The sequence below is a fragment of the Ovis aries genome, chromosome 16, assembly GCF_016772045.2.
Source record: "Ovis aries strain OAR_USU_Benz2616 breed Rambouillet chromosome 16, ARS-UI_Ramb_v3.0, whole genome shotgun sequence".
In the NCBI taxonomy this organism is placed as follows: domain Eukaryota; kingdom Metazoa; phylum Chordata; class Mammalia; order Artiodactyla; family Bovidae; genus Ovis; species Ovis aries.
The window spans coordinates 7750387-8306350 of record NC_056069.1 but is presented as its reverse complement, the minus strand read 5'-3'; the positions used below and the strand labels follow the sequence as shown (position 1 = coordinate 8306350).

The 555964-nt window shown below is 42.0% G+C and overlaps 5 protein-coding genes and 2 pseudogenes across 14 annotated transcripts; 4 read left to right on the top strand and 3 right to left on the bottom strand.

Moving 5' to 3' along the window:
• Window positions 1–40090: 40090 nt before the first annotated feature.
• BTF3 (basic transcription factor 3) lies at window positions 40091–46536 on the top strand. Of its 2 annotated transcripts, none has more exons than XM_004016890.6 (6): window positions 40091–40206; window positions 40793–40861; window positions 43630–43743; window positions 44048–44249; window positions 45293–45349; window positions 46234–46536. In XM_004016890.6, the coding sequence occupies exons 2-6, from the start codon at window positions 40793–40795 to the stop codon at window positions 46278–46280; spliced, it is 489 nt and encodes a 162-aa protein (XP_004016939.2). In that variant the 5' UTR covers window positions 40091–40206; the 3' UTR covers window positions 46281–46536. The 2 variants fall into 2 exon arrangements, with proteins under 2 accessions (XP_004016939.2, XP_027835812.1); XM_027980011.3 differs by having other exon boundaries at window positions 40091–40444.
• A 16040-nt stretch (window positions 46537–62576) lies between these two features.
• On the top strand, window positions 62577–62855 carry LOC101113624 (ATP synthase subunit f, mitochondrial). Its single transcript, XM_004016889.5, has one exon. It carries the CDS (start codon window positions 62589–62591, stop codon window positions 62853–62855), a length of 267 nt encoding a protein of 88 aa, XP_004016938.3. The 5' UTR covers window positions 62577–62588.
• Window positions 62856–83218: 20363 nt separating this feature from the next.
• Window positions 83219–93591, bottom strand: ANKRA2 (ankyrin repeat family A member 2). The gene is made up of 9 exons (XM_004016888.4): window positions 93323–93591; window positions 90892–91283; window positions 90106–90264; window positions 87964–88029; window positions 85843–85940; window positions 85228–85353; window positions 84906–84972; window positions 84311–84391; window positions 83219–83741 (listed from the first exon to the last, which is right to left on the bottom strand). Exons 2-9 carry the CDS (start codon window positions 91178–91180, stop codon window positions 83686–83688), a joined length of 942 nt encoding a protein of 313 aa, XP_004016937.1. The 5' UTR covers window positions 91181–91283; window positions 93323–93591; the 3' UTR covers window positions 83219–83685.
• Window positions 93592–93902: 311 nt separating this feature from the next.
• On the top strand, window positions 93903–113111 carry UTP15 (UTP15 small subunit processome component). The gene is made up of 13 exons (XM_004016887.6): window positions 93903–94080; window positions 98813–98976; window positions 99935–100027; window positions 100118–100302; window positions 101388–101566; window positions 102027–102152; window positions 103943–104078; window positions 105746–105830; window positions 107214–107363; window positions 108085–108186; window positions 109629–109762; window positions 109930–109988; window positions 110445–113111. The coding sequence occupies exons 2-13, from the start codon at window positions 98887–98889 to the stop codon at window positions 110663–110665; spliced, it is 1560 nt and encodes a 519-aa protein (XP_004016936.1). The 5' UTR covers window positions 93903–94080; window positions 98813–98886; the 3' UTR covers window positions 110666–113111.
• Window positions 113112–135930: 22819 nt separating this feature from the next.
• Window positions 135931–486701, top strand: ARHGEF28 (Rho guanine nucleotide exchange factor 28). Of its 9 annotated transcripts, none has more exons than XM_060400313.1 (37): window positions 135931–136055; window positions 210738–210781; window positions 280341–280488; window positions 283068–283361; window positions 304688–304871; window positions 308495–308675; window positions 314827–314896; window positions 329388–329440; window positions 330014–330074; window positions 373566–373684; window positions 378224–378558; window positions 381782–381989; window positions 384703–384814; window positions 389267–389309; window positions 394292–394415; window positions 394767–394899; window positions 401549–401604; window positions 402660–402708; window positions 405050–405194; window positions 405271–405398; window positions 406665–406805; window positions 410333–410580; window positions 416033–416155; window positions 417328–417445; window positions 420535–420789; window positions 421661–421737; window positions 425114–425292; window positions 426310–426401; window positions 426831–426989; window positions 427899–428081; window positions 432529–432660; window positions 435568–435668; window positions 438561–438599; window positions 438698–438745; window positions 443247–443729; window positions 444983–445283; window positions 485492–486701. In XM_060400313.1, the coding sequence occupies exons 2-37, from the start codon at window positions 210749–210751 to the stop codon at window positions 485653–485655; spliced, it is 5319 nt and encodes a 1772-aa protein (XP_060256296.1). In that variant the 5' UTR covers window positions 135931–136055; window positions 210738–210748; the 3' UTR covers window positions 485656–486701. The 9 variants fall into 9 exon arrangements, with proteins under 9 accessions (XP_060256296.1, XP_060256295.1, XP_060256297.1 ...); XM_060400312.1 differs by lacking the exon at window positions 135931–136055 and adding an exon at window positions 136524–136662; XM_060400315.1 differs by lacking the exon at window positions 135931–136055 and adding an exon at window positions 156495–156725.
• LOC132657939 (enhancer of rudimentary homolog) lies at window positions 187923–188310 on the bottom strand (annotated as a pseudogene).
• Window positions 190469–193354, bottom strand: LOC106991645 (synaptopodin 2-like protein; annotated as a pseudogene).
• Window positions 486702–555964: the final 69263 nt, after the last annotated feature.

The window sequence follows — 555964 nt, the reverse complement described above, 5'->3', positions numbered from 1 at the left end:
AATAAAGCAAACTTTTCTTTCCACCAACTTGCCTCTTTTATTGATTTTTGAGTGGCAGCAGCCAGACCCCACTTTCAATTACAGCAGAGCATGCTTGTTTTATTTAAGGAGTGGCAAGCAGGTCAGGTGATCTAGTGGAGTGAAGAAAGGGGGAGAATGATACAGAATGGAAGAATAGGAAAAGAGGTCAAAGGGTTGGGGGCTGGAAGGAGGCAACCATGCAAGGTATTGTAGGCATTAGAAAGACGGGCTTTTACTTTAGGTAAGATGGGGAGTCACTGTAGGATGTCAGGCAGAGCAGTGACCTGCTCGAACTTAAATCCTTAAATCCTGTAAAGGGCCTCTCTTGTTGCTCTATCCTGTATCGAACAAGGGAAGAAACAGGAAGATAGGTTGGGAAGTGATTGCTTTAATGAAGGTGAGACCTGCGGGTGGCTCGAATCAGGGGGATGGCAGTGGAGACGGTGAGAGTGGTTGAATTCTAGGCGTGTTTTGAAGGAGCTCATGAGACTTCCTCACATTGAACGCAGGACAGAAGATCAAGACAGGAGTCAAAGATAATCATCTCATCTGGTCGTTCCATGGCAGTTCTGGCACTGCTCCATCTAAGCTGCTTTTTCACTCCTTCATCACCTGAATGTCGGTGTTCCCCAAGATTGTGCCTTCAACTCTGCCTCATTCTATATAGCATCAGCCACTCTCACAGCATTATCTGTTATTATTAGGCAAATAATAGCTCTTCCATGTGCTGCAGTGTGCTGCTTCCAGCTGTGTGCTGGCTGTAGCTACCCTGACTTCGTGCTGGTGACTCAAATGCTCTCCTCTGACTTCTGAACCTGTGACTCCCCCTGTATGCCTCGTCGCTTCTGGGTCAGTCTCCTGCCGTCCTGCCAGTAAGAACCAGTTGAGGCTCAGACCAAGTCTGACTCCTCCCTCACTCTACAATGTCTAGTTTCCTACTGAGTTCTTTCAGTTCTACTTTCCCCAAGGTCTGGCTCAAATGCCACATCCTCAGCAGAATCTTACCCAACCTCAGCATCTTTAAAGTAGTTTCTCCTACAAGTTTTAGAGCTTTAGGCTTTACATTTAGGTCCGTGATCCACTTTGCATAAATTTTTGTATATGGTCTGAAGTATAGATAGAGGCTTATTTTGTTTTGTGTTTTGTATCCGTATATCTGATTGTTCCAATGCTGTTTGTTGACAGGCTAGTCATGGAATTGCCTTGGCATCTCCTGATGGGAAAGCAAAATGGTACAACCACTTGGAAAAAAAAAATTTGGCAGTTTCTTGAAAGGTGAAAAATACACCAACTACATGACCAGTCATTCCACTGCTAGCTCTTAATCCAAGAAAAACAAAAGCATATGGTCATTCATATGCTTGTATGTGAATGTTCATAGCAGCTTCGTCAGTAAAAATAAAAAACTGGAAACAACCCAAATGTCCATTAATAGAGGAATGAAGAAACAAATTGTAGCGTATCTACACAGTGGAATACTACCAAGCAATGAAAAGGAACTGTTGACACATGCAGTAAGGTAAATGAATCTCAAAATCATGGTGAGGGAAAAGCGGTAGTCTCTCAGTCGTGTCTGCCTCTCTGTGATCCCATGGACTGTAGCCCGCCTGGCTCCTCTGTCCATGAAATTTTCCATGCAAGAATGCTAGAGTGGGTAGCCGTTCCCTTCTCCAGGGAATCTTCCCAACCCAGGGACTGAACCCAGGTCTCCTGTATTGCAAGCAGATTCCTTACTGTCTGAGCCACCAGGCAAGCCTGGTGAGGGAAAAAAGCCAGACAAAAAAATGAATATATTCTGTACAACTCCACATATATAAAATTCTAAAAAATGCAAACTAATCTAGAGTGATGGAAAGCAGGTCAGCGGTTGCCTGGAGGTAGTGGAGGAAATGGGAGAATGGATTACACAGGGGCACAAGGAAAACTTAGGAGTGATGATTAGGTTCATTATCTTGATTGTGGTAACAATTTCATAGGTGTATAGCTGTCAAAATGTGTCAAATTGTACCTTCAACTGCATATTCCCTTGCATTCACAATGCTCTAACGTGGATTAAGCATCAGTGAACTCTTTTAGAAGATGTGTGTCAGCCATCTTTGTATCCGCATAAGGTGTTTAGCAAGGCTTCACTGGTGTGAAACAAATATAAATAAACCAATTACTCTGCTGTATAACAACTGTAACTGGATAGGTGGTCATAATGACTATTTTTAAAACATTGATATTTGTGTTGTTGTTTAGTTGCTAATTTGTGTCCAACTCTTTGAAACCCCATACTGTAGCCTGCCAGGCTCCTCTGTCCATGGGATTTCCCAAGCAAGAATACTGGAGTGGGTTGCTATTTCCTTCTCCAGGGAATCTTACCAACCCAGGGATTGAACCCATGTTTCCTGCTTCACAGGTGGATTCTTTACCACTGAACCACCTGATATTTGTGAGTTTAATGCAATTACAGTAAAAAAAAAAAATTGTAGTTTTTAAAAACTTCATTCAAAGATTATATCAAAGAACAAATGAGTGAGAATAACCAAGAAATTTCCTGAAAAGAGTGACTGGGCGCTAGAGCTTGCCTTACATAGATATTATTATGTAGCTATAATAATTAAAATAATGGGGACTTCACATAGAAATAAAGAGATGGTGCAAACTGTAGAGTCCAGAAACAGGCCGTGAACTGTGAACATGCATTATTTAAGTATACAACTTTAAAAGTGGCATGACAGATTAGACCGGAAAGGAAGGAATTATTCAGTAAATTTTATAGGGCAGTCAATTAACTTTTCTAGGGAGCCAAAAAAATAAAATTAGACACTTAGCCCATATATCAAAATAAATTCCAGGTGAATAAAACTGGTGGTTCTTTAGAATGGGGAGAGGATGACAAGGACTTCTCACTTGGGGAGAGTTTCTCAAAGTGCCTTATCCACTTCTGTCCCCCAACTGTAATATTTTAGCTGAAAATAAAGGGAAATGATGAAAACATTTTTTAGATGAAACCATTTTTAATGAAAAATATAGGAGTTTTCTTTTTTTTACTGGATTTTAGAATGTGCAAGCACCTTAAGTATTAGAGATGGAATAAATTGTGAAGAAAAAGAGGGATACATTTTGCTACATAAAAATTGTGTAAAAAATATGTACATATATATATATATATATATATATATATATATATATATAGAGAGAGAGAGAGAGAGAGAGAGAGAGGCAAAGGGGAAAAGATTAGATGGGGGAAGTAATTACAACAAATATGACCAGTGGACATAAACAGGGGACAGAGGACAAAAATAGTTAGGATGGTAAATTTTATGTGTATTTTCTTATAATAATAATAGAAGTGACAGTTCAGTTCAGTTGCTCAGTCGTGTCCAACTCTTCGTGATCCCATGGACTGTAGCATTCCAGGCCTCCCAGTCCATCACCAACCCCCAGAGTTTAATCAAACTCATGCCCATTGAGTTGGTGATGCCATCCAACCATCTAAACTTCAGTCATCTCCTTCTCCTCCCACCTTCAATCTTTCCCAGCAGCAGGGTCTTTTCAAATGAGTCAGTTCTTCGAATCAGGTGGCCAAAGGATTACAGTTTCAGCTTCAGCATCAGTCCCTTCCAATAAATATTCAGGACTGATTTCCTTTAGGATAGACTGGTTAGATCTCCTTGCAGTTCAAGGGACTCTCAAAAGTCTTCTCCAACACCGAAGTTCAAAAGCATCAATTCTTCAGTGCTCAGCTTTCTTCACAGTCCAACTCTCATATACATACATGACTACTGGAAAAACCATAGCTTTGACTAGATGGACCTTTGTTGGAAAAGTAATGTCTCTGCTTTTTAATATGCTGTCTAGGTTGGTCATAACTTTTCTTCCAAGGAGTAAGCATCTTTTAATTTCATGGCTGCAGCCACCATCTGCAGTGATTTTGGAGCCCAAAAAAGTAAAGTCTCTCACTGTTTCCCTATCTATTTGCCATGAAGTGATAGGACCAGCTGCCATGATCTTACTTTTCTGAATGTTGACTTTTAAGCCAGCTTCTTCACTCTCCTCTTTCACTTTCATCAAGAGGTTCTCTAGTTCTTCACTTTCTGCCATAAGGGTGGTGTCATCTGCATATCTGAGGTTATTGATATTTCTCCCAGCAATCCTGATTCCAGCAAAAGAAATGACAGAAAAGAAAAAATTCTGTGTGGAATTTTTGGACTGATCAGAAGGTTAAAGTGAACATGTTTAACAATTTGAGCTTGGAAAACTTCCCTTTTATCTTCCTTCCCAAAGTGGGGGAAAGAGAGCTAAGGACGGTAAGGTGTGAAGAAAGGGATAGTCCTATGACTTGCTGATGGGACTGGAAGGCATCTGGCAGGATATAGTAGGAGCCTTAAAATGTTTATATTGTTTGGCTCAGTGATCCTACTTCTAGGAATCAATTCCAAAATAATCATTTATATAAAAAGTGCTTCATTGGAAAAAAAAAAATAAGTGCTGCATCCAAACATTCCCCCCGCAGGAATGTGAGCTCCATGGAGGGAGGAATTATACCAGGTTTTTTTTTTTTTGCTTACTGCTGTAACCCCAGCAATAAAACAGAACCAGGCATAGACTAAGTGTCTTTAAAGTATTTGTTAAATAAACAAACATTTATACTTTCTGAATTTTATATTGTGTTATATTTTATATATGTAAAAAGATAATTAAGAGAATTACAAGACACTGAAGCACTACTGCTTGATATAAGAAAAAATGTTGTCAGTATGGCTGAAATTCCCCGTTATGTATATAAATTTTAACATCGGGAAAAACATTGTTAAGCATGTTCACACTAACCTCTAATCAGGCCAAAAACTCTACACAGAATTTTCTATTTTATCTTACTTCCTTTATTATTATAGTAAAATGTACATAAAATTTAGCATCCTAACTATTTTTAAGTGTACTATGCAGTACACTAGATATATTCACATTGTTGTGCCACCATCCATCCACAGAAATCTATGTATCCTGCAAAACTCTGAACCCATTAAAGAGTAGATCCCTTTTCTCCTTCTCCTCAACCTCTGGTAACCACGGTTCTACTTTCTCCATGTACTTGACTGTTCTAGGTACCTCATATAAATGGAATCACATAATAGTTGTTCTTTATGTTTGTCTTTTTTTTCACTTAGCATGTCTTCAAGATTCATTCATATTGTAACATGTATCAGAATTTCCTAATAGGCTGAAAAAAATATTCCATTGGATATACTGACCCCATTTTGTTTATCCATTCATTCATGGATGGATACCAGTTGCTTCTGCTTTCTGGAAATTATGAATAATGCTGCCATGAGCATAGGTATACAAATATATCTTTGAGCCTTTGCTTTCAATTCTTTGGGAAATATACTCAAAAGTGGAATTGCTGGATTATACAGGAACATTATTTTTAAGGCATTACCATACTGTATTCTATTGCATCCTATTGGTTGCATCCTATTATATATTCCCAAGTGTTTCAATTTTTCCATGTGCTCACCAACACTCGTTGTTTTCTGTTTTTTCATCTTTTGAAGTAGTCATTCTAATGAGTATGAAGTGGTTCCTCTCACTTCTTAACACCACTGGTGAGCTTGGAAATCTTCCCTTTTATCTCCTGCACAATACCTATCAATGAACAAGCATAGAGAAACTATACTCAAGAAATCCTCAGGAAACAAAGCAATTCATAAGGTCTTTCAGGGTAATCAAGAAAGGGCCGGTAAGAAACCCATACATACACACACATACCCACCCTCATTCCACTTGTACATTGTCTTAATTTCCACTCTTCTCCTTATGGGGGGGGAGGTTTCCAGTAAGCATGGTGGTCATTACCCACACCCTGCCACTAGGGGCAATGTGCCTCTCAAACAAGGCTGACATGTGGGGGTCAAAATTCCCTCATCCCTTTAGTCTGGTTAGAAATGACAGAGATGGGTTTAAAGGTCAAGGAAAGTTGGAACTGATGAATATGCTCACTGTCTTGATTATGATGATGATTCCACCAGTATATACATATGTCAAGACTTATCAGATTCTACACTTCAAATACATGTAGTGTATTGTATGATTATTCCTCAATAAAGCTTTTTTTTTTTTTAATTCCCCCATCCCTGGCAAACTTTGAAATTTATCTAAATGAATTTTGTTAAAAAGCAAGGAAAGGCAAAGCAAAAGCCAAAAGGAAGAGTGAGCTAGGGAATAATTAGGGGCAGATTGCAGATTGCCTTCTCCTTAAAGTATGAAACATCCTTAAGAGCCTCATGAACACAGCTTCTCAGCACAGATGGGCCCGTGTCTTCTTTCTTAACTCTGCTCGTGAGGGATTCAGACACTGAACTTGTGGGGGAGTCAGACTGGCAGTGCTCTGGAGTTTGGTTGAGATTTAAGATCCTGCCACACTCTACCTCCCAGTTCTTTCTTTCTAGCCAATACTTATTACACTCCTCCACCCTGACAAGTAGGCATTTTTGCTTCTTTTTTTCTGGACTCTGTCCCAAATGAGGAAAGTACTGCTTTATGGGCCTCCAAGATTCCTCCCCTGCTTCAGGCGAAGTGCACTAACCTTGCTAATGAACTTGTAATCATCTCAGAAGTTACTCTCACATTCCTCCCGTCGCCTCTGAGCCACTGTTCCCTATCCTGTTCCCTTCATCTGAAGTTCATTCACTAAGTCTATTAAATTGACGTGAGGCAGGGTCACCAATTGTTCCTGACTAAAGCCTGAGCCTACCGTCACAAAGGGCCAAGAGAAGTGAAGACCCTTGTCTAGGAGCTAAGGTACCTGATGGTCTCAACAAAAACACCAGTCAGGGAAAGTAAAAATTTGAAACAAAGAAATTGCCAACTACTAAGTAACAAAAATTATTTCCAAGTTTAGGCTTGAAACAACTTATTGTTATGCTGACAACTGTGAGTCAGGAATTCCCAAGGAGCACAGAAGGGTTGATATATTTACATTATATGGGGGCTCAGCTAGGAGGACTTGAAGGCTGGGGTGACTCAGGGCTGTGGCCAGGAATCTTCTGAAGTGTCTTTATTTATGCCTCCTGCAGTTGATGAGAGCTGTCACCTGGGTCTGTCAGCTAGAACACCAACAAGTGACCTTTTCAGGAGGCCTGGGCCTCGTCACAGAGTAGGTGACCAGTCTCCTGAAAGAACAAGTGGAAGCTACGTTGCCTTTTAGAAGCTAGCCTGAAAAGTCACATGTGTTATTTCTATCGTAGTCATAACTCCCCTAGATTCAAGGGGAGGGAACTGCATTAGTTTATTAGGCTGCCATAACAAAGTTCCACAGATTGGGCAGCTTAAACAACTGTCTCACCATTCTGGAAGTTAGGTGTCCAAAATCAAATTGTTGGCAGAACTAATTCCTTCTGAGGGTTGTGAGAGAAGGCTCTGTTTGAGGCCACTCTCCTTGGCTTACAGATGGCCATCTTCTCTCTATGTCTCTTCACTTCACTATGACTCTGTGTCCAAATTTCCCGCCTTTATATTGGATTAGGGAGACAAGAGTTTGAGCAAACTCTGGGAGATGGCAAAGGACAGGGAAGCCTGGCGTGGTGCAGTCCATGGGGTCACAAAGAGTCAGACATGACTCAGTGACTGAACAACAACAAGGGTTACTCCTAATGACTTCATTTGAACTTGACAACCTCTAGACCCTATCTCCAAATAAAGGCATGTTCTGAAATTCTGCAGGTCAGGACCTCAACATATTAATTTTTGAAGAAACAGTTTAACCCATAAGAGGAATGTAGACTCCAACTTTCAATGGGCAGTGTCAAAGTCATCATGTAATCTACCACATCAAGACATAAAAAAGTTTAATAGTGAGAACCTATCATTGCTTGTATTATTTGTTTCATATAGGTCAGCACACAACATGTAGAACATTTACTTTGGAGGGGGGACTACTATCATATGTTTTATACTTTTATAGTGGATGGAGAGCTCAGATATCAACTGTTTGGATCCAAACAAGACACCTGGGAAACTCTGATTGACTCTTCCCCCAAGGCAACAAGAGGCTGTGCTTCACCATCTAGTGCTTCCAAACAGAACTTCCAACAAATTATTATTTCTGGCCCAAGGATTCACTCTACTTTAAACGCCTTTGCTGATTTGCTTATTTGTAGTAGATCTCTCCATTAGTGCTTGTAGTTCAGTCTTGACCAATCTTGTCTTCACTCAGAGGAACTCATCCCTGTTAATTTTGTTTTACATACAAAGTAAATTTAAACATGTATTTTTTTAATCAGTTTTTGGGGAAACAATATTAATAAGTATGTACTGTAACAATAAATCCTAACATGCCTCATTTGTTACCATTACTGTGACTACTTGAGATGACGCGTATAGAGCCAAATAAACTTTACACACAGATGGGGCTCCTGCCAAACCCAGATCGGTGTTAGTAACACTCTTAATGCCCCAGTGCACATCAGCAGATGTTCTGCAACAAGCAGTCATCGAGTAAAGATTGTACAAAAGACAGTCTCGAAAGCCCAAACATTTCTTTTTAAAGTAGGGCAGAAAAAGAGTGGGGTAGAAACCTAGTCACCCCACAGGCTGCTGGACCAGTTCTCCAGGTTGCTTTTCAGTATTGCTACTCCCGCTGTTTTGCTTTTCCCAGCCTCTTCTCTGCTGGTCAGCCCTTCTCTTCCTCATCACCTGGGGAGACACCCAGACCTACTGATATGTGATCCTCTGGAGGTGGGACCCAGGCATTGTTTCGGACATTGCCCAGGTAATTCTGGTGACCAGCAAGGTTTGCCAGCTACCGATCAGTGTGATCAAGTTCCTTCAGCATAGCCTAAAAAGGTCCTCAGCCCTGCTCAACCCTACGGCGGCATCCCTCACCACTTCCCGTCCCATGGTTTACCCATAACGACCCTGATTACCAATAGTTCACAAGACTCAGTTTGCTGCTTCACCCCGCTGGGCCCTGGTTCCTGCTGGAAACTCTCTGCCCATCTTGACTGCCAACCTATCACCCTCCAAAATCCAGCTTCAGGGTCTGCTTCTGTGAGGTCTTCCCTGATACACCTCCCCCGCCATCCGGAATTAGTCCTTCTCCCCTCTGGATTCTGACTGTACCTCATTCACACAGCAGTCAGCACAAGGTCCTCACCTGTCTCTTCTTTAAAGTGTGATCTACGTGAAGGCAGGTTCTATGGCATGTTCACCTCAGTATTCACAACATCCAATCCCAGGACAAATGGATTAAACTGGTTTTATGGGGGAAAGCAAAGGAATCCTTTGTCAAGCACATTAAGACTGCTTTGAATAAGTTCCTTGCATGTTTTGTTACTCTGCCTGGCCCCAAAGTGATGAGGGAGATTTTCTTTCAGCTTTTAACACAGCACACACTAGCTCTTTTCCTCAGCAAGAAAGCAGGTCCCTATGAAGACGAAAATAGATCTCATGTGCACTTATAACAAACTTGGAAGACATTAGCACCCAAGAAAAAAATCTCCCAGACCACGGCCCTCTGGTCTCACCTGGTGCGGACCCTTGCCTTTCCTCCTTCCCCTCCTATTTCATGCTCGTGTTTCACAGCCCAGATAGCAGGGGCTGATAATTGCGTTACTTTGCCTTCCCTCTGTTACCTCTTCCCTGCTTGTAACTTTGACCAAGATTGCAGCTGCAGCCTGTAACTGACTCTCAATTTAATGCTGCCAGTTTCCAGCCAACAAAAGCTTCATAAGCTATATAAAAACTCAGTCACACTAAGAATTTTGGCATCACTCATCAGGAAACCGAAAGTTTGGTACTGCCCCAAATTCAGAAGACTGAAGTCCTTGCTTCCTGCTCTGGCTGGTCTCTAGGGGAATGGCAACAGGCCCCTCAAGCTACAGCAGTGATAATACACCAGTGCGTCTCTGACTTTAGGGTATATCCAAGTCACCTGGGGAGCTTGTTACAACACAGACTGCTGCTTCCCACCCCCACAATTGCTGATTCAGTGGGTCTGAGGTGTGGCCTGAAAATCACATTTCTAAAAAGTTCCAGGTGATGATTATGCTAGTCCAAGGACCATACTTTGAGAACCACTATGGTAGAAAGTCGGAGAAGGCAATGGCAACCCACTCAAGTACTCTTGCCTGGAAAATCCCACGGACAGAGGAGTCTGGTAGGCTGCAGTTCATGGGGTTGCTAAGAGTTGGTCACGACTGAGTGACTTCCCTTTCACTTTTCACTTTCATGCATTGGAGAAGGAAATGGCAACCCACTCCAGTGTTCTTGCCTGGAGAATCCCAGGGACGGCAGAGCCTGGTGGGCTGCCGACTATGGGGTCTCACAGAGTCGGACACGACTGAAGCGACTTAGTAGTAGCAGGAGTAGTATGGTAGAAAGTAGCTGGAAGGGGGCGGATCAAGCTACCAACCCAACTTGTTAAACCTAGAATTGTGTAGTCACTTAGCCGTGTCCGACTCTTTGTGACCCCATGAACTGAAGCCTGCCAGGCTCCTCTGTCCATGGGGTTTCCCAGGTAAGAATACTGGAATGGGTTGCCATTTCCTCCTCTGGGGGGTCTTCCCGACCCAGGGATGGAAACTGCATCTCCTGCACTGCAGACAGATCCTTTACTATTGAGCCACCTGGGAAGCCCCAAACCCAGAATAGTGGTTCTCAAACTTGTCTGCATATTAGACTTATTAGAATCACCTGGGGAGATTTAATGACTCTGGATGCCCAGGCTGCATCCCTATTATTTTTTAAATTTTATTTACTTATTTATTTTTGGCTGTGCTGGGTCACTGTTGCTGCATGCAGGCTTTCTCTAGTTGCAGCAAGTGGGGCTACTCTCTAGTTGCGATGCATGGGCTTATTGTGGTGGCTTCCCTTGCTGCTGAGCACAGGCTTCAGCACATATGGGCTTCAGCAGTTGCAGCACCCTGGCTCAATAGCTGTGGCATGTGGGCTTAGCTGCCCTGCAGCATGTGGGATCTTCCCGGGCCAGGGATCAAACCTGTGTCCCCTGCATTGGTAGGTATATACTTAACCATTGGACAGCCAGAGAAGTCCCTGAATCCTATTATAAATTAGAATCTTTGAAGGTAGGAGCAAGGTATGTATTTTTTAAATTTCCCAAGTACTTCCATTATGCAGGCAAACTTGAGAACCAGTGATAAAGACTAGCAGTTCTCAACCCTGTTTGCAAATTAGTCACATGGGGAACTTTAAAAACATTCCTGCCAGGACCCCACCCTGAACCAATTAAACCAAAGTATCTGGGTATGAGGGCTGCCTCCCTCCCTCCCTGCCTTATTTCCTAGGTTTTTCTAAAATTTAACCAGTGTTGAGGATTATTACTAATCTGGACTTCAGTGAAACCCTGTTATAAACTGTCCTTTCCGTTTCATCTGAGTAATCCCTTTTTGTTTTGGACGAGAGACTAGGGGAATTTTATGTCTTGAACACTAGAGGGCACTGGTCTGAATAATCTGGGTGTGGGTGGGAGCAAGAGAATAAAGCAGTCTTCAAGGTGGTGTTACTCACTCAGTTGTGCCTGACACACCCCATTGTCCATGGAGTTCTCCAGCAAGAACACTGGAGTGGGGTGCCATTCATTTCTCCAGGGGATATTCCTGACCCAGGGATCAAACCTGGGTCTCTTGCATTGCAGGCAGATTCTTTAACCTCTGAGCCACGAGGGAAGCCCCTTCAAGGTGGGTGCCCTAGCAGGGAGGCCAGACCTTTCTAAAAATTACCTAGAGCAGCCCTTCTCAGAGCCACTCCCAGACCCGCAGCATCAGCATCACCCAGGAGCTTTTGGAATGCACATTCTCGGGGCCTACGCCAGACATTCCAGCTTGGGGCTCTTGATCTTGTTTCAGCAAGACTTCCAGGTGATTCTGATAAATGGGAAGAGAGCAGTGGAGAAATTAAGACCTTGATCTTCTGTTTCTTACATAGATTCATCTCTACTTTTTTAAAACACACTCTCCCCACACTACCTTTCACACTACCAAAAGGCCGGCTCTAGAAACAATAGCAGCAGCAATGTCTTAATTCCATGTATTTCAGAGTGAGGGAGAGTAGTCAGACCTTCCCCACCCCTGTGCTGAATATGGGCTTGCAACCTTGGCCTCTTTGTAGGGCCTTAATAGGTGGTTTGTGTCCTTGATATGATGGCCACAGGTGATTCCCAAATTCTGCCAGCCATTTGCATTCAGTGGCTGTGAAAAGAAGAGAAGCGAAAAGCAAAGGAGAAAAGGAAAGATATAAGCATCTGAATGCAGAGTTCCAAAGAATAGCAAGAAGAGGTAAGAAAACCTTCTTCAGTGATCAGTGCAAAGAAATAGAGGAAAACAACAGAATGGGAAAGACTAGAGATCTCTTCAAGAAAATTAGAGATACCAAGGGAACATTTCATGCAAGGATGGGCTTGATAAAGGGCAGAAATGGTAGGGACCTAACAGAAGCAGAAGATATTAAGAAGAGGTGGCAAGAATACACAGAAGAACTGTACAAAAAAGATCTTCACGACCCAGATAATCATGATGGTGTGATCACTCATCTAGAGCCAAACATCCTGGAATGTGAAGTCAAGTGGGCCTTAGAAAGCATCACTACAAACAAAGCTAGTGGAGGTGATGGCATTCCAGTTGAACTATTTCAAATCCTGAAAGGTGACGCTGTGAAAGTGCTACAGTCAATATGCCAGCAAATTTGGAAAACTCAGCAGTGGCCACAGGACTGGAAAAGGTCAGTTTTCATTCCAATTCCAAAGAAAGGCAAAACGCCAAAGAATGCTCAAACTACCGCACAATTGCTCTCATCTCACACGGTAGTAAAGTAATGCTCAAAATTTTCCAAGCCAGGCTTCAGCAATACATGAACCGTGAACTTCCTGATGTTCAAGCTGGTTTTAGAAAAGGCAGAGGAACCAGAGATCAAATTGCCAACATCCGCTGGATCATGGAAAAGCAAGAGAGTTCCAGAAAAACATCTATTTCTGCTTTATTGACTATGCCAAAGCCTTTGACTTCGTGGATCACAATAAACTGTGGAAAATTCTGAGAGAGATCGGAATACCAGACCACCTGACCTGCCTCTTGAGAAATCTGTATGCAGGTCAGGAAGCAATAGTTAGAACTGGACATGGAACAACAGACTGGTTCCAAATAGGAAAAGGAGTACGTCAAGGCTGGATATTGTCACCCTGCTTATTTAACTTCTATGCAGAGTACATCATGAGAAACGCTGGACTGGAAGAAGCACAAGCTGGAATCAAGATTGCAGGGAGAAATATCAATAACCTCAGATAGGCAGATGACACCACCCTTATGGCAGAAAGTGAAGAGGAACTGAAGAGCCTCTTGATGAAAGTGAAAGAGGAGAGTGAGAAGTTGGCTTAAAGCTCAACATTCAGAAAACAAAGATCATGGCATCTGGTCCCATCACTTCATGGGAAATAGATGGGGAAACAGTGTCAGACTTGATTTTGGGGGGCTCCAAAATCACTGCAGATGGTGACTGCAGCCGTGAAATCAAAAGACACTTAGTGCTTGGAAGAAAAGTTATGACCAACCTAGATAGCATATTCAAAAGCAGAGACATTATTTTGCCAACAAAGGTCCGTCTAGTCAAGGCTATGGTTTTCCTGTGGTCATGTATGGATGTGAGAGTTGGACTGTGAAGAAAGCTGAGCGCCAAAGAATTGATGCTTTTGAACTATGGTGTTGGGGAAGACTCTTGAGAGTCCCTTGGACTGCAAGGAGATCCAACCAGTCCATTCTGAAGGAGATCAGCCCTGGGTGTTCTTTGGAAGGAATGATGCTAAAGCTGAAGCTCCAGTACTTTGGCCACCTCATGCGAAGAGTTGACTCACTGGAAAAGACTTTGATGTTGGGAGGGATTGGGAGCAGGAGGAGAAGGGGACGACAGAGGATGAGATGGCTGGATGGCATCACTGACCCGATGAATGTGAATCTGAGTGAACTCCTGGAGTTGGTGATGGACAGGAAGGCCTGGCGTGCTGCGATTCATGGGGTCGCAAAGAGTCGGATACGACTGAGCGACTGAACTGAACTGCACTGAGACGCTCTGTGATGGCGCTGCCACCCCCAATGTGCTTAGAGTATACTTAGGAAGCTCTGGGGGTTCTGAGCCCATCTTCTGTTCTCCATTTCCTCACCAGATGGGGCCACATCCTTTCTAATTTTTATGCAAGCCACAACACAGGAGCTTCTGCAGCTAGGCAGCTGGGTTGAAGGCCCTGCTGGATTGAACCCATCAGTATTTTGCCAGAAGCCAGAGCCTTCCTCTCGGCCTGGAGGCCAACAAAATAGGAAATAGTTCAATTTCTTTTTTTTTGCCAAGAACCCTTTATCAAGGGTTAGCAAGGCCCTCAGGCAGTGTGAGTTTGTTTGGAAGGGAACCAGACCACACATGAAATGTGGAGTGAGTCCTGTAAAATAAGGAATCCCAGTCCCGGTGCTCTCGGCCAGGAAGGGAACCAAACTGAGCAAGTGCTAATTCTCAGGATTTTACATACACAATTTTACTTAATCCCCACAACAACATTGTGACGTTAGGAGTATTATTCCTACTTAACAAAACTACAAAGATACAGGAAACAGATTCGAAGAGCTTGAACCATGTGCCTGGAACCCCGCAGTTAATAAACTGAGATTCACATTCCCAGTTGAACATACCCTGCACATCAGCGGGTGACTATGTCATTCACGCCATGCCTCATGCAGAAAAGGCAGCCCTAATTTGTTTCTGCCACTGCATTGCGCTTCCCGAATATAAACATTGAAAATGAACACAATTTTATAAAGAAACCAGTATAAACCGTGCTGGGTTTTAAGAGTTGATTGTTTAAAATCAAAACTGTGGCCAAGGAAGAATTTAGGAAGGGAAACAGATGTGATGACATCAGAAATCACCCTTATTTCTGGTACCCTCTTGGGTGTGTTTCTCTCTTTTGATCTTGCTTCTATCCTGACTCTCTATCCCATCAAGAGTTTCCAGCAAATCTCCAGCTGAGGACACTGAGCCTCTTTCTGGAAGCGCTGTGCTCTCTGCCACTGACTGCTCCACCCTTTCTCCCAGCACTCCATCCTGATTCCCAAGTATGTGTGAACAAGCCGTCTGAGATGAGAGAACCTGCTTTCCCACAGCCTTGCCAGTCCTGAGCACTGTGTTCTTTTAAAAATCTTTGTCACTGAAGTAGTAAAAATAAAAATCTCATTATTTTAATTGGTGTGTCCTTAATTGCTGCTGAGGTTGAATATATACATATTTGAATTTCTTTTTTCCTGGTTGAATTTCTCTTTCATGTTCCTTATCCACTTTGTTTTGGAGAATGGTTCTTATAGATATATCAGAACTCTTTATTTACTTAGGTTATGAATCTTCTGTTGTACATATGCAAATACTGTGTTCCAAATTGTCTTTTGATTTTGGTTATTTCTAAAATAGGAGTTTTATTTGGTCAAATCTATGATTTCTTCCTTCAGAGTCATTCTTAGAAAGACATTCTTCATACTAAGATTTTTAAAATATTTACCTTATTGTATATAATTTTTATACCTCACTTTTCACATTTAATCCATCTGAAATCTATTTTGTTGTAAGGTATGGGATAAGGCTCTTAAGTTAGCTCTCCCTCTCAGATGGATAGCTAGTTGTTCTAATACTTTTTATTTATTGAATGATACATTTCTCACTGATTTAAAGTATCTTCTTCTTTATTATATACTAAACTTTTGCATCTACGTTAGTTTCTTCTAGATTTTGGATTAGAGTTTTTCCACTGATCTACCCTTGTGATGGTAGCACACGTTTAATTTCTGTAATTTTATATTTTAATATATGGTAGTGCTAGTTCAATCCTTTTTCATTAACACTTTTCAAGTATTTCCTGACTACTATTGAACATTTCAGAGAAGGCAATGGCACCCCACTCCAGTACTCTTGCCTGGAAAATCCCATGGATGGAGGAGCCTGGAAGGCTGCAGTCCATGGGGTCACTGAGGGTCGGACACGACTGAGCGACTTCACTTTCACTTTTCACTTTCATGCATTGGAGAAGGAAATGGCAACCCACTCCAGTGTTCTTGCCTGGAGAATCCCAGGGACGGGGGAGCCTGGTGGGCTGTCGTCTATGGGGTCGCACAGAGTTGGACACGACTGAAGTGACTTAGCAGTAGTAGTAGTATTGAACATTTATTCTTCCAAATGAATTCTGCAAGTATTTTGTCAAAACTTAACTCTTCCACTAACTGTTCTAGAAATACCTGGGTCCATCTCTCTAGCTGTGGTGCTAGAGAAGACTCTTGAGAGCCCCTTGGACTGCAAGGAGATCCAACCAGTCAATCCGAAAGGATATCAACCCTGAATATTAATTGGAAGAACTGATGCTGAAGCTGAAGCTGCAATGCTTGGGCCACCCGATGCCAAACTCATTGGAAAAGACCCTGACGCTGGTAAAGATTGAAGCCAGGAGGAGAAGGGGGAAACAGAGGATAAGATGGTTGGATGGCATCACCGACTCAATGAACATGAGTTTGAGCAAACTCCAAGAGATAATAAGGGACAGGGAAACCTGGCGTGCTGCAGTCCATGGGGTCACAAAGAGTCAGACATGGCTGAGCAACTGAACAACAACAATCTCTCTAGCAGGTATTTTTTTCCAATATTCAATAACTGTTACCTGTACCTACAGTTAACCTGGCACTGTGCTAGGAACTGGTGCTGTAAAAAATGAATTTGACTCAATCCCTAACCTCAAGGGACTTAAAATCACATAGAAGAAAAGAAAATAAATGCATAGGTGCGTTCAATCATGATTCTGCTGCGGGAAATACTGAGAAGGGTAGAGTTCTGTGGAGGCTTTGATATAGCTCCTGGAGAAGGGGTGGGAATGAAAATAGCAAGATGTCACCAGTGCTTCACCTCTAGGCCTGGTAAGTGGACTCAAAAAGGGTTCATGCTTACTGTGCACCATTGGAACCCTAAGATCCCAGAGCTGTGTTTAGGGGACTCCATTCCATCTTCGCACCATCCAATGGGTCTGCATGCCCAGTTTTCCCCATCCCACATTAATCCTCTCAGGTTGGGTCTCACATGCCAGCAAGAGTGCAGCACCCTGCCCAACAGTATGGCTCTTCATGTCTTTCAAAGCATTATTTGCCTGTTTTATAGAATCTAAACCCCCTCACTCTCCTGGAAGGTGGGAGATATCATAATTTCTACTGGAAAGAGGCATAAATAGATGTTTTGCAAAGCTCGCAAGTTGAGTGATTTGTCTAAAGTGCTGGTTGACAGAAGCAAGCCTAGAAGGAAAGTTCAGGTTCCTTGGCTAATTCTCTGTCTATTGCACTCCATGGCTTACTGAGTAAGCCCGATCTTTCTGTGTAAGGCAGTTCTAACAGTACTACTCAACCTATAAGAAGATATGTCCAGAATTTCATTCTCTCTCTCCTCTGCCCTTCTCCCACCACCAACGTAATGAAATGGTGGATCCCTTTCTTTATTCTTCTCCATCCAAACCATGGGGCTGGGAGAGGAGGCTAGAACAAACTAGGGCGAGCACCTAGATGGACAAACAAGTGGAGAAGAGGGGAAATGGGCCTCTGGGGAACTAGAGTTTGAGGCCTCGTGGCTGTTGGGTTTCATGCTAATGTACCTCCAAAGGCTGGATCCCAGGCAGTCCAACCCATCCACTTTCTTTTCCACTGTCACCATCAACAGCTTCTGAACAGAATCTTTACTTCTCTGGGCAACTGAAGACAGAATTCAGACTCAGCTTTTCACCTCCTCAGAGACAGCTTTTAAACACACACACACATCTTCAATGATTTTTTAAAGGGGCTTGTATACTAATTAGCAGTGGAGAGACAGTAGGGACTGAAAAAGGAAAAAGGGTCCACCCTGAGTGTCCTTCATGTGCTATTTCATGTAGATACTTCAGCGAAGGGAAGACATTTCCCCTAACCACAATTTTTCTTTAGAAATATCTAGGACAGAAGATTAATCTGTAGCTCTTGCTCAACTGGGCATTTCATTGCTGGAGTTGAGACTTCAAGAGAAGGGGAGTTTGGGGTCGATGTGGAGGAAATGGGCTGGATGTTGCCAAGACTAACATCGGGGGTGGGGGCGCTGAGAACAGCTGTTGGGGAGTGTTCTTCCCTACCTTAGCCTCCAAACTGCACTCTGGACCAGCTGGAGGGGGCGCAAATAGGGGTGATGGGGATCTGGGCCAAGGAATGGATGGAAAGAAGGGAAATCTTAAGCAATTGGGAGAGAATTTCTATAAGGACCCGGGGCAGGAAGTGTACATGGTGGGTGAAAATAAGTGACCTAAGTAACCAAGAAAAGTCAGGCTTGTAAGGCCAACTGCAAAGCTTGCTTTTGCAAGTAATGTGTATTCCATCTGTCTCCCCATGCCAGTGGAAGCACTAATAAATGTTACGTGTTGAAACTTTTGCACTAGCTTGTACATAAAAATTCCATATGCCAATTGACTGGACTACATGAACACATCTGTCAAAAACAGGTCTCTTAGGCACAATTTAGGACATTCCAAAGCAGCTTTATAACTATTTTAGCCTCCAAATGGTATGAATTAACTCTCATAAGCCAGGTCTATTCTCGCTGAGCCAAGGTTTGGACCAAATGTCCAAATAAGTCAGAAACACTCTTTTGCCTTCATTTTAGAGAGTGTCAGTAGCAAGCTCTTTTTTCCTCCAGAATTATGCTGTTGATTCAGTGTTTGATGTCACATTGTAAGCATATGTTAATATGGCCAAAATGATAAAATAGGTCATGTACTATGAGCTTAAAAAGGACAATGTTCTGTATTTTTATAAGATTCTGCTACTCCAATAACACTTAAAATTTACAAAGTACATTGACACATACTAGGTTATTAGATCTCAGGTGCTAAGTGTATTTTACTTTGGAAAAGTCAGAGTGGGGAAACTCCTGAGATGGATCTTTCATTTTTATCAACAATTTGAAAATTTTTAGTACACATTTATTTGACTGCACCGGGTCTTTAGTTATGGCATGAGGTTTAGCTGTGGCATCCCAGCTCTTAGTTGCAGCATGTAGGATCCAGTTCCCTGACCAGGGATTAAACTCAGGCGCCCTGCATTGGGAGCACGGAGTCTTAGCCCCTGGACCACTGGGTAGGTCCCTAGATGGCCCTTTTAGATCCCTTCCCTTTGTGGAATGGGAGATGCACGGAGGAGGAATCCAAACCTCCCCTGCAGAAAGCAGCCTCGATGCAAACTTCATGAACCCAGGCTCAGCACATACAGTAGCTCTGGGGAAGGAAAATGTGCTTCTTTTTTCCCTCATACTGATGTTCCATTCTTATTAACTTTTATGGGGGGGGGGGGGAACCTGTTTAGAAAAGCAAGTATAACTGATGAATGACCAAATGAGTTGGATAACCAAATTGGAATCTTCAACTGTCTCAACATAAGGGAGTATTGGGAAGAGTCTAACATAAATGCACAAGTGTGAATGCAAAGCACACACAGATCTCAGAAAACCAGAACTAAATGGAGGAGGAAATCAGCATGTCAGCATGTCTGTGAAGAAAGGCTTTAGGATCTCAGTTCATGACTGAATAGGCATCAGCAAGCCATTCAGGCAGCCTTGGTGTCATCTTCGACTCTGCTAATAGAGGAGTACCATCCAAAACAAGGGAAGATAGCCTTCCTTGGCTCTGGGTCAGACACTATGTTCAGATATGGATACCTCCCTTTAAGAGCAAGTTAGAGTGGATCCCAGCAGAGCAAGAAGCCTGGTAAACAAGGCATGGCGGCTGTCCCCAAAGGACACCCAACGCAACAGGGGAACTGAGTCAAATGAGTGCTGGTTCAAGGAAACTGTGGTTAAGCCTTAAAAAGGAAATATTTAGAGGAGACTTTCAGTATGTTGGGAATATAACATCTATTTCCAAATATTTGAGAATCGCTCATGTGAAAGATTAATACTGTTGGTATGGGAAATTTTGAATCAGTAAGTGAACTTTACTAGAAGACAAGGGCTTCCCAGGTGGTGCAGTGGTAAAGAATCCACCCACCAATTCAGGAGACCCAGGTTCAATCCCTGGGTTGGGAAGATCCCCTGGAGGAGGAAATGGCAACCCACTCCAGTATTCTTACCTGGAAAATCCCATGGAGAGGGGAGCCTGGCGGGCTACTGTCCATGGGATCACAAAAGAAATCGGTCACAACTTAGCAACTAAATAACAACAGCAAGTACATCCATCCTCAAAGGGAGTGACAGTGCCATCAAGGGGGTGAAAATTGCTTCGAGGCAGGGTGGGGGTGAGCAAAAAGTAACATTACAGTGATTTCTGACCCTTCAAAATTCAACCTTTCTCAGGGTTGGAATATTTGTATTCCTTAGTATTTAATTTCTCTTATTGACCTTTCTTGGTGTCATATAAGCAGCATTGCCACAGTCATGAAAGGTACATAAATGTCTGCTAGATCACTATTGCAAAAATCTGTACCACATCTATGGCGACTAGATGGCTGTGATTGGAGGAGTTTTTCTTGACTGATAGAGACTGAGGACTCAGTCTCAAAGTCACATCATAAGGGGTGGCCTGCACGTGGTATAGACAGCCTTGAGGCTATTGTCTAAGTGTGATGCTCACTGCTTTCTATAGGATTTGAACTTTGAGAAGTAAATAAAAATGATTTATACTTACTATTTGCTTCTCAGCCTTTTGGCTGAGATCGCAGATGGTAAAGCATCTGTCTGCGATGTGGGAGACGCAGGTTCGATCCCTGGGTTGGGAAGATTCCTTGGAGAAGGAAATGGCAATCCACTCCAGTACTATTGCCTGGAAAATCCCATAGACAGAGGAGCCTGGTAGGCTACAGTCCATGGGGCTGCAAAGAGTCGGACATGACTGAGCGACTTCACGTTCACGTAATTCTATAAAAGTTAGCCAACAAAGTAACTACATCAACCGTTGACAAGAAAAACTGTCAATAATAATTGAATAAATATCTAACATTTAGTTAGGTTAAAAACCATTTTCTCATATCAAACAGAAGTTAAAAGTTAATGTTTAGGAAATTTAATTTTTAAAATTTTCTATCACTGGAAAAAATAACCCTTTTCGAATGATTTATTTTTTAATTGATTACACTGTTATTAATATGTACTTCTAAAAATTGCCAGTATCTATATATAATTTGATATATTACAGTACAGAAACAAATAAAATTATATTAGAAGTTATACAGCATATATAAAGGTTACATATAGTCAGTCCATGGGGTCACAAAGAATCAACACTTTCTTATGTATAAAGCATGTGCATGCTTGCAAGGTACGCTCAGTCATGTCCAACTCTTTACAACCCGATGGACTGTAGCCCACCAGGCTCCTCTGTCCATGGGACTCTCCAGGCAAGAATACTGGGGAGGGTTGCCATGCCCTCCTCCAGAAGATCTTCCCTCACCCATGGACTAAACCCTTACCTCTAAGTCTCCTGTACTGGCAGGTGGATTCTTTCCCACTAGCGCCACGTGGGAAGCCCAGATATACATGTACTGCATGAGCTGTATATCTGTATATCTAATATAACATAGATATTATAATTTCATAGGGAACGATTCCGCAAAACAATGTCTTTAAAGGTCTTTAATGAATGATAATTTTTTACAAGTTGAGAAACTCTGAATTAAAGTCTTCTGAGCATTTTGGCATGAAAACATTTCACTCTTGGTTTGCTAGGATGAATTGCAGCCAAAGTTGGAAAGTAAGAATGGGTTTATTCACAGTCTTGTCTTGTCCTCATATCCCCTCTTGTTTCTTTTCCCCACCCCAAGTCACTTGTTTTAAAAACAGAATCACTCTCTTCCTTTTGGAGCCGTATATAATCCCAGTCACTGGCTTCCATGCTGGGAGATGACCCAGGCCTGGCCAGCAGTGAACATGTCACTTGAACCAGGCCAGTCAGTATTAATTCTGGGACTTTTGCTGGAACTGAGGAGCTGTTTTTCTGTAGGGGTTACATTTGTCAGGTTGTAAGCTCAGAGCTGCTGGGATCTCTCTTTGTCATAACCTCAGGAAAGCCTAGCTGAGAATAGAACCCACCCCGCAGAAATCAGAGCTGGAGAATGACTAGGAAGTGAATCCAGTCATGCCTGGAGCTATCTGAGCCCCCGGACTTTCTGGTGTCCTTTGTGACTTAGACCAACTAGAGTCAAGCCTTTGTCACTAGCAATCAGAAGGGTTATTTTCAGCTGGGTTACTAACCCAGCTCTGCCCCATTCCCTCACTCCATGGCCGTCCAGAGCTTGGGAAACCCTCTTCTTTTCCTCATCCAAATCTGCTCTCCCCTCATGGAGCCTTGACCTATCACCTATTTCTTTTCAAACTCGACTCTCAGAGAAACTGTTACAATTCTTGCTGGGTGCTGTTCTGAGTCTCAGACACTAATCCTGAAGCAGTATTGCTGGTGCCACTTGGTTAAATTGTGAATTACTATTTATCTGAAAGTATGTATTCTATTTCCTTTTTACTGACACCGTCATAGTGTTTGCCATGTATATAAATATACATAAATTAGGTGCATTCTATCCTCATCAGCTCACAGATGATTAAGTATGTATCATGAAGGTACTGCAAACTGAAACGCAATAGACTTGAATCTACTTGTGAGATACTATGCTGACCCTCCACGACAATTGCCTATTGTTAATTTATGACAGATAAACAGAGAGTAAAGTGGAAATGATTTTGACACTTTTTAATGAAGTATGCAAATACAAATAATTTTAATTGAACTACAGTATATATTGGCTAATATATTTTGGAATTTGCTAGTAAGGTTCTAATCAGAGTACTCACTAGTGCTCTGTATTCAGTATTCCTCAGGAGTATTCCATTTAATAATTCTGTTCTCGATAAGCTGAATTCCAATGAATTCTTGATTTTCAACAACCTTACTCCTGAATGCTTTCCTCTCAAAAAAAATTTTTTTTAATTTAAAAAATAAACACATTGAAATTCATTAACCAAAGATACTAACAAAAGATGGTTTGGGGTTTCCTAAACCTTCAGTAGTACAGGGTAGCTCAGTGGTAAAGAATCCGCCTGTTGATGCAGGAGACACGTTTCAATCAGGAAGATCCCACGTGCCACAGAGCACTGAGGCCCACGGGCCACAACTATTGAGCCTGTGCTCTAAAGCCTGGGAGCTGCCACTACTGAGCCCACACGCTGCAACTATTGAAGCCGGTGAGCCCTGGAGCCTGTGCTCTGCAACAAGAGAAGCCACTGCATGAAGCTAAGTAAGTGAAGTCGCTCACTGTAGCTGGCGAAGTGCATTAGAGAGCAGCCCCCACTCACCACAACTAGAGAAAAGAGCCTGTGCAGCAACAAAGACCCAGCACAGCCAAAACTAAATAAAAAAAAATTTTTTTAAAAGATTTAAAATGCTCTGGGTGCCTTCTCAGTTAACTGTCCATGACACAAATCATAGGACAGCAGACCAGCTAATGAGAGATGATGCCACAGCTTATTGCTGTTGTTTAGTTGCTAAGTTGTGTCTGACTCTTTTGCAATCCCATGGACTATAGTCTGCCAGGCTCCTCTGTCCATGGAATTTCCCACACAAGCATACTGAAGTAGCTTGCTATTTCCTTCTCCAGGGGATCTTCCTGACCCAGGGACTGAACCTGTGTCTCCTGCATTGGCAGGCAGATTCTTTAGCACTGAACCACCACGGAAGCCCACCACAGCCTGTAGTATATTATTTTATCAGCCTCAGTAACTGGTAGTAAAGACAGGATGGTTAAGGAGATTTAATTCACTAGAATGATTTAGGTTTAGATACACTGCCCTTGAGGACAATCAAAATGGATTCAGGAGACATCTGAAAATATAGACTTGGGAAAAAAGGGCCAGGGTTTATGATACAAATTCAAAAGTCAGCAGAGACTCAATTGTGGAAGCTCAGGAATGACTGAGTTCTCTGGAGAAGAGAGAGAAAAAACCAGAATGTCCTGTAGAAAATCTAAGTACCAGGTGAGAAGGAGAACCTAAAAAGGTATTTGAAAAAATGTCAGTACAGCATCAGAGGAAAAAAAAAAAAAAAGAACACAAGGCCATATGACCAGATTGCAAGGGCCCATATCTTCAATAGCTGTTGAGGCAGCCTCAGTCGTGTCTGACTCTGTGTGACCCCATTGATGGCAGCCCACCAGGCTCCCCCGTCCCTGGGATTCTCCAGGCAAGAACACTGGAGTGGGTTGCCATTTCCTTCTCCAAAGCATGAAAGCAAAAATTGAAACTGAAGTCACTTGGTCATGTCCGACTCTTCGAGGCCCCATGGATTTCAGCCCAATGCAGCAGTGGGCTGCCATTGCCTTCTCCACAACAGCTATTGAGAAAGTGGGGAAAAAAGTCTTATAATTGAGATTTTGCTAAATGGGCGACAGGGCAGCTTTTGTTTAGGTTACATGTTACATGTTAAGCCATCTAGTGGTTAGGGCTCCATTTTGACTCTAGTTGATAGAAGACAGATGTCTGGCATCTGTTTCTATGACCAAGTTTGGCCACTGGTTTAGAGCAGCTGGCAGTCACGCCTGGCCCGATCTCTGTGGGGGGAACAACGACTTGACGGCAGTTGTGCATCCAGATGTGGGGGAAATGGAGGGTGGTATGAAGCCATTTCACCCAAATTACACAGTACAAGGGTTTGTTTGGTTTTGGTTTTAAGAGTACATATTTTTTTGTACCTGTTATCATAGAAAAGCTGTAATTTTGTTATATTCCAAATTTCTTATGTTTTAGTTCAGTTCAGCCACTCAGTCGTGTCCAACTCTTTGCGACCCCATGAATCGCAGCACGCCAGGCCTCCCTGTCCATCACCATCTCCCGGAGTTCACTCAGACTCACGTCCATCGAGTCACTGATGCCATCCAGCCATCTCATCTTCTGTCGCCCCCTTCTCCTCCTGCCCCCAGTCCCTTCCAGCATCAGAGTCTTTTCCAGTGAGTCAACTCTTCGCATGAGGTGGCCAAAGTACTGGAATTTCAGCTTCAGCATCATTCCTTCCAAAGAAATCCCAGGGCTGATCTCCTTCAGAATGGACTGCTTGGATCTCCTTGCAGTCCAAGGGACTCTCAAGAGTCTTCTCCAACACCACAGTTCAAACACATCAATTCTTCGGTGCGCAGCTTTCTTCACAGTCCAACTCTCACATCCATACATGACCACAGGAAAAACCATAGCCTTGGCTAGATGGACCTTTGTTGGCAAAATAATGTCTCTGCTTTCAAATATGCTATCTAGGTTGGCCATAACTTTTCTTCCAAGCAGTAAGCGTCTTTTAATTTCACGGCTGCAGTCACCATCTGCAGTGATTTTGGAGCCCCCCAAAATCAAGTCTGACACTGTTTCCCCATCTATTTCCCATGAAGAGATGGGACCAGATGCCATGATCTTCGTTTTCTGAATGTTGAGCTTTAAGCCAACTTTTTCACTCTCCACTTTCACTTTCATCAAGAGGCTTTTTAGTTCCTCTTCACTTTCTGCCATAAGGGTGGTATCATCTGCATATCTGAGGTTATTGGTATTTCTCCCAGCAATCTTGATTCCAGCTTGTGCTTCTTCCAGTCCAGCATTTCTCATGATGTACTCTGCATAGAAGTTAAATAAGTAGGGTGACAATATACAGCCTTGACGTACTCCTTTTCCTATTTGGAACCAGTCTGTTGTTCCATGTCCAGTTCTAACTGTTGCTTCCTGACCTGCATACAGATTTCTCAAGAGGCAGGTCAGGTGGTCTGGTATTCCGATCTCTCTCAGAATTTTCCACAGTTTATTGTGATCCACGCAGTCAAAGGCTTTGGCATAGTCAATAAAGCAGAAATAGATGTTTTTCTGGAACTCTCTTGCTTTTTCCATGATCCAGCGGATGTTGGCAATTTGATCTCTGGTTCCTCTGCCTTTTCTAAAACCAGCTTGAACATCTGGAAGTTCACGGTTCACGTATTGCTGAAGCCTGGCTTGGAAAATTTTGAGCATTACTTTACTAGCATGTGAGATGAGTGCAATTGTGCAGTAGTTTGAGCATTCTTTGGCATTGCCTTTCTTTGGGATTGAAATGAAAACTGACCTTTTCCAGTCCTGTGGCCACTGCTGAGTTTTCCAAATTTGCTGGCATATTGAGTGCAGCACTTTCACAGCATCATCTTTCAGGATTTGAAATAGCTCAACTGGAATTCCATAGCATGGAATATTACCCCATATAGCCAGTAATCTCCAGAGCTGTCATGCTTTATATTACTAAACTAGCTATTTCGTTCATATCTAATTTATAGCTATCAGCTAAATGGGAGTGAAGGCTCTTAAAGTGATTTACTCCACCCACTTCTGAAGTCTCCATTGATGTGGTGAATAGACCAAGCCCACCAAGAACAGCTTTGGACAGTCTAAAGCCAAACCTCTTTGAAAATTGTTTCTACCCACCCTACCTCACACCAGCTTCTCCACTTCATTCTGGCATTATTTTTTGTCACTCTTTCCAAGATTAACATTCTCTTGTTTGAGAGAGTCCTCCATTCACCTTATAGCAAAACTTAAAAGTCTTTAACACTGCTTCCAGGGTCCCTCATAATTGGTCTTTTGTCTTTGCAGCCTTAACTTCAGACACTTATTTCCGTGCAAGGCTTCAAAACTTCATTCATCTTCATACTTTGTGGCACACCCCAATACCAAATGAACTAGTTACTCAATATTTTTAAAATAGATCAATTACTTGAATAGGTGATTTTAAGAGAAAACTTGGTATATCTCTACAAAAATAGCAAGTTAGTTTCAACTGCTAGAAAGTGAAGATGTATCGTTTAATCTACCTAGATGCTGCTGCTGTCTGACCCTCCAGTTCAAGCCTACTCTTTAAAAGCAGATTAGCAAATGTTACAAAGGTGTTTCATTCTAGAAACAAAATGTGGGGAAAGAATTGGGGAGTAAAATTCTACCACTAAGTGATGACTTACCTGACCTTGAACCTCCTAAAATCTGAACATTAAGTGTGATGTGTCTCAGTCTTTGAGAAATACTAACTTTTCAAACTGCTTATAGTTCCCAAGCCTCCATATTCTTCTGTGCCTAAACTGCTAATTCTCACCCAGTTGATTCCTCTAGCCCCTTCAAGATACACAGAACTCTTTCAGTTTAGTTCAGTCACTCAGTCATGTCCGCCTCTTTGCGACCCCATGGACGCAGCACGCCAGGCCTCCCTGTCCATCACCAACTCCCGGAGTTCACTCAGACTCATGTCCGTTGAGTCGGTGATACCATCCAACCATCTTATCCTCTATCATCCCCTTCTCCTCCTGCTTTCAATCTTTCCCAGCATCAGGGTCTTTTCAAATGAGTCAGCTCCTCGCATCAGACCCCAGCTCCCTCCAGCTCAAGTAGTCTTGGGAGTCTACCTGCTGTATTAGCCCTCCAGGTGAATATGACGCACACCAAAGATGAAGAATCTTTTCAGGTAAGAAAAAACAGATTCAGAGAGACCAATTTATTTGTCCAGGGACTGAAGTGGAAGTGAAAAATGGGATAACTCACCATTGTTTGTGAAGGTTTTTATTTTAGCCTCTAAAATGTAGATAAAAAGACTGCTTATAATGGAACTATGAAGCCATGGTTCTATGTCAGTAGAATAAATACGTATACCCACCTACTCCTCATTTGTTTGAATCACCAGTGAAGGATCAAGTCCGAAAATCAGCCATGATACTTAAAAGCACAGATCACGGTTACAATTTAAATATGCTTTAATGTAAATACGTGAACCATGAACTTCCTGATGTTCAAGCTGGTTTTAGAAAAGGCAGAGGAACCAGAGATCAAATTGCCAACATCCGCTGGATCATGGAAAAAGCAAGAGAGTTCCAGAAAAACATCTATTTCTGCTTTATTGACTATGCCAAAGCCTCTGACTGTGTGGATCACAATAAACTGTGGAAAATTCTGAAAGAGATGGGAATACAGACCACCTGACCTGCCTCTTGAGAAATCTGTATGCAGGTCAGGAAGCAACAGTTAGAACTGGACATGGAACAACAGACTGGTTCCAAATAGGAAAAGGAGTATGTCAAGGCTGTATATTGCCACCCTGCTTATTTAACTTCTATGCAGAGTACATCATGAGAAATGCTGGACTGGAAGAAGCACAAGCTGGAATCAAGATTGCTGGGAGAAATACCAATAACCTCAGATATGCAGATGACACCACCCTTATGGCAGAAAGTGAAGAGGAACTAAAAAGCCTCTTGATGAAAGTGAAAGTGTAGAGTGAAAAAGTTGGCTTAAAGCTCAACATTCAGAAAACGAAGATCATGGCATCTGGTCCCATCACTTCATGGGAAATAGATGGGAAACAGTGGAAACAGTGTCAGACTTGATTTTGGGGGGCTCCAAAATCACTGCAGATGGTGACTGCAGCCATGAAATTAAAAGATGCTTACTCCTTGGAAGAAAAGTTATGACCAACCTAGACAGTATACTCAAAAGCAGAGACATTACTTTGCTGACTAAGGTCCATCTAGTCAAGGCTATGGTTTTTCCTGTGGTCATGTATGGATGTAAGAGTTGGACTGTGAAGAAGGCTGAGCGCCGAAGAATTGATGCTTTTGAACTGTGGTGTTGGAGAAGACTCTTGAGAGTCCCTTGGACTGCAAGGAGATCCAAGCAGTCCATTCTGAAGGAGATCAGCCCTGGGATTTCTTTTGGAAGGAATGATGCTGAAGCTGAAATTCCAGTACTTTGGCCACCTCATGTGAAGAGTTGACTCACTGGAAAAGACTCTGATGCTGGGAGAGATTGGGGGCAGGAGGAGAAGGGGATGACAGAGGATGAGATGGCTGGATGGCATCACTGACTCGATGGATGTGAGTGCGAGTGAACTCCTGGAGTTGGTGATGGACAGGGAGGCCTGGCGTGCTGCGATTCATGGGGTCGCAAAGAGTCGGACACGACTGAGCGACTGAACTGAACTGAATATAAATGTCATTCTCCTCAAGTGTTCAGCAGATTTGAGCTCAAAACAGACTGTATGCTGAAAGAGAATAATAGGGTGTATAACACTTAAATTTTGAATTCTTTAAAACTACAGGAGACTGAAAACTATTACTTTCTACCACCTGAGCTACATTTTATAGAATTATATATATATATAATTCCACAGGTGCTTTTTTCCCCCTAAAGCAGTGCTTTAGGCAGGTATTGGCAGTATTTTAGATTTTGATTTAATGATGCTATTTTTACAAATGAATCAGAATAAAATCCTGTGACAGTAGAGGACATAGGAAAACCCAAATAAGTATGAATGCCCCACCTACCATTTTAATATCATTGAGTCAGGTTTAGTAGAATTTTCTAAAATGTAATAATCCACTTTATATTACTAATTTACATTATATTATCTCTATGCAGAGAGACCTCCACTACTTGTTTGTGGTGAGCTAGGCCCAGAGTCCATTTCAAAACTTTTCTTTCTGGTCTTTTACTTAAGATCTTTCTAGAATCCATGTGAGGAAAAACACAGAGACAGACCAAAAAATCCCCAACCCGAACCTTGATCTCTACTTTACATCATAACCAAATATTAGAGATGGTTCATAGAGCCAACTGTGAAAGCAAAAGCCTCAAGAAAAAAGGAGTATGGCGTGAATAAAATTCTTAGGGAAAAAAAAGTACTAACTGTAAATTTAAAAATAATTTTCAAATACACAGTTTACTATTTTAATAATATTATTTCTAATAATACAATTTTTTATTACGTTAACACTTTGTAGTAATAAAGTGGTAGGTAGGGCATTCATGACTCTATTTCTCTTAAACCAAAATTCTCACTTTCTATAAACTTAAAATATTTATTCATTGGACTGAATGGGCGTTTGGGATTAGCAGAGGCAAACTATTAAATACAGAATGGTTAAACAACAAGATCCTACTTATAGCAAAGTGAACTATATTCAATATCCTGTGATAAACCATAATGGAAAAGAATAAGGAAAAGATTGTTTATATGTATAACTGAATCACTTTTCTGTCCAGCAGAAATTAACACAACATTGTAAATCAATGATATGTCAATAAAATTTTAGAAAATAAAAGACAATTTACTCATTGGCTTTATCTTATACAGAAAATATCTTCTAGCTTACAATGCCAGTATTACAAATAATGAGACTAGTGAGTGAGGTTTACATTTTTCTGATTCTTTTTTCCTTTAAACATGTTCCAATAAAATTGGACAATTTTCGTATTATGTTCAAAAGTCATTTGAAGTAACTCTTTTCTCTATATGGCAACTTGTACAATTTGATTGGGGCCCTTTGTTTCCATTTGTTCAAAATTAGGGTTTGTGTTTTTCTTTTCACATTAATTACATTTTTCAATATATAAAAGGTTAAAGTCAAAACTAACTGAAAAGGTACACTCTGAGAAGTCTTGTTTCCATACCTATCCCCTTCATTGCTCCATTTTGTTTCTGCTCACATCACGTATATAAATTTCATATATATTTCATATATGTGTTTTACATATATGTTCTGGTTTCTTATTCTATTCTTTACTTTTTTGGTAAAAATAACATACATATTCCAATTTTCCTCTTACAAAAAGGAGGCATTTTGTATATGCTATTCTTCATTGTATAATACTTTAATGCTTCGCAGAATATGTACAATTTTAATTAAACTATTTTGATTATGCTCAAAGAGAATAATTATAGGGCCATTGAGAGCTCCTGGTAAGGGAATAAGACAGACAATTCCAGTGCGTGTTTCCCATTACCACCAAGCAATTTTTCAATTCTCAGTGGACACCAGGTATCCACACTGACTAGGTGTCCTATACTAAAATTAATTTCACTTGTTTCTTTACTTTTGTAATGCAGAAACTAGAAATTTAAAATTACATATTTGGTTTGCATTTGTGGCTCACATTATATTTTTGTTGGATAATGCTTTTCTAAAACATTACTAACTTCAAAAATGTTCTACAATGGAACTCAATTCTGACACTGTTGTCACATGCCGGAGGTTAAGAACTCAGTTAAGACTGCCCACCCACTTTAGATGTCAATCACAAGGTCAAGTTGATACCTGCTCTTCTGAGCAACTGATTATTGTTTGGAGGCTACTGGGTTTGATTAATTTGCTAGAGTAACTCACAGAACTCAGTGAGTTTACTTACTAGATAATTTATTTACCAGATCATTGGTTTATTATGAAAGGACACATAAACAGGAACAGCTAGGTGGAAGAGGTGTATAGGGCAAGGTGTGTGGGAAGGGGCGTGGAGGATGCAAGTCCTCTCTGAGAGTGCCGCTCTCCCTAACCTCCATGTAGTCACCAACTGGGAAGCTCTCCAAACTCTGTCATTTTGCGTTTTTTATAGAGGCTTTGTTACATAGGCATCTTTGGTTAAATCATTGGCCACTGGTGATTGAACTCAAACTGCAGTTCCTCCCCTTCTCAGAGGGTGGGGCTAAATTACAACCCTCTAATCAGAGTTGGTTCCCCTGGCAATAACCATCCCAACCAACTTCTTCCAAAAGTTATCTCATTAAAATAAACTCAGGTGTGGTTGAAAGGGATTTGTTATGAAAATCAAGATGCCCCAATTGCTCTTATCACTTAGGAAAATCCAAGGATTTTAGGCACTCTGTGCTAGAATTGAGGACAGAGACCAAATTTACATGTATTATAAACCACAATATCATGACAGCATATAGCACTAATTGTTACCATTATATTTGTCAACTAGCGCCACAATAATACTATATAACAAACTACCTCAAACTTCCTGACTTATGACAATTTATTTCCATGCTCATGAGCCTGTAGGTCAGCTGTATGGACTTGGCCAGATGGCCTTACTTCAGGTAGTACACAGGCTTCAGGACTGCCCCACTTGTGTTCATTCTGGGCCAAACTCAAGGGACGGTGGCTCCCGAAGGCATGTTCTTTTCATGGCGATTGCCAAAGAAGAGCCAAAAGAAGCCATACAAACACATTTAAGGTCTCTGCTTATCTCATACCTGGCTAATATTTCATTGATGAAAGCAAGTCTTGACTAAAGTGAAAGTGAAAGTCACTCAGTAGTGTCCGACTCTTTGCGACCCCATGGACTGTAGTCCATGGAATTCTCCAGGCCAGAATACTAGAGTGGGTAGCCTTTCCCTTCTCCAGGGGATCTTCCCAACCCAGGGATCGAGCCCAGGTTTCCCACATTGCAGGCGCATTTTTTACCAGCTGAGCCACAAGGGAAGCCCAAGAATACTGGAGTGGGTAACCCATCCCTTCTCCAGTGGATCTTCCCAACCCAGGAATCTAAGCAACCCCCCAAAACAGGCAATGACGTATCCTGTGCCCATGGTTGAAGGAAGCGGAAATGGGTATTTGCTGAATCCAATCAAACTGTCCCCCAGTGTGAAGCAGTTGGTGGTGTACTCTCTCCTGCCCACCTTTCCTTCCTGCTAACAGTCTTCCTTGTTTTGCTCCCTGTCATATTCGCTCTCTGAAACTGAACGGCATCCTTCAGTTCTTCAGTGACTTGGATGGTTGGTCTCTAGGCCAATGTATGACCTAAGGAAGTTGATGAGCAACTGAGATTAGGGAGTGGTCAGTTCAAATGTTACTTACCATGACTACTTCCCTGAGACTGAAATAAACTCATCATTCCTAATATTTTGAACCTAATTTTATTTTTCAAAGTAAAAAATGAAGGTCAAGGAAACTTCTTGCTCTTATGATGTATTCTGTGTAGCCCAAATGTGAAAGATGCTTAAGAACTAGAAGAGTGATAGGAGATAAAATCTGAGAAATAGTTAACACATCTTATGTGTGGTTTTGAAGGTCACAGTAAAACATCTAGATCTTATTCTAAATGCAATGGGCAGTCACTGGAATGCCATAAACAGGAGAGTAAATATCTGCTTTGTAAAAAAAACCGTCTACTGTGTGGAGCATGAATGCAGGGACAAAGTGGGGACAGGGAGGTAAGTCAGGAGGCTGTCACAGTAACAGCCCAGGTGAGTGACGGTGGTCTGGATTAGGGTGGAATCAGTAAATATGACCTGTGGCCAAAGTTGGGGTGTATCCTGAAGGTAGAATGGATAACATTTGCTGATGGATTTGATATGGGAGGCTATAGGAAAAAAGAACAGAGTTGACTCAGTGTTGACTTAACAGTGGATGGGAAATATTGTTCTGCCTTCGATGTGGTATATTTGGGATATGTTAGTCATCTAGATAGAGGTGATGAGTGAGCAGCTGAATAAACTTTTGTTGGGTACCAGGTACAGAGTTGAGAAAATCATATTCCCTAGCACTCAGTATCATGGTGTAACAGTTATAGGCCCAGACTATGGAGTTACCTGCCTGCGTTCATACTTCACCTTTTACTGGCACTGCGGCTTTAGATAAATTACTTTACTTTTCTTATGTCTCAATTTTTTGTTTCTATAAAATGAGAGTAATAGCACCTACTTCATAGGCTCCAATGGGTTAATATTAATATATATAAAGCACTAAGAATGATGTCTAATGTAAAACCTATACAGACATTAGCCATTTTCAGCACAGTCATCTTCAGTCCATGCCAGGCATTCTCATTTTTTCTTCTTTTCTGACCTTTACTCCTATTCTCCTCCCTCCAAACAATTTTCTGATTCTCTGGATACTAACTGGGAGTCCAGTAATTCATTTCAATGAAGACACTATCTACTTGGAGTTAGGGGCTTCCCTGGTGGCTCAGTGGTAAAGAATGTCCCTGCAATACAGGAGAGGTGGGTTCGATCCCTGGGTCAGGAAGATGCCCTGGAGGAGGCATGGCAACCCACTCCAGTATTCTTGCCTGGAGAATCCCCATGGACAGAGGAGCCTGGAGGGCTACAGTCCACAGGGTTGCAAAGAGCTGGACACGACTTAAGTGCTGAGCAACACACCTGGAGTTTACGGGTGTCAGTCCGGGCTTCCCTGATAGTCCAGTGCTTAAGAATTGGCCTTGCAATCCAAGGGACACTAGTTTAATCCATGGTCCTGAAACATTCTACTTTCCACAGAGCAACTAAGCCAGTGCACCCACAGCTACTGAGCCAGCACTCTAGCCCCACAAGCTGCAACTAGAGAAAGCCTGCATGCAGCAACAAAGAACAATGCACCACAGTCAATAAATACATAAATCTTGTTTAAAAAGGGGGGGGGGGCGATCAGTCCCACCAGACTGCCCCCACTTCAGATGCCAGTTCCAAGTCCTCAGCCACCCTTATTTCTGACCAACTGACTGTAAACCAGGAGTTCCCATGACCTCCTCAAGTTCAGATTTTCGCTAGAGTGGCTTACACAATTCAGGAAACTGTACCTATGATAGCTGGCTTATTATAAAGGATATTACTAAGGAACAGCCAAACGTAAGAGATAAATAAGGACTGGTATGCGGGAGGGGAATTTCTGGAATCTTCATGCCCCATCTTTTTTAAGTGTCTCTATCTGAATCTTTATTTACTTATTTTTAGCTTTCCAAACTTTAAACGTTTTATTTTGTACTGGGGTATAGCCAGTTAACAATGTTGTGGTAGTTTCAGATGAACAGTGAGGGGACTCAGCCGTACATACACAGGTAGCCATTCTCTCCCAAACCCCCCTCCCATCCAGGTTGGAACATAACATCGGGCAGAGTTCCGCATGCTATACAATAGGTCCTTGTTGTCTATCCATTTTAAATATAGCAGTGTGTACATTACCTAACTATCCCTTCCCCCTGGCAGCTGTAAGTTAGTTTTCTAAGTCTGTGAGTCTCCTGTTTTGTAAGCTCATTTGTATCACTTCTTTTTGGATTCCGCATGTAAGGGATGTCCTACGATACTTCTCTGTCTGAGTTACTCCACTCAGCGTGATGCCAAGTCCATCTCTGTTGCTGCATATGTCCACTGCCCTCTCTGGCCTCTGTCACCCTCCCAGCACCTTGATGTGGTCACCACTAGCCCTGAAGCTTTCCAAACCCTCTTGTTTAGGGGTTTTTCACAGAGGTTTCATTTTATAGGCATGATTGATTAAAATATTGGCCACTGATGATTAAACTCAACCTCTATGCCTTCTCTCCTCCCTGGAGGGTGGTGGGGGAGCGATGGGCCTAAAAGTCATAACCCTCAATCCCCCAGTCCTGCCTTCATCTTTTGTGGCAACGTGACCCAACCGGAAGCTATGCAGGGGCTTCAACACACTATCATCTTGTTAGAGTACAGAAGACGCTCTTACCACTCCAAGGGGGTGAGGAGCTGTGGCCCAGAACCTGGGATGAAGTCCAAATATACATTTCTCTTTACACCATTCTAACATTGAAATATGGCCTTAAGTATGCACATAACTTTGTATTTTATATATATTGCTTTTCATCCTTTAAAAAAACTTTTATGGTTACGTATAGCAAATACAAAAAATTGCATACCACTAACAGGTCACCACCCTACCAAACTTCCACATTGTCTCCTTCCAATTACAACCCTTCTTCTTCAAGAATAGCTACTATCCTGATGCTTCTGACCATCTCCTTTTCATTTTTATCACCTAAGCATGCATCCCTAAACACTCTAGCTTTGCCTGGCCTTTCTTTTCTTTTTTATGACGGGGGTGGGCAGATATTTCTCTTAGGTCTCTTTTTAGCTAAGGAACCCCCTCTCTCCTCCTTTCCCCCCTTTTCTACTTTGAATTTTATTTGTTGAAATACCAGGTTAACTGTCCTGTCATTTCCTGTAACCTGAATTTTGTTGACTGCATTCTGTGGAATAATTCATTTTTTTCTGTTGCTCATATATTCTGTAAATTGATGCATTACTTGAGATAAAAATGTAATGATTTTGTTCAACAAGGGTACTACAAACGTAACAGACCACGAGAAGATATTTGCAATATCTAAAAAATAAAAAAATAGACTATTTTATATCTGAGAATCCAGCTAACAAAGAATGCATAAGATCTTCCAAAAGTTATCTCTATTGAAGTGCATAAAATATTTGAAAAATAGATGCATTATGGTGGTTGTGAATGTGAAGATTCAGCATTCATTCAAACTTCTTTCAAGCTTCCTTTCTTGTCCTATAAATCTTGAAATTTTAAACACTACAATTCTGCAGGCAACTAGAGTTCTAGAGGTAAGTGATTTCTGTCAATTGGATACATTTAAGTAAAGTTTGGAAGGTGGAAGTAAGGCAAAAGGCTTTTTTTTTGCTACTCTATTTTTTGGCTGGTGAGCATGGTTAAGATCCTAGTATTTTCTGCAGCAGCTTTCCACAGCACAGTCATTTGCTTTGAGTACTTACTGTTACAATGTCTTCTGGATTTTTGAATTGTAGCTACTGCAGTGTATTCTTAACATCAGAAAGTTCAGTTGCGAAGTCCTGATTCCCCACCATCCTGATGGGTGGGGACAGCGGTAGTAGTTTCCTTGACAGCCCAGTTTGGCAGTATTATCCTGGGACTCGTTTCGGACAGCCTGCTCCTCAACCCTTTAAACAATATTCTAAACACTTATTCCCCATGTTAAATCGGTATACATTTAAAATAGCCAGATATATTTCCTGCAATTGAATGCAGACTCATACACTAATAAATAAAGATTTTAAAAGCTTCCCAGATCTACACAATCAATCCCAAGGGAAAAGAATTTAAATAATTGAACAAAACCTAAAATATATATGGAACAGAGGTCTGTAAATATGTCAACTTCAAAAATGAAAAATAAGTAATCACCCTACCATATTAAGAATAACGAGTCTGGAGTTTCCTGGTGGCCTCGTGGCTAGGATTTAGTGCTTTCACTACAGAGGTGGGGGTTTGATCCCTGGTTGGGGAAACATCCTGCCTGCTGCACAGCATCGCTAAAATACTAATGTGAGTGTGCGAGTGGGTGAAAAAAATCAGTTAAAAAAAGAACAATGAGTCTATGTGTTAGTTTAATTGTTGATGACTGGGTGATGAACTAATGGAGGTTCATTATATTATTTTTAATTTCATGTGCCTGAAGTTTTCCATAATGATGCAAAAAGAATGTTCAGTCTGATAGTCAAAAAATTGGAATTATAATTTTAGGACTTACCAAAATGAAGATATTTATAACCATGGGATGAAACCATTTAGGGAGAGTACAGACAGAAAAGAACATAGGACTAAGATGTGAGCATCTCTAATATTTAGAAGTCAGAGGAAGAAATTAAAGCAGACTGAAGAGATGCCAATAAAGTAAAAGGAAACCAGGTGAGATGTTCTGGAAGCTTAGAGAAGAAAATGTTTGAAAATGTGGAAGGGCCAAGTGAGTCAAATACTGCCTAAAATGAGAACCGAGAATTTGCCTCTGGATTTTTCAAGATGGAGGTTTAGACAATTTGGGGAGAAATTTTGCTATAAAAAGGAACACAAAAATTAAGCAGTGACTGGAGGGCAAGTGAAAGTCCCTCAGTCGTGTCTGACTCTTTGCGACCCCATGGTCTATACACTCCATGGAATTCTCCAGGCCAGAATGCTGGAGTGGGTAGCCTTTCCCATCTTCAGGAAACCGCTCCAACATAGGGATCGAATCCAGGTCTTCTGCATCACAGGCGGATTTTTTACCAGCTGAGCCACCAGCGAAGCTCGACTGGAGGTGAAGAGAAGTCAAAATTTTGTTTTGTTTTCTTTAAGATACCTGATACTAAGGCATATCCAGTGTACTGGCAGAATGATCTAGTTGAAAGGGGGAAGACAGATATAAGAGGAAAGCAATAACAGAAGAATCAAGGACCTGAGTGAAACAAGTAGAGGCACTATTTCTTTCATGTCTAACAGGAGGGAAGACAACAAACACGTTCAGATACATATAGATGGATAGACTTGGTGGAGGTAAGATGAGGCGGTGTGTGTCTATTTTCACACCTTTAACTCTCTAAGCCTCAGTTTCCACGCCATGAATATGTAGAGTACCTATCTCATAAGCTTTCTGTGAGGATTCAATAAAGAGCCAACACAGTATTAACCCAGTGGAAAATTGTTATTAAGACCCTAGTTCAGTAATTCTCGATTCTCCATGTACTCAACAAAATTATCAACCTCTCATTTTGCATTTAATAAAATACCACAACTAAAAATGAGTATGATGGATGTAACTTAAAGAGGTTGAGGGTGTCAAAGAAAGCTTTCCTGGAACACTTAAACTGAGGGCTAGATGAGGTATAGCTTTTAACTTGATCAAGGTGGGGGGGGGGGTTGCTAGGAGAAAAGTTTAAGGTTTAGAAACTTTAAAAAGAAAAACAAACAAACAAACAAAGTCCATTGTGGTTATCAGACAAGGGCCAGAAAATGAAGCAACCAAAACCATGAGAACATTTATCCTTAGTGACTCCTTATACTTCTTATAGGTCAGAACAGGGTTCTTAACAAATAAACATAGAGTAAATATTTCAGTTCTTACTGAAGCTGACTCAAGCACATCTGAGAGATGAGAATAATTTCTGGACACTGATTAAACTGTAAACCAAGCAGGACTGCAGGTTTCCCCTTTCTTGCCTACTCTATTGACAATGGCCAGGTTGAGTGCTCAGTAAATGATTCTTAGATTTGTTCAAGCTCAGCAATAAAGTGTGAGAGCCAGTAATCCATATTTGTCATAGACATCGCAGGAAAAGGTAATATGTGAGTTACTTATCTGGCCACTGAGCTAAGATGGCAACTTAGTAGCTATTTTCTGGGTATGGAGTCAGGGAGGAATCTCTTCAGTTATTTCTTTTAAAGACTAGTAATGTAAATATTAGCAGAGTCAGAATTTATTGTTAGGATAGTGACCCCCTAGAGCCTAACAGTACAAACTCCCTTTTCTTTAGTAAACTTAATAATAGAAGCAACATTGTTTTTTTGAGAAAATATCAACTGTTAACACTATCCTAAAAAACAACACTGCGGTCCTCATCGGTTCTTTCCCCAGAGACGCTACAATTTGACACATTTACAGTAGATAAGTATTCAAAAACAGAAATGTTAATCTTAATTGGAGAGAAATCTGCACCTAGACAAATTTTCTTGCTTTATATAAATTATATTTTCTCTAGCTTAGGTTTCCGACTCAATTTTTAATATGCAAAGACTTTTCCTAGCTAAGACCACAAAAAGGCTGATCAGCTATCATTATGATTTAAATTGCCATGTTCAATATCGGTTGTTTTAAGACTGTCTTAGAGCTTGTCCTAGTGTGCGGAAAATTTTAACTTCCCCAAGCACACCGGGCACAAATTCTCCTTTGACTGAAGCACTCAGTTCAGAAAGGTAAAATGTGTTCAACTGTGAATCGCTAATAGTCAAATCCAGGTCAACTGGTATCAAGTAGTCAACTTTTTATCTAAGACTCATAAGAAGTAAGGTAAGTAAGTTCACGGATCTAAAGTGTTTAGCCACCCGCTGAATTGGAGATTACCTGCTCCTATCCTCAGTCAGAATGAATCGCTGGGAGATGGGACTCAGATCGGCTTTCTGAACATGCTTCCCAGAAATTCTGAACCATGGTCCGGCAACCAACCTAACTTTGGAAAGCTAAATTAGCCTAATTTTTTACAAAAGCTCTTAGTAAAGATTAAATCGGGCGGAAGAGGAAATTCTAAAACATTCCGATGACTGCTCCAATCTACACCTCCCAGCGAGTGGAGAGTTGGCTAAACAGGTGAGCACACTCCAGGTGCCCCACTTATTTCCGCAAACGTGAACAGGCGCTGTCTTCTGAGCCTGAAGAACTTGGGGATGGGGCCCTGAGACAGTGCGACTTACTCAACCCTAACTATGCAAAGAATTGTGTTCTCTGGCCCCTCCACAGCCTTTCCCAGGGCCACTCGCGGTGCTGCCAGCCCAGTCTCTCGTACGGTCTCAACCCTGCCATTGCTGGACGAGGAAAGGAAGGCACAGCGAACCGTCACAAACGCGGCCCCGTGAGGCCGCGCGTGCGCAGCCAGGCACTGAGCGCTCGCAGAAGTCCGTTTCCTGACTTTTGGAGGAAGTGGCGTTGCGTCACTTCCGGCCTCCCTCTAGCTGCCATCTTGCGTCCCCGCGTGTGTGCGCCTAACCTCAGCTGGTCTGCCCGAGACCACCTGAGCGCCAACCCTAGTCCCCCGCGCGGCCCCATTTCCGCTCCAACAAGGTACAAAAAGGCTCTGGACGCCGGCGTGGGAGGCGGACGGGAACGGGGGCGGGAAGTTCCCGGAAGGAGCGAGACAGGGAGGGACAGGGCTGAGGAGAGGAAGGCGATGCGACGGACAGGCGCACCCACTCAGGCTGACTCTCGGGGTCGAGGTCGGGCCAGGGGCGGCTGCCCTGGGGGCGAGGCGGCGGCATCTCTTCCTCCACCTCCCGGCGGAACCCGAGGACAGGAGCCTCAGGTACCGCGAGGCTTGCGGAGAGTGGCCGGGCAGGGCAGGCCCTGGCTAGGCCGAGGCCAGGCCGGGGCCGGGGGTGGGGGTGGGGGTGGGGGGGCGATCCGGCGCGGATTAGAGCCCTTCCTCTGGGCTTGTAAAGAGCTGGGGGGTTGTGGGAGTGGGATGGGAAAGCGGGTGCTCTTTGGGCTCCCACGAAAATTGAAATTCGGGAGCTTGGGGGGTGGGGTGGGTTTGGGATCCAGGCCTCCGCCTGTGTAGGACATGTATTCTGCTGGTGTCTTGGGAAATAACGAGCGTGGAATGCTGGAGTGAACTAGAGCTTTCCTCGCTGAGGGTTTCCTGTTTTTCTAGATGAAAGAAACTATCATGAACCAGGAGAAACTCGCCAAACTGCAGGCACAAGTGCGCATTGGTGGGAAAGTAAGTTTAAATAGTTGGGGGTTTTTCTTTTGAAGTTTTGTGGTTTAGGTTTTTTCTCCTTTGCATTTCTAATAATAACTGACTTGTCACTTTGTTTCGAGAGGGCATTTCACCGAACTAGCAAATCATGTGAAGGGAATGGCAGGAATTAAATTAGATATACAGTGTAGTCTGTGTATCATTTCAGTTAGGTCATCACGTGGCCCTTAAACCCTTGGCTTGTTTTGTCATTGACTTTATAACCTAAGTTGTGTAAAGTTGGTGCTTGATTTTTTTTTTTTAATAAACAACTAAAACTGAATTTGTTTCATCTGTCTTTTCAAATGGCTCTGGGTAATTATACTTAATAGTTGGAAGTCCAGGTCACTTGTAAATTAAGACGTTTCTGTAATCTTTCCTTAGCTAAATGCAATCTGGAGTCGTTGTCTATTTTCCGGGGTATTTGAAGGTGTCATTCTTATAGGTACATTGCATAGGGATGCAAGAGCAATGACTGGATTTGGAAATATTACCTATGTAGGTATCTTTCCATTTTTACTTTTAATTACATTAAAACTGAGGAAATGAGAGTGATGAGTGGCAGGTTTTTAAATGATCAGGTTTTGGTTAATTGATTTTTCCTGGTGGCTCCTGGTCCCCTTCAAGGGGATTCTTTTTTGAACTTGATAAGATTTAGATTCTCTAATTTGCTTAAATAAGAAATCCATTCTACCAGAGGTCTACCGAATTTTATTTTGCATTGTGTTAGCACATTCCTAGCGCTTAACAAGGTGTGGTAGCCTGGTGAAACAGAACATGTCTTTACTTGGTAAAACTTGTGTAAAGCTTCCATGCTACAAGTTTATTATCTATTAGTTTTTCCCACTTTAAGCATTTGACTTCAAGTAGAGTCTATTAAGTCCTGATTTTGCCAATAGTGAAAGTATCCTAATCCTCCCCTCCCCTCCCCCAAAGCTGGTTTTCAAGATCAGCAGCTACCCATTAACAGTAGTAGGTGTTTCTTCTTTTTTAGCAATTGTTATAAGCTAGATGTGACCTTCAGGTGCCAAGAAGACTCATTCCTTGTGGGTCAGTGTTTGGGTGCTCTTATAGGATGTTAATCATCGTTCCTTCTAGTGCAGGTTTCAGGGGAGTCATGTGAATAAGGTGCTTGTGTGCCTTTTGTTGTTGTTGTTAATCTGGTCATTAGTCTTTAACTTGTGAAAGACTCTAGGGTAAAGGAAAGTTGAAGATTCTTAAGGCTGGTGTAGGATTAAATTTTAATTGTTAATGTCGGTTGTCTTTCTGTCATCATTGTAATGTGGAAACATTTTCTTCACCTTTTAAGAAACCTACGTAAGTGCGGTATGTGAAATTAGATGAGTTAGTGTTGCTTTAGAGAAATCTGCAAGCATTAGGTATTTTTAGGTAAATGCTGTGAAGGCCCTTTTTTTCAGTATCTGGTCAGAGCATTGATAATAAATTATTTCAGTAAAAATTGAATGTCAGGAGTGTGAAACATAAAGAATGCGGACTGGTTTTGATTTTAGAATCTTACGTAATTCTTTCGGTTGTATTTTAGAATTCTTTGGAAACCAGGGTATCTGCATGACCACTTCAAGATATTGTTTATTCTTAAAGGTTTTTGGGGGGTTTCATAACCCATATTTTTTGTAGCTATTGATATTTTCTTCAGGTGCACTATGATTTGTTTAAGGCTTTCCTATTGCTCAATCCTGAGAGTATAAAATTTAAGAAGTTGAAAGTCATTAGAGGGGGACTTCAGTCCTAGTAGTGGGGATAGGCATCTTTTAAAAAGTAAGAAACTTTTCATAGTGTAATATACATAGTGAAGTAGAAGCATTTTCAACATGCAGAGGTCGTGGTGATTTGGTTTGGGGGTGTTAACTGCGGTTTGGGGGAGCCACAGAGAGATGGTGACTTGATTTTGGGAAGACGGGGATGTGGAGATTGGGCACAGGAGGCAAGTTTTCCTGAAGACTGTATTTTATTCATGCATCAAGTTGTATGCCTTCAGTGAGTTCAGATACTGTACTCTACTATGAAGAAAAACCTGGATAGATAGTGGGAATTTCTGTTTTTCACTGGTTGGTGGGGAAAGGCCACTCAGGTTTGGTGACATAAGAGCAGAAATCTGAAGTGAGGTAGGGAGTCGTGCAGATGTTACAAGAGGGAGCAGTACATGCAGAGGCTCCTGTTTGCATATTTGGCCTATTTAAGGAATAGCAAGAAGGTTCACTTGGCTGAAGGTAGTGTGTGTGTAGTAGTGTCAAGAGTGGCATAGTAGGGGCAGGGCAGATTGTGTAGGGGGCCTGGTAAGTTAAGAAATTCAGGTTTTACTCTTGGGTGCTGTAGAAGTCTGTATATAGACTTGTGTCTTTTAAGATCTTGCCTGTGAATATTAATGAATGTTGGTTTTTCTTTAATATAAAAACAAAAGGTTAAATAATGGTTATCGACATGGATTTCTAAATGAGGCTTTCTAAGGTTGGCGCATGCTACCTCCGATAATTTCTAGAGCAGATAATGTAAAAAAGTAAAACTTGGGAAAGATCATTCCTTTATATCTGACAAAACTAGAAGTGTGAAAGTTATGAAGGATTTGTATGCAATTTTCTTCATTTCCCTCTTTTGGCTTTCATCTGTGCCTTAATATGCCTACTCCCTGTGTAAAAGGTTGTGGTTATGGTAATTTTCTTAACACAGGTTGAGAGGTCCTCTTGTGGCATAAACATGTGCTGTATTCTTTCCTTTTCTCCCTCCAATAGGGAACTGCTCGCAGAAAGAAGAAGGTGGTTCATAGAACAGCCACAGCAGATGACAAAAAACTTCAGTTCTCTTTAAAGAAGTTAGGGGTAAACAATATCTCTGGTATTGAAGAGGTAAGTGTCAAATTTTATTTCTTCACAAAATTAAGATTTGGCTGAAAACTATTGTTCGTGCATTTATGACTTTTGACTCTACTTCCAGCAGAGAATTTCATCTCTAAAATATTTGTTTGTACTCAATAATTATCAGGGAGATTACTAAGGGTAAAGTGATTAGGTTGTACTTTCCATTTCAGGCAGAATTTTGCTTCTGCAGTACAGTGAAGTACAGGTTACTTAGACTTCTGCTTAATAAAGTGTTCAGTGTTAAAGAGATTTTGATGGGTGTTGCTAATTTAACTTTTTTTTTTCTTTTTAGGTGAATATGTTCACAAATCAAGGAACAGTGATCCACTTTAACAACCCTAAAGTTCAGGCATCTCTGGCAGCAAACACTTTCACCATTACGGGCCACGCTGAGACAAAGCAACTGACAGAAATGCTCCCCAGCATCTTAAACCAGCTTGGTGCCGACAGTCTCACCAGTTTAAGGAGACTGGCTGAAGCTCTGCCCAAACAATGTGAGTTTGCTAGTAGCGGTTTTGCCTAGGGTTACTGACTTATCAGTAGAGTTCTAAAATTTATGATGCAAATAGATATGAATATCTTTAAATTTGGAAATGTAAACTTTCCTCTAAAGAATATCAGTTTTTATATTGATTTTAAGCCAGTGTTCAGTAGTTTATCTAGTATGCTTTGATCGTTATACTTGATTAAATGAAATGTTTTTTCTACTAGCTTTCTCTTTTGGATCAGAGACTAAGAATTTTACCTTTTTTAGCTAGAAATGAGGACTTTTAAAGAATGAATGGCGGTATAGATTAAAATATATTCTTTAGTTTTACAAATTCAACTGGTATTGCCAATAGTCTTGAAGAATTGGCTTGCCACCATTCTGGATTATGGTGTAATGAGGATTCTGTTTAGAGCAGAAAGTTGTGTGGTTGAATAGGTGTACATAAGGGGGATAGCTACTTTATGCTGAAGGCCTCTGATTAAAATTTTGAGCAGTAGAAATAATGAATCGAGATAGATTTATTATATGACTTGCTATTTAGTCATCCATGTTTTTCTTGACATTTGCTCACTCTGCTTTAATCAGTTTATATGTATGTGTGCTTGTTTTTTCTTGCTAAAAAGCCTGCTTTCATAGCAGAGGTAGGCTTTTGAAGGATGCCATGGAAAATTGTACACGGCTAGTACTGTGAGGTCTCATCTCTCAAGTATAGTTCACTCTCTTGTGTAGTGAAAGGAAAGTGGAGGCTTATCAAAGGCACTTTTAGTTTTTTGGTTTGTTAATTTTCACTTCAGTAAAGGTTTTTTGGTATGTGGATTTACCTTTACCCTGTGGTAGGTCAGCGGGATTGAAAGGATGGGTTTGGAATTTGGCGTGTTTGCTGGTACTAGTATTCTTGCTTATTTGTGGACATCAGACTATCATGTTATTGCTAGTATTATAGATGAAATCCCACGTCACCGTAAACCTAAGTCGTAACAGCATTTGACCTTTTATCTTTTGTTCTCTTGGTTAATGTTTATTGAACACTCACGTTTTCTTTCCCAGCTGTGGATGGAAAAGCACCACTTGCCACTGGAGAGGAGGATGATGATGAAGTTCCAGGTAGGAACCTTTACTTGTGGTTAAACTAGAGAATCTTAGCAAGGGAGAATGAAGAATTTTGCACCATAGGAAAGATTACCTGGGGAGGCGGGTCATAGCGTAAAGTGGGGCAAAGGGAGAAGGAGAAAAATAACACAGTAGTATTCAGTTGGAGGTTAGGTTTCTAGGCTTGGTTTTTCTGTTTGGAATCCTAGGAAGGTATCTGACCTTAAATATTGAGTTAATAGGTATGTATGTTGTAATCTCAGTATAATAGCTACTTGTGGACCACAAATCACCTGTTTTCCACTGACGTATGAGATCCATAGATGCATGGGACGGCATGAAGAAGTTGTAGAAATATCTTGGTATATAATCACTCTAAAATCGGCAGAAAAACTTGTTTGGCAATAGTGAGGCATTTTTCTATCCTGGATAATTTATTTTGTGAAACAATTATTGGACAGTAGACTGCCTAGACTCAGAAATACTACTTTGCATAGACAGGTGTCCTGAGGTATCCAGGAAAACTTCACATTGTGTAGTGGTATTCTTTGTTTGTGCCCTAACATGACTAATACATTATATTGCTAAGCTGTAATTCTTAGAGTGGAGTGGGAATGGGGAGGGCATATATATTCTTTAAGCATAGTAGTTGTATCACTGAAAATTAATATCTCTCTCTTTTCCTTGTGTTAATTATATGTCAAATTAAGTACTTCAAAATATATCAAATGGTTAGTGGCTTCATTGGAAATAAAAAAATGTCTTAATATATATCCTAATTTTAGCTGTAGGATATATTTTGACTGCATTTCTCTATCTCCTTTTTTAACAACTGATGGTTATTTTTGAAGACTTGGCTTTTTTTCTGAGTTTCTCTTTTTTTCTTTTCCTTTTCCTAGATCTTGTGGAGAATTTTGATGAGGCTTCCAAGAATGAAGCAAACTGAATTGAGTTAACTTCTGAAGAAGATAAATCTTGAAGAAGTTACTGGGAGCTGCTATTTTATATTATGACTGCTTTTTAAAATTTTGTTTATGGATCTGATAAAATCTAGATCTCTAATATTTTTAAGCCTAAGCCCCTGGACACTGCAGCTCTTTTCAGTTTTTGCTTATATACAATTTATTCTTTGCAGCTAATGAAGCTGAAGAAGCCTAAGAATAAAGTTTGAGACAAAGATAAATAAAATTCTTTGCCTAGTATATGGTTTTATTTTTTATTTCATTGATACCAATTTGTACACAGAAGGCAAAATTGTTTATAGAAAGCTAATCATGGCATGTAATATGACTGATAATCATGAATGGAATCTGATTAAAGATTTAAAATGACAGTATAAGTAACAGTGGTGGTATAAAGTTCTTAATGTTTGAAAAGTTTTTCTCCAGTGGGTCTTGGGCTTCCATGGTTTGCGATGGGTGTAATTATAAGAAAATATTCTCTGGTGGGTGAGTGGAGTGTTTAATATTGTCTGTGTTGTAAAGATACTAAATGCCTTATATATATTATAATAGTTTTCTTTGATTTAATCCTCAATCTATGAAGTAGGGACTGTTAGCTCCATTTTGTAGATACAACTGAGGTTTACTTCAAAAAAAAAAAAAAAAGTTAATTTCTTTGCTTCCTTCTAGGTAGTTATTCTCCAAGATGCCTGAAAAAAAAAGTTGTGTTAGGAGTGTCACCTTGTCTTCCTAAAGTGATAACATTTTAAACTTTTTTCCTTAAACTTTTTTTACTTTTAAAATTAACATAGAGTAAAATTGACAGTTATAAGAATTTTAACATGTAATGTGACTGCCACCACAGGATACTGAATAGTTCCATTACCCCAGAAAATTCTTGCAATATAGGGCTACTTTTAAAAAATTATATTAGCAGTCATACCTTAGTTTCTGCTTGCAACAATAAGAATTCATTTTAAATTTCCATACCAATTTGAAAGTACCTTTTGAAGTTACACAGCTATATCTAAAAGTCACTGTTAACTCACAAAAATGAGATGCTCTAAGAAAAGTGTGTGCATATCTTACTGTGCTTCTATTAAGATGTGTTGCTACAGTAACTAGGACTAAAGCCTCAGTGGTTTACAAAATTACAAAACATGAGCACATGTCTCCAGACCTGTGGGTCAGATTGGGCTACGCTACATACTCCTGGCCCCAGACTGGTGAAGCAGCCTCCATCTGGCAGAGTGAAGATGATGGGGCATGTGCTGGCTCTTAAAGCTGCTACACGTATCACTTCTTGTATGTAACTGGCTAAAGCAAGTGCAGTGGCTTGCTTGGAGGGCAGAGGATTGAGAAGACTTGGAGGAGGGCCCGAGGATTTGCATTTCTCATGAACTTCCCTAGCACATTTAGAAATGTTCTCCACTCACCCCAAGAGATTGCAGTGATAGGCTGACTTGAGCATGTGAAAATGCCACTATCTGAACATCCTTTCAGTTATTTGCGTTTGATCCGTACAAGAGAGGGTCTAAATAGAGATGTGAAATAGATTTCCAGGCTAGGCTTATCCCAGGGCCACTCACTGAAGCAGAGGCTGGCTAAGGTTACTCCTGTTTTGCCTATGTTCGGAGAATTTTTTTCCCTAACAACCTCTAAAAAGGTTACTTCTTCATTATTTAAAGGATCTGGTGGTGTGTTGGTGGCTATGGACAAGTAATGTTTTTCTTGTAACATTTTCAGTATCACTTGATGTTTGTGGTTTGCCTGTGGCTGGGCCCCACTTTATTCCAAAAACAGCCTTTAATCAGCATTACCAGTCTCAGGACAGGAAGAAGATCGAAAACAACCAGCTGGCTGTTCAAACTTAGGTTGAAAAGTGACACGTCATTAACAAATTTCGGCAGCTACACAAGGCACGTATATAGTCAGGTAGCCGTGAGGATTGGGGAAGTATAATCCTCCCCGACAAAAGGAGAGTAGATTTTTTTTTTTTTCCAGCTGATAGAGTCCACCATATCCTTACAATTTTTCTTCAGTTGCCCACAATTCCTGTGGTTATTAGTATCTTAGGCACTGTACAATGCATATCATCTTGTTGAGTCGCTAAATGGTGTCCAACTCTGCAACCCCATGGACTGCAGCGTTCCAGGCTTCCCTGTCCTTCACTATCTCCCGGAGTTTGCTCAAACTCAGGTCCACTGAGTTGGTGGTGTGATCCAACCTTTGCTGGCAAGTGATGTCTGCTTTTTAATATGCTGTCTAGGTTTGTCATCGTTTTTCTTTTAAGGACCAAGCATCTTCTAATTTCATGGCTGCAGTCCCCCTCCACAGTGATTTTGGAGCCCAAGAAAAAAATAGGCCACTTTTTCCCCATCTCATCTATTTGCTAGGAAGTGATGGGACCAGATGCCGTGATCTTAGTTTTTTGAATGCTGAGTTTTAAGCCAGCTTTTCCACTCCCCTTTCACCCTCATTAAGAGGCTCTTTAGCTCCTCTTTGCTTTTTGCCATTAGAGTATCTGCATATCTGAGGTTGTTGATATTCCTCCTAGCAATCTTGATTCTAGCTTGTGATTACCGATTGTCATAAAAGTCTCCTCTCAAGAGTCACATTATTCAGATAAGGGAACCCTTAAAACATACCCCTTGAGTAGTAGTGTGTGTGTGTACTTAGTCACTCAGTTGTGTCTGAATCTGTGACCCCATGGACTAGCCCAGCAAGTTCCTCTGTCCATGAGGATTCTCCAGGCAAGTGTACTGGAGTGGGTTGCCATGCCCTCCTCCAGGGGATCTTCCCAACCCAGGGACTGAACCCAGGTCTCCCGCATTGCAGGCAGATTCTTTACCATCTGAGCCACCAGGGAAGCTCATAAGTATAGGGTGAGACTCAAACCCAGGTCTGCTGTTTTGACCTTAGTACCTGCTGTAAAGAATTTCAGGCCCTGGCAGGCTGGAGGACAAATGATTCTGATCTGGTTGATCTTTTGGCTGTTATCCCTATTTGCTGGCTGCCATCCACTGCTTTTGAATCAAACTTACTTTCAGTTGGATCTAAACCAGGGTTATACTAATAAAGAGATAGACATCGATTATGAACTGAGGATTCTTAGGATTAATCTTTTTTTTTTTTTTAAGTTTTTTTTATTTGGCTGCCTCAGGTTTTAGTTGCAGAATGTGAGATCTTTTTCTTTTGTAGTTACGGCATACAAACTCTTGGTTGTGGCATATGGGATCTAGTTCCCTGAGCAGGGATGGAACCTGGGCCCCCTGCATTGAAAGTGTGGAGTCTTAGCCACTGGACCACCAGGGAAGTCCCAGGATTAAAAACCTTGTTGAAATAACTGAACTAGAGTACATTTGTGTCATTATAACCCTGTGTGTAAGGACAGAAAGCTACATTCTAAAAATTGGAAACACATTTAAAATTTAGAAACAGGCCAAAGGTCACTAAAGGTTGGGTCTGATTTCTCTCCCTCATTTTGTTCTCTATTACATAACACTCGATTTGTGCTTTAGCAACTCCATACCACCACCCCCACACACACCTTTAAGATACATATGTCACATTATGGGGAGAGAAGTCAACAGAATTAACAACAGTTTTTAGTCTTCCCAAAATAACAGTTAAAAAAAAAGCTTCTATTCACATAAATTTTCATCACCCCAGTCAGCACAGTCTTGAATGCCATCTTTGCAGCAAGTTCTGGGAATGCAGGCACAGTCGGCAAAGAAAACAGTATCACATCTCCAGCCTGAACACTTTGGGCACTGTAAAACTCTTATTATGTTTAGAAGCATAACTGTTAAAATGTCATGTTGCGGGAAAAAAAACAGCCATTTGGATTTTTAAAATATTAAGAAAAACTGTCCAAGAGGAATATTGCAGTTGTTTGTTAAAGATTGTACATATTTGGGCGAGAGAATTTGTGCTTTGAGAAGAGTACTGCCTCGTACTGACACACTGCATAAACAAGCAGGGTCCGTTATGAGCTTATACATTTAATACATGAGGAAGAGAACTGATATTCGGTAATTCGGCAGCTGGCAACAAAGATCTGTTTATACTTCTAGTCTTCTGTTGCCAACACCTCGTTAGATAACATCCAACTCCTGGGAAACGCTTCTATTTCTACCTTCCATGAGGACTGTACAAAAGGCAAAGTATGATCTGTTTAATGTATTTTATTTCTGATAAGTCTTTTACCTTGGGGCCAGCAATATCTTGTATCTACCACCATGATTTTAGAGTAATCCCCTTTACTAGATTGTAAAGTGATCAGGGTAATATACAGTGTTAAGTCATCATAGGAAAACACTGTGGAAGGCGTCTCAAGAGGAGAGTGGTGGACGATTGGCAAGGAAATGCCAAAGGTTAAATAAACAAAAATCTTTGAAAGTCAAAACATTCAGAATTTTTTGATTTTACCAAATTTCCAAAGAAATGCAAGAATTGTTCATCAAGATTTTTTCCTTTGTTAATCTTGGCAAATCTGGCTTTATTTGCTTCTTAGCTAGAGAACTCACCTAGTTTAAATATACAAACTACTGGAAATGATAGAATTGCTTAATTGTGAATGTGAACATCTTTAGGAAGATTTCTAAGTGTGAGTCAATTTATATGACTGAAATGTAAGGATAGCAACTCTAAGAACTCGTTAAAACATTAATTACAAGTTTTCATCTTTACCTGATTCATCTGAACAATCCCCACAGTCGTTTCTTGTGTCACACACCTTGTCCATGTATGTCCAAGTCTTCTGATTGGGGAACATGAATATTAAGTTTTGTGGGAGACTGCTGGGCATTTGGCCTATGTAGACAATGGCATTATTTCTAATAGAAGCATTCGTTCACTGGTAATGTTTTAATTGTAATTCTGTACTTTAGATATGAGTTGCTGGTGATTGCTTTTTAATTTGCCTTGTCTATGCACTGCAGTCCAGCTAGCCATTATGGAGCAGGGAAGGGGGCAAGCAAGTAGTGAGGTCCCCACATAAGAAGCCCAGCCCTGTGAAGCTGTTTGACACTGTCAGTGTGACAAGTCTGGAGGATTTATAAGACAAGTACTGGATGTTAAGGTACGCATCTGTGACTGTGAACTTCAGGCTCTCTGCATTTTGCTTCTTGAAAGTTTTTACAGTTGGACTAGGTTAATAGTTAAGAGGCAGGTAACACCCCTGTGTGTGTATCCCTTAATCTATGAGATGCTTGGCACTGTGATCGTGGCTAGTCTCACTTGAATTGCTAACAATATTTGTCAGCCCAACCCAACCTCATTTAACACTGGATAAAATGTTTGCCCCTATAGCCTCGTGTCCCTAAATATGGCAGAAACTCCTTGAAGAGAGAAACCACATCTGCGGAAGCTTCAGCATTGGTCAAACCTGGATTGGAACCCTGGCTTGTCGGTTTACCAAGCTGTATAATCTTGGGCCAGTCACCTAACTTCCCCCAAGTCTCTGTTGTTCATGGTTATAACAGCAAACACCTTGCAAGTTGGTTGACAGGAATGAAATATTGTGCTGAGTGTCCAGAGCCATGGTTGGTGTGCGGCACGTGGACTCACTCCTTGTTAGCCACATCAGGAGACTCACTCATTCTGGAAGTACATGAGGGATAAATCTGCTCTGGCTGGTTGTGTGGATTATGCTCCATCACCTCGCGGGGAGACTTACAGGTTTTACAGGTATCCCGAGGGTGATCCCAGGACTGATCGCAGCAGCCAGCGATCCAAGCACAAGGAATGACAAGCAGGAAATGCGGAGATGCTGCTTGGTGGGAGGCCAGCATTACTCTACCACAGCAAAGCACGCAAACACAAAGGGGAAACAGGTCTTCGTCTTGGGGTAGAGTCTCCATTTGGGGGCATGGCGTAAATCAGCCAGCTATGGTCTGTGTTTACCTCAGTGTGAAAGGCAGGAGACAGGATTTAGGACCTTCAGTGTGTGCTCTGAGTTGTACTGGTGCTTTTCCTGTCTACAGCATCTCATTCAATCTCTGAGCAACAGGCTTTTGATGAATGGGTGTTGCTCCCTGGACTGTAAAAATGAAGCTTTAAGGTGAAGCAACAGGGCCAGTGAGGTGGAGTGACTTCTGAGGCTTATGCTGAGGTCAGGGGAACTACCTAATTTCACACTCAGGTCTTCTGGTTCCCCACCCAGGGCTGTGCCAGTGTTTTTTCCCAAAACTGGCCTTCAGGCTACCTACCTGAGAATCACAGAAGGCAGTGCAGATTCCTGGGCTCCCCCCGCCTGAGGCCTATAGGATCTCCAGAGGGTGGGACAGGGGGTCTGTATATTTTCTGAGCACCTCAGGTCACTCTTAAAACACACCAAAGTTTGGTACAACCCTGTGCCAAAGATGAAACGCAAACCTTGATCTTGGTTTCAAGCATTCCAAAGGACACTGCTTGCTGGCTTCTGGCCTGAGCAGGCCTGGGAGAGCGGGAGAGGCAAGCTGCCTGGCTGGTTTTACGGGCACACCATGAAGAGAAAAAGAGTGCTCAGACTGCTCTTGATCTCTCAGAGCTCAGCAGCACTGCTTTGCGCAAACAGGGAGACAGACACAGCCTTGATGTTTCTGAGGCGACTCATCGGCCAGAGTCCCTAGCATCTCTGCACCTTCTTCAGGTCACCCCCACCTTGTGGGTCAACAGTGTGTTGAGAGAGACAGAGTGGCATCTTTTCATGGAAACCACTCCTGGACTCCAAGGCTTTTTCTGTCCCTCTGACAAGTGTAAACATTATTTTATTTCTAACACCGAGAAGAGCTTCAGAGTCAACTGTCCTGTCATGTGGCTGTGAATAGTCACACTATTGGTGGAGAAACCCCAGCTTAAAGAATCTAAGGGAGTGGTGAAAGCAGGGGCTCAGACACAATGAGACCACCACGGTTTCTTGCTGCCCCGCAGAGCTCCGCTGAAGACCCTCCCTCTGCTAGATCACAAACACCACAGTTCCTGCTCCTGGGGTCCGTGTTCCTTCATCCTTCCCACAGCAGCTACAGCCTTTAAAATGTTCTCATTCTTTGAAAACCCCACTCTGGGACTCTATCTTCAGCCTACAATTAGATATATAGAAGACAGTTCTATGTAAAAAGATTTTTTTACCTAGTGTAATTTGTAATAGGTGATGCCAAATGCTAAACAATGCTGAAATACTTCAGTAATTTTCAATCTTGAACATCTGTTTACTAAAAGTGATCAAATAAGCTACTCACTTTCATATGTAGTTGGTTCTCAACTGTGCAAAATAATCATAGAGGAACACAAAACATAAAAACAAAGGCCAGGGTGCTATCAGTGGCCGTTTCCAGATGGTGACTCATTTGTTCGTCAGTCATTCCTTCAGCAAATATTTACAGGACGTCTGTGTCAGGCAGTGTGTTAGGCTACTCAGATAAACGATGAACAAGACTGCTGTTGTCTGCCCTCAGGGAGCTGACAGTCTAAACAGTGTGATTTTTAGCAGAGACGTTTGTGTCAGAATCACCAGGGGCTGCTTTTTAAAAAATTATATCACAAACTTCACTCCGAAGATGGTGGTTTTCTCTCTGGGATGGGGTTAGAGCATAATATGCTTTTTTTGAAAGCTCGCTTTGTTTCTCTGGCTTCCCTGGTGGCTCAGCTGGTAAAGAATCCGCCTGCAATGCAAGAGACCTGGGTTCGATCCCTGGGTTGGGAAGATCCCCTGGAGAAGGGAAAGGCTACCCATTTCAGTATTCTGGCCTGGAGAATTCCATGGACTGTACAGTCCATGGGGTTGCAAAGAGTCGGATACGACTGAGCGACTTTCACTTTCACTTTGTTACTCTGAAACCCAGACAGGAGAATGCTCTTCTAAAAAAGAGGCCTCTAATCTTTTATCATTGTATAATATATCCCTTCAGGAACAAAACAAATAAATCAAATTGAAACTACATTCCTATAAAATATATAAACATTTATGTATGCACACAACAAGGTCCTACTGTATAGCCCAGGGAACTATATTCAATATCCTGTGATAAACTGTAATGGAAAAGAATATATTAAAAAAGAATATGTGTATATATATAATATATATATACATAACTGAATCACTTTACTATGCAGCAGACATTAACACACCATTATAAATCAACTATACTTCAATTAAAAAAAATTTCAAACAAATTTATGTGTAAATTCTACACCTGTACTGGTCTGCTAGTATATCATGTATGTTGTAAAATATTGTCCAAGACTGAAATTCTAGAAGACTAAAATTAAATATACTATATAAAAATAAAAGTCCTAATATTTTCTTCCCTGAACCTACTGGAGCCTCTTGTAAGTCCCATGGGGTTCATTTAGAAATTACTCTTCTATTCAAAAGAATAATGAGGCTGTGAATGGCAAACAAAAAAGCTACTTTTAAGAAGTTCTTTTTTATTTCGTACCACAGCCTCAAGGGTGTTTAAAAGGCTAATGCAAATGCTAATCATTAAAATAGAATTAGGTATTCAAATAGACCTCAAACATTAAAATGGAATTAGAACAAAGCATGTCTCTATTTCCTCAGTGGCTAACATGTAATTGGAAATCATTTCATTGCAGGTCAGCAGACATGAGGAAAGTTTATGGGGTCTCTGGGTCCTAAAATCATCTTAACTAAGCCCTAACAACAAAGAAAGTGGGAGAAGGAAGTGTGCAGACTCAAAGATGAACAGAGGGGCTTGCTCAGGGCTTGGGGGTCTGCAGCCTGCAGTGAATTGAGGCCAGGCTGTAGCTGCGGATCCTGAGTAATGGCTGGGCCTGACTGAGGCGCCCAGAGGACAGTAAGAGCCTGCACAGCACTTCCTGACTTACTGCGAACCCATCTGATGCAATGGCAACTTCCGTACTGGAGAGGGCAGCAGAGAGCAAGGAATGGGCCTTCGATGCTCTCAGAAAGCTTAATCAACTACCATCACCCTTACTTCCTCAGGAGAGGCCTGGACAGGAAGGACCGGAAGGACCAAGAGATATTCACATCCATCCCCGGCTACTCAAGGATAACTGGCCAGGACATTTCAAAGTGTTTGGAAGTCAACCTCTAGCCACTTGGCCCTGCCATGGTGATTGTTTTCCATTAGTAAGCAGGAAGTGGATAGTTTAAGCACCTTCACGTAAGCTGTCTCATTCACCATCAGAGTGATCCTGTGAGGTAAGGGGGTTGTAAGGGGCTTTCATAGATGAGGAAACAGATGCCTAAAGATGTGAACACTTGAGATGTGAGCCTTCCAGAGCCAGTTAGTGACAGAGTTGGACTTGGACCTCAGCCTCCTAAAAGCAAACAGAGTTTAACTTTTCCTGCTAAATTCTCCTTTCTCAGGGTTGGTCAATTGCTCAAAGACCTGTAGATTCTCTATGAGGAATTTGAATTTCTGTTTTCATAGTGATGATAATCTGTCACAGCTGTTATACACAGATTCTGACTCCTCCGGATGACTGCACTTGAGCAGTGATATGTACCATCAGAGTGCTTGTGTTTCTGTTTCGATTTGTTTCTCTTTGAGCTTATATCAAGTGAAATCCAACTGACTTCTTGATATACTCTGTCACTGAGATTTCTTGCCACAGGCGGAGCACAGAAATGTGGGAGAACTGAATCATCTCAGGACACACGAAACACAGGCGTGTCAGACTGAAAACGAGTGTGCCTCATAATGTTCATGTTTACATTTCCAGCAGATGTGCACTGTGGTCTCCATCTTTGAAAATATCAATTTCCAACGATTCAATTAACACTAATGTCGGTAGTCAGTGTGCCTTGAAGAGTGGCTCTGTTCTGGAGTGCAGCAATAATTGGATTAGTTGTCCATTAAATGCAGATGAATATCTTCAAATCAAAGAGAAAACTTTTCAGAGTTATCAAGTGACATCTGCACTGCTCGCTTACAAAGTGTTGGTTAAGTGGTAGTTTTCCGGCTCCTGAATTACAAAGGCTGACATGTATTAAAACTGCTGTTTTGTGTGCAAACAGATGTTCTTGGGAGTTATATTTTCCAACTTACATTATAGGAAAAGACTAACTATGACCGTGTGTGCATGCTCATTTGCTTCAGCCGTGTCTGACTCTTTCCGACCCAGTGGACAGGAGCCTGCCAGGCCTCTCTGTCCATGGGATTCTCCAGGTGAGAATACTGGAGTGGGCTGCCGTTTCCTTCTCCAGGGACCTTCACGACCCAGGGATTGAACCCATGTCTCTTACGTCTCCTGCACTGGCAGGCAGGTTCTTTAACACTAGTGCCACCTGGGAAGCCCAAATATATGGCCAGATCTGAGCTAACATTTTTCTAGTATTAGCTGCAAATTGGCAGTTTAGTTTCTGTAAGATAGTGTCATCTACTCACCTATCACATTAAATTAATATCAATTTGAATTTCATTAGCTTTATGATATTTGATCTCAACTTTGCTCTGCAATTTATATATTAACCTATAAACATGGAGTTTATACATTTTAGGGCTGTACATATAGAAAAAACATTATATTAAAAATTAAAATAATAGCTTGGGTCTGTAATAATTTCCCAAGAATGTGAAGGGTTCCGTTCATCACCTGGTTTGAGGAACTGAGAAAGCTCTCTTATTCCCTTCCCACTCCAGGATGGCTCGCCTCTGAGCAGGGCCCACAGATTCCGTTTCTTCCTCTTTCTTCTTCCCTAACATCACCCCCAAGTCTTACTGTAATTCTATACTGAGCTCCTGGACCCAACAGGGGGACTCCTCTTCTTGGGAAAAAATGTGATATCTTAATCTAGTTCAATCACCTCATTTTATACATGGAAAAACTGGGGCCTCAATGGATAAAATAGCTCCAGTTCAAGGTCACTCGAGACTGCAGCTGGCTCTCCCGACGCTCAGCACAGAGAACAGATCCACAGAAAAAGGACGGGGCGCAGCTGCCATTGTGCTGCCTGCTCGTTTCCTGTCCCGACTGAGAGGTGAACTCGCCCGCCAGCAGGCCGCAGGCCAGTGGGGTGCACCAACTCCCAGACTGAGACGCCTGCTTCTCTGAGCCGAGGCTACAGGGCACAGTGACTGCACTAGGGATCAGCAACCTGACCCTGGACTTGGATTTGGTCTCAGCTTCCACTTCTGTAAAAATATTCAGGGTTTTGATAGAATTTCAGGGTCTCCCAATATTCCCTGAAGATAAGAATCCCTTGGAGTGTTTCTTAAAAACCTACATTCCTGGGCCCCAAACCAGGTTTGGAATATCTAGGGGGAGATGCCTATTAACTTGCACTTAACAAGGGCCTCAGCTCATTGCTATCATCAGGAAAACACAGGGCTTGCTGAGCACCGGGGCCTCTGCTGGCTGGTCATTTCCGAGTCATCAAAAAGCCCCAGATGCATTGTGAGCATGGCTCTGAGAGGAAGAACCTGGAATCAGCATCAGCAGTTCGCTCCTAGCAGTACTTCAGTGAGTCAGCAAGGCTCCAAGGGACTGGGGAAACAGGATGGGTGAGTTTCAATCAGAGGAACTAATCAAGAGAGGACAAGGGCAGGCCTTCAAGGAGAGACAGAGGCGGCTGTGGGAGGCAGCAGTGTGGTTGTTTGGGGTTCAACACGTCGGGGAGGTCTGGGCCTGGAGTGGAGCCGTCTCACTTCTTTCATGGATCTGAGCGCCGCCAGCTCTGTGGCTCTGTTTCAGAAGATCAATGTCCAGTATGGCCCATGGATGAGAGGTGGTCCTGCTTCAGAGGAACCGGCTGAGTTTCCCCCAGGGAGTAATCCTGACCCTACAAGAGGCTGAGTGCCATTTTCTGTCTTAATGGGCAGTGACACCATCTAATCAGGAACAGACACGCAGAGATGAAGGGTGTAAATAAGTTACTCTGACACTTGTTAGAACCTGGTGTGTGCTTAGTCGTGTCTGACTCTTGGTGACCCCATGGACTGCAGCCCACCAGGCTATTCTCCGGGCAAGAATACTAGAGTGGATTGCCATTTGCTATTCTAGGGTATCTCCCCGGCCCAGGGACTGAACCCATGTCTCTTGTGTCTCCTGCACTGGCAGGTGGATTTTTTAACTACTAGACCAATTAGAACAATAGGGAAGACTTATTGTGAGAATATTTCAAGAGAAGAGAGAAACTAAGCTCCAGATACAGCAATGGCAACTGGGTATTTATGGCCAACAAGCAGAAGGAGGGGGTCAGTGGATGAAAAGTTACTAGGAGGAAGTTGATCAAGGGTAGAGGGACTCTTGATAAACTGGATTCTTGCTAAAGAAGGCCAAGGCAATTACCTATCAAGAGTGGGAGATTCTCACTAAACTGGCTTAGGAGGAACTGTGCCAAGACTGGGCCCAGCAGGCCAAGGTCAAGGGCACAGGCCAAGGTCAAGTCAAGAAGAGGGTGGAGAGTAAATCAGCGGGTAAAATACTGACCAGCTTAAACTGACTTTGCTCCTGAAAGAGGTTGATTGATTCATCAAACCTTGAGTTATTTTTGAGACTGCATTACATACGTGCTAAATGAGAACCCAGGTCTCAGGATGAACCCAGAACCAACAATCTTCAGAATATGGAACTCAAAGAATAGAAATGCTTCTACCAGAGCCCTTTACAAAGTGAGAAGTCCTCCAATAGAGAAAATCTGGCTTCCAGAAGCACCAGTAGCATATAAGGACTGATATCAGACTAACCAATCAGCTTTCCAAGTTTGAAATTCCCCTAACCCTTTCATTTTGCCTGAACCCCGGCTCAGAGACACAGATTTGAGCTGGGTTCCTTGCCTCCTTGTCAGCTGACCTTGAACTAAAACCTTTTCTCAAAAGCGAATGCCACGGCTTCTACACGCATCAGGAAGTGAGCTCGCGCTCAGTTACAGGAGGAGCTGATTAAGGTTTGTCAGGAAAGAAGTCTGTTAGAGGCTGAGAATGGCCAGGCTGAGCTAAGCTAACAAAACCCAGTGGGAATCTGAATTTGTCAGGCTGAAGCAGCTGGCTGCGAGGAAGACTCATCCTCAGGTGAATATGAAGGACTGAACCAGGGCTTGTTTTGCTTGGCAGATAGTGTTGATAATAATAAAATAGTACTAGTATAGCTCTGATTGATTATGTACTATGTGCCAGTAATGTTACACTCATTTTTGGAAATCTTTAGAAAAACCCTCAAAGAAGATGTGATTATTCTAAATGTACAGGTGATGGAACAGGCTCAGAAAAAATGTTGTTCAAATCAGGAGCTGAATCCAGGTCAGAATGATTCTAAAACTCCAATTATTCCCACTATGGTGTGAACCTTATATATATAGTCATTTGAAGAGATAACAGATTTGTAAAGTGAATGAATAAGTGAACACATGAAGTCTACTCAAGCCTAAACTAGGTTTCCTGATAAAAGGACTCATCTCTCTCAAATCTCGAGAACTGTATGAGCCTCTTATCCACACTGACTGCCCCTCTCCGTCACTGTTTCACTGCCTCACCTTCCATAATGTTAAAACAAAAAAAAAGTGATTAAGATGCACAACAGGGAGGGTCAACTGGCTGCAAGCCTGGATTCTTGGTGGGCAGCCTACCGCACGGCAACGCTGGGGATGGAGGAGGTCTGATGGCCACCACGCAGGTGTGGCCGTGTTGGTATCCTGGGGTCACTAACTTGCTTTTGCCCAGTTTTCACGAAAGGCCACTGATAAAGGTGGTGAAAGGAGAGGAAGACTCGTGACTTAGGTGTGGAGAAGCGTCGCTCCACAGCCTGCCATCTGTGGTGATGTCATCTGTTCCCAGAAATGCACTGTTGATGTGAATACTCGCAAATGGCTGGAAATATTAACAGCTAATCCAAACCATCAGAATGGTTGGCTCCAACTCTAACGAAGAAGGATAAACAAAATCTTTCTAAACTAGGGAATAGCTTTGGATTATTTTTCTTTGCTTTTCCAACTCATCAGAGATAAGCTTTCATCACCAGAATGTTTTATTAATATTTTTCTAATTGGTTTTATTATTTTGTTATTTTGTTAATCAAGCTAATTACAAGCATAGCATCTTTGTATCTGTATTACTGTTTGGTTTCTTTCAAACCATGTTGACATTTCAGCTGTCTTCGAACCAACTTTTTTCTTTCTTTCTTTTGATGAAATGGGTCGTGTCTTATTGGCTTCTTTGAAGGTTGGCTGCCTTTTTAGGGACATTTTAATCATACTGATGGGTGTGCTTATGAAATGTATAGTGAGGACAGATTCATAGGAGGCTGGAGTGGAGAAGAAGGAAATAATTATCTGCCTAGTGTAAAATGTGTACTTGAAATGTTCTGTGTAAGCTGCCAACTATTAAAGGTCACGAAATAATCGTGTGAGCTATTTAGGAGAACACAGTTGTTTTGTGTGTCTGGTCTCAGCCTATGGATAGTGATGTTCTCAGTGAAAAATGTCTGGGGGTGCTCACCCTGGCAGCTCCTACTTCTTGTGAGACCCCCATAGACATTTCCCCAACCAATGTTTTTGGTTGCGGAATGGCCCTGCCCTTGGGTTCCTATTATAGTTGCAAATTGTATCTCAGCAACAACTGATTGCATTAGGGAGCTTTGAAAAGATGAGTGTTATGATTCAGAAGTCCTGGAGGGTACAGAGCGCACCTGGGGTCACACAGTGGGGTTGGGTGTGGAGCAGTGAGACTCAGGGCTCTGCCTTTACTGGGCTGGAAGGTGGAGTGCCTAGGGTTTCACAAGTTCACTTTATTGGTGAATTCCAAAGCTAGTGTGAGAATATAACCTAGTTCTTAGTATTATTTAGGGCGTCCCTGGTGGCTGAGTGGTAAAGAATCCACCTGCCAATGCAGGAGATGCAGGTTTGATCCCTGGGTCGGGAAGATCCCCTGGAGAAGGAAATGGCAACCTACTCTAGCATTCTTGCCTGGAAAATCTCATGGACAGAGGAGCCTGGCGGGCTACAGTCCATGGGGTCGAAGAACAGTCAGACATAATTTAGCGACTAAACAACAAGTGGTATTATTTTAAATGAACACTTGTAGTTGTATCTTGCTTCAAAGAAGGCATTACCCATTTCATCAAATCTAACCTAAGGTGCTTTTGAGATTGATGGTTTCTCCATCCTGCTGGAATGCAGTCAATGGAAAATTTCTTGTGACTACATCATGACATCATGGAGAAGGAAATGGCAACCCAATCCAGTACTCTTGCCTGGAAAATCCCATGGACGGGGGAGCCTGGCGGGCTGCAGTCCATGGGGTCGCAAAGAGTTGGACACGATTGAGTGACTTCACTATCTTTCTTTACATCGTGACTGCCACCTGGCGGACATTGTTGTATGATACATTGACTGCATCCTGTTTTCCCAGATGGATGCTAATTTTAGAGGTAAAAATGAGGGGGAAAAAAAAGAATGTACTTTAAAATTGTTGAAACAGGGTATATTTGCATAAAACATATTAGTGGCTATTTTTTTACATAAAATTTTCATATTAGATCCTCAAATAATGACTCTGGTCTTAAAAAATATGGCTTGATTTATTAAACCCCAGTAGCTGCACAATGTTGATGGAATGTCACTATTGCACAAAGGAGGTGACAGCTGCCAGTACAGCCTCACAGAAGCTGTGCTTATTGCCTGCTGCTGCTGCTGCTAAGTGACTTCAGTTGTGTCCGACTCTGCGACCCCACAGACGGCAGCCCACCAGGCTCCCCCGTCCCTGGGATTCTCCAGCCAAGAACACTGGAGTGGGTGCCTTTCACCTGTTGAGAGAAAAGGCTCTGACATCAGTATATAATTTAGTCCTGATCATCTTCCTTTTTTTCCCTCTGTCTCTCTTTCCTTTCAGAAAATATAGATAGAAAGTTATTCACAGTCAACTTCTCTTTCAAATAAAACAGTTAATAGCAGACCTCATGAGATAGTTGTGGGTGCTTTTGGTCCCTCGGTGTGCCAAGGGACAGTCCTCAGTGCATTTCTCCTGTGAACATACACACACGCTGGCTCCTACCGGAGGCCTGGTTCCTTTACTGTTTACTAGCTGTGTGCGTCTTGCGTTTCTCTGGGTGTCAGTTTCCTTGACTGTCTGATGGATACACTCAGCCGTCCTCCCAGCTCTGAGGGACTCCTACGTGAAGCCAAGGAGGTGATGTGCAGATGCAGTTTGGATCTGTTAAAAGCTTTCCGCAAAAGTATAATGAAAATGACTGAAAAAATTCTTGGAGAGTGTTTTGGCAAGTGCCTGAGGTGGTAGAAACAAAACTCCTCAATTTAATTTTTTTTTACTTTTAAAATAATTTTGGAACAAAATCCAAGGGAACTCGGCCAACTTTCTGGTTTAAAAATGATGACAGAGGACTCCAAGATGGCGTCAGTCGTGCCACTGAAGGAGGAGAAGCTCCTGGAAGTCGAACTAGGGGAGCTGCCGAGCTGGATACTGATGCGCGATTTCACCCCTTCAGGCATCGCTGGAGCGTTTCAAAGAGGTTACTACCGGTATTACAACGAGTACGTGAACGTGAAGAGAGGGAGCATCGCCAGGCTCTCTCTGGTGCTGGCGGCCTACGTGGTTTTCAACTACCGCCGTTCTCACAAGGAGCTCAAACACGAGCGGCCACGCAAGTACCACTGAAGAGGGCGCACTCTGCGTTCCTGACCATCAGCTTTGCCCGGCAGCCCTGAATCCTTTCATATCCTAATGGAGAATTAACACCCAGTAAACAATGACTGGTTAAAAAAAAAAAAAAAAAAGATGACAAACTGTTACCCTGTGGGATGGCCGTTGGCCCACTGGCTTTCCAGTCCTGCTAGGCGGGCAGAGCCCAGGTTGCGGGGAAGCCCACCCAAGAGCAGCCTCAACTTTCTCTCGGGTGGCAGGCACGTGGGGACTCCCTGACATAAACCCCTTTCTTCAGGCAGCCAAGCTTCAGAGCCCTCGTGGTCTCCAAAATGAGCCCTTGAGGCTGTGGGAAGCTTGTGACTCAGGGACGCAGTGGGGAGCAGACCCGGGCCCCTCAAAGCGGGAGAACTCTTCCAGGGCTTCCTCCCTTGGGGATTCCTCTCTCCGTCTCCTCTGGATGGCCCCAAATTGGAATAATCTTCCCCAGGTCCAGACTATTTGTCTGACAGAAGGATTATAAGTGTGTGTGACCCTGGCACCGAGTGATGTAGAAAATCTGACCTCCGGGACCTGTGAGCTGCAAAAAATCTTCAGTCATGATCACGGAAAGTCGTTTTTAGCAGCAATGAAAATCATGGCTGCTTTCTATCACTGGTAACTAGGTTAGCCTATTTTAGGGCAAAAACTTAATTGGAGACAATATGTGTTTATGCATATAGTTAGCTTTATTAAAATGTCTTTATAATGAAACTATTATATAATGTGTGTATACAGGTGTGTGTGTCATGTTCATACATCAATATAAGCATATTGACATTTATGGGAAGTTTTGATTACTGGAAGTGACTGGCAGTGGATGTACCTGAGCCATTCTCGTGCAGAATCTTCAGTTCCTGGGAACCCCAAGGACCTAAGTATGACCCAGGCAGCTGATTTAACACCCACCAGCTTGGTTACTCAGGATTTACCTGCAGCTGCCCTCCAGGTAAAGTTGTCCAGGAGCCAGAGTTTGGAAAACCCCTATTGATACTTTAGGTGCCTTGAAGCCATTGGCTGAAACACAGAGAAGGTATCACTGGGTGGCTCCGGGATGTGACCCAAATGTTCTTGTTTTGCAGAGCTATTTTATTTATTTTCCAAAAAATTAGAAATGTCACTTTTTTTACGACTCAGATCTGAAGGCATTTCCTTTGCAGTGGAGGAAGGAGAGACTTCGTCACCTGTAAGAGAAGGAACAGGCTTGACTATTCTGATGCACAGTGATTTATTGGGGTTACAGAACATACTGGAGTGAAGCGAGAGTTCTCTGAGGGACAGCTGAGCTGAGGCTCTGCCATCTTGCCTCATTAAAGACTGCGTTGTGAATGCTTGTGAAAGAGAGGGAGAGAGGAGGGAAGGAGGAAAGGAGGAAATTGGCAGGTCCAAGCTTTTAGGAAGCAGGTGTCAGGTTCAACAAGAATCATTTAGTCCTACTAAAGATAATCTAGAAGGATCTTTTTGGGGAAAGTATATTGTTTCTTAATATGTAGGAATTCTAAGCCAAACACAAATTGTGTCCTCTCCAGGCAGTTAGACATGTCTGGGCAGATGGATGAATTATAGGAGCCATGTTGTTCAGGGTGGAGGCTCTTCTCTGGGAAGGTTAGTGGAAGAGGTTCAGACAGCGAGGGATGGAGAGAGAGCAAGCTGAATGCGTCTGATCCTGGCTCCTGGGCTGGTCCTCTGAAATCTGAAATCATACCCAGGCCTTAGAGAGAGGGGAGGGGTGGGGAGGGTGAGCAAATGCAACCAGGACTAAAGGAGCTGGGTTTGAGCTTTTAAAATTGAAGTACAGTTGATTTACAATGTTGTTTTAGTTTTAGGTATACAGCTGAGTGATTCAGTTATTCATCTATGTGTATTCTTCAGATTCTTTTCCATTGTAAGTTATTACAGGATGTTGAATATAGTTCCCCGTGCTATATAGTAGGTCCGTGTTATTTATTTTATATATAGTAGTTTATATTTGTTAATCCTAAACTTCTAATTTATCCCTACCCTGCTACCCTCTCTGGTAACCATAAGTTTGTTTTCTATGTCTGTGAGTCTATTTTAGTTTTGTCTATAGATTAATTTGCATTACTTTTTAGATTCTGCATATAAGTGATATCATATGATATCTGTCTCTTTTTTACTTACTTCACTTAATATGATAATCTCTAGGCCCATCCATGTTGCCTCAAATGGCATTATTCCATTTTTAAATGACTGAGAAATATGATCCTGTATATATATCAATCACATCTTCTTTCTCCATTCATCTGTTAATGGACATTTAGGTTGCTTCCAAGTCTTGGTCACTGTAAATAGTGCTGCTATGAACATGGGGTGCATGTATCTTTTTGAGTTAGAGTTCTCATCTTATCTGGATAAGATGCTCAGGAGTTGGATTGCTGAATCATATGGTAGCTCTATTTTTTAGTTTTTTAATGAACCTCCATACTGTTCTCCATAGGAGGCTGCACCAGGTTACATTCCCATCAACAGTATAGGAAGGTTCTCTTTTCTCCATACCTTCTTCAGCATTGGTTATGTGTAAACTTTTTCATGACGGCTCTTCTGACTGTTATGAGGTTAGGGTTATCATGGTTTTGATTTGCATTTTTCTAATAATTGGGCTTCCCTCGTAGCTCAGCTGGTAAAGAATCTGCCTGCAATGCAGGAGATCCCAGTTCAAATCCTGGGTCGGGAAGATCCGCTGGAGAAGGGGTAGGCTACCCAGTATTCTTGGGCTTCCCTGGTGGCTCAGCTCGTAAAGAATCCACCTGCAATGTGGGAGACCTGGGTCCAATCCCTGGGTTGGGAAGATCCCCTGGAGAAGGGAATGGCTACCCACTCCAGTATTCTGGCCTGAAAAATTTGTCCATGGGGGTGGCAAAGGGTCAACACAACTGAGTGACTTTCACTTTTCACTTTCTAATAATTAGCAGTCATGCCTTTTCATGTGCCTATTGGCTGGCTGTATGTCTTCTTTGTATGTTTTCTAGACTGAGGTTTTTTGTTTTCTGTTTTTTTGTTTTTTTTTTTTAGCTGTATAAGCTGTTTGCGTGTTGTTGGTATATAAGGAACTGTTTTTGTGAAGTTTTTAGTGTTCAGATGGCAAAGTGGGACAGAGTCTGGGAGAGGGATTTTCTCCTTGTTTCCTTACACCTGTTAAAAAGTTCAGCATCAAAAATCAACTGTGGTTAAACAGAAAAGGAATGGACTGAAAAGCCATCATTTCACAGAAATACCAGGAAGCTTGAAAGGCAGGCTGGTGGAAGGCTGGAATAAGGGAGACCAGGCATCTGTAAGCCCATAGCGATGTCTTGCCATTGAGGATATGGCTGTGACACTTTGTACAGAATCTGCTTCTCCCAGAAACTGGACATTGCTGTGCTCACTGCTGCCGCTGCTATGGACTCCACTGTTCTTAGTGCTTTGTGTCAACAGACACCAATTAAAAAAATCTGGAGTGGGAGCATCTGATTGGTTAAACCTTCATCACATACTTGCATTTTAGCAGCAAGGGAGGCTGGGTAAAGGAGTAGCTGGGCTTTCTGGCTTCTTTAAAGGGAAGTGATTTGAGGCATTGTTTTAGGAGTGCACCTGCTGCTGCTTTATTGCTTACGCCAAAGCCTTTGACTGTGTGAGTGAGTGAGTGACTGTGTAGATCACAACCAACTGGAAAATTCTTCAAGAGATGGGAATACCAGGCCACTTTATCTGCCTCCTGAGAAATCTATATGCAGATCAAGAAGCAACAGTTAGAACCAGACATGGAACAACAGACTGGTGCCAAATTGGGAAAGGAGTATGTCAAGGCTGTATATTGTCACCCTGCTTATTTAACTTATATGCAGAGTACATCCTGAGAAATGCTGGGCTGGAAGAAGCACAAGCTGGAATCAAGACTGCCGGAAGAAATATCAACAACCTCAGATATGCAGATGACACCACCCTTATGGCAGAAAATGAGGAAGAACTGAACAGCCTCTTGATGAAAGTGAAAGAGGAGAGTGAAAAAGCTGGCTTAAAGCTCAACATTCAGAAAACTAAGATCATGGTATCTGGTCCCATCACGTTATGGCAAATAGAAGGGGAAACAATGGAAACAGTGAGAGACTGTATTTTGGGGGGCTCCAAAATCACTGCATATTTTGACAGCAGCCATGAAATTAAAAGACACTTGCTCCTTGGAAGAAAAGCTATGACCAACTTAGACAGCATATTAAAAACCAAAGACGTTACTTTGCCGACAAAGGTCTGTCTAGTCAAAGCTATGGTTTTTCCAGTAGTCATGTATGGATGTGAGAGTTGGACTATAAAGAAAGCTGAGCGCTGAAGAGTTGGTGCTTTTGAACTGTAGTGTTGGAGAAGACTCTTGAAAGTCCTGTGGACAGCAAGGAGATCCAACCAGTCCATCCTAAAGGAAATCAGTCCTGAATGTTCATTAGAAGGGGAAGCTGAAACTCCAATACCTGATGCGAAGAAATGACTCCATGGAAAAGCTCCTGATGCTGGGAAAGATTGAAGGCAGGAGGAGAAGGGGAGGACAAAGGATGAGATGGTTGGATGGCATCACTGACTCAATGCACATGAGTTTGGGTAGCTTCCAGGAGTTGGTGATGGACAGGGAAGCCTGCCATGCTGCAGTCCATGGGGTTCCAAAGAGTTGGGCACAACTGAGTGGCTGGATGACTTCAGGAGCACCAGGGAATGGGTGAATTTATACAGGAAATAAAATGTGCCTGGTCTGGAAAAGTTAGCATAAAGCCAAAGATAATGACAAACTGATTGTCAGAATAAATTTGTTTTAAGATGAATCAACCAGTTATCTATTTACTTACGTTTATGTACAAAAGAAAAGTTCTAAGACAATTTGTTTTTTAACAAATATCAATTGTTTGAATGACATGCATACATGCCATTACACACTTGTCCAAACCCATAGAGTGTATAACACCAGAGGTGAACCCTGATGTGAACCATGGACTTTGAGGGATTAAAGTATGCCTCATATTTTAATCATCCTTTGTAGCAAGGGTTCCGCTCTGGTGGGGATATTGATAAGGGTGCATGTGAGGGAACAATGATATATGGGAAATCTCTGTATCTTTGCTTAATTTTGCTGTCAATCTAAAACTGCCCTAAAAACTTAAGTTCTTAAAAAGTAAAAAGTAGGGACTTCCCTGGTGGCACAGTGGATAAGAATCTGCCTGCCAGTGCAGGGGACATAATTTCAATTCCTGGTCCGGGAAGATCCCACATGCTGTGGAGCAAGGAGCAACTAAGCCGGTGTGCCACAACTACCGGCCCACGCCCTAGAGCCTGTGAGTCCCGGCTACAGAGCCCACGAGCCCCGGAGCCTGTGCCCCGCAGCAAGAGAAGCCACCACAATGAGACGCCTGGGCCCCGCAATGAAGAGCAGCCTCCACTCTCTGCGCAAAGCCTGCACAAAGCAAAGAAGAGCTGGCACAACCAAAAATAAATTTGTTTTAAACATTAAGAAATATATACCTTTCCTTAGTATATAAAGTACTTTTCACATAAGAAAAAGGACAATAGCCTAACAGAAAAGTGGGACAAATGAACACTGAAATACCAGAGGCTTAGCTTGTGAAAAGTTGCCCTATCTTGCTTGCAATTAAAGAATTGCAAATTAAAGTGGGAACGAGCCACCCCTTAAAATCATTAGGATGAAGATTAAAAAGCTAGAAACCCTGGAGGGATGATGAACAGTCTTCACCTACTTAAAGATCATGACGGTATTCTCCTACGTTTTCCTCCAAAGATTTGTATTTAGGTTTAGATCTATAATCCATCTCTAGATAGCTTTTTAGTAAGATGTGAGATCTGAAATTAAATTTTTTCTCACAGTGATATTTAATGACCCAGGGCTGTTTACTGGAAAAAAAATTTTTTCTCCACTGAGTCTCAGTGGTGTCTTTGTGTAAATTAATTGGCACATATGTATACATCTGTTTCTAGATTCTCTATTCTGTTCCATGGGTTTATTTGCTTTGTCAACACCTGTCTTAATCACTGTAGCTTTAGAGTATGTCTTGAGATTGGGTAATTTAATTCTTCTACATTGTTCTTCAAGTTTTGACCATCCATTTCCATATGCTGATATTAATCAAAGTGTGTTTTTAAAAATAGTCATCAGTGATTCTTGTTGGTTTCTTGTCCAGTCTCTCAACCAGAATGTTTAGAATTGTACATTGAAGATTGAATTTAAGTCTACCATTTTGCTATTTGTTTTCTATTTGTCCCACCTATTCTTTGTTCCCATATTTTTCATTTCCTGCCCTTTTGAATCAATCAAGTGTATTTTTAAAATTATCATCCCGCTTTATCTTCTCTGTTAGCTTTTCAGTTCTGTTTTATTCTTTTGCTTATCTGCTGGTCAGGCCTCGCCAAAGTGCATTTCGTATATATTGTGTTTGTTCCTCTTTCTCCTGCACGGAGAAGCCAGTGCTTCTCCCCATTCAGCCCAGGTGCTCCACAAGATGCTGACTCTCAGTTGAATGGGTATGACTGGTGGGTACTAGGGTAAGCTGTCTCCCTGACCAGTTCAGAGACAAGCACGTGCCCTAACTGCAGTGAATGAGGCTAGAGGAGAGGTTTCCTGGAAGCTTCTGGGGACATTCTTCCTCACTCAGTTGGAAGGGGTATGGGACACCTCTTTCTCCCAATGGGCTGGACAGAAACTAGGAAGCATATAGTCCCTGTTACTGGAAGACACACCGTGATACCTAGGGCAACCAGACAGAGGATAAAGCTGGACTGCAGCCAGCAGAGTGCAGAGTCTGAAGAAATCTGGGTCTTACTTGACACACTGCTGAGCTGCTCTAAACCAGCCTTGAGTGTGCCTAACTCTGGGCTTCCTCCCATGTGAACAAACACATTCGCTTGTTTATTTAAGCCATCTTAGGTGGATCTTTCTTCCTTTTAATTAACTTTTATGGGAGTATATTTGCTTCACGGTGTTGTGTTAGTGTCTGCTATACAGCACAGCGGATCAGCCGCACACAGGCACATATCCTCTCCTTTCTGGACTTCCTTCGCATTGAGGTCGCCACAGGGCATTAAGATATATCCTCATTGTGAGAATAAATATTCTCTGTGCTCTAGAGTATATTCTCACTGTGCTGTGCTCAGTCGCCTCAGCTGTGTTTGACTCATTGTGACCTCATGGACTGTAGCCCACCAGGCTCCTCTGTCCGTGGGATTCTCCAGGGAAGAATACTGGAGTGGGTTGCCATTTCCTTCTCCAGGGGATCTTCCCGGCCCAGAGATCAAACTCAAGTCTCTTGCTTTGCAGGTGGATTCTTTACCCTCTGAGCTACCTGGGAAGCCCATAGTCTCATTAGTTACCGGTTTTATACATAGTATCAATAGTGTTGTCTTATTTTACAGCTAGAAACATCCTAATAACAGATGGAAGAAGTATACATTACTTCTGTATTCAGAAAAATAATTAAAGTCAAGGTTTTAAAATGTCTAAGTACTAGAGATCTGACATTTGCTTCCTAAAGCCACAGAAAGAATTTTCTTCCCCCAGTTCTTTCCTGCTAGACAATGGGTTTTGTCATCTACTATATCATAGTGGTTTGTGGTTGGTTAATCTGTATAACACTGAGAGCCATGAGTCACTGTAACAGTGACCCCAGCAGTCAGCACAAAGCTTGACGTTTGTGCTAAGCTGTAAAGCAATAGTGGTTGATCTATTTGATTTGTCCCCAAGTAGGAAGTGACTTCGTAGTAGGAGGAGGAGGAGGAGGCTATGTGGGAGAAGGAAATGGCAACCCACTCCAGTGTGCTTGCCTGGAGAATCCCAGGGATGGCGGAGTCTGGTGGGCTGCCGTCTATGGGGTCGCACAGAGTTGGACACGACTGAAGCAACTTAGCAGCAGCAGCAGGAGGCTACGTGAAAGCTGACCAAGGACACCGTGCTCTCTTGGAGAGGGCCCCATAACATCTCATCAGCATAGGCAGGGCAGCATTATCCCTAAAAGAAGAACCATGCAACAGCACAGAGTGGTTTATTTTCTAAAGAGGGCGGTCAAGCCAAACTCTGGCTTGGTTGGGTAGATGGGCTCTTCTTTAAATATGGATGCTCTGGGGACTTCCCCGGTGGTTCAGTGGTTAAGACTCCACCTACCAATGCAGGGGGTGAGGGTTCAACCCCAGGTCAGGGAGCTAAGATCCCACTTCTTGTGGACAAAAACCCAAAACATAAAACAGAAGCAATATTGTAACAAATTCAATAAACACTTTTAAAATGGTCCATGTCAAAAAAAATCTTTCAAAAAAATACTGACCCCCTGTTCCTGACACAGATGAGGAGGCCTCTGCGAAAGGGACTCACTGAGGCAGAGGTGTATGCAATTGACTTACTTATCAGCCTCCTTGGAAGAGGAGCAAACACCATCACAGCAAGTAAGAGGAGAGAGTTTTCATACAGGCATGCACCAGGGAGGAGGGGTTACCTGGCCCTGTGGATGAGCCCTGTGAGTTGGCATGGGTTCAGGAGGCCAGGGCTTCAGTCAGTGCCTATGTCTCCAAGGAAATCCTAGAACACAAAAATAACAAGGTAAGCTCTTTGGTATTTCTGGGTGTCAACTTCTGTCTTGGGTGTTCAGGACTCCTTTTTATCCAAAAGGTAAGCAAGATAAGTAAGCAGTTATGAGGCATCAGATGTGGGCTCTGTCTTTCAGAAATGCAGGTTAGCAAAGGATGTTGAGTCATAACCAATAGCTTGCTGAATGACAAGGTGAATTACTCATAAAAGGTAAGATTAGGGTTTCAAAATTTTTTATTTTGTCACATAGCTTTAAAAGGGAGCATGTTAATCTTTACCAAAAATCAGAGCAGGTACCAACAGGCCAGAAAGGATAAGCTAGGTTCTTTATAAACAAAGATGGCGATGTGAGAGGCAAATATTAGGATGTGGTTTGAAATATACTGGTTCCACCAGCCAAGAGCTAATCTCCCTTAGAGCACTGGTTCTGAGCTTTGACTATACATTAAAATCACCTGGAAAGCTATATGTTCCCATAAGGCATCCTAGACTGAAAAATAAGACTCTCTGGGGTTTGGAGTGGGGCAGGCCTCAGTGTTTTCTAAATCTCTCTAGATGATTCCATCATGAGAATTGAGAACCAGCTTCCCTTGGAATGGAAGTTTCTGCCATCACTCTAAGTTTCTGGGCCCTCTGCTTCCTCTCAGAATGCAGGACTTTCTGTTGTGTCAGTAGGAGCTCTGATGCTTTGACACAGCGGAGCAAGTGGCATACGGGAAACTCAGTAATAGACATATTCAAGACTCGAGGGGCTTCCCTGGTGGGATGAGAGGACGAGATGGTTGGATAGCATCACCAACTCAATGGATATGAGTTTGAGCAAATTCCAGGAGATAGTGAAGGACAGGGAAGCCTGGCGTGCTGCAGTCTGTGGGGTCGCAAAGAATTGGACATGATGTAGCGACTCAAAAGCAACAACAAGCCTTGAACATACCTCAGTTAGTACATGACATTTTTTCATTGAGGCATAGTTAATTTACAATGTTGTGTTAATTTCTGCTGTACATCAAAGTGATTCAGTTATATATTCTTTTTTATATTTTTTATATTTTTATACATTCTTTTTTATATTCTTCTCCAACCATCTCTTATATCCTCCTGCATTGGCAGGCAGGCTCTTTACCACTAACACCACCTGGGAAGCCCTTGTCATAGGATATTGAATATAATTTTCTGTGCTATACAGTAGGGCCTATTGTTTATCCATCCTGTATATAATAGTTTGCCTCTGCTAACCCCAGCCTCCCAATCCTTCCCTCCCACAGCTCCCTCCCCTTGGCAAGCACAAGTCTGATCTCTATGTTCCTGAGTCTGTTTCATAGATAGGTTCATTTGGGTCATATTTCAGATTCCACATATAAGTGATATAGTACGATGTTTTGTTCTCTTTCTGAATTGCTTCACTGTGATAATCTCGACTTGCATCCATGTTGCTGCAAATAGCATTATTTCATTATTTTTTTTCTATCTGAATCGTGTCCCACTGTCTATATGTAGCACATCTTTATCCATTTAGCTGAGTGCATGACACTCTGAACTTGTGTGGAATGAGGGGAGATGAGTTTCAGCGAAGCCATACTTGCCTGCTATGCAGAGTCACTGTGTAAGATCTGCAGGACAGGGCAGGGCCCTGGGTCTATGCTGGTCTCCACCGCATCCTTGGGGCCCAGCCCAAGTCAGCAGAGAGCGTGGGCGCGATACGTGTGTGTTGAGGGGGATTGAATGGCTGTTTCAGGGGGACATTTCTTGTTTCAAACATTAAACCTTTTGGAGGAGAGATGGTGAACATAAAATCACTGAGCACCAAGAAGCTATTTAAGATACTTTTCATAAATTGATTCTGGGATATGAATACATTTGACTATCCTCAGGGAATGTGAAGAAGGAAAATAACAGAAACATCTACAAGTTTAAGGCACTTCCCAGGTTCATAAAGTAACATGAACAAATCTGAGTGGAGAACAGTTTCACTGAGTTTATGAATAAGCAATAAAACGCAGGGCAGACGTACCATATAGTGGTCTGTACTCTGTTTCACAGAGAGGAAACTCAGCAGGCAGTGAGTTTGGGATGGTGTAGTCTCAGTGTAATAATTACATATCCAATCATAGTTTCAGCCTCGGAGCATAAGCTCACCACTAACATTTCACGCTTCCGGTCATTGACATGATGGTAACGCAGGTCTATCATGATTAACGCAGGTCTATCATGATTGTGTGAACCAGCTCCTATTATACAGCTCAGAAAAGGCTTCACTGTCTGAACAGGAAAATCTACACAACAGGCCATAAACCTATGACGTTTACTTTCATCAGACAACTTTTACACGAATATCTGTGGCTTGTACTCCTTCTCTGAAGTGATTGCACCTCCTGTCTAAAGGGATACCTAAAAAAGTTTCGATCATGTTACAATCCCATTCATATCTTTATTGCTATTTTAAAACCAACCTATACATATTGTAAACATTTCTAGGCAACAAAAAATGTAAACAGTTACTCTTGCCATCCTGGGTTTTATCAGTAGTATCCACTACAAGGAGTAAGGTGGTAAACATTTGAAGCTCTTATTAGGTGTATAAACCTGAGAAGCACTGTCACAGAGAACATTTGAATATCAAAGAGAAAGGGCACTTAAGGTTTTTATAATAGCCAGAGTTGGCCTACCTTTCATTCTGTTTATTCTTTGCAACTATCAGATTTGGAAACTGTATTTATCACACAGAAAATCACCTAATGGATAGAAATGTATTCAATGCCATCTACTGGAAATATAAATAGTGATATTGCAGGAAGCATGTAAAAAGATAGCATATGCATATGAAACGAGTTTGTTCTACCAAAATATATAGGTTTTAACTTTTGGTATGGATAAAGAAACATGAAATGATAATGAAATTATAGTTTTTTTTTTTAATATCAGTCGCTAATTATCATTTTAGGAGAAAATTCTAAGCTACAAACTTTAAAAATCTTTATAGTTTAGTGGTTAACACCCCCATTACATCTTTCATAAAAACAACCATTTTTCAAGCTATCAGCAATATTCTTTGAAAAGTTCAAGAATATTAACATGACTAACCTTTCTCACTGAGTTCTCTGGTTTGCGGCTTCTTTCACCTTGGAGTGGATTAGTGATCGAGTCAGGAGGAGGATGTGAGCGAGGCCTTGTCACCAACACTAGCACGCTTACATTAGTTTACCTCTCAGCTGCTGACAGAAGAGCCACTACAGGGGTGATGAGCTTATCGCCAGGCTGGCTTTCACTGAGGTACTAAGAAGGGTCGTGGCCACATGGCCTTCCTCGAGGCTGTGTGAGATGAAGGCCGCCTGAGGGTTACCTAGAGAAATGTGGTTTGATTCACCATATACTGTTTATTCAAGGTCCCAGACTTAGTGAAGTTACATGTTAATTTGGGTATTTCTGTCTGCTAGAGAAGCAATTTCTTCTGTCATCTGGGAAAAGATCCCCCAGATAACAATTCCTGTCCCTGTTGAATAACTGTCAGACCTGCATATAACCCAGCGATCTTATCTTAGCATTGTTACAAATGCCCGGCCCCTCAAACACTCTTGGGGTCAGTGTTCATATCTTACTGGTTTCCTTACTGAAATGGAGCAAGACCCTATGATCCTTGTCCCTCATGTCCTCTGCGTGCCTTTTGTCTGTGGAAAACCTTTAGCCAAAAAATACGTTTAATCAGAGAAGTGAGAAAATGCAGAAACAAAGGAAAACAGTCCAAGAATACCAATACTGCCAATGCCAAGCAAACAAATAATAATAGTTCAGTCATTAAGCATAGTCAAGGACCTTTAGTTCCTCATCAAGGGCTATAAATAATATCCTGAGCCATATCGTGTGGGCTGTCTTAGATACTGGAACTCCCGCAAAGTGGAAGAAGTTAACTACAGGATGGCCAGACGATAGTCATGACATAATCTGCCACAATTCTGAGAATTTGCCTCAAGAAATTGGGAACAAACTGGCCTTGGTACTGAAGATTAATTGTGCTTAAAACAATCACTGTGATGCTGGTCAGACCACTCAGGACCAATTTCGAGATGACTGTCAGAGCTGACTGTACTGTTGATGTCTATAGCACCCTCCACCTGCCTATTGAAGCTCTTGCCCAGTTGCCCACTGGTTGTAGGAGGGGAGATGGCCTTTGGACAGGTGTTCCCCGCCCCACCCACCAGTGGCCAGCATCCAGAATGGAGCTCACGTTCCTTTCCTCCACCCTTACCTCTCCATTGGCTTTTGAATGGCAAGCAGCCAGACGCCTTATACCATCAGTTAATACGCTGAATTAAGTCTTTGTCACACTTTGTCTTTTATTCACTTTAGAGAGTCATGTGACCTTTTGAAAGTTGTATTTGATCAGTTTTGAAGGTCATCCACTGAGATGGCTGAGAGGATTAACCCGATGGAGACAAGCTTAATCTATTTGCGGGCACATGTTTTCTTGGCTTTTGAAGTGAATCCTGGGTGACAACACAACTCTCTAGTTATTTTTTTCTTTTTCTACTGATACTATGTGCTGGTTTTTATGTCTGGCTTGTACACCTTCAGTAAGTCAGTCTTTAGCAGCAACGATGGGTGTTTGCTATCATGGTCTGACTACTGGGTGATCTCTAATGAAGACCTGTTCTCTGTTGGGTGAGAGATGACAGAGAATCCAGTTAGTAGTCTTCTTTGTTTTTGCTTTTTTAACAAATCTGTTTGTCTGCTTGCAACCTTAAATCAATTAAGAATTACATGCTCACTGTAAGAAAAGTAACCTTAAGCTTTTGTGTTTCTGGTTCACTTCTAATCTATAGCTAATGTGCAAAGATAGAAATTTTCCCTCTGTATGTCTGCATGTTTATAATGGATAAATTAAACAAAAATAAAATTAAAAATATAATTAAGAAAGGCCTTCACCTCTTATTATGTAATAGAAATATTTTCCTAACACTAGATGCTATTAAAAAGCGAGATTATGATGTCTCTTAAAGGAGCACTGTTATGATTAGTTTTTAAACATAATCACTTATATGAGTCAGATATTCCTTCAAAACCCAGAAGACAAAGAAACTGAACCTCCTCTAGTATTTTGTATGCTATAATTTTAAGAAAAATATTTTTCTTACAGAAATTGCTAGGTTGGAAACATTTTAAAGATTCTGGTTTATATAATGACAGTCCATTTCCAGCATTACCTGGAATCTTGTTAGAACTTGAAATTCTTGAGTCTCAACCCAGACTGACTGAATCAGAAACTCTGTGGATGGGACCCAGAAATATGTATTTTAACAAGTCTTTAGATGGTTCTTTTCATACTCTTCATGGGGTTCTCAAGGCCAGAACACTGAAGAGGTTTGCCATTCCCTTCTTCAAACTACCTTCTTCAAACTACCTCACAATTGCACTCATCTCACACGCTAGCAAAATAATGCTCAAAATTCTCCAAGCCAGGCTTCAACAGTATGTGAACCATGAAATTCCAGATGTTCAAACTGGATTTAGAAAAGGCAGAGAACCAGAGATCAAATTGCCAACATCCACTGGATAATCAAAAAAGCAAGAGAATTCCAAAAAAACATCTGCTTTATTGACTATGCCAAAGCCTTTGACTGTGTGGATCACAATAAATTGTGGGAAATTCTGAAAGAGATGGGAATACTAGATCACCTGACCTGCCTCCTGAGAAATCTGCATGCAGGTCAAGAATCAACAGTTAGAACTGGACATGGAACAACAGACTGGTTTCAAATCAGGAAAGGGGTATGTCAAGGGTGTATATTGTCACCCTGCTTATTTAACTTATATGCAGAGTACATTATGTGAAATGCTGGGCTAGATGAAGCACAAGCTGGAATCAAGATTGCTGGGAGAAATATCAATAACCTCAGATACATGACCCTTATGGCAGAAAGTGAAGAACTAAAAGATCCTCTTGTTGAAAGAGAAGAGTGAAAAAGTCGGCTTAAAACTAAACATTCAGAAAACTAAGATCATGGCATCCGGTCCCGTCACTTCATGGCAAATAGATAGGCAAATAGTGAAAACACTGAGAGACTTTATTTTATTTTTGGGGGCTCCAAAATTACTGCATATGGTGACTGCAGCCATGAAATTAAAAGATGCTTGCTCCTTGGAAGAAAAGCTATGACCAACCTAGACAGCATATTAAAAAGCAGAGACATTACTTTGCAAACAAAGGTCTGTCTAGTCAAAGCTATGGTTTTTCCAGTAGTCATGTGTGAATGTGAGAGTTGGACTATAAAGCAAGCAATAAATGCTGGAGAGGGTGTGGAGAAAAGGGAACCCTCTTACACTGTTGGTGGGAATGCAAACTAGTACAGCCACTTTGGAGAACAGTGTGGAGATTCCTTAAAAATTGCAAATAGAACTACCTTATGACCCAGCAATCCCACTGCTGGGCATACACACCAAGGAAACCAGAATTGAAAAGAGACACATGTACCCCAATGTTCATCGCAGCACTGTTTATAATAGCCAGGACATGGAAACAACCTAGATGTCCATCAGCAGATGAATGGATAAGAAAGTTGTGGTACATATACACAATGGAGTATTACCCAGCCATAAAAAAGAATTCATTTGAATCAGTTCTGATGAGATGGATGAAACTGGAGCCGATTATACAGAGTGAAGTAAGCCAGAAAGAAAAACACCAATACAGTATACTAACACATATATATGGAATTTAGAAAGATGGCAATGACGACCCTGTATGCAAGACAGGAAAAAAGACGCAGCTGTGTATAACGGACTTTTGGACTCAGAGGGAGAGGGAGAGGGTGGGATGATTTGGGAGAATGGCATTCTAACATGTATACTATCATGTAAGAATTGAATCGCCAGTCTATGTCTGACGCAGGATACAGCATGCTTGGGGCTGGTGCATGGGGATGACCCAGAGAGATGTTATGGGGAGGGAGGTGGGAGGGGGGGTTCATGTTTGGGAACGCATGTAAGAATTAAAGATTTTAAAATTAAAAAAAAAAAAAAGAAAGCTGAGCACTGAAGAACTGATGCTTTTGAACTGTAGCATTGGAGACGACTCTTGAGAGTCCCTTGGACAGCAAGGAGATCCAACTAGTCCATCCTAAAGGAAATCAGCACTGAATATTCATTGGAAGGGACTGATGCTGAAGCTGAAACTTCAATACTTTGGCCACCTGATGCAAAGAACTGACTCCTTGGAAAAGACCCTGATGCTGGGAAAGATTGAAGGCAGGAGGAGAAGGGGAGGACAGAGGATGAGATGGTTGGATGGCATCACTGACTCAATGGACATGAGTCTGAGCAAGCTCTGGGAGATGGTGATGGACAGGGAAGCCTGGCGTGCTGCAGTCCATGGTGTTGCAAAGAGTTGGACATGACTGAGAGGCTAAACTGAACTGAACAAATGGTTCTGATATACACTAAAATTTGAGAACTAATTGATTAATCCAGGGGAAACTGCTTAGTTCAACTCATTGTTGTTGTTCAGCCTCTCAGTTGTGTCCAACTCTTTGCGACCCCATGGACTGTAGCATGCCAGGCTTCCCTGTCCTTCACCATCCCCAGGAGCTTGCTCAAATTCATATCCATTGAGTCGGTGATTCCATCCAATCATCTCATCCTCTGTCGTCCCCTTCTCCTCGTGCCTTCAATCTTTCCCAGCGTCATGGTCTTTTCCAAGGAGTCAGTTCTTCACATCAGGTGGCTGAAGTATTGGAATTTCAGCATCAGTCCTTCTAATGAATATTCAGGACTGATTTCCTTTAGGATGGACTGGTTGGATCTCCTTGCAGTCCAAGGGACTCTCAAGTCTTCTCCAACACCACAGTTCAAAAGCATCAGTTCTTAGGCATTTAGCTTTCTTTATGGCCCAGTTCTTATATCCATACATGACTACTGGAAAAACCATAGCTTTGACTAGATGGACATTTGTCTGCAAAGTAATGTCTCTGCCTTTTAATATACTGTCTAGTTTTGTCATAACTTTTCTTCCAAGGAACAAGAGGCTTTTAATTTTGTGGCTGCAGTCACCATCTGTAGTGATTTTAGAGCCCAGGAAAATAAAGTCTGACACTGTTTCCATTGTTTCCCTGTCTATTTGCCATGAAGTGATGGGACCAGATGCCATGATCTTCATTTTTTGAATGTTGAGTTTTAAGCCAACTTTTTCATTCTCCTCTTTCACCTTCATCAAGAGGTAAAACTGTTTATTGTTGATTGAAAGTACCAGTTTTAGTGAAGTCACGTTAGCTTGTAGATTTCTGTCCTTAGAGATGCCAGTAATTTCTGTCCTATGGAAAAGATTATGGTTTATGATTAAAGGTTAGGGTTTATGGCTTTGTTGGGCATTAATCAGATTTGTGTCTCACTCAGCAATCTTTTACTAATATTGCCTAAAATACCTAGCTCCTGAAATTAGTTTTAACATCTTACTGGTTTCCTTACCAGTTAATTCAGTTCAGTTCAGTTCAGTTTAGTCACTCAGTCGTGTCCGACTCTTTGCGCCCCCATGAATCACAGCATGCCAGGCCTCCCTGTCCATCACCATCTCCTGGAGTTCACTCAGACTCACGTCCATCGAGTCTGTGATACCATCCAGCCATCTCATCCTCTGTTGTCCCCTTCTCCTCCTGCCCCCAATCCCTCCCAGCATCAGAGTCTTTTCCAATGAGTCAACTCTTCTCATGAGGTGGCCAGAGTATTGGAGTTTCAGTTTTAGCATCATTCCTTCCAAAGAAATCCCAGGGTTGATCTCCTTCAGAATGGACTGCTTGGATCTCCTTGCAGTCCAAGGGACTCTCAAGAGTCTTCTCCAACACCACAGTTTGAAAGCATCAATTCTTTGGCACTCAGCCTTCTTCACAGTCCAACTCTCACATCCATACATGACCACAGGAAAAACCATAGACTTGACTAGACGGACCTTAGTCAGCAAAGTAATGTCTCTGCTTTTGAATATGCTATCTAGGTTGGTCATAACTTTTCTTCCAAGGAGTAAGCGTCTTTTAATTTCATGGCTGCAGTCACCATCTGCAGTGATTTTGGAGCCCCCCAAAATAAATTCTGACACTGTTTCCACTGTTTCCCCATCTATTTCCCATGAAGTGATGATCTTCGTTTTCTGAATGTTGAGCTTTAAGCCAACTTTTTCGCTCTCCTCTTTCACTTTCATCAAGAGGCTTTTAGTTGCTCTTCACTTTCTGCCATAAGGGTGGTGTCATCTGCATTCCTGAGGTTATTGATATTTCTCCCTGCAATCTTGATTCCAGCTTGTGTTTCTTCCAGTCCAGCGTTTCTCATGATGTACTCTGCATAGAAGTTAAACAAGCAGGGTGACAATATACAGCCTTGACGTACTCCTTTTCCTATATGGAACTGGTCTGTTGTTCCATGTCCAGTTCTAACTGTTGCTTCCTGACCTGCATACAGGTTTCTCAAGAGGCAGGTCAGGTGGTCTGGTATTCCCATCTCTTTCAGAATTTTCCACAGTTTATTGTGAACCACACAGTCAAAGGCTTTGGCATAGTCAATAAAGCAGAAATAGATGTTTTTCTGGAACTCTCTTGCTTTTTCAGTTAATTAGCTGAATAAAATCTTTGACAGGTGTTAAAATTATATAAGCATAAAAGCTTTAAACTTTTCGAAAATTGGAGGTTGTTTTTTTTTTTTTTAATTTTTGATCTTTCCATGCAGGATGTGGGATTTTAATTCTCCAACCAGGGAACAAACCCACACCCCTGCGGTGAAAGCAAGGATTCCTTTTTTTTTTCTGTTAAAAATGTTTATTGTCAATATTTTGCTTTGTAGAGATAACAGTTGTAGCATGCTTTTCTACTTTAATACTTGATGATTATTTGATTTGCTATTTTTAAAAATTTATTTTTAATTAAAGGATAATTGCTTTACCATATTGTGTTGGTTTCTGCCAAAGACCAACATGAATCAGCCATAGGTATATGCCCCCTCCCTCTTGAACCTCCCTCCCCATTCCACCCCTTTAGGTCATTGCAGTGCCCTGGTTGAGTTCCCTGAATCATACAGCAAATTCCCATTTAAAAAGCATGAAATCTTAACCACTGGATGGCCAGGGAAGTCCCTTGAAAAATTTTGCTAATGTATTTCACTCTGTGGCAGTAATGAGCCCTAGTCCTGTACTAGGCAGTGAGCACGTTGACACGACTGTTTTTGCTCAATATTTAACCCTCACATCAAGCAGTGTCTGGCACATGAGCTCTAAATAAATTTTTATGCAATCAACAAACACTACCTAAAAGGTATTTAATTTTTAAAAGAGGAATTTTATAACTGGCCCTAGTTATCATTCCTATTGTTTTAATTAACTTTGTCTATTTCTTAAAGGAGTTTTCTGGGGCTTGTTATCAGGGACCCTGGGGCTAAAAGGTATAGCATTGGAAAGGGGAATTTTATTCAAGATACTCTCTGAGATCTGTTGGTTGTCAACCTGAGTCAGACCAGGAGAGAAGTGGTTATTTTAGAGTCAATCCCAGCATATGTATTTTGGTGCCTGTTCTCTTGTGGAGAGCACTTGCAAACAATACTCGAGTGATATGCCCAAATGGATCACTGGATTTTGTTACTTTATGGTTCAGCAGTAATGAATTAGCTTGCAATGCAGGGGATGCAAGAGATGTTGGTTCTATCCCTGGGTTGGGAAGATCCCTTGGAAGAGGAAATGGCAACCCGCTCCAGCATTCATGCCTGGAAAGTTCCATGGACAGAGCCTGGCGAGCTACAGTCTATGGAATCACAGAGAGTCAGATCACAAAATGACCGAATGCATATACCCACATAGACACACACACGCCATACGAATAGGAACTAACACTTCATGGATGTGGGCTATCAGCAAGAAAAAGAACCAAATGGAAGGGTGAGTGGTGTTAGGTGAAATCAGTTTAAAGCATGTGCCTGACATGGTGGAAGCACTAGTACCATTTTCACATGACTGAGCTTGCCTTTGGAGCAAACATTTATCATTTTTTTCTCCCCGTGGTTTTCCTTAGGCAGACTGTGCCTCCTGCCTTCCAGGTGGTCTGGGGGCAAGGGTGGGTTGTTAAACAGTCATCCCCTTTCTCCCCTCAACTCCATACAGTGGTGCATTTATATCCAGGGGAAATGGATTTCTGCCTCCTGGAAAATTTAATCCTGAGCCCAATGATGAATGAGGGGATTTAAGCATTACAAAGAGGCACCCAACATGGCTGGCCATGACTTCCTGATTGAGATAGCTGGTCTAGTTTCAACCTTTGGGACTGGTTACTTCTTCAGCTTCTCCTCCCATTAATTCCCATTTGCTTAAATTAGCTAGATCAAGTTTACATGGCTTGCAGCCCACGGTAGTGACTGATGTCACACCTGTTTTCCAGATGCAGTGACCTAACCCAAGTCCCACCCTCAGCGGTCACACCAACCGCGAGCCCCTGCGCTCTCTTCCAGGTGCTGGTGCAGCGTGCGGTTTAGTGCTCCTGGAGTGGAAGTGAAGAGCATCTGACTTTCATTGAAGAAATGAGTTCTCTTTCCCAGACCACTTTTCCTACCGAAAAGCTTATTCCCGGGAGAAAAATAGTCTCAATATACTTCTAAAAATGGTAATAAGTCTATGCTGATTAACTTACATTGAATTTATTTTAACTGTATTGTTTGATCTAATGGAGTACCCTGGCAGGACAGAAGGGTTAAACTAAAAATCCTAAACAATTCCCTTAATAATCTTATGTAATTATAAAGAAAAAGCCGCAGGCAAAGAGCAAAAAAGGACTTTATTCATTTATAACATCATTTTGTAAACAATCACACTGTGCATTTTGAAATTCAATAATAACAAATTTTTTTCTATGGATTTATAGCAAACCCTATATAAAGTCAATGAGTTAATACAAGAGTGAAGATGAATAGGGAGGAATAATTTCTGAAAACATTAAATTACAGCACTTGATACAAAGACAGATAACCATCTGTATCATAAAAATTTACATGCCACAAAACACTCACTTATAATTTTAAATATGCAGTAAAACACATTTATTTAAAAAAAAACCATCAACATTAACTTTTTTATAAACCAGTGACTCAGAGGAATACTTATTAAAACTTACTAAAAATCAGTAAATATTGCAACTGAGGTAAAAATTTATAAGTAAACAAAACTATCATTTATAAGGGCCGAAGGTAAACTGAAGGGCAGACAACACTTTCTGACGACTCTGTCTACTCCTTGATGTTCTGAAGCAGTTTCAACAAATGGGACTCAATAACCTGTTGAACTAAAACAGACAGGTGATCAAGACTACAGCACGCTCATTACAAAATTTTAAAACCTATCCAATTCAACTTAACCTCACCAACTTTTTCCTAAAATAATTTCTAATTAGGATATACTCATAGTTTGAGGGAGATAAGATTACAATGCAATACGTGAAACCTAGTCTATCACTGGCTTTAACAGTTCAAGTTATTGGATTTTTCTGTTTTGGGTTCTAAATTTTGGAACTGAAGAAGAGTGCAAAATATAAGGCTGTTCTAAGGAACAGAGAAAGGGCAACTATCAAACACTGTCTAAACAGTGTGCTAGGAAACATTAAACACATCTGTAAACAGGTGCGCACTTATCCTCCAGCAACTAATTATCTGGGTGGGTGAAAAGTAACAGTAACAGACTCATTTCTAGACTTTGTAGGAATCTGTTGATTTTGCCCACAATTAAAAGTATATGTCAAGAGTTAGGATAACATACATGTTCCATGACTACAAGTGGTGAGAACAGTCTGGACCACTGGCTTCTATTATCATAGAACTTTACTAAAATGGAACTTGAGAATTCTAAAACACTTACCACTTCTATAGCCCAGGGCTACAGCCAGATCCATAGAATTATACCCAGAGTCGGTTTCAATTGTTGGGTCGGCTCCATTTTCTATACCAAAATAGAAACATCTACATAAACAAAATGAACACCTGGATGTGTTTGTCTATGGCAGCTCATGTGCAAATAGCAGGACAGCTTGTTAGCAAATCTGGAAGGTATTTTCGGGATGGTCTGACAAAGTACAGAGTACAGGAAGGGCATAGAATTCACTCTGGTGGGTCAGAGGGAAGACCCTTTAAACATACAGGCATCCTCTAGAGCAACTGAAACTAATACCCAACTACAGATAGAACTTCGGCTTAAAGACACTGCAGACAGAGAAAAGAGAAAAAAGCCATGGGTTCACATGTGAGCTCTGAAAGCAAAGCAGCAGGGACAGATGCTGCGACTGCAGGCGTGGCGTGGGATGGAGCTGTGGCTTACATGAGAGCCTTAGGGAAGGGGGTGCTCCAGGGGTGCATAATGTGTTCAGTGACAGCTCATGATGCTCGTGAGGCCAGCTTGTAAAAAGATAACATCTTCATGTGGCATTTTCTAAATATTTCCACTTTTGCCTGCTTACCTAAGAGCATCTTTACACATTTCACATGATTTCCGTGTACAGCGTAAAGCAAAGGTGTCCCTCCATTCTGGGGGGAAAAAAACAGGTGATTTAGCTTTTCAAGGATAAGATTCAAATAATTTAGTGCTGCTGTGTGAAGCTTTACTAAGAATTGGGCATGTAAAAGTAGTTTAAGCTAATTTAAAAATTTTGTGAGGAATACTTAAATCAGAATTAGGACAGTAACTTTTTCTTCTAGGTATTCCATTAACGAAAGGTATTCTTCTAAGTGTTTAATAAAATATAGTTTTCCAAAACCTAAAAATCAGTATTATAGACTCACCCAATCGTATTCATTTACATCAACTCCACAATCCAGCAGCATTTTGACAATATCTGTGTAGCCCTTACTACAGGCCAATGACAGTGCACTTTCTCGACCTTTTCCTAAAAGCTGAGGATCAGCACCCTGGAGTGGGAAACGGAGAGAAAAGACTTTTCAGTTTTTTGAAAATAAGAATATTGTTACTTTCGTCAATAATAATTATAGGTCAGGTAATGTTCTGGGGTTAACACAGTACTAACACAAACATCTACTCCTGGATGCTCCGTTATCAAGGTCATCTGAAGGTCTTCCTTTCTCCCTTGTACCTGGATCCTAACTGTCTTGCCACTTGGAGCCAAATTACATCTTCTCCAAGAAGCTTCTCCTACAGACTTTTTCCCCATTGCGCTTAGGAGGGGCTGGGCATTCACTTCTCTCTCACTGCTTCATGAGCGACTAGACTTGCCTGCTTAACTAGATCCGAGTTCCACAAGAATATGAGGAAGAGCATGTAAACTTTCTGTTTTTGATCCTCTACCATTACATCTAGCTGGCTGGAGATACGAAAACTACTATATACTTAACTGAACTTGAGTAACTGTACATATACATTGTCTGAGGCGTTCTCCTTACATTCTGAAGTAGAAACTCTACCACAGCTATTTGCCCGTGTGCTGCAGCCCACATCAGAGGGGTAAATCCTTCTTCGTCCGTGTGGTTGATAACATTTTCTATTTAAAAGAAAAGCAATTTTTGTGATCTAATTTAACAACCACATATTAATATCGCTATGAAAATACTGGCATTCTAAAAAGGTGACTATTACGCAATGAGGTTCATACTGTGCTGATTCGGGTTCACTGAACTCCTACTGCGTTTTTGCAATTTTCAGTCTGAATGTATTAAAATATGCCTCAATGTACACAGCTGAGTTCAAACAGTACATTACTACAAGTATAAACTACCGGGTACAACATAACGCTAGGTACAGGGCAGTCCGTAGAACACCAGACTCAGAATCAGGAGACCAGGGTTTGAACGCTGACTGGCGCTTTCCAGCAGTGTGACTCTAGGCATATCATTTAATTTCGATAACATCCAGAATAAGACCTTGCTCATCTCAACGTAAAACTGGGAGGATCACGATAAAAATTAGGTTAATGATAGCCCTTAGCATTATAAAAATACATATTATAGAAAGTCCAAAATCTTATTAAAGCTAGTGAACATTGCTGCCTTTGAATTTTCTCAAATTTTTGGTATTATAATGTGAATGAAAACTGAATCATTTGAAAAACAGCTTTATGCAATTCTACCTCAAGACCAATTTTGTTCCCTAGACTCAGTCTACTGGGTCCACAGTTTCGTCCCTAAATTTATTTAGTATATTAAGAATAAGACCTTCATATACTTATAAACAAAAGATAAAATAAGTCTTTCTTATAAAAGAATGACATGATTCTAAATGATGAAATGAGCCTTTCTTATAAAATAATGACATGATTAAACCACTCTTTAATCATATGCCCTGAATTCAACTGATAATGTTGGGACAATTGGCTAGTTTTTCGAAAAATGAAAATAAGAGTAAAGCTCCATATTTACCTCATTACATCAAAACATGTTCCACACAGGTTAAAGAAATGTAAAAAAGGAAACCACAGAAATTCTAGAATAAGGCATGAGTGAATTTATTTATAAACTTGGAGTAGGAAATCATCTCTAAGCAAGATATGAAACTCAGACGTCACAAGGATAAAAGTTTACCACTTAAAAATGTTAAGCTTTTGTTTGAAAATATAAAGTCAAAGGAAAAATGGAAACTGGGAAAAAATTATATGCAACATAAGCAAAAAGTGAACTTCTTTAATTTAGGTAAGAGCTCATATAAGTCAATATAAAACAGGCAGTTCATACAAAAAGAAATTCAAATGGGCCATAATTTTAAAAAGGCAAACAAAACCAGGAGGAAATACCATTTTTCACCCATGAGATTAGCAAAGATTAAAGTCTGATAGTATTCCGTGTCAGTGAAGTTATGGGGAAGCAGAAACTCTAACTCTGGTGTAAGGACAGGGCAAACATCTAGTTATATATGTATACAAATAAAAATTCATGTACCTTTTGATTCAGTAAATATACTTATAGGAATTTACCCTATGGATATACTTTAAAACAATGCCAACAATATTGTTAAAATAAAAATAAACTGGAATCAACTACTACCAGGGGGACTCATTAAAAAATAAAGAACATAGCATATACACTTGCAATACACTGCAAAAGTACAGACCTATTAAAAAAGAATGAAACAGATCTTTGTGTGTTTACATGGAAATATCTCAAAATTGAAGTGAAATAAAGTAAAGTGTAATGCAGTGTGTATTTTTTTTTTTTTTCAAAAAAAGCATATACATATTCTCACATGTAGCCCCAAGTATAAACAGAAATATTCTCCAGAAAAGTCTTCTGAAAATGTAAGAAACTTACAGTGTGCATTTGGAGAAAACTCTAGGGTGGTAAGTGAAGCTGTGACTTCTATACATGACATTACTATTTTTAAAATAATCTATATTATTTAAATAATCTTTTTATTAGATTATTATTTTTAAAATAATCTATTGGGTTATCTGCCTGGTGAGATTATGCAACCATTTCTTTTTTTATACTCTCTTGTATAAAAATAAAATAATAACAAATCTGACAAATCCTATTAAATTTGTTTTAAATACATTCTTAAAAATAGGCTAGTACCTTGTTCGATTCGAGTAGCCAGGTAGAGCATCTCTCCCTGGGCAGCCAGCTGGTGAACAGATAAAGCTGAAACAATACCACGAAGAAGTTTCATGTGTATCTGTAGGGTACACTATCATCATCTTATTGTTTATATTCATGTAGCAATATTCTTCTCCAAAACACAATCCATCATTTTATTGTTTAGGAGATGCTTGTTCAGTCCCTGGGTTGGGAAGATCCCCTGGAGAAGGGAATGGCTATCCACACCACTGTTCTTGCCTGGAGAATTACATGGACAGAGGAGCCTGGCAGACTATAGTCCATGGGGTCGCAAAGAGTCAGATACCACTGAGTGAGTAACACTTTCACTTTTCAACTTAAAATATAGCCTAACATTTGCAAATGTCAGCATTATCTTAAACATGTAAGAGTTTGAGAATTGACTCATATATGTTTAAGGTAATTCTGACAGCTGCAGAGTGTTACTGTCAATGAATATGCTAACTGTTTGATCAATTATTAACAATTTGAATTGTTACTGATCTTATAAGTTAAAGAAATGGTTTAGGTACTTAATTTTTAAAATCTCTCTCGGAACTTTCCTGGTGGTCCAGTGTCTAAGACTCTGTGCTCCCAATGCAGGGGGCCCGGGTTCAATCCCTACTCAGGGAACTAGATCCTGCCCCAACTAAGACCTGGCACAGACAAATAAAAATAATAAGTAAATAAAAAGTTTAACATCTCTCTTTGTCCAAGCTTATAAGGAAGTTGGGTCTAAAAGACTCTTGTGTTTTAACTGACTGAATTCCTTTAAGTCCCAAATATTATTTCTTGAAATAATGGGTATTTCTTAACTTTAGGAGAACTGAAGAAATGAAAAACTAGCCTTGAGAGTAAATTCTTGAGTGCAGACCTAGCTCTGGCCAATTAGCTGTGGGAGCCTGGAGAGCTGATTAAACATTTTTGTCTGTTCATGAGGGTTGTGAACCACATGATCTCCAGCTGTTTTTTAAGCTCAAAAACGCTTTGGTTTTGGGGAATTCCCTGGTGGTCTAATGGTTAGGACACAGTGCTCTAAATGCAGGGGCCTGGGTTTGATCCCTGGTTGGGAAACTAGGATCCCTTAAGCCTCTCAGTATGTTTAAAAAAAACAACAACAACTATGGCTAGAATACTTTAAGGTAATCTCTTTATTTTAAAGCCAAACAGGCACAGTTATATCATAGCTCACTTTAAAATTTGTATCACTTAATCCTTGACTGCCTTAATACAGAAAGGAAAGCAATTGGGAGCCACATGCAAATTTACACAAATGTCAATAAAACAAAAATCGGCCTGAGGTGGAGTTAAGAGTCATGAACTCTTTCTGGCTTACCTGTCACAGCATATGATTCAAAATCTGGAAGGATATAATGTTTCCAAAGTAAAGACATATATTTCACCATGCTTTAGGATATAGATACATTTACCTTATATTCTCAAACACAGTTCCTAACATCAAACTGCTGATTGGTTTTCTCTCATTAAGAAATCTGAACTATATAGAGTATTTTCTAACTTACATAGAAAATCTTCATTTCTTTTAGAATAATTCTACATTTTAAAAATTGTAAATTCAAAGTTTTTAAAGAGGTAGTTTCATATTCATATTATATTCTGATTAAAAATTATATTAGAGATCACTCAGTTTTTACTACAAATCAGTTGTTGATCAGTGATCTAGTTTACAAGTAAAATCCACTCCAAGAATACAAAAAGACAATGTCTTGCTTTGCTCAAAGTTCAGAATAACTCATTTTTTAGTTTTATAATTCATTTTTTTACTATAGTTTTTTATTAAACTTTTTACTATAGTTTTTTATTAAACTTTTTACTGTAGTTTTTATAGTAAAACTATGAAGGTTTTAAGAGTTAAAGTTTCAATCCATTCTCAACAGAGAAACATAAAACATGATATATTTGAATTTGCAATAATATGTGAAAATTTTTTTTAAAATATAAATTTATTTATTTTAATTGGAAGTTACTAAAACTATCAGGATATCACTTATGCTTTCCAAAACAGGATATGCATTTAATGAAAATAATGTTTCAGCCAAACTCTTGAAACTATTACATTAGCAATAACAATATTCTTATACAGCAGTGAGAAATACTTACAATTTGCTAACAGAGGTGTGGTTGAGACCTCATTTCCTCTGTGTTTGTTGGTTAAAGTAGTGGACTGCTTTATGGGTGAGAAGTGCTTTGTTGTAGACGGAGTGTAGACATGCCTTACTTGAATTCCCGGAGAAGGAGATGTATGGATATTGCATTCAGCTAGGTAAAATTAAGTTAAACACATTAAAACAATATTTAAACAACAAAGCATTTCAAAGTTCTATGTCAATGTTTACATTAAAAAAATACAATATGTATAATATCTTCAACTGGTTCTCAAGTGACATTACTTTTTGCCATAAAAAATTTGTACTAGTAAAAGTTTCAGAAAAAAAAAAAATCAATATTAATCTTGAGCAATATTATCCAGAGAGGTTTTTTTTACTCAGTAGATGGTTATAAAAGTAAATCTACAGTATGATGACAGATTTCACGGCATTAAAGCACAGGAAGCTAATGCCAATCACATATTCATGGAATTAATTCATTTATAAAAGGCACACATAATTTTTTTTCTCCTATAATTTTAAAAGGTAGAATAAGAAACTTTAGTAGAGAATTTGTAAGTAAACAAAGGTCAAACAAGAAATTAAAAAAAATCAACATGTACTTATGGACATTATATAACATGAAATTATTTAATTCTGGTTTCTGTGAGATTCTAGAAAACCATTTTACAAGGTGACTTCCAAACTTTCTTCCCAAACTAAAATTTCATGAACAGAAAGGAAAAAACAAACAAACAAAAACAAAACAAATGCAGATATTTATACCATAACTTTCAACCTTTAAATAGGACAGATGCCACCTCCAGGTCAGAGTTAACTTGATCTTGAATATTTTTACTATCCTCTTCATTTAAGGACTTCACAAACCGAGAACAGACATTCATATCAAATCGGTTAGGCAGTATGAATTTCATTCCCATGGCAACACCCTGAGCTGACCCTTCTTCTGCACTTGAGTCCAGCTGATGTTCTATTTTAATGTCTGGCATGCCACTTAGACTGTAACTGCTAGGACACTCTTCCACTATCAGCTGCGCTCCAATATCCAGATTTGCTGATGTAGCCATGATTTCAACTGAGTTTCAACAGTTAAAAAATTTCTTCATGATCTCCTCTTGGTTTTAGAAGAACGGTACACTATGCATTCTTTGAATTTGGGTATTAAAACATCTGAAAGAAAAAAATTAAAAGTCTATCAACTTAATGTACAGAAAATAATCATTTTCAATCACATATGCAAACAGTGCTCTTACAAGCATCAGTAGATAATAAAAAGCATACAATGTTCAAAGGTAGAAAAACCTGGGTCTGAATCCAAGTTTCACCATTTATTAGCTGATGTGAATCTGTATAAGTTCCTCAACCTCTCTAAGCCTCAGTCTCACTTGTAAAATGGGGATATACCAATAATCTCACAGGATCTTGACAAAGATCAGATGAAATACAGTAACATTTTCACCTCCATTACTAGGTCCCAACAAACTGTTCTTAACCCTTACCTTCCCTTTCCTATTCCTGAATACCGCAAACTGGATTTTTAAAAAATCAGGCTAACAACAAAAATAAACTTTTCACGTAAAAAATATTAACCTCTAATCTGAGGTTCATTTTTTAACAGTTTATAACTTGCTCTGTTTGAATTTAAGAAAAAGGTAGAACCCATTTGTACCCAAATATATCACGATTCCTGAGTAGTGAAAGGCTTTACAAAGTCTTGGTTATGATAACTGAAGACATATTTATTAATCAGTTTTTTTTAAATTTTTATTTTTACTTTATTTTGCTTTACAATACTGTATTGGTTTTGCCATACATTGACATGAATCAGCCACGGGGGTATATTAATCAGTTTTTGTTCAGATCAAGTGTTGGCAACTTAATACAGGTTTTTATTAATATGAAAAATGACAATTTTCATTTTTATGAAAAATAAAAAATAATGAATTGGTTTCCTTTGCTTTAGCATCTCTAGGATATTAAATTTAAGTATTATTTTGGCCCCAATCTTTGTAATAAGTAGTAAGAAATAAGGATTAATGATTTTTATCCAAATATTGTCAAGACATAAACTCAAAAAACGTGAATTCTCAAAATACAGGTTATAAGCACACCTGTTACTGAATCATTTACCACTGTTTTAAATGAGTTTTCAGTAAGGTAATCACTGGCACTTTCCTATGGACCTTAATATATATAATCTGAAGAGAAATTTCATTTTTGTACCTAAATTTGCTTCTAAAAAAAGAACTCCAAGATATATAATTGTCCTAGATATATAGTCACTGAGACAGGAAGAAAATAAATAGCATCCAGTTAATTTTTTCATAGTCTTTCCAGTGGCTCAGTTGTAAAAAATTCGCCTGCCAATGCAGAAGATGCGGGTTCAATCCCTGTGTCGGGAAAAAGGAAATGGCAACCCACTCCAGTATTCTCGCTTGAGCAACCTCATGGACAGAGGAGCCTGCCAGGCTGCAGTCCGCGGAGTCGAAAAGAGTGGGACAGGACTTAGGGACGAAACGAAACAATTTTATCACGTTAAGGCCACTGCCTCTTAGAAATTTTGAGGGTGCAGGGTGTTTTAAAGTTGTAATTAATTGGAACTAAAAGAGGATCACAGTGGAGCAAAAGTTGGCAAATCATACATTTTACAGATAGCCCCTGTTTACGTTTTAGAACATCTTCCGAGATTTTTATAACAATCCTTTTTATGTTTTTATTTAATTTTTATAACAATCCTTTGGGTAGCCAGGGCAGGTAATCATAATCAATGTCCACCGTAGAGAAGAGAAACAGGGAGCTCATGACTCCCATCACTCGGTTCATTAAAATAAAAAGCAGCACTAAAGCAAAAGAAACCAATTCTTTCTAAACCAAGTGGAAATAGAATGCTTATCTTGGCACCAGTCTAGAGAGGAGGAGAGGCAAAATTGACCGGTTAAGCCATAATTTTTAAGTATAAGAAAAGAAGGGGAGGGGAGGGAGACGATCCAGAAGAGGAGGCGGGGAGAAAAAAAGAAGTAAAGCTAGGGTCACCTCAACCAGTCAGAGCCCAGGGAGAAGGGGTAGAGCGGCCCCAGCGAAATAAAATGGGCAACTGGGTTATTCCCCAGTGAGTGCTAATACCAGGAACTCCCCGCCCCCCGTTCTTCTTCATCCTGGAGCTGCCCTACGAGGAAAGGAAGGTGCTATGAGAATGAATGATGCCTCACAGGCGACAGGTGTCCCGGCGTCCCAGGACAGGAACCCGCTGGAAGGGAGACTGTGGCAGGAGGGAAGTCTCGTTCTGTCGCCACCCGCCAGCTCTGCCCGAAAAAAATCCCAGCGCGGCTCCGGCACGGCGGGCGGAAACTGGCTCAACCGCGGCGGGCTGGCCCCGGCAACAGGGGCCGGAGGCTGCCCGGGTCGGGGCGCAGGGCCTGGCGACCACTCTCGACAGTCCACAGCGAGTCGGGCCTCTCCATCTGCGGCCAGAGTCACTGCAGGACCTCAGCCAAGCCCCGGCTTGTTGTGATGGCGACGTCACTTCCGATTTCTGCTTTTGGTTTCCGGCCAAAAAGCGTTCAGCGTCGTTGCAGCCGAGAGAACTTCCAGGTATTTTCCCGCCGCTGTGCTGCGCGATCTTTACAGTCCCAGTAACTACAGAGAGAGCGTCATTTCTCCCACGGATCTGGGTCTATCGCCAGGCCTTGGCCTCGCGCTCTGGCCACGCCTCCTCCTCCACCATAGCCCCGCCCACAGGACCCGCCCCTGCGTCACCCAGGCTGCGTGCGTCTCGGGAGCCTGCGCCCTGACGTCACCTTCGTGCGACCCGACGGGCTCTCCTGTTCGCAGCGTGTTTCAGGGGTTTCTTAGAGTATCCACGTGATCTTCTGCATGTTCTCCTGCATAGTCAAGAAGAGGACTGGTGGGGTCCAAGAAATTCTCCTTGACGCTGGGGTGTCTCGGCGGACCGTCCGGGCCCACGGAGGTAAAGGGGGCTCCCAATGAAGGTACCCCAGACTCACATCGGGCCTTCCTTGCTATCTAGCATGTTTCCTTGGGGCTTCCCGGTCTCCGCGGAGTGGCTAAAGCAACTCCTTAAGCAACCTCTCAGGATCCTCGCAATTTAGTTTCTACCTAGATTTTCCTCCTCTACGGTCACTGTCCACTTCTACTGTCCTCCGTTATTAGTCCCTGGAGTAATCCACACCCTTTCAAAGTAGTAGGCCGATTTCCATCTCTGTCTTTGCTTATGTGGTTCTCTCAGTTTCAGGGCCCGCTCTTATTAAGTGGTTAATTGGTTTTAATATTAAAGGCCCAACTGAAATGCACCCTTGGAATGTTTCTGGTAGCCTCCCAGTTAAAGTCTCGTCTGAGCGTTCTGTTTTCTGTATATTACTTATAGCGTGCTTTTGGTATTCTGCCTTGTGATGTAGTAGTACCTAGTTTTCATTCAGTCCCGGTTTTTTTTCAGGCTGTTAGCACTCTGATTGTTTTCTTCCTGTTCATTTTCACGTCACTTCTTGCGTCCGTGCTTTTGCACCGTCTTGCTTCCCCTCTCCTGCCTCTGATGCTGTTCGTCACTTTAATCTGGCAAACCACTGTAAAGTACTTCTTTCGAGGCAGTTATGTTCTCCATCGCCTGTATAGTTGACCCTTGAACACTGCGGTGAGGCAGCTTTCGGGGCCCCTACCTTCTTGGGAGGGATAACTTACAGTGGACTCTCCGTGTATGGGATTCCTCCTGGGCTCTACTTGTGCTTTCAACAAGCTGTAATTCTGTGTACTGTGGTATTTACTGTTGAAAAAAATCTGCTTCTAAGCAGACCCACACAATTCAAAACTGCTGTTCAAGGGTCAGCCGTGCTCTAGTGAGGGGCTAAGGCCCACAGACAGGCTAGATCTGGCCAACTGTCTGTTCTGGGGTCGTCAGTGAGCCATGTATTCTTTTTATAGATGAATGTTTGTGATTTGTTTAATGATGGATATGTGCTAAGTGGCTTCAGTTGTGTCTCACTCTCTGCCATCCTATGGACCTTAGAGCTCCCCAGGCTCCTCTGTCCATGGGGATTCTCCAGGCAAGAAGACTGGAGTGCGTTGCCATGCCCTCCTCTAGGGGATCTTTCCCACCCAGGGATCGAACCTGAGTCTCCTGCATCTCCTGAATTGACAGGCAGGTTGTTTACCACTTTGCCACCGGGGAAGCCCTATTTGATGACAGGACACATCATTCAAAGTCCATGAAACTTTCTCCCCCTTCTCCAAAGAGTCTCTTTCATTCATAAACAGAATATCATACTTACAGTTATTTGGGGGTAGCTTGTTAGTAAAAAATTTGGAATTTTTTCTTTCTTGGTATGTAAGTAACTACATAATATCCTCCATTTTGCCTGCTGGCCTACAAAGCCTAAAATATTTATTCTTTGGCCTTTTACAGAAAAACTCTGTGGACTTGTGCTTTATAGCAGTGTTTGCACCACCCATGGTTTTAATTTTGTTTCCCATATAACCCAGCGCAATGCTTCCTTTTGTTCCTTTCACAAATATTTCTTTGAAACTGAAGTGTTAGTTGCTCAGTCATGTCTGACTTTTTGTGATTCCATGGACTGTAGCCCACGAGGCTCCTCTGTCCATGGGATTCTCCAGGCAGGAACACTGGAGTGGGTATAGTCATTCCCTTCTCCAGGGGATCTTCCCAACCCAGGAATCGAACTCACGTCTCTTGCATTGCAGGCAGATTCTTTACTGTCTGAGCCAGGGAAGCCCCCACTGAGCAATTGTTTTTAGTCTTCCAGACATGAAATGTTCAGTTTTAGTTTGGCCCCTAGAGTCGTGTCTGACTCTTTGCCACCCCATGGACTGCAGCATGCCAAGCTTCCCTGTCCATCACCAACTTCCAGAGCCTGCTCAAACTGATGTCCATCGAGTCGGTGATGCCATCCAACCATCTCATCCTCTGTCATACCCTTCTCCTGCCTTCAGTCTTTTGCAGCGTCAGGCTCTTTTCCAGTGAGTCAGTTCTTTCCATCAGGTGGCCCAAGTATTGGAGTTTCAGTTTCAGCATCAGTCCTTTCAATGAATATTCAGAACTGACTTCCTTTAGGACTGACTAGTTTTATCTCCTTGCAGTCCAAGGGACTCTCGAGTCTTTTCTAACACCACAGTTCAAAAGCATCAATTCTTGGGTGATCAGCTTTCTTTATGGCCCAGCTGTCGCATCCATACATGACTACTGGAAAAACCATTGCTTTGACTAATGGGGAGAAAAGATCATTATGCTGCCATATGATTATGTGAATTGACAGAAATACAGTCGAGTAGGTTATAAAAGACAAGCCGGTAACCTAGCTAAGGACGTCAGAGGTTTCCTGGAGGATGTGGTTCTTGAATATTAAATGATAACATATTGAAAAGCAGAGACATTACTTTGCCAACAAAGGTCCATCTAGTCAAGGCTATGGTTTTTCCAGTGGTCATGTATGGATGTGAGAGTTGGACTGTGAAGAAAGCTGAGTGCCGAAGAATTGATGCTTTTGAACTGTGGTGTTGAAGAAGACTCTTGAGAGTCCCTTGGACTGCAAGGAGATCCAACCAGTCTATCCTAAAGTAGATCAATCCTGGGTGTTCTTTGGAGGGAATGATGCTAAAGCTGAAGCTCTAGTACTTTGGCCACCTCATGCGAAGAGTTGACTCATTGGAAAAGACCCTGATGCTGGGAGGGATTGAGGGCAGGAGGAAAAGGAAACAACAGAGGATGAGATGGCTGGATGGCATCACTGACTCCATGGATGTGAGTTTGAGTGAACTCTAGGAGTTAGTGATAGACAGGGAGGCCTGGCGTGCTGCGATTCATGGGGTCGCAAAGAGTTGGACACGACTGAGTGACTGAACTGAACTGAACTGAGGAGGTAGATAAAGATCTTTCTTGCCAGAGAGGACAGATGAAGACAGATACTGAGACAAGGAAGAGCATGGTGTGTTAAGTGAGGAAAAAGAAGTGAAGCTGGAAAGATAAGCAAGGGCAAGATTACAGAGGGCCTTAATTCTGTTTGAAGGAGCTTGCACCTTCTTTTCCGGGCAGTTTTGGGCTTTGTAGCAAAAGCTAGATTTGCGTGGTAGTTCGGTAACTCTGACGGCTATTTGGAAGACAGACAGAATCAGGGAAACCTTATATTGCACTATTTCAGTAGTTGAGAAGATGTGAATTAGCGCAGTCTAACTAGGTAGTATGGATATTATGGAGTTTAGAAAGATTTGGAAGGTAAAATCAGCAGCTCTTGCTAAATATTACATGTTAGAAGTGAGAAGGAACGACAAGACAGACTGATTCAAGATTCCTAGCTTATGCCAATTACCAGCTGAAATGAAGAGTCTCAAGAGTATATGAAGGCTCTGACCATGTCTGTTTCACTCCGCATTGTACCCCAGTGCCTAAAACAGTGTGTTACTTTGTAAGTACTTCAGTGAACAGAAAAGTTTCCCTTTTTAAAATCATGAATTGCCATGTGTCCTCAAAGCCTTTAAAATATGTTGCACCTGTGTATTTTGGTGTTACTGATACAGTGTTTTCAGACTTTTGAGAATAGATGAGTTGCTCTACTGAATCATTCCTCTGTTGCAAATAAATGGTTTTGGAAAGACATTTCAGCTTAATTGCATGTCAGTTAAAAGTTTTAATTAGTTGTATGGCAGAAACCAGCACAACATTGTAAAACATTTAGGTAAAGTTATTGTAAAGATCCTATGGTATGTGAAGAAGTTTATGCAAAGAAACACTCTTGATATTGTGAAAAGTTATTTTTTAAACCTTAGATTTAACAGAATAAATGTGGAATTATAAAAGCTTTAATTAATCTTTATTCTGTCACTTTAATTTAGAATTTCACTTCAGAATTGTTTTATTCTTGTTTTCTTTCTTACGTTTAAGCCTTTTAAAATTAACTTAATTTTAATCTTCTTCATCAGAATAGTAGATTTTTATTTTAAGCTTTTAAATTTAGTTTTATTCTTCTACATTAAAATACCAGCTCTGCTTTCTTTTTGGCAGTGTTAGGCTTTCAGGAAGTCAGGTGCCTAGTGAAGTGAAGTTGCTCAGTCGTGTCCAACTCTTTGTGACCCCATGGACTGTAGCCTACCAGGCTTCTCTATCCATGGGATTTTCCAGGCAAGAGTACCAGAGTGGGGTGCCATTTCCTTCTCCATGGGATCTTCCCGACCCAGGGATCGAACCTGGGTCTCCTGCAATGTGGGCAGACGCTTCACTCTCTTGAGCCATCAGGGAAGCCCGAGGTCCCTAGACTGTGTTCTTACAGGTTAAATGTTGTCTTGAGTTTAATTTCAGGGAGCATTTGTAGTTGCAGTTTCATGTTAATATTTTTTGCTGTTAGTAAATGAACGTTCCAAGCAAGTGTGTTTCTCTCTGCTTTGGCAACTGGATGGCTGAGCCAGATTTATTCCCAAGGGCTGTAAATTGGTCAGTGAGGTGTGGGAACATTTGTGTGTAGTCTCTGCGTATAACTGAGCAGATAGTTCACTTTGGTGGCCCTATCTGTGTTCTTCTTGTTTCCCTTAGATTGTCTCTTCTGTATTAACGTTAAATGGTTACTGATCACTGATCTGTAAGCTACCATACAACCTTTGGAAAAGACACAGAGTGAGAATCATAACTGCGTATAGGTTTATGAATAGTAGTAATGTGTATATAAAATATTTTTTTTCAGACATAAGACAGTCACTTTAATCACACCAGTTTCAAACTAGTTACCCTTGGATAACAGTGCAATTACATGAAAGTATGGCTGGTTATAAGCCTGTAGCAATCCAGACATATCCTGTACTTGGTGAAAAAATCACCCAAGATACACTGTACTGGAACAACTATAAGGTAAGTGTAGACAAAATTAAGGGGGTACTGTTTTGCACTTAATGCCAATTTCTCCAGCATTTGTTAGACTTTGGATATGCTAGTAAAGAGTTAATAACTAAAAATAATCTGTCAGTAGCTTATAGTTTGGGTGGAAAATTTGATGTCTGATTTTTAAAGTCCATATTCCCTAATCAGTTTAATAATACAGGTATCTAACACATGGTAGATGATTAATCAGTGCAAGTGAATTAAACTTTAGAATTTGAATCTCGTATGAAAGAAGGTTTTAAAAAATTTTTTTTTCCTAATCTCAGGAGGAAGAGATGTAAAATGAATTCTGTGCCATCTGAAAAGGCTAATTAAATGATTTTTCTTTATAAAAAAGATGATTGACTTCATAGAAAAATGGAAAGAGGTTGGGATTGGAAAGTTTATAGGAAAGGAAATTTAAGTGGCCAATAAATATACTAAAAGAGCTCCAACTTCACTCATAACTGAATAAATGCAAGTTGAAACAATAATTGGATAATTATTGAATAATAATTTAGATACCTTTTCATGTATAATGTTGGCACAAATGAAAAATTTTGATCATCATTGCTGCTTGAGGTAGGGAAAATTGGCGCAAACTTTTCAAAGGGCAATTCTGGCGTTATCTCTTAAGATAAAAATAACTTGTGGTCTTGTAAATTACACAGCTTGCAACTTAATCAGTGAATAAACTCTCCAAAATTTGTATATGTTATCCTTATGTGTAAAGATGCTTGTTGAAGTATTATTTATAATATTAGAAATCTCAGAAAAACCTGTTTGTTAGTAGTGGACTGGTAAAGTAAATTATGGTATATCTTATAATGGATGGTAAAGCTATTGCTCATATGAAAAGTTAGCTAAGATGTGTTAATGAAAAAAAGGCAAGGTACAAAGTAGCCTGCATGGTTGTAACTCTGTTAATACTCTATTATTTTTCATTAAGACACCTGTTCAGATCAAGGAGTTTGGTGCAGTGTCAAAAGTAGACTTTTCTTCCCAGCCTCCATATAACTATGCAGTCACAGCTTCTTCAAGGGTAAATGTCATGTTTTTCTTTCACGCCGTTTATATTTACTGCTGTTCTTGAGCCATCTAGTAAAATGCTCTGTTTTTTATCTTGTTGTAGATTCACATTTATGGCCGATACTCCCAAGAACCTATAAAAACCTTTTCCCGATTTAAAGACACAGCATACTGTGCTACTTTTCGACAGGATGGTAGACTCCTTGTGGCTGGCAGTGAAGATGGTGGTGTTCAGCTTTTCGATATAAGTGGGAGGGCTCCCCTCAGGCAGTTTGAAGGCCACACTAAGTAAGAGACACTTGTTGTTTTGTTTTTAATTGAAGTATACTTAGCATACATTCTGTTAGTTTCAGATGCACAGCGTAATGCTTCCGTATTTGTGTATATTGTGTAGTGATCGTCACGATAAACTGGTTAATGTCTGTCACCATGCAGTTACAGAGAGTTGTTTTCTGTACTTTTGTTTTGTTGTAAGTTCAGTTGGTTTTACAGGCTTTGGAAGAGAGTTCTGTGACGATTCTTTACCTTTATGGACTTTATTTCCTGGTTGTTCTAAGACAGAGTGCATAACCTGGTTCAGTCCTGTGGTCCATTTTGATGGGGCTCATGAATGCCCTAGAATTTTTTGTGACATTTTAGGAAATGTGTGTTTCTCTGTGTAGACGTCCGATAGCTTTCTTCTCAGTGAGTTTTGTGACCCCATTGAGGTTCTAAAGGCAACCTCACAGCTGTTATGGAGAACTCAAGAGGCCTGGATTATATTAGAGTTTGCTTTTTGAAATCAAGTTGGAAGGTGGGATTTTTTTTTCTACTTGTATTTGGTGTTTTGCTTCTTAAAAATTAAACAGCTGAAGGCAGTTTTATAACTTTGTTTCAGGATTACCAATGTCATCACTGAATTTAAATCTCAAAAGTGTTTTTTATAGTATATTATCAGGATAGTCTTAGCTCATCAGTGAAATGTTTTAAGTATAGCAAATTCATGGAACATGATCCTGCTTAGTGTCAAGTCTCCTTAGAATTTTTTAAGAACTACCCATTTTTAAATTTTTTAAAGTAACTTTGTGCCAACATTTAGAACATTTAACTTTCCACTGAGCAGCAAAGTAGAAATGTTAACATATCAGAAAATATAATTTTAAGGCTGTTGTTCAGTATTTTTATTAACTTCATAGTTAGTACAAGGGATATATACATTTTAAATTGGCTTGAGGATAAACATGTTTTAAAGATTTTTTAAGATTTTCTTTTTCTCTCATGATTTCTCTCTACAATTACTTACTGGAAATGAGCTGATTTTCTTGTTATTTAGGATGTTAGAAGATAGAAATAATTTGTCTTGCTTTTTGATATATTGATTCTTGATTTTTCAGAGCAGTTCATTCAGTAGATTTTACAGCTGACAAATATCATGTGGTTTCTGGGGCCGATGATTATACAGTTAAATTATGGGACATTCCAAACTCCAAAGAAATTCTGACATTCAAAGAACATTCTGATTATGTGAGGTGTGGATGTGCTAGCAAACTGAACCCAGATCTCTTTGTCACAGGTTAGTGAAATCTTTTTCTTCCCTCTTGAAGTTGGTAATTTTATTGATATACTTGGATGTTGTTTTGGGATTCTTTTTCAAAGAGATATGTATGTATTTATCCTGTTGTTTTCTTTTCTTTTTCTTCTTTGGGGGATTGTTCTTAGTGGTGCTCCACATGTGATTTGAAACATCGTGCTCTGATTTTCAGAGCTCCCCCAGTGGTCAGGAAGCAGAGGTGATGCAGTCCAGTCGTCATGGGCGTCTGTGTCAGACTCCCAGATGACTCAATCGTCTGAAGGCAGGATTAGTGTAAGGTTCCATGTAGGTTAGTGTTTCAGAAACAGACAGTGGTAACAGATGGTTTAGCAGTACTGTATCTTCTTGAGTATACATATGTCTTTAAAATTTCATCTAAGCCTTTTTTCCTTTTAAAAGTTTTGTTTGAATAAGCACACATACACGCACATTTTTGTTTTAGGGTCATATGATCATACTGTGAAGATGTTTGATGCACGAACAAACCAGAGTGTTATCTCTGTTGAGCATGGACAGCCAGTGGAGAGTGTCCTGCTTTTTCCCTCTGGAGGTCTTCTGGTATCAGCAGGTATTTCTTTTAAAAATTGCTTCACCAATATTGTTTGTCTCAAGTCAGGTATTTCTTTGTCAGTGTGCACTTGAATTGTACATTTAGTTTTTTGCTCAGACAGGTGATAAGTGGGATAGGCAAGCAGTTTTTATTTACTGAGTACCTTCTATGAACCAGGCACTGTGCTTTTATAGACGTATTCTCTCCAGTCCCCTACTGCTACTGCTAAGTCACTTTGGTCATGTCCGACTCTATGTGACCCCGTATACAGCAGCCCAGCAGGCTCCCCCGTCCCTGGGATTCTCCAGGCAAGAACACTGGATTGGGTTGCCATTTCCTTCTCCAATGCATGAAAGTGAAAAGTGAAAGTGAGGTCGCTCCGTTGTGTCCGACTCTTAGTGACCCCATGGACTGCAGCCTGCCAGTCTCCTCTGCCCATGGGATTTTCCAGGCAAGAGTACTGGAGTGGGGTGCCATTGCCTTCTGCTGCTGCTGCTGCTGAGTCACTTCAGTTGTGTCCAACTCTGTGTGACCCCATAGACGGCAGCCCACCAGGCTCTCTGTCCCTGGGATTCTTCAGGCAAGAACACTGGAGTAGGTTGGCCATTGCCTTCTAGATGTGCTTAAAAGATAGTTTTCTCTGTTTTACAAAATAAAGAGAAAGTTTTAAGTAATTTGTCCAAGAAAAAGTGGTAAGTAGCAAATCAGCAATCTCAGAATTTGAGAGCCCGTGTTGTGTACTTACCCAGAAACCCAGGTCGGACTCCTGCCGTTGTTCCTACATATGAGATCTGTAGCTGCTTTTGAAAACACAGGTTCTTTCAGATCTAGAATTAGGCTTCTCTCTTTTTACGTGACTCTTGATTGAAATGGCCTTACCCAGCAAAGAGCTGATAGTGCTGGAGGAGAAGATAATGTGGCTCAGAGTGGCCTCAGTGTATTTTTTGTCAAGTTGAAACTAAGGTGTTTTTTTCATTATTGTTCATAGTGCATTTTCAGATTTATAATGGAAGTAGTAAATTGGCTTTTTTCATTTGTTAAGTCAAAATTCATGTGTTGGCATTAGAAGAATACATAGGTAGTGTATAGCTTTGCTTTGTTTTTTCGCTTAATTCTAAAATCCAAATAGAAGTTATCCCATTTTATACTCTTTTCCTCATACCTATTTGAATTCAAAATAAGTTGATAATATTGTCAGAGTTTCTATTTTTCTTGCTGTTATTTTGAGAAATGGAAGTACGTACAAGATGAACAGGGAGAATGGAGGTCTGTGTGCCAGTCTCCGTCTGTCACTATTGATTGTGTGACCTTGGGCAGTCCCTTAACCAATATAGATAGACCTTGAAAATGAGAGGTCTGTCTGACCACTGGGCGAGGTCAGTGGTTTTGAACTGTGGTCTCTTCCATGAGCTGCTGCCCGTGGGGAGACAGGGCAGCCCCTTTTCACAGTCAGGGTGGGTAAGAACGTTGTCCCCACCAACCCCAGCTTCCTTGTCCCCTCCCACCCCTAGCTCTCCAGCCTCTTTTTCTGTTTTACCTGCTAGACTTTTGCTTAATACTTAATTGAAAGAAAAGATGCCAATTAAAAAATTTTTTTAAACCATTGGATTAAATTGCTTTTAAGAATGCTTCCAGTTCTTAGAGTAAAAGTTACAGAGAAGTTTTTCAGTTTTGTTGGGATTCACAGAATTTTTAGGAAACGATATCTTCGTTATTCTTTCCCATTTTTGTACAAAATTCCTTTGAGGAATGATTTTATGGTGGTTTTCAGTTTTCCAAATTAAACTAATGATTATTTCTTTCTGTAGGAGGTCGGTATGTTAAAGTCTGGGACATGCTCAAAGGAGGACAGTTGCTAGTGTCTTTGAAAAATCATCATAAAACTGTGACATGCTTATGTCTCAGCAGCTCTGGACAGAGGTTACTCTCTGGCTCACTGGATAGGTTAGCATTTTAATTTTCTTTCTTAATCATTCTTAGTGTCCTTATGTTTACTGCCTGAAGAAATGTTATTTCTGCACAACTTGTGATAGCATTAACATGCTGCCAAATGATTTCCATGAAAAAATCTGTTGAGTTGAAAAAAGTTTTGACCTTTCATTTATACATAGCAAACTTATTTTCTCCCTTGATGTAATTTTTTGCTTTAATTTCTATACTTCCGGAATTTATTGAATCATTTGAGTATTCTTTTAAAATAATTTGTTATTCTGTAGTTTTCTTTTAAAATCATTATTGTATATTTTGAAATACTTATGAGTCTGTGTATATATATTCTAGCTTATATTCTTTAAAATTTAAAACTTTATATAAAAATTTCTATGTGTTAATGTCTGAAAATTACATATTTCTAAATATTACTATTTTCAGTAGGTATTAGTGTTTCACTAGTTAATGTTCTAGAACAGTGCCGTACAACAGAAACACAGTCTGCGTTACATATGTAATTTTCAGTTTTGCCAGCCATGTTTAAAAGGTAAAATTAATAATATATTAACTCTAAAATATTATTTTAGTATGTAATCAGCATAAAATTATTAATGATAGACCAGAAACAAGTTCAGCCTCATATATGTGCCTGATGATATTTTATGACTTAAGTGAAATATAGTTGTATTTAATAGAAAAATATTTTTATACTGCCTCAATTTTAAAATTAACTAAAATTCACTTCTTTTTCAGTGTCCACATTTTAAGTGCTCATGAGCCACCTGTGGCTAGAGCGATGACCCAGTTCTAGAGTTGACTTTCATTTATCTGTTGTTGCTCCTTTTATTTCCATATTTCTTTTTTCACTGTTATGTAAAGCCTTGGTTTTTCAGCATATTTATTAAAAAGTATACATATTTTAAAAGCTAGAAAATACTTCTGATACAGAGGAACTTACCATGTAAATATAAAGCAAATTCCCTGCAGTAGTATTACTAGACAGTTTGGGACTTGATTTTTAGATGTGTCCCTTCAAAAGCTCTTGGTAAGTTAGCTCTGTTCATTGTAGTTCTCAACCCAGAGTGCCTTTTGTCCCTCAGGGGCTGTTCGCACTCTCTGTGGACGTTTTCGGTTATTGTCACAACCTGGGGTTAGAGTGTTCTTGGTATGTAGGGAGAGGAGGTCACAGATGCTACTGAAGATCCTGCAGTGCACAGGACAGCCACCATTGCAAAGAAGTATCCTGCCCGCAGTGTCAGTAATGATGAGTGAAGCTGAGAAACCCTGTTCTTTTGGCTTCGATGGACTTTGATGCTGTTTCTTTAGTTTTGAGTTTCATCTTCAGGAGACAGTGATCTATCCCTCTGGTGGCTGGTTGAAGCCTTTATGCACACAATAAAAAAGAGTTCCTTTTTTTTTTTTTAATTTATTTATTTTAACTGGAGGCTAATTACTTTACAATATTGTATTGGTTTTGCCATACATCAACATGAATCCGCCACGGGTGTACGTTTTTAAAAGAGATTCAGTGATAAATTACTTTGTAACTAATATTACTAATCATTTTTCTTCATTGTTGTATGTTTTACTATTCATATATTGAATTTAAAAGAATAGTAATTTTTTATACTCATTTCTAAGATGCTTTGTGACAAAGCTCTTTTTTTTTCTTTTTTGGTTAGGAAGGTGAAGGTGTACAGCACAACTTCCTACAAAGTAGTCCACAGTTTTGATTATACAGCTTCGATTCTGAGCCTTGCACTTGCAGTAAGTATACTTTTAGCTCCTTAAAAAAAAAAACAAAAAAACTTTGACTAACGTTGTCTGTTAAATGAAACTAACAAAGTATTAGAGTTTGTCTTTGCATTTGAATAAGTATTATTTTCTTCTTGTCACATTAGATAATTGGGTTAAGACAATTGCTGGAATATATGAGTTGTCTCAATAACTAAGCGTGAATTCAGATTTAGGTCCTACTCATTGCACAACTCAAACTAACTGTAGTGTTGTGTAGGCATTGTTAACACTAAGGGCAGGACCTGGAAAGTAGATAAATCTGTCTTCAGCACATTTACCTAAGGGGTAAACACTCCAAAAAGTCGGGTTGGCTCTCTAAGCCAAAAAACAAAAGGGCGGGTCGGGGGGCGGGTAGACAAAGGAGCAACAAAATGAAATGTCTCCTTTTCTTAGGTAACTGCTCTTTCTGGAGTGTTTAGTGTCAAGTTTCATGAGCTATTGAGGGGGAGGAATAGGTTTGAACACCTTGCACTGCTGAACTGGGAGTGGGAAAGAAGTTGTAAAACGTTTTCTTGACAAGATGTTGGAAAGTCGTGCCACCACTAGGGCTCCCTGGTGGCGCTAGTGGGAGAGAACGCACCTGCCAGCGCAGGAGATGTGGGAGACGTGGGTTCAGTCCCTGGGCTGGGAAGATGCCCTGGAGGAGGGCAGGGCAACCCACTCCAGTTTTCTTGCCAGGAGAATCCTGTGGACAGAGAAACCTGGTTGGCTGTAGGCTGTAGGGTCATAAAAGAGTTGGACGTGACTAAAGCCACTTGGCACGGGTCCACACACGCGTGCTACCACATCATTCTTTTTCTAGGAAGAGGGTATGTGGAAAAACTATTTTGGAAATATTTCTTAAGATGTTATTAACTGTGTATTGTTATACCAACTGGCAGTGATAATTTCCAAGTATAATTAAAAAAGTGAAAATTTCTCAGTGGTGTCTGACTCTTTGCGACCCCATGAACTATACAGTCCATGGAATTCTCCGGGCCAGATTACTGCAGTGGTAGCCTTTCCCTTCTCCAGGGGATCTTCCCAACCCAGGGAAAGAACTCCGGTCTCCCTCATTGCAGGTGGATTCTTTACCAGCTGAGCCACAAAGGGGAAGCCCGAGAATACTGGACTGGATAGCCTATCCCTTCTCCAGCAGATCCTATCAAACAGTAGTATCTTAGAGGAATAAAATGATTTTACTTTAACTTTTCACATAGGTCAGTCACTGTTAGGCAGGGAATCAGTATCCTAATGGAACTCTTGATCAAAGTACGGACAAGTAGCAAGCACATTATAAATGGTATTTGGAAGAACAAGCAAGATGAATTATGAGTTCCTAATACACTAACTTACTTTTCTGATTGCTCTTAGCATGAAGATGAGACAATAGTTGTAGGAATGACCAATGGAATACTGAGTGTTAAACATCGGAAATCTGAAGCAAAGAAGGATTCGGTGCCCAGGAGAAGACGGCCTGCATATCGAACTTTTATTAAGGGAAAAAATTATATGAAACAACAGGTATTTGTATATTTCATATGTATATTTCTTAAAGATGAAAGTTGTTAGAATAGCCAGCTTCATCCCTGCACATTACTGAAAAAGTGTAGTTCACCTGGCAGTTAGCTTCATTTTTAACTTGATTTTACTTTTCTCTATGTCATATTTATCTCCAGATTGCTAGATTGGGGACATTAAATTAATAAGTAATGGGGATGTAACTGTCCAGTTTTCCTAAAACGATTTGTTGAAGAAACTGTCTAATGATACTTCTTAATGCCCTGAATCTTGGCAGCATTACTGTGCTCAGAACAGTGTCTTTCACATACTGTCTGGTTTGATCTTCTAAATCACCCTGAGAAAGAATAATATCTCCATTTGACATCTGAGAAGATGGAGATAGAAAGAAGTTATGATTGATCCAGGATTTCTTTATTGGGACCAGGCGGTTGCTCAGATTCTTGTTTTCTCTTTCTACTCAGTGACTGCTTGCTGTGTAACGAGAGTTGCAGCGAGCAGTGTCTGCCCAGGATGGAGATGTTGTGTGTGGATCCTAAGTTAAAATCACAGGCCACTAAGAACATGGTCATGTGGCAGATTGTTGTGTTTTCATTTGATTGACTTCATGGGCTTATGACCCTTATTTATGATAGGGTTCAAGGACACTGTGGAACTATGATTATTTTGAATGAAACTCTATTTGGATATTGATTTTTCTTTGTAAATTTGCTTTTCAATGCAGGATGACATTTTGATCAACAGACCATTAAAGAAACATCTAGAATTGTATGACAGGGATCTGAAAAACTTCCGGATCTCTAAGGCACTTGACAGAGTCCTTGAGGTGAGTTAGTAACGTGTGTGCGCTTTTTCTTTTTGTAAAAACTTTTTTTTTAGAGCAGCTTTAGGTTCAGAGCATAATTGAGGGGAAGGTACAGAGCTTCCCCATCTGCCATCTGCCCCACACATGCATAGCCTGTATGTTTGTTGCAACTGATGAACCTACAAGGACATTATTTTTTATTTTTATAATTTATTTTTAGCTGCACTGGGTCTTCGTTGCTGTGTGGGCTTTCTTTAGTTGTGACAAGTGAGGTCTTCTCTCTAGTTACAGTTCACGGGAGTGTCCTGGTGGCTTCTTTTGTTATGGAGCATGGACTCTAGCCTTGATGTACTTCTTTCCCAGTTTGGAACCAGTCGGATCACCTCATGGCAAATAGGTGGGGAAACAGTGGAAACAGTGACAGACTTTATTTTCTTGGGCTCCAAAATCACTGCAGATGGTGACTGCAACCATGAAATGAAAAAGACACTTGGTTCTTTGAGGAAAAGCTATGACCAACCTAGACAGCATATTAAAAAGCAGAGACATTACTTTGCAGACAAAGGTCCATCTAGTCAAAGCTGTGATTTTTCCAATAGCCATGTATGGATGTGAGAGTTGGACTATAAAGAAAGCTGAGCACCGAAGAATTGATGCTTTTGAAGTGTGGTGTTGGAGGGCCCCTTGGACTGAAAGGAGATCCAACCAGTCAGTCCTAAAGGAAATCAGTCCTGAATATTCATTGGAAGGACTGATGCTGAAGCTGAAACTCCAATCCTTTGGCCGCTTGATTCGAAGAACTAAGTCATCTAAAAAGACCCTGATGCTGGGAAAGATTGAGATGGTTGGATAGCATCACATTTCAATGGACATGAGTTGGAGCAAGCTCCTGGAGTTGGTGATGGACAGGGAAGCCTGGTGTGCTACAGTCCATGGGGTTGCAAAAAGCTGGACACAGCTGAGCAGCTGAACTGATGAACTTGAAAGTGCCGGGCTTCAGTAGTGGCAGTGCATGGGCTTAGTTGCCCTGTGGCATGTGAAATCATCCCAGACCAGGGATTGAATACAGGTTTCCTGCACTGGCAGGCAGATTCTTAGCCACTGGGCCACCAGGGAATTCTGGAGCTTAAAATTTTTTTATTTTAAACTTTTTATTTTGTATTGGGGTATAGCCAGTTAACAGTGTTGTGATAGTTTCAGGTAGACAGTGAAGGGACTGTTCATGTATTCATTCAGCTGTAAATGTATCCATTCAGCTATAAATGTATCCATTCTTTCCCAAGCTCCCCTCCCTTCCAGGCTGCCATATAACATTGAGTTTATTTTTAAAAGAATTATTTTGTTTCTTGCCATGACTCAAAATTGGGAAGGAAAAAAACCCATGTAAATGTGGTAATTATTAATGAGTACTAAGACTGATTCTTTTCTTGTGCTGCTCATGTTGACTCTGAAAAATTTTCTAGCCCACTTGTACGATAAAGACACCTGAGGTTACAGTTTCCATCATAAAGGAGCTAAATCGAAGAGGAGTCCTTGCAAATGCCCTTGCAGGTCGAGATGAAAAGGAAATCAGTCGTGTTCTTAATTTTTTGATAAGGTATGTTTTCTGTCTCTGAAATGCATGTATTTTGCATCTGAAATTTTATCTCCAAATTTACTTTTAGTTTGAGCTTTGTAGAGAACTGACAGAACAGTTTAGTAAATCTGTGTTAAGGATTTTTTAAAAGTTTGCAGGTTTCTGTAAACAGATTTTTTGCTTCGTAGGAATCTGTCTCAGCCAAGATTTGCCCCTGTTTTGATTAATGCTGCTGAAATAATTATTGGTAAGTAGTTGCTAAAATTCTAGCATACTTGAAGAAGTAGAGGTGTCAGATAATGAAATCAAATAGATTGAAATACCTTGTCTTTATGAAGTCTCCAGTAAAGATTTCATGGAGAAAACAATAATAGTGAATCAGTGCATTTTAAAGTAGGGTAAAATGTTTACAATGGATTGGCTTTCAATTGCTGGCACTAGGGTTATTACAATTTAAAAAGTTTTTTTCTTTAAATACCTACAATGACCGTGACTAATTTTTAATGAGAAAATGAAAAATAAGTCAGAATTATTTCTCTATGAAATACATTTATTCAGACGGATTGTTTATGTAAAGCATAAATTGTACAAGTACAGAGTTTTTGGTGTTTTTTATATTTAATATTTTTATACTTTTTCTAAATTCTGCTGTTCATGTTTTGTTTAGAAAGGTGTTTATAGTTAATGTTTCCTCTCTTTCTAGATATATATCTTCCTGTGATTGGTCAGTCACCTGTAGTTGATAAAAAGTTTTTGGTACTTCAAGGACTTGTAGAAAAAGAGATTGATTACCAGCGAGAACTACTGGAAACCTTGGGGATGATGGATATGCTTTTTGCTACCATGACAAGGAAAGAAAGCACTTCTGTGTTGCAGCATAATACATCTGATGGATTTCTAGAGAACAATAAGATTGAATCGTAGTGTCTGCTTAATAGGAAACGTAAGAACTCCTAACATGAAATAGAGGTGATGCTATTAACTACTGGGAAGAGAATCTCTTTGATACATTAAAAAAATCTATTTGCAGAAGCAATTTTATAGCAGAGACTGGAATAACTATGCTTGGAAAATAAGAAACTTTTTAAACATGGTTTTCCATGTTCTGTTTTGAATTATTTCATGGCATCTTCAGCCAGAAGAGATCTCAGTTTTGGTCATAGTGTATGTCCATCTTGGACAGGTCGATATTAATTTTAATATAGCTGAGTTCTGTTTCAACGTTTGAGTAGACACTCAGAACTCTGGAGAGGGTTCCGACTTAAGAATCCTGCCAGAGGAACAGGGCTTTATTTTTTCCTTCTGTCGTGGAAAAACAAGAAAACAAATGGCAACAACCAGTGAATTCTCTAATCAGTGCACTTGGGGTCCCCAGGCTCCAGCTGAATGTGGCCCCTTTCCTTGCTGTCGTCATTTGCCCCAGGTCACAAGTGCCACCTCAGCTGGTAATTGGGCTGCATCTGTTCCCGGTGTGGCAGCTTAGTGGCCAGCTCCGAATGCTTGACACGACTTTGACATGTATTCAGAGAGTGTGATGAGGCAGATTTGATAGCTAGAAATTGTGCTCACCAGCCTGTGTGTTCTTTTTCTTCCTGTAATCTTGACTGCTGCTCAGGACAGGGCCTGCAGGTAAGCCTTCGGGACCATATTTATCCTCTTCCCCTCTCTATGCAGCCTTTCTACCAGCTTTTCAGCTTGTTTCAGGTCAGGGGAATGATAAAATTTGCCGTTTCTCTTGTGACCAATAGCCTTTCAGCCTTCTTATATGTATATTTGGAGCTTATCTTGCCGCTACCTACCTCTGAAAACCATTTTCTTTGGCCTGTATTTAGGTTATTTTTCCCTCCTCTATTCTTAACATCATTTTGTGTTTCAGAACCCCTTGTATTTTTAATGTTTTTTTAAGTTCAACGTAAATCACATATTTTATAAAGAGACTCTTATTTTCTTCTTGACTTTCTGGGATGTATCAATTCCTGATGGAGAGTCACTGACTATTCATTTCTAGCACGCTGATTTTACACTTGGTCCCTTTTCCACCTTTTGTAAAGAAATATGTCTTAGGCTAGAAGAGTCCTTAATTAAAGGAAGATTTGTAATTGCAATCGCCTCTTAAATTCACTTCCAGTTCTGTGAATTTATATGTGTATTTTTAAAGCAGAAAGAAGTATTCCCATGTTCTGATAAGGATGTATGCTCAAACAGAGAGTCTGGTTTTCCCTTCATGAATTGATTTAAGCCATTATGAAGCCCAGTGGCTTATAAGAAACCAAGAATTTCCTTCCTTGAGTAATTATGAGATTAGTCAAGATCAGAAGCTGTGTCTTTATGTTGCTGCTGCTAAGTCGCTTCAGTCGTGTCCGACTCTGTGCGACCCCATAGATGGCAGCCCATCAGGCTCCACCGTCCCTGGGATTCTCCAGGCAAGGACACTGGAGTGGGTTGCCATTTCCTTCTCCAGTGCGTGAAAGTGAAAAGTGAAAGTGAAGTTGCTCAGTAAAAATTTATAAGTTATTTTTTAAATTTCATAAATACACTGATAAATGGGATACTAGTAAAGCTGAAAGGTTGAGGTTCTTCCAGAAAAGCTAGTTAAGACGAGTTTTTTGACAAGGATTTTCTCATAGATTATTTGATCTGGTTCTTACCACAACCATCCAGGGTTGGTATTCTCATTTATCATTGAATTCACCCTTGAATTTCCCAAGCTTGAGTTCCTCATCCCAGCACTGTGAACTGGCCTCCTTGCTGGGGCCAAAACCACTCACTCCCTTTAACACAACTTCACCAGAGTGCTGCCATTTTTCAGATGAGATATGTAATAATTATAAATTTTCAAAAAGGCTAGGAAACAATTCTCATAGCCATCAATAGTTCAGTGTTGAGTTCATGAATAGGTTTTAAAGTTTGGGACAAACTGTAGTATTTGCTATTTGAAGTACTATTTGTAATTGGCATATTACAATGTAACATTGGCCTTCATTTCCAGCTTAAAACGCCTAAAAATGCCTAACAGGTTTTTAGATTTGTGAATTTTAGTTGAAATGTATTTTTAAGATGTTACTAAACCTGCAGAAATATTGAAGTATTTCAGAGAGCTTATTCACTGCACATTTAATTTATTTTATTTATAAAAGTTACAAACTGTGGAAAGTTTTGCTTGTTGGGTCAAATGCTTGTTGCTTCAAATGCTTGTTGATTTGAAGTGCTATTTACAAGAAAATCAAATACCTTCAATGTATGAATGCCATTAAGTTGTTTAAAGGACTCTGGAGTATAAGTAAGTTTGTTTAAAGAAATTTAGTCTGTTCGACTTGAATCAGCTCTATCAAACATTAATTAAAAGCCTCATTTAAAATGATTGTTAAAATATAGTAATTTTCTGAATGGAATGACTGTGTATGCTTGTGGGGATAATTCCTTTGTAGAGAAGGGGAAACTGATGATTATAGGAGAGGGATGCCAATGGCTGGATCAGCGTCCTTGGGAGGAGGTAGGGGTCTGCGTGCCCAAAGGTTGGCTTAGACAGTGTATGAATAGTTTGGGCATTGTTCAGGAAGGAAGACAGAGGTAGGACACAGATGCAGTTAAGTGTGTAGCAGTGATGCTGGTGGTTTGTGGAAGTTCTTTAATGAGTTCCTTTATTGGAAAAAACAGCCAACTGAAACAGGTTGGAGAAGGTGGAGATCAGAGGTGTTGAAAGTTTGAAAAGAGAACGCAGAGTAGATAGGAGAGAGGTCAAGAGCTCATACTTTGGAGCCTGTCTGCCTGAGTTTCAGTCTTGGCTCAGCCACTCGCTGGCTGTGTGACTGTGTGACTTTGGGCAAGTTATTTTACCACTTTGTATTTCATTTTCTTCATCTGTTAATTAGACACAACCGCAGAAAGTGGCCGTGAGAATTAAGTGAGTTAATGCCTATAAAAGTACCTAGACTATTTCTGTTGTTTGCTGCTGTTATTGTCGGGGGAATGGAAATACTAGAGAGGGATGTAGCATTACCAGCAGAGCTCAGGCCCACGTGCAAAGAAGTGTTATGGACTTCGAGCAAGACCGGTCAGCATGACTGCTTTTCTCTAGTCATGTTTGGCTCTGAGGATGCAGATGGCGGGTAGGCTGAGGTATGGACTTAATCAACAGCAGAGGTTTCATCAGTGAGAGCGGAGTAATTAAGAAAGGGACAAGGGCGTTGCTGAGACATGGAAGTAGTGCATAATGCACCGTGGAATCAAAGCTGGGTAAGTAAGGAAACGCGATCATGAGGGACTGAGAATGGCCGGGTTGACGGACTGTTGGTATGTGTGGAGTTGAGCAGTTACAGTTTGGGTATTAAAGGTAGTGAGCTGGAGACATGGAATGTGCTGGTGAACAGGCCAAGATTATGACAGAATGAAGCCAGGAATAACGTCAGAGAGAATGGCAGCAAGCGAGGAGCAACAGTGTTAAAAAACTTATGGGGAAGACTTCCCTGGTGGTCCAGTGGTTGGAGATGCTGCCGGTGCCGGGGACATAAGCTGTGTCGCGCAGCTACTGAGGCCCGCTCACCCTGGGGCTCTGCAACGAGAGAAGCCAAGGCAGCAAGAGAGTAGTCCCCGCCCACCCCCGCTCACCACAGCTTGAGAAAGCCCATGTGTAGCAATGAAGACCCAGTGCAGCCAAAAATACTTTTTTTTTTTTAAAGAATACAGAGTGGCCCTTATTGATGAACAATAAAGTGGAGTGTTCCATATGTTGTCAAATGACGTGAACGTTTAAGGAGAGGTTTTCTTGGGAAGGAATGGGGCAGAATGCTCCAGAAGCATTGAGGCTCACCTGCCCTACCTGTTAGGACAGCTGTATGAGGGGTGTGGGGACAACATTAGCAGCGCTCAGGAGGACCGCCGAGGAAGCTGGCTAGAGGGGCACACAGGAAGCAGGCCCCCTCTGCCTCCTGCCTTCCAAATCTTGTGTGAATATATCTGATTAGTAGAGCCTAATTCTGCATCCAGAGCACTGTCTGCAGCGGAGTCTGAGAGATGTGGTTTCTAGTGTTTCAGCTCTGCAGTTCTGAACAAACCTAGGAGTCGGAGCAGAGGATCAGGAAGGCAATCCACACGCTATTCTTCCCCAAATAGTCTACACATCTTCAAGTATAAGAGCGTACATTCTCTCAACTCTGGGCTTCCCTGGTGGCTCAGATGGTAAAGAATCTACCTTTGATGCAAGTGACCTGGGCTCGATCCCTGAGTAAGGAAGACCCCCTGGGAAGGGAATGACAACCCACTCCAATATTCTTGCCTGGAGAATCCCATGGACAGAAGAACCTGGCGGGCTATAGTAAATGGGTAGCAGAGTCGGACACGATTGAGTGACTTAACACACACACACACACACACCTGCAACTCTGTAAACAAATGGGAGTACCCTATACTTGCTGTTGTGCATTTCACTTTCCACTTACTGTGCATCAGAGAATCTGCCAACTTAGTACATAGAGCTCTGCTTCATCCTTTTTGTTATCCTGCCCTATCTCACTGAACCAGATGTGCCATAATCAGTTTAGCCAGACTCTTTCCATTCTTGCACAGTTATGCATTGAGTAGGTTTTTATGTAAGCTTTTGTGCATTTTGAGATATATATACTGGGATAAATTGACATGAATTACCCTAATCTAGAGTGTAAGTCTTTGTCTTCCCACCCCAAAGTAACGTTTCATCCCTGCTGCTCATCTCCATCTAAGGAGGTGCTACCCAGCTTTCAGTCAAGCTCCATCCACCAGAATCACTTGCAAAATGTGTTCCTTAAAGACCTCTTCTCCCAGGTACTTTGTATTCCATAGATTGAGTGAGGGTGAGTAAAAGTCGCTCAGTCGTGTCTGACTCCTGTCCACCCTGTGGACAATAACCCACCAGACTCCTCTTGCCAATGGAATTCTCCAGGCAAGAATACTGGAGTGGGTTGCCATTTCCTTCAGGGGATCTTCCCGACCCAGGGATCAAACGGGGTCTCCTGCATTGTAGGCAGATTCTTTACCTTCTGAGCCACCAGGGAAGCCCCTTAGGGTTAATAAGATGCTTTAACCTTATTAGGGGCAAGGGCTACTCATATTCCCACTCTACATATGGTGACACTGAAGTGACACAGGAAGTTAGGTGACTTGTCTAAAATCACACGGTTTGTGCCAGATCTGGGGTTTGAACTTAGACAGTCTGGTTGAAGAGTACCTAGTCTTATCCACTGCAGGAATATTCTAAAAACATGGAATATGTCTTTTTTCATCTTTGTATTCTCGATATCACCATGATTCCTAGTTGGTGCTTAGTAAATGTGCTGAGTAACTGAATGGAGTGAAGGAATGCTTACTGGATCCAGTTTGGGCAGTTCACGTGAAAACAGCAGTGTGATTACTGTGAACAAGATGAAATGGTTGCTTTTCCTGAGAGCTGCAGTGTAAAATGTTTCTGGAAATTGGCCTTACTGCCCATTGAGAATTTTAATCAGGTGGAACTTAAGCCATGCATCAGAACCCCTAGGTCACTAGTAGTCCACGAGGTGGCAGTAGTACTTTGAAAACCATGAGAAACCTGCTTTTTCCATAGCCTTTTCTTTCAATCAAGTCTGTGGTGCTGAGTAGTCAGGCGAGTTCTCTCAGAAAACAATGAAGATACTTGGTTATTGTAATGTTGACACAGTGGGTTCAGAAGTCATCAATAATTATTAGATGCTAGCCAGAAATGTGGGAACAAAATCTAACCAACACCTACTTTTAATTAAAGATGAAACTTTTCAACAATGTAGAATAATGGAAAGAACATGAGCTACGTGATCCTGGGTAAGTCCCTGGGCCTCGGCTTCCGCATCTGTCGTGTGGAGTTAATGTCACTTCCTTTATAGGGTTGTTGTGAAGATAAATGGAATGACATGCCAAAGTGCGTTAGGTGCTTTACTGTGTTGCTCACGTTTGTGATTATGAAAAGAATGTTGCCCTGAACCTCTTTGGAGCTTTTTCTTAATTTCTCTGATTACTTACATCATTTGTATCACTTAAAGTTTAGGCTGAAGCTTTCTAGTATAAAGGATGTTTTTAAAATAAATTAATTGCATACAGTATAAAATAAGGGGTTTAACTGATTTGAGAGAGACTGCTTACAAGTCTCTGATTTTGAAAGCAAATGGTATGATTTGCAGTATGTACAAATAAGACCCCTATTCATGAAAGTAAAATGTGAGTTCACATTGGATTATTAGTGTTATAGACGAAATTTTAAGCAGAATTATGTCTTTAAACATATATATTACTGCAGACTTTTCTTTATTCAAATTTACTGTACTAGCCGTGACTGTGTGATGGCTGTATTGACCAGAAGGGTTTTAGTTTAGAATTCTGTTAATGAGGGTTGACGATTTTTCAATAAACGCTGCTCTAAAACACTGCACTCACATAACGTTTTTCTTAATTGAGATATAATTGAAGTTATAGTAGTTTTAGGTGTACTAAGATAGATGCTTGACCAAGTGTTCCCAATTAAAAAACAGAAGGCTCGAGTCAAAAGCAGTTTCCTCATAGGAAACAAGTGGAAAGCAGTGGTCAGATATTTTTCTTTTACTGTTTTCCCCTTAAGAAAAAAGATTTTGAGGCTCACCTGTCTAACCCATTCTTATCTTTGAATGGGAAAAGATCCACATGATGAGAAAGAACTGAAAAAAACAATTGCATGAAATTTGTTGCTAGTAGCATGTCTGAACTTCATTTTCCTGTAATTCCTAGGAGAACACTATGAGGTCATACACATGATTTTCCACAACAACCTTATTACCGTAAACATCCACATAACCTAGCGATTTTATTTACTTATCTTGTGAGTACAAGTTAATTTAAGATAGCACAAGACAGTGCATCATTAGTGGTAGGAAACTCAGTTCAGTTCAGTCGCGTCCAACTCTTTGCGACCCCGTGGACTGCAGCATGCCAGGCTTCCCTCTCCATCACCAACTCCTGGGGCTTGCTCAAACTCGCGTCCATCGCATCGGTGATGCCATCCAACCATCTCATCCTGTCATCCCCTTCTCCTCCCACCTTCAATCTCTCTAGTCAATTTGTAAAGAAGACCATGTTTGATTCTGCTTTAACAATAAGAGTGATCAAAACTGGAAAATGATGGACAAGAACGATAATAATGGTTAATACTAATAATATGCTTACTAAGGCATTGTTCTCACCAATGTACATATACTAATTAATTTTCACAACTTTGGAGTTGGTACTATTACTCTATCAAAATTACTGTTTTTGCAGTAAATGTGTTACGTTAATGCAAATAAAACACAATTAGAAACAAGGTCATAACTGTGTGAGGTGATGGATATGTAGTTTGGTTGTAGTAATCACTGTATATGTATATCAAGTCATCACACTATAGAACTTAGACATATACACTCTTTATTTGGCAATTACACCTCAATAAAGCTGAGGGGAAGGAAAGAACAAGCTGCTTAAAAAAAGAATTAACCACAGATGTGGGGAATCTAAGTCATTAAAAGGTGAACACATCAAGCTCTTGCAAAGAACCTCAGGTAACTGGTTGTTCTTGTAAACAAAACATTGTCTCTGCTGTTGCTGTAAGGAAGCTGTGTGATCAGTGATAGATTTTCTTAGAAAACAGGATGTGAGGGTCACTTGATAGTCAGAGGAACACTCACGCTTAATGTTCAGCTCAACCAGTATCAACTGTTACATTAATAGTCCAAATAGTAACATGGATTACTTCTCCTCTGGGTTTCTTTCTCAGCAGTATAGGAAATAAAAATATGAGCCTCTTGGATCCATCCTGGAAAGACAGAGGTAAGTACAATATTTAAAATCTGAGTGGTGACTCACTTAAATAGCAATTGACGAAATGTTGAATGGATAAGAGAAGAAGTAAGCTGTGAAATAAATAAATATCTGCTACTTGAATGCTGAATCCTCAGAGGCAAATGTCAGACTTGAGATGGAGGTGAGTAGGGCTACTAGAGTGGAAGGTGGCTTGTTCCCTCAGGGCTAAACAAAGAATGAGTTTTCTAGCTCTCTCCTAAGAACTAAATAAAAATGGAAGCTTCAAGGACATAAGGCTTCAAAACCCTAGGATTTTTATTTTATTATGTTTTTATTGTGAAGTCATTTTAGTTTTACAGAAAAGTTCTAGGAACAGTGCAGCTTCTCTCAGCTTCCCCCAAAGTTAACAACAGTCAAAACCAGGAAATGAACATTGGTGCATGGCTGTTAATGAGAGCATGCCAGGGCCTCCAGTGTGCTCCCTGATATCCCTTTTCTGTCCTCGGGTCCAATTCAGGATCCTGCATTGCGTTTAGTTGCTGTGCCTCCTTAGTCTCCTCCAATCTGTGGTGGTTCCTCAGTCTTGCTTCCCTGCTAGCTCAGCTGGTAAAGAATCCACCTGTAATGCGGGAGAACCCAGTTCAGTTCCTGGGTCGGGAAAGATCCGCTGGAGAAGGGATAGGCTACCCACTCCAGGGTCCTTGGGTTTCCGTGGTGGCTCAGCTGGTGAAGAATCCACTTGCAATGTGAGAGACCTGGGTTTGATTCCTGGATTGGGGAGATACCCCGGAGAAGAGAAAGGCTACCCACTCCAGTATTCTGGCCTGGAGAATTCCATGAGCTGTATAGTCCATGAGGTTGCAAAGAGTCAGACACAGCTGAGTGACTTTCACTTTCCTTGTTTTTCATGACCTTGACACTTTAGACTGGTCAGTTATTTTGTAGAATGAGCCTCAATTTGAGATTGTCTGATGTTTTCTCATGATTAGATTCAGGTTACGAGTTTTGAGCAAGAATATCACACAAGTGACCTTGTGTCTTTCTCAGAGTGCCAGGGCAGGTGTTCATGGTGTCTATATGTCTCATTACTTTAGCTTTGATCGCTTAGTTAATTAAAGCAATGCAGGCCAGGTTTCTCTACAATTAGGTTATTATTTTTCCCTTTGTAGTTGAGAAATATTTAGGAGAGAAACTTTGAGATTATGCAAATATCCTATTTTCAGCTTTTGTCATTGTTATTCAGTCACTCAGTCGTGTCCAACCATTTGCAACCCTGTGAATGGCAGCGTGCCAGGCTTCTCTGTCCTTCACTGTCTCCTGGAGTTTGCTCAAACTTATGTTCATTGAGTCAGTGATGCCATTTAACCATCTCATTCTCTGTCTCCCCCTTCTCCTCTTGCGCTCAATCTTTCTCAGCATCAGGGACTTTTCAATAAGTCAGCTCTTCGCATCAGGTGGCCAGAGTATTGGCGCTTCAGCTTCAGCATCAGTCCTTCCCATGAGTATTCAGAGTTGATTCAGCTTAAGCTTTCCCAGTTTTGCCCACTAACTGTGGTTTTGGTTTGCATTTCCCTGATGATTAGTGATGTTGAGCACCTTTTCATGTACCTGTTGGCCATTTGGATGACTTCTTTGGGAAAATATCTATCCAAATGTTATTTGGATCCATTTTTTAATTGGATTATTCTTTTTCTGCTATTGAGTTGTATGAGTTCCTTATATTTTTTTCTGTAATACCCCCTTATCAGATGGGTGCTTTGCTGATATTTATGGACAAGCTCTTTGTGAGGGGTTAAAAGGGGAAGGATCCTCAAAGCTCCTTTCTAAAAACTGGTTTATTACTAAATCCTACTTCAAAATGGTATCATATTTAATTTTAGCTAATAGGATTGCTGCCAAGAAATGCAAATGATTTAGTTTCTATACCCTATGAAGTTTTTGTTCAAATGTATGAGTTCTTAACCTGTGGACCATGAATAGGGCTTTGGTAGGGCTAAGAACCTCCTGAAAAGTAAATTCACAATTGGGTGAATATGAGTGAATGTGTATTATTTTAGGGTGAAAATATGAGCTTTTTCCCAAGTTCTCAAGTGTGTCTGTGACCTTGTTCCCTCTACCTCCTGATTAAAGAAGCCGTTTCTTTAATCAGCTGAGTGGACAAACGTAGATCATTCTTTTGTACTTACTCAAACCTGAAGCACTGGGTTTGGCAACACAGATAGAGGAGGCCAGAATAAACTTTAATCCAAGTTGATCATTTTGGTTGGAGGAAAACACATTCATACAATGGATGAAAGACGATAAGCTTTCCTTTTATGTTGCCAGCTACACAGATTTGGCTCAGCATTGCACCATGAGGTATGTTTAACTTATAGAGAAACAATTGCATTTTGATGCCAACAAAAAAAGCAAATACGTGTTTGGTGTGATTAATGATACTTTCCCACTGAGGCTTTAATCTTGCAGTGTAATGTTTGCTGATTGTGGTTTATACAGTTCGTCATGCAGTCAGTGTCAAAGGTGTAAGTCGCCCAGCAGCATGTTAAAGGCTTTGTGGAACACCATATCCATCCTTCTTTCAAGTGCTCTTCACCTGCTTCTTAAGACAGCTCATATTGTGTGAAGGAAGAAAGCAGTGTTTTCTACTAAGGAGTGTTTTAAGGATGGTATTTTGTATTTTTCATCAAGGCCATTTTGTGTGTTATAGTGTTAGTCGCTCAGCTGTGTCTGGCTCTTTGCAACCCCAAGGACTGTAGCTCACCAGGCTCCTCTGTCCATGGAATTCTCCAGGCAAGAATACTGGAGTCCGTTGCTGTTCCCTTCTCCGGGGGATCTTCTGCACCCAAGGACTGAACCCAGGTCTCCCGCGTTGCAGGCAGATTCTTTGAGCCAGATTTATCTGAGCCACCTGTGGCACATTTTAACAGTGCTGAAGTGACTGGCAAAACAAATAGATCCTGCTGCTGCTGCTGCTGCTAAGTCACTTCAGTTGTGTCCAACTCTGTGTGACCCTATAGACAGCAGCCCACCAGGCTCCCCCGTCCCTGGGATTCTCCAGGCAAGAACACTGGAGTGGGTTGCCGTTTCCTTCTCCAATGCATGAAAGTGAAGAGTGACAGTGAAGTTGCTCAGTCGTGTCCAACTCTTAGTGACCCCATGGACTGCAGCCTACCAGGCTCCTCCGTCCATGGGATTTTCAGGCAAGAATACTGGAGTGGGTTGCTGTTCCCTTCTCCACCCGAGGACTGAACCCAGGTCTCCTGGGTGCAGGCAGATTCTTTACTGTCTGAGCCACCTGTGGCACATTTTAACAGTGCTGAAGTGACTGGCAAAACAAATAGATCCTGAGCTACACGCATATGATGGGGGCAGGGGAGCCGGGAGAAAGCGATGAACAATGAGATTTGTTGATAGTATGTTTAGTAATCTGGTATATCATGAGCATTCTAGGGGTCAATAGGAATTATTTATAAAATCGTTAGTAGAAATCATAAAAAATATTTGTCATCCATAAAACCAGATGAAAAGTTTTACAGAGAAGTTGGGAAAAGCGCCTGCCATTCTTTGCTCCTTCTTCCTTGGCTTATTGAGCTTCTTGACCACTGGGTGGTTCCAGGCTGTTCCTGCTCATCTCCCACTACTTCACAAACTGCAACTAATTCCAAAGACCTCACATTTTAAAAGGGAAAGACAAGAGAGTTTGCATCTACAACCTTGAGGTTGCAGATGACTATGAAATGTTTCCATTTGTCACACATCTGCCTTTTGGAGCCTCCATCCAGAAGCCCTAAGGCCCCATTTTCACCTGTTGCTGTAAGTCCCCTACCAGCAAGTCTAGGTAGGGTGGGAAAGAGAGATTTAGGGATGATAAAGGTGACTTATCTGTTAGAAAAGTTGGAGGTTGAATGGGAGCTGAGCTTTTGCATATTAAGCAAGACTTTTGTGTCACTGGCACTTTAGGCGTGAAAAAGGAATAATATGTATATTGGGCTGAGGGTTTGAAAGGGAAAATAGAAAAAGATGCAAAGAATAAGTCTGTAGTCTCTAGAGATGAAGTCTTAATAAGGGGCTGCTGGAAGATGTTCCTTCTTGCCCAGACTCCAGAGTAGAATGGACACCTCTTTCTGTACGGTGAGGGGTGGAGGTAACACTGAAACCAATGTTTATTCAACAAATAGTGATCTGTTGCTTCTGCCAGATTTTGTACTAGGTGTCAGAGATCCAAAGATGATTGAAATGTACTCCTGATCCTAGTGAACTCAGCCAAGGGAGATGGAAGCCGACACAGACTGTCACGATGCTGCATAATAAGTTTAGTGATCAAGAAATACATAGAACAAGAGGGAAGTGTAGATAAGGTACCTAATCGAGCTTGGCATGCAGGAACATTTTCTGGAAGCAGAGCCTGAGCTAAGACTGGAGATCAGTAGACTCAGGAGATCAGTAAGAAAATACTGAGATCTTAAATATTGTTTTTAGAAGCTATGCGGCTGAGCAGACCAAAGAGATGGGAAGCCTGGGGCTGGTGAGGGAGCCAGATACACCAAGGTAGGAATGGTCAGCATGGTGACTGGGGTTAGTTTGACCATAAAGAAGTATATGACCCCCGAGGGCTTTTGAAACTCACTGCAAGAGGCCGTGTAGGGTATTGGTTATGATACCGGATATCGGGCTGAGTTTCTTTCTTGATAAAACGAATATTTCAGAGTGTTGTTGTAAGAGTTAAATAAGTTAGTATAAGAGCCCTGGTATGTACTAAGCATCGGTGGTAGTCTTGGTTCTGAGGCTGTGGTCCATAGTGAAATTCCTTACAGCACTGGTGAATGAGACCAGTGGCTGATGAGGAAATGGCTTTTTAGGCAGCAATGCCAACAGTACTTCAGAAGGGAAGCATGGGGAGTACTGGTGTTTCCCAAGGGCAGAGCTGGAGAGGAACCTAACAGAATTACCCCGGGAGCATTTTCAAACCACACATGTTCAGGATGTTCCCAGCGTCTGCTGACTCAGTGCCTCCAGGTGTAGGGGCCAGGCATGAGTGATGGGGAGAAGGCTTTCGGGTGACATGTCTGCTCAGACCTCTGGCCTGAAGAGCATGGCTGGCTCCGCCTAACTGTGGGACCACAACCCTACCAGGGAATACACTGAATGAAGAGCATGCCAGGCACACCCTGCTGCTGGGTCATTTTCCTGAATACACAGAAGAAATCAGATCGTTTCCCTTTCCACCCTGCAATTTGATGCTCCCATGTGCAAATGTCAAGAGATGGGGTGAGGCAAAAGATAAAAGGACAAGAGCAACAGAAGAGCTTTGCTGTCAAAGGGATTAGGGTGTGGTGCCCTATACTTTAGAAATTTGACATATTAAACAAGGGAGGCTCGGGGGAGCTTATGCAGAGCCTTTGTGCTTCTTACATCACAACCATCCATAGAAAATGTTGATGTAGGTGGATTTTCAAAAGGAGGGAACACTGATGGGACTGGTCAGGCTTGAATGCATCTCTGTGTCCCACAAGGGGCTGTCTGTTTCTCAGGAAGCACTCTAAAATGAATATCTTGCCTCAGTGCACCTAAAGGAAATATCGTTAATGTAAAACATTTATAAACTATGATGCATAAAAAAGGAAAAGAAGCAACAATTGTTAGGTGTCTAGAATTTCAGAATTTCAAATGTCCCACAAGGAGAATTCTACAATGTCACTTACTGTCCCTGGGGAGGGTTAGTTCCCATACCTTCCCTCCTGACTCTGGGGTACTGCCATGCAGCAGTGACATTCTGGTGTGGGCTGGTCTGCATGCTGCTGGCTTTAGAGCTTTCATCAATGTCTATCAGTGGACAATTCTGTTTGCTGAAATGGCTCTTGTCAAGACATTCAGTCTAGTCAAGGCTATGGTTTTTCCAGTGGTCATGTATGGATGTGAGAGTTGGACTGTGAAGAAGCCTGAGTGCCGAAGAATTGATGCTTTTGAACTGTGGTGTTGGAGAAGACTCTTGAGAGTCCCTTGGACTGCAAGGAGATCCAAGCAGTCCATTCTGAAGGAGATCAGCCCTGGGATTTCTTTGGAAGGAATGATGCTAAAGCTGAAGCTCCAGTACTTTGGCCACCTCATGTGAAGAGTTGACTCATTGGAGAAGACTCTGATGCTGGGAGGGATTGGGGGCAGGAGGAGAAGGGGACGACAGAGGATGAGATGGCTGGATGGCATCATGGACTTGATGGACGTGAGTCTGAGTGAACTCCGGGAGATGGTGATGGACAGGGAGGCCTGGCGTGCTGTGATTCATGGGGTTGCAAAGAGTCGGACACGACTGAGCAACTGAACTGAACTGAAGGCATCCAGTATTGTGTTGATACTAGGGGTTCACAAAGAGATAAGTAAGTCCTTTAGAAGACCTTTGAATCCAGAAAGGAAGACATAAACAATAAAGAAGCCTACCATTTCACCAAGTTCTGGCTGAGTACTAGCTCCAGTCTTCACCAGAGTCTCAAAAATGCATGTAAGGTTCATGTTATGTTCTTCACATTGAGGGTAACTGAAGCACATCTTGAAAGTTAACTTGCTAGAGGAAAATAGTTAGCAAGGGGAAAGTCAGGTCTGTCAGATAAAGGGTGCTCTTTCCACTTAACATTGTCTCTTAACCAGCAACATGATTAGCAATCAATTAAAGCACAATGTGGTAGCTATTGTTACAGTGGTATTTTCGAGGCACCATGAGTGTATGGGTGAGAAGGGACAAAGGCTGACTTCTGTCGTCACTTGCAGACCAGAAGTCTACCCTGTACTGTAGTATAAGGGGTACTCGGTTAAGTGTTACTATTACCTATTTAGGAAATTGGAGAAATGTCAAAGTTTCTGAATGGAGCTGGGCCACACATTTTTGTAAGTTCAGATATGTAACTACAAAATTAGAAATTAGCTACTTAAAATTAAAAAAATTTAATTGTAGTAAAATACACCTAACATATTTACTATCTTAACCATTTTAGGTGTATCAGTCAGTCAGTTCAGTCACTCAGTCGTGTCCGACTCTTTGCGACCCCATGAATCGCAGCACACCAGGCCTCCCTGTCCATCACCATCTCCCGGAGTTCACTCAGACTCACATCCATCGAGTCCATGATGCCATCCAGCCATCTCATCCCCTGTCGTCCCCTTCTCCTCCTGTCCCCAATCCCTCCCAGCATCAGAGTCTTTACCAATGAGTCAACTCTTCGCATGAGGTGGCCAGAGTACTGGAGTTTCAGCTTTAGCCTCATTCCTTCCAAAGAAATCCCAGGACTGATCTCCTTTAGGATGGACTGGTTGGATCTCCCTGCAGTCCAAGGGACTCTCAAGAGTCTTCTCCAACACCACAGTTCAAAAGCATCAATTCTTTGGCACTCAGCTTTCTTCACAGTCTAACTCTCGCATCCATACATGACTACTGGAAAAACCATAGCCTTGACTAGATAGACCTTTGTTGACAAGGTAATGTCTCTGCTTTCTAATATGCTGTCTAGGTTGGTCATAACTTTCCTTCCAAGGAGTAAGCGTCTTTTAATTTCATGGCTGCAGTCACCATCTGCAGTGATTTTGGAGCCCAGAGAAATAGTCAGCCCCTGTGTCCACTGTTTCCGCATCTATTTCCCATGAAGTGAGGGGACCGGATGCCATGATCCTAGTTTTCTGAATGTTGAGGACTGCTGTGTCGCACAGTAACTCTGTTTTTAGCTTTTTAGGGAACCTCCGTACGGTTTTCCTTAGCGGCTGTACCAGTTTACACTCCCACCAGCGAGGTAGGAGGGTTCCCTTTTCTCTAGCATTTACCTTTTCTTAAACTTTCTGGCATATTTTCTCAACATTGTCTTCAGCCTTGTGTTGAAGTTTTAAACTTTACCACCTAATTTTTTCATGTCTAAGTATACTTTCTTGTCCTCTATCCCCTTTTCATAGCTTCCTGTTCTTATTTGGTAGACACATTATTTTCTTTTATACCTCTGGAATGTACTAGTGAGAATTTATGGAAATTTATGGAACTAAGGAGCCTCTTGATGAAAGTAGGAGAGGAGAGTGAAAAAGCTGGCTTAAAACTCAGCATTCAGAAAACAAAGATCATGGCATCTGGTCCCATCACTTTATGGCAAATAAATGGGGAAACAATAGAAACATTAAGAGACTTTATTTTCTTGGGCTCCAAAATCACTGCAGATGGTGATTGCAGCCATGAAATTAAAGGAAGAAAAGCTTATGACCAACCTAGACAGCATATTAAAAAGCAGAGACATAACTTTGCCAACAAAGGTCCGTCTAGTCAAAGCTATGGTTTTTCCTATAGTCATGTATGGATGTGAGAGTTGGACCATAAAGAAAGCTGAGTGCTGAAGAATTGATGCTTTTGAACTGTGTTGTTGGAAAAGACTCTTGAAAGTTCCTTAGACTGCAAGGAGATCAAACCAATCAGTTCTAAAGGAAATCAATCCTGAATATTAATTGGAAGGACTGATGCTGAAGCTGAAACTCCAATACTTTGGCCACCTCATTCAACGAGCTGACTTATTCGAAAAGACCCTGATGCTGGGAAAGATTGAAGGCAGGAGAAGGGGACAACAGAGGATGAGATGGTTGGATGGCATCACCACCTTGACGGGCATGAATCTCAGCAAGCTCCGGGAGTTGGTGATGGACAGGGAAGCCTGGCTTGCTGTAGTCCATGGGGTTGCAAAGAGTTGGACATGACTGAGCAACTGAACTAAACTGATGGAAAGTTCTGTTTTCTTCCTCGCACTATATCTGTTTTATTTTTCTTCCCTATAGCTTAAATTTTAATTTCTATAGTTTAATTCTATAGTTAAAATTTGGACTCTTTGTCATAGTGTGGCTTTTCTTATAGAAATATAATTGTCCATATTTGAGACAATATCCAGGCTTCAGTGTTTTTAAAGCTCCCCATGATATTCCAGTGGTCGACGGCAGCAGGCAGGCAAACTACAGCCTGTGGGGCAAATCTGGCCCACTTTGCTTTTGTAAACACGGGTTTCTGGAACCCAAACAAGCTCATTTGTTTCCATATTGTGGCTCACCATTTTTGTACTACAGTAGCAGAGTTGAGTGGTTTTGACAGAGACCATACAGTCCACAAAGCCTAAAATATTTATTATTTAATATTTATTAATGGCCCTTTACAGAGGAAGTTTGCTGGTCCCTGGTCTGGAAGAAGGCAGAGGCCATCTTGTAAGCCCTGAGCTTGTCCATCCCTTCTGTCGTGGTTGCTTCCCATGCTCATCTATGGCTGAAATGATTTTTCAAAATTAAAAATGAATTATTTACACTATGCAATAATGTCAGCAAGTGATCATTTAAGATGTTTTCTTTGATAGAACAACTTCCTTTTATGGCAGGGCTCTGGATAGGACAATATATTATTGCAAAACAAGAAGAGTTAAAGACGTGTTATTTTTGGACTCTATTTTTCCCCATGTCTTTCAATTTTCCTTGGCATATTATGGATGATTCTTAAGTCTCTTTATCTGAGTTGGAGTCTCAGGACCTGCATAAGGTTACTTGCCCTACCTACTCCCTTAAAGTCCAAAGGAAAAGCTCTGCCAAAATATACAGCTTCAGTGGTGAATGGGGATGGAGTCTTTGCAGAATCGAAAATAGCAACAATAAAACAGTTCTTGTGCATTACACTTAGCATTAACTATCTTGGTCTTTTGAGTTGGATTCAGAAATTTCAGGACATTTAACTCAGGCTATTAAGCAATTCTTGGATTCTTTCGTGGCAAGATTCCAAACTTAGTTGTTGGGTTATATATTAGGAGCAATCAAATGGATCTGAATGAAAAAACTGAGTTAAAATGTATTTATAAAAAAATGTTTTTTTGGGGGGACTGATTCATACCAATTTTATTTATAGATTTTCCTGTATTTTCCCTTCCTCTGCCTGCCCTTTGTAAATGGAAAAACAGGATCTCAATCCTCTTTAATGAGTAATAGCTGCCCAAAGCTATACGTGCTTTTTAAGGCTTCCAAATGACATCATGTGCAGAACACTGAAGCTGCGTTCTCACCATCTGTCATGTCACCAGAAGTCTTAAACATAATTACAGCCCATGTGACAGCTGCACACACATTATTTCCCACCTGTATTACCTCCTCCCTACCTAATTAAAATGGTGTTAGAATCTCAGTTATCAACTCTGTTTTTTCAGGGCTTATGTTATATAACTGTGAAGACTTGGGATTTAATAGCTTCATGTGAGTACTCAGCAGGTGTTAGGGGGTTGGAGAAATATTAGATAATGAGTTGTTCTGCCCCGTACCTCATACCTGAGCTCTCCAGCAGTGCTCTTGGAAGGAAAATTGCTGATGATGGGGGATTTACAGACACATGCATTTGGGGGATTATCCAGCTGGCCTGCCTTACACAGAACTGCCTGGGAGATCAAAAAGGGGCCTTGGAGTTAGTTTAAAATTTAAGAAGTCAACAACAACTTGAGGACAGCTAGAGTAGAGTAATTTTACAAGGATAAAACCTAAACAAACCAGTGATGGAAATAAACAATCACTTTTTAGGATAAAAACTGTTAGAGATCCTGGGAAAAATCATTGCCATTCCTTGGATGGATCAAGAATAGAATTTAATGCCCTTCACAAGTCAAAAAAGGCTAGCTTTCTTGAAGGGCAAGGGGATTTCAACAAAATGTTGGTTTTCTAGAAAGCCTGGCATGGGTGGTTTAGAAAAGAGGAAAGAAACTGTTGATCTGGGCAGCTGGAAACCAGCTCACAAATAGGAGTCAAAAAATGCGCCTGAGCTAGAGTCTGCATACTTCCTCAACTGGCCTTGCATTTCAGAGGGTCCAGGAAGGGTGGACCCCTCTTTACTTGAAATCCTTGAAACATCACTGTCTAATGGAACTTTCTGCAATCATGGAAATGTTCTGTATCAGCGTTGTCCAATTGGTACATGTAGCTATTGAGCACTCAAAACATGGCTAGTGCAATGAGGAACTGATTTTTAGATTTTATTTCATTTTAATTAAGTAGTATCATGTGACAGCTATAGTAGTGGACAGTAAAACAATCAGTAATTTTTGTTGAGGTGAATGTATTGAATAATAGTGATTAAGATGATATTGTTTAGCCATAAATGGCTACATTTACACTTCTAGGAACTGATTAGAATTGATGTTTCTTATAAAACGGAATCTCATTATTATATTTTCTTTTTTTTTGAAGAAAATCCCCTGATGAGTTCCTGAGATGGGGGTCCTAGATCTGGAAGGCAAAAAGAACTGAAGCTGAAAGAAGGTCAGTGTTACAAAGGAAGGGTCTCTAGATAGTGTGAGCCCCTGTAGACTGGCTCTGAAGGTGCAAAAAGTCTCCAATGGTAGAAACCAGCTGATGAGGAACAGTGTTTTGTCAATGGAGCATCCCTGCTGTTCCTCAAATCACGCACATGGGAAGTGATGAACTCTGTAGGGTGTTAGGGCTGACTCCAGTCAAGGTGCAATTTATGTCTTCCCCATTTCCCTGTTCATGTAAATATCAGTATGCAAATATCAACCACAACAGGCTTCGTGTGCTTTCCTAAAACTACCTGGGACTGAAACAGAGCACACAGCCGCATTATGGCTGGGGACTTCTGTGGGCCCTAGGCACTTTTGCCTTCACAGGTCACTTCCTCCATAAAAAATGAAGTAAAATAACTACATTTTAAGACTCCATTGTCACAAAGTCAAATATACTAATACGTTAAAACATTTTCTTTGACCTGAAAGTTCATCTTTTTTCTTCTCTTATAAAAGAAATTAAAACAGTTTGCTGGCTTCTAATAGTGTAGCGGGCTTTGGGCACTGAAACTGCTCTACCTGGTGGAGACGTTGGCTCTGTTTGAGAGGTTGTAACTTCACTTTAGGAAAGCCTTCACACTCAAAACTGGCTGGAAATTATCTTTTCTGAAAAGATTGCAAAATATATTTTGTACATAGCTGTTGTTGTTCAGTCATTTTGTCCAACTCTTTGTGATCCCATGGACTGTAGCATGCCAGGTTTCTCTGTCCTTCACTATCTCCTGGAGCTTGCTCAGACTCATGTCTATTGAGCCGGTGATACCTTCCAACCATCTCATCCTCTGTTGCCCCCTTTTCTCCTTGCCCTCGGTCTTTCCCAGCATCAGGGTCTTTTCCAGTGATTTGGCTCTTTGCGTCAGGTGACCAAAGTATTGGAGCTTCAGCTTCCATTGGTGTACAATAAATATTAATTGGTTAAAAATATTCAGAAATGTCAAGACTTCTAACAATATGAATATTTCTCTACTTTTTGTTCCTAATGGCAATTCTGGATCTCTCATTTGGCTCCTTAGACTATAGTCCACAGACCAGCAGCAGTGGTACCACCTGGAGCTGGTCAGAAATGCAGAGTATTAGCCTCCATCTGATACTGAGTCAGAATCTGCATTCTGACAAGATCTCCAAGTGATTCACATGCATGTTACACTGAAGCACCACTGGCCTGCAATTTAAACAGGATGGTTCATCATTAGCAGAAATGAAAGAGTTGATTCTCTTAACCTCATATAATCGAGGGCTAGCTCTTACCCTTCTCCAGGGGTAATTAATTCAGTTTTTTAGTCCAGTTTTTTCTAACTTCGGCAGATCATTGGAATCACCTGGAGAGAGTTAAAAAAAAAAACACAACCCAAACAAAAACTCCCAAAAATCTCAATGTGTGGGCCTCATCCCCTAGAGATTCTGAAATAATTGGTATAGGGTAGGATTGTGGGAATCAAGGTCTTACTTTTAAAGCTTCTAAGGTGATGCTAATGTGTAGCCAGAATGAAAACTGTGAGACATTCCCCACAAGATTTTTCCCCCGGTTTTGATCAGTTTGGCTTCTTTTCTCTGTGTTTCCCGAAACCTTCTCAGTCTGAGCAATCAAGTGTATAATCCAGAACTAGTTTCTTACATCAGAGTCTGACATGCTCTATTAATTCTCAAAGCTCTGAAGTGTTATCCTAATATTCCATACCCTGAAATATTAATTGCCACCATTTCCTGCATCCTTATTAAATGTCCCATAATCACCTTCAGTCATTTAATCTTCACAACGATAATAAATTCTATTTATATGCTCATTTAACAGTTGAGGAAATGGAGACTTAGAAAGGTTAACTCTTCCTAAGCTCATCTTATTTCTAGTTCCAAAACTTGTCCCCCCCGACCCCAAATCTACAGTCTTCTAGTATCATGCTTTTATTTAGGAAACATTGAAAATTTCCCAACTGCTATGTCCAAACATTAGATTTACAATGTTAGTCAATCTTTGAGAATTACTGGCAAAGGAAATAGAATGAAGAGCAGGAAAGAATTAAGTAGCTAATAGAATTTGGAGTGGTTATATTCCATTAAAGAAAAGTTTGAAAATTATGATGTATATTTTTCCAACCTGAATAACTAATATGATAGTTCACTTTAAAAAAACAAATATTAAATACTCCAGAGGTGCCCTGTGTTAGGACTTGAGAGCTTGCTAGGGTAAGAGATAGTCTTTGCCCTTGAAATGACAAGCGAAGAGGATAAATAACTGTAATCGTCCAACACATGACAGTGAATAGAATCAGGTGCTAAACTGCAATCAGGTGCTGAACTTTGCCAAAGTTCAGAGGCTGGCAGAAACCAGAAAACGAAGAGAGGATTTATGGACGAGCTCTGACTGAAGTCTGTAAGGATGAATGGGGACTGAATAGCTAGAGAAGACAGAGTTGAGCTGGGACACGGGCCTAATACTCACTGTCCCAGCAAGAATTTTCCCAACTGAATTACCAACCTGTTTTCTTGTTGGCTGAATGTCCCTTCTCTGGGGCCAGAGAATAGTCTTTGAATTCCAAACAAATGCCATCCTAGCCAAGCTTAGCACAATCTCAGTGTCCTGAGTGACCTATATCTGGAGCAACAAAATCAATCAGACACAGGGACTATTTACACAATTGATAGTTTCCGGCTCCATACATTCACAGGCTTCTTTTAAGGTGCTGGAGTACACTTTGCTTAATATTTGAAGCAAGAGAAGTTGAAAGCCAGGTACTTATTTAAATATTGATCAAGCTCAGAGCTTGATAGAAGACAAGAAAACTGCAGATAGCATGATTATATGTCCTCAGGCGCTGAGGGTTCCACAAACACTACTTTTGCTTGTTTGTTTCCTTTTAGTGGAGAAGGGGTTTGGGGGTAACTCCTAATAATAGTTGGTCCTCCTCCCACACTTTCTTATTTTCTTCTCTCTGACAGAAGTACTGAAGAAAAGGAGAGGGGAGAAAGAAAGAAGAAAATGCACAGTGCTAGTGATGTAGAAGAGGTGGCAAGAATACACAGAAGAACTGTACAAAAAAGGTTCATGACCCAGATAATCATGACGGTGTAATCACTCACCTAGAGCCAGACATTCTGGAATGTGAAGTTAAGTGGCCCTTAGGAAGCATCACTATGAACAAAGCTAGTGGAGGTGATGGAATTCCAGTTGAGCTATTTCAAATCCTAAAAGATGGTGCTGTGAAAGTGCTGCACTCAATATGTCAGCAAATTTGGAAACCTCTGCAGTGGCCACAGGACCGGAAAAGGTCAGTTTTCCCTCCAATCCCTAAGAAAGGCAAAGCCAAAGAATGCTCAGACTACTGCATAATTGTACTCATCTCACACGCTAGTTGGAGAAGGCAATGGCAACCCACTCTAGTACTCTTGCCTGGAAGATCCCACGGGTGGAGGAGCCTGGTGGGCTGCAGTCTATGGGGTTGCTAAGAGTCGGACATGACTGAGTGACTTCACTTTCACTTTTCACTTTCATGCATTCCTGGAGAAGGAAATGGCAACCCACTCCAGTGTTCTTGCCTGGAGAATCCCAGGGACGGGGGAGCCTGGTGGGCTGCTGTCTATGGGGTCGCACAGAGTCGGACACGACTGAAGCGACTTAGCAGCAGCAGCAGCACACACTAGTAAAGTAATGCTCAAAATTCTCCAAGCCAGGCTTTAGCAATATGTGAACTGTGAACTTCCAGATGTTCAAGCTGGTTTTAGAAAAGGCAGAGGAACCAGAGATCAAATTGCCAACATCCACTGGATCATTGAGAAAGCAAGAGAGTTCCAGAAAAACATCTATTTCTGCTTTATTGACTATGCCAAAGCCTTGGACTGTGTGGATCACAATAAACTGTGGAAAATTCTGAAAGAGATGGGAATACAGACCACCTGACCTGCCTCTTGAGAAACCTCTATGCAGGTCAGGAAGGAACAGTTAGAACTGGACATGGAACAACAGACTGGTTCCAAATAGGAAAAGGAGTACGTCAAGGCTGTATATTGTCACCCTGCTTATTTAACTTCTATGCAGAGTACATCATGAGAAACGCTGGGCTGGATGAAGCACAAGCTGTAATCAAGATTGCTGAGAGAAATATCAGTACCCTCAGATGTGCAGATGACACCACCCTTATGGCAGAAAGTGAAGAAGAACTAAAGAGCTTCTTGATGAAAGTGAAAGAGAAGAGCGAAAAGTTGGCTTACAGTTCAACATTCAGAAAACTAAGATTATGGCATCCTGTCCCATCACTTCCTGGCAAATAGATGGGGAAACAATGGAAACAGTGGCTGACTTTATATTTTTGGGCTCCAAAATCACTGCAGATGGTGATTGCAGCCATGAAATTAAAAGATGCTTACTCCTTGGAAGGAAAGTTATGACCAACCTAGACAGCATATTAAAAAGCAGAGACATTACCTTGTCAACAAAGGTCCGTCTAGTCAAGGCTATGGTTTTTCCAGTAGTCATGTATGGATGTGAGAGCTGGACTATAAAGAAAGCTGAGTGCCAAAGAATTGATGCTTTTGAACTGTGGTGTTGCAGAAGACTCTTGAGAGTCCTTTGGACTTCAGGGAGATCCAACCAGTCCATCTTAAAGGAGATCAGTCCTGGGTGTTCATTGGAAGGACTGATGTTGAAGCTCAACCTCCAATACTTTGGCCACCTGATGCGAAGAGCTGACTCATTTGAAAAGACCCTGATGCTGGGAAAGATTGAGGGCAGGAGGAGAAGGGGATGACATAGGATGAAATGGTTGGATGGCATCACTGACTCAATGGATATGACTTTAGGTAAACTCCAGGAGTTAGTGATGGACAGGGAGGCCTGGTTCATAGGGTTGCAAAGAGTTGGACATGACTGAGTGACTGAACTGAACTGAGGTGATATAGAAAGGAGCATAACAAGTAAGGCCACTAATCCATCCAAGCTTTTGCTCACTATGGATTGAAAACCATTTTTGTCCAGTGTGTTGGTTCATCTCAACTCCAGTAGACATTAACGGTTGGAAGTATGTTTTAGTTTTGAAAAGAATATTATTGTTTTTATTTTTTGTCGAGTACTTTGAAGACCTGGCAATGGGCAGAAACTTACTTGTCTTTAAAAGGCCATGCCTGAGGCCAGGCCTTGGGGTCCCAGATCTGTGAAATAGGAGCTGGGATTGTAGCATGGAGTCTGGTGTGCAATGACAGGGTGCGGCCCCTTTATCAAGGCAAAAGGCTGGACCTTTGCGACTTCCGACGCAAGGCAGGGTTTTCTTGCTCTCCTCTTCAGCTTTGCCCTCTGGCTCTGGCTGCCCTATCCGCAAGGTGGCCTGGGCAAGGTGAGAACAGACAGGGAGGTGAAATTGACCATTGCCTGGGAGGGGTGTTGGTGACAGCTGGTGAAGGGGTGTCTTGGTATACAGTTTCTTTGGCCTATTCCCCTGTCCTGGTTCTGTCTGGTTCTGACAGGTCTTTATAGGAAAACCAAAACAGAGACTCAAGGTAATTATGAGAAAAACCAAATGGGTTGTTGTTTAGATGGTAAGTCGAGTTAGACTCTTTTCGATCCCATGGATTGCAGCATGCTGGGCTTCCCTGTCCTTCACTATCTAATTATGAGAAAGATCAAATGGGTACTTTTGTCTTTAAAGCTGCTATCATTATCTGACATCACTTTTAGGAAGGCCTGGCTGATGGAGAGGCTTCTCTGCTTGGGGTTGTGCTCAGTTCTAACTAGAAAAGCACTGTGGATGGTAAGGGATTCCCTCTTATATTGCTGTTCATGGTAAGTAACAGGGTTTTCATGCTTTTGAATTATGATGATTTCTTTTTTAAAGTTCTGATTTTAATTTTTTTTTGTTGATTCTTTTTTAAAAAGTTAATTTTTATTTTAATTGGAGACTAATTACTTTACAACATTATGGTGGTTTTTGCCATACATCGACATGAATCAGCCACGGGTGTACATATGTCCGCCCATCCTGAACCCCCCTCCCCCCTCCCTCCCCATCCCATCCCTCTGGGTTGTCCCAGAGCACCAGCTTTGGGTGCCCTGTTTCATGCATCGAATTTGCACTGGTCAGAATTATGATGACTTCTAATGAGCCCCTTGCGGGCGTGAACACGCAGAGAATCACACAGCTGCTGAAGCTCTGGGCTGAAGGATCGTGAGCCTCGAGAAACAAGAGGCGTCTACTGATGTTTAGGTAAGAACTGGAGCACGTTCAGTCACAACGGTGGTGGCTTTTGGCGAGGGCAGCCTGGGCCGGCCGAGAGCAGCCTGGGCCTTCCTCGGGCCCTGCACATCTCCTTTCAGGAGCGGGCAGCCGGCCCCTGACTCCGGTAGGATCCCGGGCGCGCGGGTGCCGCCATCTGGGCGCAACCTCGCGCCCGCGGTCCCGCAGCCTCTCCCGGTCTTGGTGCTGGGGGCCGGGGGAGGGAGGCCCAGGCGAGCGGCCGGCGGCGGCGGGAGGGGGCCGGCGGAGCCCGCGCGGTACGGCAGCTTCAGGTTTCCTCCTGGAGCCGGCGTCGGGCGCGGCGGCGGGCGGGCCGGGCCATGTGATGCCGGATCCAGCGGCAGCCGGCAGGCGCGGAGCGAGCGGGGCGTCCTCGGCGGCGGGCGCAGCCAGCCCGGCCCCGGAGCGCGGCCTCGGCTCCGCCCCCTCGCGCTGGCCGGGCCGCGCCGCAGCCGCCGGGCGTGGGCCGCTTGGGGAGAGCCTCCCCGGCTCGGGCGGCGCGTTCCGGGCGCCCGCGGGCTGGGCGCGGGGGCAGCGCCTCGCTCGGGCGCCGGAGGCTGCGGGGCTGCAGCTCCGGGTAAGTGCTCTTCGGGGGCTCCATCCTCGCGTCCCCCGGGCCCTCGGGGCGGAAAAGTTTGTCCGCCTCACCTGAGTTCGCCGTCGCGGAGCTCCTTTCTCCAGGGTCCGGGGTCTCCGGGGTGGGAAGAGGTGCTGCCGCGGGCTCAGCGGCGCGGAGGATGGCCGCCGCCTCCCGGCCCCTCGGGGACTGCAACAAGTGCAGAGGCGGCGCGGCGGCGGCGGAGCGCGGGGTCCCCCGGCCGCGCGGCCCCTCTCGCCCCCTGCCGGCCCCGCTCCGGGGACCGGGAATGGGTGGGTGGAAGCCGGGTCTCTGTCGTTCGGGTGCCGGGGAAATCAGCGGTCTTCCTGCGGTGGAGAAGGGAGAGCCTCCAAAGCTGGGATCGCCCCTCCCATCAGTGCCTGGCTCCGGGGTGAGGGGTGCGCGGCGGGTCCCCGGAGAGCAGCAGAGCGAGCGGAATTCCGCTCAGGACATAAGCGCCAACGTTTCTTTCGCGTGGAAATATAAGTGTGCTTTAAAAGGTATCTATAGTTATCCTGGTTAGGAGAGGCGGCCAGAATTCCGTTGGACTTCCATAGGAGTGTTTTGTGGGTCTCTTTTCCACTGGGAACCTGGGGTGTGCGTGGTGGTCCCCTAACGTTCCTAATGTTGGGAATTTTCCGCGGTGGGGCATGATGACGTCCTGTGCTGGCGCCAAGGAGGCTTCCTCGCCTATGAAGGGCTCTGTAGAAGCTGGGTGCTCAGGCCGCCTTGGAAACCCAGCTCTCGTTTCCCAGACACCAATTAGATTTCCAGGAGAGTATCCATCTGCCTCCCTAGGAACCCATAGCAGCCTCTGCCCCCCTCCTTGGTTTCAGCTGGCAGCAACATCTGTGTTTGCCCAGCGTCTCCCTTCTTGACCCCTGCCTGGGTAGCAACAGACCGCTGCAGACCCAGAGTTAAAAAGGTTTTATCAGCAGACCCCCACCAATAGGCAAAAATGTAAGATGTTTAGAAAGAACTGATCATTTGGGGTCCCATGGGGCTCCAGGTTTTCTAAAGCTTTGCAGTCTTGTGTTCTAGGCCTTGAAGATGTCAGGGGAATTGAAGTCCTTTTTTTCACAACAAAAAATCAAAGACCTGTTCTCTTGGGTCCTGTGGGTTGATCTTTGAACAGGATACTCCAAGCAGTGACAGCTTTACCTGGGAAGCTTTTAAATTTATCTGTCTTGAGTTTTTATATGCACATTCTTAAAGCACATAGGTATTTACCTTATCCTGATTTATGGCCAAGCTGACTCCTATGGAGGAAAACAAATGACTACTGCAAAAACCTTTGGCTTTTTTCTTACACTACATAGCATTTCAGTTTAATGTTCCTTTGTGGACTTTCTGTGTGATTGTTGTGCTCATTAACTTTGATCCAGTAGGAATTTGGATAGCATCAGACCTCATGGTTAGTGACTAGAGAAACTGAGGCGCAGAGCTGGCTATTGGGCATGTGACTCCGGTGGATGCCCTGGCTAATGTGAGAAGGCAGAACAGAGAATTAGTGTTTGTCCTGCTTTTGATTATGTTTTCTTCCTTATCAAAGCCACATAACCTGGTCAACCAAGAACAGGTTATGTAACAGGTGTGTCGTTAGACTTTCCTTTGAAGCACCTCTCCTGTCCTCTAAGCAGTTTAGAAACACTTAAAGGTAGAGAGGAAAACAGTAGTTGGTAACTAAGGCTCTATGAAATTTCATCAGGTTCCTCACTTGTGTTTCACACCTTTTTTTGGTTTGTTTGCTTAATCATGTGAGGACTGCAGAAGAGTTTGAAATATTTTCTCATTGTGCTTTTATAAGAAACTACTGTTGTGGCTCAGACTTAAATTTCGCAGGAATTTCAGGTGAGCTCTGTTACGTGACCTCCTTTGGTATATGAGAAAAGGACATGTGTTCTAAAGAGGTATTAAAACATAAAGGACTATAATATTACTTCTATATTAAGGATTCTGTACAGAATTGGTAGCCCCTATACTGATACTTAAGCCCTAACTTCACATTCAGCCAGAGTTTATGACCAAGTGTGACTCCCCAGAAAAAAGATTTATGGTATAAATGTCGGAAAACCCCTTGCAATTGGAATATGGCTAGAATGGTACTGCATAGAATCCAGAGTACTCTCAAACTGCCAGGCCAACTGTAATTTTATTATGCTTTAATTTACTGATCAGATATGGCAGACCTGGTTTATGTAGTTTTTGTTTAATTGCATCTGTATTTATGTTGCTTTAGTGGGACCTTGAATTTGTTATGAAGAGATGGGTCAAGCCCAGCAACTCCTGTTGAGAGTTCTAAATTAAAAACAGTGTTATATTGGAAGTGCACCAAATTCAGGGAATTTTGCCATGTTAGAGTTGTACTGCAAATATTATGCCACGTTGTAGGGCTTGAGTCCAGATCCCTCCCTTAGGCCAGGCTGGACTTAGAGTTATTTTTCTTAAGAAGTACAGGTCAGGTACTAGACCACAGAGCATTTTGCCCTGATTGAATGGTACTCTGCCATTTTTGTCCGGTCTATATAATCCTTAGTTCTTTCGCTATCATCTTGGTATTTAAAAGTTCTTAAAACCTCTAAGCAGTGTCACTTGCTATTTTGCATTCTGTCAGTCTCTATCATGTTTTTCTTTTTTGGTGAACATTTTTTTGTATGTATTTGACAAATATTTGAGGACCTACCATATGCCTCGTTCTGCTTTCTGCTTTGATTCTCTGTACAGTGGGGTTCATATCTAAGGCAATACTTTCCTGATTTTAGAATTCTTAGGATCTGTTGCATTTTCAGTGGGCTTCTCCACACTCAACACGAAGACTTTTGGCTGATAAAATGTCAGGTAACTTTTTTCTGTGATAGTGCATCTTCTTAGCTTAACTGCAGTTTTTCCCTTGAAATTTGATCTTGGGCATAATTGTAATTTCCTTGTTTCTACCAAGATTGCTCCTGGACTTCTTCTCCTGGATAACCAAGGTAATGAGATTTGACATCATTTTTAGTATGAGGGAGAGTGAAAACATAATTGAATATTGGGCATTTGTTCCAGTGATCTTGATTTTGGACATTTTTATAAAAAATGTAATCTTCAGAGGTGCAGTCTCTTATTTTAATCCTCAACTTGTTATTTTGAGGTTTGATTTCTGGAGAGGGTTGATGTAAAAGGAGTGCCTCATAGCCGAGAATGAATGAAGGTCAGCATAGAAGGTGGGCGACACCTTCACTTCACATAGTAGCATGAGTAGAACCAGTGTTCAGATAACACGGTCTGTTTCAAGTGGCAGACTTTGACTGTTGTGCCTATGGTCATTTTACCTTTAAAAATGCTCAAAATGTTAATATGCTTTCTATATTTCTCTCAGACACACAATCCCTTAAAAAAATCATGAACTAACTGTATATATTAACACAATGTATGGTTTAACTCTTAGATTTATTATCATACACTGGTGCCCTTTTCAATGCTTGCACCTCTTCCATTGTTTTATAATTTAAAAGCAATTATCCTTCATAAATTATCACCAAGTGGCTAAGAGTGGGCACTCTGGGGCCAGTCTGTCTCATGAGATGGACCTGACTCTGTTGCCTCTCTCTACCTCAGGTTTCACATCTGTGAAATGGGGATAATCATTGTAACCTGCCCTCTAGGGTTGCTGGAGGAATTCAATGAGTTAATTTGCAGAGAGCACTTCTAGTAGTGCCTGGCAGAGATTAGGTGTCAGAAAATGATGGTTAGATTTATAACAAATGGAAAATAGACATTGAAAAGAAAGGGAGCTTGAGCATGTTCTCCAGGTTTCAGAACGCAGTGAGATGTCTGTGTGGTTTCAGGGGGAAGCGCCCTAGGCTGGGAGTCCAGGGAAGGAATGGAGACTGTGTCTGTGACCTCTCAGCTGTGTAACCTTGGGCAAGTATAACCCCTCTGTGGGTCTCAGCTTCCTCATCTGGTCAAAGAGGAACGGGTAGACTTGATGGTCTCTAAGGACCTGCTGTTTCGAACGTTCGATACAGCCCTGAAATTTGAAGGTGAGGAGGGCGAATGTCAATTCAGCTTTTGCTGTCTTGGGCAGCACAGCCAGGATGTACTGTCGCCTGCACCTGCAGCGGGCGGTCAGGAAGCATTTGAAGGGATTATGAAATAATACTATTAACTTACCTCACCTTGCTCACCAGACAGTCATCAGGTTGAAATGACTGAGTTATCTTTCTGGACTTAGTCCAGAGGGATTTCAGACGTGAAAGTCTGGAGCCCATGCCTGTGGGTCATAGACCATCCTGCTCCCTTTCTTCTGTGGAAAACCCCACTCCTTGTGGAAGAGGGCGGGGTAGAGCTGAGAAGGTGAAAAACAAGTGAGCTGATTATTTCTGTATTTCATGATTAAAACATTTTCACATCTGATATACAGACCAATGGCCTTGGCAGGATGCTGTAAACTAGAAGGGTTTGGAGCAAAGGCAATCTCTTAAGGACTTCTAACTATTGAGGAAGTTTTTGTTGGGCTGAATGGTTCAGGCAAGTCCTTCTGGGGCAAATTTGTTACTAATGACTGTTGTTTATTGTCTGTGCCTGGTCCTTTTTCTTGCTCCACCAGAGTCCTGGTTTGCTATGTGGCCAGGTGTTAGTTTAAAAAACTATGGGGTGCTCAGTGATTAATGAGATTATGGGTTAGTTGAGTCTCTAGCCCAGGATTCGAAGCCTGGCTGTTTGTTGGAATCACCTGGGGTCAGAATCGTTTACCTTGGGGCCAGCGTCATCTTTTTAAAAAGGTGACAATAGTTACTTATAAAAGGGTTTGCTAGCTACTGCCTTAACCTTTAGTGTCTGGCTTTCTGCAGCTGAAAGAATCCAGGAAAGGGTGATTTTCATGGCATTCCTTTTAAACGGTCGGCAAGTCATATGTCCCCTCTGCCTGGTCTCGCGGACTCTGCTCCCATTAGCCAGGACTAGTAACTGCCTGTGGAACAAGCCCTGTATTTCCTAACTTCTTTGACTTTGTTCCTTTGTTCCCTTTTTCTTTCTAGCTGACGTCTCTTGCAGTCCTCAAAGCAAGCTTAAGCCACCATCTCTGGCACTGTTGACTGAATTATCAATTTTCCAACTTGAATGTAAGCCGATTTATGGCAAGAATGCTGATTTAGGCTACTTGGTAGGGTCTCCAAGCAGAATATACATATACTGGATGGTTGGTTAGTAATTCCACTGTTACATCAAGCCCTAATTTACAGCATCCCTACAGATGCTAATGGTGATGTTTTCCTTTGTATCGGGTGTGGATTGCATTGGAAAATATTGAGATGCAGGGGAGGGAAGGAGAATGTTGCTCAAGAAGTTGGATAGCTGGTCCTTCTCAGATATAAATGAGAGGCTACTCAGGCCTCTTTTAGGTAACTGTATGTTCTGTCTCGGAGAAGGCGATGGCACCCCACTCCAGTACTCTTGCCTGGAAAATCCCATGGGTGGAGGAGCCTGGTAGGCTGCAGTCCATGGGGTCGTGAAGAGTCGGACACGACTGAGCGACTTCACTTTGACTTTTCACTCTCATGTATTGGAGAAGGAAATGGCAACCCACTCCAGCATTCTTGCCTGGAGAATCCCAGGGACAGAGGAGCCTGGTGGGCTGCTGTTTATGGGGTCTCACAGAGTTGGACACGACTGAAGGGACTTAGCAGCAGCAGTATGGTTCTGTCTGGGGAAATGAATGAAATTCTTATTCAGAGTTATAGTCTTAAGACTGAAGGAAATGTGAAAGGTTTTTCTCTAGTTTCTAGCAAGTGAACAATCCCCATGTATAGCATACCTCCAAATGGTTGACCATTTGATTATTGTCCTTGAATACTTTCAGTAATGGGGGACTAATAACCACAGATACCCCAGTCTGTCTTTTTCTTCCCTCAACTTTAGATACTTAATTATTTGCAAATTGTGCAACATGATTTGATATACATGTACATTGTGGAACAATTACCAGGATCAAGATGATCAACACATCCATCACCTCACATAGTTAACCTTTCCTATGATGAGAACACTCAAGATCTACTCTCAGCACCTTTCCGGTATACAGTATCATATTTTTTAAACTGTAGTCACTGATACTGTGTGTTGTCTTTGTTAAAATATCGATGTAGGTTCTCTGCCCATTTTGTTTGTTTTGTTTTATTTAATCATTTGACTGCATGGTGTGTCATGTGGGATCTTAATTCCCTGATCAGGGATTGAACATGTGCCCCTTGCTTTGGAATATTAAACCACTGGACCACCAGGGAAGCCCCTACCCATTTGAAAAGTAAGATTTTGTTTTGCTACTGAGTTGTATGAGGTCCCTTATATATTTTGGATATTAACCCTGTGTTAGATATACGGTTGACATATATTCTCTCCCATTCTGTAGGTTGCCTTTTCATTTTGTTGATGGTTTCTTCTGTTGCGCAGAAGCTTTCGTTTGATATGGTCCCGCTTGTTGATGTTTTGCGTTTGTTCCTTGTTCTTCCGGTGTCATGTCCAAAAATCATTGCCAAGGCTGATGTTAAGGAGCTCCCCCGCCATGTTTTCTTCTAGGAGTCTTACGGTTTCAGGTCTTACAAGTCTTTAATCCACTTCAAGTTAATTTTTGGGAGTGGTATAGGATAGTGGTCCAATTTTATTCTTTTGCATATGAATGTCTGGTTTTCCCAGCATCGTTTATTGAAGAGTATCTTTTCCCCAATGGGTATTTTTGGTTTCATTGTTAAATATTGACCATACAGGCATGGATTTATTTCTGGGCTTTCAATTCTGTTTCACTGATCTCTGTGTCTGTTTTTATGTCAGTACCATACTATATTGATAGCTTTGTATATAATATGCAGTCAGGAAGTGTGATGCCTCCAACCTTGTTCTTCTTAAGATTGCATTGTCCAGTCTTTTATGGCTCCATACACATTTGAGGACAATTGTTTTCTATTTTTCTGAAAAATAATTGGAGTTTTGACAGGGATTACATTGAATCTGTAGATGGCTTTGGGCAGTATGGGCATTTAAACAGTGTTAATTCCTCTGATTCATGAACACGAGTATCTTTCCATTTGTCTTCAGTATCTTCAGTGTCTTACAGTTTTTGATGTATAGATATTTCACTTCTTTTGTTAAATTTATTCCTAAGTATCTTCCTGTTTTTTGATGCTGCTGTAAATGGCATTATTTTCTTTATTCTCCAGATGGTTAATTAGTGTACATATTTTTGTATGTTGATTTTGTGTTTTGTGATTTTACTGACTTCATTTATTAGATCTAACAGTTTTTTTGGTGGAGTACTGAGGATTTTCTATGTAAGATCATGTCATCTTCAAAGAAACATTTTTATTTCTTCCTTTCCCACTGGAATGCCTTTTAATTCTTCTTGTCTAATTGCTGTGACTAGAACTTCTGTACTGTGTTGACTGGAAATGATAAGAGAGGGCATCCTGTCTTATTCCTGATCTTAGAGGGAAAGCTTTCTATCTTTTCACTGTTGAGTTTGTTATATATGGCCTTTATTATGTTGAGGTATGTTTCTTCTATACCCAATTTGTTGAATTCTTATTAAAGGATGTTGAACTTTTGTTAAATATTTTTTCTTCATTTGTTAACACATTTATTGATTTATTTATGTTTCTTTTTTCATTCATTTAAGTGTTAAGCACTATAAACTTCCCTCTTAGAACTGTCTTTGTTACATCCCATAAGTTTTGGTATATTGTGTTTCTATTTTTAATCTCAAGATTTTTGGATTACTTGAGTTCTTCTTTGACCAGTTGGTTTTTTAGAAGTGTAATTTAATTTCCACACATCTGATTTTTATTCTGACATTCTTCCTGTTATTGACTCCTAGCTTTAATCATTGTGGTTGAAAAGATATTTTATATGGCTTTCATCTTCTTAAAATTTGTTAAGACTAATTTTGTACCCAAAATACTCTCCTGGAGGATATGTGTGTGCGTAAGAAGTATGTGTATTCTTCTGCTGTTGAATGGAACGTTTTGTATGTTTGTTAGGTACATTTGACTGAAGGTATTGTTTAAGTTATTTATTTCCTTCTTGATTTTCTATCTGGATAATCTGTCTATTGTGAAGTCCTCTACGCTTGCATTGCTGTTTCTGCCTTCAGATTTGTTGTGTGTGTTAAGTCACTTCAGTTGTGTCCAACTCTTTGCGACCACGTGGACTGTAGCCCTCCAGGCTCCTCTGTCCATGGGATTCTCCAGGCAAGGATACTGGAGTGGGTTGCCATTCTCTTCTCCAGGAAATCTTCCTGATCCAGGGACTGAACCCAGTCTCCCGCACTGTGGGCCGATTCTTTACCATCGGAGCCGCCAGCATGCATATAATTATAATTGTGTATCCTCTTGATGAACTGACCTCATTATTATATAATGGCCTTATTTGTCCCTTGTAACAACTTTTCTCTTAAAGTTTATTTTGTCTCATAAGTATAGGTACCCCTTTCTTTTAGTTTCTATTTGCATGGATGTCTTTTCCTATCCTTTCACTTTTAGCCAATGAGAGACCTTAAAGTTTAAGTGAGTTTCTTGTAGGAAGCATATACTTGGGTCTTGAGTTCTTGTCCATTCAACTACTCTTCGTCTTTTAATTTAAACCATTTACATTTAGAGTAATTTAGTTATTGACAGCAAAGGACACACTTGACATTTTGTTAATTGCCTTCTGATTGTTTCATAGTTCTTTTGATTTTCCTAACTGTCATCCTTTGTGAATTGATGAGGAGGCCTACCAGGGTTCTCCTACTGTCCCTTTATTTGTGGAGTGAAATCCCTCCAAGGGGATCCTTCTTGGCACCAAGTTGCTCTGGACTGAGGGATGGAGTGATGCAGACAAATGCTTCCAAGGCTTTTCTATGCTGTCATCCTCTGTTTTTGAGCTCCACAGGGTTTCTGCTGCTGCTGTGTAGTGTAGAGCTTTCCTGGGGCTGTTTTCATTGGTTTGTAGGTGGGCTATCTTTGGAAACCTTACATTTTTGAATGGTTTGTAGGTGGGCTATCTTACATTTTTAAAAACTAATTACACACCCTACCTTAAAGCCTATTTAAGTTGGTAAATCTTTCAACCCTTGTTAAGTGACATGATTTTGAATCATCTCACTACCTTGAATAGTGAACATATACCAGTTTGCTATGTTGTTCTTAAATGCTGACTCATGGTAAGTAGAATCATTCTAACCCTTGCTGAGATCCCCCTTCCCTCCCCAACATCCCTCCCTGCCCCAGGAAGCACTGAAGCCTCATGGTTAAGATTGCCAGCTGTAGATTATGAAAGTAGGGAGACTCTTCAGCTGTTACTTTCTGCCTTGTGTTGGGTAAGTCATCTGAACTTTTAGTCTGTTTTTACCTATTTTTCTTAAATAGGGTTGTTAAAAATGCTTAGCACAGAACCTGGGATAGAATAATTTCTCTTAACAGTGGCTTTCCATCCATAGTCCTTCTAAAACAAGATTGCTGACTCTTGATGGTCAGTCATCTCAAAATAACTAAGTTTGTTTTTACACATGTTGCTGCTGAGTCACATCTCTTCATTCATGGATGTGTACGCTTGGCTTCTTAGTCCCATGAATAAAACTTAATATTTATCTAAATCTCCTGTATGTGACCGTCTGTTCCAGCCTTTCAGAGTCTTTTAGATTGTTTATCTATACATTAATCATTCACAACCCTTTTTTATTCCAAGTTATCCACAGATTGGATATGCATTTCTTCAGTGTTTTAAGGAATAAATTTGTTGCCTAGTCTGAGGTCAAGGGCAGAACAATTTGATGTTTCCATACACAGGGCTTCCCCTGTGGCTCATTGGTAAAGAATCTGCCTGCAATTCAGGAGACCTAGGTTCAATGCCTGGGTTGGGAAGATCCCCTGGAGGAGGAAATGGCAACCCACTCCAGGATTGCCTGGTGAATCCCATGGACAAGAGGAGCCTGGTGGGCTACAATCAATAGGGTCGCAAAGAGTTGGACAGGACTGAGCACACTCGCACACACACACTTTATTTCAGATTAATGTTTATCAAGTTTAGGTAAAGTTGTTCAGAGACTTATTCCTGTTTGCACTAGCATCTGATTCTTAATTCTCCATCCTGTCATAAGGAAGGATATATGCTATTTCAACCAAATCTACTGTACATCTGCTATATGGAATTACCAATTTGGCGACCACATAGTGGAGTGGGCAATGGCACCCCACTCCAGTACTCTTGCCTGGAAAATCCCATGGATGGAGAAGCCTGGTGGGCTGCAGTCCATGGGGTCCCTGAGGGTCGGACACAACTGAGCGACTTCACTTTGACTTTTCACTTTCGTGCATTGGAGAAGGAAATGGCAACCCACTCCAGTGTTCTTGCCTGGAGAATCCCAGGGACGGGGGAGCCTGGTGGGCTGCCGTCTATGGGGTCGCACAGAGTCGGACACGACTGAAGTGACTCAGCAGTAACAGTAGTGGAGTGGGGTTAGTCTCACGTGACTTATTCTTACAGAACTTACACTGGCTCCAGGTAGCTACTGCTTCCTCTGAGGTACTCAGACACCAGCTTTTTAATCTACCCTAGAATCTTGCTTATGAGTTTGAAGCTCCTTCTGTCGCTAGTTTTCGTGTTTTGGAAAAATTTTTATTGGAGTATGGTTGCTTTACAAAGTTGTGTTAGTTTCAGGTATAGAGTAGAGTGAATCTGTTACACATATATCCACTGTTTTTTAGATTCTTTTCCCACATAGGTCACTAGGATTGGCTTTTTTGAAAATTGGCTGTCTCCTATGTTTGAATCCTGTCGTTGTCCACAGTTCTTGGTAGATTATGATTAGAAAATCTCATTGGGTTCTTTCCCATCTTGACCCTGTCCAGAGGCAGCAACTTGTTCAGCACCTCTGGGTGTCCTCTTAGGATCGACTTTCCCACTTACAGAAGTTCTTTCTGTCCTCTTCAAGTGGAAGGTTTTCTTCCTCCAAGAGGAGACAAAATCTCAGTTGCTGTAGAGGAGTTCTCCTTATCATTCATCTACACTACATCACCAGTCCTAAGAAGATCTAGCTATTCCTTCCTTGATGTTCTGCCTTAAAGAAATTGAAATAAAAATCTGATTATCTTTAGTTTCTTTGGCAACCTCATGTTATTTGGGCCTTTAGTCTGTCTGACACAGCTCTTAAGAGCATGCTGTCTTCATTATCTGTGCTGGAAAAGAGGCAGGGAGGAGGATAAAAGCAAGGCAATTATTTTTATCATCTGAATGGAAAACAGCACAATGCTGGGAACTGGGAGGCCTGGCTTTAGTCTTGAGCTCCTTGAACATAATCATCTCTCTATATGGCCACCAAATCCATCTCCTCTCCAAATGGGAGGTCTTGGGTTACTTCTTTGAACCATGGTGATTTCTTTAGGTAGTGATTTCACTGATTGATAATAACATTTGGATGGGCTTCCCTGCTAGCTCAGCTGTAAAGAATCTGTCTGCAATGCAGGAGATGTATTGTGTAGGAGATGTGGGTTCGATCCTACTGTGTATTAGTATATAAATTCGTGTATAAGAAATGGCTCATTTAACTCTTCATTGTTACCTTTTATCAAATCACCAGCTTTGCAACTTGTCAGAAGTTCTCAGTGATGAATTTCTGGAAGTTGTTTTTATACCCGTTATCCCAGCCCTTAAAGACTTAGCCAGTTTCCTGCGGGCCACTCACTATTCTTGGCTGTAAGGGGCAATACACAAAACCTATCGTCCGCGCTTTATTAAGTTTTAAATGGATGCATTCTTAGGGGGAATAAAATAGAAGCATTTCTCTCAAATGGTATCATTCATGTCAAAGTTGTTATATAAAATACATATGTATTTTTCTTCTCCCATTTAATAACCAGAAATGTTGATAGCCTGCTAATTGAATATAAAACACAATGTCAAAAATCTTTAAAATCAGTCATGGGAATTCAAGTTGTTCTTTGTTCTTTACTTAGATTCTATGGGACAGAAATTATGAGGCAAAGGTCTCATGGCTTTTGATTTGGGGCCTTTTAGTAAAAACTTCTAAGTTGAGGTGAAATAGATTTTACATATAGTTAAATTAGGTTGTTTTGCAATAAAAATGAACACTAGATTACTTTCATATCTATAGAAAGTCCCAAATTAGCTTTTGACTTGGTTTACTTACAAAAATGGAGCTGAGCTAGGGAAAATTCAAATTTACTATGGACAGGTTAAGGAAACTTTCATTTTGAAAGAAACGCCAAATAGAATTTAGATATTGGTTTGTTGGTTTTTCTTAAAATTAAAAATAGAATAAGCATTTCTTGTTTCACCTTCATAGTAGGAAACTTTGTTTATTGGCTGTATGGCATCTTTATGTACAAGTAGCTGCAGAAATTAATAGACATAGACAAGATGTCTGGATATCAATTTAAGAATTTTTTTTAGTGGGAGTTGGACATGATTGCTGGTGTTTTGTGCCTTTTATTTGAAAATGATGGTAGATTCTGTGTAAAAGAAACATTTAAAAAAAATAGCCTGGGGATAGCAAAGACTGAAGCAGAAGCAGAATTTCTATTGAAATCTTAGCATTGCCACCGACCTACTGGGGGAGTCATGCCACCTCTCCTGGCCCTAGTGACCTCATTTGAAACCTGAGGAGTTGGGCCTACCCCTTTTCTATGGCACATCCTATCTCTTCAGTTCTGTGCTTCTCTGGAGGTAAGGATGGTGTTTTAAGCCTCCCTTAGATTACTAGCTGATTGCTTGGTTCCTAGAGCACTTTCAGACACTTGAGTGGCAACATCTGAATCGTTCAGGAAACTGGGTTTGAAGAAGCTACTTCAGGGTTGCATCTTTACAGGGAGAAATGGTTGCTCATAGCCTGAGATTTCCCTGTGATGGCAGCTCATGTTATTGTTATCTGAATACTTCATGAGCAGTGAGGTGGAATCAGCCAGTAATAATGTAGTAATTATTTTTAATTGAATCCATACGTGACTGAAAATGGGTATTAATTTCATTTTAGCAAAAGGAGTTAATGTCCCTAACTCCATTTAGGATAGGTGGAGAATATGCACTGATAATCATGGCATTTTTTTAAAAATGCCAATTTTTAGCTAAAATAACACTTATAATGGCTCTTTCTCTTTCTCCTCCCCTGCTTCCCCACTTCCCTCCACTTTGTTTTAAACTTGTAAAATCAAGTAAGTGAAATCCCTTTTTTTTTCGAAAGGTATAGCAAATTTATAAAACCTCTGGTATTTAATGTGGCTCTTGATTAGTAATATTAAAGAAAGCAAAACTGTACTCATGAAAAGGTGCCATTTTAAGGCATGGCACCTCAAGATAAATATATCTTATTGTACTGGTGATTTGGACACTGGGCATTTTTCTGTTTGGGATTTTACTTACTGGATATAGGGGCTCTAAACATTTATCCAGGAGTTCTTTCCAAAGCTTTTCTACCTCAGGGAGTTTAAGAGTTCTGTTAAGAGTTATTTTTTTTTCCTATTAAATCCTAGTTTCACTGATAGAGAGTTCTGTTATTTTTCTGTTGACCAATCATGAAACAATGATACTGAGTAATAGTTACATAATCACAATAGTGAAAGATGTTTATCTGCTTTCACAATCAATAGCCAGATGAAAAATAAAAGATAATTACAATTGCAAGCTATAATGGGAACATGATTAACCTGAGCATATAAAATAATAACATACAATTTAGGCGGCCAAGCAGAGCGATGTGGTAAGTGGAAGTGCATACGTGCGCACGTTTTCATCTGCCCAGCCAACCTTTCTCTTTTGGTTGGTGCATTTAATGCATTTACATTTAAAGTAGTTATTGATATGTATGATCCTATCATCATTTTAAAAAATTGTTTTGGGTTTATTTTCTGTAGGTCTTTTCCTTCTCTTGTGTTTCCCACCTAGAGAATTTCCTTTAGCAGATGTTGTAAAGCTGGTTTGGTGGTGCTGAATTCTCTTAACTCTTGCTTGTCTGGAAAGCTTTTGATTTCTCCACCAAATGGGAAGGAGAGTCTTGCTGAGTAATCTTCTTGGTTGTAGGTTTTTCCCTTTCGTCACTTTATATAGATCATGCCATTCCCTTCTGGCTTGTAGAGATTCTGTTGAGAAATCAGCTGATAGCCTGATGCGAGTCCCCTTGTATGTTGTTTGTTGTTTTCTGTGGGGGACGCTCCGCAGAAAGAGAGAGGCAGTGGAACTTCCCTCAGCAAAGCCGAGGGGTCCCGAGGAGAGGTGAGCCTGCTATCCGCCAACCCAGCCCCTTGGCCAGCTAGAGACAATCAGGGGCAACAACGGTTCCCTCTAAGCAGTTCCGCTTTATTGCCACAAACTCTTGGTTTATATAGGCAAGCAGGGGGTTTTGCGAGGGACTTTCTATAGTTGCACCAATCACGTTAAGGGTCAAATCGTAATATGCAATAGTTGCACCAATCATGTTAAAGGTCAAATCTTCATGCGCCTTCATTGTAATAGGAGTCTATGGTGATCAGGTGCTGTCCATGTGCACGGAAATCAAGAGAGCCAATCAAAAACTGTAACATAGACCACGCCCCTATCTCTTCTGCCAGGCGCCATCTTAGCTCTAAACCACAAAGCTAGCCCTTCTTTTTTAAGGTTTCCCATTTAGGGCCCCACAGTTTTTCCCTTGTCGATTTTAATATTTAATCTTCCTCTTTAGTTTTTGTCAGTTTGATTACTACGTATCTTGGTGTGTTCCTCCTTGGGTTTATCCTGCCTGGGATTATCTGTGTGTCCTGGACTTGGTTGACTATTTCCTGTCCCATGTTTTGGAAATTTTCAGCTATTATCTCTTCAAATATTTTCTCAGGTCCTTTCTCTCTCTGCTCTCCTTCTGGGACCCCTGCAATGTGAATGTTAGGGTGTTTAATGTTGTTCCAGAGGTCTCTTAGACTGTCTTCATCCTTTTCTCCATATTCTGCTCTGCAGTAGTGATTTCCACCATTCTGTCCTCCAGGTCCTTTATCCATTCTTCTGCTTCAGTTATTCAGCTACTGACTCCTTCTAGTGTGGTAGTCATCTCTGTTTGTTTGTTCTTTAGTTCTTCTAGGTCTTTGGTACACAATTCTTGCATCTTTTCTATTGTTTTTCTGAGATCCTGGTTCATCTTCACTATTATTATTCTGAATTCTTTTTCTGGAAGGTTGCTTGTCTCCACTTCATTGAGTTTTTTTTCTGGGGTTTTATTGTGTCCCTTTATCTGGGACATAACTTTCTACTTTTTCATCCTGGATTAACTTTTTGTAATGTTTTTGTTTTAGCTGTTGTGGGGACTGTGGTTCTTCTTTCTTCTTCTGTCTGCCCTCTTATGGAGGAGGCTAAGAGGCTTGTGTAATCTTCCTTATGGGAGGAACTGGTGGTGGGAAAAACTGGGTCTTGCTCTGTTGGGCAGTACCCTGCTTAGTAAAGCTTTAATCCAATTATCTGCTGATGGGTGCTGATGGGCTCCCTCCCTGGTAGTTTTTTGGCCTGAAGTAACCTAGCCTTGGACGCTATGGTAGGGTTAATGGTGCCCTCCAAGAGGGTTTACCCCAAGGGCGACCTTCCAGACTGCTGCTGCCAGTGCCCCTGTCCCTATGGTGAGCCCCTGCTGACCCACGCCTCCACAGCAGACCCTCCAATACTAGCAGGTAGTTTTGGTTCGGTCTCCTGTGGGGTCACTGTTCCTTTCCTCTGGGTCTTGGTGTGTGAAAGATTTTGTTTGTGTCCTCCAAGAATGAAATCTGGTTCTCCCAGGCCTGTGGAAGTTCTATAATCAGACTTGCTGGCCTTCAAGGTCAGATTCTCTGGGGATAGCCAATTCCTTTGTTGAATCCCCAGGCTGGGAAGCCTGGCGTGGGGTTCAGAACCTTCACAACAGTGGGAGAACTTCTTTGGTATGATTGTTGTTCTCTAGTTTGTGGGTCACTCACTGGTGGGTGTGGGATTTGATTTTGTCGGGATTGCACCCCTCCTGCCGTCTCGCTGCTTCTTGTCTTTGGATGTGGAGTTTCTTTCTTGGTGGGTTCTAGCATCCTCCTGTTGGTGGTTATTCAATAGCTCGTTGCAGCTTTGGTGTTCTTGCAGGAGGAGCTAAGCCCATGCCCTTCTACTCCACCATCTTGAACCAGAAGCTGGAATTCTCTGCTAGAGTTTTGAACCTTCACTGAGTTGAGCTTGGCTAGTAATTACTACGAGGCAGGCTTGTATGGGTGCTGGAGGCTTAGAGAGAAGAGGCTTGGAAATATTAATAGCTTTTGGGAGCTCTCAGTGCTGTCAGATCAGCAGCCATGAGAGAGAGTGTGTTATGATGTGGAGATGGCAGGGGCAGGGTGCTCTCAACAGCCTGGGAGATGTGCCTGGTATAATGGGAGTCAAAGTATTGCCCAGTCTTTGTTTCATTGTTATAGTGTTCTAAACATCATCTGTATTGTAAATATGTATCTGCTTCAGTGACGTTATAAAAACAAGTGAATTTAAGAAATAGATATTTTAATGAAAATCTGTTTACTTAGTTCATAAATATAATTGAAGTATCTTTGAGATGTCATAACTCAACACTTACTTTGAAACTCTTATTAAACTTATGTAATTGTTGCTAATTAAACTTTTCAAATTGTTTGTTATCAAACATTTACAGTAACTGGTAAGGAGCAGGGGAGAAATTGGTTATTATCAAACTAAAAGTCCTATTTTGTATTTATTTAAATTTGTTTTGGCAATATGCTTATAATGACTTTATATTTTAAATTTGTACAGAAAAACCTAGCTCTATGCACACATACATACAGACAAACACTTTTTTATTTTCCTAACTACAGACACTGGAGAATGGAAGCAATTTTACAGAATTCTGAATGTTGGATCAAGGGGGAATTGATTCTAATGTTTCTGTTGCTGGGCGACAGCTCTGCAGGACTAAGCACCCCGCAATTTGAATTACATCGTGGCCACCGGTTTTAAACTAGGGGAGGCAAATGGTAGTTCTTTATCTTTCCTTAGTGACATTAAAGAATACCACTGTGGATACCCTGAGTACATGCTGGCTTTTATTTTGGAGCCCAGCATTGTTTGAACAGTTCAGTACTTGAAATTAAAAAATAAATGCCTTCGTTGCCACAACTCAATATCACTAAACTTACGGAGCATTGAAGGTCACATAGCGCTTAAAAGATACTGACCAAATGAATCACCACCTCATGTGTTGTTTTGACAGGAAGTGTATCATGTCTCAATAATTTCCTTAACATTTTTTCCTGCCAGGTGCCTGCTTTCTTCTTGTTAACTTATTCCCGTAGAATTCCAAATATGTAGTTGATTTCCCTGCTGATACTTTTACAGTTCCTTTTCCCCCTTCTTTAGAGTAGCTGCTGCCCTTTTGTTCTTATTGAATTTGAAGCTTATTACAGGGAAGAGAGAATGAGAAGCCCTTTTGGAGACTAGGATTCAGCCAGGATGCTTCTGTCTGGTAAGCGAATCTTCTTGGCTCCAGTGTGTAAAATTTTGTCAAGGAGGTGTTAAGACGTACCTGTTGACAGACCGGGTCTGAGGCCAGATGAGCGTGAACTATTGTTCAGTCATCTGTGCAGAGATTAGAGGGAATTCTTATTTCCTATGTATAATGCAATTGAATGCCTTTTTTTTTTTTTTAACATCAAACCTGAGGTACCTTGAAATAAAACAAGTTAGGAAAATAAGATCCGGGGCTCTGTTTTAAGCAAGGTGCTGTGCAGTGAGGTGCGTCGTGCCGGCCACACTTACTGGGCACTGTGTGCAGTGCTCTCGGGGAGGTGTGGGCTTAGAACCCCGAGGTGTTCAGGGTCGTCTGCAGCTGGGAGCACAAACCCGCCAAGGGAAGCAGACCTTCTTGGCTTGTAGCATCTTCCGGTGGAAGTAGGTGCAGAAATCTCCTTTTTCTAAATTAAGAAATTATGCGGATGTGGGCAAAGCAGAATGTTTGTTGGTAACTTATGCAGCTGTTGACCATTCATGTGTTTGCCTTGGGATATTTGGGTCAGGGGATTTTCGACTAGTAAAAATGTATAGGTAACATCATAACTAAACTCATGTACACTTTATTACCTAATAAAAACACTTGTAAATTGTATTTTTATCAGTGAGTTATCAGTCACAGCATTCTATTTTATAGCATGCCTTATATTTTGTGTGTGTGATTTCTGTGATTTACTGCTTGCTTTCTTTGGTAGGATAAGTTTATGGTTAAATCCCTTATTTTTCTTTTTTGGATGCAGAATTATTGCATTTTAAGTATGCAGTAGGTAACTTCTTTTAAATAAAAAAACAGTGGTTTCTTCCACCAGAAATCTTCCCTTTCTTGTGGTGTGAGATTACATGGTATAGATAGTGTCTTATGTCACTAGACATTAAAAGCATGGAAATTCATAGTGTATCCCATGTAACATTGAAGACTGTAAGTAGATCTGAAGAAGGCATGCCTGTCGAGGTTGTCACTTATACAATCACAGATGGTCCTTATGACACATTAGTATAAGCTTTTAACTATGCTAGGGAGGTTAATTTTTCACATTTGTACCCTTTTATTTCAGAATAACAAATTTGTGTAGAAAAAGAAAGGCATTTATTGGCAGACCAGTCTGTTTCAGAAATGTTAACAACGAATGTCTGATTTTTGTAATGCATCAATACAGGTGTCAAAACCACTGTATGATTAAGGCCAGGTGCACGGATGGTGAATAGCACTCTTGAAAATGTTGGACATTCTGCTTGGACACTAGCAGTACATTATGCAGAGTGACAGGAGTGAGGTGAGCTGGACTGGGACTCCTCACATTCTTCTATGCATTCCTCTGGCAGGGATCAGGCAGGAACCTCGCCGCAAACCCATAAGCAAGACCTCTATCCCCATCCTCAATTCCCTCATCTGCTCCCTTCTGTGACTCTCTGAGCAACATATAAACAGTTGTATGTACAATATGAAAACCCCTTAAGAAAGTTAAACAGCCTTATTAAGTATATTTCACATGGCTTGCGTCAGAGTGCCATTTACCTATCAGTTTGGCATTGCTTTGATATTTACTGTGCCAAAGAACACTTCAGCCAGCAGAGGTCAAAGCGGAGCTTTCTTCTGCACTGCTAACATTAGAAAAAAGCTTAAAAGAATTATTCTGTCAGCTAGTTAAGAATTTATTAACAGGCCACTTTTGGGTAAAATGCAGGTGTTCTCAGTCGCAAAATTAAACTTGTGATTGGGAGTGCAGACCTAGTTGAACTTCAGTAGAGTGTTTTACACGTCTGTGTTCCCTCTCTGAATGGGGATGATGCCAGCTGTCTAGATAAAACTGAAAGTTTTAAGTGTTAGTTGCTCTTAACTTGTGTCCGACTCTCTGCAACCCCATGGACTATAGCCCACCAGGTTCTGTGTCCATGAAACTCTCCAGGCAAGAATACTGGAGTGGTTGCCATTTCCTTCTCCAGGGGATCTTCCCAACCCAGGGAACCTGGGTCTCCTGCATTGCAGGCAGATTCTTTACCATCTGAGCCACTAGTGAAGCCCCAGATAAAACTGAGTGGTCTGCCAATCAAGTGAAATTACAGATGGAAATTCTTTGTAAAGTGTAAATAATATATTGATATAAAATCAAAACCTAAAGCATGGTAGCTCTGTGAAAAGTTACCATGGCATAACTCTGTGAATATACTTGTGGAAAAGCAGTGAGCGTGATCAGTAGGTAATACCCCAGTCCTGCGTCTTTTTGTTAACACAGTTCTGTATTCAGTGACATGAGAGGAAAATGAGCCAGTTCAAATTAGGGGAGGAAAGTCCCAATGAGGCCTGTTGGGTAAGAAAAGAGGCTGTGAGGTACATGTTCTAGTAGGAATCCCGGGTTCTGTGCTAGAGGTTGCCAAAAATAAAACACAACCCCCCTCAAAAACCAGTGTTTCTCTTTTCTTCTGTTGTTTAGCCAGAGTGCAAAACCACTTGAGCAGAAGCATTAGTGAGGCATTTTATGAGACCACAACCTCCCATTCAGAAAAAATAAATTACCACCAGGAGAGGAACTGTGAGTACCTCTTTTGTATATCGGTGGGGCTATGTATACTAAGTGATTTGTAAATGTCTGCCTCACTCTCGTGTGAAGAACTTTTTAGGGGTCCCAAGCGTTAGTCTCTTCTAATCCTTCAAAGCCAATGACAGAAAAACTCCTCTCTCTTCAGTTGGTGATTGTCACAAAAAGGCAACCACAGGATAAAGACTTTTTTTTTTTTTTTTGCTTGTCTCATCTGGCTTTTGGAGTCATGTTCAGCTGTAAAATTGTGTTATTACTGTCGATTGAGATTCCATCCTGGAGATGATTTGGGCTAAGTATACATTGGTTATCCTAGAGTCTTGAGATGGCATGGGAAGAACTGGCTATTTAACACAATTGGGAAAACCCCCTCACTTCTGGATCTCGGGAGGGGGAGTGAGGATAGGGTACATAATGTTCCTGCTGTGAAAGATGAATTACTTAATAAAAATTTGCCCAACAGTTAGTTAGGTATGTGATTGTCATAGGCCATAGGTAGAACCACTGTGTTTATGTCTTGGTACAACGGGAGAAATGACACTTATGAAGCTTATCCAACCATCCAAGCAGGCCCTACAGCATTTGAGGGCCCTATTACAGGGAGAATGGGCTGAGATTTCCATCAGCTCTAGAAAGACCTCTTTGTGTCATTTGCTTTGAAGTTTGATAGTGACGATGCTGATACCCAGGTGGTAACTGCTTCCCCTTTGTTCAGCGCTCTGCTTGGAGCCCTGTGCGTGTTATCTTTAGTCCCTTCAACAACCTCCTCTGTTTTATAGATAAGGAAACTAAGCAGATATGGGAGGTTAAACAACCTGCGCTAGGTCCAGCAGTTTGTTTATTGATCCCTCCCAGCCTGTGGGACTCCTCTCTCTCTCCGCTCGCGCATGATGTCTCTCAGGAGGCTTAGGGGAGAAGGCAGCCTGTCCATGTGTCAAAGGGACCAGGAGAGCTTCTGCTCTATTCAGCTGATCCAGCAAGTTTTCAGGTTTGTCTTCGCAGTGAAACTGAGTATCTCATCTTTCTCACTTGTCGCAATTCAGGTAAGACACTTGTCTGGGGTAGAGGATCTGGTTTACATGGCTTGTCATCTTTCCAGGATGAAAACTAGAAATTAATAAACTTTTTCTCGTAGAATCTAGTATGCTATCTGGTGGGTCAATTATGACCTCTTAAGTTCATGGCTGTTTCTTAGAGGGAAGGCTCTAAACTAGGCACAGTATTCTCAACCAGAGTTCTGACCTCTTATTACCTGTGCTCTCTTCCCAGAATTTTTGTGCGTTCCAGCAGCCTTTTGGCATTTTAAATGTGCTGTTTTGAACTTGAAGGTGACTTCTGATTTCGTCACTCCCAAGGATTTATCTGTTTGCTTTTGTTCAGCTCTGCCACTCTGATCTGTGCCCTGTTGGCCTTGATCCTGCCCTCTTGGATCTTTTTAGTTTCAGTGGCATCGTCAGGGTGGGCAGTGGTCATGCCCACCTCCTCCCTGGCCACTGGGCCAGGAAACTGACAATAAAGAAGTTGTTTTCCTTCAGAAATCAACTTATTCAGTCTGGTTTTACTGTCATCATGTACTGGCAATTATAAACACTGTTAATGTTACTTCTCCTCCACAAAACCCTTCACTTTGTCTAAAAAATTCTTGCAGTCACTGTGGCATTTTAATAATACCCATGAAAGCTTCAAATTAGTGCATTTTAATGACTTGTTTAATAAACATTGTATTCAACATGGAGTTTAATTCAGACAGCTCCCAGTTATATAGTTGGTCCCCAGCACATAGTACATAAGTTGGTTCTGAGAGTAAAATCAAAGATTTGGCATTGTTCAAGCTTATCTTGGGTCCAGTTTGTGTGTCCAATCTCTGCAGTACTATTTAATAGCTCATTTAAACAGTTGATTTGGAATCAGCAATGATAGGAGAGTGATGGTAAAAAAAAACAACAACGAAACACCAAGAATCAAAACTTAGGTTACCTTAATTCTGTTACTCTGTGTGACTACTTGGAGTTCTTGTGTTTAAAATCTAAAGGAGTGAAGCAGAGTGAGTGTTATGAATCTTAATGTTGTTTCATAAGTGAAAATTTTATATTTGAAATATTTTATTGTATTTGAATATCTTTCAAATTGAAATTTGTCTCAGAACTAAAACACAAGTGAAGAAAAGTTATTACTGGCACAGTTTAGTAACTGCCTTCTTTGTATCTTTGGAAGATATTTAAGAATTTTATTGCTGTTCGCATGTTTTTTTTCCTGGAATGATGATATATTTGTAGTTCAATAAGGTAATATTTTCACTGCATTTCCTGCCATTATCATGCATTTAAATAACTATTACTGAAAATTTTGTTGTGTAGGGGAGGGTGGTTTTTTGGTTGTGCCATCTGGCATGCAGGATCTTAGTTCCCCAACCGGGAACTGGACCTGGGGCCCTTGCAGTGGAAGTGCAAAGTCCCAACCACGGGACCACCAGGGAGGTGCTGTGGAGGGGCATAGTAAATGACCTGGTTTAGGAATCAAATTCACTAGGTATACCACTGCTAGGATCACCCTAGATGTTGCTCTGATATCTTCCCATCTTACATTATCTGCTAAACTGAGAATCAAGGTTATAGAGAAGCTTTTAACTAGCAGACCCTGAGTTAACTTTTGCGGAACCTTTCCTGTGATCTCTACTCTTTGCCCTGTGGTTCCAGCACCTTTCCTCTAGATTACTATGATAGTTTTCTAACTGCAGTCCCTGTTTCTAGGCTCCCTTTACCTGTCTGCATCCTCCCAGCTCGCCCACCATCTCCCACTGCTCTCAAGGTGAAGGTGCTAAAATACAGACTTGAGCATGTCATTCTCTGTTTAGAATCCTTCACTAGCTCCGCATAATTTCTATGGCCTTTCATGGTCTGGCTCCCATATTCCTCTCTGGCCTTCCTCTTGCCTGACAGTCCCAGGCAGCTCCCTGAACACACCTTGGTTTTCTGCCTTTGCACTTCATCTGCTCACCATTTCCTTTTCTCTGCACATCTTTGCTCCCTGCCAAAACCTGCATACCTCCTGTTCTTCTTGGCTTCTGGGTCAGTTATCCCTGTCCTGTGTGCACTCTAGGGACCCACACCCACTCTGTCATAGTACTTACTGCTCCATGTTGTCATCACTGGTCTATATGTATCGTCTGTGATCTCCCCTGCTGGACCATAGGCTCCAGGCACCTGGCTCTGTATCTGTGCACACTGGGTGCTCACAATAACTACTGCATGAGTAGATAGACCTAATCTCTCCAGCCACTGAATCCAGCCAGCTGGGTTACAGTCTATACAAAAGGGTCTGTGATCGGAAGAGTTTTCTAGCTTTGAGTCTCCAACCTAGCTGGTCATTAGAACCACCTCGGGTGGGCTGAGCCTTGATATATAATTTCTTGGGCACTGAGGCCACTTGAATTAGAATCTCTGGCAGGTGGTACTTGGGAATCTGTATTAAACTCCATTGGTATGGATTACTTTTTTTTCCCCCTGGGAAGCTTTTTATGAAAATCATGATTAATTATTGCTATTGCTTTCTCTCTATCCATTAGTTTGCCACTGCACCCACAAAAGAAATTTTAGTAGTCTCACAGAGATTTTTGTATATAAGAAAATCAAATTTGTGTATCCTTCTGTAGTTTATAGAGGGCTCCTATTAACATCTCACTTAATACTCAACAATTCGAGAAGGTAGGAAGGTGGGTCAGATTTTCATTTTAAAGATGAGGAAACTGGAGCTCAGAGATGGCAACTTGCTCACGGTCATGTTTTTTAAAGGTATTTATGTAACTAGATTTCTAGGGTTCCCAATTACAGTAGGATTTCCATAATTTAGAAGTGATGGGGTTTCTTCTCAGGTTGTTTGCTAAAAGATAGGCAAAGTGAATTCGCAAGTTCTGCAAAAAGAGCAGAGCCAGTGATTTAGAGTCTTGAAAAGAAACGATTCACTATGAAATTTTAATCTCATTTTGACTAATTTTATAAAACTTAGAATGGGATTATAGTATCTTTGTGTAATTTTTCCTTAGAAAGTATGGTAATGAATTCAAGAAAATAAAATATTCTAAGTCATTTGGGATATACTTTTATCATTGATAAAATTTAATGTACAGGTTAAGAGAGCCTTTTTAGACAAAAGTTTTTACTTTGTTTTTGTAATAGTTTCAACTCTTTTATTCACCCTCTCCCCCTAAAAAGTCTTGTGTGCATTTGTTTCTCCTTTTTAATTTTTTTTCTGAGATGAGCCTGGAGAGTCTCAGTAGTGTTTACATTTCTGTAATTTTGATTAATTTTCCCCTCCCTTTCCCCTTCCTCTCCTAGCTCCTGGCATTCACTGTCCCCTGTTGTACGGTTGCTGTCTATGGAAACTAGGTGTCTACAGAAATGTCCCCCCTCCCCACATCTGCATCCTTGTTCCTGGTACCCTCTTCAGGTTCTAGTCAAGGACAGCTGTTCATGATGAGCTTTGGCACAAATGGAGGCATCTCTCCCAGTGTGTCTGAAACTGGGCCTGTTGCTTCCTTATTCCACCCCAAATGGCTCCTGCTCCTGCCTTAGTCATTAGCTCTTTAAACTTTTAGTTTTGTGTTGAAGTATAACTGGTTAACAATGCTGTGATGGTTTCAGGTAGATAGCCAAGGGGCTCAGCCATGCGTATACATGGATCCATTCTCCTCCAAAGTCCCCTGCTATCCACAGAACACTGAACAGAGTTCCCTGTGCTCTACAGCAGGTCCTTGTTGGTTATCCATTTTAAAGATAGCAGTGTGTGCATGACCTTCTCAAACTCCCTAACTGTCCCTTCCCCCATCCTTCCTCTGGCAACCATAACTTCATTCTCTGTCTGTGAGTCTGTTTCTGTTTTGTAAATAAGTTTATTTGTATCATTTATTTTTGGATTCCTCATATAAGAGATGTCATCTGATTTCTCCTCTGTCTGACTGACTTTGCTCAGGATGACAGCCTCTGGGTCCGTCCATGTTGCTGCGCATCTGCCTTAGTTGCCAGTCCCCTCCTTTGGCCCAGAAGTCTGAGAGTTTGTTTACTTCTCCCTCTTCTTTGCCCCCTAGGGTGACTGGACCTTTTAAACAGGCCTTAATTCTGTACCATCTTCTCCACGTTGCCATCGCTGCTGGTCAGAACCTGATCACACCTGATCTGGGTGACTCCCTCACTTCCTGCCTTTGATTTGGCCTCCTGAACATCCACTTCATGAGTGAGCACCAGAATGGTTGTTTCCTCCTTAGGCAGGATCTTCAGTAGTTCTCCATTCCTATGTGAAAAAAGTGCAAGGTTCTCAGTCCACCATTCAAGGCTTTCAGGCCCTTGAGCAGCCTCTGCGGCCTCATCCTTGGGTGCTGCCTTGGCTCTCTCATCTCTGCCCCAGCTGCTTTTTGCAACTGGCCCTTATGGCCAATGTACCTCTCTCCTTTGCCTGGCTAACTAATACTCTTGAAGATGTCTTTAAAGGTACCATCTCCTTTAGGAAACCTTTTATAGCCTTCTCTATTAGCTAGAATGTAGTTGAGGTGACTTTAGAGAGACTTAAACAAGACAGGAGTTTCTCTTACATATGTAAAGTCTCACTCTAGGAAGTTATCCAGGGACTGTGTCCCTTCTTTCCTGTTGCTCCCCCAGCCATAGGGCATTATCTTTATTGGCCTGAGTGTAGTTGGCTCACCTCCACACACCTGCATCCAGCCGGCAAGAACAGGGCAAGAGGGTGTGGAGGCCCACTCCTTCCTTTGAAGAGCCTGACTCAGTCCCCATATACGGTACTCCTGTTCATATCCTGCCGGTCAGAACTTCATCATATGCCCACACTGAACTTCAGGGGAGGCTGGGTAACAGAATTTTTGGCTCAGTACTGAAAAGGATAATGGGAGCCACACATGTAACTTAAAATTTTCTAATAACCATATTGAAAAATAGAAAGCAAGTGAAACTAACCTGGTTATTTAACCCAGTATATTTAAAGTATCATTTCAACGTGTAGAATTAGCCATATTTGAAGTATTTTTTTTAATTTTTTTTATTTTTATTTTACTTTATTTTACTTTACAATACTGTATTGGTTTTGCTATACATCAACATGAATCCACCACGGATGTACATGAGTTCCCAATCCTGAACCCCCCTCCCCCTTCCCTCCCTGTACCATCTCTCTGGGCATCCCAGTGCACCTGCCCCAAGCATCCTGTATCCTATCATTTCAACTATTTAATAACCATGTGTAGTAGTGGCTACCGTATTGCGCCATATAGCTTTAGCTTGTTAGCCATGTGCACAGCTAAAATGGAAGGATTCTCAGTTCAGTTCAGTCACTCAGTCATGTCCGACTCTTTGCGACCCCATGGACTACAGCACGCCAGGCTTCCCTGTCCATCACCAGTTCCCGGAGCTTGCTCAAACTCATGTCCATCGAGTTGGTGATGCCATCCAACCATCGCATCCTCTTTTGTCCCCTTCTTCTCCTGCCTTCAGTCTTTCCCAGCATCAGGGTCTTTTCCAATGAGTCAGTTCTTCTCATCAGGTGGCTAAAGTAGTGGAGTTTCAGCTTGAACAAAGCTGCATTCATGTTTCAAAAAGTGGAAGGATTTCACCACTAGAATAAAGGGGAGAGTGGATTTTTGGGGTCATCTGGCAGTCTGTCATCTCTCTTGTAACCAGTTCCTGCTCTTCTATCCTAATTTGGTCCTACTGCTTGGTATTGCCTGTGACATATTAGGCTTGTAATCTCTTTTAGGCTATCATTCTTATTGGGTTGAGCATTTTAAGGGCAAAGATCGAATCATCTTTTCTCTAGATCTTAGCATTTGGCACATTTAAATTATCCAGTAAATGTTAGTTAAGTGAACCAATGAAGTGATCAGGGATTTCATTAAAATTTTCAATTGTCTTTATTATTATCCTCATTCATATGGGTAGTTCTCTTTCTTGAGCATCAAAAGTTATATTGTCCTCAGGGAGGTGAATTTACCTTGATTTTATCTGACAAATTTGCTGTGAATACACATCCATCGATGCTTTAGGTTGAGGTCCACATGCTGATAATATGGCAGGTTCTCTGGTTCCATGAATGATGTTTTAGAAAATTGTGTCCGGAAAACTCCTGTTTTCCCTGAAATAGTGAGGGTCCTCTGTACTTTTAACCAGATGGAACTGTTTACATGCAAACCCGTACATTGAGAGTTCCTGTTCAGTCTTTGGGGAGATAGACCATTTCCAGGAAATCCTATTAAAAATCTATTGCAGCTAGAAGACAGATATTTTACATATGAAACACAGTATTACCAGAAGTCAACAAGCCACCCAAACCTACCAGCGATTCCTAGAATTTTAAATGAAACATTAACGTAGCTTCTCATTAAACGAAGTAGGGGACTGAATGTTCCCTAAACTCCTTCAATTCTAGATGTGAAAGGCTGTTCTCTTCTTGCACAGGCTTGTCTTGCATTCCTTGGAGTCAGGGGGCTGCAGGATTGCCTTTCCTGGGCTAATCCTTGATGTCAGGGCCCTTCTCCTTGGAGAATGGAGGGTAATGGGAGCAAGGATAAATGGACGGCACCACATCTCCCCTCTCATTTTTCATCAACAGCTACCCTTGTCCCTCACCCCATCTTTCTATTCCCCCTGCAAACAGAAGCTTCTCCTCCCCATCTCAGGCGTGGCTCTTGGGTGGAGTTTTATAAGTTAGTTATCCTTTGGGGGAAGAATCTCATTTCAATCAGGCTGTTAATCATCTTTCAGGAAAATAATATTTGTAGCAGCTCTAATCACCACCACCGCCACAATGATGGCTTCATAGTGCATGTGTGTGCCAGGCTTCTAAGGGCTTTGTGTGTGTTACTCACTTCCGTCTTATGAAATAGGCATTGTTATGGTCCCCGTTTTATAGATGGGGAAACAGAGGCTTAGACTAAGTAACTTGCCTGGGGTTACAAGCTAATAAATTGCTCAACTGGATTGACACTCATATCTGAATCTAAATTTTGGGCTTTTAACCATTATATGGCCCTGCCTCCAAAACATCACTTCCATAGCTTTTTTCCTGTTTGATAGATGATATGTTCTTGGTGGTGGCGGGGCTGGTTAGAGGGCTGGAGAGGGAGAGGGGCCCAGGACATCCTGACCTGGAATTGAAGGGGTTGAGGAGCGTTTGGATGAGGCTTTTCAGAACAAGGATGATTTGGCTGGTGGAACAAAGAAGAGCCAGAAATATCAGATTCACACTCTGTGTGTTGGAAGTACTTTCGCTGCGACCCTCTTTATGGTTGGAAAGCTGTTGCTGTCAGGCAGTTCAGCCCTCTTGTTTTATTGATCAGGAAACTGGAGCTCAGAGACTTGAAACTGCTTGCCCAGGGGTGTGCTTCTACTGAGTGAAATAAAATGTGGACTGCATACTTGAACCTGCTCTTCTGAGTGAATTTCATTAATATTTTGTAACCAACTCTTTTTTGTTGTTGTTATAATTTTTTATTGAGATATAAATGACATATAGCATTGGTTTCAGATATGCAGCATAATAATTCAGTATTGGTATGTACTGTGAAATGATCACTACCATCAGTCTGGTTAACATTGATCACCACAGGTAGTTACAATTTTATTTGAGAACTCTTCAGATTTACTTTCCTATCAACTTGTGGGTGATGAGGCGGTGGGAGGGAGGGAGGTTAGTGGGGGCACGTGGATGAAGGGGGTCAAAAGGTACAAACTCCGGTTATAAAATAAATAAATCCTGGGCATGTAATGTGCATCAGGGTGACTCTAGTAACCAACTCTTGTTTGTTATTTCTGTTGTATGTTTCAGTATCAGAAGAGGGTGTGCTTGCTTAGAGAATAAGAGCAGGGTAATGAAGAAATTGGGATGGAATCTGTTTCTGTTAAACACCTTGGCGTCTAACATGTGGGTTGGGTAGTAGTAGGCAAGGGGACCGTGGGTCAGCCCCTTCCATCCCCCTGCAGTAAAGGAAAGGGGCCCAGACACAGATGTGGGTCCCTGCTGTAGCCCCCACAGAGGTTCTGTATCTCACAGGCATTGGGAATGTCCTGGCTTCCATGGCCCCGTGAATATGGGTGGGAGGAGAAGGGTCTAATCCCATCACCAGGATTATAGCAGGAGGAAATATGTTTTTGGAATTGTAAACGGGAATTTTGATTGTCCCATGGAAACATGGGTGAACATGATGCTTAGGACAATACTCACAGATTAGTATTGGAGGTATTAATAAAAAGGCTCTTGTGGGCTGATCTGGATACTTAACCCCCTTGGCATGTAGGAGCTGCAGATAGCCCATTTACAAGTGTTGTAATCTGGGCCATTCATAACCTGAGAGATGTGTCCTAATTGAAATTACCTGTGTATGAAGGTTTCTGTTCTGTCCAAATGAAAAGCTTGTCTGTGTAAAGGTTACTTGATAATTAATGTGTGGAGGGATTACTAGGCACTCTGAACCTCTGCAACTCGGGGAGACCACAACAGTTTTGAAAGACAGACACTACAATTAGGCCTCCTATGTTTAGGAGAATTAGAGAGGATTTAGCCGGAAGCTCAGCCCTGTCCTAACCACACACGTGGGGCTTGGACAGTCTGCTGAGTTGGGTTGGCCCTAAGAGGAGGATGGACAGTGCTGTGCTAGTGAGCTCAGGATGAGATGTGCACGGCTGCAGTTCCCAGCTCTACCGTATTTTAGCTGGTGACTTTGAGCCTTCAGTCTGTTTTCTCATCCGTGAAAGGAGAATAGCAATGCTTTATGGACGGTGGTGCAGAATAAATGATGAACGTATGTTAAGAGGCGACTCCAGCTTTCCTGTGTATAAGAATGAAGGGAAAGTAGTTGTACTAGAAGAAGGGGGCTTGTCTTGAAACCACAGAGTTTTAATTAGGTTGTGTTATTTGGGGAATGCTGGTGGAGGTCATGGGGGATGTGGAAGGTCTCACCCAGGTGGCCTTGTTGTGGTCATTGTGTGAAGTGCTTGAAGTGGAGTTTGGTGGACAGCAAACTTGTGTTCAAGCACAGCTTGTTTCACCGTAACATGTACATGAGCCAGTCTTCATTTTTTACTTTTGATATTGTTAATATGTTGGATATCCTTCAAAATTTACCATTTTCAGTGACTGCATAAAATTCTCTATTATATTATTCTCAATGTGGGACTTTTAGGTTATTCCCAGTATTTTGCTCATAATGCGTGAAGTGCATCAGAATTTATGGCTCAATTCCTACAAGAGAAGAGGCAGTTTTTTGTTTCAACCATGGCTATAGATTGAAAATCAGTATTAGAATCTTGTGTGATAACTCTCGCGGGCTACAACTTCCCATGCCTCACTGTACTGAAGTCTGCCATTGACCAGTTGGCATCTTGAGCCTCTGAGACCTGGAAACTTACCCTGCTCACCTTGGTTTCCTTACCAGCAGCACAGAGTAGGTGTTTGTTAAAAATGTGTGGAAATGAATGGAGGATGGAAATTTTTGTGCACAGAGAGAGGTGAGAACCTCTCGTCCATGTTTTATGCTGTTGCACTATTTTGAACTTTTTTAGGGAATGGGCATAAAAATGATATGCTCTCTTCATGCAGATGCTTGTCATTTTATGGAAGAGAACAGTAGCAGAGAAGAGAGATTAGGGAATTGAGTAAAACATCAACTGAGAGTCTGGCGAGGAGTTCAGAACTAGAAGAGAATCCTTATTGCTGGAGGGATCAGTGGTGTAATGGAGCAGATAGAATTAGTTGGGTTAGATTTTATCCACCTAGGTCAGTCAAGAGGTTAGGGATGGGTGCTTTAGGCAGGAGGGGTCAGCTCAGGGGCGGGGCTGAGTGTGGACCGTGAGCAGGAGAGTGTGCAAATCTGGGGGTACAGGAGGAAAGAGCATTCGATAGCCAGGTGGGGTGGGGCCACGTTAAGGAGAGTCGGAAATCAAACAGAATTTGAGAGACCTAGCGAGCAATAAAGAGTCTTTGTAGGTTCATGAGTGGCATGAGGAAAGTGGTTGAACTGGAAATTCCAAGGTGGTGTCGGAACTGTGTCTCAGGGCAGGTCACTTAGAAGTACACAAATACTCGGTGATGGTGGTTTATGTACCTGGAGTCTGTAGAAGCCTCAGCGACTCCCCCTTCACCCTTGCATGGCCAGGACTGGGCAGTGATGTCCTCCTTCTGCAGATAGGGAAATGGAGCTCCCAAGTTGAGCTCTCCCAGTCACACAGTTGGAGATGGCAGTGGTTGGAACCCTCCTAGCCACTGGTTTTCCAGTGATGCCTCAGGGTGTGCGGAACATGCCTTCCAGAAACTGAGGTCTTTGAAGGGCAAACTGATCCTTGGAAAGAAGGAGATGGCGTCAGTGCATGAACCAAGTGCTTTCGGTATATTCGATTTCATCACACTGACAGTCTGCTAACTGTTGGCTTCATTAGCTACCTCTTACAGATAAGGCAGTCGAGGCTTGAATTAAGTAGCATGTCCCCAGTCACACGTCTAGGCAGAGACGGACTGGGGACTCTAATCCAGGCGTATGTGCCTCTTTTCTGCCTTGGTTCTTTCCGCAACCTGACACTTGGACACGCTGCAGTTGCTTCTGTTTCCTGCTTTGTTCAGGAATGTGATGGGGTTGGTTTTTTTTTTCTTCAGGTTCTATATATACAAAACTAAATCATTTTGGAATGAGTTTAACTGAAGCAGGTGTCTTAACTTGAAACTATTGTATTTTATGGAGGTAAATGCATATAGTAAGAGTAAATGCTAGGGATTTTGGGAAGTTAATTGGGAGAAACGATTTTGGTCTCTTTTCGGCTTTTAGGGATTTATTCTTAGGCTTCTTGTAAGCTACCCCGTAGGTTTCAGAGTGGAGACTCCACAGTAATCACGCACTGAGTGAGGAGAGCTCTGCTTGCGTCTCTGGTCTCAGCTCTGTCCCCGTGTCAGGCACACAGCTCTAAAGGAGGAATGTCAGGTCCTGCGCAGATCAACTTGCTCCCTGTCCTCAGTACACGTGCTGGAATGGGTCTCCTCCCCGGCCCCCTGTCCTTCCCTGCTGTCTGCTTCATTTGCATTCACCTTCAAGACTCAACATGCTCAGCTCCTGGACTGGGTTTGATGTTCCTGCCCTGTGCTTACCCTGGTCAGGCACCCCTGCCCAGATTTTCCAGAAAGGTAGTATAGGGGTGGAAGTGTACCTGTGGTGTTTGGGTTGGGGGAGGTGGGGCCACACATTGGCCACCCTCATAGAATGGCCAGCTAGTGATGGGAAGTTATAGGAAATAGGCTGGAGAGTGCCTCAGCCATAGATCTTGGTGATAACAGAAACAGCCTTTGCTACCTAAACATGATCCTAACTGACCCTCCGGCATTCCTTTGCATAAACTCTCTAGCCACATACCTACCCTTGCATGTGTGTGTGCGTGCGTGTGCTCAGTTGCGTCCAGCTCTTTGCGACCCCATGGAGCGTAGCCCGCCAGGCTCTTCCGTCGGTGGGATTCTCCAGGCAAGAATACTGGACTGGGTTGCCATTTCCTTCGGCAGCTGCAGAAGGGAGACCTTGCCTCTCTTGGCAGTGGGGAGCCACAGGGAGGTTTAGAGTAGGTTAGGGGAGCTGAGCAGTACTTGAGTAAGTGGACTCTTTTGCTCACCAGCCACATGGACTGGAGGGAGCTGGGGCTAGAAGCAGGGAAACCAGATGGGAGATTAGTGTCCATGTGCAGTAAACACAGAACTGAAGTCCAGAATTTTCCGTGAGTCATGAGCCACTCAGGGATTAGAATGCACCGACCTTGGGTGTGTCAGCCCTTCCTGCCTCAGGTGTCCACGGCAGGGTGGCTGTGCCAGCCAGCTCGGGGAAACTCGGTCAGGAGGAACTCAGGAACATTTTTGGTCCTGATTCAGGTTAATCATGGTGTCATTTTGAGCTTGTTTTGAATACTTTTCTAGCCACCATTAGCGCTTCTTTTTCTTTTTTTTTTTTTTTTTTTATTTTATTTATTTATTTATTTATTTTTTTAATTTTAAAATCTTTAATTCTTACATGCATTCCCAAACATGAACCCCCTCCCACCTCCCTCCCCATAACATCTTTCTGGGTCATCCCCATGCACCAGCCCCAAGCATGCTGCATCCTGCGTCAGACATAGACTGGCGATTCAATTCACATGATAGTATACATGTTAGAATGTCATTCTCCCAAATCATCCCACCCTCTCCCTCTCCCTCTGAGTCCAAAAGTCCGTTATACACATCTGTGTCTCTTTCCCTGTCTTGCATACAGGGTCGTCATTGCCATCTTCCTAAATTCCATATATATGTGTTAGTATACTGTATTGGTGTTTTTCTTTCTGGCTTACTTCACTCTGTATAATCGGCTCCAGTTTCATCCATCTCATCAGAACTGATTCAAATGAATTCTTTTAACGGCTGAGTAATACTCCATTGTGTATATGTACCACAGCTTTCTTATCCATTCATCTGCTGATGGACATCTAGGTTGTTTCCATGTCCTGGCTATTATAAACAGTGCTGCGATGAACATTGGGGTACATGTGTCTCTTTCAATTCTGGTTTCTCGGTGTATGCCCAGCAGTGGGATTGCTGGGTCATAAGGTAGATCTATTTGCAATTTTTAAGGAATCTCACACTGTTTTCCATAGTGGCTGTACTAGTTTGCATTCCCACCAACAGTGTAGGAGGGTTCCTTTCTCCACACCCTCGCCAGCATTTATTGCTTGTAGATTTTTGGATCGCAGCCATTCTGACTGGTGTGAAGTGGTACCTCATTGTGGTTTTGATTTGCATTTCTCTAATAATGAGTGATGTTGAGCATCTTTTCATGTGTTTGTTAGCCATCCGTATGTCTTCTTTGGAGAAATGTCTATTTAGTTCTTTGGCCCATTTTTGATTGGGTCGTTTATTTTCTGGAGTTGAGCTGCAGAAGTTGCTTGTATATTTTGAGATGAGTTGTTTGTCAGTTGCTTCATTTGCTATTATTTTCTCCCATTCAGAAGGCTGTCTTTTCACCTTGCTTATATTTTCCTTTGTTGTGCAGAAGCTTTTAATTTTAATTAGATCCCATTTGTTTATTTTTGCTTTTATTTCCAGAATTCTGGGAGGTGGATCATAGAGGATCCTGCTGTGATTTATGTCTGAGAGTGTTTTGCCTATGTTCTCCTCTAGGAGTTTTATAGTTTCTGATCTTACATTTAGATCTTTAATCCATTTTGAGTTTATTTTTGTGTGCGGTGTTAGAAAGTGATCTAGTTTCATTCTTTTACAAGTGGTTGACCAGTTTTCCCAGCACCACTTGTTAAAGAGATTGTCTTTACTCCATTGTATATTCTTGCCTCCTTTGTCAAAGATAAGGTGTCCATATGTGTGGATTTATCTCTGGGCTTTCTATTTTGTTCCATTGATCTATATGTCTGTCTTTGTGCCAGTACCATACTGTCTTGATGACTGTGGCTTTGTAGTAGAGCCTGAAGTCAGGCAAGTTGATTCCTCCAGTTCCATTCTTCTTTCTCAAGATTGCTTTGGCTATTCGAGGTTTTTGTATTTCCATACAAATCTTGAAATTATTTGTTCTAGTTCTGTGAAAATGTGGCTGGTAGCTTGATAGGGATTGCATTGAATTTGTAAATTGCTTTGGGTAGTATACTCATTTTCACTATATTGATTCTTCCAATCCATGAACATGGTATATTTCTCCATCTATTAGTGTCCTCTTTGATTTCTTTCATCAGTGTTTTATAGTTTTCTATATATAGGTCTTTAGTTTCTTTAGGTAGATATATTCCTAAGTATTTTATTCTTTTCGTTGCAATGGTGAATGGAATTGTTTCCTTAATTTCTTTTCTACTTTCTCATTATTCGTGTATAGGAATGCAAGGGATTTCTGTGTGTTGATTTTATATCCTGCAACTTTACTATATTCATTGATGATCTCTAGTAATTTTCTGGTGGAGTCTTTAGGGTTTTCCATGTAGAGGATCATGTCATCTGCAAACAGTGAGAGTTTTACTTCTTCTTTCCGATTTGGATTCCTTTTATTTCTTTTTCTGCTCTGATTGCTGTGGCCAAAACTTCCAGAACTATGTTGAATAGTAGCGGTGAAAGTGGACACCCTTGTCTTGTTCCTGACTTTAGGGAAATGCTTTCAATTTTTCACCATTGAGGATAATGTTTGCTGTGGGTTTGTCATAGATAGCTTTTATTATGTTGAGGTATGTTCCTTCTATTCCTGCTTTCTGGAGAGTTTTTATCATAAATGGATGTTGAATTTTGTCAAAGGCCTTCTCTGCATCTATTGAGATAATCATATGGTTTTTATTTTCAATTTGTTAATGTGGTGAATTACATTGATTGATTTGCGGATATTGAAGAATCCTTGCATCCCTGGGATAAAGCCCACTTGGTCATGGTGTATGATCTTTTAATGTGTTGTTGGATTCTGATTGCTAGAATTTTGTTGAGGATTTTTGCATCTATGTTCATCAGAGATATTGGCCTGTAGTTTTCTTTTTTGTGACATCTTTGTCAGGTTTTGGTATTAGGGTGATGGTGGCCTCATAGAATGAGTTTGGAAGTTTACCTTCCTCTGCAATTTCTGGAAGAGTTTGAGTAGGATAGGTGTTAGCTCTTCTCGAAATTTTGGTAGAATTCAGCTGTGAAGCCATCTGGACCTGGGCTTTTGTTTGCTGGAAGATTTCTGATTACAGTATCAATTTCCGTGCTTGTGATGGGTCTGTTAAGATTTTCGATTTCTTCCTGGTTCAGTTTTGGAAAATTGTACTTTCTAAGAATTTGTCCATTTCTTCCACGTTGTCCATTTTATTGGCATACAACTGCTGATAGTAGTCTCTTATGATCCTTTGTATTTCTGTGTTGTCTGTTGTGATCTCTCCATTTTCATTTCTAATTTTATTGATTTGATTTTTCTCTCTTTGCTTCTTGATGAGTCTGGCTAATGGTTTGTCAATTTTATTTATCCTTTCAAAGAACCAGCTTTTGGCTTTGTTGATTTTTGCTATGGTCTCTTTTGTTTCTTTTGCATTTATTTCTGCCCTAATTTTTAAGATTTCTTTCCTTCTACTCACTCTGGGGTTCTCCAACTCTTCCTTTTCTAGTTGCTTTAGTTGTAGAGTTAGGTTATTTATTTGACTTTTTCTTGTTTCTTGAGGTATGCCTGTATTGCTATGAACTTTCCTCTTAGCACTGCTTTTATAGTGTCCCACAGGTTTTGGGTTGTTGTGTTTTCATTTTCATTAGTTTCTATGCATATTTTGATTTCTTTTTGATTTCTTCTGTGATTTGTTGGTTATTCAGAAGTGTGTTGTTCAACCTCCATATGTTGGAATTTTTAATAGTTTTTCTCCTGTAATTGAGATCTAATCTTAATGTATTATGGTCAGAAAAGATGCTTGGAATGATTTCGATTTTTTGAATTTATCAAGTTTAGATTTATGGCCCAGGATGTGATCTATCCTGGAGAAGGTTCCATGAGCACTTGAAAAAAGGTGAAATTCGTTGTTTTGGGGTGAAATGTCCTATAGATATCAATTAGGTCTAACTGATCCAATGTATCATTTAAAGTTTGCGTTTCTTTGTTAATTTTCTGTTTAGTTGATCTGTCCATAGGTGTGAGTGGGGTATTAAAGTCTCCCACTATTATTGTGTTATTGTTGATTTCCCCTTTCATACTTGTTAGCATTTGTCTTACATATTGTGGTGCTCCTATATTGGGTGCATATATATTTATAATTGTTATATCTTCTTCTTGGATTGTTCCTTTGATCATTATGTAGTGGCCTTCTTTGTCTCTTTTCACAGCCTTTGTTTTAAAGTCTATTTTATCGGATATGAGTATTGCCACTCCTGCTTTCTTTTGGTCTCTATTCGCGTGGTATATCTTTTTCCAGCCCTTCACTTTCAGTCTGTATGTGTCCCTTGTTTTGAGGTGGGTCTCTTGTAAGCAGCATATAGAGGGGTCTTGTTTTGTATCCATTCGGCCAGTCTTTGTCTTTTGGTTGGGGCGTTCAACCCATTTACGTTTAAGGTAATTATTGATAAGTATGATCCCGTTGCCATTTACTTTATTGTTTTGGGTTCGGGTTTATACACCCTTTCGTGTTTCCTGTCTAGAGGATATCCTTTAGAATTTGTTGGAGAGCTGGTTTGGTGGTGCTGAATTCTCTCAGCTTTTGCTTGTCTGTAAAGCTTTTGATTTCTCCTTCGTATTTGAATGAGATCCTTGCTGGGTACAGTAATCTGGGCTGTAGGTTATTGTCTTTCATCACTTTAAGTATGTCTTGCCATTCCTCCTGGCCTGGAGAGTTTCTATTGACAGATCAGCTGTTATCCTTATGGGAATCCCCTTGTGTGTTATTTGTTGTTTTCCCTTGCTGCTTTTAATATTTGTTCTTTGTGTTTGATCTTTGTTAATTTGATTAATATGTGTCTTGGGGTGTTTCGCCTTGGGTTTATCCTATTTGGGACTCTCTGTGTTTCTTGGACTTGGGTGATTATTTCCTTCCCATTTTAGGGAAGTTTTCAACTATTATCTCCTCAAGGATTTTCTCATGATCTTTCTTTCTGTCTTCTTCTTCTGGGACTCCTATAATTCGAATGTTGGAGCGTTTCATATTGTCCTGGAGGTCTCTGAGATTGTCCTCGTTTCTTTTAATTCGTTTTTCTTGTTTCCTCTCTGATTCATTTGTTTCTACCATTCTATCTTCTATTTCACTAATCCTATCTTCTGCCTCTGTTATTCTGCTATTTGTTGCCTCCAGAGTGTTTCTGATCTCATTTATTGTGTTATTCATTATATTTTGACTCTTTTTATTTCTTCTAGGTCCTTGTTAAACCTTTCTTGCATCTTCTCAATCCTTGTCTCTAGGCTATTTATCTGTGTTTCCATTTTGATTTCAAGATTTTGGATCATTTTCACTATCAATATTCGGAATTCCTTCTCCGGTAGATTCCTACTTCTTCCTCTTTTGTTTGATTTGGTGGGCAACTCTCCTGTTCCTTTACCTGCTGAGTATTCCTCTGTCTCTTCATCTTGGTTATATTGCTGCGTTTGGCGTGGCCTTTTATATTCTGATAATTTGTGGAGTTCTCTTTATTATGGAGCTTCCTCACTTTGGGTGGGGTTCTATCAGTGGTTTGTCAAGGTTTCCTGGTTAGGGAGGCTTGTGTTGGAGTTTTGGTGGGTGGAGCTGGGTTTCTTCTCTCTGGAGTGCAGTGGAGTGACCCGTAATGGGTTATGAGACATCAAAGGTATTGGGATAATTTTGAGCTGCCTGTATATTGAGGCTCAGGGGAGTGTTCCTGTGTTGCTGGAGAATTTGCGTGGTATGTCTTGTTTTGGAACTTGTTGGCCCTTGGGTGGAGCTTGGTTTCAGTGTAGGTATGAAGGCTTTGATGAGCTCCTATTGCTTAATGTTCCCTGAATTCAAGAGTTCTCTAATGTTTTCAGGCTTTGGGTTTAAGCTTCCTGCTTCTGGTTTTCAGTTTTATTTTCACAGTAGCCTCTAGACTTCTCCATCTATACAGCACCGATGATAAAACATCTAGGTTAAAGATGAAAAGTTTCTCCACCTTGAGGGACACTCAGAGAGGTTCACTGAGTTACAAGGAGAAGAGAAGATGGAGGGGTAATTAGAGGTAACTGGAATGAGATGCGGTGAGATCAAGAGAGGAGAGCAAGCTAGCCAGTAGTCACTTCCTTATGTGCGCTCTATAGTCTGGACCGCTCAGAGGTATTTACAGAGTTATACGGGGAAGAGGAGAGGGAGGAAGTAGACAGAGGTGACCAGGAGGATAAGAGAGAGGAATGAGTAGGAGAGAGACAAATCCTGCCAGTAACCAGTTCCTTAGGTGTTCTCTACCGTCTGGAACACACAGAGATTCACAGAGTTGGATAGAGAAGAGATGGGGAGAAAAGAGACAGAGGCCACCTGGTGGAGAAAAAGGAGAGGCCAGAGGAGGAGAGAGTGGACAAGCCAGTAATCTTGCTCTCAGGTAAACTTGGGTAGTGAAGTTTGGGTTTTTAAATGTACAAAATTGACAACAAAGATTAAAAATCTGGAGTAGAGGTTGGATTTTCAAAGATACAATATTAAAGAAAAGCAGAAGGAAAAAGGAAGAAAGAAAAAAAAGAATTATTAAAAACAAACAAACAAACAAAAAAAACAAAACAAAACACCAACAACCATCCAAAGAGTATATATGGTGTTTGCCTTAAAAAAAAAAAAAAAGTCTTTTTTTTTTTAAAAATAGTAATACTAGGTTATAGAAATAAAAATTAGAGGAGAAATAGAAGATTTAACAATTAAAAAAAGCTCGGAAAAAAAGAAAAAAATGCAAAAGGCAAAAAAAAAAAGAATGATTTTAAAAATATTAAAAAATTAAAAATATATCTGGCTCTTCTCTGATGTTATGGGCCGTGTGGGCTCACTTCCAAGGTGGTTCCCTCTGTTTAACTTCTTCTGTTTGCTGGTTTTTAGGCTCACTAGTTCAGTCGCGCTGTGGGGAGGGGGGATGCTGCAAACAAATAGCACTGTTGTGTGTACACAGTATCTCTGCCCCGCTTGACCTGTCCTTCCTTGCGGCGCACAAACCGCTCCGGCTCTATGATGCTCAGCCGGGAACCGTCTGGGGCCGGCCCTGGGCTGCGTGCACTTCCCCGGTCCAAGCCGCTCAGGTTCGGCCCTCAGGCAGCCCTCAGAGGCACAAATGTGGCTGGGACTGCGCTTTGTGCCCTTCCCAGGTCCGAGTAGCTCAGGAGTTTGGCGAGCGCGATCGCCGCGGCTTGTCACCTTTTCCGCCGCTGCTGCTCAGCTCTCTGGGTGGACCGCTGGCGCACCCCGTGAGGCAGACTGCGACCGTCCAGCACCCCCAGAAGTCTTAGCAAAGGAGCCTGCTTGCAGTTAGGTAAGTAAAGTCTCTCTGGGTCTGCAATTGCCCCTTTCCAGTCCTTACGGCTCTGGCTGCCTGTCCCCGGCGGGGAATGGTCTGCAGCCGGCTTTTCCATTCCGTCCTTTGTTCTGTGCTGGATCCTGGCGGTGTCTTATGTTCGAGCTTTTCGCGTGGTAGCTATCCCACAGTCTGGTTTGCTAGCCCAAGTTAGATCGTTCTGGTGGAGCGTGGGGCGTTCCTGCCCGATTCTTGCAAAGCTCTGCAGCCCGCGCCTCCCGCGCGCCCCTGCCCTGCCCCCACTTCCCAATGGCGGATGCAGGCGTCTGTGCTGCTTTTCCGCTGGGGGAGTTACTGGTGGGCTTGTAATCTCTTGGTTTTAATTATTTATCTATTTTTCCTTCCTGTTATGTTGCCTCTGTGTTTCCAAGGCTCGCCACAGACTCGGCAGGGAGAGTGTTTCCTGGTGTTTGGAAACCTCTCTTCTTAAAATTCCCTTCCCGGGACGGGCTTCCCTTCCCGGGACGGAGCTCCCTCCCCACCTCCTTTGTCTCCTTTTTCGTCTTTTATATTTTTTCCTACCTGATTTTGAAGACAATGGTCTGCTTTTCTGGTTGCCTGATGTCCTCTGCCCGCCTACCGAAGTTGTTTTGTGGAGTTTGCTCGGCGTTGAAATGTTCTTTTGAGGAATTTGTGAGGGAGAACGTGATCTTCCCGTCCTATTCCTCCGCCATCTTTCCCTCCCTCTCCGCTTCTTTTTCTGAGATGAAACGTTAAGGTGCAAGAAAACTCAATGTTCACAGTAATCCAAGCACCTGCCTGCTTTGTGGGGAAAAGATTTTACCTCAGACTGTGCATTCATGGGCTCTCTGGCAGAGTCTGGGCCAGGAATGAGACAATGGGAGTGGTTGATTGAATTCTGGTGTAAAATCACAGCCTGCAGAGAAAACCATCTCTCTGGATTAGGGGCAGAGTCCATACAGTGGCCTATTCACGTCAATGTTAATTGTGACTGTTTAAGTGAACTTGGACAGCGTCTAGAAAATAAGGGAAAAGGCTTTCAACAAAGCTCTTTTCATGGATGGCTCTTACGACGTGCTCAGTTCTATGGCTCTTAGACAAAAGTCCATATTTTTTTCCCAGGTCTTGTCATGCTTCCAGCAGCAACTCAGAATACGGCCTCTTAGGCCAACACATTTAACCCCCGTGGGGAGCTTTACTAGAACTACAACTTTTTGTTGATTGGTTATGATTCTTAACCTGTTTAATATTGCATTTCTGTCTTAAGGGATCTTTGCTAGAAATCCTAACATTGGCATTGAATGTCACAAAGAGCTTTCAGATGTTATCTCATTTTGAATCTTCCGGTCCATGCAGGATAACTTCTGATATCTTAGTGTGCTTTTCAGTGGGGTTTGTAAGAAAAGAGTTAAGATTGCTCTGTCTTGGCCTCAACAGCTTACAAATAGAGTTCCATTGTCCTTGTATTTGAGTAGCTCATAGTGTTTTATACACATTAATTCATTAATCGTCACAGAAGTCCTGTGTGTAGGTGGTGGAAAATATTTTCCCTGCTGCAGTATTTACACGTGGAGAAACTGAGTCATGAGGCAGAGGCGAGGTGGGGCCTGTGGAGGGGCGCCAGGGCTACCCTGGCCTTGGAGTCATCTTCTTCCTTGACCATTAGAAAACCCGAACTCATTTTCCTTTGGAAAATAATTATGATTTCCAAGGAAAATAGCCCTGTCGAGCACACTATCTGAAGAACGGAACTGTGAAAGGGAAGACTTGGGGGCGATTTATCACAAAATGGTTGATGTGATTTCATTTTCTCATATCGCTGGCAGGGACTTTGGTTGTAGCTGCAACCCAGGCGGTCAGCATGGTGGTGTATTTTTGTGTCTGAAACCACTCTTTGGATATACTCATCTCATTCCTTTGATGCCTTTCCAAGTGTTAAAAAAAGAAGATGCTATTTGCCATTCCAGCTTAGGCTGTGCCATAGGTGGCAGAAAAGGCCACCTTTTTTAGATTTCTACATACTCAGTGGGAGGGAACTACTCCCTACTCTTCCTCCCTTTAATCCTTTGTCTTCTCACTAGTGCTTTGATGAGAGTAAATCAGGAAAAGGACTTGGTGGGCCGAATAAACTGCATTCTGTGTGTCTCCGTGTCTGTGTGACAGCTCTGCACATGTGGGCATCTCAAACTTATGTGCAAAACTGAATTCCTGGTTTCCTTTCCCACATCTGCACTATTTACAACACTCCCCATCTCTGTTAATGGCAAGTACATCCTTAGCTCATTCTTCCAACTTGGGAGACACCTTCTTTATCTTATATCTCACTTTCAACTTGCCAGGAAAGCCTACTGGCTCTATCTTCAGAATGTGTTCAGAATCTAGGGATTGCTCATTGCCTCCCTTGCCACCTCCCTGTTCTTGCCCCTCATCATCTCTTGCCTGGATTATTGCAGTGGCCTCCAAAAAAGTCTGCCCTGCTCTTGGTCCCTTTGTTGACCTGCACAATAGTAGTTAGAATGATACTTTTAGTGTGTATGTCAGATCATGTCATTCCTGAGCATGGAATCCTCAAATGAATCCTTTCATACTCTGAGAAACCAAAGCCCACACGTGACTTTACGTGTAAAGTCTTATGGGATCAGGCCTTCCGTTTTTCTCTGCCCCACTGAAGTGCATGTATATGATTTTACTACAAGTTTTGTGCAGTAAAAATACACGACTTGTTCATAGGCTCTTAAATGTAGTTATAAAGATATCCTTCTTAGGAAGATCCAGCTTTCTGTTGGCAGAGAAGGTAAAGTTTTGGGAGGAGGCAGAAGACTTGGGCTTCCCTGGTGGCTCAGCCGGTAAAGCGTCTGCTCGCAATGCGGGAGACCCGGGTTCGATCCCTGGGTCAGGAAGATGCCCTGGAGAAAGAAATGGCAACCCACTCCAGTATTCTTGCCTGGAAAACCCCATGGATGGAGGAGCCTGGTAGGCTACAGTCCATGGGGTCGCAAAGTCAGACATGAATGAGCGACTTCACTTTCCTTTTCCTGCAGAAGACTTAAGCAGTTTTCAGTATTTTTTTTTTCTCACTGCCCCAGGGGATAGAAGGTTAAGAGGATACAGGAGTCTGTAAATATTTAGTTGTGGGTGATGCAGTGAGTCTAGGAAGGGGTGTAGCTCTTGTAGTTGGTGGTGCGGCTCTGGGTCTCCTATCTCTTCTGGGAGGTGGTGAAGCTTCTGTGATTGGTTCAGCACATGTGATGGTTGAGGCAGGTTTGGAAATTTTCTCAATACTTAATGGTAATTGATACAACTCTACTGGTGGGTTTCTTGGAGATTCTTTTTTAAAAAAATTATTTGTTTTGGTTGCATGAAATTTTTACCGTATATCAGACTTTTACTAAATATCAGACAACATAGGTGATAGAAACATTACAAATTAAGCCTCTCTTTCAGGAGTCATACTTTGTTGTATGACAGAAACCATATGGGAGAAATCCTGTAAGTAAAATGAACATCAGGAAATTTCTGTCAGGGTAACCATCATAAATCAGAGATTCCTCTCAGTATCCTGAGCATTCAGAAACTTTCTAAATAGCGGTTGGACTCATATGAGCACGCCCTGAAGGGCAATGATCACGAAGACTGCAACATATGTGGAAGGCTTTATCCAGAAGTGATGTTTTGGTGAATGTCAGATTAGTGATATGAAGTATAGAACCTTTAAAAAATATTTGAAATACGTGAAAGCTTTTTAATAAAAATTCTCAGTGAATCTGTACTGAGGGAAACATTTATATGAGAAGTCATGTTGCAGAAATCTGATTACAAGGTTGTTTTTCTTTTAAAGCAACCTACAAATGTCTACATATATGAAGCTTTTAAAAAGCACAAATAAATTGAATAATGTGACATCATTAAATACATGTAAAGAGTCCTTTCGTCTGTAGGACTTATGTGTGAATGTCAGTGTGTTACAGAACACAGATGGTGGATGTTTTATGGGCATGTGAGTCCATCCATAATTGAATGTAATGAAATATGTAGCCTGATTTAGTTCAGGAACTTTTATGTATATGAAGATACTTCTCATTAGGTCTCAGTAGGGACTCCAATCATTAAAAGACAATATATTTAAGTGTAATATTCTTTTAAAATTATAGTGCATCTTTTCCTCCTGTTTTTGAAAGGGTATGGATTTTACTGAACTAATTCTTCAGAAAGAAGCTAAAAATATTTTTGTAAAATTTGTAACTCTTGTGGTCAGCCAAATTTTACATTAGTGGAAGTCACTCAGTCATGTCCAGCTCTTTGGGACTCCATGGACTATACAGTCTGTGGAATTCTCCAGACCAGAATTGATGGAGTTGGTAGCCTTTCCTTTCTCCAGGGGATCTTTCCAACCCAGGGATTGAACCCAGGTCACTCGCATTGCAGGCAGATTCTTTACCAGCTGAGCCACAAGGGAAGTCCAAGAATCCTGAAATTGGTAGCCTATCCCTTCTCCAGCGGATCTTCCCAACCCAGGAATCAAACCGGGGTCTCCGGCATTGCAGGTGGATTCTTTACCAACTGATCTATCAGGGAATTTTTACACTGCTGCTACTGCTGCTAAGTGGCTTCAGTCGTGTCCGACTCTGTGTGACCCCATAGATGGCAGCCCACCAGCCTCCCTCGTTCCTGGGATTCTCCAGGCAAGAACACTGGAGTGGGTTGCCATTTCCTTCTCCAATGCATGAAAGTGAAAAGTGAAAGGGATGTCGCTCAGTCGTGTCCGACTCTTGGCGACCCCATGGACTGCAGCCCACCAGGCTCCTCCATCCATGGGATTTTCCAGGCAAGAGTGCTGGAGTGGGGTGCCACTGGATACATTTATTTATAGGAAAAAACGCTTCCCAGGTTGCTCAGTGGTAAAGAATCCACCTGCCAATGCAGGAGACATGGGTCTGATCCCTGGAGTAGAAAATGGTAACCCACCCCAGTATTCTTGCCTGGAGAATCCCATGGACAGAGGAATCTTGTGGGCTACAGTTCGGAGGGGTCGCAAAAGAGCCGGACATGATTTAGCGACCAAACAACGGTAACAGCAATGGAACACAGCAGAGGACGAAAGAGAATAATTTAGTGGGGAATAAGCACATGAAACAGCGACAAGTGCTGAGATAATTGTTAGATTGTAAAGGGGCAGTCATTGGGCATAGGAGGGGAGGGAGGACCCTGCAGTTTACTGAGTACCTGAGTGTCAGTACTACCCTAGTAATAAGAGTTCTTCAAAATCACCTCTTCAAATATTCTCTTTTATCTCAGTCTGAAATTCCTATAAAAAGTATGTTGAACCTTTTCATCATATATTTCACGTTTCTTAACATCTTTCGTATCTTTCTCCTCTAGCTTTCTGCTATACTATATATTCTGTATAACCCCTTAAGATTCAAATTCTAGTTTACTGATTACGTTCAAAGGCCATTTAAACTCAATCTTCAGAGCTGAGACCAGTCAAACTCTTCAGGGCAAACATTCTTGCTATGTCATCTCTATATTTTTCAGTTCAGTTCAGTTCAGTTACTCAGTTGTGTCTGATTATTTGCAACCCCATGTACTGCAGCATGCCTGGCTTCCCTGTCCATCACCAACTCCTGGAGCTTGCTCAACACATGTCCATCGAGTTGCTGATGCCATCCAATGATCTCATCCTCTGTTGTTCCCTTCTCCTCCTGCCTTCAATCTTGCCCAGCATCAGGGTCTTTTCCAGTGAGTCAGTTCTTCCCATCAGGTGGCCAAAGTACTGGAGTTTCAGCATCAGTCCTTCCAGTGAATATTCAAGACTGATTTCCTTTTGGATTGACTGATTTGATCTCCTTGAAGTCCAAGGGACTGTCTTCTCCAACACCACAGTTCAAAAGCATCAGTTCTTTGGATCTCAAATTTTTTTATGGTCCAGCTCTCACATCTGTACATAACTACTGGAAAAACCACGGCTTTGACTAGACGGACCTTTGTCAGCAAAGTAATGTCTCAGCTTTTTAATACTGTCGCTAGGTTGGTCATAGCTTTTCTTCCAAGGAGCAAGCATTTTTTAATTTCATGGCTGCAGTCACCATCTGCAGTGATTTTGGAGCCCAGCAAAATAAAGTCTGTCACTGTTCCCATTGTTTTCCCATTTATTTGCCATGAGGTGATGCCATGATCTTCATTTGTTGACTGTTTGAGTTTTAAGCCAGCTTTTTCACTCTACTCTTTCACTTTCATCAAGAGGCTTTTCAGTGCCTCGTTGTTTCCTGACTTAAGGGTGGTGTCATCTGCATATCTGAGGTTATTGATGTTTCTCCTGGCTATCTTGATTCCAGCTTGTGCTTCATCCAGGCTGGCATTTCTCATGATGTACTCTGCATGTAAATTAAATAAGCAGGGTAACGATATACAACCTTGACGTACTCCTTTTCCAATTTGGAACAAGTCTGTTTTTCTGTCTGGTTCTAACTGTTGCTTCTTGACCTGCATACAGATTTCTCAGGAGGCAGGTAAGGTGGTCTGATATTCGCACCTCTGTAAGAGTTTTCCACAGTTTGTTGTGAAAACACAGTTTATTGCTATATTTTTCAGTGAGTCTTAATTTGGTGACTTTTGGAGAGCTTCCCTATGTTCTTGGGAGAATTCCCAAGAAACATGCATTTGCAGTGATTCTTAAATAGGCTCCCTTCCAAGATCGTGCTTCATGGCAAATAGATGAGGAAAAAATGGAAACAGTGACAGACTTTATTCTCTTGGGCTCCAAAAATCACTGCAAACGATGACTGCAGTCATGAAATTAAAAGACTCTTGCTCCTTGGAAGAAAAGCTATGACAAACCTAGATAGAATATTAAAAAGCAGAGACATCACTTTGCTAACAAAGATCCATTGAGTCAAAGCTATGGTTTTTCCAGTAGTCATGTACGGATGTGAGAATTGTACCATAAAAAAGGCTTCACTTCAGTTCAGTTGCTCAGTCGTGTCCGACTCTTTGTGACCCCACGAATTGCAGCGTGCCAGGCCTCCCTGTCCATCACCACTCCCAGAGTTCACCCAAACTCATGTCCATTGAGTCAGTGATGCCATCCAGCCATCTCATCTTCTGTCGTCCCCTTTTCCTGCTGCCCCCAGTCCCTCCCAGCATCAGAGTCTTTTCCAATGAGTCAACTCTTCTTATGAGGTGGCCAAATTATTGGAGTTTCACCTTTCGCATCAGTCCTTCCAAAGAACACCCAGGACTGATCTCCTTTAGAATGGACTGGTTGGATCTCCTTGCAGTCCAAGGGACTCTCAAAAGTCTTCTTAACACCACAGTTCAAAAGCATCAGTTCTTCAGTGCTCAGCTTTCTCTCCGTCCAACTTTCACATCCATATATGACCACTGGAAAAACCATAGCCTTGACTAGATGGACCTTTGTTGGCAAAGTAATGTCTCTGCTTTTCAATATGCTATCTAGTTTGGTCATAACTTTCCTTCCAAGGAGTAAGTGTCTTTTAATTTCATGGCTGCAGTCATCATCTGCAGTGATTTTGGAGCCCCCCCAAAAATAAAGTTTGACACTGTTTCCACTGTTTCCCCATCTATTTCCCATGAAATGATAGGACCAGATGCCATGTTCTTCGTTTTCTGAATGTTGAGCTTTAAGCCAACTTTTTCACTCTCCTCTTTCATCAAGAGGCTTTTCAGTTCCTCGTCGTTTCCTGCCATAAGGGTGGTGTCATCTGCATATCTGAGGTTATTGATATTTCTCCCGACAATCTTGATTCCAGCTTGTGCTTCTTCCAGCCCAGCGTTTCTCATGATGTACTCTGCATAGAAGTTAAATAAGCAGGGTGACAATATACAGCTTTGATGTACTCCTTTTCCTATTTGGAACCAGTCTGTGGTTCCATGTCCAGTTCTAACTGTTGCTTCCTGACCTGCATACAGATTTCTCAAGAGGCAGGTCAGGTGGTCTGCTATTCCCATCTCTTTCAGAATTTCCCATAGTTTATTGTGATCCACACAGTCAAAGGCTTTGGCATAGTCAATAAAGCAGAAGTAGATGTTTTTCTGGAACTCTCTTGCTTTTTCTGTGATCCAGCGGATGTTGGCAGTTTGACCTCTGGTTCCTCTGCCTTTTCTAAAGCCAGCTTGAACATCTGGAAGTTCATGGTTCACATATTGCTCAAGCCTGGCTTGGAGAATTTTGAGCGTTACTTTCCTAGCATGTGAGATGAGTGCAATTGTGCGGTAGTTTGAGCATTCTTTGACATTGCCTTTCTTTGGGATTGGAATAAAAACTGACCTTTTCCAGTCCTGTGGCCACTGCTGAGTTTTCCAAATTTGCTGGCATATTGAGTGCAGCACTTTCACAGCATCATCTTTCAGGATTTGAAATAGCTCAACTGGAATTCCATCACCTCCAGTAGCTTTGTTCATAGTGATGCTTTCTAAGGCCCACTTGACTTCACATTCCAGGATGTCTGGCTCTAGGTGAATGATCATACCATTGTGATTATCTTGGTTGTAAAGAAGGCTGGGGCTGAATAATTGATGCTTTCAAACTGTGATGCTAGAGAAGACTCTTGAGATCCCCTTGGACTTCAAGGAGATCAAACCAGTCAATGCTAAAGGAAATCAACTCTGAATATTCATTGGAAGGACTGATGCTGAAGCTGAAGTTCCAATACTTTGGCCCCCTGATGCAAAGAGCTGACTCATTGGAAAAGACCCTGATGCTGGGAAAGGTTGAGAACAGGAGGAGAAGGGGACGACAGAGGATGAGATGGTTGGATGGCATCACCAACTCCATGGGTATGAGTTTGAGCAAATTGCCAGAGATGGTGAAGGACTGGGAGGCCTGGTGTGCTGCAGTCCATGGGGTTGCAAAGAGTCGGACACGACTGAGCAACTGAATGAAAAACAAAGGCTTTGAGCAGTAGAGTTCTCAGGTTATTGAACTCGTCATATTGGCAGAAAGGAAGTGTGTTTTCTTAAACACTTAAATGAACAGGTGCTTGTCAGCTGATCTTACAAAGGTACCCAGCCCATTTCTGGCAGGATTGGTGCTTTTCTTTTGTTCTCTGCTAGCAATCAGTTCATCTCTTTGCTCTAATGTTAATTACATGACATTCGCTGTTTCATTGTATGCTTCCTACTGTAGGGCAGGAGTTTCCAAGGGCAAGGACCCTGAACTACTGTGGGTGGAAAGTCCCTTGGCTTTTGGGAACAAATGGGACCCAGAATACAGGAGGAGAGATGGATGAGGGATTTGGAGGCAGAACCAGAAAGATAGAGCTCTGAAGGCCTGATATGTGACCAGTTGATGTTATGAAATGTTGGTTTCAAAATAGGGAATGAAGTCTTTGTTCAGAATGACGTGATATCTTAAGGATGGGGTAGTAAAAGGAAAGAACCATAGTCATTCTTTCCAATAGTTTAATGTAGTTAGAAAAGGGAAATGAATTGGTAGAGCATAACTTGGCATGAGCTCATTTCAGAGATGGGCAATGGATGTGGTCTGGAGCTGATATTACAGACTGTCCTTCAATAAATCACTCATTTGCTGTGATTAAGTTTACTGGGTACCTTCCACACCTGCGATATTTTGTATGGTATCGGTGCTTTACTAAATGCTTTGTCAGCTCTCATCTAAAATGAGGTTTTCCCCACACATATGTAATATAAATTTACAGGCACACAGCTAGACAGATCTGTAATACACATGGGCACATACACATGCGCTGAGTCAGGGGACGGCATATTTTCTGTAATTTGGGTAATAGACCTGCTTGCTCCAAACTATGGGCCCTGCCTTTCTTCCTCTATTTGTGTCTTTGAGTCAGTGTTTCTGAATCAAGGCATGATTTGTTGGTAGGGAAGATCAAGACTTTATATCCACGACCATCATTACCATATTAACCTGGATTATATCACTCCATTAGTTAGCTTTCACCTACTGGAAGATAGGAATGTAAAGAACTAGGAGATGAAAAGTAAATGTGTATGTGTATATGCTGGGAGTGCAGCTAAGATAAACTAAATTTAGTTGCCTTATGAGAAGTCCTAAGATGATGAGGAACAGTGATTAAGCATGACCATGTATTTGGCCTTGATATTATTAAATAGATTTATTTCTTACAGTTCTGAGGCTAGAGGTCCAAGTTCAGGTGCTAGCATGGTTGGGTGAGGGCCCTCTTCTGGATCACAGACTTCTCATTGTGTCCTCACCTGGCAGGAGGGGCTAGGGAATGGGCACTCATTCCATTCATGGGGCCTCCACGCTCATGACCTAAGAACCTCTTAAAGGCCCCATCTCCTAACCCCATCATCTTTGGGGTAAAGTTTTCAGCATACGAGTTTGCAGGGGAGACACACACACTCAGGCCTGCACTCACCACACCGTGTATTCTGTTGATGCAAACGCTTTCCACCTCTAGAGTAGGTAGGGAGCGGTTCAGTCCATGGCACGTGAAGACCTGCCTTGATGTGCTGTTTACGTCTTTGCTTCAGGTTCTGCAAAGCGTAGCCTTTAGTTCCTAGTTCCTCTCTAACAGTGCATTTTCCAGAATAATGGGCTCAGTGTTGCTTTAGGGAACACATTGTTATGTGAGAACCATAGAAAACATGGTCTGAAAAGGGGACTTCTCATTTTCCTGAGGACTTGAGTAAATAGTCAGAGGGAAAGGGCCAAGTTCTACCTGCCTCACGGCAGGCGCTGCAGGTTTTGGAGCACATCCAATCCTAAGAGCCACCTGCTTGTCCAAGTTCACGTTGACAGAAAGACAGAGCCTTGTTTTTTAGTCTCCCTTGGTGAGGACTATCAACAAGAACTTATATGCCATGAAACAGAACCATTCACTCCAATAGAAGATATGCATATTTGAGTATTAAATTCTTTTCACCACGTTTTTGAAAAATCGAAGTAAAACTGGTATTCTGTTTTCATTTTTTTTTTTAATAGCTAAAGAACATTTGTTTTTCACCAAGGCTTTATCTTGAGGATGTAACTAAACTGCGCCACCACTCCCCACCCCAATTTGAAGGAGGATTAGTACAGTGGATGTTATAAAGCAGATATGAACAGTTTGAGGGGCTGGAACCAATATTAACTGACAAAAAACAACTTCCATCTAAATCATCATAAAAATGTTTAAGTAAAAAAAAGGAAGGGAGGGGGCAAAGGGGTTTTCAGACTGAACAAGATCATCACATTTTATCTAATACATTCAGTTCTGGCTAGGGTATGCCAGAATGGAAACAGGGTAACTGTAAAACAAAACTTCCACTACAGCACACTGCACACACCTGTGTTCCAAGCCCACCCCCATTCCCCTAATGCTTCCAAACTCAACTGTTTCCCAGCCTGTTGGGCCTGTCTACAAAGGATGTAGATCTTCTCTTTAACCCCATCTTTGTTATAAGGCTGGCATGTCTGGGTATCAGCTTGGTAAACAAGGCAGCTGAGGGTCTGCCAGGTCATCAGTAAAATCAAACAACTGACTGATATCAAATGTGATAGAGGGGCTGTTGGGATTCATTCTCTTCAGATGTTCTTCATACATTTTACAAACACCTTCCATGCGCTCATTCACAGATTCATAGTGTAAGTTCTGCCTTCTGGCCTCTTGGTAGGCTGTACCAGCAAGATGGCATGAGACATTGAGCCAGTCTCCTGCTGCAGCCGATGCCAACTCTGCCACCGTACATGAGCGTATCCCTCTGTTTTAATTTTTAGCTGAAAATCAACATTAATATATAACTTATGAGTTGGGTAATTAAATGATAACGTAAATGAAAATATTAGGAATTTTAATGGTAGATCTGAAAAGAAATTATGTGCTGATGTCCTGGGGGATTGTATCAAGGATAGTATTATGTAGTTAACTGGTATGACTCTCTAGAATGTAGGAACTCTCCCATGAGGAAGGCCCTTTCTGCAGGAGACTTGAAGTTGGCTAGGCTCTCTTTTCGGAGAAGGCAGTGGCACCCCACTCCAGTACTCTTGCCTGGAAAATCCCATGGACGGAGGAGTCTGGTAGGCTGCAGTCCATGAGATCGCTAAGAGTTGGACACGACTGAGCGACTTCACTTTCATGCACTGGAGAAGGAAATGGCAACCCACTCCAGTGTTCTTGGCCTGGAGAATCCCAGGGACGGGGGAGCCTGGTGGGCTGCCGTCTATGGGGTCGCACAGAGTCGGACATGACTGAAGCGACTTAGCAGCAGCAGCAGGCTCTCTTTTGAAGAAAAGGCACATCCGAGCCATCAGGAGCAGAATGGAAATCTGCCCAGATTTCTAAGAAGAACATGGCACGTTTCTTCAGGATGCAGGACTGTTCCCGTTTTGGGACATTTAACATGCTTGGTCACTGGGTGCCAACAGCCAAGGTCTATTCTCATCAGCACTTCGAACATTCTCCTCTTTCCCCTTTCCTTGTAAGTATGCACAGGTCCCCACCAACATGAAAAGACCAAATTATCTAACAAAAGCCCTTCATTTTCCTCTTCACTGCAGTAAAGGTGATTCCCCATAACCTTCTAATTTCCAAAGACCATGGCCCCTTCTGAGTCCTCATTCCCCCTGACCTCACTGCAGTCCCTCATGAGCTCTACACAGTTGTGCACTACTATTATTTAAAATTACGTATTTTTTGGCTCTGTGCTGTTTCTTCATTGCTCTGAGTGCTTTCTCTGGTTGCAGTGAGCAGGGGCTACGCATTAGATGCTGAGCACTGGCTGCTCATTGTAGTGGCTTCTCTTGTTGAAGAGCTTGGGCTCCAGGGCGTGTGGGCTCAGTAGTCGTGGCTCCCAAGCTCCAGAGTACGGGCTCAGCAGTTGTAGCCCATGTGCTTAGTTGCTCTATGACGTGTGGGATCTTCCTGGACCAGGGATCGAACCCGTGGTCCAATTGAATCCGCATTGGCAGGTGGATTTTTTATTTTTTAACCACTGAACCACCGGGGAAGCCCACAATTATGTATTATTATTGAATTATTGTTTAAGCTCTTAAATTGCTGCTGAACTCCTCATGTGTTTGAACTTGTCTCTCTGTAAATGTCTCGAGGGCGGGATCTTATATTTCTCTTTGTCTTTAGTAATATTCAGGACAATGTATTTGTTAGTTGAAGATTTTTTTGGTAACTCATTGCACTGTTTTAATATTTAATCTGTAGGAAAGTTCTTTTCTGTTTTAGTCTTGAATCTCCACTGCTGATTTAACATCCTAATTGTATATGTGATAGAAATTTGTAGTTCTTCTTTTTTTCTTTCTTAATCAGGGCAAAGGTGAGACCCAGATTGGGTCTTTATTTAGACTGCTCCTCTTAGTCTTGCCTCAGACAGAAGAGTACATCTGTGTTCATGCGCACACTTGCACATACAGACACATTCACAGACATACACATGCCTAGGAACATACCAGCCGAGCTGGGAAAGAGTGAGGAGCAGCGAGCGACTTAATGCAAATCGGGGTCAGTTCAGTCCCTTTGCTGCCTGTCTGGTGGTGAGCTTCTTGCCTGAGGTCTTGGTAGTAACTTCCCACTGTGTTTCTCATTGAATGTTAAAACAAGGCCCATAGAAAAAGGCACAAATGTAGAGAAATAGAGACCAGCACAGGAGTGTAGGTGAAGAGACCTAAAGACGGAGATCCAGGCAAGGAACTACAAGGAGAAGCACAGACACCGAAGCAGAGAGAGTAGGCCGGAAGGCAGCAGGGAGGTTGGGAGCCAGGAGGAAGCTGGGGAATAGGACACCAACTCCAAAACTATCTCTGGCAGGGGGAATTTAGCCTGCTTGGGAGGGGGGGTAGTGGGGCAGGGAGAGCGTTGGGAAGGAGAAGCAATTTTAGGAACTGGATGTTCCACCTCCCCTTGGGCCTGGGAGCTGTGCCCTGTTCAGTGGTGGCCTGCCCCAGGCCTCCACACATGAGCCTGCCATCCTGTTCTGGTAGCTGAGAACCGGGTCCTGGCTACTTGGAAGCCACAGGAGCTGGGGGAGGTCCCAAGACCCCTGGGAGACTCTGGAGGAGGGGGTGGGTGAAGGACAGGGCCTGAGGCCAGCTCTGTCCTCGAGATGGGCTCATCCAATGTCCTGGCTGCTCTGGGGGCAAGCACAGTGGGGGTCAGGGGTTCCGCAGTGGGCTGGGGCACTGGAGTTGAAAATCCGCGGATCTCCTGGACTCTGGCAGTTTTGGGAGGCCCTGAGGAGGTGGGTCCAGGAGTCGGGGGAACCTCATCAAAACAGAACATGGCAGTTTTAAGTTGGTAGGGCTGGTGCCGCATGAAATCCAGAGCCTTGATGCCCTGCTTAGGGGCTCCTGAGGCCCTTGGGATTGGGTCTTACCAGGGAGAGTTCGGGCAGCTTGGGGAAAAAGGGTGAGAGCAGTGGGTTGTAAGCAATAGGAGGTGGAGCACGTATATTGGGTGAATATTTCCAGGAAGAAGGCAGTGAGGGGGTAGGAGAAGGGTTTCTGGGCCGAGGGCCAAGGCCAGGACCAAGTGGAGCTTCCATCATATACCTGTCCGCTCAGCTCTGAGGTATGGCAAACAGCTCCCCTCCCCTCCCCTGAAGCCTTGGTGTTTCAGGGATTTCAGCAGAAGGGGCTGCCCCGTTCACTAACCCATCAAGGAGTCCTCGAGAAGGGGGCTTAGGAGCCACTGGGGGTGGAGTCTTAGGAGTCGTATGGGGTGGGGTCTTGGGAGCCATTGGAGGCGGGGTTTTAGCTGTCACGTGGGGCAACGTCTTGTAACTCCTGCCCCCTGGTGGCTGCATGAAGTTGCAGACTTCAGCCCCGAGGCTCAGAGCATCCTCTTCTGGACCAGATTCTGCGCCCCCAACCCAGGGTTTTTTATCCAGGTTTTGCACCAACGATAGCAGCTCGGGGTTGGGCGAGTTCTTCATCTCCTCATTTCCTGACCGGAACATCTGCTTTCGGGTTCCCCGACGCCAGGCCTCCTGGAGGATGCCGTGCGAGCAGCTGGCATGGAGATGTGTTGCTCCTGGGCGCTGGGGGGCTCAGGGGCCGCGGAGCTAGGGGTAGGCGCTTCTGGGTGCGCAGCAGGTCGCAGAGGTGATGACAAAGATAGAAGTGGTGGAGGTCATGGCTAGCGGGGTCGGTGTCTCTGGGGCTCCGCCTGGTGTAACAGGACGATTAGGGGCTGGGATGTATAGGGAGCTGGTGGCCGTCACGGGGCCGGAGGGGCGTGGGGTGCTGGGGGAAGCGGGGACTGGCACGTGGCTGGGAACCCCTGAAGTGAAGCTGGGCACAGGAAAGGCAACCTGCGGAGGAGACAGGAAAGGCAGTGGGGCGGCACTGAGGCCTCCCAGGCTCTCATTTGCCCTCTTGGGAACTAGGGGCCGGAGAATAACTGGGGTGGTACCTGACCGCTGCCCTTGTAAACCGGGAGTAAAGGGCCTAGCTGAGCGGTTAAAGATGCTTGGAGTTGAGGTAGAGGTTCCACAGCCAGGGAGGAAAGGTCTGGGGGCTGGCTACAGGGGCTAGGTGGGAGCAGAGCCGCTTCTGGCAGAGCGCTTTGTGGCCGAGGTGGAGACTGCAGGCCCTGCCCATTGAGCGTGGCCGCTGGACCTTCCCGGGCCAGCTGCTGGGTGATGGAGGCTGCGCACTGGTGCTGCTGTTCAGATTTGGCCCCTCGCCCGGAGGCCTCACTCGGCTGCCCTCCCAGCCCCCGGCCCTCTGCTGTGCCTGAGCTCGGCCTGGTAGCTCCGTGTCCAGGTAGGGGCTGTCCCAGTCGGACTGGTTGGTGAGGCTGCGGGCGTAGGGGAAAGCCTCTTCGTCCAGCTTGGACTCACTGGTTGGAGGCAAGCCGTCCTCCTCCTCAGCACTGGTCCCGGCGGCAGCCCCAAAGCTCACTAGGGGGTACTTCTTGTCTCTCTGCCGACGTTTCTTAAACATCAGTACCCCCTTGGAGTGGAGGTTGGGGGCTGCGGAGAGCAGGGAGGCAATCGTCCCGCATTTGGTCTTGGCCTCCTTCACACTCCTCTCTTGGAGACTCTCTGCCCTTTGTAGCTTGGGTTGTTTGGCCTTCTGGGTATAGGTGGTGGTAAGATCTTCTGCCATTGGGTGGGGAACAGGCCCCACCATAGGGGTGAGACGAGGGCCAGGCCGGAGGGGGCCATGGGGCAACAGCAGGGGCTTGGCAGGGGGTGGCTGAAGAGTTGTCCCATCCTCCCAAGATGGGGAGCTCACACGACTGTCACCCTGGCTGGGAGGGCCAAGGACAGCAGGTGCTGGCTCTGCGGGGCTGTCAAGACAGGTAGACCTCATCTGGTGGGGCTCCTGGAAGGGTGGGCCTTGTGGGGCCTCGGCAGCGGGGTCGCTGGGGCTTTTCCTGAGTGGCTGGGCCGTCAGCATCACTGTCTGTCTCTCCTTAGTAAGCCTCACTGTCAGGGGGCGAGAGGAGGCGCCCGGGCTGGAGAGGTGGGGAACTGGAGCTCCTGGGTGCTCCAGACTCTGGAGACATGGGTCACAGTGCCTGAAGCTCACCCAGGGGTGGCGGTCGCACAGGCCCCTCATCCTCTACCCGCCGCACAGTGAGGACAAGCTGACTCCCTGATACATCGACGAGGCTTGTGGCACTGGCATGAGAGAGGCTGGTGCAGGAGACCCCATTGGTGGCCAAAAGCTGATCCCTCTCTTGGCGTCCTCCTCTGCCTGCCCAGCTCCATCTTCAGATTTTCCTATGCATGAGCACATACGTTAGGACCGGAAAGATGGTGAACTATGCCTGGGCAGGGCGAAGCCAGAGGAAACTGGTGAAGGTCCATTGCGGTCCTGACGTGCAGGTCAGTCGTCCGACTATGGTGCCAGGCAATCTGTGTGACTTAATTCCATCCTCTCAACAAGTTATTACAATGGCATTCCTCTTTTCTCCATTCTACAAATGAAAGAAACTGAGGCCGAGATTAAACTACCCAAGTTAGGGAACTGCAGGGACAGACCTTGAACACATGCTGCCTAGACGCGAACCTGCTGCCCTTTGAAGTCTAAGTGCTGCCGTGATTCCCCGGTGGTTCACTGATTAGAACGCTTGCATTGTCACAGCCAGGGGCACGGGGTTGGATGCCTGGTCAGGGAACTAACATCCTGCCAGCCACATGGCCCGGCCAGAGGAAGTAAATGTATAAAAGGTATACTATATCAGAATAATCATAACTTTTAAAAATCCCCAAACCAAAAAACATTGTTTTCCATCCTGCAAGTCTTATAACCAGCAACGGTCATGGGTGAGAGAACCTCCAAGACGGAAATCGAAGGGGCCAGGAGTCAGCATGAAGTTGCTACAAGACTTTCTAATATGTCATTGGAAGGAGAGTTACTAAAGATAGTTAATTGCATCTCGGTTTGGGGTGGGACCATAAAGTTACCGCGACATCTCAGAGGGGGAGAAAAAAGGAGATAAGACTCCTCAAGAAGCCGCCGCAGACGGCCATCACAGAAAAGAAACTAGCGCGTGCACAGTAGTTATTATTCTTATCATAGGTGGGTCACGTTTGTTCAGATCACAGGAGCCCAGGGGTATAGCTGGATGTTAGTCACAGTAACAAAACAGTTTTTGACTTGGCTTTTGAAAACATTTGAACACCAGTTCTCAGTCTGTTCCTCCTTTCTGAGACACAGCTTGAGAGACACACCAGGCAGAGTCTTTTCTAACAACTTCAACTGCAAAGCTCTCATCTTCCTAAACTCTTAAAGCATTTGCTGTTTAGCGTTGCTTTCTCCACTCCTCGCCTCATGGTTACTGCTGCACTGCTCTCATTAGGCTGCTCCTTCCAGCATGGGTATGGCCAGGCAGACCAGCGACCTCTCCAATCACGGCTTCAGTGTTCCTTCTCAGTTCTTATCTTGCTTTGCTTCGCAGCTTTTGCTCCTTTGTTCATTTCTCTTGGATTTTGTCACATTCGTGCCCTTCTAAATTTCTAACATGGACGGAGGAGCCTGGTGGGCTGCAGTCCATGGGGTTGCTAAGAGTCCGGCACGACTGAGCAACTTCACCCTCACTTTTCACTTTCGTGCATTGGAGAAAGAAATGGCAACCCACTCCAGTGTTCTTGCCTAGAGAATCCGAGGGACGGGGAAGCCTGGTGGGCTGTCGTCTATGGTGTCGCACAGAGTTGGACATGACTTAGCAGCAGCAGCAGCAGCCGCCCCCTTCTAAATTTCTAACATGGTAATAGATGGTTGGGAGTGTGGAATCTGGAACAAGACTGCTTGGTTTTAAATTTCCATCCTACCATTTAATTGTTGTGTGCCTTTGAGCAAAGTGTTTAACCTCTCTATGCCTTACTTTTCCCATCTGTAAAATGGGGACAGTAGTGGAAGGTACTCTATATGTTTGTGAGGACTGGATGAAAATTGGCTAATACAATAAATAGTGCTCCGTAAACGTCAGCCCTATTTTTCTGTTCCTCAGTGCCTTTTGTGAGCTCTGCTTCCTCTGCCTTTCTCTTGGAGTTCTCCACGTTTCTGTTCTAAGCCCTTTTTGAGTTTGTGTGTATCCATTCCCTTACTCCATCTCATTTACTCCCAAATGACTTTAATTACTGTTACTGTATTATCAAAATCTTTCTCTCCAGCCCAGACCTCTTTCTTGAACTCCAGGTCCCTGCTTTTGACCTGTCTTGGACACCAGTCATCACATCTCAAGCTCTTAATGGCCAGAACTCATTTTTATTTCTCTCCAAGTCATCTATCTGCCTCCCCTTCCACTTTCCCCTTCTTGGCCAGTGGCACTGTCGTCCCCATTGTCTAAGCCAGGAACCAAGGAGTTACTGTAGATTCGTTCCTCCTGGTCCTTATGCCCTACATCTAGTTAAGCACCAAGGCCTCTTCATTTTGTTCTTTAATCTCTCACATTTCTTTGTCCTCCCTAAAACGTTGCTTTGAATCAGGCTCTCACTGTCTTTCACCTAAACAATAGCAATGGTCTCTTGGTTGACGTCCCTGACTTTGGTCTCTCTCTTTTCAGTTCATCTTAGCCCTGTGTCACAGTGATCTCTCTAACACGCAATTTGGGTTGCTTGCCTCTGTTGCCTAAAGCCACTAACTGGCTTTAAGTTCATATTACTTAGTATGATGTAACACTGGGGCCTGGAAAAATTTTCCATCTTTCTCTCCCACGACTACCCTATGCACACTTTCAGTAGTCCTGGAGGTGTTTGTAGCTCCATGAATAACCCTTTCTTGAATGCTTCCATGTAGTTACTCCTATTTCTTCTACTTGGAATGTCCTCCCGTTTCACGGTCTACCTGGTGAACATCAGTGATTTTCAACAAGGGTTGCTGTTTGCATTTGGGTGGGACAGTTCTTTGAGCAGAATCAATCCAGTATTATTGAACGCTCAGCATGCACGGTTCCTGATGCTGAATGCCAGGAGCTGTTCCCTTCCCTCTTCTGCTCCTCCCCTGCCCCACCAACTCAGTCACGTAAGAACCAGACATGCTCTGCCCTCATTTCCAAATGCGTTTCTAAGTAGGAATGCCCCTAGTAAAAAGCAGTTGTATGTATTCTTTAAGACTTAGCTTAGACCTTATCTCCTTGGGGAACCATGCCTGCTACCTCGGCTACTGACTGATTTGAGTGTTTCCATCTCCCTGGATTCGCAGAATTCCACACATTTTATATTCTCATTGTTTTCCGTTTTCTCACTGGGCTGGCAGTTTCTCTAGGAAGAACTCATCCCTGCATCCCCAGTACCTAGGATATAATAGACACGCAATGAGTATTGTCAGGCGAGTGTATGCTCCTTGGTTCTTTGTCTCGTCACAACAAAGATTTGGAGTGATGGACATTAAAGCCCTCGGTGTGTCGCAGCTCTCAGGTCTTGGACGGAGCATGTTATAGCTCTCAGGTCTCGAACGGACTGTGTTATAGCTCTTAGACAGATCAGTGTTTCAGCTCTATGTTACAGCTCTATTTTATTTAGATAATAACAGGAAAATCCATCCTCGAGGCGTGAGGGCATGTCGACCCAAAGATGCGAAGAGAAGAGCACCGCAGCGCGTGAGGAGGAGGGGGGAGAGAGAGAGTGCCCCAGCCCGTTGGCTCCTCTTTTTATGTTTCTTTTTTCCCCCCTGGGGAAATTGGGTTAGCCAGGAGTGTTGTTTATTCTCCCTGAGGTCCTCACTCCAGTCGGACCTTCCTTTGTTCTATTTTCGGGGTCTTTTCTCTTCCTTGTCTTTTAGCCACCGCCATTTTGGGCCCCTTTTTCCTATTCTAACTACATAACAGTATTTATAGAGAAAGTGAATGTTTGTGTTTTCCTTGGTATATAGTTAAGTTATCTGTTCCTCTAGCTTATTTGCCTGTTTCATATCAGTATACCCTTTCTTTTCAAATAGATTGATAGACAGTTGAAGGGAGACATTTATACTTTTTTTTTTTACGAGTACTAAGCATATATAGGAAGTTCCGAGTAAATGTGCTAAACTAAATGAAACATTTAGAAACTAGCTGTTTCTCTGAGGTTAAGCTTCATCTCTTTTAATCATTAAGGTCATATTTCTAAATGTGAAAGCATCATTTGAGAATTTCTCCAGGCTTTACTCATTTGTTCCACTAGTCTTATAGTTTAGAATTGGGTGCAGTAGTCTAGCTATTCTGGTTTAAGAATTTAATTTTTGTGGTTAGTAGGTGGAGAGTACCTTTTTGTTCCTGCAAAGACTGTATAAAGCCTAGTTGGGAATGGGGAGGTGGATGAGGGTGGTGCAAAGCCACGGTTTGCTGTCTGAAATGCAGATGAGAGCTGTGGGGGAGGTGGTGCCTTCCACCTCTGGTTGGATTTGTTGACATCTCAGTAGACATGCCCTAAGTTATCGGGAGAATTTTCCATGTGCCTATTCCCCCAGCTACTTTATTTTGTCTCTGTAGTCTATTTAGCAGTCTTTGGGTCAACTCTGTGACAAGACGACCTTAGGTAAGTTACTGCCTCACTTCAGATACTTTTTTGGCTTCGCATTGCCTCTAGAAGGGATTTTCAATCAGAAGTATGTGGTTTTTTAATCTTGGATCTCACAAGCTTAAACTAAGCCCATGACTCCACAAAAGAGAGCCAGTTTCATGACCTAGTTACTTTGTTTCTTGCCCATAAATAGTATTTCCTAGTTTGTTCACTTATGTTTCTTCTCTAACAGTTCTGAATTTCTTTTGACATTTTAAAATTTGAAATTTATTCTTAAAGCTGTCACACAGAATAATCAAAACATGTCACAGGCTGAGAAAGAATCCTAAAAATATTTTAAGCAGTAGCAATATCATTGGAAAATGAGGGCGAGAGGTGAGGGGCAGTGGACCACCTATGGTTGCCACTGCAAAAGAGAAAATTGATTAGGATACATAAATTCTAACATGGCTTTTCAAATTGACCATTTTATTGAGATAATTGTACAGTCGTGTTCAGTTATAAGAAATACTATTAGTTGTTGTTTAGTTGCTAAGTTGTGTCTGACTCTTTTGCGACCCCATGGACTGTAGCCTGCCAGACTCCTCTGTCCATGGGATTTCCCAGGCAAGAATATTGGAGCAGGTGGCCATTTCCTTCTTGAGGGGATCTTCCTCACTCAGGGATCTAACCCACGTCTCCTGCATTGCAGGCAGATTCTTTACTGCTGAGTGCCCGGGAAACACTGTGGAGAAACTTTATACTTTCTGCCCAATGGTAATATTTTGTAAAACTATAATAAGCTCAATTGCCCTACAGCTCAAATGGTAATGAATCTGCCTGCAATGTAGGAGACCTGGGTTTGATCCCTGACTTGGGAAGATCCTCTGGAGAAGGGAATGGTAATCCACTCCAGTATTCTTGCCTGGAGAATCCCTTGGACAGAGCAGCCTGGTGAGCTACAGTCTGTGGGGTCGCAAAGAGTCAGACATGACTGAGCATCTAACTACTACTACTACTAAGATAAATTGATATTGACCGTGATACAATGTACTCATCTTATTCAGGTTTCCCAGTTTTACTTATATTTACTAGTCTCTGTGGTCTTAAATTTCAGCATCCTTTTTTGTTACTTGTGTAAGTTCATGCATTCACCACCACAGACAAGACACTGAATGGTTCTGAAACTGCTAGGATCCCTCATGCCGCCCTTGTGTAATCATGACCGCCTTCCCTCCTTACCCTCCCAATTCTGTATTCCACTTCTGGCCACCACTAGTCTGTTGTCCATTAATTTTTCTCATTTAAAAATGTTATTATATGTGGGATTATGGTCTGTGACCTTTTGGGACTGGCTCCTATTGATCAGCACAATTTCCTAAAGATCCGTGTTGTGTAAATAGTTTGTTCCTTTTAATTTCTGAGTAGTATATATTGCTGACTTAGGCATGTACACATGTAAGTGTGCACGCAGACAGCAGACTGTGGTGTCTTCAGCATTCAACTGTTGGAGACGTCTGGGCTGATTCTAGTTTCTGGCTGTTATAGGTAAGGCTGTGACCAATAATATACAGGTTTTTGTGTGAACATAAAGTTCTATTTCTCTGGGGGTGGGGGAAATACCCGTTAGTGGAATTACTGGTGGCAACGTGTATTTAGTTTTTAAGAGATTGGCCCAACTGTTTTCCAGAATAGCTATATTATTTTGCATTCTTACCAGCAATATGTAAGTGATTAGTATCTCTGCATCCTTGCCAAGATTTGGTTATGCCACTGTTTTTTGTTATAGCAATTTGAATGGTATATTGATATTTCATTATGTGTGTGTGGTTTTTTTTTACATTTATAGCCTTCTAATATCTTTTGTACATATTCTGTACATATATTTTCCAAAAATGGGTTTATACAATATGTTTTAAATAACTTTCATTTTAAATTTAACTTGGAGTGAACATCTTTCCAAGGCATTAAGTATTTCTTTCTATAGTAGATAAAACAGCTGTGTAGCATTCCAATACATGAACCAAAGTTCTCTTTCTGAATTAATTGACCTAGAACATAGTATTTGTCTCAGGTATAAAACACAATCATTCCTTACATCTATATAGTTATCCCTCGGTACTCATGGAGGACTGGTTCCAGGCCCACTGGTGGACACTCAGATCTGTGGATGTTCAGGTCCCTTGCATGAAATGGTATAGTGCAGCCAGCCCTTTGTATCTTCAGGTTCCACATCTGCGGATATAGAAGACTGATTGTATTACGAATTGATCACCACAGTAAATCCAGTTAATATCCATGGTGGTTTCAATTTGCATTTCTAAAGTGGTTAATGATGTTGAACATCTTCCCATGACCTTATTTGCCATGCAAATATCCTCTTCAGTGAAGTGTCCATGTCTTTTGTCCATTTTCTAACTGGACTGTTTGAGCGTTCTTAATATATTCTAGATACTAGTCCTTTGTTGGGTATTTTCTCCCAGTCTGTAGCATGCCTTTTGATCTCCCTCACTTGGGCTTTCACAGAGGAACACTTTTTAATTTTGATGTCTAGCATGATAAAAAAAAAAAAAAAAAGGTCTTAGTCTTTAATGTCCAGTAGTCCCTTGAGAATCTGAAAGCTGTAAACTCTTGTCAGAAAAATGCACATCACACAAAACTTCATACCTAAATTTTTGGTGTTCACAGACTCTATAAGGTTCATCAATGAACTATAAGTCATATGAATCCACTTAATTTGCAATAATCCTGCAGAAGACTCTGGGGAGAGTTACTTTTCTTTTGTTGAAGTAAAAAGTGGAGAAACTCTATAATTTACAAAATAAGAGAAAGCTGTATTAGCCAGGCTTTATTCTGTTGAGGACCTAACTCAAATGCCTCTTTCTCAGTAATATTTTTCTTGACTACTCTGGGATACATTGCCAGATTGCTGCTTTAAACTTCTTGGGCTGAACAGCTCTGCCAAGAAAACAGTCTTTCTTGTATTGAATTTGAGCTTTAAGGCATCAGCAAGCGAGTGAACTTGTGGGCACGTCACACCTGCCAGTTCAGTTTTAATAGCATGACTCTTTACAGTATGTGACTTATTTTTCTTGCTCCATTTCCTTGTTTTATAAGGATGAGTGCAAAATAAGAAAATAGAAATGAGATGCTGGTAGTGAAGCAAGGGTTGATAAATTTGATATGATCACTATCTGTGCCCAAGCAGAGAATTGTCAGCATCAGTTAGTTGTATTAAACTTGATCATGCATTCCATTAAGATGGAAAAGTAAAAAGCTCATTGTCAGAAAAACTGGAGTATATTTTGTTTACATTCTGACTCAAAGCGAACATGAAATTAGGAATGTTGTTAGGTCTTTGGCACAGCAGTCTCGCCCCCTGGAAGTCTGTTGTTCACTTCTGTCGAAGATTTTCATTTATTTATTTAAAATGTTGGCCGCGCTGGGTCGTCCGTTGCTGCGCGGGCTTTTCTCTAGTTGTGGTGAGTGGGGCTACTCTAGTTGTAGAGATGCGGGCTTCTCATTATCGTGGCTGCTCTTGTTGCTGAGCGCCGGCTGTAGGGCATGCGGGCTCAGTTGTCCTGCAGCACATTGAATCTTCCTGGACCAGGAATTGAACCCATGTCCCTTGCACTGGCAGGCATATTCTTAACCACTGGACCACCAGGGAAGTCCTTGTTGCAAATTTAGTATGTGTTGTTTTAGGGATGAATTGTGTGTTAACGTAAGAGGCCAGTGACCTTTACTTCCTCTGGTTTCCAGACCTGTTACTCTAATTTATCTAATTCCTCAGTGTTTCATAAAAATATCATGTATCCGGGTCTGTCTTCATGCTGAATCCTCCTTTCTCTCGTTCTATCAATGTAACTCATTTATCACTTCATGTGCGTCCTAGACCATCGTGTTCCGCCAGCTCAGGGGTATTACTCTTTACCCTCAACTTTTCATGGCTATAGATCTTATCCTGGCCAGGTTGTTAGCTCATCCATGCTAGGGACAGTATTATATGTATACGTTATATATTTTATTATCCCTCCCATGACAGCCTGCATAGTGTTGTGCAGTGAATTGACTTTGACATGAGAGAGGAGCTTTAGAGCTGTGTTGCTAATAAGGACATTGATGCCCTGATAAGATGGAACTTGCCCACGATGCTTGAGTGAGTGAGCTTTGCATTGACTATGAAGGATACACTAAACAGATTAATAGCAAAAGTGAGCCGGTAAAGGGAATGTTCCATTGATGTATAAAAAAGCTTTTTGAGGGCTTAATCACTGTGTGCAGATACATCCTGTGAAATACAAGCAAGTGTGACTAGTCTGGCAGAACATTTTGCTAGCAGCTAGCGCCTGCTCCTCTTTGTACTTTACAAACGTCCTCTAATTTAGGCCGTCCCATTTCAGACTGACTGGCTCCCCTTCTTCCTCCCCACCCCCAGTCGTTGGAATTAATGAGATCCTTTTGAATAGTTATTGTGTTGCCTGCTTTCTAATCTTCAGACATTTCCCCACACTGAGTTCACCAAGTAATTCATAAAGCTGCTTCGACCTGCATAAATCAGGTGGGTAACTCCAGTCTGAAGCAGGTCTGTAGACACTGCTGTGTATTCAGCAGGACGTTTATTTCTGAAATGCCTTTTTCCTGCCCATCCATTGTGTCGGCGTGGAAGGTTTTTACTTGGACTTACCTCCCGTTTAACGGTTCTTTCCTCCTGTTAGTATAACAGTTGTGAAATACAATTAAAATTCTATACTCCAAGGTTCACTGAAGGAGAGGTGAGTCACGATTTCCGTCCCCAGTGCCGCAGGTTTCAAACTAAGGTAGCAATAGAATTACCCCAATAGTAATTGCGCTCTGCTCTTTGAAGTTTCATAGTGGAGGGGGAATATTTGGTTCTGTAAAATCAAATACAATTCTGTGGAGTTAGGATGTCCCTGGTGGTCCAGTGGTAAAGAATCTGCCTTGCCGTGCAGGGGGACATAGGTTCATTCCTGGTTGGGGAACTAAGATCCTGCATGGTGCAGAGCAATGAAGCCCATGTACCCCGGAGCCTGCATGCCACAACTGCTGAGCCCACACCACAGCTGGAGCGTCCGTGCACCTCCACGAAAGATCCCACATGCCGCGACTAAAGATCACACATCCTGTAACCAAGGCCCAACGCAGCCAAATAAAAACATGAATGAAAAATCCTGTGCAGGTTGACGGTGTTATAGTGATGTGGTACAGTGCGCTTCAGAATTCCTGATACCTGGGAATTCTTCAGGGCTGCCAGATGAGGCTGAGCTGAATAGACCTCGTTCGGAATTCTTCAGGGCTGCCAGATGAGGCTGAGCTGAATAGACCTCGTTCTTACCCTTTCACCCCAGTTACTGCCAAATCACTTTGATCAGTCTAATATGTAGAAGTTATGGATGATTTTATTTGAAATAAAGATTCAAATGCTTAAAAAACCCTTTGTGTATGCTTCATATGCACTGATTGGACTTCCCAGGTGGCACCAGTGGTAAAGAATCCCCCTGCCTATGCACGAGGTGGGAGAGACACCAGTTTGATCCTTGAGTCGGGAAGATCCCCTGGAGGAGGAAATGGCAACTCACGCCACTGTTCTTGCCTGGGGAATCCCCTGGGCAGAGAAACCTGGCTGGGCACAGTCCATGGGGTCGCAAAGAGTCGGACACGACTGAGCATGCACGCATTGTAATATGCGATGATGATAAATGATAGTTACAGCTAGGATTTATTGCGTGCCCATTAAGTGTTTTCTCTTTTTACTCTATCAAATCTCTTAATCATCCCAACAGTCTTAAGAGGTAGGTACTGTTACTGGTTCTACTTGACTCATGGCCCAGGGAGGTAAGTAACAGGCCCAGAGTCACACAGAATAGGGTAGAACTGGTGTTCAAACACAGTCTGTTTCTGAGCCTATACTCCTCGCTATGAGGTTCTTACAGCTTTTTAGCCAAATGAATTTCTGTCTTTCAGATTGTAGTAATGTTACAAAAGGACTGTGCTGAGGCCAAGGAGAGCATGGGCTCTGGGGTTAGACAGGCTGGATCCACATGCCTTGGCCACACTTAACCTCTTGGTTTCATTCTCAGTCAAATGGCACAACTTTGCTGAGCTTTTCTTTGCCCTTGTAAAGTGGAGACAAGGGTGCTGGAGGCCCTCCTAGCTGAAGAGGGCAGGTATCAGGAAGGCCCTTTAAAGTGAAGCTCCTTAAAAGGGGGACCACAATTCAGAGTTAGCAGTGGTGGAGAAAAGATTTGCCTGGGGTTCTAGTTTTTGAAAATGAAATTAAAATTCTGAAAATATTTATAAAATTTATATTTTATTCCTTTGGCTGAAAGGCAGCAGAGCATCATGGCTAGAGCTTACAGTTCTGGAATGGCTGCTTAAATACCAGCCTAGCCTTGTTCAGGGTGACCTAATACACAGTTTTCAGCTCTGTTGACTCTTAGAATGAACATAAGGTGAATTGTGTGTGTGAGAGATTAATTGAAGGAGGTTGTGACTTCTTTTTGGCACAACTTATACAGTGGGACATTGATGTTGTCTTATTTGATTTGCAAAGCATTATTATGAGGGTCATTTTTATTAGAAATACCCGAGATTGTCTTCTATTTTCTCCTAGGTGGGAAGAAGTTACCCGTATTCCTTAAATGTTGAAATTACTGTCTTTAAGCTTTTATCTTATTATGATTATTTCTTTTTACTTGTTAGTGGATCTCTGTCACATTCTCATTGATTGTTTTGTATGTGACTTGAAGTTCTCCAGTACTCAAACTCTCTTCTCAATTTTATTTAACCTTGAAAGGGAAAGGGAAAGGGAAGTCGCTCAGTCGTGTCCCACTCTTTGCGACCCCATGGACTGTAGCCTACCAGGCTCCTCCATCCATGGGATTTTCCAAGCAAGAGTGCTGGAGTGGGGTGCCGTTTCCTTCTCCAGGGGATCTTCCTGACCCAGGGATTGAACCCGGGTCTCCTGCATTGCAGGCAGACGTTTTACCCTCTGAGCCACCAGGGAAGCCCTTATTTCATGCTTAAAAAAAGATTGCCAGCATTATTTTCAGTTTATTTGTGTTTTAGTTAAAATATCTGGTAACCACATCAAGCCAAAGCAAACAACTATAGAAAAAATTTTGGTGTACAGGATAAAATTGCTAGAGGGTAGATGCTGGCATTGGGTTGGGGGAAGAATGAACACGGGAGGTTGTTGCTTGTAATTCTGTGAGTGGTCTGTTCATTTAAATATTTTTGTTTAGGTAACTTGCTTTGCAGTTAACATTGTAACTGGAGGGACTTGTAAATGAAGGTTTAGGTAACTAAGTAGCATTTTCTTAAGGCTACTGAATCAGTGGGCATGAGTTTGAGCAAACTCCAGGAGTTAATGAAGTACAGGGAAGCCTGGAGTACTGCAGCCCATGGGGTCACAAAGAGTTGGACATGACTTAGTGACTGAACAACAGCAGCCATGAGGGTTCTCTGAGATGATGTTGGTAAAATATGTAATGCAGTACTTCACATACCATAATCCTTCTAAATGTAGTTGTTTATAGTATTGATGAATATTTGACCATTATCTGTTAATAGGTTGTATGAGAGGCATACACACCAATTTTTAGCATGTTGAAGGCAAAATTAGCCATGGTTTTATCTTGAATCAGTCTTAGAATATTTCATTTAGATGCAAAAACTTGAGAAACCCAGAACTTCAAAGAATTGATTTTTTTCTGTATTAGTTAAACGTTATTTTTAAACATTAAAATATTCTTTTCACCTGTTGAAAATAGCCTAATATTTTTCTTTAGCGTTAACTAGCAATCAAAGATATTGGAATAGTGTGTGTCTTTCAAAAAATATCTAACATATTGAATTTTTTGTATCTTGATCTTTTCACAAGATTGTTTCCTCTTTTGGGAGCAAAATTAAAAGTTGCGGCTCTCTACTGAGACCCCAAATTAGTCCATGGTGTCTGCCAGCAAGACTAGAACTGTACTGGCTCTTCAGTTTCCCAAGAAATATTTTTAAAAAAATGCAGTATGATATAAAAGTACTCGAGTCTCAATTTTTGAAATTGCAGGTGGAGCACTCAAGCATTAGAAAATGAAGCGCGGTGCATGACACTTACATAGTGCAAAGCTACAGCACGTGAAGAACTTAGGCAATTGTGACTTGTTCAGCAAATACAAATTTTTTTTATCATTAAACTTGATGTAAAAGGAGGTGTGGCCACATTTCACCACGCAGCTCTTGCAGCTTTGCAGGTGAACACAGAGCCTCCTGCTTTTAGCTATAACAGAGGAATTAATTTCAGAAAAGCGAGGATATAGTTTTTAATATCTGATTTGGTTTGAAGTTTTATTTGAGGATATATTTGCTTGGACTTTGTTCTTTACAGCTTAAGCAGGTGATCCTGATAGAGGTTTTATAAGTGTTGGAACTGAGGTTGAGAACGGGGGGGGGGGGGGGGGGGGGGGGGGATTGGTTTTAGTTTATTTTTTCAAGCAGTGAAATATAGTTTCTCTGAAAAACAAGAAAACTGCTGCTCAAAATGGTTCGTAACTGTCTTCAGTGAAAACAGGGAAAAGGTAAACGGAAATAATAAAATATGAGTTGTTGAATACTAGGTGAAATGTAAATATGTTGTTTAGCCCTTGATGTTTTGCTTTTCGTCTGAGATAATACAGTCCAAAGTTGAGGCAGGGGTTTGATGCAGTGGGCCTTGTACTGACTGGAGACACTGGATCCTTCACAGAGCTGTGCCAGGTTGGATTCTGTACTGGACTTCAGCTCACGTGGGCCTTTTCACTGGATAAACACACAACTCTAGAGGCTCTGGTGAGCGCCCTGCACTCCACAGGTCATGCCTTAGTCTACTGAACCCGGAGGAAGACTTGGGAAAAGCAGCCTAACCATTCTGGGGAAGGCTTGCTTACTTTATAGAGCAGAGCTTCAAAATGTTGTCCTGTACCCTTAAGTATGAAATGTTAGCATGTATCCCTTACTTAATGTACTTATTAATAAAACATGCTTCTGTAGCATGGACATGAATTTGAGCAAACTCCAGGAGACAGTGAAGGACAGGGGAGCCTGGCGTGCTGCAGTCTATGGGTTGCAAAGAGTCAGACATGACTTAGTGACCGAATGACAATAACTACTGTAACAGCGTATTTTCTAAAACATACCTCAAATCTAAAAAGCTGTAAGGGTTAAACATTGTAGTAAAAAAAAATTTTTAATGGCCCCTTTTGTTCTCATTAAAAGCATTGACATGTAATACATGGCAGAGTAATATAGTGATAATGTGCCACTGGTTTGAAAATCTATGCTTGGTAATCTTAATGCTGTGTAGTACTTTGGCTTGAATGTCCGGTTCCAAGTACTGTTTATTTTGAAATTGGCTTTGAAGTGTCGTAGCTGGAAAAGATACCATACTATGGTAAAAAAAAGATTCTAATTGAAGAAGTGAGTGCTGGGTGTACTTATAAATAAAGGGATTTATATTTTAATCCCATCCAACAATTATATAAGAGTTTGTTTAAATGTAGCTAGTAAATTCCCATTTTTCCTGATGTTAATAATTCTTCCTGCAAATCAATCAGAAGTTGTTGCATTAAAAAGGAAAAAACTCATGAAACATTTGGCAAGGTTAAAAAAGTATATTAGAAAGCCTTTCCCCAAAATTTAAAGCATGTGTGTATGAGGGCTTTTGTAGATGGCAAACTTTAAATAATTTTTACGTCAAAATCACAAGATAAAAACATACAAATACTTTTTCATAATGTTTTTACAGTGGTGTATACTGTAAATCCCATGGACGGAGGAGCCTGGTGGGCTGCAGTCCATGGGGTCGCCAAGAGTCAGACACAACTGAGTGACTTCACTTTCACTTTTCACTTTCATGCATTGGAGAAAGAAATGGCAACCCACTCTGGTGTTCTTGCTGGGAGAATCCCAGGGATGGGGGAGCCTGGTGGGCTGCCGTCTATGGGGTCGCACAGAGTCGGACACGACTGAAGCGACTTAGCATACTGTCTATAACCTGTTTCTTTTGAGATGCCTTTTCTTTTTCACTTATTGAATATCACCCCTTTCTAGAAGGGATAGGATATTTATTTGGAAAATATTTTAAGAAAAATCTGCTGTAAACAGCCAGTTTTAATCTCAGAAAACCCAGCAAAAATTTGGAACACTTCTATTTTTGTTAGAAGATTAGGTAGTACATGTTTGGCAACTTTTTAAAGTACTTTGTTGCAATATAACCAACACCCTTTAATGTGGTAAAGATTTTTATGGTCATTTCCGGTCTTGTTGCAGCGATTGTAAAGATTTAACCATGTTTAAAGGTCTTATTTCTATAAAATTAACCACACTGACATCCTGTGAAGCTGTGTGCTTTTGGCTGCAAGTTCTTTGTTAGGATATCTCACCCATGAACGACACAATGAATGGATTTTGCATTTGTGCTTTTTAAACTTCCTATCTGAGAAGTTGCCCCATCAGGGTTGTATTTTGAGCATTATTGAAGCAGTCATTCGCTCTTCAGAAAATCTTCATATTTTCACCCAAAGTGACTTTTTAAATGTATTTTATCAGATAAAATCTAATACCCTCTGTACTTTTCTCTAACTATATGGCAAGTCTTCCACACAGCTTAATTTGTCCTAATAGGCTTCTTAAAATATTCAGTTTTAAAAGTTTTGCTCGTGAAGGAACATGCTTTAGTTTTTATACTTTGTGTTTTTCACTCTGTTTCAGCCATTTTTTCTTAGCACTGTGCTTACCATAGAATGCATTCGTTTCTTTCACTATTAAGTAGAAATCTTCAGAGAATCTTCTGATTTTATTATCAAGTTCAGTAAAGTTTTATAGAAGATTGGAGTTGTGTATGGCATGACTGTTAACAGGTGAAAACTGACTAGTATTTTGAGACACAGAGTACATTCAGTGTGACAGTCATGGTATGTGAGCTGTGGATATACATTCATTTGAAAGTGAAAGTTGCTCAGTCATGTCCGACTCTTTGCGATCCCATGGACTACATAGTACATGGAATTCTCTAGACCAGAATACTGGAGTGGGTAGCCTTTCCCTTCTCCAGGGGATCTTCCCAACCCAGGGACCAAACCCAAGTCTCCCACAGTGCAGGCGTATTCTTTACCAGCTGGGCCTCCCAGGGGAGCCCTACATGTTTTAAATTTTATTTATTTATTTTTGGTTACACTGGGTCTTTGTTGCTGAGTATGGGCTTTCTCTGGAGAAGGCGATGGCATCCCACCCCAGTACTCTGGCCTGGAAAATCCCATGGATGGAAAAGCCTGGTGGGCTACAGTCCATGGAGTCGCGAAGAGTCGGACACAACTAAGCGACCTCACTTTCACTTTTCACTTTCATGCATTGGAGAAGGAAATGGCAACCCACTCCAGTGTTCTTGCCTGGAGAATCCCAGGGATGGCGGAGCCTGGTGGGCTGTCGTCTATGGGGTCGCACAGAGTCCGACGCGACTGATGCGACTCAGCAGCAGCAGCGTGGGCTTTCTCTAGTTGCGTTATGCGAGCTTCTTATTATGGTGGCTTCTCTTGTGGAGCACAGGCTCTAGTCACACCGGCTTCAGTAGCTGTGGCTCCTGGGCCCTAGAGCAGAGGCTCAGCAGTTGTGGTGCAGGGTCTTAGTTGCTGCTCAGCCTGCGATCGGTCCCATGGGTTGATCGGCCAGGGATCAACCCCTCCCTGCATTTCAGGCGGATTCCCATCTGCCATACGGTACCACCTGGGAGGTCCTACGTTCATATTTTAAATGCCTTCTTGATCATTTTGAACCTTGGGGGCATGTACTTATCAGTGCTCTCAGGTTGGTCGTTATTTTTATTTCATAGTGTAACTGATGAACAATTCCTTTTGGGATTGGGAGTCTCAGTTTTGTCATTTTTGTGGTTAGTGTTATTTTTAATTTGAACTTTCTTTCCTGGACTCCTTAAACCATTCATCCAATTTATGAGGTTAGTTTCATTAAAAATTGTTAATGATAACCTGGAAGCCCATTTAAGTGTGTCCACATGAACTGCCACGGGGCCCAAAGTGTTGAAAATGAGGACCAAGGCGGGGCCTGATTGTCAGCCCCTCAGCCTTGTGATGCCCTCGGCCTTCTCTCCAGATGAGCATGGAAGGTAACTTGTGACCCAGGAAGGTGGCCAGTGCCAGCATGTTTATGAACTATTAGTAAAATGTGAGCTAAATGATTTTATAAAAAAGTAAAATAGAATTCTTTGTATTTGTCCTCTGGGTCACGTGTGTCCTCTAGGGATTACTGTACTTAAAAGTCACAATTCAGGTGTTACGTGTCTGCCTTCTTAAGAGACATCCCCAAAGTACTGCAGCTGGTGGTGGCCTGGGGACCAGGGCCAGGCTTGGCCTGGTGAGCAGAGCTGTGTCCCAGAGGACGCAGGTGGGTGGGGGGAGAGAGGAGAGGTGATGGGGGCCATGAGTCTCCTTGTCGGCCCTCCTCAGAGTTCACATGCAGCCCACTCTTCACTTTCTTCCCATCTTTGGGTGTCTGTTGTTCAGCTGTGAGCTCTCTGAGGGGTGGATCACTTCCTGGTCATCTCTGTGCGATGCTGAGCCCATTAAAGGTGTTCAGTGAACCTCTTTAAAATGATGCTTCTTTTGTCTAAGCTGCTAGCTGGTTTCTGGGTGCAGATGGGGTGTATACAGCTAGTGGAGAGGCTGGCTAGGCTGACAGTGGGCTGCCTCCCTCCAGAGAAAGCTTTCAGGTCCTGAGTAACAGGTCCTAGATCTGTCTTGTCACCATAGGCTCCTGCTCCATCCAGCCAGGAGTGGATTCTGACCTCAGAGTAGCCTAAGTGATTAACTAAAGCAAAACTTGCCACATGCGTGTGTTGCCCTTTCTTGGCTTTCTGAAATATATTGATAATTTCTGTTTGGGAGCAGTCAGTGGGATAATGTTGGGGGTGATAGGTTTTCCTTATTGTAGATAGTCATGTGAAAGAAGAAAGGGGGGAAGTTATTTTATACAGAGAGCATCTTATTCCTTTGTTCTTAGTTTTGACTCTGCAGTTTTCCTATCTAGTGGGTATCTCTTCCCTCCTAACTGAAAGGCAGGATACGGCTCTACTGGTTGGTCACACGCGGACTCCTCCAATAACTCTCTTGTTTGTTATTTTCATTGCAGTTGCGGAAACCATGGAGCTGAACTGCAGCGAAGTACCTCTGTATGTAAGTGCCTAAGCCCTGGGCTGCAGGCCTAAGTGGCTCATTCTTGGACTTGAAACCCACAGGACCAAAGTGGGAAGAAATGTTTTGCTTGCCATTGAATTGGGACTTTTAAAAAACCGCACACAGCGTTACAGTCTAGTTCAGGTTTTTGCATGGAGACTTTTAAAACTGGTTGACTCCTGGTTCCAAAATCTAGGTTTTAATGGTATTTTCCTGAGTAACTTTTAACTGTATAACTTCTGGAAGGCAGCTCTGCTCACCGCTATACCACCAATGCTTAACTGTATTAACTTCTGAACTCAAAAATACTCAGTTTATCTCTGTGGATGATTTTTGAACACATTATTATATGATATGCTGATAATAACCAAGAATGCTTTCTGTGTGTGTCTTTGGAGGAGAGGGGTTCAATGATAGTTGGTAACATGATAGGTAAAAATCATGAAATAGGAATTCAAAGGCAAAAGTGCTGGGACATACATAGAATAGGTGGTGGTGGGGGCTGTGTCGGCAGAGCAGCCTGCTGAGGTTCCTGATCAGATGTGCCTTCTGGGCTGACAGAGGAGTCTGTTCCTGAAGGCAGTTACTAGGTGTAACAGAAGTGAACCAGTTGTCTCCCCACATAGAAAGTGACAGATGGTTTTCTCTACCTTCCTTATTTTAGGCATAACCTCTTTTCTTGGAACCTGTGTTGGTGGCGGGTGGGCATGGGTGTATGCATTGGAACTGGGGTTTCAGGTAGCCTTTGCATCATCCACTCATGAAATACACCAAGAATATTAAATCTAGAATAAGGGTATGATCTCAATTTAGATATATCCCCAATAGGCAAAATATCAAGGAACTGGAACAAATTTAAATAGAATCTTATATCAATTAAAATGTCATTTGTTTCCCCTTACCACACACATCACTACCCAGGTGGCCCTCCCTCTCTCCCTTCCTCCTCCTCCGTTGCTTCGCCCTCCCCTCCCCCTTACACATTCCGCTCTATTCTCTGGAGAAAAACAAAATGATAAAATAACTGAATATTGAGAAAGCTGCCTTCTGGGCTATCCAGTGTCTAAAGTGTTCTCTCTAGGTTGTGATTTGGAGGTCATAAAATGAATTATAGATAGTTAGACTTGGCCTAGCCATAATTAAGATTAAAAAAAGAGATTGGTTCAAGGCTAAATTTAGACCAATTTAGTCCCAAGTTTTTAATTTTTTTTTTTTTTGGTAACTCAGTCCTCTTTAGCTTTATTCTTTACACTCTGCTCCCCTACCTGAAACCAAACAGATCTAAAATCTAATCATGATATAAAACTTTGTAGCTTTTTAAAAAATTGAAGTATGTTTGATTTACAGTGTTGGATTAGTTACTGCTGTACAGCGGTGATTCAATTATACACACACACACACGTATAACTATATATATAGTTTTTTCCTTTTTATATTCTTTTCCATTATGGTTTATTATAGGATACTGAATATAGTTCCCTATGCTGTACAGTGGGATCTTGTTATTCATCTATTTTATGTATAGTAGTTTGTATCCCAGGTGGCTCAGTGATAAAGAATTCACCTGCTAACGCAGGAGTCACGGGTTCGGTCCCTGGGTTGGGAAGATCCCCTGGAGAAGGAAATGGCAACCCGCTCCAGTATGCTTGCCTGGGAAATCCCATGGCGAGGGAACCGGGTGGGCTGCACTCCATGGGGTCTCGACAGAGTTGGGCTCGACTTAGTGACTAAGCAACAGCACTAATCTGCTAATCCCAAACTTCTAATTTATCCCTGTGCCTCACCTTTTCCCCTTTGGGAGATGTAAGTTTGTTCTCTGTGTCTGTGAGTCTGTTTCTGTTTCATAAACAAGTCCGTCTGTGTCGGGTTTTAGATTCTGTATATAAGTGCTGTCATATGGCATGTTTGGCTTTCTTTCTGACTTTATGTAGCACAGTATTTCTAGGTCCATTCCTGTCACTGCAGATGGCATTATTTCATTCTTTTTTATGGCTGAGTAATATTCCACTCCTTATATATATACGCCACATCTTCTTTATCCATGTATCTGTCAGTGGACATTTAGGGTACTTCATGTCTTAGCTATTGTAAATAGTGCTGCTGTGAACATAGGGGTGCATTATATCTTCTTGAATTAGAGTTTCCTCCAGAGAAATGCCCAGGAATGGGATTGCTGGCACTCTCTTTTTAATATGGCAACTCTATTTTTATTTTTTTAAGGAACCTCCTTAGTGTTTTTAGGGGTTGCATCAGTTTACTTTCTCACCAGCAGTGTAGGAAGGTTCCCTTTTCTCTGCACGCACCACCCCCCGCCCCCCCCCAACTAACCCCAGCACTGCCTCCCTGCCCTGCCCGCCCCAGCATTTGTTGTTTGTAGACGTTTTGATTGGAGAAGGCAATGGCACCGCACTCCAGTACTCTTGCCTGGAAAATCCCATGGATGGAGGAGCCTGGTGGGCTGCAGTCCATGGGGTCACTAAGAGTCAGACACGAATGAACGACTTCACTTTCATGCATTGGAGAAGGAAATGGCAACCCACTCCAGTATCCTTGCCTAGAGAATCCCAGGGATGGGGGAGCCTGGTGGGCTGCCGTCTATGGGGTCGCACAGAGTCGGACACGACTGAAGCAACTTAGCAACAGCAGCAGCAGCGGCAGCAGCAGCAGCAGCAGCGGCAGCAGCAGCAGCAGCAGCAGCAGACTTTTTGATGATGGCCATTCTGACCAGTGTGTGGTGGTACCTCACTGTAGTTTTGATTTGTATTTCTCTAATAATTAATAATGTTAAGCATCTTTTCATGTGCCTATTGGCCATCTGTATGTCATCTTCAAAGAAATGTCTATTTTGGTCTTCTGCCCATTTTTCATTGGGCTGTTTTTGTTGTTGCTGTTATTGAGTTGTATGAGCTGTTTGTATATTTTGAAAATTAAGCCCTTGTCAGTTGCATCCTTTGAAAATATTTTCTCCTACTCAGTAGGTTGTCTTTTTGTTTTGCTTATGGTTTCTTTTGCTGTGAAAACTTTTAAGTTTGATTAGATCTCATTTGTTTATTTTTGCCTTTACTTCTATTGCCTTGGGAGACTGAGCTATGGGAACATTGCTGGGATTTATGTCAGAGAGTGTTTTGCCTATGTTCTCTCCTAGGAGTTTTACAGAGTCACATCTTGTATTTAAGTCTTTAAGCCATTCGTTTTGAGTTTATTTTTGTGTACAGTGTGAGGGATTGTTCTACTTTCATTGATTTATGTGCAGCTGTCCTGGATAGCTGCGTTCCTGACACCACCAGCTGAGGAGCCTGTCTCTCCTTTATTGCATATTCTTGCCCCCGTGGTTGCAGGCTGACTGTGCGTGTGTGCGTTTATTTCTCTGTTCTGTCCCATTGATCCATGTCTTTTTTGGTGTGTGCCAGTACCTCCTGCTTTGTTTACTGGAGCTTTGTATTATGGTCTGAAGTCTGGGAGGATTATGCCTCCAGCTTTCAAAACCTCGTAGTTGGTCAACTATTTTGAACCTAGACTACCAGATAAAGACCAGATTTGGGAAGAGTCAATACGCATTGCTTAAGGAGAGAAGACACTTAAACAGACCAAAGGAGAGCAAAAAAGTTTTTTTTTCGTTATCAAATAATATAAACTAATTAGAAAAAAAAACAAAAAAAATACAGAAGGTGTTAATAAAATAAGTCACTCATAATCTCATCCTCTATAGATAGTTTAAAACAGGGATCCCCAGCCCCATGGCCACAGACTGGTACTGGTCTGTGGCCTGTTAGAAACGGGCCCACACAGCGGGAGGTGAGTGGCAGGTGAGCAAGCAAAGCTTCGCCTGTATTTACAGCTGCTCCCCATCGCTTGCATCATCACCCGAGCCCCACCTCATGCCACATTGTTGGCGCTATTAGATTCTTATGGGGTGCGAGCCCTTCTGTAAACTGCACGTGTGAGAGATGTAGGTTGTGTGTGCCTGGTGAGAGTCGAATGTCTGATGACCTGAGGCGGAGTGGAGGCACTTGAATCCTCCCGAACCCATTCTGCACCTCCCAGTCCAGGGAAAAGTTGTCCTTCATGAAACCATTCCCAGTGCCACAATGGCTGGGGACTGATGGTGTGAAACGTTACTGTTATTGATCAGTTTAAACGTGTGATTTTCTCATTTTACATCTCTGAGATTGAGAGAGTCTCACTTCGGTGTTGATCCTGGCAGGTGTCGTGATGGAGCTGTCAGTACCTGCGTGTGTGTGACCTTGGGCCAGTGTTGATCCTGGCAAGTGTCGTGATGGAGCTGTCAATACCTGCGCGTGTGTGACCTTGGGCACAGTGGTTTACACTGTTGTCGTTTTAAATTGCATATGTGCCTTTCTGGCTCTATATGAATTAATTGCTTTCAAAGTGATTTCACTGTGATTTGGCATTAGAAAGTCAGAATTACTGTGTATATAGAAAGACATGGAAAGAACAACATGATAATGTGGTAAAGTCTATAAATTTCGATGAGCTCTTTTAATATGTATAAAAGCTCACAAAAACTTGGCAGTTTTTTCTCCTAGTGGAATATAAATTGCATATTATAACTAGTATCTGAGATGAAATACACTATATTTAGCATAACTGAACGATGTTTTTTCACTTGATATTTTATGTCAATATCTTTGTGGATTGACCTAAACCAAGCTTCCCACTTGACCTTATGCAGTAAGCAGTCAGTGGGGAAATATTATAATGAAAACAAGTTTTAAATCAAATTTCATCAGATGAGTAACACATAGGCAAAGCAGACACAAGCTAGGCTATTATTTGGTTTTGTATCTTGGGGCAGGCTTCCTCTGTGACCTTCCGTCTTCAGGTGTTTCATAAATATTCACTTCTGTTTTCTCCTAGTTTACTGCAATCTGGTTATAAGCCCATAATATTTTATTCATATTTATTATATTATATATATTTATTTAAAAATACATGCAAAAATCAACACCATTTTTAATCCTGTTATGCATAATGATGTTGACATTTTGGTGTATTTTTTCCCCCAGAGTTTTATCTATAAATCTGTGTTGAATTTTATTGAAGGTTCTTTTGACATTTATTTACATGATGTGTTTTCTCATGTGACTGATACACTGAATCTCAGAATTTTGATTCTTTCCAGTGTATTTCCAGTGATTCTATCCAGTTGTCATGCCTAGTTCTTTTGGAAAAATAAGATAACTCTAAGTGTGATTAAGAGAGAACCCAAACAAAACTAGAAATTACGAAGAGTCCTTAACATGCTGAGATGATTTGCTGTGGTCGTTCAGTCCCTCAGTTGTGTCCGACTCTTTGAGACCCCATGGACTGCAGCACGCCCTGCTTCCAGGTCCTTCACCATCTCCTGCAGTTGGCTCAAAATCAAGTCCATTGAGTCAGTGAGGCCATCCAACCATCTCATCCTCTGTCCTCCCCTTCTCCTCCTACCTTCAATCTTTCCCAGCATCAGGGTCTTTTCCAATGAATTGTCTCTGCATCAGGTGGCCAAAGTATTGGAGTTTCAGCATCAGTCCTTCCAACAAATATTCAGGACTGATTTCCTTTAGGATGGACTGGTTGGATCTCCTTGCAGTCCAAGGGACTCTCAAGAGTCTTCTCCAACACCACAGTTCAGAAGCATCAGTTCTTTGGTGCTCAGCCTTCTTTATGGTCCAGCCCTCACATCCATACATGACTACTGAAAAAAATCATAGCTTTGACTAGACGGACTTTTGTTGGTAAAGTAATGTCTCTGCTTTTTAATATGTTGTCTAGGTTGGTCATAGCTTTTCTTCAAGAAGCAAGCATCTTTTAATTTCATGGCTGCAGTCACCATCTGCAGTGATTTTGGAGCCTAAGAAAATAAAGCGGTCACTGTTTCCATTGTTCCCCCATCTATTTGCCATGAAGTGATGGGACCGGATGCCATGATCTTCGTTTTTTGACTGTTGAGTTTTAAGCCAGGTTTTTCACTCTCCTCTTTCACCTTCATCAAGAGACTCTTTAATTCCTCTTTGCTTTCTGCCATTAGAGTGGTATTATCTGCATATCTGAGGTTATTAATATTTCTCCTGGCAATCTTGATTCCAATTTATGCTTCATCCAGCCCGGCATTTCACATGATGAACTCTGCATATGAGTTAAATAAGCAGTGTGACAATATATAGCTTTGACATACTTCTTTCCCAATTTTGAACCAGTCCATTGTTCTATGTCTGGTTCTAACTTTTGTTTCTTGATCTTGATTATAAAAAAATATTAAGCATAATTGTATGCTCATACACTAGAAAAATCATTTAAGACAGGCTTTAAAAACATAAATTGTGAGATTTACCTCGAGAAGAATTAAGTCACATAATGGGGCAATAATCATGGAGAAAAAAAAATAGATAGCAATTATTCCTCAACTTCTGTTCATCCTTTACAAATGGATACTTCTTTCAAGTGGGTCCTATAAGTGATTTCTTTTTGGTTCCTTTGATTATAACCTGTTTTGATTTATTTCTTACAAAACTTTTATAGTTAAAATGTTTTCCAATTTTTATTTTTGGGTCACCATAGAGAATCCTTCCTAAAGATGGTAGAGTCTTTATACCTATAGAAAAAAAAAACCTATGGATGTAAATCTTTCCCCGCCCCCTGCCCCATACATTTTATTTGAATCCATGAAAACTTTCAACTTCTTTTTAAGGTTTTATCCTTTGGTCTTTCATCATTGTTTTCACCTTCTAGCATAGCTGATATTCTAAGGTTGGACTGTTCTAACCCTTCTATCCTTAAAAAAATTTTTTTTTTAGTCTGATTTCTGCAAGCATGTTTTCTTTTCTGTTTTACTTTAGTTTTCTGTACTATTAAGTTTATTTCCTGCTTGGCAGAACAGTTTTGGACCATTACTTTGTTTTTAGTTTTTATGTAGTATTTTCATATCTTGGCCTGGTATATTTCTTCTTATACCCATCTAGTTTTACTGTGAGCACAAAGCAAGAACTTAATCTTTTTTTCTCTATCTTCCAGGAATCTGTTTCAGAGGGAGGGAAGTATAGTCTCTGATTATGTGTTTATCTGATCATGTGCTTTAAATATTTTCCTTTATTTTGAGGGGGCTAACTTTTTTCTCCTTGGCAAGCATTTCTGTTTGCTTATCTTTAGGAATGGGACAGTCTCAGTACTGGGAATGCAGAAATATTCCTGAACTCAGCCTTATTACTTACCCTAATTTTTAAATGAACCATGGAGGTCCGTTGAGTTGTTATTGCAGGAACAGAGAAACACTGGACTATAATAAGATTATAGAAGAAGATGGATTTGGCAGGACTGATAGCCAAGAGTTTATAATATTGATATGCAAACCGTAGGGATATAAGCATTACAAATCCAATTTTCAGCCTCTAGCAGCTTCCTGCATCTGTATTTTGAGGGGAACTAAAGGAAGCAATTCTGAAAGGCCAGGCTATTTGTTCCCCGTAGAAAAGCAGAGGCATGCCATCTGGTTTGAAGTCTAGGCTTGATTTTCAGATAGAATAGTAACATGATTTTAGGAGGAGATGTTTTAAGCTAGCAAAGAGCTGTAGTGAAGAAACTAATGAGAAATGGGAAAGCTTGGAAAAGTGTAAATTACAATGATTATAACTGATCTAAGATACCTATTTTCTAGCTTAATACTCTTAAGTGGACACCACTTGGGAACTTACATTCTATATTTGAAGTCATAAAGTTATTTTTTATTTTTAGTTGGTTTTTGTTTATTTTTATTTTCTAGTCTGTATGTAAAAAGAGGAACTGATGCAAGTACAGCTTAAAAAGAGATTTTGCTTGCTGAGTATCAGATTGAGTTTTGAAAGAGAAAACGTTTGTACATTCACAAGAAAGACTGTATGTTTTTGCTGAATTAAAAAAACTTGTATATTTGATTTACAATGTTGTGTTCGTTTTACATGTGCAGCATAGTGATTCAGTTTTTGTGTTTTTTTTTTTTTACAGATTATATTCCATTGTAGGTTATTTTTGATTACTTTAAAAGTTGAGTTTTCTCTAAATTTTTATTGATTAAGAAAGGTTATAAAACACACATGTGGCTTCCCTGGTGACTCAATGGTAAAGAATCCATCTGCTAATGCAGGAGTTGTGGGTTCGATCCCTGGGTCAGGAGGATACCCTGGAGAAGGAAATGGCAAACCACTCCAGTATTCTTGCCTGGGAAATCTCATGGACAGAGGAGCGTGGCGGGCTGCAGTCCATGGGGTCTCAGAAAGTCAGGCACAACTTAGCAACTGAACAACAGCAACATAAAATACATGTTGTTATGTACTTCATCCAAGAACTTCCCTTTCCACATTAATTATATTTTTATTTTTATATAAAGTGTAATTAGCATTCATCTTTACAAAAATATCAGTTCAGTGCTGTAAACAAAATAGAAGAGCTTTTCCTTGAGAAATTGATTTCCGAAGGTTTTTTTCTCAATAAAATGGCTTTATTTCAAGGATTATTTAAATCACGCTTGCTTATTATAAAAAGAATAAGAAATTACCAAGAAGAAAATAGAGATCACTACAAATTTCGCCTTTGGATGAATTTTCATTAGTATTTTGAAGACAGTCCTTTCAGAAATTTGTGGGCATGCACACATATACACACACAGTCCATGAAAGAAACCATGTAAAAAGCTGTTTATGTTATCTTGCATAGATCCCCATTATTCTCTCCCTGTTTCCATACCTCCACTTCTGTCTCACAGGTAACTCTTATTGAAACCTATTGCAGTCATTCTCAACAGCATTAACCTCCTTGGGAAACTTGTTGGAAATACAAATCTGAGACCTTACTGCAAACCTACTGAATTAGACACTCTGGGTGTGGGGCCTAGATATCACCTTCAGGTGATTCTGATATGTGCTGATGTTTGAGAATCACTGACTTAGTGTGTATATTTCTATGTTTCTCCATGCTCATACAACCCTGCTGCTGCTGCTAAGTCGCTTCAGTCGTGTCCGACTCTGTGCGACCCCATAGACGGCAGCCCACCAGGCTCCCCTGTCCCTGGGATTCTCCAGGCAAGAACACTGGAGTGGGTTGCCATTTCCTTCTCCAATGCATGAAAGTGAAAGTGAAGTCGCTCAGTCGTGTCTGGCTCTAAGCACCCTCATGGACTGCAGCCCACCAGGCTCCTCTGTCCATGGGATTTTCCAGGCAAGAGTACTGGAGTGGGGTGCCATTGCCTTCTCCTCATACAACCCTACACATCAGTAAATATAGACACAAGTTTTAATAAAATCATTTAACAAGTCTGAATCAGGGAATTTTCTGATGGTCCAGTGGTTAAGACTCTGTTCTTTCAGTGCAGAAGATGCAGGTTCAGCTCCTGGTTGGGGAGCTAAGATCCTACAAGCTGAGTGATAAATGGCCCAAAAAAGAATCTGGATCATTTTTATATAAACTTCTATATCTTTTCTAACCCAGCATTACTTTGTGGAAATCTTTGCAAGTCATCAGGTGTAGCTGTAATTCATTCTGTTTAATAAACGTTTGTGTGGGTTAGGCCCCTTCTCTGTGGATCAGTATTTACTAGACATCCTTGTCCATATGTCCTTATGTGTGCATACTTTCATTTTTATGGGATAGATTCCCGGAAGTGGAATTGTTGAATGAAGAATATTGCATACTTCAATTATTTCTTTGCAAATGAGGTTTATAAGAGTTCACATTTTATTCAGCAACTTTCAGATACACTTAATCTCTAGTTCTTTAGCCCTAACAACTGTGGTAATTATGAAGCTGGGGGTTATAAATTCATTTTCACTGTGCAAAGAAGGGTAGCATGTTAAATTTTGTAAAAGTTCAAAGAAGTTCCCTTGTTTTAATCTTTGTTTTGGGGAGAGGGCATGGTGCTTCATTTCTGCTGTTTCTCAGATTCTGGCTAATATAAACGTCTAATCCATGGAGACTTTTATAACTTCTGCAGAGGGTGTGTCTGTGGAACTTTGTGTGTGGGCTCTTGCTCTCTTCTACCCTTTTAGATGTGTTAATGGTAGCAATCAACTGAGGAGAGTAATCATTTTTTTTCTCCTCCTGCTGCAGATTATACAACCATTTGGACAACAGAGTTTTAGCTTCAGGAGCTTGTTACCAGTTGGATCTAAGTGGCTTCCCTGTTCCTTTAGCCTTTTATAGTTGTTATTCTTTTATTCTGAGTCTCAGTATCCTGCTGAATTAGGTCCCAAGTATATTGGTTGCTGTTGGGCCCACTGTGTGTAACTGAAGGTGTAATCTGATGTTTGGTGATCTAATCAGTACTGTAAGTAGCTGAGCTGAACCTCCTCCATTCAACCTCTTCTATCTCTGGGGCTTGGTAAAGTGTCCTTGAATTCCTTGGCTGAGCACACTCCCAGGCCCCAGCCTTCTGGAGTGGGACCTAGGACAGGGCCCAGGGAGGCCATTTCCTAAGGAGGCTATAAGTGACTTGGTTGCTTTGTTCTGTACTCACCTGGTGGACACCTCCTTCCTGACTCCCACAGATTCCTTCTGGCTTCTGGTTCCTGTCGAAGGAAATCCTGTCCTCCAGATGCTGCCCCTTTTCTGCCTGTGGCTCCCCCGATGGGCCTTCTGTGATCAGTCCCTCTTGACCATCAGCTTGGAATCTTGGTATGTGAAGGCACCTTTAAGATCTTTGCCTTAGCCACTCGCACTTCGCAGATGAGGAAGTCCAGGTTCTGAGAGGGAGAATCACTGATTTGACTATGTTAACTCAGCTGGTTTGACACTCAGGATCTGTAAATGATGTATTGAAAGCCATAACTTTTTTTTGTTTTGTTTTGTTTTTTTTTTTTTTTTGCTCAGAAAGTTTGTTAGCGGCAGATCCACAATAAGCCTGGGATTTTTGCATCTTCACTGGCTAATCAAAATGACCTCTCCACTGCACTGTTACTACAACTTCATGTCCGCATTGGCCAGGTCCTCATTTTGTCCTTGACCACCCTGCGGTCTCCCTTTGAGCTTTATGACGCTGAAGAATGATGTAACTTCTTGGACTTTCAATTAAAGTATCTATTTTTTTCCCTCACTGTTTTTTTTTTTTTTTTTAAATCCTGCTAACCCCTGACCCTCTAAAGCTCATTTGCTCACAAAAAGCTGGGCCTGGGAACTGATGATCCTTTGTGCCATCAAGCTCTCAAGCTCTGCTTAATAGTAATGTCACTAGTTCAGGTGTCAGGGCCCTGGTGAGGGTGTCTCTTAGTGCATGTCCATACAGCTAATTCTGGCTTTGAGAATGGGATCAGGAGGGGCATTTGCCTGAGATGAACTTACTGATCACACGCTTACTTTGTGCAAATTTGTTTTTAGGAAATTATGCTAAGCTTACCTGTTCTGACTTAAACAGGACAGCGTGAGCATCTCAACCAATTGCTACCTGTTGGGTGGCTTCCTCCAATATTGCTTGAGCTGGACTGGCTGAAGTCAGTGCTCCTTCGATGGCTCTTGCTTTCTGCCAACTTAGCTTGACCTTTCTCTGCCTGGTCTTTCTCTGCTTGATCCTGCTTTTACCTTTTGGCCTTCTCTCCTGCTTTCCTTAAGGAAGGGGCAAACCAACTCCAAAGCAGTATGTTGTTCTCATCGCAGAGCAGGAGAACCGTGGTAACTACCCAGCCCCGCTAGCAGTCACACAGTGTCAGTTCCTGTGAAGTCCTGTGCGCCTTAGCTGCTCCAGGAGGTTCTCTGATGGTTCTGGCAGGTGTAGAGGGGGCAGAAACCTCTTCAACCTAGAGATGCTACATAAATCCTCTCTTAGCTTCCTCCCAGTCCAGGTTCTTAAAGAAACACAGCTCTTTGCCCTCAGTACACTGGCGCTTGATGGTGCCCCCTTCTACTGTTATCTTGAGATGCAGGCTTCTGAGAAAAGACCTGAAGGTAAGGTGTGCAAGTTCAGGAAACTGCTGGAAGAATTCATTCCAGCACACAGCATCTTTGAGGGAATGTCTCCGCTGGTGTGGGCTGGGGCCTGTGGGTACATAAGTACCAAGTGTACAGGTGTTCTTGTCTCATTTCCCGTGTTTCAGTGGCAGCCTCCACAGTTTTGGGTTACATGCAGGCTTGTGTCTTTTAATATAGAACTTGCAGTAATTGACATTTTTGTTCTATTTGATTTTTAAAAGATGTATTGCCACCTTAAGCAAGAATCTTAGGCATCATGGGTGTGGGTCAGATTTTCCTTTGGGAGAACCTGCAGTAGAAAAAGTGAGATGTGAAGCAGTAAAAATGTTTTATTTGCTATATAGTGGTTCTACATTCTCAACAGTCCCTGTCCTGCACCCCTGAGGGCACGTGCTATGTGGTGCTGTATGGTTTGAATACTGTTATCTCAAACTCCGCTTTCCTCTCTATAACTTGATACAGTTTGGCTTTACCTTGTTCTTTTGTTTGTCTTTCTTTTCCATACTAGATTCATGAAGGGCACTATTTGGCTCTTGCTCAATCTAGGGTTTTTCTTAAGTCCCCACGATGTGCAGTGTGCTCTTCCAGTCACTAAGCATGTAGTCGAGAGGGAAAGAGAAAAGGTCCCAGGACCTTACTCTGTCAGAGTCCACTGTGAGTGGAGAGACAGTAAGCAGGTAAACAAAGACATAACAATTTCCACTTGTGATGTGTGTTAGGACAAGACCGTGGTATGGTATGGTAGAGAATAGTGTGTGTGTGAGTGAGGTTTGATAGGTTAGGAACCAGAGTCCCTCAAGAGCCTTCTGGTAGAAGCTCTGAGGCCCTGAAGTAGGGGTGAACCCCATGTACCCGCAGGATCGCCAAAGGCCCATGTGGCTGCTGTGTGGTGGGGGAGAGGAGATGGGCTGGAGAGGTGGGCGAGGCCGCGCGTGGGGAGCTTGGTGGCCAGGGTGATGAGGTGAGAAGTCAGTGTGGGGGTCTCGGTGGGCAGGTTGCCTGCTCTGGTTTGTGCTTTAGATATGTGTTCCCAGTGTTCAGACTCTGTGGATCCTCTTTCAACCTGTGCTCCTTGTTGCCCTTTCTTCTCCGCTGCTTGCGTGTGGGTTCCCCCAGCCCCCTGCTTTCTCTGGCAGCTCATTTCTCCTTGGTTTTTCGACCACAGTTTCTCCTCGAAGACTCCCACGCACGGGCCCTCCTCCTGACCTCTGCCCCTGCTACATCTTCTGTTTCCAGCTGGCCTGTTGGCTCTTTCCACTCAGTTTTTCAGCCTTGGCTTCAAATCCAGACTGTTATAGTTTTAAAAACTTTTTCAAGTTTCCAAACCAATCCCCTTTATAACCTCCTGATTTGTGTTACTCTACCACCGTTCTCCCAGGCATCCTGGCTTTAAATCCAGGTTTTCCTTATTCCTTCGTTACGGTCTTCTGTATTTGATCAGCCATCAGGACGTGCTGATGGTCACGACCGTCTCTTTTCTCGTGTCTGCTGTGATTCTCATTCATCTTTGGATTGGTGCCTTTACCCTCTGCAGAGCTGCCTGTTTCTCAGACTTTGGACACTTTCTTTTCCCCTTCAGATGTTGGTTATCTTCATGTGTTCATCTCTTGCTTTGTACTCTGTTCTGAGACAAGTCCTCTGAAACATGTCCCCTTTCTACCCTGGTGGGCTTTCTTTATTCTCTTATTTGCAGAACTTTGTTCAAGCTGGTCCAGTTCCATAACCAGGAATAGCCTCAGGTAGGAATGGGTTACAGTGTGGTATTTAGGTTACAGTGCTAGAAAGCTGTACAATGGGTATCTTTTTTGGCAATTTCCTAAGGCTTGGTTTCACTTTATGGGTTAAGTTACCATTTTGGAAGCTGTTCCTTATCTCCTGGGTATGTTGGCAATGATCAGGATGTATCGTTACCCCAGAGTGCCTTCGGTATAGCCTGTAGCCTAAAGGGCTGGGCTTTCCAAAGGTGAGGCTAAAATTCAAAGAGAACTACAGCTTTTCGCTTAAAAGGAATGGACTAGGAAATTTAAATTGCCACTAAATAATACTAGATTCACACTTAAGTAGGACAAATCAATTGGGGCAAAGTAAACATTTGGCTCCAATGAAATAGCTTAGAAACCAAACATTTCTAATAAATTTGTTATGTGCTCAACAGTGTACAGTATGTTCTTTAATGATTTCTCATTTAATTTTACAAAAATTCTGTGGGATAGGGATTATCTCCATCTACATATAAGAGAATTTAGGTTCAGGGAAGCAAGGTGGTATTCTTTCATCAGCATGTATTTATCTGGGCCAGCATCTGGGATTCTCACTGGACTGAGTCAAGTGTGGCCACCCAGCTGAATTCTGCTGGAACTTGCATTTGAACCCAGGGTCTTCTGACTCTCACTCCAGGACATTCTGAATTATAACAAACTGTCCCTTGACCACAGACTTTTGCCCTTTGTTTATATCAGAATACTAAGTGCAGTGTTCAGTGTATTGGAGAGTTTGCAGAAATGTTTGCTGATTGCATTTCTAGAGAATCACCGAGGATGGAGATAAGCTTGATCTCTGACTCTGAACAGGAGCATTCTAGACAATGCCTGTGGTCACTGGGGAGTGGGTCCAGTTGACAAAAAGGCTGATAATTAAAGATGGCACTTTGTCCATCTGTGAGATTGAACAGATTCCCTGTACTGTGAGCTCCAGCCAGACTCTGCTCTTAGTTCCTCAGGAGTCTCATACATCTTCCTACCCCTGGACGTTTGTATGTGCTGTTCCCCCACGTGGCACACACGTGCCCCTTCCCACTGTGTAGAATTATCACAGTGCAGGTTTCAACTCAAACAATACCCTCAAAGTCCTCTAAACACTCTCGACATTTTACATTTTTGAGGAGATTTTGGTTATTGTTGTGTTTAATCTATCTTCTTTTTAGCTTGTAAACAGCAGGACAGCAGAGATTTTAAACTTTCTGTCCACTGACTTTTCCAGTACCTGTTTAATGCCATGTTCAAAAAATATTTATTGAATGAATACTTGACTTTAATTTAGTTGCCTTCAATAAACAATGTTCTATAAACTTATGGTTGCTTGGTGGGGGAAGGATGGGAGGAAGGACTAGTTAGGGAGTTTGTGATGGACCTGTACACACAGCTGTATTGATAATGGATAACCAGCAAGGACTTACTATATAGCGCAAGGTGCTTTGCTCAGTGTTATGTGGCAGCCTGGATGGGAGGGGAGTCTGGGGAGACTGGATACATTCCCTTCTTGCTGTTCACCTGAAACTATCATGACATTGTTAATCTGCTATATACCACAATACAGAATAAAAAGTTTAAAAGGAAAAAAGAACAACATTCTGTGTTCACCTTGGAGCATGCTTATTTCTGGCTGGTTATGTGCCTTTCCCCCAATGGGTATGTGACCGCCCCTGTTTTGGGCTGGGGGCAGTCACGCTAGCTCTCTCTTCTCCAGGTGCATGAAGAGTCAGAAGGACAGCCCAGCAGGAGAGGGAGCTGTCATCATGACGGTCAAGAAATTGGGAGGTTTGGGAGGAAATTGTCCTAGAGTTTGAATCCTAACTAAATTTGGAAGGTACTGTATGGACTGTATCAAAATTATGCATTAAATTAAGGAAGTCTTTGTGAGGTAGAAAATTCCCAGCTTAGAATTTAAGAGTGATGTAGTTCTGATAAAGTAGTAGGGAGTGAAAAGCTTGCCTTCTCTAACACAGGATACCTGACGAGTCCCCTAACTTGGGAAGGATGATCTATGAACTCTGTTGCATGAACTGCACCTCCGTTTGCCTTCTTTACTGATAACCACCCAATATTCAGTTATTATGTTCCATGTTTTTTGGGGGAAGAAGGTCATGGCACTACGATTGTACTTGTTGAGCGCCTTGTAGGTCCCTACCAGATGTTTTCACACGTCATGCATTTCATCAGCACCACACGTGACTGTTGAGCAGAGGAGGTAGACCCAGAGATGTTAAGTGCCTTGCCCTGAGCTCGTTCCTATATGCAGTCATTCCCATGACAAATTTTTGGGGCCAAGGGCTATATGAGGTACAGGCCGGGACAAATCCAGGTTTTATGGGGCCTGGAACTTCTGCAGTTTTTCTCTTTCAGAAGAGGACTATAAGACTATAGGTATAAAATTAGATTGAAAGTAAGAATGATGAGAAATTACAAAATTGGAAAAAATCGACAAGTCCCATAAATACAAAAAATAGTCGCAATATTCCTCTTAGCCAGATGCTCCAGTACTGCCTAGCAGGAAGGGGAGTGTGTCTGGGGGAACTCGAATGAAAAGAGAGGGCACGCTTCACTGCTGGCAGTTAAAGTGTCTCCCCCACCCCCAACTCTGGCGTGAAATACAGAATAATTTTATTAATTATTTTTTCCTAAAATTCACCCAGCATGCTTCGGGTGAACACGAGATCTCAGCCAGATGTCCCAGTAGTCCTCGTTGTTGCCTTCCTCTGGTCATGGTGACCACCCCGGGCTTGTACAGATCAGACTCTGTCCGCTTTCAAGATTACCTTACTGTTGTAGATCAGACAAAACTGACTGTGTGAACGTGATGTTTAGGCTCTTCTAGGGCCTTGGAAGAGGCCTTGTGAACTGGGAGCCCTAAGCTTAAGCTTCACATGGGTGTTTGTGTGCATGCGTGTGAACAAACTTGGGGAAAGCAGGCTGCCCTGCCCTCAGTGTGCTAGTGGAGAGGCTGCCGCACGCTCACCGAAAGCACTTAGTGATCCTGTGATGAGTGGCTTGGTGAAGACAAGCTGAGGATGCTCCTGAAACCCAGAGGGGCATGGGGGACACTTTTCAGAGAAGCGTCCTGGGTTGAGAAGGGTAAGTGTCAGGGTAAAGCGCAGCCCAGGTAGAGGGTGCTGAGTGGGAGGGCGCATGCCCTGGTGAGAGCCGTCTGTTTGGAGGTCAGCCTGGGGAGGAAGATGCTGTGAGATCAATTTTCAGATGAGGGCAAAGCGGGCATTGAAACCCAGGTCTTCAGACTCTGCTCTGTTACAGTATATGATGATCCATGCATTCTCTGGGTTCTCATACTTAATTTTGCAAACTCTTTCCCTCCTAAACGTAGAGGAGACCATCATTCAGCCTTTTCTGACAGATAGCAGAACTGTTGAGGGCAGAATCAGCAGTGTGAGTCAGGGAGGGCGTGGGGGGACAGTTTCTGAATAACGGTGAGAGCTGTCCTCCTGAAACAGTGACAGGAACAGCATCCGCGTGGGAACCCTTTGTGGGTGCATGGCTGTGAAGGTTCCATGTTTCCCAGGAACTTGTCTCATTTAAGCCTTCCTCTGTTTGTGAAGATTAAGAGGATCCACTAGAGAGGGAAATTTAGGGGGGACTCAAAAAGCAGTTTAGAAACAGTTGCTGGTCTAGATCATGTCGGAGACTTCATCTTCTGTGGAATTCCACACGGAAGTATGCACTTCTGTGCCAGCTTGTAATTTGAAATGCCCAGGCTGTGGAGCAGCACGCAGATGAGGGCTGGTCTCTGCGGTTGATCTGGGTTGTGGGCAGTGGTGACCGTGGGGGGAATTTGAAAATCTAGGTCACTAAAACCAAATATGCTTAAGAATCTGACATAATCGTTTATTGTTTAGTATATGGTCATAGTTATTAAAAGTGACTTTCTAGAAATTGGAAATATAGCTTCTTTTATTTCCTTGAGATCAGATAATAGAAAAACCTGCAGGAAAAATGAAGTGGTTACTGAACTATTCATTTTCAGCAGAGATTTTCAGCACATGGGTTAATAAAGTTGGATCATTAAAGCATCAATCCACTTAAAGGTACTTGGCCACCCATAAATTTGTAGGTCAAATAGGAATCACACATCTTGCCATTTAAAATCATCATAAAATGTTGCAGTGCATATTTTGGTAAGAAATTGAAAACACTTTGTGTAGAATGGAATGTAAAGGATTAGTGGTGCAAACAGGAGTTGAATGGCTATGTGTGTGAAGTCCAAGACTGACTTTTCTAATCAGTTGTCTGCTTTTATTTTGCATTGTGACTATCTGGTTCTTTATTACCTTCCTTGTACCCTTTTTTTAATAAAGGTATTTTGGAAAAGTTGCACACCAATAAAATAATGTTTTAGCCGGAGAGTACCCTATTTGAATAAAACCCAATCGTGAATACTCTTGATAATCCCACCGGTTGTATGTTTGAATTCAGATTTTTGTAAACTGGGTTTGTTTGAACTGGAAGCACCCTATACATCTCTGTGTGTTCTTGAATTTTAAAAAGACTTTTGTACATGAGTGGTAAAGCTTAAACATGAAAATAGATGATATTTGTCAAAACCACTGACTGAATTCAATAGTGAGCTCCCCCTCAGGCAAAACAGGAAAGAAAATAGGCCAAAATGCAGTGGGCATAAATTAGAATGTGACAGTTTGTTGGTGGAATTTCTGTGGGTGGCTGCCATTGTGCTTCAGTGGAGCTTGAGATCACTGGGAGGGATATTGAGCCATTAAATTGTATGTAGCTCTGCTCTTGATAAACAGTCAGAACTTTTGAAGCATTTTTTGATAGTGGAAAATAAAAGTACCTTCAACTTCCACAGACAGGTAGATAAACTTATGGTGCATTAATATACTCATCACCCTCCTTCTCCACCCTTGCTGCTGCTGCTGCTAAGTCTCTTCAGTCGTGTCCGACTCTGTGCGACCCCGTAGATCGCAGCCCACCAGGCTCCCCTGTGCCTGGGATTCTCCAAGCAAGAACACTGGAGTGGGTTGCCATTTCCTTCTCCAATGCGTGAAAGTGAAAAGTGAAAGTGAAGTGGCTGAGTCGTGTCCGACTCTTAGCAACCCCATGGGCTGCAGCCCACCGGGCTCCTCCATCCATGCTAACCCCTGGCAATCACTAATCCATTTTCCATCTCTAGAATTTTGTCATCTTGAAAATGTTATGCAAATGAAGTCATACAGCATGTAATCTTTTGAGGTTTGCTCACTCAGACACTCAGTATACTGTCTATAACGTCCATCCAAATTGTTGTATCAGTAATTTATTCTTTTTCATTGATGAGTAGAATTCCGTGGTATGGGGATACCGCAGTTTAACTGTTCACCTATTGTATTAGGACATTTTGGTTGCTTCATATTACTTACTATAAGTAAAGCTGCTGTGAACAATTGTGTAGGTATAATTTTCATTTCTCTGGGATAGATGTACAGGAATGAAGTTGTAGGTTGTTTGGTTATTGTATGTTTTATTTTTAAAGGAAGTGCTAAGTTCTTTTCTGGAGTGGCTGTAGCTTATTACATTGATGCCTATAATATATGAGAGATCTAACTTCTTATCTGCATTTAGCATTGTCAATATTTTTATTTTAGCTGTTCTCAAAGGTGTGTAGTGATAGCTTTTTATAGTCTCTGCTACAGATTTTTTCCCCTTTATTCTGGTAAAATATGTATAGCTCATTTTAACACTATAACTGTATATAAGTATACAGTTCAGTGACATTAAGTACATTTATATTGTTGTATAACCATTACCACGATCCACCTCCAGAACTTTTCCATTTTCTCAAACGGAAACTCTGCACCCATGAAACAATGACTCCCCATTCCTCCTTCCCCCACCCCTGGCGATCACCGTTCTGCTTTCTGAATCTGAGTTTGGCCACTGTAGGCGCCTCACAAGTGGAAGCAGACCATGTTTGTCCTTTTGCTTCTGCCTTCTTTCATTTACTATAATGTTTTCAAGGTCTGCTGTGTTGCACGTCTCAGAATTGTGTTCTTTTTTAAGGCTAAGTAATAGTCCACTGTATATGTACTCTAGACTTTGTTTATCCATTCATCTGTTGGACATTGAGTGGTCTCCACCTTCTACTGTGGTGAAAAATGATGCTATGAACTTTCGTGCACAAGTGTCTAAGTCTCTGGTTTCAGTTCTTTTGTGTAGATATCTGGAAGTAGAACTGCTGATCACGTGGTGTTGTGTGTGTTTTGATTGCTCAGTTGTGTCTGACTCTTTTCCACCCCAAGGACTGTAGCCTGCTAGATTCCTCTGTCCATGGGGGTTTTCCAGGCAAGAATACTGGAATGGGTTGCCATTTCCTCCTCTAGGGGATCTTCCTGACCCAGGGATTGAACCCAAGTCTCTTACTTCTACTGCTTTGGCAGGCTAGTATCTTTACCACTAACCTGGATCACACGGTAGTCCTATGTTTAATTTTTTGAGGAACCACAAAACTATTTTACACAACGACTGTGCCATGTACATTCCAATCAGCAGTATATGGCACTGGGATTTCTAATTTCTCCGTGTCCTTGCCAAAACTTTTTTGACACCATCCTCATGTATGTAGAGTGGTCTGGTATAGATTTTGATAAAGAGATTTGAAATGTTTATTCAGCTATGCCTATAGTAGAGGTTACTGATTAGGATCCTTTAGACCTTTCAAATTGTGACAAGTTTTCATTCTGTTTTAGGATGAGATTAAAGTTAATTTACACATCCCTCTGAAATTGTAGCTATTTCTCACTATCTGAATATATTTGGATCTTGAATTCAGATAACTAAAATTAATGTGGTAAGTTCATATAGTGAAGAATACTCTAGGTAAATCCTTTTGAGTAGGAAAAGTTGAGAGTTCCGATAGCAATATTTTAATCTAAAAAGTTATGTAAATCTGACTAAAAAGCCAGAAGTGACAGTGGGAGTTTAGAGAGTGGAGATTATCTTAAGTCATTTGTCGTGGACAACATTGCAGGGAAAGCTCAACCAATTTATGTAACTACGTGCTTTATGGTTAAATTGGTGACTTTAGGTCAAATTGCCTGAATGATGTTTAAAGAGAATAACTTTCTGTAGTGCCTTGCAAATCCGAACCCAGAGTCTTTTTGGGTTTGGGGTTTTCTGAACCTCACTTTATTGATTCTTTGATTCCTAGAAGATAGGAAAAAATAGAGACTGTGGCCCCTTTTGGGAGCTTCCTGTGGAAACAGGACTCCTGAGGGATGGCACTTAGGAAGGCTCTCGCCTCTGGCCTGGGTCAGCCCAGAAGCCCCAGGGAGGTCAGGGAGGGCAGGTGACTCACAGTGGTCATTGCTTGAACAAATGTCTATTGGGCTTACCTGCTACCTTCCAAGGATTGGTGAAAGTGGGCTATGGACCTTGTCTCTTTTCCTGTCAGTTTAGGGTAGTAATTGGGAAATCTTAATTTTTTTACCTATCTTTACCAAAAGTGTATGTGTGTATATTGTGAATATTACCTGTATATGTAAACCGCATATTCACTTTCCATGGTCATCTTTGTTTAAAAGAGAATTTTTAAAAAATAAGTGACTTAACACGGGTGGGGGGGTGGGGGCGGGGCCGGGTGGTGGTGCAGAAGAATGGGAAGGTGTTGGGGTCTGAATGTTGTGTCCCTTAAAATTCATCTGCTGAAATCCTAATGCCCAGTGAGGTGGGGTTAGTGGGTGGGGCCTTTGGGATGTGCTTTAGGTCATGAGAGTGGAGCCCTCATAGATGAGATTAGTGTCTTTATATAAAAAAGAGCCCACTGAGCTCTTCTGCCATGTGGGGTCACAGTGAGAGGATGGACATCATTGGAGGAGCATGCCCTCACCAGGCGCTGATTCTGCTGGTGACTTGATCTTGGACTCCTCAGCCTCCAGAACTAAGAGAAATAAATGTCTGCTGCTTATAAGTAACCCAGTTTATGGTATTTTATTATAGTGGCCTGAATGGACTAAGACAGGAAGGAATGGGAGAAGGCATTTAGGGCATTTCCTGCCTTGACTAAGGTAGATTTCTGGGAGATCTGTGCTTCTGCCCACTAGAGTGATGAGTGTTACTGTGTTGGCCACAGTGTTAAAGGCCCTGATTGGGGAGGTATCCATCCATTGACCCAGGATAGACAGTGAATCTTTTGAAAGTATCTACAAACAAAATAAGAAAACAGAAAAGAAACAATCCCACCATTTCCCCACTAGAAGGAAACTGGTTCAATCTCTTTCTCTTTTATTGTTGTTTAGTTGCTCAATTGTGTCCAACTCTTTTGACACCCCATGAACTGTAGCCCGCCAGGCTCCTTTGTCCATGGGAATTCCCAGGCAAGGATACTCGAGTGGGGTGCCATTTCCTCCTCAGGGGTGACCGAGGGATTGAATCTGCCTCTCCTGTACTGGCAGGCAGGTTCTTTACCACTGAGCCACCAGGGAAACCTCTCTCTCTCTTTGGAGGTTGCCTTATGAAAAAAACAAGATGGCCTTTCCAAATGCAAATCCAGTCAGCCTGGAGTTAGTAAGCCAGGCTGGGAACCAACTGAGAATTATTAGTATTTTTTTAAAGGCTTGTAAAATGAAAAATTGCATACAAAAGTAACTTAGAAACTATAGGAGGAAACTTGAAACACGATCATAGTATAACTACCTTCATGTGCTGACAGCCGGCATCCGCACAGGGTTGCTAGAGCTGCAGCCCCTTTAAGAGCTTCTGGTAGTTAGGAAAACAAATTCCAGGTCATTTTTGAGCAACGATTTATGCAGGGTAAAGATGGCTCTGAGTTCTGAGAGGAGGGAGGATTCTGTTGAAGGACATGTTGACCTTAACTTCTTCCAGAGTTGGCTTTGGCTCATGATCTTTCCTTAATTCTAAACAAAGTGATTTTTACTTTTTCATTTTTGCTTCAGCTCTCTGTTTTCCTGTAAGTAGGGTGTAGCCTTTTATCTTGGCCACGTGATCACCTTTATTTGCCAGATTTTTTTTTTTCGGCCTGATTTAGGCAGGAGGCATTTTGATTTCCTATTTCCTCAGCGTGTTTCTTTGTTCTTTTCTAACTTGCTCAATAAGTATGCCATTACAGTTTGATACCCCAAAGTGAAGACTCCTTTGTGTCCCCAGGAAGCCCCATCAGTTCATCCTAAAGCTGTTAGCTCGGGTTTGTATTTGTGATTGGCCAGCAGGTTCAGTGACCACCGCAGTGTCACTGTCTGGCAGAACTCCCAGATGAGCCAGGAGGCTCCAGCAGGGTGTTAGGACAGCTGGTTAACTGGGATGTCGTCTCGTGCATCATGACATCCTGGGGTTCCTGCTCTGCTGTTGGTTAATATTTGGTAGACGCAGGGGGAGAAGATAGGAGGTTCATATACATAATTTGGGTAGGGTAGGTAGAGCACCTTTGAGTATATTGAAAGATTTAATGTTTTGGTGTTTTGGGAACTGAGGTACTTAAACATTTTAGAACCGTGATGTTTCTGTACTTGTGGCCTGTGACTTCTTTTCTTAGGTGACATTTAAATCTATGAATTACTTTGTCTTCATAAAACATTTTACACAAGCAGAAGATGTTTTACATGTTGAAAGCCATTGACATGTGTGGACAGAAGCAACTGTGTCCTTATTAAAAATAACTTTAAAGATACACCCTTCCTTGCCCCTCCTACTTTGAGTTATCTCCCTCCCCGCTCTGTTCTAGCTGTTAACAACCTGTGTTACTCAGCCGATGCGCCCACCTTCTCTGTTGACTGTACTAGCTTCACATTTCCTACTCAACACCTCTCTCCTTCCAGATGTGGGTTAACTGTGTGATCTTTGAATGAATGTTAAGCAATACGTGCACTTGAAGAGTAAGCCCTCGGTCAATATTTATGGCCTGGACTCATCATAAACACTGTGATCAGCCTAATCCTTCCCAATTTTTCTATAAATAAAAGCTACCAGGTGCTCATCGCCCCAGCTAGGTTAGCCCTTTCTCTCCACATCTTGGAGAGATGGAAGAAGAGTTGGACATTTGACTTTAGGTATTGATTTTAGGGGATGAGAGAGGAAGTGGGGAGCACAGAAGCCCCCTGGAGGAGACCTCATCTTAAAGTCCCCGCTGTGCGCCAGGGGAACTATGGTTTCTGGCCAGCGTTTCCAGGGATGGTGATTTCCAAGAGCATTTCTGAAGTTGGAAAGAGGCGTTTAGAGACTGTGTTGTCGTCTCAGACGCTGACCTCCAGTGACAGGAGTGGTGCTGGCAGTGAATAGAGTGGCTTTCTGCTAGGTGTGTGAGTGCATGCCGGTGAGTGCCTGTCTGCGGCCGCCTTATAAACCTTGTTTCAGGAGAGCCGGGATGTGTGGCTGTGTTCTCAGGACCACGGCTTTTTGTGGTAGTGAATTCCACTCAGGTAGAATGAAATGTTTATCCCAGGATGCTTAGGTAGGTCCAGCAGCTGTCAGAGCCCTGAGTGGGACTGAGGAAGCCAAGGGTCTGTGTGTTTGCACACCATCCGGCCATGCTGCTGCAGAAGGGCTCTTTGGTGAGAGGGGCAGAAATAGCTCAGACGGGATGCAGATGAAATCCAGTGTGTTGTTTTAGCCTCTGAGGTAGACCATTTGAGTGAAGATCATTAAAAATGAACCAACCAACCAACAAAAGAACACTGAAAGTGATTTTGATTTCTGTGTGTCACAGGGTAAATGAACTGTGGAAAATGAATTGTTGTTGTTTAGTCTCTCCGTTGTGTCTGGCTCTTTGTGACCCCATGACTGTAGCCCGCCAGGCTTCTCTGTCCATGGGATCTCCCAGGCAAGAATACTGGAGTGGGTTGCCATTTCCTCCTCCAGGGGATCTTCTGGACCCAGGGATCGAACCCTGGTCTCCTGCCTTGGCAGGCAGATTCTTGACCACCGAGTCCTGAGGGAAGCCTCTGGGAAACATACAGCATCTTAAAATAGATTCTGTTCAAGTTCATACAGGCTTCCCTGTGGCTCAACTGGTAAAGCATCCACCAGCAATATGGGAGACCTGGTTCAATCCCTGAGTTGGGAAGATCCCCTGGAGAAGAGAAAGGCTACCCACTGCAGTGTTCTGGCCTAGATAGAGAATTCCATGTTCTCCATTTTGGGGGCTTCTGTGATCGCTCAGTTGGTAAAGAATCCATCTGCAATGCAGGAGACCCCAGTTTGATTCCTGGGTCAGGAAGATCCGCTGGAGAAGGGATAGGCTACCCACTCCAGTATTCTGGCCTGGAGTCCATGGGGTCGCAAAGAGTCAGACATGACTGAGGGACTCACTTCACTTCACATTAAAATTCATGTATTATAATTTGTCTGTTTTCTCACTGGACTCTGAGTTGTGAGAAGAAAGACTTGGCCTTTCATTGCTGAGTCCTGGGTACCATGCCTGGTACAGAGAAGGTGCTCAGTAGACATCGACTGAATGAATGAAACATATAAAGGTGAATGGTGCTGACACTTAAATTACCTTGTAAAGAAATTCTAGGTGAACAAAGAAGGTTGGAGAGGACAATCCCAGTGTGTGACTTACTCTCCTTAGGAGGAGGAGACATTTGGATAAAGGCCTTGGATGAGACAAGTTGTGGTTACTTATGGGATGTCAAGGTGCTACCTGGGGGGAAAGCAACTTCCTGGATAGGAGTTCTCTTCATTCCTTCTCCTTTTCCTTCACCTTCCCTTCTTGCTCCTGCTTAAATATCAGCAAATATGATTATCTGAGGATATATATAAATAATGTGTGACTTTAATCCTTAACTCAAAGGAGGAGGAAGAAAGCTCAGAATTTACGGACCTATGTTAAAATCACTACTATTTTATGGGAGAGAATTTCAGGTGAATAGAGGAGCAGCTGTTGGGTTGACCAAAAAGTTCCTTTTGTTTTTAAGTAAAAACCACTCTAGTACTCTTGCTTGGAAAATCCCATGGACGGAGGAGCCTGGTAGGCTGAAATCCATGGGGTCGCTAAGAGTCGGACACGACTGAGCAACTTCACTTTCACTTTTCACTTTCATGCATTGGAGAAGGAAATGGCAACCCACTCCAGTGTTCTTGCCTGGAGAATCCCAGGGACGGCGGAGCCTGGTGGGCTGCCGTCTTGGGGTCGCACAGAGTCGGACACGACTAAAGCGACTTAGCAGCAGCAGCAGCAGCAAAAATAAAAAACACACTTTTCATTTTCATCAAGAACTTTATTAAACAACACATTCACCATTTTGCTCCACTACTCACTGCCATTTTCAGGCAACTTCATAATTCCATCTTCCCAAAACTTTTCATCTTTTTGAGGAAAGAACTGTTCAAGTGCCTTTTACAATCTTCCAGGGCTTGGACATTTTTTCCTTAAGCGAATTTTCTAAAGACCAAAGTAAATGGAAATTTGAAGGGGCAATGTCTGGTGGATATGGCACATGAATCAGAACTTCCCAGCCAAGCTATAACAGTTTTTGCCTGATCATTAAAGAAACATTAGGTCTTGCGCTTATCCTGTTGGAAGATAATGGGTTTTATGTTGACTAATTCCAGACACTTTTCCTCGAGCTTTTAGTTGGTCTAATTGGGAGCATTACTTGTTGGAATTAATTGTTTGGTTTTCTAGAAGGAGATCATAATAGAGGACTCCCTTCCAATCCCACCATATATGTACTATCACCTTCTTTGGATGAAAGCTGGCCTTTGGTGTGCTTGGTGGTGGTTCATTTCTCTTGCTCCACAATCTCTTCCATGCCACATTATTGTACAGTATCTACTTTTCATCACTCATCACAATTTACTTTTAAAATGAAATGCTTTCATTATGTTTCAGTGGAGAATCGCAGGCAGAAATAGGGTCCAAAAGGTTTTTTTTGCTTAACTTATGTGGAACCCAAACATTAAAGTGATTAATATAACCAAACTGGTACAAATGATTTTCAGGGCTTGTTTTGGATAATTTGAGTATGCCAGCTATCTCCTACATGGTATGACATTGATTGTTCTCAGTTAATGTCTCAATTTGGTTTCTGCCAGCTTCAACTGGTCTACCTGACTGAGGAGCATCATCCAGCAATAAACCTCCAGCAAGAAACTTCACAAGTTATTTTTGACACGTTCAGTCAGTCACAGCACCTTCTCCATATACTGGACAAATCTCTTTCTCTCTTTTTTTTGTGTGTTTTAGTTGTGATTTTACCTTTCTTGAAATAATAAAGCGTAACATACCCAAATGTTGCTTTTTGCTTCCATCTTCAATGTTAAAAATGTCTACACAAAAATTCATCATTTTTAAAAAAAAGCATGCTGATATGACAACTGTCACAATACAGTCTAACAGAATTGTTTCAAATGAAGTTAAAGACAACTACACACTACTGGAGCCATCTTATGGAAAAAATCAGATGAACTTTTTGGCCAATTCAAACATAATTTCATTTCCTTCTGGGCACGTAATTTGTAGGGCCTGGAACAAAAGGAAAATGTAGGGACCTCGAGTTCAGGATTATTGAGGATCTCAAGATTGGAGCAGCAGACAGACTGGGACCCTGGACAGTCACAGGCTGTGTACCCATAAAACCAGCCCTGAGGCTATTCAGAACCCTGCCTTTCCTTAAAAATTTGCCCACTGATTTTAGCATTCATTTGCATACCCTCCTACAGCAGTTATTATTGTGATGTTTTTATTGGCAACTTTTATTTCCCTCGTTTTTCCTATAGTTATTAATTTGAGTTCTTCTGCGAGGAAATTCATATCAGTATAGACTCATGATATTTATTGTCTTCTTTGGGTTATAACCAGATCCTCTTGTTATTATTTACCTGCTCAGGTTATCCCAGCTCTGGACATTAGGAGCTCTTTCAGCTTGGCTCTTTGAAATACTGTCACCTGTTTGTGGTGGTGTTGGGAATTCCTTAGTGTTTGGCGCCATAAGATGTTCCAGGCTGATGTTGTATTTTCCGTGACTCAGCTGTTTCGCCAAGGAGCCTTGGTTCCTTTCTGTTGGAGAAGGGTGTGTTGACACCAAGATCTGAGTGCTAGGTATGCTCATTGCCACTGGAGTGTCGCTGCTTCTAGGCCCTCTCAGTGGACAGAGCCTAAGAACGTGTGCATGTACACTAACCCATGTGTGTACAACCGTGTTTAACATAAACATCAAGTTCATACCCAGTCTTTGGTCCAGCACCAAAAGCTTACTCTAGTATTCACCCTTTGCTTATAATTCTTTTGACTGTGAGAAACTTGGCTTTTGTTAACTACATGCATTTACTTATCGGTTCAGACTTCATACACTGGTTATTGGTAACCTGAACTCCTGTGAAACTATGTATTTTCCAACGAGAGCCTAGTGCTTATGTCCAACATAGTTTGTTCTTTATCCTGGGTAGTTTTTGTTATCAGTGGATGTTGAGTTTTGTTAAATACTTTTTCTGCCTTTATTGAGATGATGTGGTTTTTCTTCGTTAGTCTCTTAACATGGTGAATTACATTGGTATTTGAATGTTGAGCCAGTCTTGGATTCTTGAGATGAACCCCACTTGGTTGTGATGTGTTATTCTTTTTATGTATTGTTGAATTGAATTTCCAAATATTTTTTGAGTTTATTTCTATGTTCATGAAGAACACTGGTCTGTTCATTTGAAGATTCCCCATACACAAACTAAGAATTCTTCTTTGTTCATATAAAATATGAGGGAATAAAATGGTTAGTCATATTAATACTATGATTCTGCAAGTAGTCTACTTTTTGACAGTGAAAGTGTTAGCCCTCTCGATTTCTGTTTACCTCTCTCCTTACTGGTGAGATGGATGCTTGCTTTTTGGTATCTGAGTGCACTCCAGGGCCAGTGCAGGTGTGCATCTTGTTACTAAAACTGTGCCAGCCTTCTCCAAAGGGCAGTGCCTGAAGTTCTAGCCAGCCTGAGCTCAATTTGCATAGAATTTTGCATGCATGTTGAGCAGTGGGGAGAAGTGGGAAATAAGTATTTGGAACAAACATAAAGTTCAGTGAACTTTCCCCTTGAAATTATTAGCATGCCTCCATTATATACAGAACAATGGAAAAGTCCTCATTAAACTAGCAGAACAGAGACATATTCCTAGTACTTGCATTCCAGGCTCTTACCCTTGTTCATGAATTGCCCTTCTCTCAATGCCTTTTGGAGGAGAAATGGAGGGAAATAAGTGAGTTGTGCAAGAATATAAATTTTGTTCTGGGATCGGAGATCACGTCTTTGTTTATTTATCTACGGAGTATAATTATTTAAACATAATGAGCATTTGCTGAGAGTATTTTTTTAAAATCATGTATGTTGTGGTTTCCCCACATGTAATTATATTTCCTTTCACTTTTACTTACAGTAAAAGTGTAACAGCCTTTTACGCTTAAGACAACAGCCCTAAGAAAATGACACTATATGAAAACCAAATTTTTATGGAAATGCGCTATTTGGTGAAGCAGTTGTTACTGTGAAAAATTCTTAACCTCCCCGCATTGGCTTTATTTGTTAGTGTGGAACACCTGTCTCCCAGCTGCCAGGCTCGTGAAACCTATTGCCCAGGTATATCCTGGGGACCAGGTCCACCGTATATTCTCAAATGCCTCTAGCGGTTCTTCTAGGATCTCTCTTTTGCTGTCGTCATAACTGCTTTGTGAAATTCTTCGTTTTCATTCACTGTGTCTCCCCCTCTTTCGCCTCTCCCTTCTCTCTCTCTCCTCCCCACTTTCCCCTTCTCTCCCCAGCTCCCCTTACCCCTCTGCCTTTCATCGCCCCTTCCCCCTCTCCTCTCTCTCCTCTCTGTTGCTGGCCTGGTTTTGAGCGTCCAGGGCTAGGTGTCAAATCCCAGATGCTGTAGTTTTCTAGCTGATACAACTTACTTTGCCTCTTGGAATGGGTGAGGACTGACCCAGGGGCAGGGAGTGGTAGGGTCAGGGCACAGAAGGACTAGTACTTTCCAGGCCTTGTTGACTTCAGTTCTGAATAAATAGAAGTTTCTGGCAGAACCATTTGAGATGTGATCTTGACATGTCTGTGAACATCAACCATCAGAAGTCTGGAGGAAGGGAAATATGATGGTATGTTTGGAGGAAGGGGCAGGTCAGCCATTAATCATTCTGAATATGTGTTATGTTTATAAGATGGACTTTTGTAACTAGGGAAAAACATGAAAAGAAAATTTCATGATGAGTTAAATATTTTTGTTCTCATCTTGAAGGAAGGAATACTGAGTAATTATGTAACAGCTTCCAGGTTGAGCTATCTTTTCCTCTTACACTGGGCGTTTTGTCTTGCCTTTAGCACAAGTATTAATACATGTATGCAGAATTTGAAATGGCAAATGGATATCTTTAAAGAGAAATTATTAGTTCCTCACCAGAGCAAATGAAGGAAAGAAAGAGGCTGAGCCTGTGTTGGATTTTAGATCTAAGGAAGAGGTGAGAGAGGCAGGTTGAGCTGGCCCTTTGATGTAAGCACTTTAACTGCAGGGAAGTCATTAACCTCCATGTGTCTCGGGTCCTCGTATGAGGAGAATAGTAGTACGTGGCCATGGGAAGTAGCGGCATCCGCGACTGGCCCGGAGTCGCCGTCGTCGTCATCTCTGGGAGCGGATAGTGGTCAGGGTCACTTGATAAGGGGAAAGACTTGCAGAAAAACACATCAGTCTCTAGGTTTGGGGACTGAGATGCAGTGAGGTGTCAGTTCAGTTGAGCTGCAGGGAAGTGGGGAATGCAGGACTTCAGCTCTCAGCTAGAACCCTGAGAGTTTTGATGAAAAGGTTTGAAGGCGTGATGAGGAATGAAACCAGAACTGGACTTGCCCATACTTAGGAGGCACTGAAGAATACCACTGGGCATTAAAATACGTCCAGTGGTGATTCTGTCTGCAGAATAGAATGCCCAGGAAAGTCCAGGGTCAAAGGGGAGAGTATGTACAAAGTTTATTTGAAGACATTCTTTGTGTTTGCTTTGTTATCAATATGATGACATCAGTATCAACACAACTTCTAGGCATTTGTCCATACGTCTGTTTGTATGTGTGTGATTTAGGTAAACAAATTTAATGTGCACAAGTATTAAGAGTACATGTAGTAAATTTTTAAAATATATATACTCCTGTCATCATTACCCAGATAGAGGCAGAGAATCTCTTTAGCACACCCTGTGCTCCCTCCCAGTTATTATCTATTATTCTTTCCAAAGGTAAACATTGTACTTCTATAGTAAGAGATCTTAACTGAATGTTCTTCTTCCCAACATATTAGTATTGAAGAAATACAGCTTCAGCAAGACATAAATATGTTGAGATAGAAAGAAAAGTGAAATCTTGGTTATAGTCTCTTTACCAGCAATTAATTCATTATCACTTCTTAAAGTGAATACTAATTCATGAGATTAACTCAGGTCATTTTTCCCTTTCTTTCTTCTGCCTGTGCTCCATGGCATGTGGGATCTTAGTTCCTCAACCAGGGATTGAACCCTTGCCCACTACAGGGGAAGTCCTCACCACTGAACCACCAGGGAATTCCTGAGGTTAACTCATTTCCCATCGTGTATAGAAAAAAATCTCTCCCACTGTGTGAGTTAGAACTTTTAGTCGCAACCTACAGTACTGATTTAGGCTAAATATAGATGACTAGAAACCCATGCTTGGTAGAGAGATAGGGCACACAGTTGGAGGCTTGTCCTGCCCCTGCTGGCGTCCAGCTTTGTGCTGCTATCGCTGCTGGGCAGAGTGGCAGTCACCCCCTGCTGCTGCTCTGAATTACTTCTTCAAACTCTGGGTCTTTAATGTCACTCACTCCAATTTCAGAGCCTGAACGGGACTTGATGAGCTAAGTGTAGGTCATGTGATGGCCAAGGAGCAGCAGAGGAAATATCCATTTCCGTATTGTGAGGCAGGGTCTTGCCTGCCACCAAGACTCACACAATGGGTGACTTGCTAAAAATAGGAAGAGCTTTGGATGCTGTTCAGACAAAAAAGAAACAAAATATCCAAAAGGTGAAATGTCACAACACCTTAAAGTTGCTGTTATTTCTCATGTTATTTTTAGGTCAGTATTGGCTGTAAAAATAGGTTTTATCTCTAGGTCACAGAAAGACCTTTGGAAGAGACCCTGATCCTGGGAAAGAATGAAGGCAAAAGGAGAATAGGGGCAGCAGGGGATGAGATGGTTGGATGGCATCACCAATTCTAATGGACGTGAACTTGGGCAAACTCAGGGAGACAATGAGGGACAGGGAGGCCTGGTGTGCTGCAGTCCATGGGGTCACGAAGAGTTGGACACTATTAGCAACTGAACAATGACATAGGTCACACAGAACACCCAAGTATAATTATGTGCTGGGGTGCAGGTTGCGTGGACCTTCCAGCCAGAGCACTGCTATCTCAATATGCTAGTCATTTTCTTTCTTTCTTTTTTTTTTTTTGTTGTTGTTGTTTTTTATTTTTAAAATTTTAAAATCTTTAATTCTTACATGCTAGTCATTTTCTTAGGGAGCCATTAACGGAGCTCCTAATGGTCACCTCCTAGGAGTTCGTGCCTTGAGTAGGCCAATGAAATTGTCTAGGCATCATTTAGTGAATCTGTTTCACAAATGTGCTGGCAGTGCAGCGAAGCCTCACCCTGTGCTAAAACTGACCCGTGACACGTGCTAATCAGAGTTCCCGCTCCCATGCTTGTATGGTGTCTGCTACCAGAGGGTAGGAGAATAGAGCTGAGGTGTTACCAGCTTCATTTATTACAAAGAAGGAGGAAGATAACCTCCTCTGATTGAAACTGCAGGCTTATTTTAGAATGAAAAGCAGTCTGAATTTGATTCACTTGCCCTTCAGTTCAGTTTAGTCGCTCAGTCGTGTCTAACTCTTTGCGACCCCATGGAATGCAGCATGCTAGGCCTCCCTGTTCATCACCAACTCCCAGAGTTCACTCAAACTCATGTCCACTGAGTCTGTGATGCCATCCAACTATCTCATCCTCTGTCATCCCTTTTTCCTCCTGCCTTCAATCTTTCCCAGCATCAATGGCTTTTCCAATGAGTCAGTTCTTCACATCAGGTGGCCAAAGTACTGACATTTCAGCTTCAGCGTCAGTCCTTCCAATGAATATTCAGGACTGATTTCCTTTAGGGTTGATTGATTCTGTCTCCTTGCAGTCCAAGGGACTCTCTCAAGAGTCTTCTCCAACACCACAGTTCAAAAGCATCAATTCTTTGACGATCAGTTTTCTTTATAGTCCAGCTCTCACATCCATACATGACCACTGGAAAAACCATAGCTTTGACTAGATAGACCTTTGTTGGCAAAGTAGTATCTCTGCTTTTTAATAAGCTGTCTAGGTTGGTCATAGCTTTTCTTCCAAGGAGCAAGCATCTTTTAATTTCATGGCTGCAGTCACCATCTGCAGTGATTTTAGAGCCCAAGAAAATAAAGTCTGTCACTGTTTCCATTGTTTCCCCATCTATTTGCCATGAAGTGATGGGACCGGATGCCATGATCTTAGTTTTCTGAATGTTAAGTTTTAAGCCAACTTTTTCACTCTCCTTTTCACTTTCATCAAGAGGCTCTTTAGTTCTCTTTTACTTTCTGCCATAAGGGTGGTGTCATCTGCATATCTGAGGTTATTGATATTTCTCCCAGCAATCTTGATTGCAGCTTGTGCTTCATCCAGCCCGGCATTTCACATGATGTATTCTGCATATAAGTTAATAGGCAGGATGATAATATACAGCCTTGATGTACTCCTTTCCTGATTTGGAACCAGTCTGTTGTTCCATGTCTGGTTCTAGCTGTTGCTTCTTGACCTGCATACAGATTTCTCAGGAGGCAGGTCAGGTGGTCTAGTATTCCCATCTCTTTAAGAATTTTCCACAGACTGTTGTGATCGACACAGTCAAAGGCATTAGTGTAGTCAATAAAGCTGAAGTATATGTTTTTCTGTAACTCTCTTGCTTTTTCTGTGATCCAGTGGATGTTGACAATTTGATTTCTGGTTCTTCTGCCTTTTCTAAACCCAGCTTGAACATCCGGAAGTTCATGGTTCACTGTTGAAGCCTGGCCTGGAGAATTTTGAACATTACTTTGCTAATGTGTGAGATGAGTACAATTGTGCAATAGTTTGAATATTCTTTGGCATTGCCTTTCTTTGGGATTGGAATGAAAACTGACCTTTTCCAGTCCTGTGGCCACTCCTGAGTTTTCCAAATTTGTTAGCATATTGAGTGCAGCACTTTCACAGCATCATCTCTTTGGATTTGAAATAACTCAACTGGAATTCCATCACCTCCACTAGCTTTGTTCTTAGTGATGCTTCTTTCTTAGGCCCACTTGACTTCACATTCTAGGGTGTCTGGCTGTAGGTGAGTGATCACACCATTGTGGTTATCTGGGTCATGAAGATCGTATTTGTATAGTTCTTCTGGTGTATTCTTTCCACCTCTTTTTTTTTAATATAAATTTATTTATTTCAATTGGAGGCTAATTACTTTACAATATTGTATTGGTTTTGCCGCCTCTTAATATCTTCTGCTTCTGTTGCTGCTGTTGCTGCTAAGTCGCTTCAGTCGTGTCCGACTCTGTGCGACCCCATAGATGGCAGCCCACCAGGCTGCCCCGTCCCTGGGATTCTCCAGGCAAGAATACCGGAGTAGGTTGCCATTGCCTTCTCTGTCTGCTTCTGTTCAGTCCATACCATTTTTGTCCTTTATTGAGCCCATCTTTGCGTGAAATGTTCCCTTGGTATCTAATTTTCTTGAAGAGATCTCTAGTTTTTCCCATTCTGTTGTTTTCCTCTGTTTCTTTGCATTGATCACAGAGGAAGGCTTTCTTATCTCTCTTGGCTATTCTTTGGAACTCGGCATTCAGATGGGTATTTCTTTCCTTTCCTTTGCGTTTAGCTTGCCCTTAAGAAGTTAACATGTACCCTCCAGGAGAGCTTTTTCTTTCGTTTAATGGCTCATTGTGATGACACCTTTATTCCTTAAATTAATGGCATCACCTAAACTGTCCCAGTTAACTGAGAATTATTGTGTAGTGTTTTGGTGGCAAGTCTTGAGATGAAAATTCTTGTCTGTGTACAGTGTCATGTGCCAAGGGCCTATTTTGACATCCAGTATTCTTCCCTTGTGGCTCAGCTGGTAAAGAATCACCTGCAGTGTGGGAGACCTGGGTTCGACCCCTGGGTTGAGAAGATCCCCTGGAGAAGGGGACGACTACCCACTCCAGTATTCTGGTTTGGAAAATTCCATGGACTGTATAGTCCATGGGATTGCAAAGAGTCCGATATGACTGAGTGACTTTAACCTTCTTTTACTCATGTTGTTTGTGGTAGTTTTTTGCACATTAACCTAACATTTTGGGGCCTGATTTTGTTTGTGTTTGTTTTGATTTAGTAAATTTGGGAGAAGATAATGTTTACCGTGGGTGTGTCCATTTGTGTTAATCATCAGCAGTGTCCCGTCTGCCCAGTGTTTGCAGGACAGCTCTCTGGCCCCAGGGCCATCCTGTGGTGCTGAGTCTGATGTGGCCCTGCCTTTGTTTCAGTTTGCTTTGTTATGGAAACGCCACTTCTGTCATAACTGGCCAACCCTTGATGGCACAGGGTCTTAGTTACCTTCTTTAGACTTTCTCAGGGTATATGTTTTTCCAGCATTGTCTATGGTCACATCTGTGCTCCATAGGCTTGGAGAAAATGTCCATTTCATCTAAATGAATTTGACCTAATATATAATAATAAATATTTCCCATCTAGAGAAAAATGTGAATTCTAAGGCTTTGTGAATATTACAAGGTTCATATGAAGGGTATAAATCTCATTACAGAAAAGTGCTCCCTGCTTCCTGTGCTCAGAGCTTCCAAATATTTTTCAGTATGAAATACACATGGCTGCTCTTACCAGTGACCTGTTTGTTGTTTAGTTGCTCAGTCGGGTCTAACTCTTTGCGACCCCATGGACTGCAGCACGCCAGGCTTCCTTGTCCTCCACTATCTCCCGGAGTTTGCTCAAACTCATGTCCATCGAGTCGGTGATGCCATCCAACCATCTCATCCTCTGCCATCCCTTTCTCCTCCCGCCTTCAATCTTTCCCAGCATTGGGGTCTTTTCCAGTGAGTGGACCCTTTGCATCGGGTGGCCAAAGTATTGGAGCTTCAGCTTCAGCATCAGTCTTTCCAAAGAATATTTAGGATTGATTTCCTTTAGGATTGACTAGTTTGATCTTGCAGTCCAAGGGACTCTCAAGAGTCTTCTCCAACATCACAGTTCAAAAGCATCAATTCTTTGACGCTCAGCTTTCTTTACGGTCTAACTCTATATGACTACTGGAAAAACCATAGCTTTGACTAGATGGACCTTTGTTGGCAAAGTAATGCCTCTGCTTTTTAATATGCTGTCTAGGTTTGCCATAGCTTTTCTTCCAAGGAGCAAGTGCCTTTTAACTGTCCGCAGTGATTTTGGAGCCCAAGAAAATACAGTCTGTCACTGTTTCCATTGTTTCTCCATCTATTTACTTATAATATACTTTATTATAAGGATGGCCTGTTTACATACTTATAATAAAATGTATTTTTATTGGAATAGTTAGTGAACCTGTTTATTGAGACAGAGAATCCAGAATGAAGTTAAAAAAGATCTTGAACAATCCACCCACGCAGATGCTCACTCAGGGTCCAGCTATCACATCTGGGAGCCTGTCAGTTACGGTCTTTTGTTGCTGTTGACTGCTAATTGAAAAATAATTCAGCAGGGCACAAATATATCTGACGTATAGGAACTCAGAGACAGAAAAGCTTACTGCTATGCTAAAACTGTTTAGTAGATGAAATAGAAAGACTGTGAATATATGAACTATATGTGAACTAAAGCTTTTCAGAAGGAAGGGAAAGAGAAAAAGGGAGAATTAATATATTTGAAATAGATGGGGAAACAGTGGAAACAGTGTCAGACTTTATTTTTGGGGGCTCCAAAATCACTGCAGATGGTGATTGCAGCCATGAAATTAAAAGACGCTTTTACTCCTTGGAAGAAAAGTTATGACCAACCTAGATAGCATATTCAAAAGCAGAGACACTTTGCCAACAAAAGTCCATCTAGTCAAGGCTATGGTTTTTCCTGTGGTCATGTATGGATGTGAGAGTTGGACTGTGAAGAAGGCAGAGCGCCAAAGAATTGTTGCTTTTGAACTGTGGTGTTGGAGAAGACTCTTGAGAGTCCCTTGGACTGCAAGGAAATCCAACCAGTCCATTCTGAAGGAGATCAGCCCTGAGATTTCTTTGGAAGGAATGCTGCTAAAGCTGAAACTCCAGTACTTTGGCCACCTCATGCGAAGAGTTGAGTCATTGGAAAAGACTGATGCTGGGAGGGATTGGGGGCAGGAGGAGAAGGAGATGACAGAGGATGAGATGGCTGGATGGCATCACTGACTCAATGGACGTGAGTCTGAGTGAACTCCGGGAGTTGGTGATGGACAGGGAGACCCGGTGTGCTGCGATTCATGGGGTTGCAAAGAGTCAGACACGACTGAGTAACTGAACTGAACTGAATATATTTGAACATCCACCACATGGCAGACACTGTCCAGTTGTGTAAACCTTTTTCTAACTCCCATGACTTACCCACTGTGCTCAGTATGGTTTTCCCCTCTCCAAGGCTCAGAGATTATAAATAATGGATCTGGAGTTCCATAGCTATTTAATGGATACCCTGGGACTGTGGTGGCTCAGACGGAAAGCGTCTGTCTACAATGTGGGAGACCTGGGTTCGATCCCTGGGTTGGGAAGTTCCCTGGAAGAAGGAAATGGCAACCCACTCCAGTACTCTTGCCTAGAAAATCCCATGGACGGAGGAGCCTGGTGTCCATGGGGTTGCAAAGAGTTGGACATGACTGAGCGACTTCACTCACTCATGAGACTGTCAGACTGGAAGGACTCAATAGGAGTTTGTGGGATTGATGACTAGAGCAGAATGACCCAACTTTCTTGATATGTTACAAACATACACACACACACACACGACTTATTTTAGATAATTTCATGTTTATGTTATATATGTACTTATTTACGCGCATGTGTGTATATGTATCGGAGAAGGCAATGGCTCCCCACTCCAGTACTCTTGCCTAGAAAATCTCATGGACTGAGGAGCCTGGTAGGCTGCAGTCCATGGGGTCGCTGGGAGTCGGACACGACTAAGCGACTTCCCTTTCACTTTTCACTTTCATGCATTGGAGAAGAAAATGGCAACCCACTCCAGTGTTCTTGCCTGAAGAATCCCAGGGACGGGGGAGCCTGGTGGGCTGCCGTATATGTATGTGGGTGTATATATATTAAAAAATAAGGCTAATCAAGTTTTAAAGAAGCCTTTCTTTGGTGGTCTGGTTTAATGAACAGATTAGGATAATTCTTACAAAGTATAAATAATACTTTGAGTTTTTAAAAATAATTTAATCTCCTAATCAGCTAATGGACATTAGTTTGCTAGTCATCCTTTCTTATATGAAAATAAGAAGATGTAGTTCAGTCCACATTCTTATTTAAGAAAGTTTTACTTATTTTCAAAGTGTCTAGGAAAGAGATCAAGATTGCTGGGAGAAATATCAATAACCTCAGATATGCAGATGACACCACACTTATGCCAGAAAGTGTGAAGTTCTTCTTGATGAAGAAGAACTTTCATCAAGAAGTCTCTTGATGAAAGTGAAAGAGGAGAGTGAAAAAGTTGGCTTAAAACTCAACATTCAGAAAACTAAGATCATGGCATCCGGTCCCGTCACTTCATGGCAAATAGATGGGGAAGCGATGGAAACAGTGATGGACTTTATTTTTTTGGTCTCTAAAATCACTGTAGATGGTGACTGCAGCCATGAAATTAAAAGATGCTTGCTCCTTGGAAGAAAAGTTATGGCCAGCCTAGACTGCTTATTAAAAAGCGGAGACATTACTTTGCCAACAAAGGTCTATCTAGTCAAAGCTATGGTTTTTCCAGTGGTCATGTATGGATGTGAGAGTTGGACTATAAAGAAAGCTGAGTGCCGAAGAATTGATGCTTTTGAACTGTGGTGTTGGAGACTCTTGAGAGTCCCTTGGACTGCAAGGAGATCCAACCAGTCCATCCTAAAGGAAATCAATCCTGAATATTCATTGGAAGGACTGATGCGGAAGCTGAGACGCCAGTACTTTGGCCACTTGATGTGAAGAATTGACTCACTGGAAAAGACCCTGATGCTGGGCAAGATTGAAGGCAGGAGGAGAAGGGGACGACAGAGGATGAGATGATTGGATGGCATCACAGACTCAGTGGACATGAGTTTGAGTAAACTCTGGGAGCTGGTGATGGACAGGGAAGCCTGGCGTGCCGTAGTCCATGGGGTCGCAAAGAGTCGAACACGACTGAGCAACTGAACTGAACTGAGGAAAGAGCTGAATGCGATTAATGCTCAATAATTATTCCGGAACCTGTCGCAGGCCACTGTCCTCCCTTGTATTTTCCATGGACAAGAACAGTGGGTGCTGCTCTTCCCCTTGGATAGAAAGACTATTTCTTAGGAAAACAATTTCCTACTTTATGAAAACCTGTTTGCACGTTTAATTATACCCTTTGACACTTGTAACAAAGATCAGTTTAAGGCTTAGTTGTGGGTTCTTCCAAGGCAAAAACCCAGTTCTCTCACTAGGCTCAGGAAAAAATTCCTGTTTGGAAATTTGTAGGAAGAGAAGTCTTTCTAAATCTCCTCTGACACCTCTCATAAGCAGTTTTCTAATATCACTGAGGTGTGGCAGGCATTTTAAGCTGTAAATTGAATAAACCAAATTAATCTGGCGACTGCTTAGTCATGCATTCATCGATGTAGAAATGTTTCTGACGTGGGCATAAGGGAAATTAGAAGTGCTCAACTGCAGCCAAAGCCCTGGCTCTCTCGAGTGGGTTCCAGTGTTTGCATTTGGCCACCTTCTGAAAGTATTAGGCAGGAAAACAGTATTATATCTTCTGTCCCCAGTCCCTTTTAAAAACCTTCTCTCAACTCTGGAATCCTTTGTGGTTGTCAGGTGGCCCACAGAGGTTCCCATGCCAGGGTCTGTGGGGGCATCGCTGGCCTGAGTGTCCTGAATCTTATTTAATCTACTCCTCTTAAAAATTCTCTTTTCAAGGCCCTGTTCCGTAAGCATTCTGTGCTTACTATATAATGATTATGTTCTGTGCTTACTACATGTAATCCTAAAAGAAATTGCTTAAAAAAAAAAGACACATTTTGGAGAAAGAATTACAAAGAGTACAACACAGTCTGAAATTGAATCGGCTTTCGGTTGTTTTCTTTTTTTTAAAGGCAAGTTTATTAATGTATAATAAGGAAATGGCAACCCACTCCAGTATTCTTGCCTGGAGAATCCCATGGACAGAAGAGCCTGGTGGGCTACAGTCCACGGGGTCGCAAAGAGTCGGACACTACTGAGCGACTTCACTTCACTTCCCTTCACTATGCATATAGTAAAATTCAGTAAACAGTTCTACGTTTTGACAAACGCATACAGTTCTTTAACCAGCACAGGAATCCAGATAGAACATTTCCATTACCCCCAGATTTCCTGTTAATTCTTCTCTTAGCTCTGACAGCTGTTGATCCGCTCCCCTCCCTACAGTTTTACCTTTTGCAGAATGTCATGCAAAGTGGATTCATACATCAGGTAGCTATTTGGGTCTGGCTTTTGCCATTCAGCGTAATGCATTTGAGATTCATCCATTTGTAACATGTCTCAATAGTTCGTTTCTTTGTATTCCTGAGTGGTAGTCCATTGTGTGAAGGTCCTGCCATCCATCTGTTCATCCAAGGAGGGATATATGAGGTGTTTCCAAATTTCAGTGATTACGCTTAGAGCTGCTATAACATGCATGCACAGGTTTTACATGAATGTTAAGTTCACACAGTACTTAGATCAATACTTAGGAATGGATTGCTGGGTGACATGGGTTAGTTTATCTTTATCAAATGTGATTGTTAAATTTACTTTACATTTTATAATTTTTCTTCTAATTATAAAAGTGATACATGTTTATTATAGAAATTTTGAAGGATATAGAAAAGTATGGGACAAGAAGGCTAAAAAAATCCTTATCCCATATATCTTTCCTTTTCATCTGACTATGTGCATAATTTACTTTAATAAAAATGGTTATTTGCCTATTGTTTTGTGACCTGTTTTTTAACTCACAGATATTTTTATATCATTAAATATTATTTGTCATAATTTTAAATGACTTAATACTATTTGACTGGAGTAGGAACCATTCTCCAGGGGATCTTCTCAACCCAGAGATCGAACCCAGGTCTCCTGCATTGCAGGTGGATTCTTTACCAGCTAAACCACAAGGGAAGCTCAAGAATACTAGAGTGGGTAGCCTATCCCTTCTCCAGGGGATTGAACTGGGGTCTCCTGCATTGCAGCAGATTCTTCACCAACTGAGCTATCAGGGAAGCCCAGAAAATGGTAACCCACTCCGTTACTCTTGCCTGGAAAATTCCATGGACAGAGGAGCCTGGTGGTCTACACTCCATGGGGCTGCAGAGAGTTGGATACAACTGAACAACTAAACACAATAATATCCTAGAAGTAAATTTGAAGATAGGAGTATCATAAATCATGGCAGACTGATATAGGAGATATTTTGGTACAGAGGAACTTAGAATTCCTCAGTTGTAGCTATTTGCACAGGCCTCATAATATCTGCACAGCCCTATTTCATGTGGATTTCTTTAAGAACAGTAACTAATAGGAACTAATGTGGCCAATTGCCTCTGTAGATATACCCTTTAGGTTTGAGGCATATGGATATGAATAAAGTTTTGATTCACTCTGCTTTATTTTTCCCCTTGTGTAAACTCAGTAGATATTAACAATGTTTTAACTACTGACCATAATCATATTATCATTTTTCACTTTCATATAAGAATTTGCAATGTTTTTCTTAAGTGAAATTAAGGCTAGAGATTATCATACAGTAAATAACCAGTTGATAACAAAAGAGCTTTTTTTTTGAGTACTGCCTGAATACTGCCTGCTTTCAGGTGAGCTCTCTGAGATAGACCTCAGATAGACCTCTGAGGCCTGAACTGAGATAATCAGTGAGTTTGCTGTTTGGGAAGGACAGGTGTGTTTTATGGGGGAGAAGTACATTCATTCACATGCCTGGTTTGCAAAGACCTAGGCATGTCAGGTGTATTTTTGTGGTTCTCTGAAGAGTAGGATAACAACATTTGGCTGGGTCATGAAGAAAAAGGATATGAGAAGAATTTTTAAAGTTGGCTTTTGGATATCTGGTACGGTTGCTTTATACTGCTGTGTCAGTTTCTGCTGCGCAGCAAGGCGAGTCAGCCGCAGGTTTACATATCTCCCCTCTTTTTGGATTTCCTTCCCATTTAGGTCGCCGCAGAGCACTGAATAGAGTCCCCTGTGCTGTGCAGCGCTTTCTCTTTAGTTGTCTATTTTATAGATAGTGTCATTAATGGCTTCCCGGGTGGCACAGTGGTAAAGAAAGAATCTGCGTGCCAGTGCAGGAGACGCAAGAGACACGGGTCCCATCCCTGGGTCAAGGTCCCCTGGAGTAGGACCTATTTTTGCCTGAAAAATTCCATGGGCAGAGGAGCCTGGCGGGCTGCAGTCCATGGGGTTGCAGAGAGTCAGATGTGATTGAACATACGTGCACACGTGCACACACACGTCAGTGGTGCACATATGTCAATCCCAATCTCTATTCATTCCTCCACCTTCCCCCCTGGTGTCCATATGCTTGTTCTCTCTGAGCTTGTCTATATTTCTGTTTTGCAAATAACATCATCTATACCATTTTTCTAGATACCACATATATGCATCAATATTTATTTGTTTTTCTCTTTCTGACCTATTTCACTCTGTATGACAGTCTCTAGGTCCATCCACATCTCTGCAAATGACACAGTTTTGTTCCTTCTTGCGGCTGAGTAATATTCCGTTATATTTATGTACTGCGTCTTCTTTATTCATTCCTCTCTGGCAACCCTTTGTTAAGCATCCACCCTTTCTTCTGCCAAGCCTCACTCAGTCATGTCCAACTCTTTGCAACACCATGGACTGTAGCCCACCAGGTTCGTCTGTTCATGGGATTCTCCAGGCAAGAATACTGGAGTGGGCTGCCGTCTCCTTCTCTGGGGGATCTTCCTGACCCAGGGATCGAACACATGTCTCCTGCATTGCGGGTGGATTCTTAACCATCTGACCTACCAGGGAAGCTCCCAACTTCAGGATACCTATCTCTTGATTAAGACAGTACTAAATTAAAGTCGGTTGTTACTCTAGTAATCAAAGTGACTGACTTGGATAATGTGAGTTATTCTTCCACTGGAATGAGCTTGATTGCAGAGACCAAATCCTTCACATTTTTAACCAGGGGAGGAGATGTGTGGGTGCCAGTGTGTCTCCCCATGGAGTAAGAGACTCACGGCCAGGCCTCAACAGAGCCCCCGTGGCTGAGCTCCCCATCTGCTGTGCATGGCCAGCCAACCTCTAAACAAGATTCAAGCTGTATAGATACTCATCTGTTATTTTGCTTGTGGATGTATTATCTGAAGCCCAGCTATAGTAGAAACAATAATTTTCTTTTATAAAGAGTTGGTTTAGAGCTTGGCTTTGGTTTTATCTTTGTTAGAGAAGCAATTAAAGAGAGTTTAGAATATATGCCTTCTAGCTAATTGGGAAATAAAGCATTGGGAAATTGGTTGACTCACTAGTAGGCCAACTAATTTGGTGGAGGCATCTATCAGCCTAGTGTGTGATCAATTTACTAAGCACAGTGTAAGTAGCTAGGAATAAGGCCAACCGGAATCCTATGCTAAGCAGTGTTGCAAGGTGGCTTTGTATTCGGGCAGCTTATCTAGTTCCTAAAGAGAGACGAGAATGACACATTTCATTTAATTTGGATTTTTAGTACCTTTTAAGTGAACTAGGTATTTCTAAGGACTTAATGTTGTCACTCGCCTTTGAAGGTTGTCCTGTATCCCTGCTGCCCAACTGTAGTTTTTCCTTAGTTTTGAGTGATTTTAATCTGAACACATTAGGTTTCAGTCTTGTTCTCTCTGCTTAGAGATAGAGAGCTGGGTCTGAAAAGAATAGCAGAGCTCTGGCACAAGGAGGTCACTTAGAAATGAAAGTATGTCAACTGGTCTTGTAATGGTTTCTAGAAATGTTCTGAATGGCATTCGGCCTTTAGAGATTAGGAACATTTTAAAATCCATTGTTTAATATTTTTCCTTTGCAAAGTTTTTTTTTTTTTTTTTTTTTTACTGATTTATGTGTTCTTATGTCAATTGTTTTCCTGCCATCATCTTTACAGAGACCAGTTTGCTATCCATCGGAGCTAGTATATTTAGAGCAGGAGAGATTCAAGTTAGACGCCATGAAGAACTTCCTGAAAAGCTAGAACTATGGGAGTGCTAAGAATATAGGGAAATCTCTTCTTGGTGACATATGAAGGGAAAACAATTAAGTTTTATTTGTGCTGCAGTTTGACTTGTCTCTCTCCTCAGAATTAGGAGGGAGTGGATGGGATCTTTCGCGACCACTTCTGCTCTGTGCTTTTGTGATTCTGATTCTCTGAATATCAGAAAAGGGATAAAGTCCAGTGCAAGCTTGAACCATTTTCACTATGGAATCTTAGGTGTAGGAATTCTTTGTTCCAAGAGGAACAGATGGCCCATTACCCTCTTTAAACACTTCTGATGGTGGAGAGAAACTTCCTTACCCCACATGGAAGAGACCTGGAGTGGGTTGCCATTTCCTTCTCCCTCCATTTGGACAGTTTTAAATTATTGCAAATTATTTTAAACTATGGTTTAAAATTTATCTCTGGTAGTTCTCCTCATTGGTTTTAGTTTTGTCCCTGAGCCATTGTATATGTGTATATGAACTTTGTTCTTCCTTATTTTAGAATTTTTTTTTTTTATGGCTTAGTATGCAGCCACTCTGGGTGTTTTTATTTGCTTATTTGTCTGGGCCAGGTCTTAGTTACTGCATGTAGGCTCTCGTTCCCCTACCAGGGATAAAACCTGAGCCCCCTGCATTGGGAGCTTGGACTACCAGGAAAACCCCCTGAACTCTGTTCTTACGCACTTTCAAAAGTTTAAGAATGGCTTTCATGCCTCCCCACTAGGTGTTCTCTTTGCCAGAGTATACCCCTGACTTCAACAGCTATTGCTGACATGATGTGAGTTTGAGACCTGTTACCACTTTAGTTCCTCTCACCATTGAGTTAGAACGTGGGGCCTCTCGTTAAACAGAGACCTTGGGCAGCTTCTGCTCGTGCAGAGGACGATGATACTATTATCTTCCTTGTTCGGGACAGTGTCCTGCAGTCTTGCATGGTCTTAGCTTTCTCGGGCAGCGTGTCACACTGTTCGCCCTCCCAAGAGTGCTGCCATCTGAAATTTCTAGATCCTGTACACACCATGGTGTTTCTCTGGTCCTCCTCCACTGCGCTGCTGAGTTTTCTCTAAGTATAATACATTCATTGATAGTTGGTAAGCTCCTCTTGTTAGTGTTGGCCCTACTCCTTCTGAATCTTGACTTGTGATAACTGACCCTCCCAACTTTGCTCCTGCCATTTGTAAATTTGATAAGGACATGTATGCCTTCATTGAAGTCATTAGTAAACACGTAGAACAGGATAGAGCCTGGCTTGGTTTTGGGAAAGGCTTCTTGTTTTTAAAATAGTTATTTCCTTGTTTTGTCTCAATGTAGTAAAGAAATGGTTGGGCCAGTTGCTGTTGAATCATGGCTCACAATTGGTGGCTTCTCTTTGTGGTGTCTCTACAGATCTTGGATCAACTTACTTTGCAAGTCTGAAAATTTGATTTTTCTTTCAAGTCGGATGTGATATATAAATCTATTACTAAAAGCTATAAATACTTTTAAATAATGAAAAATTGAAAAAGTACAGAGCACAATATACTACAAAGCCTTCTTTTTACTTATCATGTAGAGTTAAGATAAGTGGACAGGTTAGTATTTCCCCTCCTTGAAAGGGAAAGTGAAAGTCACTCATTCGTGCCCAACTGTTTGCCTCCCCATGGATTATACAGTCCATGAAATTCTCCAGGCCAGAATACTGGAATGGGTAGCTGTTCCTTTCCCCAGGGCATCTTCCCAACCCAGGGATCGAACCCAGGTCTCCCACACTGCAGGCAGATCTTTACCAGCTGAGCTACTTCAGTGAAAAAAGTGACGGTGTTAGTCGCTCAATCATGTCTGACTCAGCGATCCCATGGACTGTAGCCCACAAAGCTCCTCTGCCCGTGGGATTTCCCAGGCAAGAATACTAGAGTGGGTTGCCGTGCTCTCCTCCAGGGGATCTTCTGACCCTAGGGTTGAACACAGGTCTCCTGCATTGCAGGCAATCTCTTTACCGATTGAGCTGCTAGGGAAGCCCATGCTAAGGAGTATTCTTAGCCACAGAGTCTAGTGCCATCCCTACCCCGAATGCAGGGTCCTGACAGTTGTATCCTGCGGGGAAGGTTCCCACTGGGAACTCCTGATACCAGTCAAGGAGGGAGCTGCCAAACGACTCTGGGTTAAGTGTGTTCTGCAAATCGTTTTGTATGGCTATTCTTTCTACCATTTCACTTGTGTTTTAAAGGAACACTTTGATACAGGATGGTTGATCAGAGGTGTGTCAATTTGCCCCCAGAAACAAAAGAAGAGTATAGTGCTTTGTGTTAAAATGTGAGTTTTATAGCAGTTCAATAGTTAGAGAACTGGAAAAGAAAGATGAGCAGAAAATTAGGAAATAGCAGAAAGCCCTGAACTTCATATAGGGCTTCATATGTATCACTGCAACCTGGTGGGATTGACCCTCACTTATGTGCCCCTAGAGGCGTGTCTTGGCCTCAGGGGAGGAGCGGGTAGGGGTTGCCAGCCTGCAGAACAGCGTCTGTTAGAGGACTTGGCCATGAGGTTAAGAGACTGCCTGGCTCAGCCTCCTTACTGGCTGTGTGGCCTCGGGTAAGTTATCCAAGGACTCCTGCTCAGTCTCCTCATTTGTCAAATTGGGATCCTGCTAGAACCCCTACCTCGAAGGCTTGCTGTGGGGTCACATGAGTTGACATGTTGAAAGAAGTTGGAACCAGGCTTGGCAGATGAGTGGAGGGTGGTGGTACATGATGCTCTAATGTTGAGGATGAACCTGCACAGTGCTGATCCCTGGGGGTAGAGAAGGACTGTCCACAGATGCTACTTTAAGGAGCTTCCATATTCATGCTCGCTATCTGCTATCAAAGAGATCTAAACATTCAGAGTAGCTGGCAGGATCTTCTTGTCTGAGTGACTGTTGGAAAATTTTCATTCTCCAGGTTTTCTGTTTCTGAAAGCCATTTAGATGATCATCCTTTGATTAGTGCCCGTCATTATAGCCTCATGGTTTATTTCAGCACACGGCCAGCATGTGTTGTGTTTCTCGTCTGCCTGGTCGCTAGTCTCGTGTCAGTGAGCTGCTGCTCTCTGACACGGAGCCAGGCGCTTTCCTTTCCTCAGTAAGGTGAGCACGCAGCAGTAAGCAGCCAGTTTCACCCAAATTGTGTGGACTGATTCTTTGTTTTGTAGTTTCAAAGAGGAACTTCATAAGTTGGGGGGGCCTGTCTTTTTAAGGGTATGTGACTACCTGTGAACCATCCATGTAATAACAGTTGTTTTGCTCTTGAAATAGTAGCAAGCAGTACGTAGACGTGAACTCAGATCCCAGCTGTGACCTTGTAACTTGTCCTCTCACTTCCTTCATTTATAAAACTGGGACTTCCACAACCTACCTTGCAATGTTATTGTAAGGCTTAAAAGTTTTTCCTAACAGTGGTGTACAGCGTACATCCTGCTCACCGTGCTGGATTCCAATGTTACCTGGCATCCCTAAGTACCTTTAAGGCATAATGAAGGAAATGAAAATATTTTTTCTCAGAACACACATTCTAATGGATTTATATTCACACATTTATATATACATACATATAATTGTATGTATATAAATTATACATTATATGTTTAATATATGTGAATTATATATAATGACTGTGTAAATATATGAATATATATTTATGAATATATTTATATATAAATTCTACATATAAATATTCACATATTTGTATACATACTTTCCAGTACTGACTTTATGATGGATGCTACCCCAATTAGTCCAGGTTAAAATATCTGGTATGAAGTGGAATATCTTAAAAGATGGATGTTTTCAGTGGTTTAAAACTTTAGATATTATAAAGAGAAACTGATTCTTGAGGTTACCCTACAAATTAATCACCTGTTTAGAATCTCTTGGTCTTTTAGTTGGAGAAGGCAATGGCAACCCACTCCAGTACTCTTGCCTGGAAAATCCCATGGACGGAGGAGCTTGGTAGGCTGCAGTCCATGGGCTCGTGAAGAGTCAGACACGACTGAGCGTCTTTTAGTCTGTATTGTCTTTATAAAATTTTAATTGGAGGCTAATTACTTTACAATATTGTGGTTTTTGACATACATTGACATGAATCAGCCATGGGTGTACATGTGTTCCCCATCCTGAATCCGCCTCCCACCTCCCTCCCCATCCCATCCCTCTGGGTCATCCCAGTGCACCAGCCCCGAGCACCCTGTCTCATGCATCAAACCTGGACTGGCGATCTGTTTCACATATGATATTGTACATGTTTCAATGCCATTCTCCTATATCATCCCACCCTCGCCCTCTCCCACAGAGTCCCAAAGTCTGTTCTTTACATCTGTGTCTCTTTTGCTGTCTTGCATATAGGGTCATTATTACCATCTTTCTAATTCCATATATATGCATTAATATACCGTATTGGTGGTATTGAGTCTTTAATCAAACAGTTGAAAACCAACATCTTAGATATCTTTGAAGCAGTCTGTGTAATTGGACTGGGCTGTTTTTATTGTAATCATGAGTTGAAACTCTTAATTTTTCCCCTCTTCTTTGCCTTGACGCTTTAAAACGAAACCTCTCTAACCTCTTGTCCTGAAATGTAGAAAGCTCTTGATGTTCTCTGTGATGAGAATAATCCATCTTTAGCAACTGTGTGCACCATAGGCTCAAAATTCAGCAAATCGAGTTTCAGTGGGAATGCTTTAATGTCTGTGGCTGTTGGGAACATGTTCACTGAGGGAGAGTTGCGTGTGCCTTCCTTATGTGGTCAGAAAGTTTTGGAGATGTGTAATTTGGAAGGAGGGTATAACCATTTAAAAACAGAGTCCATCCGTGTATAAAGAGAACAAACTTAAATGTTTACCAGTGGAGGTGGGATGAGGGAGGGGCGTCAGGGGCATGGGGGTTAAGAGTTACAAACTTTAAAGAAAACCAAAAATACAGTCTGTCTATCCTGTGAGGAATGGGATAACTTCAGGACTTGCTGTAATTGAAGGATTTCTTCAGTTAGACAGATGTCTTTAAAAACACAAACCATCATACGTCTTGGGGGGATGCTTTTGCTTGGCTGTTGAAGGATTTTTCAGAGAAAGGATCTCCTGGAATATTGTGGAGGCAGCGAGGACACCGGCACATCAGCAGAGTGGCCAGCAGGCTTCTGTGTGGCTGCGCGTCAGGACGTCAGGGCAGCTCCTGGTTACCACGTGGCCAGCCGACTCCTCTTTGAGCTGTTGTTTCTAAAGGGAGAGAGTTAGTGCTAGACCTCTCTGACAGGTGAATTATGAAGCTGTGTGCCTCTGGGAAACTTTCAGCAGCCATTAGGTATGCGTGTTGTACTTTTGGGATAATACCAAGTGGCACGATTTACTGTTCGGTGTCAGAAATCTCTTTTTATCATTTGGAACAACATTTAAAACAGTGCAGTTTTCCTTTATTATGCAAACAATTCTTTATTGATGAAGCTGTTCTCTCCCAGCTTCCCCTGCCCCGCGCGCCCCCCCCCCCCCCAATTAAGGGACGCTTGCAGAAGTCTAACTTTTGGCACTGCGTTTGGGGTAAAATTGTTGACAGAAAATATGTATGTGTGTGTGTGAGAGAGAGAAAGACACTCAGGCAGACAGTCTGGGCACGCAGAATATGCTTTTGAAAGTAGCCACTCAGACTCTCTAGTTGTGGTCTGTGGGCTCAGCCGTTGTGGCCTGTGAGCTCCAGAATGCCTGGGCGTCAGTAGTTTCGGCTCATGGACTTTTACTCCAAGTCATGTGGGATCTTAGTTCTCCAACCAGGGATCGATCTCTCATGCTTTGCATTGCAAGGTGGATTCTTAACTGTTGGCTTAACTTAATTCTTGCGTCTCTTAGATTTTTTTTTTTTAAGGGTAGTATTATTCAATTTTCATTAAACTGAGCTTGGGATTTAGTGACACTCCTAGCTCTTAGATATTCTCTGGGAATCGCTCATCATGCCAGAGCCTGTGGCAGAGATTAAGCCAATAACCAAGCCTTCTCTTGGATACACAACTATACAATATTTTCTAGTTGCACTTAGTAGCTGAGGCCTTGCCAGTGCAATGGGGCAGGAGATGGGCGCCAGGCTCAGGTCTGGACAGCTGTGGTGGCCCGTATTCTTTCCTCCTTCCAGCTGGCATGGAGCAGGGTCACTTGGTAGCCAAGTGTTGCAGGTGGCAGAGCCGCAAGGTGGCAGGAGCCTGGGTCCCTGGAAAGCTGCCTGGATGAGAGCCACCCAAGCAGCAGTCTCTGCGCGAGGCTGTTATGTGAGCAGGAAATGCACTTTCATTGTGTTACATGAGCTAGCTTCCAGGGGCCAGCTTTATTTTCGACTTACCTATCACTAGAGTAAGGCACTGGAGCAGCTCTCTGTCTTTTCAGACGTGCGTTTGAGCCTGGGGACAGAGCCCTCATTGATTGTTTCCAACAGATTTGCTTTTTTCATTGACCTTTTTTGTTTCCTTCCCTTTTCCTCCATTCTCATTGCTTTTTCCTCTTTCATTAAAAACACCCTGTAAATCTTGCGATTCAAATCTCAGTTTCCATGCCCTGCCTCTCAAAGGTCTCCTTGACTGTCTGATCTAAAATAACTCTCTAGGTCCTTGCTATGATTCTGTTTTAAATTTTCTGAGTGGCACTCAGCATTATCTGATGATATTTTCTTATTGATTGTGTCTTCCCTGCAGAAAACTCTAAACCATGAGATCAGGGAATTGCTCACTTCCCTGCTGCCTCCCTTGTTCCTAGAACAGGGTGGAATGTGTTCAAATAAGGGGTTAATACTTGGTAAATGAAGTATGAAACTACCTTACTTTGACAACAAACAGTAAGAAATGACTCTTCTGCTTTACAGGTCTAGGCAGTATCTGTGCATTAAAATATTGCCTAGACTTGGACGAAAAAGGATAGTCAGTGACAAAGGTAAATCTAGGTCCCACGGGACCCAGAGTTTGCCAGGTATTTGGTTACAGACCTTGAAAGTGAGTGCTCTGTCTGTTTACCTGTAAACAGACAGTCCTGCACTGCAGGATTCTTTACCACTGAGCCACTGGGAAAGCTGAGCGCAGACAGACGGCCGTAACAACCAGGTCCAGAAGAATTCGATCACTGATACAACCTGGCCAAACTGTTGGAGCGAATTATCTTCTGGATTAAAATACCTCTAGTTTTTTCCCCCCTGCAGTTTAGAGGGAAGGCTATTTTGAAGTAGAGAGAATCTTCAGTTCTAAAATGTAAAATCATTTTAATGGGTGTAAGAAAAGGCAATGGCACCCCACTCCAATACTCTTGCCTGGAAAATCCCATGGATGGAGGAGCCTGGTAGGCTGCAGTCCATGGGGTCGTGAAGAGTCGGACATGACTGAGTGACTTCATTTTCACTTTTCACTTTCATGCATTGGAGAAGGAAATGGCAACCCACTCCAGTGTTCTTGCCTGGAGAATCCCAGGGACTGGGGAGCCTGGTGGGCTGCCGTCTATGGGGTCGCACAGAGTCGGACACGACTGAAGCGACTTAGCAGCAGCAGCAGCAGCAGCAGTGCTTATTTTACCTCTCTACATTTATTTCTTTAGCTCCTGTTGCTGGCTCTGAAAGGAATTTGAGAGAGTCATACTAAGTTTGGTCAAACACTTCAGCCTTTTGGGCACAATATCCTAATCTGCAAAAATGAGGACACTGTACCCCTAGATGGGGGAAAGTGCTTGGCATACAGTAGGTGTTCAAGAAATGTTTCTTCAGTAACAAAGAATACTAACAGATAATGTTTTTGGTACTATTATATTAACAGCCAGTTTATTTATTGGGCTTCCCGGGTGGCACAGTGGTAAAGAACCCACCTGTCAATGCAGGAGATGTAAGAGATACAAGTTCGATCCCTGGGTCAGGAAGATCCCTTGGAGGAGGGCATGGCAATCCACTCCAGTATTCTCGCCTAGAGAATCCCATGGACAGAGGAGCCTGGCAGGCTATAGTCCATGGGGTTGCAGAGAGTCAGACATGACTGAGCAACTAAGCCCAGTACGAACAATTTATTTACTAAGCACTTAAGTGTTAGCTGGCGGACATGTATCGACATATGTGGCTTCACTTAGTCCTGACTGTCACACGTGGTAAGTTGGTTCTGTATGTATCCCCATTTCACGGTTTAAGTAGCCGAGGCAGCTGAGATCGAAACCCAGGTCTGCTCTAACCGTAGAGGCCTCACAGTCAACCTTTGCCTTCTTTACTCTAGAGCAGGGGTCCCCAGCCTCCGGGATCTAATGCCTGATGATCTGAGGTGGAGCTGCACAGTAAATATAATGTGCTTGAATCATCCCTAAACCATCCCCACTCCCACTCGTCCATGGAAAAGTTGTCTTCCACAGAGCCAGTCCCTGGTGCCACGAGGGTTGGGACCATTGGTCTACAGCGGTAGGATGTGCACGGAGATCCCGACCAGCGTCTCTCGTCACATGGTCAGTCCTGTTGCTCCAAGCCCATGTTTTTCTAGCTTCTAGGGTTATCTTAAGTACTCTGTAGAAATGACGGAGCAGTTGGGTACTGTGAAAGAGGCTGTCCTCCAAGAAAGGCCAGCCTCCACAGTGTCCTTTCTGGTGTGCCTCTGTCCTCTAGGTCAAGTGGCAGCTCCGATTACATCCCTCCCCTGCTCAGAATCCCTCCAGTGAGTCCCCGTGCCCCAGGCTGTCCATGAGCTGGCCTCTGCCTCCATGTCCAGCTTCCTCTCGGGCCCTCTTCCCCACTTCCGCTGTTACTGCCTGGCCACAGCAAACCATCATTCCCCAAGAACTGTTCCACACCCCATCTTTATACTCTGAATTCCCTTCCTTTGACAAAGTCCCTTTCATCCTCTAGGAGGTCTTTCCCAGTGTTCCTCCTGCCCCCATTCTGTGTGGGGCCCTGCACTAATGTGTGTGTGTTTGAGCTTTTCTCTTCCTAGCAGGCTGCGAGCTTGGTGAAGGTCAGGATCGGGTTTTGTCTTCTTCCTACCATCTGTGCCTGGCACACATCAGCTATTTGTTGAATGAAAGGAGAAGAGAGAATAAAATGATTCAAAAGTGGTCACAGTATTCACATTCTTTGGACAAGAGTCTTTTCCTCTAAGTAGACACTCAAAGTGCATTCCCATGTAACGTGAGACCCCACGGAGTTGTGTCTGGGGAGACTATCAGTCAGTGTGATGGGCCAGGGGCTGCTTCCAGGTGATGCAGTGCTGAGCATGGTGGGGGATGTGCTGGGAGTTAGGAGGGAAGCAGAGTCCATGTAGCAGAGGTGGGTTTGACTCCTGGTACCTGAACCTCCAGATCACTGTGGTCAAAGTACCTTGGAAAGCCTCAGTTTCCTCATCTGTGAAATGGGGCTGATGGTTTCTACCTCAAAGGATGGTTGTAAGGACATCATGAAATAATTTGCATAACATGGTGCCTGGTGCATTCAAATGCTTGCTACTATAAATGAAGACACAAAAGATCCTATGATGTCCATTTTTATCCTTATGGTTTCTTAGGAACCTCAGTGAATAAATTGATAAATACTTATTTTCACATTGAATTTTCATGTCCAGAAGTGAGAAATTTCATATTCACTGTGAGTTATAATGAAATCTCTTTTTCCTGAGATGACTTCGGTAACATCTTTATGGTGGGGAGTTTGACAGTGGTAAAATATCTGAAAATAGGCATCTGTCGCAATAAGGTTTATAAAGCATATTAGATTATGTTTGTCTATGGAATGTCTATGGTTGATTCTATGAAGAACCAAAAGTTTATATATCACAGAGGTTTGGGTTAGAATTAGAGGATGGTCAGAGCTGTTTCCTGTTCAGATTGAAAAGACATTTGACCATAGTACTATTTGATTGGGCTTCCCTTGTGGCTCAGGTGGTCAAGAATCTGCCTGCAATGTGGGAGACCTGGGTTCGATCCCTGGGTTGGGAAAATCCCCTGGAGAAGGGAATAGCAGCCCACTCCAGTATTCTGGCCTGGAGAATTCCATGGACTGTATAGTCCATGGGGTCACAAAGAGTCAGACACGACTGAGCAACTTTTACTTTCACTCTTTGATCATCTGAATTTGTAAATTGTTGACCGAGAAATGCCAGCCGAGGGGTAAATGGAAGCTCTTCCTTCCATCCATCTATCATCCCTCCATGTCCCTATAATAAATGGAAGTAAGGGCCGGAGTTTCCTCAAAGCATTTTCACAAGGGCCCTGGAACACCCGCCTACTTCACCGCGCTGGGAAGTGTCCGTTTATACCCTGTGGCCCCGTCTTCCTCACGGCACCGGCTGTGGGGGCTTCTGCAGTCGGCGAGAAGCAGAGCTGAGTAAAGATGTGGTCTCCTGGGAGACTGGTGCGTGGACCTCCTCTTGGCAGAGCCTGCATGGTAGGGCAAGAAATGCGCATCACTTCTTGCCTGGGTTCCTGCAGTGGGCCCCCCTGATTCCACCCTTTTCCCATCACAGTGTAGTCCCAACATAGCTGCCAGAGTGATCCTTTTAACATAAAATTCAGATCTTGTCACCTTTCTACCCAAAATAGTGCAGTGGCTTCCCGCTGCAGAGTTAACACCCAAGTGCTTATGGTGGCCTTTCCCTACCTTGCCTCCCATTTGCCTGCTCTTCTGCTTCAAGCAGTGGGTTTCCTTGCTCTTTTCCAGACACTCTAGGGCCCTTGCTGGCCCCTCCACCTTACACGGTCTTTCACATCCACAGGGCTCACTGTCTTACTCTATTCAGGTCTCTGTTAGAACATCATCTCATTCGAGGGTTTGTCCTTCTGACCTGTGTAAAATATCTCTTTACCCCCACCTTATTTTTACCAGGTCTTCTGAATCACTCACATATCAGAGGCTTAATTATTTGATCATTGTGTCTGTCTCCAGACTAGAATGATGGGGTAGATGGTTCGTTTTAGCCACAACACTTAGTAGACACTCAGTACATAGCTGCAATGAAGCATGGATGTGTGGGGAGATGTAGGGGCTGGTTTTGGCTACCTGGAGCTCCATGGGCCAGTCTCTGATGTGTCTGTGTCTCTGGAGATTGCGAGGTTCAAGTGGGACAGCATACACAAACACTTTGTGAATGATGAAGCGCTAAGGAGATGGAAAGCATTATTTACAAGGTTAACACGTGCTCGGCCGTCTTGGATTGGTTCTCTGTGTGCTGGCCCCAAACGTGGTACTCGTCTTGCTGCACTTTGTGCCAGGTTAGGAACAGGGAGCAGGCTCCAGCTGACTTTTGCCTGAATGGTACCTCTTAGGAAGCCAGTATCTGGCAGTCCTGGATCTAGGTCCTGTGTTTCACTGGTTAAGAACCCTGAGACGTTGACCTGAAAATTCGAAGAGAATCTTAAGGGGTAAAATAGGACAAGGCCAGAAAAAGGGGCTCCTGAATTCCAAAACTGTTGTCAATTCTAAAGGGAGAATGAGAAAGGACTCTCTAGGGGCGTCCGCCCCTTCTTCCTGCACTGTTGCTCATGACTCAGGAAAGACAGGATTACTACTGTGGGGTTGCGGCAGGCAGCTGGATGTGAGGAGTTTGAAGACTTGCCCTCCTGCCTTCATGCTGTGTCACAAACGTCCACATTCTGTACCGTGTCTTTTACCTTCAGTTGTTTTTAAAAATAATATTCTTATTTATTAGTCTCTCTCTCTCTCGTCTGCACTCTCTCTCTCGTCTGCACTATGTGCCATGTGGGATGTGGGACCTTAGTTCCCGACCGAGGATTGAACCTGCGCCCCCGCAGTGGGAGTGCAGAGTCTTAACTACTGGACCTTCAGGGAAGTCCCTGCCCTTAGTTCTTGATTTTGATCAGATGAGATGTTCTTTGCAGGCATCGAAATTCAGGTCCTCTCCCCTACCCCCCTTCTTTTTACAAAAGTGTTTCCGCATTGCAGTTCCTGGGAGGGCGGGTATTTGTGTCTTGTCTGCTCGTTTTGATCTATCTGTTATCCGTCTTTCCTGCCCTGTTCCTGTTTCAGCTACATCCCACGGTGCTTTGTTTTTCTAGCTGTCTTTTTGCCACCGTTACCATGACTCAGCCCTCTGCTGCTGCCGTTTTACCCTTTCTCTCCCCACTGAGCCCTCATTTTCAGTCTTTCTCTTGCCTCCCGTACATTCTTTGGGAGCTGAGGCTGATCTTGATTTCTGGATGCCCTTTCCTCATTGTCCTGCATCTCTGGTTTCTGTGGCGTCGTGTTTCCCATCGTGTGACCGAGCCGGCTTTTACCTGCACTGGTTCTGATTTGGGAAGGAAAAGGGTCAGAAGAAGAGCCATGGGCCCTGACAGCACTCTGAGGTCGAGCAGAGGTGATGGAGGTCTAGGAGAGGAGAGACGAAAGGGTGGAAGGATGTGGATGTTTTGGGGACTGGGGAACTTTGGGGGAGTTTGCTTCTGATTCTAACTTGTTTCCATAAAGATTCTTCCCAGTCCTTTGGGGAAGGAGTAGGATTGACTCAGTGCTTGGCAGTGGTAGCTTGGGGCAGTGAGAAGAGGATTGGAAGGAGAGTGAAGACATGGGCTCTAGCCCTGGGTCTGCTGTGTGATGGGAGGTCACCTATTGTGGTGGGCTTTCAGTTTCCTTACGTCACTGTTAAAGGCAGGGTTTTGATCCAGGTAAGTTTCTTGCAGATAACTTTATTTCAGCTGTATATTTTGTAAGTTTCAGAATCTATGCTTCTCCTAGTGAGGATTCTGATTCTTTTATTTTGCATGGGATCCTTTTACTTGGCAGGATCTTCTGTGCTCTTATTTAAGAAGGGCCTGTGTGTGTGTGCATGAGTGTGTGCCTGTGTGCACTGGGGAGAGGGGTCTTGGCATAGCTGGCCAGAGGAGAGGGGTGCAGGGCCCCTTTCCTGTGTGCCCTCATGAGAGGGACTTCCTGTGGAGTGCAGGAGCTCCGTGGCCTACCCTGAAATAAGAATGCACATGGTGGGGCTCAGTTCTTTGTCTAGGAGAGATCAATTTACAGAGACTTATGTTTCCTTGCATTCCTGGTAGTCTTTGGAATGGTGTGTTCAGTACTGTGAGCAGACCTACGCTGACTTTCAGACATCTTGGTTTGACACAAATCTATACACTTCAAATGTTAGAAATAACTGTGTGAGCTTACTGTCTTTATAGGTTCAACCTGAGTCTGAATTTGATGAGGCAGAGTGTTTATTGTGTTGTGAATATAAAGCTTGAGCTCTGAAATGTAAAATGAGCTAATAGGACTTTATTTTCCAACACAGACTAGATAACAGAGGGTGTCATAGGGTCAGAGAGGCCTTCAGTTCAGTTCAGTTCAGTCACTCAGTCGTGTCTGACTCTTTGCCATCCCATGAATCGCAGCACACCAGGCCTTCCTGTTTATCACCAACTCCCAGAGTTCACTCAAAATCACGTCCATCGAGTCAGTGATGCCATCCAGCCATCTCATCCTCTGTCATCCCCTTCTCCTCCTGCCCCCAATCCCTCCCAGCATCAGAGTCTTTTCCAGTGAGTCAACTCTTCTCATGAGGTGGCCAAAGTACTGGAGTTTCAGCTTTAACATCATTCCTTCCAAAGAAATCCCAGGGCTGATCTCCTTCAGAATGGACTGGTTGGATCTCCTTGCAGTCCAAGGGACTCTCAAGAGTCTTCTCCAACACCACACTTCAAAAGCATCAATTCTTTGGCGCTCAGCTTTCTTCACAGTCCAACTCTCACATCCGTACATGACCACAGGAAAAACCATAGCCTTGACTGGACAGACTTTACTCGGCAAAGTAATGTCTCTGCTTTTGAATATGCTCTCTAGGTTGGTCATAACTTTCCTTCCAAGGAGTAGGTATCTTTTAATTTCATGGCTGCAGTCACCATCTACAGTGATTTTGGAGCCCCCCAAAATAAAGTCTGACACTGTTTCCACTGTTTCCCCATCTATTTGCCATGAATTGATGGGACCAGATGCCATGATCTTTGTTTTCTGAGTGTTGAGCTTTAAGCCAACTTTTTCACTCTGCACTTTCACTTTCATCAAGAGGCTTTTTAGTTCCTCTTCACTTTCTGCCATAGAGACTGTAAATAGATGGTGTTGAAACTTTTTTTCTGAAGGAGGAATCTTTTTTTCCCGACACAAAGTATTCTGGAGAATGTATAAACTTGGTACAAACTTTATTATAAATGTATTCTTTGAATTTATTATGTTTGTTAATTCAGTGAGAACAATGACTTAGCCTAGGAGTGCAAATCTTCTCTAATGTATCAAAATTTATAAATAATAATATATTTAAAATAATATATTTAAGTGAATTAAATGTTTTTAGATGTAAATGTAACTGAAAACGTAGTTTCCAAAATGAAATTTAAAAGGAATGTTTACAAAGTCGCAACCTTCCTCTGTTAATATCTGTGGTCCCCCTGATGTGAGTTTGAAAACCACCAATTCAGAGAATGAAAAACAAACTAAACATCAATCCAAGGAGCTAAGAAATAAACCAAAATGAAAGAATATGGGAGAAATTAAATAAGCGAATTCCAATCACCACTTACCTAGACCTCCCATTTTTTTCATATTGAAGCTAGTCATGTAGAGGTATTATTCAACATATTATCAGTTTTAGCCTTTGAAGCCTAAATAGCCTCATTCTCTTAGAATAGACAAATAAGCAAAGGAAAAAAAAAAATCAAAGCCTCCTTCTTCCGCTAGTGTTTATTCCTCTTAAGGTGAGGTCATTCATGTCATCTTTGGACATCTCTGATCCTTAGAAGGCTCTCACTGGAGAGCTGAACTGGGTGCCCTGTCTTCCCCTCCATTGTTTCATGCTTTTCCCCTGGGGCCTGCAGAACACGTCTAACCTCTTGTCTGCATGGCAGATCCTGGTATTTGTGACGGGGGCCGTTTACTCACGAGACTCTTCTCCTTTGGCAGAACAGTCCCAGTTCCTTCCATTGTTCTGCCGTACGACAGCATGGCTCTGTGTCCTTGCAGCATCCTTGTCATTTTCCTCTGCACATGTGGTCAGTTTGGTCTGTGTGTGTATTTCATGGCCCAGGTATGTCTGATAGGTATAGAGAAGAGCTGGACGATATCATTCTTAAGGAACTTACAGATTTTCCTCAATGCGGAGTTGGGCTGTCTCATGCTTAGTTGATTATTGCCTAAAACCCCCACTGATATCCAATTATTAAGCAGTATTTTGTTTCATTCTTAATTTTTTTTCAGTTATTTTGGAACCAAGGGCAGGACATTTAGTCCTCAAGAAATGTTGATTATGGAAGGGTAGTGATTATACTTTAAGTATTCTTATATCCAACCCAGTATATTTCCTACTGTGATCTACTTGAAGTATCAGTTATTTGTTTTCAATTTCTAGGAGTTCTGTGTTTTTATGGAATCTGTGAATAAGTTAGTGATGTTAAAAGGAAGTAAGCTAAGCAACTTTTTAAAGCCTGCTTCTGGCCTTGTGGGAAACCTGGAGTCATTTTCTGACCATCATCATGAATTGTTTTTTACTCAAGTCAGCTGGGTTACAGGAACAAAGGCTATTTTAATTCTATAGTGGTGAATCATTTCATCAAGTGGGAAAATCATCAAGAATTTTTTATGTTTGTGTTTATGTTTAACTGAGTATAATGCAGAGGTTTGGATAATGGGTGCCTTTTAAAATAAATATTGCTATATGCATTTAATTTATGGCAGTTATTCCCTTTGATTAAGTAATCTGGTAATTGTGTAATTCACGTTTATTTCCTTGTCAGTTTTGTCTGTTCTGTCACTATTGAGAAAGGCATGTTGAAGTTTCCCATTGTGATTATGGATTTTTCAATTTCTCCTTTTTGGATTTGTTATTTTTGCTTTTATATATTTTGAAGCTATTTATTAGATGCATATGGATTTAGTACTGTATCAGCTTGTCTAGCTTATACTTTATGATGAAAAGGTCCTCTCTCTCTAGTAATGTCTTGATTTAAAAACTACTTTGATATGGCTTTGGCTATATTAGCTTTCTTTCGGTCTGTGTTGCATAGTGTATCTTTTTACTTAAACTTTCTATTTTATTTTTAAAGTGTATCTCTTGTAAGCAGCATATAGTTATTGTTACTGTTCTTGAATTGTTCTTGTTCTTGAAAACCCATATTTAACTGCCTCAGCATTGTATTGGGGTCAGTTAGTCTGTTTATCAGAGAAGGCGATGGCACCCCACTCCTGCCTGGAAAATCCCATGGACAGAGGAGCCTGGTAGGCTACGGTCCATGGGGTCGCGAAGAGTCGGACACGACTGAGCGACTGCACTTTCACTTTTCACTTTCCTGCATTGGAGAAGGAAATGGCAACCCACTCCAGTGTTCTTGCCTGGAGAATCCCAGGAATGGGGGAGCCTGGTGGGCTGCTGTCTATGGGTCGCACAGAGTCGGACACAACTGAAGTGACTTAGCAGCAGCAGCAGTCTGTTTATATTAAAATTGCTGATACAGTTGGGTTTATATCTATCATATAACCCTCTGTTTGACATGTTTTACATTTTTAATTTCTCCTATCTTATGTTTTTGATTATTTTCTATTTCATTTTTACTCTATAACTTAACTATACATTCTTTTCCCGTTCTGTTAGTAGTAGATTTGACACCTTATATAGTAAGTTATTGCTTTTAATGCTTTCCCAAAACTCTTAGATGCTCTAATTCTACTTCCCTTTTATGTTACTGTAGTCAGATATTGTAGTTGTGCAAATATTTAAAACTTCGTGACTTTATAATTAATTTTGCACATTAGGTATTAATTACATTTACTCACATCATTGTACCTCTTTTCGCGTTTCTATTTGGGATCATTTAACTTTTGCTTGAATATGTTGTTTTAGTAATTCTTTTAGTGCTGAGAGGGAATTCCCTCAGTATTTGTCTTAAACAGTTCATTTCAACTTCATTTTTAAGAATGGTTTTGTTAGGTATGGGATTTTAGGTCATCAGTTTCTCTTATTACTTTAAAGATGTCATTCCATTTTCTTCTCGCTTCTGTACCTTCTCAGAATGGTTCTGCCCTTTCCAGAATTTTAATTATATTTTATTCACATTTCCAGAGTTTTCTGATGGTTTTAGGAATATTACTTTTAATTTTTCCATATTTGTTTTCTTGTTATCAGCAAGAATGTTAGCCTATCCTGCTCTATTTCATCCTGTCGGGGGAGAAAAAAGCCATTTCTACCCCAAAAGCTAATTCTGAAGAAATGTCTTGTGAGTCTTTTAGCTCATATTGGTTTAACCTGTCTTAAGAAAATGACATTCTGATATTTCCCCCTGGACTTAACCAGTTCAATTCATATTCAGCTGGATTTTGTTGACTTAGATTTGGTTTGGATGATGAATTTTAATGATCTTGATATTTTTACACTATGCAAAAGATGCTTTAATTATACAGAGTGAAGTCAGTCAGAAAGAAAAACAAATGTCCTATACTAATGCATATATATGGAATTTAGAAAGATGGTCCTGATGACATTATTTGCAGGGCAGCAATGGAGACACAGACCTAGGGAACAGACTATGGACACAGGGCAGCGGGTGGGGAGTGTGGAGAGAGGAAAGGGGGGATGTGTGGAGAGAGTAACAGAAACTCGCAGTACCGTATGTAAAATAGACAGCCAATGGGAATTAGCTGTATGATTCAGGGAACTCAAATCAGGGCTCTGTGACAACCTAGATGGGTGGGATGGTGGGGGAGGTGGGAGGGAGGTTTAGGAGGGAGGGGACTTACATGTACCCATGGCCGATTCATGTTGATGTTTGGCAGAGACCAACACAATTCTTTAAAGCAATTATGCTTCAATTAAAAAGTAAATTAGAAAAAGATGCTTTAACCATGTTTTACTTATTTTTAAAATTTAATTTAATTTGTAATTGGAGGATAGTTACTTTACAATATGGTGATGGTCTCTACCGTACATCAACGTGAATCGGTCACGGGCACACACATGTCCCCTCCCACCTCCCTCCCCATCCCACCCCTCTAGGTCGTCACAGAGCACCAGCTTTGGGTTCCCTGTATGCTTAATTTTTTGGCCATATCACAAGTCATGTGGGATTTAATTCCCCAACCAGGAATCGAACCCATACCTCCTGCATTGAAAAGACAGAGGTCTCAACCACTGGAGCACCAGGGAAGTCGTTTCAAACATGCTTTAAATCAGTGGTTCTTAACCTGTTGGAATCATAAGCTCCTTGTACCTTCCGAGGACTCTCTGGTTAAAAGACAGACGTCTACTGTCCCCAGGTGAATGCTTTAAACCGTATGAAGCGTGTTCTTCGTGGGAATTAAGGAACGTTTCTCCTACCTCCCATTCTCTCTCCACACCACGTCTCCCCATGAGCTTCAGGATGAGAATCTCTATATTCAGTATAAAATAAATGCTACGTGTAAAGGTGTAGATAAGTCAATTAGTACCTGAGCACTTGCTGTTTGTACAGGGACATGTTGGGGAGGAAAGTGTGCTGGGCCTAAAACAGGAAGATCCAGATTTGATTTGTGGCTTTGCCATATGCTGGGCCTGATAGTATCAGTGTTCTCATTTATAAAATGAAGATCATGGTAACACTTCCCAGACATTCTTATGGGAATGAGATGAGAAAATACACAAGAAATCACTTAATAAATTGAGGAGTACTGTTCACATAAAAAATAATAAATGTACATATATAAATATGCATTTATATATAATATGTACACACAGTATATAGGAAATCAGTTTTACTTTTTCAAACTTGGTTTACAGAGGTACTTCAGCTGAATACAGTAATTAGAAATAAGACTTTTTGCCCATAGCACTTTCTTTGGAATTTTCCTTAAGGAATGTAAAGATAATATAACTTGGGGTGGGGCAGAAAAGAAGAAATCCAGTCCTGTTAATCTGGCTCTGAAATCCTATTAGTGTTGATTCTAACTAGTACCTGTACTTTTATTCTCTATGGCATGGGGCAATGTATCTCTTTAAAAAGTATTTTTTAAAGGATCTTACAACATTTAACACAGTTTCCTCTGCAGAGAAGTCTCTGGGTAAAATTACTATTTTTGTTGTTGTTGTTACTGTAAAGAGGACAAGTTTCAAATATTAAAAACAAAGAATCAAATTTGATAGAATGTGTTATTTATATTACGATTATGGTTTTAATGGCATGTATTAGGAAACATTCATTGTAATATTTGACATATCAATTAACACCTTCATTGTACTTCTATTAGAAATTATCCCATATAAAGTCTGTGTAGAATACTAGAATACCTTAGAAAACCAAACAGTCTTACTGTCATATTAAAAGGTGATAATTACCAATAAAAAGCATTTGTTAAATTCCCATTTTTGTTCGTTACTATAAAAGCTAGAGTTCTTCACATTTTTTGAATCTTTGAATGCCTTTGAGAATGTGATGAAAACTATAAACCATTCCTTAGAAAACTGGACTCAGTGCTAAGTCGCTTGTTGTGTCTGACTCTTTACAATCGTATGGATTACAGCCCACCAGACTCTTCTGTCTATGGGGATTCTCCAGGCAAGGTTACTGGAATGGGTTGCCATGTCCTCCTCCAGGGGATCTTCCTGCCCCAGGGATCAAACTCTTGCTCTTAAGACTCCTGCATTGGCAAGCGGATTCTTTACCACTAGCGCCACCTGGGAGCCTCTAGAACACTGCACACACACGTGCATAAACAGCTTTGCTAATAATTTTTAGTTTCCCAGACCGCTGGAAACCCAAATGGACTCTTCCTGTAGACCCAGATAAAGCAGCCTCACGATAAAAAGGTGCACGCTTGCACTCTTCGCTCTTGTTGCCATCATTTGAATCTTTACTATTTGTCTAGTCCCTGTCGGGCCAGGTGGTTTAGAAAGTGGATAGTTAAGGTTGTTGTCCAGCAGGTGACACTTATTAACAAAGTATATACAGGTATGTTGTCTATAGAGCGTGAGAGAGAGGAAAGGGAGAGAGGGAGGGAGAACATTAATATAAGAATACCTAATACTCAGATTAAGATAATATAGCCACCAAGTTATTCAGGGTACTAGAGAACTTGACTTAGAAGCCATTCTAAATATAATGAAAAATATTTAGAATATGCACGTCAATGTCACTGTCCATTTTCTTCTTAAATGCCATTGGAAGATGAGTTAATAGAGCTGGAAGAAATACTTTAAGATGGCAAATAAATTTTCTACCTCTTTCGTTCCTTTGAGAAGAAATGCATAGATGTCACAGCATGTCAGCAGAAGACTTGATTGTGAGCATTATTGATGAGTTTTACAAGTAGAATTTCTCCAGGGGGATGCTTGATGGTAAAAAAAAAAAGAAAAGTATTGGTTTAATTAGTTAATTTTTGAGTCTGTGCTTATATTGAGAGCTATTTAGTGTGATTATACTTAGTTAAGGCTCCAAAATCACTGCAAATGTTGACTGCAGCCATGAAATTGAAAGACGCTTACTCCTTGGAAGGAAAATTATGACCAACCTAGATAGCATATTCAAAAGCAGAGATATTACTTTGCCAACAAAGGTCCATCTAGTCAAGGCTATGGTTTTCCAGTGGTCATGTATGGATGTGAGAGTTGGACTGTGAAGAAGGCTGAGTGCCGAAGAAGTGATGCTTTTGAACTGTGGTGTTGGAGAGGACTCTTGAGAGTCCCTTGGACTGTAAGGAGATCCAAGCAGTCCATTCTGAAGGAGATCAGCCCTGGGATTTCTTTGGAAGGAATGATGCTGAAGCTGAAACTCCAGTACTTTGGCCACCTCATGCGAAGAGTTGACTCATTGGAAGAGACTCTGATGCTGGGAGGGATTGGGGGCAGGAGGAGAAGGGGATGACAGAGGATGAGATGGCTGGATGGTATCACCGACTCGATGGACGCGAGTTTGAGTGAACTCCAGGAGTTGGTGATGAACAGGGAGGCCTGGCGTGCTGCGATTCATGGGGTCGCAAAGAGTCGGACACAACTGAGCGACTGAACTGAAGGTTTTCTGCCTTACTTTTCGGAGAAGGCAATGGCAGCCCACTCCAGTGTTCTTGCCTGGAGAATCCCAGGGATGGGAGAGCCTGGTGGGCTGCCACCTCTGGGGTCACACAGAGTTGGACATGACTGAAGCGACTTAGCAGCAGCAGCAGCCTTACTTTTATTACTCCTGTTTTCCATATGACCTGACCTTTAGTGGTTTTATGGGAGTACGCTAGTGCTTTTGATTTGGGCATGAGAAGGTAATAGGAGAAAGGGGATGCTTGTGATGTTGCTTTCAACTGGTTCATTTGCAAAAGTGAAAATTTTGACCTGATTAAAGCAAAGGTAGGGGCTTCCCTGGTAGCTCAGCTGGTAAATAATCTGCCTGCAATGCCGGAGACCCCAGTTTGATCCCTGGGTCAGGAAGGTCTCCTGGAGAAGGATAGGCTACCCACTCCAGTTTTCATGAGCTTTCCTGGTAGCTTAGAGGGTAAAGAATCTGGCTTCAGTGTGGGAGACCTGGGTTTGTTCATTGGGTTGGGAAGATCCCCTGGAGAAGGGAATGGCTACTCACTCCAGTATTCTTGCCTGGAGAATTCCATGGACAGAGGAGCTTGGCAGGCTACAGTCCATGGGGTCACAAAAAGTTGGATATGACTGAGCAATTTCACTTCCTTTCAAAGCAAAGGTGACCTTAGGTAAACAGAAGAGAGAAGACAAATTCTTTAAATCAGGATTTAATCAGGCAACTATTAATATTGGCTTTGATAAAAGTGGCCAATAAATTTCAGCAGCAGTGGAAAAAATATGAATTAAATCAGTGAGAAGCTGTTTATTATCTGTTAACTTAGGGAATAATAAAAGAGGAAGTTTTGGCAAAGTTGGAATAAAAATAATACTCTTCACCAGTACAAGTGATGACGAGAGTTGGTGTATTTTTTAACTTTTTGTTTTGTATTGGGGTATAGCTGATTAACAATGTTGTGACAGTTTCAGGTGAACAGGGAAGGGACTCAGCCACACATATACCTGTATTGATTCAAAAGTTGATACATTTTTGGAAAGCGATCATACACATGGTGACAATTGTGTCCATTCTTGGCCTCATTTCTGGAATTCTACTCTAAAAAAGTAATTTAAAGAATAAAAACAATAGACATGAAAGTACTTAATGTATTTTTTTATAATGTTAACAAGCTGGAAATACCCTTAATGTACAATAGAGGAATGATTAAGTAAATTAGGGAAAATCAGACAACTTGATGGAATGCAATTAAAAATGGTGCCAAAATTGTAACAACATGGAAAAATGCTTTGGATAGGAGAGAAGTACAACCATATGTATATTTATGCCATGAGTATAACTGTGTAATAATTAGCTGTGCGTTGAACAAAGACTGGAAGGAAATAGGAAAAATTTTAAAAGTTTGATAAATTAGGGTGGTGTTAGTATAGATGAAATTTATATATCTTTGTTATTTTGTTCAAAAACAAAAAATTGAAGACAGTTTTCTAATTTTATGCACTTATGGATTATGTTGAATATTGAATTAATTGGGAATTTAACTATTTGATGTGATAGATAGTTACTGTTCCAAAATGGCTTACTGAGTAGTGCATTCTTTCCCCACTGATTTTAAATGCCACCTTCCTTCATTGTTACATAATTTCCATGGCAGGGGCAAGTTCTGATCCCCCCATCCCAGCTCAAACCTTATTCTCTTTCTCAAAACTTTTGTTACCAGTCTTGTGTATTTATTCTTCCACATGAACTTTAGAGTAAGTTTGTTGATTTTCATTTGACAAATTCAGTTTTGGTTTTAGTTGGAGTGTATTAAATCTATAGATTAAATTGGGAAAATAATTTTGCCTCTTAAGCCTCCTAGTGTTTCCAGAAGTTTCAGTGAAATAGCTGAGTTTTTAAAATTTTCTGTGGGATAGAGTGAATTAACAGGCGATAACATTAGTCTTTTTTCTGTGTAAAAGCAGAGTGATTCTGATATTGATGCCAGCATTCACTTACAAAAGTTTCTAGTTTTCCATTCCCTGAAACAAAGTATGCAGCTGAGTCCAGACAGGGAAGTGATGGAGACACACTGGAAGTCTACACTGGAATTTATGTTTGCCATTAAGAAAATGGCCTTTTGGCAAAAGTAGATTTTGAATGGCCACAGTGGTTAGGAAGTCCTCACTCTCAGGCATAGACTGTCCCCTGTGGCTGATTGGTGAGGCTTACTTGTTCCTTAGCACATTTTCAGTCTCTTTCTCCTGCTGGTCTCCTTTGTAGCTTTCTCTAAATCTCTTCAACTTTATCTGACTTTTGGGTGAAATGTCCTCGTCCTTTCCTATTTTCTTTCCCTGTCTTCCTCTCCTGCCACCCCCTTCTGTCTCACCGGGTCTCTCTGCTGGTTTCTGTATCACTTCCTCTCTCCTCCTCCCCTAATATTCTTCACGACATCTTTCTGATTTCTTTGTGATTAGCAAATGAGAGACTCTTTTTCTTGTTGAATATTATTCTTAATGCTGGGACTTCTGGACATCTCGGTGATGGCTGCATCTTATTTCTCACCTGTTGCTTGTCTTTGACCAATGTAAAGCATGGTATGGTCTTGAAAGGGAGGCATAATTGAATTGTAAAACTCTACTGTTTGGGGCTGTATTGCATTCAAAAGGGTTGCAGTTAAACCCTTTCATAAGGCATAGTCCTGGTTCACCTAACCAAATAAAATGTAATATGATTGTTGTTTTGAACAGATATAGATTAGATATGCTTTTGATCTGTGAAAAACTTTGACCTGTTGGTACAGTTAATTTTCCAACATTAAAAAAAAAAAATCACTAACACATCAGTTTAGATTTTGTCTGTGGGTAATTAGCAGTCTCTTTAGAAACCAGGGGCATGACTAAAGCAAACTGGTCTTCCTTTTTTAGGAAATGGAATTTCATCTAAGTTTCCTCTGTCTGTCATGTCAGACAGTTGTTATTGTTTTTTGCCTTTCAGGTCCTCTTCCTGAACTTTTTTTTTTTTTGGAAACTATTGTATGGTAGATTTTTCTTGGCATGTTATTTTCTATTGATTGTGTATATATATGTATATGTGTGTGTGTGCATGTGAGCATGTGCTTACATGCCTGCTAATGCGCCTGCTCACAGGCAGATTAAGGATAATTCAAAATAGGAAACTGGTATTTATTTTTCCCTGAACTCTGCAGTTTGTATTTATTCTTATTTATGATTTAAGATGATGTTTTGTGTGTATGGTACATTGCAAACCACTGGGAAAACATAGTCTGTTTATTTAAAAATTTTAGCAAGAATAACCATGTAGTTACTGGAAAGAGAAAGTCCACACTGATTTTGTTTTTGGTCCTGATTGGTCTACCTCTTTATATCCTATGGGATATCATGCTGATATCCATCGGAGGCTAACAGATGTGGAGGAGACTGGGGGAGCCTTTCTGTCTTCACTTTTTCTCCTGTCACAGGGTGAGGAACTCTGGAAGAGTAGTTTTGTTTTTGTTGGGCAGGCGCACAAAAGCCCACATCCTTCTCCACGCTGGACTGAGCCCTGGAGCCCTCCGCCTCTTGGTTTCTATTTCCCAGCCACCCCTACAAGCTGGAGGGTGTGTGCCTGCTCCCTGGAGGCCCCCTTTGTGCTGCCTTTTTGTATTTGAGGAGAGGGAGTATCCTGAATGCTTGGTGATCTGGCAGCCTCACCCATCACTGGTATTTGGGCTGTAGCACTGACTGGCCGCCCCACACCACCCCTGGATGCTAGTATACTAGGGGGTGCTAGTCTGCTGCTGCTTCTGACATGACTTCTGTCCTTCCTTCCTTCCTTCCTTCCTTTTTCCCTTTCTTCCTTCCTTCCTCAGAGTGTGCCTCAGTGACCCAGGGTGGCAGCTCCTCTCCTTGGACCCTGGGTTTTTAGCAGGGATTGGTGCCAGCCGGAAGCTTTTCTATAGAAGGTGTGAGGCCAGGCTGGGTGAGAAAGTGGACCTGGAAATCCCTCAGAGAAGACAAACAGTGGTGAGAAAGGGCATGCCAACCGTTGGGTTGCATAGGGCTGTTTATTTGGCAGTGCTTGAGGAAACTCAAGGTTCTTATAAGCTGCTTTGGTCTAGTATATAGGCTCCAGATAAGAATAATTATTTTGAAGTATCTCAGGTGCAGGAAAACATAAATACAAGCAATATGTTCATCAGGTAGGAATTCAAAGAAAGTAAAGAACAAAGTATCATCTAATAAATAAAAATATTCTTTTGTATGCCCTAACTTCTTCACTTTTGAAAGCAGAACAAACCAGCTCTAACAAGCATACATAAATAGATCAGAAAGCATCTCCCTGAGGTCCAAAATGATGTTGTTGGGAAGAAGGATTCATGCTATTTGGGCTCACGTGAAGTGAACATAACAATGGACCCTGTTTTGGCCCGGGGCCCTTGTTATTTGGTTTCTTAGAGCCAGGACAAGGAAATGTGATGATGCCTCGACTTGTTCATTTTTCAGGGGCAGATGACGGTCTGTGCGAAGTTTGGCAAAAATGTCTATCTTCCTAAAGATGCTGAGTTTTACTTTATTTATAATGGATCTCATCAGAGACACATCGTGATTGCAGAGCGCACAGAGGATAATGTTCTCCAGTCCAGCATTCCAGGTGAGGCGTGTGTGTGTGTGTGTGTGTGTGTGTGTGTGTGTGTGTGTGTGTGTGTACACTAACACTGGGTTATCTCAAGTCTGAGGCTCTTCCAGCTGTGTCTGCAGGTCCCCAAGCAGCCACAGCTTAGACTTACGCTCCAGGCTGAGGAGCGGGGCTCTGGATGCAATCTGTCTTAACATTGCCTCCCGTTGTCCTGGGACCTGTGGCCAGGGACAGCTCAGGGAGATCTGAGATACCTGATATCCATCTTAGTTCCGTTTTCCTCATCCTCCTGTGGTTGGTCTAGTTGCCTCTCTCTGCTTTGCTCCCTTGGGTGGCTGGGGTTCTTTACTCAGCATCCTGTCCATCCAGATGTTTCCTTGTTGGATCTCAGCCTCTAGAACTTTCTCATCTCACCACCATTCACATTCTGAAACCTGTAGTTCTCCCAAATGTCTTCAAGTATCACAGTGACAGATGACAGGTTATGAGCTAACAGCCCTCCTTAGGGACAGTTCTTTTGCATTTTCAGTAGGTGTGGGTTGTGCATCCGACAGCAAGCTCTGATCTAAAGGTGCAATTAAGGCATCCTTTACCTGCAGGAAAGGAGAGTTTTTGTTGTTTTGCTTGTTTGTTGATTGCTTGATTTCAACTGTGGGTCTTTAAGACCCCTTTAAATTATATCATCTAGGGACTCTTCAGTTTTTTTAATAGGTAACACTGGCTTCAGTTTTGTTTAAACAAATTGTTTTAAGTGCTTCTGTAGGATAGCTGTTGCATGTGGAAGAAGGAAGACAGGAAGCATGCAAACACAGGTGTAGTGAGAATGGTGGTGATGTGCAGACCTCCTTGGGTTTGATCACCGAATCAATCTACTGTCCTACTTCCGGGACTTTGGGCAATTTTAAACTCTCCTATCTTGGGCCCAGGAACTCCTATCCTCATAAAAAAAAAAATAAAAGAAGTCAAACCACATTAATGGCACAGAATTATACTGGCCGTCAGTCTCATTTGCCTCTCCCCCTTTGCTTTGACACTTGTGTTGATGTTTTTGCTGCATTTGGCTTGGCCCTCTTTTCTTGGTTTTTCTCCTTTTAAATCAAGCTTCTTATGTAGAGAAAGAATAAAAATAATAACAGAAGTGCTACTCCTAACATCAACATTTTAATCTTTTTCTTGCTTGCATGTAGGGGTGGACATTCTCCCCACTCCTTGTGTGTTAAAGAACATCTTTTTGAGTATATTGTGGCCTGCTTAGAAGGGAGCGTTCATACCTTGAGTTTAACAAATTCCTTGCAGGCAAAGGACAGTTTCTGGTTCTAAATCTTAAATTGTCCTGGATATAGCTTCGCAAGGGTACCTTTCTGAAGTATGTACAACGGATTTCCATAGTATATACTGGACACATTTAGTCTGGTGGCGGGAGCTGCGTTCTGTGTTTGTACTGCTGGGCCACTTTAAAGAGACAGTGATGAGAAAATGGCAGTAGTTCCTGCCTGGTAAGCCCAGGGTGCTCTTGTTCCTTGAAGCCTGGCAGCATAGCTCCTGGGGAAAGGCTCTGGAGAATATAAGGCAGAACAAGGATGACCTGAGCCCGTTAGTCGTTTGCTTGGGGGTCAGTGGTGGCTAAATCTCTCCAGCTACAATGATCATAGTCACAGAAGTTAGATGGCAGTAACTCCTGGAAATTCTGCCAAGGACAACATAAAAACATACCTGGGGAGAAGTTCCCAACCTTGGTAAAGTCAAGGGAGAATGTAAGGAGGAGGGAGAAGCAGCAGGGTTAGGTAGCCACCCAATAGCAGAGGCATTAAGAACAGCTACAGAACAGAGATGCTGCTCTCAGAAGTGGCGGTGGGGCAGTGAACATTATCTTTAATGTTTCTGTGGATTAGCGTTTACCCACCCTACTCAACGTTCAAAAGGACGCTGAGGAATTAGGGTAAACTTGTGTAACTTTATGGTGCTGCCTTATAAAATGATCACCTAAATAAATATATAAAAAACGTGTGACTCAGAAGGAAATGCCAGAACAGAAATGGACAAAGGTCTCTAAGACAACAAACTTGAATTTGACGGTTGGGTTGAAGTACATGGTGAAGTTGTGCCAAACAGCAGTGGTAGTGATAGGAGTGTGAGTGTTAGTTGCTCAGTTGTGCCTGACTCTTTACGACCCCATGAACTAACTGCATCCCACCAGGCTCCTTTGTCTATGGGATTTTCCAGGCAAGGATTCTGGAATGGTTTGCCATTTCCTTCTCCAGGGGATCTTCCCCACGCAGGGATCGAATCTGGGTCTCCCGCACTGCAGGCAGATTCTTTACCAACTGAGCTACCAGCGAAATAGTGACAAGAGAACAGCCACTAAAATGGTCAGAGCTCATAAAAGTTAGCTTGGAATTGGAGTCCGTGGAAGAAGATGGGGTCAGTGTTCATTTGGACCCACCGGCTTGGCAGCGTTTAAAGCTGACTGGCCGCGTTTCCTGTCCACCTTACTCTTCTGAGCGTGTGGTGTGTATGCTTGGCCTCTCGCTTTGGACACTGGAAGTGCATCTTCGGCGGCCTCAGGGTGAACTGTTCACTGTCTTGTTGTCCAGGCCACGGGCTTCAAGAGACAGTCACCGTGTCTGTGTGCCTCTGCTCAGAAGGTTACTCCCCGGTGACCATGGGTTCTGACTCCGTGACCTACGTGGACAACATGGCCTGTAGGCTGGCTCGTCTGCTGGTCACCCAGGCCGATCGCCTCACCTCCAGCAGCCACCAGACCTTGCTGACCCCGTTTGCCCTGACGGCGGGGGAGTTGCCTGCTCTGGACGAGGAGCTCGTGCTGGCCCTGACTCATCTGGAGTTGCCTCTGGGATGGACTGTCTTGGGGAATTCTTCACTGGAAGGTGAGTCCTTACCAGAAAATTCAGGTGTCTCCTCTCTATGTGAAGTTCACAAGGTGCTCTGCGATTTGTTATCTGTTTATCTGGATGGGTTTTCCTGCCCACTTTTGACCCGAGCCTTTCCCTGGTAAAGCTGGGGTCTCTGATGTCCTGAGCTGCTCGTCTCTGGGCTGGTGAGGCTGTATTCTAGGAGGCGAAGAACTTTACCTCAAGGAGGGGAAGACTGTTTCTTTGTGGCAGGTTTGGGCCATGCTTCCACTTCCCTTGGCATGTTTTCTTGCTGTGACAAGAGGATATTGGTGCCCTCTTTCAAACAGGGAGAGTCATTGAGCAAGGACGAACATGCAGCCTACTTGTGGAACGCTGAGAAACGTGGCTGTGCTGGAAGTTAGCTAATGCATTGACACCTTCAAAAATGTCAGTGTCACTGAGAACACTCATATTTACTATATTTATGTTAACTTTTGGACTTACTTCTGGATGCCCCTTATTTTCTGAGAGACTGCATAGAGTCTTAATATCATTAAATAGACTCTTAAAACCATTTACAGCCAATGTGAACAGAGATATAGATGTATTATTGTTGAGGTCCTTTAATGGACTGGAACCTGTTGGTCCAGAGTTGACAATAAGGAAGTAAAGGAGAGAAAGAGGCTGATGTTCCTTGGTTTACACAGAAAGCCAATAAAGCCCCTGCACAGGGCTTGCTCTGTTCACAAAGGCCTCAGGCGCCCTCTTGATGGAGTGAAGGTGCAGAGCACCTTCTCGAGAGGGTCTTAGCCCGGGCAGGAAAGTGAAATCAGAGAGCCTCTGCGCTCCAGGGGATCAGCCTGAAAAAAGAGAGGGAGAGAGAGAAGGAGAGAGAGAGAGAGAGAGAGAGAGAGAGAGAGAGAGAGAGAGAGAGAGAGAGAGAGAGAGAGAGAGACATGGGGACCAGAGCTCTGATGGAGCAAAGCTGTTTTATTCAACATTGTATAAGTATTTATACTGTCTTACAAGATAGCCATTTTCAGCAGAGATAAAATCAAAACTTACAAGTTATCAAGAAAACATGAGATCATCCATATGAAAGAGAGAGTTGTAAATAACCACTTTTACCATATGGTTCATAAAAAGAAAGAGGGTACTTATCATAGAAAAACTGATGAAGGAAATGCCTGGATTCCTCAGTCCCAGGAGAGGCTTGCCTCTCCTCTTAATTCCTGAATATTCAGGAATTAATAAGGAACAGAGAATTCCTGACAGATCCAAAACAGCACCTAGGAAGCCTCCTGTTAAATGCTTCCTGACATATTATAAGCCTGTACCATGCATGAGGCTACACTGTTCAGTAGTTGGTTGCTGCTAAGTTGCTTCAGTCATGTCCGACTCTGTGCGACCCCATAGACGGCAGCCCACCAGGCTCCCCCGTCCCTGGGATTCTCCAGGCAAGAACACTGGAGTGGGTTGCCATTTCCTTCTCCAATGCATGAAAGTGAAAAGTGAAAGTGCAGTCACTCAGTCGTGTCCGACTCTTCGAGACCCCATGGACTGCAGCCTACCAGGCTCCTCCATCCATGGGATTTTCCAGGCAAGAGTACTGGAGTGGGGTGCCATTGCCTTCTCAGCGATTACAGATGACATTTTATTGGAGGTAGAAATATCAATCTGTATTTATTCAACAAAACATATACTAGTGATGTTTTTCTGTGTTCTTCCCATGCCTTTAGCTTTGTGGTTGGATAATACTGTTTTTAAGAATTTCTGCTTCCAGATGGTTACAGGTTATAGGTTGGTTTAAATTCAGTCATGGATAGATTAAATGCATTGCTGCTGCTGCTGCTGCTGCTAAGTTGCTTCAGTCGTGTCCGACCCTGTGTGACCCCATAGATGGCAGCCCACCAGGCTCCCCCATCCCTGGGATTCTCTAGGCAAGAACACTGGAGTGGGTTGCCATTTCCTTCTCCAATGCATGAAAGTGAAAAATTAAATGCACTACTGTAGATAAAGTGAAAGTGAAAGTCGCTCAGTCGTGTCCAACTCTGTGACTCCATGGGGTTGTCCAGGCCAGAATACTGGAATGGGTAGCCTGTCCCTTCTCCAGCGGATCTTCCCGACCCAGGGATCAAACCCAGGTCTCCTGCATTGCAGACAGTTCTTTACCAGCTGAGCCACCAGGAAAGCCCAGGAATACTGAAGTGGGTAGCCTGTCCCTTCTCCAGCAGATCTTCCCGACCCAGGAATCGAATCAGAGTCTCCTGCATTGCAGGCAGATTCTTTACCAGCTGAGCTATGGGAAGCCCTACTCTAGGTAAAACGGATATGATTTTTTAAAGATGAATCATAATGCCATACACCACAATCAGAGAAAATCTCCATTTCTTATCCTTATCAGGGTTGTACTTAAACTTTCCCGGGCACTTAAGAGTGTTTCTTATTTCTTAAGACCTTGGATTAGAGAAGTCGCAAGCCCAGTTCATCACTGAGCAACGCCCGACTCCCATGTGCTGCACTCAGTGTGGTAGCTGACTGATATGAATGAAGGGGTGGGCTTCCTGATGGAGTTGGTGGTGTCTGTTCTGCTCACCAGGATCTAGCAAAGGGCTTGGCATATAGCAGGCACTCAAAAAATGCTTGAATGAATGAGGGGTATATCCTGAGACTTTAAGGAGTCACACATCCTAGATACCACTTTTGTAACCCTCCTGTATACAGGGAAGGGAAAAATGTTTTCTGGCTAAGTAACTTTATTCACATGTATATACACACATATATATATTCATATATTCATTTATGTATATATATGTAGATACATATACTCATTCATATGTGTATATATACATTTATACATATGCATATATATGTTTTCTGGATAAGGGGCTTCATTTTCTTAAGCCTCTTGGCTTTTAAAATGAATTTTGTCAATAATATTGGAGTGTTCTTTACATTTTGCGGGGCTTCCCTGGTGGTGCAGAGGTTAAAGCGTCTGCCTGCAATGTGGGAGACCTGGGTTCAATCCTTGGGTCGGGAAGATCCCCTGGAGAAGGAAATGGCAACCCACTCCAGTATTCTTGCCTGGAGAATCCCATGGATGGAGGAGCTTGGTGGGCTACAGTCCATGGGTCACAAAGAGTCAGACGCGGCTTCACTTTCACTTTCACTTTACATTTTGCAAGGCATACTCATTTTGACAAACACATAAATCTTTCAGAACTTCTCACTAGTTACCATGCTCTTATGTCACCAAGATATGTAAGTACATATTATGTATATTGTTATATTTTTTTCTTGAAAAAAAAAAAAAAACTGGATCAGTTGCTTCATGTGGCGAAACATTGTATTTTATTGGAAAACATTTCTAGTGTAACAGTCATTAAGATTAAGTGCCAAGTCCTGGCCCAGTTGCCTCCTGGCTGTAAGATCTTCTGGGCAAATTATTTTTGTTCTGATGCCACAGTTTTAATTTCTAAAATGAGACATGGTAGTCCCCAAACTTACTGGCTTGTTGCCATGGTTGAATTAGATAGTGTATGATAAGGCTTCTACAACAACGTCTGAACATACTAAATTCTCAGTAAAAGTTGACTTTCATGTGTGTTTGTGAACAGATTTCCGTGTATAGAGAGTAGGTTGTATGTACATATGTGAAAAAGAAATTACAGTTGGTCTGGATAAATGAAGATAGGCAAAAGATAAAATCTTGGTGCTGTAAACAATTCCTTGAAATTTCTAGTAAGTTTCTAGACTTTCTCTAAGAACAGTTTATAGTAGTTGAGGTGACATTGCCTGCAGCCTAGAGACTTGTAATAGAACTTCTCTACAACATCCGTGTTCAGGGACAGCCCTTCTTCTTTTTGGTCCTCTGATTAGATAAGTTCCACGCTCCTGTTTTCTAGTTTGCAGATACTTTCTTCCGCTTGATCTAGTTTACTGTTGAAGCCTTGAATGTTTAAATGTCAGTTGTATTCTTCAGCTCTGTTATATTCTGTTTGGTCCTTTTAAACATTTTTTTTTTTTTTTGAACTCTCATTTTGTACATGCATTACTGTCCTGACCTTGCTGAGTATCTTTGTTATTTTGAACTCTCTCTCAGATAAATCACTTACTTCCATTTCATTAAGATTAGTTTTTGGAGATTTATCTTTTTTTTTGATGTTATTATTATGTTTCTTCATTTCCCTTGACTCTGTTTTGTGTTCTGTGCATCAGATAAAACAGCCACCTCTCCCAGTCTTGACAGACTGCTCTTGTGTAGATGAGCCTAATCAATCATCCCAGCCTAAGCTCCTGGTTGCCTCTTAAATCTTTGTGATAGTCCAAGTTACTGTTTTGTTCTTGGTAGTTCCCAGTAGTTGAGCATGTGCCAAGACCTGTCAATGCCCTAAAGGGGAGGATCTCAGTCAGCACCTAGACGCAGGGCGACTAGAAGGCATGAGCTGGGAAAGCATGCAATCAGATCCCTTCCAGGGAAAGACTGGAAGATGAGTGTTTTTAGCTTGCTCTTCTGTAAAGAAGCCTAGGGGGATTGTTGCAGCAAATGCTTATGTGCACACCCATTAACAACTGCTTCTTTATCCACTACAATCCTGTGGGACTTGTGAATGCAAGCCCCATTGCCTGTCGGTGCCTGGTGATCTGGGACCTGTTGCTTGAGTCATAGCTGTAAAAGCAGTTCCTTTCAGAGAGGTGCTGGTGACCTGGCTTTACTGTTGGAGTGGGACTGGAGCAAAGGAATAAAGGAATTGCCAACTGGCTTCCTTGGGGTCCAGGGAGAATCACAGCCAGCCCCTCAGTGCATGCTAATGAGAAGCTAGACCACTGGGCAGCAGCTCATAAAATATACAGTCAGATCTCTTCCTGGGAGAGACTGGGTGTGCTTGCCTGCTAATTCTACACTGAGCCCTGGGGGACAGCCATGGTGGATGCTTACGTGCCCATCTTAGAGCTGCTGCTTTAATTGCTACAGTCCTGTGAGATTCATTAATATAAGTCATATAAGCTTTCAGAGATAGGTATTTTGGGGGCCCATCCCTCAGGTGGGAGCTTTAAAAGTTGGAGTGTTATATGTACAGTGAAAACCCTTGAATCCTCAGGGAAAAGTTGGGAGTTGGGTGTTCCCTTCTGATTGTATGGTGCTGTGCTGGGCGTGGGGTTAATGGCAAGAGTTTGTCTCAGCCTTTCCTACCCATCTCAATGTATTTTCTCTTTCGCCTGATGTGTAGGAGGCACTGGGGTAGTTACTGGATTTCTCTCAGTAGGAATTGCTCTGTGTGTAGCTGTCCATTTCCATGGGAGGAGGGTGGTTCAGGAGTCTGCTGAGTCACATTTCTGATCCTTCTCCTTCAGTGTAGTAGAGTTATGATCCAGGATGTTTAGAATATCTTCTGTGATCAGTGCTTCTCTTTTCTTTCTCTGTAAGCAGAGTGATTTGAATTTATTTTTTATTTTTCATCGATCTACTCACATTAAGGCCATTAATTTCTCAAAAAGCGTTGAAAATAGAATGACTTTATATTACAATTACAGAGAGTCTGCAGATCAAATGTCCTTTATTGTAAGAATTATTTTCTTTTAGTTATTATAGAATTAAAATATTAGTACTTGATACTGTCCAGTGTTTTCAGCAAAGTCAATGCAGCTTTTTTAGCACACATGTCTTATTAGTCTTGCTTGTCTTTGAGACAGATAAATTATATTAGCAAAGTAAGGAGTGAACTGTGGCTTGTAGCACACTGAAGTTTAACCATGTGTTAATGGTAGGGGCATCATGAATGGAAAACAGATTTCTTCCTCTAGTAACTATTTCTCCTATGACCTATCCAGAAGCTATTTGATACTGTGCTGTTAACATTTATTTAAAATTTTTTGTGTGCATTTATGCTTCTTAGTGGGGTACAAAGGATGCTGGGCTTCCCAGGTGGTGCTAGTGGTGAAGAACCCATCTGCCAATGCAGGAGACATCAGAGACATGGTTTCGATCCCTGGGTCGGGGAGATCTCCTGGAGGAGGGCATGACAACACACTTCAGTATTCTTGCCCAGAGAATCCCATAGACAGAGGAGCCTGGTATCTCAAAGAGTCAGGCATGACTGAAGTGACTTAGCACTCACTCACAGGATGTTACGGAATGAGTAAAATTGATTTCTGTAATGATTTTGTCATGGATAAGTCTGATGCAAGCCTTACGGTGCAGCACGACTGTATTTGCTCGCATTTTATAATAAATCTATCATTTTTCTCTTTTCAAACACTAAATGAGAGTTATCAGAGAGGCCCGAGAACCTACAGGAGGGTCAGAGTCTGAGCTGTTGTGTCTTATAAAGCGAGCCAGAGTCTTTCCTTAGCCCTGCATGTTACCCGTCATTACTCATCATGCAGCTCAGTTATTCTCTGAGGGAAGGAAATAGCCTGCGTTTTATTGAATTTGGTGCCATAAATAAAATTGGATTTCTGTCTCATAAAATTAAACCCATTCTTTCTGAGAAATAGCTTTTGTGATTAAAACTTCTGCAGGGTCTCAGGACCTCACATTTATAGTAAAACTTTAGTAATATAATAACCAATAAAACTTCACATTTAATTTGTTTTTGTTCTGGATTTTTAAATTGTTTTTTGGACAGAAATCTTTTCTCAGATTGGCATACTTTTGACAATTAGGTTAACTGGCTTGAAATACTCTTTAAAAAAAAAAAAAATTCTGCTGGTGCTCAGATAACTTGAGTTGTAGGCTTCCCTTTCTGCTCAAATTACTTCTTTTCACTTGTGTGTCCAGCAGCCTGACATGGCTGCAAATACCAAACTTTCCATTACCAGCCTTGGCAGCAGTGGGGAGGCTGCCATTTGAGTAAAGATCCCAAAGGGACTGCAGATGCCGTCTCAGAGGACTGATGGCCTTGCGCCTGGGAACATAGCGCCTCTCCTGATCTATGGAGGTAAGTAGAACTTGTCTTGGGTATGCATTTTTTTCTTTTTATTTGGCTGCACCAGGCCTTAGTTCGGAGAAGGCAATGGCACCCCACTCCAGTACTCTTGCCTGGAAAATCCCATAGATGGAGGAGCCTGGTGGGCCGCAGTCCATGGGGTCGCTAAGAGGCGGACACAACTGAGCGACGTCACTTTCACTTTTCACTTTCATGCATTGGAGAAGGAAATGGCAACCCACTCCAGTGTTCTTGCCCGGAGAATCCCAGGGACGGGGGAGCCTGGTGGGCTGCCGTCTCTGGGGTCGCACAGGGTCGGACACGACTGCAGCGACGCAGCAGCAGCAGCAGCAGGCCTTAATTGCAGCATGTGGGATCTTTGGTTGTGGCATGCAGGATCTTGTTCCCTGACCAGGGATTGCACCGGGGCCCCCAGCATGGGGAACGCCAAGCCTTAGCCACCAAACCACCAAGAAAGTCCCCTGTGCATTCCGATTTAAGGAAGGAAAAGCCCATTTACTTTAAAAAAGTCATGTAAAACTCTCTCTCACAGCATATATATACATTTACAAATCAATTTGTAGTAACAACTTGCAGAGTCAAGACATTTGTTGCCAAAGTAAATTGTTGTGAAAAATGAGTTTGGACTTTTCTTCAGGTCTCTAGGTAAAAGTACTTCATTTGTTCAAAGATCTCCTTATAGGCAGAAGTTCTTTGCTGTGGATGAGAAGAACTCTTCATCAGTTCTACCAATTGTGAAAACATAGCAACCTGTTTTTTCAGCTATTGGGAGATAACTGACATGTATTGTTAGATATGTTTGATGTGTACACGTGTTGATTAGATGCATTGATATATTGCAGTTGGTTACCACTATAGCATTAACACCTACTTCTCATCACATAATTACCATTTCTCTTTTTTTTTTTCCTGTGGTAGGAACATTTAAGAAGGGTGGCACCATGAATTGAATCTGTAGGACATATACATTAAAATTTTTAATGAAGCCAAGAAAATATGTGAGACTGCTTTATTAAGTTTAAAGAGTTAAACTTTGTCCCTACCTTTACAGCTGATTCTATAAGTGGAAGAAGTTTTCAGGGTGAGCTGATTGAGCCTTTGCAGCTTTTTTTTTGCATGGCTGTCTTGGGTATAAACATAGTCAATGTATTTTGAGCGCTGGTTTCTCATTCTGTAATTTTATGGTTGGCTGGAGAGCTGTCTCCAAAGAAAAGCAATGGATGAAATGGGTAGGACCCACTGACAGTGGCTCAGGGAATTTTTTTGTTTAAATAATAATTCCAAAGACTATTATTTTAATTAATTCCAAAGATCAGATCAGCAGTATGTACCTTTCCTTGCGAGTGGAGTTACGCCACCGGTGGAGTTAGAGTAAACAGAACAGACTTAAACTTAGATCCAGAAGTTAGAGAAATGGTACGTTGGTTGCAGAATACCTGTTGCAAGGGCCGGGCCAAGTATTGGGTTGGCCAAAAATTCATCTGGGTATTTCCTGTAAGTTTACAAGTGAACTTTTTGGCCAACCTAATAGTATCTGTCTGTGTGAAAACAAGTCATACTGTAGTGAATGGTGACTTAAAGGAGAAGTGGAAGCCTCAGTGGGGCCACAAGTTTAATGGTGAGGTACTGCTGTTACTAAGCAGAGTGGTTAGCATGATGCTCTGCCTTATTAATAGTGTCTTTATAAATTCCCTTTGAAGGAGAATGTTTGTTTTTCTCTATTTTACAACTTAATGGGGGATAAAAGGAAAAGAAATGCAGACAACCAGAAGGGCTTAGGAAAAAATTTATAATAGAGTAGGGGTTATTCAGCAACCATTGTTGCTGCTGCTCAGTCATGTCTGACTCTTTTGCAACCTCATGGACAGTAGCCCACCAGGCTCCTTCTGTCCATGGAATTTCCTAGGCAAGAATACTGGAGTGGGTTGCCATTTCCTTCTCCAGGGGATCTTCCTGACCCAGGGATGAACCCCCACCTCCTGCACTGGTGAGCGGGTTCTCTACCACTGCCACACATGTCTGAATTGTTTAGTGTTCTTTAAGGAGTTTAAAGAACCATGTATAGTATTGCTTATCTGCAGGAAATGCTGTTAAGCGAGAATTAGCAGTTCATTATGAAAGACTCAGTGGGAACTGCCAATTTTCCGTGACACCTACATCTTGCTTCAAGCCACATACCCGGAACATCCCCTCTTTCTAGGCAACAAGAGAAGGGAATTTGAGGGCCAGCGGTGTTTGACAGAGGGAGTTATCTGTTTATCTTTCCTTGAATAGAAGAAAGAGATCTGTAACCAGTAAGAGGCAAGATGTTTAACACTTGAAACAGAGCTTGTTTAGTGTTTGAATACAGTCTGCCAGCTCTAGAAATTGAAAGAAAATAAAGTGAGGCTCAGGAGCAAGGCCCTGTTGGTGGGCCGCCACCTGGGTACCAGGTTTTATTAGTAAAGGGGATGAATTAGAAGGCTTGCTTGCTGTCCCACAGACATTGTGAAATGTCAGCTTTGTCTTTCTGCCGTAAAGCTTTGTCCTGGACAGAAAGTTTGAGATAACATCAGCTGATGTCCTACCAGTGGGCAGGAAACCTATAAAGGACAAATTTATCACAAAATACAAGTTTTTAGGTTTAAAAAACAAAATTGGAAGAGTTTTAAAATTAATGCATTATGGGTGTTGACTAGTTCTGGGATATATGTTTTTCCCGGAAATCTTGACATTTTTCAAGCAGTTGTGTATGCACTCAGCATTACTTTCTAGCCTTCTGGTATTTCTGATCGTACCTGGTGCAACAGACATCTCCACACTTTCTCTTCTGACGTTTAAATCTGGTATTATATTCCTTCAGTTGCTGAGGTAACACACTGGATAACTGCTAGTGGTGGAGAGAATGATCTTTAAGACAGGTCCTAGGGTAAATGGGTAAAATTGTTTCATAATACTTAGCCATGCGCATGCACATAAATGTACATCATTTTTTTAAAACCCTTAACCTAAAACTGGTTCCTCTGCCTTTCATCTCTCTCTCTCTTTTTTTTTTTTTAGCTTGTCATTTTTAAAGAATAAATTTTTTGGCAGTAAAGAATGTAACACAGAATTGACCTCTTAAAGAAAGGCCCTTTTCCCCCTTTGAGTCATTTGGACTTTTCCTGCAGTTGAGTCAGTCAACTCTTATTAAGCACATTCTTATTAAGCACTTACTAAGCACAACTCTTTGGAGAAGGAAATGGCAACCCACTCCAGTGTTCTTGCCTGGAGAATCCCAGGGATGGGGGAGCCTGGTGGGCTGCCGTCTCTGGGGTCGCACAGAGTCGGACACGATTGAAGCAACTTAGCAGCAGCAGCAAGCACAACTCTTATTAAGCACAGTGTTTAAGGCACTGTATTTTAAAGAAGAAAAAGCAGCTTAAATTAAACTTTTCCTTAAAAATGAAGCTTCCTACAGGACACTAGTGGCCTGAGACTAGAGTAGAGAATGATATATTTATTCTCACTCCTGAGATATACAGAATAAGATTCTCTTCAGGTTATTTTCTGGTCATTTTCTCCTACTCTCAAAATTTTCAAGGAAAAAACAATGCAAGTGGAAGCTTTTATTTTCAAACGCCCATCCCTACTGTGCTTCCCAAAGGATTCAAGGCTGTGGAAGGTTTTGAAATTCATCTCTGGGTGGCAGTGTTTCATTTCTGGCATTTCTCTTTTGGGAACCCTTCAAATGTGTGGGCCAGTTTGGGGTTGCACACGGGGGACTGAAAGTGAATTTGAAAATGATTGTAGCCAAGTATTCTCTAAATCTTGAGTAAAAAAAGTTAAACTTTTTACTGTTTTCATAGATTTCTTTAATGGAATTTGAATACTGGCAACTTTTTGGCTTAGACATTAAAGAATCTGCCTGCAATCCAGGAGACCCTGGTTTGATCCCTGGGTCAGGAAGATCCCTTGGAGAAGGGAATGGCTACCCACTCCAGTATTCTTGTCTAGAGAATCCCATGGGAAGAAGAGCCTGGCGGGCTACAGTCCAAGGAGTCACAAAGAGTTGGACACGACTGAGCAACTAATACTTTCACTTTTAACTTTCCATGTACTACTTTATTTAAAAATGAAATCAAATATTGGTTAAAAACTTCTAAATGCTTGGAGGCAAAAAGGCTGATCGTTGAAGATGGGTGGGTGAGGCCTGGCATGGAGGGCGGGCAACACGCTGGAAGTGGTGGGATGGTCTTAGGGAAATGGTCAAACCTGTGTCCTGGAACAGTGGCCCCTTTGCTGGGCCCCGGTGAACTTTACAAGGCCTTGTCTTGATTCTTTCAAATATGGGTCATGATGTGGACACCAGTCTGTACAGCCCTCAAGTCTTCTGTCTTTCTACCCCAGGTTTTGTTTCATAGTGATTCCTACATGCCCACTTTCTCTTCCCCATACCTGGATCTGTAGCAGCTTTTGTTTTCCAGATTTGTCATGAGAGCGTGGGTGTGTGCACACGCACTTGTGTGTGGAGACAGATGACCTTCTGGAGAGCGGGGTGCCTGCCTGAGCTCTTACGGCTGGTGAGGCTTAGTTTCCTGCTGCTTGCTCTTCCCCACTCTCAGTCTGTTGATGTATTCAGGTTCTGTCTTTCTGCTCTCCTTTTCTTGGGTTTGTCTTCTTTTATCTCATTATCTTTGCTGAAGAGCCAACTCATTGGAAAAGACCCTGATTCTGGGAAAGACTGAGGGCAGGAGGAGAAGTGGGAGACAGAGGATGAGATGGTTGGATGGCATCCCTGACTCAATGGACATGAGTTTGAGTAAACTCTGGGAGATACTGAAGGACAGAGAAGCGTGGCGTGCTGCAGTGCATGGGGTCGCAAAGAGTTGGGCAGGACTGAGTGTCTGGACTGCAACAGTGGGAAGCATAATAGTTAGGAACTTGAGTTTTAGAAGTGGAAGAATCTGGGTTCAGATTCTTGATGCTCCATTTACTACCTGAGTGAGTTTGGGCAGTTGCATAATTGTGTCAAGCTTCTGTTTCTACCCCTACCTTGTCCAGTGCTAGTCAGGAGTTGATGAGATGAAATATAACACATGTGAATTGCATAATAAATGTTAGAGGGAAACAAGAAGTGTAAAGTCCTTGTAGTCATTGGCACCTAGCAAGGATGAGATAAAAGTAGATGTGGTGACTGATTCACATTCATGCCTAACAGCTGCCATCTAGACTTCTAAGTAACTTTTTCCGACCTTCCATCCTCACGCTCATCCCAGGTAGACTTATATATTAGTATTCTGTTTGGGTTACCCCATTTATCTTCTCCTTCTCTCACCAGAATATCCTTTCCTAAGTGTGCCCCTGTGCTGAAGGAGGGGATATGATCTCCCACTAAAGTTGCAGCTCATAGCCACCAAATTAAATATTTCTCCATGCGGGCTTGGATCGGTGGCTTCCAGGGCAAGGCAGATGTGTGGCCAGTTTCCTGGTTGTGTTTAAATTCAGAATCTCAATGCAAACTTCCAAAGGCCATTTCTAAGATATGATGAGTCTGTGCTTTTCCTTCTTGTCAATAATAGAATTAGATTGTGGTGTATTTTCATTTGTCTTCCAAACAGAACAGGGTTCCTGGAGGGTCACTTGGAAGGGTGCCTGGGGATTCCAGAGGCTCCCCTGTGGTGTGAGGGGAGAACAGAAGAATGCCCAGTGCATCGTAGGCTGTCAACAAATATCAAGTGAGTGAATGAATGGTAGATGGAAATCAGAGCCTTGAAGAAATATTAACAAATGTAAAAAGTCTGTTGCACAGGTTGGAAAAACAAGTTTGACATAATTACTGCTTATGGCACCTGATAACCGCCTGCTGCCCAAGCTATGGCATTAATGCACGTTTGTCTTAATGGCACATCTGGCGTCTTACACTGATGCGATTATAATGCCTCTTAAGCAGATAACTGGTTCCCTTAAATTATGATGTTTAATTATAATCAGAGGGAGACTGCTTTCGAATATACATGGATCTATTTAGTGAGTGTTTATTGTATTTTTGTATTAAAAAGACCAGACAAATATATATGTCTGGTAAGTCCCCCGATATGGGCTTTCTTAGTTCTAGAGAACCCTGTCTCATATGTTATTTTCGTTATAGCCCCCTGACAGTCTTGGATACAAGACTGAGCAGATAGTCCTTTCCTTTTACAGGTGAAGCAACTTAAGACTGGAGAATTCAGTGGTCTTCCCAGGACTGCATCACTGTAGGGATCTCTAATCCGATCCCTTTGCACTGGACAGTGCTGTGTCTGGTCTTCATATCTTGTGTCGGTACCCATATTGTACAAGGCAGTCTGGGAATGTCCCCAGATTGGGAAAGCCAGACACTGGATTGCCATTTGTGAGTTCTATAAGGATGTTTTAGTGTTTCAGCTGGTTTAGTACTAGTTCCACAACGTAGATATAGTCAACCTCTATGAGATACAAAATCTATGAAGTGCGTTCCAGGACTGAATATCAAAATGTGAATTTTCTGGAATGACTGTGTGTGTGGTTGGTGTTTTCCCAGATTTTCAGTCAAGGGTTGTTATGATCTGAGTATCTCAAATGTGTCTGATGCAGAGCAGATGTTTTAGGAAGCTAAACCTGCCATTATGCCTTTTTAGTCCTCTTCTACCTTTCGGCTTTATAATCCCACCATGCCTGCCATGTGGTATTGTGCTCCATGGGACGTCGTGTTTCCGTATCTTTCCCATGAGTGTGTTTATATTTGCAGTTCCTATCCTAGACTCACTAAGCTCCGATCTTCTGTGTGGAAGGTGGGTTTGTTTATACACACACCAAAGCCCTGATGAGACTCCCCAAATGGAAGATGCCTTAATATACCATCTCTCCTCCCTTTCTCGTTGAGAGTCCTGAAAAATATCTGAGATTATGTGTGCTGCTCTCTGGGTAATTTTTGCTAATAGTTTTTTATTCTTTTTGTGCTCATCATTTTATAAACATCTATACATTTTCAAATTGTGATACATGATGTAGGTTGATTAACCTGTAATTAACCTTGTAGGTCAGATAGTTTACTTATTTCTGTCCACACTTTCCTAGAGCTGTAGTTACCAGATAGGATTTCATGGGCAAGATATTTATTTTATTGCAAACTAAAATGGGCTGGCTATATGCTCCTGCTTTATGTCCATGGGTCCTGGCATATGGTAGTCTTTTGATTCAACGTTGGTCTGCTCAGTGACTTAGACGCACAAATTGAAACCTCCGTGAATATATATGTGGCTTTGGAAACCAGAGTAGAACTTATTTTAATTGATAGGATTTATGTGAATTAAAAAATATATTTTGTTCATAAGCTTATAGGATTGAATGCATTTTAGTGGCTCTCCTCAGGAGTTATGAAACATTGGTAAACTCTAGAAAAGAGAGAACCTACACAGTAGGTTCTGAACCCTACACAGAGGAAGGACTTGTTCAAAAATATTTGCTCCTAGATTACTGTCCCCACCACAGGTTTAATATTTTGCTTAATGTTTAAGGCTGTATCTTGGTGTAGCAGCAAGTGATGTAGGTTGCAAATAGCTTGTAAAAGTCAGAAGTATTTTTCAGTCTCATTCATTGGTGAAATGTTTTAGTTAATGAACCCTTAAAAATTTTTTTTCGTTGGAGTATAGTTGCTTTACAATGTTATGTCATTTTCTGCTGTACAGCAAAGTGAATCAGCCATATGTATGCATATATCCCCTCTTTTTTGGATTTCCCTCCCAGAGGTGATCAGGAAGACAGTGGTATAAATGGGAGGCATAGATCTGGATTTTGTTTACCAGATATTTATTTAAAGTAGCAGATCTCAGCTCTGGCTTTGAATGATTATAGGATCCCTTTGGAATCTTTAGAAGAGATGGCTGCTTGAGCCCAGCCCCAGAATTTTAATTGTTCTGAGGATGGCCCTGAACACAGCTATGTGGGTGAATGGGGAGAGAGAAGAAGAGCCCTACAGACATCACTGAACTCCAGTAATACCAGTGCCCCTCATTCTGTCCTAGCCACATTCATCTCTTTACCCTCAGAGGTGTTATTAGGTAACTGTTATCTTATTTTTTCTCATAGTTTTACCACCCACGTATTGGTATATAATATAAAGTTTAGTTTTCACTTTTAAAAAAACTTCATATTAATTAATACTTATTCTGTGTATTCTTTTGTGACTTCCCCCCTCAGCATTATATTTCTTAGTTTCTTCTCTATTAGCATGCAATTCATTTTTATTGTTAGAATATTAGTATTTAATTATACTGTAACGACTGAGTGACTTCACTTTCACGCATTGGAGAAGGAAATGGCAACCCACTCCAGTATTCTTGCCTGGAGGATCCCAGGGACGGGGGAGCCTGGTGGGCTGCCGTCTATGGGGTCGCACAGAGTCGGACATGACTGAAGCAACTTAGCAGCAGCAGCATGCTGTAACTTATCCTATTATGGATGGACATTAAGAACACTTCTATTATTGATCATTTACATTTTTATGCATGCTTCCTGGTGTATACAAAGCACAGTCCTCACTGGGGTTTAAACACAGAAGTGGAATTGCTTAGCCATACAATATTAGTGTCTTCAAATTTATTAGATTATGCCACTGTGTTTTCCAAAGTGGGTGTGCCAATTCACATTTCCTCTAGCAGTGCACAAGAGTTCCTAAGTGCATGATAATTTATTTTTCATTCTTCCAACCTGAATTTCCTGCTACCTTAGAAGCACAGTCAGACCTCGTGGGATCATGGCCCCGAGTTTGGAGTGAAGAGTCTACAAAAGCACCCTCCTTTAGTAACAAGCAAGCTGGTCACCTGTGCTCTTGTGCCTTGGGTGCTCTGGCGTGTGATCTGTGTTGCAGATCTGTTATCTGTAATCTGTGCTCTATTTCATAGATCCCTGATCTCCAAAAAGCCAAAGCAAGGATCAATCTTCCTAGGACCTTGGGTCTTTGATGTGAGAGGCTCATTTGCCAGGAAGAGAAACTGAGTTGTGGCAGAGAGGCAAGGGTGGGCTTTGTGCCTCTCGCCTTGTCTGGGGCAGATGAGACCCCCTTTATGCCGTGATGGGACTGTTGATTGAATGTCACAGTCTGCGGTTCCTTTTTGTGTCTGAGTGATCTTGCTCCCAGGATGTTACAGGTCACACCTTTTAATGTTTTCCATTAGAGCAATTATTAGTAATTCTGTTTTAGCTCAAATAAGTCTGGGCACCAACTAAACAGGAAAAGACAAATTTATCTGGTTAAAAAAACAAACAAACAACCTTTCATTTTAATTAAACTCTCCCATGTCTGCCAAATTGCAGAACCCCTTTCCACAGCTTGTTTTCCTGACCCCTGTTAAGAATCTGAAACTCTGTAACAAGCAGAATTATTTATATATGTCATGATGTTTCCTATTTCAAGCTCTTTGCTTGATTCTGGGCTCTGAACATCTATATTGAGTGCAAAAGCTTGTTCTGAATATTTTGGGCAGCTTTTGGTTTCCTTCAAACACCAGAAGTGCTTCTCTCCCCCTGCCTCCCGCTTTCCCAGGAAGCAGGTGGATCCAGAGGGGGACAGTGGCTACTGTGAGCGCCCAGTTCCCCAGACCTACTGTCCTTTCCCGCTGAGCACGGTGTGCGGCTGTGAGATGTCCTGGGACCCTTTGCTGCGATGCTTACACCTCTACACCCCTCTCCTCGAGCAACAAAATGCAGAGAAACTGCCTGGGACTAAAAGTAACTGGGTGCGTGCGCATTTGGGACAGTTTCTGGACAAAAGATACACAGAGACCAAAAAACCCAACTGCCACTTTGAAGAGGCTGGAACAAAAGCAGAATACTGTGCCTGCCTCCTGCACTCAATGCCACCTGAGGGGTGGGCAAGCCGCCTAAGCCACCCATCCAGCCATCCTCTGAACACATCCCCACCCTCACCCCGTATAAGGAAGCTCTACCCCACTCAGGGAGGGAGCAAGCAAGGGAACCTGTTGTTTATTCTCGCTCCCCTCTGCTGCAGCAGGGGCCCCAGTAAAGCCTTGCCTGAATTTCTTGTCTGACTTTTAGTCAATTTTTACTGATTGGGGGAGGCCAGGAGCTCTGGCTGCTAACAGATGGAGCTGGAAAGGAGAGAACAGGGGGCTGGTCTAGCAAACAGGCCTGCCAGATGCTGCTGGTGGAGGAAGCAAGTTCTGTCCACACTCACACCTCAGTCAGGTTTGGTACAGTGAAGTACAGGCAGGTTTGAGGGTATTTTAGGCCCTTGCTCCAGGCACTACAGGGAGTACCATTTAAATGGTTGACACCACACTGCCTTTATCAGTGCTATGATTTTAAAAGAGAACATGAAAATTTTAGATATTCCCTTTTGGTCATATTTTTCTTGGAAAAAAAAAAAATTGTGTCCTATATAAGCGTGGGCATTTCTCACCAGGTTCAGACCAAGAGCTGTGACTGAGCGGTCCCATCGGAGTGTGGCTGGCTATAACTGCATGCTGACTGGCACTCTGGGCAGTGTACTTGTGTGTGTGTGTTGTCACCTGATCCTAACAAGTCTCTTCCTGATTATTATTTGAGAAAGGAAAAAAAGTGTCAGTGTTACCAAACGTGCCTTGTTGGGAATCAGTTAAGAGTAAAAAGACCTTAACTTTCTAATTAAGTGGGTTTAGAAATCAGAAAGTTAAAGGATAAAATAAAGATAAGTTCTCTGGTAGTCTTTGAAGGAGAGCAGGTATATTAAGCTTGTCTGGTGGGGGTACACTGCTTTGTCTGTTTCCAGATGTTTCAGATGTCACTTTACTTGGAGTGGGAGGGAGGGTCTGTGCTGTGTTACACAGATACACGTACAGTGAAGTCTGTGACGTTTGCACATTTGAACTATAAGGCTTTATGCTCATTGATCTTCATGTAGAAATAGTGTAAACCAGTTAAAAATGGAAGCTAAACTGTTTTCTTTTGCACCCATGTGCAATGGAGTATTCCCTTCTGATTGTTTCACGTTAGAGTCTTGTTGGATGCTGGCTCCAGCAGCATAGTCTGCTGGTGAGGCCAGGCTGGGTTTAGGGCCTGAGGAGGGAGACCTGCCCCCCTGCCCCCACCAGTGGGCCTTAGCATCACCTTGAAGAGGGAAGACATGGTTGGAATTTATTGAGAACTGGAAGTTTGTTTTAATGAGGGTTTTCAGATGCAGAGGAGGAGTGATGGCGGGGGCAGGGGGTGGCAGGGAAGGGAGTTTTGACTAGGATTAGATCAAGATCATGGTAGAGTGGTTAAATATTGGTTTTAGGGCTTAAACTGTTAATGCTTTCTGATAAAGCATTGATATGCCTTGAAGGAAGGTCGTATGATGAATATTCAATCTTTGCCTAGGCCGGAGTCCTCCCGGACTAGTCAAATTATGCAAATGAAGACAATGGAGTAGCTAAATCATGTCGGTGTAGACACTAAGCTGGGTGGAGAAATCGGTAGGTTTTGTGTTCAGTGTCCCAGCTGTGTGGGAGTATGTAGTTTGGGTTCATAGATTTTAGTCAAGAGGTCTTGATATCAGAGGAAAAACTAAGAACGATAGATGCTTCAAAGAGCATCTATAGCCATGTATTAAAAGCTGACTATCATGGGTACTCATCAGGGAAAGAGCCGTTGGTCATTTATTCATTCAACAAGCAAATAACATTTATAGAGCATATAACTCACCAGGCGCTGTGCTAGGATTAAAGATAGATAAGGGCCTATCCTCTGGGACTTTCCACTCCAGGGTGAGGCAGCATCCTCTGGATCTTTTTCAGATTACAAGCAGTCAGTAACATTACTGAACTGGAGGGTATGTGCAACTCAGATCCTTACTGCGTACTTATTCCAACAGATCTTGAATGTTAGCATTTTCGCGTTCAGTTGTTAAGACTGCGTTTGTTTTAAGGTGTGTCTTGATGCCTATGGAGCTCATAGGCTTAGCTTTTCCAAATATAAACAAGTATATTCTTTTACATGTTTCCAGTGTAATGTTTATCATGGGCCAGCTGTGTTCCAGGTACTGAGTCATAGTAGGAATACGGTGTACAAATCATCTATACAAATTAGATGATTTAAACATACACAAATGATTGAGATTTTTAACAGTCACTTGTCATTCAATTCAATAAATACTGAATGACTTCAGCAGGCTCCTCTGTCCATGAGATTTTTCAGGCAAGGATATTGGAGTGGATTGCCATTTCCTTCTCAGGGGATCTTCCTGGCTCAGGGATTGAACCCTGGTCTTCTGCATTGCAGGAGGATTTTTTTTTTTTTTTTTTAATCACTGGAGGCTCTTTAGTTCTTCTTCAGTTTTTGCCATAAGGGTGGTATCATCTGCATATCTGAGGTTATTGATATTTCTCCCAGCAATCTTGATTCTAGCTTGTGCTTCCTCAAGCCCAGCATTTTCAGGATGTACTATGCATATAAGTTAAATAAGCAGGGTGACAATATACAGCTTTGACATACTCCTTTCCCTATTTGGAACCAGTCTGTTGTTCCATGTCCAGTTCTAACTGTTGCTTCCTGACCTGCATACTGGTTTCTCAAGAGGCAGGTCAGGTGGTCTGGTATTCCCATCTCTTGAGGAATTTTCCACAGTGTATTGTGATCCACACAGTTTTTCTGGAACTCTCTTGCTTTTTTGATGATCCAGCAGATGTTGGCAATTTGATCTCTGGTTCTTCTGCCTTTTCTAAAACCAGCTTGAACATCTGGAAGTTCATAGTTCATATACTGTTGAAGCCTGGCTTAGAGAATTTTGAGCATTACTTTAAAACATTGCTGCCCTTATAGCAGAAAGCAAAGAAGAGCTAAAGAGCCTCTTGATGAAAGTGAAAGAAGAGAGTGAAAAAGTTGGCTTAACGCTCAACATTCAGGAAACTAAGATCGTGGCATCCAGTCCCATCACTTCATGGCAAATAGATGGGGAAACAGTGGAAACAGTGAGAAACTTTATTTTTGGGGGCTCTAAAATTACTGCAGATGGTGACTGCAGCCATGAAATTAAAAGACGCTTACTCCTTGGAAGAAAAGTTATGACCAACCTAGATAGTATATTCAAAAGCTGAGACATTACTTTGCCAACAAAGGTCTGTCTAGTCAAGGTTGTGGTTTTTCCAGTGCTCATGTATGGATGTGAGAGTTGGACTGTGAAGAAAGCTGAGCGCTGAAGAATTGATGCTTTTGAACTGTGGTGTTGGAGAAGACTCTTGAGAGACTCTTGGACTGCAAGGAGATCCAACCAATCCATCCTAAAGGAGATCAGTCCTGAGTGTTCATTGGAAGAACTGATGCTGAAGCTGAAACTCCAATACTTCTTTGGCCACCTGATATGAAGAGCTGACTCATTTGAAAAGACTCTGATGCTGGGAAAGATTGAGGGCAGGAGGAGAAGGGGACGACAGAGGATGAGATGGCTGGATGGCATCACCAACTCGATGGACATGAGTTTGAGTAAACTCCGGGAGTTGGTGATGGACAGGGAGGCCTGGTGTGCTGCGGTTCATGTGGTCGCAAAGAGTTAGACACGACTGAGCGACTGAACTGAACTGAGCCACCTTGTAAGGCCATATACTATGCTAAATGTTAGCAATAAAAACTTCCAGGATCCCCTCAGCCTATAAGAGGACACAGTCAGGAAACAGCCATAAGACACACTGGCAAACACCAACAGTGAAAACCCAGACACAGACCAGGCAAGGACCCCCATGTCAAGGGGCATGTGAAGAGGCAAAGTCAAGCTTTTTAAAGAAAGTACTGGTGGACAAAGGAGCTGTGGGCTACAGTCCATGGGGTCTCAAAGATTCAGACACTGTTGAGCACGCCTGAGTACACACACATATACACGCAAACACACACACAGGTATATGTAGCTTGGCAACACTGAAGTAGTCCCAAGAATCCAACAGATGGATAAAAGTACCTCCATGAAGTCTGAGAGAGGTCATGGACTTAGAATCCATTTCTGCCTCAGCTGCTGAGTGGGGAGGAGCACGTCTGAGGACAAAGGGTGGAAATGAAGGCTCCTTGACACTCATGGCCCCTGTTAGCCTGTCCTGCTAGGGTAGCAGCATCTCCTTAGAGAACACCGTAGGAAATTGATGATCTATTTCCAAAAGATGGTGCTCTCCTAGCACTTGTTTTCCCCAGATGACTTCACTGAACATGAGTGCACCGTGGTGGGTAGAACAACGTTGTACCAGATGAGCAAAGCTGGCTCCAGTGCCTGCCTGACCTCGCACAAGTCACTGACCTTTCCACATCTGCAAAACGAGGTGTTTGGATCAGATGTTTTTGATAATTTCTGCCAGCTCTTCTTTGCTTACTATTACTGTTCTTACTCTGACAATCTCTTGGAGAAAATATGGAAGATAAACTTTTTAAATGGAGGAACTATTAATAATGTTGCTTGTTTTTCCTTTTCAGTTTCTCTGCATAGGGAGTCTCTTCTGCACCTGGCTGTGAGATGGGGCCTCACTAAGCTTTCCCAGCTGCTCCTGTGTCTCCCTGGGGGAGCCCAGGCCCTGACGTTACCCAACGAGGAGGGTGCCACGCCATTAGACTTGGCTTTACATGGTGGACACTCCAAGCTAGTTGAAGACATCACAAAGTGAGTTTGGCTGCTTGATAGATTCTCTCTCAGTCTACTTATATAAAGTCTTCCGAGCATTATGGAAAAATTAAAGATGACCAAACCACAAGCTAACATTTGGCTTATAGTTTACCATCAGTTTCCATGAATACAGTATAGATATACATATCATATATAAACAGATATAGAGTGATAGTTGGTATTCACACTTCATAGGGGGAGAGGGAGTCAGGAAGTCTCTTAAAAGGCTCCATGGCTGGGGAGGTGGCTACAATAAGAAAAAATATGTTGGGAAACACTAGCCCAACCCTGCCTTATCTTTCATTAGTTTACATGTCACTTCTTCAGAGAGGCCTTCTACATTCTGATCTTTTATGATTATGATTAAAGTGTTAATTGCAACTATAATTATCATTAATTACACTATAGATTATAATTTATGATTTTATATATAATCATCATTTACTTCATTTGTTTTTCCATTCTAAATCATTTGGGGACTGAAACATTTCTATTTTATGTGCTCTGTTCAGCATATACATTCATTGAAAGATGTAAGTTTTTGTTGAATCAATGAGTAACAAACCCTAATCTTAGATACGATGTAGCCAATGGGCTGGTTAGTAGGATCTGGAAATAATGGAAGTGAAATAATTTGTCAAATGTAAAGTTCTCTATGTTGAAGATGGTACCAACACTTTCCATGTTTGTTACTTACAATGGTTCAGATTGGTCATTTTTTTTAGTGTTTACTTATGATTAGAGGAATCCTATTCAGTGATTTCCTTGACTTAGCATGTGGTAATAAATGGGAAGCAGCAATGAGCATTGCGAAGTATTACATAAATGTTAAATATTATCAGTGTTATTACGTGGTTTGTCTTCATGGACTGGTTCTTTTCATGTGGCCCGTGCAACTCATTGTAATTAATTCATGGTTGTATGCCACCCGAGTAGATGTTGAAGTCACAACTCTCTATTTTTGTTCTCACTTGGTCAGATGAACACCAAGTAAGGAAAGAGCCCATCCTAATGGAATTGCCCTTGTCTTTGCTTTACCATGACCACACTGTCTTTACCTGGAAAGGCCGAGGCAGAACCACTCCCTTGACTTTGTCACTGCGGAGAGTTCAGGGTTACACTGAGGACCCGGAGCGCCACTTTATGTTTGGTAGCTTTGTATCTTTCTGTTGTGTCCAAGACCAGAAGATGATATGTATTTTAATAGTTTACACATCCTCTATATCAATAAAAGCAAACAACCTGATCAGAAAATGGGCAGAAGATTTAAGTAGACATTTCTCCAAAGAAAACATACAGATGTCCAAAAAGCACAGGAAAAGATGCTCAACATCGGTAATTATCAGAGAAATGCAAATAAAATGTGCAATGAGGTATCGCTTCATACTGGTCAGAATGGCCATTATCAAATGTCCGCAAACACTGAGTGCTGGATGTGGTGTCAAGAAAAAGGAACCTTCCTACACTGTTGGTGGGAATGTAAATTGATACAACTACTATGGAGAAAGTGTGGAGGTTCCTTAAAAAACTAAAAATAGAGTTTGCATATGATCTAGCAATTCTATTCCTGGGCATACATCCAGAGAAAAACATAAGCTAAAAAATATATGCACCTGAGTGTTCATAGCAGCACTGTTTACAGTAGCCAAGATATGGAACCAACATAAATACCCACTGACAGAAGAATGGGCAAAGAACATATGGGGTATATATATACATATATGTGTGTGTATAAATGTGTGTATACCCACCCACACACATACACAATGGAATATTACTCTAACATAAAAAAGAATGAAATGATGCCTTTTGCCACAACATGGATGGACCTAGAGGTTATCATCCTAAGTGAATTAAATCAAAGACAAATATCATATCGTCTGTATGTGGAATCTAATTTAAAATGATACAAACGAACTTCTTTACAAACCAGAAACAGATTTACAGATATTGAAAGCAAACTTATGGTTATCAAACGGGAAACGTTGTGGTGAGCGAGACCTTGGGGTGAATGTATGCATGCTGCTGCTGCTGCCAAGTCGCTTCAGTCATGTCCAACTCTGTGCGACCCCATAGACGGCAGCTCGCCAGGCTCCCTCGTCCCTGGGATTCTCCAGGCGAGAACACTGGAGTGGCTTGCCATTTCCTTCTCCAATGCATGAAAGTGAAAAGTGAAAGTGAAGTCGCTCAGTCGTGTCTGACTCATAGCGACCCCATGGACTGCAGCCCACCAGGCTCCTCCATCCATGGGATTTTCCAAGCAAGAGTACTGGAGCGGGGTGCCATTGCCTTCTCTGGAACATATGCATACTATTATATATAAGATAAATGACCAAAGAGGACCTCCTATATAGCACAGATATATTCTGTGATAACCTATACAAGAAAAGAATCTAGAAAAGAATGAACACACGTATAACTGGATCATTTTGCTATATACCTGAAACTAACACAACATTGTAAATCAGCTGTATGTCAATAAAATTAAAACTAAATGTTTACTCATCTAATAAATTCATTCATGATGGGATTAGAAGTAAACTGTAAGCTAAATTCTGATTATGTAAAGGAGCTTCCATTTTCTAAATTAATTACAAGACTCTTATTGCTTAGGCTGAATTATTCACTTCAGTGGCTTGCTGTTAGCATGGGGAGTTGTTTTCTAGAAGATTCTGAAGTCCCTGCTGGTAATTATGTCGAGTGTGGGGAGATGCCCCAAATCTTAGCGTACGAGTGTTCTTAATGGATCTATCATTCCATGTGATGGAGGCAACATTGATGTGGTTGGAACTACACTATAATTTTGCAGATATGCAAATGTTCATTAACAAAGTGATGTAATGGAAGGAGAGGAGAGAGGCATAGAGCTAGTTCTGTGACCAGAAGAATTCAGGAGCTCCTGCGGGCTGTTGCCTGGGAGCGCTAGCATCTCCCTCCTGACCCTTCTTTATCGACCTACAGACCATCCAGAATATTGTGACGCTAACTGAGAAGCCTTCATAGAGCTCATAATAACGAACATGCAGTTGTTCTCTGCCACACAGAAAATAAGCTGATACTCAGAATTTAGTTTGAGGATATTGTTCCTTTGTCCATGAGTGATTTCAAAAATCAACATGATCAAATTTATGTATGTTTTCATTTGCACGAGGAAATGATTTACAGCAGTGGACCTGTGTTATGAATATCTCGCTTGTTTGTAACATCCAAACCTCACCATGCTCCCTAGAGATCATATCTGTTTTCCACTGTAATCACCTAATAAACCGTCAGCTGCCAGCCAATTTGTTCTACTACATGTGGTGCCATTAAGGCCAGAGGCATCTTTTCAGATTAAAAGGAGAATGAAATATTGAGGTGAAGCACTATGTTTACAAGTCAGTACTGTTGCATTAATTATGTAACTCTGTTACGTATATAATATATGTGAACAGCTTTTCAACTGATGACTTCTCTAGCTGGGAAAAGAAAGATGGCTTTATTAGGATGTGGTTATATAGTCTTATGTACCTGTCTTCAGTAGGAAGCAATTGTTCGGCCAGTGGGTTTGTAATAATATCAGGGCTGATGGGGTAATATCAGGGCACTGGCATTGTGGGTTTTGATTTCTGGTGTTTCAGCTTCCAGGGCAGGCGTTCCCCAGGTTTCTTCCGCGTGCAGCTCAGCGAAGATGCCTCTCTGCGGTATATTCACTCATCAGAAACCCTGACCCTGACGCTTAACCACACAGCTGAGCATTTGCTGGAGGCAGACATCAAACTCTTCAGAAAATACTTCTGGGATAGAGCCTTTCTCATCAAGGTTTGTGCCCTTTATTGTGTTATAAGATATAATAACTCATGCGTTTTGAGAGTTCAAACAGCAAACTCGTTATCTGGGGAACGGTATTTTTTTTTTTTTTTTTGAGAGGTAGCACTTTTTTTTCTAATGGGACTTGGAGGGACATGGCATTGGAAACTGTTACACTAGTATAATGAAGATTATTATATAATATTTCGGAAGTAGTCATTTGTATAATATTGTTCCTTTTACTTTTCCTGAGCCAGCATCACTGATGTTGAATTTTAATATTCTAATGTTGGATATTTGCTATTACTTTACTGATTGTATTACAATTCTTATCTAAAATAGTTGCCTTTAGGGTTATTTTACATGAATAATACCTTCTTCTGGGATTTCTTAAGAACTAACATATCATTAAGCCTTTGTTTCCGTGTACAACTTCTTCTTGAATGGGGCCGGCTACTTGAGACTAGTACTTTTTCAAAGATATTTTCCCCCTCCCACCATCACCCAAACATCAGCTTTGAGTGTTGTTATAGCATGCCCACCTTAGGTTTAAAATGTTTTATCTTCATTATTATATTTTTTTGGTCAAATCTCAAACACTAGAAAGCAGATTTATATATTTTAATTATTATTAAGCAGAATGTTCTTTTGAGTAAAAGGGCTTCAGTCAGTTTAGTTGCTAGTGTTCACAGGTATAACGGATTTACTCACCAGATTGTGTGACAGCGCCTGCAACCTCCCAACCCCCAGTCTTCTCAGGCACATCCATTAATAAGCACCACCGGAAAAAAGCACCAATTTCATCACCAGTTTAGGCTTTACAAAGTAAACAGTCAGTTTAGAAAACTGATACTGTTATCAGTTTTGACTTTTGCAAAATGTTTGCTTTATATAATGAAATGAAAGATTTTAACCATAAATATTATATAACAAAACTTATAACTTACTCCATATAGGTTTTATTAAACATTTAAAATGAAACACACTCTTCAGAGTATAAACTGCTTCTGTTTGTTGAGTTTAGGAAGTTTCTTTCTTTTTTTAACTCATGCTCAGGTGCATCTGACTCTCTGAGACCCCATGGACTGTAGCCTCCCAGGCTCCTCTGTCCATGGAATTCTCCAGGCAAGAATACTGAAGTGGGTTGCCATTTCCTCCTCCAGGCGATCTTTCCAATGCAGGGATCGAACCTGCATCTCCTGTGGCTCTTGTGGCCCCTGCATTGGCAGGCGGATTCTTCACCACTGAGCTACCTGGAAAGTCCAAAAGATTTAACCATAAATATTCTATAGCAAAGTTTATTGTTTTCTCCATATAGGGTTTTTTTTAAAAAACAATTAAAAATGAAACACGCTGTTCAGAGTATGAACTATCTTTGTTTGCTGGGTTTAGGGAGTTTCAGTTCAGTTCAGTTGTTCGTTCGTGTCTCTTTGCGACCCTATGAACTGCAGCACGCCAGGCCTCCCTGTCCATCACCAACTCCCGGAGTTTACTTAGACTCATGTCCATTGAGTCGGTGATTCCATCCAGCCATCTCATGCTCTATTGTCCCCTTCTCCTCCTGCCCTCAATCTTTCCCAACATCAGGGTCTTTTCCAGTGAATCAGCTCTTCGTATCAGGTGGCCAAAATATTAGAGTTTCAGCTTCTACATCAGTCCTTCCAGTGAACACCCAGGACTGATTTCCTTTAGGATGGACTGGTGGAATCTCCTTGCAGTCCAAGGGACTCTCAAGAGTCCTGTCCAACACCACAGTTCAAAAGCATCAATTCTTCAGCGCTCAGCTTTCTTTATAGTCCAACTCTCATATCCATACATGACCACTGGAAAAACCATAGCCTTGACTAGACGAACCTTTGTTGACAAAGTAATGTCTCTGCTTTTTAATATGCTATCTAGGTTGGTCATAACTTTCCTTCCAGGGAGTTTAGTGTATAATTTTCTGGCCTACAGTATTTCCTCATTGTGCTTAAGGGTACTTTTAAAGATGCAGAAGCCCTCAGCCATTCCCATGGCTTATTACCCAGGCCCCAGGGGTGGATGTTCTATCCAGACAGAGGCGGGGCCTGGCCTGGCAGCCTTGCTCAAGGTGAGCGCCTCTCCCTGCAGCTTCATAGGGGCTGCTGCTGCAGCTGCTGCTAAGTTGCTTCAGTCATGTCCGACTCTGTGCGACCCCATAGACGGCAGCCGGTCAGGCTCCCCTGTGACAGGGGCAGAGCTTAGCAGTGTGTGTGTCCCCAGAGGGGACACTCAGACCACAGCAGGACCACCAAACTGCCGCAAAGGCGAGAGCGTGCTCCGAGGAAAGCCAGAATTCGGAACATTTCTTTCATTATAAAAACCTCCAACTTAAGTCAGATTTGTAATTTCTCGTAACCTATTTGAGATCATTTTTACTGATGATTTTGGGAGATTTAGGATGAGTAAATCTAGATGCTTTAATAATTGATTATAGTGGATTATGCTATAACAAAGACCAACTGAAGGTTACTTTCTAGTGTATCAGAGATTTTCGTTTTATGGAAAACACTTGGTAAAAGAAGAATCCATCGCAGTGGGATGGCCTTGTGTTCCAAGTATCAGCATCCCTTTTTTTTTTTTTTTAATCCTTCCTGCCCTGACCTGTTGGTTGGGTGGTGTATAGGGAGACTGGGAAGGGAATGAGGCTGAGGTTCTTCCAGAAATTGTGATGTCATAACTTACGGTAAGAAATATATTTGGTTTCAGTCCATGGTTCTTGGCTCATAGCTCTCGAGACCTTTGGGATTTCCTAAATGTTGAGCAGATAAATGTGTGTGTGTTTTTTTGTTGTTATGCTAATCTGGCAACTATAGGAAAGCACTTAAGGATAGGGGCTAGTTACCAGGAGACCCACCCACTTTCAGTCCTACCTCCTGGACCTTCAGGGAGGGGAAAGGACCTGAAGGTATAGTTTCATCACCCAAGGACAAAGACTTCGTCTAGCATGCCTTGTTAATAAAGCAAGCCTTCATTAAAACCCCAGAGGACTGGATTCAGAGATCTTTCCAGTTGGGGAACTGGCTGGAAGTGCTGGGTGACTGGCCTGCCTGGAGCGGCACGGAAACTCTGTGCCCTTTCCTCAGACCCTGCCCTGTATGTCTCTTCCATCTGGTTATTCCTGAGTTATATTCTCTTATATATATAGCTATTTTATTAGAGTTACCATGTATTTATCAATAACCTCAGATATGCAGATGACACCACCTTTATGGCAGAAAGTGAAGAAGAACTAAGGAGTCTCTTGATGAAAGTGAAAGAGGAGAGTGAAAAAGTTGGCTTAAAGCTCAACATTCAGAAAACGAAGATCATGGCATCCAGTCCCATCACTTTATGGCAAATAGATGGGGAAACAGTGGCTAACTATTTTTCTGGGCTCCAGAATCACTGCAGATGGTGATTGCAGCCATGAAATTAAAAGACACTTGCTCCCTGGAAGGAAATTTATGAGCAACCTAGACAGTATATTAAAAAGCAGAGACATTACTTTGCCAACAAAGGTCCGTCCAGTCAAGGCTCTGGTTTTTCCAGTAGTCATGTATGGATGTGAGAGTTGGACTCTAAAGAAAGCTGAGTACTGAAGAATTGGATGCTTTTGAACTGTGGTGTTGGAGAAGACTCTTGAGAGTCCCTTGGACTGCAAGGAGGTCCAACCAGTCCATCCTAAAGGAAATCAGTCCTGAATATTCATTGGAAGGACTGATGCTGAAGCCGAAACTCCAATATTTTGGCCACCTGATGCGAAGAGCTGACTCATTTGAAAAGACCTTGATGCTGGGAAAGATTGAGGGCAGGAGGAGAAGGGGACGATGGAGGAAGAGATGGTTGGATGGCATCACCAACTCAATGGACATAGGGTTGAGTGGACTCCGGGAGTTGGTGATGGACAGGGAGGCCTGGTGTGCTGCAGTTCATGGGGTCGCAAAGAGTCGGACACAACTGAGGGACTGAACTGAACTGAACTGATAATAAACCTGGAAGCTAGTAAATAAAATGTTTCTATGTTCTGTGAGCTGCTCTAGTGAATTAATTGAACACAAGGAAAGGGTTATAGCCAGATGGACGAGTCCAGGTAAATGTAAGCAGGTAGTGATCATCATATAGGCTGTCCACACTAAAGTTTTACAATTTGGGTTAACATGTAAAATTATATATAGTGTAATGAAATATTTATTTATTAAATCTTAGATGTCTAAAAGTCTATTTCTATGTAATAGAAATAGAACTCATTTGTTCTCGAGGCAGCTTCCGCGTCTGGGTTCAGGCATTGCTCAGTTATCTGCAGCCTTCTAGCCTGACGACAATAAAACCTGCTGCAGAAACTGGAGTTTGCTCTACAGGATACAAGACCTGTACAGGTGATGGTGATCCCATTCAGAAGCAATCCTTGTTCTGAGTTGTAACAGATTCATGTTATTACGTGATATTATAGCTGACACTGGTAGACTGATCATTTGTAATAAATATTAAATCCTGAAAATGACAGGTTTGTGTTAAATATCCAAAGTGTAAAGGTAGTTATTAGGAAATTAAATATTAGCTATATCTTTAATCATGTTTTTGTTTTTTCTACATAACAATGCTTTTTATGTTAATCGAATACTGATAATTTAATTTTAGAAATTGGCTAAAATTAATGTATAAGACGGCTGGGAGCTATAAATGTTCCGAAGTTGTATCCAAAATTACAGGAATAAAAATTAAGTTTTAATTACAAAAGAAGTATTTCCTTATTTTGTAATAAGAAACCAGCATTGCCTGATGTCATTTTTGCATAGACTTGCCAGTTGCCTTTGAGACTAGGATTTGGGGGTTAAGGCTGACCCCCAGGTAAACACATGGAGTCAGGGGCTGTCTTTGGCCTTGAACCTGTGTGGTCAGTCCCCTTTTAACCCCAGGTACCCATCCTGTGAGGCTCCCCTGGTGGCCTAGATGGTAAGGAATCTGCCTGCAATGCTGGAGACCTGGGTTCAGCTGGGAGGATCCCCTGAAGGAGGGAATGGCTATCCACTCCAGTACTTCTGCCTGGATAATCTTCTGGACAGAGGAGTCTGGCGGGCTACATTCCATGGGGTTGCAAACAGCAGGACACGATTTTGCAAGTAGCGCTTTCCCTCATCCTGCCATTTCCTTAGTACCTCCCCAGACATACCTGCTCTGGTCCATCCATTCATTCCATCATGGGCCCTAAAAGAGTGAGTACGGTGTCCTGGGAGTCAGGCTAGGGACAGGTAATAGCCACAGAAGCTGGGTGCCTGGGGACTGCTTGTTCCTTGCCTCTTTGTGATTTAGTCAATTATGTCTATTTTCCTGTTCTTTTTGCTCTGGCTGCGGGATGCTCTGACACAGTCATGAATAAGCACTTGCTGCGCTGAGCTGAAAAGCATGCCCAGGGCGGAGGGTGGGGAGGTGGTTTAGGGGTCTCTGTTGGTTGGAGGGTTGCCCGCCCCTGTTCGCCCGTGTATTTGTTTTGGAACATGTGCTGTTGCAGGCTTGGATAGGTTTTGACACATCAACACATAATTCTGTCTCTTCACATTTTCGTTGACTGTGTGGAATCCATTTGAAAAGGAAGTACAGAGGGCTGTCAGGGTAACCTCATTCTATCTACAGCTCATGACCCAGTCTTGGCCAGGAACAGCCTGATCCTGCCTGTGCCAACATGCAACCCTTGGCTTATGCTCATCCCAGGTGCTCCATGTATCACAGTGGTCCTCTCTGTATTAGTGTTTGCCCCTGCTCTTCAGGCCCCTGATCCCTGTGTCTTCGGGTATGGATGGGAGTCTAGGCAGGCAGGTGCATAAAACAGCAGCCCTTCTTACCGATTTCAAGCTTTACTCTTCTCTGTCCCCCTTTTGGTTCGTGTCTCATGCTCCTGAGAACCTTCTGGTGTTGCGATCAGGAGAAGCAGTGAGAACCACTAGCGGAGACAGTTTTGGCCCTTGTCTTTCGGGTTCCTTCCACCATCTCTTGTGTCATGCAGGCTGCTGTTTCATGTTCCCCGACACCCCATCTGCCCCCACCTCCCCTGGCTTTGCCTCTGGCTGTTTCACCTCTCAGATCCTCAGTTGTGATCTGCATCTCTTGCTGCATATCTGAAGCCTCAAACGGCTTTCAGTGATTTTTTTTTCCCTGCCTTTCTTAGGCTCTGGAAGAGCAAGAAGCCACGTCAGAGAAACCAGATATGCCCTCCAGCGCTGCAGAAACTGAAGAAGGTATGCATGCTCCTTCCCCACCTGGGGAACTCAGAAAGTGCTTAGCATTCTCTAGTCAACTGGGAGTTGAAGTGTGTGGAGAAGGAGAGCAGGGGCCGATGGACTCAGAGGCAAGAGTAGGGTGCTCTGGGGCAGCAGGGCCCAGAGTTCCTCCAGCAGCACTGATCCAAGGTACTGTGTGTTCCCACTTTTTATTCAGTTAGCATTTACTGGTTTCCTCCCACAGTGCTTGGGGACCTCTCCTGACATGCAGAGGGCTTTCCTCTCATTACCAAGGTCAGGCTGTTCCATTCAGCCCTTTGTCACTCTCCTGTTCTCCAGCTCGTTCCACCTCTGTGGAGCCTCTGCTCTGTGCTGGGCAAGTGGGTCCCAGAGGATGGAGGCTGTGAGGTCCTAGAGGATGGAGGTTGGAGGATCAGGGTGTCCTGATTGTCGTGGGGTCTGGGGAGCTCCACTGCTGTGAGAGGTGAGTGCTGAGGGGTGCTGAGTGTCTTCAGGGTCCAGGCGGCCCCACCCAACCCAGGCTGTCCTGCACGGTGGTTCACATCGCTGATGATGCTTCAGAGGCTGAATGTCCAAATCTGCTCGAGGTGGGTGTCCACAGCAAGAGGTGTGTGTTTGAAAATGCATCCTCACTACCCTGTTCCACATCATAATGGGGAGTCGTGTTGATGGCACACTTGCATGTAACATCCAGCTTGTTTGTAGACTATGATACTTTCTTGTTTTCTCCAACTTGGCACCTTACTAGGGCATGTGATCTCTACTTCAGTTTAGGTTCTTTCTTTCCCCTTTAACACACACAAGTAGATCTAATCTGTTGGCAAGTCCCAGTGACAAATCCAGTTTAAAAAAAAATCTCTTTTTTAAGTTATGAAAGTATGATAACACATTTACAGGAGACTTGGAACATACAGAATAAGGTTATGTATGATTCCATTATATATTACAATTGTTTTATAAGTAGATAAATTAAGATTTTTAGTTGGAGTTTTAATATCAAACTCTCAAAAATTAATAGAATGACTATACAGAGAAGTAGAAGGCTATAGTAGACCCGAAAAACACTATGAACCAATTCAACATAATTAGTAGGATACAAATTCTATTCAAATTCCTGGAGACTGTAAACTCAGAGACACTGGAACATATCCAAGGATGTAAAACGAGGTGCAAAAGTTTCACGGTCTAGAGGTATTGAAATAATACAGAGTCTCTTCTCTTATCACTGTGGAATTATGTTGGAAATAACATCAAAAGATATCTGAAAATAATCCACATATTTTCAAGTGCAGTGTGACATTTACGAAGAGATCTTTGACTTAGCCGTTGAAAGACTCAATAAAGTTAGAATGAGAAAAACACAGAAAGTGATTGCAGAGAAAGCATTTAAATGAGAAATTAGTATCAAAAGAGAAATTAATATTGAAGATACTTTAAAGAAAATGCCCTGTATTTGGAAATTAAATGTCCACTTTTAAATGATGGGTGTATCTAAGAAGCCATAACACGGAACATTGGAAAATATTTGTAATAGAATAAAAATGAAAAGAGAACTTATCAGGATTTGTTGCATGCAGCTGAAGCTGCTCAATGCAGTTAAATACAGTATAGAGTCTTGAATAATGTATGAAAACAAATAGTAGACACTAGTATAAAATTTTCTGAAATTTAAATAATATTTGTACTTTACTTAATAATACTATATCACTTGTTAATTTCCTGGTTTGTTTTTTTTTTACAGTGTAGTACTTTTTTGTATTCTCAGAATTGGATTAGAAGTTTCAAGCCTTATTCAAACTTTTTAAAAATCACTAAGATAATAAATTTTCTAGACTTTTAGCAGTAATACCAGATGCCAAATACATGGAACTATATCAAAGTTTTGAGTGAATATAAATTAGAAATACAGCATTCTATTCATACTGAGTCAAACAAGTGGAATCAAAATGTCATAATTTTTCTAGCTAGGCAAAAATTCGTAAATTTTCTAAAATATACATTATATTATACATACTGTATACACATATGTATCCAAAAGCTTTTCTACTATTTTTGAAAAAGGCTTGAGAAAGAACAACAACAAAAAGAGACAGAGATTGGGGAACGGAATGAAATGAGAGCCTGAATGTGAAATAGAACAAGTGAAGCAAACTAGATAAAAGTAAACGATCATCATATAGTCCAGTTGTTTTTAAACATGGCTTCTCATCAGAAAGACATCTGGAGCTTTGGAGAAAAATAGCAATGCTTAGGCATTTGTATTTTTCAAGAAATTCCAAGGTAATTCTATTATGCATCTGATTTTAAAAAGTGATTACAGGTGTCTGTATTAATGGTAGTTTTAGTGATATAGGATTCTGTTATTTTCTGTTGACCAATCATGATACAATGATATCATGTAATAGTTACATAATCACAATAGTAGAAGATGTTTTTGCTATTTTATATTTTTAATATTTAAAAACATTATACTTTTACTATTTTTTAAAAAATAGTAAAAGATGGGGTTGACACTTTGGAACTGACATGGAAAAACAAGCTGTCTCGGCACATTGTAAGTGCTTCAGGAGTCACAGGCAAATAACACTGAGAGAACTTTGTGGAGTGTGATGGTGGAGAGGCCCAGGAAAGCTGCTTGGTGGAGGTGACCCCAATGCCGTGATCTAATAGAAGGAAGGGAATTCTAGACAATTGGAATATGTGCAGTACAGAGTCCTGAACCAGATAATGCATTGGGGAAAATGCAGGTCACTTTCTGGCCCTGGAGTATAGGTACATGTGTGTGTGTGAGAGAGAGAGAGAGAGAGATGCCAGGGACATAGCCCTGAAAGGGTAGCAGATCAGCAGGGCTTGTACACAGGCAAGGAATCGGAACTCCGCCCTGACAGCTCTGGAAACTGTTTTAAGCAAATTAGTTCAGGTTGTTATTTAGGCAGCTCGCTCTTCGAGACTGAGGAGAATGGGTTAGAGGGGCCGGGGGCTGCCACACGGAATGCGGAAGAGGATCTGCGCCAGAGCAGTGTGAGGAGATTGGAGATGGAGGGATGGAGGGGGACCGTCCTGAAGGTGTAGGGTGTCAAGTGGGTGTCAGTGGTGAGGGAGAAGGGTGATTCTTCCGTTCCTGGTGTGTCGCCCAGTAGGCTAGGCCTTATAAGAGACAGGATCATGACAAAATAAGTACTCAGTTTTAGGTTGAATTTGGTGGGCCCCAGGGTCAGCCATATTAATATACCTGGCTGCTAGCTGGACTGAAATCACTCAATCAATAAGCAAAAGAGTTTGGATAGAAACGCAAATCCTCTAATGCCAAATAATTAATGTGTGTATTTTATAGACCTTATAGACAATGCTTGGATGTCTGTACCCTTGGAAGACACGTTAGAAACTGTGTGCACATTCCAGCAGAGGGCAGTATTTAGCTAAAATGAAAACATCCAATTTGTTTTTGTTCATTGTAAAGTCTGCAGGCAACTCAACAGGAAGAACAAAACCTTTTGAGTGTGAGAGCTTGATTTTTTCCCCCCTATTTAAGCCCCCAAAGTAAACTTTCCCTTTGAGATATCATAGAAGATTCTTAATAGATCATGTTTTTCTACTCCTCCTGGGGTATAGGGGGATGTTTTACGTGTGTATCTATAGCTACCATTGATTAAAAGATAATAATAGCTTTAACTTAGAAATATACTTGTTCCCTATTACTGTGATAAATGTTTTTATTATTGTCTCTGAATCAATTATGTTTCCATAATTTCATGATTGTAATTGTTCTCCCAGAATGGTGAGATGTTATTCCAAATGAAATAAATGGGCAAAGAGTCACCTCATTTTCACTATGCTTGGACGAATAAGCTAATTATCAGTGTGTATTGATCCACCAATTGACTCCATTTTGTCTCTTGACATCGTTGTCCTCATTTGATCTCCTATTCTGGTAGTTCCTAAGGAGCATTGTACAGAACACCAACCTTGGAAAATGCTCTGAAGAATAAGAATTCTTTGTCCACATAAGTAGAGATGCTACACATGAAACCCCTCGTTGGAAATTGCGTGTCAGTTGCTCAGCTGTGTCCAGCTCTTTGCGACTTTGCAAATCAAGAATGCATTTAATGTTTTGTAGGTTCTAGTAAGTCTTGCAGTCAGGAAACCTGTGTTTCTTATTTAACCCAACAGTTCTCTGACTTGATCATGGGAGAATTCCCTTTTTCTTCGTTCTCAACATGTTATGAAAATGATCTGTGGAAGGTGCTTTGGGAATGTTACTCTTCATCTCTCCTGATTCTGCCCTTTCTCAAGCTTATTATGTCCTCTCTTTTCCCCACCATGTGGATTCTCTCCATCTCTTAGCATATAATTCTCACACCGAGAAGAGGCTTGGGAGGCATTTTTGAAACTACTCATGGTCATCTTGAATGCTGAGCTCACATAGCCCACAGTACTTTTTAATGTTGTTTGGGAGGCTGTTACCTACCTAGATTGTATGGGGCTGTAAAATACAACCATCGCAATACCACTGACCTCTATATGAATCCATTTTCTTCTATTATTTTGCCATTTTAAAAAGCCCTGTGTAATTGTCTGTCTCAAATTTTATGTGAGTGGTCTTTTATGTTGTTGTCTTCTTACCACAAATTATCTCGCACATTCTAACAAGGAAATAGGGAGTTGGGCTTGCAACCTGAATGCCAGACACCAAGGGAGAGGGAGAAATTGTCTCCTTCAGGGCCAAGGTGGCAGTTCCAGCTGCCTCAGAGGGGCTTCCCGCTCACTGTCTCGTGCGGAAGGCGGAGGGGCTGGGGGTCCCCATGCAAAAGCCGATCTAGGCAGGCAGACATTCACCCTGCACGCCCACTGACTTACTGTTCAGTGAGCCTCTGCTGAGTGCTCCACTCTGCCAGGCACTGTGCTCATTACTGGTGATGAAGCAGTTACCCAAAAGGACCAAGAGGAAAAAACCTTTGGAGTGTGCTTGCTCTGACTCTCTCGCGTCTCTGTGGAGGGACAGGCGCTGCTCGAGGTGCTGGGTGTGCTGCTGGGAGCCGAGCCACATTTGCACACTCGCAGAGCACACCCCCCCGTGGCCCTGCAGAGGGGCACTTTTGGGAGTCAGGAATCACATTGTGGCCACGAGGAGGTGGTAGCAGAGAGAGGCCACGTATCTTGTGTGGGGTGACACAGCTTGCTCGGTCAGTCAGAACTCAGGTGGGCACGTTCTTACCCACCATGCTGTAGACGCCCGCCACCCTTCTGTCACAGAACATTTACGTGCTTAGACTTTGGACTGCTGCTCTAGAATCCTCTCCAGCTTTTGTACGATGGAATAGTGCAAAACTGGAATCCTTGCCTAGAAATGAGCTGTTTTCCACATGACTGACCTGTCTGCTATGATGAGAGATTGTGACCCGCATGCAGAGACATGTCTTGATGACACACCAGCAATGAGCAGCCTCTGCTCAAAACCTCGGCTCTGCCGTGAACTGACTGCTCAACAGGATGCGAGTGACTCCGCTGCGTTTCCTTTTGTGGAGAATGGAGTGGGAGTGTCATTTCATACTTCCTTCAAAATAAGGTTTAAATGAGAAAATGCAGGTGGGGCACCTTGGGATGCTTAGCCAACGCTATCTCGAGATGAGCGTGAGTTACAGTGTGCGGCTGCGATATCAGGGTGTAGCCTTCACGTCGCAGTGACCAGGTGAGCAATCTTTCGCTTGAGCGTTCTTTAGACGGAGGTGCAGCTCTTCTCTGTGCTCTGAGTGACGCGGGAAGAGGGTGTTGTGTGGTGGGTTCTCCTTTTTTTCTAAAAAGGTTTTATTAAAGTATAGTTGATTTACAATGTTGCGTTTGTTTCAGGCGGACAGTCAAGTGAATCAGTTACACGTGTACATACATCCGCTCTATCATAGAGTCTTTCCCCATACAGGCCATTACAGAGTATTGAGTAGAGTTGCTCTGCTGTGCGGCATGTTCTTACTAGTCATCTGCTTTATATAGAGTAGTATGTATATGTCGATCCCAGTCTTCCAGTTTATCCCTCCCCTTCTTCCCCCTGGTAGCCATGTCTGTTTTCCACGTCTGTAACTCTATTTCTGTTTTGTAGGTAGATTCACTTGTAGATAGACTCATCCTTTTTCCTTTTGTATTTCACATAGGAGCCAAATCATTTGATCGATTCTCCTTATTTGAACCTCTCCTGTGAAATATTGTTGGGAAATCCAGTAAGAGGTGTTTTATCCATGCAGACTTTCTTTTCCAAGAATTTTCGTTTTAAATACTGTGGCTTCATGTATCTTTTTAGAACTTTTGAATATGGTTCCAGTGTCTTGTCAAGATGCAGATCCTTTAACCAGGATGGCTGGGGCCCGAGGCGTTCGGGATTTAGGATAGCCCTTACGAAGGCTGTTCTGCAGGGGTGATTACTCAGCTGGGAACACAGCTCTTATTTTAACCCCATTGTGAAGTGTCCATCCAAGGGCTTGATCAGAGTTGTTTACCTTGAAGTCAAGTACTTGGGCATCTGCAAGACAATTACCAATCATACCCAGAGAACGTACTTCAAAACCCCAGGAAGTCACCTGTGTTTCCTTCATTTGACAGAGAGCTCAGCCTTCTCTCTGTTTCTATATCTGACTTTGCCAGTCCACTTTCTTCCCCCTGCCCCCAGAAAAGAATCAGTTTCATCATTATAAGTCCAAGGATTAAAATAAGATACCAAGCTGATATAATGTCCATTTTGTGTATTATGACAATAGTATTAGTATTTTCTCAGACACACACAAATTCTCCATCTGACCTCTCCCAGTACATCATAGAATTAAAGAATCCTAGTTTGAGCTGGAAAGAATCTTGGATTTCTCAGAGCTCATCTGAGCACAGCTAATTTTGCCCCCTACGGCTCTAGCTAGGTCAGATTAGCAGGAGTAGGGGAAGGACAAGCATTTACTAAGCATATTAACTGAGGAGTCTGATATGGTTGAAATAAGCTCAAGTTGAAGGTATAATTAAGGAGTTTTTATTCTGTTTTTTCTTTTTCTGAATTGAACTATAATCCAAGTGTGAAATCTTAGGGACATAACAGTATTCCTAAGAGAAAATTGAATTCTGTTTATGTTGTTGAAAGATGACCTTGCCTCATTTTATTCAAGCAGTTGAGTAAATCAGGAAGATTATGTCCTAACCTCAATTTGAAATACAGTGACTTAGAGCTTCTGCTTAGTTGATAGTTACAACCAAATTTGGGGGCTGAGGATACCTTTTTTTTTTTTAACCTCATGACTTAATTTTTGACTGATTGAGATTTTATGGGGCTGGGTGTAGGAGAGAGTACACACTGGAGATGTAAATATATATATATATATAATTAAAAAATATTAAACATAAAGCTGTCATATTACCCAGTGATGACACTCCTAGATATATACTTAAGAGAAATGAAAACATAGATCTCTTCAAACTTGTACACAAATGTTCAAAGTGGCATTATTCATAACTGCCAAAAAAGTGGAAACAATCCAAAAAGTCCATCAACTGAGAAGTGGACACACAAAAATGTGATCTATCTATACAAGGGAGACAGATAGTATTTAGTAGGAAAAAGGGATGAGGTACTGATGCATTATGACATGAAAGGACCTTGACAACATGCTTTGTGAAGGAAGCCAGTTATAAGAGACCACATACTGTATAATTCCACTTATGTGAAATATCCAAAATGGCATCCACTGATGCTTTTGAACTGCGGTGTTGGAGAAGACTCTTGAGAGTCCCTTGGACTGCAAGGAGATCCAACCAGTCCATTCTGAAGGAGATCAGCCCTGGGATTTCTGTGGAAGGAATGATGCTAAAGCTGAAACTCTAGTACTTTGGCCACCTCATGCGAAGAGTTGACTCATTGGAAAAGACCCTGATGCTGGGAGGGATTGGGGGCAGGAGGAGAAGGAGATGACAGAGGATGAGATGGCTGGATGGCATCATGGACTCGATGGACGTGAGTCTGAGTGAACTCTGGGAGTTGGTGATGGACAGGGAGGCCTGGCGTGCTATAGTCCATGGGGTCGCAAAGAGTCGGACATGACTGAGGACTGAACTGAACTGAACTGAAGACAGAAAGCAGTTAGTGGTTACTGAGGGCTGGGGTGGAAGAGGTGGTGGTTGGGGAGAAATGAGTAGCGAGAGTTAATGGATATGGGGCTTCTTGTTGGGGTGATGAAAATGTTCTAAAACTGGTTGTGGTGAGGACTGCACAACTCTGAGTATATTAAAAATCATTGAATTGTATACTTTAAATGGAGGAGTAGTATGGTATTGAATTATACTTTAAAGCTGTTACGTATATACACATACACACACATATGTACACATATATGCACACACAAATACAAATATACAATTATAAATATGTATGTGTATGCGTGAAGAGACTATACTAAGCCATTAATGGTGGCTTTATAGATTGTTTTTCTTAGTCCCTTTCAAGTTTTCTTAATTACTTTTGTGGCTCAAAAAAGTGTTACAAATCATTTAAATTAAAAAACCCAGTATGTATTTTTTTAAAAAGGTGTTTTAATTTCTTTCTGAAAGAATGCAGAGTAGAAATAGAAAAATTATCACAGAAGATGATGTTTCAGAGTTGTTTGAGGTCTTTTCTCGTCCTGACGTTCTCTCGCTGACTGCTTATCCTAGGGCACAGTGGGAACCTGGTTGAGGGTCGAGCTTGGTGCATTGGCAGGAGTGTTGGAACTCATGGACTAGCAGGGCTCATGCTGATATTTCTGTGGATAAGTCTCTCATTGTTTCTTCTAGTCTATATTTATATGGGGAAGGCCAAATGATAGTTCTTACTCAGTTCAGTTCAGTTGCTCAGTCGTGTCCGACTCTGCGACCCCATGAACTGCAGCATGCCAGGCCTCCCTGTTCATCACCAATTCCTGGAGTTCACTCAAAATCACATCCATTGAGTTGGTGATGCCATCCAGCCATCTCATCCTCTGTCGTCCCCTTCGTCTTCTGCCCCCAATCCCTCCCAGCATCAGGGTCTTTTCCAATGAGTCAACTCTTCCCATGAGGTGGCCAAAGTACTGGAGTTTCAGCTTTAGCATCATTCCTTCCAAAGAACACCCAGGACTGATCTCCTTTAGAACAGACTGATTGGATCTCCTTGCAGTCCAAGGGACTTGCAAGAGTCTTCTCCAATACCACAGTTTAAAAGCATCAGTTCTTTGGCACTCAGCTTTCTTCCCAGTCCAACTCTCACATCCATACATGACCACTGGAAAACCATAGCCTTAACTAGATGGACCTTTTTTGGCAAAGTAATGTCTCTGCTTTTCAATATGTTATCTAGGTGGGTCATAACTTTCCTTCCAAGAAGTAAACATCTTTTAATTTCATGGCTATAGTCACCATCTGCAGTGATTTTGGAGCCCCAAAAAATAAAGTCTGACACTGTTTCCACTGTTTCCCCATCTATTTGCCATGAATTGATGGGACCAGATGCCATGATCTTTGTTTTCTGAATATTGAGCTTTAAGCCAACTTTTTGACTCTCTTTCACTTTCATCAAGAGAGTCTTTAGTTTTTCTTCACTTTCTGCCATAAGGGTGGTGTCATCTGCATATCTGAGGTTATTGATATTTCTCCTGGCAATCTTGATTCCAGCTTATGCTTCTTCCAGCCCAGCGTTTCTCATGATGTACTCTGCATATAATTTAAATAAACAGGGTGACAATATACAGCCTTGATGTACTCCTTTCCCGATTTGGAGCCAGTCTGTTGTTCCATGTCCAGTTCTGACTGTTACTTCCTGACCTGCATACAGATTTCTCAGGAGGCAGGTCAGGTGGTCTGGTATTCCCATCTCTTTCAGAATTTTCCACAGTTTGTGGTGATCCACACAGTCAAATGCTTTGACATAGTCAATAAAGCAGAAATAGATGTTTTTCTGGAACTCTCTTGCTTTTTCCATGATCCAGCAGATGTTGGCAGTTTGATCTCTGGTTCCTCTGCCTTTTCTAAAACCAGCTGGAACATCTGAAGTTCACGGTTCATGTATTGCTGAAGCCTGGCTTGGAGAATTTTGAGCATTACTTTACTAGCATGTGAGATGAGTGTAACTGTGTGGTAGTTTGAGCATTCTTTGGCATTGCCTTTCTTTGGGATTGGAATGAAAGCTGACCTTTTCCAGTCCTGTGGCCACTGCTGAGTTTTCCAAATTTACTAGTATTCCTAATAAGAATAAAAGTTATAATTCCTTCAGTGAAAAAGACATAATGGTGATACTGAAACAAAAGGTCAGAGTGTTGTGATAACCTCTGAATTGAGAGTGGTAGACGTCACAGATATTTTCAAATTTTTTCCCTTTGCCATTGTAATTCTCTATATTGTGAGAATTCATGTTGTGAATTAATCTCACAACATGCTCTGAATCTCTCATTCATGTTGTGAATCAGACATGCACACATGGATAAAACATTGAGGTGATTCATGGAAGTGAAATTATTAGTGAAACTCCAGTGTGTAACTGGGGACGAATGGGTGGCTTGGGCCTTGCGGAGCTGGAGGAGTCGGGGGAAGCCGGGGGAAAGGCATTATCTGTCTCATCAACCTGGCATTTCAGAAGTTGTGACAAAATAATGGTAGTATTAAAAGTGTTGAAAAGTATTGGAATTAGTAATTTTAAAAAGTGAACAACTTTCCCTTCTTTGTCCCTAATGATCTACTCTATCTCATCAGTTATTTGGGGGCATTGGATCCTAGTCAAGGAGAGAAGCATTTGTTCAGTACCTGTAATATGAAAGGCACCCTGCTTGGTCCTTGAGATGCAAGTGTTGGACTTAAATTGATTGGACCCAACCTTCCTAGTGCTTATAGTCTTTTGGGAGAAGAGGATTCATTCAAAGACTATGAACTACCCTGTGAGACCCTTGGGCATTGGTGGGGCAGGAGAGCAAGCTGAGAGCATGCCCCTTGTTTTCCTTTGTGCTTTTGACGCTGCCCTGCAAGTCTAACCCAGCTGGGGACTTGATTGTAGAGAGCTGAACCTGAGCTGGAAGGGAAGCTGCAGTAGTTGTCTAGCTGCTTCTGATCCAGGTTCTTTTTGCTTCTTCCTGGGGGAGGAGTCAGACGGCACAGCAAATTGTAGTTGAAGAATGCTGAGCAGCCTGTAGTTTTGACGTAGCTTTCTCTTTGTTTAAGTCTAACCTCTGTGGTCCCATTTCTCAAAAGGAGACAGTATGGTTTGTGCACAGAATTGAGATCTATTAGGCTAATCTGTCTCTAAACAAGACATTGATATTAATCTTACAGCTACTCCATCCTGTGTTGAAAACCCTGTTTGCTGGTGCAGTGTCCCTGGTGAACATGAATATTAGAGATTACTTCTTATTCTATTATAGTTTGGCAATAAAGAACATGTTTATGATGTTTGGTAAGTCTGATTTAGGAGGGGGTGATCTTTACTTCTGGGTGGGCCTTGAAGGCAAGATTAATAGGCCTTTAAAACAGAATAGCTGGGGTTTACTGATATCATTATCCGCTGAAGGTTGCTATAGCAATGAATAGTTTGATTGCACTCTGCAATTGGTGGTGCAACGGCTGAGAGTAAAAGGATCCTAGGCATTTAGTGGAAACTCTGCTGGAGCAATTAAACTCCGGTGGAAGGAGTGCCAAATTCTTTAAAACCTCTAAGATATAGTTCTGTATCATCCTAGATTAATTAAAGATCCATTATTGTCACAAGTATTTTTAATGATTTTGAGATAAAGGCTTTATAGCTTTGAAAGTTCTTAAAATGATGAAGTATACGTTTTATGAAGACATCTGTTTTAACATAGTTTGTACTATTTGCTTGAATCTTGCACAGCATTGATTTAGACTGTAAGGAAAATGTAGGCTGGCTGTAGATGAAGATTAGCTTTTTGAGAGGAGGGCAGGGAGATGGAATCCAAACATACCACCGGGATGGACTCTGAACAGATTACTGGGTGAACACATCCTTTGTTGTTGCAGGTGGATTACCTGACAGAGCTTTCTTCATCAGCAACCCTGAATAAAATGTGTATTATTCTTCTGAATCAGTGCCATAGGTGCAGAATTCTTTTGAGATGCAGAATTCTTATCATTTAAGAGTATGTGGTCTAAAATGGCTCTAAAGTAATAGCCAGTGACGGGCAATAAAAATGTCTGTGGCTCTCTTGCTGTGAGTGCACACGTGTCTGTTGAAACTTCAGTTCTAGTTTCCCTTCTTTTTTTTTTAACATGTTGGTGGGTGCTCACTGAATTTTTAGTTTGGCTATATATATTTCAAAACAGAAGACTTGCTGTGCTCTCATATGGTAAACACTATAGGGGAAGCTTCACATCAGTTTTCTGCATCTGTGCAGTAGGACGAAAACTTTCTCCCAACATAGTGTTTTGGACTTTGGTGCTTAAACAGCAGGCTTTTGAAGGGTGAAGTTGTCTCATGTTGACATTCCCATCAGGGGCCCTGTTCTGCAGGTGGTACTCTGCTGCCACCTGGAGGCTTTACTTGGGATGTGCATGTAAAGGTGGGTTGGGATGCTGGACGACAAAAGGCTGGGCATCAGTTACTGTCTTGTCCTTAGTCCCTGTTGAGGTCAGTGGTCATGACTACATAAAATTGAAGCTATTGTCCTTTCATTTTTCATCACAGAGGCTAATATACAGTATGAATTCAAGAGCAATATATTCTGTGTGTGTGTGTGTGTTAGTCCCTCAGTTGTGTCCGACTCTTTGTGATCCCATAGACTGTAGCCCACCAGGCTCCTCTATTCATGGGGATTCTCCAGCCAAGAATACTGAAGTGGGTTTCCATGCCCTCCTTCAGGGCATCTTCCCAACCCAGGGATCAAACCCAGGTCTCCTGCATTGCAGGTGGATTCTTTACTGTCTGAGCCACCAAGGAAGCCCAAGAATACTGGCGTAGGTAGCCTGCCCCTTCTCCAGGGAATCTTCCTGACCCAGGAATCGAACCAGGGTCTCCTGCATTGCAGGCAAATTCTTTACCAGGTGAACTACCAGGGAAGCCCCAATATACTGTGAAAAGTGAAAGCGAAAGTTGCTCAGTTGTGTCCGACTATTTGTGACCCTGTGGACTATACAGTCCATGAAATTCTCCAGGCCAGAATACTGGAGTTGGTAGCTTTTGTCTTCTCCAGGGGATCTTCTCAACCCAGGGATCGAACCCAGGTCTCCTGCATTGCAGGCAGCTTCTTTACCGGCTGAGATACCAGGGAAATCCCAGTGTACTGTGGTGGAACGCAATTGTCTTATTAACTTGCTTAATATAAAGCAAGTTCAAAGTTATTGTTATGCAGATTAAAAAAGCACAGCATGACTTTGTGTTTGTTGACTTCTCTGCTCCATCCTTGCCTGTGAAGATTCGTCCCAGAAAGCCACCTAGATGAAGACCTTAGACTTTTTCTAAGCAGAAATGTGGATGAGAGCCGGCCTTGTTGCCAGGCAGGAAGAAGAGCCTGAATGAACCTACTCGGAGGTGTGAGACCTCTGTGCCTTACAGTAACAGGAGTGTCAGTAGAGGAGGGAATGCCTAGTTAATGCACCTGCTGGGAAAACTAGGGGCTCCCCAGAACTGGCATCCTGCAGAGCCCGGGGGGCAGAGAAGCAGAAGAGAGCCTGGGCCCAAGGTGTTGTTATGCGAACACAAATCCTGGTTGAAGATCTCCGCCCCACTGCCCTTGTCAGCAGTGCCGTCTCTTCTGTTCTCAGGCCCAAACCTGCTCTCAGTGCTTGCTTCAACCACAGTGGCTCTTGTTTACGGGCGACTGAGTATTGGGGAAGAGAACCAATCAGTCAAGACAGAGAAAAATACCCCTTAAGTGGGCCTTCCTGTTCATCCCAGAACATCATGAGCACTGATGCTTCCAGGAAAGCCTTTATGCAGAGCAGTGCCTGCGGCTGGTGAGATGGAGCCAGGCACTGCCCAAGGGCTGGGCTGATGTTTAGGGCTGTTCTTTACTTTAAATCATGGGCAAGGAAAGGCTGAACCTCATCTAGAACGAGCTCGGCTCTTTTGAAACATGAAGTCAGTGGTACTGGAGGAAAGAGAAGTGCGGGGTTTCCTCAGGTGGGTACGAGTCACATCCTTAGAAGGAGTGCTGTATGGAGAAGCTTCGGTCAGCACGTGGCCTTGCTTCTGGGTTGGGGGGTTTGTTTATTTAACGGTCATCTTCTTCCTCAGGATTTCCTGTGAGAGCTCCTGGGCTGGCTTGTTTACGTCTTGGTCCACACAGATAATACCAGAGTGTGGGCTGTCAGTGATACACTGCTCTGCGGAGTTATTTAAGAAGCCAAATCTAGAACCGAGTTCCACACAGACAGCTCTGAGCTAATCATTTGTATTTGTCATCTAGTTTCTCTTCCCTCTACCTTTTTTCTTCTTCTTCCCCCCTCCCTTTTTGTTTTTTTAAAGGATGTTCCTATCAGTGGATCCTGATGATAATTATTCTTTTTGCAGAGATTAAGAATTCAGGGTGCAGTGGATCACCACCTAGGAAGGAGGATGTAAAGGTAATGGTTCTCTGGCTGTTTTCCTCTTTGTGCTTCTCTCTGGAGTTGAAGTGGAAGTGAAGATCTGGTGCTAATAAACACAGGAAAAAACCCAAAGCAAGCAAACCTCAGGGATATGTCTCAAGACATGTTGAGAATAACTTGAATTATTTCCTCTATCAAATTTTCGATCTCTACCCTTGATGACTAAACCTAGTGGTCTTTCTGGGTTGTATATATGTGTCTTGTCTATGCGAGATAATTGAATACATTTTCTAAAACTTTGTACCTGAAGATGGTATCCGTAGATGTTTCCCAACAATGTGTCTTCAGAAATGAACCTGGGAGATATTCCCTGAATATAAAATAGTCTATGGATGGCTTTTAGGCATGCTTCAGCTTGGTACAGATCCTTTGCTTACTTCTGGCTCTTAATACTAACTACAAGACTTGTTTTTTCTGTTTACATATGGTGACATATGTAACATGTCTTTCCTGATGTTTTCTTAGGTTGCTTTTCCATTTACAAAAATAAACATTAGGGTTAGCAAGTAAGTAACTTGTAAAAAACCGACCTGACTTTATCTTTTTCAGCGTGTGAAAAGCCCGGTGGTTCCACTGAATGAACATGAGGACCCGGACAGGCTAGATTTGGGTATGTTCCAACATATGGCTTCCTCTGGCATTCAGGTCGGGGTATCACAGACACGGGTATGCGGGGGCCAAGAAGAAAATCTATTTAGAAATAAAGTATTCCTTCCTGGGAGCCGTGTCTGTTTCTTAAAATGCATTTGAGTCTCTATTTACAATCTAAAAAACCAATCAAAACAAAGGAAGGAATCCAGGCTTTTCCTGGACGGTTTTACTCTGAGCACGTGCTGGCTTAGAGCTGGTTGTATGCTACCCTGTTACCCCTATGAGGCAGGCACTACTAGCTTCTGTGTGTAGGTGATTTGACGGGGGCAACTGTGGAGAGTAAATGGGGGACTCGAGATGCATAGCTTCATCCGCCGGGCCTCAGGATCCCCAGGTTTACCTCTGTCCCACTTTAATATCTGGTGAGGACCCCTTGGAACTGAGTCTGTGGGATCTTTCCCCTTGGCCTCAGGAAAAGACCAGATGCTCACCCTGGGGCATGGATCTGATGTGGGTGTCGTTTTAAAGGAAGCAGACACTCTCTTGGCAAGAGGAAGGTATTTCTTCCTGTGGCCCTGGGAATTCCCATCCACTCAGAGGCATCATAACTCGGCACTCTGCGAGGGGTATCACCCCACACCTCTTCCTTGAGCCTTCGCTGATTGTTCAGGGCTCATCAGGGCTCCATTCTTACCTTTGAGTCAGAGCCTGATGAAGCTGTTGGGTTTTGAGGATATACACAGACGGGGCCATCAGCTGATGCCTCCTCGTTTGGGCGCCTGAGACGTGGGAAGCAGAGAATCAATTTCTCAGTCATTTTCTTTAGGCTCAGTGAAGCTGAAGCTGCTCGGACTCCTGGAGAGTGCTGGGGCAGAGCAGCCTTAGGAGCTGCAGGGGGGTGGTGATCAGGACACCTCCCTAGGTGAGAACCAAGGTGGGTGGGCCTGCCGAGTGGAGGGTGCAGGGGGCTCCCTGGGCAGTGTTTTCTCGCCTGGCAGGCACAGAGCAGAGCAATTAGGAAATCAGGGGAATAAAGCAGGGCAAGGGGGAAGCACCCCGTGTGCCACTTGGCTGTGCCGCAGGCAGAGGTGGTTTCTGGATCTCCCTGCGTGAGATGCCACTGAAATTTGGATAGAAACTAGACCATCCCTGGCGCTGTGTGCTCTTTACTATTTCCGCTGTGTAAGGTGTGTGTGTGCTAAGCTGTTTCCGTCGTGTCTGACTCTCTGTCACCCTGTGGATGGTAGCCCGCCTGGCTCCTCTGTTCATGGGGTTTCTCTCGGCAAGAATCCTGGAGTGAGTTGCCATGCCCTCCTCCAGGGGATCTTCCCAGCCCAGGGATTGAACCCGTGTCTCTTGTGTCTATTGCACTGGCACGTGGGTTCTTTACCCCTAGTGCCACCTGGGAAGCTACGTAAGGTAAGAGGACAAGAGGAGTACTTTACTTCCAGAAGAGAGGGAGAGGACGAAGGGAAAGCAGGCATGTCCACGTAGATGACTGTCGTGGGCCGCTGAAGCCCAGGGTCTGGCCGCTGCTCATGCGTGCAGGATGTCTCCTCTCCAGATTGCATCATGCTTCCAGGAATGTTCGCTTTGAAGAATGTTTACCAAGACAGATTGCCGGTGGGGGAGGAATGTTGGCTGGCAAAAGGACTGAGTAGCAGGATTATTTTAATTTTAGGCTCTAAACATGCACTCTCTTCTCACACTGGTATCCTTACTGGGGAAGAAGGTGCATGTTACGGAAACTAGTAACCTGGCCTAATAGAAGTTTTTGTCAGTAACATCACTGTGTCTGAGGAGGTGATGAAGAGTTTGAGAGAGATGAGCCTGTATGCCTTTCATCTCGGCCGTTTACGAGGAGGTCTGTGAATGGTTGTCCCTTGTGCAGATTGTCTCTTGCTTTGTTGTTCATCAAAACTTGGTGGGTTAAAAAACTTACCTTATGCGAAGAACGTGATACATTTTAAAAGAACCTTCTGAACAGACTCACAGACTTAGAGAATGAACTTATGGTTTCTGCGGGGGCGGGGAGGGGGGAAAGGTTGGGAGGAAGGGGTGGTTAGGGAGTTGGAGGTCAACATGAACACACCAGTCTATTTAAAATGGGTAACGAACAAGGACCTAGTGTATAGCACAAGAGAACTCTGCTCAAAGTTATGTGGCAGCCTGGACGGGAGGGGAGTTTGGGGAGGGATGGATATGTGTGTATGTTTGGCTGAGCCACTCTGCTATCCACCAGAAACTATCACCACAGTGTTAATCATCTATACTTCAATATAACATAAAAAAATTTAAAAGGTGAAAGGACCTTTGAGACAGAAGAAGGCAGCGAGCAGTAAGAGTCAGGTGGTAAGCTGGTGTCTGGAACCAGAAACGGCTTTGTCCCCGGGGCCGCTTGCAAACTGTTTTACTTCGTATGTAAAGCTGATATTGTGCTTAGACTCTGAGGCAGGACTGATTGCTGTGGGGTTGAGGTGCATTTCTTTGCTGCCTGGTATTATTCAAAGCAGTGTGACGAGAGTTTAGTGTGATCTCGTCAATGATGTCAGGGCTGTTCCAGTGGAAATTTCTGTGACGATGGACTGGTTCTGTGTTTGCACTGTTCAGATCCAGCCAGTGGCCACGTATGTCAGTATAGCATGGGATGTGCAAGCAGTGTGACTGAGGAGCTGCCTCGGAACTGTAACTCTTGCACTGGACGGGGACGATCCAGAGTAAGTTTCCTTTGTATTGTTGTTGGCCACCTCGACATTAGTTTATACGCTGAAGATGACTACTCATGGGAGGAATAATGTCTCCGGTGGGCAGTAGGTGGTAACCCCATCCAAGCCAGTGCCCCTGAGCTGCGTCAGCAGTGAGTCATGATACTGACATCACGTTTATGGTGAGTCCAGAAGCGAGGGCCCCACTCTCTGTGGATATTGTGCAGGCTTGACCTTTTGCTCAGAGGGGAGAGTGTGAGTTGAGGGCCGGGGTCTGATTGTTGTGCTGCCATCGTGAAGAGTGGGACTCCTTGGCATAGGGCGCCCTCACACGCTGGGCAGGTGGGATGCAGGAGGGGGCAAAGCATTTGGAGCAAAAGAAAGAGAGGAGATAGATAAAAATGGGTCCATATGGAAATTAAAAAGGAAGAAGGGGTCTGTTTGGCTAGAGGATACAGGGCTAAATGTGATTGAGAAATCGAAGCTTAACAGTGGGCAGCTGTGAGCGTTGTGCAAGGAGAAGGGATGTGAATGCTGAGCAGGAAGCGTGGCCCTCCTTGGGAAGTGCAGCGGGGAGGGTGAGCGTCTGCTGCTTGTTGGAAACCCAGCTACCAACAAAAATGCATTAGACCAGCTCTGGATCGGCAAAGCTGGAAACGACGTGGTTAGTTGTTGTAGTTTAAAAGCAAACTTTACTTTTGAAAGGTTGAATCTGAAAAAATAAAAACATGTGCCTGGTAAGAAACTAAGATTTCCGGTTAAAAGTTAAGTTCATGACTGAGTACTGTGAAGCAAGACGCCAATGCCTCAGGTGAATTATGGAAGCCCCGGGAGGTGACGCTCTCCTCTCAGCAAGTGATATTCCAGTGTGAGTGAGCTTGTATATGACAGCCCAGCTTTGAAACTGATTTTCCTGCAGTCATTTATCAGCTATTGTTTGCATTCAGTTCAGTTCAGTCACTCAGTTGCGTCTGACCATTTGCGACCCCATGGACTGTAGCACGCCGGGCTTCCCTGTCCATCAGCAACTTCCGGAGCTTGCTGAAACTCATGTCCATCGAGTTGGTGATGCCATCCAACCATCTCGTCCTCTGTTGTGCCCTTCTCCTCCTGCCTTCAATCTGTTTGCATTGGACTAAAGATAATTTGTTGAAGTTTACTAAAGCTGTAGGTTATGTAAACATTTGGATGGAAAAAATGAATCCTTGGTAAGACTGACATGTTAAGACAAGAACTCTGTGAGCATGCTTAACTTTCCCCACAGGGGCAGGTCTTAGGGAGGCAGGGTTACTAGGGGACGTGGTGATGGAATTGACCGGTGTCATCTTCCTGCCTGGGAAGTCCTGGTACCTGAAGCTCTGGGTGCGAAGCAGCTCCTTATCTGCTGTTTGGCAAGTGGAGAGTGAGCCTGATGCACATGGTTGGGATTTTAAGCATGATATTGTGCTAAATGGGGCTTTCCTGATGGCTCAGACGGTAAAGAATCTGTCAGCAATATGGGAGATCTAGGTGGTTTGATCCCTGGGTCAGAAAGATCCCCTAGAGAAGAGAATGGCTACCCACTCCAGTATCCTTGGCTGGAGAATTCCATGGAGCCTGACGGGCTACAGTCCATGGGGTTACAAAGAAGTGGACACGACTGAGTGGCTAATAACACACTTTGTGCTAAATGAGCCTTTCCGAAGAAATGATTTTGTCTTTTGTAATACATAAGTAAGAACTGCTCACAGTAGAAAACTTTGAAGTTTTAGAAAGAATAGAAAACAAGAAATCATTCCTATAGTCCTGCCACCCCCAAATCAGCTACTGTTAGATTTTGGTGTGTGTACTACTGGTATTTTCCCTTGGCATCTGTTTTTTTAACATAGTTGTGATCATATAAACAATAGAATTGTGTCCAGTTTATTCACGTTAGATTATATGCCATACGTAAAGCTCCATGTTAGAAGGGAGCTGAAAATAATGCTGTACATTTTTTCTACTAAAAATTGGATTACTTTCGTGAAAAGAAAGAGAAGATGTCATAGATTCTTCCTGTAAGTGTTTGAAAGTGTTAGTTGCTCAGTCGTGTCTGACTCTTTTGCAAACCCATGGACTGTACCCGCTAGGTTCCTCTGTCCTTGGAATTCTCCAGGCAGGAATACTGGAGTGGGCAGCCATTCGCTTCTCCAGGGGATCTTCCCAACCTAGGGACTGTAGCTGGGTCTTTTGCACTGAAAGCAGATTCTTTACTGTCTGAGCCATCATAAATGTTTATTGGCTAAGAAAACAAACAAACAAACTCAGACCCTCCCTTTTATAATATAATTGTTGCTTTTACAAAGTGGCCCAATTGTCAGTACATGCTGGAGGCTCGAATCCCAGTTATTTGTTAATACCCTGGGTCACTTCATTGCTGTTTGTTGAAAGTGAAGTGAAAGTGTTAGTTGCTCAGTTGTGTCTGACTCTTTTGCAGACCCATGGACTGTAGCCTACCAGGCTCCTCTGTCCATGGAATTTTCCAGGCAAGAATACTGGAGTGGGTTGTCATTTCCTTCTCCAGGGGATCTTCCCGACCCAGGGACTGAACCCAGGTCTCCTGCATTGCAAGCAGATTCTTTACTGTCTGAGCCACTAGGGAACCTTATGTGTAACGAGAAAACCTCTCAGGGGGTGTTGGGACTGGCAAGGTGGGCACTGGGCAGAAGATGAACCAGAGCTGAATGTGGAAGGAAGCCTAACTTGATGCCCCCAAAATCTCATCCAGATGAACTGGGACGAGGAGGCACAAGCAGAAACAAACACTAGGAAATGAGGTGTTTCGGGGTGTACAACCCAGCCAAAGCAGACTAGACAGAGGAGGACGGAGCCCCTGCACAAAGAGCTTAGGGAAACATCGCCAAAGAGTAACTGGAAGAAAATGACTGGAAGATGCAAAGAATAGTCCCTCTAGAATGAAATGTCAGGAGTTGTGCAGACTCATTATCTGAGACCTCCATTTGTGGATATATCTGGGAGAGTCCAGGCCCATGGATTTAGGTGGTGAGCTGGGTGGAGACAGTGCAGTCAGTAGTACTAGTCTGGCAAATCACTAATTAGTAGGACTAATTAGGTTAGTCTTTTCTTATACTAAGTGAAAGTTTGTAAATGGAATTGAGGCTGCTGCTGCTAAGTTGCTTCAGTCGTGTCCGACTTTGTGCGACCCCATAGACGGCAGCCCACCAGGCTCCCCCGTCCCTGGGATTCTCCAGGCAAGAACACTGGAGTGGGTTGCCATTTCCTTCTCCAATGCATGAAAGTGAAAAGTGAAAGTGAAGTCGCTCAGTCATGTCCGACTCTTCGCGACCCCACGGACTGCAGCCTACCAGGCTGCTCCGTCCATGGGATTTTCCAGGCAAGAGTACTGGAGTGGGGTGCCACTGCCTTCTCTGGAATTGAGGCTACTAGGCGATAAATACTTTGGCCACCTCATGCGAAGAGTTGACTCATTGGAAAAGACCCTGATGCTGGGAGGGATTGGGAGCAGAGGAGAAGGGGACGACTGAGGATGAGATGGCTGGATGGCATCACCAACTTGATGGACATGAGTTTGAGTGAACTCCGGGAGTTGGTGATGGACAGGGAGGCCTGGTGTGCTATAGTCCATGGGGTCGCAAAGAGTTGGACACGACTGAGCAACTGAACTGAACTGAAGCTATAAAAGAGCAATTTAAAGAGCAATTTAAAATTGTTTGGCATCTCAAAACTTTTATCTTCAGAAACAAGATCTAAAATGTGGAATCTTAAGATCTAGGACTCACGTCACTGGAAGCTGGCCCCCTCTTGTTGTTCAGTTGCTCAGTCGTGTCCAACTCTTTGCGACCTCAAGGACTGCAGCACGCCAGGTTTCCCTGTCCTTCACTGTCTCCCCAAGTTTGCTCAAACTCACGTCAGTTGAGTCAGTGGACTTCAGCATCCGTCCTTCCAGTGAATATTCAGTCCTTTAGGATAGACTGGTTTGATATCCTTGCTGTCCAAGGGACTCTTGAGAGCATTTTCCAGCACCACAGTTTGAAACCATGAGTTCTTAGTGCTCAGCCTTCTTCATGGTTCAACTCTCACATCCATGACTGCTGGAAAACCATAGCTTTGCTTTGTCGGCAAAATGATGTCTCTGCTTTTTAATACACTGTCTAGGTTAATCATAGCTTTTCTTCCGGGGAGCAGCATCTTTTTAATTTCATGGTTGCAGTCACCATTCACAGTGATTTTGGAGCCCGAGAAAATAAAATCTGTCACTGTCTTTTAGCTGCTATTATTTAGTAACACATGTACCTATGTTGAGATCTTAAAACTGTTGCATGAAATGTGGAAGAAAAAAAAAGGAAAAAAGGGAGAGGGGGTAACTCTAGCAAAGCTGTTAGCCTTCTGAAAAATAGTTTTAAGCCTAATTTCTGGCAGGTTTCTATACCCCAGGCTATAAGAATTTTGGGTAGATTCCTTGTTTTCTTCATTTAATTCTTTTCATTTCTTTTTGCATGGGGGGGGAGCATCATCTTTCAACCACAAACCAAAGCTTACCAGTGTTTTGGTTTTGAAATAAAGGAGCTGGGACTGGAGAAATATCCCGAGATGACCACTGGAATGCAAAGTTATTTGTAAAAATTTGGATTCGAATTTTATTCCTTTTGTTCACTTCAATGAAAATTTCTTCTTGCAGTTGTTGAGGTTTTAAAAATTGGTTTCGGTAGAAGAAATTGCCGACTTGTTGGAATTGTGCTGAGTGCTGTAAGCTGAGGTTGGCTCTCTTATCACGAGTGTTCTGCCTTCTCTACTTGTGGTTTCATTGTTTGAATAAAAGTCTCCTCGTGGAATGCAAATAAAGCACTTTTCTTTAAATTAGACAATGGGAATACTTACTGACAGACTTTTATCCCATAAGTTAAAAGAGAACTTTGGGATTATCAGGTTAATTAATAGTACAGAGTAGGAAGTGTGAAGGAATTAAAGCCTTACTGTAGGTGTAAAAATGGTCTTATAATTTAACATAGTTGCATAGTTGCTTTTTTTTTTTTTTTAATAAGTTCAGAGTCTAGGAAGCTGTCTGGTCCAACGACAGATCTAATGTTCTACCTATTTTTTGCTCATAACTATGTGTTTATAAAGCAAAATGAAAGTGAGTTAAGATTAGGCATTGCTGGTTAATCAGCACTGTCTTATCTGAACTCTCTCTGCCCACTGGAATTACCTTGGGGCTTTAACAAACAATCCTGGAGCCCTGGTCCCGCCCGCAGTGAGGTCTGACTTAATTGGCCTGAAGTGCAGTCTGTGTTTCACGAGTTCTGAGAGCTCCCCTAGCTGATTCTTGGATACAGCTGAGATTGAGAACCATGACAAAGCTCCTTAAGGGAGCCCTGCTCTGCTGAAATCACTCCTGACTTACTGGATTTTCAGTATTTTTGAAATTGGAGAAGTGTGGTTCTACTTTGATTTCAATTGTTTACAAAAACAATCAATGGGAGCCCATTTCTATTAGGTTTTCAGGCTTTGAATGATTATCACCATCAATATCATAGATCTAAAGGAAAGGTAAAAAATAAAAAATACATTGAAAAAGTTACCTAACTAGTTGAACCGAAATGAGATGGTTAAGCCTTTAAAGATTCTTTTTAAACATTAAGAAGAAATCAAGTGACTGTATTTGCTGTCATGTTCTTGATTGGACTTAGAGGTGTACAGACTGGAATGAAGGGAGTGGGTGGCTGTTGACGCTGATGTCGTGAGGGCATTGCCAGGAGTCCTGATGTCTGATGGTGGTACCAGCCTGGCTCTTGTTGCTGTTTAGTTGTTGTGTCTGACTCTTTGCGACCCCATGGACTGAAGCCTGCCAGGCTCCTCTGTCCATGGGATTTTCCAGGCAAAAATACTGCATTGGGTTGTTATTTCCTTCTCCAGGGGATCTTCCCAACTCAGGAATCGAGCCCACATCTCCTGCGTTGGTAGGCACAGGCAGGTGGATTCTTCACCACTGAGCCACTAGGGAGACCTAGTTGTAGTGTATTCTAAATGGCCTTTTTCTTTCATGTCACAAACTAACTTAATTTCTGAAATGTAATCAAGGAGAGGAAAAAATGGCAGTTCTTTCTCTGAAACCTAAACTTTTTCATTCTCCAGAATAGGATCCTCAACTCTAAGTAAACCAGCTTAGTGAATAATTCCATAGCTTCTATCCCTAAAGATGCTATTTTGATTAAATCAAACAATTATTAATTTCAAATAAGCATAAAATCTTAAGGGAACTGTAACTACCTTATAAAACATGGAACAAATGAAAGATATGAAATATATTCTGGAAATGGTATTTGTAAATGCTTTGGATGGAAAGTTAAATTTCTGCTTAGGGATTTTGTCTCCTTTTCTTTGGTTGAAACACTTTAGAATACCTGTGTGTACAGACACTTTATGAAAGAATTGTCCATACAGAGGAATCCTTGAGTCTGGGGCTTGATGGCAGTGTCAGTGTGTCTGTGTGAGTTTAGGTTTGCTGAGTGTGTGTGTATATGCTGAGTCGCTTCAGTCATGTCCAACTCTGTGCGACCCTATAGTCTGTAGCCCTCCAGGCTCCTCTGTCCATCGGATTCTCCAGGCAAGAATACTGGCATGGGTTGCCATGCCCTCCTCCAGGGGATCTTCCTGCCCAGGGATTGAACCTACATCTCCCGCATCAGCAGACGAGTTCTTTACCACTATTGCCAGAAGGGAATCCCCCAGGCTTGCTGAATACCCAGTGGTTAATGCCTTGGAAGGGACTTAAGGGCAATTAAGATTCCAGACTTCCCTGGTGACTCAGACGGTAAAGCGTCTGCCTGCAATGCGGGAGACCCGGGTTCGATCCTTGGGTCAGGAAGATCCCCTGGAGAAGGAAATGGCAACCCACTCCAGTACTCTTGCCTGGAAAATTCCATGGACAGAGGAGCCTTGCAGGCTACAGTCCATGGGGTTGCAAAGAGTTGGACATGACTGAGCGACTTCACTCACTCACTAACTTTCATTGCCAGTAGTACACGCTCTAACAAATTTTTGGGACAATTTGCTGTAGCTTTCAGGGTGCCTAATTTGGAAGACATTTTTATGAAACATGGTCTCTTCAGCATGAGTAAGAAATCCAACAGAACTTATTCTTCACCATACGAGATTCTGCTGAAGAATGTGTAGAGGGAAGAAGGGATGCAGTCAGCTGTCAGATAGGAGATCCAGTGGAAAAGAGTCTGTGGTTCCTTCATAACATTTAAAATAACAAGCAGAAAAACAGAATCAAGAATGAAACTAAAGGTGTCTAGAATTTCAAAGCAAATTTTGAGTAAGCAAGCTGGCCTTCATCCAGGTTCTTGAGATTTGTCTGCCGTTAGGTTTCTGCTGATCTCAGTGAGTAGCCTTACCTGCCCCACCAGTGCCCAGTAAGGGCTTCTCATTGGGGTTGACTCTGGGGAGCATATTAACCCCCCAAACCACACTGTTTCTGAGAAGTTAAAATTATTTTCCACAGATAATCTTTTAATGTCTAATTCGTTTCCTTAGAGTTACATGGTAACGTCATGTAAGAACTTAAGTAAAGGGAAATAGAGTTTTATTCTATGTATCTGAATAAGCAATGTAGACTTTCTTTTAGCATACCTTCCACAAATATTTCATGAACATAGATTCTGTACTTTTTGCCCCCATTGTTTAAAACATTTTTACATTTTATTCTGTAGAACAGTTTCAAATTCATGGTAAAGTTGCAAAGGTAGTTCAGAGAGTTCCCATATCCCCAGCCCTCCAAATCCACCTTATTGTTGTTCAGTCATTAAGTCGTCTTGGGCTCTTTGCGACCCCATGTACTGCAGCACCCCAGGCTGCCCTGTCCTCCACTATTTCCTAGAGTTTGCTCAGGTTCACGTCCATTGAGTCAGTGGTGCTGTCTAACCATCACATCCCTCTGCTACCCTCTTCTCCTTTTGCCTTCAGTCTTTCCCAGCATCAAGGTCAAGGTCTTTCCCAATGAAATCCCCCTACTCTCCCTTATTATTTAATATCATATATTATTATCATGGTACATTTTTTTAGAATTAATGAGCCAACTTTGATACATAATTACTGACTAAAGTCCATCCTTTATTTAGATCTTCTTAGTTTTTATCTTAGCTTCCATTTTGCTGCCCCAGGATATCATATTACACTTAGTTGTTGCGTTTCCTTAGGTTCCCTTTGGCTGTGAGAGTTTCTCAGACTTGTTTTTGATGATCTGGACAGTTTTGAGGTATACTGGTCAGATATTTTATAAAATGTCCCTCAGTTGGTAATCCCTATCATTTAACTGGGGTCATGGGTTTGGGGAGGAAAACCAGCAAGGTAAAGTGCCATTTCCATCACACTGTATCAGTGGTATAGAATGTCAACAGTCAGACCTCTCACTGCTGACGGTGACCTTGATTACTGGCTGGAGCTAGTATTTGCCAGGTTTCTCCACTGTAAAGCCACTCTTCCCTGCTCCTCTTCCCATGGTGTGCTCTTCGGAAGGAAGTCACGATGTACAGGATTGTATGCTTCCCTGTGGGCGGAGTACCCACCTATACTATTCTCCATGGGAGATGTGAATCCTTTTGCTTATTTATTCAAGCATTTATGTCAATATGAGTTCATGGATACTTATTTTAAATCTGGGGTAGTGACCTTGTACTACATTGTTCAGAGTGTTTTAGCTTTGGCAACGAGGGGCTCTTTCACTTGACTTGCTCTGTGCTTTCTACACATTCCTGTCTTGTGGTTTTTTGTTTTTGCTTTTTGATGTTGAACATATTCTTTATGACACTATAATGGTGGATACGTAACACTATATTTGTCAAAGCCCGTAGAAATTTATGGCATCCAGAGTAAGCTTTCAATGGATACAAATTTAAAAATTAGGATGTTGGAGAATCCTGTGATGGAAAATAGAATGTAGCAAAACAGTCTAATTTTATTAAAAATGTTGGGAATGTCCTTACTATAGAGGATGGGAGTGGGATACAGACCTCAGTCACTTTGGAAATGAGTAGTCTGTAAGAATAAAGGCAAAAGAAACTGTACATAAGCTCTCTCTTCTTGGTTATAAAGTTATTTCCCCTAGGGGTATAGGTTAACTTTTCTGACACTACTATAAATATATACTGGAAATAAGCAAGTCAGTGGATTATGGAGAGTAGGTGTCAGGTTTTTCACAATTGAAGTGGGGGTTTATAAACGAGGGGAGGAGGCCAGAATGATCCATGTGGTAATGAATGAGAGATGTCGACATCAGTGTGTACTCATGATTAGTTAAAATGAAGACACATGTTTGCCTATGGAAATATTTGCAGGTATGGGTGTATACCTAGGTTTAGTGTTAGTCTTTCAGTCATGTCCAACTTTTTGCAACCCATGTTCCTAGGTTCCTCTGTCCAAGGAATTCGTCAGGCAAGAGTACTGGAGTGAGTTGCCATTTCCTACTCCAGGCGATCTTCCTGACCCAGGGATCAAACCCAGGTCTTCTGCATTCCAGGCGGATTCTTTATTGACAGCCACAGGGAAGCTCACAGTTGGGTTAGGACACACATATTTCCTTGCTCTGTCAGTTGAGACGGCCCAAAAGGATCAATATTCAAGTAGCATATGCAAGATGAGTCCACCACATTAAATACTAAAAACAGACAAACAAACAAACTGGATTATTCATCACATTTTACGTGAATTTCAGCTTCAAAACTTTATTGATACTGTTTATGTTGAAACTATTTACATTCTTTCTCTTTTAACTGATTTACATATGAATGACCATATAAAAGTCTATAGAACAATTGATGTTAAAATTGGTTCTAAAAAAAGTTTCTGAACAAGTCTATGTCATGCAAGAAACTTTTTCAGAAAGTTTGGGGAAATTGAAAATTAAAATTGGAACATTATGAGAATAATGAATGTGGTCCATTGGAGAAGGGAATGGCGAACCACTTCAGTATTCTTGCCTTGAGATCCCATGAACAGTATGAAAAGGCAAAAAGATTTGACACTGAAAGATAAACTCCCCAGGTTGATAGGTGCCCAATATGTTACTGGAGAAGACTGGAGAAGTAATTCCAGAAAGAACGAAGAGATGGAGCCAAAGTGAAAAGAATGCCCAGTTGTGGATGTGACTGGTGATGGAAGTAAAGTCTGATGCTGTAAAGAGCAATATTCTTAACTGAAATGTTAGGTCCATGAATCAAGTAGTAAATTAGAAGTGGTCAAGCAGCAGATGGCAAGAGCAAACATTGATGTTTTAGGAATCAGTGAACTAAGATGGACTGGGATGGGTGAATTTAATTCAGATGACCATTATATCTACTACTGTGGGCAAGAATCCCTTAGAAAAAACAGAGTAGCCCTCGTAGTCAACAAAAGACTCAGAAATGCAGTACTTGGATACAGTCTCAAAATGACAGAATGATCGCTTTGTTTACAAGGCAAACCACTCAATATCATAGTAATCCAAGTCTATGCCCCAACCAGAAATGCTGAAGAAGCTGAAGTTGATTAGTTCTATGAAGGCCTGCAAGACCTTCATAGAACTAACACCCCAAAAAAGATGTCCTTTTCATCATAAGGGACTGGAATGCAAAAGTAGGAAGTCAAGAGATACCTGGAGTAACAGGCAAATTTGGCCTTGGACAACAAAATGAAGCAGGACAAAGGCTAACAGAGTTTTGCCAAGAGAACGCACTGGTCATGACAAACACTTCTTCCAACAACACAAGAGAAGACTGTACACACGGACATCACCAGATGGTCAACACCAAAATCAGACTGATTATATTCTTTGCAGCCAAAGATGGAGAAGCTCTATACAGTCAGCAAACACAAGACCAGGAGCTGATTGTGGCTCAGATCGTGAACTCCTTATTGCCAAATTCAGACTTAAATTGAAGGAAGTAGGGAAAAGCACTAGGCCATTCAGGTATAACCTAAATCAAATCATTTACGATTACAGTGGAAGTGAGAAGTAGATTCAAGGGATTTGATCTGATAGACAGAGTGCCTGAAGAACTATGGATGGAGGTTCGTAACATTGTATAGGAGGCAGTGATCAAGACCATCCCAAGAAAAAGAAATGCGAAAAGCCAAAATGGTTGCTGAGAAGGCCTTCCAAATAGCTGAGAAAAGAAGAGAAGCTAAAGGCAAAGGAGAAAAGAAAAGATATAAGCATCTGAATGCAGAGTTCCAAAGAATAGCAAGGAGAGATAAGAAAGCCTTCCTCTGTGATCAATGAAAAGAAATAGAGGAAAACAACAGAATGGGAAAGACTAGAGATCTCTTCAAGAAAATTAAAGATACCAAGGGGACATTTCATGCAAAGATGGGCTTGATAAAGGACAGAAATGGTATGGACCTCACAGAAGCAGAAGATATTAAGAAGAGGTGGCAAGAATATACAGGAGAACTGTACAAAAAAGAGCTTCATGACCAAGATAATCACGATGGTGTGATCACTCACCTAGAGCCAGATATCCTGGAATGTGAAGTCAAGTGGGCCTTAGAAAACATCACTATAAACAAAGCTAGTGGAGGTGATGGAATTCCAGTTGAGCTATTTCAAATCCTGAAAGATGATGCTGTGAAAGTGCTGTACTCAATATGCCAGCAAATTTGGAAAACTCAGCAGTGGCCGCAGGACTGGAAAAGGTCAGCTTTCATTCCAATCCCAAAGAAAGGCAATGCCAAAGAATGCTCAACTACCACACAATTGCACTCATCTCACATGCTAGTAAAGTAATGCTCAAAATTCTCCAAGCCAGGCTTCAGCAATACATGAACCGTGAACTTCCAGATGGTCCAGCTGGTTTTAGAAAAGGCAGAGGAACCAGAGATCAAATTGCTAACATCTGCTGGATCATCGAAAAAGCAAGAGAGTTCCAGAAAAACATTTCTGCTCTATTGACTATGCCAAAGCCTTTGACTGTGTGGATCACCACAAACTGGAAAATTCTGAAAGAGATGGGAATACCAGACCACCTGATCTGCCTTTTGAGAAACCTATATGCAGGTCAGGAAGCAACAGTTAAAACTGGACATGCAACAACAGACTGTTTCTAAATAGGAAAAAGGAGTACCTCAAGGCTGTATGTTGTTACCCTGCTTATTTGACTTATATGCAGAATACATCATGAGAAACGCTAGGCTGGAAGAAGCACAAGCTGGAATAAAGATTGCCAGGAGAAATATCAATAACCTCAGATATGCAGATGACACCACCCTTATGGCAGAAAGCGAGGAGGAACTAAAAAGCCTCTTGATGAAAGTGAAAGTGGAGAGCGAAAATGTTGGCTTAAAGCTCAACATTCAGAAAACGAGGATCATGGGATCTGGTCCCATCACTTCATGGGATATAGATGGGGAAACAGTGGAAACAGTGGCAGACAATATTTCTGGACTTCAAAATCACGGCAAATGGTGATTGCAGCCATGAAATTAAAAGACGCTTACTCCTTGGAAGGAAAGTTATGACCAACCTAGATAGCATATTCAAAAGCAGAGATATTACTTTGCCAACAAAGGTCCGGCTATGGTTTTTCCAGTAGTCATGTATGGATGTGAGAGTTGGACTGTGAAGAAAGCTGAGCGCTGAAGAATTGATGCTTTTGAACTGTGGTGTTGGAGAAAACTCTTGAGAGTCCCTTGGACTGCAAGGAGATCCAACCAGTGCATCCTAAAGGAGATCAGTTCCTGGGTGTTCATTGGAAGGACTGATGCTAAAGCTGAAACTCCAATACTTTGGCCACCTCATGCAAAGAGTTAACTCATTGGAAAAGACCCTGATGCTGGAAGGGATTGGGGGCAGGAGGAGAAGGTGATGACAGAGGACGAGATGGCTGGATGGCATCACCAACTCGATGGACATGAGTTTGAGTGAACTCCAGGAGTTGGTGATGGACAGGGAGGCCTGGCGTGCTGCGATTCATGGGGTTACAAAGAGTCGGACATGACTGAGCGACTGAACTGAACTGAACTTACCTGCCTCCTGAGAAATCTGTATGCAGGTCAAGAAGCAACAATTATAAACAGACATGGAACAATGGACTGGTTCCAAATTGGAAAAGGAATACATCAAGGTTGTTTATTGTCACTGTGCTTATTTAACTTACATGCAGAGTACATCATTAGAACGCTGGACTGGATGAAGCACAAGGTGAAATCAAGATTGCTGGGAGAAAAAAAAATTGCTGGGAGAAATATCAATAACCTCAGATATGCAGATGATACCATGCTTATGGTAGAAATCGAAGGAGAACTAAAGAGCCTCTTGATGAAAATGAAAGAGGAGAGTGAAAAAGTTGGCTTAAAGCTCAATATTCAGAAAACTAAGATCATGGCATCTGGTCCCATAACTTCATGGCAAATAGATGGGGAAACAATGGAAACAGTGACAGACTTTTTTTGGGGGGGGGCTCCAGAATCACTGCAGTTGGTGACTAAAGCCATGAAATTAAAAGAAGCTTGCTCCTTGGTAGAAAAGTTATGACCAGCTTAGACAGCTTATTAAAAGGCAGAGGCATTACCTTGCCAGCAAAGGTCCATCTAGTCAAAGCTATGGTTTTTCCGGTAGTCATGTATGGTTTGAGAGTTAAACTATAAAGAAAGCTTGAGTGCTGAAGAACTGATGCTTTTGAACTGTGGTGTTGGAGAATACTCTTGATAATCCCTTGGACTGCAAGAAGATCCAAGCAGTCCATCCTAAAGGAAATCAGTCCTGAATATTCATTGGAAGGACTGATGCTGAAGCTGAAACTCCAATACTTTGGCCACCTGATGTGAAGAACTGACTCATTAGAAAAGACCCTGATGCTGGGAAAGATTGAAGGCAGGAGAAGAAGGGGATGATAGAGGATGAGATGGTTGGATGGTATTACTGACTCAATGGACATGAGTTTGAGCAAGCTCTTGATGGCCAGGGAAGACTGGCATGCTGCAGTCAATCCTTGGGGTTGCAAAGGGTTGGACACAAGTGAGCGACTGAACTGATGAGAATAAATTCAGGTGTAATCATAAATGTTGCTTCCCTAAATACTTTGGCTCTTTAGGTTGTAACAAGATGTTAAAACTTTCCTCCTTGCCCTCCTTTCTCTCTGCAGACTCATGGCCCATATTCTTGCTTCTTCTGCCCCAAAGGGCCCTCACATCTACTATCCACAGCTGCCTCTTCAAGTTAAATTAAAAATTCTTCATAATGTATTATTCAGGAATATTTAATGAATTTATCCTAATTCTTTCAAGTTATGCCTGAGAACAAAAGAGGTCCACTAAGGATCTCTGTTTTCTTAGAGAATCATCTAAGTAGAACCTCCATCTGTTAGCAATACTAAATGCTCATGGAAGCTTTGACAAAATAATTCATTACTATGTTACTTTGGTCAGAAAATCCATTATTTTCCTATCTTAAAGTGTTTTGAGTATTTTCTTCTCTTGTATCACATGTGCATTTATCATAATACAGCTGATTTCGTTTGTTGGCTTTCTAGGTTGTGTCCATTTTTCCCCCTCAGACAGTAGGATGACATAAGGGGGTATATAGAACTTGTGAAGGGGCATGTGGAGTTTCTGTTCAGATAAATTAAGGTGATTACAGTAGGTAAGAAATTTTAAAAAAGTTCCTATTTTTAAAGTAAGGTGGTATATTGAATGATGTCATCCAATTTGTGACCACCATTGTATCATGCTCCTTTGTGTGTGTGTGTGCTCAGTCGTGTCCAATTTCTTTGTGACCCCTGGACAGTCACCCACCAGGCTCCTTTGTCCATGGAATTTTCCCAAGCAAGAATACTGGATTGGATTGTCATTTCCTTTTCCAAGGGATCTTCCTGACCCAGGGATCAAACTGGCATCTCTACCACGCTCTTACTTCGTGTGTACTTTATGTGAATTTAACTTTCTAGGCAAAATTAAATAGGGAGAGGAGATAGGGAGAAAATAATTTGAACCTTGGGTGGTTCTAGACTCAAGTGAGTTTAATGGCCCTGAGAGAGTGTGACCCTGGGAATGTGAGTGTCTGCTTCCTACCCTGGCTCACAGTGAGCACATTTTACATGTGGACGTGAGCCGTGCTTTTTAAAAAGATTTTTGGGGTGTGGACTATTTTTAAAGTCTTTAAAAATTTGTTATGGTATTGTTTCTGTTTTATATTTTGGTGTTTTGGCTCCGAGGTTTGTCAGATCTTAGCTCCCCAACTAGGGTTCAAATCTGTACCACCACCTCCCACCCCCACAGCATTGGAAGGCAAAGTTCTAACCTCTGGACCACCAGGGAAGTCCCAAGCTGTGGTTTTAAAGATCCTTGTTTTCTGTAAAACATGGCCTCTCAGGGAAAGCCAACCACTGCACCTGGTACCTAAGCAAGCAAAGAACTGCTTCTGTTGAACTTGGAGCAATGCCATGGTGCCTTCTAGAGGTTTTGGAGGAGGACTTTGATCATCTGTAGAACTTTCACCTAATGCTGGAAGTTGAGGCTTGAAATTACCACTGTGTGTGGCTGAAGTTATCCAAGATAGGTTTGTCCTTGCATCTGGGGTCCTGCTGCCTCTTGTCTGTATTTTTTTATTTTTATTTTTTTTACTTTTTCTCCAAGAATGTGTTTAACTGTGTTAAAAACTGTTGTCTCTGGTGGTCAAACAATGGAGCAGAGAAGCAAAACAAATCCTCCTCCTTTTTCTGTTTGGGTATGATGTCCTTGGAACTTCTTTGTATGTTGCCATGTCTCTGTTTTGAAAATCAAGCTATTACTCTTGAGGTGAAGATAAGCTTCCTTCAGTGTCTACAATTTAGAAGAGAAATATAATCAAAGGGAAAACTTTACTAACATTTAACATGTAAGCTGAAATTTAGCAAAAACTTATGTTCTCTACTGTCAGAATCTCATTTGATCCTCACAACTCTTTGAAGTATAGATGTTATCTCATTTTATAGGTGACAACTGGGGATCAGAATGTGTGAGTGACTTGGTTAGGGCCACTAAGTAAATAAGTGACAGAGCCCAGATATACAGATCTTCCTTGACTTCTCATGAGGTCATGGCCCAATAAAATCATTGTAAGTTGAAAATATCATCAGTCAAAATGCATTTAATAAATCTAACCTGCTGAAGATCCTAGCTTAGCCTAGCCTGTCTTCAGTGTGCTCAGAACATGTACATTAGCCTAGAGTTGGGCAATATCATCTAGCCTATTTTAAAATAAAGTGTTGAATATCATGTAATTTATTGAATGTGTGCTAAGTCGCTTCAGTCGTGTCCAACTCTTTGCAACTCATGGACTGTAGCCACCAGGCTCCACTGTCATGGGATTCTCTGGGCAAGAATACTGGAATGGGTTGCCATGCCCTCCTCCAGGGGATCTTCTGGATCCAGGATCGAACCTGTGTCTCCTATGGCTCCTGCATTGCAGGTGAATTCTCTACCGCTCAGCCACCAGGGAAGCCAGTGAAAGAACAGAATGGTTGTACAGGTGCAGAATGGCTGTAAGCGTACAGGTTGCTTAACCTTATGATCACGTGGCTGATGGGTGGCTGCACTCAGTGCCACTGCCCAGCGTCATGACAGACTACTATAGGGCATATCACTAGTCTGGAAGAAGATCAAAATTCGAATTTTCAAATTTGGTTTCTACTGAATGCTTCTGCTCCATTGGTAAAGCTGAACCATCATAAGCTGGGGACCATCTGTATTTGTCTCCAAAACCCCATACCTTTTCTTTTCAGCGTGTGGTTCTTTAAAAATATGAATATAAAACACCATTCTTGCCCTCAAGGAATTTTGGATCCCGCTGGAGGATGAGAAAACCGTACAAATGCTGTAATTTAAGTCAAAATATGAATAATCTTCCAGGGAGGTTCAGTTTTATCAAGATTGAAAAGTAGGTGACAGTATGTGTCCTGGATAATTGTGACTTTATTTTTTAGGTAAAGGATTTTTAATTAAAGGAGGCACAGTAAGGCTGATGAAATCATTTACATTCTTATGTTGTCATGGTTGTATGGTAACTGGTGAGAAAGTGGCCTTGGGGATATATCGTTTATTCTGCCAGCTGCAATTGTAATCAGCCAGTCAGAGAAAGCAAAGAAATTAAGCTGTTGAATATGAATGAGATGTAAATAACATCTTGAATTAATTTAAATGCAATCACATTGACCCATGGCGGGGGGGTTGTGGAACTCAATTACCATAGATAGTAAGGAGGATAAATGACCCATATTTAGGAGAAATTCTTTGGTAGGAAAATGAGCTGGCCTAAAAAAAGGACTGTGTCAACACAATACTCCACTTTTTATGTTAACTATGTGCTGCTGGTCAGCACACTTAATTCATTCTTTAAACAAGGTTGATAAATAGTAAAGCAAATGAGGTTGGAAAGTCTCTTATTGGGCTTCTCACATGTACCAGTTGGGTAGTACTAGTAGTTTTATTGCTGGAATAATTTTGATATCAACAATCAGTTGACATGGAATTGGTCAGCTAGGACTGTACTTTGGGGAAAATTAGATTTAGACGGATCTACCTGACAGCTCACAGATTTGCATTTTGCAGAGTTCCTTTATGTCTTTGCATTGTCTTGAAGGTCTTCTGACCTGTCTCTGATGGTCAGTAGAGGAGCAGCCTGTTCCAGTAGTTTGTTGACCTGGGATTTATCCTGGTTAAGTGGTTCTAAAACTATGATAATGAGAAAGATAGCAGTATCTCCTGACCTAGTACTTTCGTTTTCAAATGGTGATTATCTCTGCTGGAGGAGGTTCGCTTTCCTGGGTCTCTGAACATCTCTCAGGCAGCCAGGAGGCCTGTGCACACCCCAAGTATTGTCTGGGGCTTTTCTACCCGATACTATTGTTCTTTGCAAATGTATCGTTCTTGCCATGATGAATAAAATGCAGATATATGTTTAAACATTTTACTGGAGTTCACATAGCTGTTTTGGTCCAGATGCACACATTTAGTCACCCATCAGATACTAAAAATATTGCAGCTCTCATATAAAGATTCTTCATCTACAGGTTAGGGCTTAACTGTGTACATCATTCATTCATTCCACAGCTGCCTACAATGTTCTCAGTTCTAAAACAGAATAAATGGAAACCCATTCACAAAACTTTGTCTATTTTCTTATAGAAAGATGCATGTGTATGAAAACCTTATCTAATATTAGAGTTGAGAGTACTTTTTTCCATATAGTTGCACCCAGCTGAGTAAGAAAAATATATACTTTTCAAATAAAAGGTCACAAAGTAGAGAATATATTGTGTGTTTTTATTTAGTTGTAATGCGAACAGTTACCTTCTAGTTGTATTTTTATCTACTTGTATGCTATGTTTCGGAGAAGGCAATGGCACCCCACTCCAGTACTCTTGCCTGGAAAATCCCATGGATGGAGGAGCCTGGAAGGCTGCAGTCCATGGGGTCGCTGAGCATCAGACATGACTGAGCGATTTCCCTTTCACTTTTCACTTTCATGCATTGGAGAAGGAAATGGCAACCCACTCCAGTGTTCTTGCCTGGAGAATCTCAGGGACGGGGGAGCCTGGTGGGCTGCCATCTTGGGGTCGCACAGAGTCGGACACGACTGAAGCGACTTAGCAGCAGCAGCATGCTATGTTTACGAAGCAAACAATATGAAAACACAGAGGTGGCTTATGTAACGCTATTTGAATTTGAAAGTAAGGGATTTCTCCCCTTTTTTTACATCTAGCTGTAGCCCTCACCCAAATCCTACCCCATCAGACAGGATTAACTCTTACAGAGCTGGTTACGTGTCTTAGTTTCTCACACTGCGTGGCATGAGAGTGCCAACAGTTTAGGAGCTAATTGAAGTAAGGAGGTGGGTGTTCATTAAGACACATCGTGGCACCTCCAGACCTGCCGAGCTGAAAAGACCCCATCTTGTTTCTACTTGCTTTTAAAGTCTGTTTGGCCGTCAGATGACCTCAAAACAGAGCGCAATACTTCTATGCTTCAAAGAGACTCCTGGATGAGACTTAGGGTGCACTTTTTTCTGCCACTGATCTTGGCTGCTGTACTTGAGCTTATTTGAGGCCAATGTATCTCTGTGCCTGCTGGTCGGGATTTAGAGAAGTAAGTTTGAGCAGTGTCACGATTTATGGGAAGGCAGTAACAGGCTCCTGCTGAATGCTAATTACCAAAGAGTTGTTCAGGGAGGCTGTGTAAATTAGTCAGTAGCTCTATTGAGATGGAATGAAAGTGTGCATCAGAGTCCCAAAGGCACGCAACACCTTGTGACTGATGACCAAAGCTGGTGACAATTTGAGGGAAAAAAATGCCCCAGTTGCGCTAAAGCATAAAGTAGGTGACTCGGCATGAATTTAATGAGATAACTACAATTCTGGATGGAAGTTAAAGCTTCCAACCCCTTGAGGATTAAAAGGATGGGGAGACTGGATTGTTAAATGAATTATCAGAGCTGTTTTGGCTCTTAGATCTGAAAAGCTGCCAAACCTGCCAATCGTATGAAAGAACAGACCGCTCTGGAAAAACCCTCTGCCCTGTGTATGACGGCCTTTATTTGCCTATGTACCGGAGCTTTCTGGCTGTCCACACACATAAACCTCAACCTTTATCTCACGCTGCACAGGGTGGCTTTTCTGAGAAAGCATCCCCTAGCTCCCGACCAAAACAGGCGCCTGCCTTCGGAAGCTTTTCTTGAGTTCCAGGCGGCTCTCTCTCAGTTCCCAGCTACCTTTTTTCTTCGCCTCCATTTCCAGCAAGGAGAAGAGTTAATGATTCATTTGCTCCCAGTGACCTTCTGAATAACTGGACTGCGGTGTACCTGTGCCACTCCGAGGGGCCGTGCTTACCTCCTTGTACTTTCTCGGTTTGGCTTGAATATTTACAGCCTCCTTCTCGGTCTACATGCCTGAACGCCTGAAGGAAGCAAAACATTTATTGCCTCTCCCGCCTCGGTGTTCGCAGCTTTCACCCAGCCCCATCCCTTCCTTTTACATCACACGGGAGACTCGCCTCCTGGCTGGGGACGCCCCAGTTCTTCCCAAGTCTCTGCTGTCGAGTCTGTTTGATTTCATCCAGACAAAAAGATGGATTCTGACTCAGACTCGCCTTTTAACTACTCGTGGCCTTCCTTCCCCAAAATGAAGATTCGACGGAGGGCGTCCAAACAAGGTAGCTCATGGGATCTTTTACCTCTCCTGGAGCCAAGGCAGGCGTCTTCCTCTTCTTACCTTTCTTTTCCTCATTGCTTTGCAGAACTCTTTCTGATGGAGTGCATGTTTATACGTGTCTTTGTAAAACTCTCACAATATGTGTTTTACAGTAGACCTCTGAAGTAAACCCACTCACTCTTCTTGTGTTCCTTTCACTTGAAATTTACCTTTGTGCTGTATTATGCTTATGCTATTAAAAAAAAAATAAACAGGGAGCTTAGTACAAGGTAAATGTTTTGGAATCATTTGCTCAGAGTTACCTTGGCGTTCCCTTGACAGTAAGAAGTCTTGTTGATTTAAAAGTGTCTGGTCTTTGTGGGATTTACAGAGATCTACGTGTGCATTCAGTACCCAGTTTCTGCTGTGTTTGTGTTTTAGTTTTCAAGTGTGTGCTAATTAAAAAAAGTTATTTTTTTTCCTTAATACCTGAGAAAGTTCTCTCTTTTCTATACTACTTTCTTGATTTTGTAGATGCTCTAAGGAAGGGATTTTAAGACAATTAATTTCAGCTAAAAAGCCTGTATTTCTCCAGGGGATGCAGTCATATATTAAAAAGTTTATTAACAATAATTACCAGTATGCAAAATGCTTTACTGCCTAAGAAAGAAGAGCTATTATTTGCAGTATGATTAATGATGGCGCGGCTTCACACTGCTTATTCCCCCTCACCTGCAACCCACTCTCGTGGTGCAGGTCCTGGAAACCAGGAGATAAGATGGTCTTAGGGAATAGCAGAGGTGGCCTGAGTATCTGGTACACCAGCCCCAGCATGTGGGGATTGTTGCCTTCTCAGGCTGATCAAAGCTACAAAGGTAGTGAGCAACCCTTTCATGTCTGGTGGATGAACTTTGTGTGGTTATGTTTTTAATTCAAAGAGAAAGAAACATTTTTGTGAGCCTGCAAGCAGAAGAGGTATTTCTGAAAGTGGGCTGTTGTTGTTGCTTTATCCTGGGTGGCGGGGTTGGGGGTGGGAAGGGCAGAATCATCTGAGAACAGAATGACCCGCCACACTGCCCTCTGCTTCTCCTGGAGAAAAATGGGGGCTGGCAGTTGTCCATGTACCTGATTTACTTCAAGGACTTTTCCTTCTAAAATAAAAAGAGGTGTGTGTGTGTGTGGGTGTGGGTGTGTGTGTGTGTGTGTGTGTGGGTGTGTGTGTGTGTGTGTCTGCTCTTGGTCTGAAATCAGGACTCCCAACCCCAGGAATCAGATGAGCTGACTCTGCAGGAGTCCTAGAAAGCCTCACCCTGAGCAAACCTCCCACACTGTTCATTGCCATCCTTGAAATTCTGTCACTGGGGACTTAAACCATTTGTACAACATTCTGTTCTAAAATTTAATTGCTGCTTCTTTGGGGGTAAAGAGCCGTGATTCAAATGTGACTTACTATTAAATAGTTCGGGGGTGGGGGGAGAATCTATGAAGAACAAAAGCCTGTGTGTGTGAAAGCAAGCTCAGATGCCAGGGGAAAATGGAGCACAATGTTAACGGTAGGTAAGTCTGGGGAAAGGGCAAGTCTTAGTGTTCTTCTTGTTATTTTCATTCATTCAGCTTTTCTGTAAGTTTGAAATTACTGCCAAATAATTTGTTTAAAACTTTTAAATGACTTCTGGGACAGGAGCTACACCAAGTCCTTAATTCTTTAGAATGAATATTACTAGTTCTGGTGCCTGGAGAACTTCTTGAGGGCAGGTAGCAGTTCTGTAAGACTCCTTAATCTTTGTGCTAATTCTCACTCAAATTTTGGGAATAATCTGTTGTATATAGTCTTGTATTTAAATGTATCGCCTAGCTGGTGGGCAGGATGCCAGTGTTGTGGGGGGCCTAGGTCGTCGAACAACCTGAAGAGTTGTGAGATTAATGATTAGGAGGCCGATGGAGAACCCTCAGAGTCCAGTGGAGTTGTAGGGAATGCATTAATCACATTCTCCTTTGAAATCCAAACTTGGAGCATAGCCAGTTTGAACTCCAGCAGAAAGTCAAAACATAGTTATGTATAAATTAAACTCGATTCAAGTGAAAGCAGGTACCTGAGATATGAAAATGATTAACTATTTGCTGCTAATAAACAAAGGACAAGTGAAACTAAGGTGGGTAACAGAGAGCTGGGGATTGTCAGTGTCCCAGGCTTCCTTCTTCATTAAATGGTGATGACCAGGTTGCAAAGGATGGCTTTGGGCACACTGTTTCTAATGTCAGCCGAGTGGAATCCCAGAACCAAAAGGGCCTTAGGGATCACAGGGCCCAACCACCTCATTTTACAGATGAGAATGATGGGATCCAAAGAGTGAAGTGTTAGGGAATTGTTTGAGTGCTCAACAAGCATATCCAGTGTGCCCAGACACTTCCTAGAGGGTGGATGAAGTAGTGAACCAGATAGATCCTGTCTCTGCTTACAAGGATCTTAGCATTGGAAATGGATCATCTCTCCTGGCAGTAGAAGAAACACTGAGAAACCTGATTTTTTCAGCCCTGTGGCTAGATTGTGATGATCTATGGTCTCTTATCCCTTAGAAGATGATCTAATTATTTCTCCAGGCTTTAAGATGCCTTGAGTTTCTTGCTTATTCTTTTCTTCCTTCTAATCATCACCAACATCATTCTCCGGATGTAGGTTCTGGTCTCCTGGGAAATCATGAAGAAGGTATTGAGAGCTTAGAATTTCTGGCTTATAAGCAAACCTTTCATATTTGGTTAGAAATATTTTTTATTCCCTCTTTGTTTTCTGTGCTGATCCTCCTTGTTAGTATTCTCTGTCTTTTAATATCCCCTGCTGTCCTTATCACTGTTCTTTGAAAGACACATGCACATATTACTGGCTTGTTTAGAGAGATGTGAAAGTTTAGAGGGTGTAGTAATAAGAAGAAAGTTGGACTAGCAGAAATCCATCAATACTTATATATTAAGTTAAAGCTGCAACTAGTACCTGTCTTCATGTCCTCATAAGGAAAGAGAAGAGGATCTAACTTGGAAGTAGGCCCTTTGGAAGGGACTGATGTCTAGAGGGTAATGTGATGTGATGTAAGCAGGGGGTGAAAGCAGTTGAAACCAAACTGCCCCACAGCTATTCCTGGGGTTCTCAAAGATGCCCTTGGCATATCATGGGCAGCCCCAGGACGGGCTGTCCTGGGAACCTAGTGGTTAATAATTGAAGTGGGTCAGAATCCATGATTGCTTGCTTCAAGGACTCCAGGAATGCCTGGATTTTTATTTTGTTGATTTCAGTAGGAGATTCAACCAAGAAACAATATTTATTCATGAGAAATTTGAAACTGTAGGGATTGGCTTTTGCCTGTTCCCGGTGGTTCTTCAGTCTTTCCAACGCATCTTTGGTGTAAGTCATCAGGCCCCAGTAAAGGCGGAGCTGCTCTTCTCTTTCTGCCTTTCATTCACTTAAGCCCTGTGTCTCACTGTCTCCTTTTCCAGTTCCTGTCCATCATAGACTGCCTGCAGTGCAGGAGACCTGGGTTTGATGCCTGGATCGGGAAGATCCCTGGAGCAGGAAATGGCAACCCACTGCAGTATCCTTGCCTGGAGAATCCCATGGGCAGAGGAGTCTGGCAGGCTGTAGTGTGTGGGGTCTCAAGAGTTGGGCACGACTGAGCGACTAGGCACACACACATAGTGATGCAAAGTGTGAAAGACTGCTCTTTTTTTTCCCTTTTTTTTTGCTGGTGCAAGAGGCAATGCCTGGATGAAAACTTAATGACCTTGGAGAGCTTAGATAGCACCAAACTTTCTGTAGTCATAGTCAAAATAACTAGTATGTGTGTACTACTTTATTAATCATAATAACCATTGTTTGCTAAGCTGTGGTGGGTACTTGACACTTATAACATCTGATTCTCAAAATAATTCTCTGAGAGATATTGTATCTGTTTAACAGTTGAGGAAACTGAGGCTTAAAGAGTTTTAAAGTTATTTCCAAGTCCATACCAAGAAACGCAGATAACAATTACATGGTAAAAATGATGAAAGGAAAGAATGAATGGCACTCATTCATTGTGTTATAAGGTGGTTTGCACGTGTGTTATCTTGTAAAAGGCCTGTATGTCAGATACGGTCATCATCTTCATTTATTAGCTGGGGGCTCCGAGGCTCAGGGGCTTCCCTTTCTGGCTCAGACAATGAAGAATCTGCCTGCAATGCAGGAGACCCAGGTTCAATCCCTGGGTCGGGAAGATTCCCCCGGAGAAGGGAAAGGCTCCAGCGTTCTTGCCTGGAGAATCCCATGGACAGAGGATCCTGGGGGGGCTACAGTCCATAGGGTTGCAAAGAGTCGGACACAACTGAAGCAACTTAGCACGCATGCCTGCTGAGGCTCAGAGAGATGAAAAGAGTTACCCAAGATTAGACTCATAAATGCAGAACCAGACCTACGACAGAACATAGTCCTTGACTTCAGAGGTTTTGTTCTTCCTAGTGTATTATACCAGCTCTCAGTGGAGATAAAAGATGGTGAATTCAGTGAGTAGCTGTATTGTATTAATATAAGCTGTAGCTTATATTCAGTGGGTGCCACTGTGCCTCACGATCCTAGCTTCTCCCTGTCTTATGTATCTTGGACGAGAGAGAGAGGTGGCAGTGGAAACTCTGGGGAACACTCGGGGAGCCCCGTTTCCACTGTCTTGACACATCTTCACTCACATGTACGGACACACATCCCTCGTTTGAGGGAAGAGCTGGCGGATGACTGCCCCGTTGGATAGCCGGGTGAGGAACAGGAGAGGCGAGAGGAGCTGAGAAAAGGATGGGAGAGCAGAGCTTCCAGTGCATCTTGGAAGATTCTTAGGTTTGTCTCAGAGAAAGCTGAAGTCAGAGAGAGTGAGTGTGCTGGGAATGGAGATAAGAATCAGGAGACCACTGTCTTGGCCTGTCTCATGAGCTCATTTAGTGTTTGGAGACCAGGTACTCAGTGTGAAAATTAATCCCTGACCCAGTACATATGAAAGGTATGATGGTATTTCAGAAGATTTAACGATCATTTTGAGATGTGAGGTACTCTTGTCTCAGGGGCTTACTTGCCTTCTTCCTCTTCCCTGCCCTCCCTTCCTTCCTTTCTTTCAAGAAGTTTTATTGAATACACACACTTTCACGGGCATATGTGTATTTCATCTAGAAATTCCCCAAAGGATGCCTGAATACCATAGGAGGAAAAAGTCACTACAGAAACTCTTATTAAGGAAGAGAAACATTTTCCTAAAGGTGACATAACCTGCTAAGATTTCGTTGGCTCACAATGAAGATAGTATTGAACCTCATGCTGAGCAGTTTCAATTTCAGACGCTTCCTGGAGGCCTGCCTTTGTCAGCCCTAGAGAAGAAGGCTGTTGCCAAACCACATAGCTACATACCCCTCATGGCTCCCTTTAGTTAAACAAATACTTTGCCAACTATTTGAAACTGATTTGTTTCCTTTATTTTGAGTTAGTTCAAATTCTTAGGCAAGGTACATGTCTGCATTAATCCCCGTCAGTGGAAAGGAGACATTATTCTAATTTATTACCCCATGCTCAAGAGCTTCGTCCCTACCACTCCAGTTTTGGGGAAGGACCAACGGGTTGTTTATTCAGATGCATTAATTAAGGGAGAACTAAGGGAAAATGTGATAAGTCCTATAGGAGAGTTCAGGACAAATTACTGTTGAAGTTCAAGGTGAAGAGACTAGTTCAAGTTGAGGGTGTCATGAAAGGGATACCATTTCAGCAGCCTGTGGTGGAGTGGTGGGATTGTTTCCTTTGTGTGTGTTTGTTGTGACTGCACTGGGTCTTCACTGTGGTGCATGGGTTTCTCATTGCGGCGGCTTCTCTAGGCATGTGGGCTTGGTTGTGGAATCTCCTGGACTAGGGATCAAACCCATGTCCCTTGGATTGGTAGGTGGATTCTTAGCCAGTGGACTACCAGAGAAGTCTGAAATGAAATTTTAACAGACTGTCCTTCCAAACAAGTGGCCAGAGTCAGATATACACAGAGTGTATCAAAGTGATGGACAATAGCCCATCTTTGTGTGCTGTTCACTCATGGAGCACAAAACACGGAGAGATGCCAAGTGTTAAACTGGCCTGGACAGTTGGTTCTAGTATTCTCCTGCCCTTCACCACACAGCACTCTCATTCTTAAATGGGTGGCCCCTCCACTGCTCTGGGCATAGGTCCAAATGATGCTGCCACCTTCCACTGTGGCCTTGTCTCCCGGGATGCAGTGAGATGGGCATCCCATTCAGGTGGGCCAGTCACAGCCCTCCTCATGTCTGGTCACAACTGTTGGCCCAGGGTGGGCACATGACCCCAAGTTGGCCAGTCAGAGTGTTTCCTTGGTGTTCTTCAAACTGGCATTTGGAAGGCGTATCTTCCTTCTTGGGTAGCAGTGCTGGAAGGGTGGAAATGAAAGCTCTTAGCTGGGAGAAACCAGTCTGTAGTAGGAGGAAATACTGCACACACGTAAGGATAAGCAGTCTTGTGGTGGGTCCCACTGAAGTTCAGGCGTGCGTTCTAGTCTCTGGGGGTGTATTACTGCCTTGATTCTCATGGCGCCCCCCCCCCACCAAGCTTGAGTGTTATATTCCTTTGTTTCTGGAGCTTCCCTCACATGCCTTCAGTACATCTCTCCCCTCCTCCTTTTACTTTTTGTTTAGCAAATTCAGGTCACTGTTTATCCCACTTGCAACTTGAAGTCTCTAACTCGTCCTTCAAGACGCTGCCTGAGGGTCCTTTATTCTGGAAGCCTCCCCTGAATTCCCTCAATTTCATTGTTCTATCCTTTGTGCCATTGTGACTTGTGTATAGTTTTATAACAGGCATCACATTGCTGTATTACTGTCCCTTAACCCATAAGACACTGAATTCCTTGACATATTTTCATATTTCCAGTGGCTGGATCACAGGAAGTCAGCAGTAAACATGAAAGCGTATTGTGCACGGTTTTACTACACTACACTCAGTTTTAATTTTGCCTTTAAACTTCTTATTTTATATTGAAGTATAGCCAATTAACAATATTGTGATAGAACCGACTCAGGCATATGTATACATGTCTCCATTCTCCCCCAGGTAGGGCTTCCCTGGTAGCTCAGACAGTAAAGAATCTGCCTGCAATGCGGGAGACCTGGGTTCGATCCTGGGGTTGGGAAGATCCCCTGGAGAAGGGAATGGCAACCCACTCCAGTATTCTTGCCTGGAGAATCCCGTTAACAGAGGAGCCTGGGTGGGCTACAGTCCATGGGGTTGCAAAGAGTCAGACACAACTGAGCGACCAAGACACAACACACACATTCTCCCCCAGGGCCCCCTCCCATCCAGGCTGCCACATAACACTGAGCAGTGTTCCCTGTGCTCCACGGCAGGCCCTTGTTGGTTATCCATTTTAAATATAGCAGTGTGTAAACGTCCATACCAAACTCCCCAACTATCCCTTCCTACCGTGCTTCCCCTCTTGCCTTTATTCATTTTGTCCATAAGAGGTCTGATCTTATGAAGCCCTATCCTAGGCAGAGGGGAGGGGAAAGGATGTGTTTCAGTTTAACGGAAAACTTGGTCTGATGCAGTAATGAAAATAGTCATGTTTGATAACTGCTCGGTCTCTTTAAGTAAAATATCTAGTCTCTCAGGTTTCCTCCTTCTCTTCTCCCTTTCTTGCCAAGCTGGTATTGACTGTGATTTCCTGGTGAGGGTGTGGGGAGTATGGTAATATGGAGGAGGAAGAGGCTCCATCTTTGACTGCCCTCTGGGTCCTCCTGGGCTCTGCTATGGATTTCCTGTCTTAGCCTCTTCTCTGAGGCACGCTTGTTTTATTGGGTGTTCTGGCATCTGTGACCACAGTCCTTCAGCTGAATCTTTTCCATGGTGTTGATCAGGACCCCGTGGTTCTCCTTCCTGACTTGGCCTCGCCCTGGTTCTTTATACTACAGAGACCTGGGAATCTCTGCCTCTGGCTGCTGGCTCACATGTATCCCTAAAAATGTCTGGCACAGGGGCCCTTCCTTTGCCCCATGATGGGCCTGTGGCAAGCCACAAGAACTCACTGCGGCCGCTTCCTGCGCATTTCAGATGCCTGCAGGGTCTCGAGGAGCCTTGCTCAGCCTTGGGCACCTGGGAACAGCCCAGGAAAGCTGGCCCTGGCCTCCTGCTTGACCCCGAGGGGCCTTGGTGGTGGTGGTCCTCATGATGGGGTTGGGGCAGCCTGCATGGCGATTGCATGCAGAACCCCAGTTGGAGTGGAGAAACACCCACCCACCCTCAGAGCAGCCCCCAGCCCAATTCACACTGTTCGCTGCAGGCAGAGAACCAGTGGGTCTTCTGCCTTAGATCTCTGTTGCCCATGCCAGTGGAAAGCCCTCGTTATGAATTGCAATAAGTCTCCTATCCAGTGGTCACTCAGGCTAACCTGCCTGAAGTTGCTCAGGATAATGGAACAGGATTCAGGAAGCAAGTAGAGTTTCCCAACCAGGAGACCCCTAGAACAAGTTGGAGGCATGCCAGGCAGTGCTTGGCTTCCATTATTTATGTGTTCACTAATTCAAAAGGTGCTTGCTAAAGACCCCAAATAAGCAAAAGGTGTTTGAAGGTTGCTGAGAGAGTGGATTTTAGAAATTCTCATCGTAAGAAAATTTTGTAGCTGTATGTGGGAGTGGATGTTAACCAGGCTTACTGTGATCACTTTGCAACGTATACAAATAAGAAACCATTATGTTGAACACCTGAAACTAATGTTATATGTAAATCATACCTCAAAAAAAAAAAAAAACGGAAATAATTTACATTTCAGTGGAGAAGTCTTTATTTTGCTAGTGGAGTTCCTTGTTTGTAGTAGAGCTCAGTTACTTTGGGGAGTAAGTAGAGCAAAAACACATGGTTCTAGGGCTAGGTCCTGGAGAATTGGAGCTCCTGGTGACTTTTGAAGTAGGCACAATCATATTCATGTGCCTGTATCTTTCCATAAAATTATGCAAAATTTGAACCACTCATCGGGTTTCTTGTGATGGTAACATACAGGAGCATCTGCCTTATCAGTCTGCCCATATGTTTGAATCAACAGTCACCTGCAGTGGCCCTGTCCATGTTCTGCCACTTTCTGTGAGGTCTTTCACTTCTGTCCTGGAGTTTGTATAACCTGTTAGTTTCTTTCCTCTCAGCTTGCCTGTTTTTCCTGTCTTTTGAGAAATTGGCTGCAGGCTCTGGAGAACTGCATCAAGAAGGACAGGAATTGCTGATTAAATCAAATCACACCGAAGCCTGCACACCACACATGACTGAACATCTCCTTGATAGCTTGGGGGAAGCAGGAGCAGAGAAAAGTTATTTTCATCTTTGAGTCCTCCTTTTTCAAAAATAAACATGTGTTCTCTTGAGGGCTACTTTGCACTACTATTGTTAGGAATGAGGACCTGGGTGGGGAAAAAGCTGTAGCGTCTCTGAGCCTCTGTTTTCTTTTCCTCTTTTCCTTCTTTTTCCCTACTTCCCTTGGTGCCTCCAGTGTATTATGAGGGAAAAGGTTAGTTTTATTCCTCAATAATTTTGATAATTAGGCCTCTCAAAATAGAAGAAAGGGCTGCTTTCAGGATCTGATTTTAGAGTGCCAAGTTGTAACTTGTTGTTTTGAAGGAGTTTTCAGCAGTAGTTCCAAGGCCGAGGGCTGGAAACAAGGTTCACCCCCAGCACCTCTAGATCTGATCACTTCCGTTCTCAGCTGTTATAGCTGCAAATAGGGCTGATTGAGAGGCCTGATCTCATGTCAAGCTCATGTTTCTTTTTTCACAGGATCCCAGGAGTATGAGGTGAGTTCTGAGGGTGAATTGGACATTTGGAACCATGTTTGAGCCACTGTAGTTTGGTAGATAAATGTTCCCTGGGTTCTCCCAGACTCATCTTGGTGTGAACTAGGCTTCTGAGTAATGTTGGCTTGTCTGTGACCCACAGGAAATTCCTGGGCTGAGGCTCATCTTGGAGTTTGGAACCTTTGTCACCTAAAGTCCAACTCAGAAGAGTGAGGCCAAGAGATGTTTCAGGTCAGGACTAAAGTTGGGTTAGCCGACAGGTTCATTTGGATTTTTCCATAAAGTCATACAGAAAAACGTGAACGAACTTTTCAGCCAACCCAATATCAGGAAAACCCCCAGAGGGATTAGAGGAAGAACAGGCAAGAAGAGAAACGTTGAGTGTACCTCAACAGTATTCATGAGCATTTGTGAGGGCAGCTTTGCTCTTTCCTCTGCAGCACCCTAGGACCACGGGTAGAAAAGGCTATCTGTATGCGTTAGGATTTAAAGTTCTCTTTGAGTTTGGGAGGCAGTGAGCTGCAGTGAGAAAGGATGTTTCTGTCAGCGCTGTGTTTGCATTTGTTTCTATCGTTTAATAATATCTCGAGGTGACCGCTGTCCTTTGTGGACCTCCTTGTCTCCAAAATGAACGTGGTAATACCTCCTGTGGTTAGGGAGAGTGGGGTTAGCAGGTATTTAAAAACAATGCAATGAATGCTTGGGTAAGACATTCCCAGTGAACACATTTACACGCCTATTACCTGATACGGTTGATTTACTGATAATCTATTTTGCATGAGATCCCACAGCTGTTCATTCATAATGGGAGGCAAGTTTTTAAACCATGACTTAGTTTTTTCCCCCTTATTTTAGTTGTAGAAATAGTTATCAGAAATCTAGAAATTACAGACAGGAAAGTGTTGAAAGTGAAAAGCCACCTGTGCTTCGTTGGTCACCTGGAAATAGAAATTAGCATCTTAGTGTATCTTCTCAGTTTTTTCTCCTGGTTACCTTGCATGTGGTTCTGTGGGTAAACCAAATGAAATCATGTATTTACTATTGCATGAATGTTTTCTCAGCACAGATCACATTGTATTCTGGCAGTTGGTCTCCAGGGGCAGGAAGTGAAGAAATACATTGGGGTACAAGTCATACTGTAGCCTATTAATGAAACTTCCTAATGGGAAAATACCAGACATTGCTCAAATACCAATTTCTTTGGTTTTCTGAAGTAGGATACTGAGTAACTCCAATTATTAGATAAAGTACTTTGAACTACCTGCCTCTCTAGAGTTGCTGTTTCCTAGTTGTGTGACCTTGGTAAGTTAATTAAATAGCACCAGTTTCCTAATCTGCAAAAATAACAAATAGCATGGCTTTTAATGGGTTGCTTTGGGAATTAAACAACTTCATATATAAAAATCATATGGTGCTTGGTTCAGAGCTCGATCTGTGATAGCTAAAATAGTGACATCAAGCCGTGTAAGTATCCAATATGGCACAGGTGTCCAGTAGATGCTTACTCCTCAAGTATCTAACTGTTGGCTTCTACTCTCTCCCTTTTAATGTTCCCCCCTCCCCCAGCCCCGATCATCTTCAAATACCTTTACTTTGCAAACCTACCTGTGTATGCATGCTCAGTGACTTCAGTCGAGTTCAGTTCTTTGCAACCCCATGGACTGTAGCCCCCCAGGCTCCTCTGTCCATGGGATTCTCCAGGCAAGAATACTGGAGTGGGTTGCCATGCCCTCCTCCAGGGGATCTTCCCCACCCAGGGATTGAGCCCAACATCTCTTACATCGCCTGCATTGGCAGGTGGGTTTTTTTTTTTTGTTTGTTTGTTTGTTTTGTTTTTTTACCACTAGTGCCACCTGGATAGTCCCATTATTCCTTTAAAAATAACCTACCTGATATTTTAAATGAGAGATTAAAGAGTAATATTTTTGGGCTACTGCTAGAGAGGGCACATCGATAGGGTCACACAGGAAGCCCTTAGCATCTGTGATGGTCTGCACAATGGGGTGTCTGTTTTCAGCTCAGACACCAACCAGAACAGTTACTTATCCTAACAGCAGGGGCAAAATGAGACTCTCATCACTGCAGTGTGGTAGACGACATGGAACAAAATGCAGAGGTAGCAGGCAGGAAGTGCCCAGAGGAGGAGGACAGCCTCGTGACTCTTGAGTCTCGTGCAGGGACCTCCTGGGGGGCGTCCATAGTGACTGTGCTTTGGGGACATCAGAGACGGAGGCCGGAGGCCAGGGAGCATGGGGACCAGTAGTCAGTAGACACTCAGTAAGTGCTGAAAAAGAGAATGAATGAGTAAATGGGTGGATGAATGAGAAGAATAAGAGAGTGACACTCCCATCACCACCTGGAGTAGTACAAGAATAGCTGCTGCTGCTGCTGAGTCGGTTCAGTCGTGTCCGACTCTGTGCGACCCCATCCCTGGGATTCTCCAGGCAAGAACACTGGAGTGGGTTGCCATTTCCTTCTCCAATGCGTGAAAGTGAAAAGTGAAAGTGAAGTCGCTCAGTCGTGTCTGACTCTTTGCGACCCCATGGACTGCAGCCCACCAGGCTCCTCCATCCATGGGATTTTCCAGGCAAGAGTACTAGGCAACAGGAAACCCCTCAGAATCAGAGAAAACCTTGCCAGACCATAAGAGAGTGGTTTTTTGTTGTACTGGGTATAGGGGTTCTGTCCTTTTCTCAATGAGAAAGTATTCACTCCTTTGGAGAATATTTTACCGAGTATCTACTATGTATCTGATGTGGTTCTAGGCACTAGGGGAGTGAACAAAGCATTCAAAGTCGCTCTTCTCCCCTTAGCTTACCTTCTAGTAGAAGGAAACAGACAATAATACATGACAAATACATGATATGCTAGGTGATGTTACATGGTGTGGAAGAAAATAAGACAAGAGTGTAGGGGGTTGCTGTTTGATACATATAACGGTCAGCTTCTGTGATAACATTTGAGTAGAGAGTGGAAGAAAGTAAGGGAAGGAGTCTTCTGTGTATCTAGGAGAAAAGTACTCCTGATAGAACAGCAGGTGAAAATGGCCTGAGGCACAGAACAGCAGGGCCAGCACGGATAGTAGACCAAGTGGCCGACTTCAGAGAGTTTGCTTTAGGGTGGAGGAGGAAGAGATTATGTAACTGTGATATTTTGTTTATAATTAGAAATAATATTTGGTCTTAGCTGCTTTTTTTGGGGGAGGGGGTGGTCACAGAGCAGCTAAAACCCTCGGAAGGTTCCAAGTGCTGAGAATGATACAGGTGCTTTTGTTGTGTTTGATGAGATGACTTTGGATCTAAGGATGGGGGCTAAAGATTGAGTTCAATCAACAATGGCCAGAGATTTAATCAATCATGTCTGTTTAGTGAAGCCTCCATGAAACCCCAGAAGGACTGGGTTTGGGGAGCTTCAGTTGGTGAACATATGGAAAGATTGAGTGACTGGCCTGATAGGAGAGGACACAGAAGCGCCATACCCCTTCCCTATATCTTGCCCTGTATATCCCTTCCCTCTGGCTACTCCTGGGTTATATTCTTTTATGATAAGCTGGTGATCTGGTAAGTAAAATGTGTTTATTTGAGGACCACGAGTCATTCTAGCAAATTGATCAAGCCCCGGGGAGAAATTGTGGGAACCTTGGATTTATAGCCAGTTGATGAGAAGTACAGGTAACAACCTGAGCTTGCAGTTGGCGTCTGAAATTTGTTGGGGTGGCAGTGTAGGATTGAACCCTCAGCCTTTGGAATCTGACGCTGTCTTTGGGTAGGCAGTGTCAGAGTTGAGTTCAGCTGTAGGACACTCAGCTTGTGTCCAAGAATCGCTTGAGTGTGTGGGAGCCTCCCCACCCTCAGCATGGGAAAGGGGCCCCAGGCCAGTAGGTTGTGGTAAAGTCTGGCTCTAACTCAGAATGAGGTGGGAAGCCACTGGAAAATTTTGCGGAGGCAGAGCGTGATTTGATTTCCTCTGTGAGAGAGGTGCATTGCCTCTGCTGTGAAGGCCAGAGAAGCAGATGCTTGAAGGTGGCCAGTGAGGAGATGATGCCTTGTGATAGTCTTGACAGGTGGCGGTGGTGCCCTGGGTAGTAGTGGAGTGATGAGGAAAGGTCAGGTTCTGGGTCTACAGGTTGTGAAAGAGAACCGTGCAAGAGTTGCTATCTACTGGGAGGAGCTGATATAAGAGGGGAAATGGTGAGTTGTGTTTCACACCTGTTGTGTTTGACATGGCTGCTGTACAACTCAGTGGCAATACCAAGGAGGCAGCTGCATTCAGGGAGAGAGCTGGGCTGGAGATGGAAATTTGGGCGTTGTCATCTTATCGTGGTACGTGATGCTGTGCTGTCAGAGGACCCGGAGAGTGAGTGCGGAGAGAAAGAAAAGAGGTTTGAGGATTGGCCCTGGAGCACTGCAGCTTGCCAAATCTAGACGATGGGGGACACTGAGAAGGAAAGGCAGGGGGAGAGAGAGAGAGAGAAGAGGGCAAAAAGGCAATCATCTGCATCAGAGGCTGCTGTAGGTCACAGAAGCAGAGCTGACCTCCAGATTCTGTAACGGGAAGGGCATAGGTTAGGTGCAGTGCTGGGAACTGACCTTAAAAGTCAGCTTTACCTGCTTTTGTTTTTTGTGATGGTTAGTCATTCTCAGTAAACTCTTTTGCTGTGTTCATAAGCTTCTAGGTTTAAAACAAAACTGAACGAATGAATGAGTGAAAGAGAGAAACACACACACACACAGGAGAGGTGAACTGAGAGGCCCTGTTCTGCCTTTAGCAGTGAGAGCTTGGTGCCCAGAGTGAGTCAAACCAGGTCAGCAGCAGGTTTGCAGAAGCTGCCGTAGTCAGGTTTGTTTATGTCTGGGTGTGGGTCTCTTACGTAACCAGGCAAATAGGCCATGCTTTCCCTTACTTCCTACTAGGCTCTTAGCTTCTTGAGGGAGAGTTGGATTTCATTAGAATTCGGGTTGCAGAGGCTGTAGACCGGTCAATGCTCTTAACTCTTCCCTGCCAGAGCGGGGACAGGTTCAGTGTCAGAGAACAGGAGTGCACCCGCCTTTCCGGCCTCAGTTCAGTTCAGTTCAGTTCAGTCGCTCAGTCATGTCCGACTCTCTGCGCCCCCATGAATCGCAGCACGCCAGGCCTCCCTGTCCATCACCAACTCCCGGAGTCCACTCAGACTCACGTCCACCGAGTCGGTGATGCCATGCAGCCACCTCATCCCCTGTCGTCGCCTTCTCCTCCTGCCCCCCGCCCCTCGCACCAATTCTCCTTCCTGCTCCAGGTGAATGTGTTTCCAGCCGTCTGTGTGTCGCCTCACTAGAGCGTCTAGTACAGCGAGCAAGTGCTGATGAAAACTGCTGCTTCAGGGAGACGTCCCACAGATCACATTACAGAGCAGTGAGAAGAAAGGGCAGGGGGGTGCGGGGCAGAGAGAGCTGGAGATCCCCTTGGAGTTACTGTTTATCCTCCAGGCATTCTGCAGGGAGAACCTGGCCCGAGTCCACTTCATCATGTTGGAACATCGTAGTTTCTGAAACCTTCCCTTTGTTCTTGAGAAATGCTGTCTCTGATTGTCTGACTTGATGCTCTGTTCGTCCTGCTCTTATAATCTCTCCCATTTCGTAAGATCTCATCCTTAAATTGTTGGAGGTAAACTTTATGGGCAGGTTGGGTTTGTTGTTTTGGTTACTGTGTTCAGGATGAACTTGGCAACGTTTTTTAACGTGAGCTGAATCTGGAAATAAGAGTTAAAACATTTTAGGAGCTCTTCATGTAGTAAACAGAATGTTTTGTGCATTCCAGTTGCCTTGGGTTGGTTTTATATGTGTCAAGTTATAACCAAAGTTGAAATTGTTTTCTTTTTAAGAAGCAAAACTCCATGAGAGAATCAAAACTATATAACCTCATTTACTTTTCTAATAAGAGCAAGCATTACTTTGTGTCAGGTTAAAATCCTTTGTTTCAGATTGTGTTCTAATCACTTAAATTTTAAACCATTTAATACATACAGCAGTTCGATGAGAGAGATGTATTGTCATCCCTATTTTATTGATCAGGTAATGGAGGTATGAAGAGGTTAAGTAACTTGCCCAACATCACACAGCTAATAGATGGTGGAGTAGGACTTTGAATCCAAGCATTCCAAGACCCTGTTCTTAATGACTGCAGTGCACTGCTCTTTACTCATTTAAAACTGGCAGTTATTGGATGGGAATTGAGTTTTTGTTACTTTTAAACCATCTCTGAAATATGAGTTTACCAAATACTAAAAATTGATACTATCAGCAAAACTCTACAATTAGTTTTTTTGCTAAGAAAAACTGTTTACAAAACAGCATTCATTTAGGACAAAGAGCTGATTTTTTTTATTGTAAATTATTTCTGTATGTTCATTGAAGAAAGACCTGAAGGACATTTTTGTTTTGTTTTGCAGGGAGAGCAATAATTTTTCCTTTAATTCACTATTGAAGTGGTTACATATGGAAGTAATGAAATCATATATCTTGAAAATCTTGATAAGATTTTTTTTGTAATGAAACCATTGTAGGTTTTTCTTTGAACTGAAACTAGCAATAGAGCATTAATCACTTTAATATGAATGTATGTAACTGATGTTTATTTGAAGATACTGTATAAGACTCTTTTCTTTCCACAATAAATCTTATTCTGCTGGTCTGCAGCTCCTTATTTGTAGTGACTGATGTTGAAGTTAATAAAAGACTGGAAGTCTAGTAAGTCTGTGTCCTCTTTTGGGTTATTAGTCTGTATTCACTTCTAGGTCCTGTTATCTTTTGATATATTTTGGCAAGTGGAGGCTATGGATGCTTCAGGGAGTTATACTGCAAAGGATTTGGGGGCCAGTTTTATAAATATTGCAGTGTGTGACCCAGAAAATCTATGTGGCAGGTTTTGGATGACAGATGGAGAGAGGAGATTTTCCTTTCTTGCTACTATTTTAAGATTTTATAGAGTCGTGCCCTCCCTCAACAAGACTTACTATCATTGCCTAAGTGACAGGATGAAGACAAGGTCTAGGCCAGTTGTCCAAAGTATAGGGTAGATCTCTGGCCGCTGTTGATCTTTGATGTGGTGTCCCAACCTAACACTAGATGACTCGGAGTCACATAGTAAGGCAGGTATTTCCTTTTCCGTTTTCTTTTAACTGTCTGATTCAAGGAGGAAGTTAGTTGGCACCATTGCCCTTTTAACATCTTCCAAATCTTTCAGGATCTCCCTTGATGACAGAGAGCAGGCTCTGAAGATCCCCAACTTTGATAGGCAACTGTGTTTGGTCAGAATGTAGTTTCATTGTTCTGTGTTTCCTTGTTTTAGTATGTGCAATTCTCTTCTACTTTTGACAGGAAATACTGGCTTTCTGTTTATAGTGAGGATAAGGTTTTTCTATGAAAATTAGTTTTATTCAAAGGAAAATGATGAGTTAATCTACAAACAAGAACTAGAGTATATAATAATATAGGTGATATGTAGACATGGCAAAATGGTGAATTTCATAGAGGAATGGCAAAAGTATGGGAAATATTGGTCTGATATCTGCTAAGGGCTTCCCTGGCGGCTCAGTGGTAAAGAATCCGCCTGCCAATGCAGGAGATGTGGGTTTGATTCCTGGGTTGGGAAGATCTCCTGGAAAAGGAAATGGCAACCCACTCTAGCATTCTGGCCTGGGAGATCCCATGGACAGGGGAGCCTGGCGGGCTATAGTCCACGGGGTCACAAAAGAGACAGACAGGACTTGGTGACTAAAGAACAATAACCTCTGCTATGGTTAATTGTATAGAGATCTGCCGTCTCTTCTGTATTTGTCTTGGAATTCAAAGTGTTCAGGTCTTATGGGCAGAGAGCTGTTATGTATGATATGACTTGCATAGGAGACACTGAGGAAGTGCCATCATCAGGCACTACAATATTTCTGCAAGAAAATATATGAATGCACAGTGGGATAAATAAAGATAAATACATGGCCCCATGTGGTTCAGCTCAGGTCACGAAATATGTTTTTGAACCAAACTTAAGAAAAAAAGTTTTGATTTTCAGAGATTTCTAGATTTCAGAATCACAGATAAGAGATTATAGATGTCTTTGTAAACAAATTACATCATTTTCTAAAATACTGATCAAATTAATCATGTGGAAAACAAATTATACACCAACTTGGTCCAAGTAGCTCTGCTATCTTTAAGTTTATTTTACTGCTGTGAATCACCTCTGTATGCATTCTAATCTGCTTTATTGGGCCAGGTAGATGTGTTTGTGGAAGAAACGTTGAATCCAAGTGACTTTATACCTGTGTATATGAAAACGGAAGTAGTTCTTGGTCCTGCTCATCCTTGAGACGTGAGGGTCAGTTTTGAACATAGGACTTGCTCTCTTGGTAATTAAGAACTTGGGTATTGGCTAAATGGCAATGCATTCACTGGCGCCAGACAATTTGGGGTAATATTTCATTTGGTTCTATGTTTTTAAGATAGAAAATCCATCAATTGTTTGCAACTGTTTAGTTGAGTGTAACGTTAGTTCTTAGATAGTCGTTATCAATGAAGTCTTAATTTAGCCATGATCAAAATATTTTAAAAGGGGCATGACCAGACTCCCCAGCCAGCTATTTTATAGTCTGTGAACTTAAAACATTGTAGAGCAGTTAAGCTGGATTAATTATAGCTCAGAGGGTCATGTTATTTATGATTGTTTTTCAAACATTCTGGAAAATGATAAATGAGCAAATATTTTCTTCAGAACACATTGAGATTTGTCAGATTCTTGATTTATACCCTTTAGAACATGCTTTTTTTTGGTAATTAGCAGGAAAATGTATAGTAATTGATCATAAAAATTATACTTAAGAAGTATTTGTGGGTTTTGTATGTTATATTGCAGCTATTTAAATAATTTGATAAAACAAGACACTGTAGACATGAAGTTTTGCTTTTACATTGTATATTTCCTCAAGAAGCTTAATGAAATCTCACTTCACTGTTCTGTAGGGTAGATGTATACTTAGATGTAGAATCTGAGGCCAGGGCTGTTTGGCTCATACATATTTTTATTTGAATTTTATATTGTTGTCCAGGATTTTCCATGAAGAATAGAGGTTTTTTTTTTGTTTGTTTGTTTGTTTTTAACTTATGGTATATTAGTGCAACAGTTATTATGTTTTTTCATTTCTCAACTCACTCCCATGGGCTTACCTGGATTTTGAGTCATGACATAAATAAGATGGGTGGTAGGATTAGGGCCACTTCTGATGGAGCAGAGGCAGCACTAACCCTTTTGCACCCACTCAAGAAACCTTACTGGAATGTCAGTGAGGATGGCATTTGCTATGGTTATAACTTTCAATCTACCTTATTAAAGTCATTTATAGGTATTAAGAATCTACTGTGAGTATAATACACTATGATTAGTATTAATAACCTTGTACCTCACACTGAACAAGTAAATCACCATTAATAATAACAAAATATCAAATATAACAGTGACAATATTTATTGAGCAATTGCTAAGTGCCAGGCATGTGTTAAGTGCTTCTCATGTCTGAACTCATTTAATCTTTATAACCACACTATGAAGAAAGCATGGTAATTATCTGCTTCGTTATGGATGAGGATACTTTGTAAATGTCTTTGGAGATCAAGTAAGTTAGCCAGAGTCACAAAAAATGAGGCATTCTGACTTGACAATGTTCTAGTATCTTCAACTTTATCTTCCTCATATACGGCTTCCCTCATAGCTCAGTTGGTAAAGAATCCACCTGAAATGCAGAAAACCCCAGTTTGATCCTTGGGTCTCCTTGGAGAACAGAAAGGCTACCCACTCCAGTATTCTGGCCTGGAGAATTCCATGGACTGTATAGTCCATGGGGTCACAAAAGAGTCGGACAGGACTGAGCAACTTTCACTCTTTATCTTTCTCACAAGTACAGTAACATCTCGACTCTCTAAGACTCAACTGTGAGCGGCTTTGACTGCTTGGAACAAACCTGAGAACATGGGAAGCAAGCAAAAACATTTCTGTAGTAAACACAGAAACAAAACTCTCGCTGTATGAGATTATACATATTCAGCAGGCAATGAACGGCTAGACTGTATCCTATCCAGGGTCCTTTCGGAAAGGGTCTGGAGCCTGACTACTTCAGTGGAATCCGAGGCTTCCAGTGTGATCACTAATGTTTCCATGCTATAAAGTGAAATGAGTTTTAGTTTAGTGTTAAGAATTGAAGACCAAAAACCCAATTGATTCTTACAAAAATCTTTCAAAAGAGACACAGATGTATAGAACAGTCTTTTAGACTCTGTGGGAGAGGGAGAGGGTGGGATGATTTGGGAGAATGGCATTGAAACATGTATAATATCATATAAGAAATGAACCGCCAGTCTAGGTTCAATGCAGGATACAGGATGCTTAGGGCAGGTGCACTGGGATGACCCAGAGAGATGGTATGGGGAGGGAGGTGGGAGGGGGGTTCAGGATTGGGAACTCATGTACACCCGTGGTGGATTCATGTTGATGTATGGCAAAACCAATACAGTATTGTAAAGTAAAATAAAGTTAAATTTTTAAAAAATGAAAAAAAATCTTTCATGGTTGGAAAAATAGTACTTGAAATGGGCACATATTTCTTTATCTGAAATGATTCATTCTTTACAAAGGTTTTAGCTAACAGAGGGTTTGGATGTAGAAGAGAAAATGCTTGTATTGTTGATCTTGTTATGTGAAGACAGCAAAATGCCATCTTGATTTTTTTCTTGTGGTTTGGTTAAGATGGTAAAGCTTGACTGTAAAATAAATTCCTTCTATTTATTTGCCCTGTTTTCATTTTTTCTCTAGATCGTTCCTTTGATGCCCTCAAAAAATCTAAGCACCCCCCATTTCTTGCTGCTGGCCAGCTCTCTGACATGCTGAATGGTGGTGATGAAATCTACGCTAACTGCATGGTGATAGATCAGGTGAGGTATGAGTGCTGTCGCTTGGGGGATCTGTCCTCTTTTAAAAATGTGCGCATCTCAGAATGCCTTTGCACATTGTTGTATCCCCAGAAAATTCCAGCCTGAGAGCAGCCCAGGTGATGTTGCTGTGGAGTCTCATCATACGATCTCTTGACGTAGGTCCTTCCTTGAGAACCCAGCACACCTTACCCTCCACCGAGAAGCACCATGGGAGGGGTCTTAGGACACTGGCAAGGAGAAGAATGTGGGAACTTATCCATGGGGCCAAAACAGGAAATGACATTTGGGAGGCCAGTTTCTTCTCTGACCTGATTATGTAATATTTGTATTCAAATCCAGCAGACACTAATGAGCGAGAGCTTGATGCCAGCCCCATGTGAGACTGTCACATAAATTACTTGCTTAATCCTCACCACACACCTATTAGTGTGTGATTAGGATATAGAGCTTTAGTATTAAAACAGAATAGTGTCATGTTGCAGGGAAGCTGGAACCCTTTAGAATTCTCCACCCATTCCCTGATGTCTATCAGTTTGTGAGTTAAAACTCTTAGAGACAGATGGCTTGGATGTGTATCTACTTAAGGATTTATTCTTTGTCCTTTCCTGTAGCTTGGTGATCCTCACATTTTAATATTTTTAAAATTAAAGTATAGTTAAAGATCTGGAAATTTCTGCATGCCCTAATTTATGGGAGATTTAAGGGAGTCTCAAGAGTAATTTTGATAGCACATAATTTCTGCCTTATTTCCTGGTTTTAAAACCTGATCTCCACATAAGAGGCATTATGTGTATGCTCATTGAACAGTGATCTATATTGTCCTTTTGGGGTTGTTGTTGTTAGTACACATATATTGTACCCTACTGTATCTATTACTTATAGATATTTTTTTCTGATGTAAACTTTTTTTTTTCTGTCTAGTGGATGCTAATTTCTGCCCATTGGTTGAATGTCTCTTTCCTTTGGTTATGAGAAATTGTTACATTAAGTGCATAGTATAAATAGCATAGATTAGAATGAAATTCAAAATGACAGAAAAACCAAAAAATTAGAATGGACATCAGCTCTCAACAACAAGTGTATTTCTTTTGGTGTAAAGCAGCTGAATGTCAGCCCTAGTTGTAGAAATCTAGGATGAGACACAGAGTTTAGAACAAAGTGGGAGTTCGGGGACATTCTTTTAAGATGCAAGGTGATTGGACTTACTGTGCTCTAGCAACATTCCGATTTTAATGGTTTTATTCTGTTGCCACATGTTCTCAGTGTTTAAATACATTTGTCATTATTTTTTCATTCTGTTCCTCAGTGAATATTGCAGTACCTCCACTTACCTCCAGAAGCTAAAATTGTGCTTGACCCAACATTTGTGGGGACAGACTGTGTCTTTGTATGTTGTAACATACATTAAAAATGGAAAACTCTTCTAAACCAAAAATGAGGATAGGATATAACTTCTCTTTGGAAGTGCTTTGAGTGAGAGAAGTTTTGCTTTAATAATGTGAAGCATACATCCAGAGAGAACTCAAGCAGCCTGATTGGTAGACTGAAATGAAGTAGAAGATTGCTGAATTTGTGCAGTGAAACGAAAATCAACATCTGGCTGGAAGTCACGTAGTTTCTTCTATCGGTGTAGTGTAGTCTGTAGTATAATTACATCATTTGTTTTACTGTTCCTATGTCCATTTGAATAGCAAGGACAACATAAGGAGTCCAGATTCTGCATACTGAAAATAATTTCTAGCAATATCTGCAAAGAATCTTACCTAATTTTCTTCATCTCCCTCAATCTGGCCTGGAAACCTGAAAAGACTGCTAGCTTATTTATGTACTGTTTTCCATGAATTTTCAAGGTTATCAAGCTACCTGATGAGGAAGCTCATGTGATATAAACTACTTTGAAAAAAATTTACTTGGACATTATTTCAAGCCTGTATAATTCAGTACAAAGAATTCTTGTAATACTCTTAATAAAAAATCCCCCAATTTTACCATATTTTACTTCATGATTCTGAGTATGTATTTGTATATGTATATGTATACTTATAAATGCTTAAGATATGTATACAAATATTAACTTGTTTGAGAGTAAATTGAAAATATGATGCCCTTTTACTCCTCAGTCTTTCATGGTGTATTTTCCTAAAAGCATGGGTATTCTCTTACTTAAGCCGTATCGTTACCAAAATCAGGAAATCATCATCAACACACTACTATTAGCTGTTTATAGACATCATTCAATTTTAGCCAATTGTTCCAGTAATGTTCTTTGTAGCAAAAGAAAATTCACTAGCATGTCTTGCATTTAGTTGTGTCTCTTTAGTCTTCTTTAATCTGGGACAGTTCCTTAGTCTTTGTCTTTTATGATAATTTTGAAGAATACATTCCAGGTTGTTTTTGGTGCTGTTCTCTTTGTTTTTACTGTTTTCTCACTCAGAAGCGATGCCTTTTGATGACCACCACTTCAGATCACCAGCACTTCCTTAGGGCAAGTGTTTTGATCCGCTGGGACTTAAAAAAAAAAAGACTGTTTATTTGGCTGCGTTGGGTCTTGGTTGGATCGTGCGAGCTCTCTCATTGTGGCGCACAGAGTCTCTAGTTGTGATCTGGGCTCCAGTAGTTGCAGGGCATGGGCTTAGTTGCTCAGCAGCATGTGGGATCTTAGCTTCCTGACTGGGGATCAAACCTGTGTTCCCCTGCATCGGAGTCATAACCGCTGCACCAACAGGGAGGTCCCCAACTGGGACTGTTTTTTCATACCATCCAGTGGAGGTGGTACTTTCTCTTCCTGGTGAAGATTTTAGATCAGTCTTTGACCCTCTGCTGACTCCCTCCCATGAAGATTTTTCCAGACTGTCCTTTCCCTACTGCAAAGTCTCATGGCAAGAGTATGACAGGTTGCTGCCTGAGATTTGATGTTTAGTATTTCAGTTAAATTCAGTCTCTCAGTCATGTCCAACTCTTTGCACCCCATGAACCGCAGTACGCCAGGCCTCCCTGTCCATCACCAACTCCTAGAGTCCACCCAAACCCATGTCCATTGTGTCAGTGATACCATCCAACCGTCTCATCCTCTGTTGTTGCCTTCTCCTCCTTGCCCTCAATCTTTCCCAGCAGCAGGGTCTTTTCCAATGAGTCAGCTCTCCACATCAGGTGGCCAAACTATTGGAGTTTCAGCTTCCACATCAGTTCCTCCAATGAACACCCAGGGCTGATCTCCTTTAGAATGGACTGGTTGGATCTCCTTGCAGTCTAAGGGACTCTCAAGAGTCTTCTCCAACACCACAGTTCAAAAGCATCAATTCTTTGACGCTCAGCTTTCTTCACAGTCCAACTCTCACATCCATACATGACTAATGGAAAAACCGTAGTCTTGACTAGATGGACCTTTGTTGGCAAAGTAATGTCTCTGCTTTTGAATATGCCATCTAGGTTGGTCATAATTTTTCTTCCAAGGAGTAAGCATCTTTTCATGGCTGCAGTCACCATCTGCAGTGATTTTGGAGCCCCCCTAAATAAAGTCTGATACCGTTTCCACTGTTTCCCCATCTATTTGCCATGCAGTGATGGGACCAGATACCCTGATCTTCGTTTTCTGAATGTTGAGCTTTAAGCCAACTTTTTCACTCTCTTCTTTCACTTTCATCAAGAGGGTCTTTAGTTCTTCACTTTCTGCCATAAGGGTGGTGTCATCTGCATATCTGAGGTTATTGATATTTCTCCTGGCAATTTTGATTCCAGCTTGTGCTTCATCCAGCCCAGTGTTTCTCATGATGTACTCTGCATATAAGTTAAGTAAGCAGGGTGACAATATACAGCCTTGACGTACTCCTTTTCCTATTTGGAACCAGTCTGTTGTTCCATGTCCAGTTCTAACTGTTGCTTTCTGACCTGCATACAGGTTTCTCAAGAGGCAGGTCAGGTGGTCTGGTATTCCCATCTCTTTCAGAATTTTCCACTGTTTGTGGTGATCCACACAGTCAAAGGCTTTGGCATAGTCAATAAAGCAGAAATAGATGTTTTTCTGGAACTCTCTTGCTTAGTATTTACATGTAATTTAAAGTTTGGGGTATTTTCTGTCTTCTAGTTACGCTAAACCCATACATCTTATGTAGCTTTATTTGTTCTTTTTGTTTGGGAGACTCAGATTTATGCGGCTGCCAATAACTTGGTTTCCCAGGTTCCTATAAAATATTTTGTAAGCTAAAATGCCTACTCTTTAGTTTTTGTCTCAAGTGTTTAAAACATTTCCCCTAATTTTTAGTCAGTGGTTCATAAAATGTTAAAATCATAGGCAGTCTCTGGTTTTGTAATACAGTTTATAAAACACTTGGTCGTCTTCCTTTTGTGAATTATGGGAGAGCAGGAAGTAAACAAAAGTATATCACATAAGAATTCTTTTGCTTACATAAAGAAAAACAAGAACAGAAAACCACAAAAAGATAAATAAGTTGGAGGGTCCTTAAATTGTGAAAACTGTATTCTTTGCTTAGCCAATCTTTCCTGCTTTTGCTCAGCAAATATTTTTCTTTCAACTACCAGGTTGGTGATTTGGACATTAACTATATTAACATAGAGGGAATCCCTGCGAGTACCTGTCTTGAATCTATGGATTCTTCTCTGGGGCGTGAGAGCAGCAAAGCCATCCTTCCTGCTGAAGCCAGTGCTGGTACACACCCACCAAGTAAGGACACAGAAGTGACGTCACACACTGAAGCCAGTGCTGGCACACACCCACCAAGTAAGAGCACAGAAGTGACGTCGCACACGGAAGCCCAAGCGCCTTTCGTATCATCTAGTTCATATGCTTCCAATTTGAATCTTTCTTTTGGTCTTCGAGGATTTGAAAAGGAGCAAAGTCGTCTAAAGAAAAGAAGGTAAAGTACTACATTCTAGAGAGAAAATGTAGAAAATGAAAGAACTTTGTAGCTGGACTTGGAAAATTCTATTTTCTTATTGTTATTGCCCCCCCCACCATTTTTATTTCTACATCAAAATTTGCCTCCATTTAGGCTTTTATATTTCATGACTTGAAAGTAAGATACATAAGAAAACTGACAAAAATATAATAAAGGAAAACCACAATGAGATACCATTTAATACTTACTAGATAAGCAAAACTTTTATAAAGTGTAATAATGCCATATTTTGGTGAAAATGCATATGATAGAAACTCCTATGTACAGTTGATATGAGTGAAAATTGTATAATAATTTTGGAAAATATTTTGGCATTTTCTTGTAAAGTTGGATGTGCATATATATTATGACCCAGCAGTGTTACTTCTGTGTCCTGAAAGACATGTATACGACTATTTATTGCAGTAGGAAATAACCCAAATGGTAGGGATGAAAAGATAAATTACACTATAGTTACATAATGGGATACTGTACGGTAGTAAAAGTGAATCAACTGTGACCACATCTACTTGCATAATCACACGCAACTTAGAAACGTGGAGTAGAACGAAAACGGGGCCACCAAATGCTTCAGCTAGAGCTCACATTTATAAAATGTAAAGACAATCTGTTACTGTAGGGCATGCATAATGTGCTGAAGCAGTAAGGAAAAACAAATGAGAATGAAGAAGATAGAAATCCCCCAATTTAAGAGCCTTGCTACGTTGATGAGCGTTGTAGGGAAAGGATAAAACAAGTGTGGCCAGTGTTTGTTTCAAGTTGAGTGGGCTGATGGGTGCTTATTTTATTTTTGATTTTTTATTGGTGTATAATTGTTTCTGCAATGTTGTTAATTTCTGCTGTACAACAACATGAATCAGTTATGTGTACACACATCCCCTCCCTTTTGGACCTCCCTCTACTTCCCCATCATCCTACCCATCTAGGTCATCAAAGAGCAGCAAATTGAGGTGTTTGTTTTATTTTTATGCTCTTTGTTTTTATTTTTATGTTTGTTTTATTTTTATCTTTACCTTATGCGCTACAAGGTAACTTATAGTGACCTTACATATAATTTCTTGTAAAAACGTCCCTAGAACAGTCGTTCTATTGTGTATGATATGATCGCACATATTTCTATGTGTGTGCGCGGGTGTGCGAGACCCTGTGTCTTTGTCTTCGCTTCTTATCCTTTCATCCTTTAGTCTATTTTCATGAGGGACTAGGCCCATTTTTACTGATTTCATTTTATCCTAGGGCTTCCCTGGTGGCTCAGATGGTAAAGAATCCACCTGCAATGCAGAGACCTGGGTTCAGGCCCTGGGTTGGGAAGATCCCCTGGAGAGGAGCCTGGCGGGCTATAATTCATAGGCTTGCAGAGTTGGACACAACTGAGTGACTAAGCACGCATTACTTTCCTTAGGTAGTGAGAACGAAGAGGATTCTTCATGAGAGTGACAAATGAGAATGAAGGAGAGAAAAATGCCCAAATTTAAGATAATTGTTACATTGAGTGGGCATTGTAGGGAAGGAATAAAACAATGATGTGGGCAGTGTTTGTTTCAAGTTGAACCTTAGACCTTTGATTATGTGTCCAGTTTTACACATAAGATTATGAATCAAAATAACAATAAAAAAACACACATATGAGTATATATAAATATGTACCTGAGTGAATATTCCACAGGGACTTAATTGCTCAGAAAGGAGTGGTAAGCAGCAGTCACTGCGTGCTGATCACTGGGTTGCGCTGATAAACAACAGCTGGAGGTTAGAAACCTTTAACAGGTATCGGTACCAAGAGTGATGTCTAGTGGATAGATAATAAAAGACCTTCTCTAGATTTTTATTGTGTGAATTATAGTTTTAAAGATGCTTGTGTGGTCATGGCTGCAAATTAAACTGATGGGACATCAAAGTCACTCTGCTTTGACACAAGAGACAAGGAAAATAACCAACTTTGAAGTCTGTTTCTGGTTCTATTTCAAAATCAAGATGATTTGTTATGTTGTTACTAAAATTTTAGCTCTAGAAGTATAACAGCCAAAGAAAAACTACATTTTAAAAATACATTATATATTAACATGCCTATGGAGGTTCTCCGGAGAAGGCAACGGCAACCCACTCCAGTACTGGAAAATTTTCCAGTGCCTGGAAAATCCCATGGATGGAGCAGCCTGGTAGGCTGCAGTCCATGGGGGTCTCGAAGTTGGACACGACTGAGCGACTTCACTTTCACTTTTCACTTTCATGCATTGGAGAAGGAAATGGCAACCCACTCCAGTGTTCTTGCCTGGAGAATCCCAGAGACAGGGAACCCTGGTGGGCTGCCGTCTATGGGGTCACACAGAGTCGGACATGACTGAAGTGACGCAGCAGCAGCAGCAGCAGTAGCAGCATGGAAGTTTTCAGCCTTAAAGCTTGAGTGGTTTAAAATTTAGATGGAATGGAAGGAGCTGGAAAGGTGCACGATCAAATTCTTGCCTTTTAATTTTATGGTTATCAAAGTTAAATGAGGAAAGAAAAGCAGTAGGTTAGCAGCATCACCACCTGCTTCTGAAGTGGAGTTTTCATAGGAATCATTTTTTCAGATCTCCAAAATTGATAATTGAACAGGAGATGTTTGGAACCTCACTTGGCTTGTGCCTGACCCATTTCTTGTCACCAGCTCTGGAATGAGATCTTCACACCTCTCCTTGTCTTAATGTGCTTCTGCCCTCCTGACTTGTCCAGGGGCAAAGGAAAGAAAGCCACGCTGCATTTTTCACATGTAAATTGCCCCAGAGCCTGCCCCCTCTCCACTAAACAGCTCAGGGGCTCTGTTTTGTCTGTGTTTTTAATATTTGAAGGGTAACTATTTGGGCCTTGTAATATTCAAACCCAGATCTCCTGCATTGCAGTCAGATTCTTTACCATCTGAGCCACCAGGGAAGCTCAATAATTATATTTACAAAACAGAAATAATGGCGATAGTACTAATTTGGAATGACTTTGCTAGGTTGAAACATAAAATCTCGTTTAAGAAGATCTATTCAGGATGAGGGGAGAGAAAAAAATGATAGAAATCACAAGGGTGAATTTTGTTAGGTATTGAATGAGAGCCCCTTGTAGCTGACACCAATGGAGAGTCTGAATTCAGGGAGATAGAGAGCCGTGCCTGTCTTACTTGATGACTTAGTTGTTTATTCGCTTTTTGCTGCAGTTCCAGCCTTGATGCCCTGGATGCTGACAGTGAAGGAGAGGGCCATTCGGAGCAGCTGCACAATTGCTACACTCCAGTGTGTCAGAGTTCCTCGAGAACTGGCATTACTAGCGGGGATGAATCGGGCTCTTTTGAGACCAACACTGAATCAGATTTTAATATCTCCAGGACGGAATCATTTTCTTTATCAAGTAGTCTGCAGCTGAAGGTATTCTTATTAGTATTCATTTGGTTTATTAAAAGCCTGGAAAGTATGTTGTCTAAAGCTGCTCATTTCTGAAAGACAAATTATGTTTATAGTAACACGTGTGAACGTTTTTTAAATTGAAGACCCATGAACTTCATGAGTCTGTCTTCTTACTCTCTCACATTCTAATGTGTATAGTCCTGACATACAATGGCTGATTTGTTTTCACGAATCCCCACCAGCGCAGATCATCTTTCATGGTTTTGGAAAATGTTACCATTTGATACAGTGTTTTCTGTCACCATCCCTTAAGCAATGGGAGGAAGGCTGGTAGTATGAAGTGAGTTTAAATGACCAAGCTTGTTTTGCACACATAAAATTTTACTTGGTGCTGGAGATGAGGTAAATAATATTGCCAAGGCAGAGGTAACATTTGTTGAGCTGCATGAACTCATTTGGAATACCATAGACTCTTAGTTTTTCCACAGGAGACAGCTTTTGTGTCTTTTTTCACATTGGAGTTTCATTTCATTGTGGTTTCTTGAAATGACTAAACTTTTCCAGTGTTACAGGGAAGCCCTTTTCTGTTTGGACCTATGTTTTCTGTTTTATTTCTGTTGTCCACTTGTTTTCTTTTTAAATTGAGTTTACTACTGTAAATGCAATGTGTCTGAGTAAAACACTGTAAAATGACATGTGCTGTGCTTTCACATCTCTTATCGCAAACACATGGTGGTTATGATTGTGTTTTATTTTTATAGTATGCTCTACAGTATGCAAAACATGCTTCATGTATGCACAAAACACAGAATTTCCTCATAACTCATCTGGGATATAAAGTGGTATTTTCATTTTAATTTTTGATCTGTTAAAGTTCTACAGAAATTAGATGTCCACATTGCCCAAAGCTTGGTGATAGAGTCAGATCTAGGCCTTCTGACCCTAGAACCTGAATCCTCTACCCTCAGCTCTGAGGTCTGTAGAGCTATTATCATCTTCTGAAACTAAAGATCATGTGATATTTTTGGATAATAAGAATTAGATATGGTTATTCATGTAGCTATTTCTCAGACTTGTAATGTGAATGGAACTGTGAAAAACTCATCATTACTTAGAAGGAAAAGTAATTCTTTGTGAAATAGTTCTATACTGTTCACTTTTAAGAAGAATCTGTCCTATAAATTATGGCTTGCCTTGCCTTTGTAATTACCCTGTATAACTTTTTGCCAAGGAATTCTGGATGGTTTTCAAATTCCTATTGTTAGGAAAAATGATTACCATGCATGACTTCAGTGCAGAGGATGGCACTTGGCTAGGGCCCTTTCTGGCCAACTCACTGTTAGGGGATAACTTAGGTTGGCCTTTTGGACCGCCAGGCCCACTGGGTCTTTCCCAATAAGAAAGTGATGGAGCCATGGGTCAAGGCCATCCAAAGCAAGGTTAGGCTTCTATTTTCAACTTTCCTCCAGGCTCTTCAACTAAACCACGAGCCTAAGGCAACCATGTGCTTTTACTTATGGAGAACAAAAGAAAATAGTGCTTCTAAAGGGCTGTTGCTGATGCCTTAATTTTAGTAATACATTTTGCAGCACTTTCTTTTACCTCTAACCTTAAGTGGTATCTTAATAGTTAATGCGAGATGAGCATCAGTCCTAAGTCCACATGGTCTCTGTTGGATGGGTTTGGGTGCTGTAAACGGCTTTAGTGACATTCTGTTGCATATTCATGTAAGATTTCTAGAACATGCAAGAAAAACATGTTTTTATTATCTTGCCTTCTTGCACTTTCACATATGTTGCCAAAATAATGATAGAAATAATGGGTGGTTGGGCAAACAGGAAGAAAACAGCAGGTCACTTAAAAGGGGTAAATTTAAACTATATAAATCAGTGATAATTGAAACAAAATCTCAGGAAGTGCTGAATGGAAGATCTGTTGAAAGATGAGCAAAGACTAGAAGGATTTGTATAATGCTCTGATGCATTCTTTTTTGGAGGCTGCAGCTAATATTACAAATAGCCTTTGTGTGTTAGTCACTCAGTCATGTCCAATTCTGTGATCTCATGGACTGTAGCCCATCAGGCTCCTCTGTCTGTGGAATTCTGCCGGCAAGAATACTGGAGTGAGTAGCCATTCTCTTCTCCAGAGGATCTTCCCAACCCAGGGATCAAACCCTGGTTTTCTGCATGGTAGGCAGATTCCTTGCCATATGAGCTGCCAGGGAAGCCCTCAGGAAATAGCCATTAACTTTTAAAAACATAATTTTAGGTGACTGTTTCTCTACCTTCTAATAATTGTTATGTATATAGATCTCAGTTCATGCGGAATTTTGCTTAAATGCTATGGTTTAAAATTATAAAAATAAATGACAACTCAGGTCAAAAACCAGTCAGATTTGTTGAATATGCAGAGAAAATCACGTGACTTTATTTTTCACTTTTAACCAACATGGTTGGAATGTCATACTTGTATCCTAAGTATATCCTATATACTTGTATAAAGTGTATAGGAACTAATCCAGAGCTCAAGTTTACTAAAGCATTCAAAAAGCAATAGCATGTTTTAGAGTTGTGAGTGAGAGACAAACAGAAACAAATCGTTAATAAGATTATATCAGAAATATTCAAGTTGAATCATTTTTGTAAAGGTCCTGATTTAGTATCGTTGATAACGAGTGCATACTTTCAAATCTTCTATAGAATTTTTAAAAAAGCTTTGTTATGATTTCTTTTAGGAATCATTGTTTTCTGGAATCCGTTCACGTTCGTATTCCTGCTCATCACCCAAAATTTCTTTAGGAAAAACTCGATTGATCCGTGATTTTACAGTGTGTAATTCAGTTGAAGGTAAGCATTATTTACCATTTGGCTGTGAAAGCATTCTTTTCCAGAGTGGATTTTCAGCTAGTAAAAGTACATAAAACATATAAGAGGAGCAGGCAAGTATTCTAAATTTCATTTTCACTATTGAGTTTTCTAAACTTAGCAAAACCCTCAGCTCACTGGATATCACATAAAGCATAAATTTTATTTTGATGAAATCACAAATATGTACACACCTCTCTGCTGCCTTATTTTTTTAATAAAATGTTTTCCTCAAAGGCAGTGTAAACTAGAATTTATTCTAGGTTCCTTATTGTGAGGACTTTAGAGAATTTTATTTAAGTAAATTAGTGCTGAAATAACCCTCCCCAGAGGCAAAGCATTGCAAAATGGATTATCTTCATTTCTTTATTTAATAAGGAACTTTAGCAAGTAAAAATAACAGAACATACTTGAAACACAAATAGGTATATCTCAAACAGTATTTTTTGTGGCCCATGTAAACAATTATAAACTTTTATACAATCAAATTTTAATTAAAATACAGTATACCTACAGAGAATTGATGCTTTTGAACTGTGGTGTTGGAGAAGACTCTTGAGAGTCCCTTGGACTGCAAGGAGATCAAACCAGTCCATCCTAAGGGAAATCAGTCCTTAATATTCATTGGAAGGACTGATCCTGAAGCTGAAACTCCAATACTTTGGCCACCTGATGCCAAGAACTGAGTCATTGGAAAAGACCGTGATGCTGGGAAAGATTGAAGGTGGGAGGAGAAGGGGACGACAGAGGATGAGATGGTTGGATGGCATCACCGACTTGATGGACATGAGTTTGAGCAAACTCCAGGAGTTGGTTATGGACAGGGAGGCCTGGCGTGCTGCAGTCCATGGGGTTGCAAAAAGTCGGCCATGACTAAGTGACTGAACTGAACTGAACTGATACAGAAGGAAGCGCATATTATAAGCATGTAGCTTGATGAATTTTCAAAAGTGAATTCAGATCAATAAGTAGAAGCTGTAGGCAACTCAGAGCTGCCCTTGTAGTCCCTCTTAGCTACTACCCCAATTGTTAGCTTAATTCTGCAGTGTGATTATTTAATACTTCCTGTTTATAGTGTATTATGTAATAATTACATTTAAAGGTGTTATTTGGAAGTATTAATGTCAGTCTATAGTTCAGTTCAGTCGCTCAGTCGTGTCCGACTCTTTGTGACCCTATGAATCGCAGCACGCCAGGCCTCCCTGTCCATCACCAACTCCCGGAGTTCACTCAGATTCATGTCCATCGAGTCAGTGATGCCATCCAGCCATCTCATCCTCTGTCTTCCCCTTCTTCTCCTGCCCTCAATTCCTCCCAGCATCAAAGTCTTTTCCAATGAGTCAACTCTTGGCATGAGGTGGCCAAAGTACTGGAGTTTCAGCTTTAGCATCATTCCTTCCAAAGAAATCCCAGGATTGATCTCCTTCAGAATGGACTTGTTGGTAGTATATAGTATTATTACAATTTTTTTGTCGGTATATCAGATAATGCCTTTTTTTGGTTTACTATCCTTTAGAGTCTTAGAGGACTCAGGAAGCAAGAGATGTGCTTAAGTATTCTCAATATTTGGAATATTTAAAATAGAACTTATTTTACTCCTTTTTTCTTTCCTTTTTTCTTATTCTTGCTTTGTTGCATTGCCATTATTTTGCATTTTTATGCTATGTGGAGCAGTATTGAAAGCATAATCTTTATGCTTGGACTTGCCATTCTGAAGCAATGACTCATGAATGGAGATGTTCAATCAATATTTGCTGAATGAATATACTAGACAAAATGCATAAAATACAAAACAAATGCTGCAAGGCATTTTTTTTTCCTTTTTCTTCCTGAGATGTCCTTTTCTGAAGAAGAGAAAACAACACTGATACAAGTGTCAGTTTTCATTTTTAGAATGAAAAGATGGAGAGAAAGGACCAAGAAAAAGCAAGGATACAACTACCTTGAGGGGACAGGAGTAGAAGGCGGATTGAATTTGCCCTGGATTTTTTTTTAATACCATAAGTCTTTCTAGGATCTCCAGGTCCCCCTGACCTTAGCTTAGGTTGGGATTCCTTTTAATGGCTGCTTTGATACCTTTTCACTGTTAGTCTTAGAGATGGCGAATTAAATTTGTGCTGTAACTATTTGGAAAACACTGAAGTTTTCTGTGCATTGTGCAAAATGGTACCTTTGGCTTTTTGTCTCTAGTATCTCTGATTGTTCTGGCAGTTACGATGTTTGAAATCTCAGATGACTGAGAGAAAAATTGAAGTTTGTAAGGGAAAAAGCCCTGATTTATGAGTTCTTTAATGAATAAGGAAGGGTATTTTTGCTTTCCATACATTCCTTAAATCTTTGCATTTGAATTAGAAAGAATAAGAAACTGAAATTAATTCCCTGTTTTTTTCTGTGAATAAAAGCTTGTCTTTAGACAGTATGTTTAAAAATAGGGCAGTTGAATGAAGTTTGATACTCTCCAGAGGTAAGAATTACAAACAGGCAATTTAGGTTGAGGTTACACACTAAATGTACAAAGATTCCAATGGATATTCTTCTATGGTAGCAAACATTTGGGTTGATAACATTTAGGTCAGTCAAAATCATAGGACTGCAAAGAGTAAATTAACTCTTAAGGAAAAAGAAATAATTTTAACTCTGTGTGTGTGTGTGTGTGTGTGTGTGTGTGTGTGTGTGTGTGAAAGCTTGACGGATTCAAAGATGTGTTCTAATGTTTCATTGTTCAGTCTGCTTAATCAGAGGTAAATTGACATTTGTGTTCTTATAAATTCTCAATCAATGAGCTTTGAGTAGCTCTAAATTTTTTTGTATTTGAGCAGAGTGCAAGTTTCCTTTTCCTCAGTAGAAAACTCCTGTACATGAGCTATAATATAGATATACAAAGATAGGATGGTCTTTCAGTTTTTTTTATACTTATTTGTAATGTTCTGTCTTCCTTATCATTTCCAAAGTGTTACTTACGATAATTTCTCCTGCTTTTTTTTTTTTTTTTGGTTCTGTTTTTTTGAGTCCAGAGTACAGTGGTGGCAACTTTATTATTTAATGCTTTATACATGAAACAAAATTCACTATAATTCCCTTTGGTAGTTCATGGGTTTAGATAAAAAGGAATATTCTCAATGTTGAAATGACAATTACAGCATCACTAAGACAGACAAAAGTGCTCTACATTTAAGAATTTGAGAAGTGAAGTGAGTGTACTTTTGAACATTATTGTGCTCTGATGGATGGAATCCTATTAGACTTTGTCCAGTTGCCTGAGTCTGATTCTGTTACTTTATTAGCTTGATTATCTTGGCTATATGGCTTATTCTCCTGACATCTCAGTCTGTGTACAATAAGAATAATGCTTTCTGCCCATGACTTAATTTGCAGAATATTTAATGGGAAGAAAATAAAAGTCTTCAGATTCTTCATAGTAGGTTTTCTACTACCTACAAGATAGTCTTGGGTTCAGCACTGGAATTCCACATCTCAGAGGACATGTTTTTCTTAGTTTTCCTCCATGTCCATCTGGCCCGTTTCCCTTTGCAACCTCGCTGTCCCTCTTCACTCTCCCGGATGGAAAAGGGCCTGTCCCTGGCGTGTGGATTGCGCTCCACAGCAGGCCGCCCCTCCTTCAGTCTCTCTCACTGTGTGCATCCGTGTCTCTGCTCCATCCCTGTAGTAGATACTCCAGCTGGGCAAACAAGCTGGTGCTAAGCTGCTTGCAAGAATCTCCCCTTTCTACTCTCCCACCCCCAAGCCTGGTGGGGGAGGGACTCTCCCCTTCCCATAAGCCGCAAAGCACATCTCCAAACTGACTGCTCTGTGAAGGCATTACAGGTATATTAAAACAGACTTTCCCTTAGGTTGGCTTTCAAGACTTTCCTTTTAAGCTTTGTGAAAAAGGCACTAAGATATTTATTGATTCTGTATTATGTTGGAAAACGAGTGGTAAGAATAAGGAAGGGATAGGAGGGAAATTTGGGGGAGAATGGATATGTATATGTATGGTTGAGTCCCTTTGCTGTCTACCTGAACTATCACAACATCGTTAATTGATGTGTTCCAATATAAAATAAAAAGGTTTTTTTTTTTTTAAAAAAAAAGAATAGGGGATGAAGCCCTAGTGAGAGATACTGAGAAAGATAGAACTGGTTTCCCATCCTTCTGAAAATGTCTGCTGCCCCATGCTGATGCTAACTTAGTTCATAAAATCATTAAATGTTGTCATGTTTTGGCCTCTTCTCCATTTTCTCCAAATTAGGGAAAGTGATAAAGATGTCTGGAGCAGTGCCCTAGTTATACAGAATAACTTGTTTGCTTGTTATTTGTTAACTGGTGGTATGTATAATGATAACGTAGAGTTGAATGCATTGTGTGCGCTTCAGACTAACACATGACTGCTCGTTCGTCTGCCTTCTTTTCATTTTATTATTCTGTGTCTTGTAGAGCAAAGAGCTTACAGCTTGCCGGAGCCACCAAGAGAAAACAGGTATTTTAACTCTTTCAGATTTCCTGAGGCACTGTTTGATCCATCTCTGGAAATGTTTAGCCATCGTTTTCGATACCTGTTCAGTAGTTTGTGAGAGATTTTGCATAAAGAGCCTGCTTGAGGTTTTGCTCCCTTTGTGATCTGTGTGGGTGTACGCGTGCCAGCTGCTCCTTCCAGCCCCTGGATGAGCAGGGCTCAGGACTGGGGACACGGTAGGCTGGGGTTATTTTCAAAGCCAAACACTTCCATGCACAGGACCATGGGGAGCAGTGTGAGACCACCTGGTTTAGAAAGGCATCATGTTCTCACGAGGTCTGTCCACCACAACAGGAAGACTGCTGTGTGATAACAGGCCCCCGGTGCCAGCTACAGAAAGTACCCAACATCCCTGCTGTCTGTTATCATGGAGTCTTGTTTAGAAGTGTTAAGTTTGAAACAAAGAATAAATGATACAGAAAACGCTTTGAACGTTATCAACTTTCTGATTAATATGCAGATTTGAAAGCTGTACGCCCTAAGCTGCTCTTTCCCCTAGAAGGTAAAACTGTCCTTGGAGTTAACCTTGGGCAGCTGATGAGCCAGCAGACTGGACCACTGTGTTCTGTGGGTCTTGAGAAACTAACCATGAGTCACACTGTGAAATAGCCTTGGGGTTATGTCAGACATGGCACAAATGTTTGACTTTGAGAGACCATATGAGAAGGAAGAAAATAGTTTTAATTTGGGTGCTATTAAAGCTCAAACTCTGAGATCTTTTACTATATAGATCAGAATGGACTATTTTGCTTTACATGTTGGACTGTAAGTATGAAGAAGAAAAAGAAATCTCCTTTGTTCCTTTCTTCTTTTTTGGAAATCAGAATAGAAATTTTGAAACAGAGACAGACTTAGAATGCCATTTAAGCATAGGCCGATGAGGATGGCATCAGGACAGTGACGATGATGACAGTAGAGAGCAATAACTGTTGTTGGGAGTTTTCATGTGCCTGGCACCATTTTAGATGATTTGCGTTTATTACTTATTTAAATTATTTCCTGACTGCTTCTGGAATGTTCATCATCCTGGTCATCATTGTGATTAGCCGTCTTCTCCTTGCCATCTTTTTAACAATTGAAGAAGTAATGGACTGATTATAAAGATTTTTTTTTAAATCAAAAATATTTTCTATCAGGAGAGGAATTTAAGACTGAGAGAGCCAATGTCAGAGTCAGTTAAGTACTGACTTATAAAATGTGTTAGCTTGAATGGAGATACAGACAGAGAACAGACTCATGGACATGGGGCAGCAGGGAGGAAAGAGAAGGTGAGATGTATGGAGAAAGTAACATGGAAACTTACATAATCATATGTAAAATAGATCGCCAGTGGGAATTTGCTTTATGACTCAGGGAACTCAAATCAGAGTTCAGTTAACAACCTGGAGGGATGGGATGGGGAGGGAGGGGGGAGGGAGGTTCAAGAGGGAGGGGACACATGTATACCTCTGGCTGATTCATAATGATATTTGGCAGAGACCAACACAGTTCTGTAAAGCATTTATCCTTCGATTAAAAAATAAATGAATTTAGAATTTTAAAATAAAAAGTAAAAGAGCTTGAACAACAACAAAAAGTGTTAGCTTGGATGGGATGTTATAGGGATCATCTTTTTCTCCCATATTCCTCATTCCTGTTTTTTTATCCCCCCCCCCCCCCCCCCCGCCATTCTTTGGTCTGTCTCTGGTCTATATCCCGAAAGCATCCAACTTTCTTAGCCCTATCCCCTGGTGTATCCAGTAGAGTAGACCTTTCACCTCACCTACTGTATTCCTGATAGCTTGTTGGTTATGCCAGTATGATACCTGTCTAGACCCTAATGCTTTGCTTTGGTCATGTTATAGATATTTACTTGAGGTTTTGCCTTCTTTATTTGCCTTATTTATGTTGATCACTTAGTTTCTGGAAAAGAGTTCAGCCAGGTAAAAGCGGGGGCGGGGTGGGGGGCTGGGGCTCATTTTGGACCTTGCAGGCTCATTCCTGTAGGAGCAGACACTTCATCTGTCCCAAGTTCTTAGGATTATATGCTATGACTCAGTTATTTTATTGCCACCATCCATCTTAAATCTGATTGATCTATTACCTTTTATTAAAAAAAAACCTGATTTTCTGAGTGTTCGAAATTGAAGTCTCAACTCTGTCAATTTTCAATTTGGATAACTGGAGCTTTTTAAACACTTAGATGCCCAGTTCTAAAAAAAAAACAAATAGGTTAGGAATTAAGATATTGAGGCTATATCCATATTATTAAGATACTTGAAATATCTGTTTATCTATTAAAAAGGTAATATCAAGATTCTCTGAAGAATGGGGCTTATAAAACTGTATTGCGGGTAATCTTATTGGTCATCAAATCAATAATAGAGTTAGGCATTCTTGTTCTGGGATGTGGAAAGAGTTTAAATTTTTTACAGATTTCGATAAATTGAAGGCTGTTTACTTTCTGTTATGAAATCAGTTGAGGATTTTTTCCTCTGAGTTCTTCTCTAAAGTACCTAATTGTTGTGTAAGTGAATACCACATAGCTAAATTAGATTTGAAACATGGAATCAACCAGCCGTCTCCATCTGCCCAGAAGTTACACTGTGATTTTCATTCTTATAATCTGAAAGTGGGTCATGTCTGTGATACTCGCTATCAGCTTAGATGATTCAGAGTTTCTAATATTTAGTGTTTCAGTATTTTCTGGTTTACTTTGTCACATCTTGGTTCTTCTCAGCCTTTGAATTTAAAGATTAAAGATAATTTTATGTCATTTTTAGAAGAAGTATATGTTGTTGTTTTTCAGTTATTAAATCGTGTCCGGCTCTTTGTGACCCCGTGGACTGTAGCACACCAGGCTTCCCTGCCCATCACTCTCTCCCATAATAGGATATTTGGTAAATTAGAAGCACATATAGGCTTTGACTCATTGAAATAGACTCTGATGCTGGGAGGGATTGGGGGCAGGAGGAGAAGGGGACGACAGAGGATGAGATGGCTGGCGGGCGTCACCGACTTGATGGACATGAGTCTGAGTGAACTCCGGGAGTGGTGATGGACAGGGAGGCCTGGTGTGCTGCGATTCATGGGGTCGCAAAGAGTCGGACAGGACTGAGCGACTGAACTGAACTGATAGATTTTGAAACAAAGCTGTAACATTGCTCTTGATGCAGTTTTCTGTAGCATGGGAAGGAATTTGGAGTAGAATCAGGTAAATAAGAATACATTTTCTTTTATTTGAGAGAGTGTTGTCTTTCTGCTGTGAAGTAGGAGAGAGGACTTCTTAACTTCAGAATTCACATTGACCTTATTCTTTAGTTCCAAGAGTTAGATCTCCTCCCATATTGTTCTTCTCTTAGATATTGGATGGCTTTTGATGGGGTCCCAAAAGGTGTTCCAGAGAGGATTTTTTTTCAGCTTTCAAAAGTACCTTTTTCTCCATTCCATGTTATTCCAAGAGTTTTGCAAAGTAGAATGCTTAAAACACAAGAGGTGTAGAAATTCATGGATATATTAACCAGTGAGTTATCTGAGAAGGTGGCTGTGAAAGTAGAAGGAAAATAAGAGGGCATGGGTTCCTCGTGTTGTTCTGAGTAGTTGTAAGACACTTCATTTCTGTTTACCTTTTAAACTATTTTCTGTAAGTAGCAAACCCAGTGTCACTAACTGCAGGGTTTCAGTGGCAGGACACACACTGTCCTGCAGGACCAAGAGGTAGGTCTGAAGTATTCCTTATTTATTTTAAATGCATTCATAGATAGGAATTCTCAAGTCTAATAGAAAGGTCAAATAACTTAGTTTTGTTTAATGTGTACCAGGTAATTACATGTTATATTTAAGTATGAGAAAGAACCTTAGAAATAATTTAGTCTTTGTTTAGATAGGAAAAATTGAAGTCCTAGAAAGATGTCATTTTACATTTCATACATATCTATAGTATGCTTGCTTTTGAAAAGTATTTCCCAGAGATGAATGTATTAGCCACTAACACTGACAAATGAGAAGTCTGAGGGGAATAGAGAGACATTGGTTATGAAATGTTCATTATGGAAATAGTCTGCAGAAATGTTATCTGCTTGATCTTTAATATATTCATGCTTTCTCTCTCTGTGATAAGATTAGAAATATCAGAAGATCAGAGACAGTTCTGGGAAAATAAGAAAGTTCCAGGGAAATTTTATTTTCATAGCTGGGACCATTTTTTTTCCTCCTAAAGAGTGATTCTGTGGACTAGTGGAAAATAAATGATACTCAGTGTGTTCAAAGACTGGGTACAGTTACCTCTAGCTTGCCTCTTATTTTGAGGGAGTTTCTGTAGTCTTTTCTCCTTTCCAACAGAGAGAATCTCAGGTTGCAGAAAACCTGACTGAGTGGGAGAGACGGGACCCTGAGGCAGATGGTCTGTTTCTCAGGCTATACGGACGAACAAATGTGTGTCTTCTGAGTATTCTCTCTCTGTTCCAAACATAAAATCCCAGTTTCATGTCATTAGTTATTTGGTGTCTGGGTGCTGGAAAAATGCTATTAGCATGGCAAACAGGGAGATGAACAGTTTCAGAATAAAGTTGGGATTCTAGAGTTTCCTTTATTTCTCCAATATTTTAATATAAAAAATTTTAAAGTATTCAGAAAAGCTGAAAGAATTATATACTAGAATACCTATTTCCACCACCTAGATTCTGTAATTGTTAGCATTCATTGTGAGATAGTTGCTTTATCATATGCCTGTTCAAATAAATATAAGATGCATTTTTGATAGTTTCTGTTCTTAGCTTTAGAATAACCATTAAAGGCTGAAAAAAACACATATGTTTAAATATATGTATAATATATATACACAAAAATATATGTGTAAAATACATCTGTGTATTTGTCTGTGCACACACATATGTATGTATGACTCCTGGTTTTTTTGCTACCTCTGATAAGTTTTATAAGCTGTGATAACAGCTTCTCTTTTGTAGAATTCAGGAAGAAGAATGGGATAAATACATCATACCTGCCAAATCAGAATCTGAAAAATACAAAGTGAGCCGAACTTTTAGCTTCCTCATGAATAGGATGACCAGCCCTCGGAATAAATCGAAGGTAATTAAGGTTTTATGCCTACTGTCTAAAAAGTATGAATGGCTCAGCTTCTGAGCAATTAACTATAGTTTGCACTTTCCCTTTAAATTCCCTTACCATAGATTTTATAAACACACATTGAAACATCTTTGTATTTCTTGTGGGGTATTTTCGAAGTCGTTGGAAATGCAGAGACCACTTCATCCTGGTAGATGTTACATTGTGGCATTATCGTATCTCTTGTTGTGCAGTCCTTCAATCCTGATAGAACACGTAAAGACTTTGTATGACTTCTGTGCGTTGGCTGGCTGGCTCTGAGCATTTCTCTTTTTTTGTTTTTTCCCCACCTTGCTGCTGCTGCCATACCTGAAGACAAAAGGCAAAGATGCCAAAGACAAAGAGAAACTGACCCGACATCAGTTTGTCCCTGGAACGTTCTCTGGGGTTCTGCAGTGCTTGGTTTGCGATAAAACGCTCCTGGGGAAAGAGTCATTCCAGTGCTCCAGTAAGTTCTTGGGCCCCACGTGGGCTGTCTTCACGCTTCGCCTCTCGCGAGAATAAGCATCCTGAGACGTGGGCTGTCTTCATGTTTCACCTCCTGTGAGGATAAGCATCCTGAGAGTAGTGCTGTCGCTCAGTGTGTGCACACAGATGTCTGTTTTTATGTCTCTGTGTGGTTCCATTAGCAAGCAGTGACCCGTGATGGCTGACTCATACTTTTTGTCCACGTGTGATAGTCTTTCCCCAAACAGGCTTGCGTACCTTACTGCCTACTGACGTCTCCACTTGGATGTCTAAACAGTGTCACAAATATTATGTGACCCCCCTGGAGCTCTTCTCACTCCCCTTTGTGCCCACCTACAAGCTGACCCTCTCAGTTAATGGCAGTCCCATCCTTCCAGCCAAGTGCTTGTGCCAAAATTATTCCCACATCCAAGCCTTCAACATGACTCTTGGCTCTAGCTTCAAAATATATTAATATTTAGATCCAGCCACTTCTCATACCTGGTACTGTTAGCAACTTGGTCTAAAGCTGCCATCTCAATGGCTTTGCAACTGGTTCCCTTGTGCATTTACTTTAGAAAGTATAGTTCTCAAAACCTCAGTCTGAGAGCGTTTGTCAAGGCATTGATCCCTGTGTTCCAGATCCTCTTGACGCTTCCTGTCATCCCCTGGGACAGCCAGAGCCCTGAAAATGGCTCCATGGCCCCCATGGTCTCTCCTCCCGTTCCCTCCCCGACTCCTCCAGTTCAGTCCCTCTGGCATCTTTGCTGTTCTTCCAGCATGCCAGGCTCCAGGCGCACTCCTGCCTGTGGGCTCTCCTGCATATCCCCCTGCCTGCAGCAGTCTTGCCACAGGCAGCCGAGTGGTTTGCCCCCTCACCTCCTACAGGTCTGCTCAGATAGCACCCCTTAGTTAGGCCTTTCCCGACAACCCTTTTCTTGGCTTATTGCCTGTCCCCCTTTCCTCTTTCTCATCCCACTATAGCATTTCACATCATCTAACTTGCTCTCTGTTCTCTGTATCAATTTTATTATCTGTCTCCTTTACCAGATTATAAATTCTATGAGGGGTGGGTTTTTGTCTGTTGATGTTGTCCTCTGCTATGTCTGTAGTGCCTGGGATATTGCCTGTGCATAGTAGGGGCTTAGTAAATATTTGTGGAATGAAAGAAGAACTCGGTGCAAGAGAATTCAGGCCCAGGCAGATGAAATACATTTTGTGGCACTTTGGTGACCAGAATTCAGGAAACATTTTGGAAGTGGCATGGGAGTACAAAGGGAGGTGAAGAGCAGGGGAAGATTATATGTAAAGTTCTTCATTAAATTGCCAGAAAATGATTGAAAATGTGAATGTATCCATTCACACATTGTCTGTAAGATGCCAGTTTCATTGCATGTTTGAATGTTGCTTTCCTTGGGGACTTGATCTCTTTCTTTTATGGGACCTGATGTAGCATCAAGCAAAAAGAATAAAGCTACTCTAAAAAATAAAGTCTGTTCATTTAAAAAATAGCATCCAGCAGTCTAGCTGTGATTTACTTTGCTAAATTTTTGGAAGTTTGCAGAAAGGATTGTTTGTGGATTGTTAATGGCTTGCCTCCGTGACTTCCCTGGTGGCTTAGATGGTAAAGCATCTGCCTACAATGCAGGAAACCCGGGTTCAGTCATGGGTTGGGAAGATCTTCTGGAGAAGGAAACAGCACCCCACTCCAATATCCTTGCTTGGAAAATCCCATGGACGGAGGAACCTGGTAGGCTACAGTCCATGGGGTCGCAAAGTGTCGGACACGACTGAGCGACTTTGCTTCGCTGCCCTTCCATGTCAGCAGTCAGTTTACTGGCGTGATGGCACATGCTTCATCACTTGCGACTCCTTTCTTCTTCACAGGGTCAGATCCCTTCATCTGACCCCCAGCCGCATCTCTGACCTTTTTGTCCTCTCATTTTTATTTTTTTACTAATTAAGAAAATTAAGATTGATTGATCTGTTTATATTTGGCTGCACTGGGTCTTCACTGTTGGGTGCGGGCTTTCTCCAGTTGTGATGTGTGGGAGCTGCCCTTCTCTGCAGTGCGCAGGCTGCTTTTTGTGGTGGCTTCCCTTGTTGCTGAGCACGGGCTGTAGGGTGAGCAGGCTTCAGTAGTTGGGCCTTGCGGGCTCCAGAGCGCTGGTTCAGTAGCTGTGGCTCACAGACTTAGTTGCTCCACAGCGTGTGGGATCTTCCCGAACCAGGAATCGAACCCGAGTCCCCTGCACTGGCAGGTGCTTCTTAACCACTGGGCCACCAGGAAAGCCTTCCCCTCATTTTTAGATGAACTCCTCAAGTTGGGCAGCCTCCACCCACTGCTCTGGTGTCCACTCCTGCCACTTCTTCCTTAATGATCTGATTCTGACCTCTGTCCCTACTACTTAACAGAAGTCCTCTCCTGGATGGGAGCACGGATTCACTTTCTAGTCAGGTCTGAGCATCTTGCCTCACTACTGTTCTCAGACTCCCTGCTCCCTCTCCTGTTTCCGTGTCTATTTTCCCTCCGTGCAAAAAGAGGTCCCCTTTTCCAGAGTACACTGCTCCTCTGTCCACCCCCTGGATGGTCTCCTTTGCCCTAACTTTGAGTGTCCTCCAAACTTGGTTCTCAGGCACTTGTTCTTTTCTCTTTATTGTTTCTAAGTATAGGCACCCAGTCTTTTATTCTAAAATATGGTATTTAGACCTGTTCTTCCCTGATGAACATCTTTACACCTCAGTTGCTATTTCCATATTTCCAGTTGCCTAGGGAGGCTGAGCCCCCATGTAACTTGTGGCCCTGCTTGAGAATTATGGCAGAGCTACCGTATAAAACAATACTGTCCCCATCACAGCCCGTCTGTGGGCATCATCGTCCAGAGATTTTCTTGTCCCCCCGACCAAGGTGTCTGAAACCGACCTCACGGTCCCCCTGCAGAAGGCTGTCCTTCCTGCTGGGTCTGTGATGCCAGCTAGACACTTGGGCATGTCAGTCTCAGCTCCTCCTCTTTCTGTCACCCTCGTCTGTGCGGCCCCTCTTTCGTTTCCTTTCTCACGGTTCCTGCTCTGGTGGCTTCTCATCAGCGCTTCTGGGCTGTTGAGAGCAAACTGCGCTCGCTTCCCCTCTCTCCGGTTACTTTCGCAGTTTATTGTGGGTATTCTCCCCACCTTCCTCTTAGTGAAGTACTGCTTCCATCCACACATGTACACTTGAGGACTTCTGGGTTTTTTTGGTTTACTGGACTAAGCCGAGATTCTTCAGATGTGTATTCCCTTCTGCCTGTGAATATTACTATATCTAATCTTAAAAACATATGATATAAAACAAATAATATAAATATTCAAAATCTTGTGGTGTCTTTATTCTTCTTTATTAAAGCCTGAGTTGCTAGTTTTCCACAAATATTTCTATAAAATTCTTCTTGTTTATAAATAGACTTCGCTGCTTACATTTTGATGTTACATGATTTGATGCACAGAAGTTTACTAATCACAGCTTCACTGCAAATTTAGCTTTCATAAACGTAAAATTACCCTAAGGCAGTTAAACGCCTTTTATAAGAATTTTACATTGTCTAAAATTGATATTCTATTGACTTCCTTTTTGTCTGTATTCCTCTTAACTATTTCTGTGTTGTTAATTTGAGGTGTGTGTCTTTAATTTAGCTATAGGTAATTATAATATAACTGAGAGAGCTTGTTTTATATTAAGCATTTTTTCCTTATTTACATTTAATTTTACAACTGTCCACTATCTTTCATAGTTCTTCACTGTTTTCCTTGATGTCTGGTTTAGACCATATATTGTTGGCTTTTATCTTCTCCAGGGATTTGGCAAGGTAGACTCTCTTAATATTTACTGATAATAAGTATTAATAAGGAGCTGTGGAAGGCTTATAATTTAATACTCTTATTTCCCTTATAGTTACTCTTTCCCCTCCCCAGCCTCTATGAGTATACTGAGTTAATTGTTATTATTTTTATAATGTATGTTTCATTTTTTAGGAATAATTTTATGTTTCAATGATAATTTGCTATTTGTATTCAGTTCTGTATCTCTACTTGCAGGGACTTTGAAGCTGCGGTACTTTCGTTTGGTGTCAGTGCTTACTTTTGCTGTATTTTTCCTGCAGTAAAGCTGATCTATTCTTGACTCTTAATTTTGATTGTTTTTAATAGGCAATAGGATTTCAGGTCCCCAAGAAGTTTATTGGAATAACCTGTTTTCTGAAATCTTGTGTATCTAAGGTTATATCTTTGTTTCACACAGTAGCCAGTTTTATCTGGCTAAATAAATTCTTCAACCAAACCTTTTCCTCTGAAGATTCTACCAATACTGTTCCCTTATATCTAGGCAGTTAGTAGTATTCTCGGAGAAGGCAATGGCAACCCACTTCAGTACTCTTGCCTGGAAAATCCCATGGACGGAGGAGCCTGGTAGGCTGCAGTCCGTGGGGTTGCTAAGAGTCGGGCACGACTGAGCGACTTCACTTTCACTTTTTACTTTCATGCATTGGAGAAGGAAATGGCAACCCACTCCAGTGTTCTTGCCTGGAGAATCCCAGGGACGGGGGAGCCTGGTGGGCTGCCGTCTATGGGGTCGCACAGAGTCAGGCATGACTGAAGCGACTTAGCAGCAGCAGCAGCAGTATTATACTGAGAACTTGTAACTTTTTAAAGAGGGCTTTTAATTTTTTAATCATATAGATATTGTCAGAATGTGTCTATTAAAAATAGGTGCCATTTAATGGTTTTTTCCTAGAAAACAGTAAGACTTTTATTTGCCTTTTTTGGGGTTCTCTTTAAGCCTTATAAAAGGTTTTGTCAGTTGTAGCTGTCAGTTGCCACTTCTGGTCTCATCTTTTTGATTTCTTCCTTGGAGAAATGTGACCTGTTATCTGTCATCTTTGTATGACGTCTTTCGTTTGATAATTGTATGCTGCATTCTCTCCACGTTCTGGAGAGAGCCTTTCAAGTTCAATTCCATAGTGGTGCTTTGATACTTTGTCACGTAGATTCTTCTCAGTTCAGCTTAAGTCCCTCTCTTGCTCTTTTTCTTCCTTGAAGTGCTTTCTTGTCCCACAAAGCTCCGTTTGCCTCTCATCCTGTTGGCCTGTGGTCAAATCCTGTATTCCCTACATGGCCTTTGGTCTGTTTTGTGTATCTCGGGGAAGGGGGGGTGCATATCTACATTTTTCTTCTTTTTTCTGGATTTTGGAATATTCAGTGGCTCCCTCTTGCTGTGAATTTTCAGTATAACTTGGTTTGGTGGTCTCTCCTGGCTTCTCCTTTTTCCTGTCTCATTCCCTTGTTCTGGGGTGAGGAGGAAGTATCCCATTTCACTGTTTGCCTGCAGGGCCAGTACGTGGACAGCCTGGCTTCTGCTCATTGGCCACTGAGGTATTGACTAGATGCCTCGGGAGACCTGCGGGGGGGAAGAGTGTGGGCTCAGTGTCCTGCTCAGTTCTCATGGCGCCGCAGCTGCTGTCCAGTGTGGCTTAGACGGAATTTAGTGAGAAAGTCTCCCCTTCCAGAAGGATTTGTCTCATGGAGTTTCTGATAAACCACAGGCTCCTCTGTCTATACACAGCGTGTAGGGGTGGGCGTGGATGTGATGAAGGCGTCTTGGTGGGCCAGGTGGAGTGGAAGGGGGGAGAGGGCAGAAAGACATCAGTCTGGCAGGAAGCTGTCCCCATGCAGGGAGGTCTCTGAGCCTAGCCTGTGGGCAGGAGAAGTGTTCCCTTCCGCTTTTCAGTGAGGTGAGGCCACATTGTTTCATGAAATAACATGTGGGCAAGCTGCTAGCTGTTCTCTTTTAATTTGGTTTCCTCTGATTAGTAGGAATTCTCTCAGAGCCTGACAGTACATTTTTTTTTCTTGCATTGTTGTACGTTCTCCTTTCTTTCCATCCTCATAGGCATTTTCCCCAGTGTGTGAGCGGGCAGTTGCCAGATGTAAGACGTCCCTGATGAGTAAAGGGTGCGGAGCTCTGCACGAGTTCTCAGGCAGAAACAGAAGTGTGTGTCAGGCGTAGTTTCAGCTGTCGTAATCAGGAAGACCCTGTGCACAAGGGGGAAATATCTCCAAGGAAATTAAAATATTAACAGTGTGTTCTGCTCCAGTGGTGGGACAAGAATGTGGTTTAAACAGTTTTTCTTTCCTTTTTAAGTTCTCTAAATAGTTTTGATGTTTACATGTAATTTTTATTGTTATTGTTCAGTCGCTAAGTCATGTCTGACTCTTTGTGATCCCATGGACTACAGCACACCAGGCTTCCCTGTCCTTTGCCATCTCCGGGAGCTTGCTCAAACTCATGTTCATTGAGTCGGTGATGCCATCCAACCATCTCATCCTCTGTCACCCCTTTCTCCTCCTGCCCTCAGTCTTTCCCAGCATCAGGGTCTTTTCCAATGAGTTGGCTCTTTATATCAGGTGGCCAAAGTATTGGAGCTTCAGCTTCAGCATCAGTCCTTCCAGTGAATATTCAGGGTTGATTTTCTTTAGGATTGACTGGTGTGATCTCCTTAATGTCCAAGGATTGTTACTTTTATAATGATCCTTAAAGGCATGATGTAGTCTAATTCTTTTCTCTTTGCAGATTAATTTAAGTAAGATGGACACTTTTCTCTGTTTTCTTTTTGTTCCAGACTGTAATGGAAATGTACATAAAGTCTGTAAAGATGCCGCCCCTCTGTGTACCAAGGTAACGTCTCAGTCATGCTTGTATGTAGCTCGCTGCTTCAATGTTATCTGTTTGTGTTTTTAGATCTACTAACTATTACTGTCTCTATTTTTAAAGTGGTCACTGTAGTGATAAAACAACACGTGCTCAAAGTGTATACTTATTCACTTAACAACTATGCACTTGTAGAAACAGAGGGAACGTTCTGTTTTTATTACATGATATGGGTGGGTTAGACTTTCTGTCAGGACCTACTTGGTTTACCATTGCAAACCTTGCAAGTGTGGAAATGAAGTTTAGAGCAGTAATTCTCAAATACTGGCCAACATCAGAGTCACCTGGAGGGCCTGTTAAAACACAGATTTCTGGGCCCCTCTCCCAAAATTCCTGATGCAGGAGGTCTGGGTGGTGGTTCTGAGAATTTGCATTTCTGATGTATTCCCAGGTCCCCAAACCACGCTGTGAGGTGTGCTGGACCAAACACTGAGGAACATTCTCAGTGTCTGGGGGTGGGCTTGAGTAGATGGAGGGGTTTATCATCATGGTCCTTTGTCTCCCACTGGAAACCCAGGCCAGAAATGCATGTGAGTGAGCACGAGGATCCTTCAGGGGGAAACGTGCGGTCTCCAACTCTGTGTTATTTGAAACACACATTTTGTCAGGTCACAAAGTTGAGGGTAACCTTTCAGTGCTCAAGGTCATCGTGTCCTGTCAGGGGGAGGAGTAGCCAGGAACAGAAGGAACAAGTAGGATGGAGATAGCGCTGCCATGACTGCTGTCTGAGCCTGGGCTGCAACAGGAGCTGGAGGTTTGCGGTCCCCTCAGACTTTTACTAAAGCTGGGCTCTTGCTGAGACCTGTTCTCGAGGCGCACCTCCCTTACAATGTGCACATCTCATTGTCGTAACACTTTTCTCTTTGTTGCGTTTTATGTCTTTTGCTTTGAATTCCTCTTTGTTTGAAATAAAAGAACACGAAAATGGCAAAGATAAGAAGCCTGTTCTGTTTAACTGTGGATGTTCTTGTAGTCGAGTGGTGCTTTGATCTTTCTTTCTGTGTTTCTAATGTTCTTTACAGAAATTCCAAGAGAAATATAATAAGAACAAAGCACAGACCATCCTTGGAAGTAAGTGATATGAAAAATGGCGAGAACTTTTTTCCATTTCGTGCATGCCGCACATTCCCCCCTCTTTCAGCTCTCTCATCTGCCCAATTGCTCCCTCTTTCACAACATACGCTGGGCATGTTGCTGTTGTTTAGTCACTGAGTTGTGTCCGACTCTCTTGTGACCCCATGGACTGTAGCCTGCTAGGACCCTCTAGCAGGAGTAGGTTGCCATTTCCTTCTGCAGGGGATCTTAACAACCCAGGGGTTGAACTTGAGTCTCCTGCATGGGCAGGCTCCTGCACTGGCTCTTTATTCTGAGCCACCAGGGAAGCCTCATGCTGGGCATAATTGGCATAATTTTTCTTGGCAAAGAAGGCAACAATGGCAGAAGCTCTGGCAACTGAGTAGCCTTTGTGCTGCATGTACTATGTGATCTTTTATATTAGGGAAGGCTGAATGGAGGTGATATGATGTTGCCTCAATTTTAAGATGCAAATTAGTGTAATAGACACTATTGATGACAGCCTCTTGGGGGGAAAGATAAACACTATATTGAAGTGAAGTGAAGTGGAGTGGAGGTTGCTCAGTTGTGTCTGATTCTTTGCAACCCTATGTCCGTGAAATTCTCCAAGCCAGAATATTGGAGTGGATACCCATTCCCTTCTCCAGGGGACATTCCCAACCCAGGGATTGAACCCAGGTCTCCCACATTGCAGACAGATTCTCTATCAGCTGAGCCACCAGGGAAGCCCAAGAATACTCGACTAGGTAGCTTATCCCTTTTCCAGTGGATCTTCCCGACCCAGAAATTGAACCAGGGTCTTCTGCCTTGCAGGTGGATTCTTTACCAGCTGAGCTACCAGGGAAGCCTGAACACTACATTAAATGTACATAATTTTATGTTTTCCTAGTAGTGGCACGTATTTATCTTGACCAGTACATAATACATGCTTCTTAAGAATCACAAGATTAGGATAAAGTCCTCAAGATTCTATAGATTCTTATCAGTCTCTGTTACTCGTTATCAGAGCAACCTGGTACTTTTCCGCAGCCAGCCTGAGGCTGTGATTGCGTCAGCTCCATTAGAATGACCGTTGAAATTTCGGGGTATACCTGTGTTTTGTTTACAGTGGTTAAACTCAGTGATTCTGTTTTTTCTTGAATTATACATGGTTGAAATTGAAGTAATTGTCAGCCTTTGACCGTCTTTACATTGCAAGAACCAGACAGACGATCATCCTAAGTTTGAAAATCCTTTGATTTGACGTGAGAGATCTCCCAGTTTCTTCTGCTTCACATATTACATAGCTCGCCCTGTGGCAGGCACTTTACGATTGTGGTCACTTTTCACTTCAGTGCTGCAACAGTGTGATCGGTGTTTTAAAAGCCATTTGAATCAGGGGTGTTAGGGAAGTATGCAAATTGATGGCAACGTGTGATTGCATGGGATGTTACACACGGGAAAGCTAGTGCAGGCAGGTGTGACACTGGTCACACCCCTGCTTCTTCACCGGAAGTCCCTTTGACCTCAGCTGGAAGACACTCCTCAAATTCATAAGGTGAAGCATCAAAATAATTAAAAAGCATTTTAGACTTGATAGAATACCATCTGTTCCTTCTCTTGACTTAGGGGTCATGAGAATAAAATTAAATCATACACGTGTAGAATCCTTTGTAATGTCTTAGGTTTCCGTATAAGTCTTTCTCCTCCTTTACTTGAGAAAGGTGTGTGCTAAGCAATCATACAGGATTGAAATATTTTCGGAGAGTCACTTTAAATACACATCAAATGCAAATCTGTAGATGCCCATAACATTTTAAACTGACCAGAAAGGTACTGAAGCATCATTTCATTTTTTTGTATGTGAGAGAGAAGGGCCCCGCTTGGCTTGCAGGTTTCATCTGCCTGGCATTCTTACAGCGTAAAGAACAAACTCCCCAGCGTCATTCCAAGCCATTGAGATGCTCTGTGTGTGTGTGTCTGCTTGTTTATGTACACAGTGTGCGTTCTCCTAACAGTGCTAATAGCACCTTGTATCTATTTACAGCTGGCTCTGAGGAGTACAGCAGGATTTTACGGGCAAGCTGTCCCAGTGTTTCCCCATTCCATCTTCTGCTTGTTTGTATAATTCTCCACCTGGATATGCGGAAGCAGGCCTCCAGCCTGGTTCCAGGAGGGTGTGAGCTGGAAGGGACATTTGAAACAGGTGTTGGGATGTGGCCAGGAAACTGGTTTCAAGGCTGGGCTTGTAACGCATTAGAAACCGCCATTGGAGTGTTCAGCTTTCTGGCTTTTAAGTGACGACCTTTATTCGTTGCCCTCTTTGGAAACATCATGAAGCGTCCATTCTGATTTCCAGGTTCTTCGTTTCGAGACGTCCCACCACCTGGGCTCTCCTTGCACCCTTCCTCCTCCATGCCTATCGGGCTGCCAACCGGGAGGAAGGAGATGGCAGGGCAAGTGCATCCCTTGTCCAGAAGTGTCCCAGGCACCACTGTGGAAAGGTAAGGCTCGCTGTGGTGTGATGCCGTGTGGTCTCAGTGTGGCAGCCCGGGCTGACTGTCCTCCTTGCCCCTCCAGCTCCAGGAGGCCGGGGGCATCCTTGGAGTCCGAGAATGACGGCAGCACCTGGAGAAGCAGGTCTCACTCTGACGAGATGTTACAGCCCATGGGCTCGTCCCCCTCCACGGACTCCTTCTTAACGGAAGGTGAGGAGAAGACGCCCTTGCACTGACATGGGTTTCTGTGAGCATTTGCTGAAAGGGATGTTTTCCGAAGGATATAAGATGGAAGCATTGTTCTTTTATTCTGTTTAAGAGAATTCTGTTTCTTGGTGTCTCTTTGGTGCAGGTTCTTCTGATAAAAACAGTGAACAGTGAGCCCCAGAGGAGACTCCCAGATAGTGGCCAAGGGAACATGATGTAGTTTTTTAAAGGGACATACTCCCCAAAGAATGTGTCATAAACATCATGAAGAGAAAGAAATGTGTTGTGTGCTTGCTGTTCTTTAAAATATTTTTTTTACAGCTGTTGATGAATTGGAATAGGATCATACTTATATATATATATATATATATATATATTTATATATATATATATATTTATATATATATATATATGTACATATATATATTTCAGTTACTTAAGACTGGACTTGTCTGGATCTCTAAGATATTTATCCCCTTGTGTTGCCTCCTACTTCTGGGGGAATAAAAGCATTTTTAAAAAGCATGTTTGTAGAGAGGACAATCTGGGGAATTGCTTGCTGTATCCAAGCTGTATTAATAGGCAGAGGAAAACCAAATGAAGGGAGAGGAGTGATGAGAGAAAGGGGTAGACTCTTCCCCATGTTATCTGCTTGTTTTAAATCCATTGTCCTCACATCTGTACTTCTCTGAGCTGGATTCTCTCTGAGGGCTGCTTTCGGGCAAATATAATTTAGTTTTCCTGAAGGGAAAACTATGTGTGTGTTGTCAGATTCTCTCAGAAAAATCTGTACTCACATGTGGCTCAAGGCCTCGTACCATGCTTCGTGTTTATATTGAGGATAGCAAGGCAAGTAAAGAGCAAACCAAATGGACATGTACAAGATTCAGTGTTGAGCGAACAGTGCAGAGTAACGTGGGGTGAAGAAATCAGTGGGTTCAAGACTGTGTGAGCACCTGTGGACTCTGCAGGTTATCAAAAATAAAACTAAAATAGAGCAAGCCAAACAGATGAAAGAATCTTCTTTTTTTTTTTTTTTTGCGTATACACACGGCAACTGTTAATACCTGATTCTGCTTTGCTTTTCATGAATAATCTGAACAATTGCACTGGTTCGGTTTCAGTTGTTTCAATTCTGTATCACAGTATTTCTCTGTTCATAGCGAGTTTCTTTAGGGCGATGAATCCATAAACATAGGCACTTGTGAAGGTCTGTTTGCGTTACACGTGTTCACCCACTTTAGCTTTTCTTTTCTTAACGGATGTTAGATGTCGTGGATTCATCTCTGTGGAGTGACCTCAGCGGTGATGCCCAGGAGTTTGAAGCGGAATCTTGGAGTCTGGTGGTGGACCCTTCATTTTGCAGTCAGCAGGAGAAGGATGTCATCCAAAGACAGGATGTCATTTTTGGTAAGCATTACAGTCACGCTGTCTGGGCTGCAGCGGTGTGGTGCCGAGGAAAGAGCACGGATTCAAGCCGGAGTTCAAATTCTGGTTCTACCATTTCCTAGTCACTTAGTCTCAGGTATAATAGTAACTCACCGGAAATTCAGTTTTTCCTTTTGTAAAATGGGGATAATGAGGCTGAGGATCAAAATGTTGTGAGGCTTAAAGGAGGCATGGTACGTGCTTGGTACAAAGCAGGTCTGATTTCTTCTACCCTTTTCAAGTTGAGTTAGGCCTGGTCTCTACTCGTTTGCCTCTTCTGTTGTAAGAATCACAGAGACTCTTCGCATTTTTAAGGTGGGTAGTCAAGGCCGCTGCATTTCCGGCCTCGTAGTTTGCCTGCACACGCCAGGGACGGTCACTCACAGAGATGCGGTGGGGCTGACGGCCCTGGGACTAGTATCCCGTGTGACCGAGAGTGGCAGTGCTGAGTGTGGGGTGCAACTGTGGGAGCTTTTATGGTTTCATGCTATTTGGGGTGAAGGCAGTCTGAATTAGGGAAGGTTAGATGATAGAGTAGTTAGGAAAAAAACGAAGCTTTAAAATTTTTCAAGTATAAAGTAGATGCTGGAAAGTGGTTCCAAGAAGGCACCTTAAGTTTAAACATGAGCGTAGCCCTTAGTTTTCACTAATCCTGTGTGTGCAAAGCACTACAAAGTCTGGTGGTGACTAGGGCCCCTCCTCCCCTGCGTGAGGTGGTTATGCAGGTCAGATGAGCCGATGTGCGTGCATGCTGTGAGGTCAGCTGAGAGCTGTGGAGGAGGGACTTTCCTTGGAAAGGGTGGTGCTGCCCTTTAGTACTTCCTATGCAATTTCTTATATTGTAATCTTATTCTTTTATTTCTTGATTTCATATATTATTAAAAATAGTCTGACCCATTTGGGTTGAATTATCGTGCAGTGTGGTTCAGAGCATGGGCCTTTGGGCCAGAAACTCTTATGTTCCAGGGAAAATCATTTACCCTCTTTTCTTCATTGGCTTTTAAAGATAAAAAAAATCATTCTTATATTTGGGGTCATGATGGATTAATGGATTAAATGAAGTGACATGGTAGATACTTAGTACAGAGTAGGTGTTAAAAATGTGGTAGGATACAATAATAATAATAATAATAAATTAGTGGGTAGAGAGTTTTGTTTATGATAAAATAATAAACAAAGCCACATTTTGATTTGTTTTCCCTCCATGTCTGATATTTTGTATTCTTTTTTAAAACCTGTATGTGGGTTTGGAAGTACTCATTAGTCTAGAACACTTCTGATGCTCTTAGTAATGGTGAATTTTTGTTTTCTCTCATGGTGTATTTTTAAAATGGATATATCACAAAAATTGAGATCTAAAGTTCACCCCTTTACAGTGTACAAATCTATGTTATAGTATATTTGTAATGTTTTAGTACATTTATAAAGTTGTGCAACCATCCACCACTGTCTAATTCCAGAGCAGTTTCATACTCCAGAAAGAAACCCTGTGCCCAGCAGCAGCCGTCCCCCTTGGCTCCCCTCCCACCAGCACCTGGAAGCCACTCATCTATTTTCTGTCCCTATGAGTTTGTCTGTTCTGGACATATGGTATAAATCGTACAATATTTAGGCCTGGGGCCTGGCTGCTTTCACTTAGCATACTGTTTTCAAGGTTCATCCGTGCTATAATATAATTCAGCACTCTGCTCCTTTTTGTGGATGAGTGGTAGTTCATTGTACAGATATACCACACTTTGTTCTGATCATGACTTGATGGTCATTTTGGATTGTTTCCAATTTGGGGGTCACATGGTAACTTTATGTTGAGCCTTTTGAAGAACTGTTTTCCAAAGCAGCGATAACACTTTACATTCACAGCAGTGATGTATGAGGGTTTTGATTTCTCCATATCCTTACCAAGGCTTCTTTATTGTTCATCCTTTAAATCACAATTATGGTGGTATACGTAATGTGGTGTCTCATGGTAGTTTTGATATATCTTTCCTTGATGGCTAATGATGTTGCTCGTCTTTTCATTTGCTCATTGGCTATTAGTATATCTCTTTAGAGAAATATCTATTCAAATCTTTTGCCTATTTTGAACTGTTGTGTTTTTTTATTGTTGAGTTATAAGAGTTCTTTATATATTCTGGACTCGGGTCCCTTATAAAATATTTTCTCCTGTTACATGGATTGTTGTTTTCACTTTCTTGATGATGTCCCTTGATCATAACACATTGGTTTCTCTTGGAGAAAGTAGAACTTTGGAGACAGACCCAGTAATGGAAAGGACCTACTGTTGTATGCATTGAGGAACTTTATTGTATTTCAGTTCAGTTCAGTCGCTCAGTCGTGTCCAACTCTTTGCGACCCCATGAATCGCAGCATGCCAGGCCTCCCTGTCCATCACCAACTCCCGGAGTTCACTCAGACTCGCATCCATCAAGTCAGTGATGCCATCCAGCCATCTCATCCTCTGTCATCCCCTTCTCCTCCTGCCCCTAATCCCTCCCAGCATCAGAGTCTTTTCCAATGAGTCAACTCTTTGCATGAGGTGGCCAAAATACTAGAGTTTCAGCTTTAGCATCATTCCTTCCACAGAAATCCCAGGGCTGATCTCCTTCAGAATGGACTGGTTGGATCTCCTTGCAGTCCAAGGGACTCTCAAGGGTCTTCTCCAACACCACAGTTCAAAAGCATCAATTCTTCAGCGCTCAGCCTTCTTCAGAGTCCAACTCTCACATTCACACATGACCACTGGAAAAACCATAGTCTTTATTGTATTTAATTCAGTGTAATTCACCAAGCTAATTGTGCTCCTCAGTTCAGTTCAGTTCAGTCACTCAGTCGTGTCCAACTCTGCAACCCCATGGACTGCAGCACGCCAGGCCTCCCTGTCCATCACCAGCTCCTGGAGTTTACTCAAACTCGTGTCCATTGAGTCAGTGATGCTATCCAACCATCTCATCCTCTGTCGTCCCCTTCTCCCGCCTTCAATCTTTCCCAGCATCAGGGTCTTTTCAAATTTTGCTCCTACTCAATGCAAAAAAAAAAAAAAAAAAAGAGGCAAACTAAGTTATATTTTATGGAGTATTCAGGACAAAATAAAAACTGGTTCCCAACTGAAGGTACCTAAAGATGTTAGCTGGTTATATTATGAAAGTTTGATACATTGGATTCTGTATATATTGGGCTTAACTTTTGCATATCCTCTTGTAATATCTGGGAAGAAGAGAATAATTTTGCGCTTACATTAAAGATTTAGTCAATGCTGATTTAATAGTAGAAGAGTATTGTTATTCTTAAACCTTCCCTCTTTTATTTGCGTAACATACAGTGTTTAGCTATAAATTTAGGTCAATAGGGATACTTTTGAAAAAAATTGAAGTCTGACTGACGTATGACATTGTTAGTTTCATGACAACTTAATGGTATTTGTATATATGTTGCAAAATGATCAGCACAGTAAATCTAGTTAGCCTCCAGGGATGCTTGTTTTAAAGCTTGTTTCTGCTCACCTGTTCCAGAGCTAATGCAGACAGAAATGCATCACATCCAGAACCTGTTCATCATGTCTGAGATCTTCAGGAAAGGGATGAAAGAGGAGCTGCAGCTGGACCACAGCACTGTGGACAAAATCTTCCCCTGTTTAGACGAGTTGCTTGAAATCCACAAGCATTTCTTCTATAGTATGAAGGAGCGAAGGCAGGAATCCTGTGTAGGCAATGACAGGAATTTCATCATCAACCGAATTGGAGATATTCTAGTACAACAGGTGAGAAAGGTTTGAAAGTCTTAAGATCTCAAAGCCTAAAGGTACAGTCTCTCTAGTGTTCAAAGCCTGCAGGGAACAGAAATTGATTTCATTATGATTATTGACAGTTGGTTTTCTTTTATTTGATGCTGGTGTGTGAGACCGATATCTGAGAGCTTTTAACAGCCGGTGGATGGCTCTTCTGTGTTGCAGAATGCCTGGCTCATCCGTCTGTCTATCACTGTCTCCAGCAGGAGGCGCAGCCACAAATGAATTCCTTATGAAAATTCTCTTCTTGATGTGATGGGCTGTCTAATAACATGCCTCTGCCATTGGCTCTTGATGGTCTCATCAGTATTTGCGAAATAAGCACTGCCTAATTTTAGGAGTGAGGCAGATCTTATCGTGAGAGTCCTGGAGTTCATGCCTGAGAGATAAGCACGTTTCACTAGAAGGAGGCACTTTTTAGGTGCTTGGGATGTTTGAGGCATCAATGAGAATAGGCTGTGTCACTCATCTGTAAAAAAAACAGGGTATTGTTGCAATTTGTATTGGCCTCCGATCTCTCCGAAAGAAGCTCTCCATTAAAACATGCTAATGTGTGCATGTATCTCAGTCGTATCTAACTCTTTGTGACCCTATGGGCTGTAGCCCGCCAGGCTCCTCTGTCCGTGGAATTTTCCGGGCAAGAATACTGGAGTGGGTTGCCATTTCCTCCTCCAGGGAACCTTTTCCACCCAGGGATCAAACCCGCATCTCCTCTGCCTCCTGCACTGCAGGTAGATTCTTTACCGCTGAGCCACCGGGGAAGCCCCAGAACATGCTAATGCAGAAGTTAAATAACGTGCGTCCAGCAGCCTTAAAATGGCAGGGACTTTTACGGTACTTCCATCGTATTACCTCACCTAGTCTTCACTACACAGTGAGGTAAATATTATTCTCCCCAAAACTCAAGTATGGAGAAGTAGTGACTTTCCCAAGTGCACACATCTTGTTAAATGGCATAGCTAGGATTTAAGTTAAGAGTATGTTATTTTGAGATACCATGGGGACATGCTGGGGAAGCTTGCTACCATCACTAGTCTTTAAGTCCCAGTAAGGTAGGGAGTCTCATCTGTTTGGTTACTACTCTATTTCAATACCTAGAACAGTGCTGGGTACTATAAATATTTATTGAATGAATGGGCCTGCAATGCAAGAGACTCAGGTTCGATTCCTGGGTCGGGAAGATCCTCTGGAGAAGGAAATGTTAGACCACTCCAGTATTCTTGCCTGGACAATCTCATGGACAGAGGTGCCTGGCAGGCTACTGGCCCATGGGGTTGCAAGAGTTGGATACAATTTAGCAGCTAAACCACCACCATGGATCACTTAGGAAAAACACACCAGGTATTCACTCCAGGGCTATATTTTGTAGTCACTTAAAGCTTTTTGAGGAAAGGCATGGAGATCTCTCACTAGTTACTTTAGTTTGGCTTTCTCTAAGTAGATGCCAAAATGTCACATTCAGAATATTAATTTTCTATCAATTTCACCCTGTCACAGACACCAAAGGAGTTTAGTTGTTGGTCTATAGACTAAACATTTAAATATACTTAAATACAAATATTTGTAATACACAAAAAGAAAAAAAATCCTGACAATTGCCCCAGATCTTTTCCCTCATGTCTCACTGTATAAAAATCCACACTAGTGTTAAGTTTCTAATCAAAGTGCTGAATGTTTTGCATCTTATCTTTAAAGTCCTCGACCTGTTGTATCTTCATAATTCATCCCAAACATATACAGTGCCAGGTTAAGAGAGAGTAAAGTACTTTGCAAGACAGCTTGAATGAAAATGTCTAATTGTGTCTTTGTGAACTTGAATCTGAGTGCTTTCAAAAATGAAGTGCAAGATTATTTTATCATTTGAAAGTATTTCCATCTATCTTTCTTCCCTTGATACAATCATGACTTTTAATTCTAATCATTTAAAATATTTTTTTGTTCTTTCATTGCTTTCATAGTTGACAAAAGTTTCACATTTCTACCAGTTTTTTAATTTGTGTGGAAATTGAGGACAAGGTTTGGGAAGCTGGCTGTTAGCACAGGGTAAAGCCTGGCAGTCTTTTGGATAAAGCACACACTTCTCCAACTGGGGGGAAATCCTTGGTATTCAGAGAAAGGATTAAGTCTGCTTTTGTGTTCCTGTTCGTGGACACGCTTAGTTGGTGTGGCGGGCTTCCTTCCAATACTGTGTAAATAAAATTGTCTCCTGAACAATATAGTAGCAAAGTCCTCAGCCAGCGGCTGTGGGAGTGGCTCTGTGGGAACAGAGGGTGCGCAAGCTGCTGAAGGGCGTGTGAGCGGGTCTGGGGAAATCCCACATTCCAGTCTTAGACTCCAGACCTCAGGAGGCTGAGTGGAATGTGATGGTAATTGAGTCAGTGGGAACTTGTGTTGATGAGGAATTCTGAACATGTGGAGCATAGTGGGTATATAGCAATGGTTTTCCAATTTCAGGTACATAGATGTCTCTTAAAGCTTAAGAATGAGATATCCTGTGTACCCACCCCCTACCTAGTGTGTTGTTTGATAGCACTGGGTCTGGGGTTTGGCATTTTAAAATTATTTTCCGCCGGTAATAATCTCATTATGTATCGGCCGAGGTGCTGATAGAGATACAACAAAATTATAGAACGTTGGTGTCATCATGAAGATTCCTCATCTGGCCATTATATAGCCACACCTATTTCTCTCTTGTCTCCAACTGCTGGCCATCACTGATCTGTTCTCGGTCATTTCAATCATGACATATAAATTATATACATGTTACACAGATTATATACACAGTATGTCCCTTTTGGAGTGACTTCTTTTCACTCAGCACAGTTCTCTCCATCATTCGGATGGCTGTGTGTGTCGGTTGTATGCTGTGGTGTGGATATGCCACAGTTTGTTAATCATTCACTTATTCAAAAGCACCTGATTATTGCTGGTGTGCTCAGTTGCTCAGTCGTGTTCAACTCTTTGTGACCCCAGGGGCTGTAGCCCACCAGGCTCCTCTGTCCCTGGGATTTCCCAGGCAAGAATACTGGAGTGGCTTGCCATTTCCTTCTCCAGAGGATCTTCTTGATCCAGGGATTGAACCCATGTCTCCTGCATTGGCAAGTGGATTCTTTACCGCTGAACCTTCTGGGGATCCATGCACGTGTCAGCACATGAGCCGTCACATGCAGATTTGTATGCGTGTTTAAGTTATCATTTCTCTGGGATCAGTGCCTGGGAGTACAGTTTCTGGGTTGTATGGTTGGTAGTTGCATGTTTAATTTTATAAGAAACTGACAACCGTTTTCCAGAGTGGATGTAACATTCTACATTCCTATCAACAATGTACTGGTAAACCAGTTTCTCCACACCCTCACCAGCATTTGGAATTGTCACTATTTTTTACTTAGCTATTCTGAGCGGTGTGTAGTAGTGTCTCATTGTGGTCTAAATTGCATTTCCCCAGTGGCTTATGATGTTGGACATCTTTCTTGTGCTTACTTGCGTGTATGTGCATGTCCTGTCTGGTGAAATGTCTGTCCTTATCTTTTGCCCATTTTCTACTTGGATTGTTTTCTTACTGTTGAATATTGTTATTTCTTTATCTATTCCAGAGACTAACCTTCAGGCAGATAGGTAGTTTGTAAATATTTTCTCTAAATCTGTAAGTTCTGTAATTTTGGTTAAGTTCATAAGGTTTTCACTTTAAGGTTCAGGCTCTTGGTTTCAAGTCTAAGAACTCTTTATCTAGCATGAGATTCCAAAGATTTTCTCCTATGTTTCTTTTCCTAGTTTTACATTTTTAAGTTTTATAGGTTTATGTTTTACATTTAAGTCTGTGATCCATTTGGAGTTAATTTTTGTATAAAATACGAGACTTTGGTGAAGATTCTTTTTTATTTTCATCTGTTGGTGTTCAGCTGCTCTCATATTGTCTGTTGAAGGGGCTGGCCATCTTCCAATAAATTGCTTTGCTCTCTGTCAAAATCTGCTGGGCATTTTGGGTTCCTATTTTGTTCTGTTGATGTATGTGTATCATTACATAGTGATAGTTATGGCCATATATAATAAATCTTGTTATGTAATAATATATCTAATAATAAGTTATATAATAAATCTTGATATTGGGTAGACAGTTCTTTCACTTTATTACTTTTCAAGATTATTTTTAGCTATTTTGGTTCCTTTATCTTTGGTATAAATTCTAGAATAATGTCTAGATCTCTAAAAACTTAATAGGTTTATTAAGAATTGCATTAAACCTTTTGAGGAGAAGTGACATTTTAAGTGTGTTGAATCTTCCAATCTCTGACTGTGGTGTATTTATTTAAATCTTCTTTGTTTTTTTTCATCAGCATTGTGTGGTTTTTAGCACACAAGCTCTCTGTATGTTTTATTAGATTGGTACCTGTGTATTCTTGTTGGTGGTTTAAGAATCATTTCCTGAGATGTATTTGCCTCAAACGGATAAAGCTGTGAGCAAAGCTGAAAAGTCCAGAAATAGTGATGAACTTTCTAAGGGGGTGTAGGTGTATTTGGGTTTCTGGTGCAGTGATCTTCAACATGGATGTGTATGTGTGGGGTTATCAGAGTCTGAAAGACAGGCATTCACATTATTCGGCAGATTCCTTACCATCTTATGATTCTAAGTGGGTTTCTTTGTAGATTTTTCAACAGAGATTTTTCTATAGGTTAAGGTTTTTTAAATACCCAGTCCCTATTTCTACTTGTGACCATCAGTTAATAAACTGGCCTTCTGGTTACTCATCTTTTTCTGTCATCTTGGTTAATAATAACCTGCCTCTTGATCCATTTGTGATGACAAAAATCAAATTCCTAACTGAGCACTGGGTTCGTGGACATGATCCATTAGCCAATGTAAACGTCAGTTTTCCTGAGGATCCCTGAATATGCCCCATGCCTTTCCTTAAGACTGCAGATCGAAATTATAAAGTTGTGTAAACACACAGAGTATAGTAGATAGCAACTGTTTTTCATTTGGCTATTGATAGTTGAGTTAGTTCAATATCATAGAATCACATTATGTTGATGTCTTCCTCTTACCTGTTGATTACGTCCTCTTTCTTTAAAAGGTATCTATGGAAGAGAACTGATTGTGGTCAGAAATCCCAGGAATTTATGCTTTATATGCAAAGAATGCATTGAACTATATGAAAATTGCATGTTCTTTTTAGTGTTCAAAAGGTGAAAGTGAAGTTGTTCAGTCATGTCCGACTCCCCATGGGTTGTAGCCTACCAGGCTCCTCCGTCCATGGAATTTTCCAGGCAAGAGTACTGGAGTGGGTTGCCACTTCCTTCTCCAGAGGATCTTCCCAACCCAAGGATTGAACCTGGGTCTCCTGCATTGCAGGCATACGCTTTACCCTCTGAGCCACTTAGAACTGACTAAATTTTCAAACCATCATTGAAATGTTATTCTTCTCAGTTTTCAGAAGAAAATGCAAATAAAATGAAGAAAATATATGGGGAATTCTGTAGCCATCACAAAGAGGCTGTTAGCCTCTTTAAAGAACTCCAGCAGAATAAAAAGTTTCAGAATTTTATTAAGGCAAGTATTTTAAAACTCTTACAAAATGGTAAGCCAATGTAAAGTTCATGCTTGTTTTTTACATGATCTAAGCAAGTTTCACATCTAGGTACTGTTTTTCAGGGAAGAAGGAAGTGATATGTTTCTGGCCAAGATAGAAGACTGCTTTTTCTGTGTTAGTAAAATATTCTCCCAAATAATTTGCTTTTGTATTTGTATTTGTGAAGACATGTTGTCCATACTTCTGAGCACCTTTGTAGTATCTTATGAAGCTATTTCATGCTGTGACAAGTAATAAGTCAGAAGAGTCACAGTAAAAATAAAGAATCTACTTCAGCCCCACTGGATTAATTTCAAGCAAATCTGTAATGCACCTCATTTCATATATAACTTGTATCTCTGAACAATATATATTTTTAAAAATTACAGTGGAGTTATTACACTTAAATAAACAATAATTCTTTAATATCTTCAAAGAGTTGTCCAGTATTCAAAATTCCCTGATTATCTCATAAAATTGGATTGCTTAAATTAGGATCTGACCGAGGTTTAGATATTGTGTGCAGGGCTTATGTTTTTAATCACCTTTAAATTGAATGTGCCCCATCCCATTTTTTGGTGTCCAACTTATTGAAGGAATTTGTCCCTTAGAGTTTCACAGACCCTATTTTTTTCATCTACCGTTCTAGGAATGCTACCAGATTCTCCTTTAAAAAAAAAAAATACATGTGTATTAAGAACTTGAAAGGAAGACTGAGGTTTTTAGAAAAAAGTTGCCCTGATGGAGGAAACTTTAAGTACTAAAATAAAGAACAACAAATATAGAGGAAAACCTGTTGGGAAAACAAATAGTTAATTGCAAACTCCTGTTCAAAATATAACTGATTTCTGACTGTTTTTCAAAACTTTTGTTATTCATGAATCTTTAGCACTTACATGTGTTAAAACTTGCTCATTTTGGAATTAACTATATCAGAGTAACTTGAAACTTATTAATCTTGGAGATTTGGGTTGATATTAATTTCAAAGTATACAATTTAATGAAAATAGTGTTGTTTTAATGAATGGTCATGCATGTTTGTCTGAATAGAATGATACCATTGCAGATTCTTTGTATTGTTAAATTCCTACCTAAAAAGAAAATGCAGGTGGTGTTTGTGTCTATTAAAATATATATGCATATATATTTTAAGCTCCGAAATAGTAATCTTCTGGCTCGACGCCGAGGAATTCCAGAATGCATTCTGCTGGTCACTCAGCGCATCACAAAGTACCCTGTCTTGGTGGAAAGGATATTGCAGTACACAAAGGGTGAGTGATGACTTCTGGGATCAACATTTGCCTCTTTCGTTAGGTTCAAATGTAGCCGAGGTGTTGTAAACAGCTATCAATGATTGTGGCATCTGATTCATAAAGATTGTTCATTATAGAAAAACTGTAAAGCCTTAGGATTTGGATCCATTTTGAAAAGTTCTCTTTCATGATGTGACTTGGCCAGTAGTCTGAATGCCTCCAAGCAGCCCAAAGCAAGTAGGCTTCCTCATACTCTGACCCTGCCTTTTCCATCTTTATTTCCCCTATATCCAAACCTTAATACCTCTTCTTCTTCATCTTCCTATTACCCTCCCAGCAGTGATTTGTTAGACTGAGGATAATTTATGAAGGAGCTATTTTTGACCCTGTCAACTCATCGAAGACTAATGTCTGGGAATCCTCTGAGGCTCTGTTAATCCACATGGCTGTTCTGTAAGCTCCTTGAGGGGTTATTAGTTCAATAGGTAGTCCTGTGGCGGGTACAAATAGGTTATCAATAATAGAACAGTGCAGTGAATGGATAGGTACAAGGGCCTGTTCCTCAAGGATCAGGCTTGTTGATCATGAGTGAGTTATTAGGAAGGTAGTGTATTATGTCAACAAGGGCTTTGGTGTGACTGTAAATTCGCATGGCCATCACAGATACTTGGCTCTGCCGCTCATTAGGTGGGCAAGGTAATGAAATGAGCCTCAGTGTTCTCCACTACCAAGTGACAATACTAGTCCTTGTCTTATGGGATTGGTGTGAGGGTTAAATAAGATGGCCTCAGAAAGTGCTCAGTATACAGCCTAACGTAAATAAGGTGCTTGATGAGTGGGAGCTGTTTTTATTATCTTTATTATGGTCAGTTGACTTGAAGACCATGAAAATGATATTGCCCACTCTAAAAAGTCAGCTCTTAACATCCTTTCATTGGTAGGGGTCTCGGTGAGTAGAGACTCATGACAGTCTTTCCATTTTTTTAGTTACATTAGAATGTGAGTTCAGTCAGGAATGGTAGCACCCATTCCTTATGTCCCATCTTTTATTGCTTTGTATAATTAATATACAAGAAAATATAAGCACAATATAGAGACATGCTTCATAATTTTGTTCTTGGTGAAAGAATGGAAACAAAATTAAGACTTTCCATTTGTATCATGGTTATATTTTCTTTCTTAATTTTAATGTGCGTCTAAGAGCTGTCAGGTTGTGTGAGGTCAGCTACTGCTGCTCCAAGAGTTGTCCCATGTCAAATTCCAGGTAGCATGTGAGACAGTGATTGCGACTTGGTGTGTCAGAAGTGAGAAGTGTGAATTCCGGCTCCTCAGGTGTAGCTGTCACAGTGACTGAGTGAACACTGCCTCCGTAGATCAGTCAGACCTCTCCCCCAGAGCTTCTGGGCCCACGAGCTCCTGGGACTCTACCAGGGCAGTGCTTTTGGAACCTGATTAGATACCCTTCACCTGGAGATCTTGTTTACAAGCAGAGTCTGCTTCAGTACGACTGAGGCAGAACCCAAGGCCAGCATTCCTGACAAGACTTCTGGGTGGCACGCATATTCCTACACTTTTGAGTTGCAGGCTGTTAAGACAGTGATTTATCCCTGAAGATCAGAAGACTTGGAGCCTTTTCTTGCCTTATTTTAAGTCACTTTGTAATTCAACTTTGATTTTCTCTACTCAGCTTTCCTATATTTGAAATACACTCTTTATAAAGAAGAATCTTTATTTTTGGTGGTGGGGACTGCAGCCTAGGTGAGTGACAGGGTAGTAAGGTCGCAAAGTAAAGGCAGTAGGCTCTATCGTGGGCAATGAGAAAATCTCCCTTGTTAACCGTGGTGTCACAACCTGTTGCTTGGTTGACTGACTAAGCCTTCATGTACCCGTTTAAGGCATTTAGAGCCTGGAATGTTTAGATCCTTTGGAGGACAAGTCCTTATTCCATTCCACTGCTCTTTCTGCGTATTTACTTCTGGTGCTCTAGGCTCCAGAGAATCTTTTATTTTCTCTGTCGACTTTCTTTCTTCTCTCCTTCTAGTGGTGTCTGACTTGCTGAAACTTTCCCTTTCAGTTCCATTCACCTCAATAAACATCAATTAGTTTTTTAAACATCAAAGTTAGGAAATAGTAAAATTCACTTCATCAGAAGCTCCAGGAAGCTGTTGCAGAAACTCCTCCAGAAGTTGCTCTTCAGATAGTCTAGAGATAAGAGCTTTGGCCTGGATTTCAAAGAATCGTAGTTGGGCTGATGATTCTCTGCTCTGTTGGCATAGCTGACTTAGCCACTCAGCACAGTGCCTTGGTCCCAATTCTTGAGGCTGAAAAGATGTTTTGATACATCATATTAGTATATTTATCTTTATGCTAATTCAGTTGTAAACTGTAACTTTGAATGTTACTTTTTATGGAGCAAGGGGTCCAGGAAGGGAAATGAGCCTGGTGTCCATTGCAGTCACATTGCAGCCTCCTTTCGGGAAAGGATTCCAGGTTGGGCTTGTAGCTCAGAGAAGTTCTGAGGAGCTTGGTATGGGGACTGCTTGATTACTCATGTCTGGGCAGGTGGAAGGAAGGCTGAACTTGGGATATGACAGTCACTGCTTCAGGGAAGAAGGTCAGACCAGTCTCTAGAACTCAGACATCATGTTGTCACAGTGTTCCTGCTGAAGTATCTGATAAGTAAATCTTCTTAAGGACACATTTTAACCATCCTTTGAGGCAGGAGGGATGCAGAGTGATGATAGAATATTTGATTTTTTTCCCTCTTTTTTAAATATTGGCATTTAGTTGATTAACAGTGTTGTGATAGTTTCAGGGGTACAATAAAGTGATTCAGTTACGCATGTTCCTATCTAGATTGTTACATAATATTCAGCAGAGTTGCATGTACTATACAGTAGGTTCTTGTTGGTTGTCCATTTTAAATGTACCACTGTGTACATATCAGTCCCAAACTCCCTAATATTTGAAGTTAATCCAACATTTTTGCTATGGGATTTCTGCTCTTTAGATGATGTATTTAACTTTTTTTTTTTTAACATTGAAGAAAAAGTGTCTCCCAGAGCACTCTGGCTTATTGCTTGGTGTCCTTTCTTTTTCCCATGCAGAGAGCACTGAAGAACAGAGAGACTTATGCAAAGCACTTTGCTTAATTAAAGACATGATTGCAGCTGTGGATTTAAAAGTCAGTGAATACGAGAAAAAACAAAAATGGCTTGAGATCCTAAATAAGATCGAAAACAAAACATACACCAAGCTCAAAAATGGCCATGTGTTTAGGAAACAGGCACTGATGAGTAAAGAGAGGACCCTGTTATACGATGGCCTTGTCTATTGGAAAACTGCTACAGGTCGTTTCAAAGGTATTGTGGCTCTAACAGACCAGTTTTTCTCTAATGCACATTATTCATTTAATAGAGGACAGATTTTCCAAAGAAAAATGGTTCAGCAGTGCAGGCACACACACAAACTGTGGGTCAGTGGAAAGATTTCTGTAGGGTCGAGTTGGAAACCTCAACAGACAGAGGTGGCCCACCCTACATACCTTTGGGGAGAGTTTGCTGCCCCCAAGCAAAAGGCTTCCTAAGTGTTGCATGGGTTTTCAAGTTTGTGATGTCTGAATCAAAGGTACTGAGAATCCTAATTGGTGGCATGGAAATATTGTTCTGGAAAATATGCCTACACACCCAGAGTCTATTGTGTGCCAAGCCAGCCCAGGGCTCAGACCATTGAGGAGAGAAATAAACTCTAAACATCTTTGGTACTGAGTGACATAATGCATGAATATACATGTTGACATTGGGGGTGTTCGCTACCGAGCAGTCATCTGTTGGTCTGGTCAGAGTCTAAGACAGTTTATTCTGATCCTTAAGGAATGATTCTGTAGCTAGCACCTTGCCTGAGGTGTCAACACTGGCCACTGGACTTAATAGGACCTTGGTTTTCACTGAATATTTTTCTTCCATTTTTGAAAACTACAACATTAAATTTTGGTGGAGATTTAGCTGTACCAACAGTGACACACACAAGCATGCACTTAAATGCCACTTACTTCCTATGTTATCTCTAAAGTAAGCCTTTAGCTATCATAATATAGGCATTTAAAAGTTTTGTAATTAGACTAAATCTTAGCTTTTTAATATTTAGTTTGTTTAAACAGGAAATGAGAATTTTAATAAGGGCGTTGAATTGTGGTTTGCTTCATTTAATACTAGTAATTTTTTTCCTTTGAAGATATCCTAGCTCTACTTCTGACTGATGTGCTGCTCTTTTTACAAGAAAAAGACCAGAAATACATCTTCGCAGCTGTTGTAAGTATTCAGCCATGTGATGAATATTTCAATTACTTTAATCCCACATCTTCTTGGAAAATGCCTGAAATGCCTAGTGAAATTAAATGGTCATTGACAGGATCATGCCTGTGGTATATTCCCATTATCAGTGATTACAGTGTTCAGTAACAAGCATCCAGTTGGTTTTCCAAGCATGATATGAGTTGATTTATCATAACCAGGGCTGGTAGTCAGTTGATGTAGCAATTTGATCAACTGTGAAAATATTGAAGTATTTTGATACTAGTTGGTGAGTGTGTGCTTAGTTGCTCAGTCGTCTCCAGCTCTTTGCAGCTCCATGGACTGCAGCCCACCAGGCTCCTCTGTCCATGGGGATTCTCCAGGCAAGAATACTGGAGTGGGTTGCCATGCCCTCCTCCGGGGGATCTTCCCAACCCAGGTATCGAACCCAGGTCTCCTGCATTGTAGGCAGATTCTTTACCGACTGAGCCACCAGGGGACCCTCTGCTGCTTGACTATCTTGGTCTTCCCTTCAGAAACCCCCTCCCCTCCCATTCCTGACTTCCCAGCAACTGAGATATTAATGCTGCTTCCCTGGTGGCTCAGAGGTTAAAGTGTCTGCCTCCAGTGCAGGAGACCTGGGTTCGATCCCTGGGTCAGGAAGATCCCCTGGAGAAAGAAATGGTAACCCACTCCAGTATTCTTGCCTGGAGAATCCCATGGACGGAGAAGCCTGGTAGGCTACAGTCCACGGGGTTGCAAAGAGTCAGACACAACTGAGCAACTTCACTTTCTTTCTTTCTGGTACCTCACTCTCTTTATCCCTGTTGCGTAGGGCCTGCTGTACCAGTTGCTAACTCCATTCGTGGTGTCCCTTCTGCCAAATGTGAGAATACCATCCTGTTTTATGAAGTGTAAAGAGGCTTCTTTCTTCATTCTCCCATAGTGGCTATTAGATAATAAGGCTGTTCATATAACACTTATCTTTGCACTGTGTTATTTAATCTCATTGCCAGCACAGAGTGAGGCATAGAATAGCAGTGAACCCAATATTTTATAGCGTGTCTTATGCAGCATCTTGTGGCCCACAGGGACTCACTTAAAGATGGAAGATGCTGTCAGTTAACCCCTTGTCAACATTGTGGAGTGTCAGGCCCTGTTATAGGAAAGAATCTAAGATGCGGTACCAATGTGAGCAGCATAATGGAAGCTCTCTACAATGTTGGTATTTGTCATCCATTGATTGATATGGAATGAATTACTAAACAGAATCGGCCACTTGATGTAATCACCATTGGATGTGATGTAACGATGAGGCTGAACGTAGAAGTTCCTTTTCCTTGGGCAGAGGTTGTCAACTCCAGTGTCTTCAGGGATTGGGCAGGAAATATATTAATAAATGAGTAAACCAGCCCGGACTCTTGTTGTCAAGGAGCTGATAGTGGTAGAGACTGCAGTGAACTGGTGAATTCATGCCCTTTCCTGAAGAGGGCAGGATGACTCAGCCATTGCTTGTGTTTTAAATGAGGGTGTGGGCCCAGGGTTGCTAATCTTCTGCTTTCTCCCAAAACTCAGAAATCTAGTGTTTTTATTTTAAAACAGTGAAATGCTCAGTTTTTAGAGACCGGAAAATTATTTTTAAAAAAGCTCTCTGCAAGCTGACCTAGGCCTTTGCGTCACTAGTTTTTGACATCTGTCTCCAAAGTAGCCAGGTTCCCTCCATTCCTAGAGATTTAATTTGAATTCTTGATCATCCCTAGTATCCCTGTGTGCTTCATATGAGTAATCATGGTGCTGCCCCTGATGCCTCCTGGTCTATGGTGGTTAAATGGAAGCTACTTTCTATCCACTGACCTGTTTTTCATTTTTAAAATATCTGACCCCACCACCTCCTCTCCTGCAACACTAAACTACTAGTTCAAATTATATATGTGTGTGTGTGTGTGTGTGTGTGTGTGTGTGTGTGTATTCAAACCTACTCTGCCTCTGCCTCTTTATGTACAGAGGCTGCTGACCTTGTAAGCTGAGGAAGCTGAAACAGCATTGCAAGAAGGAAGGTAGATAAGGTCTTATATAGTAAACCCATAATTGAGTAAGGGATATTAAACATGCTCACAGGTGCTCCCTGATTAGAAAGTGCAGCATTCTAAAAGCTTTGGCCCAAAGCAGCTTTGACTTCCATGAGCAGAGGCAGCACCCAAGACCGAGTAGACCAGGGGTTTGTCCCATGATGGGTTGGTTTCTTGTGTTTGCTTCTCTTAAGAATTGGATGAAGACAGAGTGAAGTGATCCTCTGGTCATACCCTTGCATGCAACTTCAGATGTGGTGAAGCTGGATGATGCTGGGAAAATAGGCAAGCACTAAGGAGTCAGCAGGGAGGGCTGGAGCGGCGTGTTCTGGATAAAGGCGTCTCTTGGTTCCCGAGGCAGAAGCAAAGCTGCGTGCTGCAGCCAGCTCTGTAAACAGTGGTGTAAGCCACAAACCAAAGAAGATTCTTCATATTTAGCCCCCAAACTGTTCATCGTGTAGGCATTCTTTTGGCCATTTGTTCAACTATAACTACCTACCAAAATTAGCATTCTCCGTGTTTTTTATTCATCTTTGAATCCTCAGTGCTTAGGAGGCCCTGAAGGATCACAGGAAATGTTGATAGGAAAAGTGATTTAATCAGCCAAATTTTAGACTCTGTTCCTATTTCCGTCTGATGGAATTATGCCAGACAGAGTTTTACAAACATTTACTGAGTTGCCTACTTTATTCAAAACAATGCGTTAGGTATCTGAAGATGAATTAGACCCACGTCTGCTCACCAAGAGCTCACCTATCTGTTGGTGAGAACAGGAGGCATTTGCACGAGGGAGTGAGCCTCTGTGCTTTGGTGCTGTGGTAGCAGGAGACGTTGGTCCTGGAGAATCTGAAGTCTTGCCTCTCCTTGCTTATCTTTCATTTTAATAGATTTCTCTTTGGTGCTTGGGGTTCTGTACGCATTACCTTGTTAAAACAGTGTTGCTGTTAAGCTAAAGCCAAGGGTCTTCCAGCCCTCTTAATCTAGTCATAATATTTGATACACTGTTTCCATGCCCTTCTAGAAAAGTCTCTGTATCCCTCACTACTGCCTTTTTTGATATTTTTTCTTACTGCTCTGATTGTTCTTTTTAAATGATACCTTTTAAAGTCATCAGTTCCTAAGGACATTCTCTTGCATCCTCGTTTTCCATCTGCTCTTCACCTTACCCTTTTCCTTGGAGATCTTACCCACCTCCACAGCTCTTCCGGAAAGGCTGCAGTGAGATACTTCCCTAATACTGTCTCTTTCGTTAGCTATGGTGTTTTGTGAGACCCTTCCTTCAAGTAGGATACTGTTTCATCTGCACCTCATCCTGTTTTCTGTAGGATCAGAAGCCCTCAGTTATTTCCCTTCAGAAGCTCATTGCTAGGGAAGTTGCAAATGAGGAGAGAGGAATGTTTTTGATCAGCGCTTCATCTGCTGGTCCCGAGATGTATGAAATCCATACCAACTCCAAGGAGGAAAGAAATACCTGGATGAGACGGATCCAACAGGCAGTAGAAAGGTAGCGCTTCCTTCTGTCCACTGTTGTGGGAATGGACTTGTTCTGTTGGGGAAAATAATCTAACCATGTCTCCCCTGCATGAAAGCTCAGCCTCAGCTAGAAGGGTCTGCTCCCTGCACCCTGCTCCCGCCTGCCATAGTCCCTCACCTGCATCTTTGTTCTCCACGCCTCCCTGCATGTAACGCCCCGTCTCCCTCTGCCTGTGTGACTCCCGCCCATCTTGGTGCAGCTGTGACCCAGCATCTTCATGAAGACCTCCTCAGTTCCACTGGTCTCTTCCTAACCTGAAATTCCTTAATACCTGCTCCCAAAGCATTTATTTGATGCTTGATACCTGCTACTGCCTTGTAGCTATTATTTTATTTATGTATATATGTTTGGTTATTAGATTGGAAGCTCCTTGAGGGCAGGGACCATGTCTTCTGTTTTTGTGTGTCCATAATTGGGAATTCATTCAATAAACATTTTTAGACCAGTGGATCTGTATCAGCTGACCCCTCATTGCTGGTGCTGTGACAGTTTTTATAAATGGGGGTGTGAGGGTGATCATTCTTAATGGTAATTTGACTAGATCTTGAAAGATGTATAAAATTCCTCCACCTCCACTGCACTCCACCTAGCCTGGCACCCTACCTCCATCCGCCTCTAGTCTCTCTATGCTTACCCTCACTGAGAATGGAAATACCCAAATGCAGTAGAAAGCAAAAAGTATTCTTTTAATTGTACCTACTCCTGGCATTGGTATTGTATGTGTATAAGTATATGTTTGTGTATGTGTGTGTGTGTTGGAATATTTGAGTCATCCTAAACTGCTCACTTTGAAAGCTCTCTTACATTATTCAAGCTCCATTATATACTCAAGAAAACCAAATCTCTTGGCCAGGGGGCAGGATGAATTCTTTTTATGCTGAACTTTTCTTTTCTGAATAATTCTGCCAAGTTCCCATGTCTGTCTAATGAATCTAAAGAGACCTGGGTATGGTTTCAGCTGTCTCTCTTGACTGTTGTCTTTTAAAGTTGCCCAGAAGAAGAAGGGGGAAGGACAAGTGAGTCTGATGAAGAGAGGAGGAAAGCTGAAGCCAGAGTGGCGAAGATTCAGCAATGTCAAGGTACAGTGCAGGTGCCTCGCGTTCCTGGTCCCGCGGTTGTCCTTGGAGACTGGGAAAGCCCAGGTGGCGTGAATAGGAGTTCAGGACTAAATAATCAATTTTGTGCACCCAAGGCCCACCCTGACTGCTCTCAAAAAATGTATATATATTAATATATATTGTCACTAGAAGTGCTCAAATAAAATGACTCCCTACCTCTTCCTCCTTAGTGGTTAAAATATATATGTTTAAAATTCTGCATGTAACATGACAGTAGCTGTGGGCAGTATGGTGCAGGTAGGCATGGGAGCTGTTGTCCAGTGTTTTTAAAAGTTAATTAATTTAGTTTTGGCTGTGCTGGGCCTTTGTTGCTGCCCAGGCTTTTCTCTAGTTGTGCTGAGTGGGGGCTGCTCTCTGGTTGTGGTGTTTGGGTTTGAATTTTGCGTACAGATTTCCTGGGTGGAGAGGAGCCGTTGCAGGAGCTTCTCTGGTTGCAGAGCACGGGCTCTAGAGCGCAGCAGGCTCAGGGGTCTTGGCGCGTGGATTTAGTTGCTCCATGGCACGTGGGCTCCTCCTGGACCAGGGATCGAACCCGTGTCTCCTGCATCGGTAGGTGGATTCCTCACCACTGAGCCACCAGGGAAACCCCTTTGTCTAGTGTTTTGATTTTAGATCCCAGCACTAATAGGCCACAGTGGACTGACTTTGGACAAGGACCACAGTAGCTCTGGTCCTTGGTTTCCAAATCTGTGAAATAACGCAATTAAATGAGCTCAGTGATTCTCACCTCTCACTGGGCATTAGAGTCACTTGCAGAGGTCTTTAAAAATTCTGATGCCTGGACTTCACCCTCAGCCAACTCACCCAGAATTTGAGGGCAGTGGGCTGTATGCGCCAGTATTTTAAACTCCCCTCTGATGATTCTGAGGCAGACTGAGAAGCCCTGGATTCGCTGCTGGTTGTGGTCCCTTTAAGCTCTAAGAATTCTGTGACATGCTGAAATTAGAGGAAGACGATGCATGTGAAGATGGTTAAAGAAATTGGATGTTGAGAAACCAAAAACGTAAACCGGTATGTTTGGTTTTGCCCAGGACTGGCTGAAGGCCGAGCCTTCCAGCCCTGGCATTGTTTTCCCTTGTGGGAAGCGCTCATCATGGACAGTGCAGCCTCAATTTTCATTCCTGAGCGTCATGTTTAGTCTTAATAGAAAACAGCCTGAATAAACAGAGATTGGCTTTGCAAGGTTTTCTGGAATTAGGGGAATTGGAAAGGAAACGAATATTTATTGGGTACAACAAATTTACAGAAGAGACAGTGGAAGATGTTTAATCATCTGCTGGAAGCTACAGTCACCAAATAGAAAGTTAGGATTTGAATCTATGTTTGTCCCACCCAATGACTTGTACTTGACCTGTTCAACCGTCCTGCTTGCTAATTAGCAACATTTTTGTCTTAGAGCCTGGGTTTTCATTTGTTGCATTCATGTGATAATTTTCAATGATAACTACTATTTCTTAGAAATACTCAGTAACCAAGATCAACAAATTTGCACGTATTTGGAAGAGAAGCTGCATATCTACGCGAAACTTGGAGAACTGAGTGGATATCAGGATGTCCATTTAGAGCCCCACCTCCTCATTCAAACAGACCCCGGAGAGTCTCCCCAGGCAGCCTCATTACTGGCCGCAGCACTGAAAGAGGGTAAGTTGCTTCCAAAAGGATTTTTCTCAACAGACTCCCAAAATGTTTATTAAGCAGCTACTATGTGCCACGTGTTGTGGTCTTGGAGCTGAAGATACAGCAGAATAAATCCTTATTATTCAGAGACAGAGTCCTTACTGATTCCGGAAACAGCAAAATATGTTTTTAAAAAAAATGTCAGTTTGGTTCAAGTGCTATGAAGGAAAATAAGGATAAGGGGAATAGAGAGTAATGGGGTTGGGAAGGTTCTGTTTTTGATAGGATGACCAGGGAAGGGCTCTTTGATATGGTGATATGTGAGCAGACAAGAAGGAAGTGAGAAAGCAGAGTAGACAACTGGGGAAAGAATGTTCCAGATTGGAGAACTGCAGGTGCAAAGGCCCCGAGGCAGGCGAGCACCCAGCTTGTTTGAGGAGCAGCGAAGGGGACAGGCAGGTGGAGTGAAATAGGGGTGGAGAGTGGCAGGAGATGAGCTAGAGCACCTAGGACGCGGGTCACATAGATGAGATCAAGGTTAAGTGCTTTGAATTTCATTGTGAGTGACATGGGAAGCAGTACAGAGTTTTGAGTAGAGGAATGTCTTGATTTGTGTTTTTAAAGGAGCCCTCTGAGCGCAGTGTGGAGAATAACAGAGTCTAGGGCATACCCGCGGGAGTTGCTGGCTGAGGTAGAGTGGAGGACGAGGTCAACGAAGGGGAAAAAGTTAGGGAGATGAGAGGCCAGGGTGTTGGAGGACTGTGTTCATAGAGTTGCAATGACAGAGAATTTTGACAAGAGTAACATTGGGGGAGGGGAGAGGACTTACGCCAGGTGCCGTGTTGTTTGAGAATCTGTAGATGAATTGTCGACAACCAGGAGGGCCAGTAAGTGGTGTAATCTGGTGGCATAAAATTCAAAGGAAAAACAGGTTTAGGGAGGAAATAGGGCTAATAGACTGGAAGTCACAATAGGGACGGAGGGCTTGGGAGATAAAAAAGCCACCACAGGGGATGCCGTCATTCAGCACACGGGTTGATAAATTACAGACTAAATGCGTCCCGCCTCCCACCACGTGTTTTTATAGCAACAGTTCTGTTGGGTCACAGGCACGCCCATGCATTTCCTATTGTCTGTGGCTGCTTCCTGGCTACAGTGGCAAAGATGAATAGTTGCAACAGGTAACTGAATAGTTGCAGTAGGCCCGCAAAGCCTAAAATATTTACTCTCTGGTTGTTTGCAGAAAACATTTGGTAAGTTCTGTCTTAGAAATCTCAGAACACTACCTCTGGAAGAGGATTTAGAAATCATGGAATCTGTGGCGTCTGTCTCATGGTTGAGGAAACTGAGCTCTTAAGGAGGGCACGTGTGCTTAGTCGCTCAGTCATCTCTGACTCTTTGCGACCCCATGGACTGTACCCACCAGGCCCCTCTGTCTATGGGGATTCTCTAGGCAAGAATACTGGAGTGGAGAAAAAAAAGAATACTGGAGTGGGTTGCCATGCCCTTTTCCAGGGTATCTTCCCAACCCAGGGATCGAACCCAGGTCTCCTGCATTGCAGGTGGATTCTGCAGTGTCTGAACCACCAGGAAAGCCCAAGATTATTGCAGTGGGTAGCCTATCTGTTCTCCAGGGGAACTTCCTGACCCAGGAATCAAACTAGGATCTCCTGCATTGCAGATGGATTCTTTACCAGCTGAGCTACCTGGAAAGCCTGAGGAGGGCATAGAGGTGATCTAAAGTGGAGTCCACTGATGGAGAGTCTCTCACTCATTCATTCATCAGATGTTCATTAAGCATTTACCTACCATGTGCATACCAGACCACCTGACCTGCCTTCTGAGAAATCTATATGCAGGTCAAGAAGCAACAGTTAGAACTGGACATGGAACAACAGACTGGTTCCCAGTTGGGAAAGGAGTACATCAAGGCTGTATGTTGTCACCCTGCTCATGTAACTTATATGCAGAATACATCATGTGATATGCTGGGCTGGATGAAGCATAAGCTGGAATCAAGATTGCCAGGAGAAATATCAGTAACCTCAGATATGCAGATGACACCACCCTTATGGCCGAAAGTAAAGAGGAGCTAAAGAGCCTCTTGATAAAAGTGAAAGAGGAGAGTGAAAAGCTGGCTTAAAACTCAACATTCAGAAAACTAAGATCATGGCATCTGGTCCCATCACTTCATGGCAAATAGATGGGGAAACAATGGAAACAGTGACAGACTTTTTTTTTTTTTTTTGGCTCCAAAATCACTGCAGATGGTGACTGGAGCCATGAAATTAAAAGACGCTTGCTCCTTGGAAGAAAAGCTATGACCAACCTAGACAGCAAATTAAAAGCAGAGACATTACTTTGCCAACAAAGGTCTGTCTAGTCAAAGTTATGGTTTTTCCAGTAGTCATGTACGGATGTGAGAGTTGGACTATAAAGAGAGCTGAGCACCGAAGAATTGATGCTTTTGAACTGTGGTGTTGGAGAAGAGTCTTGAGAGTCCCTCGGACTGCAGGGAGATCAAACCAGTCAGTCCTAAAGAAAATCAGTCTTGAATATTCGTTGGAAGGACTGATGCTGAACCTGAAACTCCAATACTTTGGCCCCCTGATGTGAAGAGCTGACTCATTGGAAAAGACCCTGATGCTGGGAAAAATTGAAGGTAGGAGGAGAAGGGGATGACGGAGGATGAGATGGTTGGATGGCATCACCGACTCAATGCACATGAGTCTGAGCAGCTCCGGGAGTTGGTGATGGACGGGGAGGTCTGGAGTGCTGCAGTCCATGGAATTACAGAGAGTCAGACTCGACTGAGCAGCTGAACTGAACCATGTGCACTATTGTTGGTGCCAACTGAGGAAAGAGTAATGCTTTCATAAAAATCTCTAGTAAACAATATACAAAGAAACAAGGTAATTTCAGAAAGCCGCAAGAAAATGAGATAATGGGATTGGATGAGGGGAAGGCTTTACTGTAGAGAGGTCAGGGGAGACTCTCTGAGGTTATGTTTTGAGGTGAGAATTGACTGATGAGAAGCCAACTGTCTGGAGACCTAGGGGAAGACAATTCCTGGGCTGAGAGAATGTGTTTGTAGCCCCTACATCGGGAATGAGCTGGCATGTTCAATGAATGAAGGATGGGCAGGTGGCAGGAGGCAGAGGAGACTGTGTTATGGGTGCACAGGGAGCAGATATTTGTAGACTGTGGTTAAAGAGAGAGGGAGAGAGAGATTTTATTCCAAAACCAATGGAAAGTTAGTTGTTGGAAGCTTTTAATCATGGGTGTAGCCTGATCTTATTTATGTCTTGAAACGAATGAGGGTTGATGAATGGAAAACAAGATCAGAAGGAGAATAGTTTGCCTGGAGACTGTTAAGAAGCGGTTACAATGAGAGGCTGGGGCCTTGGTCTAGACCAGGACTATTGGCAATGCAAGTAGGGAGATGAGAGAGGTTTTAGAAATAAAGCCCAAAGGCTGGATTGACATGAGCCGGGGGCCCTCTCATTATCCTTGATGATGTCTTTATCACATAAGTTACCTGCTCGCAGTTTTAGCCTGTGCTGCTGGGCATTCTGTGGCGCTCTGATACCTGGTGGTAGAACTGGTGCTGATGTGCATTGCCCTGCAGTAGTTAGCTGTGTGTGTCTCTTTCCTCCTCTGCAAACTCATCTTATTAGTTAGCAGATGCTCAGTGGCCCCCAAACAGAGCAGGTGCTCAATGACTAGTTGCTAAATTGAATCACTGGACAGAGTGTTTAGAAGTATTTGTAGAATCCTCAGAGTTGTACTATTCTCCATGCTAATTGCAAACTTTTCATTGTCATTAAAAACTTGCCTTTCTCGGTGTGGTGTTTCCCAGTCTTACCAGATCTCAAGAGTAGCCTTTGGTGCTCTTTAAAATTCAACTCCTCTGTTTTCTTCTCTGGATAATCTGATCCAGTAGGTTGAGAGTCAGGAATGGGAACCTGTATTTTATTTAAGGCATGTTTGGGGAAATTCTCTTTTGAAGAATAACTAATATTTCTGAGTAGTAAGTACGAAAATCTTAATGCCTGATATTGTATTTAAATTAACTGAGTTTCAGGAAGTTTTTTTAAAGCATACTATTTTACTGAAAGTTGCATTTGAATTATTTTTATACTGTGAGTTTAAAAAAAAATTGAATTAATCCTGTATCATAAAATGATACTGAAAGTATTGGTCTAAATTTCAGGTGGGTAAACTTTTTCTGTAAAGGGCCGGATAGTAAATATTTTAGGCTCTGCAGGCCATGTACAGTTTTTGGGAACACAATCTTCTTTGTGCATGGATGTGTATTTAATACAACTGTAACAAAGGTAAAAGTCATTTTTAGCTCCTGGGCCATATAAAAACAGACACAGGCGAGATACAGTTTGCTAACCCCTGAAGTAAGTAAACAATGTGTGTGTGTGTATTTTAAATTGGCTTTTGTTTTCTTCCTCCTCCTTAGCTGAGAGTCTGCAAGTGGCAGTGACGGCTTCCCAAATGAGCGATGCATGCCAACCCCCTGAGGAAGGTTGTGGAGAACCTGCTTTGCCGGACGTGCTGAATTCTCAGGACGCACCAGGATTGTCTACTGCTTGTAAGTGAGCACGTGGCCTTTGCAGTGAGCCTGGGCACAGACCTGGAGCACAGAGTGGGCACATAAAATGAAGGCAACAGCTGTGCCCTGATTTGGAGGGTGCTGAGTATGTTCTTTAGGAAAAAACCTGAGAATAAATACGCTAGCCTGCTTTACCTAAAATAACGACACCGGTGTTCCAAGGACCAGGACTTAGAGAATAGTTGTAGGTGGTGCTGCCTAGTCGTAGGTTACTCAGGCAAGCAGGGGCCTTCCCCAAACCCTGCCCTGCCTGGTGTTGGCTGTGACTTAACTGAATGCAGTCTTGCAAGAGCTTTTGCAGTTTTGGGGTTTTTCTGGAAAAGGGTCCCTGCAGTTCATTAAAGAGTAAGTCCTTTACCTTCATCTCATATGGTCAACTGAGAAAACCAAACTCAGAAAACTAGGATCTAATGCGTGCCTGCACACATGCAAGACACACGTAAACACACACCCACGTGTACACACACATGACATTTAGAAGCGCCAAAAGATTCTTGATCAATGTTGTATACTTTGAGGTCGGGATTCATTTATTAAACAGTGTGTCAGAAGACTTTAAATACAGAAAAATAGAATGTAGTAAGTTGATTTCAGTAATTTCTCAAAACCTAATCATATGTGTAGTTGTAAGCTAAATGTTTAGTTCTCTAGAGGTTTTTGAGATAGAAGCACATAGTTTTCATTATATCCTGGTGATTAAAAACCTTACTTCCACCAGGTCTTCTATGCTCAAGATAAGATGTCTTTTAGTAGCTAGAGATTGGCGGATTAAATTGCCTTAGAATTTCTTTAACAGCATCCCTTGGTTAATTAAGAGATGAATGGAAGCAGTCCAGTTTTAAAATTCTATACATTTTTAAAAACTAGCACCAATAATTATTTTCCCCTCTTGGGTTCTACTTTATCTAATCCTGGGTTTCTATTTTCAGAATGTGCACATATGTTTTTCATTTCGACACAGCCCAGATTCGTCAGGGGAGTTGTACTGCCCTGGGTGATTTCCTTTTTAAAGAAGAACCTCAGTATGCCATTGAGGAAGTTCTAGCTAAAAATACGAGTAGGGATCTGCTGCTCTCAGCCTCAGCCCAGGGACAGCTGGAGAGGCTCCGCTCAGCTCCGGCAGCTGCTCCGAGCACAGGCCGCACCCACCTCCCATCAGACCGGGCCGTCATCTCCCCTGACATCTGCTAGAACCATCCAGAGCCTGTTCCCAGCGGCCTGATGTCAGGGTTCCTGTAGAGGAGGGGCAGGTTGGTGTTCAGTGCTGGGGCTGGACTGGGACACAGTGCTACCGGAGTTTGATGCTCCTTATAGAGTTGATGAGGGTGAAAACCACTTTCCTAAACAAAAAGTCTGTAACTGGATGGGTTAGTCCTATGACAGGCTTCAAGGACTGGGTCCTTCTAAGTTAGGCCCATGTCAGTCTGAGATTACAGACCAAGCAAGATCCTCTGTTTTCAGTCCTCAGTATACCTAATCAGGTAGACAGGTAAATCTACTTCCTGTGAAATTATGAAGACCTCTTGTCTGTTCTGAAAGAGAATACAGACCTGATCCATTCCCCTCTTCTTGCCTTCATCTGGCTCACCGTCAGCTTCTTTCCCTATCTGGTGGTCCTCATGTCTATGAGGGGGACAAGAGAGAGAATGGCTAATTCTTTTGGCGTTAGGAATAATATCCAAGAGTTGAACCATTTTTGAGTGCCAGAAAAATCTCTATAAAGTGTCCCTTCACTATAGAGGAAGTATTGACCAGCTTGGGCAAAATGAACTTAAGTTTTAGCTGATATAATTTGAAACAGTTTCTGCATAAACAAAAGCGTTTTCGTAATAAAAGAGGCCTTTGGGATTATAGAGGGCTCTCATTTTCCAGAGATCTAAGTATTGTTTAATTAACTTAAATAAAAAAGTATTTCCTTCATCAGAAATAAAGTTCCAAGATAGTACCAAGGGAAGAAAAATACAGTGTCACAAATGAATATTTATTTCATGAGGTCCTGATTGGGGAGGGTTCCGGTGAAATTCTGTGTGGGAAAGGGCTCTGGAAAGTCTAGTTTTAATCTGTGCAAGATGAACATGGTATAAATTTTAACTGAGTTCACAGGGGTGGATAAATAAATAAATAAAATCCCACCACTGGAGATTTAATGGATGGAGTGAAATCTCTTTGGTACTTAATCATATTTCTGGGCTAAACATATTTCTGTGTTTTCATACATTAAGTATATAGTATTTATAGTGTATGTGAATTTACAGCATAAGCAAGAATTGTAAGGGAGGAAGCACACATGGAGAGTATTAAAAATATTACTAGTAGGTTATTTGGAGATAAGGACAGCTTATCAGTTTCATGACTCTGAGCTCATGCGGTTTTTGCCACCTTCACCTGCTTAGAAAGACGCTTCATTCTTCCTATTGGATGCCCCCTCCCTTGTTTATGGCCTGCTGCTCTTGTACCGGCCCTGAAGGAGGCTTCCCAGACCTGTCTCCTTAGAGCTGGCCTGCCAGGCCTCACTGTTCCTCTGCTGTGCCTGTTTTTATTGGACCCTCCCCAGGCCTCTTTCCCCGTTAGTGAATGAGATGCAGAATCCTACCGTCTTGGTCCCACAGACATCACACAGACACCTCTCTGCCAGAAAGAAAGAAAAGTAAAAACGCTGGATGCCATGGGTCAGATTGGCACCTACTAGTGTGTAAGCTCCCTGGGGGCAGGGACTCTGCACTTTACTCTGCTCTGTTTTAGCACCTCATAGAAGAATGTTCGATACACGTGACGTTGCGATGTTTCTTACCTTGGAATATGTGTCAGCTGTGTACCAAGGACCCCGTCCGCTGGCTGATGTTTGATGATGTCCTTTTTGTTTCTGTCTCAACGATGTGCTTCCAGCACTAGTCACAGAAGGGACAGGAGGAAGAGGCTGTTGGGATGTGGATGCCGGGACCCAGGGTGTGGGAACCGACCTGGCGGTTTCTGATGCGGGGGAGAAGGTATTGTGAACTGACTTGCTAGTAAATGGCACCGGTTACTTTGTGTAATAAAACAACCTCAGCTCCTGGTCTGTCCTCAGCAGTGAATAGTCCGCAAGTGTTTTCTGCATTGTTCTCTACTTCAGTATTCGTACTTAAACTTTCTGCCTTTTTTCTTAAAATGTTCTTGCTTTTCTGATATCGTATAGGTGTAAACCAAGAAACAAATGAAAAGTTATTAAAAAGATTGAAAACTCAAATGTTTATTTGTGTGTCTGCGCTCTTGCTTCTGGTCTCACTTTCCGCCCTGCAAACCTCCAGCTTTTCACCCACGACATTTAGTACCTCTTGGCTGAGAGGTGGTCCTGGGCTTGCAGGCCCTTATGCAGCCAGGTGACGCCAAAGTGGCCGAAATAATGTTGACTTTGGAACGTCCTGGCTTCTTCACTTTCTTTTACCTTCCTCTCCTTTCTGATTGTTGTCCTCTCACCACTCTTACTGTCACCTGCCTTTTTGATAGTCTTGTAGTTAACCTAATCAGTTTTTGCTTTGTGGCATCACTTTTTCTTTGTGCGTACTATACACATAGGTTACAACAGTCTTTTAATTTTAAAATGAAATTTCCTATTAACATCAGATGAAACTGAGATGTCGGAGAGAGATGGGGAATAAGAACCTGATTCTGGGAGGTGGCTAGTGGGCCTTCCCAGGGTTACCTGGGCTCAAGAGTTACTTTATCTAAACTTGAATGAGGTGCATTACAGATACCACCGTGTGTTAATGTGGCAAAATGACATCTGAGCCTTTATGTAAATTATGTAACATTTTATATTTCACAGATATTTTTGTGTATATTACATATGACTGAGGAATCAAAGATATTTTAAGAGCCATAGAAAAGATGGCTGTGATTTAGTGCTTTTTCAAACTTCATAGGCCAGAATGAATATAGTCATTAGATTTCACTCCACTTATTCTGGCTGTAAGCTCTAAGTTCTTTTATCTTAAACATTCCTGCTCTTCTGCTCTTTTCAGGGCAAACTTCACTTTCAAGTCTGTAGTTTCCAGCTGCTTTTTTGTTATTAGAGGAGGGAAGTCGGGGAAGGACTGATTAGTTTTGAATGGAAAGCTGAGGTGGCTTCCACCCCTAAAGTCCTCCCCTTCCATGATTCAGTCCCAGGTAAGAGAGGAGGTGTCCAGGTTCCTCTTTGGATGAACCTACCTGGAAAATTTTGCCATTAATAAGGCATTTTGAGAAATGAATTGACCTATAGAGCAGAATCATTTGAAATCACACTTTAAAGAAGTATATGATGGCTGTTTTGTAATTATCTTTCTTAATATGGTAAGGTTTAAAAAGCATTTCTGAAAAAATTTTTCAAAATTTCGGATTTGTAACCCAAACGTCAAAATATCCCATGTGTAAAGCACCTAATGCAGCTATGCACATTCCCCACAAGGTGGCGGGCCAACTCCATTAAAAAGATGACATTTCAAAATTCCTGTCTCCTATCAAGCTTAGTGGATCTTGGGAATAAGAGACTTCATGTGGCATAAATCCAATTCATTTCTGTGTTTCTAATTTTTATAGAGTATAAAAATTATGTTCCATACAATCTTACAAATGCAGTGGAGTGTAGCGCAGGGACTAAACCAGGAGTGGAGAGAACTCCAGAATTCACTATGGAACGGGGAGTTCTCGGCTCTTGTTATCTTCGTGAGGGTGGGGCACAGCTCTAATGAGCCATCATTTGTCCTTCCCCTGTTTGAGATGCTGTTTGGTAGTGAAAGCTTTCATGGGCAGTGTGGGGTGAGGAGTGAGAGGGCAGGGAGAAAAGGCCAGGCTAGCTCATCACAGTGGCCTCATCAGCCTGAACTAATTGAATGTAACAAGTTTCAGGTTACCTGAGAACTGTTCCTTGAGGTTTGATTTAAAGCTGCTCAGATAAGACTGCAAGCGGTGTGCAGGCGGCTGCAGGCCCTTGGAAGGCAGCGACTCTGAGGATCCCCTCAGTGTGATGTGTGGAGGACACAGTAGCTGCTCATTCTTTATCTATAGTATGGCATGTGCGTGTCCGTTACACACCAAGCAGCCCTCTTAGGTTTGCAGACACAGCACTGAATACACAGATGAAATCTTGCTACTCCTTGGCTTGCATCCTAACGAGAGAAAAAAGACAGGGAACAAATGGACAGATGTTGCATTCTGAAAACTGGAAGCCCTGACTATGCGCATGTGCTCTCAGTGTGTGCAGGGGAGAGACGCAGGGAGTCAGGTGGAGATGCACCCCACCCCCCAAGGAGCACATGGTCTCCTGTGGCCTTGTTCACGGCCTCTGCTGCCAGGGCTTCTCCTAGGTGCCCGTGCCTGGGCCCCGGGCGCTCTCAGCGGAGGATGCCGGCCGGCTGAGTGCTGTCCTTTGCGCTGCCTCTGGGTCTGGTTTCTCCTTCCAGCCAGCGGCAATTATGACTTCCCAAATCTCAAAGTGAGTTAGAGACTGGGCATGATGACCTGTAGTTTCCAAGCCTGGCCTCCAGGATACAAGCCTGGCCCGAGAGACTAGCCTGGGTGCAGAGAGCACCATTTACAACGCTGCGTGCATGAGGTACATGTGGTCACTTTGAGCCTACAGCGTTCCCCGAGCATCTTCCCTGGGTGTCTTAAGGGAGGGCTGAGTGCATCTGGAAGGAAGTGGCCGTGCAGCTCAGATACCAAGGCTGCCCAGAGGGGGCTCTCTTTCCTCTTTTGGTGGTTGAATTCTATACTTAGCTTTCTGGGAGGAAACGGTCACTATGGAAGAGTTTTAGAGCGAGAGCAGTGATTTCCCTGAGGTCATAGACTGTGGAACACTGCAGTGCAGCCTTTAAGAGTGGAGTGAGTGTTCATTTTATTTATGTTTTTGTGTATTTTAGGTGGAATATAGAAGTTTCCCAGGTTCTTTGCAGTCAGAGGTGAGCTCTGCATCCTTTAAATATGTCACCATCCTTTCTTTGTTTGTGCATAATGAATGCTTTTTTAAAAACTTGACACTCACAATCTTATTTTTCAGATTATACAAGCGATACAGAATTTAACTCGTCTCTTATATAGCCTTCAGGTAACTATGCTCTGACCCTGTGAATGTTTTCCCTCATGCAATTCACTTTATTTGATGAGTCCCAGACTTTAAAATTTAGAACATTTGAGAGGTAATGAATAATCTTAAAAGAACACCAACCCTCCACCTCTACCCCAAGTGTAACTCTGCTGATGCTTTGAGCTTCACCTGGTTTTGTAATCACGAGGCATCACCATTACTGTGGTTTATATACCATTCTTCTCTGAAGCCATAAAACAGTTCATATCTTTAAAAAATATTGATGAATATGATCTGGCTGGAAGTTTGCAATGAAACTCTTAAGTGAGTGTAGTATGACTTCACATTTTCTGGTGAAAACTTAAATTCACACCTAAACTCTTTTCACTTCCACATGTGGCCTTAGGCCTTTGGGGCAGTCAGTAATTCACACGCTCTTCCATCGTTTCTTTGGTTCATCCGCCTAACATTCATTGAGGACCCTCCCTGGGCCAGGCACTGTGACGAAGGCTGAGCACAAAAGGGCAAGTGGCCCACAGGGTCTACCATCAGATGGCTCCCTGTCTGTCCAGGAAAGACAGGCACCCTAAAAATGAGGGCTCTGTGGCTGGATGATCCCCTAAGTCCTGCACAAGAAAGGCGGAATACATCCAATTGCTCAATTTGTGAGTTAAAAAATATTTTTAAATGATGTGAAAGCAATGTTTATAGAAAAATCTTGATACATGTAACTAAAATGACTTGTGATTCTGTGGAGAGACTTACTGTTGTCTGGGGGTATGTATCCCTCCAGTTTTTAGAAATCATTTTGTGTGTACCCTTGGAGCCTGTACCTCTCTATTCATCAGTTGTCTCTATAGCACAGTTGTTAATGGGTGTATAATATTCAGGCCTATGGAATTAATCCATTCCTCATAGTTTATGTCTTCCCTGGTGGCTCAGATGGCAAAGAATCTGCCTGCAATGCAGGAGATCTACATTCGATCCCTGGGTCAGGAAGATCCCCTGGAGAAGGGAATGGCGACCCACTCTAGTATTCTTGCCTGAAGAATCCCATGGACAGAGGAGCGTGGCAAGCCACAAAGGGGTCACAAAGAGTCAGATACCACTAAATGACTAACACACATATACTTGTCTGTTAATAATATTATAGCACACGTCTTTGTGCACTGACCTCTTTGAACATATCTGAGTGTGTCCGTAGGATAAATTACTGAAATCAGTTTTTGAGGCTTTTGAAAGACATTGTCGAAATAATTAGCACCCCTCTCTACTTCTCCTCAATTTGAAAATAAGTCAAGGTAGCGCGTGACCTTAATTTGCGTTTTTTGGTTACTACTGAAATTAAACTCCTGCCCCCGCTGGTTTATTGTCATTCAGATTTCATATCTTAAATCTGTTGACTATTAAAAGAAAATAAAGTCTGATACTAAGTTTTCATCAGAAAAGATGGTCATGCTACATTGCTGTTTTGTTATTGAGTCACTACTTTGCATCAAGATGTCTCTGATGTTCTATGGATCATTTGCCTATTCTTGATCTAGTACCATTATCTTATCTATTAAGATTAGTAAGATAAGTACCACTCTTTTAAATATCTGAATGTTCTTTCATAAAAGCTTTTGAATCACTCTGACAAATTTCTTAAACGTATACTCAGGTAGTTTAATTACAATATTACTATATTTATGAATTAAGTTGGGGAGAATTGGCACTTTGGCAATAATTGGTTCTCTTGACTGAGAATATGTTACTTTATGTTCTGTTGGAAATCTCTGTAATTGTCTTCATGTAGGTACTTTTTTTCTGCTAAGTGTATTCCTGGATATTTGTCTCTATTCCTATTGTGAACAGAATATTCTTTTTTTCATTATGTTTCCCCAATATTGGTTGCTGGTATGAATACAAGTATTGAATTTTTTTTAATAGGCCAACTCATTGAATTTTTGTTTTAGCAGGGTTTTTTTTTTTTTTTTTTGATTCTTTGGTGTATTCAAAGTAGAAAGTAAAAAATTGAAAGTAATGGTATTATGGCTACTCTTCAATAATTAAATTAATTTTATTTTCTTGACTTACTCCTTTGGTTAGAAATTCTGAAATGTCTTAATAGTGGCCATAGTAATATTAAATAGTAAATAATAGTGGCCACCTTTGTCTTATTCAAGATTTAGTGGGAATACCTTTAATGTCTTACATTATATATGCTAGTCTGGGGTAGATGTTCTTAGAGATTAATTTCTCATATAAAGCAAACATTCTTTCTTCTACATTTTTAACTGAGAAAGAATATAGTGTGAGTGCAGTTCATTAACTTTTGGGAGATGAAAACATTGAGTGTCCAGGCTTGTTTGCCAGGTGAAAACAACTCACAAGGTTCTGTCTGTTCTTTTCAACCTCAAGTGCAGCCCTCTGTGGATTCAAGATTCAGAAAAGCTGGGTGACCTAAATGACCTAGTTTTTGCAACATTAGGTTGAAGCAAATACCAAACTCTATAGTGTGTCCTCTTAACCAAAGCTTTTGAGCTGGCTTAAGGGTATGTGCTCTGAAAGATTTCTGTTCATGGCACAGCCATCTCCTTTGAAGCTGAATCTCTCATGCATGATTAAAGTTTTTTACATAGCATTTTTGAATCAGATGAAAATGAAATTTGATCTCTATGTTAGAAGAATAGAGTTAGAGATGAGGTACAGGCAAGACAGAAAGGAAAGGACACACTTCAGCAGAGAGAAGTTGAGAGAGACTTGGTATGTGTGTACAAGTAAATTACTTTGCTGCACAGCAGAAGCTAATACAACATTGTAAACCAACTATAGTTCAGTATAATTTTAAAAAAGGGAAAGAGAGTGAATTGGGAATTTTCCTATGCTTGAAAAGTAAGTGCTATTCTCTGTCTTACATGTAAACATAAACTTTAAATGTGCAGATGAATATCCAATCTTCAGATTTCACCCCATGCTACAGAAGAGAGTTGTTTTATCCCAAATGTTACATAGATGAAAAATGCTTCATGTTAGTGTTTAATTAGTCTAATTGTAATCCTTACCTGAGAGTTACCATTGCCTATGGAAGTTTTGGCATATAGAATATTGGATTTATTGGTTTGTTTGTTTTACTCTGCCGATGCCCTTAGGAATTGTTAGAATTAGCTGGTGATGTACAGTCTACAGTTTGCTTTAGCCAGGTCAGCAGAGTCCTGAATGGCTTATTATTTCATATTTAAAGATCTGAGTTATTAGGACCTATTTTCAATGGTATCACTGTTTTCTTTATAATAATAACCACTGAAAGACATTAATCAAATATTCATGTGAATTTCAATTTTTAATTGATTTTCACATTTAGAAACATTTCATTTCAAAAGACCTCACTGAATACATTTTTGAGTCTTGTCCCGAAACAAATACTAATTTAAAGTATGCTTTAATTCTTTAATCTTCAAGAGTATAGGAAACTGCTGACTTAAAGAACTAATGGTCATATTCCCATCTTCTCAGCACCTGTTACATGGATAGCTTGTTAAATTTTTAGGAAAGGAAAATGAAAATTTATCCCTTGGAGGGTAATAATTTCTTATAACAAGTCACAGGACACACACATACCCAGTCTGTGGCTATTTTCAATTTGTCCCTTCTCTATTTCTTTGTGCTTTCAATGGGAACTTTTGAAAATAAAAGCTTCCAAGGGCATTCACATTTTTTTGTTTTGTTTTTATTATGTGGAATCCTTCCGAAAGTTGGTAGTTATTTCCTGTGATACTGCCGAACTTTTAATAGGTAGATACCATAACTCAAAGACAATTATTTTTAAAAATTTGATTGGTAATTTCCTCTGGGTTTTAGAGTATCTATGTCCGCATAATCATTCCAGCCTCCTTTTAGCATTCTATCAAACAGGTGAATTTCAGTTTAGTGTTTTGTGCATGACCTTCCTGCTATAATACAAAGAAACAACAATAATGAGACAAGCTTTACCAATTATATATCTCCTAAATATGATATTAACTGCTATGATAAAGAAAGATACTTAGCAAAGCTTCCAAATGGTTGACTTTTATGTCTTCACGTATGTCATCAGCTTAAGTAATTTCTGGTTGGAGACTCAAAAGGTACTTCCAGATTTATATAGATTCTTAAGTTCTCCTGAATTATCGACTGCCAAGACCTCAGAAAGATAATGTGGCATAGCACAGAAAGGCAGTCTTGTGAATTTATGGACTGAATTCTTACTCAGAACACTTGCTTAAATATTATCCAACAGCATAAACAAACCACATTTCCAAAGGAGGGAGAGAATATTCCTTTTGGGCTTTATTTCTTTTGTGTATACATCTCAGACTGTACCAGTAAGGAAATGCAGACAAGCCTGTCTGAAGTGCCAAGGCCAGTCTCGGGAGGTAATTTACAGCAAGGAGAGAAGTGTTCAGAGAGAATCATTCGGTCATACTTTCATGTGTAGAGGTGCTGCCAACTCACGGCTCGGACAATACGGACGCCTTTGCTTTCTTGCCCTCTGCTTTGACAGGCCGCCTTAACCATTCAGGATAGCCACATTGAGATCCACAGGCTGGTTCTCCAACAGCGGGAGAGCCTGGCCCCGGGCCCCGCATTCCGAGGCAGCCCCTTTCAGGACCAGAAGTCCCGCAGCCTGGAGAAGCAGCAGGAGGAGCTGGCCGACACCCACAAGCTGCAGCTCCAGTTCCAGCAAGACCAGCACCGCTGGCTCCGTAGATGCGACCAGCAGCAGCGCGAGCAGGAGGCCCGGGCCAGCCGGCTGCAGGAGCGCGAGAGGGAGTGCCGGGCGCAGGAGGAGCTGCTGCTCAGGAGCCGGGGCGAGCTGGACCAGCAGCTCCAGGACTACCAGCAGAGCCTGGAGCGGCTGCGCGAGGGCCAGCGCCTGGTGGAGAGGGAGCGGGAGAGGATGCGGGCCCAGCAGAGCCTGCTGCACCACTGGAAGCACGGGCGGCAGAGCAGCCTTCCCGCCGCGTTTTCTCCAGGAACCCTGGAGGTATGGGGCTCCTGTGCTCGCAGAAGCAGAGAGTAAGACGGCTTCAGTCCTGGTGGTTTGGGAGGCTTTGAACACACATCTGTCTTTTTGCTGCTCGTGTAAGAGCTCGCAAGAGTTACTCAATGTGTAGGGAGCAAGAGCTGGGAACTTCCAGAGACAACACCCATGCCTCTTGACATACGCACATTTGAAAAGTCTGGGTACTTCTGGATCATGGGTTCATGGTACTCATGATAGATGCCCTCAGTACCAAGGGAAGCAATACAGAATCGCATTGTCCCAGTGAGGCGAGTTTTGTCCTGGAGTCTGCCTGGGCATGAGTGTGTTTCACGTCTGAAGACAGATGTGCTCTGGTCTTCAGAGTTCTGTAGAGATTTACCTTTCAGTGGATCATTAGCTAGGAATGTGCACAGGTACTGAATTTAACAAGCATACTACCTATTATTCCAAGCTTATTCTCTTTTTTGTAAATTTGACCTAAAGTGAAAGTCTCCTTGCAACCCCATGGACTATAATCCTTGGAATTCTCCAGGCCAGAATACTGGAGAGGGTAGCCTTTCCTTTCTCCAGGGAATCTTCCCAACCCAGGGACTGAACCCAGGTCTCCTGCATTGCAGGTAGATTCTTTACCAGTTGAGCCACAAGGACCTAGTAAATTCAAAATCCATTTTTCACCAGGGGCAGTTAACGTGAATAGTTTAATGGTTAGTCAGAATAAAACCTTTTGAAAAGTTCTGTGTTTCATTTTGCACCCTCTTGAGACACTCTTGACAATTTCATTTGTCCCAGGAGTTTACTTTTCTGTACTGTATGCACATAGATACTTTTTAATGATAGTATATAAAGTTGTAGAAGTTGATCAGCTTATAAGAATGATCTGTGTTATATTTTATTTTCCTTTCTAGTTGGCTAAATTATATTTGTTGCAAATACCTTACATATACATGAATGTTTTCAACTTTTATTTAGCGAAAGTGAGAATGATATTCCCTTAAAGTAGAAACACTTTTCATGACAGTGAACACTACTGCACAGGTTTTTTCATTTGATTTGTATTTCTTTTAAGATATGCTATGTTTTGTTAATTGAAGTTTTTGGTACTGGCTTATTAAAAGAGGATGGGAGGAGGGAGTCAAGGGTAATATCCTCTACCATACTCATTAAAGCCTTGATTGCTAAATTCTATTAGGAATAAATACGTTATAAAACTGGTGCAAATTGCTAAAGAAATTATTGTGTTTTTTCTTGTACAGGTAATGGAACTTAATCAGTCTGAGACTTTATGTCATGAAAATTCATTCTTCTTCAATGAAGCTTTAGTGCAAATGTCACTTAACCCTTTGAACAAACCGACGCCCCCAGATATCCATCAGGATGCCGCTCACCCCCCAGGCGTATCTCATTCTGGTTTGGTAAGGACTAGTGAAAATCAAGTAGACCTCAAGACGGACGTTTCTCAACCCTCAGATATCAACCATGAACTGTGGATAGCGGCTGGGGCCTGTCATCAGATACCCCCTCTCCACCAAAGCAGCAAGGATTCTTGTAAAAATGGTAATTAATACTTTACATGTCATCTGTGTAGTTTCCACAAGAAGCTATTTCTCTGAATGGTCGGCTCTTCTTTAGAGCAGATCAAAGTGGGCCCTAGAATGGGAATACATTGGTGCTGCTGAGCGGGAGTTTGCGGCATACGCTTTTCTTTGGGGAAGTCTGGCTTCCATCGCTTGTGAGAATCGAGACAAGCTAGAGCATGGGTGGAGGGCTTAGAGGATGTCACCGAAATGTGAGAAGCAGATAGGATTATCATATCTGTGGGTTAAATGATAACTTTCCCCTGAAAAGTGAAGCAACTTGATATTTATTCTTCACTGTAGATCTGACCACATCCTGATACATATCCTTGTTGACTCTCAGAAATAAAAGACATGGACAGTGTTTGTGGTAGGGCTTTATTGTCTCTTGGGGCAATTTCCTACAACTTTAGTAAAGTCTTCTGTACTGCTGTTAAACACCCCAAATGAAACCATTAACATCATCTATCATTTAAAAAAAAAAAAAAGGTGTTGTGTCTCCTTAAGTACCTCATAATAACACAATTTGCTAATCCCATTGAAACATTTGTCACATATAAATGAAAGGCAGCTCGAGTTACCAGCTCCATGTGAATCCAAATGATTTAAATCTATGTCTATTATAAATTGTTTTCCGTGGGATATGAGGTAGGGAATGAGAAGAACTTGAAACCTCTCTACCGAAAAACAGATGGCATGCAATAGAATAAACAAATGGCTGGCCACATGGACGGGAAATAAATCACCGACAGCAAAATGTTTCAGAAACATGAAGCAAGCAGAGGTACAGGGACCTTCAGAATTGGACAGAGATTGGTTTCCATGCTTCGTAGATGTGCTTAGCTTGTCTGGAGAATAATTTGTCAGCAACAAAAAGGTTTGAATGTGTCCAGCTTCTTGGAATTAGGGAGTAATAATTCTGACACTGTCTGAAAGTAGGTCTATTACTAACCCAAATTATGTTAATTCTTCGCAGTGGATAATTCTTTACATTATTCGGTCACTGCTGTAACATTTCTTGTCAACATAGAATGAAGTCCTGCTTTATCATTTCAAATATTCTTTAAATAAAAAAGGGGAAAAAATGGAATAGTGAATTGAGATCTAAAACAGGGGCCGAATGTAGAAACTGTAACCCCTTGAGTATACTGTCTTGCAGCTCTAATATTGTAGAGACCGTACTGCAGAATGCCTTCTCCTGGTACATGTTGCTTCGCTGTGTGCATTCATTAAGTTGCTATTTGCAGTGCTTTCTGTGTTGTCAGTGTGGTTTTGCATGCCAGCTTTGGGATAATTCAGAAACTCAGTTTGAGTTAAACCACATTCTGCTTTTGTTTGAAATACGTATTCCTACTTTTTCTGTATCTCCCATCTTTTTCTGTTGAGTTGTGCTTTAAAGTAGAAAGCTTTTAAACATTTGGCTGCCTGCTTGCAGGAGATAGAACATGTACTAAGGAAATAAACAGTGATTATATACAAAACCCAGTGTCTCCACATGTAAGGAAATAAATATAGCCAAGGAAAATGCTGAGAAAATGTGCTTCTGCTTCAGATAGTGTGTCCAGTATAGGCCAAGGACACTCAGGACATTGACAGAAGAGAGCAAAATCAACACTGGCCCTCCTCTCTTGGGAGCATCCTGGTGTGTGCAGGAAGGATTAGATCAGAAATGCAGTGTGGGCTGTTAAGCATTGGAGTTTTGCAACTAGTCAAAAAAACTCTATTTATGTTGGTTTACTTAAGCATGATAAGCAGTTTCTGGAGGAGAGAGAATAAAGTCAGAGATTAGGAGGAGGTGATAGGCAAGTGGAATGAAAATTGGATAGATACTCTTAAGAGGGTTGTCAGGGCCAGATAAAATTGTTCGAGCCATTCCAGAGCTTTCACGGTTCTCAGAATCGAAAGTAGCTCAAAATAAGCCGCTGATGGTGGTCTTCACTAGACTTTTTCTGGGCTTTCCTTGTATGCCTTTGGAGGGGGGCAGGAAGGGGGAAGTGGGGTGGGGGGAAGCTGGAAGAAATCAGCCCAGGCTGTGCTGGTGGAGAGGGGCCAGTCCATGTGCTAGGATTCAGGACAGTGCTATGTCAGCGTCCCCTGCTTTCACATTTTGCTGCTCTATCTATCGTGGGGTGAGTGGCCTTCAGGGACCACTGCTCTCACTAACAGAATTTACCTCTCATGTTCTTGGCTGGTGTTTTTGTTAAACGTGCATTTAACTGGTTTGATGTCATCAGTGGGCTATTTTCGGGCAACTCCCTAAAGAATCATTTGCTCTTTTGTCTGGTCTTGTGTAGGGTGCCTGAGAGCAGCTCAGATCAGTGGAAATGTGAATTTGGGGAACAGTGAACCTAGTGGAAGAAAATTGGGTGTAAATAACATTCCTGAACGTGTTTAGCCATCGCCCAGATTGGAATTTTCATTTTGGTCACTCAGGCCGACCTCATCAGACGTTCTCCTGTGCTCTTTGTGTTCTGGTCGTCTCCATCATTACTACCTCCACTGACAGTTACCGGACACTTAACCCAATCTGAAGCACTGTGCTAAGGTTTTATGTGGAGAAATCCGTTTAGTACTAACAACCACCCACTGAGATGACTCTGTTATTGTCTCCATTTGAGGGGGGAAATGGAGGCAAGAGAGGTTCAGTGATCTGTCCAAGGCCAGTAGCTGGTAAATAGCAGAGCCGGAGATGAACTGGGAAGACTGGCTCTGGAGCCCATGCACTGAGTTGTCACATTGTACGTTGCTAATTTCTGGAGTGCTGTTTTAAATTCTCCTTTTAGAAGAAACTGGAGTAGAACTAGAATCAATCCCGTTGTAATGTCTTGGCAGGAAATTAATGTTGAAGGCCTAGTTCTTTGTGGTTCTTGTTGCTTTCGTTCCTTCCTTCTCTTTTTTAATATTACCATTTGGAAAATATTTCTAAATCATTTGGATTGTGGTGGTCAATGGTTGCATGAGTTCTGAGGATTTTCAGATTTCATAAATACCCTTTAGCTTCACATTTTCCCCTGCTGCTGCTGCTGCTAAGTCACTTCAGTCATGTCCAACCTTGTGCTACCCCGTAGACGGCAGCCCCCCAGGCTCCCCTGTCCCTGGGATTCTCCAGGCAAGAACTCTGGAGTGGGTTGCCATTTCATTCTCCAATGGATGAAAGTGAAAAGTGAAAGTGAAGTCGCTCAGTCGTGTCTGACTCTTAGCGATCCCATGGACTGCAGCCCACCAGGCTTCTCCGTCCATGGGATTTTCCAGGCAAGAGTACTGGAGTGGGGTGCCATTGCCTTCTCCGCATTTTCCCCTATCAGACACATTTTTTTAAGGATCGTTTGTGTCTCCAGTGTTCCCTAACAATAGCCCTGTGTTACTTGTAAACATTTTTTAAGGTAATACTTTATAAAGAGCATTACTTTCCAGTTTTGGAAGTTGTCTCATGAACAAAATTCTTGATGTTTTAACATTAAATTCAAATTGGTATTTGATTTTATTTATAGTCAAAGAGATGCTTGGTTTATGAATGTAATCTGCACTCTTCTGAGGGACACTAGCCAAGACTCCAGAAAATTTGAATTTCTTTAAACAGTGTAGTCCCTGTAGGACAATTGCTATATAAATGGCCCCATGAAATGCTCAACTGTATTACTTTTCTTAAAGGCAAAAATCAGCAAAACCCACCTTCTTTCTGTGCCATTTTTTTTTTTCAGTTTTAGAATTCCAAAACTATTTACTCAGCGTCTCTGTTAGTTTATATTTGTTGTTGTTGTTTGTCACTAAGTTGCTCCCACTCTTTTCAACCCCAGTGGACTGTAGCCCACCAGGCTCCTCTCTCCATGAGATTTCCCAAGCAAGAATACCGGAGTGGGTTTCCATTTCCTCCTCCAGGGGCTCTTCCTGACCCAGGGATCAAACCCACGTCTCCTGCAGTGCCTGCATTGGCAGGCAGGTTCTTTACCACTGAGCCACCTGGGAAGCCCATAGTTTATATTTGCCTTTGCCGTTAATCAACAGAGAAAATATGGTATGATAATTAATCTGAAATATTCTTAGTCTCCCCTTTCAGTGATATTTTTATCTGTACCTCAGTATTTGCAGGTTACCAAAAAATTCCTTTTCAGCAAATCATAATTTTTCCATAATGTATATGATAAAATTTAAATTGAGAACCAGATTTCATGCATTAGTCACATAGTTGACTTTGGAAAAAGAATAACTTTATTAAGTTTGAATTCCAGAAGAGTGTTTCCCTTTACTACATGTTAGAATTTAGTGCCCATCAAAATATTTTCAGATTCAAAGCATTGTATTCAGAATATTTTGTCTTGGCAGTGTTGTCATATTTTTTTTAAAACACAGCTGTGTTAAGCTTTCAGTGACTTTTTTTTTTTTGACATATGGAAATATAATAGAAAATTTCCAAATAAAAGCTATGCTCTAGTTAGTATTTAATAGTGTTTAAGAAGTGAGTAGGTGATAATTTCTAACATTTAAAAGATATTCTATAATTCAGAAATGGGTACCTTATTTGTGTATTCTGTGTGAAAAGAAGCTTTTGCCAAAGACCTACAGGCAATTTCCCATAAGCCTGAACCTGGCATTAGATAGTATAAACTTCAGTGACAAAGAGGTATTTGAAAAGGTGGATGTATTAGTTTGCTAGAGCTGACATAATCAAGTACCACAGATTGGGTAGCTCAAAGAGAAGTTTCTTTCTTGCACTTCTGGAGGCTGGAAGTCCAAGATCAAGGTGTTGGCAGGATTTGTTTTTCCAAGACCTCTCTTGGCTTATAGAGGGTTGTCTTCTCCCTGCCTTCACGTAGTCTTCCCTCTGTGCAAATCTGTTCAAATTTCATCTTAAAGGACATCAGGCATGTTGGATCAGGGCATGCGTTAGTGACCTCACTCATTTACTTCTTTGAAGACTCTATCTTCAAATGCATTTTGAGGCATTAGGGGTTAGGACTTCAATATCTGAATTTATGGAGGGGATACATTCTGCCTTTAACACAGGATAAATTATTTTCTCTTTGCTATTTTTAGGTGCCATGAAAGCTTTAATTAAAAAAAAAAATACCAGAATTGAATTGTAATTTAACTGCAGTATGAACTTTTAAAAAACAAAAAAAACAAAAAAAAGTTGGTTAGAGGAATTTTTAAAAATGCAAAACAATAAAATTGTCATAAATATCTATATTCTTTATAGAGATAGGTATCTGTTATCAAGCCTCTGTCAACACAGTGAAGGTGAAATTGTTGCTCAGTCATGTCTCACTGTTTGCAACCCCATGGACTGTAGCCCACCAGACTCCTCTGCCTATGGGATTCTCCAGGCAAGAATACTGGAGTGGGTTGCCATTTCCTTCAACACAGAAATTAGGGCAAAAGATGTTTATAGATTCATTAGGATATTTTTCCAAACCTAGACCTTAATTAAATAGCTTTGGGAATTTTTAACTCTATGATTGGGAGAGAATATCAGATGCCTTTATTTTGAATTGCTTAAATAAAACCAAATCGGATAGGCTGAGATATTCATATGGCATGAAATTATTATATCTATATCTATGGGAGTTCATAGAGGTCAAAACTGGGAAATTATTGATCAACTCTTTATCTTTTTTTCTAGAGTCTTGGCTATCACTTTGGTTAACATTTTAAGGGAAACCATAATACTGCTTGCTCTCCGTCATCCGCATCACGACAAAAGTATAAACAGCTGGGCTCAAAGGCTTAATTTTAATCTTCCTCACTGATGGGTGGAGGTGATTGACTTTCACCTTCTGCGGATTTTGTACCAGGAAAGGGAAACATGCCATTTACTTGTAGAGCCTGGTGAGCTGTGGGTGCTGGCTGCCAGCTTCCTGATTGCATAGTTCTCTGGGGGCAGGTTGGCTGCGTGAGCCATCTGGGCCAGGGCCATCCCGCCGCAGTGAGCAGAGCCCAGCACACAGCAGGCGAGCGAAACCAGCAGGTGGGTGGGTTCCCAGGCAGCCAGCCAGCCGTGGGGCTGTCTGTTTTTCCCCTCTGAGGTTCCAGGCTGGTTTGAACAAACTGCTGAAGTGGGAGCCTACTCTGTGTGAAGGATTCCAGGGGTTAGGCCTGACCTTGGGTCATCCTTAGCTGAAATAAAAGAACACCTCATATGCATCTACATACATACATATATGTGCAGACACAAGTTCGTGGTCTATGGCTTGCATATTTGACCTCTGTAGTACAGTGTGGCTTTATTCTCAAAGTGATTAAGGGTTGGGTTTGGAAGTTTGGAACCAATTTGTACCAAACCGGCCTGCAGGATAAGGTGTGCTCCTGTCTGTCTCTGTGACTCCTGGGATAGTGACCCAAACTGGGCAGAGAAAGCATCACATTTTCACAAATCCCAATCTCGGGGCTGTGTACTCTTTCATCCCTATCCATTCAACCATGAAAATTTCATTTTTAGGGCTTGCTTAAAACGTTGGGTGTTCCACTAAGGACTGATGTGTTTTGTGTTTACCTAAGAAAAATGTGACCATCTGGTTCAGCGTGGGTGGCAGACTTTGCCTTACAGGACCACATAGCGAATGCTTGGGTCTTTTCAGCCCATTGGTCTTTGTTGCATGTAGTCAACTCTGCCTCTGTAGCTCAAAATCAGTCATAGAAAATACATTAAGAATGAGATAAACTGTGTTCTAGTAAAATTTTATTTGTAAAAATAGATGGTCTAACTTGTTTTTTCATTTTCACTTAAATTGAGGAGGTTATATTCCTCCTGGCTTGAAATTAGTCCGTTGAAATTAGTAATGTAATCTTATATGGCACTTCATGGCATTAAAAACGCAGTTGAATTCATGATCTCATATGTCCTTTACAAAAACCTTGTGTGTTGGTGGTGGTTGTCTCTGTTTTTTCAAAGACAGCTTTTCTTTTTCACTTTCTATTCATTCAGTCCCTGTGAGCAGATGAATTTAGGAAAATGGGGTTGAGTGTACTGGATGGAATTAATGCCACTGGATTGAAACCCAGAGAGACTTTTCCCCCTACTCCAACTCCTTAAATCCTGTGATGGTGTTGAGGAGGGCCCCCTCTAACTATGAGGCTCATGAGAAATGAGATGCCACGGGTAGGGTTGGCTGCTAGAACCATGGTTCTAACAGTTTCTGCAAGAGAGCAATAAAACAGAGGAATGCATTCCTCTGCTCAGACATTCTGATTTGGTTGGACTTGGATGGGCCTGCAAATCTGTATTTCTAATGTTCTTAGGTGGTTCTGAAGCACCATCCTGTTAGCTTTCCCTGAACTGCCAACCTCAGTGCTGGGCTTGATGTTAAAGAACCCCAGTTCAAATGCTAACTCAGGCTCCTATGCCTGCTGGGTGATTCCTAAGCCTTAATTCCTCATCTGTACAAAAGAGAAGAAGTGTTAGCAGAACTTAAAAAAAAGTGCCAAGCGTGTTCTGGGTCCACTGAACTTCAGCTTTATCCCCACCTGGCAGAAAGAATTCACTGTAATTGTGGTTCAGAGGTGGCTGCTGATAGAAATGAAAATGTCTGTTGGTGGCTCAGACATAAAGGATCTGCTTGGAATACAGGAGACCTGGGTTCAATCCCTGGATCAGGAAGATCCCCTGAAAGAAGGGAATGGCTACCAACTCCAGTATTCTTGCCTGCAGAACTCCATGAACAGAGGAGCCTGGCAGGCTACAGTCCATGGGGTCACAAAGAGTTGGACACAGCTGAGCAACTAGCACTTTACTTTCCTGAATGACAGTAGGAAGCCAGTAGTTTCAAATACAATTTTTTAAAATGTAAATTGGGGAAGTTTTTACTCAGAATGGAAATAAAATAGGATATAAAGGGTTAGCTCCTCTTCCATATTGGCCTAAGAAGTGTTTGTTAGTTTATTACCAGAACTGTCTTAGGGAAAAGTCATAGCATTTTGTTTCCCTTTGTTCCTCTCTATAGAGGAAGAACTTACATCAGTCAACCATGTTTTCAAAACCAAATGTAAGAGAGATTTTGGCAACAAGACTGAACATCTCAATTTGGGATGCAGAACACCCAGCCCTCATTGGCTGCACTATATAAATGGTTGCATTACATCAATGTATCCCCAGGAGAACTTCTAGTAATAATTGAGTTCCCTGAATAGGCTTTCCTCCCAGAAAGAAAATGTGAAGAATGCCCAATAGGAATATTATGGTTTAGATCGTTTTCCCTTTTAAATTTAAAAATTGTGTTCTGGTTTATGACCTTAATTTCTTTTTGAGTTCAGTTATCCTGAATTGATTTGTTGTTGTTAGTCCTGGATAAACTGAGAAAAATCAAGGCTCAGAATCACCAGGAAGCACCCCTTGTTAGCACTTCTCATAATTTGAATTAATGACATGTGTAATCATTTATGTAAGGACTGCCTGCCCCGCTGTAGAATAAGCTTCAAGGGCATGGGGAGCTCCATGTACCTCCTTTGTTAATTGCTCCATCACAGGCACCAAGCACAGTGTTTGGCATGACGTGAATGAAGGAGTCAAGATCCACACTTGTAGAAATGAAAGCAACGTTTGGCTTGACTGAGGCATTGAGAGATGTTGAGGAAAGACAGCAGACATGTGAGGTGTGATGGTAGTTAATACAGACAGATTAGACAAGTGCTTCAGGATAGCTACCTGGATTGAGTGAGTTTGAAAACTTTTTTCAGGTGGGTGTATGTAAGATGGCATTTTCAAAATGTCAGGATAACTATATGATTGCTTGCCTTAAATACTTTTCTGGATGCTAAGTAGCAAACTTTAACTAATACCAACTCTGGGGCATCGTGAAGGACAGTGAAGCCTGGCTAGGTACAGTCCATGGGGTTGCAAAGATTTGGACACAACTGAGCTACTGAACAACTTTTTTTCTTCATTAATGTTGAAATAAATTTGTCTTCGAATGTATAGTCTCACTTTTGAGTTTGATATAGGTACTCTTTGTTCAACTCTGGAGAACATCTTTTTCTTTTTCCTTTTAGAATATTGTACGTATAGCCCCAGATGAATATGTGTAGCAAATGAAAGCTCAAAAAGTTAAAACATCTTCTCTATAAATGCCTTAATTTATCCTAAACAAGTGGAACTGAATTCATCCCTGTCATTTTAGAAAGACGGCATGTAAACAATTTTGCATTGAATTGTTACATCAGTGACAATTAGTCAGCCTATCTGTTCACTGGGGTATTTCTTTTTAACCATAAAGTAGTACTCTTGCCTGGAAAATTCCATGGATGGAGGAGCCTGGTAGGCTGCAGTCCATGGGGTTGCTACGAGTCGGACATGACTGAGTGACTTCACTTTGACTTTTCACTTTCATGCATTGGAGAAGGAAATGGCAACCCACTCCAGTGTTCTTGCTTGGAGAATCCCAGGGACGGGGGAGCCTGGTGGGCTGCCATCTATGGGGTCACACAGAGTTGGACACGACTGAAGCGACTTAGCAGCAGCAGCTCGAACACCAGTAAATTAAACATGGACAGCTAGCTCAGCATCAGTGAAACACTTTCTTAAACTTTTTCCTTCTGCTAAATCCTGTTTAACAGTCCAGTGTACCTCCCCAGGCAAAACCATTAGTGTTTGTTTCCTTAAGTACACTCCTGGAATGGGAACCAGTTTCCCTAGCACCACCTTCTGCTCATCAGCCTTAAAATATTGCCTGAAAGATCACATATTTATTATAGCAATCTTAAAATTAAATGTGATCAAATCTTAAGAAATATATCCATTTGCTATGCCCCAGACAGACTGATGGAAAGGCATCTATGTGTTCTCAACTAGTCAGTTTCCAGAAACAGCTGGCTGAGGGGGTGAAGTCTTGTCCTGTTGTTCTGCTCAGACTTTGAGCCAGATGATAAATAAGCCAAGGCTGGGTTTTAATCTGTGGCGATGCTGATTTGCCATGGTAAATCTCTGTAGAGTTTATTTAGAGAAGGGGCCGGGGTACCCATTCTCATTCTAAGGGAGATATTAATTCAATTTATTTTGAAATGTTAATGCTTGGTTTGAAGGCTTACCTAAGGAAAACTGTGGTCTTGCAGAGGCTCCCAGTTCTGTAGGATAGGACTCTGAGCCTTTTTGCTAAATAATTTCACAGTGAGACTGTGCAAATGTAATTATTTTCATGGTGACTCTTCCATAGCTCTCTTTTCCATAGTTCTCTTTGTGCAAATTCCATTATACACTACAGCTTTTTCTTCCTAAAACATAACATGCTGACTGTTTGGATTAAGTATAGAATATTTGAATCATCTGCCAAAAAATACAGGAGACTCTACCGCTCAGGTGAATTGAGGTCCTTTTGTAAGGACTGGTGCTGTTGCTGTAAGGCATTGGAAGAAGCATTTACAAGCAAAACATTGGCAGAGCTTTAATTTTATTTAATGACCTGCTTCCTGCCAGTGATCTTGGCACCCTGTGCAGTGATTTGCAATCAATTAATCACACAGAATGTTGTAACACTGCAATAAGGGCCTTGCGCTCTAAGAGTCTCATAAATCCACCAGCAACAAAAAGAGGAACTGCGTGCTCAAAGCCCTCTCCATGCAAAGCTCCAAATCAGGAGGTGATTTTAATGCTCTGTTTTCTAACACATCCTCAGAAGCCTCAGTACTCCCTTGTAGGTTCTGAATTTTGATTGCTGTTTCTCAAAGACGGTTTGGGCTGTCAGTTTAGGAGTCTCTAAGGGTTCAGTTTAGACCAGTCATTTAGATGGGAGGGATTCTTTTTTTCTTTTTCTTTTTTTAATAGAACAAAACACAATTATTGCAGGGCAATTGCTCTACAATATTGGTTCTTCTGGATTGCTGGGAGAAAACTATGGCTTTGGTTATTTTCCCTGAATTCTGGGCAATCATGCTCAATTGCAATAGGTCATATTTTTCAGAGTATTTTAGGGGATGATTCAGAAAGGAAGCATGTTTTCATCCTGGGGATACACTGACATTTGCTAGAGGCAGATGGCAGAAGATGGGATGGTGAGATATTAGAAGTCACGGAGAAAGAGACTTCACATACTTGGCTTTGCCAAAAACTTCTGGAATCTGGGTGTTTAGTATCTTAGGCTTGTATTCTTGTCATTTCAGATGTACCCTTGCAGTTGGGCTATGCTGAATCTTTTTTCTTATTTTAGCATAGTAAATATGGAGCCATTAAATATTCTTAAAATTATATAAGCCTAAACTCTTGGATAGATGTAGGTTGTGTTTTCTTGACTTGTTTCCATATGGCTTTGTTTTGAGGATGTTCTTATAACAAGAATATGGAATGTGTAATTCTTAATGTATATTCCATCTGATTAAAATGGGACCTTCTTTTAAGAAGCTAAAGCCTTTTAGAGCTATATCACTTCCAGTGAGTACATTCAACTTCTGACTCTTGATGAATTTATTCCTACCAAAAAAAGTCATCCTATTTTTGATTACTTGTAAATGTGTCCAGATTGGCATGATAGATTATACACAAAGCAGAGCTCATATTGTATTTTTAGGTGCTTGATGCTTCTGTTTAGCATGAGCTCTAAAATATACCCACAAAGTTTTGCATGTGTAGACTACTTTTCATGGGCACAGAAATTGGAAGGGGAAAGCGTAAGGATCGTTTGGGCCAAAATGTGATGGTCTGTTAGTCAGTGTATAGTCATGAGGCCCTATCCTGCATCTGGGCTCCAGTGTGAGGAAAAACAGTCACACACTGATGTGTCCCCGAGGATTGTGAACTGAATCCCATCCCTCTTGAAAGGAGAATGCATCAGGACTGCAAGGGAGAAGGTGTGTTTGGCTGCCTTTTAGGGTGTTCCACTCAACTACCTGCAAAGATTTTTTTTTAAATTTAGTTATTTTATGCTGAACAAGCAGCCCAAGGTAAAGCATTGTGAAAGATCAGATACTGCATTTGTCTTTAATGAACTCCCTGTGTGCTGAGCTGAGTATGGACATGGGAGAAAAGCTTAAATCTTAACTGTATAAGTGAAATACTGGGAAAAATCATGTTAAAATGATCCTACTCAAAGAAGTTAGCATTGCTCCTAATAAGACTATGGAAGAGTTTTTGCACATACTACTGCCAGTGAGATAAACTATTTCATCTTCACATTAAAATATTTCCTCTTCAAAAGTTCATAGCAATACAGGCATACCTCAAGAAACAAGAAAAAAGTCAAATAACTAACTCTACACTTAAAGCAACTAGAAAGGGAAGAAATGGAGAACCCCAGAGTTAGTAGAAGGAAAGAAATCTTAAAAATTAGGGCAGAAATAAATGCAAAAGAAACAAAAGAGACCATAGCAAAAAATCAACAAAGCCAAAAGCTGGTTCTTTGAAAGGATAAATAAAATTGACAAACCATTAGCCAGACTCATCAAGAAACAAAGGGAGAAAAATCAATAAAATTAGAAATGAAAATGGAGAGATCACAACAGACAACACAGAAATACAAAGGATCATAAGAGACTACTATCAGCAATTATATGCCAATAAAATGGACAACTTGGAAGAAATGGACAAATTCTTAGAAAAGTACGACTTTCCAAAAGTGAACCAGGAAGAAATAGAAAATCGTAACAGACCCATCACAAGCACAGAAATTGAAACTGTAATCAGAAATCTTCCAGCAAACAAAAGCCCAGGTCCAGATGGCTTCACAGCTGAATTCTACCAAAAATTTTGAGAAGAGCTAACACCTATCCTACTCAAACTCTTCCAGAAAATTGCAGAGGAAGGTAAACTTTCCAAACTCATCCTATGAGGCCACCATCACCCTAATACCAAAACCTGACAAAGATGCCACAAAAAAAGAAAACTACAGGCCAGTATCACTGATGAACATAGATGCAAAATCCTCAACAAAATTCTAGCAATCAGAATCCAACAACACATTAAAAAGATCATACATCATGACCAAGTGGGCTTTATCCCAGGGATGCAAGGATTCTTCAATATCCGCAAATCAATCAAGGTAATTCACCACATTAACAAATTGAAAAATAAAAGCCATATGATTATCTCAATAGATGCAGAGAAGGCCTTTGACAAAATTCAACATCCATTTATGATAAAAACTCTCCAGAAAGCAGGAATAGAAGGAACATACCTCAACATAATAAAAGCTATATATGACAAACCCACAGCAAACATTATCCTCAATGGTGAAAAATTGAAAGCATTTCCCCTAAAGTCAGGAACAAGACAAGGGTGCCTACTTTCACCGCTACTATTCAACAGAGTTCTGGAAGTTTTGTCTACAGCAGTCAGAGCAGAAAAAGAAATAAAAGGAATCCAAATTGGAAAAGAAGAAGTAAAACTCTCACTGTTTGCAGATGACATGATCCTCTACATAGAAAACCCTCAAGACTCCCCCAGAAAATTACTAGAGCTAATCAATGAATATAGTAAAGTTGCAGGATATAAAATCAACACACAGAAATCCCTTGCATTCCTATACACTAATAATAAGAAAGTAGAAAAAGAAATTAAGGAAACAATTCCATTCACCATTGCAATGAAAAGAATAAAATACTTAGGAATATATCTACCTAAAGAAACAAAAGACCTATATATAGAAAACTATAAAACACTGATGAAAGAAATCAAAGAGGACACTAATAGATGGAGAAATATACCATGTTCATGAATCGGAAGAAGCAATATAGTGAAAATGAGTATACCCAAAGCAATCTACAGATTCAATGCAATCCCTATCAAGCTACCAGTGGTATTTTTCACAGAGCTAGAACAAATAATTTCAAGATTTGTATGGAAATACAAAAAACCTCAAATAGCCAAAGCAATCTTGAGAAAGAAGAATGGAACTGGAGGAATCAACCTGCCTGACTTCAGGCTCTACTACAAAGCCACAGTCATTAAGACAGTATGGTACTGGCACAAAGACAGAAATATAGATCAATGGAACAAAATAGAAAGCCCAGAGATAAATCCACACACCTGTGGACACCTTATCTTCGACAAAGGAGGCAAGAATATACAATGGAGAAAAGACAATCTCTTTAACAAGTGGTGCTGGGAAAACTGGTCAACCACTTGTAAAAGAATGAAACTAGATCACTTTCTAACACCACATGCAAAAATAAACTCAAAATGGATTAAAGATCTAAATGTAAGACCAGAAACTATAAAACTCCTAGAGGAGAACATAGGCAAAACACTCTCAGACATAAATCACAGCAGGATCCTCTATGATCCACCTCCCAGAATACTGGAAATAAAAGCAAAATTAAACAAATGGGATGTATAAAATTAAAAGCTTCTGCACAACAAAGGAAACTGTAAGCAAGGTGAAAAGACAGCCTTCTGAATGGGAGAAAATAATAGCAAATGAAGCAACTGACAAACAACTAATCTCAAAAATATATAAGCAACTTATACAGCTCAATTCTAGAAAAATAAACGACCCAATCAAAAAATGGGCCAAAGAGCTAAATAGACATTTCTCCAAAGAAGACATATGGATGGCTAACAAACACATGAAAAGATGCTCAACATCACTCATTATCAGAGAAATGCAAATCAAAACCACAATGGGGTACCATTTCACACCAGTCAGAATGGCAACGATCCAAAAGCCTACAAGCAATAAATGCTGGAGAGGGTGTGGAGAAAAGGGAACCCTCTTACACTGTTGGTGGGAATGCAAAGTAGTACAGCCACTATGGAGAACAGTGTGGAGATTCCTTAGAAAATTGCAAATAGAACTGCCTTATGATCTAGCAATCCCACAGCTGGGCATACACACTGAGGAAACCAGAATTGAAAGAGACACATGTACCCCAATGTTCATTGCAGCACTGTTTATAATAGCCAGGACATGGAAACAACCTAGATGTCCATCAGCAGATGAATGGATAAGAAAGCTGTGGTATATATACACAATGGAGTATTACTCAGCCATTAAAAAGAATACATTTGAACCAGTTCTAATGAGGTGGATGAAACTGGAGCCTATTATACAGAGTGAAGTAAGCCAGAAAGAAAAACACCAATACAGTATACTAACGCATATATATGGAATTTAGAAAGATGGTAATGATAACCCTCTATGTGATACAGCAAAAGAGACACAGATGTATAGAACGGACTTTTGGACTCTGTGGGAGAGGGAGAGGGTGGGATGATTTGGGAGAATGGCATTGAAACATGTATACTATCATGTAAGAAACGAATTGCCAGTCTATGTTCGATACAGGATACAGGATGCTTGGGGCTGGTGCACTGGGATGACCCAGAGAGATGATATGGGAGGTGGGAGAGGGGTTCAGGATTGGGAACTCATGTACACCCATGGTGGATTCATGTCAATGTATGGCAAAACCAATACAGTATTGTAAAGCAAAATAAAGTTAAAAAAAAAAGTATAAGACATAAAAAAAATTTCCTCTTCAGATAAGAGATAGAGATATTAATACATAGAAATGGAGGATAGTTTTTAGAGATGATTATTTTGGTGTTGTTTTTTGTTTTTTTTTTTTTTTAGATTATCGGCTAACCTTGAGAATGTGTTCAAGAAAATTTCAGAAAATGTATTTCATGAAGGGCTTAATTAAATGATTGATGTAACCTGGACCCAGAAAAAAAAAATGCTAGGGTGGAAACCTGTCTAGCAATATAATTTTTGACCAGAATAATCAAGACGAGACATACGTTCATGTCAGGAGAGTAGGTCATGTGTAGTTGTCTGTCATTCAGAGATGAAAAGATAAAGAATCTTCCTTCTCCCACTTCCTAAACCAAGTTTCAGCAAAAACTAGATTAAAATGATACTCTTCCAATGTAATGAACTTAAGGTACAGTTTCTGGTACTTCACTGTTAAATGAAGGGTTTGAATGAATGAATGAATGAATGATTAACAAGTGAATACATGAAGGAATAAACTTGATTAATATTGAATAATGGAGCTGACTGAGTGGTGAAGATAGCAGGCCTGGGTTAGATTCCAGCTCTGTCATTTACCACCTGTGAAAACCTAAGCAAGTGTTTAAACTTGGGCTGTTTCAGTGTCCTCATCTATTAAACTGGACTTCTGATACTATCTGCTTTGCAGGAGGATTTTATAAGACCAAACATGTAGAATTTGGAGCACTTTGGAAGTTCTCAGTAGAGAAAAGTTATTTTCAGTAGACATAGTTATTGTCACTCTTACTCTTTTATCTTGTGTTAAAAGAAGAATGAATCATTAGGAAGAGCGATCAGTCATTTCAGCCATTTGGTTACTTCCAAAATAGCTGCTCTGGGGACCGGAAGGACATATTATGTCTCGTTTGAGTCTTATCTAAACAGACACTTCTCAAAAAATGTTCCATAGAAAGTTCCCATAATCAGATGATACTGGGAAGTGGTGGTTTGGAGACTAAACAACTTCTTCAAAACTTTCATTGTGCTCATGTGTACTGTGAATCTCCAAAAGTGGCACTTCCCAAACCTATTTAACCACAACATCCTCTTCTCCAGCCCAGAATCCTGCAGGGCTACTATTTCTTAAAATATACCAGTGGCGGGGGGGGGGGGGGGGGGGAACAACAGTGATGTAAGTGGGTGTTGAAATAAGTTCTATGTACATAGCACACCCTTCTTTCCGCGCCCCCCCCCCCCCCGCCCCGTAGGAACAATTGAAATCCAAACAACATATCCTGACATGATTTACCACGTGGGCTGTCTTTTGAATACCAAATTCAGCACAATGAATATAAGATGTAGCTTTGTTTAGCCCCGAGGCAAGCATTTGGGCCTGTGGATAAGGGCTTGTGTCCAGTACTTAGGTCTTTTTTGGGTCACCTTTCTTGGACTTATTCAAACATACCATGTGCTGAAATTAGTCATCGCTGATGAAGCACAGGGGGTTACGTGTTTGGGCCTGAAGGCCTGCTCTGACTCTGATCTCTCCATCTCATTGCATGCTGCCCTGTCCCTCCTCTCTGTGGTCCAGCCGTAGGAAGTTTCTCCACTTATGTGAAAGACCCCTCTGCTTTTGTATATCTGTTTCCTCTGTCAGGAATATCCTCTCTTCCACCCTTTATTCCCAACCTGGTAGACTCTTGTTCATCTTTCAACACCCAGCTCCAGGGTCACTTTTTTCCAAATGTCTATCCAGACCTTCCCGATCTGGGTTAGGAGCGCCCCTTGCGATTCTGTAGTGTCCAGTAGATCCTTGTATTACTTTCCACCATATTGTATCACTTGTTCTCCCTCTGGGCTCTAAGTCGCTGTATATTGTTTGTTTGAGACATTTACTTACATCAGATGCTCTGGCATTAACTCTATTATTCATTTTTGTGGAAAGAATGTCAAGGCACAGAATACCACTATCATTCTAGTGAGTGAGTGAAGTCGCTCAGTCATGTCTGACTCTCTGCGACCCCGTGGACTACCAGGCTCCTCCGTCCATGGGATTCTCATGGCAAGAATACTGGGGTGGGTTACCATTTCCTTCTCCAGGGGATCTTCCCGACCCAGGGATCAAACCCGGGTCTCCTGCATTGGAGGCAGACGCTTTAACCTCTGAGCCACCAGGGAGAAAGCTCCCTTATTCTTCTTACCAACCAACCGTCCCTCCCAGAAGCAGCTACTCATCTGCTTTCCATCAAATGCAGGTTAACTTTGCTTATTCTAGAATGAAATGGAATCAAATACTATGGTACCTTTATGTGTCTAGGTTTTTTTTGTTGTTTTTTTGTTTTTTTTTTTTGCTCAACATACTGTTTTTGAGATGCATTCATGCTGCTGCGTGAGTCTATAGTTGGTTCCTTTTTATTACTGAGGAATCTTGCTTAGATGATTTTATCGCAGTTACTTATCCAGTCTTCTGTGGATGGATACCTGGCTTATTTCTAGTTTTTGGCACTTATGAATAAAGCTGCTGTAAATAGTCTTGTACAAGGCTTTTTGTGAATTATGTTTTCATTTCTCTTGGGTAAATAAATCAGAGTAGAATTCCTCCTAGAGTAGGTGCCTATTTAGCTCTTAAGAAACTGAAACAGTTTTCAAAGTGATTGAATGGACTATAAACTTCTTGGGTGCTGAGACAAAGTCTTGTTCAACTTGGTTTCACTGGTGTTAGACCCAGTGCAGGGCACAGATTAGGCACTCAGTGTTGATTGAAGGGTGAATGGACAAGAAGCTCAAAATAGTTTTCTGCCTGGCACACCCTCTACTAACGGAAAAAGAAAATTAATGCTTTGTCCATCAGAGAGATGGAAACTGGCTAACTGTGGCTTATTCCAAGCAGACGAAAAATGGGGAGATAACAGCTCCCTCTTGACTGTGCCGTAGACCTATATGTGCAGGTGAAGCCAAGTGTGGACACGGGACCATAGAAGGATCCTGATCACCAGCAGCTGCCAAATTACCTCCCAAAGTTAAAACTCCCAGCGCTCCCATTCAAAACCTTTCACAACCTACTCTTCCAGCCCACCCCACCTCTTTGATTTACCTGCACAAACTCATAATTCCACCAGACTGAACAGCCCTCTCTCTCTCTCTTTTTAATAGCATCCAGCATTTCCTTTGCAGTAGGGGAGAGCTCTACCTGCAATACCTCCACCTGAGGCCACCCCTTCCCCTTGACATTCTCGGTTCCAGTTCTGTCTTTGCTCCGATGCCTGTCCTGGCCACCCACCTGAATGTGCTCTCTTTGGAAGGTCTCTGAAATGGTGTTTGCCTGTGGAGAGTGTTCATTAGCCTCTTTCATAGTTCTCTGTGAAGTAATAGGCTTTCTGAGGGCAGTGTGCCCAGTGACCCTTACTGGTCTGGAAGGAGCTGGGGCCATTGGTCACTGCATCACTGAGGCTACTTGCTCTTTGCTGTTGGTGGCTGATTCCACTGAAGCGACGTTAAATTATATGTTGATTCTGTGACTCCTCCTTTGATAGAGTTGTTTACAGAAGAAAGAGCTCTGTCAAAAAGGAGAGGATAGAGTGCAAACTTGGGAATTTGTGTCACCTCGTAGATAATTAGGGCTTTCCAGGTGGCCCTAGTGCTACAGAATCTGCCCGCCAATGCAGGAGACAGACATGGGTTCTATCCCAGGGTCCAGAAGATACCTTGGAGTAGGAAATGGCAAGCCACTTCAGTATAAAAGGAAATGAGTTTCTTAGGCTCCAGTGTTGTCTTGATTCATGGAGACATTCCAGGTTCCTATGCAATATTGCTCTTTACAGCAGCAGACCTTGCTTCTATCACCAGTCACATCCGCAACTGGGTATTGTTTTTGCTTTGGCTCCATCCCTTCGTTCTTTCTGGAGTTATTTCTCCACTGATCTCCAGTAGCATATTAGGCATTTACCGACCTGGGGAGTTCCCCTTTCAGTATCCTGTCATTTTGCCTTTTCATACTGTTCATGGGGTTCTCAAGGCAAGAATACTGAAGTGGTTTGCCATTCCCTTCTCCAGTGGACCACATTCTGTCAGACCTCTCCACCATGACCCTCCCATCTTGGATGGCCCCACATGGCATGGCTTAGTTTCATTGAGTTAGACAAGGCTGTGGTCCATGTGATCAGATTGGCTAGTTTTCTGTGAGTATGGTTTCAGTGTGTCTGCCCTCTGATGCCCTCTTGCAACACCTAGCATCTTACTTGGGTTTCTCTTACCTTGGATGTGGGCTATCTCTTCACGGCTGCTCCAGCAAAGCGTACCCACTGCTCCTTACCTTAAACGAAGGGTATCTCCTCACGGCCACCCCTCCTGACCTTGAATGTGGAGTCTCTCCTGTCAGCCCTCCTGTGAGAGTGAATGTCAACATTCTAGGAATCAGCAAACTAAAATGGACTGGAATGGGTGAATTTAACTCAGATGACCATTATATCTACTAGTGTGGGTAGGAATCCCTTAGAAGAAATGGTCAACAAAAGAGTCCAAAATGAAGTACTTGGGTGCAATCTCAAAAATGACAGAATGATCTCTGTTTGTTTCCAAGGCAAACCATTCAATATCACGGTAATCCAAGCCTATGCCCCAACCAGTAATGCTGAAGAAGCTGAAGTTGAATGGTTCTATGAAGACCTACAAGACCTTTTAGAACTAGCACCCCAAAAATATGTCCTTTTCATTATAGGGGACTGGAATGCAAAAGTAGGAAGTCAAGAAACACCTGGAGTAACAGGCAAATTTGGCCTTGGAGTACGGAATGAAGCAGGGCAAAGACTAATAGAGTTTTGCCAAGAGAACACACTGGTCATAGCAAACACCCTCTTCCAACAACACAAGAGAAGACTCTACACGTGGACATCACCAGATGGGCAACACTGAAATCAAATTGATTATATTCTTTGCAGCCAAAGATGGAGAAGCTCTATACAGTCAGCAAAAATAAGACCGGGAGCTGACTGTGGCTCAGATCGTGAACTCCTTATTGCCAAATTCAGACTTAAATTGAAGAAAGTAGCAAAAACCACTAGACCATTCAGGTATGACCTAAATCAAATTACTTATGATTATACAATGGAACTGAGAAATAGATTTCAGGGACTAGATCTGATAGACAGAGTGCGTGATGAACTATGGATGGAGGTTCATGACATTGTACAGGAGACAGGGATCAAGACCATCCCCATGGAAAAGAAATGCAAAAAAAAGCAAAATGGCTGTCTGGGGAGGCTTTACAAATAGCTGAGAAAAGAAGAGAAGCGAAAAGCAACGGAGAAAAGGAGAGTTATAAGCATCTGAATGCAGAGTTCCAAAGAATAGCAAGGAGAGATAAGAAGCCGTTCCTCAGCGATCAGTGCAAAGAAATAGAGGAAAACAACAGAATGGGGAAGACTAGGGATCTTTTCAAGAAAATTAGAGATACCAATGGAAAATTTCATGCAAAGACGAGCTCGATAAAGGACAGAAATGGTATGGACCTAACAGAAGCAGAAGATATTAAGAACAGGCGTCCAGAATACCCAGAAGAACTGTACAAAAAAGAGCTTCATGACCCAGATAATCACGATGATGTGATCACTCACCTAGAGCCAGACATCCTGGAATGTGAAGTCAAGTGGGCCTTAGGAAGCATCACTATAAACAAAGCTAGTGGAGGTGATGGAATTCCAGTGGAGCTATTTCAAATCCTAAAAGATGATGCTTTGAAAGTACTGCACTCAATCTGCCAGCAAATTTGGAGAACTCAGCAGTGGCCACAGGACTGGAAAAGGTCAGTTTTCATTCCAATCCCAAAGAAAGGCAATGCCAAAGAATGCTCAAACTACTGCACAATTGCACTCATCTCACATGCTAGTAAAGTAATGCTCAAAATTCTCCAAGTCAGGCTTCAGCAATACATGAACCGTGAACTTCCTGATCTTCAAGCTGGATTTAGAAACAGCAGAGGAATCAAAGATCAAATTGCCAACATCTGCTGGATCACGGAAAAAGCAAGAGAGTTCCAGAAAACATCTATTTCTGCTTTATTGACTATGCCAAAGCCTTTGACTGTGTGGATCACAATAAACTGTGGAAAATTCTGAAAGAGATGGGCATACCAGACCACCTGACCTGCCTCTTGCGAAACCTATATTCAGGTCAGGAAGCAACAGACATGGAACAACAGACTGGTTCCAAACAGGAAATGGAGTACGTCACCCTGCTTGTTTAATTTCTATGCAGCGTACATCATGAGAAACACTGGGCTGGAAGAAGCACAAGCTGGAATCAAGATTGCCGAGAGAAATATCAATAACCTCAGATATGCAGATGACACCACCCTTATGGTAGAAAGTGGAGAGGAACTAAAGAACCTCTTGATGAAAGTGAAATAGGACAGTGAAAAAGTTGGCTTAAAGTTCAACATTCAGAAAATGAAGATCATGGCATCTGGTCCCATCACTTCATGGGAAATAGATGGGGAAACAGTGGAAACAGTGGCAGACTTTATTTTGGAGGGCTCCAAAATCACTGCAGATGGTGATTGCAGCCATGAAATTAAAAAACGCTTACTCCTTGGAAGGAAAGTTATAACTAACCTAGATAGCATATTCAAAAGCAGAGATATTATCTTGCCAACAAAGGTCTGTCTAGTCAAGGCTATCGGTTTTCCAGTTGGCTATGGGTTTTCCAGTTGGTCATGTTGGACTGTGAAGAAGGCTGAGCGCCGAAGAATTGAAGCTTTTGAACTGTGGTGTTGGAGAAGACTCTTGAGAGTCCCTTGGACCGCAAGGAGATCCAACCAGTCCATCCTAAAGGAGATCAGTCCTGGGTGTTCATTGGAAGGACTGATGCTAAAGCTGAAACTCCAATAGTTTGGCCACCTCATGTGAAGAGTTGACTCATTGGAAAAGACTCTGATGCTGGGAGGGATTGGGGGCAGGAGAAGAAGGGGACGACAGAGGATGAGATGGGTAGATGGCATCACTGACTTGATGGACATGAGTTTGGGTGAACTCCGGGAGTTGGTGATGGACAGGGAGGCCTGGCGTGCTGCGATTCATGGGGTCGCAAAGAGTCAGACACGACTGAGCGACTGAGCTGAACTGAGGCTCCTGTGTGAGTCACAGGTCACATGTTGGGAAGCACAAGTATTAACATCTAGAATAGCTCCACATGATATTTGTATGCATAAGATAATGTATAAAATCATGTCCTCTAGGAAGAGATGTCTCCAAGGGGTAAAGTGGTTTTATCTAGTGATGTATCTTCTCATTTGATTCCTGTTTTTTTAAAGTCCTGATTTTGCCTCTTTTTTTTTTGCCTGCCTTTGCCTGCACACTGTCATCTACTTCACTAATGGTACAATTTCTAAAACTATTTAATTTCCAGAAATGTAATATAGCAGTCTTTGCTCAGATTGCAAACATTAAATATGAAAAGAATGCTAAATGTGAAAATTTACATTGAACAAAACATTTCCTATATATTATGTAGTACTTTTAAAATTATAATCATTTTGAGTGACATAAATTCAAGGCTGCAGTTGGAAAAGATATTTCAGGGTTTGGTTTCTCAGCAAATGTTTCAAACAGACAAGAATTATGAAATGTTTTTCAATTTTAAAAGGAAAAAAATTTTATGTTGCTCTGAAAACTGTAAATACCAATTTCTTAGAACACGAAAAGTCATGTAAGTTCTTTGACACTGCATAATTTTGTAGTTGATCAAGAGAAAAATACACTCATTTGTATATCTTTAAAGAATTGGGTGCCATTTTTTATTTTTTATTTTTTTAATTTATTTTTTTTGTAAGTTCATGGATTAATACTTTATTTTTATACAAGCATAACTTTTGAAAAGAGAGAGAAATTACAGCTACATATTGGTATGATCCAGTAATATATAACAACCCAAAATAGTGTTATAGTTTGTCACTTTGATTTTTGCAAATTTTCCAATGATTCATCAAAATCAATCTTCTCATATTTATGCTTACTCATAGTTGAATTAAGAATAACATTTGCTAGCTTCAATTTTAAAACTTACATAATACATGGCAACTTTACGCATAATCAGGAAACATCTTAAACATAAGGATAAGCTTGGTATAGATTTTAAAAATCCAAGAATTGGGTGCCATTTTTTAAAAGTCTGGTAATAACATAATTATTAAGAACTAAGTAGAACTAATTAGCTTGGGTGTGTTTGCTCTACCTGCTTACCTTCTGGTTTAAAGAAGAACACTGGATCTTGTTTGCCTAAGAATTTTAACAGTTGCTTTTCCCTCTACTGAACCAGTAAGAAGTAAATGCAGCTTTAAAATTCCTAGGTTGATTTCCTGCATTAGTCACCTGGCAGAGAAGTGAATTCAGTCTTCCTTCAGCAAAATGAGAGGCATAGTCTTTCAATGTGAGTAGGGTCCTGAAGCAGTTTCCAGTTTATTGCCATGGTACTTAGGAGTCCCTGGTCTCTACATCCTTAAGAGGAATTCAGTGCCATGAAAATACTGCCCTGTCCATGTAGCTAGAGACCTACATGTTTAATTTAGCACAGCTTAAAAAGCTGTCCCTGCTTCTTAACACAGACTCTGAGGTTGGGACAACTTAATTTGTTTTGATTTAAAATTTGAGCTTGACATATTTCTTGTCTACCTGAATATATGGATGATTTCAAACATGTACAAAATTAAGCAGAGGAGTATAACAACCACTCATGTACCATCACCTGACTTCAAAAAATTAGAAACATATGGGCCAGTCGTGTTTTATCTAGATTCCTGCCCACCAACCCCACCCTCCAACCACACACACATTGTACTGTTTTGAAGCAAATTCTAAACATCATCTGTAAACATTTACTGATACATAACATTTCAATATATATCTCTAAAAGATAAGGCTCTGTTTTTTGAAGCTGTTATCACACCTGGGAAAAATTATCCAAAATTCCATAACATCAACATACAGTCTGTTTAAATTTCCAATTGTTTTATAAATGTAGTGCGTGTGTCCTTTTTTCCGCTGGTTTTTTGGACTCAGTACGCAAATAAAGACTATGTATTGCAATTTTTTGCTGTGTATTTTAATGTACTTTTTAACCTAAAAGTTTTAATTTGGGAAACTTCAAACTTAAAAATATAGAAAATATGTATCAGGCATGCATTTAACAAATGTTAACCTTACACTATATTTGCTTCAGACATCTCTTTGCCCTGCCCCCCATTTTTGAAAGAAATGTTAGATATGAAATCCCTTCCCCTTATCTTTTTTTTTTCTCTTCAGCATTGACCAATATCCTGCAATTGGTGTATATCATTTACACAGTATGTTTTTATGTCAGAAACATGTATATGTATCCATAAATATATATCCTTTGTTTTGTTTTAACAAAAAATATATTGTTTATTGTGTATGTAGGTATCCATAAACATGTCATATTTTTGTTAAAATAAAACAAAAAATCATATTTATTGCATATATATATTCATAAACATGTATTTTTATTTTGTTTTAACAAAACAAACATACGATATCTTGTTTATTTTCTGTGGATACGTATATATGTTCAGTTCAGTTCAGTTGCTCAGTCATGTCCGACTCTTTGCGACCCCATGAGCTGCAACACACCAGGCCTCCGTGTCCATCACCAACTCCCGGAGTTCACCCAAACCCACGTCCATTGAGTTGGTGATGCCATCCAACCATCTCATCCTCTGTCATCCCCTTGTCCTCCTGCCCTCAATCTTTCCCAGCATCAGGGTCTTTTCAAATGAATCAGCTCTTCGCATCAGGTGGCCAAAGTATTGGAGTTTCAGCTTAGAAAACAAAAATATACATCTTGTTTATGGATACATATATATGTAGTGATGGTATAAAAAGAGCCTGTTCTCCATCTTTACCCTCTCCCCTCATGTATATGTGTATGTGTGTCTCTTTACAACTTACTTTTTTTCACTCAGTGCATCTTCATACAGGTAGCACAAAGAGTTAATTTTAAAATGTTGTATGCTATCCCATTATGTGGATAAACACCCGCATATTCATTACCCTGTGCCTTTGTGCTCACTTATATCTGATTCTGCTATCCCATGGACTGAAGTCCACCAGGCTCCTCGGTCCATGGAGTTTTCCAGGCTAGAATACTGGAGTGGGTTGCCATTTCCTACTCCAGAGGACCTCCTGGGAAGCCCTATTCATTACCCACCTAATGAGCCATTAGGATATTTCCAGTTTTTCTAAATTACAAGTGATTGTCAGTAAACATCCTTATATGCATGTCTCCTTGTGCACACGAGTGAGAGTTTATGTAGATTATGAACACCTGTAAGTGGTAGGGATGTCTTTGATTTTGCTGGGTGTTGCTGATTTCTCTCTAAAATTGTATGTAGTATCACTCTCAGCAGCAAAATACGAGAGGTCCAGTTTCTCCAGATTTTCCCCAACACACAGTATTGTTAGGTTTCTAAATATTGCCTGGTATCATGGGTATAGAATAGGTATCCCCTTTCTTGGGTTTCCCAGGTAGCGCCAGTGGTAAATGGTAACCCGCCTGCCAATGCAGGAGACCCAGGAGAAGTAGGTTGAAAGAATACTAGGAAGCTGTTGTGCCCTTCTCCAGGGGATCTTCCTGACCTAGGGGTCAAACCGCATCTCCTGCAGTTCCTGCATTGCAGGGGGATTCTTTACTGCTGAGCCACCCAGGAAGCTGGTAATTTTGATCAGTGGTTCACAAAGTGTGATTTGGAGTGTCTTAGTATTTTCTAGGTCTGCTGAAATGGATTATCATAAACTTCAGTTCAGTCTCTCAGTTGTGCCCGACTCTTTGCAACCCCACGGACTATAGCACGCCAGGCCTCCCTGTCTATCACCAACTCCTGGCATTTACTCAAACTCGTGTCCATTAAGTTGGTGATGCCATCCATCTCATCCTCTATCATCCCTTCTCCTCCCACTTTCAATCTTTCCCAGCATCAGGGTCTTTTCAAATGAGTCAGTTCTTCGCATCAGGTGGCCAAAGTATTGGAGTTTCAGCTTTAGCATCAGTACTTCCAATGAATATTCAGGACTGATTTCCTTTAGGATGGACTGGTTGGATCTCCTTGCAGTCCAGGGGACTTTCAAGAGTCTTCTCCAACACCACAGTTCAAAAGCATCAATTCTTCAGCACTCAGCTTTCTTAAATCTCACATCAATACATGACTACTGGAAAAACCATAGCCTTGTCTAGATGGACCTTTGTTGGCAAAGTAATGTCTCTGCTTTTTAATATACTGTCTAGGTTGGTCATAACTTTTCTTCCAAGGAGTAAGTGTCTTGTAATTTCATGGCTGCAGTCACCATCTGCAGTGATTGGAGCCCCCCAAAATAAAGTCAGCCATTGTTTCCACTGTTTCCCCATCTATTTCCCATGAAGGGATGGGACTGGATGATGTGATCTTAGTTTTCTGAATGTTGAGCTTTAAGCCAACTTTTTCTCTTTCCTCTTTCACTTTCATCAAGTGGCTCTTCAGTTCTTCTTCACTTTCTGCCATAAGGGTGGTGTCATCTGCATATCTGAAGTTATGGACATTTCTCCTGGCAATCTTGATTCCAGCTTGTGCTTCATCCAGCCCAATGTTTCTCATGATGTACTTTGCATATAAGTTAAATAAGCAGGGTGACGTTATACAGCCTTGGCGTACTCCTTTTCCAGTCTGTTGTTCCGTGTCCAGTTCTAACTGTTGCTTCTTGACCTGCATACATATTTCTCAAGAGGCAGGGAAGGTGGTCTGATATTCCCATCTCTTTCAAAATTTTCCACAGTTTGTGGTGATCCACACAGTCAAAGACTTTGTAATACTCAATAAAGCAGAAGTAGATGTTTTTATGGAACTGTCTTGCTTTTTCGATGATCCAGCAGATGTTGGCAATCTGATCTCTGGTTCCTCTGGCTTTTCTAAAACCAGCTTGAACATCTGGAAGTTCACGGTTCACGTACTGTTGAAGCCTGGCTTGGAGAATTTTGAGCATTACTTTACTATCATGTGAGATGAGTGCAATTGTGCAGTAGTTTGAACATTCTTTGGCATTGCCTTTCTTTGGGATTGGAATGAAAACTGACCTTTTCCAGTCCTGTGGCCACTGCTGAGTTTTCCAAATTTGCTGGCATATTGAGTGCAATACTTTCAAAGCATCATCTTTCAGGATTTGAAATAGCTCAACTGGAATTCCATCACCTCCACTAGCTTTGCTCATAGTGCTGCTTCCTAAGGCCCACTTGACTTCACATTCCAGGATGTCTGGCTCTAGGTGAGTGATCACACCATCTTGATTATCTGGGTCGTGAAGATCTTTTTTATATAGTTTGTCTGTGTATTCTTGCCACCTCTTCTTAATATCTTTTGCTTTTGTTAGGTCCATACCATTTCTGTCCTTTATTGAGCCCATCTTTGCATGAAATGTTCCCTTGGTATCTCTAATTTTCTTGAAGAGATCTCTAGTCTTTCCCATTCTGTTGTTTCCCTCTATTTCTTTGCACTGATCACTGAGGAAGTCTTTCTTATCTCTCCTTGCTATTCTTTGGAAGTATGCATTCAAATGGGTTTATCTTTCCTTTTCTCCTTTGCTTTTCGCTTCTCTTCTTTTCACAGGTATTTGTAAGGCCTCCTCAGACAGCCATTTTGCTTTTTTGCATTTCTTTTCCATGGGGATGGTCTTGATCCCTGTCTCCTGTACCATGTCATGAACTTTTGTCCATAGTTCATCAGGCACTCTGCCTATCAGATCTAATCCCTTGAATCTATTTCTCACTTCCACTGTATAATCGTAAGGGGTTTGATTTAGGTCATATCTGAATGGTCTAGTGGTTTTTGCTACTTTCTTCAATTTAAGTCTGAATTTGGCAATAAGGAGTTCACGCTCTGAGCCACAGTCAGCTCCCTGTCTTGTTTTTGCTGACTGTATAGAGCTTCTCTATATGTATAAACTGGTGACTTAAAACAACAGCAATTCCTTATCTCATGGTTTTCTCGGCTTTTCCATTGGCTCAGTGGTAAAAATCTATTTGCAATACAGGAGACAGGGGTTCGATCCTGGGTCAGGAAGATCCCCTGGAGGAGGGCATGGCAACCCACTCCACTATTCTTGCCTGGAGAATCTCATGGACAGAGGAGCCTGGTGGGCTACTGTCTGTAGGGTTGCAAAGAGTTGGACATAACTCAAGCGACTTAGGCATGCCTGCAACCCCTTTCTTTCAATTTCTACTTCCCTAATTACCAGTGAAACTTAGCACCTTTTTTATATTTATGTTTCTGCCTCTCTCAGTGCCTGATCATAAAGTTTTTTTCCAACAACAGGTATTAGAATTTCAAAAGACCCCAATCTTAATTATATAGACACATTAATTCTTTTTGAATAGACTAAATGTATTTTGTTCTTTTAAGAAGTAGTTTTCAAGAAATTATAAATATAGTTACATCTGGACATTTAAGATTGGAAAAGGACATTTGTGAGATGTGAGCTTTGTCAGATGGAGAAGAATCACCTGTATGAGCAGAAGCTACCAAAAATAATATTATTGACTGTTCTACCCTACTGATACTTTCACCATCTGCCTTATTTTTTCATTTGCTCAGTTTTTTCCCTACCTCCAGGGTTCCTATACTTCTCTCAATAACCCATCAATATTGTTTTAAACACATTCAACACACTCCAAAATCTATCAGCTTCATCGTCCCTCCTGCAAATTCCCCTTCCAGAATCCTCTGTCCTCTCATTCTAATAAACCCAGTTGCCCTCCCAGCCGGGAGTGTATTGATAGCCGTCACTTGGGACATCTCTTCTCATCTCTCCTCTGTTGGATTCTATTGCTCTCATTCCCATCCTCTCTCTTTTATGGCATATTAAGACACACCTTTATCTGATGGAGCATATTTCTAAGTCTTTCTTAGAAAAGATTTAATAATGAAAACATTGTTTCCACATTAGTTGAAATGTCTTTTTTTTTCATTGTAGTTTCTGTTTCACTCTTGTTTTAATGGTAAATTCCTATTCTTTTGCTGATATCTGTTACTAAGTGATAATTCACTTACTGTCACATGAAATGAACCAATTAAATAAAAGCATAAAATGTATCTTTCATTTATTTATTTTTGCTACTTTTACACTTGGTTTTTATAGTATATCTGGGCTTAGAATTCTAGATCAAAATCATTTTCCTTCAGAATTCTGAAGGATTTGATTTTTCTACTTCTCAGCATTGCTGTTGAAAAGTCTAATGCCTTTCTGATTCCTAATCCTTAATTTATAACCTGCTTGTGCTTTGCGAGTCTCTAGAATGATCACTTTATTCATTCCTGGATGAATTTTATAATATGCCGTAGTGTAGTCTTTTATTAAAATCATTTTTACTAGTTACTCATTAGGTTCTTTCAGTTGAGAAATATACTGTTATTTCCTTTGAATCTGTGACATTTTCTTCCTTAAAAAACTGGGCTAGTCTTCAGATTTATCTTACTGGAACTCTTTCTGGTTATAAATTAAATCTCTTAGAGCCTCTGATTTTTCTGTTTTGTTTTTTCCATTCATTTCCATTTCTTCATGTTCTTGTTCTACTTCCTGAGAGATTTTCTTGCCCTTAACCTCCTAATATTTCATTGATTACAAAAAAAAAATCAGCTAGCAAATTTTTAATTTCTAGGAGTTTTTTCTTGTTCTGTTATAGTTCCTATTTTATGGAAACTTATTTACTTGGTGGCTGAAATATTTTTTAAATACATTTTTAAAGATTGTTTATTGTGGTGTTTGGATGCTTTCTTGTGTTCAGCTTCTTGTGTTCCTGAGTTGTGTTTTGTTTTCAAGTTAGGTTTGCCTTTGTTTTAGGCTCTCTTTTCCATATTCCATGACATACCTACCATTTTGGATTGGTGTCAAGTTTTGAATTGCATTGAATGTTTGACTCAAAGTCAAATAATGTTCGTGGCTTAAAGAGAGAAGTTCTATTCTGCAGTTCTATCATGATTCCATTTTCAACTTGATTCCTACTGAGAAGATGAGGATTAGAATAAATGAAATTGTAAGGTATTTTCTAAATATAAGAATTCCAAATTGGTGATTCCCACAAATCTAATTAGAGTAGACAGAATTTTTGAATAAGGTATTCACGAATTCATTAATTCATTTGACAATATATATTGACATCTACTGTCATTAGGAACTGAAATTAACTTTGATACTGTTGGACTAGATGTACAACTTTTAGTTCCTATTTCTTAAAAAAATATTGCTTTTTAATTTTTAACTCTTAAATTAAAAATTTTTTTTAATTAAGCTTTTTAATTTTCAGAAGGCTAAAGAATAGGAATCCAAATTCCAAATGAACCTTATTAATTATTGCCATGGACAAATGGACCGAGGAAATAAAATGAAATCTTTTCTGAATTATATTTCACTAGGAGATGTTAGATTTTCTAGACAGGAGTGAAGGCCATATCTGAATCTGTATTATTTTTTATAGGGAGCTGTTAAACTCAAATGAACCTCATCTATTTTATGGAACACGTACATAGAAATTGTTTATCTTTCTAAATAGATATAAACGCCTACACAGCACTTGCCAATGACTTGTCATACAGTTGTAATAAAATCGATTTAGACATATTTCACATCCAAAAGAGGCATCTAATTTATTGCCATAGTATTCTGTTTATATCAGATATATGAAGCTATGCTATTAGAATAACAGAGACCCCTTTATAATACAAGTATATGGGCTTCCCTGGTGGGTTAGCCAGTAAACAATCTGCCTGCAATACAGGAGACCCAGGTTTGATGGCTGAGTTGGGAAGATCCCCTGGAGAAGGGAATGGCTACCCACTCCAATATTCTTGCCTAGAGAAATCCATGGACAGAGGAGCCTGGAGCCTCCTGTAGCCCTACAGTCCATGCGGTGGCAAAGACTCAGACATGACTGAGCAACTAACATTTTCTTGAAAGACGATGGACTTTAAAAAAATTGATCATGAAACAAATACAAAAGTAGAGAGAATCGTTTAATGAACTAATAATTACCGACAGCCAGTCTGGTTCATTGATGACCTTTTCTCTGTCCTCTCATATTAGGTGATCTTAAGCAAATCCAGGACTTCCTATCATTTCATCTAAAAATACTTGAGTATCTTTCTCCAGAAGATATATACTCTTTCTTTCTCTTTTTAAGTGTCACTGCAGTTTCATTATTACACCTTAAAAATTTTAACATTTTTTACCTAAAATCATACTCTGAGTACTTGAATTTCTCTGATTGTCTCCACGTTTTCCCTTTGAATTGGGATCCAAATAATTGTATATATTGCATTTGGTTTGTATATCTTTCAAGTCTCTTTTAATCTAAAGTTCCCTCACCTTAAAAAGAAAATCTTACAATTTATTGAAAAGACTGGGTTATTTATTTGCTGAAAAGACTTTTTTTTCTGAAAAAGTTGTATTTTCTGAAGAACTTGCTATGTTCTGGGTTTTGCTGACTGCATCCCTGTGGTGTCACTTAACATAATCTTCTGTCCCTGTATTTCCTGTCTATAAACTGGTAGTTGAGAATAGATATTGGATACTTGACTAGATACAATCTTTATTTTTTGACATGAAAAATATCTTCATAGATGGAGTTGTCTACTTCCTATATTGCATATGTTGAATATTTCCTCTTGCATCCTATCAGGAGGCTTGCTATATCTGTTTTTCTGATTAAGATTGACGCATGGGTTCAGGTGCTGCCAGCTTGATCTATCCATTAAAACATTCCCCATCAGCTCTTTTCCAAACGCTTCTAGGAACTGTTGATGATGATTGAGTCCTCAAACAGACATTATGTGCAGGGTTCCGAGTTTCTGAATTTGGAAAATCTCACCTATTTGCAGCTTCCCACCCCTGATTTATCTTGGCATGTTGGACATTTATTGTCTTTTCCTTCCTTGGTCTATAATAGACTTACTACTCTCTAGTACACTCTTCCCCCAACTGTGCTGCGCAGAACACAGCACTGCGAAGTACACTGTGAGAAAAATCTCCCCGAGTTCGGGGCCTGCCACATACAGTTTTTCCCTCTTAGAAATTTATAATACAGGTGAGCCTATTGAAGCTCTGAGGAATCTGTCAGTAAAGAAACTTGATTAACCCAGAGTTTCATCAACTTGCTTGATCACTATATTCTTTTATCAGTAATACCTATTAGTATCCTGATTAGAGAAACCCACCTGGAGATGCATCTCAAAGAAGAGGGGAAGGTGGAGGCGCTTGTCCCATCCTCCTGTGAGGCTTTCTGATGTTAAGGTCATGACTCGGTAACATGGGCACCCTTCAAGGCTAAGAGCAAAGCAAAGTTCACCCAGAGAGCTGACATACCATAGCGCATCTTGTGTTAATATGGTTTTATCTTCATTACATCGATGGCTTCAGTTGCTGTGCTTCTTGTCAGTCTTATCTACATAACTAACTTAGATAGTTCCTAATATGTTAATTACCGGTAAGAAAATAAAGCCCAACTCTAACAGTCACAACTTAAAACTTTTTCAGTTTGCTTTCTTAGATTACAAATTAACACATATACACCACACGCATTCATGTGCACACACTCCCCTCCCAGAGCACACTTCAGTTATTTTATTTCAGGTGCAGTATTGGTATAGGAGTAATAAAGGGAATCATAGTACTCATTGGGTCTTTGCCTTCAGATATCAGCTCCAGATTGGTTTTTATGCCAGATGCCTACATGTTGTTTGTGGCTCGCTATGGGAAATGCAGTTGAGCACAATTAGTGAGAGAGACCAATTTTCTTCGACTCTGAGGACACCTTGAGTTTTGTACAATAAGTGTTTTCCATTAGAAGGAAAATGCTGTGCATTAGTGCTCATGAGAAAAAAATAGTAATTGCCAGTAATGCCATCAGGAAACAATTTTTTAAATGTTTTGCAGTACACGCATGAATTGATCATAAATGGGGAATACAGCTTATTATTGGAACAGACTTGGAACATGAATCACAATTCTTTTTGAAGTGGTGTTATTCTAGGAAAGTGTGAATTTTGATTTTAGGAACACATGCAAGGGATACAGTAATAAGGAGTATAATTCAAAACACTTCATTAAAATAAATAAGAATGGAGCCAAGACCCAGAGGACATGAAACTCTGTTTTGTGAGTCTTGTTGGAGAATGGAATGGGATAAGACACAAGAAAGCTGACATGGCATCACCAATGATCCCAATATTGATTCAACATGCTTTTGTAGCACTGGGCTGCTGGCTGCCTGGCCGACAGGTAATGGGAAGCTAAATTCAGACCTAGAGAGTTAATGTTTATGACGGAAGTTATACTGGTGCTTTTAAGTTGAAACAAAGCTTGTCTTTAAAAATTATCAGGATTTAAAATGCTCTTCTGTTCAGAAAATCCAGAAAAAGGCAAAGACTACTTGCATTAAATATTTTAAAACAATAGACAACTCTGTTCTTTATGACGAATTACTCTTAGGTTTGCTGTTCATAGAAGGGAAGATCAAATGTAAAATTTGACCGTGGACCTTCTCTTCCACTTGTGAGGCAGCTTTCCAAATACTGTACTCTGAGGGCTATTTGTGCTCAAATCAAATACATGTTGTTAGGAAGATTAAAAGTAGAAGGATGGGACATAGGTCTGGAAATTACCCTAAAAACATTCTTTTAAATGCAACTTAAGGTAATAAATTTGTATTCCTTGAGCAAAAAGCAGTTGAGAAATGCATCCATTTGTTGCAATTCTAGAATAGTATTTGGTGCATTACTGAGCCAAAACACATATGAAAAAAATTCTCCCACAATATAAGAAGTTTAAGAGGTCTGAATGATTTTGGTTCCTTCCTTCATGAACTGAAGTCCAGAGAGCAGAAGTGACTTGCCCAAGGTTACATTTTACCTTGTGCTGTAAAAGATCTCATGTCTCAGCTTGGGAAGCACTTCATTCATTTCCAGTGTGAGACATGGTTGCATTTTACACCTTGACATTACTGTCTGGTCTTGAAAATAACTGATTATCCTGTGGGCTCAACAGAACAATGATAATGAAGGACTGTTGGAGGGAAGGCTGGATTTCCTTCCGGCTTGTGTCAACTTTTCAGGAGCTGATTCCTAAGGTTGTATGTCATCCCAGATCCCATGTTCTCTTCCTTAATAGTTTGAAATTCCAATAGCAGGTGAGCGGAGTGAAAATGATTACTTCAAATGTCAACCAACAGGTTGCAACAAAGGGCTAAAAATGGGGGGCGGGGGTTTGAAGAACTGTCTCTGAGTATCAGCGCATCTTGCAGCCCAATGGCCTGGGCATTTTCTGCTTCCCACCCATAAGACAAAGGGGATAGAACCTGCCAAAATGTGGGCATTTATAATTTTTAGAAACTTCATGAGAAGACTGACATAGACCCTACAAGAAGTCTAAGGAAATTTCTTGTGAAGGATGAAGTTTTAGGCTATGAAGAAAATTTCAGCGAAATAGGAAAAAACCATATGTGTGCTCAGTTTTGTTGTGCTTAGACTCTTTGTAACCCCATGGACTGTAGCCCACCAGGCTCCTCTGTCCATGGGGATTCTCCAGGCAAGAATACCGGAGTGGATTGCCATGCCCTCCTCCAGGGGATCTTCCCAACCTGGGGATCGAACCCAGGTATCCTTCATTACAGGCAGATTCTTTACCAGCTGATCTACCAGGGAAGCCCATATACCAAGATGGTACTCCTTCACTTGGTTTAGCTAGACTTTGATGTGTTTCAGCTTATTTGTTCTTATTTTAAGGTTAATAATGTTCATTCATTGTTTGGAAAACTCAGCAGTGGCCACTGGACTGGAAAAGGTCAGTTTTCATTCCAATCGCAAAGAAAGGCAGTGCCAAAGAATGCTCAAAGTACTGCGCAATTACACTCATCTCACACGCTAGCAAAGTAATGCTCAAAATTCTCCAAGCCAGGCTTCAGCAATACGTAAACTGTGAACTTCCAGATGTTCAAGCTGGATTTATAAAAGGCAGAAGAACCAGATATCACATTGCCAACATCAGTTGGATCATCAAGAAAGCAAGAGAGTTCCAGAAAAACATCTACTTCTGCTTTATTGACTACACCAAAGCCTTTGTGTGGATCACCACAAACTATGGAAAATTCTGAAAGAGATGAGAATACCAGACCATCTTGCCTGCCTCTTGAGAAATCTGTAGGCAGGTCAAGAAGCAACAGTTAGAACTGGTTCCAAATTGGGAAAGGAGTATGTCAAGGCTGTATATTGTCACTCTGCTTATTTAACTTATATGCAGAATACATCATGCAGAATGCCGGGCTGGATGAAGCACAACCTGGAATCAAGATTGCTGGGAGAAGTATCAGTAACCTCAGATACACAGATGACACCACCCTTATGGCAGGAAGTGAAGAACTAAAGAGCCTCTTGTTGAAAGTGAAAGAGGAGAGTGAAAAAGTTGGCTTAAGACTCAGCATTCAGAAAACTAAGATCATGGCATCCGGTGTCATCACTTCATGGCAAATAGATGGGCAAACAATGGAAACAGACTTTATTTTGGGGGGCTCCAAAATCACTGCAGATGATGACTGCAGCCATGAAATTAAAAGATACTTGCTCTTTGGAAGAAAAGCTATTACCAACTTAGCATATTAAAAAGCAGAGACATATCTTTGCCAACAAAGGTCCGTCTAGTCAAAGCTATGGTTTTTCCAGTGGTCATGTATGGATGTGAGAGTTGGACTATAAAGAAAGCTGAGTGCTGAAGAATTGATGCTTTTGAATTGTGGTGTTGTAGAAGACTCTTGAGAGACCCTTGGACTGCAAGGAGATCCAACCAGTCCATCCTAAAGAAAATAAGTCCTGAATAGTCATTGGAAGGACTGATGTTGAAGCTGAAACTCCAATACTTTGGCCACCTGATGTGAAGAACTGACTCCTTAGAAAAGACCCTGATGCTGGGCAAGATTGAAAGCAGGAGGAGAAGGGGACAACAGAGGATGAGATGGTTGGATATCACCGACTCAATGGACATGAGTTTGGGTAAACTCCAGGAGTTGGTGATTGACAGGGAGGCCTGGCATGCTGCAACCCATGGGGTTGCAAAGAGTTATACATGACTGAGTGACTGAACTGAACTGACTGAATGTTCACTCTGTTGAGTTTCCAGAGGTATGATAAGGATCAAATTATTTCTTTTATGTCATCGAAGAGAGACAGTTGTATAGATTAAAATGTTCTTTAGAGTTTGATGTTTTATTTCATCATAATAGCATTTGGTTTTTAGTTGACTAAATTATGATTGTATTAATATTTCTCTGCTTAGTTAAAAAAATGAAGTATTTATTTCTATTTCCAGTAATTTATAGGCATTTTGATCACAAATAAAACTGAATGGTTAATTCTACTCCCCAAGAATCCTGCTTTCTGAATCAGAGTGGTTTTACTTTAACAAATGTTTTTTCAGTTTAGGGTTCTGTATGGTGATCATACTCTCTAGGGTGGAACGTGTGGAAAAAGGTGGCTGACCTTGAGAAATATACAATTGCTGGGCTAGGATTCTTTCAGGGTTGAAATGGAGTAATAAAATCAGAAATCATGGCATGGTTTCTAATTTCAAAGACAGACTGTCTGACCTTGCCTAAATAGTTCAGGTAGAAACCAAGAAGGAACATGAAGAAGGAAATTGAGTTCCCCTCCAGGTGATATACAGCATAACCTTAATACATCTGGGATTTCAACGTGGGCCATTCATTCACTTTAGGGTCCAGAAGTTTTTTCCTGTATTTTTATTCTTACTTGAAAAAGTTCTGATGAAAAATACCTCTATACCCCCTTTACTCACAAATGAAAAAAATCTCCCTCCCACCACCCATATTTATTCTTTGTTCTCTGTCTTCCTGAACTGGAGCCTACAATTTCAGATAAAAGAATTCTTTCTGATATGGATTTGGTTCTTTGGCTCTTTTCGAACAAGTCTTCTCTTGAAACCATGATGGGGACTTCCCAGAAACCTAGACTCACCAGTGTTTTGGATTCTTTGCTGCATGTTCCGTACCCGAGAGGGAAACGTATATGGACTAAGGGCTTCCGTTGTGCCCTGCTGTGCCACATTTGTCAGCCAGCACTTCCCAGCTGGCTCGTTCAATGGATGATTGTCCATCCTCCATGTAGTGCCTCTTGTGCCCTGACTGCGCCTTCTGTGGGCCAGGAGACAGTGCTGTGGTGTGTGGCCTAAGTGAACTGTTCTCTAATCTGTCAGTATCTGCTAGGTGCAAGTTTTGAGGTGTGTTTTTGTTTTTTAGGTTGTATATAATGTACAACAGTTCAGTTCAGTCGCTCAGTCATGTCTGACTCTTTGCGACCCCATGAATCGCAGCACGCCAGGCCTTCCTGTCCATCACCAACTCCTGGAGTTCACTTGGACTCACGTCCATTGAGTCTGTGATGCCACCCAGCCATCTCATCCTCTGTCGTCCCCTTCTCCTCCTGCCCCCAATCCCTCCCAGCATCAGAGTCTTTTCCAATGAGTCAGCTCTTGGCATGAGGTGGCCAAAGTACTGGAGTTTCAGCTTCAGCATCATTCCCTCCAAAAGAAATCCCAGGGCTGATCTCCTTCAGAATGGACTGGTTGGATCTCCTTGCAGTCACCATCAGAAGTTTAACTGGAATATTTATTTTTAGAGGTGAGATGGTTTTAAGGGCTGGGACCAGGAGCTGACATTGTGAAAATGTGTGATGACCTCAGACAGGCATAGGAGGAAGAACATTCTAGGTTGATTTATATTGCCCTGGTAGTGAACTCATTGCCTGGGGTTTACTTGATTAAATGAGAGAGGTCCCTAATTTTATAATAATTACTATGTCAGTTTTGAGGAGCTCAGAATGTGTTTTTCTTTCTTTCTTCTTTCTTTTTTTTTTGGTAAGTGACTCTTCAAAATATGGTCCTTAGGGAGATTACACATTTAACATCCAGGGTGTCTTAATTCAGCAAAGATTGTCAGGTCATTTCCAGCACAATGAGGAATGGGGACCGTGAGAATCTTGAGCAGATGAACATGGGGCAGTGGACCTCTGGGTTCCAGTCTGGATTACTTCCTTTAGCCACATGATGGGCAAGAAGTTAACTAGTCTGAGCCTCAGTTTCCCAATCTGTAAATTGTGGGTGATGACATTTGGAGGCTTAAGGGGATGATGACTGTAAACAGCCTGGAACAGCTCCTCTACCCTATACACAGGGTGGATTTAGAGGTATTTTCAGTAGTTATGTTTTAAGTAGTGAGTGAATACCCTGTATTTGAGGTACAGGATTTGGAATCAAGGTCAGGAGAATCGAGTCACCTCAATGTAAATGGATCGTTTTCTTTGTGTCCCATTGATACCTAGAGTCAGGAATGGCCTGAACCTTTGGACAGAGCTGTGGAGTGCAGTCTCCCCTCCTTTCTCCAACCCCTCCCTGCCCCTCCTTCCCTCCTCCTCCCTTCCCTCCCCCTTCCCCTCTTCTCCTTCCACCTCCCCCCAGGATCCTCCTCAGCTGGCCTGGAGGCAAAGGTCAGCTCCTCCAGGTGACCTGTGTCTACTTCCTGTGGCCCTGGCTTCCCCTGTCTGTTGGCTCTGCCTCCTGTTAGAAGTGAGAAAAGGAGGTGTAGCAAAGGAAGCCGCCTCCCTGAAGATGGAGCCTTGTGAGGACATTTAGCTCTTCATTCCAGCCAGGCCTTGCTTCCTGCTTTCTCTAATAACCAAAGATCCTTGTCAGGAGGGTAAAAATTACAAGCATTTTTGTCATCAGAATAGTGGCAGTTATGTGTATCCATGTAAATAATAGAGGCTTTCAGTAAAATGTGGCAAGGATTATAATGACCTCTTGTTAGCGGCTGAAAAAAGAACAGGTGGGCCTCAGGGCTCTGCATTCTCCCCACCTGGGTTTCCATATATACTCTGCTTTTTGTTCCTCTTGAAACTAGTTATTTGTAATTTTGCCACATGGTCAAGCTTCGGGGAGGGTGGTCAGTGGAGCAATCCACAGAACATGGTTTGTAGCAAGAGTTTTGCTTTTATTTTTTTCAAATCACTCCCCCACCGTCCCCCTCTTTGCCTTCCCTTTAAACCATGTATGAGAGAGTTTAATCAGAAAAGGGGAAAATAGATTATGCCCTGCTGTTGCTAGGTAACCAGAAAAATAACAAACCCAGTCAGAGTTGATATTGAAAGAATTTTCCCCAGGAACCTGGCTACTCTTGCTAAGTGATTCGTGGGGTGTTAACAGATTTGCATACTGGTGAGGCTGCAGGGTCTCCGTCCTTCATGCCCTTTCTCCCTGCCTCTCACCCCACATCAGGAAAATCCCAGGTACATTATTTGAGTCTTCCAGTCAGTTCTTGACTTTGAGATACTCTGAGGGAAGATTCTTGCAGAGGCAAATATGGCTTATTGCACATAGCCAGAGTAGATACTGTATTTCTAGGACATTGAACTCATTTTCAAAAATACCTGGGACCCCTTTCTTAGCAGGTGTGGTGTTTGATCAGCTTGCAAATGGTGACAAGTCTTTATTTGTTTCACATTTTACTGGGAGTATTTTGTAAAGGTTGTTTTTTAGCCTCGGCAGATGTATGTACACCCAACCAAAGATTTTAATGATTAAATCGCTAGATATCTGCTTTGTTCCTTTCTCATGGGACTCCGCCATTCTCTCCATGGCTGGCTCTGTGGGCATGGCATTGCCCAGCCTTTGAGGGCTCCGTCTCTGATTCATAGTGTCACCTGCCTTGTGGGTCTCAACCTGACTCTCCTGTGACCTGTGCTGTCTGTCTGTTGCAGATTTGAACATCTCTCAGACTGCATACCCACTCCTCCATGACTCAAATCCACGTGGCCCTCAGCTGCAGACGTTTATGGCAGAAGAAAAGCTAAATCTACAGAGAGTGACCAGACAAGATGGAGAAACTGGAAATGGAGCAGAAGAAAATATTGTTTACCTCTAATTGTGTTGTTATTTTTCCAAATGAGACAACATACTGGCATTTTGGGGAGATTTTTTTTTTTCCTTTCTTGATGTGTGTGACTGTCCAAACTACTTTAGAAGTAATGTTTAATATTTTGTGCAGGTTTATTTGAGGGGCATGAGTCTAATAATTAAATTATTGAAACAACTGTGTATCATCATTAACTTATCATACCTAATTTCAGATTTCTGGAGGAGAAATTGACTTTAGATAAGCAGGAAAAATTTCAAAGTTATTGGAACCCTAGAGTGGAATCCCTCATAGTGTTCTCTACTGGGTCATCTGGTTTTTGGAATGCCTCTTACAATCGAGATGAAGCACTTTGGATGGAAAGAGTAATATAATGGGCAGACTTTCACAATCATGGCAGCTGGTTAGGGAGCATGGCCTCAGGGCCCTCAAAGGCAGAGAAAGATGTAGGGAAAATCTTTTCTTGGCTAGTCTTGGGACATCAAGGGGGTCACTCACGGTGGTGAGTGTCACAGTCACCATGCAACCAAGGAGTCCCTGTCTGGGCACCTGTCCTAACCAGCTGGCCACTCTGCTGTGGACACAATCTGGACACTTAGGACCTGGACCAGAGCCTATTCAGATGCACTCTCTAGGTCCTAATGTTTGTGGTCTTTCAAGTCACAGTTCGTCATCCTCTTTCAACACAGCCCAGAGGCAGAGCCCCAACAAGTCAGTTTGATGTAAAACTTCAGTAACAAAATTTTATTATTGAAGTGAGGCTTTTGTAATGACCTTGCTTCTGTCACCTGGCCCTGTTTCCACTAGCTCCGGAAGCACCAAGGACAACCACTCACCGGAAGGACCTCTGGCCTGCAGTGATTCAAGGATAAAAGCTGCCCTCTTGGTGGAACTTGCTGCCTGAATGTGCTTTTCCACAAAGGAACATTGGCACATCTTGCCTTCAGGGTAATAGGAGTCTTTTGTGAGAAAATAAACCAAGAAATGTTTTCAGTTTGTTCTTCAGAAGTATATGTATATACTTTGGTCAGTGTCAATAAATGTATTTTACCTCAGCCTTTCACTTTGAAATTTTTAAATTGTGTAGAGCCATTGTAAAATATACACATCATACTCAAACACAACCTCCCCTTATTAAAAATGAAGATAAAGGAGAAATACTAAATTCACCCAGACATTGAATACTGCTTCTGGCAATTTTAGTCACAATCATATTACATTCAGAGACTAATTTTCACAGATGGATATGTCTTATTAAAATTTTAATCAGTCACTTCATCTCTAAGATGAACTTCTAAATAAGGTGCATCTTCTATTCCTCAGACATCTAGAGAGAAAAAAAATCTATCTTCCCTCTCTCTCCAATAATGTCTATTCCAGAATTTCCTAGTCTTTGAATAAAAATCTTTTAGATATTTCAGTCTAAATCCTTGCTCCAATAACTATAAATATCTTTCCCTTTTTTTCCTGACAGAGGATATGGAAATAACCATATGTGAAAATAGGTAAAGATGTTCAAAATCCCCATGGAGTTCTTTAAAAATACATGTGCTCAGTTGATTTTCAAGCCCTGCAAACTATGGGACTTTGGGTAGTCACAAAGGGAAAGCTTTGGCATCATTTGATATATCTCTATTCATTGGTTCCTCTTGGTAATTTTTAAATTTAATATTATGACTTGTCAACTGAATCTAACTCTCAATGCTTTCTTGATAAGTTTTTCCTTTCCGCTTTATCCTCACTATGTAATGAGCTCAGTTCACAGTGGAATTCACTCTGTGACTTCAATACAGTTTCACTCATCTTAGGAGAAGACCACCCTGTTTCTCAGCATCATAAATAAGTTGCCCTTAAAAAACATTTCCCACCAATTGAAGATCTTAAAGGAAACCTTCATCCCTTTAAAGATTTGTTGTAGAAAGAAAGCAGCATTTCTGCCCTGTCCCTTCCAAGCTTCATAAATTCATGTGCATCTTATTTGCAGTCCAGGCTTCTCTGTACTTCATCAGGACTGCATAATTGTTGGAGTCCTGTAACACTTTCTAGCCCACTCACAAATCAGAAAAGACTAAAAATACTTGCTGCAGAGGTGGTGGTATATATAGGAAAAATATGAAATGAAGAAGGTGAACAAGGTGAAATCATGGGATTACAGAAAAATGAAAAGGAGTTAGGTATTCCTTTCTGTGACCTAGGTAGGGCTCACTGTTCAAACTTGGAATCAAACTGAAATTATTAAGGTTCAGCCATCTCTGTCTTAATGAGAGAGGAATATCAATTCTGGAGTCTGATGGTCCATTTCCTGGCTGTGTCCTTGGCCTATCTCTTCAACTCTCTAGGTCTTAAGCTTCCTCATTAAAAACAAACTGGGATGATTACCTTATGGAATTGTGAGAATTAAATGATTATGCAATGTGCTTATAACAGAGCCTGAGGCATAATAATCACAACATATTCTGGCTATTATTATCATATCACAAGCTCCTTTAATAATTGGTCAGTCCTTAGGCAGATTGTACCTGCATAGCCAGAAACAGTGAGGGGTCAGGAGTCTGAAGATTTCCAGTAGTAAGAGTGGACCAAGCCTTCATAAGGTTAGCTTTTAACTTATTTGCATCTCTAAACTTCCATTCAACTTGCTCAATAAACATTTATTGACTGTCTGTAAAGACTAAACAATCTCTTAGGAAGCAGGCAAAGATGAACAAGCCTGCAAGTTGTTGAAGACAAACACATGAAAAGAGATACACAGATTGCTATGGGAGCTCAGAGAAAGGGCATGTTGGGGGCCAGTAATATTTAGAAAGGGGCTTTCCTGGTGGCACAGTGGTAAAGAAGGAGCCTGTAGAGCAGGCTGTAGAGCAGGAGCTGCAGGAGACGCATGTTTGATCCCTGGGTCGGGAAGATCCCCTGGAGGAGGGCATGGCAACCTGCTCCAGTATTCTTTCTTCGAGAATCCCCATGGACAGAGGAACCTGGCAGGCTTACAGTCCATAGGATCACAAGGAGTCCTGGCATGACTGAAGTGACTTAGCATGGTCCATGTAGAACGGAGGAAGTTGTCCTAAAGTAGAAGATGCCTGAGGCTTGAAGGATAAGTAGAGAGTTAGAGGGTGAGGAAAAGACATTCCAGGCAAGGAGGGGAAACCCAAGCAAAAGTCCAGAGGTACAAAAGAAAAGACAAATCTAACATATATTTGGAGGCACTGCAGAAGGAATTCCTCCCCTCTGGATAAAATAGCCAGGGAAAAATCCATCTATTTTGGCCTTTTTCAAGCACTCTAGTACAGGTTGTGGGGAAATATGGACATGTCTCTCTGAACTTGGTACTTGATCAGGTGCCATAGAAAGCCACCTGATGGAGGGCTGCTGAAACCCTGGGCAAATCATTATTCAAATCCATTTCACGTGCCTTCACTAATCCAGGTCATCTACAAAAATCCTGCATGTCCTCCAAGAGGCACGGAGCCTAAACAAGAAGAGATTTGCCTAAACAAGTTATTTTCCAGGAATTGGAGTCAGCTGTGTTGAAGCTGAGCTGGTTAAGATTGGATAGGCCCACGACCCTCCAACTGGGCATGCGTGAGTGTCTGGTGACCTTTCATCAGCCAAGGGCTGAAAACTCCACCCTGTTTGTATTAAGTGCCTCCATTTTAGAACATACAGAGCCCTGGAGCTCAGTTACACCTGAGCAAAACCAGGATTACTGCACCTTTTCCCATCCTTTCCCCATGCTCCCCATGTTTATTTGTTATCCCATAAATACCCCAACTCCCCAGCGAGCCTCCCAACTAGCTTTTCTGGGAGGCGCACTTGAGATGCACTCCTCAGTCTTCTTGCTCTGCTGCCTTAAGAACACGCTCTCTCTTTGCTGCCCGCGTTGGGAGTCTCAGCGATTTTGCTTGCTAAGTGCTAGACAAAAGGAGGACACCCTGTCCCCTCGCCCTTCCACACCCACCTCCGCCATAAAGCAACTGGCTTCTGGTCAAAAGGCTACTTGGGTGTCTACCTACAGATCCTAAACCACAAGAAACTGGAAGTAAAGGGATTACTGGGGGCTACCTGAAGATGCTTATAGGAATAGAGGGATCCAGAAAAATTTGTCAGTTTCTTCTGTGGATGAACTGAAGACTCAGATGAGTCAAAGAAGAGTTTTAAGTGGAGGGGAAAAAAAGGGAGCCAGGGGGAGGGGAAAAGACTCACTTGGCTCGTCTGTTTTGTTTTCTTATCTCCGTTTCAGTAAGCTTTTCTTAAGGTTTTATCTTTTTCTTTCCTTTGGAACACATTCCTGTTTTTGTTTTTTCCTTTTACCTGAGTCTGTGGGGTTTCTGCATAATATATGAAACAGCCATCTCTCCTGATCTTGAAAAATTGGTCTTGCATAGGAGATGAACCTTCTTGTTCAAACCTGCCCTAGCTTTTGGTTGTCTTCCCAACCTTTGGGATTGTCCAAGCAGCCTTGTTTGTTTTTAGTGGCTCCCAGTGGTGGAGATGGTGCTGAAACCTATCAGTGTCTTCAAGGGTGGCAGGGAACCTTAGTCAGTAGCTAGGTTTCAGCTGGTGGGAACCCAGACCCTCAGTCAGCAGCTTTAAAGTGTGTCAGTACTTTACAGTGAAATGTATATAGTGCTGTGGGAATGTGAGCACAAGCCCAGCTGGTCAAGAGAGCCAGGCGATCTGGAGGTGTCTGATGGACGACAGTGTAAAAACCAGGACAGCAGACGAACGTATAAACTCCTTTCTGGGGGATACTGGTAAGCTGGAGCCAGGCAGAGGGAGGACACACAGGTGGCATTCCTGCTTCTGCCTCCCTGGGCTGCAGCTGCAAAGATCAGGGGCGACCCAGTGGGGAATGCCAGTGCAGGGGAGTGGCTTTAGGGGGCCGAGGGTGGGAGGAGGGAAAAAAGCAATTGCACCCCACCAACTTTAGTAAGGGAGAGGAGGAAGGGCAAGTAAGAGGCGCCTATCGGCACCTCCTTCCCCATCCAGGAAGAGAATGCGACAGCTCTGCAGGCTGAGGCTTTAAGATCAGCAAATGAATCTCTTTCACAGAAAGTCGGTGGGCTTTTCAAAGGGCTGCTTCTGCACCAGGCCCTGGGGAGAGGGAGGCTGTGGGCAAGGCTTTTAAAAGCCAGTCTTCTGGGGCTTCCTTGGTGGCGGAGACAGTAAAGAATCTGCCTGCAATGCAGGTAGACTGGAGTTCTTAATCCCTGGGTTGGGAAGATCCCCTGCAGAAGGGAATGGCTACCCATTCCAGTATTATTGCCTGGAGAATTTCATGGACAGAAAACCCTGTTTTTTCCTGTGGATCTTGGTAATCTAAGTCCCATTGGTTTCCAAGCCAGATGTTTCAGGGACTAGTCTAAAGAGCTGTTCAAAACTTAGAGTGCCAAAAGTGAGAGAGAAACCCTTTGTTCCTAAGGGAGATGTTTGTGAGTTCCATCTAGATAGTGGGTTGTCACGCTGGGGCCTTAGGGCAAGACCGCACCTCAGCCTCTGCATCTCACCTCCCTGCGGCCCTTAATCTTGTTTTCCAATGTAATGGAACTGTTTAGCTAGTTTTTAGGTCTTTTTCAGAGACAATTGTTCCGCACGCAGGTATAGATTTAGTGTGCTCAAAGGAGGAGGTGGGATCTCCCTGCATCACTGTCTTAACCACCTTGCGATTATTTTTTTTATCAACGCTGATGCTGTCCCTCACTCCATCTTCATTTCCACTTAGGGCTTCGTGGAAAATGGAAAAGAAACAGGAGTAGAGGGGTCACATGAAAGAAAAATTCCACGATGACCTTGTGATTCCCACCAAGAGCCCAGCACGTTCTTTCCCGACTGCCTCTCAGGCACAGATCTCCCACTACTGAGTGTGATAGAAGCAGTAAAAAGACAGGGAAAAGTCAGACCTGGGCTCTGCTTACTGCAGTTCCCTTGGGCCACAAGGGTTGCACAACGCCACTTACATTGTATGAATTTGCTCATGGAAATCCAAGGTGAATGGAATCTCTTGGAGTTGCACAATCCTGCAACCTTGCTTCTGAGCTAAATTTGCTTACAGATGAAATGGGGATAATAATAGCCGTACCTTGCAAGGCTATTGTGAAAACTGAGTTAAGCCAAGCACAGTAAATGCTGCACAGTAACCACTCTCAAACCGACAGCAGGGGTTCCATGGCTGGTGAAGGGGTGGAGAGAAGGCAAGCTTGAGCTTGTGCAAGATCTGATGTAGTTGGGGCATCATTGCTTCAGTTTTTCACAGCCCATTCTCCTTTGCCCTGGGAGATGTCCACGATCAAAGCCTGCCACGATGCTGCACGCAGACTGAGATTGTTCTGAGACTTACTGAATGACCAAGTGTGGAAGATCTTTGGAAATCTGAGCTCAAAGAGGGACTAGAACCCTGAGCCTGTTTCCATTCTGTTTCTTTGCCTCATGAGTTCAAAGCAGTTCCTTCAAGTTGATGATTGAATATTGTTTTGGGTGAAATAACTTGATGGGGGACCATGATTCAGTAGTTTTGTAGAAGCGTCATGGCTCAGAAACTTCAGCGTGCCATTAATCGACTCCTAGTTGTCTACCTACCAATAAAACTCTTTGAAGAGAGGAAAGTCAAAAGTTTTAGTTACAACAGCCAAAAAACTCAGACAATTGTCTGCCAGCAAAGAATGAACTTAGAAGATAAGACTACACTTTTATTTGCTAATTTCATTCGATACCATGGTTCCATTAGAGAACTGGCTCTTATGCCTGTGGGGAGCCCCCAACCCCGCTTCCCTGATGACTCCTCTTTCATTCAATTTGGAGGTATGTTATCGCCAGGGCCAGTGTCTCTAGGCTTTAGAGTTCCAGTCATTTGGAATGGTTTGGGAAGTTCCCCTCCTTACTCAGAGGCTCATTTGGGGATCCTAATGTATATCATAAAAGGGGTCTGATTTGTCTACTGAAATGCATTTTTATTTACCCAAGAGTATGTCTAAATTCTTTTCTTCTCCCTCCTTAGTGGGTTTTGTGTTGTTTGCTTATTCGAAGAAGGATGCCGTGAAGGGGAGAGGTGTCAGAACTCTTGATGAATGGTTTACCTCTTGTGAGCATCTAAGTTACTCAAGTTAAATATTGATTGACAGAAGCTGGTATGGACAGAAATGCCACTTGGGGGCAAATGCCTGTCTTCCTTTGTCCATGCTGCCTTTACCACCACACCCCCTATCAGCATATGACGTCTGAGCAGGTTTTCTGGGTAGTTGTCAGTGTTAATTTTTCCTGTCTCTAACATAATAGCTTCAAATAGAAATGCAAACACAGCCAACATCAAGGAGAGCATCTGAAGAGGGTATGGAGCTTGAAACAGACTCTTTAGAAACGTGCTTGACGTTTCCCTTGGCTGCTTTCGTGGCCTCCTTGGAAAGGCTTAAGGCACCTCTTTGGTTCTGGCAAGCTCTAATTGGGGGAGAAATTTAGCAGGTGCCCGCAAAGAACAATAGGCTTTTAATTATGGTCCAGAATCTCAGGAAGAGCCCCCGCCATGAATTTCTTTTTAACACTTGTGTTTCTTCTTACTGCCCAACAAACAATAACTGTAAGCTCCATCAAGGTAACTGTGGCCATTAATCTTCTGTAGCACAAGAATTTCTTGTAACATAAAGACAGTAATGGTTTTTTTTTTTTTTTTGCAATACCTTGAAAAATTAGTATTAACTTGTGTTCCCTATTTGAGACAGTTGATTTTAGTAAGGTGATGCTGAATACAATTTCATAATTCTGTTTTTCCATGCAAACAGCCTCTGTGCAAAATTCTCATATCTGACACTTGAATTAATATAAACATGTTTCAGTAATGGTCGTATTTTGCGTTACTCAGAAGAAGATTTCTGCATGCAGGGACCAAGCCTGGGAAGCATCGTTGCTATGGAGACCACAAGGGTTGGATTAATTAAGGCCTGAACAGATGTTGTGAAGTGTGCAGAATGCACTGTTTTCTGCTAGTAATTAAAGAGGGTACGTGTGTACGTGAGCGAGGAGAAAAAATACAGACAGAGACAAAGCAGTCAGACAGATAGATGTGCTTGGCACTGGACACGTAACATTTCCTCTGGTAAAACTAACCACTGATCACTCCGCTGACTCTATTATCTCCTCCACCCATGCCAGACAGAATAATTGCTTGAAATGGACAAGTGGCCCATTCATCCTTCCTTTCTTTGGTCTGATTTATAAGAGGCATAGGAATATACAAAAATGTGTTCTTGGATCAGTGGGTTCAAACAGCCCATCTGTCTGAACATTCAAAAATCAAACTGGACCATGTAAACGGTTTTTAAACTACCTAGCAGGGAGGCCAAGCGTGTGGATTGGAGCTATATTAATTGTCCAACCTGCTGGGGGTGCTGTCATCAGTGACTTGGCAGCCAAGAAAGGGATTGGCTGCCCACTGCCATGGAGAAATTGTCCTGGAAATGCCTTCAAGATGAGAAAGTAAATGAAACATCAATCTAGTTCAGGTTTAATTTGGAGGATATTTGATTTTTTTCAGTTTGAACTAAACGTTGATTAAAAAACCCTGTATTTGTATTTTCACTTGAATGATACATATGTTAGGTTAAGATCCAAGTTCAGCAAATTAGGCTTCATGAGAATCCTGGTTACTGGCCCCAGAAGTGTCCCCATGTTGCCTCCTCCTGGTCAGCAGGAAGCAGTTAATGGGTTGAAATTCATCCTAAGATTTTTCTGCTGGACTGGCAGCAGTTTGACTAGAATTGGTAGCTTTTGAAGCAAGATAATTTTTCCTTCGTCTCAAAGCTGTGGGAGCAGTGTTGTCTGAAAATGTGGAATTTGGAGCATCACACATTAGAGGTACTTTGTTTCCTGGGGGATAGTGTCCTAGCGTCTGAGTGGCCAAACTCAACTCCTTTCCATTCCCAGACAGTGGGGTTGAGTCAGAATGGGGCGATGTACTAGGGAATTGCACCGTAGGGATGGGTAGAGTGCAAGGGAGGGGCGGGAGAGAGAATGACGAAGCTGCCTCCCAAGGTGAGGTAGGTGTCTGATCACAGAGGTATGCCTCTCGAGAGGCAGGCACCCATGCTCCACCCCTGCGGTACACTGCCCAGTTTTGCTATGCCACTGACGACTGTCTGGTTCAATCTATAAATGGGGAGATTCTTTCTCTTTCTTTTTTTTTGTTTTAATGAGGTGAAGGTTGCTGGTAGCACTCAATCTACGTGAAGGTCAGACACCTTACAATTGTGCACTGTTGGAAGCTATGGAGATAGGAAAAGAGGGACAAATTGGATCAGTGTGAATTTATCACCATCTGAGGGGAAAATGTAAGTGCCCGTCTTCCTCTCTGTATTGTCCTCTCCAGATGTGACCTATAGTTCATTTACCCTTAAACTTGATGGTTGAATCTATTGTGATTTTCCCACTTTTCCTCTTATTTGAGGATTTTCTCCATTTATGTCATGGGAAAAAGCACGACGGAGGCTACAGAAATAGAATGAATGGATTAGGATTTGCCTTTTGAATCAACTGTGGTTTGTTTTCGTGTCTCGTCATTAATGAGAAAAAAGACCTTTAAAAATATAATTGTCTTTTTCTTCTCCCCAATATATATAAAGGGAAAAATATATTCTGGGTAATTTTATACTTAGAGATAAGAAGAAAAAAGCAATAGCATTTTGATGCCTTTGGAGGGACATCTGTTAAGTGCTTTAGTATAAGAAAAACAATAAAAACCTTGAAACAAAAGAAAATAGAGCCAGTTTAGGGAGTGAATTTGAGGAAAATCTCCCTTTCCCCTAACTCGTCAAATTTTGAGAACGTTTTTGATTCTTGTTACTTGTTAATGTGTATTCTTTCTGTATGTGTGCAAGTGTGTGTATGCACTCATACATTATTTGTGTCACTTAAATACACCTGCTGCTCCAGCAACAAACTATTTTCCTTCTATCATTTCCTGCCCTGTGTTATTAAGGGCCGCTCACTTAGTCGTGTGACGCTATGGCTGGCCAGGCTCCTCTGTCCATGGAGATTCTCCAGGCAAGAATACTAGAGTGGATTGACATGCCCTCCTCCCCGGGATCTTCCTGACCCAGGGATCAAATGAATCTCTTACATCTCCTGCATTGGCAGGTGGGTTCTTGACCCCTACTACCACCTGGGAAGCCCAATATAATTAAAAGTATGAGGGCAAAACAACCCAGTTGCCACCATGCTGCAGACATAATCCCAACCCTGGCAAGCCTGGAAGACAGGAAGCATGCAGTGTATAACTCTATTTGTTCCTAGGCCAGTGGTCAGCGGTCCAGGATTTCGATCCTCTCTGTCATCCATCCACCAACTATTCATCTAATAAAGTCAGTGAACATCTGTCATGCCTAGGACTCTGCTCGATATAGGGGCACAGACAGATGCCTATTCTAAGGTATGTGCCCACCAGCAGGCACCATTTATGAAGCCAGAAGAGACCTCTATCTACAGCAAAAGAAGAATATAGTTTAAGCAACAGCACAGAGCAATAAACCCCAGGAGTGAAATGAACAGCCCAAGCACCCAGTTCTAGAGTTAAGTGGGGAGAGTTCTGAGATGGGAGGTAGGAGGAGACTTCGTGGGCCTGTGAGGATTTTGGTTGGTTGTCTGTTGTCAGAGGTTTGAAATTGTCCATGTAGTCTCATCTTGACCAGAGCAAACCACAGCTTGGGAGGTGTTTGGAAATGAGTGGAAGGTTTTTTGATTGTCACCATAACTGGGAAGAGTTATTAGCATTTAGCAAAGAGGAGGATCAGGGACACTCAGATGCTGCAATAGGTGGGACAGGTCTGTAAGGATAGCAGCTGCCTCCAAAATTCTGCCAAGAAGCACCAATAGAAGGCCAGCTTTTGAGAATATATTCTAATTCACAATGTGAATTCAAAGTGGGAAAGCACTTAGAAATCTTTCATACACACTGAGAAGGTGACTATTTATAGATACTGGTTTCTGAGCACCTTGATTGTTCCAACCAGAGCTCAGATTTTTAAGGCATGCATCATGCAGATTCAAAGAGGGACCTTAGGACAAGCATCCTTAGAGAAGTCATCTCCTTAATGTTGTCAACCCCGAAGTGAAGTTAACGGGGCTCTGACATTTTTATAAAACACACTCTAACTTTAGCTGACATTTAAATGAAAAAGCCCAGCAGTGTAGCAGAGAGCTGATGGATTCGGAAAGCACTAGATATGAGATAATGAGAACTCTGCCATGCTTCTCATGGTGAGGGGTAATAAATGATCTATTCCTGGCCAAAAGCAAAGCAGAGGAGGCACTTTCTGCATTTGCACTGCAGGAATTTGCATTGCACTGAGACTAAAAGTCATACAAATACTGCTTTTCTTCTGCTTAGTAGAGCATATTCTCTTATTAATCTTGATAACGAACAGGAAAAAGACCCTGGTAGGCATTTCTTGTGTCAAAGACACTAGTGGTTTCTATCTTAAATGTGCTCTGGACACATCAGCCTTATAGGTAGACAGGTGAAAATACTGTATGTGGGTTGATCCTGCTTTGACCCAATGCCACATGTGGGAGGTTTAAAGAGCTCAGGTCAGAAAGCTAAACCAACCCACCCGTGTTTGGAAACTTGTCTTCTGTTTTGGGCAGAGCGCTGCCTTGAGCTGCTCCAAGGATCAGAGGGCTGAAGGGGTAGAGGGCGGGCCTCAGACACTCCTAGGTTGCCTCCAAACTCTTGTGCTTCAGTTTTCTCCATCCATAAAATGGTCTAATAAAGTTTACTCTCTCTCTCGGAAGATGAACGGAGTGAGACTCATATAGGACTTTAACTCAGGATCAATCCAAGATAGTTTTAAATCCTTTTGAAACAAAACCATGCTAGGAGACATTTATCCGGAAGTCAGGTTGACAAAGGCCTACAGGAAGCCCAATAAAAAGTAACTGGAGAAGAATTTTCCCTGCTGGCTCAGGGGTTAAAAATCTGCTTCCCATTGTAGGAGACATGAGATTGATCCCTGTTCTGGGAAGATCCTGCAAACTACAGAGCAACAAAGCCCTCGTGCTGAAATTACTGAAGCTTGTGTGCCTAGAGCCTGTGCTCCGCAGCAAGAGAAGGCACTACAGTGAGGAGCTCGCACACCGCAGCTAGAGTAGCCCCTGCTCGCCGCAACTAAAGAAAAGCCCAGGCAGCAGGGAAGACCCAGCACAGCCAAAAATAAATGAAAATTATTTAAAAACCATTTATTCACATTAATAGGAAAGGAGAACCCATACTTTTTCCATTCAGAAAAAGTAGGTGCTCATTTCATTTTGCTAAATAGAGATAAAAGCACACAAGTCATATCAACAGACACAGAACTTGATTGACGATGAGGTTTGTCCTTTTACTCAGATCCTATTCATAGCTTTAAATCATCTTTAGTTCTGACTCTTTAAGCCATTGGCTCCCCAAATCTGGGTGATATTGTGCCACCAAATATAGCTCCTAGTCCTTCCTTAGATAGGATATTCTGCTCCTGAACATGAATATATGTGTGTGTGTGTATATATATATATATATATAATTCCCTTAGAAACCTAGAGTATCAACAATGACAAAAAAGTGAAGCAAAACAGTTTCCTGTGGTCCTTGAAATGTGGTCTATATTACCCTAATTGGGCATTTTCTAAACAGATCTATGTGAAATAACTTTTGGGGTATTTATCTTAATGAAATATTTCTCCAAGGAGCAAATTATTTTTTATGTGCTTTGTAAGTTGGTTGCCATTAAACTGCATCTGTAAACACTCTTTCCTCCTTGATTTTTCCTTTTGGGGGATCCATCAAGAGACTGACTTTCAGGACGCTTAATGAAAGACAAGAGCCCATCAACATTGCTTTAAGGAGCTGTAGGAACTGTGTGCTAATTTTGAGGCTCTGTGTGCTGGCTGGCAGCCTTGTGCAGCCCACAGGGGCACAAATCTTCCACTCTTTGCTCCAACCTTCCCTGAAGAGAAAGAAAGTCTTTGGGGGACTATGGAATTCTAACAACTTCCACTGAAAAGCCTGCTGATGGACTCATCTGGGCAACCTCAGGTTACAGATGGGCATACAGGAATGGCTGGCATAAATCCAGTGAGTGAGTTTTATTGCTGTTCCTGTTCATTTGTCAGGGTTGCTTTGCTGGTGTAGACATTTTGCCTCTAACACATTCATTCAACTGTTACATTGAAATTCCAAAGTACTCCTTTAGGGGGAGCAGTCTGAAAGCGCCACAGAAGTAATTTAAGATTAATTCATCCCGAGAGGTGGTCCTAAGATGGCGGAGAAATAGGACGGGGAGATCACTTTCTCCCCCACAAATTCATCAAAAGAACATTTGAATGCTGAGTAAATTCCACAAAACAACTTCTGAATGCTGGCAGAGGACATCAGGCACCCAGAAAAGCAGCCCATTGTGTTCAAAAGGAGGTAGGAAAAAATATGAAAGACAAGAGGTAGGGATGAAGATCCATCCTGGGAAGGGAGTCTTAAAAAAAAGAGAAGTTTCCAAATACCAGGAAACGCTCTCACTGCCGAGTCTGTGGCGAGCCTTGGAACCACAGAGGGCAGTATAATTGGGAGGAAAAATAAATAAATAAATAATTAAAACCCACAGATTACCAGCCCAACGGTAACTCCCCCAATGGAGAAGCAGCGCAGATGCCCGCACCCGCCACTAGCAAGCGGGGGCTGGGCAGGGAGGCGTGGGCTGCATTGCTTAGAGTAAGGACCGGGCCTGAATGCTGAGGGAAATAACTTGGGCTAGCAAACCAGGCTGTGGGATAGCTACCACGTGAAAAGCCCTAACCTAAGACACCGCCAGGCCCGCTCATAGAACAAAGGACTGAGCAGAGCTAGCTGGCTGCAGACCATTGCCCTCTCATGACAGGCAGCCAGAGCCGGAAGGGGGCAATCACAGCCCCAGAGAGGCATTATCTACCAAACTGCAAGCAGGCTTCGTTGCTAACTAAGACTTCTTGGGATTCTGGATGGTCAACATCTGCCTGAGAAGGTGCGCCAGTTGTACACCCAGAAAACCGAGCGGCGGGGACAGGGGAGGTGGTAAGTCACAGCAACAGCACTGGCCAAACACCTGGGCACCTGAGCTGCTTGGACCTGGGAAGGGCACAAAACTCAGGCCTAACTGAGTCTGCACCTCTGAGGACTACCTGAGTACCTGTACCTGAGCAGCTTAGACCTGGGAGGTGCATGCAGCCCAGGGCCGGCCTTGGATGGTTCCCAGCAGAGCAAACTAGAGCCTGAGCAGTGTACACAGGGAAAGCACACACACCGTGAGTGGGGGCAAGCCCAGTGTGGCCGAGACACTGCAAACACTCGCCAGTGTTATTTCTTTGCAGCGTCCCTCCCTCCCCACAGCATGACTGAACAGTTCAGTTCAGTCGCTCAGTCGTGTCCGACTCTTTGCCACCCCATGAATTGCAGCACACCAGGCCTCGCTGTCCATCACCATCTCCCAAAGTTCACTCAGACTCACGTCCATCAAGTCAATGACGCCATCCAGCCATCTCATCCTCTGTCGTCCCTTCTCCTCCTGCCCCCAATCCCTCCCAGCATCAGAGTCTTTTCCAATGAGTCAACTCTTTGCATAAGGTGGCCAAAGTACTGGAACTTCAGCTTTAGCATCCTTCCTTCCAAAGAAATCCCAGAGCTGATCTCCTTCAGAATGGACTGGTTGGATCTCCTTGCAGTCCAAGGGACTCTCAAGAGTCTTCTCCAACACCACAGTTCAAAAGCATCAATTCTTTGGCATTCAGCCTTCTTCACAGTCCAACTCTCACATCCATACATGACCACTGGAAAAACCATAACCTTGACTAGACGGACCTTAGTCAACAAAGTAATGTCTCTGCTTTTGAATATACTATCTAGGTTGGTCATAACTTTTCTTCCAAGGAGTAAGCGTCTTTCAATATCATGGCTGCAATCACCATCTGCAGTGATTTTGGAGCCCCCCAAAATAAAGTCTGACACTGTTTCCACTGTTTCCCTATCTATTTGCCATGAAGTGATGGGACTGGATGCCATGATCTTTGTTTTCTGAATGTTGAGCTTTAAGCCAACTTTTTCACTCTCCTCTTTCACTTTCATCAAGAGGCTTTTAGTTCCTCTTCACTATCTGCCATAAGGGTGGTATCATCTGCATATCTGAGGTTATTGAGATTTCTCCTGGCAATCTTGATTCCAGCTTGTGCTTCTTCCAGTCCAGCATTTCTCATGATGTACTCTGCACAGAAGTTAAATAAGCAGGGTGACAATATACAGCCTTGACGGACTCCTTTTCCTATTTGGAACCAGTCTGTTGTTCCATGTCCAGTTCTAATTGTTGCTTCCTGACCTGCATATAGGTTTCTCAAGAGGCAGGTTAGGTGTTCTGGTATTCCCATCTCCTTCAGAATTTTCCATAGTTTATTGTGATCCACATAGTCAAACCCTGTAGTTAGCACCAACTACATGGGAAGGGAATTGAGAAATTGAAGAAAGTAGGGAAAACCGCTAGACCATTCAGGTATGACCTAAATCAAATCCCTTATGATTATACAGTGGAAGTGAGAAATAGATTTAAGGGCCTAGATCTGATAGATAGAGTGCCTGATGAACTATGGAATGAGGTTTGTGACATTGTACAGGAGACAGGGATCAAGACTATCCCCATGGAAAAGAAATGCAAAAAAGCAAAATGGCTCTCTGGGGAGGTCTTACAAATAGCTGTGAAAAGAAGAGAAGCGAAAAGCAAAGGAGAAAAGGAAAGATATAAGCATCTAAATGCAGAGTTCCAGAGAATAGCAAGAAGAGAGAAGAAAGCCTTCTTCAGCGATCAATGCAAAGAAATAGAGGAAAACAACAGAATGGGAAAGACTAGAGATCTCAAGAAAATTAGAGATACCAAGGGAACATTTCATGCAAGGATGGGCTCGATAAAGGACAGAAATGGTATGGACCTCACAGAAGCAGAAGACATTAAGAGGTGGCAAGAAAACACAGAATAACTGTACAAAAAAGATCTTCACGACCCAGATAATCACGATGATGTGATCACTCACCTAGAGCCAGACATCCTGGAATGTGAAGTCAAGTGGGCCTTAGAAAGCATCACTATGAACAAAGCTAGTGGAGGTGATGGAATTCCAGTCGAGCTGTTTCAAATCCTGAAAGATGATGCTGTGGAAGTGCTGCACTCAATATGCCAGCAAATTTGGAAAACTCAGCAGCGGCCACAGGACTGGAAAAGGGCAGTTTTCATTCCAATTCCAAAGAAAGGCAATGCCAAAGAATGCTCAAACTAGTGCACAATTGCACTCATCTCACATGCTAGTAAAGTAATGCTCAAAGTTCTCCAAGCCAGGCTTCAGCAATACGTGAACCGTGAACTTCCTGATGTTCAAGCTGGCTTTAGAAAAGACAGAGGAACCAGAGATCAAATTGCCAACATCTGCTGGATCACAGAAAAAGGACGAGAGTTCCAGAAAAACATCTACTTCTGCTTTATTGACTATGCCAAAGCCTTGGACTATGTGGATCACAATAAACTGTGGAAAATTCTGAAAGAGATGGGAATACCAGAACACCTGACCTGCCTCTTGAGAAATCTGTATGCAGGTCAGGAAGCAACAATTAGAACTGGACATGGAACAACAGACTGGTTCCAAATAGGAAAAGGAGTCCGTCAAGGCTGTATATTGTCACCCTGCTTATTTAACTTCTGTGCAGAGTACATCATGAGAAATGCTGGACTGGAAGAAGCACAAGCTGGAATCAAGATTGCCAGGAGAAATCTCAATAACCTCAGATATGCAGATGACACCACCCTTATGGCAGAAAGTGAAGAGGAACTAAAAAGCCTCTTGATGAAAGTGAAAGAGGAGAGTGAAAAAGTTGGCTTAAAGCTCAACATTCAGAAAACGAAGATCATGGCATCCAGTCCCATCACTTCATGGCAAATAGATAGGGAAACAGTGGAAACAGTGTCAGACTTTATTTTGGGGGGCTCCAAAATCACTGCAGATGGTGATTGCAGCCATGATATTGAAAGATGCTTACTCCTTGGAAGAAAAATTATGACCAACCTAGATAGTATATTCAAAAGCAGAGACATTACTTTGTTGACTAAGGTCCGTCTAGTCAAGGTTATGGTTTTTCCAGTGGTCATGTATGGATGTGAGAATTGGACTGTGAAGAAGGCTGAGCGCCGAAGAATTGATGCTTTTGAACTGTGGTGTTGGAGAAGACTCTTGAGAGTCCCTTGGACTGCAAGGAGATCCAACCAGTCCATTCTGAAGGAGATCAACTCTGGGATTTCTTTGGAAGGAAGGATGCTAAAGCTGAAGTTCCAGTACTTTGGCCACCTTATGCAAAGAGTTGACTCATTGGAAAAGACTCTGATGCTGGGAGGGATTGGGGGCAGGAGGAGAAGGGACGACAGAGGATGAGATGGCTGGATGGCATCACTGACTCGATGGACATGAGTCTGAGTGAACTTTGGGAGATGGTGATGGACAGGGAGTCCTGGCATGCTGCGATGCATGGGGTGGAAAAGAGTTGGACACGACTCAGTGATTGAACTGAACTGACATAGGAAGGGGCCTATAGATCCTGAGAAATATAAGCTGAACCAAGGAAATATCTGAAAATGAACTTACCCCACACTGCCCACAACAACACCAGACAAAGTCCTAGATATACTTTTACTATTTTATTTTTATTTTTACTAATCATTCTTCATTTTTAAAAAAAATTTGTCCTCTATTACTCCTTTAATTTTCATTTTTATAACCCACTATTACTTTGCAAAAAAAGAGAGACCCTATTTTTAAAGCAAACTTCATATATATATTTTATAATTTTTGTGACTTTTTTCTTTAATATTGTATTTTTGAAAATCCAACCTCTAGATTTTTAATATTTGTGGTTTTTGTATTGTTATCAACTTTGTACCTTTAAGAACCCAATCTTCAGTACCCATTTTTACTTGGGAGTGAGATTACTGGCTTGATTACTCTCTCCCCCTTTGGACTCTCCTTTTTCTCCACCAGGTCACCTCTATCTCCTCCCTCCCCCTTCTCTTCTTTACCCAATTCTGTGAATCTCTGTGTGTTCCAAACGGTGGAGAACACTTAGGGAACTGATTACTGGCTGGATCTGTCTCTCTCCTTTTGATTCCCCCCTTTATCCTCCTGGACACCTCTGTCTCCTTCCTCCCTCTTCTCTTCTCTATATATCTCCGTGAACATCTCTGAGTGGCCCAGACTGTGGAGCACACATAAGGAAGTGATTACTGGCTAGCTTGCTCTCTCTCCTTTTGACTCCACCTCATCTCATTCTGGTCACCTCTATCTCCCTCCTCCCTCTTCTCTTCTCCATGTAACTCTGTAAACCTCTCTGGGTGTCCCTCACTGTGGAGAAACTTTTCATCCTTAACCTAGATGTTTGATCAATGGTACTGTATAGATGGAGAAGTCTTGAGGCTACTGTAAAAATAAGACTGAAAACAAGAAGCAGGAGGCTTAAGTCCAAATCCTGAGAACACCAGAGAACTCCTGACTCCAGGGAACATTAATTGACAGGAGCTGATCAAACGCCTCCATACCTACACTGAAACCTAGCACCACCCAAGGGCAAACAAGTTCCAGAGCAAGACATACCACGCAAATTCTCCAGCAACATAGAAACACACCCCGGAGCTTCACTATACAGGCTGCCCAAAGTCACTCCAAACCCACTGACATCTCATAACTCATTACTGGACACTTCATTGCACTGCAGAGAGAAGAAATCCAGCTCCACCCACCAGAACACCGACACAAGCTTCCCTAACCAAGAAACCTTGACAAGCCACCTGTACAACCCCATCCACAGTGAGGAAACTCCACAATAAAGAGAACCCCACAAACTGCCAGAATACAGAAAGGCCACCCCAAACACAGCAATATAAACAAGATGAAGAGACAGAGGAATACCCAGCAGGTAAAGGAACAAGATAAATGCCCACCAAACCAAACAAAAGAGGAAGAAACAGGGAATCTACCTGATAAAGAATTCCGAATAATGATAGTGAAAATGATCCAAAATCTTGAAAACAAAATGGAATCACAGATAAATAGCCTGGAGACAAGAATTGAGAAGATGCAAGAAAGGTTTAACAAGGACCTAGAAGAAATAAAAAAAGAGTCAATATATAATGAATAATGCAATAAATGAGATAAAAAACACTCTGGAGGGAACAAATAGTAGAATAATGGAAGCAGAAGATAGGATTGGTGAGGTAGAATGGTAGAAATAAATGAATAAGATAGAATGGTAGAAATAAATGATTCAGAGAGGAAAAAAAAGAATTAAAAGAAATGAGGACAATCTCAGAGACCTCTGGGACAATGTTAAATGCCCCAACATTCGAATCATAGGAGTCCCAGAGGAAGAAGACAAAAAGAAAGACCAAGAGAAAATACTTGAGAAGATAATAGTCGTGAAAACTTCCCTGAAATGGGGAAGGAAATAATCACCCAAGTCCAAGAAACCCAGAGAGTCCCAAACAGGATAAACCCAAGGCAAAACACCCCAAGACACACATTAATCAAATTAACAAAGATCAAACACAAAGAACAAATATTAAAAGCAGCAAGGGAAAAACAACAAATAACACACAAGGGATTCCCATAAGGATAACAGCTGATCTTTCAATAGAAATTTGGCAGGCCAGGAAGGAATGGCAAGACATACTTAAAGTGATGAAAGAAAATAACCTACAGCCCAGATTACTGTACCCACCAAGGATCTCATTCAAATATGAAGGAGAAATCAAAAGCTTTACAGACAAGCAAAAGCTGAGAGAATTCAGCACCACCAAACCAGCTCTCCAACAAATGCTAAAGGATCTTCTCTAGACAGGAAACACAAAAAGGGCATATAAACTCAAACCCAAAACAATAAAGTAAGTGGCAATGAGATCATACTTATCAATAATTACCTTAAACGTAAATGGGTTGAATGCCTCAACCAAAAGACAAAGACTGGCTGAATGGATACAAAAACAAGACACCTATATATGTTGTCTACAAGGGACTCATCTCAAAACAAGGGACACATACAGACTGAAAGTGAAGGGCTGGAAAAATATATTCCATGCAAATAGAGACCAAAAGAAAGCAGGAGTAGCAATACTCATATCAGATAAAATAGACTTTAAAACAAAGGCTGTGAGAAGAGACAATGAAGGACACTACATAATGATCAAACAATCAATCCAAGAAGAAGATATAACAATTATAAATATATATGCACCCAACATAGGAGCACCACAATATGTAAGACAAATGCTAACAAGTATGAAAGGAGAAATTAACAATAACACAATAATAGTGGGAGACTTTAATACCCCACTCACACCTATAGATAGATCAACTAAACAGAAAATTAACAAGGAAACTCAATCTTTAAATGATACAATAGACCTGTTAGACCTAACTGATATCTATAGGACATTTCACCCCAAAACAATGAATTTCACCTTTTTCTCAAGTGCTCAAGGAAGCTTCTCCAGGATAGATCACATCCTGGGCCATAAATCTAGCCTTGGTAAATTCAAAAAAGTTGAAATCATTCCAAGCATCTTTTCTGACCGCAATGCAGTAAGATTAGATCTCAATTACAGGAGAAAAACTATTAAAAATTCCAACATATGGAGGCTGAACAACACGCTGCTGAATAAGCAACAAATCACAGAAGAAGTAAAAAAAAAAAAAGAAATCAAAATATGCATAGAAATGAATGAAAATGAAAACACAACAACCCAAAACCTGTGGGATACTGTAAAAGCTGTGCTAAGGGGAAGGTTCACAGCAATACAGGAATACCTCAAGAAACAAGAAAAAGTCAAATAAATAACCTAACTCTACACCTAAAGCAACTAGAAAAGGAAGAAATGAAGGACCCCAGGGTTAGTAGAAAGAAATAAATCTTAAAAATTAGGGCAGAAATAAATGCAAAAAACCAAACCAAAACAAAACAAAAAAACCCCACAAACAAACAAAAGAAACGATAGCAAAAATCAAAGCCAAAAGCTGGTTCTCTAAGAGGATAAATAAAACTGACAAACCATTACCCAGACTCATCAAGAAACAAAGGGAGAAAAATCAAATCAATAAAATTAGAAATGAAAATGGAGAGATCATAACAAACAGCACAAAAATACAAAGGATCATGAGACTACTATCAGCAATTATATGCCAATAAAATGGACAACTGGGAAGAAATGGACACATTCTTAGAGTACAACTTTCCAAAACTGAACCAGAGAGAAATAGAAAATCTTAACAGACCCATCACAAGCACAGAAATTGAAACTCTAATCAGAAATCTTCCAGCAAACAAAAGCCCAGGTCCAGACGGCTTCACAGCTGAATTCTACCAAAAATTTCGAGAAGAGCTAACACCTATCCTACTCAAACTCTTCCAGAAAATTGCAGAGGAAGGTAAACTTTCCAAACTCATTCTATGAGGCCACCATCACCCTAATACCAAAACCTGACAAAGATGCCACAAAAAAAGAAAACTGCAGGCCAATATCACTGATGAACATAGATGCAAAAATCCTTAACAAAATTCTAGCAATCAGAATCCAACAACACATTAAAAAGATCATACATCATGACCAAGTGGGCTTTATCCCAGGGATGCAAGGATTCTTCAATATCCACAAATCAATCAATGTAACACACCACATTAACAAATTGAAAAATAAAAGCCATATCATTATCTCAATAGATGCAGAGAAAGCCTTTGACAAAATTCAACATCCATTTAGGATAAACAAAAAAAAAACTCTCCAGAAAGCAGGAATAGAAGGAACATACCTCAACATAATAAAAGCTATATATGGCAAACCCACAGCAAACATTATCCTCAATGGTGAAAAATTGAAAGCATTTCCTCTAAAGTCAGAAACAAGACAAGGGTGCCCACTTTTACCACTACTATTCAACAGAGTTTTTGAAGTTTTGGCCACAGCAGTCAGAGCAGAAAAAGAAATAAAAGGAATCCAAATTGGAAAAGAAGTAAAACTCTCACTGTTTGCAGATGACATGATCCTCTACATAGAAAACCCTAAAGACTCCCCCCAGAAAATTACTAGAGCTAATCAATGAATATAGTAAAGTTGCAGGATATAAAATCAACACACAGAAATCCCTTGCATTTCTATACGCTAATAATGAGAAAATAGAAAGAGAAACAATTTCATTCACCATTGCAACAAAAAGAATAAAATACTTAGGAATACATCTACCTAAAGAAACAAAAGACCTATACATAGAAAACTATAAAACACTGGTGAAAGAGATTAAAGAGGACACCAATAGATGGAGAAATATACCATGTTCATGGATCAGAAGAATCAATATAGTGAAAATGAGTATACTACCCAAAGCAATCTATAGATTCAATGCAAGCCCTATCAAGCTACCAACCGTATTTTTCACAGAGCTAGAATAAGTAGTTTCACAATTTATATGGAAATACAAAAAAAACCTCGAATAGCCAAAGAAATCTTGAAAAAGAAGAATAGAACTGGAGGACTCAACCTGCCTGACTTCAGGCTCTAGTACAAAGCCACAGTCATCAAGACAGTATGATACTGGCACTGTCTAATCAGTGCCAATAGACAGAAATGTAGATCAATGGAACAAAATAGAAAGCCCAGAGATAAATCCACGCACCTATGGACACCTTATCTTTGAGAAAGGAGGCAAGAATATACAATGGAGAAAAGACCAATCTCTTTAAAAAGTGGTTCTTGGAAAACTGGTCAACCACTTGTAAAATAACGAAACTAGATCACTTTCTAACACCACATGCAAAAATAAACTCAGGATGGATTAAAGATCTAAACGTAAGACCAGAAACTATAAAACTCCTAGAGGAGAACATAGCCAAAACACTCTCTGACATAAATCACAGTAGGATCCTCTATGACCCACCTCCCAGAATATTGGAAATAAAAGCAAAAATAAACTGATGGGACCTAATTAAAATTAAAAGCTTCTGCACAACAAAGGAAAGTATAAGCAAGGTGAAAAGACAGCCTTCAGAATGAGAGAAAATTACAACAAGTGAAGCAACTGACAAAGAATCTAAAAAATATACAAGCAACTCCTGCAGCTCAATTCCAGAAAAATAAAAGATCCAATCAAAAAATAGGCCAAAGAACTAAACAGACATTTCTCCAAAGAAGACATACAGATGGCTAACAAACACATGAAAAGATGCTCAACATCACTCATTATCAGAGAAATGCAAATCAAAACCACAATGAGGTACCATTCATGCTAGTCAGAATGGCTGCTATCCAAAAGTCTACAAGCAAGAAATGCTGGAGAGGGTGTGGAGAAAAGGGAACCCTCTTTCACTGTTGGTGGGAATGCAAACTAGTACAGTCACTATGGAGAACAGTGTGGAGATTCCTTAAAAAACTGGAAATAGAACTGCCATATGACCCAGCAATCCCACTGCTGGGCATACATACCAAGGAAACCAGAATTGAAAGAGACACATGTACCCCAATGTTCATTGCAGCACTGTTTATAATAGCCAGGACATGGAAGCAACCTAGATGTCCATCAGCAGACGAATGGATAAGAAAGCTGTGGTACCTATATACACAACAGAGCATTACTCAGCCATTAAAAAGAATACGTTTGAATTCATTCTAATGAGGTGGATGAAACTGGAGCCTATTACACAAAGTGAAGTAAGCCAGAAAGAAAAACACCAATACAGTATACTAATGCATATATATGGAATTTAGAAAGATGGTAACGATAACCCTGTATGCGAGACAGCAAAAGAGACACAGATGTATAGAACAGTCTTTTGAATTCTGTGGGGGAGGGCGAGGGTGGGATGATTTGGGAGAATGGCTTTGAAACATGTATAATATCATATGTGAAATGAATCGCCAGTCCAGGTTCGATGCATGATACAGGATGCTTGGGGCTGGTGCACTGGGATGACCCAGAGGGATGGCATGGGGAGGGAGGTGGGAGGGGGGTTCAGGATGGGGAACACACGTACACACGTGGCGGATTCATGTTGATGTATGGCAAAACCAATACAATACTGTAAAGTGATTAGCCTCCAATTAAAATAAATTTAAAAAAAAGATTAATTCATCGCAAACTAGAGTCTTCCCAGGTGACAGTAGTGGTAAAGAACACTCCTGCCAATGCAGGAGATGCATGGGAGGCACGGGTTTGATACCTGAGTCAGGAAGATACTCTGGGATAGGAAACAGCAACCCACTCCAGTGTTCTTACCTGGAAAATTCCATGGACGGTGGAGCCTGGCGCATGGGCTACGGAGAGTCCGGCACACTGAGCAACTGAGCACAGTACAGCATTCCAAACTAATTAGAGGAGAATTCATCACCTGAAACATGGCAAAGAGAATCCTAGACTTGTAGAAAGAAATTTAGCCTCATCATTTTCTCCATTTTAGAGAGTTTGAATAGAATACAGTAGAACCAGTAGGCCTTAACACATCTAAGGGTAGCAGGGAAAAGCCTGGGTTCTAGAGTCAGACTACCTCAATTCAAAGCCTGGGGCTACTGCTGAGTACTTGCATATCCTTAAATGAGTTATTGCTTAATCTTTCTGTGGCTCAGTTTTTCACTTGTCTGTTTGGGTAACCACGCCTACCTCATAACATTATTGTTTTTTTAATATGTGGCCACACTCTGCAACAATTAGGAGCTTAGTTCCCTGACCAGAGATCGAAGCCATGCCCTCTACATTGGAAGATGGAATCTTAACCGCTGGACCACCAGGGAAGTTCCTCATCAGGTTATTTTGAAGTATATATACAGTTACATAAACAGTTCTTAGAACAGTGCCTTGTACATAGGAAACCCCTAATAGAGTCCCATGAGTACATTAATAGCCTTTATTGGAACTTGCTTTCAGATACTTCATTTGTATCACGGTATTCACCATCCCCATTACTCCTTTGAAATGATTGTATTCGTAGAGGTTCTTTATATGAGAAGTTAAAAGTGGATGGCAGTCCTCATTAATTCTCACATCATCAAGAAGAGAACAAGTATAGGCCACTTTGCCACAGTGGAGAAGAGAAGAGTTTCCTCTAATAGTATCTTTGTCAAAGATGGGGAATCGATGCTGTATGTGCCTAAGTGGTCATGAACTGGCTGGTTCTCTGGATTTTCACAATCCCTCTCTTTTCACTCTGGCATCAGGCTCATGAACAAGCTCATGATTTCCCCTGGAAAGTGCTGATGGTCATTTACCACTCCCAAGAAGGGAGGATAAAAAGGAAGAGGGATGGTGAGACCTCAAGCTACTGTCACTTGAGATACTTAAGTCTGATAAATTTTTTTGGTTTTCCCCCCAGAAACTCCTGCCAAAGTCGCCACAAAACCCCACAGAACAAAAGGGAATGGCATGTGCCATGGCTTCGGTAAAAACTACCTCTCAGGCAAGATACTAATTTCCTTAGGAATATGACCTTCTTGTCTCAGCATATTACATGTAATCAACAGGGAAGAGACTCTGGTGGTTAAACACACTTGCCCAAGACTAATTTATTTTCAATTCATTTCTCTTAATTGAGATTAATATACCTCAGAATAGACATGGAGAGAAATGAGCCATTTTCCAGAAATAGAGGTTTCTGGATGTCTCACATTTAGGTATCATAGAAATTCCTATTGTTTCTGTCTTCTGACCCAGTTGATTCTCAGGTACAATTTGTTGGGCCCAATATGATGTATTGCTGAATAAGACATAAAATCCCCTGAGCCTCTTCAGCTGCATTAGAGGCCAACTGGTTCTAATTTCAATGTTCATCTTGGACGTGAATTTGTTTCCACATACTCTAAAAGAGAGCTTCCCAGGTGGTGCTAGTGGTAAGAACCTGCCTGCCAAAGCAGGAGACCTAGGAGACATGGGTTCGATGCCTGGGTCAGGAAGATCCCCTGGAGGAGGGCATGGCAACCCACTCCAGTGTTCTTGCCTGGAGCATCCCCGTGGGCAGAGGAGCCTGATGGGCTACAGTCCAGGGGGTCACAACAAGTCAGACGTGACTGAAGCACTTTAGCATGCACACACTCTGTAAAGAAGACAATCTTTACACAATCTGTAAGTTATATACTATCAAAAAAAAAAAAAAAAAGAAATACCAGAAATTTTATTGACTCATTAACTGAGCCAAATACTTTTTCTTGAGTCAGTAATTTCAACAGAACCATTCCCTGATGTTATAGGGTCCACCAGTTTACTTCTTTTGACCCAAAGTGAAATTGTGCCATGGTCCCTGTTACTTCTGCCCCCCATGCCCATGTCACAGTAGTGTGTTCTTAGCTCCCTTAGCTGCTTCTGTCTCACTGCCATGGTCGGTCTGTGCAGCATGGGTTACCCTACACAAATTGAGTAGATAAAACTGCTGATTTCAATGCAAAGAGTAAGCAGCAGGTGGCAACGTGGGAGCCTGCGAGGTGTATAGCCGGTAAGATGAAAGAGAGGAGTGGGCCTTTGATTTTTACCGAAGAAACTTGGCTTGTTTGTGCAGATTTTTGTGCAAGATGACCTAACATGACTCCCAGTAGCAACATGTAATCTGGCTGCAGTGAGGTTGGTATAGCTCAACTTTCCACTGGGGAAAATCAGCAGATGGACCAGGCTCAGCCCAGTGCCTGCAGACATTTCAGCCTCAGCTGTACATCAGTGGATCCTTGCTGGCTCTCTGCACCGAGTTTTGAAATCCATCTGCAAGTAGAAGGAAACGTTCTCTCTTTGCTTGGTCACAGAAGTGTGACCATTTTGCTGAAGCCAATTAATATTCTCCTTCATAAGAGCCATTTGATGTCCAAGAAACCTAACAGATCTTTTAAATTAAAATAAGCTGTTTTATCTTGAATGGGAAATTCTCCACCTGCCAAAAATTCTCCTTCAACCTCTGAAACCCCAAAACCACAGGCGAAGTAAGAGTTCATAGACCAAGCCAGATTGCCTCCCAGATTAACCTGCTGTGAACAAATAGCTGATGACTGGCAGCACAAAGTCCAGGACCTCCAGGTAAGACAAGTCCTAGAATCTAAGTGGGAGATAGGGCAATGGATGGAAGATAGGCAGGTGTGCTTATCTATTGTTCTCCTCCTATGCAAGAGTTGCTGTGGCTTTGTGCTGGGAGCTGGAATATGTGAGCAGACCTGAGTCAGAGTTGAGATCTAATCAGCACGTGGGGACTACTATACCGATCCTTCACGATTTGTCATGTGTTATGCTAACATGTCACGGGCAGTATTTCTGCAGGTACTATTGCTATTCTCAGAGAACCAGTAAGTAAGCTGACATTCAGAAAGGTGGAATGATTTGCTCAAGGTCATCCAGTGGTAAAGATAGATTCATTCAACCACTAACCAGCTGACTTCAAAGCCTGCTATGGTTTTAAACATATCTCCACTCCTTGGCTTCCCTGGTGGCTCAGACGGTAAAGGATCTGCCTGTCATGCAGGAGACTTGGGTTCAACCCCTGGGTTCAGAAGATCCCCTGGAGGGAGGGCATGGCAACCCATTCCAGTATTCTTGCCTGGATCATGCCCACGGGCAGAGGAGCCTGGTAGGCTACAGTCTGTGGGGTCACAACGAGTCAGACACGACTGAGCAGTTAACACTGCACTGCCCCACTCCTGCTTGAGTTAGATGGAGATAAAATAGATCCCTCAGGGCTGCATACTCATTTCATTTCAGTCTCTCAGTCGTGTCCAACTCTTTGCGACCCCATGGACTGCAACACACCAGGTCTCCCTGTCCATCACTGACTCCTGGAGTTTACTCAAACTCATGTCCATTGAGTCATTGATGCCATCCAACCATCTCATCCTCTGTCATCCCCTTCTCCTCCTGCCTTCAATCTTTCCCTACATCAGGGTCTTTTCAAATGAGTCAGTTCTTTGAATCAAGTGGCCAAAGTACTGGAGTTTCAGCTTCAGCATCAGTCCTTGCAATGAATATTCAGGACTGATTTCCTTTAGCATGTACTGGTTGAATCTCCTTGCTGTCCAAGAGACTCTTGAGTCTTCTCCAAAACATCAATTCTTTGATACTCAGCTTTCTTTATAGTCCAACTCTCACATCCATACATAATTACTGGAAAAACCACAGCTTTGACTAGATGGACCTTTGTTGGAAAAGTAATGTCTCTGCTTTTTAATATGCTATCTAGGTTGGTCATAACTTTTTTCCAAGGAGTAAGTGTCTTTTAATTTCATGGCTGCAATCACCATCTGCAGTGATTTTGGATCCCCCTCAAAATAAAGTCTCTCACTGTTTCCATTGTTTCCCCATCTATTTGCTGTGAAGTGATAGGACCGGATGCCATAATCTTAGTTTTCTGAATGTTGAGTTTGAAGCCAACTTTTTCACTCTTCTCTTTCACTTTCATCAAGAGGCTCTTTGGTTTTTCTTTGCTTTGTGCCGAAGGGTAGTGCCATCTGCATATCTGAGGTTATTGATATTTCTCCCGGCAATCTTGTTTTCAGCTTGTGTTTCATCCAGCCCAGCATTTCTCATGATGTACTCTGCATATAAGTTAAATAAGCTGGGTGACAATATACAACCTTGACGTACTCCTTTCCCGATTTGGAGCCAGTCCATTGTTCCATGTCCAGTTCTGACTGTTGCTTCTTGACCTGCATACAGATTTCTCAGGAGGCAGGTCAGGTGGTCTGGTATTCCCATCTCTCTCAGAATTTCCCAGTTTGTTGTGATCCACACAAAGGATTTGGCATAGTCAATAAAGCAGAAATAGATGTTTCTCTGGAACTCTCTTGCTTTTCGATGATCCAGTGGATGTTGGCAATTTGATCTCTGGTTCCTCTGCTTTTTCTAAATCCAGCTTGAACATCTGGAAGTTCACGGTTCACGTATTGCTGAAGCCTGGCTTGGAGAATTTGGAGCATTACTTTACTATAATGTGAGATGAGTGCAATTGTGCAGTAGTTTGAGCATTCTTTGGCATTGCCTTTCTTTGGGATTGGGAGGAAAACTGACCTTTTCCAGTCCTGTGGCCACTGCTGAGTTTTCCAAATTTGCTGGCATATTGAGTGCAGCACTTTCACAGCATCATCTTTTAGGATTTGAAATAGCTCAGCTAGGATTCCATCACCTCCACTAGCTTTGTTCGTAGTGATGCTTCCTAAGGTCCACTTGACTTCGCATTCCAGGATGTCTGTCTGTGAGTGATCACACCATCATGATTATATGGGTCATGAAGATCTTTTTTTTGTATAGTTCTGTGTATTCTTGCCACCTCTTCTTAGTATCTTCTTCTGTTAGTTCAGTTCAGTTCATTTCAGTCGCACAGTCGTGTCCGACTCTTTGCGACCCCATGAATCGCAGCACGCCAGGCCTCCCTGTCCATCACCATTTGCCAGAGTTCACTCAGACTCACATCTATCAAGTCCGTGATGCCATCCAGCCATCTCATCCTCTGTCGTCCCCTTCTCCTCCCGCCCCCAATCCCTCCCAGCATCAGAGTCTTTTCCAATGAGTCTACTCTTCTGTTAGGTCCATACCATTTCTGTCCTTTATTGACCCCATCTTTGCATGAAAAGTTCCCTTCAGTTCAGTTCAGTCACTCAGTCGTGTCCGACTGTTTGCGACCCCATGAATTGCAGCACACCAGGCCTCCCTGTCCATCACCCACTCCCAGAGTTCACTCAAACTCATGTCGATTGAGTTGGTGATGCCATCCAGCCATCTCATCCTCTGTCGTCCCCTTCTCCTGCCCCCAATCCCTCCAAGCATGAGGGTCTTTTCCAATGAGTCAACTTTTCGCAGGAGGTAGCCAAAAGTATTGGAGTTTCAGCTTTAGCAGGTATCAAAAGTGTTATATGTATGTTCAGGACTACCTGCCCAGTGTATGTTCTTAGTGTTTTACTATCAAATTTAATTCCAAATGTTTATTCCTAAAATCTAGGGGTAATAATAGTGTTCATTAAGTGTTTATCAGGTGTGAGACATTATACCAAACACCTTAAAATCTGTGACTTTAATCACTATAGCATGGGAGATGTTCTCCCCATTTTACAGAAAAGACAACTGAGGCTTAGAAAAGTAAGCTGTCTAAGCTCTTGTGATACTAGGTTGAACCATACAGCATTGCCATTTTGTGGGCCAAAACCAATCAAATGGTAGGGCAACTTTAACCAGCAAAACTGGGACTTGAGTGCGAGTCTGCACCCAAATAATGAACAAAGGAATAATAGCCTGTGGGGGGAAGCCAGATGTAACTGTCCTTGGCATCTGTTAGAAACAATGCTTCAGATCAGGGAGTAAGAAACAATTGGAAGCCCCCTGTGGCTTTATAGTGAATGAACCTATATATCCTTCTAGAATGAACAGACACAAATATGGTTGGGGTGTTGTTTAGGTGGTGGAATTTAAACTCAGCCCTTGGCTAGCATACCACACTCCTTATCCCCTGTCTTCTTGTTGTTTGACACTTGATTTCTTCTGCCTCCCTTCAACTCTGCTCTGTTTTTGCCTCTCGATTCCTGCCCTTGGATTCACCTCTATCCTGTGCTTCTCCTGTCATGACTTGCTTTGACCTGGCCCCTCTTGTGGATTGGCCCTGGGGGTTGGGCTGCTCTGTGTGACTCATCCCCTTGCCTGGTTCCCACCTCTCACTCGCTCTGGGTCTGTGTGCTGCTGCTCTCGGTTGAGCCCTCTGGGGCTTCTGGCTCTGGCTCCTTGGCCCAGCCCAGCTTGGGCAGCTCTTCACCCTGGGGCTGACCTTAATGTTCCCTTAATTCCCAGTTTTCCATACCTGCCACTTTTCTCTTTCAGCTGATCTGAAACTCCCTTTCACCCCAACCCAACAGATGGGTTGGGGCAGGCCAAACGTTGAAGGCATTGGTGATAAGTGTGGAGGAGGTGGGAAAGCCAGCTGGCTCTGTTTGGTTCTCATGAGTAGGAAGGAGCTCTGCAGAGAGGGAGAAACTCTAGCGAAGACCATTAGAAGCTGGTGGCTATAGTTCCAGGGAAAAGAAAATAATGGTTAAATGGTATGATGGTGAAGGGGGGGTGAGGAAGACAGGAATTAGGTTCTGTTGACTACCCAAGCATGCAAATTACTTCAAAACAGTCCTCAGAGAAAGCCTCCATCCAGGCAAAAGAAAACAAGCAGGTGATGCCCCTGAGAAGGCAGGAGGAGGAAGTTGATTCCCACAGTTTGAACTTAAGAAGGAAGATGTATTAGATCTTCCCTTTCCTCTAAGCTAAAGCAATGACTGTGGGTGGGACAGAATGGTGTACAGAAGGGGAGGTCAACAGTTTTTTCCCCTTCCTTATGGAACATTTCCTCCTCCCGGACAGCCCAGGCATTTGGCTTCATCTCTATGGGCCAATTAATTAATGGGATGAAAAATTTTAAAGATTTGGGGACAAGTATCCAAAGGAAAGTGATGCTGAAAGATTTTAGCAGAGAGAAAGCAATCAGCTTAACGGGAAAGTAAAAAGGATCTTGGTAGATATATTTGAGGTGATTGGGGAGGTGGCTAATAGGAAACCCACAAAGTGTTGAGTCAACTTACCTTGAGGTTTTCAATGCCTGGCAGCTATAGAACTAGGAAATTGATCTTCTACATGTTTAAAGACAAATTCAACAAGGGAAGCCCTTTCCCTACAGTTTAATCATTTTTGCCTTCTGTGACACATAGCTACATGGGTGGATTGTAATCGTAGAGCTTGGGCAGGACAGTGAAAGGATATGTTAGGGGTTAACATGAGCTAGGATAATAATTGGGAAGTACAGGACGCGAGAGAGAAAGACCAGAATCTGAGCCACAAAGGGTTGGAACACCACCAGTCCTATCCTGATGCTGCCACTTCCTCCAAGCAGAACTGAGGCAGTTTCCTTGAGCCTGACTCTGTGGAAGGGGATGGAAGGTGATGTGGTTACTTTAGTGAGCATAAGAACATTGATCGGGATTTAAGGTGTGAGCTTTGGAGTCAGATGCCTGGGTTCAAACAACAATGCTACCATTTTCTACCACTTAAATCTCTTTCTTTACTCTTTCACACCCTTAGCAATAAAAATGGGAAAGCAACAGTTACCTCATAGGATTAAATAAGAGTTTGCATATATAAAATGTTTGGCATAGAGCTTTATTCATACTGATATAATAAGCATAATGATAAGGATAACAATGGTGCTGATTCCTAGCCTGAGAATCAAGGTTGATAGCAAAAATTGATGCTTTAGTTTTTAACCTTAGAAATCTTCTTTACTTATCTCTATTTAACCTTTCAATCTCTGAATGCTCTCTAAATCCTTGGTTTTCCTGTAGATGCTGGGCCTTGTATTAGACTCACCGACCCAGGCAAGATGCTCATTACTTCTTCACATGGCCTTCAGAGTAATGTTCTTGCCCTTGGTCTCTACCCCACTTCTGGGGCAAATGGTACTGCCAAACTTGATTAGAAATACCTGAGAGGAGGTGCTTGATAAAGTCCAACCCTTCTTCCATTTGAGTAGGAGGAGAAAGCACACTCTATCAAAGAAATATGAAAAGAGCCAACTGCCAAGTAGTTCTATATTGCTTCCTGTTGAAGTGTCAAACACTATATAACATATATCCTTTTAGGCAGTAGGGTTATTGAACAGAAGGGTCATTGAGAAAGACCTGAGTTTTGAGACTGTTACTTGATACTTCTTTAATGGAAAATATTTAGTGTCCATTTACTGGAAGTGATGCATCTCAGTATTGTGGTTCAATTGGAACATAGTCATTAAAACATGCTTGAGTGTTCCATATGCTTGTGGTTAATAAGCATTAGACTTTGGTTGTTCTGTTTTCTGTCTTGTAATGTCCAGTCCTGCCTGTGTTGTATGTGAGAGGCGGGGGGTTAGAATGCTTTGGAAGCAATTTGTATTGGAGTCACATTGACTTAAGGAGTTAGCATGGGTCAGTAAATATCCTGGAGCATGTTTATTTCATTCTGTGTTCAAGTATGGCAATATTTACAGCTTGACTCAAAGTGGATTCTAATTAGAAAAGGATGGTCATCTCTTGAACATGGATTGTTTTCTCATGTTTTTACAAATTGAACATATACACGTAACTTCACTCTATAGATATAATACATACAGTCACATCTCTCCAGCATTATTAGGGAATTAAGTCCTCTCCAATAGGAATTTTCCAGATAACTGAAACTTATTCCCTTTAAGATTGAAAACCTATTTATTGTAATCATTTAAGTGAAAATCTTTTTTTGAAATAGAAAACACAGTTCTCTAACTAAATGGTGACTCAGTATAAAGTAACCATTTTGATAACTTAGAATGAGGGTTAAAAACCACCTTCCTTGTAGTGGTTCAAAACTGGCCTTCATTAGATGGTTTCTATTAGATGATTCTGGGCAGCAATGTCTTTGGGTTTCTGATTTTCAGAATAGTTCTTGTATCTTTCCTTGATTTTGTTCTGCTGGTATAACTTCTTGCCTCCATCAGTAAGTTTACTTCTATGATGTCTCTCTTTTTTAAAATTTATATTTAATTGGGAGACAATTGCTTTACATGCTGTGGTGATTTCTGCTGTACAACAATGTGAATCAGCCATAGGTATACATTTACCCCTCCATCTGGAGCCTCTCTCCCACTCCTCCCACCCTGCCCTCTACGTCATTACAGGGCCCTGGGTTGGGCTCCCTGCAGCGCCTGCCTGTAAGCTCTCTGTTTTGCACATGGCAGTGTGTGTGTCTCAGGGCTGCCCTCTCAGCTCACCCCACCCTTCCCGCCCCATTCCAGCCGTGCCTTCGGGCCTGTTCCCTAGGTCTGGGTCTCTATTCCTGCCTTGTATGAGGTCTCTCTAGACCATCACTCCTACTTAACTTTAGACTGAAACCAGATAAACTGGTCTTAGTGAACTCTTAAGTAAACCAAAGGCTTCATAGTCTGAGCGAGGTTTCCTTAGAAATAAAACATTTACATTTCAGTATATGGACTTAGTTCTCTTTTGGCTATTCTAGTAAACTTTTGTGCTTGTTTTAGTGTTTTTCTGAAGTGTTCCAGATAGGAGAAATTACAAGATGTCTGAATTCTAGGTAATTGAGATGCAGCTATAATCTTGGAGAAAAGAAATCCATTACTTTAATTTAGTTTGTGTGTCCATTTGCTCCAGCCATGAAGATGCAAGTCTTCCTGATCAGTCCAGCTCTTGCTAATCCCTCTCCTGACTCCCTGAGGGCCTTGCTTTGATCTCTACCACACAGCTAGTAATTTATTACACACAATAGACCCCTGGAATTCACAGGAGATACAGTCTAAAGCTTTAGCAAATCTCTAGAATTGCAAATATTATTCTAACACTAATATCCCTCACACAATATAATAAAATATGGTAGAAAAATTTAAGTGTTCCTTTAGACCCTTAATGACTCTATAAATACAGGACTTAAGTTACTTATGAAGCTGGTTGACTTTCATTTCGGGGCCATTTCTTACAAAGAAATAAAATTTTATTAATGCACCAACATTCCTGCATGGGCCCTGACAGGAGGAAGCAGAGCCCAGATCTGAGGGGGTGGGGTGGGGTGGGGGTGGATGCTGCGGGTTATACCAGGCTCTGACATCCAGCAAAACGATTCCCTGGATATACCATGCTCTTACCTTGAATGATTCAAGTTAGCGTGTGAACAATAACAATAGATGGGGGACCAAGGACTGCGAGCTCAGATGCCTCCAGGACCAGGCACAGGGATGAAGAGGGCCAGGTTCATCAATGCACTCTGAGGGTATTTCCATTTCCGTCTGTTCGAACACAGCTTTTCACATGCTGATGGTGGTGATAGCATTGAAGGGCTCACTCAGTCCCTTCCTATTTTTTTGTCTCACTTCTAGGGGCTGAAACTTGATTACCCAGTTTCCTTGCTATGAGGAATAGACATGCCACAGAATCCTGGTGAGAGGGCGCAGGCAGAGGGCCTGGGGAAGGTTGCCTCATATCTCTTTTCCTTCTCATTCCCTGAAACAGGCAAAGTGCTTTTCAACCACAGACATGAAAACTGCACAAAAGATGGAAAACCAAAACAGGAGCCTGTGTCTCTGACAGCTTCATGGAGCTGCTAGCCCTCATACTTCAGCCAATGTGTTTGAGTATTCTGTTACTTGCAACTGGATATATTCTTGACCAGATCATAGTTCTCATCATAATGGAACATTAAACTGTGTTATTTCACTCATACACAATTTTCCTGTTAAACACATTGTCATAGTTTTCCTCTCCATTAGAAATGTACCTCTAACACACTTTTTGGGAAAAAAAAAAAATGCAGCCCTCTCAGTCTACTTCTCTTGCTTTTTGAAAAGAAAAATACTAAAATTTTTGAAAAAGTGAACAGATGATAAGTGTTAGATGAACTCTGACTTATTGCTGGAAGAAAAAGTAGGAAATGATGAGTACTGTAGAAAAATAAAGGACTCACACCCCATCCAAAGAGATCTTGGAATGGGAATATGGATTCAGCATTGCCTGTTTTCCAAAAAAAGAAACATGTTTGACTTTTTAAAGAGAAGCTGGAAATATATTTGTGATATGTTCTATTTTTATAAATTTCTTGGCAGCTAATTTCTAAATTTTTAAACACTCTCTGAGCCAACAATATGTAGGATAAGCTCTACAGGTATGCCTGGACAGTTTGTCTGATTCCTCTTCTATCATGAGGAAGCTCATTAAAACTGCACATTGGAGAACACCAAGGATCTACCACACTAACTTAACATGGCTTATCATGCCATCCATAAAATCTTCTCTCTCCAACTCAATTGCCGGCCATCTGCGAAAAAAGGAAGAGGCTATATATTTTTTTCTTGTTTAAGGATACCTGATCTGTGGCTTCTGGTGGGTCTTTGTGGGTCTTTGTATCAAAGAAACATGATATCCTGTCGCCCTACATTGTCTTACATCTGTAGAGTGTTCACAGAGGGCACAGCACTATGAGAAAGAGAAAAATGTGTGTGAAGCACACAAAAGAAATAGAAACTGGCAAATCCTGGGAATCTAGAGGAAGGGCCCATGCTCACGTGACCTAGTAACCCAGGAGAAATAGCAACCGCATGCTATCAACTCTGGAAGGGGAGTGTTACGCAACCGCACAGGAGATGTGTTGTTACTCAGGGAAACCTTCAAGCAGGGTTTGAATCTTAAACCAGATCTTGAATAGAAGGAGGACCTGTCACCCTGGGTGAATAGCTACTCAGAGTCAAAACACAGAGGCTATTGAAGAATGAGAAGCCTCTCTCCTAAAAGAATCTGAAACCTGGATGTCTTTTCTCAGACAAAGTGAAAAACCATCTCTGCGAGAATTGTTGATTTATATACAGATAGCACGCATCATGACAGGTTAGGTGAAAATGGGATCCATGCATGCTGAGAATACGCCAGATATGTTTGTTAAACATTCAAGTGATTTCTATGATAATGAAGGCATGCTCACCCAGCTGTGAACATTTCAAGTAAGATGAATTACCAGGTACACTGGTCCATTTAACAGTGTTGGGTTGTTATCAGGGCTGGGAAGTTAAATTTAATGCTGTATGTTGAATGTCCGGCCAAGCACCCAAAGAATGTGGAACGAAAGCTAAGGGAGCCATGCAGCTCTAGAAAAATCCCCGAATTTGAACAACATGTGCTTGCTTGATGCCTCAAGTTTCAGCAGGCTGGCAGCCAAATATTTCGAATTCATTTCATACCTGTGAGGGCTTCCAAAACTAATAGTTCTTGCTTTTGTTTGGTATACAGTAGTCATGGATGATATGATGACAAGAACAGAAAGATGGGGTGGAATCAGAGGTGGACAGGGGAGGTGTCGGAAGATCAGTGAACCTCAACAGGGGAAGACGAATCAGAAGAGGTCTGTGAGGTTCTAGCAGGTGCGGAGTTCTGAGCTGGAAGCTGAGACGGAGGCCCAAAGTGATCTGTATTTGTCCGCGAGGAGGCTCAACACAGGCACTTTAAAAAGAAAGGAGATTGACTCTGGAAGCAGACACCTACTTCAAGTTCCACCTTTCTCATGTCATATATCAGCTGGATGACCTCGGGCATGTTACTTAATGTCTTTTGGACCTGACCTCTGTGTCCTCATGTGTGGTATGGGGCTAGTACATCGTGCCTTAGAGGGGTTGTTTGCCAGGGTTCATGTAGACAAAGCAGGCAAAGGGCTTAGTTGCCTGATACAGAATCTCCATGCATTAAAAGCTGGCTAGTATCTTTGTGACTATTACAATTAATTTGTATTATACAAAAAAAAAAAAGCTGGTTCTGATACAATGGCCTTATTATTCAGGCAGATAGAAATCATATTTGGCCCAGATGGTTCTCTGGATTATGTCGTGAAGGCATTTCCAATGAAGACTCCATTTGGTGGGTATGAAGCCGGCAGTGATGCGGTTGGGTATTTTTGGAGCCCAGCACATGGTTTGTCTTGCAGTAAAGTGTGTGAATAGATGGTGTCCCTGGGAATTTAGAATGGAACTGATTAGGTGGGATGTCACTAGGTGACCCAAACCTCTGAGTCCTAGAAGATTGTTAGCTGAGTGTGATTATAAAGCTTGCACAGCCTAAACACCTTACTTTGCAGAGGATATCTGCTCCCCTTCACTCACACTCCAACGCTCACAGCAGAGATTGCTGGCAGGGGCAGCAGCCTGGGGAGTGGTCAGCTTATGTTGTCAACTTTCAGAACAGTTCTTACTCTACTAAGATTCCACCCCAACCTTCACCATCAACATTCCCCCTGCCGCTGCCTCCTTCGCTGCAGCCCAGATTTCCTCTGAGGATAGAGCAGAGGGCACGGGAGCCGGGGGGCTTCTTGCAGAGACCAGGTGGTTCCCTTGGGGTAATGTGGAAGCCCACTTTAGTCTGGGATGGTTTTAATAAAATTCTGGTGAGAGGTACAGGGATAAATAAACTAAGATGACTTTCCTAGGATGCTGCTGATAATACTGAGACCCAGGATTTACAAACACTGAAGCAGACCTCCTTTAAGAGGGTCAGGAGAATGGGAACCCTGACCTTTCCCTGAGAATTGAGTTTCGCCTATGAAGCCACTCTGTGCTTTCTGGAAGATGATTCGGGCAGAAGATTTTGCTAACTTCAGGTCATCTGGGTAACTCACTGACTCAACTGGCTTTGAAAGTGTAGAGATACCAAAGCTGCTATGGACAGAGCAGAAATGAAAGCAAACTTTTCTCAGTGTGATGAAATGTGATTGACTGATTGCTCTAGTTTTTAGTGAACTCCAGAATGTTAATGGTCTGGGAGTGCAGCTACCGTTTCAAGATAGCACGTCACCCAAGTATGAATCAAGAGGCACCATGGTGATGGCAAATGAAGGCCTTTGCATTTGTCCAGAAATAACAAAAACAACAATGATAATATAAATACACTTAACATGGTTCAATGGAGAAGGCAATGGCACCCCACTCCAGTACTCTTGCCTGGAAAATCCCATGGGCGGAGGAGCCTGGTAGGCTGCAGTCCACAGGGCTGCGAAGTCGGACATGACTGACTGACTTCACTCTCACTTTTCACTCTCGTGCATTAGAGAAGGAAATGGCAACCCACTCCAGTGTTCATGCCTGGAGAATCCCAGGGACTGGGGAGCCTGGTGTGCTGCTGTCTATGGGGTTACACAGTTGGACACGACTGAAGTGACTTAGCAGCAGCAGCAGCAGCAGCAGCAGCAGCAGCAACATGTTTCAAAAAGGAGCAATTCCTGTCAATGACCACTATCAGGTCTCCTTTGGATAACCAACCGGAAAACCATTGATGACAGAAGGTCTATTCTCAAAAACCCCACATCTTGTAGAAGCACAGTCAGCCCAGATACAACTGTGGATCAAAGTATGTAGGAACCCATGCCTTCTTCCCTGTACCTTGCCCTTTGAAAATGAAAGTTGCTCAGTCCTGCCCAACTCTTTGTGACTTCATGGACTGTATAGTCCATAGAATTCTCCAGGCCAGAATACTGAGTGGGTAGCTATTCCCTTCTTCCAGGGAATCTTCTGAACCCAGGTCTCCCACATTGCAGGCATATTCTTTACCAGCTGAGCCACCAGGGAAGCCCAAGAATATTAGAGTAGGTAGCCTATCCCTTCTCCAGTGGATCTTCCTGACTCAGGAATTGAATGGGTTTCCTGCATTGCAGGCAGATTCTTTACCAGCTGAGTTACCAGGGAATCCCTACCTTGCCCTTTAAAACTCAGTAAAAGACTCAAACCCTCACCCTTCGGGGTCAGTACCACTGTATGCATCTGACCCCTTTCCTCCCTTGGAAAATGAGAAACTCTCATTTCTTCCCTTGTTCATACTTCTGTGAATTCTTTCACAACCCATGTCGGTTCACCTAGAAGATAATAATGGCTTATAATCTCTGAGTTGGGCCCTTGATGTGAAGAGCTGACTCACTTGAAAATATCCTGATGCTTGGAAAGATTGAGGGCAGGAGGAGAAGTGGGTGACAGACGATGAGATGGTTGGATGGCATCACCAACTCAATGGACATGAGTTTGAGCAAGATCTGGGAGATGGTGAAGGACAGGGAAGCCCGGCATGCTACAGTCCACGGGGTTGCAAACAGTCACACATGACTGAGTGACTAAACAAAAATCTTTGAGAGCTAGGTACTATTCTAAAATTTTTGTGATTTAACTCACTGAATCCTTACACAACCTTCAAAGTATGGTACTGTTGTGCTCTCCATTTTGTGAATGTGGAGACTGAGGCTCAGAGAAATGGGAAAACTGACTTAATGTAGCTAATACCCAGTGAAGCTAGTCAGAGAGATGTTGCCCGCACCCCTGCAGTGGTCACACCTGGGGCTTGTCAGTTTCCTACCCACTTTCCTAATCATGCGGGTTTTCATTTGGCTTTCATCCTGCTCCACATACATCCCATTTGTTAGGTTGGCCCAGAGGAAATCAGTTTCTGCAAGTCAAATTGATGAATTGATGATTAGCAGTTTCAGATTATTCAACCTAATTGTCCATGGTCCAGGGGTCATTTTTAGTTAAATTAATTAAGACAATAAGCACATCCCATTTTCTGCTCATTGCCATCTATTCAGAATGAAGGCATGTGACCAAAGTGATCCAGTCAAGATGAATCCTAAGACTCTCGCCTGGAAAGTTAGGATGGAGGTGGTCATGTACAAACATAAGGTCCAGGACTTCTGTAGCTCTATGGATGATAAGAGTTCAAAAATTAAAACAATTCATGGAATACCTGTGCCTATCTGTAGCCAAGAAAACCCAATGTGTAAAGCCAAGATATTATAAAAACCACACCTGATCCCTGATCTCCATACATTTTCACTTAGATCAGCGAATCAAGCTTTTTTTTTTAGTGTAAGGCAACTGAGTTGAGTTCTTATTCCCAATCACAGTTCAGTCATTCTGAAGTGGAGAGAGGTAAGACAGGATAACCACTTTGCAACTGGCATGAGTGGCAGAGAAGTCAGAAATGTTCGCGACCCTTTATACCTGAGTCCTCTGACTCTTCAGCCAATAAGCCTTGTAATGTTGAGACGAGACTGTTTCCATTACACAGCTTGCTTTTCCTTTTTACCTGCAATCTTTTGAACTCCATCTCTAAAGCTGTTCTCTAAAGGAGCAATTGCATGACAAAGACAGTGAAATGAAGTCCCTTCTAAAGTGAGACAGAAGTTAGAAGAACTGGAAGGTTATGGAAGACATTGGGCAGTGTGAAGTTTTACATCCACTGGGAGCTTTATTCAGGAAAAATAGGAAGTGAGGAGTTGAAGGCAGTGTCCTGGTCCTATGTTATGAATTTACCCTGAGATTTATAGTAAGTCATTTCCATGTAATATTTTTCCATTTGGAATGAGCAGCCATCCCTATTTTCTTCCACTCTGTGAGGGTGTGATGAAGATTAAGTAAGGACAGCATCAGTGCTCTGGTGTCCCATGAAAGGTTGACAACTGTTGGTTGCCTACCCAATATCCATCCCATGACCTATTTCTTCCTAATAGAATCCTAGCATTGTACAGAAATCCATGGGTTAGAATGTTTCCCAGTACAACATGCAGCCTGGGTAGGGATTTTATTTGAGCTAAAGGAAGCCAGATCCAATTTCTGAGATGGAAATGATTGACCCAACTTCTTAAGAGCGTACCTTTTCCGATAGTTGATGATTGCTCTCTCTAGGAACATAGATATTGTATATTTCAGTGATGATATGAGTAGTGTTCTCTGATCAGAAGTGATTTCACTTCAGGCCCAAGAAGCTTTGAATAGAAAGGAGGACCTTTCAGTGTTATTCCATTGAAAGATTGTTAGAGACCATGAGCCATTCAAAATAGGACCAAGTCCCAGAGAGAGATTCATTTTTGTCGTGGGCGGTGATGGAAACTGAGAAAAAAAAACTCTTGAAATTTATTGACTTAAACTTATTTACAACAAGCAAGGGTCCTGCAGGCTGAGAGTTTAAGTTGAAGAACAAAAGGACTGAGATGCTAGTTTCCATCCTCCTTTCCCTATGGGACCCCTACAGTACCCAAGACACTTTTGTTCTTGTGCGCCAGGCAGAGCCAGTATTTCTGTTACTGAACTAATGACTTTCCTGTCTGTTCACTCACTAGGACAGCAGGGTGGTGGAGGACACTCTCGCCACTGTGGAGGGAGCAAAGAAGCCATCAGGGGATGGAGCAAAGAAGCGATCAGGGAACGGAGCGAAGCAAGACAGGTCAAGGCTGCTCTGCACAGCACATTGCAGTCCTGGCCATGGTGCCTGGTGGTCAAGGCAATTGGTGTTGGAGAATGCTCTAGAACCCTGAGTTGCATGGGAAAAAGTGAGGCATGGTTCTTTCTGGTGAGGTAGGATGGCCTGGGTGATTACAAAGGGAAGGAGAGTACATATGCTCAGGATCCTCCTTGGGGGATGCAGGCCCCTTCTGGCAGCACATGTGAAAGCTTTTTCTAAAAAAAATATTTCTTTTTTTTTAAATTGGAGGATAATTGCTTTACAATGTTTTGGTGGTCTCTGCCATACATAAATGTAGATTAGTCATAATTAAATATATATATATATATACACACACACACATATCTCCCCTCTCTGTTGAGCCTCCCCTCTTCCTATTTCATGGAAGCTTTTGTAGGCAGTCATTTGGAAATGAACTTGAAGGGAAGCCTTTAAAGATAAAGAAGAAATTTTGCTTGCTATCTAAGAAGATGTGTGGAATTAAACCTGGGAAACCCCATCAAATTGGCCTTGGAGATAGTGGGGAGTGATTATATGTCTCAGAAATCTGAAAGCATTGACTTTCATCATCTCTTGAAATTTCTCCAGAATCAGGAACGCCATCGCCACAAACACTGATGCAATGTGCTGGAGAATTAGCAAAAGGAGAAGGCAAAATGAAAGCTGCAGCTGTATTGTGTGCAAGGCAGGCCACGTGCAGCCACGTGTGTGAGCCACTCACCCTTTGGCTGCGTGACGAGGCCGCACGATGAGGGCACACATAGAAGCTGATCCCAGAGCACTGACCAAGTGTCACTCGATTCCAGTCAAAAGGCTTATATTTACGTGCTCAGTGTGTTACTTGTATGTCAGGGATGTTTGTCTGTGATGTCAATACTTCTGAGAGAGCATTGGTGGGGAGACCTTAGAGCTTCACATATTGGGTTGGTGTGAATTTCTTTCGGCCCATGCGTGGGGCTGGACAGGCACGGAAGAGGCTGTGCAGCAAGCAAGGACCCTCGGCCACGAAAAGACTGAGGATGCCACCAGCCCAGAGTCCCTGGGAAGCCATCACAATGTCACCATCACATCAATGGCAGTGACAACTGGCTTCTCATTAGGGCTCACTTGGGGCTTGATGTCATGCAAGAGGTGATAGACCTTGTCATGTTTCATTCTCACGATTACCTTCTGAAGTGATAGAAATATTTCTAGTTTATAGAGGAAGTAAAGGGAACCCAAATCACATAACTGATGTGATGCAGAGCCAGAGGACAAAGGCGGGTGCCTGTGGCCTCTCAGTGAGCCCTGCACATTTCATCAAGCACCCTCAGACCTTGATGCTGCTCTGATGGTAAGTCCTGTCTGAGTGCCACCCTTGTTTCTTGGCCCCAGCTTAATTTCACCCAGCTTAATACCCCAGCGTGGGTCAGAAGGGAGGGGGTCTCCTGAAACTCATAAAAGGAGGTCTCATCGCTGAATCCAAACCAAGCCTCTGTGGGCCTCTTTAGCTTCAAACATTCACTTCTTGCCCCAGAGATGTGGAGAGGGCAACCCCTTCTTTCCAGCCAGACTTACACGCTGGTGGCCTACACATTGAGGTGTCTATCTCTCCAAAACGGGCCGAGTCCCTTTGAACCATCTCCAGCTCGAGGTTGGAAACCCACTCCAGGAATTGTTTCTTCCCAGCCAGTGGGTCATCACCTGGCCAACCAAGTGGCTCACGCAGACTCTGAGTTGCCAGGAAGATAAGGAAATATCAAATTTCAGCTCTCCCTCCCTTTTTTCATTCTAGGATTGATTCTTCTTGAGTTTCAAGATAGGGGGGGAAGGCGTGGAGGTGGAGGTCACAAGGAAATTTATAGGATGACTTCCCAGAGCAATTTGCAGTGTTCAGCCGTGAATATTTCCAAGGCAGTGAGAGCAGCTATCCCATCGCTTCCTGCCTGCACACACGGGAGCCTGGGGAGGGAGCAGGGCTGCCAGCAGGGTGGGAAGCAACTGAACACTTGCCTTTCCTGTTGGCCCAGGGGAGGGTGGGTGGCTGCTGCTGCAAGTGTGGGCACCACCCCCACCCTCCCAATTTGTACTTGATCTCTGGAGACTCACCTGTGTGCTTTCCGTGCCAGGCCCGGATCCATGGCAAGAGTTTCCATTTTCCCCCATTTCCTAAGCAGCTAGCAACAAAGGAAAGACATTCTGAGAGCCCCTGAAGTGTTTTTATTGAAACCCTGTTCTCCAGAGAGAGATTGAGGAAGTGATTTAAGCAACCTTATTACAGAATAAAAATGTAAGCTCCTACTCCATGACAGGAAATGCGAGAGAGAGACAAGGCCGTTAAAAAAAAAAGTTTGCAAAAGGACTGGAATGAAAAAGATGTTAAATAATTGTGTGCCAAAGCAACAAAAACAGCAGTAGACTGAAAAAGAACTTTAAAAAGTTTACATGTAATATTTGCCGCAGGAGGGACCTTCTTTGGGATGTTATACATTACTTTTCACATTTTCTAATTAAAACAATTCATCAGGCTGTGTATAATAGCTGGGGGGGAGTCCCTTATCTTTACTTTTATACCTTACTAGACCTAGCTGATGCTGTATGCTATGCTGTTGACAGTGTTATATGAGAGTGTTTGTCAATCCTTCCCGAAAGGTTTCAGGTGCTTCCTATTTTGATTGCACAACGCTTGTGTTATACCATAATTCATCAGCATCTAAATAAATCTGCTCATTATTTAGGCTGATTAAAAAACAGGCACAACATAACACAGCTACATTTCCAGCCTCACTATCCACTGCCCCCCATTCCTCCAGCCCCCAATTCCGTTGAATACTCCTATGGCTGATGTTGAAACACTGAAAGGAACAGGAAGTGTGTCCCCTGCTGAGCTCTATTTTGGGAAACTTTTTTCTTTCTTTCTTTTTCTTTTGTTTGGTTTTGACGTTGGTTTTTTGTTTCCCTCAAAAATAATTCTTTTAATTGGAGTATAGTTGATTTACAATGCTGTTAGTTTCTGTACAGCAAAGTGAATCAGTTATACGTATATCCACTCTTTTTCAGATTCTTTTTCCCATATAGGTCATTGCAGAGTATTGAGTAGAATTCTCTGTGCTATACAGTAGGTCCTTATTAGTTCTCTATTTTTGTATATACCAGTGTGTATATGTAAATCCCAATCTCCCAGTTTATCCCTCCTCCTGCCTCCCTTTGGTAACAGTTTTCTACACCTGTGACTCTCTTTCTGTTTTGTAAATAAGTCCATGTGTACTGTTTTTTAGATTCTGCATATAAGTGATATGTTTGTTTTTCTGTTTGACTTCAGACAGTCCCTAGGTCCAACCATGTTGTTGGCATAATTTCATTCTTCTTTTTATTGATGGCTAGATCCTCCAGGCATTTCAGAACCCATGGATAGAGTGCATTTCTCACAGGATAAGCTCCTCCTGTATCTTAACCCACAGCTACCTGGGGAGTGGGCTGGGCTGGGTGTAAACACCTGGAAGGTGTAGCTGCAGTAAAGCCAGACTTTTGTTGGAAGGGCTTATTGCTTCTTAAGAAACACTTCCTTTGAGCTTGGTTTCCTTCTGGGTTCCAGGGGCACTAAATGCCTTTTCCCTCCTGTGAGGAGTGAGGGTTAAGGGTGGGCTGGGGAGACAGGCCTCTCCTTCTGCCCTTTTGGGTGCCCACCTGCTGGAGATGAGAACAGGGACTCTGCTGGTATCACCCAGTGATGCCTGTGAGTGGTGTTGACAGGCAGGAGGGGTGTAAAGGCCTTGGTGGCCCCTGGCTGGCTCCTTCCTGGAGACTGGTGGGAGGCTGGGGAGGGAGGTTGGTTAAATGTTCAAGGGTAGGGAAAGCGGTGGATGAATGGGGTGGGGTGGGATGGGTTGGGATGGGGGTGTGGAAGGAGGCCGGCAAGGTAAATGACACACACAGAGGGTGACGGGTCCTGTCTACATAAGGTCTCGTCTCCTGGCTCATCTCCTTCTATCCTCTTGGGGTGGGTACCATTCAAGCCCCATCCTACCCCAAACATGCTTGCTGATGTGGCAGCTAACCAGTGGCATCCACACTCTTTAGATAGGGTGCTCTCCAAATCTCAAAGCACCTACAGAAAAGATGCAGTGTCTGAGCAAAACTTAGGGTTCTAAATAGCCTGCTTTCTCTCTTAAGAAGCTTTTAAGAGGAAAGTCTGCGTAAAATTGAGGTAACAAGCAGTATTATTCCTCCAGGCATGTTTGAGTCAAAAAGACCTTGAATTTTAAAAAATAAAAACTGCTGCCTCACTTATTATATTCACTCTTCTAACAAGCCACCAAGCAGCCATTGCCGTCTCCCACGCCGATGGCCATATATCTTGCCGAGACACATGCGTCCAAAGTCAGGATATCGTCTGGGAAACCTGAGCCCGGCCGCCTGTGCAGGAGCCGACATCACTGCGTAATTCCTTCCAGAAGAACAGAAACCCAAGCACAAAGTAGCAGCGCAGAGTCCCCAAAGCATGCGTTACCATTTCTTTTTGCGGGGATTATTCTCCATTACACACAGCAGGAGGGGCGTTTCCCAAAGGTTTCTCACTTTCTTTTCATGTCCCTTCATTTACTTCATCCCCAAAGGCAAAGTCTCCAGGCCACTCTCAGCAATAAAAACTCAGCAAGTTGGAAGGATACGGCATGAAGCTTTGTAGCCTGCAGGGGAGTTTTGCTGACAGTACTGAAATTCAGGACCTGCATCTAGCATCCCAGGCAGGTGTGTTTATTCAGCAAAGGGGGAGCTGGAAATGCTTCCTTTGGGGATGCTTCCTCCTCTTCCTGCCGTGTTTTCCTCCTGTGCTGCCTTGAGCCTGGACTTTGCCACTTGGGGTCTCAGACTGGTTCCTGGAGCTTTGTTTGGATCCTGGAGGTTACTTCCTTCAGAATCCTTTGTGCTATTACGAGTGAGGGCTGAGTCCTTTCAGCAGGGGCCAAGGGCTCTTTATGAACTGTGATCTAAGATCAGTGTCTTTTTCCTCTCAGGGCTTTTCTTGGGCTGTCTTTGAGTGCATGATGACAGAAACCAGTCACATATTGGTTCCTGGTATGTAAATGCAAGGCATCCTCTAAAGGTACTCATAGAAAATAATATTTGCCCACCAAATAGACAAACTCATAGACGCGATCGCAGATGAAATGGCCCATTTTGCATGTCACTGAGATTCCTCTCCTATGTCTGTAAATTCTGAACTCTGAGTCAAGCAAGGTCACTTTGGTGTACATTTTGAAAATTGCATCTGCCTGCTGGCTGCTAAGTTGCTTCAGTCATGTCTAACTCTTTGCAATCCCATGGGCTGTAGCTTGCCAGGCTCCTCTGTCCATGGGATTCTCCGGGCAAGAATACTAGAGTGGGTTGCCATGCCCTCCTCCAGGGGATCTTCCTGATCCAGGGATTGAACCCCTGACTCCCGCGTTGCAGGCAGATTCTTTACGGCTGAGCCACCAGGGAAGCTGGGAAAATGCCTCTAGTTGTATCAAAAATCAACATTTTTCAAAAGGTCCAAACATCAGATTCACCTGGAGGCCTTGTTAAAATAGCTCAGTGGAGCCCTCCCTTGGAGCTTCTGATTGAGGAGGTCTTGGGTGGGGCCCAGCATTTTCCATCTATAACTGGTTTCTAGGACTAATGAGTTAGGGTTCCCCACCAACTCCCCTTCTCCCTCTGAATCCATGCCCTTTCCAGAACCTCTGAATAGGACCTTATTTGGAAATAGGGTCATTTCACATGTGAGTAGTTAAAATGAGGTTGTACTGGAACAGGGTGGATCATGAGCCCAATGTGACTGGCGTCCTTATAAGAAAAGGAGAAGAGAGACAGAGACACAGGGGAGAAGGCCATGTGGCAAGAGAGGCAGAGACTGGAGTGATGTGTCTGCACGCCGAGGACGGCCAGTGACTGGGAGCAACACCACAGACTTAGAGAGGTGTGGGACAGATCTTTCCTCAGGGCCTTCAGGAAGAGCATGGTCCTGCCTATGCACTGATCTTGATCCTCTAGCCTCTGCAACAGTGAGATAAGGAACTTCTGTTGTTTTAAGTTAGCAGTTTATGATAATCCACTTCAGCAGACCTAGAAAATACGAAGACATCCCAAATCACACTGATCAAAATTATTGGCTTCCCTGGTTGCTCAGTGGTAAAGAATTTGCTTGCAGTGTGGGAACCACAGGAGATGTGGGTTTGACCCCTAGTTTAGGAAGATCCCCTGGAGGAGGGCATGGCAACCCACTCCAGTATTCTTGCCTAGAAAATCCCATGGACAAGAGGAGCCTGGCGGGCTACAGTCCATAGGGTCAGAAAGAGTCAGACACGACTGAGCAACTAAGCATGCAGGCATGCACAGTCAAAATTAAACCATCTCCTTCTTTAACTCCTGTTTCTCCTTATAACATCAATGATAAATTTTTTTCTGGACTAATTCCTACTTGCATCTGCCAGCACCTGCTTAATTCCCTAAGAAGTTTCACAAGCTCCCGTTTCCTTAATACTTCCCTGTTTCTAGTTCCTAATCTTTTTACCTGCAAATAACCTGTGGGGCTCTCTTCAGTTACATTGTGGTCAAAGAGAATCTCTGATTCCTCCCAAGCTGAAAGAATTGTGACTTCACATGGCTGAGTCTCCACACACTCTGGTAAGAAATGCAGGTAGCAGGAAGCCAATGCAAGAGACGTCAGGGAGCTACAGAGATGCAGGGGGGAGTGAGGGGATTTCAGCCTCAGGAAGACAGGCATTAAGAGGGATTTATCTGCCTTCAAATATATGAAGTGTAACTGTTCATTCGATGCAGACAACCCACCTTCCATCCCTCTGAGAAGGGGCCAAAGGAAAGCAGGCTTAGGAAGGAGACCTTCCAGTGGACAGAAAGAACTTTGAGGTTGGAGGTTGTAAGTCACTGGAATGTCAAGGGAGACATTTAAGTAAAGAGTAGACACCCTTTCATTAGATGGGATTTAGATGGGGCTCTTCCTGGAGCCAGGAGGATGAATGGGATAGACTCCTGAGGAGCTCTCGCTCTTCAAGTCTACAGCCTTGCAGAGCAAGAAAAATTCCCAGTTGGGGAAAAATGAACTCAGAAGGAAGAAACATCTCTCTGTTGGTTTATTGATGATCCTAGGTAGAGAATCTGTCTGAATGTCTTCTCATTTTTAACTTGATGCCTGAAAGACACCCTTTGGGGCTAAGTTAAGGAGTTGGATCAGTTGGTAGGTTTGCTTTCTAATCCCTCTGGTACTGCCTAGTTGAGTCCAGCTTCTCCACCTGCATGATGACAAAAGGAGGGCATTTTCATTTTCTATTGCCACACAACAAATGATCACAGACTTAAAGGCTTAGGCCAATGTGTGTTTGTTATCCCATGGTTTCCGTGGGTCAGGGTTCAGGGTGCAATTTGACTGGGTCCTTTTCTCAGGGTCTCACAAGGCTGAGGTGTCAGTGGGATGTGGTACTTTCTGGACCCCTTCCAAGCTCACTGGGCTTTCAGCACAATTCAGCTCCTAGTACTGTAGAACCCACTTTCTTGCTGGCCGTCGCTGGGGTTCTTGTATGTGGTGGTCCCCTCTCAAAACATGGCAGCTTCTCTCCCTCTGTCACTCCAGGGTGACATCCATCCATCACCTTCGCCATTCTCTACTGGCCTGAAGCCAGTCACCGGTACCGCCTGCACTCAAGCAGCGGGGGTTGTATGAATGTGTAACTCGCTGGAGGTCATCTTAGACTGACCTACCACAGGGGGGTTGGGAAGAAGCTCTTCTGCTCTTGCTCCTCCCCAAGGCCCAGATGCCAGGGGGCTGAAACCCAAGGCTTCTGCCTTATTGGAATATATCTGATTAAATAAATACACAACCAGAACTCCAAATGGAATGCAGAAAGTGTGACTGAGTCCTATTTTACAGACCAGTTGTGCTTGAAAGCTCAATTAGGCGATCAACTGTTGGAATGTTAAGTTCTTTCATCAAGAACATGATATTAAAATTAGTGGTTTTCTACATTTGTTTGTCTGACAGTATAGCATAGAGGGTAAGCTTTGTAGCAGGACTCCCTGGACTTCATGTTCTGACTCAGATACTAACTCTGTAGTCTTAGGCAAATCATTTAGCCCTTCTGCCCAGTGTTCTTCTTTTATGAAATGGTGACAGTACTTTATGGAATGCTGGTGAGAAGGAAATGAATAAATAAGCATAAAGCACCTAGAAGAATGCCTGGCATATCATAAACACTATACATGTGTTATTATTTGAGTTTGGATCCCAGATGTCACATGCCACTCACATGCCTGACACTCTGTGGGCATTCTTAGCACTCTGAGCATTTCTTGGCTATGGCTATGGCCCTGCCCCTTTCTCTTCCATTCAGAATGCAAGAAAAAGTGACATTATAGTGGTAAACTTGAATCAGAACTGATTTTTTAAAAATTGAAATGATCCCTACATTTCATCCTTTGTAACGAGTATTAATAAAAACGATTATGATGCTGAAATGTATTGTGCATTTACTGTATGCCAGGAAGTCTACCAAGTATGATGACAGCCTCACCCCTCTGAGGAAGCCTTACCCCCTTTTACAGAGAGTGAACCTGGGGCTTAGGAGTTATTTGCTCAGCTGATTGGGAGCAAAGCTCGCCATAGGAAGGAGCTCAAGCAGCTGGAATGCAGAGCCCTCAATCTTAGTATCTCTCTTGTGCTGTTTTCCCCTTTTGTTGCTGGCAACTGAGCTCTCAACCTACATGCTGTGATAGGACAGCCAAGAAATACCAACGTAAGTGACACAAAAGGAGACAGGCCCCGTGGGTTCCTGTTTATAGATGGGCATTGTGTAGAAGGAGACAAAGGACTTGGAAGATACACATTTTGGGTGAGCACCTCGAACCACACACGTGCAACATTCCTCACTCACCATTCTCTCACTGACTCCTCAGGACACACCGCAGAGGCTGGTGTTGCCTTTCTTTGGCAGCTAAAGAAATTGAGGCTAAAAAGTTGCCAGTGAGAACCTGAACCAAGAATCAAACCCAAAATCTTTCAGTCCCCAAGTCTGCAGTGTCTCTACCACACACTGTTGACTTAGGGGTGAAGCCAGAGCGGGGAGAAGAGGGAGAGGCCCCGGGCAGGCAGAGGAGCCCACTGGCTTTGACTAGCTTGGCTGCTGTTCTGATGGATTTGCCATCAAAGGACTTTGCCGATCCCTAATTCTGCCAGGTGGGCTTCCCACGTGGCTCAGCGGTAAAGAATCCTCCTGATAATGCAGGAGACGTGGGTTCAATCCCTGGGTAAGAAAGATCCCCTGAGAAGGAAATGGCAACCCACACCAGTATTCTTGCCTGGAAAATTCAATGGACAGAGGAGCCTGGCAGGCTGCAGACCATGAGGTCTCAAAGAGTGGGACACAACTGAGTGACTAACACACACACACCAAATTCTGCCACGGACCACTGCTGTAACTCAGGGCAAATCGCTCAGATGGCTTCTGCATCAGTTCCTCACTTTTTCAAATCAAACTGACCTTGTTTGAAAGACAAAGTGAGATAATTTATGCTCACAGGGGTAGATGCTTTAACACTTTTCTCATAGAAACAGACTCTCAAAGTGTGGAGGCAGAGAGTAGGAGAGAGAGATTGAAAAAGAGATGAGCTGCAGGCAGAGTGAAACAGTGTTGACGAGTAGTGAACCTTGTTTGTGATTTATCATTATGGCCCTTTGGATAAGAATAAAATTTAATCCTGAAGCCCAGAGGTCACTCCAGAATACTATTTCAACTACTTTTCAGGTTGCCTTTAGAAGATAGACATTAAGTGAACAAACAGAAAGCAGATGCCTATTGAATACTTAGTGGGGGAAACAGACATCTTGACATCACAAGTTTCAAAGGGCAGAAACTGACAGAATGGATTCGGAATCGCATGCACCTGGTTCCATTCCCAGCTCCGTCGCTTAGTTATTAAGTGGGGTAATTTAATTCTGTTTTCTCATTTTTAAGACGTAGATAGGAACAGCAACCTTGCAAGGTATTTGCAATAATTAAATGAAGTAATGATTCCATTAGCTCAGTGCAGGACTCACGGGAAGTGCTCACTAGTGGTGCCTGGTGCTCCTGCTGTATCATAACTATGAAAATAAGGAGAAAGCCTGGAGAAAACATGGTTGCTTCAGTGTAAGTACTTTTTAAGGCAAGTTCTGATTTGAGTCCCACCTTTAGGTTCCGAAGCGTGAAAGAGGAGGAGCAGTGGAAGCAGACGGAGGTCCCAGCTGTCAAGTCCACCTGTATGTCTGGTGCTGGGAACAGGGTAGTGTGGAAAGACAGTGACGAGTTTCAGGAGTAGTTGGGTGCTGACCTTAGAGCCCATGCACCATCTCTCCCACAGGGTGGAGGTCACAATGATACCTGTGAATGGGTTATCAATAGAAGGTTGTCCTTCCCCATAACATCAACAGGCCTAAGAAAGTTGTTGATAGTGTCACTGAGCGGTAAAGGTCGCAGACTCTGGAGGCAGTTTTGGTACCTATGGCCTCAGACAATTCATTTTGCTTCTCTTGGCCTCAACTTTCTCACCTATAACATGGAGAAGAAGTGGTATAATAGTGCTGACTACACAGGCTGGCTGTGTAGTGATGAAACGAGACAGCATCCATCCAAAAGCCCTGCAGGGCTAAGTACACGATAAGCTCCTATTTTCACCTACAGTTATTACCTCCCCCTATAGTTCCAGGGAAACTGAGATTCAGCAAAACCAAAACAGACAAATAAAAAATTAGAGGCCATATTTACTGGCTTCTAATTTTTTATTTATCTGATTATGCCAAAGTCTTTGACTGTGTGGATCACAATAAACTGTGGAAAATTCTGAAAGAGATGGGACTACCAGACCATCAGACTTGCCTCTTGAGAAATCTGTATGCAGGTCCAGAAGAAACAGTTAGAACTGGACATGGAACAATAGACGGGTTCCAAATAGGAAAAGGAGTATGTCAAGGCTGTATATTGTCACCCTGCTTATTTAACTTATGCAGAGTACATCATGAGAAAGGCTGGGCTGGAAGAAGCATAAGCTGGAATCAAGATTGCCAGGAGAAATATCAATAACCTCAGATATGCAGATGACACCACCCTTATGGCAGAAAGTGAAGAGGGGCTAAAGAGCTTCTTGATGAAAGCGAAAGAGGAGAGTGAAAAAGTTGGCTTAAAGCTCAACATTCAGACAACGAAGATCATGGAATCTGGTCTAGTCAACGCCATGGTTTTTCCAGTAGTCATGTATGGATGTGAGAGTTGGACTATAAGGAAAGCTGAGTGCCGAAGAATTGATGCTTTTGAACTGTGGTGTTGGAGAAGAGTCTTGAGAGTCCCTTGGACCTCAAGGAGATCCAACCAGTCCATCCTAAAAGAGATCAGTCCTGAATATTCATTGGAAGGACTGATGCTAAAGCTGAAACTCCACTACTTTGGCCACCTGATGCGAAGAGCTGACTCTTTTGAAAAGACCCTGATGCTGGGAAAGATTGAGGGCAGGAAGAGAAGGGGACGACAGAGGATGAGATAGTTGGATGACATCACTGACTCGATGGACATGAGGTCTGAGTAAACTCCAAGAGTTGCTGATGGACAGGGATGCCTGGCATGCTGCGGTTCATGGGGTTGCAAAGAATCGGACATGACTAAGCTACTGAACTGAAATGTGGATTTTGTGCCCAGCTCTGGGATTCCACATCAAGGATGTTCCTGCCCCTCCTGCCCGTCTCAGAACTAAGAATCCCCTTCGTGTTCTGTTCCTTGTACCTCTGTCCACGTCATTATTAAAACACATGTTGTAGAAGCGTGTCCAGAAAAGGGACTTGTAAGGTGTGCTCATCTTCTATCTGTAGGCGCCAGAAGGGACTCTCAGTGACTTTGGGGGAAATTTAGTCGGTTGTCCTTAAAGACCATGCTATCATTAGGAAAAACATATCCCACATGATCAACTGAGACACACAGGATGTTAAGTACTTCCACCAGAGCTGAAAATTGTTAGTTTCAGATTCCTGCAGCCTCTCAAAAGTTCTAAATGCTACATAGAGCTGAAAGTGAAGTTCAAAAGGCAATTTCAAAAGAAACTGTTAGGCCTATGCTGAGAGAAATCAGTTGATTTCATCTGCTTGGAAAAAGCATTTGGACACAAAGTGGGCTAAATCTGAAGAGTTGGCACTTTGCAAAAGGCCGGGTTTTGCAGGGGTCAGAAGGACAAGCAGAAAGGCGGGTGCTCTAGTGGCTAGACATAAGTCTGAAGGAGACCGTGCTGAACATGTAGCATTGTCTTCACATTAAGGGCATATCACTGGGGGAGAAAAACAGAGATAGTCATCCCAGGCTTTCAACTGAGAGCAACTGTAGAAACGCGCATCTCCTGTGTGTCTCTCCAGATGACCCACATGGAAAACTTCACCAATGACTCTCCCGGTCACCAGATGTATGGAATTTTTCTCCCACACCAAGCAGTTCCCTGAGATACCACCTGGGTGTCCTAAAACTCAATTAAGCTCTGACCCGCCCTATCTGGAGGTTCCTCTCCCGCATACCCCAGCAATTCAGAGTTGTTAGATCTGTGTAAAGCCAGGAAATCTGGATTTTTGGACTCTTTTTGTTAATTCTGATCATCATCCAGATTAGGGGGCCTCTAGTCTATAGGCTGCAGGCCATGGGGTTGCAAAGAGCAACTTCACTTTCACTTTTCACTTTCATGCATTGGAGAAGGAAATGGCAACCCACTCCAGTGTTCTTGCCTGGAGAATCCCAGGGACGGGGGAGCCTAGTGGGCTGCCATCTATGGGGTCGCACAGAGTCGGACACGACTGAAGCGACTTAGCAGCAGCAGTCTATAATAAAATCCCTGTCTCTCCCAGTACCTAAATAAATGAAGATTAATCCTGTAAACAATGAACTGCTACACACCACCTTCATCCAGAACATCTGACCCCCCCAGTGTTCCCTGGGCTGAAGGAGATGAACATAAAAGGAACCAGTGGTGTGTACACACCATCCAGCAAGGTGACGACACCCAGAGACTGGAGAAATACCATTTTCCTTTTAGAGGAGGATGCCAGCCAATTGTGCCCCATTTATTTACTGGGGCAAAGAACCTTACGTACTGTAAAACCAAGAATCATGAGCAGGAAGGATTCCCTGAGCACTGGAGAGGGGGTGAGGGAGGACTTGGGGGTGAATAGAGCTGGATCAGAGGCCCCACCTTAAAGCAGGTGGAGAAGCCCCACCCCAGGCTGCTCCCCGTACCCAGTACAGGCAGCTCCTCTCACCCGGTAAGGAGCGTTCACCTGCAACCGATGCTCTTCGCCCTCCCCTCTCTGTCTCTCTGGAGCAGAGTGAGTTCAGTTCTGAGCACACCTTTCCTTCTCGCCTCTGCTGATGAAAGGGGCGTTATTCCCAGTGACCTAAGCCCACATCAAAAGCAGCAGCTCAGGGGGGCACTGACCACATCCTGTGGCTCAAATGTCAATCCCCTGTCTTCCAGAGAGCTGGTAGGAATGCTGTGTGAATAGGCTGGGAAGGAATTCAACTGCCTGTGGTTCTGGATGAAGGATTCTGTTGGCTCAGGAGGGGAACCTGCAGCTTCAAAGCTGCAGATAGTGATTTTCCCACACATCGAGCAACCATCTCTCAGGTCGATGCACACTTTCTTGATTATCCTTGTAGAAGGTGAAGACATCCCTGCTTGTTGAGTGACTGTCAGGTGACAGGCCCTGGGTAAAACTCAACACAGTCATTCCCTTATTTTACCTTCCAGCAACTTTTTGCAAAAGTCATCATTACACCATTATCATCCCCATTTCATGGATCAGCACACGGAGGTTCAGCGAGGCAAAATGACTTGCCCTTCCATAGGGAGTAAGTGGCAGAAGAATGATCCAACCCTGGTCAGTCTGTCTTCAGGGTCCTTATTTCCTTGGTCCTTCAGGTCTTAAAGCACAAGTCAGGAGTCTGGTTAAGATAATTATTGTATGAGCTGTGAAGATTGCTAGCATGCTCAGTGATGAGAGCCTTTTAGTAATATCCAAGTCCAATCAATTATGTTATTTTTCGAGCATATTTGGTTGTAGAAACTATCGATGTCAATTATTTTCCAAAAGACTTAGAGATAAGTCACTGCACATAAACATCTCCTGGTGGGTTTAGTTTTTAGAAAATGTTGAGTTGTTGCTGTTTAGTCCTTCAGTCATGTTTGACTCTTTTGCAACCCCATGAATGGTAGCCCACTAGGCCTTCTGTCCATAGGATTTTCTGGGCAAGATTGCTAGAGTGGGTTGCTATGTCTTCCTCCAGGTATTTTCTGGACCCCGGGATTGAACCTGCGTCTCCGAGTGTCCTGCATTGCAGGCGGATTCTTTACCACTGAGTCACTGCAAATAAGCATCTCCTGGTGGGCTTTGTTTTTAGAAGATGCTGAGAGAGAAATACAAATTCATCAACCCAGTTAACATGGACTTATTCTTACCACGAGGAGTCCTGATTTTAGGAGGATTTCCTTGAAATGGGAGTGGCCATTAGCAGCCCTATCTTTCCCCCACTAGTTTTCACTTGGTGCCCACTTAGAGCAGTGACTCTTAAACCCTGATGCTTGAAGCCTGGGTCCTACTGCCAGAGCTTGTGATGTGATGGATGGGAGGTGTGGCCCAGGCACTGAGAGTCTCCAAATCTCCCAGATGACTCTGATGTGCAGCCAAACTGAAACTACTGAGTTGTACTGGTGGAGAAAGGAGAGGAGTAGGGGAGGAGAGGACCAGAATCTAAAGGGTTAGGAGGCATGGAGCAGTGATCCACCCTTCAGTTTACCATGGACTGTCCTGGTTTAAAAGCAAAGTCTATGTCCTGGAAATGCCTCCATCCCAGGCAAACTGAGATTGCTGGTCACCCTGCATACCACAAGCATTAAGCAATGACAAAGGTTCTCAAATGACAATCTCTGTCCATGGGAAAGGGATCTGTTTGCAAAACTTCTCTTTACACAACCCTTTAAAACCACATGGCTCTTACATGGAAACACACAACCCCATTCCATTTGAATTGTAGCAAAACGAATGTATGTCCCTGGTTTCACGCTCTGTGGTCCTTTGGCTTTGCACTGCGGTACAAAACTACTGTCCCTAAAGCTTCCAGCGCCAATCTGGCTCTGTGGATGTATTCCATCGCCCTGTTGTATGAGAAAAGACACACTGATGGCCCTGCATTTTTTTCTGTTGCCTTTTACTAAAAAATTCCCAACACCTGAAAATTATCAGGGTTCTTAGAAGCACCCTGTAATTCTGATTCCCATCAAGTCGCAAGCGATGGGAGATAAATCTGAATTTACCTAAATTAATGTATAACTCTCAGCAGCACTCCACCCCCTGCAAGCATCCTGACTGGGCTTCATGGAATCTTGTGTGCTGCTGACTTCCCACGGGCTCCAGGGATCCTGCCGTGGGGAGAGGGAGGCTGTCATTCCTGCTCAGTGAGCGTGTTTGGCAGCTTTCGCAGTAAACACCACGGAGACTAGTCTCTGCTCTGACATGTCTCAAGTGGTGAATCAATCAAACCACGGGTTTCTGGTGGGCCCTGCCTGCCCAGCCTGGGCTGGTCTCATGAAGGCCCAGACACTGGCGAGTGACCTGTAGTTACAGACTGGAATATTCACCTTCATGGTCAGCATGATGCTCTGAAGAATGCCCCGTCCGGAAACAGCTGACACAGGAGTTCCAGAGTGTTTCCTTGTGAATCAGCCCATGTGTTGAGTGCCCCATCTGTGCTAGTCACCATGCTAGGGGCAGCACAGACATGCCCAGTCTTTATTTGTAGATGAGAGAGCAGGCTTGGTGAGATGGAGTCGGTCACTCAGCTGGTAAGTGACAGAGAGGAGAGGTGGATCAAGGAGGGCTGGATCTGCTGACTGCAGCCTACTGCTATGACTCTAAGAGCACACACCCCCAAAAGGGTGGCGAGAGAGTTCTGGAAACACAGTACATAAAACAGATGACATTTAGATGCAGAAAAATTCTTAAATGCCAAGAGTGTAGCATAGTGGTTACATGCCTGGACATGGATCCAAACTGTCTACTTCCAAATCTTGGCTCCACTTATCTGTAAAACGGGATTAAATGAGTTATTCTCGTTCAGATGGAATTCAGACCTCACTGGTGGTCATTGTGTTGCTATTATTATCTTTACTGTTGTTATTGCTGTATTATTGCCTCCTTAAGTCTTTGATCTCATACTTTGAGCTCCTTGGGCCATGATAACACCAGGGTTAACAAACTCCTGGGAGAAAAAGCCATCCAGAGCAGGGGACACTATGTTTTTATCCTTAGATCATGGTATACTTATTTTCTTAAAAAATTTTTTAAAAAGGTTCCCAGGCCCTAGACTCTGCTACTCTTCATTCAAGAAATATTGAAGCCAGGGCTGTGTTCAGCACTCACAGGTGATGCGGAACTATTGGCAGCTGGAGAACATTTTGCACAGGGGCTCTCAGTCGGCCCCCACTCCATTCCTGGGCTCAGGTTCACTTTATGCTCAGAGCCACCTGGGATTGTGAGGAAACGCACTGATCATAGGCTTAACTAGGCAGCTGGAGGTCCTCTAGTTCAATTTTCTCGGTTTTGGGAACCCCTTCTCTACTGTCTCTCTCTTGGTGTTTGAATACCTCCATGGTTGGGATGCTCACCACCTCAAGGTGAAGTCAGTATCACTCATTCTTCACGAGCTCCAAATGTTACAAAGTCCTTTCTGGGTTAGTTTGCAATCTGCCTGCCTCCAGCCACATTGATTAATTGATGGCCATCCCACCATCTTGGCAACATGGAGCACCCCACATCCTCTTCCGCAAGATGGAGGGATCCCCTGAACCTATAGTCTATGTAGTTGCAGTTCTGTCCTTTTTCAAAGTTTGTTTTCTGGGGGAACATGCTCCAATCTTGGAAGTCAGATCTTAGAATTATGCTGGGAACAATACACTTACTGTGTGGACTGTTTTTTGGACACAACCAACCAGCATTGCTTAACAGTTTTGTGCAAACATGTTCTAATGGGCTTAAGTATGAGATTTGGTCATTTCGGCCCAGGGCTAGACTGGCCACGTTTCAGGCTTCTGATGGAATCCCTAGTTCAAAATTCCCTTTATCACTTGGCTTGTTCCAATTGTTCCCTGTATATAAAATCTTGGACCCAGTCAGATATCAGTGGGGGCTGATCATTTTTGACTATTTCCATTTTCTAGGTGGAATTGCTTTTCAATTGCTTTGTCTGAAACCTGGAGATAGAGAAATTTCTCAGTGCAGGAATCTGTAATGCCACTGCTTTCTAGGACTGAAATTAATTATAAAAGGAGAATTGCTCTGGCTTTTACAGAAGGGGTTATCCTACAATCATACTAATAATAACTTTCCTTTTTATAGTCACTTCCCTTCTGTAAGAGAGTTCAAAGTGCTTTATGGGCATGGTCTTAATTGGATCATTTTTATTATTTTTTTAACTATAAGTGATGTACTATATCATTACCCACACTTTGTAGAGAGGGAAATGGGGGAGCAGGGACGCTCAGGGCATGGGAAAGGAGGAGGAGGACTTGCACATCTGGACCCACGACCTCATTCTGACTGTTCCTCACCTTGGCAATGTCCTCCCACCCACCTCATTCCACTCATTTCTCAAAGGCCAGTTCAAGTGACCTCAACCCTGATGGAGATTTTTCTCTTCCCAGTAGCTTGCTGCAATGCCATATGACTCTCGATTTAACTCAGATTGTTTTTTTTTTTCCCTAGGTAGGTGTTTTGGGACATTTTGATTCCTAATAATTTGCTCCAATTGTTCACATCTTATCCTTCCAAGATGGAGTAGAATTTCCTTAAGCCAAAGGACTGTGTAATCTATTTCTTATGTAGCCCAGACAGCTCTTGCATAAGGGCTGGGTGTGTATCATGTACTTAACATAATCCTAACTCTCTCCCTAGGACTTCTGTGATGGGATATGCTGCAGTAGGGATGAGTGATTGTTCATGCCTGGAATGTGGCCCGGAAGGGGAGAAACTTCAGCCCATCAACCCAGTTTGTAAGCAGTGCAGGGCATTGTGTTATGTTGTGAAAACAATACAAAGAAAGGCAGGATTCTGCCCCTGCCTTCAGGAGTGAAGGGGTAAGGACCACCTTACAGTGGTTGATGGCAGGATTTGCAGCCTGAAGATGTGGCCTTGAATCTCCGCTCCACCACTTATGAGTGGCCTTGAGTAAGTCGTTTAAACACTTGGAGCCTCTGGAATGTCTTTCGTAAGAGGAGAATAATAATAGCATAGTGATGATAAATGAGATAACATCTACAAAAGCATTTGGCACAATGGTTCATACAGAGTTAACAATCAATAGCATCCATTTTAACATCATTTTGAAATGGCTGATAATTTGAAGAAAGGAAAAGCAAAGTGGCACAGCAAGGGCACGTGTGGTAGTTCAATGGCCAGTAAACCACATGATGAAGGAGGGTCCTGCAATCAACCTTGAAAGACAGCAAGAACTTGGGTTTTGAAAGGGGTGAAGGACGGGGAGGCTGAGGGGAAATGAGATGAGTGAATGCAGGAAAGAGAGTGGGCTGGGCTGGTGACATCAAGGTCTGCATGGAGAAAGGCCAGCAGGCGACGGTACGGTGCACCCAATGCCAGCGTCCACCGTGGGAAATTCTTTCCTTCAATGATTCTCTTTAGCAACGGCCAGGAAAGGATTATGACCATTTGAAACCTTAGGAAGTGGAGATTCTGAGGTCAGCTGCATAGGTAGTTGGACATAAGTACAGACGTCGTGGTTGCTGTTGGGACTCACGGGTCCTCTGGCACACTCTTGGTGGAAGGTGAATTAGGCAGCCTTTTGGAGAGCACTTTGGCAGGGACTGTTCAAACTGTGAATTCCCCTCAAGGTACTGATTCTGGAGAAACACTTGTGTATGTATTCAAAGAGGCAGGAAGAGGGATGTTCACTGGACAGTCCAAAAACTTGGATATAACTCACATGTTTACTAATGATGGGGTACGTCGGTAAATTGGAGCATGTCCTTATTGTGGTACGTTATTCAGCAATTAAGGAGACTTCCAGATGGCTCAGCGGGTAAAGAACCTACCTGTAAATCATTAGACATGAATTTGATCCCCGGGTCAGGAAGATCCCTGGAGGAGGAAATGGCAACCCACTCCAGTATTCTTACCCAGAGAATCCCATGGACAGAGGAGCCTGGCAGGATACGTATGGTCCATGGGTCACAAAGAGTTGGACACAACTGAGCACACATGTGCTTTCAGCAATTAAACATCATGAGATAAACTTATATGACTGATATGCAATGATCTCTAAAGGAAACTGTTTAGTAAAAGAGAAAATCTGCAGATGATAGAAGCACTATAATGCCATTCACTTTTAAGATTCTATATGTGTATGGGTATATTGGTACATGCACTAAATGTACGGACAAAAGATCTAAATGAAGACAAATCAATCTTTTAACACAGATTATTTCTGGGGAGTGAAGGGATATCTATTGGAGAGTGTATGTGTTAAAGGCAGTTTTACGCTTGAGTCTATATATGGCAACCCACTCCAGTATTCTTGCCTGGAGAATCCCATGGACAGAGGAGCCTGGTGGGCTATAGACCACAGGGTCACAAAGAGTCGGACATGACTGAGCGACTTAACTAACTTTAACTTCATATGATTGTTTTGTTTTCAAAGAAAACATATCCAGCTACTACCCAAATTCAGGAACTAAAATTTGAAAATATATACACTACATCAATATTGCAGAACACTATCGGGTCATTAAAATATGCTAAAATATGTTACAAAATATATAAAATATATTTGCTGATTTGGAAAAATTTCCCAATTAAGTGGGAGGTAAAGTTTCAAACAGTATATCTTCAGTTCAGTTCAGTTCAGTCGCTCAGTCGCTCAGTTGTGTCCGACTCTTTGTGACCCCATGAATTGCAGCACGCCAGGCCTCCCTGTCCATCACCAACTCTCGGAGTTCACTCAGAGTCACGTCCATCGAGTCGGTGATGCCATCCAGCCATCTCATCCTCTGTCGTCCTCTTCTCCTCCTGCCCCCAATCCCTCCCAGCATCAGAGTCTTTTCCAATGAGTCAACTCTTCGCATGAGGTGGCCAAAGTACTGGAGTTTCAGCTTTAGCATCATTCCTTCCAAAGAAATCCCAGGGCTGATCTCCTTCAGAATGGACTGGTTGGATCTCCTTGCAGTCCAAGGGATTCTCAAGAGTCTTCTCCAACACCACAGTTCAAAAGCATCAATTATTTGGCACTCAGCCTTCTTCACAGTACAACTCTCACATCCATACATGACCACAGGAAAAACCATAGCCTTGACTAGATGGACCTTTCTAGTCGGCAAAGTAATATCTCTGCTTTTGAGTATACTATGTAGGTTGGTCATAACTTTTCTTCCAAGGAGTAAGCGTCTTTTAATTTCATGGCTGCAATCACCATTTGCCGTGATTTTGGAGCCCCCAAAAATAAAGTCTGCCACTGTTTCCACTGTTTCCCTATCTATTTTCCATGAAGTGATGGGACCAGATGCCATGATCTTCATTTTCTGAATGTTGAGCTTTAAGCCAACTTTTTCATTCTCCTCTTTCACTTTCATCAAGAAGCTCTTTAGCCCCTCTTCACTTTCTGCCATAAGGGTGGTGTCATCTGCATATCTGAGGTTATTGATATTTCTCCCGGCAATCTTGATTCCAGCTTGTGCTTCTTCCAGCCCAGCGTTTCTCATGATGTACTCTGCATAGAAGTTAAATAAGCAGAGTGACAATATACAGCCTTGACATACTCCTTGTCCTATTTGGAACCAGTCTGTTGTTCCATATCCAGTTCTAACTGTTGCTTCCTGACCTGCATACAGGTTTCTCAAGAGGCAGGTTAGATGGTCTGGTATTCCCATCTCTTTTCAGAATTTTCCACAGTTTATTGTGATCCACACGGTCAAAGGCTTTGGCATAGTCAATAAAGCAGAAATAGATGTTTCTCTGGAACTCTCTTGCTTTTTCCATGATCCAGTGGATGTTGGCAATTTGATCTCTGGTTCCTCTGCCTTTTCTAAAACCAGCTTGAACATCAGGAAGTTCACAGTTCACGTATTGCTGAAGCCTGGCTTGGAGAATTTTGAGCATTACTTTACTAGCATGTGAGATGAGTGCAATTGTGCAGAGTTTGAGCATTCTTTGGCATTGCCTTCTTTGGGATTGAAATGAAAACTGACCTTTTCCAGTCCTGTGGCCACTGCTGAGTTTTCCAGATTTGCTGGCAAATTGAGTGCAGCACTTTCACAGCATCATCTTTCAGAATTTGAAATAGCTCAACAGGAATTCCATCACCTCCACTAGCTTTGTTCATAGTGATGCTTTCTAAGGCCCACTTGACTTCACATTCCAAGATGTCTGGCTCTAGATTAGTGATCACACCATCATGATTGTCTGGGTCATGAAGATCTTTTATGTACAGTTCTTCTGTGTATTCTTGCCACCTCTTCTTAATATCTTCTGCTTCTGTTAGGTCCATACCATTTCTGTCCTTTATCGAGCCCATCTTTGCATGAAATGTTCCCTTGGTATCTCTAATTTTCTTGAAGAGATCTCTAGTCTTTCCCATTCTGTTGTTTTCCTCTATTTCTTTGCATTGATCGCTGAAGAAGGCTTTCTTATCTCTTCTTGCTATTCTCTGGAACTCTGCATTCAGATGCTTATATCTTTCCTTTTCTCCTTTACTTTTCACCTCTCTTCTTAGCTTTATAAAAGTTAGCATACACATAGCACAAACACACATATACATGAATAAACACTAGGGGGAAGTACCAAATATTGCTTATCTCTAGTTAGTGGGATTAACGGTCCTTTAAAAAAAATTTCCTTTTTATACTTGCAGCACTTAGCCACAGTATTGCTGTGTAACAAATCACCCCAGGGTTCAGTGCCTAGGATAACAATCACTCTTTCCTTACTCACTGCCACCTGGAGCTCATCTTGACTGGATGTTGCTTCAAGCTGCAGCCTGGCTCCAGGTCTGCTCTACGTGTTGCATCTTCCTTGGACTGCAGGCCAACCAGAGCAGAAGGGCAAGGGAGCAAGTGGAAACATGTACTCTCTCTTCACCTTTGGTCTGGAGTTGGTGCTGTCTGTTTTGCCCGCAGGGCCGAGCCTAAGCCAGTAGGGGAAGGAACTAGACTGTTTCTAGGGGAAGGAGCTGCAGAGTCTTTGCAAAGAACATGGATACAGGCGATGGTGAAACGTGGTAGCTATCATGCCGTCTATTCCAACTGAAATGGGTTTTCTAATTTCCCCTGCTGTGAATGCATATTACTTGTAAAATAAACACCTTATTTTCTAATGGACAACACTGTAGAAAGATGAGTGGCAAAACAAGGAGTGGGGAGCCTCAGTGCTTTGTTTAATGCTTCTCTGACTCAGCTTCAATCTGTTGGCTTTGCGGATCATCTCTGGTTTCATCCTGCCAGTCAAGGTTTCCAACAAAGTCTTCGGTACCTTTGAGAATAACATGTCTCCTGTTTGGACAACCTTAGAGGCCTCATGTCTTCTTATGAATAGTCTGTGTTTAGAGAGTTCAAGTACCTTGGGAGAATAATTTGGAATGCTACATGATTTTATAAGCAATATAAAACTATGAGAAAAAAATGGCAGCCAGTCACTGTATTCTAAGGCAGTTCAGTTCAGTCGCTCAGTCGTGTCCCACCCTTTGTGACCCCATGAACCGCAGCATGTCAGGCATCCCTGTCCATCAGCAACTCCCAGAGTTTCCCAAACTCATGTCCATTGAGTTGGTGATGCCATCCAACCATCTCATCCTCTGTCGTCCCCTTCTCCTCCCTCCTGCAGTCTTTCCCAGCATCAGGGGCTTTTCAAATGAGTCAGCTCTTCACATCAGGTGGCCAAAAGGATTGGAGGTTCAGCCTCAACATCAGTCCTTCCAATGAACACCCAGGACTGATCTCCTGTAGAATGGACTGGTTGGATCTCCTTGCAGTCCAAGGGACTCTCAAGAGTTTTCTCCAACACCACAGTTCAAAAGCATCAATTCTTCAGTGCTCAGCTTTCTTTATAATCCAACTCTTACATCCATACATGACTACTGGAAAAACCATAGCCTTGACTAGACAGACCTTTGTTGACAAAGCAATGTCTCTGCTTTTTAATATGCTATCTAGGTTGGTTATAACTTTCTTTCTGAGGAGTAAGCATCTTTTATTTTCATGGCTGCAGTCACCATCTGCAGTGATTTTGGAGTCCAGAAAAATAAAGAGCCACATTCTTTCCACTGTTTCCCCATCTATTTCCCATGAAGTGATGGGACTGGATGCCATGATCTTCGTTTTCTGAATGTTGAGCTTTAAGCCAATTTTTTCACTCTCCTCTTTCACTTTCATCAAGAGGCTCTTTAGTTCTTCTTCACTTTCTGCCATAAGGGTGGTGTCATCTGCATATCTGAAGTTATTGATATTTCTCTTGGCAATCTTGATTCCAGCTTGTGCTTCTTCCAGCCCAGCCTTTCTCATGATGTACTCTGCATAAGTTAATAAGCAGGGTGACAATATATAGCCTTGACACACTCCTTTTCCTATTTGGAACCAGTCTGTTGTTCCATGTCCAGTTCTAACTGTTGCTTCCTGAACTGCATACAGGTTTCTCAAGGGGCAGGACAGGTATTCCCATCCATGGTATTCCCATCCCAGAATTTTCCACAGTTTCTTGTGATCCACACAGTCAAAGGCTTTGGCATAGTCAATAAAGCAGAAATAGATGTTCTTCTGGAACTCTTTTGCTTTTTCGATGATCTAGCGGATGTTACCAATTTGATTTCTGGTTCCTCTGCCTTTTCTAGAACCAGCTTGAACATCTGGAAGTTCATGATTCACGTATTGCAAGCACACAAAGAAGTTACCAGAAGCCCTTTTGTACTTTTAGGCAAGTCTCAAATGAAACAACGAAGTGCAAATCAAGCCTTCCAGCTTCATCTTAGCCGGCAAAAATGGCAGCCAGTCATTGCTCACAGCAATGACAACAATTTATTATCTCAAGTTTTTCTTCTGTCATGAATTACTGCACCTAAAGCATCCAGTTACAGGAATGAGGGACAATATAAAGCTCACCTATATTGCCCTCTGAGCCATTGTGTGCGCTTGTGTGTGTGCGAGCATGTTCAGTCACATGAGTCATGTCCGACTCTTTGTGACCCCATGGACTGTAGCCCACCAGGCTCCTCTGTTCATGGGATTCTCCAGGCAAGAATACTGGAATGAGTTGCTTGCTCTCTTCCAGGGGATCTTCCCGACCCAGGGATTGAACCCGCATCTCTTATGTCTCCTGCATTAGCAGGCAGGTTCTTTACCACTAGTACTACCTGGGAAGCCCCTTAGCCATTACACCTGCCCACAAAAGAGAAAACCACTTTCAGAGAGTGTGCTTGGACAGAAATCACTCCCCTAGTTCCCCTCTGCTTCCGACAAGCTAAACTTCTGGCTCAGTTTCCCTGAGAGAAAACACTAGACCCTTTCAGGTGTTCAATAAATCTGACACAAGCCTATTTTAACACTCTAAAAGGAAAGACATTTAACTCCATCTGTGGGAGGTTGGTGTGTGTGTGTTTGTGTGTGTGTGTATCTGTGTGACAGAAAATTTTTTATGATATGAATGTTTATGGACTTTTTAACCTTGCTCTCTAATCTTGGACATGTCTTGGCCAAACTGTCTTTTTTAACTGCTTTAATCTTTCCTCATAAATCACTCGATGTCTCTTCCTTTTCTGTTCTAATCTGTCATCTCTTCCTTGTCTCTCAGGTGCCCAGAATGGAGATGAAATTGTCTAGATCCACTCCCAGATTATGTCAGGGTCCCACAGAGTTTAGTCCATATCAGAAACAGGAGTTTCTGAACGCTTCAGGAGTTTTAAGCCTTTCTTCTACTAATGGGACTCAAGTGCCCATTGAACTAAAAAGAGGCATTTCCAGCCCAAGGGCTCAAGCAAAAATTGTAAAAACACTTCAGGCTTTCCCACACAAGGCCTTCTCTGGTTTTACCATCAGAGGAACCTGCCTGAAGTGGCAGGGGTCTGTGGGGCTTTGTGCCCATGGTCGATGGTGGGAGAGAAAACACCACAAGGGACCAACATTTTCCCATTTCTTTGTCCCCAAACCTCTCCACGGGTGATTTAATCATGCACTTCACAAAGGTTCACATCTTATGAACTGTGTGTCTATACCTTACCTTAAAATATGTAGCAGAGGGAACCACTTTTGGAAAATGTGCTTGGAACAGAAGCCACCCACTCCTCCTCTGCCCCTGCCTCCCCTCCCCCTCCCTAAGCTAAGCTTTAGCTCACGTGTCTTGCTCAGCCTCCCTAAGAAGACACACCAGGCCCTTTCAGACATGCAAGCTGTGCCTGCCCCAGCTGCCAGCCCATCTCTCTTTGCAGGTGTTTCAGCCCTGCTCTGGTTGTGTTTCTCTGAGGCAGGAACAAGGTTCTTAAACAAACTCAGCTGCTTAGTTTATGGTCATGCTTACCTCTGAATAGGTATCCTTTTCAGAAGTGTTCAAGGTGGTCAAACAGCAGAGGAGGCAGTAACAGGCTGCAAGAACCTCAAAGCTAGCTTGAGAAAGACCCATTAGGTGATTTCCCAGCAGGGGAAGTGATTATGCCAAAAAGAATGAATGAACCTTACCTGGTCTGGGGCTTCTTTACAAAACAGAGAGCTAAACACTTTCTAGAATCTCAACAATGAATTGAGAAGGTCTAGGAGAGGCCAATACTTCAGATAGGTAGTTTGGAACCCTGCAATGGGTCACCTAGAGCAAATTCTCTGATTCTCTGCTATTGGAAGACAGCTTTAAACTCGCCCCCCCCCCCATAGTTAATGCCAATAACGCGACCTCAGAAAGTCATTTCATTATTCCTGTCATAGTTAAGGGCTTCCCAGGTCGCAGTAATGGTAAAGAACCGGACCGCAATTGCAGGAGACATAAGAGACACGGGTTCGATCCCCGGGTTGGGAAGATTCCCTGGAGGAAGGCAAGGCAACCCACTCCAGTCTTCTTGCCTGGAGAATCCCATGGACAGAGGAGCCTGGTAGGCTACAGTCCATGGGGTCGCAAAGAGTGGGACATGACTGAAATGACTTAATGAGCAAGAGATTATAGTTAAACCTAAGGAAAAGCTCCATAAAGCAGAAAATGCAAAGTCTTGCTCTATTTGCAGAGGATGCATTGGTTAAAACAAAAACAAAAACCAGGTTGTATTTGACTAAGAGGGTCTACTGGACTGGACTTGTGGAGTAAAGTCTCTACCCAGGCTGGGTGCAAGGCATATCAGGTGCTTTAGAGATGGCATAACTACAATGCTGGTAATGTTTAGATTCCATATGGGCAAGAAATGGGCCAGTTCATAGCATTGCTATAGGAATAGGGTTTAGGAATGAAGACAGAGGGGAAAATCTGTTAGTCTCTTCCAGTGTTTTAGACCAAAAGGTTTCCTGGGTGAGCAACAGATATTTATTTCTGAGTCTTGTCTTTGGCCTAACAGTCATTTTCATCACCCCTTTGAGGCCAGTTTCAGGTGAGGCAAGACTCGTGGGAGTTAGAGTGGAGCATTTCTGAAAGTCTGCTCTGAGGAATACACGTTCTATAGAATTGTCATTGAGTGTAACAGAGATGCTGTGATCATACTAACTTGTAAACACCAATTTAAACAATCTTTAAAGTTTTCCTTGCCAGAGTGTCATTGAATGTAATGGCAATTCTGTGGCCACACAAACTTGGAAAATATGATTTTAAACAGCTTTAAAAGCTTTCCTTGCTGCCTGGCTTCTCGAAGCCTTTTAAATTCTGAGGTGTACTGTAAATCTCCAGGCAACAGTGGGGATGGAAACAGTGCAGTGCATATGCTGTTTTTCAAAAACTTATCTCATCATAAAACCTCCTCTGCCTTTCTCTCCTAGAATATTTTTTAGAACTGGAGCTCCTTGAAAGATTCTGTGACCCACACTGTTCAAGTGGAAAAGCCCAAGATTGGGAATTAGTTTGTTTGGGTTCTAGTTGTGGCGGTCTAACTTTGGGCATTTATTTCACCTCACTGAGCCTCAGTTTTCTCATCTACAATAAAAGCAAGCTTGGTTCTAGAATCCTGTGCTTCCTTTATCTCTTTCTGACCCAAATATATTCTGAGGATTCTGTTAAGAGAGAGTTAGCTCACCACCAGTTGAAGACCTCCCAAGATGAACAAACTGTGGTAGCCCACTACCATTTCTGTGGCTCACCTAGGCATTGATAAAACCAAGTAGATTTGCATTAAGCCAACACACACCACTAGCCAAGCCTTCTTGGAAAGAACAGTTTATACTGTTGAATGCTCTCTTGACAAATTACTTGCAAAGAGCATGAATCGCGCTTGAGTCCATCGCAAAACTCATCACATTTTCCACCAGGGCCCAGTAGAATTTTCAGAGTGGAGGGAAGATATGGTCATTTACCCCTGGGGCTCTTTGTCAGAATGATAAAGAAACTATTCTAGGGCAGATAGACCTCATAAAATAGCTGTCTGCTGGAGGCTTTGCAGTGACTTTGATGTTCTGCAGGCGAAAACCATCACAAGCATGGGTGGGCCAGGCCTAGCCCAGGGTGAGCTGGAAGGCATCATTTCTTGAACTTCTTATTCATTCAACAACTCTTTATTCAGCACCAGCGAGCTACCAGGCTTGACCATTAGTGGGATCATCATCAGTAGCAGAGGCTTCTTTTTGTAACACTCCTGCTGAAATTGGGTATTATCATTTAAAACTCTTCGCTAATTTTAGAAATGAAAAAGGTTTCCACTGTGGTTTTTAATTTGAATTTCTGATTCTTGACATTTTACAGTTTTTGAAATTTAATTGTGTGTTCTTTTTTACAAATTTTCCACGTATATATCAGGATCTTAGTATGTATGGAAGGAACAGATGCCAGGAGAATACCTAATGATCCATGAGCATAGGAGCGAAGTTACAACTGCGGTGCCAATGATACGGGATGTGATGTGTGTGAATGACACTAAGGACCCACCAGACACCAGGCACATGCCTGGGTCTTCTCTCCGCCTGGCTGTGAACTGGCTGTGACCACCTGATGCTGGTTGCTTCTCTGCCTCCCTGACCCCCTCACGGCCTCTCAGAGTGATCAGTCTTCTGGGCTGGATGGGGGCACTGGACTCTTGCAGGGAAAAATATTTTGTTTCTGCAGAGGTGGGATAACCCTAATACCCAACAACTTTATTAGGTATTACAATTGTTTCCCCCTTATTTGTTTTCTCTTCCCCGTGTCCTAACATGAATTTAGAATCCTTATGGGAGAGGAGCAATGTAAACAGTCTGTTTTGACAGACCAGCATACATGCTTGAATGACTTCCCCAAGGAAACCTGAATCCTCAGCAAACTTGGAAGCCAGTCTCTTTGT

What these genes read in the sequence shown, in the direction of transcription:
- BTF3 (XM_027980011.3), top strand. Translation starts at nt 40,313, where the DNA reads ATGCGACGGACAGGCGCACCCACTCAGGCTGACTCTCGGGGTCGAGGT. An exon ending in AAGTGCGCATTGGTGGGAAA is followed by an intron (nt 40,862 to 43,629) that starts GTAAGTTTAAAT and finishes TCCCTCCAATAG; the next exon opens with GGAACTGCTCGCAGAAAGAA. An exon ending in ATATCTCTGGTATTGAAGAG is followed by an intron (nt 43,744 to 44,047) that starts GTAAGTGTCAAA and finishes TTTTCTTTTTAG; the next exon opens with GTGAATATGTTCACAAATCA.
- LOC101113624 (XM_004016889.5), top strand. Translation starts at nt 62,589, where the DNA reads ATGGCGTCAGTCGTGCCACTGAAGGAGGAGAAGCTCCTGGAAGTCGAA.
- ANKRA2 (XM_004016888.4), bottom strand. Translation starts at nt 91,180, where the DNA reads ATGGCTACATCAGCAAATCTGGATATTGGAGCGCAGCTGATAGTGGAA. An exon ending in CACACCTCTGTTAGCAAATT is followed by an intron (nt 88,030 to 90,105) that starts GTAAGTATTTCT and finishes GTATTGTTTCAG; the next exon opens with CTTTATCTGTTCACCAGCTG. An exon ending in AGCCCTGGGCTATAGAAGTG is followed by an intron (nt 83,742 to 84,310) that starts GTAAGTGTTTTA and finishes TGTCTGTTTTAG; the next exon opens with TTCAACAGGTTATTGAGTCC.
- UTP15 (XM_004016887.6), top strand. Translation starts at nt 98,887, where the DNA reads ATGGCTGGTTATAAGCCTGTAGCAATCCAGACATATCCTGTACTTGGT. An exon ending in CAGTTTGAAGGCCACACTAA is followed by an intron (nt 100,303 to 101,387) that starts GTAAGAGACACT and finishes TTGATTTTTCAG; the next exon opens with AGCAGTTCATTCAGTAGATT. An exon ending in CTCTCTGGCTCACTGGATAG is followed by an intron (nt 104,079 to 105,745) that starts GTTAGCATTTTA and finishes TTTTTTGGTTAG; the next exon opens with GAAGGTGAAGGTGTACAGCA.
- ARHGEF28 (XM_060400313.1), top strand. Translation starts at nt 210,749, where the DNA reads ATGGAGCTGAACTGCAGCGAAGTACCTCTGTAT. An exon ending in CAAGTAGTCTGCAGCTGAAG is followed by an intron (nt 381,990 to 384,702) that starts GTATTCTTATTA and finishes GATTTCTTTTAG; the next exon opens with GAATCATTGTTTTCTGGAAT. An exon ending in GGACTCCTTCTTAACGGAAG is followed by an intron (nt 405,399 to 406,664) that starts GTGAGGAGAAGA and finishes AACGGATGTTAG; the next exon opens with ATGTCGTGGATTCATCTCTG.